Source organism: Ammospiza nelsoni, chromosome 5 (assembly GCF_027579445.1).
Source record: "Ammospiza nelsoni isolate bAmmNel1 chromosome 5, bAmmNel1.pri, whole genome shotgun sequence".
NCBI lineage: Eukaryota > Metazoa > Chordata > Aves > Passeriformes > Passerellidae > Ammospiza > Ammospiza nelsoni.
Genome location: NC_080637.1, coordinates 12,621,980 through 13,198,695, shown reverse-complemented (window position 1 = coordinate 13,198,695; position 576,716 = coordinate 12,621,980). Strand labels below are relative to the sequence as shown.

General features: G+C 39.6%; 13 protein-coding genes across 28 annotated transcripts in view; 6 read left to right on the top strand and 7 right to left on the bottom strand.

Moving 5' to 3' along the window:
• RELN (reelin) overlaps window positions 1-224,493 on the top strand; it is a 284,897-nt gene extending 60,404 nt beyond the window's left edge. Inside the window, exons 3-64 of one of the 2 annotated variants that reach the window (XM_059471986.1) lie at window positions 21,303-21,438; window positions 52,910-52,980; window positions 61,462-61,494; window positions 63,115-63,193; window positions 70,311-70,407; window positions 74,034-74,085; window positions 89,288-89,384; window positions 92,339-92,579; window positions 105,626-105,771; window positions 109,725-109,876; window positions 112,093-112,205; window positions 113,795-114,003; window positions 116,882-117,010; window positions 118,085-118,194; window positions 121,028-121,094; window positions 122,475-122,708; window positions 123,296-123,457; window positions 127,747-127,983; window positions 133,849-134,041; window positions 136,614-136,726; window positions 143,472-143,609; window positions 144,240-144,426; window positions 148,065-148,270; window positions 150,100-150,271; window positions 150,645-150,845; window positions 153,426-153,661; window positions 158,302-158,459; window positions 159,361-159,568; window positions 164,908-164,984; window positions 167,122-167,280; window positions 169,602-169,790; window positions 170,120-170,393; window positions 171,680-171,820; window positions 171,913-172,090; window positions 173,472-173,556; window positions 176,145-176,327; window positions 177,692-177,863; window positions 177,943-178,045; window positions 180,411-180,640; window positions 183,428-183,648; window positions 184,706-184,853; window positions 188,167-188,425; window positions 189,625-189,874; window positions 192,130-192,298; window positions 194,846-194,986; window positions 196,724-196,901; window positions 198,555-198,748; window positions 199,844-200,100; window positions 201,526-201,680; window positions 202,483-202,697; window positions 202,981-203,158; window positions 204,203-204,378; window positions 206,715-206,821; window positions 207,235-207,477; window positions 208,025-208,200; window positions 209,765-209,838; window positions 210,692-210,853; window positions 211,579-211,736; window positions 212,586-212,805; window positions 213,822-214,019; window positions 214,395-214,493; window positions 223,353-224,493. In XM_059471986.1, the coding sequence (XP_059327969.1) occupies window positions 21,303-21,438; window positions 52,910-52,980; window positions 61,462-61,494; window positions 63,115-63,193; window positions 70,311-70,407; window positions 74,034-74,085; window positions 89,288-89,384; window positions 92,339-92,579; window positions 105,626-105,771; window positions 109,725-109,876; window positions 112,093-112,205; window positions 113,795-114,003; window positions 116,882-117,010; window positions 118,085-118,194; window positions 121,028-121,094; window positions 122,475-122,708; window positions 123,296-123,457; window positions 127,747-127,983; window positions 133,849-134,041; window positions 136,614-136,726; window positions 143,472-143,609; window positions 144,240-144,426; window positions 148,065-148,270; window positions 150,100-150,271; window positions 150,645-150,845; window positions 153,426-153,661; window positions 158,302-158,459; window positions 159,361-159,568; window positions 164,908-164,984; window positions 167,122-167,280; window positions 169,602-169,790; window positions 170,120-170,393; window positions 171,680-171,820; window positions 171,913-172,090; window positions 173,472-173,556; window positions 176,145-176,327; window positions 177,692-177,863; window positions 177,943-178,045; window positions 180,411-180,640; window positions 183,428-183,648; window positions 184,706-184,853; window positions 188,167-188,425; window positions 189,625-189,874; window positions 192,130-192,298; window positions 194,846-194,986; window positions 196,724-196,901; window positions 198,555-198,748; window positions 199,844-200,100; window positions 201,526-201,680; window positions 202,483-202,697; window positions 202,981-203,158; window positions 204,203-204,378; window positions 206,715-206,821; window positions 207,235-207,477; window positions 208,025-208,200; window positions 209,765-209,838; window positions 210,692-210,853; window positions 211,579-211,736; window positions 212,586-212,805; window positions 213,822-214,019; window positions 214,395-214,493; window positions 223,353-223,449 (10,043 nt within the window). In that variant the 3' untranslated portion in view covers window positions 223,450-224,493. Of the gene's footprint in view, window positions 1-21,302; window positions 21,439-52,909; window positions 52,981-61,461; window positions 61,495-63,114; window positions 63,194-70,310; window positions 70,408-74,033; window positions 74,086-89,287; window positions 89,385-92,338; window positions 92,580-105,625; window positions 105,772-109,724; window positions 109,877-112,092; window positions 112,206-113,794; window positions 114,004-116,881; window positions 117,011-118,084; window positions 118,195-121,027; window positions 121,095-122,474; window positions 122,709-123,295; window positions 123,458-127,746; window positions 127,984-133,848; window positions 134,042-136,613; window positions 136,727-143,471; window positions 143,610-144,239; window positions 144,427-148,064; window positions 148,271-150,099; window positions 150,272-150,644; window positions 150,846-153,425; window positions 153,662-158,301; window positions 158,460-159,360; window positions 159,569-164,907; window positions 164,985-167,121; window positions 167,281-169,601; window positions 169,791-170,119; window positions 170,394-171,679; window positions 171,821-171,912; window positions 172,091-173,471; window positions 173,557-176,144; window positions 176,328-177,691; window positions 177,864-177,942; window positions 178,046-180,410; window positions 180,641-183,427; window positions 183,649-184,705; window positions 184,854-188,166; window positions 188,426-189,624; window positions 189,875-192,129; window positions 192,299-194,845; window positions 194,987-196,723; window positions 196,902-198,554; window positions 198,749-199,843; window positions 200,101-201,525; window positions 201,681-202,482; window positions 202,698-202,980; window positions 203,159-204,202; window positions 204,379-206,714; window positions 206,822-207,234; window positions 207,478-208,024; window positions 208,201-209,764; window positions 209,839-210,691; window positions 210,854-211,578; window positions 211,737-212,585; window positions 212,806-213,821; window positions 214,020-214,394; window positions 214,494-219,367; window positions 219,711-223,352 lie in introns of those variants that run through there. The other variant, XM_059471987.1, reaches the window with a different exon arrangement.
• Window positions 224,494-230,648: 6,155 nt separating this feature from the next.
• Window positions 230,649-264,843, top strand: SLC26A5 (solute carrier family 26 member 5). Its single transcript, XM_059471641.1, has 20 exons — window positions 230,649-230,839; window positions 231,306-231,391; window positions 242,036-242,249; window positions 243,928-244,067; window positions 247,117-247,227; window positions 247,811-247,992; window positions 249,101-249,265; window positions 251,088-251,240; window positions 252,491-252,573; window positions 252,668-252,815; window positions 254,417-254,530; window positions 254,842-254,919; window positions 256,352-256,447; window positions 257,215-257,321; window positions 258,484-258,553; window positions 259,946-260,038; window positions 260,977-261,087; window positions 261,965-262,171; window positions 262,433-262,487; window positions 263,020-264,843. Exons 3-20 carry the CDS (start codon window positions 242,095-242,097, stop codon window positions 263,160-263,162), a joined length of 2,211 nt encoding a protein of 736 aa, XP_059327624.1. The 5' UTR covers window positions 230,649-230,839; window positions 231,306-231,391; window positions 242,036-242,094; the 3' UTR covers window positions 263,163-264,843.
• Window positions 264,844-266,762: 1,919 nt separating this feature from the next.
• Window positions 266,763-275,593, bottom strand: PSMC2 (proteasome 26S subunit, ATPase 2). The gene is made up of 12 exons (XM_059471642.1): window positions 275,382-275,593; window positions 273,153-273,190; window positions 271,966-272,047; window positions 270,992-271,091; window positions 270,556-270,687; window positions 269,847-269,919; window positions 269,607-269,702; window positions 269,184-269,348; window positions 268,594-268,681; window positions 267,763-267,965; window positions 267,134-267,230; window positions 266,763-267,033 (listed from the first exon to the last, which is right to left on the bottom strand). The coding sequence occupies exons 1-12, from the start codon at window positions 275,449-275,451 to the stop codon at window positions 266,876-266,878; spliced, it is 1,302 nt and encodes a 433-aa protein (XP_059327625.1). The 5' UTR covers window positions 275,452-275,593; the 3' UTR covers window positions 266,763-266,875.
• Window positions 275,594-275,697: 104 nt separating this feature from the next.
• Window positions 275,698-290,952, top strand: DNAJC2 (DnaJ heat shock protein family (Hsp40) member C2). 3 transcript variants are annotated; one of them, XM_059473245.1, is made up of 17 exons: window positions 275,698-275,867; window positions 276,390-276,580; window positions 277,137-277,212; window positions 277,971-278,069; window positions 280,127-280,268; window positions 281,422-281,502; window positions 282,212-282,277; window positions 284,025-284,116; window positions 284,217-284,338; window positions 285,154-285,303; window positions 285,603-285,691; window positions 285,778-285,847; window positions 287,409-287,593; window positions 288,773-288,873; window positions 289,813-289,920; window positions 290,185-290,339; window positions 290,832-290,952. In XM_059473245.1, the coding sequence occupies exons 1-17, from the start codon at window positions 275,720-275,722 to the stop codon at window positions 290,904-290,906; spliced, it is 1,950 nt and encodes a 649-aa protein (XP_059329228.1). In that variant the 5' UTR covers window positions 275,698-275,719; the 3' UTR covers window positions 290,907-290,952. The 3 variants fall into 3 exon arrangements, with proteins under 3 accessions (XP_059329228.1, XP_059329227.1, XP_059329230.1); XM_059473244.1 differs by having other exon boundaries at window positions 290,185-290,952; XM_059473247.1 differs by having other exon boundaries at window positions 275,786-275,867; window positions 276,479-276,580; window positions 290,185-290,952.
• On the bottom strand, window positions 290,453-315,942 carry PMPCB (peptidase, mitochondrial processing subunit beta). 3 transcript variants are annotated; one of them, XM_059473255.1, is made up of 14 exons: window positions 315,596-315,942; window positions 304,400-304,502; window positions 297,851-297,991; window positions 297,493-297,579; window positions 296,898-297,027; window positions 296,365-296,563; window positions 295,627-295,706; window positions 294,897-295,009; window positions 294,135-294,278; window positions 293,089-293,249; window positions 291,749-291,834; window positions 291,587-291,675; window positions 291,287-291,362; window positions 290,453-291,191 (listed from the first exon to the last, which is right to left on the bottom strand). In XM_059473255.1, the coding sequence occupies exons 2-14, from the start codon at window positions 304,409-304,411 to the stop codon at window positions 291,127-291,129; spliced, it is 1,383 nt and encodes a 460-aa protein (XP_059329238.1). In that variant the 5' UTR covers window positions 304,412-304,502; window positions 315,596-315,942; the 3' UTR covers window positions 290,453-291,126. The 3 variants fall into 3 exon arrangements, with proteins under 3 accessions (XP_059329238.1, XP_059329236.1, XP_059329237.1); XM_059473253.1 differs by lacking the exons at window positions 304,400-304,502; window positions 315,596-315,942 and adding an exon at window positions 299,341-299,500; XM_059473254.1 differs by lacking the exons at window positions 304,400-304,502; window positions 315,596-315,942 and adding an exon at window positions 298,952-299,017.
• Window positions 315,943-316,023: 81 nt separating this feature from the next.
• Window positions 316,024-337,093, top strand: NAPEPLD (N-acyl phosphatidylethanolamine phospholipase D). Of its 5 annotated transcripts, XM_059473251.1 has the most exons (6): window positions 318,449-318,632; window positions 323,792-323,978; window positions 327,163-327,475; window positions 333,149-333,795; window positions 334,663-334,777; window positions 336,021-337,093. In XM_059473251.1, the coding sequence occupies exons 3-6, from the start codon at window positions 327,179-327,181 to the stop codon at window positions 336,147-336,149; spliced, it is 1,188 nt and encodes a 395-aa protein (XP_059329234.1). In that variant the 5' UTR covers window positions 318,449-318,632; window positions 323,792-323,978; window positions 327,163-327,178; the 3' UTR covers window positions 336,150-337,093. The 5 variants fall into 5 exon arrangements, with proteins under 5 accessions (XP_059329232.1, XP_059329233.1, XP_059329231.1 ...); XM_059473249.1 differs by lacking the exons at window positions 318,449-318,632; window positions 323,792-323,978 and adding an exon at window positions 316,024-316,343; XM_059473250.1 differs by lacking the exons at window positions 318,449-318,632; window positions 323,792-323,978 and adding an exon at window positions 316,364-316,602.
• A 2,472-nt stretch (window positions 337,094-339,565) lies between these two features.
• Window positions 339,566-349,812, bottom strand: ARMC10 (armadillo repeat containing 10). Of its 2 annotated transcripts, none has more exons than XM_059472416.1 (6): window positions 349,675-349,812; window positions 348,198-348,343; window positions 346,947-347,081; window positions 342,362-342,538; window positions 341,292-341,363; window positions 339,566-340,088 (listed from the first exon to the last, which is right to left on the bottom strand). In XM_059472416.1, the coding sequence occupies exons 2-6, from the start codon at window positions 348,312-348,314 to the stop codon at window positions 339,837-339,839; spliced, it is 753 nt and encodes a 250-aa protein (XP_059328399.1). In that variant the 5' UTR covers window positions 348,315-348,343; window positions 349,675-349,812; the 3' UTR covers window positions 339,566-339,836. The 2 variants fall into 2 exon arrangements, with proteins under 2 accessions (XP_059328399.1, XP_059328397.1); XM_059472414.1 differs by having other exon boundaries at window positions 349,557-349,736.
• Window positions 349,813-365,019: 15,207 nt separating this feature from the next.
• LRRC17 (leucine rich repeat containing 17) lies at window positions 365,020-380,339 on the bottom strand. 2 transcript variants are annotated; one of them, XM_059472397.1, is made up of 6 exons: window positions 380,250-380,339; window positions 379,235-379,359; window positions 375,042-375,171; window positions 370,654-371,526; window positions 367,056-367,211; window positions 365,020-365,837 (listed from the first exon to the last, which is right to left on the bottom strand). In XM_059472397.1, the coding sequence occupies exons 4-6, from the start codon at window positions 371,408-371,410 to the stop codon at window positions 365,434-365,436; spliced, it is 1,317 nt and encodes a 438-aa protein (XP_059328380.1). In that variant the 5' UTR covers window positions 371,411-371,526; window positions 375,042-375,171; window positions 379,235-379,359; window positions 380,250-380,339; the 3' UTR covers window positions 365,020-365,433. The 2 variants fall into 2 exon arrangements, with proteins under 2 accessions (XP_059328380.1, XP_059328379.1); XM_059472396.1 differs by lacking the exon at window positions 380,250-380,339 and having other exon boundaries at window positions 379,235-379,418.
• A 7,611-nt stretch (window positions 380,340-387,950) lies between these two features.
• Window positions 387,951-413,442, top strand: FBXL13 (F-box and leucine rich repeat protein 13). The gene is given in 10 exon segments (XM_059471762.1): window positions 387,951-388,057; window positions 389,164-389,234; window positions 397,465-397,511; window positions 397,798-397,881; window positions 401,504-401,635; window positions 405,363-405,450; window positions 405,453-405,504; window positions 412,438-412,455; window positions 413,165-413,264; window positions 413,266-413,442. Coding segments are annotated over 10 exon segments (876 nt in total).
• Window positions 413,443-414,644: 1,202 nt separating this feature from the next.
• FAM185A (family with sequence similarity 185 member A) lies at window positions 414,645-452,725 on the bottom strand. Of its 2 annotated transcripts, XM_059472400.1 has the most exons (9): window positions 452,340-452,725; window positions 445,557-445,666; window positions 442,256-442,348; window positions 437,786-437,924; window positions 433,643-433,684; window positions 428,161-428,256; window positions 425,749-425,883; window positions 416,124-416,241; window positions 414,645-414,949 (listed from the first exon to the last, which is right to left on the bottom strand). In XM_059472400.1, the coding sequence occupies exons 1-8, from the start codon at window positions 452,704-452,706 to the stop codon at window positions 416,126-416,128; spliced, it is 1,098 nt and encodes a 365-aa protein (XP_059328383.1). In that variant the 5' UTR covers window positions 452,707-452,725; the 3' UTR covers window positions 414,645-414,949; window positions 416,124-416,125. The 2 variants fall into 2 exon arrangements, with proteins under 2 accessions (XP_059328383.1, XP_059328382.1); XM_059472399.1 differs by lacking the exon at window positions 414,645-414,949 and having other exon boundaries at window positions 415,996-416,241; window positions 452,340-452,721.
• A 440-nt stretch (window positions 452,726-453,165) lies between these two features.
• On the top strand, window positions 453,166-518,549 carry CCDC146 (coiled-coil domain containing 146). 4 transcript variants are annotated; one of them, XM_059473225.1, is made up of 20 exons: window positions 456,920-457,052; window positions 457,818-457,891; window positions 459,882-460,279; window positions 483,096-483,178; window positions 487,384-487,590; window positions 495,516-495,573; window positions 496,107-496,280; window positions 496,868-496,941; window positions 497,999-498,226; window positions 499,115-499,301; window positions 502,603-502,698; window positions 503,660-503,830; window positions 504,482-504,570; window positions 504,687-504,851; window positions 507,211-507,429; window positions 508,049-508,277; window positions 513,520-513,648; window positions 515,516-515,653; window positions 517,032-517,277; window positions 518,207-518,549. In XM_059473225.1, exons 3-20 carry the CDS (start codon window positions 459,893-459,895, stop codon window positions 518,384-518,386), a joined length of 3,060 nt encoding a protein of 1,019 aa, XP_059329208.1. In that variant the 5' UTR covers window positions 456,920-457,052; window positions 457,818-457,891; window positions 459,882-459,892; the 3' UTR covers window positions 518,387-518,549. The 4 variants fall into 4 exon arrangements, with proteins under 4 accessions (XP_059329210.1, XP_059329208.1, XP_059329211.1 ...); XM_059473227.1 differs by lacking the exons at window positions 456,920-457,052; window positions 457,818-457,891 and adding an exon at window positions 453,166-453,199; XM_059473228.1 differs by lacking the exon at window positions 502,603-502,698.
• On the bottom strand, window positions 466,307-472,888 carry FGL2 (fibrinogen like 2). The gene is made up of 2 exons (XM_059473231.1): window positions 472,150-472,888; window positions 466,307-469,447 (listed from the first exon to the last, which is right to left on the bottom strand). Exons 1-2 carry the CDS (start codon window positions 472,886-472,888, stop codon window positions 468,741-468,743), a joined length of 1,446 nt encoding a protein of 481 aa, XP_059329214.1. The 3' UTR covers window positions 466,307-468,740.
• Window positions 518,550-518,556: 7 nt separating the features above from the next.
• Window positions 518,557-563,546, bottom strand: GSAP (gamma-secretase activating protein). The gene is made up of 31 exons (XM_059473230.1): window positions 563,423-563,546; window positions 559,880-559,953; window positions 556,994-557,050; window positions 556,223-556,292; window positions 555,751-555,807; window positions 555,533-555,621; window positions 555,053-555,122; window positions 553,982-554,031; window positions 552,564-552,668; window positions 551,568-551,627; window positions 550,892-550,935; window positions 549,221-549,309; window positions 544,649-544,726; window positions 542,455-542,532; window positions 541,892-541,984; window positions 540,390-540,607; window positions 540,026-540,095; window positions 539,305-539,387; window positions 538,636-538,689; window positions 534,853-534,978; window positions 534,387-534,442; window positions 533,932-533,963; window positions 532,349-532,410; window positions 530,722-530,817; window positions 526,265-526,335; window positions 525,561-525,655; window positions 524,306-524,425; window positions 522,922-522,983; window positions 520,920-521,024; window positions 520,676-520,769; window positions 518,557-520,118 (listed from the first exon to the last, which is right to left on the bottom strand). Exons 1-31 carry the CDS (start codon window positions 563,505-563,507, stop codon window positions 520,018-520,020), a joined length of 2,544 nt encoding a protein of 847 aa, XP_059329213.1. The 5' UTR covers window positions 563,508-563,546; the 3' UTR covers window positions 518,557-520,017.
• Between the last annotated feature and the right edge of the window lie 13,170 nt (window positions 563,547-576,716).

Sequence of the window (576,716 nt, the reverse complement as noted above, 5' to 3'; positions counted from 1 at the left end):
CAGCTTCAGTTCAGCCTTGGGAATAGCTAAAGTGCAGTATCCTTTAAACACAGCTTTGAAATTACATGGAGCTACTTCTTTTTTATGTAATAAGTGAGTTTATTTAAGTGAAATCGTATTTAATGTCAGCCTATTGGCACAGGGTGAGAAAAAAGAGGAAAGGTTACTGTTAACACGATCTGGTTTTATGCTGGCTGTGGAATTTGTGCTGTTGCAAACCCTCTGAAGTACTTTCTAAAAAGCTGGTGTAGAAGCGTCTCGCCAGGACAAGTGGCTTTTCATGCATTGTTTTATTGACTCGCATTTGATGGGTTCTCATGTGTATTTAAAGGCTGAATTCCAGTCTCTAGGGAATGACTCAGAAAGCATTTAATTTTGAACTGAATTCATTTGCAATTTCCAACAGAGGCATCTGCTGACCAGTTATGAGAGGGTCTTGGTTCTTCAGCACTACCAATTGTAATCTTGTGGCACGCTTTATTTTGAGTCTCCTGGGCTTATACTAGATCTTTTATTATAAACTAAATATAAATATCTTCAAAAGCAACACCAATAATTTTCAAGATTTCACCCAAATATGAAAAGATGTTTACAACTCGCTCAAGTAGTGCTCACTTTCTTGAATCATAGTCTAATAAAATATAGTAGAGGTCCTGTTTTGTGTTTATTTTCATTGTCTTTTTTAATTGAAGAAATATTCCTCCTTGTTTTACTAAGAAAGGAAAATACATCATATTCCTACTACTTTATTTGTAGAAGTACAAGTACTTGCACCAGAGGAAAAAAACATGAACTCAGGAGCATTTAAAAACGGGATATAGTCAAGTGGATATTTTCAGTGGAAATAATTGCAGATATGCTTTTCTGGGTTACATAAACCACATGAACAAGAAATGTTGCTCATGTGAATAATAATAATTATTCTTATTAATATATTGAATTATATTATTGTTATTAAATTAAAACTGAATTCATTCAACTTAGTAATAATTCTAAACATGAGGAAACTTGCACTTTAAATCCCCATCCATCTTATTTGCAGTTTGTTTCTTGAGGTGTTTGGTTGTTTTTTTTTTTTAATGCAGTCATACAGATTTCAGAATAACAAAGTAAGAAGTTGTCAATCTAATTAGAATAGGCATTCAAGAAGCAGTAGGAAGATATAAGTAGTTTAAAAATTATTCTAATAGCAGCGGAAATAGCTTAGAGTCTTCATAAGATTTTCTATTTCTATGCCCTGAAGACAAATAATAAATCTGAAGGGTTTCAGGAAACCAGTGCAATGAAATGACCTTTTATTATAAACAGAAGGAGTTTGGAAAACAATGTATGACCATAGCACAGCTATATTGCTCTTAAAGCACTATTTCATCACTCCACATGCAACAAGAAGGGTACTTTAAGCAGGAGTTATTTAAACAAGGCAGACAACATTAAGCTGAACCACTGTTAGTCAATGCTAACCTGACTGTGGCTGAAACAATGCTTCCTACTCGCATAAAGTACAAGAGAAACAGTGAAAATCCTTTTTTATCCAGGCAATTCTTATTTTTGTCAGCAGGATCTAAATACTGTCTTTTTGTATATGAACCTTGGTACATGTCTGCCTAACTATGGCATTTTCAGTGTAATTTGAGCTTTGCTTTGGGAAAAATAAATGAGTGATTAGTTTTTAAAAGTAGATTCCTGACATTAACAGAAAACCTGGAAACAGGGCTGCTTGTAGGTAGATAAAATTTTCTGGTTTTTAAGAGAAGGCAAGTTATTAAGATAACCCCAGGGCTTGGTCACAATTTAAGCATGATGTTGGTTTCATCAGGCCCTGCATTTTGGGGTGGTTTGGCCATTTTGGCACATGATCCCTGTGGTGCCAGGGAGCCATCCCCAGGAGAGAACCTTTCACTTTGGCTCTGGGCCCTGGAGCTGCAGGAGCTGTGACAATGCTGCTGTAGCTTTAATGTGTGTGGATTTAAGCTCCATCTTAAAGCTGGTTATAGTCATTTATCTCCTAAATTCCTATTGCAAAATTGTTTCAATGCTTCATTTGCCTAGTAATTAAAAAGGATCTAAATTAGAGTAAATTTATTCAAGTCCAGTTTCAACCCTTTGTTCTTATACCATGGTTGTCTTTTGGCTTAAACAGCTCCTTTGCAGCCCTGTGATATTTAGTGATAGCAGTCATCCTCTCTCTAAACAAGCTCTTTCTGCCTCCTTTTGTGACATATTTTACATTCTTCTCATCATCCTAGCAGTCCTTCTCTGCAGCTGCTCCAGCCTAAGTTAATCTTTTTTGAGCACAAGCGTTCATAATTGCACACAATAATTGAAGTGATGTCTTAGCAGTACTTTACCAGCCCCGTACTAATACTTCCCCCATCGTTACTAGAAATAATTTAGCTGATGAATTCTAGGGCAGTGTTTGTCTTTTTTCACACTGGTAGCTTATTTTCAAACAGTGGTTGACTAATGTGAACAGAGCTTTCTCCTCCTCAGTAATTTCTAGCTTATAGCTGAACGTATTCTTGTTATTATCTAAAGTGCATGACCTTAGATGTTCCACAAGAAGTAAAGAATCCACTTTGTGTACTTCTTTTCCCATTCATTAATCATACTCTGTTTAAAAATGTGCCTAATTTCTAATTTTAATGTTTCTCCTTTGAACCTCCAGGAGCTGTTTCTTGCTGTGTCTTTAGCAGTGTATCTTAAAGTCCTTTATTAGGGGGTATTTTCTTTATGTTAGGGTAACTTATCCACTGAAATCAAATCACTTTTAAAATTTGATAAATAATTTATAACCTATAGATATTGAACACTGACTTTTTGGTGTAAGGAAAAATTTTTATATCTAAGCAGAAGGAATAAGACAGATTAGCTTTTTTCCCAGACTTTGGCAATCTTTAACTTCCTTCTAAAATTGGGAACCCCAGCAATTTGTGTTCTTGTAGCCTCAGTTCATAGAATCATAGAATGATTTGGATTGGAAGAAACCTTAATGAACAGCTGGTTCCAAACCCCTGCCTTGGGCAGGGAGACCTTCCACCAGACCAGGTTGTTCAAAGTCCATCCATGGCCTTGAACTCTTCGAGGGATGGGACAGCCACAGCTTCTCTGGACAAGCCCTTTTAGTGCCTCACCACCTCACAGCAAAGAATTTCTTCCTAATATCTAATAAAAACCTACTCTCTTTCTGTTTGATGCCATTCCCCCTTGTCCCACCACTACAGGCCCTTGTGAAAAAATTCCTCTCCATCTCTGTAGGCCCCTGTGAGGTTTTGGAGGGCCACTGTAAAGGCTGAACAATCCTAATTGTGTTTCATGGCTGTAATTAATCATTTTTGTGGCACTCCTCTGGACTCTCTCCAGCAGGTTCATGTTGTTCTTTTGCTGTGAGCCCAGATGTGGATGCAGCTCTGCAAGTGGGGTCTCACCAGAGTGGAGCAGAGGGGCAGGATCCCCTCCCCTGCCCTGCTGCCCACATTCCTGTTGGTGTAGCCCAGGATATATTTGGCTTTCTGGGCTGTCCGTGCACATGGCTGGGTCATGCTCAGCCTCTCATCCAGCAGCACCCCCAAGTCTTTCTGCCCAGGGCTGCTTTCAATGCACTCTCTGCCCAGCCTGTGTTTGTGCTTGGAATTGTTCCAATGCAGGTGCAGGATCTTGCACTTGATCTCGTTGAATTCATGAGCAACTGCATCGTCGAGTTTCCTTGGGACCCTGGATGCATTTCATCAGGTCCCATAGATTGTGCACTTTCAGGTTCCCTAGAGGGTCTCTCACCTGACTTTCTCCTGCAGCAGGTGGATCTTTGTTCTGCCAATTCCTGCCTTTGCCTTCTGCACTTGGGATGTGCGGCTGGAGCACTTGCTGGTGAGGACCAAGGCTGTGGCAGCAGTCCTGTAACCATCTCTTGGTTCACCACAGGCACAGAGAGTGTGTCAGGTTGGCACAGGGTGCTTCTGTCTCTCAGAGCAGAGTTGCCTGCTGGTGTCACCCACCACCTTTTCTTACTGGCTCTGCTTGTTGCACAGGGAGCAGAAGGGGCTGCCCTGCTCAGTTCCAGCATCAGTCCTGATGTGATGGGTCCTTCCTCTTCAGAACTGCAGGGCAGGGAGGTTGTTCTGCATGGGAACGCCAGCCTTAGGTGAAGTCTCTTCCTCCTGCAGGTCCTTGCTCTTGCAAGTTTCCTTGTTCCAACAGGACTGTGGGAAAGGGGTGGATGGGAGATTGTTTTGCTGTTTTTAAGGTTGGCTTGGTTTACCAAATAATCTGTTTACCAAATAATCTGTTTACCATGTTCCATGTGCCTAACCTGACTGAAAATTTCTTCCCACCTGGCCAATGCTTAAATCATAAAAAGCTGTCACACTTGGTGATTTCAGATCTTCCAGATTTCTGATGAAAATCCTGACTAACATTTCATGACACTAGTAATGAAAGTGCTATTTAGTGATGATTTATAAGGGACAGCTGGCCTAAGGGATTCAAATGCTTAATGCCATGAATTTTGTTTTGTTATTGTTTGGGACCACTTTTGAATATAGGGATATTGTATTTTTAATTGAAGTGCCTCAGGAAAGACTAAAAATGGAATTTTGGAACGAAATGAATCAAAGTTAAACATTAAAATAAAAGTTTCAGAATATTCTGGGCACAAAAGTATTATTTCAGTGAAAACAGATTCTATTATTTTCAACTCTTCTAATTAACAATGGAGAAGAATAGTTATTGTGTGAAAGTCCATCAGTTAAACAAGAATTCACTTGATTAATACATGCAGAATAATACATGTTAGTCAAATACTGTTTTCCTCTGAGATCCCATTAAAAACTTGATGAAAGTTTAATTACAACATAGGCCAGTTATGTTTAGATGACACTGGAAGCAACAAGCCCTTCAAATAATGGGGATGACACAAAGAGAATCAACAATTGTCATGAGCCAAACTGGAATTCTGCAGATTTCAGCCAAATGGCTGGACAACACAGGCAAAGGTGCTCTTTTGTTGATGGCATGTTGTTATGAAATTACATTTTTCATTCTTTGTGGGTAATTTTATTTCCAGAAGTCACCTGAGGATTTGAAAGATTTGTACATAAGTTTTGGATTTTATGAGAAAATTGATGACAGAAAAACTCTGACCAATACATGCTGGATTTTGTGAACACTGAAGGTTTGCCTTGGAATTAGCTGTTTGATATTTACTTATCTCCCCTTTTCCTCAAGAAAGAAGTTGAAGATAGCTCTGTTCTTCAGCCCTGTCATGGGGACTGTCATTTGAGAGCCGCTTGAGGACAGGGACATTTGGGGTCTGCAGACAGTGTGGAAGCAGAGTAGAAAGAATGGGATGGTGGAGAGGTTGAGGGGAGGATGTTTGCTGGAGCAATGGGAGTGAGGGAGAAGTAAGCATGAGACCAGAGCAATCACCTGTTCAAATGAAGCTATTTAAATCAAAGTGGGAAAAATTAACCCAAGAACTCAGATGTTGAGTTTGGTTTGAGTTTTTACAAAGTGCATAAAAAGTTTGTAAGTCAGCCTTCAACTCACAGACAACACTCCTGGAATGTACTGCAATGTGTGGCATAGCTGCATTTTTTAATTGAATGTAGCACAATCATTGGTGGCCCTTCAGAAAGGAGTGAAGAATAGGATGTTCTTTCTTTGAGTGGTTATAAGGGAGAGCTGCATGACCATGCACATCAGAGCTCAGTGAAGCTCCATGGGAAAAGCATAAGCCTCAAAGCAAAAGTACTGCTGTTCCTGCTTAGACCATCTGACCAAAGAAAGGCTTTCCTTCAGGAAATATCCTCCAGACAGAAGGCTCAGAAGTTCTAAAATAAGATTTTCTATGGTACACTGGATTTTAAGAGGTATTTTATGCACAGAAAATAAGTACTGACGGAACAACAGGAGCTCCAGGAAGGAAGCTGTGATCAAACTGGTATATTCTCCAGCAGAGATCCAATTCTAACAGGATAAAGATATCAGATACTGTAGTAGCTGATTCATATTTCCTGTAAGAAGACCTCTACTGGTGTGGAGTGCACTTATATCTACAGCCATACTTGTACAGATGTAGTCATTTAGCTGTCAGTTTCTTGTCCAAATGCTCTGCCACATTTCAGGCTCAGCTTTGAATGTAGCCACACATTCATTTTTTATGAATAAAACATCACATTAAAATGATCCCTTCAGCAGCAAAGATTTGTATTAAAGGTTATTTTCAAATTTTCTGTACTAATATAGCATCTTTTTATTACCTTCATGATTTCAAAGCACACCAGAGAGCACCAAAACCAACCTGCCTCACCCACTACTATTCAGAGATCTATCATGGCCTCTCTTCAATTCAGCCTTTCTGTTATTAATGTTCTTCTCCATTTTCCAGCAAATCTTCTCTTTTTTCCCACTTTGAAAGTAAATTAAATTTACTGAGATAGATATCCCTAATGGCATGTTTCTCCTGAACTAATCCACATATTACATGTCATTGAAAATTGCACAGAGTGAGTAGAATTAGGTATAAAAAGATTTAAAATTCTGATTGCTACATCTGCAGTGAATATTGGGAATTTGTTTCAGCTCACAGCTGTTATCTCCATCAAGAGTCCTTTCTTTGCTAGTACAATAAAAGCTGCCTGCTAGCAAGAAAAAGATTTCTTTCCTTCATTTTTTTGGAAATAGTTGTATTGGAGGGCTGACCATGGGGATCACAATCTTTTTGTTGCATATATTACGTTTTTGCTCTCTGTAATCCTTATTATCAAGGAATTCCTGAAAACTGAATGGGACATAAGTTATAGGTAGCTTTCTGTGGAGCCCATCCCAAGCACCCATCTCTCCATGTTGTTTATAACAGGACTGTAACCATTTGCTGTGTGAGGACTGCCTCATTATGCATTTAAAGTTCAAGTGGTCTGGACCCTTCTTGTGGGAGTTATCAGGGCTCAAGTGTTTACTCAGTTTTTATGTACGTTTTACAATTTAATATGTTCCTATCAGTAGCTGATGTAAACTGAAATTAGCTGAAAGCTAATTTGGAGCTGCTCACAGGAGTGTAATTATTCAGAAAAGTGACTTCAGCATAACCAAACTTAACTATTTTAAGATAGGTAGTTCAGGTGGTATAAGTTGTTGATATGAGTAGGGCAGATCTGTGCTTATGTCATGAAGTGTTTGTGTGTGATAAAATGTTTTATTTCCTTAATGTGGTATTTTAAAGGATCTCTTACATGTACCATTTAAGAATGAACAAGGCAAAAAGAAGCGTTCAAAAGCTGGAAGATCATATTGCATGTTTTTGTTCTTTCCATGATCACCAAGTCTCTATGGTCATCTAATTGAAGCTTAGATGTCATTTCCAAAGAGCTGTCTGTGCTTTGTACCACACTGAATACACCTGTGTAAGGAATAATAAAACTGTAACTATCACCCCAGAAAAATAATGCACCCACCTGCACAGTACTGGCAGCCCTGGAGCTTTTAACATATTGCCAGGACAACCTGGAGCTCCAGTTGGGCAGTGCTCGTTTTCAAAACACTTAAATGAAAAATAGGTGGAAAACTAATTATGGAAGTTATTTCAAAGTGAAGTACAGTGATTTGTTGAGATAAATTGCAAAATAAAGAGCAGGCAGTGTTAAAAGTGTGGAGTACATAAATTTATTACAGCCACAATTAGTGATCACAAATATTCTACAGTGAATAATTCTACAGTGAATATTTTTGGGGGGAGCAGGACAAAGGCATTCCCCAATCCTCCATGTCTTTGTGAACTTGTAGAGATAGAGCTTCTCCCCTGGGTGACCACCATGGTGCTGCCTTCAGCCTCCCTATGGAATGCTCTGTCGCCCTTTGGATTCACTTGTATGACATGGCTTCAATCTACCCAAAAAGCAGATTAAGCAATGCAATATCCTTCCTCAAGGATGATTTGGGCACTGCACTAAATAATGCTCTGTCAGTCAGCTTTAGGATGCCACATTCTTCCAGATCAAACTCTTTGGCATATTAACCCATAGTTGTAGATCAATTGGAAACTCCTTAATCTTTTCAGATTTGCTAAGCATTTATTTACCAGAAATATCCTTTTGTATACTATTTTATCAATGAGTGACAGGATCCAGAAGCACTCTCTCCATTCATAAATTAATAGATGCCATCCAAGAAAATCAGTGCCAGGTTAGAGAACATGGACATGTGGAGAAGGACTGATATCAGTGAGAGCTGATGTTACAGAAAAGTCACAATTGCAAAGTGTCTGGAAGTCGCAGAAGAAAACACCTCAATTAGCATGCGTGGCAGGGCTGAGATTAATGTAATTTAGGAAACCTTCTCATTTCCGAACTGCTAATCTGCCTTGAACAAGAAAAAATATATTTGAGACCTTGAGATGTAAAGTTAAATTTCTCCCTGAGTGAAACACACACTTTTTTCATTGCAAAACAATAATGAAGGGGAGAACTTCCCAGCAGACCTGCAGCTCTTCAAGGTATTTTTCTTGTTAAGGGCAGATTAGCACGTCAAAAAGCAGAGCCATGTTTTATCTTTACATTTTTAGCCTTCTCTTTATACATTAATGGGACTGCAGCTCTCTAGTGTAAGTCCCTTGGGTGTTACTTTGACTTAGCATATTCTTTAAACCCTTTTTAAATCCACAGTAAAATCTTGGAACATTTATCCTACTAGAGCCACAGTGGGGGGGCATCAGCTGGGAGAGGCGAGCTTTCAGCTGTGTTCATTCATGGCACTGAGGCAAGCAAGGTTTCAGATTAAATTCAAGCATCTATCTGATGCAGGAGGAGAACCTGGGATGCTCTGCTCACACTCACATCTGGAGTCCAAATATTTTTTCCATTTCCATCCCAAATTCTAAAATGCAGCTCTGGCCTTCTTACACATGATCTTTACTTTGGTGGTGTCCTCATATTTACACAGGATGGGATAAAGTTTTCTTTTTTTCAGCAAAACCATGAGTTGATTTGTAGGTCATGTGGTAGAGGGCTCCGCTCCCTGTTTCTGTAGCACCCTTAATTTTCATGCACGTTGTTACGTTGGCTGCTATTACATGAACCTTGATTAGGCTTCAGAGGTGAATATTTTATTCTGTTTTAATTTTGTTTTCCATAAATGCATAGGACACCAAGTACAGCAGGGGCTGCAGCTGCAGCAGGGGTGTGGAGCAGTGAGTGCCATTCTGGGGACACAGCCCTGCCTCTGGGCCAGCCCAATGCCAGCCCATGGCAGCACCCCCAGGAATACATTTTAGGATGCTTTATTGAACATGAAATGACTGCAGGAGATCAGCATTGACCCTTTAGTCATAAAGTGCTCTTCTGAGGACACAGACTCCAATAACTGCAGGTTTTTTCCTGCAGTATTTTTCCCCAGGAGTTTTGGTTAACACTGACTGATGGTTTATAAGGGGGTTACTGTTCTTGGTAGATTGCTTTTATTTTCCTGTCTTATATCTGATCTGGAAGTGCTTTTGCATGTTGAGGATTGATGATGTTTTGTCTAGAAGTAAGTTTCAGGCAAAGGAATGAAATGCAGCCTTTCTTTCTTTGCATTCTTGTGATTCTTGACTGACTGTATGTGTTGTCAGATAGAAACAAAACTGTAGTGTTACAATTTTTGTCTATGGTATATATGTCTAAATATATACCACATAGCAGGGGGCAGTATATCAGATTTTTTTTTTCAGTAGAGTAAAAGTAGTAATGTGGGAATTAATTATTAAAATAATTTACTCTCCTTCTGAGCTTGCTGGCTGTGATTATTTTTGCTTATTTTGGTATGTAAATATTTGTATTTATATTTTGTTTCCTTAAATATTTTGCTGCTGTTCATGTTCATTAGCTTGCAATATATTTTTTGAGGAGTTTTCTTATGGGTGCCATTCTGCCTGCAGTGGACAGAAATTCAGCCTGCTGACTATGCTGCCCTTCCCTTTAATACTCTCAACATTATGGTCCACTGCTGACCAGTAGGGGAGAGGCATTATGAAAATGCAAAGAATTGGATCATTGCACTATTTAGGATAAACCAGGAGGCAAAATAAATTACTGCACATTTTACAAGAGACAGGGAGCAATTTTTAGACTTTCTGTTTTGTCCTGTAAATTGTAAAAAGAGATGTTAGATAGAGATGCATAGAGAATTACAGCAAATTTTTGTGTTTGTAGAAAAGGAATTTTTCATTTTCCTTTTTAAAATTTTTTCCAAAAATACCATGAAAGTCTGCAAATCACAGTTCATATTTCTGTTTTGATGATGAAAGAAAGCATGATCAATGTGTATGAGGGAAACAGTTTGATTTTCACACTCCAGCTTCACTGAGTACCTGAATATCCAAACTTCTGCCTCTATTGCCCCTGTCTCTGGTGGCATCTGAGATGACCCTGTTGGGGTCAGCTAGGTGCTGGTGAGGGATGAGGGCTCAGCCAGGCTGTCCTTTTGGGCTGCCACATCCTGCTGCTGGTACCCAGCACACAGAGCACACACTCGCCCTCCCAGGAATGCTTTAGCCCAGACCTAATGCCTTCTAAAAGCTATCAATGCTATAATAGCTGTATTAATGCTGTAAAAGCTACCAATTTAATAGATTTGCAGCCTCAGAGGAGGAAAATCAGTCAGGTTTTTTCCTGATACATCCAAATATCTGTGGACCATACAGGTGGTGTACAGGACTGTGCTTCCTTCCACACTGGTTTGATCTGGACAGAGATACTGGTGGATTTCAGCCAGCAGCACTGAATTTCAGCATGGTTTCAAAAAAAGAACTCCTGGAGATTGACAATTTTATTTGAAATTCCTCCATTCAATCCATAATACCATTTTTCCAGCCCCACTTCTCCCTTACCTCTCCCACCAATCTGGTCAGTGATTCCTCTGCTCTCTTCACCCCTTTGCAGAGGCCAAGAATGGCCATGGTGCCCATTATGCAACTTTACTGTTCTGGTTTTTATGTTTATGAATTCTGAGGAATTTGTAGCAAACCAGCACTAATGTGTCATGGGTTCAGCTGCTGAAAAAGGCAAACATCCTGACTCCTGATCACAGTGTTACAGACAATGTAGGTACAAATGGCACATGTGTAAGTGGTTGTGTAGTGGTTGTATGAAGATAAAACCACAATCTACCATTACCTCAGCTGGCTTTTCCCTCACAGATGCATCTCTCCTGCCTGCATGCCATCTTCCCAGAGCAGAGAGACTTTTGTGAGGCTCAGATGTCACAGAAGTCTCCCAGAGATTATGGGACTGGCTGTGTCACAGGTCACTTCAGTGTCCCAGCAAGGGTCCCTGGGGTTGTAGGAGGCCTTACATAGGTCACCCCAATGTAGGTATTGCTGAGGTTCCTGTAAGCCCAGCTGTGGCAAGGGGGATCATGAGACCTGTAGTACCTCCAGAACTGCTCCTATGAATGGAAAGTGCCTCTTGTCTCCAGCTCTGTGGAGATGTTGCAGTTGACACTGGTGAGGAACAAACTGCAGTGAGCCACTCACTCAATTTCCAACCCTCTACACTCCCTGGGATGGGGAAGAGAATCAGAAAAAGGTAAAACTCATGGGTTGAGATCAGAGCAGTTTAATAATTGAAATAAAGTAAAATGTAATATTAATAAAAATGAAAAAGCGAGAGAGGTATAAAAGTCAAGGGGAAAACCAAATAGTGCCAATACAATTGGTCACCACCTGCTGACCAATGCTCCTCCCATCCCTGAGCAGAAATTGGCAACTTCTGGCCAAGTCCTCCTGTTTACAGACTGGGCATGACATCCCATGGCATGGAATGTCCCTTTGTCATTTGGGTCAGCTGTCCTGGCCATGCTCCTCCTGGTTTCTGGTGCACCTGCTCATGGCACAGCATGAGACACTTGGCTTGACACCTGACACTGAAAGTCCTTGACTTAGGGGTCAGCACTACTGAGCAACAACTGAAAAATCAGCTTGTTATCAATGCTATTCTCATGTTTAATCCAAAATACAACACTAGGAAGAAAACCAGCTCTATCCCAGCTGACCCAGACAACACAATATGATTTCAAGTTGACTTTCAGATCATCCGAGATAAGGAAATGGGGGATAAAACAGTATACCTTCCATAACAACATCACTCCAAAACAGGAGGAGACGTCTGCAAATGATAAATGCTCCATCTGGAAAGATTTATATGGAAATCCCTCTGGTTTCATTATGTAGTTGTCCTTATTGATTGGTTTGACTGACTTAATTTGCCTTGGAGGAAACTATCAATTTTAAAGCATCAGAGTTCACCAGCAGTGTTGATAACAGAGATATAAGGAGTAATTAGGGACAGTGCAAGTGCAACCAGGATAGGAGGTGCTGAGTGGCTCCTGTGGTGACTGAGGCAGTGACAGCAATGAGGGCAAACACAAAACACGGCTGCGGGCGAAGGATCAAAACAGAGGAAATGCCTTACAAGGCAGACTGCTGCCAGAAACCATTAACTTCATTTCGAATAAATTAAAGAGAGATTTAGGCTTTTGTAGGTAAAGCCATTATTCTAATTAGTCATGCTAGGCTATAGAAGAGCAAACAAGATACCAGGAAGTGTTACCAGCAACCACATAGACAAGAGAGGATGCTGTCACTGCAAACCACTCAGACCAGCTCAGCTGAGTCTGGGATGAAGACTATCTATTATCTTATTTTAAGAACCCGACTTGGTGCTTTCTAGGTGCATTATAGATCCAATCAGGATGTCTGTGTTTATAGATGAGTGCTGGGCAGTTACATTTTTAGTGACCTGTGCAGTGAATTTCTAGTTATTGCTCAGCAATGTTTCATTTGATGTCCCTTGCTCTGGTCAGCAGGGAGGTTTGCTTGGGTCACGGCTCTGTTTAAATGAGTGGGTCAGGATGGTGTTGCCATTTAAGGCTGCTGGTTCACAGTTTCACCTCTACTAAAGCAAATTCAGGGCAATTCCAGGGGCTCCAGTGCTGCTTTGGTGAATTGTTGCTGCTGTAAGGAGAAGGATGTGGTTACTGCTGGCTCTGACAATGAGTCTGGTGGGAGCAGATGTCTGGTGAGATAACAAGCTGTCCCTTTGTCACATTTGTCCCTGGTATAAGCCCTATCAAGCAGAGTGTCTCATGTTTGGCTCATGAGACAAAGATTTATGTTTGCAAAGTGGAAAGATTCAGAACAAAGCTATATTTTTTGGAAGTTGTATGAGAGCTGCTCATGTGGATGAGGCACCAGTCAGTAACAATTTAAAATAAAAGTGGATGCAAACCAGGGACAGTTGCTTTCCTTCAACAGAATAAACTGGAATTTGGTGCTAAATAAACTAGATTTTGTTGCTAAAATAGAAACTGTGAAAAGTACAGAATGAAGGTATCAGCCTAACAGGTCTATAAAGAAATATATATAAGTTGCTTATTATAAAACATGCTGGGACTATTAGGAAAACATTTAAAATAGATTTTGGCTCAAGCTTTTGGAAATAGATTTTTTTCTTCTTCTATATTTCAGCAACACAGTAACTTATTAGCATTTTCTATTTATATTACTGCTGGTCCCTGTTTACTGTTACTAAATCTACTTGCCTTGGAGCACTTAGTGCTGTGCTGCTCTCTGTGGAGCACTTAGATCTCAGCAGTAAATTGTCTTCTCATCCTCCTGACAATGGCCTGAAACCACCAAGAGGCTGCAGACCAGGGCCTCACCAACCCATTCCCCTGAGTCGTGCAGCCAAATCACACATTACACAAGGGACTCACTCAGTGAGGCGATATTCTTCACAATTCCACATTTCCACAATTCTCACCATTCTCCACAATTTCCATATGTATAGGTCCTGTTAGGTTTAATGAGACCAGTACTTATAAATCCCTGAGATTAAATTATAACCCTAAATGAGTTCTAACAGAAAGTGCTCAAAAGTTTTGATTAACAATCCCATTAAAGAAGAACATTAAAAGTGAGATTAAGCAAAAAATATCCTCCCTTTCAGACCAAATTTTCAAAAATCTGTTCATTAGTTGTTCATTCCTGCAAATCTCTGTTTCTAGTAGATGGTTTGCAGAAAATATTCACAAATGTGGATATAAAGCACTTCTCCTGTAAGCACCTAAAAGCTCTATTCTGAACTGTTTCCCTGAATCCCAGTTTGTGAATGTAATTAAAATGTGAATTTGCAATAAATTATTGTTTTCAGAACTATGAAGAAAATATATTTACATTTCATGTATGGGGGAAAAAAGGTTATAAAACCCACTATTATTATCTCAAGTGTGAGTCACATCAGCACTGTGGTACCCTCTGAAGAATCAGGTTGCTGTACTCAGGCTCTGGTTTTCTCCTGACCACAGAAGGAATTATGGATTTTAGAGACAGACTTTATTAGGCTGTTTTACACATATCTGGTTTTTTTCCTAGTGTTCTGATTAACATGTAAATGGTATTTTCCCCCCAGCATTGCAGATAGTGAAAAAATTTATTATTTAATAGTGAATCAGTAGCAATAATAATAATAATGAAGCAAACACCTGACTTCAAGAAAGATAAAAATAACATATTGCTGGGTGGGAGAATGTGTCTGTTGGTTGCTGGTCTTTTCTTTCTTCATACTCTTTAATAATTTATCAAACCATCCTGACCCTTAATTGATCACAAGGCTACCAAGTGCTTTAGCAGTCTGCTACACTCTGTCAAATGAGATGTGTTTTTTCCTGTGAAGCAGAATGAAATCTCCCCCAAAAATCAATTGGCAACAGCGAATTTCAGCTGGGTGGGTGCAGTTCACTTAGGGCCACATTCTGCACTTTTACTCCAGTTGAAAGGAACTTACATATGTAATTTAGAAACATTTAGCTGGCTACTTGCTTGGGTAAAAACTGCATGAGCTCACAACTGTACATTTGTGTTCATTCTTTAGAAATTATAGTTATCAGCTCCAGATATTTCTTTACCCCCAATGGTCCTTTTTAACATGGATTATTAATGTTTTCCTTAAACATTTTGGTGGGATTTTTTTTTTAAAGACAAAACCTGCCAAAATCCAGGGAGCAATTTGATTTTCTTCCCATCACTATTGCTAAAATTTTAAGACTACATTGCAGGGTTCGGAGAGGGGTTCATAACTGTTTAATGATGTTGTTCAAATATTCTTCCAATAACTGAAACTATGGCATTATTTCACTCTCTGTAGCATTCAGTGAAAACATAAATTTCAGTTTTACATATATTTACAGGTGAGTCTCAAAAAGGTCCTTTAAAACATTTGAAGATATGCAGGACAAAGGGAAGTTCCTACCTCTGAAAGTGTGGTCTGAAAGCTGCAGCTTTAGCTGCTGTAAATAGCACATCATGTCTGTATACATTCAGATTTTATCCTAAATTGTTCCTTAAGGTCTCCACTTGGCTTTCTGTGAGTTCAGGTCGTGGCAGGCACCAGTGCAGCTGTGCTGGGGCCTGTGCTGCACCTCAGATAATGTGGATAACATGGATAACATCAAATAACATGGCTTCCCCTGAACCTGCAGAGGACCTTGGTTCTGCACAGTCCTGGAGCCCTGTTCTACAGGGGTTTTGCTGAGGAACCAGGCTCCTTGTTAATGGCACAAAGTTGTCACTTGTCCCAGCACTCCTGGATCTCAGTGGTGTGCTCTTCCATGTGACGGGAGTGTCACAGGGGGGCACCTCTATAACTGATCCTCAGTTTCTTAGAGAGGATGTGATTCTGGAAAGTGGAGACTGTGGGCATAAGCTCCCTGCCAAAGTGATTACTTTAATTGAAAATATTAAAAAAAGGCTACAATCATCTTTTCCATTTTGAAAAAATTAATCATCCCCCTCAGAAAAAGTCCCTGGTGCTGCATGGGGAAAACAAGTAGCAAGCCCTGGTTTGGCCACTTGTGCATGAGATTCAGCACAGGAGGTGTTTTCAGGCATAGTCACTTTTGCATAATTTTTGCTTTTTTACACCAGACAGAACTGTGCTTACCTTGTGGGTTTGTGGATCATCCTTTGAGATGCTAGAGCCTGGATGGAGAACAGAGCCCCCAGCTCTGCTTCCCAAGGGAAGAGATGGTTCCTAGGGTTAGGTACTTTATTTTTGTAAAACGCAAAATCTAATTTGAAAATGTCAGTTTCTGACTCAAATTTATTATCTCCTAATCAGGAATTATTGCTTTCTCAAAGATGCCAGAGTTATTTTGTTACTTGGAGCTTTTTCTTCTTGGAATTTCATCAATATTTTATGTATGGCATTTTGCTCTCACTTACACATTTCTGTGAAAATGGAAGCATGAAGCAGATAATCAGTTTAGAAGCAGCAAAGCCAAAATTTAAATTCATTTTACACCTGCATTTAACATTCACTCTCTTGTTCAATATCATACTCAAATCATGTAGTAAATAGGAAGTGGTCTCTAGCTGTCATCTGGTTCATCACTGGAAATTCTGTTTCTTTTATAAGATGAAAGTTGAGCCTTAGCTATAAGGAAGGGTTTACCAAGGACCTTGACATGCACATGAGCTCCTTGTATGAAGTTCTGGTTTAGAAAACTGTTTTCTAAAGAGAATATGTCATGCTGTAATACAGAACATTATGTAGTCACATAACACAGGGTGAAAGTCAGAGCTACTGCAGGCCCATGCGTCTCAGACTTGCAAAGCAGAGAAAGATGTGACTCTTTCCTGCATTTATCTGGGAAAATTAGATTGCATTAGATGCTTCCCGCGCTCTGTCACTAGACAAGATCATTTTTGTCTTCCAGGGGCCCAAATGGGAGAATGGCTGCTATCATCTGTGTTCTCCCTTTTGGAGAAGTTACCCAACAAGGTGAATGTAATAATGAGTTCAGGATCAGCACCTGAATTTGGGCATTTGTGGACCACCATTTTCCCATCTCACACACCTTTGTGTGTGCCATCTTATAAAAGAAACAAAATATTTCCCTGCATTAGCTGTCACAGCCCTACTAGGGGTTCTAATTATCAATTAAATACTTTTAAACATTTAAAGATTGAAGTTATGTATTTATCACCTGACTTTACCTAAGCTTGTCCTTCCAATATTTTTCTCTATCCCTGCATTTCTTGTATTAATTTTATCCCTTGAAATCTACCTCTTCAAATAGAAGTTCTTTCATTGACTATAGATAGTGTATTGAAGAGAGCTAAACACATTTTGTTTAAAGTTTACACAATAAAAACAGCTGCTGAGTTCCCTCTTGAGAAGGACTGAGAATGTGTAATTTCTGTCCTGGCAGTGCTGTTGGCAGGTACAAAGCTTGTCTGGGATTTGAATGGTTGTAATGGTTATTCTGATCATACTGAGATTCCTAAAGCCTCGGAAATTTTAGGGGATGGAGAATCTAGAAAGAAGTCTGCAGCAGGTGATTATGAGAGTGCACACTGTAAAAGCCAAGGCAGAAGGAGTTCAGAGAGATGCTCACAGCCTTTTTGCATGCAGCATGTTTTAGAGCTGTGGATGGGTACCTCTCACAAAACTCTGAGCATTTCAGTACTCATTAAGTCACATGGAAACACTTGAGTTTTTCTGAAGTGTTTATAGACTTATACAGGATGATCTTAAAATTTCACCTAAAGATTTTTAGTTTTGTGCGACTTGTGAGACTTTGTGAGACTAGACTTGAATGTACATAGTGGCACTGGTCACCAGGGTGTGAGGGAGATACCTACACACAATATTGACCTGAGCCACTCTGAAGCTGTCAGAGGTACATAAAGGATCCACTTTTGTTCTTAGAGCTGCTATATTATCAGGCTTGTCGCATAATCATTTAAATTTTTTGTAGCAGAATGTTTTTTCACTTTTGTACTTTGATTTGCTATGGGGCAAACATGCAGCCTGAGAAGCAGCTTACCAGTTTGGAGAGGGGCTGGAGGAGAGGGGTGGAGTTGCCTTCCATAATAAGGAACCGCAAAAAGACTGAAAGAAAAAGGTGGAATAATATTCTTTGCCCTTAATTTAACAAGTTCTTAGTATCAATTTAATTGTCCAGTGTTTTTTGCATTTTTATCCTTTTTATGTTCAACCTTCAATGGCAAACCTTGGAATTTAAGCATCAAAAAGTTTTTTAATATTGCTGTCATTCACTGAAGTTTCATTATTTAATTGTTGTTAAATGTTCTGAAGGCTCTGAACTCCTAAATGGAGTTGATGTACTCAGTAAAGGTCCAGCAGATGAGGAGGGTTGTTTTTATTGCAATAATATAGCAATGAATTATTAATAAAATATAAAGATAACATGGTAATAAAATTATAAAATTGGGATTTGAATGATTGCTGTACTATTCATTGACTTTTTTTCTGAAAAAAAATTTAATTACTTGGGTTTTTTTCCTTGTTTAGAATTTATTCTAGTAACTGCAAAATTGTTCTTTTTTTAAACTGTAAATCAAAGGAAAAAGAAATTCTCCACAGATGTTGTATGCGTTTGATGTATTAGGCACATTGTTGCAGTATACTGCCTGAAACCTAGGGAATTCATTAACTCACAAGTTGCTGCCAAGGAGGGAAGCAGTCACATTCCCCAAGCTGCTCTGCCTGTCCCCTGGCTGGGGGATGTGTTAGGGCAGCCTTTGTCCTCCCTTGCATTTGCCTGGCTCTGGAGAAAGGGGAATTTCTTCAAACTGCAGGGCTGTTCCTGCTTCTCCCCTGACAGCATCTGTTATTTAATTACCCTGATAGTCTGAGGCTGGCTGTTCCCACTGCACAGCCAGGGATGGTGAGAGATGAGAGCTGCAGCAGCCCCCAGACCCAGCCCACTGTGCTGGAGCCACTGGCTTTAGCACAGCTTCAGAGAGAGGGACAGGCTTTGGGAACAAATCAGAGTTACCACCTGGCACCCTGGGCAAAGCAAGGCAGTTGCCCAAATGGCATTTGCTCTGTGAGGGATCTCTCTGGGCATATTTTTGGACACACTTGTCCCAGCAGAGCTCTGCTGCAGGACTTCAGCAGTGAGAGCAGGGCAGTGAGCCTGGGCACCAGGCAAGAGGGATTCCTTGAGGATGTTACTGCCACCCCTCCCAGTTAGCCAAGAGAGGCAAATAAAGCAATACAGCATGGCAAGAAGTGGCCAGACCTCATCTGCACCTAGTCTCTTGCAATAAAGAAGAGTCAGTAAAATACCATCTCTCTGGATTTCCCTACTATTGATCTCCAGAAAAGAGGCTCCATTCAGGGGAGCTTGAGCCTTCTCTGTGACTACCCTGACACAATGAGCTGCAGCTTCATTTGGAGATTTGAGCTGTGACTATGTGAATGACAGAAAATCTCATGTGGATTTTCAGTGGGGAACTGAAAAACACTGAATGAGGAGGTTGTGGTTGTTTGCAAAAGACACAGGCATCACTACCATCACCTGCTGCCTGCTGTCACTCCTGGGATGGATCCCTTAAATTCACTGTGGCTCATTTCTCCCGCCCAAAAACTGAAGCTGGTTTAGAATTTCATAGCCCTGAGGATAAATAACATCCATAACCTTGAGCTATAGTCTGTCATCCTCACCAGTACCTGACCAGGATTTCAGACATTGCCTTTTGTCTGTAAAATGTGAAATGTTTTGCTTTTGAGACAGCCCCCACTCCATGCAAGGTACCGCTGGCATCCAATCCCTGGGGGTACCCAGTGGAGCAGTGTGCTTGAATTAGGAAGGATTTATCCCCTCCTTGATGTAAAACTCTCACTTGCAAACTCCTTCCCCATCTGGATCTGTGGGGACTTACAAAAAATTGCTGTATTCAGATTACAGGAGAATTCCCAAAAACCCAGTAATAAAGGATTCTGATACTCAGAGATTGAAGGCACACAGTTTGTGGTGATTGGGATGGGGCTGTGGCTGAGCCCCATCCCCAGTGGGCACAGCTGTGAGCAGCAGGTGAGCAGCACTGACAGCAATGAGCCAGGGAGTGCCCAGGGGCACTGACCGACACCAAAGGGAACAGAGGGCACACAGGGGCAGGGCATCAACATGAGGGGTATGAAAGGTTGGGCTAAAGAGCAAGAAGGGCAGATGCTTGAAGTGATGATAGAAGGACAGTCTTCTGAAGTGATGTTGCTCTGTATGGGCAGACACCTGAAGCCTTCTGAAGTGATATGGTGTTACTCTGTATGGGTTGAAGCTTTCTGAAATTGTGTGTTGATGCTCTGAGTACTGTGCCTGTCTCAGCTGTGGTGTGTGCTGTGGTGTACACTACGACAAGACACAGGCTTTATTTCTCTATTATTGTTTGAATTGCAACAAGCAAATTCGGGAAATACCAGCCACTATAAACTTTGAGATGCAATCACCAAATAGCTGACTGACCTTTTTGAGCCCAGTAGTGCCTGCTCCCATTGCCTTTTCCTTCTGATCCTATTTGCAATATTTCAGCCCATGTCACTGTTTTCTGAAATGAAGGTTCAATATTTGAAGTAACTTGGAACAAGGCATTTTCTTCTGATAACTGTGTTTAAAAGAATAGTTTTATCATTTACTCTTTCATGTAGGAGGAGAAAAGGTGCAGTGATCCATTCTGATAAGATTGCCTTCCTTTAAGCCAAAGGGTGTCAAACAAACAACCAAGTTGTACGACTTTGTAGGAAACTACGAAAGGGCTCCAAGGGGAGAAAGATTGCTGTCAGACATTTTTTACATTAAAAATACAGTTCTTTCGTTTAATGTTGAACTGCAGTGAATTCCAGAGGGAGAGATTAATAGATGACATTTGCATTCATTCATGTATTAAAAGCACATATGAGAAAGAAGTAAAAGAAAAATCAAAAGAACATGTACTGGTAGAACTGTGGAAGGTTGTTGCTTTTACTTCAGATCAGAAGAGTTTGTGATTCCAGGGTTCATCTGGTTGTCCCAAATAGATGTCTTTCAATAGATAATATCTTTCTCTAAGAGCTTCATTTTTCTGACTAAAATAGAACTTTTTTTTTTTTTTTGCTTCAGGTATTATTGTCTTTTAGATCTGTAATGAGTGTAAATGATGTAATGGAATAACTGATTTACAGTAGCTGTGATCCAGTTCCTCCTTCCAAAATGCAAATACTTCCTCTGGCATTGGCCTCATGAAGACTAATAGCAGAAAATACACGGAGCCTTGCAGTAAATGCAAAGTCAGCCTTGGCTCAGGCAAAGGCCAGCTCCAGTATTTTCATTGGCATTAATTCTAATTATTTGATGGCACGCCCCTGGGGTTTTTTCATTCCGTGTTGCCATGATGAAACACATGGCAGACGCATTTCTCGGTCTGTTAGCGCCTTGCAATGAGCCATTAACACTTGTTACTGTTTCCTTCCTCTGTCTCTTTCTCCCAGGAATTATGTCTGACCACCAGTTTGGAAACCAGTTCATGTGCAGCGTGGTTGCATCCCATGTGAGCCATCTCCCAACCACCAACCTCAGCTTTGTATGGATCGCTCCACCTGCAGGGACGGGCTGTGTCAACTTCATGTACGTATGGGCACAGAGCCATGGGCAGACACTCACTCTGGAGATAGTGGAACCCCCCAGCCTGCTCACACTGACTGACTAAAACAGTCAGACTACACTGACGGGTGTACACTGTAATTTGAAGTGAGAATATTGAGTTCTTCCTGGCTGAAGCATTTCTGTGCATATTGGGACTTCTTATTTTCAAAGCATGAGGAAGTTTAGCATTTAAAAGAAATTAATTCTTCTAATTAATCATATAATTGATCCTTTAAGTATATAGCCCATTTGCAGTGACACAGTCTTGTGATTATTGCATTTAATATGAGTTAGAACATCACACAAATATATTATTCATATTGTAAGAATCAATACAAAATGCAAGCATTTGAGTGTAGCTATACTCAAATATTTACTGTTCCTAATTTTTAACACTCTGAACTTCCGATGAACCAAGAATGACCAAGAGGGTTTTTTTGGTAATTTGTTTTACAGACATAAGTTATCATTTAATGTTTTAGCACCAAATAAAGTTCTAACAAAATAGCTTATCTTCAATCATTAGCATATATATTACTAACTTTTACCTTCAAGTAATTTCTAATTATTTGTCCCAGAATTTTATAGACCAGATTTGAGAGAGAAAATACACTGAGAATGCTGTCATAAGTAGAAAATGTTTCAAGTTTGACATTTTCAAGAAAAAAAGGCAGACAGTTAGTTCCCTAATTCAATAAGTGAATCATTTCAGAGACATGTTTCTGTGTTCACTGTTGTCAAAACAAGTTTTCTGAGTATTATTCCCTTTCAATCTATACTGGGAAGCAGCAGGTAAGTGCCCCATATAATCAATTTTTTTGACTTTTGTAAAAAATAACAATGAACAGCTGACTTTGACTACATAAGTTGCTGATGGTGAGCACAGTACCTGTGGATTGATTTGCCTGTGAATTTGATATTTCCCCTTACCTACATAATGCACATTTTGCCTATACTGTCAGGATACATTATTTATTACCTGTGATGACAATGTCAAGACATTTTTATTTCTGGCTATGTCTTCTTCTAAACATGTAACAGTAAATTGGGAAATAATAGTTTTGATGGTTGATAGCTAAATTGTGAGAGTGTATTTATTGAATATACAACAGTTGTATATACCTCGAGGAAATCTGTCAGCTATGGGGTTTATACAACCTTTAACTTTTTTCTAAAAATGATTTCTTTTTTGGATAAAGAAGCAGCTAAAGTTTGTTTGAGCTGCCTGTACATCTTCTCTGTTTCACTCTTGCTTACTCCCTTTTTTTCTTGAATTATTTTGTTTTCCTGCTATTCAAGAAATGTTGGTTGAATTTTTCGTCCCAACTTGCAGAGTGACTGTGAATGTATTTTTTATGAAATATGACCCTCCATTGTGAGTTTTGAGGTCAATTTCTAACCAGTCATTCATTTTCCTGTGGGTGACTTTTTCCATGGTTTTGTATTGGGTTTTTTGTTCATGTTTGCCATTGTTGAAGAAGACCTGACAAATAACTCTGCAGAAATACAAATACTATTACAAATGCTGACTCTCATTTAAGTGAAATTAAAGGAATATTTTTCTAAGGCAGTGAATGCTTGTCTATCTTGAAATCCATGGAAGGTTCAGCCCTGGCTTCGGTGGTAACAGAGTTAGATCAGCACTGAACAGTTTTGGAAATGAAACCTGTAATTTCCTGTTTAAGTCATAATTCTCCTCTTTGCCATTAGCACCCCTTGAACAAAGGTGGTGTTCCCACTGTGTTAGGGAAGTCCTTAGCCATGCATAGCAGAAATCTGAATTTATTGTTGGCTGGGTAGTTTGCAGCATGGATGTAAACCTACATCTGGCAGGGCTGAGAGGTCTGATCCTGCAAGGTCCCTGGGTCAGTCTTGGTGGCTTTTCAGGACGCCTCACATGAGGTATAAGGATGCTACATGGGTGATACTGTTTTGTCTTTGAGGATGAGCAAAATGCTGCAGTTATATCAGTTTGCTTTTCCATAGTACAAATTCAGACCAGAGTGGAAAGGCTCAGCTTCTCTGGAGCTGGTGTTCACTCCAGGATCACACTTGTCTGCAGGAACACTGGGTAAACATGATCATCAGGTGAAAGAAATGTAAAGAGGGGAAATATGTTTTACCTCTAATCCTCCTCCTCAGTTTTTCTTCAGCTGCCCACACTTTCTTGCCTCAGCTGGTGTTTCTCCTGCTTACTAAATCACACATTGCAGTAAACAAAGCTATTTTTGGGGTACAGTGTTAGTCTGCCTACCTTACCCAGTTCCCTGAATACAAGAGTTCCAGAGGACTCTATCTTATTTGTCTCCTTTTGTGCCTTTATAGCAAATAATAAGTTTTCTTAACACTTTCAATTGAATATAAAGTTTAAATTTAATATAGATTACATTTAATATATAAATTTAATTAATTTTTGTTTAACTTAGTATAAATTGGAAGTGCTTAGAAGAGATACATGAATTTATAGACTCTGACTATAGTTCAGTATAGGTAAGAGTTTCCTATACTGTGTGTTGCCAATTTGTCTGTGATTCAGATCAGCTCATTAGTCTTTGACCTCTCTGGGGATGGATAATAAGGTTATTAATTAGCATTGGCTTTGACATGCGATTTTTGAGTGTTGATTCCTCTCCCTGGACAATTCTCAGGAGGAGCTGAACAAAGGTCACCAGGCAAATCTCTCACAGGCCAGGCAGCTTTGGCTATAGATGCACAGATAGCTTTTATTAACTGCACACACTATTGACCTGTTCTGGCTTCCACTGAAGCAGTGGAATTCTGTGCATGTGACACAAAGTCAAGACCCTGTAGCCATCATGGCCAAAATTCCCTTTCACTTCATCTGGGCTTTTTGGTGTGCTATTGTAGAGCCCAGTCCTGAAAGACAGGAGCCCTAAGACATGAGATTTGTGCAGTGATGCTGTCAGCCTGTTGTTCATTGTAGCTCTTGTATCCACTGGCAAGCAAACAAACATGATAAAGGGTTTGAGATATTAAGATACTAACTTTCATAAAAATCAGTAGCCAGGCAGACCATTTATACCTGTAAATTTGGGCATTCCCAACAACAATCCTCCCTGCTACAATGTGATTTGTTTATAAACTGCCAGAAATATTCCTGCTGTCCGTGTGTCCATTCCCAGTTCCCAGTCCTTGCATTTCGCAGTCATGGTGCAGGAGGAGGCTCCTGGCCACACTCAGGTTATTGACACAGCCAGTGAGGGGTACACAAGAGTATTGCTGTGCTGTGGGGAGGGATGTGGGGCACAGCTCTGCAAGGAAAATGGACTTTTAAAATTATTTCACCTTATTATGGCTACTGAATGAATATTAAAAATACCTTTCTATGAAATACACTTCTAAGAGAAACACAGAGTGCTGTTGGTGTTCCTGTAGTACATCTTAGTGTGACCCTTGAGTGTGTTTTCACCATAGATACTGCCAGCTGAGCCGAGGAAATGAAAGCTAAAATGCATCATTTATTACAGAATAGTTTTCTTAGCAATAACTTAGGACTGTGTTAAACAGGTATTGAGCACAGGGCCCTCCCAAACAAATTGCCAGGATCTGTAAATGCTCTTTGCCACCACAAAATAGTAGGTCCTCCTTTAAGCTAACAAGTAATTTCTCTGATTGTGTGCAAATTTGTAAAATATTATCTTCATAATCCTTCAGCTAGGTTTGGTGGTTTGTAATTTCTTCTCTAAGCTCACGCTAACCTAGTTAAAGCTCAGCCTGACAGCAGGGATAATAATGGCTGTTAAGCAGGGTGGCATGCTGGGCTGCATCTTAGGATGTTAAGCCTGTTGTTTTATAGATGGCTTAACTTACTAGTTTGCAAAAGTGATAAAGCTGACCCAAATAGCAAAAGCATATTTTGTTTTGACCACCAGCAGGGTTTATTTCAGAAGTTCCAGCTATTGTATTAAATAGAATAGCAGGCTGTAGAACGTACCTAGAAAAATAAGTATTTTTCTTGTGTAACTATTTGTGTTAGTCACTGAACAGGTGTTTAATAATTATGACTGTGTCTATATATCCACTATAACTTCTATTAATGGAAGACTGGACTTCTGTAAAGATATCTGCTGAGTCTAGGCAGAGTCTAATAAGCTAGTAAGTGCTAAAATCACATCTTTTGTGACACTTAATTAGCACAGCCTGTGGTGCAAATGGCTCGATAGGAATGGGAATAGCTGTGGTGGTCTCTCTCTGTGAGCAGTGGTGGCTGAGGCAGGAGAAACTGATTCTCAGCACAGCTCCTGGAAAAAGTCTGGGGCTGAATGCTGAGGCAGACAGCTGAACTGTTGGAAGATATTTTCAAGAAAGGAGATGTGTTTTTCACTGAGAATATGCCTCTTCCCATAATCACTTAAAGTTACAACTCCTTTCTGGGAAGTTTGAAGCACCCTGTTCCAGAACTGGTCTTTTCATGCCCATGTGTTTAAGCCTGTTTCAAGAACTGGCAATGGTGTTAATTATGAACTCAAAATACCATGCTGTACAAACACTACAGAGCATGAAGTCTGTGATTGAGAGACTTGGTTACCTATTTAAAGCATTTGTAGAAAACCTATGATAATAATTATAGAAATATTGAATAAACAACGAAGAAGATTACATGCTTTACTATATTAGTTCTCTAGCCAGGGTGGGAAAGAACTCTATTATCTGAAGGAACCACATTCCCCTGGTAAACCACTTAGCTAAACTGCCATTTAAGACACTGTTTACTGTGGTTTTTTCAATTGTTTTAAAGAAGTACAAAGGATAATCTTAAAGATTAAGTACCCAATTATGTTTGTACACAATGATAATACCACAAATAGTAACATAAAGTAAACAGAAAACAGCATCTATCAGAAGTGAGGTCCCTTAAGTCCCTTGTATTTATGTATCATCAACTCTCAATTATATGGTCGTGTATGTTTTTCTCCCTCACATTCTTATGATGCCACAGAATTGTACACTGAAATACACTGTTGTTCACAGCATTCTAGTTGCTGCTATATTTGAAATCTCTGCATTCAGTTGAGGATTGCACCATAACACATATGCAAACCTTAATGTACAGATAACCTTGACTTTGGGGTTTTGTAAAGAAGCAGCTCCCTGCTTCAGTAAGTGCTGCATTTCTCTTCCTACTCTTTACTGCAACAAAAGGGTGAAGGAGGATATTTCATAGCACTCTTTGTGATATTGGTGTGGACTCTGAGTCAGGGATTGCATGGGCAGCATCAAATAAGAAACAGTTGCTGCTTACAGTCAGTTCCAACATTTAGCCCAGTGTTGCAGTTATTTTTATTTTTCCATACTGCTTATAACTTATGCCTTGTAGAAAAAAAAATATCATCAGTAATTGTTCCTTGCTGGTGTGTCAGTCTAGTGGAACTATGAAGAAAAATTACTCCCTTGCTTGGTTTTCCACTTCCCTGGGTAGAGGCATTGTTGTGCCGTCAATCAACATTATGTGTAATATTCTGAAAATCACAAGCCAATATTTGATTCCTATCTTGGCTCTGCTCTCATGTCCCATTTTGATGTGGTGCCCAGATTACCTCCTTCATCTTCTGTGTTTGTTAATTTCCAGTGAAATGCAAACTCTGTGCATGGAATCATTGTGGCTCCTCTATGACCCCGAACAGCAAAGGCTTATCCAACTATGTGGAATTAGATTTAACTTGTCTGTTAGCTCTGTCTCAGTTTTATCATTTTTGTGTAAAGTAGACTGAGGTGACTAATGAGAAATTGTGGGTGTTTTCAGAAACTTTTTTTAACAGAAGATAGTAACACAAAGGGCACTGTGTAGGTGAGTTCTCAAAAATGTTCAGAGCAAAGCAAGAAAACTATGAGAGAGGGTGAAAGCTGGTAGCACCTAATTTTCCACTCCTGAAAAGGGGTTTTCAGTTGTTTCAGCTGGGTATGGGATATGTGCCTGTCTCCAGGGAGGTGTTTATATGGGCTGTGTGTCTGTAATTCCCCTGAGGGTTAATGGAAATGCAATCTGGTTCTGTAGACATCCAGGCCTGACATCCAGCTCTACATCTAGGGAGAGGTACCTGCAGGAACACAAGGTCCCTAGTAGCTTCCTGAGGATGTTTCAAATTATTTTACTACTTCTAGGCAGCAGAATTAAGATCTAGATCTCCACTGACAAAAATGGATCTCTAGCTACATAGCTTGCTTGTGGACCTTTACAAAGGCATGCATTTTAAGATTTTTTAAATGTGAATTGGAATCCCACCCGGACTCAGCTGCCTAAACATAAGCATCCTGTACCAAGTCATAAAAATGAATTTTCATCCCCACCACCCTCAGCAGTAACTAACTTTGTGTCAAGAACTTTCCAGTGAGTGGGCTGCTCAACAGTTGAAATTTGCTGAAGGGTATGAATAAAAATGGCAACTATGTAAAGTTCATAAAATCTTGCAATTATTTGCCTTTTTCCCTGTAGGTCAAATCTGTTGTGCAATATTATCTCAGATGACTGATATTCCTACTAAAAGCCCAATTTAATGAGAGGACTACTCTATTTTTAAGCTTATCTCTAAGTGTGCAGACAACTGGCCATTTGTGATTTTAGACTCCTCACACTGTGTTGTAGGTATAAGAAAAGCAGAACGAACAAAGCCAGAAAAAATGGTTATGTGAGCATGTATTTAAAGTAAAAGCACATGAAAATTCTATTGGTGTTAGTTGAATTTAAATCCAAAGATGTGCAAGAAGCATAAAATGCTACTTCTGTTAGTGTTGTGTAATGGCAGAGTAGAAACTGCAATGTTATGCTGTATTAGGATGATTTCTTTTCTTTGTGTGATGCAAATTTATTATGTCACATACTTGTAATGTATGATATCAGAAGGAAGCTCAGTATAGCCTTTGGCTTCTCTGTAAAGATCTTGTTGTGGCTTCATATAGGACTCTGGCACCACCTGCATGAAATAAAATTAAATTTAGTAATTTTCTACTAGTATTATCTGAATGATAAAATGGTCATGGTGAGAATTGCTTCCCTTCTTACAAATGTTCATTTAGCAATTCTAGAAGCAGAGATTAGATTCTACTTTCTTCCTTTTCTGCACAACATTCACATTATTTTTGTGCACGAGGCCATCAATGCACAATCTGTGAATCAGTTATGAGTAACTGTGTTTAAGATTCTCTCTTGAATTTTGATAAAAATATCTCTGAAACTGAACCTCAGGGTGATTTTTCAGAATTTATTTTAGTTCATCAACAGCATAAACCTTTGTTTCATTCAAAGCATTGCTTTATCTTCCCCTTTTCTCAAAATGGCTTAATTTTGAAAGCATGACTGGAGTACAGAACATATTGCACACACTCCAAACACTGTTTCCACAAATAGATTTTCCTCTGTATCACAGCAGTTGAATGAAATATCTCTTGCCTAATAATAATTCATCAATAACAAACCTTTCAAAATTACATCCTAGAAGAAATATGCTGAATGAAATAGCCACTAGCCAGTTTTGGGAAGTTCTTTTGGAAATGTTAGCTATAGAAAGAGTGAGCACTAACCATACCTGGAACTATTGTCTACAGGTAGATATGTAGTGCATAAAACATGAGTGCAGGCAATGGCAGAGGACAATTGTAAAAGATGTGTTAGGAAGATGAATTTCAGTCCTGCAGACGAGGCTGTACAACTAAATTCCATGTCTGCATGGAAGTCCCTGGTACCTCTGGAATGTCTCCTGGTGGGCTGTTGGAGCCTGATAATTTCAATGCCATCTCTGAAGCAGATAAAATGTCCAATGCATGAATGGAGTCAAATGCATTGTCTTGTTTCTGGGGAGTCCTTGACTTCTTGCAAGGGACTGTTGCCAAGTGACTTGGTGAAGAGCTTGATCCTGCAGGGTGCTGAGCACTGCCCTTGGTCCAGCAGAGCAATCAGGTGTGTTCATGCTGTCATCAAAGGCACAGGAAACACTTTCCCATTCTTTTAAAATTCATGCCTTCACAATATATTTTTTAATTTTTCTTCGTTTGTGTACACAGGTAAGGGCATATAAGGATGTTCTGACGATAATTTCAGTTCTTACAAATTAACTTTTCTCACCTTGTTTGTTTGGAGGATCTTTAATAGAGTGATCTACAAAATATTATGTAGACACACAGTAATATTCAGCAAGGAAGAAATTCTCCCTTTGTCTGTATAACAATGTTCTCCTCATGCTGAATTTTAGCAAGAGTTTAAAAACAAGAAAGAAAGAACACCTAAACTTGAAGACAACAAAAACATTTGATCAGCTTTTGCTGCCCTCCTGCTGGAAAAACTTGATTTTGAGTATTCAGAATGAATGACTGTGATCTGTACAACAGAGTTATCTGTTGTACAGCAGTTACCAGCTAAAAGACTTGAAGATGCTACAACAATTCAAATGGTACATTTTTATTTAAAAGCATATTATTGAAGTATTTCCCATACTGTTTTGTTGCTCTTGTTGGTGATTAATGTCTATTTTCATTACCTATTTTACAGGTACATTGGCACTGTAACATTATGTTTTAAGGTTGATGGTGTTGTTTTCCTTATTGTTTTGGAGTGGCTTGAATATTTTTAGTTCTTACTAGAAGTGTAACAAATACATTTTCTCTTATAACCTTCCAAATATCCCTCTTAGATCAACATAAGCTGTTTAGCTCAAGTAGCAATGTACATTTGCTTGAGCCATTTTCTGTGAAAAATGCATTTTTGAAGTTTTAAAGAATAAGAACTTCTCCAGCAATCTCTGTGATTTCCCACCCAAATAGGGAAGAGTTTAAAATAACAATTTTGAAGAAATCAATAATGGAAGAAAGTAATTCTGTCTTTATTTTCAGTACTTCAGTAGTCTGAGGTCAAATTTTGCCCATGTTGAACACATTGCTGCAGTCAAGAACTAAAAACCTGCTCCTCAAATTCAGCCAGCTCCTATCACCATCAGTGTTTATGCAAAGCATTATAACTGATAGGAACAAATTACTTTGCAGAACCTACTTACACATTCAAAGAGCTATGTCCTAAACATCCTAAAATGCAAATAATAAATAGTAGAAACAGTCCCAATCAGTATCACAGGCAATTTGGCAATGCAGTGAAGATGTCAGGGCCATAATTTGAATGATGGCTTTAACACACAAATGGAGAGAGAATATGTATGGTAAGTTAAGCTGCATAAAGCCTTTCTTCTAAATCCAGATGTAGGCATTAACTCGCATATTTGAGATGGCATGCTTATTTGCTAAGTGCAAAGATGGCTAGAAAAAGGCTTTCCTGACTGATGATAAAAGCTGGAGTACTCTTTAATTTTGGTTACTGCCAAGCTTATTTCAACAACCACAATAGTTATTTGGCTTCATACCAAAAGTGGCAATACAGTACTTACATGTCTATGGATCAAAATTAGATGAAAAATTGCTGTTTCTCATCTCCAAAGCTATTTGCCACACATTTTATGGGCCTCAAGATGCCTTTTGTAATATGTGATAACAGAGCCAACTGAAGCATCTGCCTGGGAAGAGATTACTTTAATTATGGACTCAATGTCCTATTTTCTGCAAGTGTTCCCCAGAGAATTTCTTACTGCTGGATGAGAGGTGTTATGATGCACATTAAAACGTACAAGTGAAACAAAAGAGGTTGTAAAAGTGAGACAAGGACACCCATAGAGACCCCAGTCTTGTATTCAGTGGCTAAGAAAACAACCCTGAATTCTGTGATGATAACTTTTTCATTAAATTAATACCCGTTAAAATAAATTTCCAAAATGTATGTACATAAAAAAAGAATGATAGAAAAGCTTACCATTTTTTTCCTTATCCTTTTATGTTTTGTAAAATTGATTGATCTGTAGAAGTCTTTAAAATGTTCATATTTTCCTTTTCGTTTTTCCAGTACAGTAGTTACTAGTGATGTAATGTGAAAAATGCAGCAAGGAGGTTTCTTGTTAGCTTCTATTTTTTATTGCACGCAAAGTTTCTTGTCATTAAGAATTCGTTTGCCTTCTGCTGTAGTATCATTGATCACAATTAACTCACTTGATATTAAAGTGGATGTGCTGTATGCTCCTATAGAAATTCTGGGTAAATCACCATTGATTTAGCACAGCTTAATGGATACTTAAAATATTTGTCATTCTCTCCTCATCAATTAGAAGAACGACTAGAAATCTTCATTAGCAGCTGCTGCAATGATGAGCTGAAAGTTTTTCTTTACACAAAATACGATGGAAGGGCTGTAAAGATGGCTTGAAGATGCTGTGACAGCATGTGAAGTGCTGGGAAACTTCCTTAGAATTTGGAAAATTGCCAACATTAAAAGGGAAAATGACATCTCTAGAAGATACCGAACTTTAAAAACAAAGCAATAATAACATCAAACCAAATATGCCAAAAACTATTTGAAGTTTGTTTAAAGCAGAGGGCCATATCTTCCTCTTTGATTTTGTACAATTATTAGAAAGGTTTATTCTCATAAAACATTAGAGTGAAAGCAATGCTCATCCTTTATAAATAATATTAATTAGCGTTAGGGATTTTGCAGTTTGCTAATTTTATAGTAACTGTGTCTCCAGTGAAGCAGAACCAAGTCTGAAAAGAATGTTAAATGGTCAGTACTTCCCTGGTCTGGGGGAAGGTAGTATTGGGATTTCATAGCACAGCAAATGAAAACAATTAGCTACCCCTGCAGCATCCAGCCCCAGGAGGAGCTTGCCACGATGTGCTGGGGGCTCAGAGATACCTGACCCTCATCTGCAGGGTTGAATTTGGGTTTGGATATGGTGGCACCTGTTCTTTCTGGGCTGTGGATATGCTCATGATGTAAGCTTTAGGAAGTGGATAGAAAAAGCTGAAATATTGTAGGTGGCTTTGCCTGGAGCCATTCTGGGTTAGGAGGAGAGGGAGCTCAGCTGCCTGCCGTGTACGATATGGTAGGACTCAGAGACACATGGCCTCTGGCCCCATGGAAGGATTAAGGATTAAATATTAGATCCCTTTTCTATTTTCTAGGCTGTAGTTGTTGAGGGGTTATTTTCTGACTTCGTCTGGCTGTAAGAAGCTACACAGTGCCAGGGTTAAATGGAAGGTTTTAGCTCTTACATAAATGGGAAAAAGCCCTGTTCTGTGAGAGGAGATCCTTGGACCAGCCTTGGACCAAGTTGGGAACTGAGTCAATATCAGCTGTTGCCAGGCTCAGTGCTTTGCCTTTTGGTTTATTACTGACAGGATGGAGAAAAGGGTCATGAATATACATGGCTTAATGAAGTGACTGAGGCTGCTTTTCCTTGATTCAGGACACAGAGACATGTGGGATCACGGCTGGTCAGTTACTGGTGTCCCTTCTGAGATTTTGGGAGAGACCCTCTCTCCCTTCATCAGCTATGAAAACTACATGTGCCTGAATCCCTGTGCCTGGGAAACATCCAGTGAGGCACCCATGTGCATCCAGAGCTGGGCTTCCTCAGCTGCTCTCCCAGGCCCATATGCCCTGCATACCTTGGGGCACTTGAATCATGCTGAAAGTCATGTAAAATTTCAGCTGTGATTTCTGCAAGGGCACACATTTCAGCTTTGATGCTTTACCTTGCCAGAAGCCATGAAATCTGTTCAAATATTTTCCTGCTTGCCAGGGAGAGCTGACCTTTCCTTCGGGTGAGGTGTCCAGCTTTGGAGCTACTGTTCTTGAGCTGGCACTGTTTTGTGGGTCTCCAGTGTTCCTAGCCAGAACTTTTTAAATAGTATGGGCAATTAGGTCATCATTCTAATTATTTATGTGCAAATTGTTGTGTTTTTTGTTTCAAAAAACATTCCAAAAAGCTGGAGCTCTGCTGTTACTTAACATGCACCTTTGAGCACTGGGTTTCTTATTCTGTGGAGCTTTTAACTTCTTAGAGAACTTTTTTTTCTGATTGTTCTCAGCATCAAGAGTCCCAGAGTCAGGCCAGTGAAGGGTTGGAAAAGACAGCTCTCTGTTTGAGCTGTTCCTTCTACTGTCAGCTGATGTCTGTAGCCCACATCTCTCTCCTGTTTAACGTGGCTGTGACTGTAGCTGCTGGCAGGTCTATGCCCGTCTGGGTTGGAGGCAACAACTGCTCTGTGGTGGCTCCTGACTCTTCCACAGAAGGGATCTGCATCTTGGATTCCATGGGAAGGGCAGCACATGGTGCTCCAATCCTCCTCTCTTTTTCAAAGCCACGTGAGGTGCCCCTTGCCTAGAAACCACTGGTTTATATAACTGTGAGCCATTGCCCATGCTGATGGATGAGGAATGTCAGCTTTACTTCTCATGGGGGGAGAGCAAACAGATATGGAATCCATGATACTGTCTTTGTTCTGAAGTACACCAAGGATATATCAGATTTCATCTAGCCTCTGCAAGGATTTCAGTGTCTTTTCTTAGGGAATATGAAACGTAGTCTCACAAATATTTCTCCTTGTTGGCATTTTCTCTAACATAACAGTTCACCTTTATTTTTTTTTGTTTTGGCAACCCCTCTCCAATATTGCACTGAACATCCATTGCAAGTGTTTTCTCCTTCTTATGAGGTTCATTCTTAGCTCTCCTGTGACAGCAACACACCCATCAATACTGAAAAATTCATAATCCTGGCAGAGCACTACGGTCTCCATGAGTCACCATTCAGAAAAGTGAAAATTATTTAATGTTAAATTTCTAAAAATCATTTAATTCCTCATGTATTAGTGCACTTGTTTGTGCCTTTAAAGACATCCATTGTGACACTGAAATCACATCTGAATCTAACTTTGCATTGCCATATGGCACAACTTGTAGACACTAAGACTCTGGAAATTCATGTATTAGGTTGCCAGACTGATGTGGTGGATAAGTAGATTGTCATAAAAGTAATTAGTTTCAGCGTATGTAGATTGCACTTGGCCTTTTTTGTTGTTAAGCTTTTAAGGATTGATCTTTTAATGCTTTGCTTTGATACAAAAACAAAGCATCTCACAGGAGGACAATTCACAGTTAAAAATTTTTACACATGTTTGCTGAATGAAATAAAAATAAAATAGATCTCACTCTTGCTAGTGTTTAGGATATTTCAGGAATGTTTACTTGTATTTGTAAGGATATTTCTACTGTTGATTTTTAACCCACCAGGATCTAATTAATAGCTAGGTTTGCTGGTTGTGACTATGTTCAGAGCTCTGGAATACTTTTGGCTAGAAGCCCTGTGGACTAGGAGAAGGAATAAAAAACAAATTTAAAAAATCTGAGGTTGGCTGATAATGTGCAATGTGATATGGATGACTATTGGATGCCTATTACAGCGGTGAGTAAAGGCAGTCATGTTGCAGTAGTTTAATTTGGTAATGGTAATTATTTTGCATCAGCAATTCACCACTCTTGATGCTGATCCATCTCACAGGTATTCAGGCTGGATTTCAAGGCTGGGTTTCTGCCTCACTTTTGTCAACAGGGATTTTCAGTTGCAGAATGTGACTTGGGATGCGAATTCCCAGCTGGAGCTGCCAGGGAGTGCCAAAGCCAGGGCAGAGCAGTTATTGGTCCCTGTGACCCGAGAGCCCTGGATCTCCAGAGGCTGCAGCACACCTGGGGGCTCTCAGCTGCCTGGAGCTCCGTGTGTGAGGCGGGAAGGTTCAGCAGCACTGAACACCCAGGGACAGAGAGAAAGGGAGGGGTACAAACCTCTGCCAAAACAGAGATATTAGCCAAGTTTATTAAGTTTTCATGAGTTTAATTAGATTTCCAGACAGTAACAAAATTATGGAGTAAGTGAAGCTCAGTGTTCACAAGTGCTGGAAGCTTTGCAGTGCTCTGTTCAGCAGTGCTTTAATAGTGTCTTTAAATTTTCAAGTTACGTTTGAAAAATTAATAAATAGAATTTTAATAAACCCTCTTTCTCTTTTTTTCCCCCTTTAAATTGGCAAAATCAAGTCATTGGGTCTCATTCAGTCTGTGGAAGTGTGAGTACAGAATACATTTCATGGTTGATTTATGAGCTCCTTGAAAATATGGTTTATAATGAAATTCCAACAGGCCCTTAACAAAATTAGCATAACAAATAGCAATGTAATAATACCTTTCATGTCTGTGCATTCCTGCAGATCCACTGTCAGTGAGCACTTGCCAAACACCAGAGCATTTCCAGCCAAGGCTGGGCAGCACATGCAGACAATGCACCCCCAGAAAGCTGAGTGCCTGCTGTATGGATGTGGAGTTATGGATTCAGAGAGTCTGCATGGGCAAAGTTAAATCAGCAGTGATTCTAGCAAAATAATATCAAATTAAGAATAGCTGTCTTCAGCTACAGAGTTATTGCTGTTATTGCTAGTTGCTTAGTTATTACTAAGGCAAAATGTGAGAAGTGTAACTTTTACTTCTGGCAGTACTTAATTTCAGGGTTTTGTGATAATTAGGAAATACAGCTAGCAGACCAGTAATGGCTTGGGCTGTCATTGTCCATATAGAAAGTCTGTATTTATACTTTAGAACTTTATTTTGATTAATTTTACATTTGAGCCGGGTCTCTACGGACTGGGATCCTGATGCTTTGCCTGTGTCTAGCATTTGCAATATATGAGTTTCTGCCAGCCTGTGTCTAATGTAGCAATATATGAGTTTCTCCTAATGTGCTTCTTTGAAACAATTTTTTTAATAGGTTTTTTTAAACCTGGGCCAGAGCTGGATAACTGGGTCAGAGTCAGTGTATTTTTATGTAGAAAAGTCTGGGCTGTGGGCATCTCAGATTTTATGTCCATAACACAAGTGGTTTGCCACTTGGAATTTCGAGGGCATTACACTGACCTCAATCTGCTCACACAATCACTGAAACAATTTAAAGAGCAAAAGTACTATGCAGCTGTTAGTATGCAAAGGGATGTTGGAGGCTGTTGAAATACAAAGCAAGAGAAAGAAAGACAGTGAGTAGCATAATCTTTGGTCTCCCAGCAACTGATGCACAGTTATGGATATATGAAGCTAAATTTTAGCATTGAGGTTCACATATGCAGAATATAATTACATTTGTATTCTAAAAATGTCGTTAAAGCAATGTTAGACTCAGTGGTTTCTTTTCAAAGGAAAAGTTAAAATGGGAGATATAATTCCAGATGAGATAGTTAGAAAGAACTGTTTACTGTGTTTCTCATTGGCATATTATTTCGGGAAATACAGAAATGGCTGGGGACACAAAAATGCAGTCTGTGAAACAGAAAAGAACAGAGAGCTTTTGGTGAGACACCAAAGCTCATAGGGGTGCAGGTTAAGCCAGGGCTGGGAAGACTTAGTGCAGAAAGTCAGCACCTTGCCTACAGAAATTTGGGAAAAGTAAAATCCGTTGAGAGACAGCTTTGTTATTCATATAGAGCTATTTTGTTTAGTTTTAGTGACATGTCTGTGCCTGTGGCAATCCTCAAATTTCCACTATCAAAATGTCAGCTTAGGAGGTGACTCGGTACTGGAGACTACTGTTTAATGGGGAGAAGAGCAGAGGTAGAGGAGCCAAAAGTTTGGGGAAATCCAAACCAAGGCTTGACATTGTCGTAATAATTCAAGCAGTTTTATTTCTTTTACTTAAACACTGTTGGGTAACTAAGGTAAAAAGGGATCATGAAAAGGTTTTATCTTCATTTATATGAAACGGGGACAGTATCCATCTCCTGCACTCAGCCTTCAGCTTTCTCACTGTCATTTTTCATAGGAGAATTTGCCCTTTTTGTTAATAGATTAATGGAGGAATAAAACAGCCACCCTAAGTTCAGTAGCATAGAAATTGTCAGCCTGCTTTTTTCCCTGCTTTTTGACTTAGCCAGGCTAAGTATCCTGAAAGATTTGGTCTTCAGTCAGCATGGTGAGTGCATGGTCCATTAATCAGATTCCTTAGGTTTGCAGTCTTACTCTTTCTGGCACAATTACTTTTTTCTCATTGTGTCCCTTGTACCAAGGGGTACAGATCCAACAAGGAGGGAGAGAGATGATTCCCAGGGAATCAAACTGCTTCTTTTATGGCTGTTACATGCATGACATTGCTCATGACAAGAGGGTCGTAATCCAGCTCTACAGTTGTTACCTCAGGAATTGTAGACCATAGGAATTTGGGTCTCTAAAGGATTCAAAAGCTTTTAACCAGTAAATATAATTGGAGGTTGCTTTACCATTTCTTAGATACAGACAAAAAGATACTCAGCTCATGCTGAGTAATTGCAGAAAAGCCAACACTTGAAATATAATTTCCTCAAACGCTACAAAGTAGACCATAAGAAATAAATTATCTGCTTTCTCTGCCAAAGACTCTCAACCATAACCACTCTTAACAGTCATCAGCATCAGATGATGTGTAAATCAATAATTCATTGCCCTCCAATTTCAATTTTCTCAAGGAAGATGTTTCCTAATCTCATTTAGACCAGATTATGCTGTTTTAAGTCCCATGCAGAGGATGGTGTTGGGTGGGTAGTGTGAGTTTTGGTGTACACACAGGACATGAGAGCTTCCCCTGTGATACAGAGCTGATAACTCACAGTGCAAGGACTCCCAGGTGCTGGGGCTTCATATTCAGCTGAGGAGCTGCAGCAGCACCAGGATTTGTTGGGAGAGGTGTCTGTGCAGTCAGGAATTTGAGAATCACACCAGTGAAATGCAGGTGCTGAAGTGGTTTGAGACATTGGGGTCTTGAACTACCTTGAGGGTGTCTGAACTACTGTGTTGTTTTTGCAATCTGTGCCTTGTTTTAATACAAACCCACTCAATTTGAAGTCAGATATGCATGTAGTGATTTGATAAAATTTCTTGGTCAGAAGTTTCACATTTTTATTAGAAACGGCAGGTATTTATAATTTGCTGCACAAGTAGTTTTCATGTTTTAGCATAATTTAGAGTGAATTAATGGCTTGTTATTTATTGCCTAATGCTCTGTAGGAGTGATTTATAAAGCCACACTCTGCACTGCTTGTTACTCTGTATTCTCTGCATTAGGTGTATCATCAATATCATTAAATGAATTCACAGTGACATTGCTCTGGAACTATGGGTTTTGATACAAGGGTAACAGAACATAAATCAAGAATTATGTTTAATTCATAAGAGGCACCAACCTCTCATTTAAGTGTAGGCTGGGCTAGATGGTGTCAAAAATATGCTTTACAATACCTCTTCTGATTGCATTTCAGACCCTCTCTATACACCCTTATGCTCTCCATGAGAATAATAGATAGCAATACAGTGCAGTTTGTCAAGTGAATAGCATTTCTGGCTTTATATATTTGGGTGCAAATGCTATCATTATTTTTACCACAAGCCAAAAAGGAATATATTTACATGTATATACTTAAAACTATTGTTAAGGGAATCTATAAATTTAAAGACAAATCTTGCCTATTCTCTGCAATAAATACAATTGTTAACAATGTAAATTACACTTTAAAAATCCAATATTTTATAGTAGTTCTAACTGTTCTGTTATTTTTACTCCTAAGCAGAAATATAAATAAACTTTTATTTTACTCTTTCTTTTCTTAACTCTTTTCTCTTGAATTAGTACATTAAAATCCAGAGCATTGAAAAACCTGTCAGAATATTTAACTAGTATCTGGTTACTTTTTTACAAATTTTATGAAAATATTTATTTTCCCTTTGGCTTTTGTAAAAAATTATTCTTAAGGAGCCTGAATTTAGGATTGGCACTCACTTGAAAATGCACTTTCACCTCACTATTACTCCAAGAGCATATGAACTTTTGACAGTATCATTCACATATAATGGCAATTTTGAAGCAAGAAGCTTAGGATGCAATTTATTGGAAGTGTTAATTATGCAGGAGCCAGGGCTGTCATTTGCTAGAAGTTTCCTCATCACTTTGCTGCAGGAAGCAGGACATTAAACCTATTAAAAAAATGTTTCTCTTTGATACTTCTTGGAGTTAACAAAATAGTCATCATGTATTTGAAATGGCTGGAAGGAATTACATTCATGGGAGAATACTAATGTTTACACATTACACACAGAAAAAAATGTTTTGTGAAAATAAAGGAATTCTTTTTGTTCACTATTTTAAACATTTGTTCTCAGTGGAAACAAAGGACAGTAGAACAAATAACAAAACTCTGGAGAAGGAGAGAAATCAGACTACAGGGCCTTTTGGTCCCAGCTTTCATGCCATATCCTGTGTGCACTTTCATTAATATTTTCTAGCATTTGTTAGAACAAGAGAAAAAAATCAATTTAAATATATGATGAAGTTTTTTACACAAAGCTGGAAGAGATTGTTGGGATTTTTTTTGATTTTCACTTAAAATTAAGTTGGAATAGGACACTTGTAATGGATAATTTTATTCAATTTGGAAACAAAACTTAGATACTGTTCCATAAAAAAAGGCATCTATATGTGAAAATTAGAAATTCTCAATAGTGTTTTACCCAAATCTTCCAAAAATGTTTCATCCTGCCAGCTGACATCGAGCAGCCTTCTTGCCCATTGTTGTGCTGGGTGATGTTAAGGTGAATTTATGGAAGGTGTGTGGGCCCTGAGGGATCCCTTGGTCTCAGGGGGTTGTGGCCCAGAGATTTCCAGGTCTTCCCTCCAGCACATGGGACATCTCTCCCACCCCTGCTGGCAGCCATGCCCAAACTGCAGCAGGGTAGTTTGGAACAGCGTCTGCTCAGGTGTGCAAAGGAAATGGAGATCTGGTTGGTTATGGCATCCTTAGGCTGGGCAAAAGGGGGCTCAGCCCAGAGCTGTCATGTCCCCACTTAATGTCATTAATGTGCTCCAGAGCACAGAGCTCGTTCAGGATCAGAGGTTAATGGTGCAAGAATTAACTGCAAGCTCATTTCATTTACCTGTACTTCTGAAATAACAGTGTCTGGGGTGATTTTTCTTCATTATGTTGTGTGTCCTTTGGTTAGGAGGGTGCTGTTCTAAAATGAGTGACTGCTGTACAGACCCATTTCCTGGACAGCTGTCCAGTTTCCAAACAGTCACTAATATTAAAATATTCTGTCACCAGCATTAAAAGGTGCCTGTGTCAGTTAAGAACAGAAAGACAAAACATGCAGGGAAATTCAATTTAATGTAGCATAGGATGTATGTCTGGAGGGGAAATGCTGCTTGTCCATCCCTCTTTCTCCTTGCATTAATTATTTCTGAACTTGTAGGTCCATACCAATGAAAGTTGACAACAACTTAGGTGTCTTTAATAATATTATCTTGGATGCCTGAATATAGAGGACCATAATGGGAAGGATTATTGTAAACAAATGAAGAATTTGAGGAAGCTCAGGCTTGGCAAGAAGCCCCAGCTGAGCCTCTTGCTGTTTTAGCAAACTCCTCCTCAGCTGGGAGGAGATGGAGTTGGGAGACCAAGAGAAAGATGGTACCAGTGTTGCTGCTTATGATGAGCTTTCTGTGGGTTAGAAATCACTTCTCCTTCCTGCAGGTGTGGAATGACGGTGCACACACTCCTGCTGCATGGAGGGACACAGGAAAATACACAAAGTTGAACCAGTACCAAATAAACCCATACTTGTCATGAAGTCATGAAGCAGCATCATTCAGCATACCTGACACCAGGAATGCAGACATGGATTCCTGAGTTCAGGAATGCAAGGCTTTAAACAGGATTCTTTTCATGTATGTCCCCAGAAGTTAAAACGGCTTTATAAAATTTATTTTGATACAAGTTTTGGAAGTGTTACTTGGTAAAAAATGTTTTTTCAAACCATGCATACTATTTTAGAGACTATTAAGAAATGTAGGTGTGGTTCATTTAAATCCCATTCAATAGGACAAATCTTAGCATTTGAAAAGCAAAGATTTTCTGAAATTTAATGTATTTTGTTGCGCATAATGAAGCAGATGAAATAGCCTGGAAACAAAAAAAAGCAGTTTCATTCTTGCTTCCTAAAACCAACAGGGCAAAGTTCTTTACTGTGTTCCTATAATAAACTCCTCAAAAGACCAAGTGTCAGCATGAGAAGTATTGAAGAACAATTTTCCACACTACTGACAGCTGCAAAAAAGGAAGGTATTTCCCTGCACCAAGGCAACATGTAAATTTTTGTGGTAAGCACAGATCAAAAGATTTGTGAATGGAACCTCAGAAAATACTCCTGTTTTGGTTTACTAAAAGTATCTAAAATATTTATAATGTTTCCTGTAGCTCTTAGTTTAGGAATCATTAACTCAATAATGCAGTCAGAACAATGGTGAAATGGAATACATATTGAAAGATAGAAGTAAATAGACCATTTGAAATTCTTAAGCTAAAAGGTACATGTTCACATGTCTCCACTGGGTATTATTAATACATAAACAAAAGTCTTTCGTTTAAATGCAGGGGATTGGCCTCAGGTCAATAAAATTTTAAAAATGTATAATTTTTTTTTAAAAGGGCAGCAATATTATGCAAGGAATCCAGAGTTACTGTGATCTCTTTGATTGAGGGATCCTCAGAGATGGATGCACCTGGAAGCTAAAAATCACTAGCTGTATTTTAAGATATTTTATTTGTTATTTGCAATATACTGTTTTTAACAGTCTTTGTGCAGGAATAACATAGAGTTATCCTTGCCAGTGGATGAAATCTGCCTGTTTTCTAAGCATGTGCCAAACAAGCGGTACAGCATAATTAGTGCTGCTATTTTTACAGCATTGTTTTGGATGCCGTTCTCAAATATGTCTTATTTTCTCCTGATTTTATAATTGTATCTCTGTCATCCACACACCTTTACCAGCAAACAGTTGTTCCATCCCTCTGAGAGGTCTTGCTTCAATTCTTTTGACTCACTGCCACATCCATCCCATTCACAGCAACAAGGTGCCTTCTAGCTTATGTTGTATTGTGTTTCCATTGTAATTTTTCAAGGTTTCAGCCATTCTCTGTGCAGATGTGGGATTTATTTTTCCCTGAGATCAGCAGATTCCTGATGATCATTCAAAACAGAAAATTGCTAATCGCACTTGTAGTACCTTTATGTAACTTTTCATGAAATCTGATATGAATCTATCCTTAGTCTGGTCAGTTTTACTTGGACTGCACTGGGAAGATTTATGTCACATATGGGATGTCACTGCTTCCCATTCCAGGGGACTCTGTCTGGAGCCAATACTTTGGATAATTTTGACAAAGAGAATTCTCAGAAAACCAAGGTTTTATAAAACCTGTTCAATTTATCACTTGTGAATTTATCTCAGGCAGCTCATGGGAAGTGTCCCTTCCATAAAGGTGGAGAGAAGTGGACTAAATGCAACAGTCGACCTAGTACCCAAAGTTGAAGAGGAGAGATTTGCAAGAGCAAACCCATATTTTTTTGGTTTTGTTTATTTGATGCAGTATTTTCACAAAATCTCAAAAACTGTATCACACTGAATACCCCATTAGAATATCAGTTGTGAGAAGAGATCCACTTTTATCGTTAAGTGTTAGCTTGAGTTTGATGTTTTATTAATCAACCATAAACTTCTTAGCTACACAAATTACAGATGAATTTCTCTAATTTCCAGCACCACTCTGTTGTGTACAGCAGCAGATGTGCACGTCTCCAATGAATGGCTTCATCTGTAGTACTTGGAATTTGGGATTCCAGACAGGGGAATTTGAGCTCCCAAGCAATATTTCATGTAAAAAGCAATCATTATTTGTGTGTATTTGAAAAGTTCACCTTCCTGGAAACTTTACTGAACTGAATTCCCAGTGTATTAATTTTGATAGGAAACTGTCATTAGCAAATAAATGAAGAGTTGAAGTCTGGTTGTGTTTCACCCAGTATGGCCATTTCTTTGTTCACCAGGGGCAGAGGGAATCCAGTGTTGGTGCTAAAGAATCTCAGAGCATCAACAGGATATTTCCCTACAAAGATTCATTCTAGTGTTGTGCTCATTCTGCCAGAGTCTTCTGAAAACAAATTTGTGCTCAGGAAAAATTAGTCAGTAATAAAAAGCAAGAGCAACCATCTATCCTGGAGGTACTTACATTGTTCCTTAGATTCTCTGTTACTCTGGTTTCTTTCGAGGCCAGGGTTATAAATCTCTTCATTATTACTTTAAGAGAAAGGTTTTAGACTTCAATGTCTTTTTTAATAATGGGTTTAAAGAATTATTATCCACAGCGTATCTAAAGGAGATATTATAGCAGTGTAGCTTAGCAGGTAATTTGTTTCTGAGTAAGACAAATCATGGATTGTTTCCTAGTGAGAAACATGGTTTCAAACTTATTATTTTGGAACAGTATATTATATGGGAGGCTGCTGTCCAAATGAGTTGTAAGTCCAGTGTATTAATGCCTGTGTCAAGTGACTGACCAATTGAAGGTGAAGCTCAGATTTTGTCAAATGCAATTTTTGGTAATCCTATTATTACTTTATTATGCAAAAGCATTCACAAATACCAGAACTGTGAGCCTTGATGTGCTGCCAGGCAATGTGGTAGAAGGTATAGCAGAGCTGTTTGTGTTTTATAGTGTAGTTGACCCTGCTTTGGCCAGGGGGTTGGTCTGGAGACCTCCCAAGGTCCCTTCCAGACTGGATTTTCTTATGATCCTCTCTGGGCAGTGACAGTGAGGGGCAGGCCATGGTTTCCTGGATGGATAATAACTCAGAAGTAGCTGAATGAAACCATTCTGGAGGTGGCAGCAGGGGCAGAGGGTGGGTCCTGAGCCCAGCTGTGGCTCACAGAGCTCCCACCTGCAGCACCAAGGGGTGCTGAGCTATTGTAACACCCTGCAAGGGGAGCTCAGGGGCTCTGCTCAGCCCAAGGAGCTGCTAAAAGTTACTGGTTTGGAAAGCAGGGCTGGAGGACAGGACTTGTAGTGGAAGGACACAGAGAACAGATTAAATTTTAAATTCGATCTCTCTGGCTGGGGTGGGAAAGGCTGGATGTGATTTAGGCACCTGTGTGTCTGATTGTCTCTTAATCCCAGCCCTAAACCAGCCCTCTCATGGGCATCTCTGAAAAAAGTCTGTGTTGAGGAAAGGCCAAACTATACTGTGAGCAGCAGGATCCATGAATCCAAGTTTCCTTTGTCTTTGGACTGTAAACCCCAATAGCACCCACACCACAGCACTTCCAGGGCCTCACACTACACCTCAGTCTTGCCTTCAACACCTCTAAGGTCCCCAGATAACCTCCTACCCTCCTCTAGCACAGCCAGCTCCTGCCAGGGCTCCCCACCATGGTCTCTCCAGTTTATGCTGTGGACATGATGCCATTCCACCTGCTCCTTTTGTCTGGAGTTCTGTGATACTTCACAGATTTTTCTTTTTTTTTTTTTTTTTCTGGTGGCTGATGGAATTAATTATTGTCCTAAGGCAATATTTCACCTGCCTATTTCTGTTTGTAAGCTGGTATGGTCTTTAGGGATTTGTACTTTCTTCCAACTCATAAATCTGGATGAAAATTAAAAACCATGCAGGAGAAATAACTGTCCTTTGTATGATTAGTGACCCTGCATTTTTTTTCAGAGGTTCACAACATTCACAGCAAGAATAACAATTCTTCACTGACAACTGTATTAGGTTCTCTCTTAGTTTGATTTTGATCTGTCTGTGAAAGACTTGTGTTCATGTTTCATTTGTTTTTCAGTCCTCTGAAAACATTTAGGTTGGTGAGAAGGCTGCAAAGAAACATTAGACAAGGAGTGCAATATTTCAGAGTTTGGTGAAGCTTTAGGAAGGGAAACCTGCCCCATGTGCTGTGGGGTGCAGTCTGTGAAATGTTGATTTTTGCTGTATTATTTTCTAGCATTAGGCTAAAGAGGCAGGTTTTATCCTTCCCTTGTGAGCTGACTCACACACTGTGGATGCACCAGTTACATATCTGTAATTAATGCTGAAATTAGTTGTTTTTAAGAAAGGGAATTAATTTGGCTTTGTAGGGGTTATAAAGCAAATACAGGGGATAAGGTTCCAGATTTTTATGTAGTCCAGCACACCCACAGCTAGTGGGAATGTCCTTTGGGAACATGGGCAGCTAATCAGGATAGAGCAGACTGGGGAAACGTTAACTAGGAAATGGATAGTGAGTGCAGATGGCATGAGAGTGGTGAAATGGAAAGACGGCATTAATATCATCCTTTTCCCCATTATTTAGGATCTTTTAAAACTAATGTTGTTTTCTTCCCAGCATCTCATATGCTATTTCTTTTTTTTTTATTTTTAATTTTAAATGTTTTTAAGTTTTCACTGTGTTAGCTGGGTATGCTATTTATTACAAGCTTTCATTTAAAAATGTACCACATCAGAAAACCCCAGAGCATCAAGCACCTCTAAACTCCTGGTTTTCTGGGACCATGTAAAACCTTTGGCACTCTGAGATATCCCCCAAGATTAGGGAGAATCAATATCAATATTCATGCAAAGTGTTCAACATAATGAACTGGTTAATTCTTCTGTTCTGTGAAAATCAGTTCTCAAGTGATGTTTAATCTGATTAGATGCAAACCTTGCTTTCATTTCTTTGCTTTTACTAGGTATATACAGAACATTAGAATGATGGTTCTGCAGTTGAATGCAGGCTGGAAGGCATCTCAGGATCCCTTTTAGTCCAAAATCCTGCTCTAAGGAGGGCCAGACCAGGTTGCTCAGGACTTTAATCCAGTCTGGTTTTAAGATACAACCATGATGGAGCGGAACCGCACAAGTTCCTTTGCTGGCTGCTGCCATGTACCCCCAAAATCACCTCTTCTGCAGGCTCAATGAGCCCTGATCCCTCAGCTTCTCCTCACAGGGGGTGTGCTCCAGCCCAGTTCATCCCTGTGCTCCAGCCCTGACCATCCCTGTGCTCCAGCCCAGCCCATCCATCCCTGTGCTCCAGCCCTGACCATCCCTGTGCTCCAGCCCAGCCCATCCCTGTGCTCCAGCCCTGACCATACCTGTGCTCCAGCCCTGACCATACCTGTGCTCCAGCCCTGACCATACCTGTGCTCCAGCCCTGACCATACCTGTGCTCCAGCCCTGACCATCCTTCCTTGTGCTCCAGCCCAAACCATCCTTGTGCTCCATCCTTGTGCACAAGGATGTCTAAAAGGTCTAAAACCATCTCCGTGTTCATTTAGGGATTTCAAGAATTTTAAAATCCACAGCAACTGCAACATTTCTTCTTTTCATACCAGAAAAGAAAAATGTTGTTCTTCTTCAAGGATAATTTAGGTGATTGAATTATATCTTTATTGAATATAGGCTTCAAAAGACTACATAAGCAAAATTTAGGAAAAGTAGTATCTGTCGTACAAAAAAATGCAGTATATTCATTAGCTTAGGGTTAAATATAGATTTCAAATAGTTAAAAATATTCAATGCATTAAAAATCTAAAATTCATCCAACTGATGTTTCACTAAATTATAAAGTAAAATAGATTTCAAAACCTAAAAAAAGGACAGAGTCTTCTCCCAAAGACTGAAAAAGGTAGAAAACAGGGACCTAGTTGCTGGCACTGTGTCAGTAGAGAGACAATGGATGCTTGTTCTATTATTTATATGAGCTCTCTGCTTGGCAAATGCCACTGCAATAACCCTTTATTTTAAGTATAGAAAAAATAGAATTTGCTTTCCTTTATAATCACACAATGCAAAATACTAATGAAAATGTTGGATTTCCTGTAGCTGGGAAGAAAGTATTGTCCTAATCTGCTTTTAGTTAGCAAGAACCTCTAAGCATTCCAGTCACATAAAACAAGACAGAATTTTTAAAAACCCCACATCTTTTTATTCTCTGAAATTGAAGAGAAAGGACAATGAAAGTGTTTTATATACAATTTAAAACGGTAAGTCTTACTTTTTCACCTCTTTTCTAAGGTGTATACATTGTTATGTTGTCTCCATCTTTTGTACATGCACCTTGCAACCAAACAAAAGTTTGGTGTTCTTCAGGACAACAAAAAAGGGTTCTCAAAAATTGTAATGTGTAGGGGCTGGAGGTGCTTGTGCACCCCTCTGTTTCCAGTGTTGTAGTCTTACATTCATCTTCTAAAATAACTATAATTATTTTTAATTATAATTATAAAATCTAGAATAGAATCACAGAATGGCCTGCCTGTTCCAGTGCCTCACCACTCTAACAGTAAAGATTTTTTTCCTAATATCTATTTTGAACCTGCCCTCTTTTCAGTCTGAAGTCACTCCCCCTTGTCCTGTCACCACATCCCTTGCAAGAAGTCCCTCTCCATCTTTCCCTTCCCAGTATCTACTGGAACAAAATTTCTGTAGGCCCTCCTCATTTGAGAATTTTTTTATTCAAATCTTGTTTAAAGAAAGTTCTTAAATGTTTATTAAATCAGTCTTTAGTCAACATTTGAGTCCTTTTCCCACATGGGCAGCCCCTAGAGATAAATTCAGTGACAAAAGACAAAGCCAGGTGGCCCTTGTTCCTCTTGCATGGGTGAGCCTTCCACCCTATGTGAAGGCTCGCCCATGAACTAAGTTATTAATTGTAATTTTTTATTTATATAATTCATTCATGTGAACCACAAACTTCAGCAGACAGTTGCCCCAAATGAAATTTTTGTTCTTTGCCCTCTAGCACACACCCTGGTTTTTGCTGACCATTTTAGTCCTTTCCCCCGAAGAATTTTCACCTCTGACTGAGGTTTTTAGAGCAAGTGTGTCAATTCCAGTCTCCTGAACAAATGTCTACATCAGTAATTGCATCTTACTTGCCAAATTTCCCTGACAATTTCAGCTGAATATGGTCAGGACAGATGACTTCCTCTATAACATATCAGTGAGGGAACCACTGGGGACAGGGAGAGAAAAGCAGAGTCAAAATGTGTATTTCAGAACACAGAGATCTCATTTCTGCTGCTTTAATTAGACTGAACTTGCATGTCAAGTGGAAACTGAAATAACAGCTTGGAGGCATTTAACCAGTGGATGGAAGCCTCCCATCCAAGTGCCTTTGCATCAGCAGCCATGAGGGCTCTGTGCATTTTCCCTCCTGGCTCCAGCACCATCTTCCAGTCAAGTTTGACATTCAGTCTGGCTGCTCTTGAAGAAATTGTCACTGAAGCTTCCAGCCCTGGTAGGAAACACAATACAAAATGCACCCCAGCCTGACCTCACCTCATAGCACACAGAAAATGGTCAATAAACCACCTTGGCAGGGCGCTGGAAGAAAATGGTTCACACTCCCATCATGAAAGGCTGTGCACAACACAGTCCCATGTTCCTGAAGACCTCTTCTCCATCATGCTTTCAAGTTATTTTATTCAGAGATCCCTTAATTAGGCAGCATTGGAGGAGAATGTATTTTTTAAAGATCGTGGGTTAAACAAGACAACCCTACAGAGATGATCCTGCAAATTTCACAATGCATTAAAAATCAACCCATTTATTTGCATAAGCAGGGCAGCTATCCACCTCTGGGCATGTGGCTGTGTGTCCTTTGCACAGGTGGGGCTGGCAGAGCAGGGCAGCAAAGGCAGCACATGAGGGTCAGTCCCACATTAGCCTCCTGTCTGTGCTCTCCTGAGCCTAAACCCTCTCTCCAAAATGCAAGAGCATTTTGCTGTTGCAAAATGTTAGCAAGAGCATGTTAGCAATCCATGTAATAAGGCCAGTGTGAATTATGAGATATTTCAACACAAAATGCCAACAGCAATCATTGGATGTGCATTATTTTCTGCTCCAGCCCAGCTCATAACTTGCCTAGCATCACCTGTGTCCCCCACAGTGGTGGGGAAGCAACACAGTCTGTGCTGGCAACAGACCTTATTTCAAGGGGCATCACTGTGGGGCTGGGGAAGATCAATCTCAGCTTCCTACAGTCACTCTGATTTTCCTGGAGCCAGTGTTGTGGATGTTGCCCTGAATTTCCTCAAGTAGAAGCAGCCACTAACCATTAGTAGGTGGCACAAGGTTAAACTCTGCTAGTGCAGGTAAGAAATAACCTCCTTTTCTTTGATCCTGCAGAAAACCCTCTTTGGTGCACCATGAGATGAGGTATTTTACTGTAGGGCACCCGAGCCCTTTTGAAACTCCCTCTCACATGAATTTGTCCCAGTGCCTTCCCTCACCAGGGAAAGGTGCAGATCTGTGTAAGGGCAGAACAAGCACCAAGCATCCTTACTGGCACCTGATTTTAACTCAAATAGTTGTGGTTTAGGGAGGAAAATTCTTTTAAAAGCTGCTGTAATTGATGTATGGGGTTAGCAATGCCTTGAGCTGCCAGTGAACCTTGGCACCTGATGTAGTCTTTTTGTGTTGAGAACTCTTTATTCCTCTGTAAGCTGTTCTTCCCCTCTTGCACAGCCCCAGGCACACAAATAGATCTAGGCTAATGGAAGAGTGAGGTTAATATAAAGAGGAACCTTATTACCTCTAAGTTGTTTTTCTTTCAAAGCTCTCACTTACCATGTCAGGATGTACCTCTTCTGGGAACAGGATGGGATGTCTCCCATTTCTTTTGTAATTCTCATCCCTTTGGAAAGATTAATTCCTACTTGAAATTTTCTCTGGGGACATATGGAACATGCGTCTTGCCTTTTGGCTGACTGACACATTAGGTCTGATTAGTCACTTGCCCTGTAGCTGGGAATAAATAGCAGACAATGTCAGAGTGGGACTATAGACTGGTGTGGAGTAACACCAAATAGAAGTTAGGAAGTGCCCTTCCTCTAAGCAATATTTAACTACAGTTAAGACAACACAGAAACTTTTGAAAAAAGCATAACATTCAGTTAAGTAACTGCATATATATACATATATATATATATATATATATATATATATATATATATAGACATATATATGTCACAAAAGCAAAACCCGAGTTAAGAGTTGAACAATTATATTATGTAGTCTTCATATGAGTGTGAATATAGGAATTGAAATGAGTTTGGATATGTTAAATGTCTTTATAAAAAAAGAATCCAAATACACAATCCTGTCTTGTGAACCTCACCTGTCAGGTAAGAACATCACCAACAAAGAAAGTTCAATACAGAAAAGGTATATTTTGAACTTCTTTCTAGAAATAGCTCAGTTCCTGCATAATTGTGCTGCATTTTTTTCATTTGCTCCATTAATAAAGCACAAATCCAGAGAAAAAGGAGCAGATAAAACTGGTCAAGTGGCAATAGCAGCACCCTCAGCAAGTCTCTGAAGCTGCACTTCTGGCCATGGCAAGACAAGCCTGACGTGAGCACGGGCTGCAGCAAGCAGTGCCCCTCCTGCCCTGCTCCCCTGGCCCCAGGGTGCAGATCTCTCCTGCTATGGAACAGCAGCACTTGGCTCCTGGTCTGCATTGTCAAGCAAGGGATGACAGGCACAGAAAGATGCTGATCATTCAGCTGGGTGCTGGCTCTCTGCCCAAATCCCCTTTTTCTCACACGCACGCAGAGATCCAGTGAACAGTGCAGGGTTTGGTATTATTGGTATTACTTGGTGTTTGTGTGCATTCAGACACATGCTTGAGCTCTCCTCTGCATGAGGTCTGTGTTCCAAGGGTTTGCTCTTCTCTGCCTCATAAAGGAATGCTCTGGTTGCCATCACTGTTGTGTACATTCTGAATTGTTTCCTGGGCTGTTGCATAAACAGCATCTCTGAAGTCCTGGTCTACTGCTAATAAAAGTTTTCTTTCCCACTGTCTGCAAAGAGTCCTCTCTTCCACCCTGACAGCTTGGGGGATAAAACTGTTGTACAAAATACCTTCTGTGCCTTAGGTGTGCCTTTTTCTTGTATGTTGAGCCGGGGAACTCAATACATAAAATTTCCACACTGATACACATCTGAAAAACCTGTCTCTTGGTGCTGCATTGGCCACAAAGCTGGCTGTGGGATGCCCTGCCATTTCAGCTGCCTGAGGAAGCCACCATATCTGGTCCTTCTAAAGAAATCTGGGCACATGTTTGATTTTGGAGATTGTTTGGTCCAATTCTGACTTGCATGACTGAGTACACCTATGTGGTAAATTGCAGAAATCTATGTGATGATCATATAGTTTCATTCCTATTTGTCACAACAGAGCTTAAATGAATTATTTAATTCATAGTTTTAAATGAGACTTGCTCTCATTTAAATGAGAAATGCCTCAGCTCTCTTGCCTTTATGTGCTGGAGCAGTGTATTTGTTTTTATTTTACTTTGTACTTAGCATGGTCACTGGTCTTATCAGCAGATATAGAAATGCTAAGGTAGAACTATAGCATGAAGTTCTGCTGTATTTTATGAAAGTACTGAAAATCCTAAAATAGTTGCAATAGGGGACATGGTAGGGAGTGCAACCAAAACCTCTCTAGTGATGTGATCCTGGGACTGTGGCCAAAATACTGGCACTGCCAGGTGAGGCAAGGCTCCAGCTTTACATCTGCCTCTGAAAGTCCAAGGTGGAAAAAACCAGCACAGCTCTCCTTCCTCAGGCAGAGGAAGAGTGTCTAAAAGCCCTAGGAGCATCAGGTCAGCATAGTTTGCATTTCAGGACACACACATTGGTGTAAACAGAGCTTTCCTACACGTACAGAAAGCAAAGCAGATCCCAGAGAAGCTTTCCTTTACTCCTATTTGTATTCTGACAGTTCGAAGATGAGTTCACCCTGGGCATCCACTGTACCTGAAAAATTTAGTATTAGATATGTTAATTTTATTCTTCCTTTTCAGGGTAACTGGCCTAGTAGCCAAGTAAAATAGAATGTATTTTGGTTTTCATTTTCCCACCATTCCTTTCTGGTCTTTTCTGACATTTCATAAGCCAGCTAGGCATGATCCATTAGAGAGGGCACACTGCTGGCTGAGAAACTGCACTCATAAAGGAGCTTTCAGCATCTTACTGTTCAACTGAGAGGCCATTCCAAGAACTTCACATGGATCTGTACTGAGCCCATTAATATTAGTTAGAGAAAGGCTAAAGAACATGTATGAAGAGTGTGCATGAATCTACACAGATATTGGAGGAACTTGAAAGAAATCAGACTTCAGATTCAACACTTGCAAATACTGAGAGGTTTGGAAATCTCTGAGATAAAACTGATGTTGTGAAGTATTGCACTTGGAAAAGAGGGGTTAAATGAGCAACTGGAAAGAAAGTAAAACAATTGCTGCTAACATGAGAGCTCTGTAAGAGAAAAACAAATCACATCGCATTGTATTTCTACCTGATCATGAGGAAGCAATGACAAGTTTTGTGGTACATTACATGTCTTCTAGCTGTGGGTCACTAATGGGAATTAATTATTCTTTAGACAAAACTTTTGAGGCCTCAAATATAGAAACTCTTTGTGCAGCTACAGATACATGTCAAAGACATTCTTCATTACATGCCAGTGATTTTTATTACCAACCAAACCATTTTGGTTTAGGAATTTTGTTTTGCTATGCACAAAACAATCACTGCAAATTATTCTATAAATTTAGAAGACTACAAAAAAGAACACAGAAAGAAAGCAGAATGGGACTTCTGATTTGATTAGTCATGCATAAAGATATACATATACATGTATAAATAAGTTTATATTATTTATTGTTGTCTTTTTTGTGTTCACAGGGCTACAGCTACTCATAGGGGCCAAGTTATATTCAAGGATGCCTTAGCACAACAGCTGTGTGAACAGGGAGGTAAGAGTCACCATAATTCTAAAAATATCTGGCAAGTGTGGTTTTCCATTGTACCTGCATGTCAGTGTTACTCTTCATGAAAGCTATTCTGTAGAAAACCTTGAACCAGGATCTTATTTACATTCCTGAAACTGAGTTTCTTTGGCTCCATACTTCCCATTGTCTATCCAGGAATCCCACTTTTCCTCTCTGCTAATTGTTGGGGAATATACAAAACTTTAAGTAGCATTATACACATTCCTGAAATCAGCCTTAATAGCCAACATTTCTTTTCTGTCAGAGCCACGAGCTGGGTTTTAACCCTCACTGTATTAACTTTAAGCAATATGGCTGCAGCAAAAGCTTTGTTTACTATCCAGCTCACACATGTACATGTAAAAAATATGCCTTCTCTTTTTGTGAAAGTAGGCCATTGAATTTTTGCCTGTCATATCCAACATTTGATCATTTTTATAGCTAAGCAAAATGTTTGACTTACACAAACTTTAAAAATCTAATTGTTTTCACAGCTTACCCTTTCAATGAATAACCTAAAAAGTAAATGTCCTGTTGTCATCTGTTGTCTACAAACAGTACTTTGCTTTGAACCTGCTTCTTTTAGTGAGAAGTAGAGAAGGTATCCATCATTTTTGGTACAGGAGAGAAAGGAATTTCCATTTATATCAGCAAAATTCCAGTGATATTTCCATGTGAAAAGAAACAATGAAACATGGGCCAAATTATTTAAAATAAAGATTTTCAAATGGGAAATGTGTTGTGATATTAACCCACAAGAGAAAATCCCATAAAACCCATCTCTTGGGGGCATTGGAACTATAAGGTTGGGGTTTTTTCCTATGAGTTGCAATATGGTTTTTGCAATAAAAAGCTGTTGAACATTATTTCAGGAGCATAACCTGAATTATTCATATAAGGTATCAGTAGTAGCTCTGTGATAATGAGGGGAAAAGATTTCAACTTTCAACTTCAATATTCAAGTTTTACCTTTTGTTGTAGCTCAATGGAAGTAAGAAGAAGGATTCAGAGAGGTGAAAAAATGTCAGGATGTTGGCTGTACTTTGGAGGAAATAGAAATATGTAACACAGTGCTGGCAATGAGAAGGGAGTATCATGGTGATCTGGATGGAAAGTGATTGGGCCAGCCACATGTTTTGATGTGGGGAAGGAAGAACATTTGGAGAAATTAAGAGGAGGTTAATTAACAGGAGGTTGTGCACCTGTGATGGGAGTGTGGAAGTGCAGTGTTTCAGTGACTGGTGTGTGGAGACCTGGAACAGAAGTGTTGGCAGGATCATCATTTGGATGTACTGAAGAGGATGGGGAGGGTATCTCACACAGGCTGCTTGCTGGATGGATGTGGGTCAGGAGTGGAAAAGTGAATATGCAATCAGCATAAAGTGACAAAAACCAGAAGAGAAACAGATTAAATTCTCCAAGGCATAACTGCAGAGTGAGCACCCCACAGCCAAAGGCAACCTGGGGCAGCCAGAAGAGGTAGGGAAGGGAGAGGGCAGTGGGAGTCATGTTGATGGCAGTGACTGAGAGCTGGCAGTGACCAGGATGGTGACAGCTGTGCACAAGCAAGCTGAATGGAAATACACAACTGTCAGTGTCAGAGCTGGCAACATGGTCAGGGAGAATATGGCCAAAGCAGCAGGGTTTCTCCCTGCTAAAAGAAAATACCTTGGTAAGCAGAGACAAGCTGGTAGATATCCATCTATACAGACCTGACGGTCCTTCTTCAGACATTCTGTTCACTGAGATTTTAGTGGGAGAGCTGACAAAAGAAATTTTTATTCTTTCACCCTTCTCTGCTTTACAGTTCTGCAGTTTTGGAGCATAACCTAACCTCAGATCAACATTTTAGCAACACTTATGTTGGTTAGAAAAGTAAGTCCTTATGTTACTGTTTGCTGTCCCTGAGTTCACAGGAACTCTGCAGAACAAGGAGAAAATAGAATTGTGGTATTTGTTGTATTCAGAGTATAAAGGATGCTGAGATGTCCCAGTGGCTGCTGAGCTGTGACAATCCCTTTGCTGCCTCCTTCTCTCATCCACAGCCATGTCCTGCACCAGCTCCCTGAAAGGGCCTTCAGCTTCCCTGCCTTGCCACAGTCTCCCACACCCTTACAACTTTTTTTGTTTCCCATGGTTTTCCAGCAATTCCCTTTGCTTTGTACAGTCACTCCAGAGACATCCCTGCAGTGTGTGCTGTCACTGCAGGGTCTCTGCAGCCCCTGGGTTTGGCTTAGCCAGGATCACCCAGAGGTGCTGCTCTGTGAGCATGGACAGCGTGTGCCAGCTGTAGCAGTGAGCAGAGTTCCCTGCAACACTCATGTACAAGATCCTCAGTTTTTCTCTTGGCTCTTCTCCCACATTTTTATCCTCACCATGGCTTCTCCCCCTTGGTTTCCCAGCTCAGACACAGTTTCCTTGACTTGGATATTCAACCACTGCATTGCCCATTACCCTTGCTCCCACCCCTTCCAGGCTCTCCTCTGCCTTTTTGTTCTTATTTCTTGACCACAGTGTGCATTGCATTAATCTCTAACCACTGCATACTATTATCATCCTTATACTATTAGAATTAATTTTCCTATTCAAAGAAAAGAGGCTTTCTTTGAAGTAGACCTTACTTCATTTATTCAATTTTCATCAACACCACTCATGTAAACAAAGGATTCTTTCAGGAAGAATTAGTGAATTTATTTAGATGCAAATATCATATTAATATATATGCAAAACAGCAAGGTAGATTGACATAAATGAGGTTTTATAGTCTGTTTCTAGCCCTAAACATTACTATACTCAAATCATGCCCTGAATGATGTGACATATTAAATAAAGAAAAATAAAACCACAGGGCAACTTCATAGATTTATTACAGGACATGTTCTTAATAAGCATGTTCACTAGAGGTGGTATCAGACTTCCAAATGTTTAGTAAAAAGGATATACAGGAAGATGTGAAAGTAGCAAGGAATCTCAAAAATCATGTTTACTGTGGTTGTCCACCCTCAGATGTACATTAATAAATCCTGATAGAGTTAATGGAACTTGTGCAGTAAAAGGAAAGTGATTTTTTGTATTTTGAAGAGAATTAGAGGATGATAAAGGGTGGTGTTAAGGGATGGCAATGCCATATGTATAATGTAAATGTAGTAAGAAATGATGCTATAGGGGAAGACACCAAAGAAAGTAAAATAATTGCTTAAAAACTCTGTGTTCAGAATATAATACATATTTTAGGAAGCTAGGGAGAGCTGATGTTTGAGAGCTGATGTAAGCTTTAAATTTTATGAGAATTAGACTGAAGAAAGGAGACATAAAAATTATCATAGAAAAAGTTCATCTAGAACAAACAGGAAAAACCCCAACAGAAATAAAAACTATATAAAAGAATCTGGAAAGGGTAGCTGTCTTGTCAATGCTTTTAAGGATAAATAAGGATCATAATGAGTGATGATATGCTTGACAATAAAAATAAATTTAATAAAAAATATATTTAATTCATTGTAATAGTTAAATAAATGGAAAATAAGGTAAGGTTAGTATTGTGCATGTTGATTCATATTTATTTCTGAGAATATCCTGAGAATTGGCCCAGACTGTCTTGTATTTGAGAACTTTTGCCTGAATGTTTGTGCAAGACCCTTTAGGTGCATTTTGTACCTTGTAAAATTTAGGAACACTTTGGAAAAAAAATGCAAATCAGATTTCAGGATCTCAGGTTTGTATTTCACAAGCTCTCAGAGCAGTATTTGACAGAGCAGAGGACTGGAGAGTAGAGCTGGTGTGAAGCTCCTCAGTTCATGTTTTAGCAAGAATAACCCAGCCCTTGGGCACTGCACTGACTCTCCCTGGGGATGCTCAGCCTCCATCATTCAATAGCAACTTGGTTTACCAGTAGAGAAAAGTATTGGAGGGAGTCTAAATAAAAGCATTTATTTCCCTTTTTATCTTCATCTGGCTGCTAATGACAAGGAGATTAGAGTTCATAATCTGCAAACAGAAGACACCTCTCTGCACACCTCATTTGTCATGAACTGATGAGCAACAGCTGATGGCCCCTGGCTGTAGAACTCTGATCAGTGTTTGTCTGGGAGCATGCAGGCATTTGTGTCACTGTAATTCACTTGCCCTTCATATTAAAAAACCCACAAACTTCAGAGTTCTGAGAAAAAAAAATATATATTTTTAGTGGGTTTTAAGAATATTTTCTTATGCTGGATTTTCTATCTATACCTATACACAGTCTTGACCCCAGAACTCTATGGAATATGACTGTCAATAGAACAAATGGATGTTTCTGTGTTTAATTTGCCTTATGCTTGCTCTTTTTAAATTTGAATGGGGACTAATGTTACTTAACAGTTGACTATTACCATGTTTAATGATTTTGTTTCTTATTTTTTCACTGACAAGACCACCAACAAATCATTTCTTTCCTCCTCACATTCCAGTTTCTAGAAGATGGCATTCCCTTCCCACTTATGTAATACTTCTCTCCCTTCCAGTTTAACTAAAAAGGGGCATATTTAAATTGGCTTAACCTTTCAGCAGCCTTATTTCATCCACAGAAAAATTTAACCTTTTACTCCAAAACATTCCTCCATTCTGCCTCATCCCAGTGACACAGAGCCCTACAATGTCCCCATTGACTTTTGAATTCCCCATTAGCTCCCTCAAGACTCTCATGCTTTCAGTTTGGCTGTGGCCTTTCTCTCTCTGAATTTGTATTGCATCCTTTCTTGTCTGCTTTTCCTTGCCAAAGGGACTGCCTTGTAAGACAAGGCAAGCACTCTACATTTCCTTACATTTTCTCATATTGTATTTGCTGATACCTCTGAGATTGTGACCTCAGTTGAGCTCTGCTTCCATTCTTTGCTCAGTACAATTCATCTCTTGTAAAGCTCTGTATATACCCACGGTGCTCGTTGAAAATCAAATAATAAATTCATTTACTTTACTTTTTAAAAAGGTACAACATTCTCATTCAAGCTAAGATGCTTTTTGGAGCCACACAAATACTGGGTTTAAATTTAAAACCATCCAACTATGTGCCTAAGGAACATCTAACAAAGTGAATAATGGTTTAAAATATGAAGTGAGGTCATCTTTCTTTTTCCCTCTCAGTCTGAAGTATTGTATAATTCCTTTTAAATTATAAATTTATATCTTTGCACTGCATAGCTACTCTGCACTGTAGCATTCCTTTTATCTTTGTCAAATTGTACAAAAAAACTTCATTTGGCTTGAGCCACACTGTATGGCTTATGTAAAAATCCATGTTATTTTAAAGAAGTAGTTCTGTAAATTGATTAGAAAGGTAGATCTGAAAATATTTTAAAACAACTACTATTTTTACTACTAATATTTTAAAAAAACTATTATTAGTTTTATGTTTTGTTTTGAATTTCTATTATTTGTGGGCCTTAAATACAACACTTGAAGATCATCCCAGTGCTGTTTTGCAATTAAATATAAAATGTAATACAGAAATTATTTATAGAGAGAATAAAGTCTATTTTTATCACTCATTGACTGGTACCCTCACAGTCTTTTGTCATATTCAACTCAGGAATTTGAATTACAATCAGAATACCTGAGGCAAAAATACCTGGGCTTCTTAGATCCTGTAAAGATTTAGGAAACCTCTCCCCAGCATAAAGTCTATACATGTAACAACAACCTTTTTGTCTAACATGAAGTGTTTGCTTAGTTCCACCTCTAATTTTTAAATGATTGATCAGCAGCATTAGTATGGACCTGCACCATTTCCTTCCTTTCATTCTATTGGTGAGCAGTTTTGGTGTGCAATGTACTCTGCATATGGTGGAAGAGCCATTTCAGGAAAAAATCTCAGATCCCAAGTCTGTATTTTTCAATCACATAAACAGCTAGTTTTATTAAATAATGATGAAGTCAAAAGAGTTTTCAAATGTAAAGATGCCAAGTTTGTGCTATACCTGTGCCTTTTTGCTGAATGCTGGAATTTTGCATCATTTCATTCATGACTGTGTGTATCCTTGGCTGGAGAAAGCCTCTTTCAAAGAGCCATGCCAAACAGCCTGGGGTGAATGATAACACAGCCCTCCCTTCTCATTTGGAGGTCTGAACTGCTCTCCTTGGAGAGGGTGGTCTCTTTCATCTGAGTTACTTTCAAAGGCCAATGAAATTTGCTTGGGCAATTGGTGATGTGTCCTGACCATGCTCCTCACAGGTGAGACTGGCAGGATGGCTCTCAGCCACCCCTGTGCTCACAGCAGATCACCCCTCAGTACTGCCCTGGAACCACTGAGAAGGGAACATCAGGGATAGTGATTTTACTTTATACCTACCTCTTGGAACAGGAGTATTACAAATCCCATGCCATAATGTGCTTCTTTTCCTGCAGGCAAAGTACAGAACAGTTTGTGTTGTTCAGTCTGGGAAATAATTCAGTTAGTCCAGTTTGATCCATTTATTTGTGCAAATAATTTTTAAATGGTTTCTGGTAAAATTTACACATTCCCATTGAGAAACACAATACCTGGGGTTCCAAGGGAAAAATGCAGTTTTCACTGTAGGATTCAGCAGTGCAGTCCAGCACTATTCTGGAGACAGTGCCAAGCTTAACATGCAATAGTTGTATTTCTCCAGATTTTGTACCAGCATGATGAGAGGTCTTGGACACTGCTAGAGTCATTATTGGCATTTCTGCTAGGGAAGACAAAGCAGCATGGGTGAATTTCTTGTATAAAAATGGAGCAAGTTAGCCATGAAAAGGAAAAAATATTTCAGATTTCTGAAACAAAACCAGACTCTTAAGAATGTCTTTTCTCTCAGTTGCAGTAAAGTTTTCTGTGAAGGTTCTCAGTTTTTGTGTGCAAATATATGCATGCATACATACCTATATATGCCTATGTATATATGTATGCATGTACATGTGTGTGTGTATACTCATACATATATATGTATATATACATATATATGCATATGTACGTGAGGTTAGGGGAGAGATATATATGTACACATATATGTAAATATTTATATGGTTGGTGGATGGTGTGAAAAGTGTCTCTCCTCTAATTGGTAAGTCTGTTCAATGGAAGTTTTCTGTCTAAGGTAAATTCAGATTGCTTGCCATCATTTTCTGATCTGCAGATACCTCATTTGTTGACTGTTCAGTCTTCTCCATTGCCTACTTCTCCATGACGTGTTGCAGTTTCATTAGAGAATGGCATGGCTCCTTGCAAATCCAGTATTTAAGGACTAAGCAGGAAGAGAAAAACAAAATTCTTGAGATTTGTATTGGACTTTCTATTCAGATAACTATGTGTGAGAGCTGTACACAGATTGCTGCATTCATTTTTATGTTTATTTTTAATTTGTCAGATGTTATGACAGAAATTGCAGTAATTCAGTATTTTTTTGCAAATATGCTGAAGAAATCAGGAGTACTGCTACAATTTAGGTCAGCGCCCAACAAAAAAACCACAGAATCATCAAATGAATCCTGGCTTCAAAAATTCTCCTTTTTTTGGTGGTTTTATTTTACCAAAGTCCAAAAGACAGCTGGAAATACAGATCCATGGCGAGGTACTGATGGACAATTAGGTAGCTGCTTCCCAGGAGCTTGGGTATATGCACCCCTTTGGCCTTCATGAAAGAGATGTAACCCACTTTGGATTTAAGATCCAGCAAGGCTATGGGTGTGGTAGCTGCCATGGAGTATCCTACACACTGTGTGCCCAGCTTCTAGACCGCCACAAATATTTTTATGTAGCTGTGCCCTTTCAGATGCAGTCTGGTTCCATTTGTGTGGTGCTACACCAAGACTCCTTTTGCAAAGTGTTGGTAGAAGGTTACTCAATGAAGTTGTGCCATTTCACACACTCCCCATGCAGTGTCCTTACAACATTCTGGTGTTTCTTGGGAGGCAGAGACCTACTGGGGAATTGATCAGCATTGCCTGCAAAAACATGCTTTGATATAAGTGTTTGATATTGTGATTTGCAGAGTTTATCTGTTACTTATTGCCCTAGGAATACTTGGATTACTTCTCCCAATAATTCGCCCAGTAAAATGTTGTTCAGTGTAGTATAAAAGATCAAAAATGGCAATTTTTACCTCCCCTAGACTATTTCAGTTGTTAAGCCTAATTTCCACTTTGTCAGCCCTTAAGCTATTAAATCTTAATCCAAATTATCTCATCATTCTAGACTTTAATTGATCTTTTTTACTATACTGTAAAACGAGCACCGACTTTCATTTATTTCAATGCTTATTTTAATTAAGAGAACAATTATTTTTGTTTTCCTATTATATTTTTTGTGACTTTTGGGGTCTGTCATATTTTTCACAATTAAACTACTGAGATAGCTGATTTAGGAGAGAATATACTGTACAATTTGTTTTAAGTTGAATTGATATTTAATGCTGCAGTTGAGCCCTGTTGATAGAAGATATTCATGCACTGTGTGTCTTTGTTTTCCACAGCCCCAACAGAAGCTCCCTTACATCCTCACCTAGGTAGGTGATTTGTCACTCGTACTACTTAAACTCAGAATCATTGACTTTATTACATTAAAAAATCTGTAAAGTCACATTAAACTAGGTCTGGGGCATTCAAATAAAAATGGGATTCATATGAAGTTGAATGATTTATATCTAATTCTGATTAGTTGTTTCTTCATTGTGGTTTTTATTGCTTTTTATTGTCTTTGACTCCTTGCAGTGTGAGTATATCATGCTGCAGACATTTTGGTCCTAGTTATGTATTAGAGCATCTGTTTGCAAGAGAGTCAGAACTGGAGCATCCCTGCTATGAAAACAGGCTGGAAGAGCTGGGATTGTTCTGCCTGGAGAAGGGAAGGCTTCAGTGAGAGATTAGAGCCCCCTTAAAGGGGCTGCAAGAAACGTGGAGAGGGATTTTTTCCAAGTGCTTGTTGTAATAAAACAAGGGGGAATAAGGGACTTTAAAATGAAAGAGGGCAGGTTTAGATTAGCTATCAAGTCGGTCAGACACTGGAATAGGTTTCCAGAGAAGCTGTGGATGCTCCATCCCTGGAAGTGTTCAAGGCCAGGTTGGATGTGATTTTGAGTGCTCTGGCATAGTGGGAGGTGTCCCTGCCCGTGCCAGAGGTGTTGGGATTAGATGATCTTTAATGTCCCTTTCCACCCAAACCATTCTCTGATTCTGTGCCCCATAACCTTCAGTGTGGGACAGCACCTCACACCAGGGCAGGGTTGCTCTGAGGAAGGTTTTGTGCCAGTGCATCTCCACAGTGGACCCTGGAGCAAGGCACTGCTGCTCCCTGCATCCACCAACCCTTGTGCTGCAATTGGATTCATCCAGGACAGATTCTGGCATTCTTCCTCAGGTTAAATAGTAGGCCACAGTTACTTCATTCAGTTTGTGGAAGTATTTGTAGAGAAGGATCTGTCTAACACAATCACAGGTGCCAAAGTGTGGGGATTTTAAGTGAGTTTATTGGTCACCATACATAAATGAGACAGTTCATCTAGGTGGAATATTGGAGTCCAAAGTTTGCAGAACAGCGGTGAGAAATATTTGCATAACATAACTCACATAAGTTATGCATAACATAAGTTTTGCATAGCATAAACATAAGTTTATGTTCCTTAGATGAGTTGACCTTTACTGCCAGGTCTTCTGACAGCAGCAGAGAAATTCCAATGAGCTCATGGATTTTTGCTTATGAGTTGTCAAAATGTATCCCCTGACTGCAAGATCTGCAATACTCTCATTAGGACTTCTCATCCATTCTTGTGCCCATGTTTACAGTATCTGGATTTGGAAGGATTTTTTTCTAAGTATTCAGAAAACCAGCAATTCAGAACAAAACTTCTTAAAAGATTCAGTGTGTACTTGATGACTCTGTCTTTCCATACCCAGCACACTTTGATGATGGGGGCACTTTTTCATTTTTTGTGGTACTACGATCCATACTAAGGAAAAAGCCCTGTAACTAAGAAACCCTGGCTTTTATAAATAGCTTAACCTGAAAAGCAGATTTTTAGAAATATAAAATGCATTTTACCATTAATTGCTTTAGGTTAGGCAACACTTAGAAAGCATGGGATGATTGCACTGGATTTTTTTTCTGTACTACTTTGTTTTCTTTGCAGCTGAAATGCACAGTGACAGCATTATCCTGCGAGATGACTTTGACTCTTACCATCAGCAAGAATTGAATCCTACCATGTGGTGAGTTTCTGCACTCCTTTACAAGCATTTGAGCAAATGAAAACATTTATTGAATGAGATGAAGTATGAACTAAAGTGTGGGTTTGCTTCATTAGGACATAAATATTTTGGTTAATTAATTAATTCATTAATGAGTGACTGAGAAATTCTAAGCACATTGAAGTGGGTGACAAATTCTTGTTGATTTCAAATTTTTAAATAATCCAAAAATAGAAAGACTAGAGCTGAGCTCAGTGAATATTTATGAATGAAGATTTTTGGTTTCCTGAAAACACAGATTTTCATCAAAAAGGAGAAGAATTTCAATAATTAAACTTTGTTGTTTCATTTTTCCTTTTAATTTCATGTTGCACATGTTTTTGGTGAAGCTAACTATAGCAATAATTCCTTCCAAACTGAAAGGAAGTGTTTCCAAATGGTTTAAAAAAACCATAAGATAACCCCCCCGAAAGCCCCATCTGGAATTAAATACCTCTGTCTAATATTCATGTGATGAAAATGTTTGAGGTTGAATTTCTTTTTCCTTTTTTTTTTTTTTTTTTTTTTTTTTTTTTTGGTGGAAGACACACTTTTTCAGGATTTTTGTATTGTATTTGTATTGCATTAGAAGGAAAACACTTCTCTGTTCTATACAGCAACTTTGAATTGCTAGAGTTTGGGGGGTTTTGGGATCCCTGACTTTGGTCATTCACATTATCACAATCTGTGTCTGAAACAGCCAGCACAAGATGTTATCATTCTTTAACCAGTGGAAGCTATGGGAGAATCTCAACCTTCCCATGCATAACAAGGCAGGTACAGCTTGGGGCAGGTCAGGCAGCAGCTTTATGAGCTGAGAGCACAGTGAGAGAGCTCTCAGACACCATCTCTCCCTCTGCTCCCCCGTTCTCACTCAGCCGAGGGACTGCAGAGCCCCAGCCCCTGCACTGGTTCAGAAAACAAGGGAAGAACTGAGGAAAAACAATCACTTCAATGTCAATAAAGTCAAATATCAATCCCTCGGAGGGGTGGGCTCCCTAAGGCACTGCCATAGTCCTGAGTTGCCCATCAGTAAATAACAGGACAATATGGAACAATAACTGTTGGAGGAGCCTACAGGAGCAATCCCCCAGTGTTCCCTTAGCTCCAAAGATGGGAGTTGGAAACAGTGGCAGACTGTTGGCTTTTAGTCAAAAGGAGTGTTCTTTTAGCAAAGATGACTCTTAGACAGACTTCTGAATCGTAGATATTAATAATTTTACCACCACAGTGATCATAGACAACCATTTAATATGAAATATGTGTACAAGGTCCCAGAAGAGGAAGTTTTACATCTCTCTTACTACAAAACTAATTCTGTTCTGCATACTGAGGGTATAAACAGTATAAAATACCCAGATAAACACATCTCTTGGTCTTAATATGAAGTTTTGAAGGTTGGAGCCTCCTTTTTTAATATAAGATTTTTTCTGAGTTTTCTGTTTCTTTCAATCCTATTTCATAAATATAATGAATTTATTGTTTTAATTCATACAAGACAGAGAAATCTATTACTGTGTTAGTTTATCTTGTTCAAATAAATCCTTGATGAGAATTTTAGCACTTACCTGCATTTGTTAGTTAATACATTCATTCTGTGACATTTGACTTCATTTTCCTTTTTATTAAGGACTGTCACAACTTTCCATCTGTGCAGATCTTTCACAGATTTACCATCCTATGTAAAAATGCTGTAGTTTACAGAATTTTGCAGATATTTTTATTTTGTACATGCTCATTTTAACAGGTTTAAATGTGTGCCTGCAATTTTTGCTCCTCTTTTTCCTTTTGTATCAGTTCTTTAAATGTTTTTTCTGGACTAGAGGCATTAAGGACGTGTGATACTATAACAAAAAACCCCATCTTTCTTTATGGTATGGACAGATCAAGGACTCTTAATGGGTTGTAGAATAGCTGCCAAGGTAGATAGCTTTAGCAGCAGTGTGTTAAATGGACTTGAGTGGAAGGAAATGAGGAGAGGCATTATTTCCCTGCAGATGCCTCATAATGCACAGAGGACTTGTCTGTTGGGAGCCTCCATAATTTATTTATCCATTGCTCTCAACTTTAAATTCATCCTTGCTTATAGAAGTCTCAGCAGAAAAATATCAGATTAAAAGAGCCCCCAGTCTTCTGCTCCTTTTGTTCCCAGGATGTGGATTTGGTCTCCCTGGAATTAACTTCACCACCTTGCTTGGTGAGTCAGTGCACAGAGGTGGGTGCTAGGGAGAGAGTCCAAAAACTCACCACAATCCAGAGGCAGATTTTCCTGTAATAGCACAAAGCCAGCATTTTCAGCAATGCTAAACAGTGGAGCAGAAATAAAAGAAAACCATAGTGATGTATCATGAGCTTTTCAGCACAAAGAATTTCTGCAGTGGCTCTGCCTCCAGTGAAGGCCCACTTAGCAGCAGAAAGCTCATTCTCATTTGATTGTCTAGTGGGAGTAAAATCAGGGATTATTAACAGTTGTTGCCATCCACCCTAAAATTGCGGGTTTTTTTCCCCTGGCAGCTGCTAAAATCCCATCTTTTCCACAAGCAATTGCAGTGAGTGCTGGAGCAGCATTTCCAGCTCTGCTCAGGCTGCTCTGTGTGGAGCAGCTGCCTCGTGTGCCCCACAGGGCCGTGCCATGGGGCCACTTACACCCAGCCACTCCAATTGTTTCTGAAGCCATTATTTGTGTGCAGATGAAAAGAGAACTGCTTGTATTTTCCTCCAATCTTTCCTTCCCAAATCCTACATAACACTGGCTTGGAAGTGATTAATATTTTCCCACTCCTCCTGCTTCCCCTTTTGGCATGTGCAGCTCTGGCAGAGATGTACCATACAAGTGCACCAGATAAGCAGCTCACGTCCCCTCTATGTGTCCAATTTTATGAGTCCCAGCAGAGCCTGTGTGTCACTCCATTGCTGGGAGAGCTCTCACATCAAATAACTATTTTGCACAAGGGCACTGTATGATTTTGAGAGTGACTGCCTGCTCTTTCAAATGCATTGTAAGACACATCCTACCCAGCGGCCATCTGTTTCTTTGGAGGCTCAGAAACAGGGAAGGAGTGGATGCAAATGTTTTTGGAGCTGCAGGAGGAAGAGAAAGGAAAGAAAAGTCACAGCACCACAGTTCCTTACCTAAAACAAAAATTTGATGACTGAAAGAAAACAGGAGGAATTGCTAAAGTGGGAAAGGGACAGGGAGAGAGGAGGCAACAGGAGAGGACACATCCTTGTGTGAACATAGATGAAACATAGAACAAAGAAGGAGGATTTCTCTGCTGGGAATGCAGGAATGGGAGCATTTCGTCATTTTTGGGGGAAACCACCCACTATGAGAATCTTCTTATGTGGTGTGTCCAACTAATGTTTATAATCTTTTCTTGCAGTGTCCAGTCATGTCAGAATACGGTCATTCCCAAAGTCCCCAACCATAGGCAAAAGCCTGCTTACCTAAGCAAAGATTTCCCATTTCTTGGGTTTTATTTGCCACCAACCTTACAAAGAGCTCTTGTCTTGTGAAAAATATGTTTCACACAATCATAAGTGTCCAATGTCTTATGTATCTGGCATGTACCAGCTGTGGAAGTTAAGGTGGGTAAGTGATTCCCACATCATCATAAATGCAGCACCAATGTCCATGCTCAGCCAGCCACTGCTGACTTGTTGAACTAACCAGAAGTGCATTTGTCAATTAGAAAATTGAAATGATACAAGGGATTAATGTCCATGAGACTTTCTGAAAACTGACAGGACACTGTTAAATCAGAAAGCTCAGGAATGAAGGAATTGACTGATTTCTTCAGTAGGGAAAGGGAATCTGCACCAGTACCACTTGCCAGGGAATGGCTAGATGAGTAGAGGTTCAGTATATGTAGTATGAAGAAGACTGTCTAGGTCATTGAGCATCTATTCCTGTGACCATATTGCCTCCATGTAACCTCATAAACTGCAGTGGAGAGCATAAAAAAGGTGCTAGATAAGAACTAAACCAGGCTAAACGAGAACAAATATTTTTTTAATTCTGTTTAATCCTATGATAAATAATCTAATGTTAAGAAATGCATAAATTAGTAAAGAATAAATGTTGGCATTAATGCATGTTTCCTGTATAAAACAATTTTAATAGTAGGACTGGAGAAAGCAGGGGATTCAGTACATTTAAAGGAGAAAGAGACAGCACAGAAGTGTTTTGTTGGCTAAACTCTCCTTCCCAATTTGATGTCATGTTTCATCTCAAAGCCTATCAGCACACCAAGCAGCAGTCACTTACAGAAGGCACACTTGTCAAAGATGACATGAAGAATAGTTGAGCATGTAAAATCAATCAATAAGAAACAGAGATTCTCTTGGTCATCACTTCTTCATGGCATATGAGAAATGGACAGGTACAGTGATATTTCCAGTGGCAAAGAGGTTGAGGAAAGCTTTGTGACAGGAGAGAGAGGTCCTAAAGTGGTTTCCAAATTGCACTAAAACTGTGGGATTAAACTTCAGAAAGATTTATGTTTAAAAATCTCTTGGCAGTTTGAGATGTTTATCTTCTTTATGGTTCCGACATCACAAAAGACATCAGTCAATATAATATCCACATACTCAGGTATTGTAGAGGGAAAAGGAATGACGAATAGGGGTGAGGAAACAGCAGATGTTTCCCCCTCAGCAAAGTGAAGAACAATAGCAGAGAGAGGTGGGACTGTCTAAGCCAGGGATGAGAGGGATGGCAGGTCTGTGGAGAAGTCATCTCGATAAATGCGACACATGTCAGCAGCAGCAGCGAGGACCAGCTGTGAAGAGAAAGCTGAAGTGATTTTAATGTGCTAAGATTTTACACCAGGCAGGTGAGAAAGATAATGTAGAAAGCTGCACCCAGCCAGGGCAATTAATACTCTCTTCTGTTTGTATAAATAGAAAAGAAATTAACCTTCCTGTCTGCACCAGAAGAGGAGCAAATTGGATCGTTTCTAAACACGTAGTACTATGACGATGATCTGAGGAGCAGCAGATCAATTATCTTGCTCTTCATGCATTCTTGTCAAGCTAATGAGCAGTTTATTGTCAAAGGTAATGCACTTCAAAGACAGCACAAAGATTTGAATCAGGATTACCAACAGCCATCCAATTTTGTATGAGAGGAGTCATCCTAGAAAAGACAACCGATGATTAAACTGCTGTATTAGCAGGACAGTGTTGCTGGATTTCCAGACAATATTTCATAGACCCCATTACAGAAGTAAAACAGATTAATAACTTTTTATCTGTTGAAATATGAGAATTAGAGAATTAAAATATCCCTTGGATTATGTAGCCTGACCTTTCAGGAAGGACTAAGTGGTCCCTACAAAGTATTCAGGGCAAAGTTTTCCTGCCATATCTGTCTCTTTGCATGTATCAGGAGCCCAGGTAGACGCTCCACTATAAAATTCAGAAATGTAGGGGCATACAATGAAAATAATTTTCATAACAGCCAGAATCCTACAGAATCCCAGAAATTCTTCTAGTTCCTGTCCTTCTGCTCTTCAGTTGTCAGAACTTCAGGATCAAGTGAAATTTAGATAGCAACAAAACATGTCCCTTGTGAACTCTGCTTCTGTGCTTTCTCTAAAAGTACCACTTTATTCACTTACATGCTCTCTTCTTGCCTTTTATTGAGAAATAAAAGTATTTGCTGACTGTGATTTCTGTAAGTCAATATTAATTCACTGATGTTGATTTGAACTATACTATTTTAATTGCTGCTTATTCAAAATCCTAAATGCTATCAGTGTGACTTGCTGAATTACTTCAATGGCATGCTCATAGAAGAAAATCAACTCAAACATTTTGATGTCTGATGTTTTTTCTGGAGTAAGTGTTTCCCTGGAGGTTGGATGTTTAAGTTGAGCTTTGGATGCCCAAAGGCAATGTTGGCCAGCACCTTTGCAGGCAGCTTGTTGGGGACCAGGAATATATCCAATGTTTTTTGAAAATGTGGACCTCATGCCAAGATCTGATACCCTAGCTCCAGAAGGTGGAGGAGGCAGCCCTTTCCCTTCGTTCTGCAGTCAGGCTTCCCACAAAATCCTTCAGATTGAATTAAGAAGTATCAGGACATGTGTAATCATTTGTCTCTGCAGCACTTACCAGCCTGATATTTTCTTCATAGTTTTTCCCCTAAAAGGTGAGCAGAGAGGCAACTCTGTTACTAGGAACATGGAATATGACAAATACAAATAGAAGTAACAGCAAATGCCATGTTACACTGCAGCCTCAAGCCTGGCTTTTGGGGAAATAACCCTGCCAGCACGAGAGGGGATGATCCCAGCCGCTTGTCCTCAGCTGTTCGCTACGGTAACTCCATGATGGTGGATTTACTTATGGTAAATCAAATGTTCACAAGGATTTTGTAAGAAGAGTAGCTTCAGGGTATATGATATATGTAAGATTTCAACTTGTTTTCCCATGGTGAGATGCTTTGCATTCAATGAGCAGGGACACCCCACTTTAGAGGAGGGGCAGTCTGCAGAGAGCCAGCACTGAATCACCAGGGCCTTTCACAGGAGGCAGTTCTGTGGCAGTGTTCACAGGGGACCCAGGAGGAGGGAAGAGATGAGGATCTGACTCCATGTTTCAGAACGCTTGATTTATTATTTTATGATATATATTATATTAGAACTATACTAAAAGAATAGAAGAAAGGATCTCATCAGAAGGCCAGCTAAGAATAGAATAGAATAGAAAGGAATGAATAACGGTTTGTGTCTCAGACAGAAAGTCCGAGCCCGCTGACTGGTATTGGCCATTAATTAGAAACATCCAGATGAGACCAATCACAGATGCACCTGTTGCATTCCACAGCAGCAGATAATCATTGTTTACATTTTGTTCCTGAGGCCTCTCAGCTTCTCAGGAGGAAAAATCCTAAGGAAAGCATTTTTCATAAAAGGTGTCTGTGACACAGCTCCAGTGGATCATATTCACAGCTGCCCTACCTTTGTGTTCAGCACCACTATAACAAACAGCCCAATCTGAGCAGCAAGACACAGCAGCCTGATTTTACAGTTTACACAGTCTCAAACACCCAGTCTCTGCTTCCCCTTCTGACCACGGTGTGCTCTCCCTGCAGGTCCGAGTGCAGTAACTGCGAGGTTGGGGGGCACTGTGGAGTGATAATGCACGGCAACGCTGCCACCTTCTGCGACCCATACGGCCCCAGAGAGCTGGTAAGTGAAGGCTGCCCCTCTGCCAGGGCTGGGGGCAGGCTGGGGAGCTGTGCCAGCTGCAGGGATGTTGGTGTTTGAATCAGGATTACCAACAGCCAGAATGTTTGGGATTTAGCAGAGATGCTCTTGAGCAAGGTGATCGGTCCATACAGGTACACCCAGAAACATCCCAGTGTTTTAAACAATAGATGCTAACCAAAGGTTATTGCAATAGTTGCAATAACCTTTGTCCCTTTGCACGGGACAGTCTCTTGATCCATCATGTATCCAAGTCATTTAAAGTATCTCTGAAATACTGAAAAGTCAAGGACATAGAAGCGTGTTTTCAAACTGGCATCATTCTCTTTTTATATCCAACAATTAAATAGAGACAGGGTTCATTTTTCTTTTATTATTTTATTAGTCTTGTCCCGTTTTTTCTTGTCCCTGTTGACAAATGTTAATTTGGTTGTTAAAACACCACTTGTGAACAATGCATCCTACAGACTTAAATGCAGCCTGGAGCAAGCACCTGCCAGTCTCAGGGAAGTGCATGTAACAGATTGAGTCATGATGAATGGGACAGAATTAATTTTGTTGGGGGTAGTTTGGTCATAAAAGTGCTGTAAGAAACAAGTGCAATTTGCATTAACTTGAGGTCATCTGGGTGTGGAAAATGAATTGCAATACATAAAGCAATGGCCACATGCTGATGCTGAGCTGCTAGCTGCAATGATGTGCATGTAAGAGGAGCTTTGGAAAGAACTGAAAAATTAAAAGGCCAGATCAAAGCCCATGTAATTCAAAATTAATTTTCATGTTTTCAACAGTCTTCTGAATGGAGGGAGAGGCTGATTAGAGCTATTTGAAGAGCAAACATGGAAGAGGGCCATAAAACAGAAGTGGTTTTGGCCAGGCATCTTCCCTTCATTTCAGACACTGACAATTCTTTTCACAGGGTTAATTTTACATCCTTAACTGGGAACAGAATGACACAAATGCAATGTAGATATTGCTGATGTGGTGCATAAAAGTCATCAACACATATAAAACTAATTTAGAGATTTTACAGATAAAAAAGGATTTCCCTTGCAGCCAGCTCCAGCCAGGGAATCCTGTTAGGGATGTTAAATGGCCTCTCTGCTACTTTGCATCCTGTTTAAATGTGCTGTGCTAACTGCCTTGAGAATGCCTGCATTGGTTTATGTCCTGTGCAAAAGGGAAATCACACCACTGGGGTATTTTTCCCACTTTTTACATTCATTTTTAGCTGTAGTGCTGAGTATAGGTAACACTACTTGGAAAAATCTATTTATGACATTTAACAAACCCAGGGTCCCAGCTCTAAGGGTTTTGAACTGTCATTCATTAGCTGTCTTCTCTCTGCTGATATACAATTAAGACTACCCTTAGTAATCAGGAATTGGCTTCAAAATCCAGTCTTGGACTGCATTTGTCATATTGATGTGTGGTAAAGTAGCACTACCATAGCATCAGGAATTAGGAAAACTTTTGTTATGCTAACAAAGTGGTGTGATTAAATAATGATCTGAAAGAAATCATCATGCTTATAAACAGTTACCAGCCTAAAAATGAAGTATTTATAAATATTATGGCAGTGCTGCAGAAAAAAATCAAACCCTTGTCCAGGAACATGCTAATGGCTTCACACCATGGATGAGCACAGGAGTGCTCAGGCCAGAGGTGTGATCTAGTTCTATTTTTGAGTATGGACATCCATTTAAATGCCTACTGTCTTAGAACCAACCTGTTCCTCATTTGTAGTTGTTTTGGCAATTTCACAACATACCTCTTTCTGTCACAAATTTTAATACCTGTTTCATTTCTCCATGAATTTTATTAATCCTATTCTGACCCTGCTTGAAACAGATCATGAAATCTCTGTTCCTGCTAATGGCTCCTGGTACATGAATTATTGCTTTAAAATACTTAGTCAAGAAAAGTTGAATTTGCAAAATATTTTCCATCAGCAGCTCTAACAGCTGCAGATTTGCTACCTTGACCTCCTTCTTTCCTCCTGATTTCCAACAGCCACCTGTTACTGCAGGCAGAGGGGTTTGAATACCAACTGTCTCTCTCTGTGGGTGAGAATTTACTGCTGGCAAAATCCTGAAAGGTGTATAGCATCAGAGATGCTGCAAGCAAAGGAAAATATCTGCTAAAGGCTCCCTACCATACTCTCTGCAGTGTCTGAACTAAGCAGTCCTATGCAGAATTTTGCAAAAATGTTTAGTAAGTCTAGTGCTTTATCCCAAAGCATTGCTGAAATGATTCACAGCACAGTCGAAATCTGCATGAATGTTTCTTCTGTGATAACTGATATGTTTAATTTCTTGGTGATATGAGCTCCTGAACCTCAATAAAGGTTTTGTTTTCAAACTATAACTTGCACAACATAATTAACTGAATGAAAGATAATATAATAGGTGTTCTTAACTCAAATCAGAAAGTAATTTATCATTTGGCAGGGGGTGATACCTAATACTGAATCAATCCTGGCAGAATGACTTAAATGGGAATGTAACTTTATTTTTAAAGTCAACACATATAAATGCAGCTTTCCTATTCTTGCTTAAAAATGAAAATTATCTGTTAGAACAAGTAATCTTTTTATCAGCTAATCTTCAATGCATTTCAGTGAACATGCCATTCCTTTATATTTATAAGAAATTCTTTTCTGTATGTAATATGTATGTAGAAAAGAAACAAATCACACCAAAACCTCACACCAACTCATGCAGATCTCCATCCATTATTTTCAAAGGCATCATTTAATGAATAGCTCAACTAGGTTGAGCTGGCACTGGAAGAACTCCAGTCCCTTTTGTTCTTGGATGTCTTGCTTGTTAAGTGGCAGTATTGTCAAATACAACTTTCAAAATAAATTGAAGACAATTAGGTGTCCTTCACAACACACTAGGGCTTTTTATTTTGTAGCATTTTCAGGAGAACCATTCTAATTTGAACTACTGAAATATGGAGGCATTCAAAGAAGGGAGAAAGAGAGGCCTCAGAGGAGGGTGGTTTGCTGAGTACAGGGTGAGCTGCTGGTGTTTCTCTTTCTTTTTTCTCCATCTCACTGGATGTCAGCAGTGGGCAGATTCTGCTACAACACTGTACATACCATGTAGTATCACCAAGTGTTTTTGTTTCCTTTGGTGTGGAATATTTAAGTTCCATTGTTTCCTGTTAATAGTTCATTATTTTAGGGTTAATAAATGTTATTTTTAGTATTTATTTATGATAATTTTTAGTCCTTGCTCTGTGCTGGGAAAAGCGAGAACTGTTCCATACACTAAGCTGACTACAAACCACATCTTTTCAATCTTCTAAAGAGAGATCAAGCGACCCTGCTGAACATAAATGTGATTATTTTTTTTAATTCTTTTCTTTGGTAGAAATTATTATGTTGAAAAAAATTCTGGCTTTGACATATGATGACCTTTCAATAACCAAAATGACATAACGAAAATATCCACGATCACTCAGTCTAAAAGGGTTGGTGATTAACAGTCCTATGCACTGGAGATGTGGGTGTCTAGAGATTTTCCATGCTTTAAAGAAAAACAAGTGATGAATGTATTGTTTTGCTCATCTAACAAAAACATTTGCTTCTCTTCCCATAGACCACCACTGGCCTTAACACAACTACTGCATCCGTGCTTCAATTTTCCCTTGGTAAGTTTAGATTACCCTTTCACTCAAGAAAGTGCAAAAAGTCCTTTCTGTAAAGGAAAATGGCCCTAAAGTTCAGGGTTACCTTTGTGGTTGATGTTAGACTCAACACAAGGGATTTAAAAAATCTTTTTAAAACTGCAGTGTATTTATTCATCTCCTGACATGGAGCTACTGTTTTAAATTTTGGAAATGAAAAGCTTCAGTGGATACTCTGATGAGCCATGTATGAGTTCTGGTTTTTTTCTCCTGTTTTATATATATAAATCTTGATGTTTAGCATTATAATTTCTTGCTCTTTCGCTGAACTGTGATTATTGTTTCTAAAAAAAAAAAAAAAAACAAAAAGAAGGGTTTTGTTAATTAACTCCCCAATATATTCCAAGTTACACCAAGGCAAGGTAGTGCTGTTTTTAACACATTTCTACAAAGAGAATAGGTAGGGCAGATGAAGACTAAATGCTATTAAGTCCATATTATCAACAGCATGGTTGTATGCTGTATTACTTAGGATACTGCGAGTTATTGCACATTTCACTGTGCATTTGTGGCTATAAATTATGCTAGAGGCTGTGGTTGAGGGCGAATTTGGAACACACCTAATTTGTTAACTCATTTCTCAGTGTTGAAAATATGAAGAAAAAATGTTCTAGTGATATAAATGGTTCAGTAAAAAAGCAAGCAGGAAATGCAGCCTGTTTTCTCTGTAGACCCCTGGATATGTGTTTCCAAATCATATTCCTATTTTTAAAAAAGTAATTCTCCAAACCTATCTCAGGAGATGTGTGATTAAACTCTGGAAATCTCAGTTGAAAATAAGAACAATCATGTAGCTTGGAAAACAGCTTGGGTTTTTTAATGGATTGGAAATCAAAATCCTAGAAGGCTCAGAAATACATCATTTAAATTTGTTTTTTACCTGAAGTTGTTCATTTGGGTATTGGAAGCCATCAGTACCTACTTCTGACTGCAGTGTTAATATATCTAAGGACTGGTATCTATCCTTTATTTTGAATTACTGTTTTTAAAAAAACAGAAAAAAATATCTCCAATCCTCAACTGAATCAGTCCATAAATATTGGGTACCTGAGATGAAAACCAGCCTGCTGCTGCCCTGCAGTTTCATTCAGACAGCGGAAGGGCAGCAGCTCGCTTGACCCACTGGGATGTGTTGCTCACTGACAGAAGCACAAGGAGATGTGACTTCTATAAAGCTGCAAGTTTGCAATGATAGAGGAATGTCACTTTTCATGAAAATTGCAAAAATCTATTTTGGATTATTCTAGCAAAGACCCAAGGTGGTTAACAGCAGGGCAAGGTGAATGGGCTGGCAGATGTGTGTTTGCTGTCACAGCCCAGTGCCTGGTGCCTGCTGCAGGTGAGCTGCAGAGCAGCGCAGGCTGCCAGAATGCTCAAAATGAGATTTGATATTTCACTAGGAGCATTTGTGCCTGTTGGATGGGAAAGGTCAAATAAAAAAGGGGTAAGAAAAGGCTGAGCAGGAAATACTCTGTATGACAGGATTTTTATGAATATACCTTAAGAATGCCTGAGTCCATACCAGTAGGAACCCCTAAAATCCTCAGTATGATGGAGCAGAGAGGAGCGGATGCACATCCAAGTAAACCAAATTTCAGCCTCCAGTTGAAAATGTATCATGTTTCCCCATGTGCCTGTGATGAGTTTGAAATACAATGCAGATTGGTTTGTAACTGATAGAAGCCAGCAGGAGCCAGGGGACTGCTGCTGAGCTCAGCAATACTTGGCTTTAGAATCCAGTTTCCAGCTTATTCCCCAATGTCCGATTTAATCATAACCCTATTTAGGGATTGATCCAAGGGAATTGCTTTTTATTTTAAAGAATGTTTACCACTTTCTATCAGCCATGGAATAGCTTAAGCTGTAGTCTTTTGAGGGTGTCTTTATGTTAAATTTGTCACATAGCTTTAGCTTTATTAAAGAGTGCACATGTTAATTTCTCTTGCCACTAATTATCAGATGGAATTTTGTCTTTGCAGTTATATAGGCAGTAGAGAACTAGGAAATTAAGCTAAAAATTCTGAAGCTAAATTCTGGTTTCACCATGAATTCCAGATCCTTTTAAACTCTGGTCAGGGAGGGTAACAGACTAGTGAATTTTTCATTAGTTGATATTCTGTGTGGTTTCCTTCATGCATCATGTATTTGGTAGTTTTGCTCTTTAAAGGCCAAGGCAGTTGGAAAGATGCACTTAATAAGAAAGCTTAATTAGAATGAAAAGGTAATTAGTAAGGCATTTGCAGCACACAGGACAACATTAATGTGCATTTTCTTTTCTGAATGAGAGGAACTTGTCTGTCATGCAGCATCCACTCAGAGCTGGTCCAGGGCTGGGGTGATGTTTACACTCATGCACTCTGTGCCCAAGTGTGCAGAAAATTTTGATTACTGCAACTGTCTTAATCACCTATCACTACATTTCTCCAAGACCCAGCACTGACACGTCTAGCAGTTTCCTTAATGTTCAGTGGGATTGTTCATGGAGATATTTAAAGCAATGCCTTTGGGCTCTCTCAGGCCAGAACATCTGATTCAACAGCTTGGGAATTGCAGGATATTGCACAAAAGCCTCTGGACTCAGCTGCCACACAACATTAGTGTGATTCATTAGCTGAAATATTCTCTATCTCCAAATCTGAGCCTTTTCCCTATTACAGCGACCTGAGTGGGTCGCTGGGGTGAGAGAGACGGACGAGAATCTTGTTTCTTGATCAAAAGGCTGAATTTATTGATATATGATATATAATACATTATAACTATGCTAAATAGAATAAAGAGAGAAGTTGCAGAGGCTGCTAAGCTAAGCTAAGAATAGAATAGAATCTAAAACAAAGTTCTGTGTCCCGGGACTCTGTCCCAGCTTGCTCCTGTGATTGGCCCTTAATTATAACACATGGAACATGAACCAATCACAGGTGCATCCTATTGCATTCCACAGCAGCTGATAACAATTGTTTACATTCTTCTTCTGGGGCCCTTGGCCCTTGCTTCCCAGAAGATGCAGAAATCTGAAAGAAAGGATTTCTATGAAAAAATGTCTGCGACATTTCCCCTCAGCTGCATCCCTGGGCTTCCCCAGGGTTGAATGTGCTCTGTCATTCACATGGACCACTGTGGTGGAAGGTGACTCTTTGTACTGAGAGACAGCAACTGAGCTAAATACAGGCAGAAAGAGACACCAAACCCCATGGGAAGAAGAGGAAAGGCTTTCAGGAAGCAATGGCAAGGTGTGAGGTGTGCAGGCTGTTGTGCTGTGTTGTTCCTTGGGTGTTCTCCCCAGCAGGTGCTCTGGAGGCAGAGTGGGCTCTGCATGGACATTTCAGCACTGGCAGGTGCTTCCCATCCCTCCCTCCTCTGCAGGGCCTCTGCTGCAGCTGGAGATGCTGTGATGAGCATCAACATCAACACCCAGCCTGGCCTCCAGGGAGGTGCTCCTTGGAGCCATGTGTGAAACAATGTGAAAATTGTTAATGGAAAATAATGCCTTGAAAAACTGGGTTCCACGGCTCTCTCCTTATGTCTTAGTATTACAAGATCATTTCTGGCTGTTTAGCAGTATTTGAAAATGAGAATAACTTGGTAGGGAAACCTCCCATTTTTCAGCTTTGCTATGAAAATTCCTTCACATTCCTCTGAAAACAGGATGACTTTGTCAGTATCATATACTGGGTAAATACTTAATGTTTGTAAAGCACAGTCCTACCGTAAAATTGCTTTCTCTTCAACTTTCATGTCATTGTCACAGAGATCCTCTGTCATTACTAGAGCAAATTAGCAACTCTTCTTCCCCCCTAATTTTCGAAAAGAAATCTAACCTTCCTATTATTTTACATTAAACCAAAATTGGTTTCTGGGGGAAAGGGTTTTTTATCTTCTGAGAAGGAATGCACCTTCAAATATAAGAAACATTTGGCAGTTCAGCTCTGTGTCTCAAGGATCAAGCCATTAGTCTTGCAAACAAAGAAATAGACACAGGTTCAAAAGCTTTTTGCTTTATTTGGAGATAAAGCTTGGATTTGGCCTCTCCCTTTCAAAATATTATTACAACACACTTTTGCAAAAGTTGGGTTCCCTAATCTGTTAGGATTTACTTTGAATCAACCATTAATCCTTATTTTCAGTCCCCTTCAAAACTACCTTTGTATGGCAAATAGGTCACCTGCAGGATTTAAAAGCTGTTTGCAATCATAAACCATCTTTCCCTAATTGATTATGAGTGACCTGAGTTATGGTCACTTCATATGTGTGATATTGGTGTATATGCTTATCTTGACAAATGGAACCTCTTACAAGACTCTCAATATGATGCAAAATACTTTTCCTGCAAAAAATAAAATAATAAAACCTGTCCCTACACTTTTGGTGGACCCTGAGAATACCACAGAGCTGGCAAGGAAGGGTTTCTCTCTGAGATCATTATTTGGCATTAACAGGAGGACTTGGAGATGCATTGGCACAGGTGATCTCCGGTGCCTGAAGGCTGCCAGGCTTTGGCACTGGAAATTCTTTAGGCATCTTCACTGCATGGATCATATGCTTAATGCCTTAGCTATTGCTAAAGAAAAGACTTGACATGAATAAAATCTAGCACATCAACCTTCAGCAAAAACAGTTTTCAGTGAGGTTTTAGCATCAGGCTTTAATTTGTGAGAGTGCTTTGTGATTTTGCCAGATGGACTCTGTTTGTCCTCTCAGGAAAATCCCAGTAGATATTATCCAGAAGATGGGTCACTCATGTGGTGATTTGCTCACTGGTCTGGAACCACAAGCATTTGGATCTTACTTGTAGATTAAGAATGGCCCTTTTTTCCCTGTGCTTGTGGGATAGAATAGAATAGGACCATTTCAGTTGGAAGGGACTGACAATGAGCAGCCACCCAACTATTTCAGGGCTGACCAAGAGTTATAGATTGTTGTTAGCTTTAACATCATCCAGTCACTTCTCTGACATCTATTGCACCTTCCATTGTTCCAAATTATTTGACCAAGTTAATTGTTGATTAAGCATTTGACAAGTATTCCATAGAGGGTTCCACATGTATTAAATTAATCTATTCCAATCACCAACAATACCTGCCAGAAATTTATCAATGTCCCTTAATAGCTTTCTAATGGAACCCTATAGTAAGGGTAAATGAATATGTCTATTGGTTTTAATGTGGTTAACATATGATTTAGAAATATTACTATTGGTATTCAACTATTCAGGACTTTTTAGTAATTCAGGGTGCAAAGATGTTGCTAGGGGTGATTTTCATTCTATAGTACCCACTTTTTCCCCATTTTCTATCTTCCTCCAAAGGAAATAAAATGCCAAACTCTCTGCTTTTACATACATAAATATTTCATTGGCAATCTTGCAGTATAATCACTTAAACCAGTAACAGAAGTAATAATTTCCCCAATCTTGTTCAACACACTTTCTACTCTTGCAACTTTATTTTCTGGTTGAGTAATAACCCCTGTCTTCACTTCAAATTTCCTGAGCTTTTAAAACCCATCAGACCATCAGTTGTACTTAACTGCAGAGTAATTGTATTACCTGTGGTGCCTTTACATTTATACTGTCATGTTTTTTAAGTGGTGAGGTGGATGTGCAATGCACATTTCTATGTGGCTTAGTTTATTTACAGTCTGTTTTTAATGCTGCTGATTTCACAGTCCTCTGTGACTGTAATTCAGAAAACTATTTAAAATCTGCTATTGATTGCTTTTAATTAGTTTATGAGTAAGGGTCACTGATTTGGATGCAGATCTTTGACATAATGATTCCTAAAGTATTTCCATGTCATGTGCTGCTTCACCCTAAGACATCAGGTTAGTGAATCATTAGCAGCAGACTTTATTTCTCTCCCTGAATTACCAAGGTCATGAGGATCTATGTGAAAACTGTTTTACTCAGAAAAATCCATGGCCTAATGGTCTTGGTGATGGTTGTTGAAGACAAAGCATGGATAGTGTTCATCACCTTTACAATGTGAAATGCAATTTTTTCCTTAAATGCTTATTTATTCCACTTATCATTTGTAGCAGCAATTTGCCTTTGTTACCAGTGTAGTCTTGCAGAATTAAACTATACAATTTATTTTATTATGTAGATAATGGAAACACTATTTTACCTTGATGTGTGCTCAATCTACAGATTATCATTATTACTGTTGTTATTATTATTATATCACCAGCATCATCATTAGAATTGTTGAATGTGCCCTTTGGATTAGTCCTTACCTGATAGGATTCTGTGCTTCAGAACTCACATTTACTTCTCTATTAACCTCAGCAAATAGAAGATCATGATGAGCAAAAAATAATCATGCAAAAATAAATAGTGCAGCTGATTCACTGAGCTCCATGTCTTTCTGTGGAGCAAACAGCAGTTTCTCACTGCTAGGGCTGTCCCATAGAGCAGCATCTGGAGGACTCTGCAGAGATGTGCATGGGGTGATGATCCCTTCTGCTTCCCACCAGAAATACCCCAATTCCACTTTGGCTCAGCCATGAGGACAATGATGATTACATCTGGCCTCATGTGACAGTCTGGAGACATTTATCATTTATGTTCTTATCATGTTTTAATTCAGATCTGGTGACAGCTGCTATATTGACAGTAGTGTTTTTATGCTGTTTATCCTCTGCTTGAATTCAGACCCCTCAACAGAACATTTCCAAACATGTTTTGCTATGTAGGTCTCAGCTTTGGCTGAAAGGAACCACTGCTGATCATTTCCTCTTAATTTCCATTTCTGTTTAGTCAGTTTTATAATTAGCAGAAGCTATTGGATGACTGACAAATGCCATAATAGCATTTTGTGGGACAGCCTCAGCATAACTGGATAGAGATTTCCTTCAGATTTGCTAGGAAAATTCACTCACACATCTCTAGAGAAATACCACAGTGAAAAATAAATCCCTTCTGAATTTAGCATGGAGGAGCACTTGATTGTGTAAATTCATCACTCTTGTTAGCTGAACACCAAAAAACCTCATAGAGTCAGCTGTGGTCCCAAATGTTTCAGGTATGTTGAGCCACCTCCCTTGCTTCAGTCACCTGCATGGAGGATTTCCCTCAGTCACACAAATTTCTTTCTCCAGTGCCTTCCAGGTTTCCTGTGCAGGGGTGGCACATCCACACAGCTGTGTTCATAGTGGTACCAGCAGGGAGGGGCAGTTCTGCTGGCCACAGATTCATTGTTACTGGAGTTAGATTCTGTCCCTTCTGAGCAACAAGAGCACAGCATTAAAAATATTTGAACCCCCAGGTTGTTTTGGCCTAATTTCTTTCCTATACATTTTGGAAAAGCTTGAGAATTTAATATAGCTTAACTCAATACCAAAATTGGTGTCATTGACCATTCTGCATTTCTTCCGCTTGCTTCATTTCCCATTCTCTCCCAATAAAACAATGTGGTTATTTTTTGGTTTTGTTTTTTTGTTTTGTTTTGTTTTGTTTTGTTTTTGCTTGGCCACCCAAATTGTCATTTGCTATTGTTTGATATAAAACCTACTAATTTCCCTTTTCTGGTGGAAAAGCTGTTTGTGTTGATGCATAGGTTATACATTACATCTGATGTGAAAGAATAAGACAGGTAAGTAATATCATCAAGTACTCCTCACATAGCAGGTGGATATGTTTGGTGGTGTTTATTTATTTCGCTGAGTTTTACAAGAGGGGCTGCCTAGGTACTATCTAGATTGAAACCAGGGTTTAAAGTTGATGCTGTATTTGAAAGACATTTTAATGGCCTTGGGGCAAAATGATTTGTGTTGTTTTGGCTAGCCCAAGGTTACAATGAAATATTGTCTTTATTACTTCTGTAGCACGGTTTCTCAGCCACTGTTGGGAATTAAAATGTGAGCGTTAAAGATTTACTACCTGGAGAAAAGCAGGAAAGATGAAGAGCCTCAGGATTCAGATCCAGGGCAGGTGGCTGTGCCACCATCTTGCAGCCAAACGTGGGCCATTATGGAATTGGTCACTGCAAATAATAAATGCTGGATTACAGACAGACTCATCTTAATCCTGCTTATATTATTGTACACAGATAACACTTTTGTATGATTAAAAAGGTCCATTTTTTAATTAAACAACAAAGCATCTGTAGTTCCCAGGGTGGGGGGGGGCTGAGAAGCCCCCAGCTCAGCAAAACAGTCCTGGCTGTTCCTCCAGTGGGTGAGGGACTGAAAAATAAAAGCAGATAAAAATAGAAAAGCCCACCAGGAATTGTGAAAAACAGTTTTTACCAAGCTAATTATTTTCCACCTGCATAGGTAAAGGCAGGCATTTGAAGGCATTTAAAGGCAGGCAATCTGTTTTACCAGTTTTCAGAAAAGAGAGACACCTCAGTGCAGAGCTGTCTTGAGAAAAATTATTTCACAGATTTTCTTGGTGCCAGAGAATTTCCCTAAAGCAGCCAAGGAAAGGACTTTCATATCTGTATATTTAAGACAGCTCCTTTTACATTGGTTCTTGGGACCAATGTGTGTTTTCCACTGCCTCTAGACTGGACTGGCTGTAGGGATCTAAATAAAACTTCATCTATTTTCCTGCAGTATTTTAATACCTTTACCAACACCTTATGGTGCTCATTTGCTTGATTATTGGCCTTCATAGCTGGCTGCTAAACACAGTTACACAAAGCATCTCTTTCTATTTAGTGATATGTGTAAGTGTACTACTGAGCTACTTTCACATGTTATCATTTATATTTTGCCCAGCTCCATTGAAAGGTCACCCTCTCTTAAGGGACCTCCACATAATGTGACATTAACTCTTTAATGGCAATAATGCTGAATGGTAGAATGTGGGTACCCCAGTAGAAAATGCTCCCTGAACACGGGGGTTACTATTTTGTCAGACATCCAAGAGCAACTGCAAGTGTTTTGGGAGCATTAATGATGCTGCTATTTCAGTAGCTACAGCTCCTGGGTGTCCATTTCAGCCAGGTCTGGGCAAGTTTGCTCACTTTGCCTTCAGCAAGGTGTTTTGTTATGTGATGTTGGTGCACTTAAAAGCATGATTCAATTTAGCATCGTGTAATTATTTCTTTGGCAACAGGCTTCATACCCAAGCACAAACCTGCTGGTTGTATCTCAGAAAGAGACACTATAAATAGCTTTACATCAGAATAAATTGGACACTGGCATGAGGGAAATACAGCTTTCTGTTTGGCTTATTTTTCTCTCCTTAATGTTCTCAGCACCAAAAGCAATATGAATTGTGATCTGAGCTTGTTCATTAAAAGAGAACAAATTTGTGTGAGTGCAGGAAGCACATCAGATCTCTGAATATAAATAGACTAGGAGGAAGTTGAACCAGATAAGTATTTCCTCAGACTTCTGATCTACAGGAAATTAGCTGCATTAATTCATGAAAAGCACATTTGCTGTTATTGGGAATCCTGGCAGGAGGTGGATGGGAAGGGACCCGTGGGTGATCACCTGCTCCATGCTCCCACCAGGATCACACCTGGGCAAGGACAGCCTGCTCAGAGCCCCATCCTCCTCGGGTTTAGCCTCAGATTACCTTTTAGGATTTCATTTAGGAAGTTATTCTGATTGATTTTCTCAAGTGTATTTACTAATTATTCTTCTCCTCATCTTTTACAATTTTACAGTGGTGGCTTTTAGCCTGCTCGTCAATCCTTTAGTTTTATTTAGATGTAAATAACTACCCAGCATTTCTGAACTTGAACAACAGCCTGAATCTGCTAGTGGAACAAAAATTAGCTGCTCTCAGAAACCTGCAGAAAATAAATAGCTGAGACTTTATATTACAAAATTCATAATTCTCACTAATGCTAAAGTAGATGTGATTTTTATGAAAGGCAAGCACCATTGGCATTTGTTTCCTAGTGCCAGATATTTGTTTCAGATTGTTTATCAGAACACATACAAAACTACAGACAGTCAAAATCCTTTTCCCACAGGGGAAAGAAAAGCAGCCAGCAATAAAATTATTTGTTTCCATGAACAGATAGACAATGATTACAAAATACAATGCAGTTCTTACAGTTTTTAATTTGAATATTTTTACACTCAAAATGCCTCTTTGTATTCTGAATTCACTCTACAAATAAGGAAAAGCTGTTTAAAAAGTCTAAAGATCTAAAATGTCATCGTTGAAAATCATATTCATAACTAAATTCAAAGCTGTGACTTCAAAGAAAAAGAAAAGTGCTCTTGTGACCTTCTCTTGAGAAAATTTTCAGAAACAGAATGGAATGAACAGTGCATCGCATATTTTTGTATCAGTGCATCTTGTATATCCAGCACTAAATATTCTGTTTTTTAAAATGGTATAAACCATCTTCTTCTTGATCAAAAGCCTTTATAAACACACACCTAAAATTATCAGAACCCATGGACCATTCATTATACCTAACTGTATGGTTCATTACTTGGGAAAAAATTATTAGCAAGCCAGCCAGATTTGACCACTAGTCATTTATATTATCCAGTTTGGCTTAATTCAAGTGATATCACAAAATTATAATCCTTAGCAAACACTAATCATTATTCATCCCATTAACAAAATTAATAAATGCAATCTTGTAGCCTTAGATATAAGGGATTCTTCCCAGCGCCCTTTTTTTTTTCAGATTGCACTCAGGAGTCTGAATGCTGTTGAACCCTTCTGAATTTGAACCCTTCTGCACAATTTTTTATGAATCTTTCCTGTGCAGTTCCCATTAGACTGATTCTCCTTAAAGGCAGCATTAGATATCTCATCTGCTTATCCACAGAAGCACTCACAGGAGCTATCAAGGAGTTGTCAAGAGGCAGAGGACATCACATTCTATAAGGAGCAAAATATTGCTTCCCTTGCAGTGGCACCCAGTTTTATCTCAGCAAAACACCAGCTCTGATCAATGTTGTTAAGAGATCTTAGAGACCAACAGCTGTATGACTTGGGTTTCTGTAAATCTGACACAGTTGGAGGCAAAGCCGTAGTGAGAATTAATTTTGCCTGCCATTGTCAGCCTGGATACAAATAACTGAATATCTGGATACAAACAGCTGATATGTGGTGCCTTCATAACATCTCTCCTGAAATACTACACTCTCAGAGCTGCTCCCTTCATGGCACTTAAAAAATAAGGTAGCTAAAATATTCACCAGTATTTTAGATGGCCAAAATCACCTTAAGAAGACCTATAATTAAAAAATACAAAAAACCCATGACTGTTTCAGTTGGATATGCTGAGAGTGGGCAGTGCTTGTCAGGTCCTGGCTATGCGTTACCTGTCCTGTGAAACAAGAAGCAAAAAAATTGAGAAACATATTTTTGTTTCACTTTTCTATTCTTTCCTATTTAGCTAAGCAGAATTAACAAAGCAGTCATCAGGACATATTTAGCAATCCCATAGTCTGCCAGTCAAAACCCTCTTCTATTAGCATCAGTGCCTGGACTCAACTATAAGAAAATTTTGTTTTATTGAAATTTGGCTTAGGAAAAAAATCCAAACATGTGAAGCACCAGGCAAATAAATTAGTGTTTCAGAATATTCAGTAATATGGAAATGGCTGGGTTTTATAACAGAAGCTGCTCATAGTTTTTGATAACAGACAAAATTGCTGTTTGAGCTTCAAATGTATCATTTAAAATTAAATCCATGAAGGTTGTCTCTACTCTAGCTTTTCTCTGAAAGTTTTGGAAGTCTGTGAACATCAGATTAAAGTCTATCAAAAGGAGTAAAATAACTCCAAAGGAAGAAAATACTTTGTTCCTGAAACACAAGGACAATCTTGCCTTGTATATATGTGAAGAAAAAATTTGACTATTTATTGGGGGATGGTTTGGGGTGCCCCCTGTTCCCAAGAGGTAATTACACATGCAAGCCCTTAACATTGAAAGTATAATCCTAACTCTTAGCCAGATTTATCTAGCAATAACCTCACCAAGGCATCAATCTTGCTGTGACATACTCATCTTAAGGAATAAACAGCATTTTTTCTCTAATGCAGTAGCTTACTAACACAGACTTGTTTACAGTAATCATTGTGCAGGTTTTGCTACTCATTTTCAGGGCCTGGGCTTTCCTGATTGAAAGCAAACCAAACCTAATCTCATTCAAAAGGTTTTATGTACAACTTTTCCTTCAGAGGACAGGAAGGTGTGAATATTTATGGCATGATATCCTGCTCCTGCTTCTGTGCTCAGAGCTGACAAACTGTTTATTGCCATCTCTGGGAGCTGTGGGAAGGACACCTCCCTCCTGAGCTGAATTGGCCCCAATTCCTGTGATGTTATTACTTGAGTCCTGATCATATTTTTGTTCAGAAAGTCAGAATACAGCTTTGCTGGTCGAGGTAGAGGCAAGCATCCAAAAAGCAGATTTCTATTTTAAATAATCCTAGTTTAGGATTACTGAAACAACAGTGATAGGGACTAACAGCCCTAGCACTAAGTAATAGTAATATTGAAAGTAATATTGAAAATTATATTGAAAGGCAGGACTCACAAGACCATCTCAGTAAGCCCTGTCCTGTAGTGCAATTGCATGTTCACCCTCCTCCCTTTTTTTGGGGAGAAATTCCTAATGTAAACTAGGATGTGTATTAGTTTTGTAAAAGGTTCAAGTACCAGATCAATAATTTTAAATTTTTTTGTCAGTTTAAGTTTTGGAGAATTAGATAGGTACATGAAAAATAATCTCAACATCTTATTATTTTGAGTCAAGAACATACAAAAAGAGGCTTTAAACACTGATAAAAACACATTTGTCATCACAGTCAGTAATTGCTTCTTGAAGACTTTCCCAAACTATCTTTAATCTTAATACAATCCACCCTGATGGTAAAAATAATAATAAACCCCAGCATTTGTCTCTCCTTTTCTTATTGTCTCAACTACTCTTTTTCCAGTATCAAAAGTGAAATCTTGCAAAGCCATCTCTTGAGTGGCCCCATTTCTTTTAAGCAACAGCTTTGGTCCTCATTGCATAGTTGAGGGTGTTCAGATCTAGGAGACAACATTTTTCATGTTGATTGTGCAGCAAATCTGGCCCTTTCCCATTTTTAAGCAGGACATTTCAACTTCACTTTGTTAAGAGCACTGTACCAAAAGTTGATTGTAACACTAACTGGAATGGCGCATGTTATAAAGTCTATATTACTGCTTATTTTTACTGTTTATGTTATTTTAATTTCTGCTGACATAAAACTCAGTATGTTGCTGTTTTACCTCACAGCCTCTGACTGGCCAAGGACATCAAGCTGGCTGTAGTTCCCTGATTTTTGAACTGGATTCCTCTAAAATAAAATGAACAAATGTGATTAAGGGTTGGAACTCCTAAATTCCACAGAAGTAGGAAGTGGCAGCAGATGTTGCTCAGTAAAGTAGACCATCCCAGCAGATGGGCAAATATGAAACGCAAAGGCTTTTCCTGACATCATTTGGTTTTAATATGATAGAAATAAAATGCCTTGTCAGTAAAATATAACCAGACAGTTGCTTTGTAGTCATTTTGGATACATGGCTGGTAATTCAAAGTCCTGCTGCCTTTGCAATATTAATTATTCTGTGCCTCTTTACAGCAAGAATACGTGTCAGACCAGCTGAACACGCCACATGCAGCTGTAGTGGCTTGGAAGTATCTGTTACTCCATTTGCAATTTAACATTAGTGAAAGACACAGGAAAACAACTTGGATAATTCCCAGGAATCTAGTTGATGTATCAGAGAAAATTTTAGACACAGGACTTCACCCCATGTTTTGGAATAGTTTTTCCCCTGTATAGGTTTGTGGTGTGTGTCTCAGAGTAGAAAAGCAGTTCTGTAGGGCTGAGAGCTGTGAATGTGAACTGCCTCAGGGGAGTTGGGGCTGCAAGCTTTGTGCTTAATGACATATGTTCCCATTAAAATGTGTAAGTTGTTCTCTTGTACAAGTGGTTAACACCTTTTTAATCAGGCCATTTATTTATTTTACAAAAATAAGCACCCCGGGTTGCAAAATGATACTATTTTACTGTCAGCAGCATGTATATACATTTATACATATATTAAAATATGTATTTACACAACTTTCAGTGTAAATGAATGAATCTGAGACACACACTAGCATAACATACTACTTGTGGCACATATAATACATATTTCTAGTGTGAGCAAAGCTGTGGTACTCACTCAGTAGTATCCTGATGGCATCAGAGATGCTGTTTAATAGAGAGCTGCTTCTCTTAAAAACGGCAAGTACATGATGTCTGCTGCTTTCAATCTCACCTGCTTATGACATTGTGTCTTTGGAGCAAAGGCTAGGATGTGTCTGTTTCACTGAGCATCACATTTTCTGAGATGGATGAATTATCTGGTGTCTGAGGAAAAATAGCATTTTTAGTGTGTTTAATTACAGCCCAGGTTGTTTATCTTGTTTTCTGGGATGAACTTCTCAATCTTGTTTTCATCTTATTTTGACTGCCCCATGTATTAATTGTTAAGCTCATCTTTTGTGACAACACCCAGAAAGCACCCTTTTATAAATCAAAAGTAAATATATTACCCTACCTTGCAGGGGTGCCATAAGGCTTAATTAGTTCATTTTTGTAAAGTGTTCTGATATTCCCAGATCAGTATCAAGTGTTTGTTATTAATTATAGGATCTAGGGAGTATATTGGATGATTTCTTAATTTAATTTCCTTCAGGCAACCTTAAAATAACTAATTTTGTAATATCTTTGTTCTTTTAAATTCCTAAATCACATTTGCTCTGGGCTCAAATAATTCTGTATATATTTTCCTCTCACTGTATTTTTATTTCTAGACTTTTATTTATACAGTAATATGAAAAACAGTCTTTTACTATTTTCCCTGTGAATTCTGCTATGTGGATTATTCTCGATTAAGAAGGTTTTGTTTAAACATTAGCTGGTGGGTTTCTTCCTGCAGTTGGGGGTGTTAAGTAATTTACTTGGCTTCCCCTGGGAAATTTGCAGAGATTACATGGCACTGCTGTGATTTATCATTTCTACTTTATTTCTGACTCATAAAGCATGCATTATTTTGTGTTTACTTTCAGCAACAGATCACAGGAAATTTCATCATCAATCAAAGCACTTTAAAATGGGCAGAAGTGATAAGGTGACAAAGGCACAGTCATCAACTGTGGTTATTGGAGAATCATTTCTGCTTCATTGTGTGGTAACACTCCTCATTTCATTGCTTCCCCAGGATCGGGCTCGTGTCGCTTCAGTTACTCAGATCCCAGCATCATGGTGTCCTACAGCAAGAACAGCTCTGCAGATTGGACTCAGCTGGAGAAAATTAGGTTTGTTACAGCTCTTTAATAATTTTCATGTTTTCCAGCTGAGCAGGTGGTGTTTAAACCTGGCTCTTTCAAAACTTATTTGTTAACTTTTCAGTTCTCCTTGTTCATACAAAAGATGAGGGGTGAAATTCCTGGCTAATTGCAGAACTGCCACCAGGTTTGGTAAATCACAAATTCATCCATTGACTACATGGGAAGTGAGGAAGAGAATCATTCACACTTAAAATCCAACTCCAATAACCAGCAGGATCAAGTGCCTGAAAAACAAAACTTTGATGACTTTTTGCATTTTATCACCATTTTTAATATCAGCAAGGGACATATTTTATAATATTTCAAGTTTCTACTTTGGAAGATTAAAATGTTCAATAAAAACATTTTATAGTTTGATATGAACATTTGACTCTTAACACTCTTGTGATAACAAGATTATGACAAATAGTGCCTTGCTTTTAAACCAACTGGCATAGATGAAAATGCAAAGGATTATGAATGGAAAATTTAAATCTTTTTATCACAATATCCACACCTTTAAAGAGAGCCAGTGTCAAAGATGGATTTTTCTAAGACAGCATATTTTATTAAGTAATAGTAGGAAAGGCATTTTGTGCAACAGTATAAAAACATAATTATGCAACTGGGGAAGAAAAAGCTGTTATTTATATATAATGTACTCATGGCATCTCAGTGTGCCTTCCTGCATCCCTTCAGTGTCACTGCTGTACAACTGACTTGCTTGAGCCTGTTTTCAGTCCTTTGAGGCAAATTACAGAGCAAAAGGATCCTTAATTTCTGATGAAGAAGCAAAACTCTAGCTGGAAGGTTGTGTATTTCAGTATCTCATCCTCCAACTCCTTGTGGGAGTGGAACTACAATTTCATTGAAAAAAAACCCATAAATTTTAGTAAAACAAGTGGTGCTAATTCTTATCTCAGAAAAATATAAAGCAAGAGTCATTCACTGCAGGCACTGGAGTTGCCTCAGAGTAACCACACAACGCATTCCATTTTTCTCACATTGATGCAAAATTACACACCTAGTCCATAACATCAGCTCAGTTGCTCTCATAGCTCTGCAAGCCGGCAAACTTGAGAGTTGTGAGGATGCAAACAGAAACCCTTGAGACCAAATTTTTTTCTGAAGTTAATGTGCATGCAGCTTGACCTCTCTTTCCTCAACTTTGTTCCCGGAGCCAGCAGTAGAAAATAGGTCAATAGAGCAATGTCGTGCGAAGGGGAGAGGATGAATTATGGAAGGATGCTCGTTGCTCCTGTGCTCCCTGTGAATTGCAGCGTTATTTGAATGTGCCTCAGCAGATTTCACACGCAGCTCCAGGGAACACTGGGACAGGAGAATGAAGGGGAGGTGTTGTATTTTGTGGGTGGGATGCCAGCTCTGGGATCCTGGGAGGGAGGGCAGAGATCCCTGGGGAGGGCAGTGCTGTGTGTGGGCTCTGGGAGCAAGGACAGCACCTCAGAGCAGCACTGCACTGCAGGGTGACAGACACAATGTTCAGCAAGGGCAGGGAGATCTGTGAGGGCACAGTCTGGGTGTGAATATGGGACAAATACAGTTGCATTTCAGCATTTTGCTTTGCTTTTAAAAGAGGTGTTCCTCTATTTTCTGCTACAAAAGGAAGCTATTGGTGCCCTTTTTCACTAAAGGCTCTGGATTGTCTCTGACAAACTATTCACCCTTAAAAGCATCACTACCAAGGCAAATAGAACATTGAGTAGCTGACATCTTGCAAGCCTCATTTTTGTAACTCCTTGCAGCCTGAGGTTTGAACAGAGCTGATTCACGTGCTAGGTGTTTGTTGAGGTTTAACCCCACCCAGCAGCCAAGCCCCACACAGACTCTCTCACTCCCCCACCAGCAGGACTGGGAAGGGAACTGGAATGCTAAAAAATCGAATTCATGAGTTGAGATAGAGACACTTTAATAGGGAAAGCAAAAGTTGTGCAGACAAGCAAAGCAAAGCAAGGAATCATTTCACAGGAGTTCAGCCACCTCCAGGAGAGCAGGGCCCCATCACGTGTGATGGTGACCTGGGGGACAAGCACCATCACTCAAAACATTCCCCCTCCCTCCTTCTTTCCCCACTTTATACACTGAGCATGGTGTCACATGGTCTGAAATATCCCTGTGGCCAGTTGAGGTCACCTCCCCCAGCCTCCCATCATCCCCAACTTCTTCTGGGTGAACCTCAATCCTTTCACTGCTCTCTGAAGAGCTCAAGGCCTTGATCATTGCCCAATAGTAATGCTCCAGGTCTGACTCTCCACCCCTCATTCTGTATTTTCAGCAACAAGACAGAGGACAAACGGATTGTTTCTTCTGTATTGTTCTTGAAGCAGAACATGGAAAGAAGGACAACCTGGCCCTCCCCATGCACAGAACTATCCTGACAGCAGGGGTGTGGGATTGGAAGGATGTGTTTGTCAGAGAAAATTCCTAGCTTTTCTCTCCAGCCATTCTCCTCCATGCAAATCTTAAGAGACTGAGACATCAGAAATCATCAGATTATTTTGATGAAGCGAAAAATCAAATTTTGTGAGACCAGTTTTTCTAATGAGCTTCCCTAACATTTTCTTTTGGCCATGCCTGCAAAATAGCTGACAATTCCCAGTCACCATCTGTGACCAGCACTGAGCATGGATGTGGTCCTGCTCTGTCCTATCCTCCTGCTCTCCCAACACCTGCAGTGATCTGTGGTTTATTGCCTTATCCTGCACTCTCTCTGAAGCCAGGCTGCCTGTTTGGGCTGGATGTGCCCTGCCTGACACAGTGGGACTCTGCCTCAGGGCACGTATTTTCTGATCTCCACAGAAGCTTTATCAGCATACCAGGGATGTTAGCACAAGCATGTCACACCTAGAAAATGTGTTAATTGAGGGAAAAGTGTTCCTGACTATGGCTTAAAATTGGTCTAATTGCCTATCCTTGTTTTTCAGTGCCCCTTCCAACATCAGCACAATCATCCACATCTTGTACCTTCCTGAAGATGCTAAAGGGGAGAATGTCCATTTTCAGTGGAAACAGGATTATGTTCTTGCTGGTGATGTGTATGAAGCCTGTTGGGCATTGGACAACGTCCTGATCATAAATGCTGCTCACAGAAAAGTTGTGTTAGAAGATAATCTGGATCCTGTGGATACTGGCAACTGGCTTTTCTTTCCTGGGGCCACAGTTAAGGTCAGTCTGATTTTCCATGGCTTAATGTTATTATTACTCTTGTAAGTAGAAGACAGTAACACCTAACCAAACTGTGATCATAAGAGTGTTCAGGCAACTCCATCTGCTTCTAGCATTGGGCTCCTTTTAGCTTTGTTTTTACACTTTCTCTATCCCATTGGGGCCCTCCAAAACAATGCAACTTTTCTGCCATGACCAAAACCAAATGTCATTTATACTGTCATGTCAAAGATCATGAAACAGAAAATGAAAAACAGCTTCCTTTCAGCAAAACAGTGCAATATTTTTGAAACTAATTCAAAAATAATAATTCAAGTCTTTCTGTTAGATATTTTACATACCTGCTTTTTAACTTGATCTTGTTCAGCTACAGCTACTCACTTCACAAATCATCCCAAAAAAGTAAGGTTTCCTACTTTTTCTGTCTGTGAATATCCCATCCCCATTGCAGCACAAATTTGGGTGGTGGCTGCTCCTTAAGATTCTCTTTTTCAGTATGATCCTGTCTTGCTATTTGAGACACAGCAAGACCAAGATCCGTTCTACCTTGAGAAAAATTCTAAGGAGCCCAACAAGATCCCTGTGCACAGAGTACCTTCACATGCAGATTTTTTCAGTATTTGTATAACAGTTGGATCCTTGCTGTCTATGTTTCAAAGCAGACAGAAGTTCAACAGCTGATGACTTTCTGGTTTCATCCTATTTTCATTCACAAAATCAGTTTTGATGTCAGGGTTCATTTACGATGCTGTTAATGGTTTTGGCAATTGCACAGGAAACAGATGTTGAATACTGAGGGCAGTAAGAGTTTGGTTTTGGCCTCATCCTTTTCCCACAGAACCTGATACAAATGGCTTCAAATTAACAGTTTAAGACATAAATATTCCCACTAATCTACTAATCATAGTGCCATCTTATTAACTCTTTTTTTTTTACTTCAGCAGGGTCATTTAAACTACATTGGCAAAGTTTTTACACAAGGTTTTAGAATCAAATAACATCCAATCGCATAGTATTTAATGAATATTATGTGATTGGTTAACACTTGTTGTTTTGCCAGTCTTATCTCTGGATTTTGAAATCCAGCCCACAGATGTGAAGGTGTGAAAGAAAAGCAAGGGTTAATGTACCACGGGCACTGTTACTTTTCTCAGTTGTCCAAGCCTAAACACTGATTGCTCTTTCTGAAACATGTATGAACAATATCTAAATTTCAACAAATAACTCTCTTTTTTTTTGTTGCTGTTTATATGATTTTTTTGTTGTTGTTGTTGGTTGTGGAGGTTATTTTGGGGTTTGTTTAGTTAAACTCAGCTAGTTTGTGCCAATACACAGCTAGGCACTTATGAAAGACAAAGGACCTAAACCTGGAGATCACTGAGAGTTTCTAGACAGAAATCCCATCAAGGTCAAGCCTTTTATGTGACATGAGTGAGGTTTCACCAACCTGACATTCCTCCAAGCTCATCTTCTGTTTCAGGTACAAGTGAAATGTGCAAATGCCTGTTTCCAGCTGACCTCTGCCTCTGTGTAGCCATTTACACCAGGCTGAGGCTGTGTGTGTGTAAGCACCCTAGATTAAGGCTATGTTTGAGGCAGGCCTTTAATTCTTCATGGGACCCTGCAGTGTGTCTGTATTGTCACCAGAGCACTCCTTCACTCTTTTCATTTTTAGCTCTTGCTGCAGTCTTCCTCAGATTTTCAGGAACAACCTTGCCAAATATAATTTGAACAGATTTTGCAATGTGAATTTCATGTTATGTCAAATGTAAGACTATAAATTGGGTCAAGATTTACATCAGATCAGCATAAAACCTGTCGTAGCATTCTAACACCAAGAACAAATTTTTTGACTTTTTTTTTTGCTTTTCATATTTGGAATATTATATACGTTTTACAAAATCTTTTATTGTTTTCTTTAAAACACCTCTAATCTCAGTTCATCACAAACATAATATTTTATATAAGGAGAAAGGTAAGAATCTTTGTAGATTGTGCTAATGACATTAAGTATGGCATAGAGGAAGGCTTTAGGAGATTTCTCTATCATTGCCAAAGTCACTGGCACACAGAATAATGTTTGAGAAACCCTAACAGTGTTACAGGGGTAGCTTCCATCACAGATAATTCTAGTTCCCTTTTTTCTACAAGTCTTTTTGCTTCCCAGGCAACAGGAACTTGCTAAATAGTCCTGATCCTTGTTCACAAAGTCTGTACAGCAATTTAATTTTTTTCTATATATTTTTACTGAGGGATCAGCAAAGTGTGGTCTCATAGCGGCCTGCAGCTTCCCCATGGAAGCAGAGGGGCAGGCACCAATCTCCTCTCTGGTGGCCAGGGATAAGGTCTGAGGGAATGACAAGAAGCAGTGTCAGGGGAGGTGTAGGCTGGCTGTGAGGAAAGGATTCTTCCCCAGAGGGTGTTTGGGCTGGCTCTGAAGAGGCTCCCCAGGGCAGGGGTCACAGCCCCTGCCTGACACAGCTCAAGGGCTTGAACAATCCTCTCAGGCATGTGGTGAAATCCTTGGGATGTCCTGGGCAGGCCAAGAGTTGGACTCTGATAATCTCAGTAAGCACCATACAACTCAGGATATTCTGTGATTCTATGCAGTTTCATTGCTGCCTCCTGCTGCCTTTTCTAACTCTCACCTATGTGCCTGAAGTTCCCATTTTCACTGTCACAATGCTGAACTTCATTCCAGTCTCACAAGACCTTTTCTCTGATACCCAAGCCTGTTTGTGCCATACAAGTTTCAATTCATATCCTTCCATCCTCTCTCAATTTATATTTTAGAAAAACTAGCCTTACAAATATTTCTTGAGGATCTAACATGTAAGATTAGGTCATTAGACCCTCTCTGTCCTTGACAGCAAATGACACAGCAGAGTGTGCATGCACAGGCAGATGCTCTCCTCACAGAGGAGTGGTGTCATCCTTGCTGCCTGCTGAGTCCCTGGCTCATCTTTGAGGGTACATCCCTTGAAGATAACACCATTGGAATGGACAGTGAGAGTATTACTGAGAAATTTGCAGCAATGTGTTCACTCACTCCAGTCTGGTGGGTTTGGATGCTGTGTTCTCAATAAACACTGTGGGAACTTTCCTGTGCCCAGCTTGGGAAGCAGTTTCTCCTCCTCTCCCAGTCTGCCTGAGCTTGGCCCAGGGATTTCCTTGCATTTCCTGCTGCCCTCAGGAGCAGTTACTGCTCCTTTGGAAGCACATGGCTGGTTGCAGACACAGCTGGACCTGGCTACTGAGACAGGATGCAAGCTGAGAGATAATCCATTGAGCTTGTGTGTCTTGGTTCCAAAGAAGACAGCAAAAGGCAAGAGAGAGGCTGTTATCAAGGCCAAGCAACCCTTAGGAGATTAATTGGATCCACTGAACGTGTTTATCTGTGTCGGGCTGTGTGGAAGGGTGTTGAACAGGATAAATTCCTGACTGGGCTTCAAGATTTCCAGTGACAGCTCTGAGCATGAGCATGGTCAGGATGATGCTCTGGTGGTTGAGATTGCTGAAATGAATGGAAGAATGCTGTACTTCTGTCAAAAATGCTCCTTGGAGCTCTACTCCTGTGTAACAGAAAACCAATTTCAGCTTTCATTGGGCACTTGATATTGTCTATTTGACCAGAAATTGCTGAGCTTTGAGGTACAGCATTTAGAAATTCTTTTGTTTTCTCTGATTGTCCTAGTCCAAAATTGGTCGTCCAAACTCTAAAACTAATTTTAAGAAGGGAGACAACCTTAGTAGCCTTCGAGTTTTTGTTTCTGCAATGTTTAATTGCACAGCAATAACATTGAGACCAAACCACCTGTCTCTGGAATTTTTCCACATTGGGAAAGAGCAGAATGGATGGTTTCAGACACCAGCCGGACAATGTATCTGGTGGTGGTGTGTTAACCCAGTGACACTTTTCATCTTTTAGAAGAGTCAAGTTACAGAATTGCTGTCTCACAGTATTTGCAGCCGCTCTTCCTTTGGGGGCTGGAGGTTGCCATCCAGCTGGACAGCTTGGTTTGTTTGGTCTGCAGGGTTTGGGGACTACACCTGAGGCTGATTGTTGGTGCTGAGCTCTGTGTGTGCAGCCTGGCTTGGGATGGGGCAATGGGGGCAGGTGTGTGCCAGCCTCACTGAGCACGTTGTGTTTAGCACTAGGGAATGGTAACTGATCCATGTTATTTACTACTGTGGGCATGACCAATAAACCCTGAAAATATTCCAATCCCTGTATCCTGATTCAGTAGGCCCTTTAAATAACAGGTCATCACCGTTCAGTTCCTTTTCATTTCCCAGATATGCATGCCAGTGTAGCAGAAGGGAAAGTTGCATTAGAAAAGAGTCACTCACACTCAGAAAATATGCTGAAAATACTGTATGTAAAACACTGTGACCTTTTCCCACACCCTGAGCAGAGCAGGGCTGTGCACATCCCTGACCTGCAAGTCCTTTCTGAACCTGCATTGTTCTGTGTTTCTGAGAAGACATGCACACAGCCCTGGGAATCTGGCAAAAAGGAAGACTGATTTAACTGTTTGATCCTCCCTCATTCCAGAGAATATTTACAAATGTCTGAATACTCTGTTAATTAATGAAATGTCTTTGGATAGTCTTCTTAAACAAACATCCTGATCCATATATGTATCTTTTGGGTTCGTTTGTGCTAAAATAAACAAGATTTGCTTTTCCTTTTGCTTTTAAATTCTTGCTTTAAAAAGTGTTCAGGTGTCCATATTCTGAATCAGTTTGAAGGTATTTGTTTGAAGGACGAGAGGTGATATTCTATATATGCCAGTGTGAAAATGTCAGACTGAAATTGCTATGACCTTGTATTGGTCAAAATTACAGAGATAGATTCTTCTGACAAGATTCCTTTGTTTTTTGGATAAGATATATCAAGGCAGCATTTGTTCTGTGGGCCAAACCCAGCCTTCTAGCCAGCTGCTTTGCCTCGCAGGAGCCCTTATCCGCCACATCTTCCTGGGAAGAGATGGGCAGACTTCCTGCTGCACCTCATCTGAGAGACATTCCTGCTTCTCTGTGGGTGGGACGAGGAGTGTGAGAGGGGAGGAGAGTTGAAGAAAGCAGTGCAGGGTGCACAAAACCTGTCTACCAGCTGCCTTTAGATTGTGGCCATTCTGAGCTGTGCCCATGAGGAGGCATTTGTGTCCCAGCCCATAGGTAGAATTGCTCTTGCCTTTTTTTTATTCCCTAATAAACAGACTTGTAATTAATATAAGAATACTTAGATACAATGCCTAGTAGTTCATTAGAGCTGGCAGGTGGTTGGCTGTAGTGCTGTGAGTCATTTGGGCAGCTGAGAGTTGATGTTGGGCAGCAAGGCTGAGCCCACACCTTTCTCCATGCCAGTTCCCTGTGGCTTGGAAGTGTTGAGAGGGATGGCAGGGAGCCAGCATCAGCTCTGAGCTGGTGTCCAAGCACAGGGGGTCTTCCTGCCTCCTAGAAGGAAAGAATTTGATCTTCACAGGTCACTGTGAGATGCACGTCAATGAAAATAACAAGAATTGACCCATTAGATGCCAAAGAATAGAAACCACTTTGCTTGATTCTTTCTCACTCTGATTTTACAGTGGTGTAAATGCACACCATTGCTTTCAGAAGAGTAGATAATGCTCAGGGCAGAGTGCTCCAAACATCAGTAGTTCCCAGGGCATGGAGGAATAGCTCAGATCATGCCAGTTAAATGACTCATTAAGGAAATCGGTCATCGCCGGAGCAATTGATGTTGTACAAACATCATGAAATGTCCTAGAAAACCAAGAACCACACAAATCATATGAATCACTCATAAACAGGCAAAGTGTTTGGAGCATTAGCCTTTGAATAACAGTCTACAATCGGAAATGATGCGTGCAAACACATTTTATTAAATGTTTCTTGCTGCATCACAGGACGAGTTTCATCCCATTGTTTTGGAAAGGGAAGGTGCCCTATAACCCTCTGTGCTCCTGCCTGCTTGTGCAGCCAAAGTTTTTGTTCCGTAGCCTACATTAAATAATGTAAAAATGTAACACATAGGAAAGACTAAAGCTCTGTTTTTCTCATGGGAAGGTATTCTAATCACATTGTGTTCTTTATTTTGGTCAAAGAAGGAATTTCAGGCCAGGAGCATTAGCAGCCAAATTCACAGAATTTAGAATTTGAAGTTGTCCCTAAATTCTGTAACTGCATCTTTGCTGACTGACACATTGCATACAAAGTGTGATTTTATCAGGACTTAATCTAGCCTTGTACCTGCTATCACGTCAAAATTTTAAAATTTCTAAAACCTGCATGACTCATTTCCAGAAAGACACAATATCTAATTTACAGCTCCATTGACAATGCTGCTTCAATTAATTTTCTTCATCTTTCTTCTTGTTCCTCTGCTTCTCATATCTCATCTGTTTGCATTGCCTAGATTTTAATTAAAAAACCTCTCCTCTCTAAGGAGCAATTTGAAGTGGCAAAAATAATCACTTAAAATATTGCAGTCATTAAAAAATTGGCTGCGGTCAATGCCGCGCATTTTCAATTTGCCGACAAACGATATTTTTGTTTCTTTTTAAAGTGCATTTTGTATTTGAACAGCATACGCCAGCCAGCCTAGCTATCAGAGATGCTCCTCCAGCTGGGTGGGCTGCGTGACAACTCCTTAATGGGGGAAATTGATGGCCCTCTGCTTGTGTAGAGGTGAAGGCATACTGGGCAGATTTCTTTCCATCTGCCATCAGCCCTTTGCAAGCTGGCACTGCCCAAATGCCCAACACATTCATTCCAATGCAAGAAATGCCGCCAAAAAATAAATTGTGAGGCTACAGCTGTCTGAAAGAATCATCAGGGCCATTAGGCCCAGGGGAGATAATATGAAGAAGAGCATTGGTGTTCGTCACTGATAAAAAGCTAATTAAATGATGGTAAAGATGACTGTGAGTGCTTTAAAGGCATAGAGGTGAACAACATTTTCATGGGAGCGCAGGAATGAACCTCAGGAAGATGATATGCAAGACCTCAGCCAAAAATCTGTTACACTGAGGAATTTCACACTAGTGTTTCCTGTTGATGCTTTGCCGAATGGCACAGTTGTATCATTTAGTTGCCCTCTGTTCCACTCTCCAAGTAAGAAATCCCATACTGTAAAGCCAAGAGGTATTTATTGATTCACAAGTTTGACTCGAACAACAGGGACAGAAGCTGGCTAGGATGAACTTCAGTGCTTCTGTTTACATTCCTAATATTTGTCTTTTGAGTTTCTAAAAATCTTCAGGCCTGTGTGCTTAGCTGCAGCTGTGGCCGAGGCTGATCTGGTTGAGGCTTTTGCTGGTTCTCATTTCAGGGTGGGCTGGAGATCTCCAGCTCCTCCTGGGCAAGAGGTCACACTGAGGGTACCTGATGTCTCCTTATGTGGTGCTTGCATGCAAGTCTTTAGAGAAATGGAGATCGTTCAGACATATTACATGATGTAGGATCCCAGATCTACCTGAGGCCCTTATTTAGTTATGAAACCTTAAAGAGATCCACTTGTAAAGGGCCTGCTTCACCAAATCTGACTTTCCTGCTTTTGCTGACCAATGGTTTTGAGAAGTCATAATTTAAACAATTCTGGATCTCATATGATCAAGAAGTATTGTAGGGAGATACAACATAAGTAAATAAAGGTAGTATAGAAAGTAATCTTAAAGAGTTGCAGGTGGGTTAATTATTAAAGATTAGGAGCAGGCCTGATTTTAACAGGCCACACCTGTAGCCAAGAAGAAGAGTGTTATAAAAGAGTGGATTGGTTTATTGAGGGAACTGGAGTCAGTTGACTACTGGGAGAAGAGGAAAGCATTAGTGCTCAGTGAAGCTGCCTACAAGAAACATCAAGGAGGTACAAAACTCTAGCAACATGGAACCCTTGCAATGTAATGACAATAGAACTCTTGCACTATAATGACAACAAATGGGCTTATATTGTATTCCCTTACAAGGCTTTCCTAAAAGAACCTAAAATCTAAGTGTAGTGTAGGATAAAGAGCTTGGTGGGCTCTTGACAAAAGTTTGTTTTTAAAACCATGCTTGGGCTCTCTCCCATTAACTAATGTCTTCACAATGTGTTGTAGAAATCTCATATGAATTAGTAAAACTTGCAGGGTCTTGTAGACAATTTGGTTAAGAACTATAGTAATAAACTGAAAATATTCATAGACAACAGCAATTTTAGAGTGAAAGTGTATTTTTGGTAGTTGTGATACCAATGTAGCATCAAAGATTCCTTATCAAGGAATGTACCACTGCTGCCTCTCCATCCACAAACCCAAAAGAGAGCCTGTGTGCCAGGACATTGCCATCCATTTATAAAACAGGGAATAAGCTGGGGTTGGGAATGTATGGGAGTAAAAGGAAATGCTGCAGGAGGGGAGAATGCTCATCCTGGTCATCAGTGCACTCTTCAGTGTAATCATTGATAAGGCTTGCTGAAGTGAGCACTAAGCAAATGTCTGAAGGAAATCATGTGGCCATTTGACAAGAGCAGTGGGGAGAATGGGCAAGGACCTGCAAGGTGGGTTGTCTCACCAGCACATGTAGTGACAAGCATTGACAGTCAAGGAAAAGAAAAGATGGGGCATATGGGAAATGGTGGAGGCAGGTGAGGATGAGCCATGCAGGGCCTTGAAAATGGGGAAAAAGCAGTGATACCATAACTATCTAGTATAAAAACTTCAGAAACAGCAAATTCAGAGTGAAGATTGGATTGAAAGTAAATCCAAGAATGCTGAGATTCAGGAATACATTCAGCCAATTTTCATTTTGCCCTATTCTTGCAGAGCAATAGCTTAACAATTACCGCTAGTGAACAAGGTAGTGCCAGACTAAATTAAAATATTTGTTGGTTTTTTGGGTTTTGGTCTCTTGGGATCACCACAGTCCCTGAGCAGAACCTGGCTTCTTTCCATTTGGCAACAGGCAGGGCTTGTTTATTTAGGAATACAGCAGTTGACTTATGTCAGGCTGATGGTCCCATTCCAGTTGCAAACAATGGGCAACAGCAACTGTTGTGAAGAGGCTTCTTTCAAGTGCCTGTGTCTTGTGTTCTGTTATGTAGGTGATCTGGGAGTAAACTTTGTGAAATTATGTTTATCAGATTTGTCAAAGAACTCATTCTCTAAATTAACTTTTCCTTACAAATTAGTTGAACGTTTCAGTGTTGTAATTTGCACAAGGACACACTAAATGTTCCTCGTGCATTTAATCCCCTTTAAACAAAATTGAATGGTGCTTCAGTTCTGGACCTACAGCTGATGCTTCCATGGTAGCAAGGGCAAATATCCTACAAGTGGCTTTCATTTGGCCCTTTTAGTTACAAATTTTGCATAGCAAGTTGACTTCCTCTTATTTTATACATTATTTAAATGTAAATTAAAATTAAACAGAGAACAAATTTAATCTGGAATTCATAAAAGAGCAATTACATAATCCAGAGGATCTCCAGTTTAGGGAGAGCTTAATCCAAATAGTTTTAAAACTCATTATGTGTACATTCCACATTTTTTACCTCTTGGGAATAACAAAATAAACACTTGTGAAATTCAGTCCTTAATACTGGAAGTATGTAGCCTTCCACCACAAGTGTAAAACCTTTAATTTGGGAAAGAGATAACACAATATGTGAATTGTACTTAAGGTTTTTTTTTTCCTAAGACTTGAATTCAAATCTTGGGTTGAACCCAAGAGAAAAGGAGTCTGATGGTTTCAATTCTGTCCTTAATCTGTTCAAGCCCTCTGCAAACCCACAAAATAATCCAACATATTCAGCAGCCTCCTGGATGCTGAACAAGACTGACAAGGTAGCTGGGGCAATGCTGGTGAGAACCATCTCCTGCAGGGCTTCCTTTGCTCCTGGAAAATTTAGCTGAGGGCTCTTTGACGTTTTTCTTCCCTCACCAGCCCATCAGGTAAACAAAAGAGCAGTAAAAGCAGTGACAGATAGTGACTGCCTGGGAAGATAAAAGAAAAAATCTAAAGGTGATAGTTATACAGGCAGGTGGGAGAGAATCAGACCATGAGGGGAGGAGCCCTGGCCCTTGCTTGGCCAGCTCAGCTCATGGAGCTCATCCACATCTGCTTCCCCCATGGGCAGCTGTGCCCCAGGTCCTGGATGCTGGCACTGGGGCAAAACTGCGCAAGAAAATGGTGGCACTCCCTCAGAACTTCTGTAAAATCCATACCTGGGTTTAGAGCACATTTCTCTTTCTCACTCTTTTTTAAGGTCATGAGCTCCTATTACATGTTTCACAGGTATTTAGAATAACAGGGGAGTTAAACCCCAGACTGAACTTCTCTTCTGTGTAGCTGTTTCACAGGAGCCAAGGCTGACAGGAGCAGATTGTGATTTGAGCCATACGTTGTGTGGTTCGTTAACACATAAAATATGCATAAAATACATATTCATAGATACTATGGAGTATTTCTGTATAAATGCAGAAATATAGCTTTATAGAACTAATTAAATAAATTATGATTTTGAGCTTTCATAAAGTGTTCATCATACACCACTGTATAAATAATTATTTATGCCCCCCCTTGCCAAACTGCCCATTTATTTATCTTGACAGCCTAAATGAAAACTCCATTCAATAAATATTCTGCTAGACAGCAGAAGGATGTACAAATATTAAAAGATAATGAGGTTGTATCTGATTTGTGTTTATTTTAATAGATGGTTTTCATCAGGCAAGAGATTACTAATTACATACCCACTATCAAATGCATACTTATATGTAACTTAGCACCTGAGATATAAGTTGCTCTTATAGAGGATTTTCCAATGCTTGTATGTAATTCTAATATCTACCTCAATAGGATCTATTTAGCTGTTTGTTTCCTGAGATGAAGGTTTATGTATAAATTTGAATAAAGTTTTAGCCTGAATATTAATTTTTAGTGTATTTATTTGACTGCGTGTAGATAATGAGAGTTTTGTGGCAGATTGATTGACAGATAAAGGATACTTGATTTGTCTTCAGCAAATGAAGAAAGTTCTGTAAATCAAGAGGCACAACAAAGAAATTATTCTTAAAATTCTGGTGTTAGCGATACTGATGAGTGTGAAGGTTAAAATCAGTAAACAAAAGCAATTTCTCAGTCCATTATAAATAACTGCATAGTACAACTGCTGTTTTTCAAAGAGAAGACCTAAAACTGTCTCATTAATTTCTGCTAGTTATAATATATTTGATGTGTAAATTATTCTGCCTTTTCAGTGGCATATATGGTATACTGTGTGTATGCTGCATTAACAGACCAAGGAGAAAGGAGACTTGTGACAAAATCTATTTAATTTCTGTGATAAGTTATCAACACTTCAGGATCATTCTATTGCTTTGACCTTTCTTTGGGAAAAAAACACTTTAACAGCAATTAGTTTATTTTAGCAGTTGAAACAGTCTTTAGGTTTTTACAATGTGTTATATTTTTATGTGATATTTATTCTGTGTTAATAAACATAGAGCTGTTGTCATTCAAGTACAGAATAGGAACTCTCTATACAAAAATCAGACTTCAAGTACTCACAGTTCTTTTCTAACAATATGTAGACACCTCCAGAAATATAAAAATTATGTTCCTTTATATAAATTAATTGCGGAGGTATTGAGAACCATACTTGAAAATCATCAATAAAAGAATTTCAATTATATGACTTTATTGATAAAGTGTTATAGAACATGACAAAATGTGTTATTTTGTACTTTGCTCATAAAAACCCATAGACTAAGATGTAGTGAGCAGTTTTCATTTCTTGCCCCACCTTTCTCTTTGTTAAAAATCTAATTATTCCCTTATGTGACGCTCCCATGACCTTTTTAAGTGCAGAAGATGTGATTGTCATATTTTCCCTTGGCGCATTACGAAGGGTTTCAGAGAAAAGAGGGCACTGCACAGACAATACTGAAAAGGTCAATGCAATTTGGCATTATTGTATCTCTTTTTTAAATACTGAGATGTTGTAGGAATGCAGAATTATTCTAATTAATAGTTCCTTAATTCAGCTTCCTGTCTTAAGGAGCAAGATCTCACACACATACACAGGAATAAAAGACGTCTTTGAGAGAATTTGTTTTGTCAGTACTTTTTGTAATATGAAGAATTCAAAAAACTGCAAAGTGCTCTGTTTGCATTAAGGCAAGATAGATAATCTTTAGAAAATTCTAGTACCTGTTTCTGCCTCACAGATTTGGCAGACTGCTTTTTTATCTGACACACAAGAAAATAAAAAAAGTAGGATGGAAGAAAAAATAAAATTTATGCTGTGACCCCCTTGTGCACCTCAGAAGCAGCTCCTTCCAGGCCAGCACTCCTGGAGAGTTCTGGTGGCCGTGGTGTGTTGGAGAGACACAATGCACCATTTGATGTTGCTGAGGCAGTGTGTGCAGAAATGCAGTAGGAAAAGCAGAAGACACTGGGTTTGGGAGCAGCCTCAGGACCCCTGGGATTGCTCTATCACGAGAGCTTGTGGCCTCCAGAGCTATTTGTTATGCAATAGCATTTGCTAAATACAGCAGATACAGCCTTTTCAGCCATACACTTGGGGCCCAAAGTCTACTGTATGGCAGTGCATAGCAATTTTACACACAAATACCTCTTTTGGCAAAAATTCAAACCCAGAGATCTGACATGTTTCACAGCACAAAACTCTTACGCCTACAAAATCTCTGTAGCAATATTTGAAATACTACTGAAGTTATTTGCAGACAGAGTTGTGTGTGCGCCAGATGTAAGGAAGATGCTTTAAAATAAAAATAAACACCCAGAGATGTGGTACATGACTTCTCAATGCAAACACAGTTTTACCATGGTCTGTAGTGGGTTTGTAGGGAAGCGGGTACAAGATTAGGACACAATAATTGTGGGGCAGGACAAGATCCAAGATAACCATCTGGTTTTTATTTAGTTTCAGACATCAGCGAGCCCTTAGATAAGTACAGCTCACGCTGAGCTCTGACAATGTGTGAACACTGCACAAACCCAGCCTAACCTCAGCTCCCCTGTGCTCCTTGTGCCCACAGCACAGCTGCCAGTCCGACGGGAATTCCATCTACTTCCACGGCACCGAGGGCAGCGAGTTCAACTTCGCCACCACCCGCGACGTGGACCTCTCCATGGAGGATGCCCAGGAGCAGTGGGCAGAGGAGTTTGAGAGCCAGCCCAAAGGGTGAGTGTCCCCAGCCGGAGCAGGGCCCTGCACAGCCCAGCAGCAGCACTCCAGGGATGAGGAAATGGGATAAACAGGGAATTGCTTCTTACCTTTGCTGTGTAGTCAGTGATGAGGTAAATAGCGATACTGTAAATAGCACATGGTTGCAGATTTTAGGAAGAAACAAGACCAGGAAGTCCAGGAGGAACAGTTTCTTTTTGGACCATCCTGTCATCACTGTTTTTAATGAAAAAAATGGCATTTGTGAGTAATGTAACCATTCTAATGAAACACAGGATGGTGATCTGTTTTGTTAATTCACACCAGAGTGTTGTTAACAAGCTCATGTCCATGTGATATCAAATTCCTTGAGAAATTCATCTCCTCTGGATCACTGCTGTGAGCCTCACTTTACTGAGAGAGAGCTCCTGCTTGTACAAATGCCTGTTGGTGCTGGAGGAGGAAGAGGAGGAGAAGGTGGAGGCAGGAAAGCTGAAGCAGCAGTCTGTTCTCATCTGGCATCACCCAAAGCACAGCCATACCTGCTGGGCAAGAGCTCAGGGTCTGGCTGATAATTTACTATTTCTATTTTGAATATATACTTTGTGATTCAAAGGGTCCCTATAAAGCCATATCCAGCAGGAACTGCTGCAAGGATGCAGAAAATAAACAAAAATGTCTAGGACAGCAATATTACTGCTTTTATCAAAACATGAGTGAGCTTTAAAAAATATGTCCTGGTATAAAGAAGCTTCATTTTATATACCTCATTGTATAAATTCTGACAAAAAGAAAATAGCCTCAGTAAGGTCTTGATTCTTTTCTATTTAAAAAAAAAAAAATTAGTGGCTGTAATCCCAGGGCAGTGAGAAACATACACTGCTAATTTATGGGTCTCCACTGAATGTTGATTTTAACCTACAAAGTACTTCAGATCATTAGCAACTGATTCAAATGCTGCCTATGCTGTGCTGAAAGTGAAGAGCACCTTTTAAAAAATACATGCTAATATGTCCTGTGGACACATACATATATTTGGGGTTTACAGAAAAAATATTCACTGTGGACTCTGTCCCAGTTCAAATAATCAGCTAATGGCAGCAGGTGCTGCTTCAGACAAAGGGAAGAAAATGAGTTCATGTGTGTTGTGTTCTATGTGACCATGTGGGACACCTTTGAGATGTGCTCTCCATCTTTTTTCCATCCTGAAAAAACCAGGATGGGAGTGCTGTCTGTGGATATCTGCCCTGTTGGTAGAGCTTCTCTACAGAACTGGGTGCTTAGTCAAGATAAGTTGGGAGACTTGCAAGCCAGGTCAGCAATTGTACAGTTCCTTCTGGATTGGGCAAATGTCACTTTTCCTGTCACAGGGTGCCTGGTTCCAGCTGCAGGTGGCAAGGGAGGGTGCAGCCCTCCTTCGATTCTGTCGTTCTGTGTCCCAGCAGCCAGGTCCTGATCTGCCCCCACTCTGTCAGCCCAAGGCCTCATAACCTTTTTCCTATTTTTTTCTTTGGAAATTTTACTCTATATTAGAAACTTCCTTCTTTCTATTGTTCTATAAGAATGGAGATTTAAATTGCATGCTGCCATAAATAAACACCGAACTTGGGTGATGACTACATCCTAATCATATAAAATTGCCACCACTACTGTTCCTCTTTTCAACATTTCTCTGGAAATTGTTTTGGGTGCTGTGCCTAAATGCAAATACATTTGAGTGAGTTTCCTTAATCACTTCTTAGAGAAATATGCTATTAAATGCTATTTAAACTATATATGAAATACAGAACGCTGCATACCTGAGAGAGAGCTTGCAGGAGGTTCTCAGGCACTGCTTTGTCACATCAGCTGGAGCCTGCCAGCTCTCAAGGGGAAGGCAAAAGCATCCCTCATAAGGGAGAGCTAAAGGAAGCTCAGGTATAGGGGTCACTACCACTTTCCTCTGCACCAAATGCTCTTGGAGATGAGGGCAGAGGGAATCATCACTGTTTTTAATAAGCAGCTGGTTGGTATTTTTTGCATCTACCACCTAAAGTGGGAGGCTATGTGGGGAGGGCTTGCTGTTCTAAGTACCACACATATTTCCACTGTCATTCTGCTTCTCTTTACTTGTGTGAATTAGAGCCTGATCCTAAAAGTGAGCAGATCCCCACGTCAGGCTGCCTAGCAGGCCCACTCTTGCTTTGGACCTCCATGTTCAGTTGGTCTCGTTTTGGTCCATAAATCACATGTTTTATAATGAAGAATTCCAAGAGTCATGTGAAGGATAAATTAGTTCAAATACAAATGTTAAATCATGCCATCACCCAGGATCCTTCTCCATTTTCTTTACTGGCAGAGTGTTGATGTACTCCTGTTCAAGTGCTTTAAAAAAAAAAACGCAGAATTCTCTAATTTTCATTTCTGATGCTGCCTAAAAGGAAACATCCCTAGAAACATCCATGATCTGCATCATTCATGACCCCGAGCTGTTTTGTGGGTCACTACAGAGTGTTTTAATTGAGCTAAATAGAGCATACAAAAGATCAATGGAGCATTGTGAGATTTTTTTTGTGTAAGTTGAAGTAGGCACAACTGTTTAATTCTGTACTGCCTTCAGCCCGGGAGACCCATTTTCAAAATTGTGTTTTTATATTGCACGTTATATTGCACATTAGCTTTAAAAAATCTGCACAATAGAATTAGGGTTAGATTAAACTGTGCTTCCATTAAAATATTTCTATTTATATCATAAAGCTTTTCAGTGATGTTAAGCTCACTAATTCCTGTGTAAATGACTGACAGGTTTAAAGTAGGATTTCCAAACAGGCATGTCACCAGTCTGTCACAGCTTAGGTCCATGGGGAAACTGACAGCTTTTTAGAGGATCCCAGAAATGCATTTTGAAATCATTGGAATGGTTAAACTAATAAATAGACTGTTTAGTTCTTTAATGACAGTTTTTGAAATTGTGATATGGCGCATACCTGCTAGAGATTGTCTCTGGTGGAAGGAGAAAGAAAAAGACTTTGCCTCCCACAAAGGTTTCTGAACTTCCATGTTTTCTCATTCCTCCTGAATCATGCTGGATAGTTAAATGTTTGGATTATCAGGATTTAGTGATTCTAAATAATTTCATTGTTTTATCAGCCTTATAATTCTTAAATACTTAATTACGAATTAAGACTTCAACATGAATAATAATAATATATCAGACCAAAATAATGCACAAGATTTCAACACTTTCTAGTATTTCAAAACATTTTGATTCAGTTTTGAAGTAACCATCACTTTCATGATGAAAATGTATTTTCAATGTAAAATACTTAATTGGAAAATTCTGCAACAGCCCTTTTAATTATCACTGAATAAAAATAAGATAAAATGCTGTACAGAAAAACTGAGAAAGATCATATCATCACATATTAGAAACACAGCAGTCTTTTTTCATACTCTGTTCATGTGTTAGTTAAAAACCGTTACCCTAAATGCTCAAAAAGATGAAAAGAGAGCATTTTCAGCTATTACCTACATATTTAATATTTGTATAGCAGATATGGTGGACATGTGCCTTTTCAAGTTTCATTGATCTATAAATCTTTTATTATGCAAAATTAATCAGAATGCATTTATTTTTTAAACATTTTAGCACCAGAAAAAAAATAATCAAGATGGTAGAACAATACAACACTACATAGTTGGTAGCAGCATTCACTAAAAGCCTCATTTTTTTCTTAATTCATGCATTTCTGTCAAATTCTTTTAAATATTGATACTAACTTTGCATTAGTTGAGTCAACTGAGTTTAAAAGCTAATGTTGAATATGAAAGTAATGGTATAGGGATGACATTTGAAACACTGTTGTTTTTTGTCCTCTATAAGAGTAGAAACAGCTAATTTCATAAATACCAGTGAATCCTATGGCATGTTTTGTATGAGTTTATCAGTGGTGTGCTGCTGCACCTTCTCCACCTATTGTTGGCCTCTGCAGGTGGGACATCTTTGGAGCTGTCATTGGTACTGAGTGTGGAACCCTGGAATCTGGCTCAGCTATGGTATTTCTCAGAGATGGAGAAAGAAAAATATGTACTCCATACATGGACACCACAGGTTATGGGAACTTGAGGTTTTATTTCAGTATGGGTGAGTATGAATTCCTGATGTAGTACAAGATGTGAAGCCTGTGAGATTTACATTATGCGGTGCTGCACAGCTGAACAATTCTCATGTGGAGAAGCATCTTCTTGTCTTGTATACGCTAATTTCAATCAGTGCCCCTTAATTAACACTAAGAGATGGTCATATCTTTGTCATCTTTAGAGGTTTTACAGGTTCCTTTCATATCCTCCAGTGGTCATGTCCATGCAGACCCTGGTGCTAATCCATCAGAGTCCAGAGAGTTGCACACGAGGATAAGATGGGAGTAGCATACAGTGGGGCAGCCTTCCCTGATGAACCCATGGAATAGTTTCACCTCAAAAGCTCTTACTCCATTCTTAAAGTCCTAAATCTGTTAAAATGTTGGCCCAGGGTGAGATTCACACAGAGAGTGCTGTGGTCTGGGAGGAGATGTGTTCTACATGTGGCACCCCTCATGAAAAGCACTGCTGTGGTGTTAGCATCATCTGTGGACCTTCCTTGCTGGGGCAAAATTCAACATCAGCCATTTCCCAGGGCTCAGGAAGCAGCCAAGAGCCAGCCTGTCCTGTCACTTCTCCCTGCTGGTGCTGTCACTGCACAAGTTTGATGTTGCAACAGAGCAGAATCCCCATGAACATGGTAGCTAATGCTCACAGTATTTTTCCAGAGCTTTTATTTCGCACATAAAGGAAGTTCCATGAGGTTATTCTCTCAACACCATGTTTAGAGAAAGTGAGGATTTTTGCTTAAAAGAGAATAATAGAATAATAAAGGAGGAAGCAGAGAATAAACCTGTGACCTTCACAAGCAGCCTTCTGTATCAACAAGAAAAAAAACACACTTTATTTAATGAGGGGAAGACCTCATGTTGTTTTCCTAAATTGTTGCACATCTCCTCTGTGTTACATGAATTATGGATAAAGCACAGGAAAATGAGGATGCTTTTTCTCATTTCTTCCAAGCATTACAACACCTGCAAGAGAAACAGGAAAGAAATTTTGTCAACCTTCTGAACTTAGCGGAGAAGTTGTCAGCAGATGCAGACACAGAGGACAGCAGGATATTGTTTGAAAAATGTATTCTCTGTGTATTTTTAAATTAAATAAATAATTGTTTGAGCATTCAGGCAAGGATAATATTTGATAAGACAAATGGATGTTCCTTATTACAGTGTAAAACGCATTAGAGATGCACATGTTATCCAGTTCTCTGAACTGCTTCTCCCAGTTTATTATGAGAACTGGCTGGCTGTAGCAAAAAAACAAAACCAAAAAAGCAGAGAAAGTGTTCCAATATGTGCAATCTTTCTGCTCTGCAGTCTTTTCAAAGAAGCTTCCTCATTCTGTTTTTATTTCTATTTTGGGATTTATTTTTTTTTTAATACCTGGAGTAACCATACTATACAGGGAAATAATTAATTAATAATTCCTGTTTCAAATACAGAAACATTGTTTTAAAATCTTCTTTTCCACAATACCAATGTGTGATGATATTCATCTTGTAACTATAATGCAGAACGTAATGCTCATATTTGCCAATACATCTGCTCTTTCACAGAAGCTTAGTGAATATTTTGGGTTCTACTGATAGGAAGATATTTCAAATGCTGCCCTGTTCCAGTTGGGCAAGCACACCACACATGTTTTGTGTGGTACAATAGATTCCAGCCAGCCAGCCATCCCTTTTAGGATATGGTGTAGACAGTAGTAGGAGCAGAACAACAAATAAGGTACACTGCAGTCTTTCTCACTTCCTACTTAGAAGAAGTTCTCAGCTGCCAAACTATCAGCTGAGAAGTATTTAAGATGCTGTTATGTACCTACCTACATGTGTGACTGCATGAAGTGTGAGCAGTAAATAACAGTTTACTGATGAGAACTCAACAGCAGAGCATTTCTATGTAAATAGGATTTAAAGCACACAGATAGAAGTATTGCTTGAGGCACAGCATTTTCTATTTAAATTGTTTTGATAAGCTGATTAAAAGAGGTACTTGAGGTTTTCGTAATCGTCAGCCCCCTTGATCTCTGCCACGGTGCATCTGATCAAACACTTCCTATACACTGTGTCCTTAGGGATGGTGTTCTTTTGTTTCAGATCCCAAGTTAAATAGCATCTGACTGTAATTATTTTCATAATTAAGGCTGCATATATGATTCCACTTTCCAATAACAAGGGCTTCAATTAATTTTTTTCTCACTCAAATATGTGCTGTGCAGGGGGAATTTGTGATTCTGGAGAATCCCATGAAAATGATGTCACACTGTATGCCAAGATTGAAGGCAGGAGGGAGCACATACCTCTTGATACCCTGACCTATGCTGCTTACAAGGTAAATTGTCTTAAACAAAGCAGGTGGTTGGGAATGGACAGATCATTCCCTTTTCAAGCCATCACAGGAATATTGTGATGAAGGCCACACTCGTACGTGGCCTTCCCAAACACATAAATCATGTGCAGACCTGGGAGCAGTCAGGCACCTTTGCAGCACAGCTCTGCAGTTCCTGGTGGTCACTCCAGCCCCAGGCAGGATTTTCAGGGTTGGCTGGGGATGGGGAAATGGGCAGGAAAGCAATGGGCAAAAGTTGTCGGTTATTAGCTGAAAACTTCAATGATAACATCTCCTCACAAATGATTACTCCTGTTTCCACTCAAGCTCATTCTAGGCACAGTGTGATGCTGAGGAGCAGGGTCCTGAGAGGGTCATTCCTGGTGGGATCAGGGGCTGGGAGAGGGTCTGCAGTGAGAGGGCACAGACTCAGCCATGGGAGGCAGCTGCTGGCAGGGTGCACAGGCAGCATCTCCTCTGCCCAAAGTGCAGCTGCCTCGCAGCCACATCCACCACCCCCAGCAGGACAGTAAAGACCTTGAACTTGCCTTCAGGATCCTTCCTGTCTAGGGCAAAGGAGCACTTAGACCATGTCTACCCTGAATTATCTGGCCCTGAGGTCTCCTTATTCTGCTGCTGTAAAACAGGCAAAATGTGGTGTTTCATACAAGTGCACACAGATGAGCTAGGTATTGAAATGCAGTGTGCTTACATAGTCTGAGGGAAGTTTGATGGTAAAGATGCTGCTGATTTCAAGCACAGATCTGCGTGAATTTTGTCTGTAACTTTAGCACTTAGAAACCAAATGTTTACAATAGTGTTTGGCCTGAGTTTGGTTGAGTCACTTGCATTGTTTCATTGTGCATGGCTTCCCTCCTTGCCTGCTTCTGTGTGAAAGACAGGGCAGAACTTTTGTAAAACTAAGGAAACTGTAATTGTAAAATAATAAAATATTAATTAGGGAACTTGGGGAGAGATAGGATCTGAAATTACATGGAATTCATTGTGGAAGTTTTTTAAAATAAGCAGTTTTAAAGCTGACATCCTCTTTTGACATAATAAAGTTCTAATTACATTGCTTTAGGACAAAGGCTAAGCTTTGTGAGGCAGTGCTTTCTTTTATTTCAGCAGCATAACATCCTCCCCAGTTATGCCTGTGAACTCCTGCTGCTCCACCATTCTCACGTATCCAGAGCAGACATCCACCACCCTGCCTCAGCTTCTGTGAGCTGAAAGGCTCCAGGACAAACATCACCTTCCCCTCCCAGCTGAAAATGACACCATAGACTTGCCCCTCTCAGAACACAGAAGGTGCAGTCTTTTCTTCTGTGCCTTTACAACCAAACCATGCCATCCCTCTGAGGTGATAAGCATCACTGGTACCCAGGGTGCTAATAAATACCTATCCACATAATAGTAAAAGGCTTGATTTGGGATTGTGTGTGGAAAAAAGTGGCTAAAAAAATTGACAAAATGAATCAAGGAGAGAGAACAGCACTTTTGGTTCAGCACAGTTAGAGTTCTTTTTGTATTTTAAACGGTACATTGTGACCTTTTAAACTTATTTAAGCCTTTTTAAATTTCTTTTGAAGGTGCCATCTTTGGTTTCTGTTGTCATTAGTCCAGACCTGCAGACTCCTGCAACCAAATTTTGCCTGAAGCAAAAGAGTCACCAAGGCCACAACAGGAATGTCTGGGCTGTGGATTACTTCCACGTCCTCCCAGTGCTCCCTTCCTCAGTGACTCACATGATCCAGTTCTCCATCAATTTGGGATGTGGAACTTACCAACCTGGTAACAGGTAAAACTGGAGAGATCATTCTTTTCGGCATCAGCATTCTAGTATATTTTGGTGTATTGAATCTATACAAGGATTTGTAAATCTTTTTTCAGAAGAAGGGATCCCATTGATAAAGACAAATATAAGCTGCTCAAAAGCTAACATTTCTCCTGATCTTTACAGGCCCAGATTTATGTGTCTCATGTGCAATAAAGAGTCATTTAATAGCTTTCCAGGTCAAAACTTGCTTTTCTTAGCCCATTATTCTGAAATACGCTCATGATTTCAGATTGACTTTTGCTTCAGTTTCTAATGGGTATGAGATTTACTTCTTAATACTATGTAAGGAGGAAAACATTAAAGGCAGCAGCAGAAACCTGCCCTGCTGGCCTCTCTGAGATTACTGATGCCACAAGCATATCTAATTCTAGTAAGACTGGTGATAAATGACCCTCATCTAAATGACCATCAGTGTGAGGAGCTCACTGTCTGTAGGCTGATCACAGAACACTTTTTCTGGCTTTACTTCTTTTGGACATTCAATGTGGATTTTTCCATGGGGAAGGGGAGAGAAGGGAGTCATTTTAGGCTCCATGTTTTATAGAATCATAGAAATGTTGGTTAGAAGGGACCTATACAGCTTATCTGGTGAAACCTGCTGCTGCAGGATGGATGGTCACAGGGCAGGTCAGACATGGCTCTGCCCATCCATGACTTGAAAAATCACCAGATGGACACTGTGCTACCTCAGCTGCTCAAGTGAAAAAATGTTTCCTAATGCACACTACAAAACTATGAAACCATGTCTTTATGTTATTGTCCTTTGTAGTGTGCCTGACACTACTGAGGAGAGTTTGACTCTGGTTTCCTTGTGAGTGCCCTCTGCACCACCACAGGATGCTACAGCTCACCCCTCCCCACCAGGCTGAGCAAGCCAGATCTCAGCCCATCCCAGCTTGCTGCTCAAAGCCATCTTGCCCATCCTTTACTCTGCTCTCAAAGTTCTTAATATCCTTCTTCAAATGGATAACACAAAACCAAACTGCCCACTGTTCCTCCTCTGTTATATGCATATGAGAATATTTATATTGATATTTTATGAGGATTAAGTTACTTTATATTTTGTAGAGTTGAGAGTTTAAAGTAAGAGACTATGAGAGCTTTTATCTGTGTCCCAACGCATCTACTTCCAGCTGGAAAGAGCTGCATTAACACTGACAGTTCTTGTTGCCATGCAGGGTAGCAGAATTCAAGGGAAGCAAAAATCAAGACACTGCACTTATATTTGATAGGAAGAGAAGGCAGCAGCATTTTCCTACATGAAAAGTGAGAACTTTGCCTATAAACATTCCTGGCCAGTAAACATGTTATATAAAGTCTCTGCCTCAATCTGTTTTCTGATGGAGATTAGTATATATTTTGAAAGATCAATATTCTTCCTTCTATTTCTGAACTAGAAGTGAGCTTTTCCATAACCAAAGAAGCATTAGGTCACCATTTTTCCTATTTGTATTTCCCAAATACTGCAGCATTTCACATCTCCCAGTCTGCAGCATTATTAATAATGCTTTGATTACTGCAAATGTGAGAGACTCGTGCTGGATATAAGCAGTAAATATGACCCTCTAAGGTATCTCTGCATCTAAACCTGAAATAAATTAGTCAAAACCTCCATAAACTGTTTTAATAGACACGAGATTGCAGTGATGGTACATTTAAATAAAGTAATATTGTCAGCAAATTATCATGAAAATAAAAATTCATAATCCAATAATTTAATATTGAGGAGATAAATTATGACTTCTATAATGTTCCATTACTTAAAATAAAACAGAATATTATGAGCTAATCATATGGAGGAAATTACAAGAATAATTCAGTAAAATACTAAATCTGTAGTAAGTCAAGCAATTTCTCTATTAGTTTTTCAAGGTCTTTAGAGTGTAGGGCATCCAAGGATTTCCTTATAGGTTGTAAGAAATTTGGGTTTTTTTAACTCAGGAAAGAGACAGCCCATGCATGAGCAGCTAGTGGTCTTTTGCCACCTTTTGCAGATGTCATAGTTGGCAGCTGGCAGTTATAGGTGTCCTGTGCTCACACGATGCTGTTTAGCTCTGATTAACCCAGGGTTTCTCCTCATATCTGAAGCTATTTCAATATGAAATATTAAATACAAAATAATGCAGTTCTTTTAACAGCAGCAGCATACAAACACTGGCTAGATGGAGGCCCAACAAGAACTCTGTGTTTAGGCAATCCTCAGTCTAAAAACCTTTGGGGTTTTAAACATTTGTGCTGGTGTTCACAGGGGTCCCAGGATGAGAGAAGAGAGGAGGATCTGACTCCATGTTTCAGAAAGCTAATTTATTATTTTATTATATATATTCTATTAAAACTATACTAAAACTATACTAAAAGAATAGAAGAAAGAATTTCATCAGAAAGCTTGCAAGGAAAGAAATCAAAATGGAATGATAATAAATCCTGTGTCTGACCGGGAGTCCGAGACAGCTAGACTGTGATTGGCCATTAATTAGAAATAATAAACATGGACCAATCAAAGATGCACCTGTTGCATTCCACAGCAGTAGATAATAGTTGTTTACATTTTGTTCCTGAGGCCTCTCAGCTTCTCAGGAGAAAAAACCCTAAGGAAAGGATTTTTCATAAAACATGTCTGTGACAAATATGACGTGTTTGACTCACGAAACTTTGTCTCATGTTTGCATTTGCAGGAATTTTAGTATTCAAATTCTGCTTAAAATTCTCTCTTGTTTCCTCATCAGTTATGAGAAATAGGAGATTTGGTGATTTCTCCATGTTGGTACTTCTACATTGAGATCTATGCCAGGTACCCTGATGGTGTCTTTCTCCTTTCTTTCCTTCCATGTGTTACCAGTGTCAGCTTGGAGTTCTCAACCAACCACGGGCGCTCGTGGTCGCTGCTGCACATGGAGTGTTTGCCTGAGATTTGTGCAGGGCCCCACCTGCCCCACAGCACCATCTACGCCTCCGAAAACTACAGCGGGTGAGAGAGCTCTCTGAAAATGCAAAATGCACAGCACTACAGATGGGAACTGGAGGGGGCAGGAGAAAGCAGCAAAGCGCACAGCTCTGGGTCATCATTCCTTTTTGACTACCTGGGGACAGCAAGGAAGGAGTGTTCTGACCTCCCTGGCTACCCAGTCATGAAAGCTGAAGTGCATGGGGCTGCTTCTGTGGTATAATAATCATTTTTGATGCTAAAGAGAAATGACAAACAAACCGACTTGTGGACAGCATATTGATAAGAAGGAAACTTTTACCTTGTCAAAGCCACAAAAGTTTTCTTCTTGGTCAGAAAAAACACTACTCAAAGCTTTATTTACATCCTCAGACACATTTACTCATGTGAAATCCCAGCACTGGGTTTCAGTGAAGCACATCCTCTGTACTTCTGCAGATGGAGGTGGTTATTAGTGTCACTTTCACTATCAACCCTTCTCAGCATTGAGTCTCTTCTCTACTGTTTTCACTGAAAAATGAGCTGTGGCATTTTTCTGCATAGCACAAAATCCTTGGTGTCCCAACTTCCACAACACTTACAAAAAGAAAGTTGAAGCATTGCTATGATCTGATGGCACACAGCCCCTAGTCCCATACAATTTTCATAGGAACCATTACTCCTGGTGTGTGCAGAAGTGCAGCCTCTGTGGATGATAAAGAATGATGGCCCAGACTGCAGCATGCCAAACTCTCTGCACCACTCCTCACCCTCTGAGGGTTTTCACCAAACAGAGTTCACTCTTAGGAGATATTCATGGGGATGGGGAAGCTGCTGCAGCAAAGGAGCTTATGGTCTTTGCCATAAGCTGTCTGTATTCCTACAGGGGGAAAATGGCTGGGTTTTACAAGACAATAACTAGTATTCATGTACTGTATAATATATGGACTTCTTATTTTTAATTTGTATTTTCCAAAGCTGCTGTAAATTTATGCTTCATTTGAGCAGATTTTAAAATTAAGCTTCTCACAAAGCTTCCAGAATACATAAATGTATCTGCAAAATATACTGTTGCATAATAACTGTCAGTGTAAAATGTCTGTGTTATATGTATTTCAGGTGGAACAGAATAACCATTCCCCTTCCCAACGCTGCACTCACCAGTGACACCAGGATTCGGTGGAGACAAACAGGACCAATCCTTGGAAATATGTGGGCAATCGATAACAGTCAGTATTCTTACCCATGATCGTGACACAGCAGAAAAGTAAATTTTGTATGCTGCTCCAAGTAAACATATTTTCCACCATCACAAGTCAATGAATTTACAGTTTGTTAAATTCCTGTTCTGCTTAGTTGCATTAGGTAACAGGTGCATTGTGAAGCTAGAGAGAGAGTCTGCCATTAGAAAAGACAATAATCTAATAATGTTTTTCTGTTTAATTGAATGCTTTCCAGGAAAAAAATATTAGTGACAGGGTTTAATATAGCATTTCTTATGTCTGCTTAGTCCTAATTACATAAGTAGGTTTCACACTGGCTGTTGAGGACATGGACTGTAGCAGCCAAAGCAACAAGAGCAGCATCTGGGACTTATTTTGCTTCTGGACATAGAAGACCATCTTCAAGCAATGCTGCTAACAAAATACTAAAATAACCTTACATTGTTTACCATATCTTCAGGGGAAAGTGCCATCTGTTTCAGGGAACTGTTCTTCCCTTTGAAAATTATTTTTCACTTATACCTTTTTTTTTTTAATGGATTTGAAGAACTGGGAGAAGTTTATGTTGATAAATATTCAAATTACTTATTACAGAGGAAAACCAGGACCAGAATTATCAAGGAATACTTTGAAGGGCAGTAAAAAGTATTTAGGAACACAGGATTAAATGCATGAAATGCAGAAATAAGTATGATTGAAAGGGTTAACAAAGAGTAAGTGAACATTTTTTAGTTTGCTTGTTAGCCTTAAGTGCTTTGGAAGTAAATGAGCTACATTCAGAATTTGTTTGGTTAGATGCGTGAAATACATAATTTAGAGATTTATACTGATGTACAATAGCTTGTGAAATTTTGCAGTGATTCCCAGTAAGGTTTGATATGGTGCCTAGGAATGGTAAATATTTACATTTTTCAGAATTCTTAAAATATATTGAGGCCTAGTATTGACAAGAAAATCTTGAAGCTGCTAAGGTAATATCATTAAGGAAATTTTGTCACTACAAGTAATGAACATTGTTATCTTAATCATAGCTGGAAGTAACATCATCTTGACATTCTGGGTATAGTATTAATGCTTCTCTTTAGGGATGTTATATACATCAAAAAGTAAAATTAAGGGGAAAGATGGGTATTTAAAATGAAAATATTTCTATGTGTATCAGAAAAGATGAGTTGCTATCTTAAAAAATGCTGACTCTAAGTGTTGGAGACACTCATGAGAGGTTCACAGAAACCACAGCAAGATGAAATCAATCCAAGGATACAAATTCCTTACAACAGAACAAAACAAGATTTTGAAAATCATTTGACAATTCATTTATCTGCAAAACCTTTGCTTATAAAACAAAATACAGCTCCATGAAAGGACGCTGCATGCTCCTGTTTGCACAATCTCAAGAAAAGGTTTACCAACCATCTGCCTAGAAAGTGCTTGCTGTGAATTTGAGGTGCAGAACCATGACACAGGAATTGAGTCTTAAAGAAAAATTTCTGAGGTTTTGAATGCTTCCTTTATTAAATACTAAAGTTTTACACTGTATTGTAGGAAAAAACTCATAACTATTAGCAATCCACCGAAATTCTTGAAGAGAGGAAGATTTTCAAAGATTCATCACTCTGACTTTTAGCTTCACGACTGTTTCCTATGTGAATCAAGTTTTAAATGAAATCTGGAAGCTGGCCATCTTTCAGAAACTCTGGAAAAATGCCAATTTCTGTAAAGTTTTTTTATTTTGAATGACACCATTACATCTTTAACCCTTCTACTTTTACCACCCCCTCAAAAAGACCTCAAAAGACACAAAAATCAAACAGACAGAACATAATTTTTTGCACCCTGAGAAGTGAGAAAACCTAGAAATCACATGAAATCTGATGAGGACTTAGTTATAGGGGGTAGCTAAGAGGGATTTAGAGTGTGTGTGCTAGGGAGAGCTGACACCCTGCAGTGATGGGCAACATTATAAAACTAGGAAAAGGAAGAAGTACTGTTTCTTATAGATTATTTTCAAATTAGTGGCTGTTTCTTCCAAATGTTTTAATACAAGTGGGTAACTCCAATTCTTCAACAGAAAAGATGCCACTATTCATGGTTAAGGCCTTTTAGCATTTTGTATTAAGATAATATTGCCCACAAGTTATAACTTTCCTTTCTTATAGTGCAAGAGATTATACTGAGATTTTCTCATCTGTCCATCCTCCCTAATTTTCACAAATATCAACACTGTCAATGAGGAGTCATTGGAGGAAGATGAAGCAAAAGAGTAAAACAAATCTGGTGTATTTTTGAGCACTTTAGGATGTGAAATTTTGTTCCATTTAAAAGAATCAGTGAAAGAGTATGAAAATAAGTAGTTACTTAAGACAGATCAGGGCAGGTTCTTATTCCCCTAAATCAAATCAAGTAAAGTATGTAGATTTCAATGAGAGAAGCAGTGACATATTTTTTTAAATCTACAAGACTGCTACTGGAATGTACCAATATTTAGATTGGATTATATCTCCAAACTAAGATGAAAGGAATGTCAATGAAAAAATTTGAAAAAGGTCAATGCCTACCAAATTATCTGATCTCATTCACAGACAGTAATTAAGACAGTACTAGTGGCCACAGTACTGTCTTTAGCCACAGATGGACATGACACATTAAATAATAAATTATCCCTGACTATCCTTGACACAGCCAAATTATTTATATCCTTTCATAGACCTTTTTGCAGATAGTGGGATTAAAATAAATACAATAATTGTATGATCAGGTCTGTACACTTCCTTGTATTCATCATACTCTCTTTAGCACATAGCATAACCTCCCATTTAATTGATTTCTCTCTCTGCAGTTTATATTGGTCCATCCTGCCTGAAATTCTGCTCAGGGCGAGGACAGTGTACCAGAAATGGCTGCAAGTAAGTGTTATATTCAGCACTCATGTTCAATTTCTGTCACGGAGTTCACTTGGTAGTGTGAAAGTTGAAGTGATTTTCACTTCAGTCCTTGCTCTTTTAGATGACTAAATATAAAACTAGCATAATCCTCAGAATTCATAAAGCTCACTGGAAAGCTAAAGATCAATCTTTCTGAACAGCAGCATGTTTAATATTTTTTTTATTATTTTTTTCACGTATAGTGTCTAACTTCCAGTTCATCTTAAAATGTGCTACAAAGCACACTGAAAAGTCATATATACTGGTTATAGAGGTGATTTGTGACTTTATCACTTTTGTGTTAAATGTTGGGAAAGAATTACAATTTTAATAGTTCTAACATCCCATAACCTAACCTACCTCAAGGACAGAAGATCAGTGCTTCACTTTTTTCTGATAGTCTGGCTTGTTAAAAGGGTTCCACTCTAAAAAATAAAAAGGTACTTACTCAAAACCAGCAAGCACATTCTTTTAGGTATTGAGTAACAAGAGTATGCTCCACAGGGCATTCTCTTTTGTAACTTGTGGTATTTTCAGGGTCCCCCATCGTGGGGAGGAAAGATGAATCTGACTCCATGTTCTTAGAAGGCTAATTGATATGATATGATATGATATGATATGATATGATATGATATGATATGATATGATATTAAATTATATTATAGAATGCTATACTAAAGGATACTTACAGAAGGCTTAACAAGATACTAATGAAAACTCGTGACTCCTTCCTGAGTCCTGACACAGCCTGACCATGATTGGTTGTTAAGAAAAAACAATCCACATGTTGGATAAACAATCTCCAACCACATTCCAATGCAGCAAAACACAGAAGAAGCAAATGAGATAATATTGTTTTCCTTTCTTTCTCAGGCTTCTCAGCTTCCCAGGAGAGAAATCCTGGGCAAAGAGGATTTTTCAGAAAAGATGACAGTGACAATAACTTAATTTCTAGTAACCACATCTAGTGTGCTACAGATAAAAGCAAATTTTTCATTTTACATATGAACAACTGTAATTATATCAGCAGGGGTTTTGTTCCAAAAATAATAAAAATTTTATTTTAATAATTTTATTTTTATTAAAAATATTAATTAAAAATATTTCTGTACTGTGTTATGTGCAGATTCATGGGGTGTTCATAAATACATGTTTTTTAAATTTGAAAAGTAAATACTAGCTAACAGAAGTAATGTGCTGTGCGCTTTACCTAAGTAAAGTTCAAAGAGGTTCTTGGGCCTCAGACTTGAGAGGGAGCTGGTGGGTTTGCTCAGTCCATGAACAGCTGCAGCCACGCTGTTTGCTGACACGCGGCCACACCAAGATGGGTCACCAGTCGTGCTCTCCCCTTCCTCCCCGCAGGTGCGACCCCGGTTTCTCGGGGCCGGCGTGCGAGACGGCGTCGCAGACCTTCCCCATGTTCATCTCCGAGAGCTTCTCCAGCTCCCGCCTCTCCTCCTACCACAGCTTCTACTCCATCCGCGGGGCCGAGGTCAGCTTCGGCTGCGGGGTGCTGGCCAGCGGCAAGGCCCTGGTCTTCAACAAGGACGGCAGGCGCCAGCTCATCACCTCCTTCCTGGACAGCTCCCAGTCCAGGTGAGAGGGAAGGAGGGGCAAAGAAATGGGGGAGCTCCTCCCTCTCCAGCTTGTCTGTTATTAAACCAGTTTTTGTTTTAAAAAACTCCTAGGTCCGTGTTTTAATGGCGATTTCGTTGCCTCGCCTTTTTTCCCTCCTGCTTTGTAAACAACAGAGCCCAAAACAGACTGGAGGGAAGTTATTGTACGGCTCGGATGGAAAATATGAAATGTTAATATCAAACCTGAGTGTCAAAGCCAAGTGCTAATTAATTATTTATAAGGTTGTGTTTATTTGACAGCTTGTGGCAGCTGATTAGATCCATTCACTATCTCTCCCTCCCCTTCAGTGCCTAATAAATAATTAAATGCAGTAATGATTGGCATTTTTTTAACTACATGCGCCACAATGCATTGCTTGACAATAAAAACAAATCACAAGTACAAAACCCCATAACTGATATTTATGAAAATTTGCCTAGATTGAGAAGATCTGAAAACAAACTGGTTAGGGGAAAAACAAAACCAAAAAAAAAAACCCGCCAAAAAAAACCAAAAACCCACTGTGGAAAGGATACCCAGCAAACATTTGTGTGGTTCTGGTGCAGGTTCCTGCAGTTCACACTGCGCCTGGGCAGCAAGTCAGTGCTGAGCACCTGCAAAGCGCCCGACCAGCCCGGGGAAGGAGTGCTGCTGCACTACTCCTACGACAACGGCATCACCTGGAAACTGCTGGAGCACTACTCTTACCTCAACTACCACGAGCCAAGGTACGTGCACACATATCACCAAGAGTTATTTGCATGTAGTTATGCTGGCTCTGGTGGTCACTGCAATGTGGAGACTGAGTACATGGTGCAAGAGGGAATGAAGAGGTTTTATTGCCCACTGAAGTTACCACCTTCCTTTAAAATGTTGCAGCTCTTCCAGGCACTTCTCATTTTGTCATTCTATAAAAATGAATACATTGGTTTAATGGCTTTCAAGTCTCAGGTGATACAACAGAACAAGCTGAGGCAGTACAGGAGGAGGGAGAGGAGTGTACTTGTGGGAAATAGGGGCATGACTCTTCCCCTGGAAGCAGCCACTTGTAAAGAAAAATTACCATAAATTATTTGTAGCTTTGAAGCCATAGATACCCTCACTACACCAGCCTCTGGGATTAGGAGTTTGCAGGCAGCACAGGACAGCTAAGACAGAATCTGATTGTGAGGATCTCTGCAGGATTGTGAGAATCTCTGAGGTCAGCAGGAAAACTCACCTGCTTCCACTCTCCAGGCAATTGCATGGCTGTGCCTCTGCCCTGGGCTGGGCTTGGTGCCCTGGGAGAACCTGCTGCTGACTGTGCCTGCGACTTGCACAAATAAAAAAGAAGTTGAACGAAGAGCTCGTTTCATCTAGCAATGCCTATGTTTGGTGTCAGATTAGAGAGGAATATATCTCTTGTATTTAGAGAAGGTGTTCCTTTCTGATACCTGTGTGACACCATCCACCAAATTTAGTAGAGCAATACAAAATCAGGAGTCTCCATGAAGCACCGAAATCATGGAACAGTCTGGTCTGGATCTGTGCAAATCCTCTCAAACCTGACAGCAGCCACCTTCATGGGGTGCTGCAGCAGAGCCAATAAAAGCCAGTCTAATCTCCAGTTAAAGGAGATGCTCTGCAAAGGGGCCCAGAAGAGGCAGAACTGGCATTGGCATCACTGGACTCATTCCAGCACGTCCATTTCCTGCCCATGGGTAGCTTTGACCTGGGTATTGCCCTGTGTCTTCTTCTCTACTGAGTTCAAGGAAAACATCTTAGTCAGCCCCAGGGGTGGGACTGGAAATAGCCTGCAAGTCACTTTAGCTACACATAACTTTCATTATTTATATTTATTGAGCTCAGATGAGTGCTTTTTCAAAAACAAAACAAAACAAATTAGATTTCCTCATTTTGTTAATAACTCAGTACAAAATTGCAATATTCAAAGTGTGATTAAGAATGTTCTAATTGAAAAAAATCCCTTGTAACATTTAAATTATTTCCTGGGAGCTATAAGAAATACTTAAAAATGTGAGAGGAGGACTGTATTTGGTAGAAATACATTGTAGACTTTAATTTCTGAAGTTCTAAATGTTTCCAAAGGAAAGATGCTACAGACTGGAAGACTTAAAAGTCTTCTTCAAAGTTTAGTTTGCTTACCTTTGTTATAGTCACACATATATTTTATATGACCCTGCTTCTTATTCTTAGATTCAAAACTACATCTGTAGGAATTATATTTCCCTAAAGGTTTTTAATATATAGCACTATGAAATTTTTATAACAAAAAGGAAAATACATATTCTGGTGACTGATTTTAATCAAGTTTAAGATATAAATGTAATAAATTACACAGATGCCAGAGATTTATTTTTCTTTTTAAGGTTAGGTATGAAACACAATTTCTGTTGTTCTGACAAGGTACAGAGCAAAGAACATTATACACAAGCTAGAGAGATTTTGCCATGGGAGGTGGGTGGGTGGGTGGGTGGATGGATAGATAGATAGATAGATTAGATAGATAGATAGATAGATAGATAGATAGATAGATAGATAGATAGATAGATAGATAGATAGATAATTCAGTCCACTCTGGGTAGATAAAAAAATGACGTAGATACAAACCTGAAGCTAATGGTGGCAATAATTATGAACACAGCTTCACCTTTTCATATTATGTTGTCTGAAAATATCAGCATTTTCAGTAATATAGATGGACTGCTGCAAAGTTTGGCAATCAGTCTGTATCCACGAATTTAATTAATCTTCACTCATACAAAAAATAATTACACATTTAATGTTCTCCTGAAAAGGTGCATTTAATCTGCTAACATTTGACAGCTGCATTTTTCTTCTGGGCAGAACAGCAGTGGCTTTTCAATATTAGGTATGCGCATAGCTTGAAAGAATGAGATCAGAGCAAAGGTCTCCCAGCTGGTTTTTAACAAATTTAATGGTGGCTGGTAATGTAAGTAGGAACACTTTTCTTCTCTGCAGCAGAAAAGTCATTAGCAGGAATCCCCCTCCCTCTCCATCTATCTCTAACAAATCAAAGCCAGACAGGAGAAGTTGTTACAACTGGAGGTGTAGTCAGGTTCTGCATACTAACATATGTGCCATACGTGGTGGTTTACACCTACATTTTTAAATTGTGTTAGCTTAATCCCCTGGGATGGGGAATTTATTTTAACATGTGTTAAATATTTCAGCATCTGATATGTGTATCAGTGGAGCATGTCATGATTTAGGATTTTCTGTACATTACTGTCTGTGAGAATTAGCATCCACGTGGGCAAGCTTATGAGAGTTAAGAGTGAAAGGGAAGATACAGGCACCAGAGGCAGCCATCAGCAGAGAAATATGCCCTGGATTATGGCAGAGCATTAGCTCACACAAGTGCCAGGTGCTTCAGAGAGCCCACTGGATACAGTGCTCTCCTTACCAGGGTACCAGCTTTCCTCAGGATAACACCCCTGAATCATGGCAGAAAAAAATATGGTTCCTTTTAGCATCAGTTGCAATTTCTTGTCATTTGTGCCTTTAAAAAATTACCCAAAAGGTTATAAAGTTGCTTCTTATGAGGGAATCCTTAGTAGAAAAGAAGCCAGGGTCTGAAGTCAGTCAAACATATTTATTTGAGCGTAAAGAAAATGTATCCACCATGTATAAAGTGTGTGCTGTGCTGGTCCCATGCCACAGGGACATGGCCACGTCACCTCTGGCTGTCCCTCTGCACTTCTCTCTCCAGTCTATGGATGGCAGAAAGCAGCTCCTAGAAAAGCCAGGCAGGACTTTCTGAGTGCTTCCCACCTGTTTAGCCAAGCTGTTTGTTTTTTTCTGGTTAATGGATTAATGTATTCTTCTTTAAAATGAATGTGGCACTAAGCAACAGTATTATAAATCTACTCCCTACAAGGATGTTGTAGCAAGTCATTTTTAAGAGTGTGGTTTTTGCACTAAGATTGCCACAGGCACAAGACTCTTTCATATGCAGAGAACAAAACATTATAACAGGCAGCTCAGAAAGACTTGAGTATGAAAAGAATTTGGTGCTGAAGTATAAAAAGATACTTTCTATTTACCTGATATTTCATTTTATCCATATTTCCTCTAACAGAGAAAGAAAAATCACAGCTACATGATGAGCTGGCTGAAAACCCTTTAGCCAGCAAGTAATTGTGCCCCAATGGAGACAAATGTCCCTGTTGCCAGTCTGTCTCACAGCTGATGTGGCTGTGTGGGGTACCATGGTCTCAGTGATTTATGGGGCTTTCAAGAAGGTGTCATTGCTGTGGCAATTAATGTGTACTCCCTCCTGCAGTGTATGAAAATTGCTCCTGGAAATCAGATAATACTCTTAATTTTCTTTGCAGTTTTTCATTTCTAGGTGTGTTGACACAGCTGCCATGACAAATCAGGTGACCTTGCATACCAGAAGCACCTGGGACTCACCTCCAGTTGCATCTCTATGCAGCTACAGAAAAGGAGTGTCTGCCAAAAATGACTACCCACAATCACACTGTCTGACAAGATGAACCTTTTTCACTTGACTGTGGCAATTTACAGGGGTGGATTCTTCTAGGACAAGAGCACCATTAGAATGATATCAATGCTATGTGGGGAATGCAGATGTTTACAAGATGCAGATCTTCAGGATAAAACCCACTGAGTCTGACAAAGGGGAATTGGAATCCTTAAATCCTTGTCAGTTCATCATTCCTTTGCTAATTTACACCTTTAAATTTACTGAGAGGTCCACAATGGAAGCAAAAATTACAGATTTGGTAGAAACTCTTTCTGGTGGCTTTTGGACATGCCTGGGTTTCAGTAAATGAACTGATTACCAAGAGAACCAACAATTCCCCTGTCCCTGTCGCTGGTAGCAGCTATACCAGCAGATGCTATGGTATTTGTGGGTTAAATTTACTCCATGACTTTTAGGGTCAGTAAGGAAAAGTTACCAAAAATACATCCCCATGGAATTATTAGAAACAGGAAAAACTGTCAATAACGACTTTGTTTTGTTTTCCAGAATCATTTCAGTGGAGCTGCCTGAAGATGCAAGGCAGGTTGGCATTCAGTTCAGGTGGTGGCAGCCATATCACTCTTCTCAAGGCGAGGACGTGTGGGCAATCGATGAAATCATCATGACCTCTGTGCTTTTCAACAGCATCAGCCTGGACTTCACCAACCTGGTTGAAGTCACACAGTCTCTGGGCTTCTACCTGGGAAATGTTCAGCCCTACTGTGGCCATGACTGGACTCTCTGGTGAGAAATATGTATTCTTTCCTGTTCTGCTTTTGTTTTCCTTGTCTATTCATCCTGCTAAGGATCAAGTGACTGCTGAAAATGCATTTTTCTGGCAGCTATTCAGAGTAATAATGTGTCTTATCCTTGAATTGTGGACAAAAATACAGTCACTAATCTCATTGCAATTAGCAGTAAGTTTTTCACTTCATTGCACAGATTTATGTTTGGTGGGAACATTGAATGTGGCATTCTTTTTCCATGAAGTATTTAAAGAATACACTAATAGAAAAAAATTCAGAAATGTTTAATAATCTTCACTTCAAATCCAGGCAGGTTAATATGGATATGCAGGTAATGAAATAAAATGTTAAGTAAACACTGAATATTTTGTAAGTGATGTTTAAATCTATGTACATAGCCATTCTATTGTAATCCAGAAAGCAAAAGGCAGCAGAATATAGGCATTATGCATTTGTAGTTGCTTTGTCTGGTATTACATACACTTAGAATGTGTATACACTAGAATTACATACACTTAGACTTCTGCACTGTGATCACCATTATGACATATTGCAATTAGGTCTCAAATATGCTGTGTATTTAGAAACAAAAGCAAGAAAACATCACAGCCCTCAAAGGAAATAAAGGCAAGAGAAGCAAAAGAAGGGAAAAACAAAACAAAAAAAATCATTAGGATTGCATAAAAATATGCTTTTTTAACTAAAACATTAACATGCTTCACAAAAAAAAAATCTGGAGCATTTGAATGTAACATTTGGAATTAATACAGGGGAAGCTCAATTTAATCTGTGTGTTTTGATTAAAACCAAATAACAGTTTTGTGCTAGTCTCATCAACCTATAAACCCAGTATAGTTTTAATTGGCATAGATATATTTCTTTGGAGAAAGTACAATCACAGTAATTATAGAAAACCTGAAGAAAATAAAATAATTTTAGCATCCCCATGGACACTCAGAGAAACACTGTTGGAATTTTATTAACAAGTATCTCTGAGCAATCTGATTTGACTTTCTGATCATCTGTCAGACTAAAAGGAGTTGGCTTAGCAGTAGGAACAACACCAAATGTGTCCTAGCACTGATAATGAGGCAGTAGAAGCACCATTAACCACTTTAATAAGGACAAGGAAGGTACTCGCTGCTCATTAAAATGAAACAACATGTTAGGGCTCAAACTGTTTGCATCTTCCTTATCAAAGAGTAGGAATGAAAGCCTTTTAATTACATTGTTTTCCCTCTGTACTTTTAAGACCTGTTTATCATGGGAAGGACGGCAGATAAGATAGCAGAGGTTCCTCTCTTTTCCTCTCATGACTCTAAATCAGAATCAAAATAATAAACACTAAGCTAAATTTTCCATCCCATATGGAGATGGACTAGGTTTGTAGTGCTCAGTCATAGTAGAAACATTGAAGTTTCCATGCATCAAATATAGAATCAAAACCTTCCTCACTGTTTGTGTCTAAGTATTTTTCATTATCACTGGAAAACATGAACTCTATCCTTCACTGACCTTGCTCCTCTCATGGGAAATTTTTAAACTTACACAAAGTCTGTACAAACGGTTGCTAGTTAAATTAATTATAGTTGGGTTTTCCCAGCTGTGAGTCCATTTGTTTCTCATTTTCTAACTCATGAGTTTCTAACTCACGAGCAGATCTTGCAGTAGCACTGACACCATCCTCCTGAGAACAGTCTGACAACAGCTTTTTCATTAGTACAACTATGGGAAATACACTATCAATCATTTTACAGGGTGGCATCCCCAGGCCCATTTTCACAGAATTGCTTTTAATTGTCTATTAGGCTTCCATTTCTACCTTAGAACCTGTAAACATGAAACATTTATCCTTAAAATTTGAAAAAACTGAGGAGGGAGATTTTAATTTTTTTTATTAAGAGGTAGGCTGTTCTTTTCCATACTTGGTTTCATTTAAAACAAAATTGTTGATAAACATATGTTTTGATCAAAGGTGATTCTTGAGTATTTTCATGGTCTGTGTCTGAACAGGCATTTTATTTGATAGCCATCATCATCCTTTGATTTCAGAATGGATCCTTTATCACATCAAGTGTATTTGTTGTACTGAAAGGACTCTGGAACACTTTAAAATGAAGTGCTTGATGATGTACATTAATTCATCACTTCTCCAAAATGCTCATATTCAGGCAAAATTTTGAACCAATTGTCTCTGGAGTATTGTAGGCTATATACAGTGACTTGCTGCAATTCACTTAAATATCGATAAGGAGATATAGATATATATATATATATACATATATATATATATATATATATATATATATATATATACACATATATATATATATATATATATATATATATATATATATAACACTTTGAAGATAGATAGATATAGATATATATATATATATATTCATCTGGATACAAATAAAATAGCTTTATTTAAATATATATATATGTATTCATGTGGACACAAATAAAATAGCTTTATATAAATAAACTGTCTCCAGTCAGATGACAGCATTATGATTTAACTCAGTGTAGCAAACAATAGAGTGTCCCAGTGCCCCTGGAGAAGCCTAGAAGAAGACTGTAAAGCTGTCTTGTCATGAGCTATGTTTATGGAGCAATATCATACAGTGGTCCCACATCAGCTTGGTAGTTTGTCTTAAATATTTTGTTGTTTAGAGTAATTGTTACTCTGTGACATGCAGAAAGTTTCTTTCAGGTAATTGACTTAATTCTATTAATGATGTTAATACATTTAGGAATTATTTAGCAAAGCAGGTATGATGCAGAAAGGCCAAACATCCCTGCTTTTGATGGGAGCAAAGCTGTGTCTGGTGCGAGCACTGGGCCGCCGTGTCAGTATTTTCAGTCAACGCAGATTTACAAAACAAGCTGCATCCATGTGGCTTTTCAGCATTCCTAAAAGTCCCAGCCTTGAAAAGATGGTAACTCTGGGGATCTCAGAGCAGTTTGGAGCAATGCAGGTTGGCTGACATTGGCTGTGATACCATTCCCAGAAGAACCAATTAGCTGGCAGTGCTTGGAGGGAGAGTGATTGTTCTGAGGGCACCTATGGGTATTGTTCCTGTGCCTCTGCAGGTCTAATTATACACGTGCCAGAAACCCACTCACAGCAACAAATTTATACAAAAATGAGGCCTCTGCATTCTCGTTTCTGAAGATTTTTTAGTTAATTATTGTGACGCCAGGGACATGACTTCATCTTTTACAAATTCTGGAAAGGCATTCCAGCTGTGTGGCTGCCAGAACAAAGAAAACATTTGGTATTCCAGCAAAAGAACATACCCCTAACCACAACATGAGAGATCTGGAGAGCAAAGAAGGGACAAGGTAGAGCCCACAACTTTAATGCTACTTGTGTTCAGCTGGAGGCAAAATGTGGATGATAAAGGACTTTGTGTACCTGTAATGTGATTTCCTTCCCTCAAAAGAGCTTCTTATAGAGCACCACATATTGTCTGCATCTCAATACTATCTTCCTTTTCCACATTTCTTTAATATGCATTTTAAAGAGCTGGTTTGACTTTTTAACTTACTTAATATATTGTGTACAATATCCAGTGGCTAAGCTATTAAATTAAAATGAATACTAAATTTAAAATATTTTAATCATTGCCTGAATGCCACCAGAAAGAATGTATTAGAGTTTAAGACTTCTTTTTTTCACATTTTATTTAGTAGTATTGAATAAAAGGAATTTTTGTGAAGACAAAAGCAAAATGTTACATTTAATTCTTTGCCCTTTTTTTTTTCACTAGAAGTCCTTTACTTGTCTTCTGTTACTTTGGTAAGACAACTTCTGGGCAGATGTTTCATCAAATTGTTGAGTTTCAACTCCTTTATTCTGTTCAGATAAGCTTTAGGTAACTGTGGTGTGCTGTTATGCCCAGGTTTTTGTGTGCAGTGCCAAATCCTCTTCCAAAGCAGTGCTGCACATAACTGTCAGCTGATTACAATGCACATGTTTGGCTGACACCTGAAGAGCCTGGTTGTATTGGCACAGATTTCACAACACAGCCTGTGTCAGGTCAAATGAGTTTTAGCTTTTAAATTTGAGGATTTTTGTCATTTTATAAAATACAAGATAAAGTTTAGAAGAAAAGGAAATTCAGGCATTATCCAGACAAGTTCTTCTGAGGTGCATTCAGATCTAACCACAAAGCCACATACCATAGGGAGATGTACTGCTGATGAGTGCACATTATATCCTCTTCTTAACTTAAAATTATCCTTCCTATTGAGAAGAAAAACACTGACAACACCAACTGAAAGGGCAAACAGTTCAGATAGAGTTTTCCAAGATAACTTACTGCCTTCCAGTCCAGCTGTCCATGGCTGTGCCCTTGTGCCCTGGCAGTGAAGGGAATGTCCATCCACAGTCACTCGGGGCTGCTGAGTGACAAGACAAAGTGAAAATTTTCATATAAAGTCATGACCTGGATCATCTTTAGGAAATCAAGTCACAGAAGTAAGGCCAGAGAGTAGAAAGCAGACAGGATCTTAAGTTATGCCAAGTAACAGAAATTTAATAATGACAAAACTAATGTCAGCTTTCAGTAATTTCTTCTAAAGCTTTAAGGTAGGATGCTGACATGTATGGCATAAGTGCTCTCTCTGGAAAGGACTCTGTAGAAAACAATGTAGGTCAGTGAATTAATTCAAAAGAGTCCTAAGTGACACTGACTTGTATTCCTTGTCCTCACACTCACTTTGCCATGACCTTGAATTTTACAGGAGTAGAAGCTAATATGTTCTGTATTGTATTTAAAGATTATGACTTCTTATGTAAGATAATAAACTGTAGCTTACTCAATCATAAGAGCAACCTTGAACTAGATTATTCTCTTCATCACCCCTGTACTGAATGTAGCTTTTACTTTTCCATGATGATTTGCAGTGATTTTCTTTAAAAAGAGCCAATCCCTTTTCTAAATTGTTTGCATTTAAGAATAGTCTTAGAAAATATTGAAGCTGAAAGGACTACAGTATTTCTGAAGACACTAAGTAAACATCTCAAACTAAGCAGAGGGAGGCAATTTTCATTCTATGTGAACTTTCATTAAATACTCTTGTTTTGATGGCTAGTGAGCAAGATTCAATGTTTAAATTGTTATTACTTCCTTCTTATGCTTCTGTTGTATTTGAGGTTTTGAATTTTGTTGTTTCCTTTTTCTTTTGAGTAGTGCACAGAAGAAAAACCTGCATTTGAAGTGAAATATCTTGGAATTTCAGACTATAAATTGTATTACTATATATATGATAACTGTGTACCTTGCAAAATATATGTGTAGTATTACTATTGTTCTCCAATCCACTGGAAAATATAACTCTTACATCAGTACACTCTATGGAAAAGAAGCTGAGAATAGAAGAATAATTCTGAAAAACAGTCAAGTGAATGAATTGCATGTAGGAAAATCAATGAAGTTAACAGTGTATATAATAAGAGTATTTTAAATTAGATTCAGAATATCTTAACTGTCCAGTATTAGAATGAAATTACAGTTCTGACTGTGGCATGACCTTAGGCAATGGACACCCAGGGGAATGAACTTTCTTTATGTTGTTTTTTCCTTATGTTGCCCTTTGCTAGATCCTAACTTGATCCTTAATATAAAAAGCATATAGTAAGAACTAACAGAATAATTCAGTGTTTCACATTCTGGGATACATCAAGACCTTCCTGGTAATTTGCAGAAGTACCAGCAGAAAGATTCTTCTGTGGTCTCATCCCACATGCCAGTCTACAGAATAAATAAGCACAACTGTATTTAACCCAGAGCCATAATGTTCTTTTTTGAATGATTTTGGGCATCCATCCTGATTCTGTCCTTGCATCTCTCAGTTTTACAGGAGATTCAAAGCTGGCCTCTAGCATGCGCTACGTGGAGACCCAGTCCATGCAGATTGGAGCTTCCTATATGATACAGTTCAACCTGGTGATGGGCTGTGGTCAGGCCTTCACCCCTCACATGGACAACCAGGTGAAACTGGAGTACTCCACCAACCATGGCCTCACGTGGCATCTTGTTCAGGAGGTGAGGCTGGCAGCGAGGACGTTTGTCTTCCATAAACTCAGCTTTATACAAAGTCTGAAATACACTTTTGGCATTGAACAAAGATGTTTTCCTTTTCACCTTTCAGTAAATAAATTCTCTGTTGTAATCTGTCAAAATTACTAATAGAGGTATTTAGACTGTTCCTCATAATATTTGGAAGAAAGGTGTATGAAAGCCTGAAACAAAATAGTGACAGGAATGGACAAAGGCTGAGAAAAAGATTGGGCCACAGTTAGAGCTACAGGGTAATGGCTGAGATCTTTCCTGTGCTATTGCTTTGTTTTTCTAAGCAAAATGCATCTACTGTTTCCTGGAATTTAAATGGATAGACATTCTTTCTGCCCTTGTGCACAGCCATTTGGTAAATGGAAGCACATTCCTTCAGGGGATTGTAATGCAGAGCTTTCATCTCCCAGCCCTGGTTCAGGCTCAGTCCAGGCTGGAGTGACCGACCCTGCTCCCCCGCTCCGCTGCAGGTGCAAACAGCAGCCCGGGCTGCTCTGCCCCCGGGTGCCTCCGTGCTGCCTCAGCACAGATGTGAGCAGCACGGAGTTCATGCTCTGGTTTTCCCTCTCAGATGAAAAGCTGGACTTTCCCTGGACTCGGGGTGAACTGACCGCGGTCCTTTGGCTGCCTCTGAGCAGGTTCAGAGGGTGTCAGGGAACTTGTCCTGCTGCCTTTCCACTGCCTGCTCTGCAGGCTCACCAAAGGATTTGTATGCAAAGTCCCACACCTTCTATGAGCAATTAAAGCTTTGCCTGGTTACCCTTGCCATGCTGTGTTTTGCCACATTTACTTTGGTGGGCATAATTAAGAAACCTCAATAAATGAATTTTTAAACTTTGAAAATCCAAATAATGATTTCTTATTTCCAAATAATATTTCTTATCCAGACAAAAGCTATAAATCATATATTTCACACCCTGATCATGTCTTGTATACCTAGCAAGCATCATCATCTTGGTGTCCAAGAATAGTTCCTAGCAGTGGGTGTTTGGGGTTTGTGCTTGGCATTCATGGAAGATAAGTTAGCTTCAGATTTTGGTGCTCCTTTCCTTGCTCAGTAGAGCAGAAATCAGGGAGAACATGCAGCCAAATCATTTTTCTCACACCACCCATGTTGCTCTGATAAAAGAGTATTTGTAGTATATCTCAAGGACATAACCTGGCAAATAAACAAAACACTAATTAATTAAAATGTTTGAAAATTTTGTTTGCTTTGTGATCACTGATCTTTATTAGATCGAGTTTTCTATTATCTTTTAGGGGAGATGAATCACGAAAAAATGTTTGAAAATTGCTGGAAAGGAAATTAGGCATTTAGAAAATCTACTAAAACAACAAAAAAAAAAAACAGAATAAGGTCTCAGATCTTCATTTAATACTCTAAGATGTTTGAGCAATAAATTTCTCTGTAATATATTCTGCCCTTCTTCATATTTAATACATAACTATTACTGTATAATTTAACTGTATGAATATTCTTAATTGCCATAACTTCTGTAGAGCATCACTGCTTTATTATTAGTTTTAGAACAGTCAGAGTAGGTTACTTGCATGAGCAGGTGTCTGTTCTCTTGCCTGATAGCCTTCATGGGGGTGAGCACAGCAGTGACCAGTGAAATTCTCCTGGGCACGTGGGGATGGTCAGGAGAAGCTGTGCTGTGTCAGAAGGGACTCTGAACTGGTAGCTGGAAGAGGATCATGTGGGTTGGTAGTAACTTCCAAGCACTTTATTCATACCTCATATGTCAATTTTTTGTTCTGGCAAAGAGAAAATAAATTAATGGAATATTGCAAAAAATGAAATAACATTGGAAGGGCAGTGCTATATATAATATAATGTACTTCATTTATATTTAATATTAAAAAGATGCGATCATTAAAATGATCATATTTTCTGAATTTAAAAAAAATAGAATTTAGGAAACAGACCTCAACAGGAATCTGAGTTAAATGCAGAAATAGTCCTAGAAGCAGGAGGGAACAATTTACAGCACTTGCTGCAGGTGTCAAAGCTGCAGAGCTTGGGATGGGCCCAAGGACACAACTTCAGTAGGCTGTGGCTGGCTGGGCCCTCTGGTGTGTGTCTGTCTGTCCCTACTGCTGCTCCCCACTGCAGATGGAGGGTGTGGGGCCAGTCAGCATGCCCAGGAAAAGCTTCACAATAGGTCTCTAAAATGACCTTTATGATAGTCTGGAGGTCACTTTCATAGTGATCTTGTATCCTCACTTCATAGTCCATGGTGGATGCTGGGGTGAAGATAGTAAAAACCAGAGAGATAGACACTCCTCATGGAGGAAAGCAAAACATTGCCAGTCATGAATGCTAAACTCTTTAAATAGATTCATATGGCTTTCTTCCATCCTCAATTGTACTACTGGTTTTCTGAGAAATTTCTCCACTTCATGCCAGGATTTCTCTCTTCTGTGTCTTTCACTCCAACATCTGGACCCAGACAAGTTCCTGGTTCTGTGACTGTTTGACCCTTGTTTCTGTTCCCAATTATTCCTCAACATTAAATCTAGTTTTGGAATGTTTTATTTTAAGGAATGCCTTCCCAGTATGCCAAGCTGTCAGGAGTTTACATCAGCAAGTATTTACCACTCCAGTGAATTCGCTCAGTGGAGGAGAATCACTGTTCTTTTACCACAGAAGACTTGGTAAGCATTTATTTCATATCTTTAAACATTTTTTTGTGGGGAAGAAGGGCAGGGGGGTGTTGTGCAGACAATTTGTCACATCAATTGCTGTAACAAATATCAAGTCGTCTGCAGGTCATACTCAAGCCAATAGGTAGAGTCCCAGGGCTGACCCAGTCTCAGGTATTTCCCATAAAATGCATTCCTTACATAATTAGAGAATAAAAGTTGGTGAAGTCAACAGAAACTATTGTTTAGGATTGTTTTTAATACATACTCTGACTCTCCTAATAAAGTTCAGACTTTTCAAAAATAGTGGCACTTGTCTATAAATGCCCTATTGGAGGAAGGCTTTATTTGGATTGTTAATTTTTATTTTGCACATTCCTTATTGTTTACATCTTCAGACCAAAGCCCTGTATAAACAATAACTAATGATTCATTTCTGGGAATTTTTTAACTCTTGTTTCTTTTTATAGCATGTCTTAAAAAATAACATTCTCTCATGCAAAAAAAGAGAAACAAAAATTATCAGAAAGCCTATTCATCTTGTTGTAATCAAACTTGATTTGCCTCTCCTAAAATTTTTAATCACTAAATTGTCTCTTTCATTGTTTATTTTTAAATCTTTATTATACCATACAAATAAAAATGTTGTCATAAATCCCAATAATCTTCAGGGCATCCTTCATTTGAGAATTTAATTATTGCAATTAGAGTTACATTTTGATTACGTTTGACCTGAATCCATCATAGCAATTGCAATGAGAGCTTGCTCAGATTAAGTCATCATTGTATTTCCCCATCCTTCATCATTATTTTTTTTTGCACTCTGCATGGCCTCAGCACAGCCTGTTTCCATCAATCACACCACAATGATACCTTCTTTCAACACACTGCCCCTTTTTGCTGTGCAGCCAATATTCAGAATTTCCTATTTCTAGGCAAAACATCAAAGGCAAATATTGAATCCTTAGAACATATATCAGATAATTCCAAATGGTGCAAGTAAATCTACAAATAACTGCTTTGTAGTTAGATTATAATATACTGAATCTTACATGTCATTTTGTGCCACCATACACAAAATCTGTGGTTCACATAGACACTTAGGAGTTTAAAAAGCACCTACAATTTTGTGGGTTACACTCCAAAGTAGGCTGTTATTCCTAATTTATGAAACATATAATGTACTCAAAGTAATTATACACTGTGTATTTGATGATGATACCAATGTTGTGGCCCTCTTTTTCTTTTGGATCTACTAATTTTTCTCAGCATATGAGGTGACAGAAGCATATAACTCGATTTTAATTTAGGAGACTGTGGGGAGAAGTCATGATGCTTAGCCGGGTTCCTGTTCTATGCTGTGCACAAATCATAAATATTTCACACTCTGTCGTGTATCTGAAGGGATTCCCGTCTGTTAGCAGAGTTTTGTTTGTAATTAAGGTACAAATTACCACTGAAAATTTCTTTGCTCTTTATAGAAGCCATTTTCTGAGTTGTGCTGTGCTGTGGTGTTATCAGGGTGAAGAGTAAGGGTGGCTGCCTGTTCCCCATCGAATGCAATCCAGCACACCACACGTCTCTCCCACCACTTTCCCCTCTTTCTAACATTCCTTTCTAGTGGCAAAGAGCAGGTTAAGAGCTCAACAGCTCCTTTGGGTTGAGATTGGGAGGGGATTTTTTACAGCTTTTTAGAGCAGGCTTGTGAGCAGAGAGAAAGTTTCTGCCTTTGCCAAACCTGGGCATTATTGGTGACAATTTGATGAGCAGCTCTCCACTGCCAGCCCAGCCACATAGAGAGCATTGTTCCAGGTGGCTGGTGGTGCAGGGCTCCTCTTTGGGGTGCCCTCCCTCCTCCTCCTCCTATCCCTTCCCCACCTGCATCCACCCCACAGAGGCAAAACCTCAGTGATGGAAGAACAGTGCAGAGGCAGAGCCAGGTGTTCTGCCTTCCCAAAGCTGGGGTGAGGGGGAGACATCTCTGGACCTTTCTTCTGTTTTACCCACACGAGGCAAAGGCTGCCACACACCCAGCCTGCCCTGTGCTTACTGCACAGGGAAACCAAGCACCCAAAGGAGGTCCAGGAATGTCTCATTAGCCTTGTTCTGGCCCTTGCTGGCCTCAGCATGCCCTCACACCCCTGCACAGTGATTGCTGGAGCTTTTACCCCTGGATGCACAGCTCCCAGCTGAGGGTTTGCACCTTGGGCGTGTGGGAAGTGTCAGGCTGTGGCACTGTGCTCATGCAGCTGGAAAATTGTTCAGAACATCACCCATTTCTCTTGTAAACTTTCTGGGTGTGCTGGTATTTCTGCAGATCTGTAGATGTTCTCCATCTAGCAAGCATGAGTTTACAAGGTCCCCGTGTTATGTGAGATTTTGGGTTAGGAAACCTGCTGCAAGAATGAGACTTGAAGAAATTAAATGTAAGCACCTGCTTGCTGAAATTGTATTGTACTTGAACTGAACATTCCTAACACTGATGAAAATTAATTTCAGTTTTATGCAAGGCATTTACATATGAACAGGCTTTAATGAGATACAAGCAGCTGTCAGTTGCTGACTTCATAAACAAATCAACACCTAATGACTGAATGAGACCTTCAGGATAATTGGGTAAATGTAATTATGGTAACTCAGAAGGTAGCAAATATAATTTTACCAGCCACAAATTTGCATTAAATCATTAAGGCTTTTAATATCAGGAGAGAAGGCAGTGATTTTATTTTACCTCACATATCAGAAAAATTTTATAACAGAGCATCATTTCACTGGCAGTACTTCTGGGACATGATTTCCTTGTGCTTATGTAAAATGTCACACAACAAAAATGACTTTTATTTGACATCAACCTGAGTTAGATATAATGTCATTAGAGAGCCAGATTGCTTTCTAGTAGCATTAAAAAAAATGGAGAAACTATGAGGAACTAGGGAAGTTTATTTTTCTTGTAAGAAATGCTTCCGTAGCTCCTCAGTGCTGCACCTCCCATTTCAATAGATGTCCAAACAGTGACTGCCCACAAAAGCAGTGTTTTATCACTAAGGATGCAGCTGACGCTCATCTCCTTATTTTCTTTTCTTAATTAACATGGCTTTTTTAAATGGTTGATTACCATTTTTAACAGCATAATCCTCTTCAGCTGTTGTTACCTTGAGATGCAGAGCAGCCTTGGAAAGCTCTCAAAAGCAGCGAGCAGGACTGGTTTTTCAGCAGCATTGCTTCTGCAATTGTCACTTCAGCCTAACATGCATTATCCCCGCCCAGGGAGGACTCTGAATCCATAGAGCTGTCCCTGCCCACAGCCCTGGGACAGTGGCACTGCTTCCCACAGGAGCCCTGGCAGAGGCTGGGTGGGAAGGGGAGGGCGCCCCTTGTCCTTTGCAGTTTGGGGCATTGGGATTCCCATGGTGGCAAAGCTGTCCCCAGGGGAGAGCTGTCTGTCTGCAGGTAAAAACAACTCCTCCCTGCTGGGCTGTCCCCAGCCCCCAGCTGCTGCACATGCCTCCATTTGGGCAACATGTTCATCTCCAGGTGGTAATGAGCCTCCTCTCTTCTTCCCCTCCCCTCAAATGAGAGGAACAATCATTTCATTGGCCTGGGGCAGCCTCTGAGTAACGAGTGGAGCTGAGTGCACCCTTAGCTTGATGTGCAGCCAACATCTGGAACCCGAGGAGGCAGATGGAGCTCTGCACCTGTCAGGATGGCAGCAGGAATGGGACAGTGAGACTCTCCAGGGAAACATTTTGGTCAGGTGAAACCAGCATGATCCTGAGCAAAGGGCAGCTCTGTGCACACCCAGCCCTGGGAACAGCCCCAAGGCAGAGCTGCACAGGGATATTCTCAGCTGGGGCTCCAGGTGCTGTGCTCCCCTGGGCACAGAGGTGTCCTCTGCCACTGCACAGGGCTGGGCTCTCCCTACTGAGGGTGCAGGTCAGGAGTGAGCCTTGTGCCCAGAGCCAGCCCTGATGCGCTGCACAGCCCTGATGCACCTGAACCAGCCCTGATGCACCTGAACCAGCCCTGATGCACCTGCACAGCCCTGATGTGCTGCACAGCCCTGATGCACCTGAACCAGCCCTGATGCACCTGCACAGCCCTGATGCACCTGAACCAGCCCTGATGTGCTGCACAGCCCTGATGTACCTGCACAGCCCTGATGCACCTGAACCAGCCCTGATGCGCTGCACAGCCCTGATGCACCTGCACAGCCCTGATGCACCTGAACCAGCCCTGATGCACCTGCACAGCCCTGATGCACCAGAGCCAGCCCTGATGCACCTGAACCAGCCCTGATGTACCTGCACAGCCCTGATGTACCTGCACAGCCCTGATGCACCTGCACATTTGCCCTTCCAGGCCATGTGCACCTGGCAGCAGCCAAGGCAATGCCATCAATGCCACACCAAGCTCATTTTAGGGGGCACTACCACTTGTTGGGCACCATGAGACTTCCATGGCATGGTGAAATTGCCTCTGCATCACTGTAAATCTCCCCTGGTTTGCTGTAACACCCCAGGGCTGCAGGGTATCACACCAACTCCACCCATACACCCTCCCTGATGAAAAACAGGGATGCCCAAACACAGTGCTCTCCCTCCTGCTACCTTGGAAAATTACATGACACAGTTTTACTGTGCTGGGAGTTCACAGGGGATGTGTTTGCCTGCTCTAACACCATTCTTTGGTTTCAGTATTGTCATTTTCCTCAGCACACATTAGAGTTAACACCAGTCATTACAGCTCCTTCCAGAGCCTACAGCCTCTGTCAGGGCTCTCTGTGGTGCCATTGATGGGAACATGAACCTCAGCATCAAAGTGATGTGCTGACTTCAGAACACTCCAAAAATAAACAGTAAATAATTGCAGTCAATATTGACTGCCCATTGTGCCTTCACAAGCTTGGGAAGTCCTTTGTGTGATGATTACTGGGATTGCACACTTTTAATGGATAATTCATAGCTCTTGTAATGTAACTCATCAATACATTACATCCTGAGGGAGTATTTAATCAGCAGATTTGCCCCTGCAGATTAACTCTGAGTGCTGTAAAAATGCTTACAGTATTTGCAATATCAAACAGACACTTAAAACAGGCAACAAGGGTCATTTCAATTAAAAATCAAGCCCTTGGGCAGCTTCACATGTTTTTTAAAGAAATTTGTAACTGGTACTTTAAAAATTTATCCATACATGTAGCAGTCTTCTCATATGTGCCAGAGTGGCTAATTGCTCTGCCACTCTGTCCTCTTCAGCTGCACAGGTCTGCTCCCTTCATTTCTTCACTTCCATACGTGTGAGCAGGTGGCTCAGCCACCTTTACAGTATTCATTTTAATAAGTCTTATTCTACATAAATTATTGGGGGTGGGGAAAGGCCTTTGTATCTCCAAGCAGAGTAACAGCATTTTATCCTGTGCCATCATAAAGTAACCATATGGCTCAGAAACAAGTTAGAAAAGCTTCTAATAGGAGCTGCCTGCTTCTCCTCCTCAGCACCCCCAACCAGCCCTTGGCCAGACACAGGCATATCCCATTTAAAATTGGATTTTTAGTTCTCTTCAGTCAGCCTTGCTTTCCCTGTCCTACCCCTCCACAACAATGCAATCCAGCCTCAGTGCCCACATTGCCGCCACCACCACCCCTTTTTACTTGGAGTGTAGAATCTCTGTATCCCCTGTTTGGGAGTGGCCACCAGCCAGTGTCTGTAACCAGCTGGATGTGCACAGTTTGGCAGGGTAGCTTGAGAAGGCTTGATGATGACAAAGATTGCTTTTCTCATTATTTACTTTCTTCTCCAGCCTTGGTTTTTGAGGGTGGTGGGTGTCAGGCTGGGTTTGGCTAGCAGCAGTCACTCCCATGGAAAAATGTCAATGTTGAATTGGACAATCTCCTAAAGGGCCAACACTGAGCATTTTTAATGGATAGTATTAGCTGACTTCACTATTGTAAAGAAAAAAAAGCTGTTGAAGATAAAACTATTTAGAATGGAGAAGCTAGAGCAAGGTTTTGTGCTTGAAGAATATTACAAATATCCAGAGATTAGTTAGGCAAGGAATTTATTTTGATAATTCCCCACCAGAAACCTTGGGTGTTGCAGATTTTGGGTTGTTGGCCAACAGCAAGCTATTTGCAGTGCAGGAAAAAATAGATGCCATGAAACAGGATCTTTGACAAAAACTTGTGCTCTCAATGTCACCAGTGGTATGTGCGCAAAATCTAGTTTAGAACCATCCTGACCAAAACAGAAAAAATTATATTAAGAAAAAAAGTCAACTATTGTTGAATGGAAATAGTTGGTATTCACTAACACTCAAGAACTTTAATAATTGTTGAAATAATAAATATCAGGAGAAACCTCTTTAGGCAGTTTATGACCTGTTAACTGTCACCAAAAATATAAAAAACAAAGTCATGCCCTAGATACACCTTTCGAATTTTGCAACCATAGCACAATAAAAATCCAGTAATATTCACAGCTAGGCTTGCCTTAAAATAATTCTCAAAATCCCTACAATGTGCTCTTTCTCAGAAATGTCATCAGCCACTGGAAAGTTCATTATATAGCCCTGTGCCGTGACTGGCATCATCTAGAAAGTTAATTTGTAAGAAGCTGTCTTTGATTGTGCCAGCCTTTGCACCCCAGGCTGGGATTGGGATACTATGGGATACTAACTTCATTTTTTTTTTTTACATTTACCTCTTTTCCTGCCATTTTGTAAAGAATCCAAAAGTGATGCATTGTTATTGATTTTAAGGTCCAGTGCCACACGTTTCCGCTGGAGCCAGTGCTACTACACAGCCCAGGATGAGTGGGCCCTGGACAACATCTACATTGGCCAGCAGTGCCCCAACATGTGCAGCGGGCATGGCTGGTGTGACCACGGGGTTTGCAGGTATGAGGCATTTGTCAGACCCTCCTAGCAATGCTCTCCTGATACTTCAGGCACCCTACTGTTTTCCATACTTTCCTTTTTTTGGCTGTTGTTATTTTTGTATTAAAAATTAAAAAAACAAAAGCACTCTGCAGGGTTGACCATTCAAGCAGCATTAGCAGCAGTTGCTCCACACCAGCCTGTCCAAGGAGCTGTACCCTTGGCAGATCCAAGCACTGGAAGAGCTTTCACCTGCTCCAGGTGTCCTGGTGGCCATTCCAGCCTTTTTCACAAGAGCCCCAGCTCAGGGCCAGAGCTGCTTTGCTGAGTCAGAAGGATGCCAGGGACCAGCTGAGCTCTGCTCGGCAGTCACTGTCAGAATGGGTGCTACACCAAGGACAGACTGCTACTCCCTGACAGCCTCAAACTTTCTAGAGACCCCAGGGGTTTGGGGTTTTTTTTATAAAAAAATTTTCCAATTTTCCAGTTATTCAGATTTTTTTCCATGATGCAAAACCACAATTCTAGAATGATTTTTGTTTTCAATTATGGTTGTCCACATCGAATTTTATAAGGTCAGTGCACTGCCTTAACTAATTGCCAGTATCAAATAAAGTCCTTAAAACTTGTTATGTTTACACTTCCCTCCAGGTGTGATTCAGGGTTTCGGGGTACTGAATGTCAGCCTGAAAATCCCCTTTCTTCAACCATCATGTCTGATTTTGAGAACCCAGACACCCTGAAGACGGAGTGGCAGGAAATTATTGGGGGAGAAGTCGTCAAGCCCGAGGAGGGCTGTGGGGTCATCTCATCTGGCTCCTCACTCTACTTCAACAAGGTAGGGCTGGGGCACTGATAAAGGCACACACTGCAGGTTTCTGTGGAGCATCATGTGGCTGTGAGGCAAAGAGAAGGGAGGTGGCAGAAAGAAGCTGCACGTGATATTAGACACGTGTTAAACAGCCCAGCTATGCTCTGCAGGTAAAGAACAAAGCAATCAAAAGAGATGGGGAAAGACACATGCACTGTGTAGCCAAGAAATATCAGCTGTAATGAAAGGCAATAAATTGCCAGTGTGCTGGGAAGTGTGTCTATTCACAATGTCTTACTTGGACATTTTCTTTTTTAAGATTCAGTTTGCAGCCTCCAGCAGCTCCCATTTTCTGTACTGTTTCTTCTGTACTGTCCTGGCTAAGAGATGGGGAAAGGTTGGCTTTCCAGGACATAAGCAGCTTAATTTGCGGTCACAGGAACAAAACTATTGAAAAAACACATTTTTCAGGCTTTTAGAAAATGTTTAACCCGAAGGAGAATATTCTTTTGTATAACTTGGATACTTTGCAGACAAAAAAATAATAGAACAGGAAGGAGATATAGGGAATTCTGCTAATTAGTAGCAATTATAGCTAAAATAAAAAGAGATCTTTATGACCAAACTTAAGATTATGCATTGTAATCACTGATTTATTTTTGTATTGTTGCTCCTCAGGTCTATTACTAAGGTTTGTTTTGTTCTTAATTGAAAGGAAGAGTGTAAATGCAGCTATGTGCTTCTCCTTTAAAGGTTTGATCAAACTGCCACTGCTGTCATGAGAGCCAGATTAATCCCAGTAGAATAACCCAATATGCAACGCTGTGCAATTGTGTGTTGTTTACCTCATTACAAAAATCTAACCCATGAAATAATTTTCAGCACTCCTACATAGTCTCGCATCCAGGTCCCCTGGAAATAAAGCTCTGCACTGAAAATTTCGTAATAGCCCAATCAGTATAACTAGCTAATTGTGATAATTGGATTTTTATACATAATTGTCTTCCCTGTTAGATGTTTTTCCTTCTGGCTTGGTTCCTTATGCTAAGTTTCTCAAAAGTAGTTTGCTAAATTAGAATTAACCTGCTATGATCTTTCTTCTGATTCCTGCTAAGGAGGAGTGAAAAACTCATTTAGAAATTCTTGGCTTCTTTCTATTGATCTCTAAGGGTTATGTTATCACTCATTTCTTGAGTAGTAGCAGTCTGTGTGCCGTCAACAGAAGGTGGTTTATTTAATTTCTGTTTAGATCTTTCTCACACTGTCTAGGGGCCATACTGGTGGATTATAAAAAATTATTTTTATAGTTGCCAAACAGTTCTGTATTGTTTTGGGGAGCTCATATTCACATTTCTTTTCATTTGCTCAAACAGCCACTTTTTATTTGAATGTCTAATGTTTGCTGTCATAATCAATTACTGCTGCCAGAATTAATGTTGGCTTTGTCCTGACAACCCTCTAGTTTTTGTTTTACAACTCATTTCAATCAGTTGTAGGTGTGTTCACAATTCAGAGCTCTTTCAATTAGCAATTCCCTGAGGCTTTATGTCACTCATGCCCTCTCTCAGTTTACCTGGGCCTGTGATTACCCCTTTGGCAGGCACACCTGCTGTGGGGTGCAGATATGGAAAGCTTACCTGGAACAGTTTTAGGGCCAGAGCTTGGCCCACTGCAGGTCAGGACACACAGGCCATGGGACAGCAAGGGTGTTTGCATCCTTAGTACCCATTTCTGGCTCCATTCGACGGTGACAGTTTCAAATTCCAGTGTCTCCAATGAAGCTGTGGAAGCAAACCACCCAGAGATTATCAGTGTCACCTTGGCCAGCATTAGCCACCTGGGGCTGCACCCAGGAGCTCAGGGCTGCATCCAGGGCTGAGTTCTTCTCACTCTCAAGGCACCATCCAGGAGGGAATTCCAGTCTCAGCTGGGAATAAACAATGAAATAAACCAAACCAAGAACAATTCCAGACTAAATTGGTATAGTTGTATCCTGTATGAGCTTTTTGAGAGTCAAAGGATTCTTCACAGGTTTTGCTGCCTTGTCATCAGTGGTACAAGCCAACAAAACTTCAGACCCCATGAATTCAGCTTCCAGCAGTCAGTCCCACAGTGCAAGGTGCCCTATTTGGTATGGTCCACAAATGAGCTCAGCACCTAGGCTGTTATACCAGCCAAGAAAAGACAGAGAAAGAAAGCAGTAAACTTTTATCTCTGCTGGGTTTACCCTCAGCTGTGTAGAACAAAGAAAGAGATGTGAATGGAACAGGATTTAAATTCATCTGTCACCTTATTAAAAAACACAGATGATATTTTAAATCTCAGCTCCTAAATCTTGTTACATGTGTCCAGCTAGATGACGTCACTTGCTTATCTCAAGTTTATTTGGAAATTTGTCATAAGGATCCCAAATGTACAAGTGACATTACTTAAAACACAGGCGTCATAACTTAACCTTGGTTTTCCTTTTTAAATCTTTTTATGCTTGGAGATGGACAGAAACACACTTTTTTAAGGGAATTGTAAATAGGCAGGATGACAGTTCTGGTCCTTTTTGGGGGGTGGTGCCAGGTTGAAGCTGCTTTAATAAACGCAGAAATACGATCCCTGCATCATTTCTCCATCTGTACACAAATGGCTTTGCCCTACCTATAAAAGCTGTGGCAGCCTGATGCTGTGCTGGGCTGTGCCAGATGCAGGGCATGCAGGTCACCTCCCTGGGGACACTGCTCTCATCCTGTGTCCTGCCTTGTCAGCTTCATATCCCATACCAGCATCTTGTAGGTTTGGTGATGTGGAAGTCCACAAGTTCAGCCTCAAGCCCCAGGGCACAAAGGGAAGAGGATTATGGGATAATTTCAGTTACAATAAAAGGCTCTTAAACCTTAAAGCTTTTTTTTCTATGAACATGCTCTGTCTTCTGAACACACACAGAGTGACCACATTGACCTCTTAAGTTCAAAAGCGTACTTGGAAAAGCTGTTCACTCAGTTTTACAAGGCTCCCTGTTTCTCTTAGCTGTGCTTAGGTAAACTTGAAACTAAATCCACAGGTTTTAGTTGAGACACTCCTGATTTACAACGCTTATTAGGAAAAGAATATCATTTTGTGTAGGAACAAATTTTATTCAGCTGAAGCATGAAGAGAAAATGCCAATCCCTGGTTCTTGTGTAGCAGATGGACCTTGAGGAAGGTATTAGAGGAGCCAATTTCAGTGATTGGGTAACCTTGTATAGTGCAAGATTTGACCAGGGAAGAAGGACTAGAGAAAAGGACTTTTTACTGCTCCATGCATTATCAATAGAAAGCTGAAGACTTAAAAATTTAGCCTGGGTTGATTCAGGATATCCAGCACCTGCTCTTTGTCTCTGAAGTCACATGGGACCATGAGATTAAATTCTTGTGTGGAAATTGTGTTGTGAATTTTCATTGTGTATTGAAATCGAATAATAAAGTTCTTGTGGGATCAAATCAGGGTGACATAAAGGATGGCCAGGCAGAATAATTGAAAGACAAAAAAAGCCAAGTTGATACAGAAATCAATGTCCTCCATGTTGTGTAATTTTGTGTGTAATATTCATCTGTAATGGACTTTAAATATGCCTATTCATCGTGAAGGTGCCATAATTAAAATTATTATTGTCCCTCTCTTCCTTGTATTGTAGGCTGGAAAAAGACAGTTGGTAAGCTGGGATTTGGACACAACATGGGTGGATTTTGTACAGTTTTACATCCAGATTGGAGGAGAGATTTCTTCATGCAATAAACCTGACAGCAGAGAAGAAGGTGTGCTGCTGCAGTACAGCAATAACGGCGGGATCAATTGGCAGCTACTAGCAGAAATGTATTTCTCTGACTTCAGCAAACCCAGGTATAATTTTGATCTGAATTAAGTAATCCACATCTGCATCAGCTTTTAAAAATATATATTTCTCAACTTATGAAAACATTAATCATAATTCAAATTTATAATGCTTCGAAGTCATCATTACTTTTTCTGACTGGCACAGTAAACTCCTGTCACTGGGAATGAAAACTGTAATGAAAGTGGGCCTTACAGTCTTAAGTAAAATATAAAATTTCCTATCACCTTCTATGTGAAACATGACTAAAATGCTAACATCTGCAAAACATTAGCAAGCAAATACAGAACTTGCTTAAAAGAGGTGCAGAAATCTTCCATTTCCTCTGACTCTGATTTCAGATCTAATGTACATGCATTAATGTCATATGAAGCAAAAGCTCTTTAAATAAATATTTAAGGAGAAGAAATCATGTTCAGCCATTCAAACTTGGTGTCAGATACCTTGTCAGTGAAAATTTAAATTGTATTTGTCTACATGGGTGTTAACACGATTTCTGTTACCTGTAGTCCATGTCTTTCAGCATACAAAAGATCTGTATAGGAGGCCTGAAATATTTTACCCAAAGAAAACTGCTACATAATCTATTCCATTGTAACAGAAGGATGCTTTTGTCTACAAATAGGACCAATCAGCAGAAGAGAATGAGAAATTAATTTTGGTGGCATATATCACTATTACTTCCTGGCATCAGAACATGGATCAGCTGAACAGTTTAATTCAAAGCTAGAGAGCTCAAATCAGTTCCTTATTGTGTTTGGCAATATAGTAATAGAGCAGAAAAAACATCCACTGTCTTAAAGAGTTTTCAAGAAGAACAAAGAAGGCTTCTTGATATGCAGTGCATAAATAGGAATCCAGATATATGGGAAAATAGAATAATAGCATCACAGAATCCTTAAAGTTGGAAAAGGCCTCCAAGATCATGAAATTCAACCTTTGATCCAACATCACCATATCACTAAGTGCCATATCCAGGGGGTTTTTGGACAGTTCCAGGGATGGTGACTCCTCCAGCTCCCTGGGCAGCCCAAGGAGCCCAAGTGCCTGACTGCCTTTTCAGTGGAGAAACTCTGCCTGTTGTCCAACCCGAACCAGTATAGCCACATTTCTCTTCACAGAGAAAAGCAAGGCACAATTCTTCCCAAGAATATTTCTGAGATTCACATTCTCTGAACCTCAGAGGAAGGAAAAACAATTCTTATCATTTGCTGTGCCTGTGTTTGTGCAAAAGTACAGTGCAATATGGAGATTGTTTACCCAAAGTGATGGTGTTTTGTTTCCTTGGCCTATCAGGACCAAGTGTGTGTGTGTGTGTGTGTGTCGGGACTATCAGCTCACAGTCACAAGATTCAGTGCAGAGTGTGCAGAGTGAGTGCTTGGCACATTCAGTTTAGATGTAATGTAATATAGTATAATAAAGTAATTGATTAGCCTTCTGATATCAATGGAGTCCTCACCATCATTCTCTGCAAATTCAATAAACTTCCTCTGGCAGAGTTTGAGGCAATGCACTCACGTCCCTGGTTGCCTGGGGGAAGAGGCTGATTCCCCCATCTTACTACAACCTCCTTTCAGGTAGTTGTAGAGAGCAATGAGGTTTCTGCTGAGCCACCTTTCCTCCAGACTAAACAACCCAAACTTCCTCAGCTGCATCTCATATGAGTTACTCTCTTAGACCCTTCCCCAGCTTTGCTGCCCTTCTCTGGACACACAAATTACTGAGGACTTTTACAGATAAGATAGCTGCTGGCTTTCCTGTCTCTTTTCCCTGTTGAGTGATACATTTCTCTACAAACTGTGCTCTCTGAGGTTCTGCTCTGTTTGTGTTCCTCAGGTTTGTGTATCTGGAGCTGCCAGCTGCAGCCAAGACCCCCTGCACCAGGTTTCGCTGGTGGCAGCCGGTGTTCTCAGGGGAAGGGTACGACCAGTGGGCCATCGACGACATCATCATCCTGTCAGAGAAGCAGAAGCACATCATCCCTGTCATCAATCCCACCTTGCCACAGGTAATAAGCAAGAGCCAGCTGTGGGCATCCCCAGGAAACAGGAACTATCCTGTTAGGAGACTTGTTTGAACATAGTTTTCGTTGAAAATACTGGGTTTATTTAAAGAGACAGCTGCAGTGCTTGCAGCTGCGTCTCTGTGTGGGAACAACCTGGGTCTTTGCACAAAATCATCAGGCTCCTAAGCTTTGTGTCAGAGGATGTAATGATGTATCTCTGCAAAAAGTCAAGACTGAAGTTTTGGCAATAAAAATTTTTTTTGAAAACTACAGAAAATAAAAATTGCAAAATTTGAAAGTTCATCATTTTGGGAATTATTCTGAAGTCACAGCACAAGGGGATAATACCTCTGGCTTTTCTTTTCATTTCTAACAGAACTTTTATGAAAAGCCAGCATTTGATTACCCTATGAACCAGATGAGTGTATGGTTGATGCTGGCCAACGAAGGGATGACCAAAAATGAAAGTTTCTGCTCTGCCACCCCCTCTGCCATGCTGTTCGGTAAATCCGATGGAGACCGGTTTGCAGTGACTCGAGATTTAACCCTGAAGCCTGGATATGTCCTGCAGTTCAAGGTATTCCTTAAACATAAATCTGTGCAAGAATATCAGTAAAACTGCCCTTAGCCAATATTTGCAAGGTGCCACTGGGGCCACAGTTCAAAGGTGATAAAATAGACAATTGTGTAAAAAGACGTGAAAAGCACTAGTATGAACCCATACAGAATAAAATGCCATCCTGCTTTCTAGAATAGCCAAAACCTTGGTGCTTGAAATAATTTTTACTCCTCTGGAGAAGTTTTAAAGGTTTTTGTTCTTCAGCACAAAATTTCAGAAGTGGCTTGAAGTACATGTCATTATATTCAAGTCAGTACTAGGAAATGCTACTGCACTGTCAAGCCCAAAAGGATTTACCCCATCTGGGGCTCTGTGAGTACAAAAGCTCCAATGTGGTTTGGGTTCATTTTTTGTATTTTAAACTATTTAAGGACTTACAAGCTGCTCTGTACTCCAGTGTGTGTTTTTCATATAATTTACTTTTATTGTGTCAATGAATATAGGCTCCAATTAGCATTTTCTTCTTTAAAGAGCTTACAAAAAATTTCAGTGGTCTGACAATACATCAGAATATGGGCTCCAAAGAAAGTGTATTTGCTTTGACAAGCTCTTGTTTCTGAACCCTAATCAAAATTTTATTGAGTTTATAATGAAATCCCATTGGTGAATTCTGGAAGTTGGTTGCAATGCAATTTTAATGAGTTCCCCACAAATACATGGTCCTTACATAATTGGTGGATACAGACACTGAATAATTTACAAGTGGAATTATTAAAAAGATCAGATGTTTACAGGCAGCTTTTCAAATATAATTCCCACAGTTCTATAAATAGGAAAGTTCGTTAGAAATACTGGGATTTGTAAAATAATCTAATTTCAACTAAAAGATATGCTATTAAGATGCTATACAAACTGAGGGATTTCAGTACAATTTTCTTGTGAGTATTGCATGTAGTTTTATACTTTAAACTGTTTAAACCTAAGGATATCTCAATACATAAATACCAGTTAGGCAGGAAAAGGGTTATGCTATTTGCCTCTTCACCACCTTCCTGTACTTCAGTGACTAAGTGTCCAATTTCTAGGTTTGATGATCAACAGCAATTAAGAAATTGTCTGGGTTAAAAAAAAGCAACAATACTTAAAATGTTTTGTACACCTTCCATCACTGAAGCACTTGTCAATGTAACATAACTATACAAAACATGAGAATGTGTCACACAACAGTGAGTTCTTCTTTATAAAGTCTATTATTTAAGGACTGAATTTATACTTTTTTGGAAAGCTTTTCAGCCTGCACATAAATGTGTTAGTCCTATTTGCATGCTTTCATGAGTGTGTGAAATTTCCATTTTAAATAGCAGACTGGAATAATTTTGCATTGATAAGCTCAAAGACAGTAATTTGTTAGAATTATTTCATTTTACATGAATGATTTTGTTTTACATGTTGCCTCCTTCAACTCAAGTAGAATTTCTGCAATAAACTAAGGAAAACTAATATTTTTCTGATAGCTTGAAGAATGAAACTGAAACTTCAAATCAGCCGTTGATTTTGGTCTTGGCTGCATTCTCATTTCACATTTTAATATGCATTTTTTCTTCTTAATCCAAATGTTACTCCGTTCTGGGGGCCCAAACTGCAGTGCCAGCTCCCAGACATCATTCCTGCAAGGCAGTGACAAGGCTGTGGTTAGGGCTAACCTGGCAGTCAGGCTGATCCTCTGGGCACACTGTGCTGCAGATGGGATGGATCCCAGAGGATACAGCTCTTTCCACTCCTGGGCACGCAGGTGCCTGCACAGAGTTTGCTGTTTGGGGCTTGCTATGCACAGGGACCCTTGGAAAGTTCTTTGCACCTCTTTGTGTGCTGAACTCAGCAACCTTAATGAAGGAAAGTGGGAATTTTTACCAAGAAATGTCATATTTCCATGTAGGAAGCAGACTCCAAGCAGTCTGCCAGCAGGGTTCAGAGCCAGTGCTCAGAGCATTAAACCTCCCAGCACAAAAAGTCAAAGGTGGTTTGCAGCCAATAAGTACTAATAACAGTGCAGTTTCTTCATGTCATCTCTGTTAGGAAAATTAATCCACAAACACCAGAGGCTTATGTCCAAAAAGGAGACTGAGGAGCCCTTTTACTTTATTCCAATAAAGGGAGAGGCCATGGGACATTCCCCTGGGATCTCTCAGTTTTCTGGAGGACGCAGCCTCCCTTTTTATCCTAATTTCCCAGATACATTTCCCTTCTCTCTTTCCCCTTTTGCTGAGGTACTGGAGAGGTACAGACTTCCTGATACGCCTGATACCAAAGATTTCCCTCTAATGTATACCTGTCCCTTCTAATTTTTAATTCTTATGGAATTTAGGTGTTTTTCTCCCCCATTGTTTCTTTCATCTTTCAACATCTAATTTCATTTATCAGCAAACCTAAAGTTGATTTGTAAAACCAAATTTCTTTTTTCCATTCATCAATCAGTAGAATCCTTCCCATTGTTTCTTTTATCTCCCAGTGCTAGTTTTATCCACCAGCAGACCCACAGCTTGTTTGTAAAGACAAACCTGCTATTTCCCTCATCTCTGACTCTCTGCTTCTTTGCAGCTGAACATTGGCTGCACCAGCCAGTACAGCAGCTCTGCCCCCGTGCTGCTGCAGTACTCGCACGACGCTGGGCTCTTCTGGTCGCTGGTGAAGGAGGGCTGCTACCCCGCGTCCCCCGGCACCAAGGGCTGCGAGGGCAGCTCCCGGGAGCTCAGCGAGCCCTCCGTGTACCACACCGGCGACTTTGAGGACTGGACAAGAGTCACCATTGTTATCCCCAGGTCGCTCGCAGCCAGGTACGGTGCGCTGTGAATGCCAGTGGGACACGGGGATTAGGTGATTTAGCCGCTTCTGGAATGGTACATCCAAGTATCAAAGCTGTGTTGTATTGCACTACAGAGTTTGTTTAGTTGTTGTTTTGCACTGGGTTATTAGAGAATACCCCCCTGGTGGTCTATTCCTTGGTCAGTCCCTCCCCTTGCTCCTCCCTACTGGTATCCCATTGGCCATGCTCCTCCTCCACTCCCATTCCCTGGGTATAAAACTCTCCCGCCATGAGCCATGAGGCCTCTTCCCATGCAGGTTTTTCCATATGGTGGTTCTCAAGTCAATAAACAGAGGACATTCATTCCCATGTGGGGAAGAGTGCTTCTGGCCTTTTGCTTTGGTCCATGTAAGATCGTGTGAGCTGAGGGTCCATAGCCAGCGGGCTTGGACCCAAGCAGCCCGTCCAGACACGGTCTCACAGGTGGCTCCCAGAGCTCAGCGAGCCCTCCGTGTACCACACTGGGGACTTTGAGGACTGGACAAGAGTCACCATTGATATCCCCAGGTCACTTGCAGCCAGGTACAGTGCATTGTGATCCAGTGATGCCAGTGGGACACCGGGCTGATTCACTATTCACTAGCTGATTTAGCTGCTTCTAAAATGGCACATTAGGAAAAAGTTGCAAAGCTGTGTTGTATTGCACTAAATAGTTTATTTAGTTGTTGTTTTGCACTGGGTTATTAGAGATTTTCACAGAGTAGTCTTTATATTGCACTGAATAATTTATGTTGTATCACATGGTTTGTTCTTCCCCCTCTCCTATCACACGGTTTCTCTCTCACTCACCCCTCTACCCCATACCCACCGGTGATCTCTTCCCTGGTCAGTCCCTCCCCTTGCCCCTCCCTACTGGTATCCCATTGGCCATGCTCCTCCTCCTCCGCTCCCCATTCCCCAGGTATAAAACTCTCCTGCCATGACCCATCAGGCCTCTTGCCACACGGGTTTTTCCATATGGTGGTTCTCAACTTAATTAACAGAGGACATTTGTCCCCACATGGAGAAGAGCACTTCTGGTTTTTTGCTTTGGTCTGTGTAAGATCCTGTGGGCTGAGGGTCAGTAGCCAGCTGGGTTGGACCCAAGCAGCCCGTCCAGACACGGTCTCACAGGTGTTCCCGGAGCTCAGCAAGCCCTCCATGTACCACACAGGAGACTTTGAGTTACTCTTGTTATCCCCAGGTTGCTCGCAGCCAGGTACGGTGCATTGTAAACCAGTGATGCCAGTGGGACACGGGGATTAGCTTATTTAGCTGCTTCTAGAATGGTACATTAGGAAAAAGTTGCAAAGCTGTGAATAAAAGCAGCGTTAAAATATGACAGAGCTGGGGGAAATATATGCTGCCCCAAGCAGTGTGAATTTTCCATTTTAAAGGTGTCAGATTGGTCTGTAATAGATAATTAAATTAAAAAGCAGCAAGGAACCCAGCACTTTTTAATTTGACACCAATCCTTTCATTGTCTTTATCCATATCAGCTAGGTCAAAGGCACCAGCAAGAGAGTGGTAAGTCACATGAATTAAATAAGCCATTTGAACAGGATTAATTTTAGTTACCACTAGGCAAAGAAACCTTAGCAAGGTATTTGAGCTGATGCATAACGTGCTGTGTCACTGAAGGCAGCCGGGACAGCCAGAGGCAAAGGAGGGAAGAATGGCACATCTGCAAGCACAACCTCAGCCCCAGATTAATACAAGTGAGAAAACATCAAATGGTGGAAGACACAAGCCTTGAAATCAGGAGGGTTTTCTGGATCTTCACCCAAATCTTATCTGGATTTGGGTGAAGTTCTTCACTCCCCTTACTCTGTCTTACTCCATCAGTAAAATACCCCGATCTGATTTGTTGGATGCACCAAGCACTGCCAGCACAACCACCCCACCAGGCCCTTGGCCATGTCCCCCTGCCTCTCACCCTCCCAGCAGCTTTTCTTGTGCTGTCTCTGGGTTTCTGACCCATCCTTCTCCCTCATCCTTAATCCCATTTCAGTGTGTGGCATATTTTGTAGCAGGGGAGCTGGTGCCTCTGCTGCAAGGACTTGAAATAGAGTATGTACCATAACAAGTTTGTCTTTTCTTCAGTAATTAGCCAATAAAAGCAGGTGCCAAGTTGCACAGATCTGACACCAGCTGATTTGATTTACCCAAAACAAGCAGGGCAGAATCAATAGCAGCAATCTGTTTGGCATTATGTGCAGTAATGTGATCAGGAATAAGAAGCTCATGCTAATACATTGAAAATGTAAGTATTGTGACTGCAATGAGTGTTTTGGCATGTTGAGACCTGAGTTTGTTGTGGGCCACTTAGGAAATCATGGTTCATGGGTTAACCAGAGAGCATCCCATTTCATTATTTGCTACCAAGCATGAGCATGATCTACCAAATCCCAGTGCACAGCAAAAAAAGAAAAAGCAATAGGTTTATTATTTTTTAGGCAGAGCAGCAAGGAGGATATTAGTTAACCCATTATATTGGCAAAGAGATTTTAAATCCATTCCCCTCTCTGGAGCTCATGTAACATGATCAGTATCGTAAAAGTTAAAGACTGGAAATTAATTACCAAAATATTTTTTCTTCAACAAACTTCCTATGCAGTGAGTCAGATTTGTGGGTAGAGTAGGATCTTCTGATGAAGTTTATTAAGGAAGCCCTCCCACTGAGTCATGAGGTCAAGAAAGAATCCCACTGCTTTCTTAACTCCTTCTCAGAGGGGAACCTGGGTGCAGCTGGATCCAATCTTAGCCCTGGACTTTGTCAGTGGTTTATGTCTAAATGGTTATACAGGTGTAAATTAACCTTTACACAAGGTTGTCCTTCAGGATTAAGGATGGCAAACTAGATATATTTATATAAACATGTTTATTTATGATTTATTATGGTAACAATTAGACAAGAAGATCTTAATCAGAATTATTTACTACACAGTATTGGAGCCATAACAACTATTATAATATAGTGCTCTATGAAGCAACATTGAAGCAACTGTATCAAAGCAATTGTGTCAAAGCAACAATATCAAAGCAAAAATTATTATTTAGTAGAGATTGATGTTACTCACCCATATAATGACTGTGGGCAAATTTTTTGCTCAGTCTCAAAGATTAACCTTTAGTTATTGTATCCCCACTCAATGGAGGAATCTGCAGGCACTCCAAGAAGGAATATGTCAGAAAACCCTGTCATTAAAATTTGGGACTAGACTTTTAGAGTATGAACTGATGGACTGTCAATCATATGTCTCTGGGCCAGCTGTGTCAGCTCAGCAGCCTTAGACAAGTTCTTAGTGATATTTTTGTTCCTTCATCCGTGTTTTACCAGGTCTACTGCATCTCCATCTCACTGTCAGGATGTTTGACTTTGAGATTGATGAGTCAGACTTGTTACTTCTGTTTAGAGAGTGGCTTTTTTTCTTGTATCCAAATAACGTAAATGTTTTTTACTCAAAAGTGCACAATCCTGTCATAAACTCTGCATTGCTGCCATCACAGAGCTCCTTTCAAAAATACTCTAAGAAATGAAGTTCAGGGATTTTGGGATGTAATTAGCACTTCAGGCTGGATTGATTAGTAAAAAGCATCTTCAAAGTCACGTTAATCATTCACTGTTGTTGATAAAACCACGTATTTGTTCTTTGCTTCTCACTGATGGATATGGGCCAGAGAAACACAGGGAGTCAAAATGCAGCCAAAAAGTCTGAAAGAAATATCCTTAAGCAATGTTGCACAAATGCAGCATGACAGAAATCCAAGCATCCTATTTGCAAATGGCTGTTTTGGGAAAAGGTCCTTTTAATCTCATGGAAGGAGCAGCAGCTATTGAAGCCAGGAGCAGCAATAGGAGCGAGGGTGGGTAGGATGGTTGGGACAGATGGAGGTGAGAGATCTCTGAAGCCAGGTCATGGAATTGAGTGCAGGGCCCTGCTTGGAGCAGGGTTCCAAGAGGAGCTCCAAAGAGTTTGAAAGAGAGAGAGAAAGTGAGAGAGAGCAAGAGGAAAAGAGAGAGGATGAAAAAGTAAAAGAGGATGAAGTTCTCGTTACAACACTATAAATCTTCTTCTGTGATGAATATTCTATTTTTCACTAGTTAATTTAGTACAAGTCCTATAGCATTTACATACAGCCTATAAGAATCATTGCATTACTATACTGTATTACATTTTAAACCCTAAAAACTACTCTTTGGGCCCCTTCTGCTATGCTAGTAGGGTCTGCTCTGACACTTGGACCTGTCTGCAAGCAGAGGGTATTGTCTAATCAAAAGGGGATGACTTTCAGCTGGCTATACTATTGTTTTCCAGTTGTTCAGTAACTGAAATGAAGTTCAGGAATTTTGATATGCAATTAGCACTTCAGGTTGGACTGAGTAGTAAAAAGCATCTTCAGAGTTACGTTAATCATTCACTGTTGTTGATAAAACCATGTATTTGTTCTTTGCCTCTCACTGATGGATATGGGCCAGAGAAAGGCTTGGTATCTCAAATCTTGCTTTCATTTCAATCTCACTTATGGTTTCCATATTCTCAAAATCTTTTGCCAGGCAATCATATTCATAAGGCTTTCCCATTTCATCTTCCCCAGCGTAGCAGTGCTGTTGTTTTTTTTTCTCTGCAGCAAGACGCGATTCCGCTGGATCCAGGAGAGCAGCTCCCACAAGAGTGTGCCTCCCTTCGGCCTGGATGGCGTCTACATCTCGGAGCCCTGCCCCAGCTACTGCAGTGGCCACGGCGACTGCGTCTCGGGGGTCTGCTTCTGCGACCTGGGCTACACAGGTAGCACAGCCCCCCTCAGGGGCATTGCAGCCAGCACTGGCTGAGTTATACCTGTGAACTGACAGCTTGCTTTTCCTCTCCGATATTCCGGAAAAATATACGATGACATATATTGCATGGGCTGCCAAGAGGAATCTTTCTTGTTTTGTTAAATTAAATTCGGCACAGGCAAAGCAGAGCGGCTGAAGGCAGCGGACGCCGTTGATGTTCCTGGCAAGCACAATCTTTGAATATCACCATCTGTATGAATGGGAAGGGACTAGCAATAAAAGAGAAAACAAAATAAAATATTATAAACTGAAAAGTCTGCTTAAAAGCCTTTGGATCATCTTCAAAAGAATTGTTGCCATTTTTGAGTCCCCTGGCCATCAGATGGCATGGGACCAGGAGGGAACATATGTTCTGACAGGCCCTTCTGTGGAAAATTCTGCTCACTTGTGGTTTCAGGGGCTTTTATGCTGAAATAGGAAAAAAATCCAAAATGCAAACCCTGTGAAAAAAAAGATTGACTCAACCGGTTGCACACTGCAGTCTTTTCAACCCTCAACCAACAAAGCAATAAGCTAACATCTTTTGTTCAATTTGTTTAAAATTAAATAGAAGGATAATATTTTTCTGTTTGCAAAAAATCCCTTATCAACATAAAGCTTGGCTGTTTTTTACCTAGTGAAATAAGCCATCTTAGACTTTAGAGGAATAGGGCTTATTCTTCCTACAGAAATTTGTAAAGTGGGTTTAAAAAGGTACAATCCAGTCATCAGGGTATTTTCTTAGAAAAGACTGGTGCTTTGTCACACATAGATGCAACAGAACCATGTGCCAGTGCACTGTATCTGACCCTTACTCTGTCCAACACAGTTTCACCAAAGCATCTCCTTTTTTTTTTCTTTTTTTCTTGAAGCATCACATGGAACGTGTGTGTCTAATGTGCCTAATCACAGTGAGATGTTCGACAGGTTTGAGAGGAAGCTAAGCCCTCTCTGGTACAAGATAACAGGAGGTCAGGTTGGGACAGGCTGTGGTGTGCTCAGCGATGGAAAATCTCTGTACTTCAATGGACCTGGCAAAAGGGAGGCGAGGACTGTTCCCCTGGACACCACAAATATCAGGTCAGTGCTGCTTCTCAAAATTACCTGTGTATTCATGTTCTCTGTTCTGCCCAGTTGCAAGTGTGGATATGAGAAGGTGGGAAATGTTTTTTTATGGTAGTCATAATCTGTACAAGAACTCTGAAAGATAGAAAAAAAATACTTTTTTGTTCATTCTGGTGTACGACTTCCTCTTTTTGAAAGATAATACTTAGGTTAGAGACATTGGAACAGCAGCATAAAATAAAATATTAACTCACTATCTTTCTGAGAAGATAGTTTGCATTGTATCCTAAGGCAGAAGACAGGATCTTGAGAATGCACAAAAGCTAAGACTCTGCCCATAGCTGGGGAGAAAAGCTCCTTTTCCTCTGACTGTGTTGAATTGCAGGCATGAGGATGGCATAGCAAGGAGCTGTTGCTAGCTTGCCAGATGTTGTGAATTACTCCACTTGTCAGAAGTGCAAAGGAATGGAATGTGAATTGTTTCTGCATAGCCAAGAGGCTAACAAGCCTTCACCTCTTTCCCTGCTGCCACTGAATCCTGCTACATTGGTAGCAATTATCCTCTTCTCTCAAATTGCCTAGCTGATTAATGTAATTAGGATGAACAAAGGGCTGTTAATTGTAACCACTATTTAGCTTGGAGTTTGCTGCAGCTATGTCCAGTCTCATGAGAGATTAGGCACCTGAAACCTTGAGCACTCTACAATTTTGGCAGTTAGCTTAATAAAAGATACTTCTTCTGACAAATACTGCTCTGAGAGTAATAATGCCGTGATTTGCTCCATAATTGAATTTGTGGGATCACTCAGCACAGGCTGGCCAGAGGTTACTGTGATCACTCCAGCTCAGGCAAGCAGGGCTCTGTAGGACAGTGTGGGGGCTGCTGCTCTGGGGAAGTCCTCAGCTGCTCCCTGGTACTGCACAGCGCTGCACCAGCCACCTTCCTTCTGTCCCCTGCATGTCTGACAAATGCATGTCATAGTTATATAATTATGTAAATTACTTGTTGATTAAACTAATTAATTGTTTGACAAATATGCTTTGTACAAGTACACGTTTGCCCTGGAACTCTGGGAAGATGTGAGCACTTCTATTCCACTGTCTTCAAATACTTTTATTCATCCTGGGAAGCAATATAATGGAAGTAGTCTAGACTACTTCCTCAAGAAGTCTGCATTCAAAACTCTATTTTTGAGTTATTCCTTCTTTCATGAAGAAATCTTTTGTAATGCCAAGTATTCCCTTTAGTTTTACAATTACTTTGAAACCACTTTTAATGCCAGATATTCCTATTTATAGCTTTCCATTTTTGCAAAGTTTGAACCATTTTAAAAGCCAAAAGACATTTTAAAATTCTGAGCAATGCTCTTTCTTGATGTTTTTAATATACCACTGCCTCTGTTTTGCACAAGAATATGGTTATTTTGTCTCTTAAATCTGTCCCAAAAACATAAATGGCCAGAGAAACACTTGGTAAGAGCAACTACAATCTCTCTTCTGACCATGTACTCACAGTGTGAGCTGCTCTCCTGCTGGAAATGATTGTTATGTCAAAATAAAACAGCATTTTATTTTTTTGTAAGCATCACAGTGAGCAGCTTAACTCCCTTGAACAATTCAAGCTGGAAGCCACATCCCTGGGCTGTTTGCTAGACAGAACATAGTGGTCGTCTCATACACAAATGGGACTAACATGGATTTTTTGCCTTCTTCATTGTGTGCTCAAAGGTAGTAGCCACCTGATGCTGCTTGACCAGAACATGAACTTTTTAGGCTACAGCAATTACCCCAGGCTGCTTTTGTGTTCAGAGGAGAGAATGGCTGCTTCAAAAGGGCAACACAACTCATCCTAAAAGAGCAGCTAGCAGTTTGTCTTCTGCAAACACCTATTTATTTCTTTCTTTCATTAACTGTAAGACAGCCTGAGTTTGGTCGTGTATAACTCAGACATTCAGCTACAGACACCTTGCTCTGAACAGATGCATCCCGCTTAAATGTTTGAGGCCATCTGGAATATTAACTGTGTCTTTTTTTCTAAAGGTACATGAAGTTTGTGAGAGTGTGAAGGGTTAACTGAAAGGCCTATACACTAAAAAGAAAATAATTTCTCAGCCTAGAAAATTTTTTCATTATTGGAGTTAAAATTAATGTCACTTGAAAGGGGAGATTAAAGGGAAGTACTTTTCCCATTTTGGTATTACTTTTTGCATTCAGTAATGCCTTGCATAGAATTCAGTTATCTTATTAGGGATCATCTTAGCCCCTGCACAGTTATCTTTTATTTTTGCAAGGGTTTTTTGACTGGGGGTTTTGGTGACTGAGTAAACAGCAGGAAAACATGCCTTGAAAGACATACTGTTAGATACGTGGATTGAGGGTTGTGAATAGGAAGGCTGAAACTCCTGCAGTAGATTTTTAAGCTGCTTATTTTTAAGGTTAATAGTGTTTTCCCAGACCATTTAAGATCTTGTTTTGTTAAATCATGCATGGAAGAGCCTGATAGAAAAATTGACAAATATTACAGGACACTAAATTTTTATTTTCATTCTGAATTCCTGCAGATCTACCTATGCATGTTCCATATCATCAGTTACAGCTTTTTGAATGTGAAGTGTAAATTTTATGTAAGGAATATGCAGATTTTTTATTCTTTTTTTTTTTTTTTTTTAAGTACAAAGGCCCTTTTCCCTTTTTCCCTTCTCTCCCCAGCACAGCATGGTCCATGGGGTTGAGATTTGCCTGCCTGAGGTGTGGGATGCTGCTCAGGGGAGCAGCCCAACAGGGCACTGCCACACCCAGGTGTCACACTAAAAGCATTTCAAACTAAAGCTTGTGCTGGGAGCCAATGACCATAAAAAACTACTCAAATTTTAGTATATACAATAAGTGGTCTTGTAATCTTAGCTTTGTTTGTCCTATTGCCTCCTTATTCCTTCATATGATTGACTACACCATTTTTTCCCCAGATATTGGGAGAATGTCGCATAGCACTAAAAGAGCTGTAAGTGTCAAAGTTCATTTCACCCAGACAATTTTTTTTGCCCTACACTTCAGAAACCCTCTGGAGTCTCTCCATTCCTTCCCTCTTGCATGCCCCAACACACCAAGGGCACAATTTCACAATTTCACTGCAGTATTCCCACCCTTCTGACTGACAGTATGATACATAGATGCATTTTGGTTGCTGATGAGCTGCTGCCTCCCATTTTGATGTCCTGTCCCTTATGACACCCTTAACTATCTGTTCAGTGGGAGTATTTTGCACACAGTGCCTACCTGGCATCTAGATAAAAACCATGGAATAAACAAATATTTTTTCCAAGTGGTGACATCTGGCTTGTTAGCTGACTTGGCTCCCATCTGCTTTACAGCCTCCATTGGTAATGATTGTGCAACCATCCCAGGGAGCTGTTCTGGGTCAGACACTTGGAGATCAGATGGGCTGATTCACCCTTCTGCAGAAAGGGTTTTTTGCTCTTTGGTTTTGCTTTGTAATGATCTTCACATTTGGCAAGAATAAAAGAATTTTTCACAGGAATGTAAATCTCTTCACCTCTGATGCTTCTGTCTAGAGTTTTACTGCCTGAACACTGTCTCCAACAACAGAGCTGCAGCAAACAAATAGAATTTACCTGGCTAAATGGAATGGTACTGTGAGCCTGACTGTCTAGAGCTGTCTGTGGGGTTATCTTAGCAATGAGATTGATGAGGATATTCTGCCTTGTCCTAGACCCTATGGGTATACAAAACATTTCAAACAATAGACACAGATTTTGGTAACAGAACTGGAATGCAGCTGGATTTAGAATCCGGATTTAGAGGAGGATTATGATATTGTGCATGTAACAGTGGGTAAGGGAAATTGGAGTCCTGTCTGCATTTTATTGGCTCTGGCTGTAGTGATGTAGCTTGTCTGTGGTCTTACCATAATTACTGCAAATTAGAACAAAATCCTCTAAAGCAAAAAGAGTTGTCCTTGCAGAGAATTATTTGCATGGCAAAAATGCACCTCAAAATTTATGTTTTAAATAAAGACTTTATCTGTGTCAAGAGAATTAATGAGGCCTGATTTTCTACCATCCTAATTTAAAACTTGGCCAGGAAGCAATGAGAAGAATGGCATTGCCAACTTTCAGCACACAAAATCCCATCATGGGGTTGAGTCCAGTTTCTCTGCTCTGCTCAGGTGCTGTTTTTGGTGTGCAATGGAAACAACCTGTGAAGAATGTGTAGATTAGGGGGTGATGGCATTCTGAGTCATCTCAATGCTCTTTTCCTTAGTTATGACCTAGAATGCCTGAGACATGCAGTGAAATCTGGGGAGTGAGCAGCAGGACATTAATTGACATTAATTGTTGTTTATATATAGCACAATAGTGTGTATCTAGGAGAAAATGTAAACTACTCTAAAACCACAGAGTCATAACAATAAACACAATCTCAGCAGGGATACCATGGCATTACTGCAGATTGGGCGGAAAAAAAACCAACCTAACAATATTTTGGAGCACAGGGATGGAATAGTACTTAATTCAAATATTGCTAAACAGGGATGCTCCAGACTAATCCAGAGTTCTGTCAGTTAAACCAGCAATCCTGTCTCAAGGAGTTTTGTGGCATTAGAGGGGTTGCTGAAAATAGTTTTGGGAAAAATTGAAGACATGGAAATGTGTTCATGCAGAGACTCAGATGCAGTAGTTGCCATGGTTTACAGTAGAAAGGAACAAGAGAAGGTAGGGAAGTGATAAAAGCACAGGGCAGGTTGCAAGAAAAGCAGCTCAGGAACATTTTTCTTCACCACTTCATGATGTGAGAACAAGAGAATATTCAATGAAATCATAACGTATAGGTTCAAAATTAAAGGGTTTGCTTCACAAAATGTTCAGTGAACTCACTACACTGAAAACTGTTTACATCAAGAATTTAAGGATATAAAAAGGATTGCTGATTAAGGAGGATATAATAATTTTATTACAACCTAATGCTGTATTTTAAATCTTTCCCTAATTTCTGGTTACAATAGGCCAAGGTAAGATCTGATGTAAGGAACAGCTTTGCCTGCTATGGAGATTTTGCAACTTTTGTGGGAGATGGAACTGCTAACTTCTCACACTCACTCTGAAACACATTTATTAGGCACAAGATTAATAAACCACATCACTTTCTTCTGTCTTGGGTCTTTCAGCATTTACCATGCCCATGTTTGCTTTCTCTGGAAATACTGCTTTATCAATAATCCTGGAATAGGGACCTAACTGAAAATGCCATTAGCTAAGAGGTGCAAATTATCCTGACTGATCTTGTGCTATCAGAAGATGATTACATTTCTTTTTTATTCTGTGTTTTTTTAAAAGGCTAGTTCAATTTTATGTACAACTTGGAAGCAAGAGTGTTGGTAACTCCTGCAATAGACCAAGAGCCAGGAATGAAGGTAAAGCCCCTTTTCTTTATTATAAGCCTTTTACATTTTGCATCTTCTGCAGTGTTTTTGCATTTACAAAATCAAGAAGATTTTTTTTTTCATATAAATCAATTGCCTCCTCAGTTTTCATAAATGTTGAAGAAAGTTATTTACTTTTGATGGACTTTTCTAGTTATAATTAGTTACACCAAACCTACTGGTGATCCATCTGTAGGAGTAACTGTGGGAGCTGTGATGGTCTAAGAAAGACAACATTTACAAAGCAAGCTGTAGTAGCTTGTATTAAACTACTTTATAGTGTTGGAAAACAGATAAATTTACAAGTCCACAGGACTTTTCATAAGGTCTGAAATAAAAGGAATGAAATTCAAGTTCGGGATAAAGTGGGCAAACTCCATTTCTGACCTGAAGTAGAATTGTGTACCTGAGAACTTGTTCATCTTCTCAACTACACCAGTGGGTCTAATAAAAAATTGCCTTCCAAAACAAACTTATGCATGTTTTACCCAAAACACAAGATGATAAAGTTGCAGCTGAAAATTTATTTAGTCTGAATAAATTAATTTCTCCCAGATGCCTCCCCTCTTATTTGATCCACATGCTTAAAATTACTGTGGTGGAGGACTGATGCTTGTGTTTGGGAAGGATTAGCATTCTGGGAGCAGATTCCCATGTAAAGTGGTCTAGTTGCATGAAGTCAGACCACTGACATGAGAGATGAGAAAATTTAATTTTCCTCTCAGTATAAAGTATTTAACATCAGTGGATTGTTTCCTGGTAATTGGCATTTACATTGACTCACTCCCTGAGGAAAGCTGTCATTTTGCAGCACAGATTACACCAAGGGTTTGATTGTCCACTCATTTGCTCCAAATGAGACACCAAATAAGATACCAAAAAAAATCTGTTGTCTTGGAGCATGCATCAATATAAAAGAGTCTTAAGAGAAGAAATATACACAGATGCTTCTTTCTTGTATTACCCCTTTTGATGAGCTCTGCTGGGCTTCTGTTTTGTCCTAGTATGTGCCATACTGTATGCATGATACAAAGACTATCTTAAATTTTCTAAATATTGTGATAATTAATTTCCAAGGATGCTGTGAGCTTGCATACATAGCAGGAGGATTGTAATCCCAGCTATCAGAATTATAACTTAATCTTTCACATAAAGTGCAAGGATACCCAACATGAAATAAATACTATGTTTAAGAAAATCACATTATTCCTATCATTTCTGTGGTATGATCATTAGTTTCCCTGAGGGTGTAAAAGATTTGATCCTTAGAGTTTGGTGAAAACAGTGAAGATGGCATGTGGCAGCTGGTGACCCAGGTCACCTTTGTGTCGGGACCCAGGACATTTCTCTGGCTGCCCTGGGTGATTCAAAACCCTGGCAGGGGCTCAGAGACCTTGTATGGAGTCAAAGACAACTGTGCCTTCGATTTTAACCCATGGAAACAATTACCAACTTTGTGTGAAGAGTTACAAGCCACAAGAGTTTGAGTAGAATGATAGTTAATTTGTCACAAGGTGAAAAAGTAGAATTTTGGGGTTTTAGAATGGGGATTCAAGAAGCAAGATGGAGGAATCTGGGTGTGTCCTGTCCTTCTTCTCCTTCTTCTTCTCCTCTGTCATCTGCTGGGATGGTGACACTTTTTGATTGGTTTAGAATAAAGACAGACTGTCTAACATAGGTGATAGATACTGGAAAAATAATTGTAAATAAAGTACACATAGTTCTTAGTATAAAAAGTTAACACCACCCCAAGGACAGTCACTGTGCCATAACCCAACCTGCTGGACAGATCTCAGCTGGTCAGAGAAAGAGTGTATGAGATAAGAGAAAATAAACAGTCTTGAAAAGCAGAAGTGACAAATCTCAACTTCTTCTTCCGGTGTGGGGCTGGGAAAAAAAAGCCATTCTAATACCTCGGGGGCCATCTCAACCAGAGAAACCTGAGGCCTTTGCAGTAAGAATTTGTGGACAGAAATCTCCTGGGCCAGGAGTTGCACAAAGGGTGGGGCACATGTCACATGCCTGGGCGCTGGGTGGGAGTTGGCAGCTCCAGGGCACAGGGTGAGCTGCTCCCTCCCTCTTTGCTCTGCACAGTCTCACTCACTGCTCTTGCTCGTTTTAAATGCAGGACTGGTTGTTCAGTACACAAATGACAACGGCATCACCTGGAGCTTGCTGCGGGAGCTGGACTTCATGTCGTACCTGGAGCCCCAGGTGGTCTCCATTGACCTACCCCGGGAGGCCAAGACCCCTGCCACCGCCTTCCGCTGGTGGCAGCCACAGCATGGTAAGCAGGGACAGCCCAAAAACTCATTGAGCAGCTCTACACATCCCACATGTCAGGGCTACTCAGTGTAGACGTGTTGGGTAGAAACCTCAGCTCAGGAAAAACACAGTATTTTGAACAGTTGGATGTTGTAAGAGCATATTTGGGCTTTCCTGAGTCACACTATGGCCATGATTTTCTTTTATAGCACCAAACTGATGAGTGGGCTTAAGAGTAAAATTGTTTAAGAGCTAAATTTAAATCAAAGATGCTGAGATGGCAGGAGGGAGGAGTGTTACAGGGCTTGCAAGGGTTTTTCAGGGTGAAGAGAGAGACGAGAATCTTGACCTCATGTTCAGAAGGCTTGATTTATTATTTTATGATATATATTACATTATTACTATGCTAAAAGAAATAGAAGGAAAAATTCTCAGAATGCTAGCTAAGCTAAGAATAGAAAAGGAATGAATTATAAAGGAGCTCTCTCTGATTCTGTCCCAGAGAGAGCTCGATCTTTGATTGGCCCTTAATTGTACACATCCAACATGGGCCAATCACAGGTGCACCTGTTGCATTCCACAGCAGCAGATAACCATTGTTTACATTCTTTTTCTGGGGCCTCAGCTTCCCAGAAGGAAAAATTCTAAAGAAAGGATTTTTATGAAAATATGTCTGTGACAGAGGAGGAGGAAAAAAAATTACATTTTAATAAAGCCTAAATAAGATCAAAGTTTTTACCTGAGTATAGAGTGACCTGGGATGCCAAATGGCTTACACTGTCTCATTTTTTTCTCTGTTTTGGAAGTGCAGGCATAACTTAGCCTTGAATCTGCCTACCTGGTGGCTTCCAACTCACTATTTTAATATCTCTACATTCCAGAACAGGACCCCCTGCTCCCACCATTTCTAGTGTCCCAGAGCCCAGGTCCCCTGCCCCTGCAAAACCTCTCAGCCCCTTCCCACATCCTCACCTGAAGGTTAAACCCTGGTGCTGACTGATTCCTACAGCCACTGTGAGAGCTCCCACCTCACATGGGGACTTATTACCACTACTAAAAGGGTCCTGATTAAGTCTTACCTTTGCACAAGGAAGCAGCTCCTGGATCTGCAGGAAATATAAGGCAATATTAAGAAATATAACAAAGTACATTTCAACAGCAATTCCTTGGGGAGCAAAGCACATAGCTTACATTCAGGTAATTATGGTATGCAGCTTCTTAGACATCATTTATAATTTTGATGGATGATTTTATTCATAAATTTTCTTGTATGTGCTGGACTTAATTGTCCTCACTAGGTATGAGAATAGACAAGACAAGAGGGATGTGATTTAGTTAAGAAGACAGTTCCTTTGCTAAGCAATTACTGGTGCACCACAGAGCATCACTCTGTGATGATCATTTGCATTGATGAGTGGTGCAGTGTCCAGCCTGTTGCTCCCTATACTTGCCTTGGTGGCACCTGGATGACATCTGTCCCTGCAGGGTCATCACTCCTAAGGCCACTGATATCAGCCCTGTGGCTCCCAGTATAAACAAGGTTTTATGACTGGAAGTTGAAATATCACCCTCCACACTGGCACCTACACCAGACAACCAGTTCTGGTCAGAGATGTTAGTTCCATCATGGACTATCCTCTGTCTGCCATTCCTCAGTGCAGAGTGGCCCTATCAGCCATGACCCATGTTCCTCTTGGTGGCAAGGCAAGAGTCCTGGCACATTGCTGCAAGCTCACAATTTATTGTAAAGGCTTTCCTTGCTCTCCCTCCTGTGAGGGCAGCAATTGTGTAATAAGAGGTTCTTTTCAGCATGCCAGTAGAAAGGTGAATTGAAGTGAAGGCCAAAGAAATGGGCTGCAGATGATGAAAGTGAAATGCCTGTAGGCTGGAGAGCAAGAGGAGAGAGATTTCCAGGAAGAACAGCACTTCTCTAAATATTATCAATATGCAGAACCTTCAGCATTTTCCTTCATGTGCTATTCAGTTTGATACAAAAGCTATTTTGGGAACTAGACAGAGCCTTTCCAATTTAGCTGTGGGAATAGCAGGAAGGTTGTGACCCATAAAATGAAAATCCCCAATCTAGGGGCTCAGGAACCAAACAGAGGGAGAGCATATGATGGCAAAGGCACTGAAGCTAAAGTAATGAAGAGGGAAATACCTGTGTTCATCTGTAATAGAAACATGCTCTAGTGTCCAGGTGCATCCTTGAGCAATGTTTTAGTCTTGTTTAACAGCACTCAGTCTGTGTGATTGAGCGCTGCTCACTGAGTGAACACAGCATATGGGCATTAAAAACAACTTAGAGGGACTCCACTAACCTGTCTGCTCTGGTTTTTGTAGGGAAGCATTCAGCTCAGTGGGCTCTGGATGACGTGCTCATAGGGATGAATGACAGCTCTCAGACCGGCTTCCAGGATAAATTTGATGGAACTGTGGATTTACAAGCAAGCTGGTACAGAATACAAGGAGGTCAAGTAGACATTGACTGCCTGTCTATGGATACAGCTCTAATGTTCAGTGAAAACATTGGTATGTGTCATCAAACATTACTACATTTTGTATGAGTCTGTTTTATAAATTACATAAAGATTGAGTTTTACAAGATGGGAGGTATAGACAAATCCAGGTATTTAGAAATCTGTAGGGAAAAGAAGGCTGGAAAAAGGTGGAGATAGAGGTAACAAATTTGAATGACAGTATTGAAAGCATATGCCGAAGGTACACTTTGTTGTTATTGTTGTATCTGTTGCTGTTATTATATTTGTTGTTATTTTTGTATTTGTTGTTATTATTGTATTTGTTGTTATTGTCATATTTGTTGTTATTGTTGTATTTGTGGTTTTTCTCTCTTTGCTCAGGAAAACCTCGTTATGCTGAGACTTGGGACTTCCACGTGTCAGCCTCCACATTCTTGCAGTTTGAGCTGAGCATGGGTTGCAGCAAGCCCTACAGCAATTCCCACAGTGTCCACCTGCAGTACTCCCTAAACAACGGGAGGGACTGGCACCTGGTGACAGAGGAGTGTGTCCCCCCAACCATCGGCTGTCAGCAGTACACCGAGAGCTCCATCTACACTTCAGAGAGATTCCAAAACTGGAAGAGAGTTACTGTCTACCTCCCACCCTCCACCAAGTGAGCACTGCTCTTCTGGCTATTTAGCATGACAAAGGTTTTGCTGATCTAATTAGAACAAACATCCTCCAGCTTGGGAATGTTCTGCATGTCTTTTAAATTTTTAAATGTGTGTTGTCACGCCACCAGAATTTTACATTTCACTTCAAAATATTTCATCAGCTATAATGTGAAGTGTAGGGACTTAAGGAAGTTACAACGTTGATGAATGAATTCTTAAGTCTTCCCTATAATTTCTGACAGCAAGAACAAGAATGCTAAACCAGCTTTTCTAACATTTATGCAATAAGAAGCAAGAATAAATTCCCTGATCCATCCTTTCCTACATTAGTGTTTTCTGTTATTGCACATTAAGTTGTCACCTAACATTCAGGCATGTCAGTCACAGCACTGAGCAAGTCAGAACATGTCACTGGATGTGCCACCTTCACCTTTTGACCAGGAGGAGAGTTCTGCCAAGCTCCTCAGGATATCACAGGGCTGTAAATGGATGTGGCAGATGTGCTGGCATCCATCTCTCTAAATAAAACCATGCTCTAGTTTAGGAACAGCAGGTAATGAAAGTGACTGCTTACCATTGTTCTGAGTAGTTCTGTAATTCTTCAGAGCACCCTACATGTTACCTCTGTACATTTCATCACCCAGAAAATACAGTGGTAAAAATGGGCACACAGCAAATGAACTGGGCCTGGAGTTCACATCTTGGTTTCCAATTCCACAGCTCACTCCAGAGGGCCATACATCATCTTTCAAAGAATGTTTTTTCTCCAAAACACTTTCTTCATTTGAGGATAACAAGGCAGTCAGCAGTGACAGCAGTGTGTATGCATGTGCATATTTGTACATATATATTCATACATCCTTATATATATATATAACCATTGTTTTTCTCTTTACACAACACTTTGTATAAATGAACTTCCATAACTTCTTACCTTACTGATGCAATTTTACTGTTTCCATTCTGCTAGCAACACGTGGAGCTGTCAAATGCTAATGGAACTGCTAATTTCTGCTCAACCACTTATTGATCAGCAAGTGTCTCAGCAATGTTCTTTCTTGATCATCACTTTGGGCACCTTTCTTTAGAATATGCTGGAATTTTGCCTGAAAGACTAACCTGAGAAATTTAAACTTCCAGTTTCCACTAGAATATGAATCTTTTCAAAATAAGTGGGCCATGCTTATTATTCTGCTTTTCTTCAGAAGTCTGTGGGATTTTCTTTAGTGGATCTTTGTGGATCAGAATTTTGAATCCTGAAATAGATTTCCTTTGTTTTTAACAGCTCTCCCAGAACACGATTCAGATGGATTCAGTACAACTATGCCTCTGGAGTAGATTCTTGGGCCATTGATAATGTGGTCCTGGCTACAGGATGCCCCTGGATGTGCTCAGGGCACGGCATCTGTGACTCAGCCCATTGCATGTGAGTAGGAAACTGCTGAAGCTGCTTCATAGAGAGGATGTGTTTTATCCAGGCCAGATGGATAATACCTTTTCTTCCCAATGTGTTGCTAGGTGTGACAGAGGGTTTGGAGGTCCTTACTGTGTCCCTGTCCTTCCTCTGCCATCTGTCCTGAAGGATGATTTCAATGGTAACTTGCATCCAGACCTTTGGCCTGAAGTCTACGGTGCTGAGAGGGGAAACCTGAACGGTGACACCATCAAGTCTGGGACAGCTCTCATTTTTAAAGGGGTCAGAGATTACTCACATTTTTTAAAAAATTTATGAAAACCAGTAGAGTCAAAAACAGAAAGTAAATTTTCTCTTGTTAGCCCCATGTGTTGATTTTGAAGTCTTTTGGCTAGAATTTAACATTTTGATTTTGCTTGTCTTTTCCTACCCTAAACATGTGCCATGTTTTCCACAGTTGTTTTTTTATGAACAAATGGGTTTCATCTCTTGGTTGTTTATTATTTTGTTTGTGGTATAAACTCTTCATTGACCACCAGAGGAAAAGAATGAAATTCTACACTGAGGTTCTTGAGGTGACCTATTTGGAAATATGGCACACAATACAATTGTCTTCAAGTTTCCTGATTGGCTCTTTAGTATTTTGAATAATACAAATTAGTGTGTGTAGTCTGTGTCATCAATGTTTATGTAGTTTGCCTGTATTTTACTCAATTTTACGATTTTGATGTCTTCTAGTTCTTTAAAGACTTATTTTTGTTGACTGCAGGTTTCAAAAGGCCAGGACATATATTTTCTGAATTTTTCTGTTCTTAACAAAATGAATAATAGATTTTGTTCACAAGCACACAAATTATCAGCTCACACAAGTCTTCATTTGACATTGTGAACTCACGTGCCCCCCCCAAAAAAAAGTTAAATAATGTACAAATTAATTCTTTGAAGTATTTATTTGCAAAAGCTTGACTCCAGTTCAACCTCTTTAGATTATTTAAATCCCAAATCACAAAATGTGAGTTTTCTAAAATTTGCATTGCTTGTTCCTTTAGATTGTTCCCCTGGGGGAATGGGTTTGAGAAAGAGGGAAGCTCTGAGAGTTGGTTTTTGCCAGATCTCTGCAGAACAGGGACTGGCTCTGCCCCCAGGATCCACACAGCAGTGAGCTCATCAGTCGAGCTGGACAGGGTCTCAGGGTCCCTCTGAGGTTTCCTGTGTGCTCCCTTTCCTTACAGGTTGCCCCAGAAGAGGATATTTGTACAAAATATGTTTTGAGATGTAGAAAATAACTCTAAGAGAGGACTGTCCCTGCCTGGAAATTAGGGTGCCTGGCAACTGTACAGTTTGCACAACAAATGAGTGCAGTCGCTTGGACTCAATGTCAGAGTCAGTGCTGGCAGATCCAATCACACCCCAGGGGTTCAGAGCACGAACTGGATGAGCTGTAACTGTGCCTGTACCTGCCCATGTAGTTGTGCCTCTGTCAGACCTTGGCTCAGTTTGCCAAGGCTGTCACTGTCCCCATTTTCTGCCTGGGAAAAGGGGTGGAACAGAGAACTTCCCCTCTTGCTGCCACCAGCAAGCAGAAGCAGACAACAGCCAAGCACAATAAGATGCAGAACACACTCAGTAATGAGAACTTACATTGCATATTCTGCATTTGCAGGAAGGACTGAGAATGCTTGTGTCAAGAGATCTAGACTGCACTAATACAGTGTACATCCAGTTTTCATTCAAATTTATTGCCAAAGGTAAGATCCTCATTGATTTACTATCACTTCTCTAGCTTTGTTAGTACATAGTAGCAACACAGAAAAGAATACAGATTGATATTTTCCACTTCAGTGTATGGTAGGGATCAACAGTTTATGGTAGACTGACTATATGGGAGCTTGTTTGAAATTCTGCATCACCCCTACCTTGCTCCCAGCCTACATGGCTCTCTGTGCAGTTCCTAAGGAAAAAGTGAACTGTAGTATCACCAAAAATAGCACAGCTAGTAAAGTCTTAGGCAGAAAAGAAACAAAGGAGCTCAAGGTTTTATAGAGATTTTCCATTATAATGGGAAAAAATTATTTGTCCAATTTTTTTATGTAATAAAATTGTGCCTACAGTAAATTACTTAAGGGACAAAGAGTAAACTACAGTGGTTTTCCTTTTCTAGCTTCAGTACACTGCATTAAAATCTCTTACCATCTGACTGCCTAGCAGGTAGCTTAGAGATAACTGAAACTCCATAATTCTGTTTAATTGATATGAAGAATAGTCAGACTTTGCAAGAGAAGTTTTACACATTGTTGTAAATAACTAGTGACAGTTCCTCCAGTACAAGGACTTTTAAGCCAATTATTCAGTCTTACCCTGCTCCAAGGCCCTGTCATCCTTGGCTTTAAAAAATAATTATATCCAAGTCTGGAGTGACATGATGGAGAACCACTAAACTGCTTGAAGGTTTGAGCCACTCCCATGCAATTTCAGAACTTTTCCCCAAATTTGCTGATAGAATTGACACTTCCAGGCTGAACTCTGAATGCTGAAAAACTCCTCTCACTCTGGTGTAAGGAAGATGTCCATAGTTTCTGTGGTAAGCTCAGTGCTCTGGGACTGGACTGTAACTGACTCAACACTTACCAACAGCTTGAAAATAGTTTGGAACCCTCTCTTTCTTCCTAAATAAGTGTATTAGCCAAATCTGTGTATGGATGAGTGAAAATATAGCTCTTTGTGAATTATTATTGATTTTCTTTAATGGGCATTTAATAATATATATTGGGCTATTCATTACTGGGCTTAGCACTTTATCAAAAACATAACATCCCCCAAAATGATAACATGCCAAATATTTCATGTTTATAAGCAAAGTCTTTGTGAAGACTTCTTTTACAAAATTATGCCCTGGTAATATTTCTTCATATGATCCTTGAAAAAAATATTTAAAAATGAAGTGAGTAAAAATATTGCTCTGAAGGCAGGAGTAGCCAAAGGTTCAAGCCTGGATTTTGACACTTGACCCACAAGGAGTAAGACCATGAAAGCCCAGGAGAAATTGCTCCTTATTGAATCTGTATTACTTGTTAGCCCTACTGCTGGATCCAGGACTTAGTCCCAACAAGCTCCCTCATGTTGAATACAAGTTGATATAGCTGGGCATATCTCTCAGCTGTGAGTGTTAAAAGCAGTGTGTTGTTTACTGTTAATTGCCACAGATAAGCTGAAATCAGCTCCTGGCTGCAAACAGCACCTCCCTGCTCTGCTCCACAGCAGTTGAATACTTAGCAATGGAGCAGAGGGGAGCAGGAGCATCTGCACCAGGCACTTGGTTTCAGCAAACGTGGTTCATTTAACATGAGAAACATGGGAAAAGCTTGCACAGTAACACACAGTGAGTCAGGGATGAAGAAGCTGTCCCTTAGTCCTTTCCTTCTGCTGGTTCCTGACTGAGTTTTTGGGGACATGCCATCACTGTGCCACATCAAGAAGGGAGCAGAGAGTGTAAGTTTGTCTGAGTGAGACCTCAGTTCAGAGATGCCATCCCTTGGACACTGGTATTCGTGGACAGCAAGTTAGGCATAGGACAAGTACAGGCTGGGGGCTGAGCTTTGTACGGCAACCAGCATCAAAAATGAGTGCTGGGCTCTAATTAGCATGTGTTAATAACTAGGGATGTAATGAGCTTTTGTTTTTTACTCTTTAAAGCTCTAAGTAAAAAAAAATAGGAGGAGCTGGTAGTTAGAAAATGCAAATTTTACTGTCAGTTCTGCTGACTTTTAGGCCCAGTTTAAAGCACAGAATATTGCTTTGTTGTTGTTAAAATATGCTAATAAATATCCTCAGTGCTCTCCATCAATCATGTTATTTCTGGGCATGAATATCCTGATCCCAGTGTCTGCAGTGAGAGCCATAGGCTCATAAATTTATGAGAATAGGGACTGAGTCTTTATCCTGGATGCTACAGATGGTGATGATAATGTCTTGTAGCTGGACAAAGCAAGCAAATAAATACTGTATTACTGGAATATGTTTGTAGTAGGAGGAGCTGGTATGTTCTAATCTCAAAAAATGTAATGCTGAGATAGCTTCTTATGTAAGTATAATTGTATGTATCATGAACAGTAGTGTAAATTTAGGCCCTATTTCATTTGCATTTTGCAGACAAACAAGCAAGAGAAAGCACAGAAAGTCATATGTGTACAATGTGTATATAGCATCTCAATAGCTTAAGCTGTTGTTAAAGGAAGCCCATACTTTGTAGTGGGTGTCAGAGCAACATAATTTCATTTATACTTCCTTGAACTTACTGGATTTCAATGAACATAAATCCATGTCCTTTCTGCTCCAGGCACCCCTGAGAGGTCTCATTCCATCCTGCTGCAATATTCTGTCAATGGTGGCATCACCTGGCACCTGATAGATGAGTTTTACTTCACCCAGACTACAGATGTGCTCTTCATCAACGTCCCTCTGCCCTACGCAGCCCAGAGCAACGCAACGCGCTTCAGGCTCTGGCAGCCCTACAACAATGGTGAGCAAAAGACACACCCTGGGAGGCCAGGTCCCTGCTGGCACTGCTCAGCATCTCTAAGAGAGTGCATTTTCTTGAACTGAACAATTAGAGAGACTCTTAATTCATGAGGGTTTTGTGTTTGAACTCCTGCAATTAGAATTACTGCAGGGTTATGTTTGCTGTTCTTAAAAAGCAGTTGAATGCTTTAAAGTGAAGTACCTTCACCTGATATCCCTGGACTGTGTGCAGAAAAGCATCAGCTTTGGCCCTGGAGGGAGTGGGAGATCAAGAAACACCAATAAAGTTAACTTCACTCGGGTTCTTCTCATTATTTTTAATGGGCATGATTCTCACTCACACTGAGGCCCCATTAGGATGCTCCAATTATACAAAAGTGTCCCAAGTGTAAATGGGAACTGGGCCTACCTTTCTCAGAATTAACTAGGCATTAAAAACCCATTTAGAAAGAGTATGTAGTGAGCAGTTAATCTTTTGATTAAATTGTAAAGGACTGGAAAACCACAAGAGGAACACAGCTCCTTCCTCCTGATTACAGGAGATGTGCCAGCTGAAGGAAGCTCTTCTCTGCTTGCAGTTACTCTGAGCACAGTTCCAAGCAGAAACTGACATTTAACAGCTCTAAAGAATTCCAGCAATCATTTAGACATGTTGATTCAGCAACAGTTTATTCCGTGTAGGCAAATTCCTAGCACACCCCTAATGAAAAAACCCAAATTCAAATCTGGTCCTGACAATCCCGTTTCAGCTCGTTCTTCTGATGTGCCCTGCCTAAAACAATTATCTAAACTTTTCTCTGATGAACTCAAACACTTTTAGATAAATGAAAAAATGCTACACAAAAGATCTGTCAATTTAATCCTTCCTCTTCAGTTTGAGAATACCAATTTTCTGACATATATGAATACATAATCCATTGGAGAGAAGAGTTTCAGAGTTTCCTTCCCTATGGAAGAACTCTTCCCAGGCATACACAAGCTGCTGAGTGCAAGGATGTAGAATGAAATTGCACTTTCAGCCTGCTTTGACTGTGTAGCAACTACTCATTTAGATGTTTCTTAATTGAAGAAGACAATGACAGAATTTCAAAGTAAATATGATTTAAATAGAAGATAATTGTTCAACACCCATTGCTTTTCACTCTTTGTTTTGCTGTGCCTTCTATAAATTTTAGGGAATACATGTTAATTCCATGAGTTCAAGCTGGAAAGCAGTATGGAAACTATTTTCATGGAAAGTGAAAATAGTGATCCCACACTTTTAGCACCCTCCTCTTCACATAATCCATAAATACTGGCTGCTGTCCTGCTCTCTAATAATATTAGTATTAGGTCTTAATAGGAATATTTCCATTCTCTTTGTAGGCAAAAAAGAAGAAATCTGGATTATTGATGACTTCATTATTGATGGAAATAACCTGAAGAATCCCATTATCCTTTTGGATACCTTTGACTTTGGCCCTAAAGAGGACAACTGGTTTTTCTATCCTGGTGGAAACATTGGGCTTTATTGCCCCTATTCATCTAAAAGAGCTCCGTAAGATTCCCTCAGCAATACAATAGAGAGAAGTGACTTTGTAAAGTGAGTCTAAAGCTCTCCTCTCCTTGATTTTCAGGGAAGAAGATTCAGCTATGGTGTTTGTTTCAAATGAAGTTGGAGAGCACTCCATTACCACAAGGGACCTGAGTGTCAATGAAAATACTATCATCCAATTTGAGGTACTTGTCCTCAGAAAGTTATTTTGCCTTTTGCTTCATGTTCTTCTATATTCTGCCCTGGTGAATTTGCCCAGCTCTTCTGATTGCCAAATAGAGAAACCTGTCCAATTTCCCCTCTAATTGATTTGACGTTACCCTCCCTCATGTGTATGTATCACAATGCTTTTAATGCACAGATAAGGGAAATTTCTGCCTCAAAGTCTTCTACTTTCTTGCCTAAATTACTACTTTGTCCATGCCTATATACTTGCACTGATAGCATTCAAGTCCATGTGCTATGCATTGGAGAGTCACAACTGCAGGCAAGAGAATGAGCAAAATATGGTGAGAGTCCAAATTGCCACTTCACAGCCTGCTCCAGGTAAGAGTGCAGCACTTCCACAAGCTCACCAGTGCAGAGCTACAACTTCATCTGTGATAGTAAAAAATAATTTTTCCTGCCTTGCTGGCTTAACTGCACTATTGTACTTTCTCAAAGACAAGCTTCTGCTTTCCTTTTTCTTCTGCCCACATCATAGCTGGTCTAGATGAAGCTGGTTTTTGGCTATTGTGGCCTGAAGTCATCCTATTTTCTTTTTTAAAGAAAGTTCATTAATAAGGAGCATATTTTTGTGCTTCATTCTCTCAGTGGAAACAGGTACCCCAGTGACAACACAAGAGTCTAAACTAAACTGTATTTCTGACTTATCTAAACTGTGCATTGCCTGGGGCAGCTATTGATGGGAGTAACCAGTTAGTATTTCTTAGTTTAGAGAGGTCATTATATTGTCATTAAGAAACTGGAAAATAATCTGGCACATAAATTGCCATGTCACAGTTACCAGGCTGCTTTTAACAACTATGTGGCATGTTGTTGCATTAATATGAGCTACATAATAATCAGCAAATGATAGGAGTTTATAAAAATTACTGAAATGATACTAAGGGTTTTCCAAGAAAATTAGGTTTAGCTGTGTACTCACGCACTCTTCAATCTGTCATGCAACTAATTCATAAATTATTGAAGGCAAACCATTTCCTCTTTTAAAATATAGATTAGAGCCTGTAGAACAAAAATGTTTGAGGTGACTTTAAGATATTCATAAGCCTTGATAGCATTAACTCATAAAATCTACATGTTTACTTCCATATGTGGTAAGAACATCATTTTCAGCTCACGTTTTTGAGAACATTAGTGTAAATGAAGGAGTTATGCATAATGCAGTAGTTTCTCTCTGTCTCAAGAGTCAAAACCTATATTGGGTCAAGCATCTCTCTAAGCTTCCAGATGAGTAGACAACCCTTCTAGTCAAATGTAGGTTGATGGGACTCATGTGCACTGAAGAGTGATGAAGGAAATTCAATGTAGGATACACTTTCAACATTCATGCACAGTTCTAAGCATTACTGTGTTTTAGAAACAAATAGATTTTCTTAACAGAATAGAATGCTACAAAGACACTTTTTTTTTGCTAAAAAGATATATAAAAATATTAAAATGTTACATAGTTTTAATGCAGGCTTTGTAATCAGTACATCTTATTTTATATGACAGTCATTCTGTAAAGAACTAATTTGTCTTCTTTTACAAAAGCAATCTGAAATTATAAGAAGATCTAAATATCAGTGTAACAGGAAAGCAAACTAACTTGCACTTTCTCAGATTCTGTATTAAACAGTCTGTGTTTTTTCAGTAGTAGAATTGGTTTTCATGTTCTGCCTTTTCTACTGTTCTTTATATGAGGAATCTTGGGAGCACACCCTGAGAGGTCTGACACTGCCAAACTAAGACCTTGCATCTAAATGCAGTCCAGCTATGATGCTCTAGGGCTTTGCCATTATACATGAACAAATAGGTAGTGACCATGAAAGCTGAATATATTGAGGTGATAAGCTTTGGGTTTTTTTTTTTTTTAATGTAACATAAAAGAGGATCATAGTGTAGCTCAGCAATTAACAGCTCAGCATTAACAAAAAGTTAATGCTTCACTTTTTGTTTTACTATTTCTTCATTTAATACTGCACATTTTCTTGATGCTGTGATTATTTCAGCACCTGCCAGAGGACTGCAAGAGCTGCTGCATTTACTCCAGCAATGTTAGCAGCTATCCTTTCTGACTTTGGTTTTCTCTAGGTAGAAGTTATTGGGGAATTCTTATCACATTCATTTTATCATAACCCATGGTGAGATATACTCGTGGACAGGACAGTAATGTGCAAGAGTTCCTGTCCATGTGCATGTCCTGAACGCATCATCCCTGTTGTTAAGTGGGTTCCCAAATCACCCTTTTCCTGAACTAAACAAACACCATACCCAGCGGGGGAGGCTGAAGAATGACTGGGAGTCCCAGTCTGCCCTGTGTCACCTTCTGTGTTTGGCCCCCAGATCAATGTTGGCTGCACCACTGACAGCTCCTCTGCTGACCCAGTGAAGCTGGAGTTCTCACGGGACCTGGGGGCCACCTGGCACCTGCTGCTGCCCCTGTGCTACAGCAGCAGCAGCCACCTCAGCTCCCTCTGCTCCACCGAGCATCACCCCAGCAGCACTTACTACGCAGGCACCACCCAGGGCTGGAGGAGGGAGGTCATTCACTTTGGAAAGCTGCACCTCTGTGGGTAAGTGTCCAGCTCCTGCTCCTGCCCAGCTGCTCGCTGCTTTGCTTTTATTTGTTTTTCACCCAGCACAAGGGTGGTGCGTAAGAACTGCAGCACTAGAGCAGAACAAATGACCAATTTTTCTCAGCTTTTTGCCCTGAATGTTAGCTAGTGTTCAGGTGATTCCCAAATCATCTTGTGCCTAATGCTGATGTAGAATAATCACAGGCAACTTCCTATTACCTATATATTTAATTAGTGATAATTTAATAGAAGGGAGTTGCTTGTTGAACTAAACACAAAACTGACTGTTCTTAGCATGCTCTGAGTGTTCTTTGCAGAACTGCATCAGCCATTTCAATTCACTGATGATATTCTTGCATTAAATTTGAGCTTCATAAGAAAAATGCAGTAAAATATGAGCTAGTATAAGCTTGATTCCACTTCAGCATGAAGAAATGGTCTGATCTAAATAATGTCTCAATCAATCAGGCTAGATGATAACACAGCATAGAAAAACAATATGTGCTAGCAGGCACAGTAATATGTAACTTTGTAACTTTTCAAAGTAAAAACACTACTGTTTACTTTTTCAGGAATAACTGTCATCCAGCATCAACTCACTTTATGTAAAAGCTCACACCATTAATGATTAAACTGTAGCACGTATGAATGAAAATGAGCTATGCAACTATGAGACTTCATGAGTCTGTGCACCTATGAGACTGAGTATTTATGAAACTACTGCAGTCAATGGGTCCTCCACTAAATAAATGACCCCATATGTGCTCTGAAAGTATGAAAAGACCTATATAAGGAATAAGAATCACATTTTGAAAGACTGATTGTTTAATAATTTAAGGAAATGTTTAAATTTTAAACCTGAGTTTTCTGGTTTATGACAGTTAACATTTCAAGCATGCAATAGGTAACCATCTCTTTCAGCAGCTCACTTGTACTTCCTGGTTTTGTGCAAAAGAATTATTTTGCCCTTTAGCCAACCATCGATGCATCCCTCCAAATAAAAATTTTGACTGTGCAGACTCCTAACTCATTTAAACCTTCCAGGATTTTGATTTAGTCCCCTGTTCCTGAGTACTTCTATCCTGTTTTCCTACCTTCCTTCCTTCCTATTCCTTCCCCAACACACCAGGCCAGGAGTCCATGGCTGGCATGGCCAGCCAAGCCCAGCAGTGCAGAGTAATTTACATTCTGTGCATTAAATCACTGGGCCAGAGGGCTGAAGGGGGATTTCTCCACCAGAATCTACTGGAATAACAAGAAAAAAATCCAAACCTTTCTCATTGTGTAATTCTAAAAAAATCCCCCAGCCTTTCCGTCCCCCAAGTGCCGAGTGGTTATATTTTAACTGAGGATGAAGACATTTTAAGTTATTTCCACTACATAGGTAATTTTAGAAATGAATATATGTTCTCAGCAGACAGCTGTCAGTAATAATTAGTATTCCAGTTATGTCCTGAAGGAAAGGTCCAGGGCCTGTTGAGCCAGAGAAGAAACCCCAAATAAGCAGTGGTTCACTCTCTGCTCCAGACACAAGTCATGGTTCACCCTCACCAGGAGGGCCCCTGAGAGGAGGAGCTGGCTTGTCTCAGGAAAAAAATCCAGCCTGTGGGGCAGAGGTTTACTCTCAAGAGGAGCTTACAGCACCTCCAGCCTCACACTTGTGTCCCTCCCCTTAGGGCACACTAAAGTCAATGATTTTGACTTCCAGCAGAATTCTGGTTCTTGGGCATCTTTCTTGTGACACTTAGTAATGTCCCGACCCATCAATTATTGGTTGTTACCTAAATCCCTTCACAAAAATTTCTGTTTAGCAAATCAAGGAAAAAAATTTGTCAGCTACAATTACCTATGGAATTGATTTGCCTGCTGAATTTAGATGTCTTTAACAAGACACATTAAACATGCAAGGCAATTAAGTGCTTTTCCCTTCTCAATCTTCTGGTTTCCTTCCTCCCTTAAAATGTTTTCTCAACTGGGAATAAAATTAGTCTCTCAAGTATTTTCCTCATCTCAATTTGTTTTCCCTCCTTCCCCAATTGGTTCCTTTTTATATGCAGCATTGATGCAAGTAGCACTTAGGAGATGAATTAAAAATGACAAGACAGCACCCATAGGAGAACATAGTTTAAATTAACAACTTGCAATATCAGCCTCGTTTAAGATTAAGCTGCCCGAAAGCAAGCTGAATACCTGGTGACATGACAGATCATGTTTTCTTTCTGGGTAATTGAGGGTGAGATCCTCCCACTCCACTCCTACAGGTGGTCTCCCTGGGGGCACAGTGGAAGCATGAATTAGAATCTCACTCTCCAGGAGAGGGTGAAAGTGGCTGGGTCTGACCCACACACTGTGCACCAAAGCAGAAGGGAATCCACCAGACCACGGCCATTCATCTTCCCCATGAATTATGGAGTTAAAAGTAGCTGGATTTTAAATTTTGAAAATCATGCCTGTCATTCAGTTTTGAGATTACAGCTAATGAATAGTGTTATTTTTATTCCTGTCAGTACTTGGGTTGAACGTCAACATAAAGATGCATGAGGTACTGAAGGAATTAGATCTAGCAGTCAGTTTTTAGAATTAACCTATTTATCAAGCCAGTTCTGACAGAAAGAATATTATATATGTGAATAGAATGTTATATATACATATAGAAATATATATTTATATATATATAAATATATGTGTGAATATATATGTGAATGTATATGTGAATATATGTATGAAATACCAAAAAAAGATGGAACTATAATTTAAAATAAGTACACTTTATGCCATTTTCAGGCTGGCGAGGTTCAGGTGGTACCAAGGGTTTTACCCTGCTGGGTCCCAGCCTGTGACCTGGGCCATTGACAACGTGTACATTGGTCCCCAGTGTGAGGAGATGTGCAACGGGCACGGCAGCTGCGTCAACGGCACCCGGTGCATCTGCGACCCCGGCTACTCGGGGCCCACCTGCAAAATCAGCACCAGGAACGCTGACTTCCTCAAGGATGACTTTGAAGGTATCTCTCTTGGGAGGGGGCATCTGAATGCTACCTGTCCATCTCAGTGCAACCCAGGGTTCAAGGGGTTAAACGGCAAAGCCTTTCTCACCCCTGCGTGCTTCTGGTTAGAATTTGTGCCATGGGGGTATTCCCATGAACCAGGTAGTTCAGATGCCATTTGCAAGTGTGGTTTGTGAATGCCTGACGATGTAATTTGGATTACAAAATCTTCATTCTCTCTCTCCTTTACAGGAAAGAGATACTCTAAATTCTCTACTAAGTAATGTTGTCAATTTTGGATTACAAAATCTTCATTGAAACAGAACTTCCTGAAACTCTACATGTAGAAAATAATCTTGGAAATAAATAATGTTTTGATAGTAGTTTTGATGGTAGCACAGACAGAGCATTTGCAAGTGAGGCAGGCAGCAGAGGGCTTTAAGTTCGTGTCATTTCTCACTACAAGGGAAATCTGACCCCCTCTACTACAGCAATCATGGTTTCAGAGCAGACCAAGTGTCTCAGGAATGGGAGCCAGTGCTCAGCAGCCACAGCAGACCCCAAGAGAGGGAAGGCAGAGGGGAGCTCCAAGCCTCACGCATGCCTGGGCGCACACAGCATCCCTGCACACAACTCTGAAACCCCTCTGAGGCTTCCCCCACTAGCAAGCACCGCAAGAGGAGCATGTTTTCATAAAGCAGCACCTGTGAACCAAACTCATCCCTTCACAGCTGTTCATTTTCAATTTTTCCAGCCCTTGCTTGCATGCTACCACTTCGAACTCAAAGTTTCTTTATAGACCCAAGTATGTTGTTGTTACCTTAAGATACATGATGAAAGGTGGAAAACCTTGTGAATAACTGGAAACAAAGGTCCCAGATCTCACAGTTCTGGGTTTATTTTGTTTATTTTGCTTCGGTTTGTGTCAGCTTTCTAGAATACATGGCATTGGAAACACTGAATATTTCTCAGTCAGCGTGGGATTTTTAATTTATGTCTCTTCCTCTGGAAGTAGCACTCTTGCAGCAGGAGCACTTCAGAGTAAATCATAAATATGTATTCACTGTGTATTCAGGTCAGCTGGAGTCGGATAGATTCCTCCTTGTGAGTGGTGGAAAGCCATCAAGAAAATGTGGTATCATGTCTGGAGGAAACAACCTTTTCTTTAACGAGGAAGGTTTACGTATGCTGATGACTCGAGACCTAGATTTGTCACAAGCCAGGTAACACCTTTCAAAAGTTCTTTCAGGATTTCACTGAGGAAATGCTATACTGAAGAATGATGCATATGTGATATTTCTCTAGCAAAAGCAAGGTGACATATTCTGTGGTCCTCACACTAGCAAATGTTCCATTTTCACCACTGCCACCATGATAAATTCAATTGAAATTGAACTTTAATTGAATTAACCATTTAAATGTTGCTCTTTTTTTTCCCTTAAATAAGAAGTCTGGAAACTGATGCAACACTTTCAGTAGTTCATGCAAGCTTCTGTTTTCTAAATCCATAACATGAGAAATGCTCTGCTTTTCTTACAGTCTGGTGTATTATGAGCCATTGCTGAAACAGGAGTATCTGCTGAAAGTATAATTCTTACATTTGTCATCTCATAATTCTTTCATTTCTGAAGCTTGCTTTTTTTCTTATTGTGCACATTTGTTTCCAATAATTCACTGAGAAATTCCCATCAAGCTGTTACCAGCTATTGAAAACCAAATATTTTAGTGCATTTACAGTTTATGGTGTATCTTTACAGCCTGCAAGGAGACATGTGATGAGTGAGACATGCTAAGCAAGCCACATTAAAAAAAATTACACTAATATGAATTAAACACCATCCCATTGTGAGCATGCTAACAAATAGGCATTGTTTTCTATTTGTTCTGTATTTTAGCTGATATTCTTGTATTATTACTTTGGGGAGACTGCATTTTCTCCAAGACTTTTTTTCACTGATCTCTTATAAACACCCTACTCCTTTCTTATGTTCTGTGGGAAACATTTTAACAGGCATTTTATCTGCTTTTTACCTGTCAGCATTGGTATTGAAGATTTAAATAATGGTTTAATTGTAAAGACTCGTGGTCAGTAGAAAGGCCTAATATCTAACCACTGTAGTTTTTAGATCAGCACTTAGCTAAACCCCATTGATGTGTAATATTAAGCACCCTTGTAATTTGTAAGATTCCTCACAGCAAACTTTATTCAGAGTTTGATAAAAACAAACCCCAGTACTCAGCACAGGTTCCTAGATGACTCTGAAATTAGAGATTGTTTAACAAAAGATACTAAAAGTCTTGTAAGTCACCTAATAATTTAACTAAATTATGTTTTCCTTATTGCTCATGTTCAAAGAACCTTAATTTATTTATCTCTTTTCCATGACGGTCTGTAGCTGGATTTGCAAATATTGACCTCAAGGTGTTATATGGAGATAAATTACTTCTGTCTTGGGAAAACATAGCTGAACACTCAATTTCTTGTATTTATGGTTATGAAAAATAACAGTGATCAAGCAATAACTGTATGTTCTCTTCTGAACAGCAAGGCACACTGCAGTGGCATTTCTGGGAGCTGCTCCTTTGCCACCTAAAGTAATTAGAGTGGGATTTTCTACATTTGCAGACACTTTGTCCGCCACCTGCAAAGCACAACAGGTCTTGCTGTGACACAGATGTGCCAAGTTCTGCACAGGACTTGGGGAGAGGTTTCAATTTATGCCAGGAGTGATGAGAACAACTATTTTTTTAAGGGTGCTAGACTCAGATGTCACATTAAAACTTCCCTTTTCTTTATGAGGAGATCCCCTGAAAAGCACAGGCAAGCAGCTGTGTCTGTCAGTGCCGCAAGCAACACTCAGCACCTGGGCATTGAAATCAAGTGGACTCTGCAATCCACTGCCATCACATCTGTGCCTTAAAGAATTTAACACAGGGACAGTGTAGCACCATCATGGTGATAGTGGTAGCTGAAACTGCACCACATCAGTAAGAAGAGAATATTTTAGGTATCACAGCTGATGAAATCCCTTTAAATTCTGAATTACTAGAAGAAAATCCACACATTTGAGTGTTAGTAGATTTGCGGAAAAACATTTTGCTTTTCCATATATGCAGAGCCTTTGCAAAATATCTTTGGGATAAGAAGAGAGATATTTAAAATTATTTTTTAATCTGTTAGACATTTTTACTTATATTTGGGTGGGTTATTACTACATTAGTAAAATCTGAGATGTAAGAACAGCAATGCAAAGAAATCAGATGCCACAGAGACAAGGTCACCTGGGTTTATTTCCTTTGAATTATGTGGCCAATGTTGGAGTAAATCTGAGAAGGCAGAAAGACTTGCCAGCAGTGAAGCAAATCCATTACATTTGATATGTTGATCCATGAGGGTACCCAGTGCTCCTTTACAGCACAAGCAATATGTTATGTCTGGGACATGGAGGTGGATATAATCTATAGCAAAAGCAGCTCTATCTAGTAGCAAGAGAAACTGTGAGTCGCAGTGAGGACTAGAATTAATTGACTTGTAAGTCTGGCATTTTATTGGAGCTTTGTCTGCCCAGCATCTCTGCAGCCTCCACTCCCAGCAGATCTACCTGCAGAAAAAACCAGAATGAGATTTTTGATATAAAACTTCTTTTGCGCCATTTTATTTAACCGTGAGCCAGGCAGCACTAAGGCAATAATAATTAGTACAGATAAAACACTCCAAAGCTGTGCAAAAGCTGTGCAAACATGAATTAACACTTGTAATATCCCTGCAAGTCCAGTCAGTAAATATCATTACAGCATGGCTCCCCCCACTCCAAGAGCACAGTGGAGCTATTTGTGAGCCTCGGCTGACGGGAGGGATTGCGCAGTTTGATACAAGTCCATTGTGCAGCTTTGGAGAAGCCAATTAACTGGGGGATGAAAGCACTGCTGTCCCTGGGTGGCTGGGGCTGGCTTCAGGGAAGCCAGCACATTTAAACGCTGTAATTTAGACAAATTTCCCAGGCTGACAAAATGGACAAAATGATCCCTGAAAGTGAAATGTGCTTTGTTCTCCCGTCCAGATTTTCTCTGGTTAATGCCAATGGAAAACTGGGATGCTTATTTTGAATTTAAGCATTTCAGCAAATTCGTAGCAAATTGTGATCTACTTAGAGCACAGTTGCTTTTCTGCCACTAAAATCTGTACTCATGGGATACAGGGATAAAAATTTCACCCAGGATTATGTTTCTGATACTTGCAACACCATCTGCTGTGCAGACAAAAGCTGAAAACATAAATGACCAGCTTTGTTCAGCCTCTTATGCCTGGCAAACTACCACACAGGCAAAATGAATTTTTGTCATACCACCTGTCTGTCTAGTTATATTCTAGAAGCTTTGGAAAGGAAATCATAAGATCTCCTAAAGATGGCTCTTAAATAGAGCTAGAAAACACAGGGCTAGTCAGTAGACAAACTCCAAGGCTTTCTGGTTCCCTGTGTAGGATGTTGTCTGAAAATAGATCTTTCTGGTAAGTGGCAAGATTTTTCCTGTTAGATTTGTGCAGTTCTTCATGAGACTGGGATGTGGCAAGGGGGTGCCTGACCCCAGGAGCCAGCCTGTGCTGCTGCAGTACTCGCTCAACGGGGGCCTCACGTGGAGCCTTCTGCAGGAGTTCCTCTTCAGCAACTCCAGCAACGTGGGACGCTACATTGCCCTGGAGGTTCCCCTGAAGGCTCGCTCCAGCTCCACCCGGCTTCGCTGGTGGCAGCCCTCCGAGAATGGGCATTTCTACAGCCCCTGGGTCATCGACCAGGTGAGCAATCCCTGTGGGTGTTCCTTCTTTTAACACAGTCTTAGACTGGATTCAGTCCTAACGTTTCCCTTTTTCTGGCATGTATCGTTTCACTGGAGCAAGCAAAAATGCTTAGTAGAAATATATTTAGAGCACAATTGCTGTTTGATGAACTCATGATTTTAATGCACCATTTTCATGGAGCACTGATTGCCCCACGAATTTCCTAGAATTTTAATTCTAGGAAAGTATTTTACATGTGTGTAGGGCCTCAGGTTCACATTGCAGGAGGCCTTACAACACAGAACGCAAGTCTGATTTCAAACTTCAAAAACCTTCATTTAAAATGTATCCAAATATGTAATTGGCTTGGTATTATGTAATAGAAAAAGCCTATAGAAAAATATTAATCTTGTGAATATCAATATCAATTTTATGAAAATAAAGTTTAATATTTGGGATTTTCTGCTATAAAGATTAATATATTACTTTGTATGATTTGGTATAAATCCCAAATGATTTATCTCTAAAATTATTATGCTCTAAGTAGTGTCATTGGGTTGTCCGAGTACAATTTGCTTTAATATTTATTACTTTTTTTTAAGAAGTAAGTTCAGATTGTTAGGAAAAACCTAACCAGCCATTTTAATGTTGTGGTTACAAAATTTTACTTCCCATCCCTATGTTTAGAAGTTAAAAACACTCATTTTTTTTGATATCTTCATTGAATGTAGTTATATTTGTTCAGAACAACAAATGAAAAATAATTCTACCTTGCTTGCTGTTGAAGAGTAAAACAATGATGTTTTATAGTCAGTGACAAAATAGAGGCTATTTCCCCACTACTATCAGCAGACACAATCTGATAGCAGTGCACCAGATAACAGAAGAGCAGAACAGTCACTGGGAAAGTGCAATCATTTTGTTTCTACTAACACTTTTTTTGTGAGCAGTTTTACTTCACTGAGATTGGAGCTCACCTCCCTGAATTTTACATTTGTACAGCTAAGCCAGTCTCTTTCCTTTACAGGAAAGAGATACTCTCCTTTCTCAAGGCCTAAATTTTCTACTCAGTGATGCTGTCAATTTTGGATGAGCAGAATAAATACGCATAGTCTGGTACATCTCTTCCTCCCTCAGGTTGCTACGTCACTTGCATGCTTGTGAAGACTCCTAGACATTTCTCCTTTTCAAGAAAAGTTTCTTTCCTAATGTTTCAGATTCTTATAGGAGGAAACATCTCTGGCAACACAGTACTGGAGGATGATTTCACCACCCTGGACAGCAGGAAGTGGCTGCTGCACCCCGGCGGGACGAAGATGCCGGTGTGCGGCTCCGCGGGCGACGCGCTGGTGTTCATCGAGAAAGCCAGCACCCGCTACGTCGTCACCACCGACATCGTGGTCAATGAAGACTCTTTCTTGCAAATAGATTTTGCAGCTTCCTGCTCTGTCACAGATTCCTGTTATGGTAATGGCTTCTTAGTAATCCCTGCCATTCCTCTTCCTCCACTGCAGGGAAAGTTCACTTATTTTCTGGTTGCATTATTCATCGTAACAAGAAGTGAGAAACAAAAGAAAGCTGCATGTTTCTGTTAGAAATGGTAACATCAGCTTTTTAATTCCAGGCATCTGAAGCCTAAGATAAACTGAAGTAAATCATTCCCTGTGAGCAACTAAGTTGCAGTTCAATCAATCTCAGAAAAAGACTAACAGCTGCCTTACTCAAAAAATCCATTTAGGAGATAATGTCCACTGCTTGGGGTGGTGCTGTAATAGTAAGCAGCTGGGTGTTCCAGCATATGTTTCTTGCTTTGTGATTTTGCATTTTCAGTGTAGTCTCAGTTCTGATCTCACTTGTACCCATATATCTAAGAAATCGTTTTTACCAACATACGTCTGACACTTGCTAAAGCAGCGTCAACTGCAAAAATTTGTATTGTCCATATGAAATATGTATAGACCTATATATTTCCATGTACAAATGTGTGCATACATACCATGCACATGTGTATACATCTGTTTATGTATACATAATGATGCAATTTTTAATTACCGAGCTTCCTCTTTTCATATGGTGTCTATTGAGTGCCCACAGCTTTTATATGTGTATATACACATATATACATATATATATATATAAATGAATAAAAACATGTTCTGTACTCATCACATCAAATACATATCACATGGAAATTAAAAATTATGTGAATTTTAAGGCACATGAGAAATAGGTTTTTCTTAAAAACAAGCTTTTTTTAATGCTTGTTTTACACATCCTCTTAGAGTAGGGTTTCAAGGTATAGATGTTTTTAATGAGGACAAGAATACAATACAGTGCATCATGTGATATGTGTTAGTAAATGGGGGTTGCTGAATTTTCCTCTACAATTCTGTATAAAAATGGAAAAAGATTTTACATGAAGACCCAGATTTAGCTTCTCTGATTTTGCTAATCTGAAGCTACTTACATGCTTCAAAATTTTTCTTACTTTTGTTATTAAGAATACTGCAGTATCCTGAGATCATCTCAGCTGAGTTTAGATGCATTTTGGTGACTGAGCTATATACTGGCAAAGAAACAGATCCTTATTTTGTTGGGGGGGCTTTGTTTGTTTTTTTGTCTACAACCCTTATCTTAACTTCATATTAAATTAGGCAGGACACTACCTAATCATGCTTCCAGTCATGATGAGAAAAGCATTTATTTTGGTGAGGGAAATTTAACACTAAAAACTCACCCTTGTTTGTATCTACTTGTCCTTGCATTTCTATAGCACTGTCCTTTGTGCTGAAACATCAAGTAGGACTGATTGGGTGATTAAGGGTCATTCCCTGTGCATGAGGGTAGAAGAAATGAGTCTGTTAGTAATCAAAAGATAACAGATTTATCACCCCTATCACTGCAACCACGCTCCATGTTTTATGCAGCCAGCTCAGCCAGAGTACCTGGCAGCTGGAACATTTACTTCAAGTACCAGCTCTGCACCTATTATTATTTACATTTTCATGGCTGCATGAAAGTTTGACTTGAAGTATTTAGTGAGCTTGACTAACCTTTAATTTTTGTAATAAAAGCTTATAAGCCATAAACATCAAAACAATGAAATTGCTGATTTTCACTGAGAAATGAATGCATTAGTTTAATGTGGCTAGACTGTGTTTGAATGGAAACAAGCTCACTGACTAACAAACTCAAATTAAAATTCTGCTGAATAATTAAATGAGCTGGTCTGCAGGAAGGGTGGAAGGCTGACTAAGCCATCTTGTGACAGAGACAAAAGTTTGAATTGGAGTGTTGCTCTGCTTTACACAGCAATCACATCCAGCTGAATCTCGCTCTTCAAGCCCAAAAAACAAAGTTCGGTGGTCATGGTGCTGCCACACCATTTTTTTGCATGCTGCAGCTAAAGAAATTGTCTTGACTTAATCCTGGCAACTTAATATTGGCTCTCTCTTTTCATCTGTGGTGCCTTGAGTTAGGTGTTAGATGTGGAGATGTGCTGCAGACCCCACCTGAGCTATACCTGCTCAGCAACATGTAACACACCCTCCTGCACTGCCATCAAGGGAGGTAGCTTTGTGCTTCTGACACAAGGGTTTGAAAAGTTCTGGGTGGTTATTTTGTCAGTTCAGACTCGTGATACTGTCTGGGGCTTGCACATTATTATAGGCCTATGGATATAAGTCTCTAAATTAAATAACTAACGACCTCTCCACCCTTAGCTATTGAACTGGAATATTCAGTGGACCTTGGGCTGACCTGGCACCCAATTTTGAAAGACTGTCTTCCCACTAATGTGGAATGCAACAAGTACCATCTCCAGAGGATTCTCATTTCAGACACTTTCAACAAGTGGACCCGGGTTACTTTGCCTCTGCCTCCCTATACCAGGTAACTCCCTCTGGATTTCTGCAGAATAAATCTAAAAGCATAACTAGGTATTTATAATGTCATAATGCATTATGGAGTTTAAGTAATTGTAACATGTCCTTTTTGTTTGTTCCATGTAAATAGCAACAAATAAGTATAAGAAGCTCTATCCTATAGGAATTGCAAACACAGGTGGCAAGGGCAGCAGGCTCTCAGTGACTCCACAGCTTTGCTCCTCCTGCTGAGCCTTGTCTCCTCACATAGACTTAGGCTGAGCTAACTGCTGGCTCAGAAGTATCAAAGCACAGGTAGAGCCTTGAAATTGTTGTCATGAAAGATGCCATCAAAGGCAATTACAGGTTTGGAAACAGAGACCTTTTTATTTTAGCAATTGTACTGAAAATGCCTACACAGTTGCCACATGTTTTGACATTAGTAATGAAAAAGTCTGTGTTCTGTTACTAATCATTTGGGGCATCTGGACTCTTCCCTATCTTCTGTACAGTTACATCAAGTAATAGCACTTTTTTAGGACTCCTTCCCAGCACTAATTTTCTGTGCTTCCTCTTTGGTGCAGCTTTGCTAGAGATCATCTGTAAAAATCCATTACCCTCTTGGTTCTTGTATAAAGACTGTAAATTTGTGTTCAGAGTAGCCTTTCTGGGGTTGAATGGGAAAAATCATGGCTGGGATTGATGTTCCAAACCAACTGAATTTGGACCTGAAAGGAAGCTACCACCTGAGATAAACTCAAGTTTATAAATAACTGTGATTTTAAGATTGAAGAGTTTCTTGAGCAGTATGTGTCACAAGAAGTCTGATGCCCTACTGAGGCAAAAATTGTACTTCTGTCCAATCCCATAATTGTATTTTTTGGCTCAAATAATACAGTTTCCCAAAGTTATTAAGACAGGCATTCCTTGAGAGAGGTTATTACAACCTTATAAGCAAGAGAGGCATTGAACTTTAAGATAAGAACAGTGTAGATAATAGGCCTTTTAGTCTAGATGCAATATAATTTTTATGCTGCTTTATTATTTCAAGCTCTGTAATAGCAGGTGTGTGCCTCCAGTTGTTTATGCCTGTATGTTTTAGGCACATGCAGGCTGTGTAGTCAGTAGCTTGGCCTGGTGCTCACCGCCCATGTCTGTGCAGCCTCCTAGGGCTCCTGTACTCCAGAGTGCTACCTCACCTCGGGCCTCAAAATGCAATGGACACTCACTTTTAACTTGGACCTGATTTTAAAAAGCAAATGCAAATACAAAGTCTTCCCACAGGAGCATCAGCTCCATGAATTGTTAGTGATGTGCCCAGCCAAAGCATGCAGTGTAAGACAGAGGTGCTTGTCTTTATTCTGAAAGGACTTAGTCACAATTTTTATGCTTATTTTTAAAATGCTGCTTGGCGAACAGCTGAGCTGAGCTCGGAGCAGTAGGTTTCTCTTTGGATAAACAAGTTATTTATTCAGCTCATGCAACATTTTCGTAAAGAAATAATTAATGGGAGAATAATGACCTTATCATATGACATCTTTTTTTACACTGAATAGTTTTTGGGGGGGTTTTTGGGTGGGTTTTTTTTTGGTGGGGTTTTTTGGTTTTTTGTATGTGTGTTTATAATAATTTTGATTTCTCTTTGAGATTCAAAAGAAAACAGACTACAAAAAGTTCAATGCTGCCATCTAGTGCTGTACCACAAAACAGGGATTAGCTTGAATTCATAGTTCCAGAAATTCATCTACTCATGGCCCTTGACTCAGTCTACAGCCACATGAGCTGAATAACTATTTGGTGTCCCTGGCTGTTTTGGAAAGATTTTCATCATCTATCTTGGGAGCTGAGACACTTAATTCACATATAGGGAGTTAAGCCCATTTTAATCAACAAAATGAATATAACTTACTGAGTAGAGCCAGGATCACACTGCAGATAATTTCTTGACATTTTCAGCCAAGCCCTGGGTGGAGAGGGGGGAAGAAACTGCAGAGCTGGGGTCATGTTGCAAGCACTGCATGGGCCCTCTCACCTGTCCCCAAACCCACTCCCTAGAACTGCTCTTAACCTAAGTGTGGTTGGGAGAATTCACTGAGAAAAAGCCAGTGACAAAGTAAAGGCAACAAAAGTAAATTTGTTGCCTTGGACTTATTGACTGGCTCAGGATGAAACTTGGAGGCTTTGGATTATTCTGGCTTTATCCAGCTCCTAGCTGTCCCTCAGGTTTGGATCTGTGCTGGGACATGGTTATGACTGGCCTGAGCTTCCAACTGGGAGCACCACCTTCTTCCTACCTCCCCTCCACTGCACCTTTGGCCTGCTTGCTTTGCTTTCACCAGTGATCCATTTCCTGCCTCCCACACTCTCAGCTGATACCAAGCACCCATGCTTTGTTCTGTTCTCAAAATCTGGGCACCCTTTTCTTGGAGGGATGTTGTCATTGTCAGAAACGAGCCCTGGGTATCCAACAAATCTCCCAAGAGCAGGCTAACCTCAAGACTAACATTTCCTTTCAATCAAAATAAAGATTACCTCAGCTAGAAAATACAGAATTCTGTTTTTCTTTCTTTCCAAGGTCTCAAGCTACTCGTTTCCGCTGGCACCAGCCTGCTCCTTTCGACAAGCAGCAAACGTGGGCGATCGATAATGTCTACATCGGGGACGGCTGCATAGACATGTGCAGTGGCCATGGGAAATGCACACAAGACAACTGTGTGTGAGTGCCATCTCTTCCCTGTCCTGCCCAGGGCTGCAGCATTTCACTTCTCTCTCTGTCATTCTGATGAATTTTCAGGAAAAACTGTGATATAATTCTACAAAGGAAGGTGGATTTTGCTCTTAAAACCGAGCAGGGCACTGTGTCCGCATGGGAATGGAAGTAATAAGCAGAAGGGGAACTGCAGGGGTTGGCCCTGCCAGACCTCTGACTGTCCATGCTCCATGGCCAAAGCAGACAGTCCTTTCCTCAGTGGCAGTGCATCACCTCTGCCCTTGCCTCTGCTGCATCAATTCCCCTCCCACCAGGTAGGGAGAGGGTACGCCTTGAATTTGCATAGCCCTCTAGGGACATACAGTCCTGGAGCAAGTGGATAGGAAAAAAACCCTTCCTCCACATAAAAGTCACTTCATGTGAATAGATGCACAATGACCTATCCTCTGCTTAGACTAAGGAAGTCCTTTATCCTCCATCTATTGATTTTCCATATTGGTTTTATGGATGCTACCAAATTTGTCCCTGAGCTTTTTGGAGTGGGTAATTCTATGGAGCTAATTACAACGATAATTAAACCAAAATAATGGTGTCTGTTTTATCACTTACATCAGCACCAGTTAGAAAGAGAATCAATTCTTCTTTTATATTGTTAATGTAAACTCAACCAATGCTCTCATTTCACATTTAAAAAAAAAGACACAAGCCCAAGCGTACACCATAACATCTCTATTAATACAAATTAGCGTTGGTTCTGAGCTTAATTTACTCCATTTGAGATGATTAGATATAACTGCAGAACAATTAAGGATTGACTCCTTATTCCCAAGGGATTTCACACCATGTCCCTGTGCTCTTAACCTGGTGCAGGTTGCAGAGAACGTGGGCTGGAGTTGGGACATATCCACTAAGCAGGATGTAAGGCCAAATTTTGCTTTTTGACTGGTGCTATCTTGATGGCCTGTTGACTCTGCTTCATGGTAGGGTTTGCCAGGGGAGGCAGACTGGCTTGATCCTCAAACTGTTTGCCTAACAATCCACACAGAGTCCTGCAAAGCTAGCAAACAAAAACCCCCAGATTTGCCTGTCTTGGCAACAGAGATATACCTTCCAGATGGATGTATTGCTTTTTTTCCAGCCACAAATGGCAGCAGAAATGGGAGAATGGTTGTATAATTGCACTGTGACTGTATTTCTTAGAAAAATATTTCACTGCAGAATAGACATATTATTGTGTTCTCCTCTATCCTGACAACACTAAGGTACCAAGACACAATATCCCTGGTGAAATCTCATTGTAGCAGAACACAGTTCCAAGCTGTTATCCAGTCTTTGACACATTATAAGAATGTTTTTCAGAGAAAAAAAAAAAAAAAAGGACAACTATATAAAGATAAGAAAGCATCCATATACTAAAATTATACAGAGACTTGAACCTTAACATTAGCAGGACATTTTTAGGCTTGGCACATTCTCTTGGTTTATTTATCCAAGCACAATGTATTTCACTGCTTTTACTATGTTTGGGAATGGATCCTGTAATAGAAGCTTGAATTATTCACAATACCAAGCCTTCAAAAAAGTCATTTCTCTTTCATATTAGCTACAAAACGCCAGATGTTTGAAACCCCCACACACCAGTTGTGCACTAGTCAATGATGCCCCTCTGCAGAATGAGATGGTACCTTAATAACATGCAGAGCCTTTGCCAGCTGATCTGTGCGTTTGTTTTTCTCTTTGCAGCTGTGACGAACACTGGGGTGGGCTGTACTGCGACGAGCCAGAGACCCCCCTTCCCACACAGCTGAAGGACAACTTCAACCGCTCCCCCTCGGCCCAGAACTGGCTGACCGTGAACGGGGGCAAGCTCAGCACCGTCTGCGGGGCCGTGGCCTCGGGGATGGCTCTGCACTTCAGCGGGGTGCGTGTCCAGCTCGCTCCTTCTCACACTATAAGTGGGACTGATCTTAAAAGTTAAATAGCAAAGCATTTAAAAAATAACAGCATAATGTATCAGACACATAAAATATTTTTAAAAATTAAATCCTTTTAATTAATCCTTTGGCTGAAGGTGGAAGTCAAACAGGTCCTACAGACTAGGGTCAGCCAGAAACACTCCAGGAAAGCTGACACCATGCTCCTTGATATGCTGCAGCCAGGAGATTGAGATATAGTGTCTGTGAGTCCTGTATAGAGGCCTTTGAAAGTGGAGCTGGTAGGTTAAAGAACAGTAAAATATGTAGACTTTTAATTTTCCTCTTAAGACTCTCCTCATAGCACTTTAAACTTGCTGTCATTATATTGCAAAGGTTTCATATTGTTGTCTCCAAGAGTTTCAAACCTCCTTGATGTTTCTCGTAGGCATCTCCTCCAAGCACTGACTCTTTCTTCTTCTCTCAGCAGCCAACTGACTCCAATTCCCCTCAACCAACCAATCCACTATTTTATAACCCTCTTCTTCTTATTAGCTACAGCTGTGGCCTGTTAAAGTCAGGCCTGCTCCTAATCTTTAATAATTAGCCCAGCTGCAACTCTTTAGGGGGTAAGATTACTTTCTATACTGCCTTATTCTATCCCCCTACAAAAACTTTCAGACCAGAGTTTGGTGTGGCTTCTAATCAGACCGCAGAGGTAAATTAATAACAAGCTATTTGCACTTGTATGATTTGCACATGGTCCATGACAATACAGAGCCACAGAAACACAGAATGGGCTGGGTAGGAAGGGGCCATGGTGAGTAATCTGGTCCAGCCTCCCTGCCCAAGCAGGGCCACCCTTAAGCACATTGCATCCATGTGTAGCCTCATCTTTCAAATGCCCCACAGGTGGAGTTTTCAGAGTCAGTTCACAGTAAAATTTCCTAGGTTAGCTACATATGTAGGTGTATAACCCTGACTGCTGCTGTAGTTTGCTAACGTATAACCTCAGGATTATAAAAATGATGATTTAGTATTTTAGAAACACATAAAATTTACATCTGTAGATCTCTTCTGTCAAATTTATAACTAAGTTCAAACTGACAAATGTTTTCTAAAATAAACTAACAAAAGCATTACATTTCCACTTCATTACAGTAGGACTAAGTAGACACCAACTAACAGACTAAGCAATGTGAAATATATAAGGTATTGTGGAAAACACACATACTAAAATTGCTTTGCCATTTGATGGTTTGCGTGAGTTGAGTCATTAGCACATGATCAGTGATTCATTAATTCTGCATGGAAAACTTCGTGATTTACAATGGAGGCATGGATTACTGCAGCTTTTTTATTAAGAGGAAAGGTGAATAAATTAATGTTGTAAAACTGAAGGTACAAGTAGCAACATATATAGATACATGACAGAAATTTTTAAGATGAAACATGACTGAAATTATGTCTTCAGGGAAAACATATATATACTTATTGTTCTGTTGGAGCTTTACCTTTGAAATAATTAATAAAATTTTGTACAACCTTAAAATTTTTGCAGCATGAATCCACATTAATAGTGACTGCATAGTCTAACACCTTTTATGAACATGAGTTTTGCCAGACAACACAAACCAACATATTTTTTCATTGCTTTTAAGGGCTGCAGCCGTATGTTAGTCACAGTGGATTTGAACCTCACCAGTGCAGAATTCATCCAGTTTTATTTCATGTATGGATGTCTGATAACTCCAAATAACCGCAACCAAGGAGTGCTGCTGGAGTATTCTGTGAATGGTGGAATCACCTGGAGCCTCTTAATGGAAATTTTCTATGATCAATTCAGCAAGCCTGGGTTTGTAGATACCTTCTTTCTGCCTGTTTAAATTTCTCTGCTAAAGTCAGGTAGTCTTGAATGTTTCACCAGAACCTTTGGGATATGTTAGTGCTGTGGTTTGGATGTCAGGTTGGGATGCACAAGTTCAGCTTGTACAGTCCCAGAGGTGTTTATTAATGGCCTTGGTGCATGTATTGAGAGCATCAGCATTTATTCAGCTGCTAGGCCAGAAATACAAGAATACCTAGGAGCCTGTAGCAGTCTGGTAGATTTGCAAATGGTTGCAGAAAATAAATTAATAGCTACTGTAGTGGTGTCCATTTTGTTCTTAAAGCTACTAACCTTTGCAATCTATTTCTTTATTGGCAAGATCATAAAATCACTGATTGTTATAAGTTAGTTACAAAATGGTGTGGCTAGAAGAAACTGCATTTCTGCAGTTATCCATCAAAAGGATGGATACACTCAAGCCCTGCTTTCAGATGTTTGTGAAATTCAAATCATGCATATATGTGATCTGACCATTTTCTCGCTGACTAATTTAAAAGATTCACAGAAAATGGGGATGTGACGGACCCATTATTTGTTATTTTATTCAAGCACACCAAGAATTACTAGCACTTTAATTGGACATGAGATTTCAGTGTACTATTTTCTACTGTTGCAATTGAACAGATAAATTTTGCTATCGTCTGAATTGCTCCAGGTTGAAAAAAGGAATCTTTATTTCACTTGCACACTCTCCTTCTTAACACTTTCCTTAATAAAGGCCTTATGGCCATACTCTGCTGGTCCAGACCATTGCATTCAGTCCCATAAGGACACCTGAAGCAAGTGAGGTTGTTCAAACCATGCCACAGTTGGGCGTTGACCTTTTCCACCTCTCTCTGAGCCCCTGTCCCAGGGATGACATTTGGAGTGATCAGAAAGTTTTTTGTTTCAGAAATGTCTCCTGGAGGAATCTAGGCTAGACCGATCTTTTTCTTCTTTCCAAAATTCCATGTATTCCAGGAAACATCAGGAATAGACTCGGTCAAAGCATCTAGCACAGAGCATAGCAAAGTGTTCTCCTCCCACAGCTTTCCTACAACTAATCCCCAGTTTTTATTCCAGCTTTGTGAACATCCTCCTTCCCTACGATGCCAAAACCATCGGGACCCGCTTCCGCTGGTGGCAGCCCAAGCACGACGGGCTGGACCAGAACGACTGGGCCATCGACAACGTGCTGATCTCGGGCTCGGCCGACCAGCGCACGGTGATGCTGGACACCTTCAGCAGCGCCCCGCTGCCGCAGCACGAGCGCGCCCCGGCCGACGCGGGGCCCGCCGGCAGCACCGCCTTCGACATGGCCCTGCAGGACAAAACCACGGGTAAAACTCCCACCTGAGTCCCCGTTAGGGAGCAAGGAGCCAGTGCAGTGATGCGCAGGTCTGGCTGAGCCTCGGACTCGCTGTGTCACTGTGATGGCGACTGCTGAGCGGATTTCCCGGCTGTGGCTAAAATGAGGCCTAGTAGGGGTAGTGTAGGAGTTTGGGAGGCAGTGGGAAGTTGTTGGATTTCTAAAGTGTTTGTGGCGGAGGCCAGTCATGCTATGCAGAGGATAAGTCTGATGTCCCCAATTCGGTTGTAAAGTACAGCTTGAGGGGCAGCCGTATTGGCTTCTGCCCATCCACATCAGCTGATTGGTAGGAAGGATGTAATTCTGACTCTTTCTCAGCCAATGAATAAGAGAATTCCGTTGCTGTAGAGGCCCTGTCTCTTGATTTTTGTTTGCAAAAAGCAAAATGAAAAGATGTAATGCAGCTTTTTTTACTGCGTGAATTTATTTAGAAGGCTTCCTTTCTATTTCCTTCCTATTTCCTTTATTTTAAAAGGAAAAAAATGTAATTTAAAAGTGACAGGTTATTCTAAGCAAATTTCTTATCATGAGTGTCTGTTCCCTATTTATTAACTTTTTAAAATTTTCTTTAAGGAATTTAAGTTACATTTTACAACTAAATGTTGTTGTTATAATGTAAGAGGTCTATCGTCATTACATTGCAAGGGTTCCATATTGCCAGAGTTTCATACCTCCTTGATGTTTGTTGTAGGCAGCTCCTCTAGGCACTGACTCTTCCTTGTCCTCACAGTAGCCAACTGACTCCAGTTCTTCCCTCAGCCAACCAATCCACCCTTTTATAACACTCTTCTTATTGGCTACAGCTGTGGCCTGTTAAAATCAGGCCTGCTCCTAATCTTTAATAATTAACCCAGCTGCAACTCTTTAGGGGGTAAGATTACATTCTATACTACCTTTATTTGCCTATATTCCATTCCCCTACAACTAAATTTTGTAGAAGATGCATTTTTGTATGTTTATAAGGCTTAACAATTACCAGTCTGTTAAGCACTTTGTGCAGACATGTAGGCAACACCCATTAAAAGGCTCTCCCAAAATGTTCAGTGCAATAGAAGTTCATATTTTAAGTAAGTCTCAGATCCTTACTTCTTTAATATTAAAAAATAATGCTGTAATGCTTGTCTAAGTGAGCAAGCTCATTAGTAAGCTTTCAGCAAGTAAGCTGTAAGCTTACTTACTTACTTACTCAAGTAAAGAGTGCTTTCAGCAATAAATGCGATAGATGTAATACATATTTACATGGGAACAACAGGGTACCGACATGCTCAGGAGCAATATAAATAATTCTCATGTAGGCTGAAAAATAAAGCTGTGAATCACCTTTTGTGGTTAACACTACTCCCTGTTTAACTTATATTGTCACTGTATATAACTGACCTTGCCATTTATTTTCAAGTGAATGAACACTGGTTATTCCATGATGATTGCTCAATTGAGAGATTTTGTGATTCTCCTGACGGTGTCATGATCTGTGGGAGCCACGATGGCAGAGAGGTCTATGCAGTCACCCACGACCTGACTCCTACAGAAGGCTGGATTATGCAGTTCAAGGTAAAATCTGTCTGCAGTAAACTTATTCAAAACCACATTTTGTTCCAGGTCTAAGTAGATCTTTCAGGAGGAAGGATGCTGTATAGGTGTACACAGGAGCAATTCCCTGCTGGGAAAAATGTTGTTATTAGGCCATCCTTATTTTTCTCACTTACTCTGTGTTGGTCAGCTTTAGTACCACAGGCTTTTCTCAGAGGTGGCACATTCTTCTCTTCCAGCACTGCATTTCTATGGACATCATGTAATAAGGATATTGCACATCTACCAGGTGCCTATTTTGTTACACCTGCTAGTGAGGGAAAAGCAGTTCCACAGTAGTTCACTTTGCTCCTGGGCTGTCATGCACTCATATCAAACCTGCATCCAAACTGGCCTTTGTACACCCATTTACCTAAACTAAGGAAATAACCCAGAAATATATGGAAATTTCAAGAACCCTTTGCACATCCATCCATAAATGTGGTCTCCCTAATCTGTGGCCTTCCCTGAAATATTCAAATCTCATGTTGTGTGGGAGGAGATATTAACTTTATTTGTTTTATGGCACTGGGGTCTAAGGCACGAGTGTCAAAATCTGGAAATTCAGAAATGTGAACTATCTAGAAAAAAACAAAATTCACAATACGGTGTCTGTTCTCAGTCTTGAGAATATCAAAGAGATCTGCAGGTGACTGGTACCATACAGGCACTGTTGCTGCCGTCATTTCAAGCAAAATTCTGCAGTCTGTTTTCAGGTTCAAACACATTTTTAAACTCCCCACCACAAGTAATTCTTAATTACTGATGATCTCTTCTTTATTAGGTTTCTGTTGGATGTAAACCCTCAGAAAAACTTGCACAAAATCAGGTCCATGTGCAGTACTCCACTGACTTTGGTGTTAGTTGGAGTTACTTAGTACCTCAGTGCTTACCAGCCGATCCAAAATGTTCTGGGAGTGTCTCACAGCCATCTGTCTTCTTTCCCACAAAAGGATGGAAAAGAGTAACTTACACACTGCCTGAAAGCCTTGTGGGCAAGTAAGTATGAATTTGTTACTCATTTTGTCTTGGATTGAGTACCACCCTGGAAACACAATAGGACATCTGCCTATTCATTTTCTTTCTAGGAAATTGCAAATAGCAGCGTTCATGTTCATTACATTAGGGACATCTAAAAAATCCATTTCAATAGGTATTTCCACTACTTGTGGAAGCTCAGAAGATAGTACAGTCATGATTATATTGTGTTTAATCTCCTTTTCTCAATTGAGCAAAGTTGGTTTATGCCTTTGTCTGGTTCTCTTCATTCCTTTATATCTAGTCCTGTGAGGTTTCGGTTCTACCAGAAATACTCAGATATGCAGTGGGCCATTGATAATTTCTATCTGGGCCCTGGTTGTCTGGAAAACTGTAGAGGTCATGGAGACTGCCTGAATGAGCAATGCATCTGTGATCCTGGGTATTCGGGTCCAAACTGCTACCTGACCCAGACACTGAAGGTAATTTTATTGCATGTTTTTTTAAAAGAAATAACTTTGGCATATGTTTGACTGGGAGGAAAGAGAGGAGAGATTGATCTCACTGGAAATTTAGCTTTGATTCCTGTCAGCCTGAAGACAGTTAAATGAATTTTCAGCCCTTCCATCAGTTTTTTAACAAAACTATTACTGCATTATTGAATAATGGGTTTGTTGTTGTATGTTTGAAAATAACACTTAGCCTGAAAAAGCTGTGATAAAGTTCATTGTTCATCTTTTAATCATCATTATAGGATGAAAATCACCCTTGCACATGTGGTTGTATTTGAACAAAATAGATTGTCTTTACTGTGAGAGAGCTTACTGAAGTAGGGAATAAAGGAAAATTACAAAAAATTAGAAAATTAATTTACATGGCTGTTTGGCTCTTACTCATGTTACCCACTAACAATCAAGTGGACTCTAGTTAGATATTGCTAATTTAAAAGTTAAAAATAACCAACTAACTTGTCAGTTGTCATGTAATTTGAATTATTATAACCTTCTGTTTTTCGTCTGAAATATTAATTACACGAACAAATATCATTGTCTGTTTGCAATTTTTAATTAGTAAGGTATCCATCATATTAAGGACACTTGGGATAAAATGGTAGCAATTTTAGGGGAGTTTTACTGCTAACTCCTTAATGCCAGGGTCTCTGGTTTTGCTGAAGAAAGATCTAGAATATTTTTTCTCGCATGCATTCAGAAGTCCCCTACTGTTCCCCTCTGCCATCAGAACCTTGCCACACAGACCCAACATGTTCATTCATTTGCACATGCCATTTTTAATTTGCTTCATTACCTCCTGAGTATGTTAAAATCCAGCCCTAATAGATTTTCAGATTTAGCCAATTCAGTCCAAGTGGCTAAATATTCAGCCAGAAGTGATTATGCTCAGTCACCCTGAGAAAAATTTAGCGTTCTTGAACCCTTCAAACATGTTTAGGTCAGTTCCAGCTGTGGTTGTTAAAAAGACTTAAAATCTTACTTACCTGTGCTTCATGTTAAATTCCTTACTTACAGACCTTCCTGAAAGAGCGCTTTGACAATGAGGAAATTAAACCAGATTTGTGGATGTCCTTAGAAGGTGGAAACACCTGTACTGAGTGTGGAATTCTGGCAGAAGACACAACCCTGTACTTTGGAGGTGCAACTGTGAGGCAGGCTGTCACTCAGGATCTGGACCTGCGTGGGGCAAAGTAGGTCATGGTTCTGTGTCATTGTCACAGGGAGCTGTGTCATACCCTGGCAAAGCAGCAGGCAGCACGGCTGGTAGCTCAGGGAATTCCTGGGCCATCACAGGAGCAGCACCACCTGAGGAGACACTTGTAGCAGCCACAGGGCCTCCCTCGTGGTCAGTTGCTCTTGGAATCTCTGCTGGTCAGAGTGACCCCGAGATAAGTTAGAAAGTCTCTTTTCCCAGCCTGGAGGTCGAAGAAGGAGTCAGAGCTCTTCATTTCTTGGTCTCAAGGTTGTTTATTTATCTTATCTTTAAAATTCTTTCTCCTGTCCTGCCTGAGGTCTGCTCAGCAGGACAGTCAGAGGCACTCTGCCTGCCCCCAGGGGGTGGTGTTATCTTTTTATACTAAAAACTATCTGTAGATTATTTACAATTACTTTCCAATACCTGTCACCTATGTTAGACAGTGAGCCTCTACTCTAAATCAACCTAAAAGTGCCAACATCACAGCAGAAGATGGAGGCCAAGACACCCAGATTCCTCCATCTTGTCTCCTGAACCCCCATTCTAAAAATCCCAAAATTCTATTTGTCACCCTGTGATAAATTCACTATCATTCTACTTAAACTGTCATGGCTTGCAGATCTTCATATAAGGTTGGTAATTTGCTCCCTGGGTCATATTCAAAACCACAAGTGTCTTGGGCTCTGTGCCAGGGTCTCTGAGCCCCCTGGCAGGGGTCTTGGCAATCCAGGACAGCCAGAGGGATGTCCTGAATTCCAACGAGTTGCCTAAGATAGGAAATGCCTAGTCATGATGACTGGACCTAAGAAGCCCCCCTTCTGCCTTCAGACCCTTGTTATCTCTCTGTAAGACAATAAGTCACTTTCACCTCCACCCTTACTATTAGAATGTTTCCCAAAACCCCTATACCCTACATAAACCCCCATTTCTGTGCTGTTCTGCAGAAGAGCTGTCACTGTCACCCTTTGTGGAAGCTGCCAATAAAGACACCTGTGTGGAACCTCATACAGCCTTCTCCTCTCTCTCCTGTGTCTGCCAAGGCACTTAGCAAGCAAAGGGCTGAAATCACTAAGAGCTGAATTCACCAAAGAGCTGATCTCACTTGAGAGCTGAGCTGCTTGCTAGGATTGCCTGTGGCTGGGAGCCTGCCTGAGGGACCCAGACAGGTGGACTTAGCAAGACTTTGCTATCCACACACCTACAGTCAGAGACCCTGAGGACCCTCACCGTAACAAAATAGACACTGAGGAGATTATGATTCCCAGGGTGCTGGGGCTATGATTCTCAAGGTGCTGACGCTTTCAGATGAGTCATAGAGATCAAGGCTCACCCCAGCACAGTGGAAAGGGTCTGACAAGTCCAGGTGAAGCAGCAGATCCTTTTGTCCAGAAATGTCATGTCAAATGGAATCAGCGACTTCTTCCTGCAAAGAGGCACCAGTCACCAGGGCATCGCTCCTGGAGGCACCAGCTGTGTCTCTCACTGAGTTCAGAGCAGTTCTGCTGGTTGTTCTCTCCTGGTTGGCCATACAAGATCCATTCCATTTCTATGCTGTTGGAAAGGATGAGTTATCCAGAGAGCAATGGAACTCTGTCAGTTTAGACAGGCTAAGGACATGACATAGACAACTTCATTTCTCTTGATCATACTGCTTTAATGAAGCCAAACACTCTGACTTCTTAAATTTTGCAATTTGCTGAATTACAGGAAGGAAGGGGCCTCAGGGAATCTCTAATCCAACCTCAAGCTCAAAGCCAGGTAACACTGAATTCAGGGCAGTTTGCCCAGGATTTTGTCCCACTGGATCTTTAAAAACCTCCAAGAACAGAGATCCTACTGTCTGTCTGTACTGGAACACTTTTACTAGTGTTCAGTTATTCTCAGAGTGATTATTTTTCTTTTTTTTTTTTTCCTGTTAAATCCATTTGGAACTTCCTATTTTTTCAGTGTATGACCTCTGGCTCTGAGCTCTGGTTCCAACCTTGCCTCAGTTTATCAACTTTTTTATGTCCTTCATTGATACAAGGGCACCTTAACACATGGTGAGCTCCCATTCCACCAGGAATCTCAGGGAACTCTAAGCAAAGCAGCTCCCATCTAGTCTGTCCCTGGCTGGTACATTTGCAATGGGCTACTCCCAGGGGCAGTTCTTAGTTGAATTCCATGAGGTTCCCATGAAAATTTTTCCATGAAAACCTTTGCAGTACTTGTGTATCAGTGTTATTTGCTTAAAAATGTTGGCATTTGGAACAATTTCAGCATGTCTGTTAACAGAAAGCAACCTCTGTTCATGCAAGTCTAACAGATGTGATCATATACATTTACTCTTAGGTTTCTACAGTACTGGGGGAGAATTGGGAGTGAAAATAACATGACAACATGCCACAGACCAACTTGCAGAAAGGAAGGAGTGCTGCTAGACTACTCCATTGATGGAGGCAAGTACATACTGTATTTACAGCTGAGCTTCAGTCTGGTTCTGTATCTACCCACCATGAATACCTGACAAGTTGTCAGAGATCCAAAATAAAAAGCTAATTCTTAATTGCAAAGCTATTTTGGTCCCTGTAAAGATTTTTCCCCATCTAAAAGTTCCATCTATTGCTCAGAAGTTTTCCATAATCTTCCTGCCTTATTTCAGTAATCAGTGGCTTCCACCCAAGCTGATTATTCCTTTTTACAATTGCAAGATTACTCTTGGAGTGAGTAACACTTGCCAACTATCCTTAGAAGTTAAGCTCTATCAGAAGACCACAGCTATTACTTTTTATTTCCTATTATCTTTAATCCTTTAGAAAATTCTACCATATGTTTGGTTTTATCTCACTAAACCTGCATCTTTTCATTCTAGGGATATCCTGGACTTTGCTCCACGAGATGGATTACCAAAAGTACATCTCAGTGAGGCACGACTACATCCTGCTCCCCGAGCGTGCCCTGACCAACACGACGCGCCTGCGCTGGTGGCAGCCCTTCACCCTCAGCAGCGGCATCGTGGTGCCCGGCCCCGAGCGGGCCCAGTGGGCTCTGGACAACATCCTCATTGGGGGAGCTGAGATCAACCCCAGCCAGCTGGTGGACACCTTTGATGATGGTAAAACAGGCTGCCGCAGCTCGTCTGTGCTCTGGCGTTACCTGTTCTTGTCTTACCTGAGCCCTGTGAGCTTGCAAGCAGATTTTATTTTATTTTAACTCTGCACATTTTTGACTTTGTAGACTAATGCTGTTTATATGCTATTCTTCATGCTCATAGAAGTGTGTAAATATATATATATGTGTGTATGTGTACATATATATATGTGTGTGTATACACACATATGTATATTCCGATGTATATGTGTGCACATGTCTGCACACATAAAAAAATTTCGTTCATTCCAACTCATTTCATTTAAATTTCTGATATTATGCTCTTATCATATTTTTTAAAAGTACTGTTATTTAAATGCTATAATTACCTCTCTGGCAATGAATGTCTTTATTATGTCTCTCTCTTTGTAGCTTACTGTGTGTCATTACAGATAGCATAAATGTAGTGTCCATATCACTAAAGTACTCTGTCAAGTGATTCTGTGGATTCATTTCTAAGCCTTGATGTTTACCAAGACAATGCAGTAATTTTATTTAACTCATCTTAATAGAAGGCACCTCTCATGAAGAAAATTGGAGCTTTTACCCTAATGCAGTCAGAACTGCAGGGTTCTGTGGAAATCCATCATTCCATCTCTACTGGCCAAATAAGAAAAAGGATAAAACACACAACATCCTGTCCTCCAGGGAGCTCATTATACAGCCAGGATACATGATGCAGTTTAAAGTAAGAAATGTTCTCTCTCTCCAAAGTAAAGAACACAATGAAAATTCATCTAATGTGTCTCCAGAAATTATTGTTCTTCCAACTAGGATGGTCAATTGGATGAATAATTAATAGTGACTTTTTACTAGAAATCAAAGGAAAATATGAAGTGTAGGTAATGAGAACCAGAAGGGCTGCATGAATGTAAAACGTCAAAATATTCTGACTGTCTGTAAGCTGTTGGGATGACTCAGAGGAATTAGAAGTCTAATACCTTTTTCCTGAAATGATTGGATCATCAGATACAGTAGGAATTATTTTCTAAGGTGAGAATAGATGCCATGCAGAATAAGTTATTTTCCCCTAATTTGTGAAGGAACAGAAAAAGTAAGGGAGAAGGCTGGAGAAGAGCATCATATGGAAAATAGAAGTGTGTTCAAGCAGAGGTGCCCCTTCTTCTTCCTTATGCCATGGCAAATTACCTAAACCATCAGAGAAACATTTCTGAGTACTTTAATTTGATTTAAGGTAGAATTCTACCCAGGGCCAAAGGCAACAAGTAGTTGTTTTCCAGAAATGTTCTTGGCCATTCCCCAAGTACCCTGTCTTAAACTAGGAACTAACATGAAAGTAGGGTTATCAAAATACTAATCCATTTTCTTATTACGGTTTTTTTCTTGCTCTTCTGTTTAACAAGATAGTTACAGAATTTACCATCTTCCACTGCTCAATATTTTCACCTTTTCTCAATGTCACTGCCTATTTCATATTTACTGTCTAATGTAATCCCTAAAGCACTGCTTCCCCATTCAGCATGCCAAAAAAACTATATATGAGAGGAGTCTCTGAAGTTTTTTACTACTGAATGTCAAGACTGCCTCCAAGATGCTTATTTTACCCAGCCTATCATCTTTTTCCTCTATTTTAAGACCAAATTAGGATAACCCATCAGCATTTAATAGTTTATATTACTAAACTCTTACTGCAGAGTTTTTCTTTCCTGACCTTCTCCCCATTTTTCTTCACTGCTCACAGCAAAGGTTTTATTTCTAAACTAAGAACTCAGCTGTAGCATGGCTTCTGTTTGGTTTTGAAATTTAGCAATTTAGTAATGTACACTGGGTATTGTAATCTTTCTACTGTAATATGGAACAAATGTGTCTATTGTTTTAAATATTCAGAATAATTCTGTTTCTAAATTGGACTGATTTAAAGTTTATATCCACATGTTTATCATTATGAATTTTAAATTTCATAGGTGCTTCACTTTTGGAAATGCCAAGGAACTACCATATATTTTGTTTCAGAAAAAATATTTGTTTAGATATTTAATTTGGACTTTAGAAATGAAATGTTAGGATTCTGTTAGGAAATAACAGTAGCAAGGAAGTAAAATTCTTTAAGTAAAAACAGTATCTGAAGTACTGTGTCTTTTGTTTTCCATCCACTTTTGATGGATTTTACCCAAGTTGACAATCTCTCATACACCTAATAAAGAAACAAAAAAGGAGAACATAACTTGATTATTTATCACTTTAAATGCCTACCTGAATTGTTATAGCAGTTGATTTTATTTGTGCTATAGATCGTGGTTGGCTGTGAGGCAAATTCTTGTGGGGACCTCCACTCAGTGATGCTGGAGTATACAAAGGATGCCAGGTAAATGACAGCAGAATACACAGACCTGAAAAAAAAATAGTATGACATTAAAAATGTAGAGAGCTTCTATTTATTAAAGCTTTGCTTTGCTATTCATTTTGTTACATGAATTATTGTAATGTGCTTTGTTATTCATGTTGTAACAGAATCTGAACAAAGCCCATGTGCAAGCATTGGGATTTGTCTACATAACTCCCATAAATTCTCTTTATATTTTATCCCAGATGTTGACAGGTTCATGGTGTTGAGCTTGTAGTGACAATCATGAGCATGTTCCTATTAAAAATGTGCTCCCAGGAAAACACATTTGCAGGAAATTATTTAGTAGGATACAGGACCAAGCTGTCATGAATTGGGAGTTACTGAACTCCAAATTGGTCTTTAACTAGCTAACAATAGCACTGCCTCATGAGCTGTAGAATAGCTGCATGTTATAATTTGTGAAAATGAAGGTATATTCCGTGCTCAAAAAGCTGTGGGTGAAAATGTAGCAAATTCTATTGGGACTCTCATGAAGACTGTAAGAAAGAGACTAAGGAGCTGCCTCCTAAATAAATCCTGTCAGGCAGCCCAGAGCAGCTGTGTGTACCACACTGCTGGGAGTACCACCACCAAGGGCTCCACAACACTCAAACATCCCCCTGGCTGCACCTGTGCTTTGACCTCTCACCTCTTGTTTATCTGTGGCTCCAGAGAAATGAAAATGATTGCTGACAATCTATTGCTGACAATCTCTTTTTTCTTCAGTAAGACAGGCAATGTCATGACCCTTACAAATAATCTGTTTTCCTTTCATTATTTTTTCAGTTGTTCTAAAACATTTTTCTCGTTTTTTTTTTTTTGCTTCCTACAGGACAGACTCATGGCAACTTGTCCAGACACACTGCCTTCCTTCCTCATCTAATAGCATTGGCTGCTCCCCATTTCAATTCCATGAAGCTACCATCTATAACTCTGTTAACAGCTCCATGTGGAGAAGAATAACTATCCAGCTGCCTGACCATGTCTCATCCAGGTAGGTTCACCAAAGGTCAACTCACTGTGGACCTATAAAACGACAGCTGCCTTGCTGGCATGGCTTACTAGGAACAATTGGTGAATTAAAAATTATTCCTTATTGTGGATCATTCACATTCTCTGAAAAATCCCTTTACCCAAGATTTTTCTCCTGGGAAGCTGAGGAGCCTCAGAGAAAAGAAAAACAATTCTTATCTAATTTGCTTCTCCTGTGTTGTTCTCATGTGGAATGTGTTTGGAGATTGTTTACCCACAGGTGATTGTTTCATTGGATACTGATATGAGTTGTTCTGACTCTTTGGCAAATCAGGGCCAAGCTGTGTTGAGACTCTGGAAAGAGTCACGAGTTTTCATTATTATCTTTTTAGCATTAAGTATCCTTTCTGTATTCTTTAGTATAGTTTAGTATAGTATTCTTTAATATAATATTGTATCATAAAGTAATAAATTAGCCTTCTGAGAACATGGAGTCAGATTCATCATTCCTTCCTACCACAAAGGTCCCTGCAAATACAACAATTAATGTTCTTCAAGAAGATTTTTGTTAATAGAAGTCATTACTGCCAATGATGTAGCAGGCTGGGTATTTCCAGTTATTGAAGTCACAGCCCCCTCACATGACATTTTTGGTTACATTTGCTGCTGGTGTATTAGAACATCACTATGCAGATGTGTTTAATTGCTATGCATCCTAACACAGTGTTTGGATGTTGATATTTGCAGTGCAACCCAGTTCAGGTGGATTCAGAAGGGAGAAGAGCTGGAGAAGCAGAGCTGGGCAATCGATCACGTGTACATTGGGGAAGCGTGCCCAAAGCTCTGCAGTGGCCACGGGTACTGCACGACTGGAGCCATCTGCATCTGTGACGAAGGATTCCAAGGTTCCATTTCTTCATTTCTCTCTGTACATCCACTACAATCTAGTCTAGCCCAAAATTAAACAAAAAGACTAAGTGATGTATCATGTCCAAATTCATCACTGGAATGTCTGAGTAACAAATCCAAAATTAATAATTTGTCAGGGCTCCAAATTACAGCTTTTCCCCCTCCTTACTCTTTCTACATTGAGCCAGCAGTCTCTCCCACCTGGCATTGTATGGAAAGTCCACCCAGCCCTCATTGAAGGCTGAACATGGCTACTTGATTACCCAGAATTGGCTTCCACTCCATGCTCCTTCCAAGGGTGCATCCCAGAGGATGTGCAAATGGGATCCAGATGTTGGTGACTGGCATCTGTAAGGGGCTCTGTGCCCCATCAGGACACAGTGTTCTGCTCTAAGCCCTCAGTGCAGCTAAGCACATGCCTAATGGTACCTGAGTGCCCTTGGTAAGCTCTAAGTGCTTTGTGGGAGTGGAGCCAGTGTTTAATGTCTTCCAGGAGAGCCTCATAACTGTATAAGATCAGATCCCTTCTGAGTTTTTAGACATTTTTGCCTTCAACCCACAATTTGAGGTTTCTCCTATTGGCATCAGCGCAAAACAGGAGAAACTGTATTGCAGTTCTTGAAGTTATACTGCTGTAAAAATTAGACTCACAGCCTCTATTTTGTAAAAATGACTGCTGTATATCAATGTGCACATTGTTAATGAATCTGCTGAAATATATTCAGGCTGTCCTCACACTGAATATTGAGTCGCAACCTTGAAAAGAATTACAATGACCTGTAACTCAATTTTCTCCATTCTTTCTATTTTTTGCATGTTTTACAACTTCATTGTGTCATTTTTAGGTGATGACTGCTCTGTTTTTAGCCATGATCTGCCAAGTTATATTAAAGATAATTTTGAGTCTGAAAGAGTCACTGAAATAAACTGGGAAACCATTCAGGGGGGAGTGATAGGGAATGGATGTGGACAGCTGGCACCCTATGCCCATGGAGATTCACTCTACTTTAACGGATGTCAAGTAAGACAAGCTGTGACCAAGCCTCTGGATCTCACCCGAGCAAGGTAATAGTTGAGCCTAAACAGCTCTTCTAACAATTTATGAGAAAGGAAACTCTTCACATGTATGTGCAGCCATGTGGCCTGTACAGATGAGGATGGACTGACCTGGCTGTGCCATGCAGTTGGATGTGGCTGGCAGAAAACATTAGGGTTGGCAAAATGCTTTGTGATTTTGATTTGGGAGATGGAGAGTGAGGATGTCAGATGAAAAGGTCAGATGTTTTCATCATGCCCAACAGAGCACTGTCTATGTAAGCCAGCAATGACAATGAAGCTGTTGGCACAGACTGGACACCAGACTGCCTGGACCAGGGCCTGATCTGATAAGACAAATCCCATGTTTGTATGTGCCTCCACAATGGTTATGACTAAAGATGTTATTTAGTAATTACAGGGTCATTTTCTCATTTCAGTTGTCAAATAGAATTATATTCACCTGGCAATGAACGGGAGTAGGTTTTTCATCTATTGAGCCTCTTTGGCCATGGAAAAACAAATGTAAACAGCCTGTGCTGGCTCTTAACAGAGTGACAGCTTTCAGGACTGGTTTATCTTGTCCAAAGCAAGATTAGAAACAGGATGAATTGGCCAGTGGACTAGATATAATCAGGCTCTTCTCTTCTTACTTCATGAACACCTGGATAGAATATGATATATATATATATATATATATATATATATATATATTTTAGGAACTTTCTTATATTCAACCTTTGTTTGTTCTTAAACTTTTCATAGACTCGTTTACATGTTTGCATTTTTATCCATCTCAGTTTTGTGCAGATATATTGCAAAATTGGATCCTGCCTGCAACAATATATTATACATAGTAAACTATTATTTTGAAAGGGGAGCTGTGTTTTAAAGATGTAAGAACAGTTTATTTTGCATGTTAAAGTAATGATTCTTGAAAATGCTGCAAGTTTTGATAAGGTAACTGCAATAAACCTAAAAATACTATTGTTCCCATTTGAATAATCTTGCATATTGAAAATACTTTTTCTCTCTGTGTTTTACAGCAAAATCATGTTTGTTTTGCAAATTGGAAGTATTTCACAAACAGACAGTTGCAACACCAATCTGAGTGATCCTAACACTGTAGATAAGGCAGTGCTCCTCCAATACAGTGTAAATAATGGAATTACATGGCAAGTAATTGCACAGCATCAGCCAAAGGACTTTATACAAGCCCAAAGAGTGTCTTATAATGTTCCCTTGTGAGTACCCAGTCACGTTTCATTACCTCTAAGTGCACATTTCTGCTAAAATCTTTGCATCACTGTTGAAGAAAATAGGTTGATGAGAGGGTAAACAAAGAAGAAGACTTAAGAGGAAGGTTGATTAAGAAATTCCAGGCTAGTGTTTATCAATGCACTTAAAAGAAAAACAGAAAGAATACTTGTTTTGAAGATAATGGGAAAAAATTCTCCCTACCTGTGTGTATTTTTAGTGTGTTTTATATGTACAATATGTTGATGTTCAGTGACATAGAAATAATTTGGCTTTGCTCTCAGCTCTTGTTGGGGGATAGATGGGGAAATGCAGAGCACCAATAGTCTGGAGCTCTGACAGGCTCTGTGTTTGTGTGACAGGGAGGCACGAATGAAAGGAGTCTTACTGCGCTGGTGGCAGCCCCGTCACAACGGAACAGGTCACGATCAGTGGGCTTTGGACCACGTAGAAGTCGTCCTGTGAGTATCAGCCTCACCTCATCCCACCCCACCTCAGAAAGCACTGAACTTTCTCCAGCATTACATGAGTATTAAGCTCATTAAGAACCATTGTGGCCCAGGGTAATCCTTTCTCAAAGGGAAACCTTTAAAATCCTATCTTTCCTGATGCTCTGCCCTGACTGCAACAGTCAGTAGTTAAGATGGACACAAAGTAAGTGTCACAGCAGGGGGGTGTGTGGAAAAAATCATGGAAAAAATGCAGGAGGGAAGGTGGGGCTTTATCACCTCCAAGTATTGCTGTGGTCCTGTAATGCAGCAATGACTATTAAAAAATGATTGTGCTGGGACATAAGAAAGGATATCCTGTTCAACACTGTGCTGCCATTTAAGGCTGATCTATATCCTTTCAAAGATAAAAAAGATTCTTCTGTATTGTTCATTGCACAAAGTAATGTTGTTGTGCCTCTTAAAAATCTGTGTTAGCAACTAATGCCTTATTCATTTCCTTTTTTAGTAAGAAGGATACTGTTCAGAAACAGGGTTCACTATATCAGGTTCCTATGGTCCGAGCTCTATATTCATCCCCTTGTCAAGATTTTACCAAGTCTGCACCCTCCTGATTCTCCCATTCTTGAGATGGGTTTCGCTGGCAGCTAACCCGTTTTTCCTGTGTTGCACCACGAAGAGATGACCTGCTTTTTCTCTAACAATTTAGTTCCAGTAGAAGTGAAGTGCTAGTGGCTTCCCGGGCAGGAACTCATCGCTGGCAATGGTTGGCAAAGAGAGGCGAGCCCGCTCCATAGATAGGTTCAAACATTCTTTTTATTGAACAATTTAAAAACAAGCAATGGAGAAATTAGGCTTAGATAACCTCCAGACTGTGTAATAGCTATGAGGTTTCTGAATTAGCAGAGGCACTGCAAGTAATGTTTTTAACAGTAGAAAAGCGAATTGTCTGATTGCTAGTTAGTCCTGTTCTCCTTTCCACCAAGAAGCACCAGCTTGCATGGCACTCATATCAACCCCAAACCAAACTGGTCCCAACACTGAGTAACTGTACACCCTCCACTGCTTTTACACACCTTGCTGGGCTCTGCTTCCATAACATTAAGCGTAAAGCTGGAAGGAACAGAGGAGAGAGATGGATATAATTCCTGGTTTAGTCAATCAGTGGCTGTATGATGCTGCATCAGGAAAGATATGGAAGAGTATGCGCCTGCAGGAAGGTCACCATGGTTAGGAAACCATTGAAAGGGGAACTGGTCATTGTGAAATATTCACGAGTCTTTCTACTTTTCAATTAAAAATAAAATTAATGGAAAAAAACATGTAAGAGTAAAAATAAATATAATGTTACCCATCAATCCAAGCACTGAATTAGGCGCCATAAGTAGGAATAAAACAGATCTTTAAAAAGTTATTCTGAGGCTGAAATGTGGAGAACTTCTTTGACAATGAGATCTGCCTGTCTGTAGACTAAACACACAAGTTGAGTAATAACAACAAGTCATGTGAGATATGTTATACTGGAATGGCCATAGCAAGTAACCACACCTTGCCAAGAGAAGGAACCAGGTGGGCACACAGGTCTCCTCCATTTTATTATTTTAGTCCTGTTAAAGAGCTTTAAGAGCTTCTGAAAATTGCCCTAAATATCAGGCTAGAGGCAGAGGATTTCCGCCCTGTTCAAGTGACATTTGTACAATCCACAGACAGACCAAACTGGACTGATTTCTCCCTTACCAAGTCCTGTGAAACACAGTGCCATGACATCTTATATCCCAAAGGCCAGATGTAGAGTTCCAGTCCCTGCTAACTACAACACATGAGACATGCTGCTCTGAGGAAGGGCAGAATTCCATGCCATGGTGCATTTGATTCCTATACTGGCATGTGCTCAGACCTGACAGCTGCATTTAACTCCTCTGATTTGCTTGAGTTCTATCTGCACATTGTAATTCATCAAAATAATCTTTAGGCCTCCTCAAATTTATTTGCAAGTAAGCTGCAACTTCCTTATCAAGAAATACTCTCACCTGGGTTTTTCTGTAGCGCTGCTATTTCACTTGGTCACCTCACAGTGATCACTTTACCCCCAGCACTTCAGTTTCGTCACCTGTTAAATGATGAAGAGTCACTCAGTCACCTCCATAAAGTGCCTCAGGGTATCAGCAGGGAGCCTGGATCTGTTAGTACTTACCCTAGATGATTCTGCACACACCAGGGCTACCAGAAATCACACTGTGACTACTAGGGATAGGACTTGGCTTCCATTCTTAATATTCCTTCATTTTCCAAGGAAGGGTACAGAAGCACTGCCTGCTTCTGGGAAGAACAAGCCCCCTTTCCCAGGCACCTCTCCAGCAAGAGGGGAGGAGGCAGAGTCCTCTGGGTGCACTCCCTTCCCACCAAGAGCTCTGTGGGCAATATCCACCCCAGGGCTGCAGAGAGGCACAGCCTGATCTCAAGCCATTCACCAGGGTTTGCCTCTTCCATTAATTCTATAGGGAGTCATTGGGGAGTCAGTAGGCTTCTGTCTGGCTTATTTATCCCAAAGCTGGGATACTTTAGAAAACACCTGTGCCTCCTAAATTGGAAGTAATTTCTGTTGGAACTCTGACCTGGTCTCAGAAGGCCATGAACATCTCTAGACAAGAACCCATTGATGGCCCACATCCAACACAGTCTGTATTCAGTCCTCTTACAACCCTGGATGAGACCCCATACACCTCTCCAGAACAATCAAAATTATCCTCACTGGCTCTGGTTTCAGTCCTAGACTCTCAAGTTTGTGATCTGTGTACCCACATTGATGCAATAGGCAAGCCTCAGCCTGTGAGGTGTTGGAGCAAGGAGCCAGCCCACACTAGGTTTGGGACATAAATAAATTCCTGCCTTTCCACACATCTCTTCTTGTATTTTCTTCCTTACCCTGTGGGGTGATAGAGGTCTGATTTTCCCAGCCTGTGTGTTGGCCTGGCTGCCTGCACCCCCAGGTGCACACCCACGTGCTGTGCCAACTTTTCTTCAGCCCCCGGGCAAGTGAGCCATGCTCTCCTTGAGCAGGTTCCAGGTGCACACCCAGCTGCTGTGCCAGCCTTTCCTGAGCCCCCGGGCAAGTGATTGAGCAGGTTCCAGGTGCACACCCAGGTGCTGTGCCAGCCTTTCCTGAGCCCCCAGGCAAGTGAGCCATGCTCTCCTTGAGCAGGCTAAGAGCTGCAGGGAAAGCACCTCCAGCAGGCAGAGCTGATCTGTAGGAAGGCAAAGAAAATAAGGATTTTCTTGATTTTCTTTCCCATCCAAAACAGGGGATGTCCCTGCTCCACCCTAGAGTGCTCGCCCCAGGGGCATATCTGTGAATATCTGCTTCCATGGCCCAACTCTTCTCAGCAATCCAAAGGCTTGCAGTCAGTTCTGTCCCAGGCCTAGCTGCCAAGTCATAGTGCAGATACTGCTACAGCTGAAGCACAGCCAGGATCATGACACTGTTCAGTTCAACCAGTTTCTGACTCAAGGACCACCATCCTCTCACCAGCAAACATGCCTTCAGGATGCCATTTCTTTGATTCCTTTTTGCCCCAAAAAAATTGCTGCAGATCAACCTGCAGATTATACATGGACGCAAAATACCTGGCAATGATAAAAAAGGCCAAATATGGATGCTTTTGTATCTTACTTAAAATCATTCCACTTATGAACTCTTTGAATCACTCAATAAAAAGCAATATTTTTAAGATTGTGATGCAGCTGCAAATGGTGCTTAAATTGAGCACCTCTTTTAAACAGGTGAAACCAAATACCTGTGTTGACAATGTTATACATTAAATTGAACTTTCCAACTTAACAACAGTCAGTGTCTGTCCTGTGGTGGGGAGAGGAGGCAAGTTGTTAAGATGTCCAGTCCCTTTTATAATCCAGTCCTGATTATTCCTCATTAGTGCAGCGTTTTTTCTCTCCATTTGTAAAGAAAGCTTTGGGCCCAACTCTCATGTGTTCCATGTGGCTCTTCTTAGGATAAAAAAGTATTTTATCCCAGGCTTAAGAAAGAGTGTTTTTCTGTGCCCCTGTACTTCTGCCCTAAGAAGAGCCCATGTCCAATCCTGCATTTCATTTGCACATTGTTTTTCTCTGGAAGCACAGCTCTCAGCCTGCCCCCTGCACACACACCTCACACCTCCTTGCATGTGCATCACACAACTGCCATTTCTTTGTGTGTAGGGCAGGCCCTTAGGGACATCTCATTAACTTAATTAAATGTCATAGGTACTGAGAAATAAAGGATAGTTATAAGATGAACACTAAGGGTCTGATATTGTTTTCTTTACCCCAAAACTTGTAATGTGATCCAAAGGAATATAAGTTGTGCAAGGAATGCAAGAAATCTTATCCCCTCCTACTATTTTATGGTTAACTGATAGATAACAGAATGAATCCCTTCATAGCCATCACTTCATGCTCTTCATTGTTGAGATATTCTCACATTTTTGGCACAAATGATTTAGTGAGAAGTTATGTTGCATTTGGTGCAAAGAATGTTTATCCATATTTTAGAATAATTAAATACAAATTGCATATTCTAGATTTAACAAGAAGTGCTCATGTGGAAAAGCATTTTCATCAGCTTCCTCTTTTTAGTAAAAAGCAAAGATTTGAAAAATGCATTTAAATTAAGTATTAACCAATTTATGATAAAGAACATGAGTAGTTCAAACATTAGGTGACTATCTGAATATTCACAACATTTATGCCAAATTTAAAATTATGCAGTTTGTGCTTCTATTACATTTCTATTATGTTTCTAAAAAGTGCATGCTGAATTTTATAGAAAATAAAAATCTAAACATTGATTTGAAAGCTGAGGAAATAATTTGTTCAATTTTTATTTTCAAAAGAGACGAAAAGTCCTATATTGCCTCTAAACCTCATCAGGGTTTTATGACTAATCACAGTGCTGCATGCATTGAAAGGCATTTTCTAACTTGTGTTGTATTTCATTGTTTGCTGTCATTGGTTTTACACTAGAATAAGGTAAGTACTTTCCCTGAATCAGTATTAAATGTATGTTTCTGTTACTGCTACAGCTCTTTCACAAAGTTTTGTCAATGAGGGGTTGGTGGAAAATAATTTATACTCTGAGATGTGCCACATAGCTCTTGAGGGCCCTGATCCTGCACTGCTTCCTCAGGGAGCATTGGGGAAGTTAAACTTAGCAGAAATTGCTCAGTAGATTGTGCCAGTGGGAATGATGTGCAGTGGGAATTTCACCAAGGCTGCAATGGGACTTCATCTGCTTCAGAGAGGGTACAGTGAGATCTACCAACGGAGGGCCCCCAGAGCACTGCATGGGCAGCCAAGGGGCAATTCCCACTTTTTTCTGTAATAAATGACCACAGAGATGCAGCCACAGTCAGGCAGTGTATGCCAGTCAATCTGCCATGGCCACACCTGCCCCTTGGACACAGAACCAGTGTCCCCAGGCAGTGCTTTCATGCCATGTAACCCAGCTGCTTTGTGCTGCTGCAGTTAATGGATACCACTAACCAGGATAGCTACTGAGCTCAGGCTTCAAGTGTTGACCGCCAAACCAAAGAATATTTGCCATTGATATGAGCCCTCAGTCAGAGCATGTGACTTTTTCCATTACAGTACCTGCCTAACAAAGCATTTGTAATTCAGCATCAAAATTTACTCCAAACCTAGTCTTAAGGGACATACTTTTGCTGTGTTCTAAGGCTTTTTTCATGTTTAATTTTGTTACTCAAATATTTTTGTTTCTATTTTGTTCCTGTTTTGTGCCCCATCAATTAAAAACACGCAAATAAGGAAAGACATGAGTATTTACTGGGGTTATGTACTGCATATTTTTCACTCAGTTTGGCTTTGTTCCATTTTCATAAACTTTAAATTGCAGCCTTGTAGTTCAAATTGTGCTTTAGGAAACATGCAATAAACATAATGCTCTACTAAACACTAAGAGACTTTAGTCCAGAGCGACTCCTTCTCATAAATTGCTTTATTGTAGGTATTTTTTGAACATAACCTAGATAGTTTTGTTTTTGCTTTTCTGCATTGGCTGCATATTGCTTTCAACTAACACAACTCCAGGTACTTCTTTGGAACATTTTTTAGGGTTTCCTACATAAATTCAAGCAGTATTATCTTCTTTTTATTTTTAGTAGTGCAGTCAAAACTGTCAAAAACATATTATACAGCAGTCACGCCTGCTAATTTTTTTTTTTTTGCTTTGTGCTCGATTGGTAATATACAGATAATTACTTTGAATCTGAACTTCTCTGACTGGCTGATGGTTCAGTGAATGCACAGAAAGGACAGAAAGCTCAGCAGGTGCTGACCAGTCCATTACACACTGACAAAGTGTCTTCCAGTTGCCGCTGATTGTGAAAACCACACCTACTCTGATTTTGTGGTGCAATATGATACAATACTGTAATGCATAGGGTATACATATTTACCCATGGAAAGAGTGAAAATCACAGTATTTCTACAGCAGGCCTCAAGGTTCTTCTGTGGCATCCAACCAGTAGATGGAAAGTCTGTCTCATGTCAGTGAGGACAAGTTTGAACTACATTAATGCCAGTTAAAAAATACACATTGAGTTCCTGAGAATTTAGACTTCTCTTATTTTTCACACATTGCACTGCTATGGTGCTCAGTGTGAGACATGAATACATGCCTCTTTTTAACACCTTGATCATCTTCCAATGGAACACAATTATATTAATAAAAAAATAAGTATATCCCTTCTACATTACTAGGTAAGCATTTCTTTGTTCCTTTTTTTCAATTCTTTCTTTTCCTTCTTTTTCTTTGTTCATTGTTTTAAACATCTTCATCATCCCTGTAAGGCCAGATACAAAATGGTTGGTCATTTGAAGTGAAATAGAGGCCAGGTGCACATAGCAGTGTCCAAAACCAGTCCTGAACATCTCTGCTGAACTTTTGCTGGACATAGGCAGACCAAAGACAGGACAGAAAAGGCTCCTGGGCCAAGGACTGGAGCACAGCATGTACCCCATCTGTCCAAGTCTTGTCCAAGCTGAGGCTAGCAAAACCAAGCTCACTCCTAAATTTAACCAGGTCCTGAAATGCAATTTTTTCAGCCAAACACTTTGGCAGGTTCTGTTTGGTCCCATGTACCCAGAGCAAAGAGCAAAGCTGCTCAGAGTTGGGCTGTGCTTTCCTCCAGGCCCATCTGGTGTATGCTTTGGCTGCAGAGCAGCCTTCTCCCAGCAGATAGGGGCTCTGTCCCCACCTCATGTTCAGCATGCTCTCCTGAGAGGTGGAATGTCCCCGTGAAGGCTCTGGGTCTGAGGAACCACCCACTTTCCAGGCAACGGGAATTAAAGGCAAGGGAAAATTAAGAACTTCAAGCTTCATGACCAATGGCAGCCACTCTCAGGAGTGGGTTTGGGGTCATAATTTCCCTCCTGCCTTTATCAGTGAGACAGCTGGCACTGGAGCCAGGGTGACCTTCCACCCTGAGGACTTAAGGACCAGAATGAAAACTGATGTTCAGTCCTGCTTTGCACTCAAGCTACCAAGTGGCATTAAAGTTACATAAACTCACCACTATCAATCCCTCACACAAAACTTACAAATCAGCACAGACCTTTCCTTTTTACTTGAATAATTTATCATTAAGCCCTCTCTCAATTGCTAGATGATCTAGAGCTCTACCTTACTGTGACAGTGCCAAAAGCTGAGCCAAGTGTACATCTGTTTTCTTTCATTGTCACCAGGAGCTGGTCTTTATTTCATTCTTATATGTACATTCCAGTGTAAAAAAAAATATTTAAAATTGCACAGCTTGGAAAACTAGTCAGGAAATTACTTGGATTTACTTAGAGGTTTATAATCTAGATTTTGACATGACAGCCATTAATCAATTTAGTCAATTGGGTACAAGATTAGTTCATGAAAAGGGCATAATTTTGTTAGACACATTTTTCTAGGTTAAATTAGCATACTACAGCATGGGTTGATTGTGGTTGTGGAATACCAGGTATTTTGCAAAGCATACAACTACTCCTTTTTCCTAAGGGCCATATTCACTAAAAATAAGTTTATGCACTAGAGAGGAAAGTATGACTTACTGCATTATGAGTATTCACTTACTCACAGACAAAACTCACTTGTGAAAACATTCCTTGAAGCCACAAATGGGAGGTTTGTTGATTGCAGGTCTTCAAAGATCTGCCCTGTCATGGTTCCTTCTTCCCTCAGTGGGAGAAGTAGAAGCCTACATTAGGTGGGATGGGCCTTGTACTCCAGGTAGGTCTTCCAAACAAGTGTGCCTTCTTAAATTCAGCTGCAGTTGGGCTCTCTTGCTTGGTTTCCTGCCAGACAAGGCATAAGCATCATAAGATTATGCTTATTGCCCAGATCTTCCTTTTGGAAGAGGTTGCATAGGGGAAGGAAACATTAATCTGAATGAAAGTATTGTACTTCACTTTCTATAAGGTAAAAGAAGAAGAAGAAGAAGATAAAGCTTTTCCTCTATTCTCAAGCAGTTAATTATCAAAGACAGAAGGATAACTGGAGTATAAAACCCCCACAGAGAAATGTTATGAAGTGAAGTTTTAGTGAATCTGGCCCTAGGCAGCACCAGTTTTCATTAGCTGAAAGCTCTTAACCTTTCCCTAAGATAATTTACTGTAAATGAAAGCCAAGTGGGACAGATTCTCAATTGCCTTGTACCTTTGCAGTTAAACAAAGGGTGTGCTTCACACCAGTTTGCACAGACTTGAAAAGTCCTGCAAGGACAAAGAATCAGTCCCACTAGCTCACTGCTACAAAAAAATTTACACTACATGTGAAAGAAACTGACACTCTTCTCTTCTTTCACCCTTTGACAGCACTCGCAAACAAAATTACATGATGAATTTTTCACGGCAACATGGGCTCAGGCATTTCTACAACAGAAGACGAAGGTCACTTAGACGATATCCATGAAGAAACGAGAAATTTATTTTTTTTCCTCCCAACATGTGATGTGTTGCTTTCCATTCTTTAAATCCAGCACTGCATCTGGTATCGGGACCTTTCTGCAACTGGCTTGATGAATAACTGAAAGCCTTTTTCAAGACAGAGTATACACCACTTTTTCGCACTGTGAACTAATGAGAAGTGACTTATTTTCTCATAGGTAAATGTTTTAATGTTGATGTGTCTGTGAAAATTGTGATCTGTTGTAATATCCGTTACAGTGGCAGTATTGGAAGTAAGCAACTAATTCTGTTTAACAGGAAAAAAAGTTTAAGCACAAAGACTTTTCAGATTTTATGTTTATAAAAACCTACATACTAAGTACAGAATTTAACATTCTTTGTCACATAGTTATTTAAGTGCACTGTATTTCAGCTCTGTGTCATTTTATATGATTAAGTTATCATTGTTTGTCCTCTTTGTATTCTCTTCTACAACATGACACATTGGCACTGTATTTACTTGTTTTGTTGTTGTAATATTTTTGCTGCTGATTTTTTGGCTATTTACCTTCTTACAAAATGTATTTAAAAAATCATCTAAGTACCTAATCCAGAAGATAATTGCAAAAGTAGTTGTAAAGGCGTTGATATCCTTCGGTCTTATTCTTTGATATGTCTGTTGGTTAGCATTGTTTTGTGGATAAAAAAAAAGAATGCTTGACATTAAACTTTTTCTACTAAGGATTTGTGGATTAAGCCCCAAACAGAAATTCCCAATTCCCTGTCTAAATGTAGTCAGTTCTCTGAAACTGATTTACTTACAGTAACTGCCATTTGGTGTCTGTAGTAATGAAGTGATTTGTAAGCAGTGAATGTTTCATTGTGTTCTCTTTGGTGTTTGTTTCTATTGCGGGTCATGTTTGTATCTTCTGATAAAGTTGTATCTACACCAGCAACGTTATAATGCCCCTATAGCCCTGAACTGTCTATTCTCATAAATCAAATGCTTCACTTTATGGTGAACCAAGCTAAAGATCCATGCTTCAATAAAGATAATGTCAACAAAGAATTCTGATGTTAGACTTTTCAAGCCATGTGGGCTTTACATGAAATCATAAACCAAATTCTTCCACTAAATACCTAGATTCTAAAGCAAGCATTAATGTTATTTTTAATATTAGCACATCACACTGAACAGCATTTTGCAAGTAACACAAACTAAGAGATCTCCCCATCCCACCTATGGATATAATACAGTCCTTGGAACAGGTCCTGGTGCAATGAGTGAAACAGGACCTTTATCTGCAAACCAAAAAATGCAAACCACTGTTCCCAAGCTCTGAGAGCCAGAGCGTGGCACATGAGGAACCTTGCTCCAAACAGACCAAGCTGGCAATTCTTAGAATCATATGAACCATTAAGGTTGGAAAAGACCTTTAACATCAATCCAACTGTTAACCCAGCACTGCCAAGCCCACCACTAAACCATGTCTCTAAGCACATCTACACATCCTTCTAATACCTCCAGGGATGGGGACTCAGCCACTTCTCTGGGCAGCCTGTGCCATGCCTGACAACCCTTTCAGTGAAGAACTTTTTCATTATATCTGATCTAAACCTCACCTGGTACAACCTGAAGCCATTTCCTCTTGTCCTGTACCTTGCTACTTGAGAGAAGAGACTGCTGCCCACCTCACCACAGCCTTCTTTCAGGTAGTTGTAGAGAGCAATAAAGTCCTGCCTGGGCTTCCTTTTCTTCAGGCTAAACAATCCCAGTTACCAGAGCTTGTCCCCAGCAGAGAGAAGTATCATATACACCTGCTGTGCTCTTACATCTTGCACATCTGCTTCTGGCATTATACCTGTCTGAAGCAGAATGATGATCCATGTTCAGCTGAACCATGTGTTTAATTTGTAGGAGGTTTTTGACCGCCGGTACTTGAGCAGTGCAGAAAAAAAAAGGAAAAAAAAGTTGTTCAGTGACCAACTAGTCAACTCCTTGTCTTGATCAAAATTATGACAGATCTTTGGATGATCTGGAAACTTGCTGCAACAGTCCAGCCTCCTGCAAACTCACTGTACTGGAGTGCTTTGTGTACTTTCAATTCCTGAAAAAAGATAATGGTTCTATTCAGAGAAGTAGCAGGAAGACAAAACATGAGGGTAATAAGAATATAACAATTGAATGTTTGGGCAAGTGATTTTAAAATATTGTTATAAGATTTTTGCCCATTGAACAAACAAAACCACAAGATCTAAACATTCCTATTTTTAAGATAACTTTAATTGCTTTAATAGGTCAATAGAAGGGTGGTAGTTCAATCTAAAATGCATGTGCAGCTAATGTGCTTCCAGGAAATCAATTTATTTTAAAGATTTAGATACAATGAGGCACTTTGCCTGACTTTTTAGGCAAGAGATCAGCATAGCCAGAGAAGCTGCTTTTCACAGTTGTATTTATTTCCTCTGAATAATATATGCAATCACAACCACAGAGGGATACCACAAAGCGTTTTACCCAAACTCTCCACAAACTCTGCAATGGCTTTTCTCTTCTTCACTGAAAGATTCCCAAGTGGTATTATCATCTGCCCTTTCCAGACTCCAGGAAGTTCTTCCTTAGACATTCTCCAGTCCTACAACACCCCACATAGCATACACAAATGGTACAGTAATGTGGGTTTTTATATTTTTCCTCCCATATGGCAGAAAGCAATGAATCATCTGACATTAAGCAGTTGTTAAAATAGCAAGGGTGGCACAAAGGATAATCAATGGCAATAAATATGCTATAAAATGTACTTTTAAGTTCATACACTGGTGTAAAACTTTTGCAGACATAATTATGAAAACTGATTTTTAGAATACTTTTAGCATGCCTTATAGTCTTCCTTATTTCTCCTATCAGCTGACTAAGCCATGCTCCAGTAGAATAAGGAGAACTTAGGAGAAATGAAACAAAAGTACAGAAAAATGCAACTGACCCACTGGATTTCCTGAAATAAACAAAACCTGAAGCTCTCATAATTTTGCCTAAATATTTTTCCCTCAAGCTTTCCTCATCCAAAGATGATAACATTTTCTTAATGGGAGGAAATGTGCAGAGCACCAATATTTTTGAAGAACCAAATCCAGCTTTGCATGATCTTGACAATATACAGAAAAGGGTAGTAATTAAATAACACAACAAATACCCCCAAGGACAAGACACTGTCAAAGAACAAGGTACCAGCACAAAAAATGGATAAATACCAGACTAGCCAACAAAACTATAGAAGCAGAATCAACAGCATAAAGCAGTTTTTAAAAATGCCATTTTGCATTGCATCAGGAGAAGTGTTTATGACAAAACAATAAATATAACTACGTCTGCCAGTGCTGGTAAAGAAGACAGCAGTTGGCAGCTGTTGAGCCCTTCACTTAAATGCAGATATAAACAAGTTAGAGAGATTGCAAAGTACTGCAGCAGAAACAAGACCCTTGAACCCATGAGCTTCCAAGTAGAGAGAGTTGTTTAGTCTAAAAAGGAAAACATTTGGAAAGAGATATGACAACATCCATAAACATGGTTCTATGTTTTATTTACTTGCTAACCCTTTAGGGCAAATGTTACTGGGTGGAAATGCTGCCACAGCATCACCTCATCATTTATCTTCGACTAGTCAATGGGATTGGTTGTTATCAAAGCAGGAAGGCAGTGTGAGGCCCCAGATAAAACCCACTCAGATCAGCTCTGTGAGGTTTAACTAGTGACTCAACACAGGAGGAACAGGAACAAGCCAGCTGCAGAGGGGAGCTACCTCCACCCTGAGCTGGCAAGGGAGCCTCAGAATGGAACAAGGCCAGCAAAAGAGCTTGCCCATGTTCAGCATGGCCCTAAAGAGCTGATTAGGGCTGCTAGCAACCCAGAGCTGCTGAGGCCATGCAACCACTTGCAGTGCTTCTGTGAAGGAGCAGATAAAGCATTCACCACACAGAGGTGGTGGTTCCTTTGCTGGAAAAAACGAGCATGAGGTATGAGCATTCAAGCATTGTACAGGTGACGTGGATTGATTGTCCAGTGCTCTCTGTTGCTGATGTTTTCTGACTGTTGCCTTTTCTTCCCCATGTTATTCCTGGTTCAGCTAAAGGGCCTGAGCTGGCAGTAAGCCTAAAGACTTAGTTCCTGTGTGGCTAATTACAACAGAGCCTGATGGGGAGAGTTTAGCTGGCACGCAGCAAGGCGAGGCCAAGCAAACACGCCGTTCCAGGAATGGAAGGATATCATACTGGAGGATGATGATAATGCTAGGTTTATAGACAAGCAAATTTCTTAAGCTTCTTTAAAAAAAGAAGAGAATGTGGTTGTGCTTTTGAGCTCTGCTACTCAGGGGAGGTTTGTGCAAGTTAGAAGAAGCAATTCAGAAGTGCAAGTTAGTGGCAAAGAAGCAATGTCAGAAGGCTCAGCTGTTTCCCTGATGGCATGCAGGCCAAAGGCAGAACTTGGGGACGTACTGGGAAGTCACAGGTTTGAGGGCCACTTCGGCATTAGGATGATTTTGCTGATACCATGAAGTTGGCTGATAGCCCCAGGTCCCTCTTTCCCTGCACACAGATCATGTGCATACACACAGCCCTCTGCTGATACCCTACAGCTCCAGGTGGGCTAGAAACAGCACATGCAAAGCATGTATAAACAGGTTTATACTCACAACTGGACACCCAGCTCAGCTGGTTTAAAATCACATCCTTCTCAGGGGAAATTTTAAATTATGTGAGTTCAGCCATTTTCAAGGAACTTCAGCGCAAAGACCGGAAAATGTCCCAATGTTTGGGCCTCTGCTAGAACAATTGTGGTATTATGGATAACAACAAAGCTTGACATGAGTCATGTGTCTGTATAGGATGTGGGTAGCAACTAATTAACAGCAGCAGTTTGAGAACCAAGCCTACTGGCACTGAAACCAGTGGGAAAATTCCTGTTCATCAAATGTGTTTCACTTCATATGGAAATGTCCACCTCAGCCTTACTAATTCTGGTTTGACCTGTCCTAGCACCTGTGTAAGACTCCAAATATACACAGGGATTTTTCTGCCTTAGAAACTTGTCTCATTCTCAGGAGACACATGAGGGTAGTCAGGGTGTGGTGGGGAGTGAGCCAGTTGATGGAGCCCCTCTGACCCATTTGGAATGTTCCCTATGGGAAGTGCATGCCAGTGACCCAGTGGGAAGTGTCAGAACTCTGCCCTCAGCCCCTCAGCCACGTCCCCTTCCCATAGCCACCACCAGTGGCTGCTGGAGGAAGTTGGGAAATAACCAGCCCAACAGCTGGAGCCCCACTCCAGGCAGTGTGAGCGCTGGATCTGGCCTCTGACAGCACGCCACAGCTTTCCTTATGCTGCTGGAGAGCTGTGGTTCCTGCTGCTCCATCCCCTGGGAGCCAGCTGAGCCCCCAAAGCTCACACTGAGCCCTCTGTCATCACACAGCTCCAGTGCTGTGCATGCACCCTTAACTAATATTCCACAATTACCCTCCACATGAGTGTTTTTACTCTCCTCAATTGTCTATATTGTTTATTCTGTATTAACTTTCCCTCCCTTTTCTTGCCTTGGCCAAAAATCCTCTTTTCATCTTGCTGCTACTGAGTTTAGCACTTCATTAATCCCTGTCCTTGTCCCAGAGCTGAAGAACCACAGCATCTTTTACCATTTTACACAACACTGGAAAGAAGCAATAAAAATAATTATTGACTTTTGAGTGCAACATACTAAAATGCACACAAGAAATTAAAACCAGCTTGTATTTAAATGTAACCATTGACACAATTAGTGTAATATAATCCTCAGGATTACTGGAACATTCAAGATCCTTTATACCTGGGGGGACTTTTCTAGCAGGAAATCTGTTAATCTGTGTTTGTTTGAGGCTTTTTCTTCTCCTTTCTCCTTGTGCAGGTCTTCCTGTGGTATGTTACTACAATGTGTGTTTTACTGGCAACAAAGCACGTCAGAATTCACTACCAGGCCACACCCTCACAAGTGAATTACACCTGCATTCTAACACAGGCTAGAGATTTCCAAATTCAGGAAATAATTAGCTTTTTGGATAAATGCCTGAATCAACAAACATGCCTTACCCAAAGTATCTCCACTTACCCAGTTCTGTATAAAAATGGCATCCAACATCAGTCCAAATTAAGTCTGATGTATGTGGCATTATCTATTACTGCAATTTTCCAACTAAATGCCTTTCTGTTACAGCCTGTTTTGAGTAAACAAACCTCATATTTAAAAGGAACTTTAGAAATGTTTTGACCTTGAAATTTCTCAGTTTGACAATGCTGAAATTTAAAGTGCTGTATTTCACCATGAATTCATTTAAATTTTATTTAAGTTACTCTTACATTCTTACAAGGGCTACCACGTCAAGGAATCATTTTAAGATTTTCAAATAATACTGTCCTGTAGACATCAGTTTCACTGATTTTTTCATGCTCTTAGTGCATAAGAGTTTCAAAGCTGGAAAAAAAAAAAAAAAAAACACTTCTACAAACTCTGTATACAAACCCAAATCTAGGAAGTGGGAAAAATTTTTGTCGTGGGTGAGAGCGAGCTAGCATGATAGAAAACATAACATGATAAACCAAGGAGTCGGAGATGAGATCTATGAAGGCATCTTACTCCTAATTCCTGCATACTCACAATGAAATTCAAACGTATGTATTCTTTGCGCCCCTGAAGAAATGAAAAACCACACCCAAATATATATTTGGAAAAAAACTGAGCAGTTCGGCTGGTCAGACACGGGAATAGATGGCCCACGGAGGTGGAGTCACCATCCCTGGAGGGCTTCAAGAGCCCTCAGGATCCGGCGCTGGGTGATGCGCTTTCGGGGTTACGGGGGCAGGGCTGGGTTTATAGCTGGACTCGGTGATGTTGAAGGACTCTTCCAGCCCTGCTCGCCCCAGGGCTCCAGGTCTCCGTTATCCCCTCCGAGCGAGGGGGCCCGGCCGGGGCAGAGCCTGGGCAGGCCGCGCCGCCGGGAGCGCGCACGGCCCCGCGGCACCCTGGGACTCGTAGGCCGCGGCGGGGACGCGCCCGGCCGGGGCTGCGGGGGAACTACGAGTCCCAGGCGCGGCCGCGGCCGCGGGGTGGGAGGGGCGGGAGCCGGCAGGGGCCGGCGGCTGCCCGCGCCCCGGGTTCCTCACCTTGGAGCGAGCGGCGGCGGCGGCTGCGGCGCTGGAGGAAGGCGGAGGGCGCTGAGCGGACCGCGGCCGGCCGGCTGGGCGAGGGTGAGCCCGGGGTCAGTGGCGGAGGGGATCTCTCCCCCTGAGCGGATCTCCCGTGAGGGGAGCGAGCCTCGCCGCGAAGAGCGTCGGTTGGGGTCGGGCTGCCCCCACGCCTGTGGCTCCCGCTCGGTCACCCCGCGCCGGAGGTACCTTGGGGGTCTCGCTCCGTGACGTCCCCTCTCCCTTCGCTCCCCGCCGGCCCCGGCGGAGCGGCCGGAGCACCGCGAGCGGCAGCCGGGCTCCAGGGGCAGAGCCGTGCCGGGGCAGCGCCGGGCTCCGGGGGCAGCCGTGGTCCGGGGCAGCGGCGGCACCCGCGGTGCTTGGTGCTGATTAAAACACTCTCAGCACCACGGGGAAGCCCGAGGGAGGGTGAGAGATCAGTCATTTCCTCGTGTTGCGGCTGCAGCCCTCCGACTATAAGCTGCGTTAGGTCGGAGCGGCTCTCCCAAGAAGTAACAACAAAAACTACCTGCTCTGCGCTTCAGTACTAGCTTTAACCCAAAGACCTTCAAAACCTTTCCAAAACCTCGATTAAACTATTCACCCCCCCCAACTCCTTCATGCCCTTCCACTTTTCAGGCAAAGAAGAAGAATTTGCCTTTCCTATGTCAGTATTTTTCAGCTTCACGAGCTGTGGGAACGTTTTGAACTCCTTACAAGGGATCAGTAAAAGCAACTAGGAGAAGCCAGCCAGAAAAGTAAGTAGGCTTAAATTTGCTGTGCTCGTGCCCATGCTACTATTGCAAAATTTCTGGTTGTCTGGAAATTGAAATATGGTTGAAAGCTGGTTTTGGGATGCTTCGAAATTTCAGAGGACCCAAGTGGCTGTTGCAGCAGGCATTTAGGGATAGTCCAGTAGTAAGGAAAAGAAAAAGCATTAGATTGCTGCCATTATTTCTGCTGATGAATCAGCAGAATATGCATTCATAATTCTTCATATCTGTCACAGTAATACAGTTGTACAGCATTGGCTTTATGTCAATGACTGACAACAAGGGTCTGGGCACGGAATATTTTGGCTGAGGGTTTCCCAAACTAAGTCTAAAATCTGCAAGCAAACTTTTAAAATGTCTCTTACTAAAAGTGCAGTAACAGGTATTTTGGGTTAACAGGTGTCTTGGTTTATATTACAGAAGTTTCATGAGTAGGATGCTACTTTACTGCTGCTGTAGAAATAGAAAAACTAAGGTAATTTGCAGTTTCAGAAACAAACACGTGCAGGTGGCTTGCACTGAATCCCCACTGATCTGTGGGGATCACCTCTTGCCTTCCTCAAGGGACAGTTATCACACTTTGAAACACTTGGTTTCTGACAGTCCTAAGCCTTCCTAAGACAGGACAGAAGTTTCAGTTCTGCATTCAGCAGTATTTCCAGACTGAAGTGTTTTGTTAATAGTCTTGCACTGTATTGTGAAACATCTCTGACATGTAGTGTGGGAAAAATATAGGAGGAGAATGGAGTTTCACACGTGCAGAGCTGCTGTTGGTAGCTGATGAAGCATTTTAATTTGCAATAGCATTTACTCCCTTGGATAGACTTGAGGGTATTTAACTCATTAGTCTCATTCTAAAAGCTTCAATGCATTTAAAGGTATATTTATGGGGGTAGTTGGGGCAATATTGAGTTATATTCAGAATCAGATTTCAGTGAAGGAAAGCTCTAAGTTCAGTAAGAAACAAGCCTGCTGCTGCATCCATGTTGTAAATTAAACTTTATTTCCTCTCAGTATCATGTCCAGAGCTGATATGCTTTTATTGCTCATACTGTACAAACTCTGTGTGCAGGGTAACAGTTTTCTTAAAGGCTGATATAATTTTAAAAAGTACAGACAATTGAGCAATCTAGGTGAAAGGCCTAGGAAATTGTGATGTTTGTAGCCTCTGGCATAAAGTGACTGACTTCTAACTTAGTACTGAATACTTACTAAAATGCTCTGTTGGATTCAGCCATCAGATCTTACAACTTGGAGCACTGAACAGTCATTGCATCTTGCCTTTTGTTTGGAATTTCTAGTCCATTACTGTGGTTCAAATCATATCTTCAGCACACAGTTTTTCATGGTTATAATAGTCTGTCCCCAAAAATTCAATGTTTTTAGAACTTAAAGATTCCAAAACCACATGGAAAGATGTTATTATTATATTAGTTGATGCTAAAATAATGGAAAACAGGCACAGATTTAGCACATGGCTGTCACACCGTTGCTCTTTTGCTAATAACTTAAGAAAGAAGAGCTGAATGTATGTTTATCTGCTTTGACTGTTATAGTATAGACAGATCTATACTATACTTGAACTACTACTAATTTGAATTGCAGCTGTAAATGTAACCAAGACTTCTGTGCATCCACTGAGCTGCCTAGAAGAGCACAGTCCTTTGAGCTCCTCTGCCTCTCTTGGTCTCTGCCCAATGAACTGGTCACTGCTATTTTTTCTTCTGTTTTATTGCTGATGTATTTTTCTGTAAGATCTGGTTTTCTAAAGCTTTCTTTTCTGATTTTTTCCTATCTGATTGTTTCATAGCCTGTAACTTTTAGCACAAGACACCCATGCTGAATCTAAAACTCTCAAACTCTAATTAGCCCGTTGATTTCCCAGTTATTTTTAATGAATTAAACACCATCATTATTCAGATGTTTCTTTCCCTAGAAGTGTTAATCAGCAGACTGTTGTCTTGCTAGCCAGTATTTCTTGATAGTCTTTCTGATAATAATTCTTCACATGGCTACAAGACCTGCCATTGCTGTTATTTTATAACCAGTTATCTATCTAAAGCTTTTTGCTCTTTAGAAGTATAAGCAGCAGCAAAGTGCAGGTCTTGTTGCTATTTGCTGTGTGCCCAGGTAATGGGAAATCTATACACAAACAGACAATGTCAAACATTTCCATGGCTTTGAAGATATGGCTGTACATTTGTGCAGGCACTTGAATGAGTTTTGCAAATCAGTTGCATTGATAGGATTTAGATTTTTATTTATAATTATAAGAGTACATATATGAATCACTGGCCTGTCAGGAACTTGGACCACTCTTCTCAAAATGTTGCTTTAACTATTTATTTTATTTTGTGCAGTAGCAAGGGGTGGGAAAACCTTCCATGTGACAAAGAATAGTGTGATTGCCTTCCTGGGAGGTTCTTTACAATCTGCATTTTTACTGCCTGGGTAGAATCTTTTTTTCTCCAGCCTTCTTTGAAAACTTACTGGTTTGCCCAGGCAGGGGATCAAGTTTTACTGCTCTGCTTTGACTGCTGCTTACCATTTTGTATGTCCAGTTCTGTTTGTGTTCTTATATTGTTGTGGTTATTGGGGAGGGTGTGTGTTAGCTAATTAATAGATTTTAATCTGTTAATTGAACATCTGAGATTCTGACACATAGGCTGGGCTAGAGCAAAGATCAAATTGCTCCTTTTAATTTATTTTATGGAAATTAGATTCTGAAGCAGGGCTGAGATTTGAGAACTCCTCAGAAAGCCTCTCATCCCATGCTGGGTGGGGCTTTGAGCAACCTGGTCTAGTGGAAGATGTCCCTACCCAGAGCAGGGGTTTGGAACTGGGTGGTCTTGAAGGCTCCTTCCACCATTCTGTGATTCTAAGGCATAGACAGGATTTTCCAATCCAAATCAAAGATCGCTGAGTCTGTTGTTTGAAACATCCTTGTTGGAGTTCAGTCTAGTAGGGACAGATCAATTAAGCTCAGTTAAGGATTGAACTGATTAAGGATTACAAAATTTGGATCCATGGAATGGAATTTAAAAAGCTATAGCCCATGCAGGACAAAACTTTGATTGCTGCTCAGAGGTGTTCACAGGGAACTGCCTGTTCCTGTTCTCACAGAGCTCTGCTAACCTCAGGCAAATCTGAAGGGTCACATAAGGAACAAAACTACATATCTATCACAGATACAGGCAACTGTAATGTCTTCTCTAAATACAGAAGTTTTGCTGCTGCTACCTTAACTTTATAGCATAACATGGTTCAAGTCCTTTCCCAGAGAAATCTATACCTGAATTCATTTACCACTTCAGCATCTAACCCTGCATATCCTGCTTTACCAGGATCCTGCCCCAGCTTCAGGGTTTTCACATAACATTGTTTTCTAAGTCCTTCCAATTTCTTTCAGGTTTACTGTTTCATTACCTACTGTCTTTGGCTCATTGCATTTTTCTTTTTGAAATTTTGCACTGTACTTGTTTGCTTGTTTTCAGTTCTGTATTGTATGATTCCAGTTTTATTTCTTTGCCAGTTTCATGCAAATCAATATATATGATCTCTTTTTGGTGCTTCATTGAAGTCCATATAGCTGAACAGGTGACCTGAGTCTAACTAACTGCAGTTGTAGTGAGTGTGGGTTTTTTTCCCCCGTTTTCTGGTGACATTTGTTTCTTTTGCGTATGTGTTCCTGAGAAGGAAGGAAAGGTTCTTGCAAGAAGAAATCATCAGAAAATTACTCAGTGAACCTTTCTTCATTTCATTTGATGATCCTCAGCCCAGATACCCTTCCTGCTCTTCCAGTTCCTTCATCAAGACACCCTGTTCTAGTGTAGCTGTTGCAGGGATCCATTCATGCAGGGTTGTTCTGCCAAATACACTTAGAGGGTCATTTGGAGAAAAGTTCAGCTCCATGAGGGCTGATCTTTTTGTTTGTGCAGTTAAGAGCAGACATGGGGCTGTCTCACATTAAAATTTCTTTAGCCACAGAAGAAATATATGTATACATATGTACTAATACTTTGAGAAACTTCTCTACATGTTCTTTGCTTACAGTGCATTTTAAAATATTTCAAGCAAAAGCAGTGTTGGCCTGTGTTTGCTGTGCACTCATGGCCTTTAGGTGTAATCTTGGCATCAAAACATTGAGGAAGGTTATTTCCCACTGTCTGGCATTCACCTTCAGGTCATGAAGCAACACTCAAGTACATAAGAGACAGGAGAATGTATTGTTTAGATAAAATCTTAACCAAGCAACAGTTGCATAAATGGGGACAGGATCTATCATATGTCATGTTCTGCTTACTGCTCATGTGGGATTCGGTTTCAGACCTAGTGCAGAAAAAAACCACAGAAAATGTGTGTTATGAAGTAGCTTCCAAGAATGAACTGTTTGCAGATTCTAACATGGATAGGGAAGTTCTCAGAACTATCAGGAGGAGAGTGGCAGCTTTGAGAAATAGTTAGTCATGCTGCTTTCGCAAGGAGTGGCTGCCCTGTGCTGAAGTTCTGTGTTGCCTTTCAGAAGCATCAGTTCTTCAGGAATTTCTTCAAGCATGGCAGTGGCTGCAGCCTGTTTTACAGAGGAGCAGATCCTTTCAGAACGTGTTAGAAAGAGTGCATTGTAGAGGATCCTTGGAGACTTTTCAAAACCTCATGTTACTCAAGTAATGGTAGTTACTTTATGCCATGTTTGCAGCAGTGCAACTGGAATATAAATTTTAATCCCATTCTAAACCCTCTCTTCCTCCCTCTCTGCACCCCAGTCATTTCTTCCTCTGACCACACTGTTTTACTATCCTTCAGTTTCTCTGACTTGAGAGGTTTGCACTGTAAACATGATGACTGAAATGATTTTGTTATAAATAACAGCCTTCTATTTTTCATTGTTTATTTTTAACTTGATGCAGCACTTGAGAGGGTAGTGATCTGTGTAAAGAGTTGATGAAGCAGATAGGGGTGAATTCTTTTGGTGGCTTTTCTACAGAAGGAAGTGTAGCACAGAATGAAGTCATTTCTTTCTGCACAGACACTTGTTTACTGTCTGCATGTTCCACTATGCCTGAAAAAAATGAACCAGTTGCTGGAGGTCCACTGTGATCACAAGAAGTAAAGAAATTATTCTGGCTTAGCTTGGTGTGTATTCATTATCTTGATTTATGTTATCTCCTCTGACCAGCTGGAGCTTTGTGAAGAAAACTGCTCCACCAAAGTTTTTGGCAGTGGATTTTCTCTGGAGATGAAGCTAGCTAATGATTACCTGTCTCTGAAGTGGTGAATGTCCTTATCAGTTGGCTTAACAAAGCATAATAAAGGGGTCATCAGCCATGCTACTGTTCTGATTAACTTACTGATTCCACTGTCACTAGCAACTGCTTTTGACAAAGAGGATGGCAGACTAGGATCCAAGGTCACTGAAGCTGCAAAAAGCAGAAATAAGAATGATCATATTGCCGTGGGTTCTCATGGTCATCAATGTGTTTACACTGGAAACAGAAGCCATCTCTTATCTAAGTCTCAGAGGGAAGGAGACCAATGTTCTGCTGCTCAAAGTGCTCCAGCTGTTTGTCTTATGTGGAATGGATTAAACAGCTCAATCATTATAACAGGTCCTAAAACATTCTGTTGATGAAAACAAACATAAGATTGCTGGTTGATAAGAGATATGCCTAAGACACTAATGAGTTCATTAGTCCATATAGTAAACTTTGGGGCCTTAAGTATTTTTTGGCAAGGAGCATGAAATATAAATTATCTCTTACCAGTTACATAATAATTTTATTTTAAAATATATATATGTCTTATTTGTTACCATTTTGAGAGAAGGATCTTTATGCTCAATGTTATTATTATGCTGTTTTCAGTGGCTAAGAAAGGAAAATATACTGAATTCAACAGCCTGAGGAAGATGGGGCTGCTGCTGCTGCTCCATATCCCCAGATCCAACCAGTACCAGGGCTGAAGATGTGTTTCCCATAAGCACACACATACACAATGTACATGGCAAGTCATGCATATCAGAGAGGCAACAGCTTCATCCCCTCTGCTCTCTAGCCAAGCAGGATGGAGGTCCAGTGCTGAGAGTGTATGTACACATGTAGAGATACATCACACATCTGCAGGGTGGATCCCTCCAGCACACAGGCTTACACAATCTGCCTAGGAGCTCCTTCATCCCAATTTCCCCAGCTGATCTGGACAAATGAGCCCCAAGGTGATAGCCCCACTCCAGCTGTTGGTACAGACCGTCCCATGTGCCCATGTGTGACTGGCCAGGACTTCCCAGGACCCCTTTGCTGTCCCTGAGTGCTCTTACTCTTAGAGATGGGCAGATGCTTTTCACACTGAGAACTGGCAGGGACTTCTAGGGTCCCAAGGGTGACCCTTGTGTACCACTCTGGATTGGTGGTGATGAGCTTTTGATAGGCTGATGGCTCATGTGGTGGCCTTGGCAGTAGCCCACCAGGGTGTTATCCAGGTTTTCCATCCTGCTGTTGTTCTGAGTAACATTAGAGGTGTGTGGAGAAGCTTTTATCACACAACCAAACACAGTTTATGTAATCATCTCACCTTTCTAATGATTAGAATGGACATTTTACCTGTCTAAAAGCTGCATAGAAATTTAAGTTCTTGATTTATTTTTTTCCCAAAGGTTCACTCCTGGAGTGCATTTCTTAGATTAGGACCTACACAAGGAAAATTTTGTTTGTTTCACAAGTTACCCCTAAATTTTTGAAATTTTACTTAAAGCCTTCAGGTTTAAAAAATCTAGTTGTTAGTGGATTTAATGGGAGGAGTGGAGGAGGAAAGAGAATGATGAGAACAGTCCAATAAAATCAGAACACATTCCTTATGACCCCACCCAGTCATTTTACACCTTTGTGCTTATTTGAAAAACAACTTTGTACTTGTCATTGAGGGTGAAAAGTGGAAGGGCACTGGGGAATGAGGCCAGAGAGAAAAGAAAGAAATGAGCCATTATGTGCTTCCTAAAATCACCTGAGTTTGTGTCTTGCCTCTTCAGACAGTAGGAGCAGACCTTGCAGTAACTGTGCTTTTCAGGGTGCATTTGGGAGAAGATGTTTTACATAGAGTGGCAGTATTTCCACCAGCCCTTTGGCTGATGGCTGTCACCTGCATTTGTAAGCTTGAAGACACAAAATATTTCATAGACTTTTTAGCTCATGATCAAACATGGAAGCCTCTAGCAGAGGACATGCTGTAACACAGTACTAGTACTGTCCACCTGTGGTTTTCTGCCACTTAAAGGAATTTGTGTTTCCAAAAGAAAGGGGTTTTGCCCTTGTAAAACAGGCAAGACAATGGATTTGCTGCTGCCTCCCCCATTTCCTTAGGTAGCTCAGACACATTCAGGTTAGATACACGTTAGGAGAAAAAGTGCCTATTAAAGCTGCAAGACTCACATAGTACACCATTTTAATGTCTCCAGCTTCTTGCTTTTTCCTCCCCATAGTTGTATTTTGAATCCAAGGAACAGCAGCCAAATCTCTGTTCCTATAAATTTTATGGTTGCACTTCGATTCACGTGATTTGGATCAAAAATTATTGTCCTCTGTAAGAATCAGTGCAGATGGCTTGACAGACCTCCTTTATCAGCTAAGACTGGGAAGAGAAAGTGCTAATTTATTACTGATAGTGTTATAGGTTCATGTTTGCTTCACTTTTTTTTTTTTTCTTTAACACCTTCAATTTGATAATAGCAGGAAAGATATAAGACAGGCCTTTATCAGTCAGATAAAGAATTGCCAACTCTTAAGTCTTCTGCATACAGGTTTTACCTACTTCTACTCAACTCTTATCTGGCTGATAAGATTAATGACAGTGTTTCTTACAGCTTTTTAACTTTATTCTTGCCATGAAGTTCAAAGGTTGTTGAAAAGCAGTATTCCACTATCCACCATTGCCTTTCTCTTCCTCTGGATAAAGGTCTGTGAGTTTTCAGAAGTCATTGCAGTAAGCTTTCTTTTCATGAAAATGGCAGTTCCTTGCTTTTGCTCTTCAAGCATTCTGAGAGCGAAGGGCAAGACTCAATTTCTTAGCCTTGGAAAACTGTGTTGCCAGTTGGTGGTGCAGCAAACACTTGGAGAGACATTTGAATCAGTCATGAAATGTTACTATTTTGCTACTCAATAGACAATGTGTATCATCTCTCATAAAGACAAGCATCTCACTCGTGCTCTCTGTGTGCTTTTGCAAAAGAGAGGGATGATATTAAAGACTTTAATTGTTACTGTGCTATCTACAGTGTAGTATTTTAGGTTGCCATCAAGGAACATGCTTATGCAGGGCTCTTAAGATGAAGGTGGTGAAATGACATGGAAAAGAAAGAGTGTGATATATCCAGCAGTAGTTTTAGGTAGATAAAGGATCTCTTTTAACTACAGGTGATTTGTTTTCCATGTTCTTGTGTCCACTGTGAAGGTAAAGACAAGATCCTATCATATCCTCCCTCAAGTTACTTTTGTTTTAGCTGTTTCTCATGATTCAGTGCAGTGTAACTTCCTTACTCTGACAGAATCAGAAACATTCAATCTACAGTTTAAAAATCTTTAGATTGAGTGATGGTGAAACTTGGCTTGTGACCTCTGGCATTATTCCAAACTAACTCTTGCCGTGATCTAAATAACTGATTTAGAGTTGGACCTTGTTCAGTTAGTCAAATACAGCATTTGTATAATTTATTTTACCATGAAAACCAGAGGCAGGATGGAACTTCTGTTGTTCTGTATATGCTCATAGTACCTGGAAGAGTTGGAGCTTGTGTACAGAATTGGAGACCTCCAGACCTGTCCAGATATAGATTTATGTTACAATCTCATGTGGCTCTTCTATATATTAACCAATCTACCTGAAGCTGAACAAACTCAAAGGTGGAAACTCAGGACCTGAATTGTTTGAGGTTAGCAGAGCACTGTCTTGTGTTGCTGTCCTTTGTAGCAGAAAGAAGGCAGAGTGTGTGTTTTTAAAACCATGGCTAAAAATGTATTGATACTACATTCTCATTTTTTTTTTGAGAAGGTTGGCCAAAACCAAGTCATTTAGCTGATTTGGTCTGTGTCTTTTGCATGCAGTTTCAGATTTTGCTCTGATTTGAGTGTATTTTCTGTTTAGGACTGATTAAAATTGCTTCTTAATTTGTGGACGAGGCCAACGTTGCCAGAACACCTCAATTAATTACTGGAGAAGATGGATTCTATGTGAATAATGACATAAGGGACCGTTATGGAATCCCAGAGTGGTTGAGGCTTTAGGGGACTTCTGAGGATCACAGATTACAACTCCCTACTCAAGAAGGATTGCCTTTATTTCATACAGTAAAGCTGGAGTCAATTTAGAGTGTGCAGTAAATGAAAAATTACAATTTTAGTAAAAATATCCTTTTGTGGCTGACAGCATAGGGAAAGTATCGCTTATGAAATAGTGAGAACTGAAGAGATGCTAGGCTGTGTCAGTTCTAGGAGAGATTACCAAGACCTGAGTGGAAAATTCCAGCACTTTGATCAGAGTGAAGACATAGATAGCAATATTGATATTTTGCTGATGGTCTGACTGTATTTGCTGAATCGGAATGTTGGGCCAATGATGGTTGGCTTTGTCAGAGTGCTTAGATAGCAATTTGTTTAATTTCTGTGTGGTAACCCTTTCCCAGAAAAGTATTGATGTACAGCTAGAAACAGAGCACCCCTGGGTTAGCAGCCTTGGTTGAAGGCAAACACATGCTTAAGTGACTTGCTGGACTTGAGCCCAAGGCCTTGCTCACAGTGATGGCTCTGTTTCCCACTGCACTCACGTTCTGTCATCGAGTGTGGCACTAGCCAGCATCTCTGCCTAACAGCATAGCAGTCCTGTCACTTTGCTCACAATTGGGAGTGAGTTTCTTGCCCAGGATTTCTGAAAGCAGCAAACATGGGGCAGTGGAATTAGCAGAGTGTCTTTTAAACATGTTAAGGTTTTTGTGGCACTGAATCAGACAGACAAATAGATCTTTACAAACCTTCTGGCTAGTTTTAAAACTGGGCACATCTCCCGATACCTGTTTTAGTCTGTGCAGATTGAGAATAGCAGTAAGTGGCACATTCATTGAGATAATAACTGTTTGAAAGTAGTGAATTGTGTATCCTCGAGATGCTGTTTGGAAAGAGAAGCTTCTGAAATAGAGAGGAAGGCAGATGAATGGATGCAGGATGCAACTGACAATCTGGAAGAAAGAAGTGGGTTTCTCAGTGTTAGAGTTCTGTCTTTTGAAAATGGACATGCCAGGTTGTGACTAAGGAAGTAACTCAGCAATAAAGGAATCTCCCTCTTGCAGTGGTATATTCTTTAAAAACTGAGAGAAAATCCAGATAAACATGAATACAACCTTCCAGGTTAGTTTCATCTCTTATTTACAAAGAAAATAATGTAAAAGCTTTCATTATACAAGAGAAGCATAAATTAATAGTTTTCATATACTAAAGACTAAGTGTGATTTATTTTCTTCCTGCTGTTACAGACTATTTAATTAGACTGCAATCACAGTTCTTGCCTCTAGCTTGTTAAAATACATTATTTGAAAGGAAATGCCAAATCTGAGGTTCAAAAGGAAACCAAACTTATTTTGTCTGCATGCAGATTTTTTGGTGGAGACCGTGGAACTCTTCCTCCTTCACTGCTGGTCTGTGAGATCAACTATGGAACATGCTCAAGAAGAAGAAGTGGGACTTGAGCAAAGCCAGATGTATTGTGTGCAAAGACCAATATACAACCAGGAGCTCCTGCAAGGACAGCTGCACAGGCGACAGAGAACCCGTCAGACTTTAGGGCAGAGGATTGCACATTCTTGTCGGTAGGGGTTTTGTCTTAGCTTTGTTTCATTGGTTGGAAATATTATAATTCTTAATTGATTCATGCACTTAGCCAGTAATCTCTTCAAAGAAACCTAAAAGATAAAACCACTAATTCTACTTTGACCGTTCAGCAAGACTTGGAAGAAGCTGTGTATGTGCTTTTAATGTTAATGTAGAACTATATTAAAAAATGTTGGATAAATTAGTTGAGTTGCCTTCATCAAAATGCAAAAGGAAAATACGCAGCATGGGAATGTGAAGTATTAGTCAGATCACGTGACATGAATTCATAAGATCCAGAAAATATCTGTCCTTCTTCTGTGGAAATACTTATGGCCAAATTTGTGCTTCACATGATCCTTTCACAGAAGAATGGAGATGTGTGATAGCTGTGTAGAAATCTAAATATTGGTCTAATAAGAACTTACTAAAGGCATTCTCTAGATTTTAATTAACTGCCTTGGCATATAAGTATCATCTAGTTAGATGTGAAATGTCTTTAACTGTGCTTCTCTTGCTCCATGGTACCAGGGGATTTAAGGTCTCATTAGTTTTATATTTATCCATGCTTCCTTTGCAGAGTTTTTTTCCATTTCTTTCTCAAACCTTGTTCTGCAGGACAACAGAATTGCTTTTCTATAAAATATTCCTGTTTACATGATTTGACATTTGGAGATTAGCTTTGGTTTATGGAATGTTTTCAATGGTAAAGACATTTAATTCTACCTCAGAAAACTTGTCTGTCCTGAATTAAGAGAAAGTGGATCAAAATCCTCCTTTTTGTGATACAGTCTACCTAACCATGGAGAAGTGTGGATGACTCTCACTTCTAGCAACAAGCTTCTTCACTGTGCAATTCAGAAATGCTAACAAATCTCTGCAATTCTCTTGCAATTCCCCTACACAGAAAAGTATTTATGTGTTACATTTTTAGCCAAGGTTAAACTTACCACAGTACAATCAAGGTGTGATGCAAGGCATTACTGGATAGAGATATGTATTTCCTGGCTTTGTTCATTTGTCATGAGTCAGGGTTTCAAAAGGTTAATAGCTCTGCTGAGAGTCAGGGTCAGTGCTGCTGGCCTCAGTGCCTCTCCTTTCTGGGTGAGGAAGGGTTATGCTCTCAAATAGCCTGAAAGTGGGGCTGTCAGTACTGGTAGGGATAGTAATAAGTACTGGTTAAATTAATAGATTTGCCATGTTTAAAGATTAGGAATATACAATATTAGGATCAAAAAAGTATACAGCACGCAAATAGTAAATGGGAAAAAGCACTGCAGAGTATTCTGATGAGTGAAAACCACTATCAGGAAGCAAGATTGTTACTAGGAGCAATCCCCTGAGAATAATTTGCTTCCTGATAGTGGTCTTTCTTTACTTCCCCTGACCTCCAGTGGGAAGTAAAACTGTTCCAGTCTATGCACATTGAGTTTTGTGCTCCAGTTTTGTTCTCTTCTCTAGTTCTGTAAGGTTTGTCAACAGCACTAACACATGATTAAGGGCTAAATTAACTAGAGGCATAGTTGTTTGTGCTTAAGCATGTCCAGAAATTACTGTCATCAGGAGTCTGAGCCTGCCTGTAAAGGAACTGTTTTCCTGTATAGGGATGAAAGACAATTTTTACAGCCTGTTTGTCCCCTGCTAGTGTCTAACTTTCTTTCTGCTTTGTAATTCCAGATGTACTTCTAAGAAAGCCAAGTCTCATCTTTACAATTTCTTACCAATTTTAAAATGGCTGCCTCATTACCCAGTGAGGAGATACTTATTTGGAGACATTATCTCAGGTATTAGCACTGGGGTCATGCAGCTTCCTCAAGGTGAGTGTACCTCTGGATTTAATTATCTCTTCTTTACTTTTCCTGTGTGTGCCGTTATGGTAGTTTTTAACATCCTGAAACAGGTGCTCCTGAGAACAGGATGTGTATCTCAGGGCTCTCTGTGGAGATCAACATGGATTCTGCAGACCAGCCCAGAATGATGATTCCCTTAAAACTGCAAGTAGTGATATGCACCAAACCCTGAAAGAAGCTCCCTCTCTAATCAGTATCCACAGCTCTCAGTGGCAGACTAACCTTTCACAGTTTAAGTGCATGTCCAAACTTTTCCTGAATGCACCATATTATTTTCTGATCTCATTGTCCTGAAAGTCATAGCTTATTTCCTGCAGAGGGTGGCAGACATATAGACATTATGTTTCAGGGAGCAACTGAGGCAAAGTAACCAAACTAAATTTAACCAGAGAAGAACATGCAAGAATTCAAAGACTGATCCCTAAGGCTAGAAGTCACCACTTTACACTGGAACCATAGTAGCAGGCAGCAATTTATGTGGTGGAAATAAATCAAAAGCATCATCTCTAACAAGGCTGAAAGTCTGTAGAAATTTCTAGTAAATTCTTGGAAGTGTCAGCCTAAGTGGAGCCCAGTCCTGAAGCAGGAGCAGGTTCTAGGAAGCCAGAGAAATCCAGTGTTCACTATTCTGTGTCCATTCCAGCTCTTGGTGAATGGACCAGTAGAATCTTTTGTTTAGCCCAGCATTTACTATTAGCAGTTTCAGAAGTGTTAGGAGTTTAGAAAGCAGCAGCACTTCTACAGCAATATCATTATGGGGTGCCCACTGCTCTGGGAATGGCAGCTTCACAGTAGCTGCCACAGTCTCAGTAGATTTTTCCACAATGTCTTGGGATCAAGGAAATTCTCTGATAGGTGCAGAGCCTTGTCCAGAGGGTGTTATAATTAAACATAAATAAGTTTACTTCTGTGTTGACTTATTTCATATTTGCACTTCACTTAGGCTGAGGCAGGTCTGAAAAAGTCATCTGTAAATCCAAGATTTTAATGGGTGGTAAACAGTTAAAGTAATTAAATACCCTAACTTAGGCTCTGCAGATAATTTATTTCTGTATCTTCCTGGTTTTGTTTGAGTTTTATGATTAGGGTTATTTTTATTTCCACACAGGGAAGCATAAACTTATCTTCAACTGATAGCTAATGTGGTTAACTCTCAGGCATATCTGTCATATTCTAGGCACAAACATTGTCAGTTGTATACTGAAACATAATTTATGTCATGACCTGAAAGAACACTAAAATGTAAGTGGTCAGCAGTGAACTTTGTACTTAATTTTGTGATTCTTGTTAAAAGTAAACATTATTCATTTGGCGCCTGTAGACATGCCCTTAAACTGCTCCTAATCTTTCCCTTTCTAAAAACACAAAAGTTGAACTTTCAATTTTCTGGAATGAAAGTAATTATAGCAAGCATGGCTTCAAAGAAGCCTGGGAATCATTCCAGGCAGAGCTACAATGACCACGGTGTTTAAGCCATGGTCTCCTATCAGGTCAATATCTCTTTATTTCCTTGGCACTGACAGTCTCTAAAAATGCCAGTACAAATGCAAGGGAATAAAAGGGTATTCAGATCAGGAACTTCACACAGACCCACCCTCCCAGTTTTGAACACTGATTTTCAGTTCTGGTTACTTGTATTGTTAAGTTCATCATCATGTTAAAGGCCAGACTGTTACAGTACAGGGTGTTTGCTGATGTCAGGAGAGGTACCCCTTGGCTGAGAAAAGATATGTGGGAGGAGTTTCACAAGTACTTAATGAAATGCTCATTTGAGCAAGAGAATCGATGATACCATCAGTCCACTTTTGGTGAGAATATGAATTTTTGGTAAGGACTCAGGTATTGCTTAGGGCTAGAACAAGGCCCTGTGACTTACTACACTGCACAAGAGCACTTGGATGGCACAGATCCATTTGGTTTAGCTCTTTTTTTTTGTAATGTCATGCTTTGTATCCCAATTTAAATTATTAGGGAGAGGTGTTTTTGAGTATCACTGGCTCTCTGTGATGGGTGAACCATTGCTTCTGTTTGGAATTTGCACTAACCCACAGGTGTTACCAGCCTGCACTTGTGAGAGTGCAGAACCAAGCCAAGCCAGGATGCAGTGTTTTCTCCTTGAGGCCCATTTGTTCTGTTCTGGTGTCAGTTCTCATTAACACAAGCTATGTAGAGCTATTGTTTTGGCTGGAACTGCTTGGGACAGTTGTGTGCCACATCACATGATGTACACCACTTGGTTGTGAGCCTGGTCCCATGATAAGCACACCCTGAGTCACACAGAGGGTGGGAGATCTTCCCTGGTGTCCCTTTGAGCTGTTCCCCCCACAGCTCCACAGTTGTGCTTGCCAGCCCCCACTACAGATAGGAATGATGTGGATTGCATTCCACTGCATGGGACTGGACAGGGCTTAATGACAAAAAGGACTTTGTTTTTGGGAAGGATACCAGGCTGTATAAGCTCTGTGACCTTACAGATTGTCAGAAGTTCTCTGCTTATTTCACATTTTGAAGCATGTTTTGTGGAAACATAAACTGTTATGTTATCCCAGTCATTCTGGGGTGAGGGAGGAGGAAAGTGTTTGGTCAGTTAGAGGTTGCCATGAACACCATGTCTGATGAGAAAAAAAACAAAAAGTCAAATATGTCCCACTTATGAGAGTTTGGGTGTTTCTATCTGCAGATGAAAACAAAAGCAACAAAAATCATTTGTTGGCCATTAAGGAGTGCTTGCAGCCACAAAGGCAAAACAGATGCACACGTGTACACACAAACACACCTGCAGTGCCTGTAATTAGACTTTGGTTTCCTCACTCAACCCATCATGTTTCTAGGCACTGCCCTAGAGTATTATACATTTTAAAGACTATTCACTGAAAGATCTCCTATTTTTTAAACCTGGGACAAGTCTCTAGATTTCCTGTTAGGTATGTTCAGTTTTAGTAGACTTAAATCCCTTTTCTTCAGATGTTTTATTTTTGTTATTAACTTATCATACATATTTGTGTCTGTTTTCTAGGTTTAGCCTATGCTTTGCTGGCAGCTGTTCCCCCAGTATTTGGCCTATATTCTTCATTTTATCCTGTTTTTCTGTATACTTTTTTTGGAACCTCCAAGCACATATCAATAGGTATATCTGTATGGATAACTGAAACTCTGTCTGTATGTGTGTATGTGTGTATTTTTAATAAAGCTGTAAAAAATAAAATCAGAGAAGTAGAAAGTGTAGCTGTTTTCCATAAATTAAAATTTAAGTGCATAGGAGAAATGCAAATGTGTGGAACATAAGCAGTACTTTTTATTGTTAGCTTATACATTTTACATAGGAAGCAGTAGAAGAGCATCTTGTATCTAGATGATTAGATACATTAGATAGATTAGATGATTAGATAGATTAGATCTAAAAATGTGTCTTGCAAACTCCTGAACTATGATTTCATTGGTGTGGCTAGGATGAATCTTTAAAGTGCAAAATAGAAACTGAGATCTAAAAAAAATGATGGTGTTTACCTACTGCAGAGATGTATGTTCACCATCTAACTGGCTTTAATTGTGCTGAGTACTGGAGCAGATATGGGGACTAAAAAATATATTATTAAGATAGAAAACTCTTATTTTAGTTTAATTCTACATATCTCAATAAGAACCACTCCTAAAAAAAAAAAAACTTGCCAAGATTTTAAGCAATTATTTTCCTCTCCCTCTTATTTCAGGTACCTTTGCTGTGGTTAGTATGATGGTTGGTAGTGTTGCTGTGAGAGAAGTGCCTGATGAAATGATTTGTCCGGACTCTAATACTACAAATACTACAGATATCCTTGAATTTTGCAGTGCTAGGGATGCCAAGAGGGTGCAGGTAGCTGTGGCTCTCGCCTTTCTTTCAGGACTTATCCAGGTATGTGCTCACAGTTTGCTGTAGGAGCAGCTGCTGCTGCTGGACTTGCAGGGGATGCTGAGGGACAGTGGGTCCCCTGTAACCAGACTTGTGCTTCTGCACTGCTCTGTGTGGGACACAGGCTGCTTTATGGCAGTCTCATCACAGAAATGGGAATGTATTGGAATATGAATCCCAGTATTACCAGGTAGATTGTGCCTGGGCTATTCTGTCCCTTGCTGCTGGGCCAAAGGCAGCAACTGTGGTGTTTCACCCCAGAGACACCTTTGGCTTGCTGGAGGTTGCAGCAGGCACTGATACAAACCCAGGCTTGTTAGGAACTCCGTTTACCTCAGGAGGGAAGGCTTCAGGCTATGGTGAGGAGGAAGGAGACGGATTCTGTCAGAGGGTTAATATCCAGAGGTTTATTCCATGGTCGCAGAGGTCTGAATCTTGGTAACAGCTCCAACAGAATCCTGACCGCATGGCCTGATTGACCTTTTAAGCACCAGGTGGAGGGGGAGGGAAGGGACAGGTGAGCCACCAACCAGGTGGGAGGGGCAGGGTCTCAGGGGAGGATGACACCCAGACAGGCCAATGACCTCTGGGCATAGGGGCATCTTTTGAACTTGACCAACCACATGACAACCTTCCTGGAATGTTAAGCCTGATTGACAGAACTCACTCAGCAAGGGGACGAGGGGGAAGGGAGAGAGGTATTGGCACACCTGGGAAGGGACCCGGAAGTTTAAAACAGGATATTATAACACACTGCAACAGGGATGGATGCATTGGAGGCAGGGCTTTATTGGCATCTTAGCTGGATTGGAAAAAGCAAGATTTTTCCCCTTTTCATTTTTTCCTATCCCATCAGAAAAACTCAACTGATATTCTCTAATCTGTCCATAAATGCATACAAACAGTGCATAGATACATACATACCCATATCTCACACTGGACCTGACAGTGGCATGAAAGATGGGGTGCATTGATGGCAGCTTACTTTAGAAAAGCCAAGTTCAGGTTTGCCTGATCTGGCTTGGGCATTGAGGAGAGGAGAGGGGGTGTGTGCATGCTATACCCAGACTATAGTGGGATTCACATGGTTGACCCTTCTCTTTTTCATTAGTTGTGTCTAGGTTTCCTTCGGTTTGGATTTTTGGCCATCTACCTGACGGAGCCTCTGGTGCGAGGGTTCACCACTGCAGCTGCAGTCCATGTCTTCACTTCCCAGCTGAAATATCTCCTTGGCATCAAGACTAGCCGCTACAGTGGGCCCCTCTCTGTTGTATATGTGAGCAGCTGCACTTACTGAGCATGCAAATCCTGCATCTAGTTCCTAAGCTTTTCTGCCTGCTTTTGTGTATTATTTGGCACTAAGTAGAATAATCTTCAGTATTGAACACAGGTCATTAAGTGCTATAGTAATATATCAATATCTGAAAGTGCAGCTCAAGAGTGACTTGATAGATTCACACAGTCTGAGATTGTGATGGTGTTCACAGGGGTCCCAGGATAAGGGAAGAGATGAGAATGTTGACTCCATGTTTCAGAAGGCTTGATTTATTATTTTATGATATATATTATATTAAAAGTACACTAAAAGAATAGAAGAAAGGATTTAATCAGAAGGCTAGCTAAGAATAGAAAAGAATGATAACAAAGGCTTGTGAGTGACCGAGACCGTCCGGACAGCTGGACTGTGATTGGCCATTAATTAGAAACAACCACATGACACCAATCACAGATGCACCTGTTGCATTCCACAGCAGCAGATAATCATTGTTTACATTTTGTTCCTGAGGCCTCTCAGCTTCTCAGGAGGAAAAATCCTAAGGAAAGGATTTTTCATAAAACGTCTGTGACATGAGATGGGCGGATTTTGGGATTCTGCTGAATGCAGTTTCATAATATGAAGGAATATTGTTCATTGAAGCAAATCTCTTGTGCCTTGGAGGGAAATGTGCTCCTGAAATGCTTCACTGTAAATCAGGCATGTTCTGCAAAGCTAGGAAATGTTGCTCTCAGAATCTTTCCACTTTTAAGTGGAAGAAAAGGGGAGATCTCAGATGTCTGTGAAAGGGAGGATCTCAGATGTCTGTGAAAACCTAAGCTTTTGAGCAGATTGATGGCTCAGCAATAATGAAGCTTCAGGATTTCATCTACATGTAGGTTGCAGAAAATGCTTTGTGGGAATCTTTTTGTATGTTTGTGCAGATAAAACAAACCTTTTGCAAACAAGTATGCATTAATGATTAATTCCAAAATTTGCTGTTCAGTTCACAAAACTGGGAACCAGTCATACTAATTGCTAAACAAATAGAAGGGAAGTTATAAATTCAAAATGCATACTACCTGAACATCTTGAATTGATATAACATCTTGACAGTTGTAGCAATTTTCAATCTGCATAAGGAAGACTATGTTTGCCTTCTTTCAAATACCTCTCCAGAGGTTATTTATTTATTTTAATGTAGTGGATTAAGGAGGAATAATCAGTATGGGCAATTATTTACCCTCTAGCAATTTGTGTATTCCAGCAGTTTTTTTTTTCCTAACACTCTTTTAGAAAGCATTTTCAATTAAAAGGTATTTGGAATAATGGCCAGTTCAGCAGCATTGCAGGATCATGGTTATTTAACCATATTGTTATGGAAACCTCAATGGTTCTATCAGCAGCTTTACTGTTTTAGAATAGTTTATGCAGCTCTAAGTAAATGTGACTTGCCAAAGAATATTTGAAGGTATTAGAAGGAGTTTGCATTTATTACTTTCAGGTAGCTGCCACTGAAGAATATGTGTGAAAATGTTAAGGATAAGAGACATGGTTTAGTTTAGATTTTTTACCCCATTAAAGTTTTTTCTCCAAATTTTTGCCCTCTTTAAGGAACACTGATATTGTAAATGATTCAAGTGCATTTCTCTCACTGAGATACTCTAGTCTTCTGTGTTTTGTAGGAGCAGTGGGTATTTTGGTGAGGCCTTCATTCACTGTGGTTATAAATTTACAATGAAACCAGAGCTGAAAAGCATTGTATAATTTGCTCTTCTGTGGCAAACCTCCATGAAGATTCTATTTTCTTAAGAATAATTATGATGCTTGTGGTATGTTACAGAGCATGGTTGCCGTGTTTTCAAATATAACAACCACCAATATTGCTACAATGATTGTTGGGTTAACGTGCATTGTTCTGTTGCTGATTGGCAAGGAGATCAATTTCCGCTTTCAGAAGAAGCTCCCAGTTCCTATTCCTATGGAGATCATTGTGGTAAGCCAGTTGGGAAATTCTATGGCTAAATTATGTAGCTGTTCTAAAGCTGTAGAAACTGTCTCATGTTCTGTCTTCTATCTGAGCCTGAGAGTAACTTCCATTGAATATAATTCATTTGAGCCTTGATCCAATTGAAGGTTTGGATTCTCTTAAAATTAAGAACTGGAATGCCCATATGGAAAGCATAAAGTCACAAAGAAGGGTTGAAAAACAAATAAAACACCCCCAGTCCCTTATAGCAATGGGTAGATACAAAACCCTCTCTATCCAGGAGTTTGGGCTCCTGACTGATTCCCTGCAAGACAATGCAGAGTGTCTGAAGTGGCATTTCCTACTTGGAGTCCAAGAGTGCCATTTCCCCCATGGAGTCTAAGACCTCTGAACCCTTTCCTGAAGGCAGGTGCTTACAGATGCCTGTGAGATGCCTGCAGAGGTTCTGCAGGGCTTGCTTGCTTTTTGAATGCAGTAGCAGAAAGTAGAGCAGGAACCATCAGGACTTAATACTTTTTCCTTTCTCGGTTTCTGAGACTGATAACTGGCTGCAGCACTGATTCTCTTTCAAACAACTATTCTAAAATACCTCTGTAAAACAGACTGTCATAATACACACAAAGCCTACAGCTCAGACAAGCTTTTTTCTTTAAAAGTTATTTGATTTAAAAATGAGTTCTCAGATTACTATAGATCTCAAAAAACCTGCACATAATGGAGTCAAGAAAGGAGATAATTGAAGGTATGGGCACAATCTAGATAGAAGGAATAAAGAAAAGGGATGCTGGTGAGAGATGAGTGAAATGTGTAATAGGATATTTTTTGATAGGCAATAGCAAAACGATGTTCCTTTCTTTGCTGTTGCATCAATTCTCTTTACAGGTAACAGGCTATGCACATGCAAATAAGTCAGTGCACACAGGCAGGAGTGTCCTTGCATTTGATTTTTCCAATACACTCATTTGCCTGAGCTTGGCTTAGGCAAAGGGAATTTGAGTGATTCATATCATACCATAGCATGTTCCATTTAACTTTTTACAAAAAACTATAAAATCAGGGTGAGTTGGACCTGATGAAGGGAAAATCATGATCCTTCCTCCTTTTTGTCTGATTTTAGCCCCTAACTCATAGAAAACTGACTGACAGTAAATGTAACCCCTTGTGTTTATTAATTGTGGTCAGCCAACCTTTATATCTCTTCAAGTGGCTTTATCTCTTTTTAGATAATGTTTACAAATGTGTTTGTGGATTTTTAGGTCATTATTGGCACAGGCGTTTCAGCTGGAATGCATCTGCATGAGTCATACAAAGTGGATGTTGTTGGGAATATTCCTCAAGGGTAGGGATGATACATTCTTATTAAGACTGTGTCTTTTCTGTATTGCTTATAGTTCTTACCATATTCATTTATAAATCTTAATTTCATCTCCAAGGTTACGTGCACCAGCAGTTCCTGACATTGGGCTAATCCCAGCAATATTTGTGGATGCAGTGGCAATTGCAATAGTTGGATTTTCAATGGCTGTATCAATGGCAAAGATCTTTGCCCTTAAACATGGTTACACCATCAATGGGAATCAGGTAAAAGTAGCAGAGTTGATTTGTTGAAAATTCTCAGTAGCACCTTTGTTATATCATTAAAGTAGGGTGTGATATTGGCAAAAATGAGGATTTCTTCAATAGTGGAATCGAGCCAGATTTTTGACAGCCTACACATTTAAAGGCCAGGAATTAATGTAAGTTCTTCTTCTGGCTGTGTTTAAAAAACCAGTTTCACTTTTAGCTTCATTTTGGGAAACCTGCTTCTGCTATACTTGGACATATGCATGGCTATTAATTTTTGGAACAGGCATAACTTGGCCATACTGTCCTGATGAGCAGTTGCATTTTCTCTGCTTTCTGTAATAGAGCAAAGCACAGAGGTCCCATATGATAAATACAGTATCTTATGTGTCAAAGAACTCTTGTTCTAGAGTTTAAAAATTCCAATTATATTTTATATTTTCTTTTTATTCGCAGCCATTGCAAATGGGCAATGTTTTCTGGGGCAGCAATTGGCCCTGTCTGTACTTGGCATTCTGAGTATGATTTGAGTGATGAGGACTGTGTTTAGGACTCCCTAAAAATAAAATAGGTGTCCTCCTCACCTACTCTGGCCTTCCTGTGCAGTTTAGAATCAATACTTCAATTGGATTATTGGTTTATATCATTGTGGTGTCAAGAGAGACAGAGCTTCCCTTGACACCACAAGGGAATCTCATCCTTCATGTCATTGTGCTCTGTTACCCACAGAGAGAAGAGGACAAATCTGTAGCTGCATGAATGTAATTGGCTCTATTTATCTTAAACATAATAATTGCTGCCCTGAGTTAAGCATCTAAATCTTTTCCCCAGGAGGTGCCAGATTGTACTTCACCTGGGTGTTAAACTGTAGCACTCCTTGTCACAGTAGCAGTGCATGCCAAGTGTTTAAATTAATCCAAAAAGGATTGTACAAATGCAAAGAGAAAAATCTCATTGAGGGCTGTTGGAAATGTGTGACTCAAATCACTCAGTTACAAATAACAAGATGCAGAGTAGTCTGGGGAGGCTTCATTAGAAGCAAATAATTTCTTAGGCATCAGAAATGCAGTACTGAGGTAAATGGAGCTCCTGACCTCACCCATGGGAGCAGTTCTCATGTGGGATCTTCCTGAGGAAGCAGCAGACACTCATTGGTTTTTCCATGTACAGCAATGGATTACCACTCATGGAAGCACATGCAGGGCTGCTCATGGTTTTAAACACACAGAGTGGGAAGCAAAGAAAGGTGTTTGCATGAGAAAACATTTTTCATGTATATTCAGGGTTAAAATTCAAATTATCCCCAAGATGAAGAAATCCTTAAAACAAGCAATGCTGGTTTTATTTTCAGTCTGATTAATTCTTGTAACATTTTGGGATAGGAAATGTCTCCAGCATTTCATCAGAGGCTTTACTTAACAGATGACTACATGCATCAGCTTGTGCTTGTGAGAACTACAAGTATAAGCTACAATTAGGTTGCTTATGCTCTACAATGAGGTTGCTAGAAAGCAATGTAAATAAGATGTGATTGTTAATGTCTATGGATAGTTCCAGCTTGGTACCACTACTAAGTGTAAGTGTATATTTGGCTTTCTTTGCTCTGTTGTTTAACACAGGAACTTATTGCCTTGGGAATATGCAACTCTGTGGGGTCATTTTTCCAATCCATTGCAATCACATGCTCAATGTCTCGGAGTCTTGTCCAGGAAAGCACTGGTGGAAAAACTCAGGTATGTAGAATACCCAATCCTGAGCCGAATGAAGTTGACTCTTTGGAGCTCCTAAACTAAAGTCTGAAGCTTATCTAGATGGCTATATTTCTCTGCCTGAGCCAGAAGAATTAACTGGAGTTTCCCATGTTTCAAATCCAGACTGGACCGGGATAGAAAGTGGCAGGATGGGCAAAATGGGTGAACTAAATGGAAGGAATCAAAAGTCATTTGTACAACCAGCCTTGTTGAAAGCACAAGGGGCTAGCTAATCAGTAATATTTCCCCTTGGGAACACTTCTGAATAATCTCTGGCTTTTTTTTTTGTTCAGATTGCAGGTGCACTCTCTGCAGTTATGGTTCTGTTGGTGATTGTGGCTATTGGATACCTTTTTGAACCACTTCCACAGGTAAGGGACTTTTGCATATTAGGGATTGCATTGACTGGGAACAGAGGCCTATGAGTATTGCTAAAACTTGAAATTGTGGGAGAGTTAGTAAACAACAGTTAGGCTTTGATCCAGAAAGCTTTAAATTTTGTATGCATTTCTGCTATAAATTAGCCTAGAAATAAATAGTGTTTTGAACAACTCAGCATGATTTTTGTTGTTGTTTTTTGTATTGGATATCCTGGACTCTGTCTTTAGAACATAAGAATACCTTTAAGCAATTCCCCTTTAGAACTGTTTAGGTTGGAAAAGCCCTTTAAGATCATTGAGTTCAGCTGTTAGCTCAGCACTGCCAAGCCCACCACTGAATCATGCCCCTAAGTGCCACATCTACTTGCTTTAAATGTCTCCAGGGATGGTGACTCAACCACCTCCTGGGTAGCCTGTTCCAGTTCTTGACAAACACTTCCATGAAGAAACTTTTCTTCATATCCAATCTAAACTTCCCCTGGCACAACTTGAGGGATTTCCTGTCATTCTGTCACATTTTATTTTGCAAGAAGAGTCCATTCCTCACCTGGCCACAACCTCCTCTCAGGCACAGGGAGTGATAAGCTCTCCTCTGAGCCCCCTTTTCTCCAGGCTGAACACCCTCAGCTGCTCCTCATCAGACTTGTGCTCAGACCCTTCCCCAGCTCTGTTCCCTTCTCTGGACTCTCTCCAGCCCCTCAATGTCCCTCTTGTACTGAGGGGCCCAAAACTGAACAGAGGATTTGTGATGTGGCTTCACCAGTGCCGAGTACAGGGGGACAATCCCTGCCCTGGTCCTGCTGGCCACATTGGATTGCAGCACAGGAATTCTGGGTTGAAGTTAAAAAGTTAAAAGAAAGTCACAGCTTGGCCAGTAGAAGGCTGGGGCTGGATAATGGCTCAGCATAATGAGTTGTGTTTGCTGCTGTTTATACTTATTTGTATAAAAATATATTTATGTGAAAAAGTATATTTCTAACTTTAAAAAAATCTGTTTCTGGTGATATGCAAAGGATGATACACAGTTCCTGTTTCTTGTTATAGGAGGTGGACCTTGGGTTACAACCATATGACTATTGCAGGAATTGTTTCAGTATGTTGTAGAGAAACATGAATTTGAGATTATAGTCTACTGCTTCAGGCACTGTAAGTGTAGCAGCATGAAGTGTAGGAGCATGTGATTTCTCTTGCTAGGAAAGAGTAAATCAAACTGAACTGAACTGGTTTGCCCATTCTGCAGCTGCAGTAAAAGCACATGTCCACTGAACTACCTGAAAAGTTGTGGGGTTTTGAATAGAACATCTATTCAGTGGACTTATATCAGTTATAAAGCACAGAAGTAGTTATTTGTGATCCTTTGTAGTTCTTATTTGGCATTGGGTTTATTTTGCTTCTGAAAATTGCATTTTTGTAATGTTCTTAGACAGTGCTAGCTGCAATTGTCATGGTGAACCTGAAGGGAATGTTTAAACAGTTTGCAGATGTCATGCACTTCTGGAGAACTAGTAAGATCGAGCTGGTGAGTATTGCACAGCTCAGTGCTTATATTTTACTGTACTAAATTTGTTGCTATCCCCAAAATGGTGTAGAAACTTACCAAGGAATTACAAATTAGTGTTGTATTGCAGGTGGACATAAGTCAGGGAGCTGTAAGTACCCTGGGAGAGTGATCTGTTGGAGACAAGAATATTTTTGTTGTTGCTCAACAATCTTATAACTCAGTCAGAAGTAGTTTGGTTGTGGTAAAAGCAAAAGGTCTGGCAGTTTTGCTATAGAAACTGCCCTAAAGGCTGTGGGGATGTCTGAGAAGAATTTGAAAACAGAATAACAAAGAAAACCACGTGAAGGTATTTGCCATCTTTTAAGACAAACCAAAAACCTGGCTGGAGTGGAGCAGAGCTAAGAGTGCATTGGAGGGAACATTTTGGTGGCATTTCTGTCCTGGATGAACTGGCTGGTGGAGCTGAGTTAGAGCTACTTGCAAGCCTTGAATATTTTTTTTATCTTAAGATTTTTGGAGTCTGATGATGGTAGAACAAGAATCCTTGGAGAACAAGACTTAAAGCATTAATTAATATGTGACAGTTTGTCATATGTTAGAGTGCCTTGAGCTTTTATGCCCTTCTGAAAGGTTGAGGCAGTTCCCATCTGGCATCATGATGGGTTGCATTAGAGCCTGTTCCTGGTCAGAAGTGATACATAGGTTTTGTGGTTGGGTTCTGCTGTTGTTTTTGTTGTTAACAGGAAAGAGGATGCATAATAATTCACACCTTTGTTTTGTTTTAGGCCATCTGGGTGGCAGCTTTTGTGGCTTCTCTTTTGCTGGGACTAGACTATGGTTTGCTTAGTGCAGTTACATTTGCAATGATCACCGTTATTTACAGAACACAAAGGTCAGATTTCTTCTTTATCAAAATTAATGTTTGCTGATCTTCTATGTGGTTTTGTTTGCTTAAGGGGTGCAAATAAACAGAAGTCCATCCCACCCTCTTCAACTGCATGCTGAATGGAATTTCCTTCCTAATATAGGTCATGCCCTTTGGCTCTGATCCAGGGTTCACATTTTCTTTTTCTGAGAACAAAATTTTTAGAGAGCATGAACTTGTACTCTCAGTAATAAACAGAAGATTTTTCATTTCACATAGTGGTTAATCTTCTTGTTTATTTCTTTTAATGCTTCGAGTTTAGAACTTTAAATCTTCTTTCTGCCAGTTTCAGTATGATCATGTTTTGTGTGCACTAATTGTCACAGACAAGCTGAGGTTGTGTCAGGTTATCATGGGATGAATGCTTAGGTATTTTAAGGGAAAGTTGTAATTTGTAAAATACAGTGGCTGTTCTAGTGTTCAAGTCACTTCTCCCCATTCAAAGTGACAAAGCTCTTATTGTGAAGCTTTCCAGGTCTACAGTGAAGTGATTTCTTGCATGTGTGGATAGGACTGGCATGTGAGGTTTCTGGGCTCAGAGTCTGGGACAGGTGGAAACTGTGTAAAAGTCTTGGTTCTGTCTCCATTGGAGTGAAAACAAATTGTGAAATTTCCACTCTGCATAAATAAGAGTATTTTTCTGCTATCTCTATACAGTTTTATTCTTGCAAACAGAACAGTCATGTACTTTGCTGTCACAGTTCTTGTGAGTTGGGAATATTCATTTGCTTAGACATTGTCCTGGGAGCAGAGTAGCTCTTCGAAATTGCAGCATGTTTTCTGTCAGTGTGAGCTTGCATATTTGCAGGACAGTCAATAGAGTTGCATAGAGTTGTCCTGGGGTGACAGAGAATTTGCTCTGTCCTTTTGCATGTTCTGACTCATGCTTTTCAGAAAATGACAACATTTCAGCACTAAGCTTATAAATTGATTTTGCACTGACAGAACCAACTTTCTTTTAAATGTATTCTGCCGTAAACTGCTCACTGCATTTAACCATGTTTAGATAATCCTGTACCAGGCAGGCCCTGCAGAATGACCATTTAAAATAAGTTTCAGTCTTTGTTAAACACTCACTTTTCCACTTTGTAAGTGATAATACAGAAATACTTGTTTCCTTTCTCTCTAGACCTAAATACAGAATCCTTGGTCAGATTCCTAACACTGACATCTACTGTGATGTGGAAGAGTATGAAGAGGTAGGAACATGTTCTTCTGCATCGAGGAGTTTCACTCAGTGGAGCAGAGACAGCTGTGGCAATTTGCTGCTTTGTCCTACCACACTGCACATGCAGTGCTGCCTGCTGAGCATTCACCTGTGTTGAAAGGAAATAAATTTGGGTTTAGTAGTAAAAGTTGCTTTGTTCAAAATGCAAGCTCTTTGTACTGCACGTACATTTCCCCAGGCAGTGACCAAAAGTACTTTTACACTAGTTCCATTGTCCCAGTGTTTAGGAATACCACTGCTAAACCTGCTATGTAAACAAGTGCATACCAGGCCACCTTCTTTATTTGTGTGGCAGTAGTGCATGGAATCCATGGAACCCTGGATCCAGACTTGTGTGTTCTTCAGAATTGCACAAACTGTTCAAAACAGCATCCCACCCATCCCCTGCTCATTAAATATATGTGATTCATGGCACAATTGCTCATCATGTACTTAGCTTCTCATAAATGTTATTTTGTTCAACCAAAAGTTGATGAAAGCATTACATTTTTCAGTGCAGTGGATATAAACATGCTGTATTTATTCCCAAACAACAGCTACAATTTTCTGCACTCCCTGCTATGTTCTCAGAGATGCTGCTATGAAAGTTACATCACCCTTTACTGAGGAACCAGTCTGTAAAAACCTGTGGAAAAAGATCATGCAGTTCTGCTTTAAATATGATGCAAAGCAGGAGTATGAGTGCTCACATTTAGATCTGCATGCAAAGGAGAGCAGACTCCCTTTCTGTTACACTGAATGCAGTCAGCATTTCCTCCTGGTGAAGGTGGGGCTGGCAGCATATGGCAGGCTGGGTCTGTGCTGCTGGCCAGGTCATTTGCATGCAAAATGTCACAGTTCAGCCTGTTTAGTTAGAGATGACTGCATTTAAAGGAGGGGAGAGAAGTGAATATCAAGACCTGTCTGAAGGTCTGGATAAAACCACAGATTTGAAAGGTTCATTTTTTTGGTACCTGGGGAGTCAAGAAAGGAAAAGAGAGAAAGAGGGAAATGAGTTATTATGCTTGTTGAAAGGGAGGGTGAAAGGAAGCAATTCTAGGAGTGCATGATTTCCTCATGGTAATATCAGCTGCAAATAGCAACATGAAAGAACTGCAAATATTTAATTTTTATGGCTGTACATTTTGGTGTAATATAGAAGGAGAAATGTTACCAGGCATTGATAGTGTGCAGTAGTACACTGGGAGAGGGGGAGGTTCTGATCTCCTGGTTGCCTTTGCTCACAACAGTGCCAACCTTCTTTATCTGGCACATGCTGAGAGCCATCCAGGGTTGGCTGGTGCACTGCTGCATGTTCATGTGTCTTGTGATTACACAGGGGCCTTTACTCTGTTTAACTGTTCACATCCAATATTTTCCTTAGGTTAAAGAATATCCTGGCATCAAAATATTTCAAGCTAATACATCTCTTTATTTTGCTAATAGTGAGTCATATGCAAGGGCACTGATAAAAAAGGTGAGTAAAGTAAATTCTTTAATCTCTGTGTCCTAAAAATTCAAACTGGCTTCTGAAACTTGCTTGTCTTTAGCTCCTTTAGTGTAGCCCTTAGCACAGTGTTTCTCAGCCTGCAGCCCCTGGTGATCTGTACAATATGAGAAGGTTATCCTCCAGCCAACTACAAATTATCTTAGGAAGCAACAACATGGTGGGAGGGAATAAACTAAGTGTGGCCTCATACTGACTGCTCGTGAGTGGAAAGTGGTGGGTGCAGAACTGGTCAAACACAAACTGGTCAGACCTTTTTTTTCAACAGGAAAATAGTTGCTGAGCTGAAAACAAAATGGGAATAAAAGTTTGCTTGTTGGGTAACTAACTTTACTGGAGTGTAAGATGTGGAATCCTGTGGGCATTAACTTTACTGGAGTGTAAGATGTGGAATCCTGTGGGCATTTAGTGCCTCCCATGGGCAGCAGATGAGCTGCAGGCAGGGTGCGCCTCACTGCCTGTGTCACCCCTGCTGTCACTGGGTGGCAGTGGCAACAGCAGAGCCCCTGACCTGTACTAACTTCTGAAACATTTTTCTGTAGCTGCCATGGCGAGTCTTATACAAACCAGGTGGGTGGTACTTCCCCTCACAAAGCAAGAGATATTGGTGATTATTGCCCAAGTGCACTCTCTCCCCTTTGCTCTCTGCACTCCAATCAGCATTTGGTGGAAACACGACACTCTCTGATTTCAAGAAAAGAATGAGATGCATCTTTCCCTCATCTTGTTAACACAGTGCTTGCCAAGATGATTCCTTCTTTACACTGTTCTCACCCCCACCGAGGAAAGCTGGAAAATGCAGGCTTCTTGTTTAAATTTATGGCAGTGATTAATTCGGTGCAAATTGATACTCCAGTGCCATCCTAACAAGCTGAGTCTCCTCTGATCATACTTTCTTCTCCTGACAGACTGGAGTGGACCCTGCTGCCTTATTAAAAGCAAGGAAAAAAGCCCAGAAGCGCCATGCCAGGGAGATAAAGGCAGCAAATGAACAGAGAAAGAAAGCTGTGCTGAAGCTGGTGAGCTCTTCTGTAAATATTTACCTCTGCTTTATCAGCTTGCAGGCTGCTCTCAGGTGTTACCACTCTTGTGTTTCGTACAAGGTGTGCTGCTTAGGGAGGAAGTGCTGTGCACTGGGGACAGGTGGCTGAAGGAACAGTGTAAGGATCAGAGGCTCACTGCTGTATTGGATAATTATGTTGGACCTTGATTGCATTCAGGTAGCACAGAGTAGCACAGAAACTCTCCACAGTCATGCTGTCTCACCAACAGTGGTGTTGGCAGAAATCAAAGGGACTCTGCCCTTCCACACACACTTGGAATAATAATGTAGGAATAATATAGAATAAAATTAATTCTAATTAGCAGCCCCTGTAACAAGAAGGTGCCATCCCCTCTGCTAATCCTGGCATGGCCCAGATACACTGAGAAGGGTTATTTGGGACATGCTTGTACTTTTATGCATATATAAATTCACCACCATGGTGGGAGAGAGTGTGTGATTTTACCATAGGAAACCTAAAAAAGGCCTAACTTCAGAGCCCAATTGCTGTTCTTTATTTTTAATATATAGGTCTTGATGGGATAAGGCAAGGAAATGGAGTACAAATGTGACAGTAAAGTTGAACAGGTGTCAGTGTTTGAAGGAAAAGGGTAATTCAGTCCTGAGATAACAGCTTTGAGCTGCTTGTGTGTGACTGTTAAAAGGCTGGGCATGAGAGAACAAACCTTGATATACACAAGATATGGAAGTGTGTGTGCCTGTCAAGCCAGTTTCTGTAATCACCAGCAGCTTCTCAACTTTTAAAGGCTTAAAGACCACCAGTGAGGGGAGCAAAGGGATTTACATTGAAAAAGCATTGATTGCCTTTAAGCTTTGTTCATCTTCTCTCCCAGACGAACGACGTAGAAGCAGGTGTAAAACATGAGATAGCCAGTGATGACTTACCTGTGAATGGAAAATTTGCAGATTCTAGTGTATATGACATGTCTCCTGAGGAGCATGAACATTTTGTGGAGCCCAAATCAGATATTCACTCTTTAATCCTGGATTTCACCCCGGTGAACTTTGTGGATTCAGTTGGAGCAAAAGCACTAAAATCAGTAAGTAGGGGTTTTTTCTCCCAGAAAAACTCACAGAAAACTTTTCATATAGCAAATAAGGAGCCTGTCAGCATGAGACATAACTGCCTGTTTAAATACAATCCAGTATCTCGCCTAGTCACTGGTTTAATTTTGTAAGTTTTAGCTGAATACTGGGGAATGTGTTCTCTGCAGCTTTCACAGTATTTGGCTTCCAGAACTGTGTTTGATGTGTATGATGATGTATTATCTGCATTTAACTTCAGCTTTACTCTGTTGTAGATTATAAAAGAACACAACAAAGTTGATATATATGTCTGCATTGCCGGCTGTAGTGGTGAGTAGAGATTTTTGTTTTTGTGAGCTTTATGGGAGAGATTGTGTTTTAACTCCTTCCCTCTGCTCCCCAATTTCCTGCTGCCAGTAGTGCCTCAGTAGTATCAGCACTTCACATAAAATTGGATTTGAGGAAAAGCAAGAGCCTTAACTTAGTGAAAGTAGAGCACTGATGAAATGAGCTTTGTGAGGAGGGGATCCTGCTCCCATTTCTTCCAGCTGGCAAGTTGTGAATGCCACACTTAACTTAGTATCTTGAAATTGTAGTGGTAATGGAATGAGGAGAAAAACCTGAAATGTTCCAATATCCAATATTTGGGATTGTAACATCTTCTGCCAAGAATAGGCCTCTGCCTATGTCTGCATAGGCACAGACTGCTTGGAATAAAAGTAGCATGTGATGCACTTGACTATTTCAATTTTTTAGTAACAAAAAGTAAGAGAACAAGTTCTCATCTTCCTGCTATGCCATTGTCTTCCATCCTTGTACTTAAGTGTATGTGCTGATGCCATGTTTGGGTTTTGTTTTGTAGGCCCTGTTATGAATGAGCTGACAAGACTGAATTTTTTTGATAAAAGTGTAACAAGAGAGTTGCTGTTTCACAGTGTTCACGATGCTGTCCTTGCCTGCCAAATGAAAGATGGGTCTGCTGCACAGGCTGGCTCTGACCTTTGAAGAGTGGCACTGAGCAGAATGGGAGCCAGGTCTATGCTGATGGAGATTCTTTCTGAATATTTAATTTGCACAGTTTGAAGAGAGCCTGAGGCTGTTTCCACCTATGGGTATGGGGTGGTGTTTGTTTTTTGTAGGGAAAGTAGAAAAGGAAACGGAAGCCTTCATGCTCTTGAATTTTTTCCTTTGATCAGGGTATAGCCTTCCAATAATAATAAGCAAGCACAAAATTATGCAAGAAAAGAAAATTCAGTGTATTTTGCTGCAGTCAGAATCTGGTGGACGAGGTGACATTCCTATTCCTGTTGAGAAAATGGGCACTTTAACTCACTACACGTGGGATCTTGCAGGAGGTAACTGTTCTGCAAGTGCAATACACTGTACCAGTGTCTTTAAATAACTTTATTAGATGACTTTTAAAGCCTGATGTCAACATCTGCATACAACAGATTGGTACAATTTACAATACTTTGCCAGCTGGATTAATGAATTCACACTGGTGGCATTTAGCTGCTGCTGTTTTTAAACCTGGATGGTAGAGTTTTGTTTTTTTTTTTAAATACCTAACCTGTCTCAGCTATACCCAAATTCTTCATTTCTGCTCCAAGTGAACTTGAAGTCAGAAACTCGTTGTTTAATTATTCCATTATCAGTACAGTACTTGCACTGCCAAAACTTGGTTAGGCTTTCTAGAAAACACAGCTGATTTTAATCTAAACTTAATTTATCTTCAGAGTTTAAAGACAAAATTGGTTTAAGACAGGAATGAAGCCTATTTAAGTTAAGAACTGATGCCCTATATGCAGTCTCTTAAGATGGAATAAAAATTTAGGCAAGGTCTCAATGGTTAAAAAAAAAAAAGGTATTTTTCTGTTGCCTATCTTCCTTCCAGTAGTGCTGCTTCTGCCACAGCTTTTAAGTGCTTTGAGAAATAGAGTTCAATAGAACTCAAAAATGGTACATGTTTGGGTTTTTAAAAGAAACAGTAGCATGGGATTTCTTTTTCTATTGTCAGCCTGGCCACTGCAGTACTGTCTCATTTCAGGTGTGAGGTGGAAACCATGGAAATCATGCAAAAGAAATCTTCAATGCTCCTGTTTCTCTCACAGCAGTCACTGTGAAGCTCAGCAGAGGCAGAAACCTAAAAGTGTTTCTCTGTAGGTTATTTTGACAGCACAGGGCAAGTGAGGTATCAGTGACATTTCACTCAGCACCCTCAAATCACAGGTCCAGTGCATAAGGAATTCAGACACCTTCCTCACCTCTGGTCACAGAATGTAATAATCTTGTTTTATTTCAGGCTCTTACACTTAGGGCTTACTTCAGGTAAACATTTAGGGCTTGCTTCAGGTAAACTGTTTCCAGGGACCAGGGGAGTTGGGGAAGATACTTTGTTTCCTCAGACTCCCCTGCCCATAAGGATGGGAAGCTTTCTGCATCAGAAATTGCTGCTTAGCTGGAGTTCCAAGGATGAAGTGCATGCATATGAAACATTGTGTGTGCTTATTTAAACAACTTTTGGTACATTTTATAATGTTAACTAGTTCAACAAGCCTTTGTATCTACATACAGTATATTTTTCTACTTTCAGCTTGTTGCAGCTTCAGTTTTTAACTCTCTAGTCTCTTCAGTTCACATTGAAATCCTGTCAAGTTCCAAAATAAAGTGTTGTCACTTGTCAAAATTTTCCACTTTGTCTTGGTGAGACTCGGTCTGAGGGACAGGCTGAGAGCCCCAGATACAAGTGTGATGCCAGGAGAGGTTTCCACCTCCAGGCAGTGTTCCCTGCTCTGCTGGTTCCTGCTCCTCTCTCCTCCAACCCCCACGAATCCCTCTCCATTTCAGGCCTCACAGGGATACACAACTAAAGCTGGATCTCCCACTGTGGCAGAAACAGATGCACTTCCCAGGGAGCTGCTGAAATGCTGGACTGAAAACCTTTGCCCAAGAAAGTTCTCATCCTAGACCATGCAGAACAAGTGCTCCTGCATCAACCCCCCAGCAATGCTGGTAACTCATCCATAGAACAAAATTTTCAGCAGCTTTTGCTCATCTCTTCCTGTGTTTGGCTGCCACCAGCTGAAGCACTGCCTCCCCCTGGCAGCCCGAGCCAGACCCTAAAAAGGGAACCCATTTCCTCTTCCCTGCACTCATTAACTGACCACTATCCAAAAGTGCCAGAATAAACAACCCCAGGTCCTTTACCCTTGTGACAGGGCTCCAGTTTGTCTGCAGGGACAGGGGAGTGCCGCCCCCCTGCTGCTGAAGCCCCACCACAGCAGATGGCACTGGATGGCCTAAATGTGGCTGGTACCTTGTAAAAATCAGGGTCATGTTCCTTTCCCCTCCTTTTTTGCAAGAGCACTGATGATAATTCAGGATACCTGGTAAGATCCAAACTCTTTCTCCATACTTCACTTACCCTTCTCAAATAAAAGCTACACTTGATTTCAAGTGCTGCTCCTAGTAAACAGAGATGCTGTCAGTGCTGCTTTCTGAAAATGAGAGCAACATTCTGTCCCACCAATAAACCTGCATCCCTCCCCAAAACGTTCTTCCTGAAATGACACACAAGTATTGAGATTGACCAGGTTTCCATATCAAGATACTGACACCAGCCAGAACCCTAGCCCAGTCCATAGCTGCATACTCTCCCTATTGCACACATTTCCTATTAAAAAAAAAATAGAAGTGGCTTTATAATTTAAGCTTGATAAATTGATGGGTCTCATTTTGATATAACTGACAATAAAACTTCTCCCACTTCCAAGACAAAGCAGTTCCCAAAGGCATTTTTTCCCCTCAGGTGTTTCTTTAAACTCTTCCAGCTCTTCCCCTGAAACCACTTTAATGCAACACTGGAAAGAAAAGGAAGGCTGTTGTTTTCTGTTGAGCACACCCAGCTCTACAGGACCTTGTCAGACAGACGAGGATTAACCTTTCAGGGCTGCCTGTGTGGCCAACAACTCCCAGCCACTGCTCAGCTCTGGAGAACCAGGAGCCTGTCCCGGTCATCCTGTGTGCAGCAGCATCTCAGACAAGTCACACAATGTATCAAAGTGCTCACTACCAGACTGCTGTCAAACTTCACAGCAGGAGCAGGGAAAAGGAATTTTCCATCCCACAGCACTGAGAAATTACACCTTCCTCCTCCTTGACCCATTTACTATTTTGTAAGACACAACAAAGAATCTCAGCAAAAGGGATAGAAAAACCACTGAAGATAAAAAAAAAAACAAGCTGTGATGGTACCAGAGCATTCACCAAGGGAGGGATAGAATGTGCCCTTCATGTTTTCCCTTAGCTGGGCAATGACTCAGACCATCACAAGTGCCTTCCCATGACAACTCCTGTTTTCGTGGGACACACAAGCACTTCTCAGCACACCCAGAAACACTGGAGTCACTCAGGGGTCTTCCAGCACCTCTATGGCTCAGATTCAAGTTTCAGGGTGTAAATGGTGACCAGACATCTAAACTTGAGATTCTGACATTGCCCAGGTATCTGATTTTAAATTAGCCATGCTGCTGTAACCTCAGTAAGATCTTTTCCCAACAGCAGCAAGAGTCCACTGGAGCAGAACACTCACAATGAACACACCCCTACTGTTTGGAACACCATTTATTTCTAACTTCCAAGAACAAAACACAAATCACTACACTTGGATGTTTGTTCCACAGAAAGTTTTGGGGGAACAGGAAGAGCCTTCCCAGGTGTCAGTTGTAGGTCATGTAGCGGGGGGTAGCGCTGAACTTGGCGTAGGATTTGATGACTTTGTTCACCGCCTCCAGGAAATCCTTCTCGGTGGCGATCTTGCGGCGCGCTCGGATAGCGAACATCCCTGCCTCCGTGCACACACTGCGGATCTCAGCGCCTGGGAGACAGACAGACAGACAGGGATAACAGCTCAGCACTGACTGCCTGGGGACACACACAGAGCTATCCAAGTGCAGGAACAAACACATGCAGCTTACCTGTGCTGTTAGGACACAGCCGAGCCAGCAGCTCAAACCTGATGTCCCTCTCCACACTCATGGAACGAGCGTGGATCTTGAAGATGTGAGTTCGGCCCTGAGGGAAAGGGAGGAGGACAGAGGTGTTCATGGCATGAAAGAGGTGATGACTCCAGCCTGCAGCTGTCTGCCTCCAGAGCAGAGGCAAATGGAAAATGCATCTTGTATTTGCTGCCCAACTATGGTTTCCCATATCTGGACTGGAATGTCTAAGTGTTCATGACACTAAACTAAGAAAATAACTCTAAAAAGGGCTTTCATTATAGAAGTACCTCAAGAAATCTCTCTCAGAAGAGCCAACCACATTCCAGCTTCTGAAGTAAATTTTGGATCTGGTTAAAGGATTTTTTCTCTGTTGAGGCAGGAACATAGTGATTACAGCTGCCTACCATGGCTTCTTGGCCAGGATGGAATCTGTGCATTGTGGAAAAACCTTTGGCACATCTTTAATCCCCCACATTTCCGTGCAGTTTCAATAATTTAAGAGTGCTGCATTTGCTGATTCTCATAAACTTCCAGACAATGATGCCCTAACTTAAGAAACACTCTGCCATCAGAACACACTTGGCAGTGAAATAAAGAGTTCTCACCTCGAGATCAGGCAGGCTGAACTCGATCTTCCTGTCCAGCCTGCCAGGCCTCATCAGAGCTGGGTCCAGAGTGTCAGGCCTGTTTGTGGCCATGAGCACTTTGATGTTGCCCCGGGGGTCAAAGCCATCCAGCTGGTTGATGAGCTCCAGCATGGTGCGCTGCACCTCGTTGTCCCCGCCGGCGCCGTCATCGAAACGAGCACCTGCACAGGAGACACACGGGGAGAGGCAGCTCCAGGCCATGGACTCAGAGTGTCACAGGGGCTGCAACACTGTGGGACACCTGGGGAAATGACTTTTAAGTGCATACAAGTAATTGTGCAGAGTTAAAAAGGTCCTGAGTACAAAAGGGCCTCTGTCTCACTACATAACAACCGGCCAGGATGCTGGAATTTACCCATGTGGTTTTGTTTGTTTTGCCCTTCCCTCAACCAAAATCATCCTTATCTCCTATCTATGTAAGAACTGTTCTACTTTCAAAGGACTTTTCTTTTGAGAAAAATAATAATGTTTAGGAAGTAACAAAGATGTTGAGTGTACTCCAGAAGCTGAAGGGGGTTTAAGTTAACAATACTTTTCTGCAAACAAAATACAGAGGTTCTTCACTAAAGTTCAAATAATCTGAGTGTCCCAAATGTGCAAAAATGGCTTTCCATCTGGGCTATATAAACCACTTCCTGACAGCTTCCTGGACACAGGGTATGCTGGGAGTAGTTTTGCTAACTCAGTATTTACAAGCACTTTTCTTGAAATGCAGCAATCCAGATACAGAACTAAAGAAAACCTGGAAGCTCTCACAGGAGATTAGAACTGTAGCTACTACAAACATACCTCCAATGGCATCAATCTCATCAAAGAATATAAGGCAAGCTTTCTTAGTTCTGGCCATTTCAAAGAGTTCACGAACCATTCTGGCTCCCTGAAAGCAAAATAATCAAGATCTTGTTAAGAGATTTTAGGCACATTAAAGGAAAACTATCAAAACCAAACTTTTCATGCTTCCAAATACTTCTAAGTTTCCAATGTGAAAACTCTTTTTATTTGTTTACATATATACTGGGAGAAGTTTAAAGCTTAAAGCAATTTTTAAAGGAGATAAAAAATTACTGCTCTTAAACTGAGAAGTATAGATTAAGTAATTTACCTCAGGGCCAATTGAAAAACAAGTGGCAGAGTTGGGAGCAGAATCCTAATTCCAGAATCTTCCTGAACTTTGCAGATTGAACTCTGTACTGCAAAATCCCTCTCCTAAGTGACAGCAAAGCTGAGGTCATGTCACCACTGCCTGACCTGCAGTGATTTGTCTGACAGCTCCTGCCCCCTGCAGCTTCCAAGGACATCCATCCCTCACCCCCAGAGTGGTGTCTGGTACCCAAGGGAGATCTGCAAACCCCTCCACTCCTTTAGGTATTTGCTCTTACCTCCCCCACGTATTTCTGCACCAGCTCAGATCCAATGACTCTGATGAAGCAGGCATCAGTCCTGTTAGCCACAGCACGGGCACAGAGCGTTTTGCCTGTGCCAGGTGGCCCAAACAAAAGCACTCCTTTGGGAGGCTCAATTCCCAGGTTCACAAATCTCTCAGGCTGTAATAAAGGGAGCCAGAAGGCAAGGTTATGTGCAAATTAAATATTATGTGTATCACAGCATATATGCAAATCAAGGAAATCATTAATGAAGAGCAAGGTAAATGAGGCTGGGCTGGATTTAACATGGTAAAACCTGACTTCCTTTCATTGAACTGTTTACACTCAGTAACATTGTCTTTTCTTGCTTTTTCAGATGCTCACAGATGGCCAGAATACCTCCAAAATAATAGAGGCTTCAATCTGGAGGTTACTTACATGAAGCAGAGGGGTTTCCACCACCTCTCTCAGCTTTTCAATCTGCTCTTTACAGCCACCAACATCACTGTAAGTGACATCAGGTTTTTCTTCTACCTGCACAACAAAGAGGTGAGTGAGCAGTTACCAGCCTGGTGCAACAAATCTCCACAGGCTTTCAACAGCCCACAACAAAATCCAGCAAAAGGAATCACAATTACAAGATAAAGCCACGTCAAAATAAGTAAAGGCAACTCTCACTTGCATCATGGTGACTGTGGGATCAATCTTTGGAGGCAAGGGGATGTGGATTTGGTACTTGTTTCTGTCCACCCTGGTGAGGAAGCACAAAGACTATTATTGTAACACTGGTTAAGTAAAGTGTTTTGTAGAAACAACTCTGTAAATGAGAGACTGAATTCTTGAGCTGTTCTTTTCTCTGGCATCAAGACAGCCCAGCCCTGAAAGTTAATAGTCAGGTAGGCCAGATACTGGAATTCTTTCTGTAGAGAATTTTAAGGTTTCCAAAACTATTAATTCCAAAGTATTTTGAAAATTAAATTTCAAAACATCCCACAGAGCAAACTGGCAAAATATTGACTCTTAAAGTAACAGGTTTTACATCATCAATGAACATTTCCTGGCTGTTTAAAGTGTAACCTCAGAGTGCCAAAGAAGGATCCTACACAGGCTCCCTGAAAGCTGGCACTGCTGGGGCCTGAACTGAAAGGTTTCTGTCCAATGACACATGGGTTTGGTCAATTTTTGTCAAAATAACATCAAAACAAGATTCCAGCAGAGCATGCAGGTGAGTTACTGACATCCAAGAGAAAGACAGCAGTGGTGCAATTTCAACCACTGCAAAAACTGGAAATGAAGGCTTGCTGACCTGTCAAACTACAACATGAAATAACTCAGAGAAAGCTTCAGTCTGCAGGAAGACTCACAAGAACAGAAAAACTTTGCATACCCAACTCTCATGCCTTCTTCTATGTCAGTAGGTGCCACCTGGTCACTGAGATCCACCACAAACTTGGCAAATTGCTTGACATTGATAATGTACTTGGGATCCTCGGAGTCTGCATTGATGATCTTTGTGCACCTAACACACAAACACAACTGACCCTCCAGGCACACAAACTGCTTATAAGCATGAGCATCAAGAGAGTCACATTTTCCAAATACACCAGAATCCCTCCTGTACTTGTGATTACACCTTTTCAGCCTCATTCAACAACTGCAGAAGTAAGCACAAGTATGAAATACATCACACATAATGACAGTGGTAAAAAGCACTTTCAATATGCACAACATGGAATTCTTTTTATAAAAGAAGTCCATACATAAGCTATAAATCAGATTTTTAACACTATGGAGCTCTACTGGAAGAGTAAGAGTGCTCCCACCTTGCAACTTGCAATGGTTGCTCACTTTGCAGAGTTTGTTTATCTGCAGCCAGATCCCAAAGGGCAGGAGGAGCCAGGCCAGTGTCAGATTCCTTGATTCCTGCGTGCAGCACAAACAAGCTGAGGAGGAAACAGCTCACTGGGATGTCAGCCATCCTTCCCAGAGCAAAACTCAGAGATAACCCTGCAGAAGCTTTTTGAGAGACCTCCAAAACAACACACACATATCTTTGATGGATTTCCTAAAGAACAAGTTTCCTAAGGCAAGAGCCTACGTGACCATGCCAGCTGAACACACAAATCCCAGCCTGGTCACCCTCCCAGCCAATTCTGCAGTGTGGGGATGATTACAGCAGGACAGAGCATTGATACTGGATATCTACATTTCACTAAAGGACTGAAACTCTTGAGTGTTTTCACTGAGCTCCAGTGCAAAGTATCAGAAACTAAGGGATTCACACAGATAAAACCCCACAAATCTTCCAAAACATGCATGTAACAAGTACCACCTCCATTATGGATTTAAAAGAATCAACATTATTTTACAAGAGAAATTTCTGTCTTCCTGGCACAACTCAGAGCCACTGCAGGATTAGCAACAGAGCAAAAAACATACATCAGTGAAAGAAAAAATTAGGAAACAAATTAATTGTTACTGTTATCACTACTTCATTATCTGGTGTCAGAAAGGGGCATTTGTTTCATGCCACCACTACATATAAAAACCAGAGTTTTGATTAAAAATGTGTTAAAGTACAAAATTACAAAATCAGATGTACAGATTAGCCCTGTCCAGTTGAAAAAAACATCACCTAACAAGCAAAAGTCTCATGCTACCAAATACAGAACTGTGTTCTTTGGAGGAAAATAACAACTAAAAATCAATGCAGAAATTGCTGGAAATCAACTTCTTACAACACTTGTTTTGGTACCTGTGGCTCCTCTACTGAAAGCTTTCTACAACACAAACATACCAGTGAGCTCATTGATTTTCTTAAGCAGTTGTTGAATATCATCTTCTACTTGCTTGATCTGCCTTGAGTACGTGCTCTGGCCCTGGAAAGGAATAGCAGGGAGATTTCCTAAGCCAAATTATCTCATGTTTAGGAAAAAGTGACAAGAGGTGCTGCCCATCAACAGACTGTCTTGGTGTAACAGCCAACCACTGATGGCAGCCAAAGATGACAGAATTAACCTCCAGTAACAATATTTCTGTTTGCAAAAGTGAAGTGCATCTACACACAACTGACCAGCTGGGAAGATGGAAATTTTCCATGTTTGTAAACTTTAATAATTTGTTTTTCTTTTAAACCCATTCAGCCTTACTTTTTCAAATTGCTTCTCCTATAGTTTAAAACATACTTAGTAAACTGATATATACAGAGAATTCAGAATACACTTTCTGAAAACATCTGTACAAGTGCTTTAACTGCCTTACCCAACCTTTCCATCATCCACAGAGGACAGCAGAAGGATCAAGGGGCGAATCAGAATTCTTGCTTGTGATAAAATGCTTTTTTTGGTCCAGATCTGCCTAACACAGGCAGAGTCAGACCTGGATTTGCTGTACAATATCTCCTTGGTAGATCACTGGCAACAAAATAAGAAGCTGCAGTGGGTACCTGCTGCATTTCAGAGCTTTGTAAAGGAGTCTTGGTGTCAACAAAATTCAGATTTCTGCCAAACATACCTAAGCTGTAAGTTTCATCTTTCAAGAGTTCTTTTGCAGACCAAGTGTACTTGCCAGTGGAAAGGGTGGATTGCCACTTTCAGCCTTATTGTCTGTGAAAAGTGCCTCCCAACATTATGTTCTTTTAACATGATGGCTAAAAGCAAGTCAATTTGGCAGGAGGGAGTTTTAAAATTATTTTTTGTATAAACCAAGAGAACTGGCCAGTGAAAAAGCTCTAGTAAAGCCCTGGCTGTTAGAGCCCTGTGGCAATCAGCAACGAGATACAAAACAAAACTAGAGAAACACACCCAGGATTGTTTTCAGTGTTGCAGGCTGCATGTCATTGGAAGGTGAAAAGGGAGAGAAGATTTTGGGAGCAGAGCAAATCACCAGGAGAAGCAGAGTTACTCTCCACTCCTCCCCTCCTGCACTTATTCCCCCCAGAACTGCTCTGTGCCTTTCACACTCCCACAGCTGTGTGCTACTTACATATGTTTTCAGCAAGGCAATATCTCCTTCATCAAGAGCTGAAACAAGACAAGAGAGATTTAGCTTCCAGTTCTGAAAACAAAGCCAGCAGTGTTAATTCTGCCTCTAAAGGATCAAAACATTTTGGAGAGATTCTTTTGAGTTTCCACTTTTCACTGAAACAAAGTGGAACAAAAAAAACATCAGATATGTAAGAAAAATGAACCAGGGTCTCCAGCTACTCTATCAGTCCAAACACCTGCAGCACTCAGAGTCACAGCAAGCAGGCCACTTCAACTCTGCTTCTCTCAGAGTCTCCCAGCCCGTGACTGTTCAAAAGAGGAACTGAAGATATCACTTCATCTTTTTAACTTTTTGTTTCTAGATGTTCAAGAAAGCATCAATGAAAAACTGGCACCACTGTCACTCTGTCTCTGCACAGAGGTGGCTCCGGTGACTCCTCTCCATGAAGTAAGAAAAATACTGCTCTGCTAGTGCCACTCTGCCACACCACTCACATCACCGGCCTCTAACACCCTTCCCATCCCTGTTTCCTCTCCTGTCTAATTCCACTCTTTTTGAGACAGATGGAGCCCAAACCACACAGAATTGGTGGATGTGGCACTTGCTGCTATGGTCTAGTTGAGGTGTTAGGGCACAGGTTGGACTCCATGATCTCAGAGGTCTCCTCCAACCTCATTATTCTGTGGTGATCTGGGAGCAGCACGTGTTATACAACACTCTGAAGACCTTCTATGTTGATCTGCACTTCTTTCCTGACTATTTGTACCACCCCATTGATTGCTTTTTATAGCTGCTGAACACTCTGTTGCTATAATTTAGAAATCTTTCTTGAATGGGAACAGTTCAAAGTCCATCACTAATTACATTTTGCACTGCTTGTGCTTCCAGATGCTTTATTAAATATTTACTAACACAAAATAAAAAGCCACAATAAGTTAAAACATGAGGGGCAACCAGGCAACTTTCACACGGTGCCGGCATCCTGGGAAACCTCGGAAACCTCGGCCCCCTTCCCTCTCCTGCTTGCCGGGACTCGGAACGACAGCGGCAGCACAGGGCAGCTCTGGGGCGCTCCCCCGGCAAGAGAAAGAAACTTTCACGGAATTTTCAAGGTTGGGAGAGACTTTCATGATCATCAAGTCCAATGGACCATCATGATCATCAAGGCCAACCATCAGGCCAGCCCTGCCCCTGTAACCCCCACACCACATCACCCAGCGACAGATCCAGACGTTCCGGAACTCCTGCAGGGATGGCGACTCCACCTCCCTGGGCAATCTATCACGGTACCTGACCACCCGAACTGCGAAATTTTTTTTCTAATCCCTAATATGAGTCTCCCCTTCTCACCTTGGGTCATGTCCTCGATTTCTCTCCCTGCGGGCACGGCAGAACAGACCGGCCCTCACCTCACCACAGCCTCCCCCAGGGAAGTGTAACATTACCGTATCACGTTTTGCTGGACATTTAAAGTCTGGAAATAAGTACTAAACCACAAAAGGCATTTTCCCTCTCCCGATGAGGAAATTCGACATTTTAGGAAGCTTTTGTAAAAGAACAAGATTTAAAAGGCGGATGGTCCATTCCTTCCCCGGACAGCTCCAGGCGGTGCTCGCTCCGCACCACGGGCGGGGCAGGGGCAGCCCCGAGAGCCGGGCGGGCCCCGCTCCCCCCTCAAAGCCCGGTCCCCGTGAGCCCCGGCCCGGCTCAGCCCTCACAGCCCGGTCCCCGTGAGCCCCGGCCCGGCTCAGCCCTCACAGCCCGGTCCCCGTGAGCCCCGGCCCGGCTCCCCCCTCACAGCCCGGTCCCCGTGAGCCCCGGCCCGGCTCCCCCCTCACAGCCCGGTCCCCGTGAGCCCCGGCCCCGCTCCCCCCTCACAGCCCGGTCCCCGTGAGCCCCGGCCCGGCTCCCCCCTCACAGCCCGGTCCCCGTGAGCCCCGGCCCCGCTCAGCCCTCACAGCCCGGTCTCCGTGAGGCCCGGCCGGCCCCGCTTCCTTCCCCGCCAGCCGCGGCACCGCCCGGGCACGGGCTGCGGGTCGGGATGGGGAGCACTCCCGGAGCGCCAAAGCGCACATTGGAGACATTTTTTAATCCTTTTTAGTCCCTTTCCCCCCGCCGCTCCTCCAGCCCCGCCGCTCCTGGCACCGACATGGCCGCCGGCGGCGCCGCCCCACTCCCGCCCCGGGCGCTGCTCGGAGAGCGTCCTCGCCGTCCGTGGGCCCTCACCGCGGATGGGTTTGTCCTCCTTCTCCTCCTCCTTGGTTTTCCTCTGGTCGGCTCCCAGGTAATCCGGCATCGCGCCCGCCCGCCTTACGCAGCACCGCGCCGCTTCCGCCCGGAACACAAACCAGGGTGCACCGCGGCCCGGGCGCGCGGGCAACTCCTTCCCCCCGGCGCCGCGGCCGCCGCCGGGAGTTCCGCGCGGCGCCGCCGGTTCACCCCTCGGGCCGGGGCAGCGCCGCCGGTACCGCCCCGCGGGAGCCGCTCCGGCCGCGGGGGCGCTGCGGGGGCGGCGGGGACGCCGCGGGGCCCGCGGGACTGGGGCAGGGCCGGCCGGGCCGCTTATGGCGCCGCACGCCGCCGCCGCCCCGGAAGCGCTGCGGGCGCCCCACGCGCCGGTGCCGCGGCAGGCGCAGGCCGCGGCCATGGCGCTGCTGCGCGGCCCCGCGGCGGACGGACAGCGCTCGGCCGTCAGCAGGCCGCTCTCCGCCGGTACGTACCGCGGGCTCGGGACGGGAAACGCCGCCCTGGAGCGCCCGGCCGGGCCCCGGGCTGGGAAATCGGCCGGGCTGGAGAAGTTTGGTGTTGGTTTGAGTTTGATTGTCTCCGTGTGCCGTGCGCTGCCCCCGGCGGGATCGTTGGTGCCCCTGTGCCAGCAACAAGTCTGGGTGCTCCCGAGGGAGGGGCCTGGGAACGGGAACGCGGGGAACATCCATCCCGATCCAATATCGCTGCCCGGGTGCCTCCTCCGCCGCCGGTACCGAATTGAACATCCATTGACACGCGTGTCCCTTTAACTCGAAATCACCTTTGCAGCTGTGAGAGCGCGGAGCGTTGGGAGCTCCCGTCTGGTGGGCACGAGTGCTGGTTCCTGCTCTCTGCTGTGTGCGGAGCCAAAGAAAGCCCTTAGAGATCTGTGATGCTGTGCTTGTGGGGGTTTTGATGGGGTTTAGTTTAAAAAAAAACAAAAGTAAACCACAGAAGATGAAGTTGCTTTTATGTTTTTGCTTATAGCGTCAGTACTCTGTCAAGTGGAACCTGTGGGAAGATGGTTTGAAGCATTTATTAAGAGGAGAAACATAAATGTTTCTGCCTCTTTCCAGGAGCTAGAAGATGAGAAGGAACTTTCTGAGGAATCGGGGGATGAAGAACTGCAGCTTGAGGAGTATCCTATGTTAAAAACCCTCGACCCAAAGGACTGGAAGGTATTCAGTCAATATGTGTTACTGTCACCTCGTTTGGCTCATCGAGGTTATATGCCATGCCCAGGTGCTAAAGATCTCCTTCCTCCTCCCCTCCTACACCCATGTGAATCAGTTCATGTCCCTTATCTTAATAGCTGGTGTGTGAAGGCAAACACCTCAGGATAAGATCTTAGCTTTGAGCTGCAGCTTTGTATTTTACTGCCTGAAAGTATTAAGTGTCTCATCTCCTTTATTCTGGAGTTACATACTCTTAATATTAACAACAGCAATTCAGTTTTCCAATAACTGAATTTTTTAGTGCTTTAATCCAATTTAGATTAAGCTACTTAAATTTCTATGAAAATGGCTTGATTTATTGATATTCTGTTATTCAGTAATTATTCAATAATTTATGACAGTTGTTCCTATAGTGTTTTCCCAATATTTATTGGGAGAGGGAAGAATTCTCCCTCTTGCCTTTAAGAGATGGGGAAGAGAACTTGTTTTCTGCATGTGTGGTGGTGTTTTAGGTTGTATTTATGAGTGTTTATTAGGGTTTGTGGTTCTTTTCTCTCAGAATCAAGACCATTATGCAGTTCTTGGACTGGGGAATATCCGATACAGGGCTACTCAGAAACAAATCAAAGCAGCTCGTGAGTACCTGTCCCTCATAAGCAAAACCTTTTTTCAGATGTGCACAGCTGGTTTCCAGTGAAAATACCTGCATGTTGGGAACAAGGTTTTTACTGTTTCCCAGGCCTAAAAGTTTGATTTGTGTTGTTTACCAGCATCTTAAATTTATATCATAGTTCTGAAATCCAGAAGCCTAAATGTAGGGGAGTAAAAAAATTCACAAAGCCTAAATCTAGGGGAGTAAAAAATTTCACATCTCTGTTTCTGGGAAGTGCAGCAGCATTCACAGGCTGTAGCTTTCCTGCTAAATTTCACTTTGGATCGTGTTCAAAACTTCAGTAAAGGGATAGAATACAATTTTTGTTTTATCTGAACTATTTTGTTTTTCATCAGAAATAACAACTAAAATTACATTAATTATTTTTGTTTCTTTCAATTTTGAAGCTAACTGTACACTTACAGATACTAAAGCACATTGCTAGGCATAATAGTAGAGTAAGTCTCAGACTTCTTCAGATATTGAGGAGGAATAGAAAATAGAGTTTCTGAGTTGTGGTTATTTTATGTCCCAGCAAAGATGAAATAATGTTAATTCTAACTATAGTATTAAATCAAAGAAGATTCATTAACTTCTGTTTTCTGCCAGATCTGACTGTTTGGTTTGTATTTTTATTTAAGTTTTGAATGAGAGAAATGCCAGTTGGAGTTACTGTGTGACTTTGTAGTTTGAAACTGTTTCTACTGAAACATTTCTAACTGTAATGCATTTATTTGTTAGATAAATCCATGGTTCTGAAACATCATCCAGACAAGCGAAAAGCTGCAGGGGAGCAGATAGGAGAGGGTGATAATGATTATTTTACTTGCATAACTAAAGGTAAGCAATTGATCTCCTTTGTTGGATACTCTCTCAATCTACTTGATCATCAGAAACGTATTTGTTGGCTTCATTAGGATTTTAAGGAATTGTCAATGAGTAAACAGCTGGAGAAGTTCTTTTTCCATTGTAGAAAACTGCATCAATAGATCACATGAGGTGTAACTTCCCAGTGGGCAGAAGCAGGAAGGGAATGCAGCTGACAGATGTTTGGCTGCTGTGGCAGCTGGTGACAAAATGTGACACTTGCAGCAGTGCACACACAGATGAACCTCTGGAGCTGGCCCCATACCTGGATGAACTAGTGAGCCATGGAGCAACTCCCCACAGGCACCAGCAGCAGCTGGAAAATCTGAATTCTAATGTGCTTGCTGTGACAATAGGACATGTGTTGATTTGATCCAGGTCATCAGTTTCTTCAGCTGCTCATTTGTGCCCACAGATGAGCAAGTGAACTCCATTTAATAACATTTCCTTCTTGCCTGAGTGGGGGACTCAGCAGTGCAGGATTAATGGCTGCACTCTGGTTTTAGAGGTCTTTCCCAACTTTAATGGTTCTGTGACCCAGACACCACTGCTGGCCAATTCCAAACCCACAGGGGCTGCTCTAGGTGTATGACTTGCATCTCCAGGAATGCTTGAGAGCTTGGCTTTTTCGTTTATTGTAAACAAATTTCACTCAGTAAGGTTGGAGCAGGAGGAAATCTTGGAATTTGTGTTTATAAACTTCCTCCTCTGAATGTTTATCTAAAATATCTCTGAGTTCAGGAAAATGCTCTGTGTTCTACATGCAAGGAGCAAAAAGTCATAGAACCTTCCCTCTTAACTGCTTGCAATCCAAGTTTGGGGCTAAACAGAAAGCAAAGCACAAGTAGCACAGAAAAGGAATAATGCTTCCAGGCAGCATTCTAAAATGCAATAGTAGGAAAGGGGGACCTGGAGTAGGAACAAACAGTAATGAAACAGGGAGGAGAAACTTGGAAAGGTGGGAGAACATAAGTTGGACTCAGAAACTGGTCTGACAAAGGAATGTGTGGGAGATGCAGAGCTGGGGGAGCTGAGTGTGTGGGAGTAGAACTGGGGATCTGTAAGTGGAAGGGACATCTCCTAAATGGAAGAGGAACCAATGGATGTGCACAGAATTTCCTGCACCAGGAAAATGGTGTGAGGGTTACTGAGGCAGGATAATTGGGGTCATTTGGAGTGTTGGTGGAGGGAAGTCCTTTCCCAGAGGGAAAGGGCAGACTGGCAGACAGCAGCTCACTGGTGGCCACTGTCATTCCTTGCAGTGAGATCAGCTTACAGCCCTGCAGAGCACCAAGGCCTCCTCCAGATTATCACCTCCCACATCCAACCTTCATGGGCCAGTGTTCTCTGGCAGGGGTGCAGGCACACAAGTCCATGAATGATTGCAGTACAAATTTGATTTCTGTGACTTTTCATTCTTACTGAAAAATAGTGGTCATTGTAAAACTCCACACTTCACTGAGATAAGAGTACTGAAGCTGTAGTTTTTGTGATTTACAGAACATAAAATTAGTAATGTGATCTCCCCAGCTGCAGGGATCTAAGAGCAGGAAATCTGGGACTGTTTGCATGTTTTGGAGAGTTTGTGTGGAGTTCTGTATTCTATCAAAGATTCAGTTCATCATCACCTGCAAAAATTCTAAGGAACAGTTCCTGTTCTAGCCCATTCTGACAACACATGAACTCAGGGATTGCCTTTGCTCTGTGCCCTAGTGAACCATTTTGTCAATTTATCTGCAGGGATCTGGTGTAGGATAAAAGTCTGAAGATGTCATGCCCAAACTCCCAGTGTCTGAACAAAATTTACTGCTATAAAGTTAAATATTGTCTGTTTTGTTACATCTTAATGGTTAAATGTGTCCTTTTTCATAAATGTTTTCCTCCTACTTAGTTTAGCAGGAACAGACAGTAATGCTTTTTGGTGTCACTAAAATAATGAAATATCAAGCTCTACAAGAACACTACAGATCAAACACAGATCTGAGAACATCTTTTCAAACATTTACAACCTTATGTCTGGTAACTTTCAGCTTATGAAATATTATCTGATCCTGTGAAACGACGAGCATTTAACAGCATAGACCCAACTTTTGATAACTCTGTACCTTCCAAAAGTGAAGCAAAAGAAAACTTCTTCGAAGTTTTCTCACCAGTTTTTGAAAGAAATGCCAGGTAAGCTGTGTCTGACTGCCTCTGCTGTTGCTGGAGAATCAGCATTTGCAAACTCTTTTGACATTGTGTTTGTAATAAGAGATGTATTAATTTGCTAGAAATGTAATATAACTAAAATAGTTGCAATTATTTTTTATTTCATTTTAAAATAATCTGAACTGGCAGCTGATGGCTTTGAGTTTGACCCATGCCATTTTTGAAAAACTTCTCAGCTTCCCATTACCTACGGCCCATTTTGCACAACTCATTGTTTCATCTTGAAATTACTTACAATACCAAATATGTGCTGCTGACTAAAACTTCCTTTTTAAAATTATTTTCTTCTGAGAGTGAGGCATCAACAGAAGACAGTAGTTACAGTCATGATTTAGCTGGTTAAAAGAGAAGAAAATTGTAGTTGTCAATATTTGGTGGTTCTCTCTTACTTTGTGTGACTTCTTTTCTTCATTTGATTCATGGTTGACAATTAGCTTGGTATTAAGGTTGTCACAATAGAAACCTGCCAACTTTTCCCTGTATAAAAGGGCTTAATTACATGAGGCACTTTACAACATTCTGAACAATTATGGTTTAAACTACTCTCACTGAATCTTATTCCATAGACTTCAGACCTGGATCTGTGGTTGTCAGATGAGGATTTTCCCTTTTCTGCAGTGAGAGTTAATGCTCTGTCATGGAACAACCAATTCTAGAGCCTGTGGAAGATTTCCCTAGAAAAAGATGCAGTGGGGGCAAAGTATGCATTATTGCATTATTCCCTTGTGCTCCAGTAGGATGTGTGGGAGACTTCTGTACCCTGCCAGAGAGCTGAGTTATTCACAGAGTTATTGTGGCCACTTTCCATAGGCTCCTCTGCCAGAAGAATGTGTATGGAGAATGGAGTATCTACAAAGATAATTTGTGCTCCATCAGGTCTTCTTGAGGCACAAAGCAGGAGACACTCAGGCAGGAGAAGGTTGCTTTTTTGGGGAAACTCACCCAAAAATGCCCAATCTGGAGGATACTTATGAGGAACTCTCCTGTTCTTTTCCTCTTTCCTGGTGCCCTCTCTGTGTTGGTGGGAGAGAATCTCAGGTTTTGATTCTGTGCTTAACAAATGCCATGTTATGAAGATTGTATATATTGTTTCTTGAATATATCCATGTATTTTCAGGTGGTCAAATAAGAAAAATGTACCTAAACTTGGGGACATGAACTCCTCATTTGAGGAGGTAGATGCATTCTATTCCTTTTGGTAAGTCAGCTGGTGCCTCTGTTTCTATTCAAGACATGCAGTATAAAGGGCTTGCAGACCCTTTGGTGTGTGGGCTGTCCCAGCCTCCTGATGTCACAAAATTACCCCACAGCTTTTGTGCCTTCCACAAACTGAGCCAGCTTTCTCCTGGCTAACCCATCCACTTGTAAATTTACAGCTGCAGTGGGAATTTCTGACCATGGTGGCTGAGAACTGAGCTGACCCACAGACTGGAAGTCAGGTTTATCTCATCTAACCTGTGTTTTTAGTGGAGACATCTTAGGAGTTTAAGCTCCTCTAGCAAAGGGAGGTGTGTTTAGTCCAAAAAAGTCAGTCATGTTTTTGGCATGCCTTATCTGCTAAATATGGGTGCTCAGATAAAGATTTATTTCTGTCTGAACTCTACTGACTGCACTGCATTTCCCCTGCCTGTGACAGAAACATAGACAGCTGTAGACATTTAGAGTGGGCAAGACCAATGCCATCCTGAAGTAGGCTGTCCCACAGTACAGAGAGGTGTAAATCATATTCTGCATACTGACTCAATACAGTGGAATCACTGTAGGTGCAGAATAATTGTAAATTATGTGTTATAAATTGTAAACAGCAGTACAGTTGCCTATAAACACATAACAGTAAAAAATGTGCTGATGTTTAACAGATTTGCTGTTTTTTCATTCACTTTTTTTTTTTCTTCAATTTCCTTTAGGTATAATTTTGATTCCTGGAGAGAGTTTTCCTATTTAGATGAAGAGGAAAAAGAAAAAGCAGAATGGTATGTAAGTAAAAATAATTTTGACAGGAGACTGAGAGGTTGCAAGATTTTGCAACTTTCTCTTAGACTGTAAGTCATAGGAAGAAAGGCAGCTGAACCAAGTCTGAATTCCACTCTCCCAGCTTAGGGGTCAGTCATGGATTGAACTGAACTTACTGTGGGCTTCTTCATATAATTGAAGTAGTTCCTGCTTGCCTCGCAGAGGTCTGTCTGAGGTGCTTTGAAATGTGTGTTCATTTAAGTCCAGGCTTTCAATTCCTGCCAGTCCCAAGCACAGGTGGAGCCAGGACAGAGTGGATGAGCCTGCTGGTATCATTTCTCTCTTTAACTTGTACTGAGAAAATGATACTTCCTAGAGTTCGGAGAGGTGAGTTCTGATGGCTTGATGCTAAAAATTATGTATTAGTTGATGTAGTGATAGTTGCTGAATTACTCAGAACATGTTGCATTGGAAAATACATTGTGGTTTTATCCTTCCTACAGTTATAAACAGTGTTCAAGCTGGAGCTTTAGTCTAACACACATTTCACAGGACACAACCTCACTTAGTAATCCTTGTGAGACCATAATTTACATCGTATGCTTATCTTTTTGCCAGTTTGGCTAGAAATCAGTTTTGTATTTAGATTCAGTGGTTGGCTTTCTTTGTGCCGGAAACTGCCATATTTAGGCTGTAGCTGGGCATTTCTCTTCTCTTGTGCCTCTTCCTGCTCCTGGATTTCTTGAACCTCAGCAGACCCACTGTTCTCTCTCCTGTGAAGATTCTGTGAGGGCACTGTAATCAGTTCCCTGTCACTTGTACTTGTGGTACATCACACAGATGAACCTCTAGGCTTCTCATTGGAACAATCTTGAATTATTTGTATAGCTCTTTTTTCTGCTCATTCCTGTCATTAGTGTCCTTCTCAAAGATGTTTAGACAAATGGTACCTAGTGTGCTGTACTTATGAGAGAGAACTGCATTACAGCTGCTCTTCAGATGGTCATGATTCTTGCTACTCCTTCTTGCCAAAGGTGATGTTGCTCATGTTTTAAAGCTTCAATCTATTCATATTAGCCTCCTTCTCAGTTATGGGGATTGCTTTCTTTGTTCTGAGGTAGAGTGGTTTGGGTTGGAAGGAGCTTTAAATACCTCATAGTTCCAACTTCCCTGCCCCCTCTGTTGTTCTTTATGTGGCTGTGTTGATGAGGCTACAGATCCCCATTAAAATTTGCCTCTTTCTTGACAGCACTGGTAAAATTTCAGATTATTTAGTCAGCCCATCAATTACCTGAGCTGTATTTCAGTGGAGTGAATCTGGCATGACTTTACCCAGAGTATCATGCTACTTCAGAGTGTTGTTCCTGTGCAGATGAGTTTATGTGACATGACTAAATTCTGCAAAATGAGCTAACTGTGGCATTATTTATACTGCTGTCCTTTAATTAAACCCTGTGCTAGCATTTCTGTTGTTTAGCTTGAGTTTAATGTTAGGTAAGCAAGTGGATTGCATTTTGAAAATAAAGTCCATGGTCTCATTCCCTACAAGGACAGATAAGCAGCTTGCTTTGTCAGGTTTATATAACTATGTAAACACTTAGCATTTTGTACATGAACTCGGAGCCTGGAACTTAATTTTTTGAAGTCTATTTTTGAAGTACTCCCAGAAGAACATCTGTGTGGGGGGAACTGTTTAAGAAGCTTGTTGATGAATTTCTAGCAGTGGCACTGTAAAGCATTAGCACTGAACTATGCTTTCCCTTTTAGTCGAGATGAAAGGAGGTGGATTGAAAAGCAGAACAGAGCTGCCAGAGCATTGAGAAAAAAAGAAGAAATGAACAGAATTAGGACTCTTGTTGGTGAGCACACAAACTGCTGTTCTTTAAAGTGAGATTTATTAACTAACTGTGGAAGTCTCCTGCTTTTCTTCTATACATGATGCTTCCTTTCTTCCACCAGACAGTGCATACAGCTGTGATCCCAGAATAAAGAAATTTAAGGAGGAAGAAAAGGCAAAGAAGGAAGCAGAGAAGAAAGCCAAGGTAGAAGCAAAACGAAAAGAACAGGAGGCAAAAGAAAAAGTAAGTGAAGGACTTTATTTGGGTTGAAAAACTCTGCTTCATTCACACCTGCTGCTTCAGGTTCTAGATTTGTCAGAAGACTACTGACAGAATTACCCTGGGGTTCAAAAATGTGTTGTGTTTGATGCCTGTGCAGCAGGCAGTGTAAGGCTGGCAGCCTTCTGACAATGAGATGGAAACAAGGAATGCAGATCTGAAACAAAACACCTTTGAAAACTGAGTTCTTCTGTTGCATACACTTCCTCTGGTTTCAAGGCAAGCATTAAGTGCATAAAATGGGTATGTCTGCTTGCCTTGGGCATGTGGTTTGTGAATGGTTGGTTGGTACGAAATGTTCTGAGGTAACAGAACATACTTGATAAATATGAACAGTTTGGAGAAGATGGCTCTGAAAGTACAGGAATGAAAGGGAACTGTAAGGTGCAAAAAAGTAACTTTAAAGACATTAGAACACTGCAAAATATGTCAGAAATGATGCAGGAGAAATACTGGACCATGAAGTTCATACTCCTGAGGCTGAAGTAGGAAATTATGCACAGTTTTGTATCTTTGTTGTAGAGGAAGTCAGGATTTATAAACTGAGGGTCCTCACAGGGAGTACTTGACTCAATGCCACATGGTATGTGTCATCATCTCCCTCAAAATTCTTGGAAAACCAGACATTAAAGTATTCATGCATTTTTAAACCCCCAAACATACCAACAAAACTCCACCCAAACCAGAAACAACACATTTTGATACTGGATGACTGAATGGCCCTGTAACAATGTTACTTGGATGATTTTTTTACTTGCATTTTTTTCTTTTGATTGCAGCAAAGACAAGCAGAATTAGAAGCAGCACGGTTAGCAAAAGAAAAGGAGGAGGAAGAAGTTAGGCAGCAAGCATTAGTGGCAAAAAAGGAAAAAGAGATACAGAAGAAAGCAATCAAGAAAGAAAGGCAAAAACTCAGAACAACATGCAAGGTATTTAACTATTATTACAATGAAATACAGGTTACATCAGACAAATTACTGTCTTTGCTTAGATCAGCCTGGATCATGTGTTTGCTTGTTCTTAGGGCTGGAGATGGGTATGGAAAGTGGGTTTACTAAAAAAACAAAATACTAAAACACATACTTACATGCATATGAGTTATGAGTAAAGCTGACCAAATAGGTCCAAACACAGCAGTGGCTGAAGAATGCTGTGTGTTAAGCCTTTGTCTGAAGGAATAGGACAATAAAGTTCAAGAACTTTGTAGAACATGTATTTCTGCTTCCAGAACTGGAATTACTTTTCTGATAATGAGGCAGATTGTGTTAAAATGATGGAGGAGGTGGAAAAGCTTTGTGACCGTCTTGAGCTAGCAAGGTAAGTCCTCCTGCTGCTGCTTTCTGCTCCTTTTGATACCCATCTTTCTACTAGCTCTCCATTGTAACTGAATAATTTATTTTTAGTCTGCAATGCTTGAATGAAGCACTTACATCCACAACAAGGGAAGGAGGAAAGGCGGCTGTAGTAAAACAGGTAATTATGCTGAGTGTCAAATCAAATAACAGAATAACTTGTGAAATCAACCTGTCTGAACTGAAGTAAGATGCAGCAGAGCTGCTCTGGAATCGGGCTTGGTAAAACACAAAGACTTGATTTTCAGAGTCCACAGGCAGAGGGATCTCTGCTTCATTTTACATTGTGCAGTTCATGGCTGGTCAAAGCAACAGGGCCAGCCAAGAACAAAATACACATTTTTATCTGTAAAGAACACAAAACCTACCTCTTATATGGTATACAGAAACAGTAGAGAAATTTCATTTTGCCCAACAATGTGTAGCAGTTACCTTGAGGAAGGAGGGCAGTCTTTTCTTCTTATGCAAGAAAAATCCATGTCTAGTGTCTGTGACTTGGGGATAGATCCACAAAAGGACTAAAATGTGCTGCAGGCTGTTGGCACTAGAAGGGCTGGTAGGTTGGATACCAAGGAATGGGAAATGCAAGACACAGGGAATCAAAATTTACCAAAACTCAGCAAGGCTCTGCCTATATTTGCCATCAAGGAAAAGCCATTTGAACCAAAAACTGAACCTGGCAGAAGAACCTGCAGAAAGAGGAAGGTGCTTTCTCTCATCCACTGTGGATACACAGCTGTGAATGTTTTTCCTTGGTGGGGAATATGATCTGCCCTCATCCCAGGGTCAGGTTTACTCTTCAGACAATTTAGGACTGAAATGCCTCTTACTCTACAGTAATTCAGGGACTGAATTCAATATTCCATTTTCCAGGAGGGTGTTCTAAATGCAGGACAGTCCTCTTTCTATCTGTTAAAACTATTCCACTAAAAATTATCTATCAGTTAACTTTCCTTTTGCCAGGAAGGTTTTATGAAATGGGTTTCTTGCTCTTGCCGCTGGGCATCCTGCCAACAGCCATAAGTGCACAGCTCTTCTAATAGTGCCAAGATTGGACTGGGCCCACTCAGAAGCAGATGATTAAAGATGTGTCACACCACAGTCTTGAGATGTGATTACAGATCACAAAAATGTGCAGTGGGTTAACTTAAGCAGTTTTTAGCTTGCTAAATGGCCATCTAACCCTGAGTACACACTTAGTAACTAAAGTCTGCAGCTCATTCTAATGTAAAAGTTCTCTGTTGTTATGGCTGTACTGATATAATCAGGCTTAGATACCAGTTAGGCTGGAAGATTTGAGAGCCAGTGTATTCAACACAGAGGTTTAATTGCCCTCACTGGTCTTAATACTTTTGTGGATCTGTCCCTCTAAGTCAAGTGTTAGCCTAGACATTCATGCAAGGTTGAAAACTTTTGCTTTGATTCTGGGGATATTCATTTAATTTCCTAGTGAACCTGTGATGGATTTCTGCTGTTAACTACTGATCTTTAAATCCTAAAAATATACACATGTAATGAAGGGAAATAATACTGGAACAGATAAGCTTCTCTGTTTCTTTACATATAATATACGGAACAAAAACAAAGCAAAATCCAAGGTTCAAAGGAAGTCCAGAGAGGGGGTTGTGTCACTGTAAAATGTAACAATGATTCAGTAAATAATGCTTATTTGCAATCTTTAGATAGAAGAAATAAATGAACAAATAAGGCGAGAGAAAGAAGAGGCAGAAGCTCGTATGCGCCAAGCAACAAAGAGCTCAGAAAAGACAACCACTGGCGGTGGAGGGGGAAGCAAAAACTGGCCAGAGGATGATTTACAGTTGTTAATTAAAGCTGTGAACCTCTTTCCAGCAGGGACTAACTCAAGGTACTTCTCGGGTTTGGTGCTAAAAGCCCTTACTAACAATTTTAAATTAAATTACAAGCATAATAAAATATTTTCAGATCTTCCCAAGTACTTTGTCAGTATAAGGACTTCCTAAACATCTTTTTTTCCCTTGACTCAAAAGCAGCCAGAGGTTTGTTTTTCCTTGGTACCATGCTCTGTGTGTCACTGGAGTTAGCTCTGTATCTTGTTTCCCCCCAGATTTGGGCCTCAGTCCATTACCAGGATGGTGCTGAGGTGCCTGTTTGCACAGGGCTCACTCCATGGTAGGCTCCACTCCTTAAAGTGCAGAACAAAACCACACCAGTGACTGGGGTGCAGCTGGGTAGGAATACAAGTGTGTAAGCCACTTCCAGAGGCTCCACAATGAAATGTGAGGCTGGTTTCTTCTCTATATGGTAGGAGGAAAATATCCCAGAAAAGGAGTTAAGTCCACCAGCTTTCTTCAGAGGAGAGCCAGGGGAAAAGGCAAAGGCTAAGATTTACAGAAAACAGCACTGGCACTCAGCTTACTGCTAAGCAAGAACAGGAGCACACTTTAAATACTTTTTTTCCCAGGAATGAAATGCCTTCTTCCATGTAGGATTACAAAGATTTCAAACATCCATTACAAAATTTGGATGCTTACTGAAAAATGCCATACTCCATGGAGATGATACCAGTGCCTGTTTCTGCAAGGCTCCTGTCTGAGCAGCACTACATACTGCCTTCCATTTTCTAAGAATCCGCTAGGAATAATCCTGGGACTAGGGCTGTTCCAGCTCTCTCCTCTTTAAGCCCTTTTACCTAATGTTTAGTTATTCTTCTGGGGGCAGTGGACAGAGGGTTAGTAACTACTCAGCCCTTCAGTGCAGCCTGCAGTATTTAATGCCAGAGAGTAACAGCAATTTAGCAGAATTTTGATTAGACGTTTGCACTTACCTACATTGTACCCCATCCTTTTTCTGTATTGGGAACTGAGGAGTTCACCCAAGCTGATTGAATTCTTCAGTTAGTGACTGAAAGCTTTCCAGAACAGCAACTCTGGGATTTTGCACGTATTTAAATATGTTAGAACTTACTCAGGAGTTTATAAAAATGTGTACAGGAGCTTGACCATGGTTTATATGAAGATAAAGTATTATGTAATGTGCTGGTTTATTATTTCTGTTCTTGCTGTAGGTGGGAAGTTATTGCCAATTACATGAACTTGCACTCTACTACTGGAATAAAACGAACAGCAAAAGATGTCATCAATAAAGCAAAGAGTCTCCAAAAGCTTGGTATCTATATTACCTTATTTTTGTAACACATGGTCTGCCTGCTTCTGTACAGCTGAGTTTTCTGTGACTGGAGCTGTGTTTCTTAAGAAAATCCTCTGTACAGCCCCAAAAGGAATGTAGTTCAGATGGAGGATTTAGAGGCGCATTTATGTGATTCAGTGTTTTCATCCTAATGGCTCTTTTGTAAGTCAGCACCTCACAAGCAGCTCTCAGAAACTCTCTTAATGTGGCTTGATGCTCTGATGCCCTGAAATAGCAGGGCTCAAAGAGAGATAAATGGGCCTCTCAGAAAGCTCCCTACAAAGGAAGGCATCTAAAATAAATGGAACTGATGAAGGTCTAGACATACTTTAAAAAAATTAATGGAACCCAACACCAGAGTAAGACACCTAAATGAATGTGGCTCATCTCCTCTTCAAAAATGAATATAAAAATGAAAAATTAAGCATAGAGAGCTCTGGAATAAGGCTGCAAGGAAATTACACATTTCACTATAGAAGGAAAAAAAAACATTAAATTTTCAAGAGGTTTCTGCATTACAAACCACAGAGGGGCACAAGGAGCCACCTGGATTTTCCTGCCTCTCTGACATGGTCATACCCTGGGCAATGCATGAGTTTTGTGCCACAGCCCTTGACAAAACAATCCCTCTTGATTTTGGGGAAGTTGCAGATTCAGGTTTAAGATTATATGGAACAATTATTCCTCTGAGCACTATAAAGCAGGATAAGGGTTGGAAAATCTGAGAAAAATTTATTGGACCCTGAATGATTTTTTTTTTAATCTACCAACATCTTTATGGTAATTTTAAAGTAAGTAGAAATTGGGGTTTATGATTTTGTGATTATTGGAATTAATCTGCTACAGAATGTTGTTATTATTATTACATCTGGCTTTAATCTTGCAATAATTATTCTCTTTAATGTCTGTTGCTCATAGACCCTCATCAAAAAGATGACATAAACAAGAAAGCATTTGACAAATTTAAAAAAGAACATGGTGTGGTGCCTCAGATGGACAGTGCTGCCCCCTCAGAACGATTTGAAGGTAAAGGTGAAAAGGGAGCCCTTCTTGTGCACTTCTCTCCCCTGGGTCTCTTGGGGTGAAAGTAACCCAGAACTTTCTCAAGATTTGCCTGCATACTTTGATAGCAAGTGGTTCAGGCTCTGATGCCAGATTTGAGGGTTTCTGGTACACACAATACATCCCAAAACTTCAGGGATTTAAAATAAACTATAATATGTTTTACAGTATTTTCTAGACTCTTTTAAAAATATCTATTCTTGCTGTCCTTTTTGCATTTAAAAACAGGATCACCTCTAGATTCATCCCCTTGGACTACAGAAGAACAAAAACTTTTAGAACAAGCATTGAAGACTTATCCAGTAAATACTCCTGAAAGATGGGAGAAAATAGCAGCAGCTGTTCCAGGCCGGTCAAAAAAAGACTGCATGAAACGATATAAGGTGAGGTCCCTCACCTCCTCCTGGGACTGCACCAGGCCAGGCCTGGAGAGAATCCTTTGCTTTTACTGTTCCATGAGATACTGCCCCAGAGACAGGATCTGACACAGGCAAAATGATGGAACCGTAGAAGAAACCTTTTATTTTTGGTAACTTAACCCCAAAAGAGCAGTTCCTCAGTGAAAATAGTGCCTCTGAAAGCTGGCAAGGAAAGTCTGTGTCAGGAAATTTGTTTTATAGTTTGACAGCAAGCTCTCATAGATGAAGTCCTATCCCCAGCTCCTGTAGGTAAAGTTCCTGGTACTTGAGGATTGACCTTCCATTAATTGATTTGTTTCTAAGGGAAATTGCTTGACAACATTAAACAATGTAGATTTCTCATTATGTTGAGAAGTAGTGTGTTTTACAGTGAATATATGTAGTGTTCAAACCTACAGCATTGGTCACAAGTTTTGTGTTTAGTTAAATTTCTTTTTTTCCCCACCTTCTCTTCAGGAACTCGTGGAAATGGTCAAGGCAAAGAAAGCTGCTCAAGAACAAGTGATGAATGCTACTAAAGTCAAGAAATGACTCTTACTGACAATCCTTGTTTTATAATAAAAATGCAAATACTGTACATGTTTCCATTCCTTTCTTCATTATACAGAAACACAGGAGGGGCTGGTTCTTGAGTTTTAATCTTCTCAAAAGCAACTCCAAAGTTTTAAAAGGGTGTAGTTGATTTGTTGGGTGGTTTTTGTTGTTTTCCTGGTTTTTTAAAGCTAAAATATGCTGAAGTTCTTGTTATTCACTACTCACGACGCCAATACATGCCACTGCAGATTTTGCTATACTCTGGAAGTTGTTCAATTGGACCTGGAAGTTAAAGAAAGTTTGCCATGACACATGCTCAGCTCACAGCAAGTGGTCTGGAGGGGTTATGGGAGGATTGGGAAACTTGTATCACATACCCACGGCAGCAACTGCAGGATGCTTATCATAGATGTACTTTGTGCAGATTTCTCTAATAGTCTGGGCATCTATTGCCTAAAAGGGGTAAAAGAGGCATCTTTGTTACAGTCCCATAATAAAACCGTTTCTGATCTTAATTTTGTATAATCCAAGGGAGCAGGAAACAAAACCCTCAGAAGTTTTCTCAGTTGGAAATGTTTTCTCAGCTGAAAAAGAAATACAATTTCTATATTGTTACTTTCTGTAGCAAGTCATTTTCTTGATGGCCTTTTAAAAGTTGCAACGTGAGTGCCACTTACTTCAATTCTTGCCTCAAGTTCTGGAATTGGGATTCGGCGCTTGTAACACAGCATTTGTCTTCCGATGTCTTCACAGATTGGTGTGGACCCTAAAACAGGAAAAAATCCTTCAGTTATCAGCCTATGGCTCCACAAAGAGTAAGAAGTTCTCATAAGTCTCACCATCAAGTTGTAGCAGCATATTTGTCTTCAGAAGATTTTTTGCTCGAGCTACTTCATTTTCTGTAACGCTTGTGCAAAGTCTTATCCTGAAAAACAGTTTCAGTCCAAAGGCATTAAATAATGGCAGGCTATAGCACACAAGATTGCCTGTGATAAGGTGCAGAGGCATTGCTGCACCTACCAGGCACTAACTACTCTTCTGTAGATAAAGCTTGTAAGACAGCTTGGAAAACTAGCCATGGATACAAAGCAGCAGCCTCAAAGTAGGGGTTTTAGAAGCGTATCAAGATACCCAAGAGCAAGCTCTTTCTCTTAGAAGAGGTGTATTTCATTTTATTACATACTTTGAGGCAAGTGCACTCTGTACTTGTTATCTTGAGAATGGAGGTTGCTAAGAAAGTAGAGCCAAGGAACTGGGTAACAGGCAATTAGCTAGAAGGCAATCCAGCTTCCTGGCTCCTCTTGGTGAGACAATAACTTGCCACACTGCCTATGGAACATTTTGTGAGGAGAGGAGGATGCATTAAATAGCTTAACACTGAATTCCTGTCCCAAGAATTGTCTGTATCTTCCCTAGTGCTAAGCTGCAGCAGAGTCACAGTGCTAACCTTTTTCTCCACCACTGAACAGGGATTTCATAGAATAATGGTGTATAAGTGATTTATGTGATTAAAGAAACTCCTCATTTTCAAGATTTGTTTCAACTTCACCCACTTTAAATCAAGTGCTTTTAAGTAACATGCATGTGTTTTTAATAGCATCTGCAGTTCAAGCTTTACAGTCATCATGGTCTTCAAAACATTATCCTTCAAAACAGATTTATGCCTCAGATGAATGAATATTGTCTAGAATCATAGGTTTCAAATTTCCATATGTACCAGCTCAACTTTTCCTATGTATTCACTAGAGCTAGCAGCAGCACATGATACATCAACTGCAGCAACTGCAGACTAAAGCTGTTTGGTAACTGCACATTCATTATTCTCATCCACAAATATTTGCTCTTTCAGTGGTGGCACTTGCAGCTCACAAGCTGCACAGTGACTGAGTAGCATAATAAAAGGCCTAACAGTTTCATGACTTCTGTCATTTCCCAGTCAAAAAAAAAAAACCCTGCTGTGTTTTCTCGTGCAAGAAACAAAACCTACATCTTAAGCTATTCACTCCAAATAATGGTGTCAAAAACTGGGCGCTGGGACTTGGCTTTGGGTGCCAAAGTTTAGAATTTGATGCATTTGTTGTTCCCAAGCAAGCCCAACCAGAGAAAAATATTCTCTTTATTTTTAAATTGTATTCCTCCACTAAAAACAATCTTTCCAGAGAAACAGTTGGTAGCTTACCATTCTTTCTGAACAAAGTGCACCATGTCCTGAATAGTGGATGGCTCACAGACCATATAGAGTCCCCACAGCCCTGTGTCAGTGTAGCAGGTGTTGAAGGACTGGAAGCTGTGACACAGGTTACCTTGGCAGGCAATCTGAGCAAGTTTACTGGACAAATTCTGCCGAGGCAAAAGAAAAAGATATTACTTCATGAAGTTTTTTGAAAGCTTACTAGTCACCTCCACATTTCCCATTTTCATTTCAATGACGACTGAACATGCAGTAGTAGCTACAAGGTTAATTATCAGCTCTTCATTTCAACCCTTTCTTTCCTTGCATGTAATATCACATTTCAAAATAACACCCCAGATTTGAGCCAAAATCACAAAGACACTTAGGTTCAAGAAAGAGGCAGTTAATTACTGATACCCAGAAGTGTGGCATTCACATTCTCTGAACGTGACTCTTTCACCCAGGGTTTTTCTCCTGGGAAGCTGGAAGGCAGTGAGAAGCCTCAGAGTAAAGGAAAACAATTCTTGTCTCATTTGCTTCTCCTGTGTTGTGCTCATGTGGTATGTGTTTGGAGATTGTTCTATTGGATTCTGGTGTGAGTTGTTTTGACTCATTGGCCAATTGTAGACAAGCTGTGTGAGGACTCTGAAAAGAGTCACAAGTTTACATTATTATCTTTTTAGCATTCAGTAAGTATCCTTTCTGTATTCTTTAGTATAGTATAGTATTCTTTAATATAAAATAGTATAATAGATTAATAAATTGGCCTTCTGACAACATGGAATCAGATGCACCATTCCTTCCCTTTGTTGGTGGTCCTGCATTTATAATATAGAGGTTATGATGACATAGGTATAAAACATCCTACATTCCATGAGGGCTGGCAAACCTGTATTTTTGGTTTAGAACCACTTCCTAAGATTCTCCTACATCCTGAGTAACACACCCTCTGAGGCTCACAGCTGGATGCCCTTTTCTGTCCTGGCACTACCAATTCAGGGAGATCCCACCAACCTCAGTGAGAGCAGGAAGGTGCCTGCAGGCTCACTCACCACTCCTCCTCCAAAGGAGCGATCCCAGTTCCCTATCAGGGTGTTGGCCACCATGAGGGGGATGGTGTCGGGGTCAGACCAGCCGGCTGCTTCCACGGCGATGGCCAGGTGTGCCAAGGGCATCTTGTCATCCCTTATCCGGATCTGCAACACAGCACAGCAGCTCCAGAGCAACCTGCACACACTCAGGCACAGGGCAAGTTAAACAACAGCAATCACCCTTTGCACCCTTGCACCCTACAGCTGGATTACAAAACATGCACTAGAATTAAAGTATATGGAGATTAATTTAACATCAGCCTTAACTGCTCCCCTGAGGCAATTTCAGATCATTGTGCCAACCTACACAGAGAAGCATTGCAAGGCATTTTACAACTACCAGCAGCAAGGAAATCTGATGACTTTGTAAAATCTGAGAAGAGATGGGAATAGAACATGGATGCCTCCATTCTCTGCCACATCCTTTAAATGAGTGATTCTCAATAAGTGGAAATGCTCCAGTAAGAGGATAAAAGGAAAGTAGGAGCACGGATAAGGAAGGTATTCCTCTAGGAAGTGATGAAGAATAAAAAGTGGTGGCAGTGAGGCTTGTCCAAGAAAGAATGGGAAGTATTGCTTTGGAAAGCAGCTATTCCACTGCCACCACTGGGGGAAAGAAACCTTTTCATGTGCTGAGTCTGTGGCACAGCAGCCCTCTCTCCTCACCCAAGAGCACATGTCAGGGGATGTAAGGCCAGCCCAAAAAGCCACCCAGCAGCTTACCTCACTGCCTGTGAAGCTACAAGGGGGCAGGGGTGGCAGTCCTCCTTCTGGAGCAGATGGCAAGTTTCCAAAATGGCACTTTGCCAGGTCAAGTAGTTCATCGTGAGAGACCCCTGGACAAAGGTATTTCACATGCTTTGTGATGTTACTCTGTGAACAGTTAATTTAAATTGCTGCACAGTTTAAAGACTCAACCAAGTACTAATTTTTTGTGCCCCTGCTTTAATACCCCACCTTTGGATTCTTCACACATTCCCTCTATACAGAACAAGATCATGATTCCTCCTGCCCGGTTCTCTAACAGCTTTCCATTAAAACTACATCAAATCAAGCTCTTTGCTCTTTCAAGCCTCAGTGTTACATCTTTCTCTCTGCATTCCTCGCTATTCCCCTCTTCACACCTCCTAGGACCCTTTTTTCCTGCCCACATAGAAGAATGATTTTGGCCTCCAATTCACTTCTTGTTCCTGATTTAAGGCTTCTGGAATATTACTGACAGGAAAAGGGAACAAAAGCTCAAAGGGTTTGAATGCACAAAACACACAGGGCTACAGAGGGCCAACAACAAACAGGAGCTGCTGAACAATGGGTGATTCACCACGTGGTTCCCACAGACTCAGGCCATGGTTTCCTCCTGAACAATGGGTGATTCACCACGTGGTTCCCACAGACTCAGGCCATGGTTTCAAGCACAGTTTCATGTGATCAAGGGTGAGTACCCCATACTGACCTCCAGCAGCAGCCAAGACCATTCTGGGTCCTTTGTAATGTGTTGTTATGTACTCCACCAAGTCATTACGATTTATGGATCTAGAAACAGGAAAAGAGACAGCACTACTGTGTCACTAAAGTTTAGAGTAAAAAGAGATAAATGTAAAAAAAAAACAACTGTCAAAACAATTAAAAGTGCTGCCACTGTTCAGAGCAGAAGCAGAAAGCTAAAATAAGGGTGACTTTCTAAAAAGCAAATAGGAACTGAATAAAAAGCTCTTCTAGCTTCCTGAGGAGGAGTGAGAATTCCAACTCAGGCAGGTGGAGACAGGATGCACTAATGATCTCCTTTCCTTTGAAAGCAGCACATTTAGCAGCCCTCTGATCTGCACTGGTCTAAACAAATGCTGAAAGAGCAGTGCAAACACTGTGTGCTTACAATAATGCCTAACATGTGACCTATAGGAAAAAGAAGTATTTCCAATTTTGTGCCAGGAGCACTTATAAGAAAGAGGAGAAAAATATGGCAAAAAAACCCCAAGCCACGCAGAGAACATCTGAAGTTCACATACCCTTTGATGACTGCCTACAAGGAAACTAAGGCAATACAGGGGTTCTATTACAACTATATTCAGGGCAATTTCAGCTGCCCTCCAGTGCAAAAATGAAATCTGACACTGTTCTCTACATTTTAGCTAAGTCTCTCAATATATAAAAGTTACCACACAATTAAAGACAGAGGTAGTTTTGGACATACTTGATATTTTCAGTGGGTCCCAAAATGGTGCGTCCTAGGGCTGTGTTCTGGTAGGCTGTGGCATGCAGGTAATCAAAGACAACTTCCTGCAGGTTGGTTTCAACCTCCTGCATCTCCCGCAGGATAACTCCTCGCTCCCGCTCGATCTCCGCCTCTCCCAGGGTGCTGTTCTGAATTATGTCAGCAAGAATTTCCACAGCTGATTGCCAACAGAGATGGAAATGAAAGAAGTATTTTCAGGCTACTAGAAAAATATGGTTCCAAAAGTGAAACCCACCTCAAAGAGTCATAAAACTAGCAAGGGGACAGATCTTATCTAGGGACTCTGAAGAGAAAAATATTTCAAATATAAGCATCCCTGCTGGCTCCTCTCTAAACCCATATTCTCACGTTCTTGTGACGTTCAAGAACGGATTTTTCACCAGGCAAGGAAGGGACTGTGACACTGCAAAAGCACCATTCTGTGTCATCTCACTGGAGGCTGGATAAGCATGTTGTTCTCTGCAGCTTTTCTGATGAATGAGAGCAATTACCTCTTGGTAAGTCTTTTGAAAAAGCCTTTGCATAGTACACAGTTTGTTCCCTGGATGTGTACGCGTTCAGATGAGCCCCCATGTTCTCAATCTCTAGCTCAAGGTCTAACTGAGATCTCTTTTTTGTTCCCTGAAATAGAACAATAACAAAATCACATTAGACCCTTCAATTCATCTACTCATCATCACTACTTCTTGTCTGGAAAGATTATGATCAAGAGAAAGAAAATGTGTTCTGGAAATAAACCAGGCATACTAATCTCTCCAAGCTTTAAAGTCAGATATAAATCCTACTGCACTCACAAATGAAAATAAAGAGCTGGCTAAAGAGTGACTGTGTCTTCTAAGGCTACTATAAGAAGGTAAAAGTGAGTTAAAAATTACATCTGTGTAATCTATAGTTGTGTAACACACAGAACTAGGATTTTAGCTTCATTTTTCTAATGGAAACCAAAATCCTGGTTGTCCATGTTATTTTTCTCATTTCATTTTGGAAAACTTATTTATACAATTCTGACAGAGATCTATCATTGATCTTTAGAGATAAATAGCATAAAAATTCATTGTAAATGTCTACATCAATCTTCACACTCACCTTGAAAGCCATATGCTCAAGAAAGTGAGCAGTGCCATTGTTCTTCTCATTTTCATATCTGCTTCCAGCATCAATCCAAAGTCCAACCTCAGTGAAGAAAAAAAAAAAAGTCATTTTCCCAGCTAAAAGCTTTGCTATGGCTTTTTCCTCAAAAGAGCAGGTTTTCAAGAAAAAGAAAATTTTGATCTCCACAAAAAATCTAATTACAAATCAACAAAAGCCTTAAGATTTCTATGCCCTGGCTTAAGTTCTAGGAACAGTTGTTAATTAATACTAAAATGCAAATGCAATTTAGTTCCACAAGGAAATGAACACACTCAAACAGACACAAAACCCCTTCCTTTTGTAAGTTACTTACTGTGCACGTTGAGAGTCCAGAGTCCTCAGAAGCTACTTGCAAGCCATTTTCCAAAGGACTCACCCTAGTTTCAGGGACATTTAGGATTACTTCTGTTGCTGCTTTGGAAACTGTGCACCTCCCTGTTCCAACATGCACACCCTGGAAAGGAAAATCATCAGTCACACTCAGATTGTTTAGTTATATCCAAGGATGCTTTTCTGAAAAATGTATTGCTGAACTCAAGCATTAAGTCCATGGATCCTTCTTAAAGCACGCATTTATAAGGGAGAGAATCCAGGACTGCTATTCACCACTGCTTCACAGAAGGGAAGCAGAAACCTGAATGAGAAACAAACCCTGAAGATAACTACAAGTGAGGAGATGCATCTGCTGCCTCCAGTCTGACACAGGAGCTGATCTCTCACCAGCCAGCCACCCTTGTTCTCCACTGCTGCCAGCAAGAGCCTGCAGGACCTTTACCATCAGGAATTCTCCTGGGAACCTGATTTCTAAAGTGAACTGAGATACAGCCCAAGGGCCCATGCCAGGACTGCAAATCCATCAGCCATGGATTAGAACAGCACAATCAGGGGGCAGTTAAAGCACATTAAATGAGAGCAGGGTAGAAAAGAAGGGAAGCTTACTGCAGTTTTTCAATAACAAGAAATGTAAATATGTATCTCAAATTCAAGCAAACAGCTATCCTGAAAACTGTGATTTCAAATGTTTCAAATAAACCAAGATTTTTCTCCCCACATAACTGCCCTAAACACGAAAGTACAAAATCCAGCTTTCAACCCCTCTCCTCCTAGAATATGTTAGATCTCTTAAAACTCACTTATTTTGGAATCACAGCACAATTCAAGTTTGAAGAGACCACTGGAGGTCTGTAGCCCAACTTTCTGCTCCAAGCAGGATCAGCTTGGTCAGAGCACTTTGCCCAGGACTTTTTGCACCTGGCTACTGACAATCTCCAATTGTGAGAAACTGCACAGCTCTGTGACAGCCTGCTCCACTGCCTGACTGCCACATAAACAGGTTCTCCTCTCTTGCTTCAACTTACACCCATTGTCTCTCATCCCACCACTGTGACAGGCCTGGTTTTAAGTTCCTTACAACCTTCTCCCAGGTGCTGGCACAGATTCTTCTCAGAGCTCCAGCTGAAGCCATGGCATCTCCAGCCTGAACAAGGTCCGGACCCTCAGCCTCTCCTCACAGGGCGCATGTTCCAGCCCAGTTCATCCCTGCTGAGCATCCCCGGTTCCCTGACACCCCCTCACACTGCGGAGCCCCGGACCTGCCGCACACAAACCCGAGCACACCGATCGCTCACTACACCTCCCGCCGAGCACCGCGCCGCGACTACAACTCCCAGCATGCACCGCGCAGCACAGCCTCCAGCTCCCCGCGTCCCCTCAGCGGCGGCCTGGGCACCAGCGCTCAGAGCCACCGCGGCGCCCACGCTCCCCGCGCCTCCCTCCGCTCCGTTCCCCTCCCTGCCGTCTCACCCGCTGCGCCGCGCCGGGCGCTCGCACCAGGCGGGCGGACCAGGGCAAAAGAAGCCACCGGGCCGCTGAGCGTGCTGCAGACGCCGCCATCTTGACACCGTGGTGGGCGGGGCGGAGCGGGAGGCCTTCGGGGGCGCGCAGGCGCGGGGCAGTTCCAGCCGCCGCCGCCGGGGGCGCAGAGGGGCAGCGCAAACCGCAGTGCCGCGTCCCGGGGAGGTGGGAATGGGAAATGTCCGGGTGGGAGGGGACCCGCGGGGACCCACAGGGCCCCAGAGGGATCATCAAATCCAACTGCTCGCCCTGCACAGGACAAGCCCAGCGATCCCACCGTCCTTCTGGGAGCGTTATCCAAGCGCTCCTGGAGCTCTGGCAGGCTTGGGCTTGGTTTTAATGGTCCCGTTCTCCTCAGTGCCCCAGAGCAGGCAGGTCAGGAAAGCATTTTCCAGCCGATATCCCACTATGGCCACGTTCAGCAAGCACAAAGCGCTGCCTTCAGCCCCGGGAGCTGCCGTCCCTGCGCGGTGCGGCTCCTGCGGCAGGGCTGCCTGAGGGCGCTGCGCTCCTGCGGGACACACCCGCTCTGACTGGGAAATCCCGCGGCTGGAATAACTTGGAGTCTTTTTTGGGGAAGTGTGTGTAACGGAGCTGAGACACTTGTCAGGGATAGCAGGGCTTCGTGCAAGCAGTAAATGCAGCGCCCCCCCGAGCCTGTGCCGGCGCTGGTGACAGCTCCAGACCCAGGACTCCAAATTCCCGGAATGGTCCCGCCCAGCTGCCCCAGGCCGGGAAGGGCTGGTGACAATGCTGCTTGACAAGAGCCACATTTGGGCTGGGAAAAGCTCTGGAAGTGTAACAGTGAAAGCTCTGGAAGTGTAACAGTGAAAGCAATTTCAGTGCCGAAGATTGTCCCTGAGCACGTTTGGAATGTATGGCTGTAGATAAATAGGTACAGACTTGCAAGAAGCAGTGCTTGGTTTTGACTTCGTAGTTAAATTTTTTAGGAACTTTTCATTTGGCTAATCAAGCATTATCTCAAAAATGAAGGAGAACCAGGGTGAAATTCTGTTATTTGCCCCAAAGTAAGTGACACAATGCAAAGAAACAAAATACTACTTTAAAAAAAGAAATCTGTACTACTTATGCTGCAGGAAGCAGTGTTTCTAGGTACCATTTTCCTAACCCATTCAGGGTTAATAAAGTGCTTCAGATACCATCTGACACAGTACTTCTGACACCCTCTGTACAGATACTACAAACCTTCCCCATCTTGCCTGCTCTAAGAGGAAGAAAGCTCAGCTCTGGGCACATGATCATGAGGAAGAGGTTGAAAAGGTGGGAACTGTGGATGTTTCTGATCAAAAGGAAGAGGTTGAGAATGGTGGGAACTGAGGATGCTCCTGCTCAGGAGCATGAACTGTCTCCTGCCGCTGCCAAGGTCCTGTTACTCAGAGGTGATTCTTGAGAGCTGTCCCAAGTGTTGCTCCCTTCCCCCTGAAGCGTTATCAGTCACATGCAGATTTTAGGTGACAAAATCCACCCTGACTCTTAAAGGAGACTGGGGATTGTTGGTAGCTCCTGGGCTGGCTCAGATGCTGAAGTGTGAGAAGGCTCTGAGATTTAGCTTCTCAGACTCCAAAACATGGACCAGTTTCAGAAAAATCCACTGTATTTTAAGTGTATAATTTTTGGGGGGTATTTTGTGTATATAGGCAATTTCTTACTCCCTTGGCAGTTCAGCATGAAATTGCACTTACTGCCCTAAAATGTTTGCACTGCCAGTTTGTAAGCTCTGTGCTTAAACAGCAGCTCAGTCCTGCAGCTGGGCTTGTCCAGTTTCTGTCACAAGAACTGTAATTGCATAAAAATAGTAAACTCCCAAAGCATGATATATTGCATACAACTAAAAATGAAAGGGACACTGTTGTTAACACAAAGGTTAAAATATAAACCTAAATGCCAAGAAACCAGATGCTTCCTAATTTCACAATGATGCCTTGACCTCATTTGGAACTGTAGATCTCCTACTGAAATTGTTACTGTTGCTTTGGTGCCTGTACTATTTCAGTGTCCACATAGCCTGTGTAAGAAGGATCTTGTAGCTGCAAAGCATGCACATCCTTTCACCAGAGGATTTACATTGGAGTCAAATTAGTTTCCATGGAATAGAAAATCTAACCTTACATGAAACTACTTCTTTTTTTTAGTTTTGTTTCTCCCATTTAGTTAATGCATATTCAAAAGATCCATCCAGTTCCTTCATTTTTTAAATTTCAGATAGAGCTCTGTCAAGTTGTAAAAGAAAAAAGTAAAGCACCAAGCTGTGCAAATGAAAATTAAAATTAAGCTTCTGTTCCATTTTATAGCTAGATCTAACTGATCTCATATGCTGGGATTTATCTCAAAGATGCTTTACCAGATTTCACTAACCCATTATACATCCTAGAAATTTGAATCCTTGCTAGACATAGAATTACAGCTTAAGATAAACTGATTATCCCCATAATATGTCTCCTACTTAACAAAATAGGAGTGTCTCATATGTAAATGTAATCTAAAATTTAGCATCCGGCAAAGGTCATTAGAGAGATGCAACTCTAAATTAAGAAATCTTATTAACCAGCTAAAAATGCAATAAAATAAAACAAATGCTGGTGTTCTAACAGTAGAAGCTGAATATGTAAATATTCACCACTAAACTTTAATAAAACACTAGTTTTTAAATGGTTTTAACAATTTTATTACAATGAGATTATTTAGAAATGAACTACTGTAACAAGGAATGGTCACAATATCCCTCTAGTTTAGGTAGTATTATCTTCAGCTTCCAGATGGAGAAAATTAGACCTTTTTTCATAGTGCTTGTGTGTCCAGTTTCAAGCAACAATGGAATAGAAAGGCCAAGGCTGAAAGAAGAAATTTCTGTATAAATTATGTCCTTGTCATCAGTATATCAGATAGAGAAATAGTTGCCTGCTAATTCCAAGATGCCACAGAGCCTCTGAGTGGATTATGTAGGTGAGGGTCTCAAGATGAAAATCTGGTTCTTTGAAATCCAGATTCCAGATTTCACCCTAAGTATGGGAGCTTTTTATTTCACACTAAGCAGTTATTTTAGATCAGCATCCCTCCTAAAGAGGTGCCTGGAAAAGGACCAAATGGCATTTTTGGCTTTTAAGTTTAAAACTTGTCAAGAACTCCATTGAAACCAGTAGTAATGCACAGTCTGAATTATAGTTCCAACTGATTTTCTGAGGAAATAAAGTTTCCGTGTTCATTACTGTGCAACATCAACCAAATGACACAGGCATCTCAAAGAAAAGGAGATTCCAGCACCTCCAGCTGAGGAGGTGCTGCACTGTCAGCTCACACATGGGAGAGACTCCACCCCATAGGAAAAATATTCAGCTGGTGCTGGTGCCAGCACTCATAGATCTAACTTGCTGCTTCTAGAGTAACATTTCTGCTTTCTAAAACAATTCCATGTGGTAGCTGTGATATAAATGACAAATCTGTTTGTGCACACCTGATGTGTGTATAACCACATGCCAGCACTGGGGCTGAACACAACACGGTGAAGCCAACACTCCTCTAACTCTGAACTAGGATGACAATCTTGGTATGAGCAAAGAAACATGATCTTGAAAGGTTTTTCTTTCAATTGTATATATAAGTATTTCTTCTGAAGTAAAGAAAAAGTTATATCAGCAAGACACACTGTCATGATCAGCTGATTACAGAAGTGCTTGGGAAGAACTGCCCTGTTACAGACTGATCCAGCCCCAGAGCAAGAGGGCACAGGAGCTCAGCATTAGAACAGCCCTGCTCAGGAAAACGACCTTCATAGTTGCTGAAACCTTCCCACAGTAAACAGTAACAATTGAAATTGCCTTTGGCTAAACTGCTGCTTAGTGCTGTGTTAGCTTTTTGTAGAGTCATCGTGTTCACTGTTTATTTACAATCTACTATCTTTTTAAAGCAATGATACAGTATTGCCTTTAATGAATATGCTGAAATCCAGCTGCCAGGAATTGCCTTGATCTCAGCCAAGCAAGCAGAATTCTAAGGAGCCTAAAAGCACGGGCTCAAGAAACAATACATTGTTTTGTAGAGGGGTGGGCTGGGGGGCTTTTTGGGAATAAAGCTGTTTTGAGAATACAAATCAAACTTTTCAGACATTATGTTGTCTGATTTTCATGCCAGCTGTTCACTGGCCTCTAGCTGATTATTTTATCAGTATTACCTTGAAATTACTCTTCAGCTAATTAAATTGCAATAGCTTTTCTTTCCCATGGTTAACCACTGGGCAGCAACTGCAAAGGCCTGCAGGCCACTGACACTGGTCTTTTGTGCTCTCAAGCTGCAAGGAAGACTGTCTAAATTAAACATAGAGGCTGTTGGCTGAATTTATAACATTTCAGTTGCTCATTAACAGAGCACTCTTTTGAAGCTGTTGATTAAAAGCTTTCTTCAGGGAATATTACAGTATTCTGTCTGCATGCAGTTCTCTTTTTTCTCGTAAGTATTTATGCAGTGAAATAAGTCTGTAAGTGCCAGACATCCCACTACCTGACAGCTGAGAGCTTTTATCAGAAAGATAAATGGAAGGACTTTGGATAGCTCATAACAACAATTTTTCAAGAATAACATGCCAAATAAATGATTCTGCCTGATGCAGTAACTCAACAGGAAATACTGTGGGTAAATTCATCTGATTTAGCTAAACAGATAGATTTTTTTCTTGCCCTTGAGCAGACTCACTGCAGATTAAGGATCAGTCCTTTTCTATTGCTTTTGTTGGCATTGTACACAAGTGTCATTTCCATCCTTCCACATACAGGTTCCCTGTTTTAGAGCGTTATTCTGATTTGATAGTGGATGAGTTTCCAAAATTCCAACATTTATTTCAACCTTTTTCTTATTTTAAGAAAGAATCACTTCAGACAATATTTTTCTCCAGAAAATAATTAGGAAGTCACCCGAGTCTCTGGTATGATCAGCTGAAACTAACACACTGAAAACTGAAATTAATGCAGTTACTGAAATGATTAGAATTTAGCACCTGTTCAGGCATCCAGGGCAGCCACTATTCTTTGATTCTCTGATTCATTCCTCCTCTGTTCAGAATTCTTCAGGTAGCCATGCTGTGGGCATTTTTCAGCAATCTGTGGAAGGAAAGTAGATTTTCCATTACCCAAAAATGCTGCTAATGCGACTCGTCACAGTTTATAATACAGTTAATGTACACTTACATGCTATTGTAATATCCAGATAACTAAGTTTTCTCTTTTATTTCCTCTCTTAAAACCTGTTTTCTCACTCTTTAATTCCTATATTCTTATTAATGCTTTAGTTAGCCAACAGAAACTACCAACCATGTAGTTTTATACTGATAATAATACAGTGTGATTACAGAGTTCCCTAAAACAGTTATTGATCCAGGGCAGGCTTTGTTTAGCTATCAAGCTCCTGTTAAACTCTAACTGTGGAAACAACATATATGAGCATTCTGCTTTACAGCTCTATCCAACTTCCTGCTAGATTTCTCAGCCTGATTGTCATCGTGTTGTAGTCTCTCAGGGCTCATCACACTATTGCATGCTGGCCAAATTTGTGTCCCAAAACTCATCTCTTCTGTGCTCTAGAGCCTCCCTTGTGCTCATGTACAAAATTTGCATCACTCACACCTCAGCTGCATGAAACCACTCCTCTGTGCTCTTCCAACAGTCAGTGGAGGGAAGCAGGCACCTCGACTTCTGGGTTATCCTTTGTACTCTGGAGACCTCTCTTGGGGTGGTTACTTAGAAATGTCTCCTCATGGTGCCTCCCTCCCCCAGTGACTGTAGCAGAGTGAATTTCTAGTTCAGCAGACTCAAACACCCAACTTCCAGGCACCTACCCTCAGGCAAAGCAAACCTTATCCTGAACTTCAGGCTAGGAGCTCATTGCATGTGTCTAAATATCCCTTATCTAAAGATCAGATCCATATATTTTAATATATTAGAGGATATTATACAGATTATGAATGCATTTTCTCAAGGGCACAACAAGTTGAACATATATTTAGTAAGGACCTAAGCACTTCAATGCAGGAGGGTGGAAATTTTGCAGCATCTTTACGTAGTTTTAAATACTGAGTGCTTGCCATTAATTAAATAAAAATACAATAATCACATGAGTATTCTTTGAGTTATTTATTTTATATTACAATAAGTTCATTTTTTTATGCATGCACATATTCAAGGTTCAAGACTGTGTAATAACTGGATTTTGTGCTGATTTTAGTGTGATGAACAACCACAATGTAGAAGTTATCAAGGGAAAAGCTAGGAGTGTTGACAGATGGTTTGGAAAGAGAAAGTTGGGGATTTTATAAATTGAGAAGCTGTCAGGAGTTTGGAAATGGGGAATATCATTGGTCAGATATTTCTGCTCACAAAAGAGGCTAACTTCTTAGAGCTCATACTCAAACTTTTAAATTTCACTCTGATTGCACTGAGTTTAGTCATGCATTTCATAAATATCCTTTTTCAGACTGATTTCAGATTCACTGGCTTTTTTTACAGTCCTTTGAAGGAAAAAAATTTCTGAAGTTTCTTAAACCCACTGTGCTCTATGTCCCAGATTGATGCCTTTCTCAAATCCTATTATAGCCCAGAATGGCAGACTACCATTTTTTTATGGGAGACAGCTGCTTTTGCTAGTCATTTTCATCCCTGCCACTTTTCTACACTTTTCTCTGACTTCCAGATGTTTGGCAGCCAGTGCAGTGCAGTAATTCCAAGAAAGCTTCCAAACATCTACTGAACCCAGACAGTGTGCATGCACAGGTTTTCTCTGTAGCTAATGTGCACTGTGAGGCTTTTCTCTTACAAAAGCTACACAACTCAAGGCTTGTATGCTCAGAAAATCACCAGGTTTGCAGTGTGAGAATTTCAGTGTATGTGTGTTAGTAAGTGGCTTTGTAAACAAGCTGTTAGTTTGCAATGTCCAGAAGACAAACAAATTGACACAAACACACAGAGACCCAGTATACCTTAAATACATGTGCTTCCACATTTGCCTTTGAACTTCAGATGCTGACTGTGAGGCATGAGAGTACCTGTGTGCCTCTGAAATTTTTTTTTTTTTTTTTTGGAGATTGCATTTAAGTATGTAAGAACTGGGTTAATATGAGAGGCTTAAGAGATCCACCTAAGAGGCATTTTCAAACATGACATGGTCTTCATAGCAGGTGAGCTATAGTATGTCACAGGAAAGAAGGTCTGGAATAGGAATCCAAGTCATTGCTACTAAGCAGATCCAGCAGAATGAGGGGATGGGCAGTTACTCTCTAGCTGATTGCAGTCACTGCATTGATAGTAATGCATTGGGGTTGCACTAATTCAAGCATTAGCCAAAATCTCGTGTGGTTCTGACTGTGCCTATCAGTCATCCTGCTGCTCTATTAATGCTGGCAGATCTATTTTTGTATTATGTAATGGATTTATTTTATCCTGAAACGTTCTTCCCAGTAAAAAATAAACCCAGAAAGCTTCAGAACTTGCTTCCAGCTGCACAGTGCACAAATTTCACAGCTATTCCATTTGTCTTTTCCACCTTCTTTTTGCCATATGATAAACCTGTATTTTCCAGTCTTGGCTTCCTAGCAGCGAAATTATCTACTTCTCAATCTTTTCTTTTAGAATTATAAGTAAAGCATTAGGAGTAATTTTTAGTATATTTATACATCCAATTTGGTCATAAAGGATTTACTAAAAAATTCTAAACAACCCAGATCTTCTTGGAACTACTCTGTTCCACTATTTTCCAAAGTTTTCAGTAGCCTGTGGAAAAAATAAATGAAAAAATGTGGCATTCTGATTTTTATTTCATCCATATAAAGTACTCATGCATATCTCAGAAATTTATGGATTGACCCTCTCTGTGTCTACATAAAATCTACCCCAGAGAGATTGTGGACTCCCCATCCCTGTATGTTTGTATGACCAGGCTGGATGGGACTCTGAGCAACCTGATCTAGTGTGTACCCACCCATGGCAGGAGGGCTGGAACCAGATGATCTTTAGTGTCCCTTCCAACCCAAACCATTCTATGATTTCTCCCCCAGTCATGTATATTTGAATAAAGACAACACATCTACACAGTCTACATTTAAGTACTAGGAGCTATGTGCATAGTTGAGATTTGCTATCTGATCTTTACAGCCATAGACTCTAAAGTACCAAATCAAAGTTCAGCTGTCAATGAGACCTTCAACTTAATTCAAAGGACTTTCCTTTGAATAGATTACTTGACTTGCATATAATGGTGGCTGACACAATGAGAACATGGAATGGAATATTTCAGTTGGAAGGGACCAACAATGCCATGCAGTCCAACTGCCTGACCCATTCAGGGCTGACTGAAAGTTTAGGTGTGTTGTTAAATGTCCCTCAAACACTGTCAGGCCTGGGGACTGACCACCTCTCTAGGAGGCCTGTTCCAGCATTTGCCCACCCTCTGGGTATAAAAGTGTTTTCTAATGTCTCTTTTTTTGTCTCCTTGCTTTGACTTCTGCAAATGCTTGTGTAGGATGGCTTGCTTTCATTTTTAAGTTAGAGAACAGAGTAAGACTTCCAGGTAGAAAAGGGAAACAACAGATAAAGACAACTTAGATAAATTAAATGTTCTAAATTGTGTCAGCCTGCTATAACCTGTAACAATTCTCTACTAGTACTCTATTAAGAAAGCAAATGCTTCATTTTCCTTCTAAATAAGGAACACATAAATTAAACAAGAAAGGAATTGGCAAACATAACAATGGAAAAAAGGGAGAATCCAAAACTCAGGATTTCAGGAAAGGTAGTTATTTGCCTTTCTACAACTACTACTACTACTCCTTTACTACCAATAATAACAACAACAATAGTAGTAACAACAACAGTAATAATAGGTATTCCTAAGCATCTACACAATAGCCAAGAGGAAATCATCAAGAAAATGGAGCCAGACTCAGATTACTGTATGGTGAGAGAGTGACAAGTAATAGCATAAATTGAAATGTGAGAGGTTCAAGATAGATTCAAGGGAAAACATTTTCACCATGTGTCAGTCAAACTGTGGAACTGGTTGTCCATAGAGCTTGTGAACCTTGCTCTTGCAGGTTTTCAAAATCCAACAGGATCAAGTCTGACCTGAACTCATAGCTGACCCTGCTTTCAGCAGAGGGTTGGACTAGGAACTTCCTATGATCCCCTGCAAATTAAAATATCCTGCAATCCTGCCATGATAAATAAGAGATAATGTGGTTTTACCAGAAAACAACCTATTAAAAGCAGCATTCTGTAAAAAAACCTCAACAAAAAATAAAGAAACGTTGTGATTTCTCTCCAATGAAGAAACCACAGTAGAACCATGTAATTTAAAGAAGTATAGAAAATGTGAACACATGAGGTAACATTGAAAGAATTCATTTATTTAGTCCAGCAATGAGAGGACTGAAGGAAGATACATCAGTTCTCAAATATGTAGAAAGTATTGGAGAGGTACAAAGTGTTTTTCATGTCCATTGATATGGTAAGAAGTAAAAGCCTTAAATTGCAACTTGAAGATTTTGGTTATATTTTACAAAAAGCTTTTGAACTGTAAAGAATGATACACAGTAGCTGACTGGAGAGATCTGAAGAATCAGCATAACTGCAAATTTTCAAGGTCAGATTGAACAAATATCTGTCAGGAGCTGATTAGATAGAGTGGATTCTTCTCTGAAGCAATAGGATGAACTGGAAAACCCTTTCAGATCTCTTTTTTAATCATGTCTTAAGAAGCAACTCCATTGTCTTCATTACTAAATTGGCATGAAAAAAATGAAAAAGTGTACCAGTGCCACTTCTCCAAGTTTTCCTAAATTCAGCCAAGTATTTTTTTTCTACTTGTTAAACCCCTCCTTCCTTCTCTCTCTTCAGCTGCATGTGCTGAGCATGATGCCATATGGTCCAGAATATCCCTTTGGTCAGTTGGGGTTGACTGCCCTGGTTGTGTCCCCTTTCTAATTTCCTGTGCACCCCCAGCCCATTTGCTGGTGGGGTGGGGTGAGAAAGAGAAAAGGCTTTGACTTTGTATAAGCACTGCTTAGCAAAATCAAAAACATCCCTGAATTAGCAACACTGTTTCCAGCACAAATCCAACATTTAGCCCATACCAGCTACTATGAAGAAAATTACCCTTTTCCAGCCAAGACCAGCACACTTAGTGACACAGGTACACAGACACAGAAGCCTTTCTGCAAGGCTTGAAAACAGGTTCTTGATCTGGTTCATTTCACAGCATCACAGAATACCCTGGGTTGGAAGAGACCTTAAAGATCACCAAGTTCCAACACCACTTCCATAGGCAGGGACACCTTTCACTAGTCCAGGTTACTCAAAACTCCATCCAGTCTGGACTTGAACACTTCCAGGGATGGGAATCTATGACTTCCCTGGGCAAACTGTTCCAGTGCCTCAACACCCTTGAAGTAAAGAATTTCTTCCAAATAATTTAAACCTATTGTCTTTCAGTTTGAAGCCATTCCCCCTTGTCCTGTCACTACACACCCTTGTAAAAAATCTCTCTCCAACTTTCCTGTAGGTCCCCTCCAGGTACTGGAAGGTGCCTTCTCTTTTCCAGGCTGAACAGCTCCAGCTCCTTGAGTCTGTCTTCATAGGAGAGGTGCTCCAACCATCTGCTCACCTTCTCTGGACTCACTTTAACAGGATCACATCCTTCTTATGCTGGGGAACCCAGAGCTGGATGCAGAACTCCAGGTGCAGTCTCACCTGGGACCTGCTGGCCATGCTGCTTTGGATGCAGCCCAGAATACATTTCCCTTTCTGGGCTGGGAGCATGTACACCCAGGTCATGTTGTGCTTGTCATTTATGGACACCTCCAAGTCCTTCCCCCCTGGGCTGGCTGCTCTTGGTCCATCCCCTGCCCAACCTGTACTTTGCCTGGGATTTCCCTGGCCCATGTGCAGGACCTTGTACATGGTGAGCCTCAATGAATGAGGTTCACAGCTCATGCAAGTCACACTGGTAGTGAAGAATGCTGAGACCAGCCTGACTTAGCAATCCCAAAATTGAACATTCAGAGGAAGAACAATGTTTCCCAGCAGAAACTGGCACCTCTGAGGAAGTGGCAGAGTTCCTGGTAAAGGAGCCAACAAGTGATAGCACTGATAATGCAGCCTGGAGACATGTGACTCATAGTCAATCACTTTGTACTCTAAAAGCTCAGTCCCTCTTTTTAATGGCAGGGTTTTCTAACAAAAAAAACCTGACTGTGTGGGGAGACTCCTCCCTTGGGTGGGGACACCCCTCAAGGTTAATCCTTGAGGCTGAGCAAGACATTTGCCGACAGGCATTGTGTGAGTGAGTAACATCAATTTCCATAATTATTTGCTAGCTTTAATATCATGGTTTCAATATTGCTTCATTACATAGTGCACTATATATACTATGTAGTAGTAGCTACATATACTATGCAGTAAATAATTCTGGTTAAGGTCTTTTCAACATCATAATAAATTTAAATTCTTATCTACTTTATTCATATAAATATATTTGGTTTGCCATCTTTAATCCTGTGGGACAAAGTTGTAAAAAGGCTCAATTGCACCATAAAATACTTTAGAGATAAACCATTGGAAGTCTGGGACTGGGACTGGATCCAGCTCCACCCAGACTCCTTTTTGAGAAGGATTTTAGAAAGCAAGAGGATCCTTTCTGCACTTTGTGGCTCAACAGGGCAGGGGGGTCTCCCCAGTAAACCTTGTCTGAAGCTCCCATTCTGCCCCTGACACTCTTAAAACAATTACCTTTTATCAAATAACAAAATTATTTTGTTATCTGACTCTAAAAGCATTTTTCTATGGAAGAAGCTTATCAGTGTGTAGCATTGCAATGTAAATGACTCAGCATAAATACCTGAGTCATTTGTCATTATTAATTCTTTTAAGAAGCAATCTATACCAGAATACTTAGAGAAACATCCATCCTTTTCCAAGTTTTAAATAACATATGTGATATTTACATTCCTTTTAGAAAAGACAATGGCGCTTTCTCACCTTTGTTACCTTCAGAGAGTTTCATTATCAAGAACCCACTCTCAGCAATTACTTTTGCATTTTAAGTTTTGCATTTCTGGTCCAGTTTTGCCAAAAGTGAAAGACTCAGTTCAGATGCATCTGTTTTCCAGTGACATCTATGATTGCTTTCTTTCATTTATTCAGTGAACCAGCTGTGTTGACTGATGTCTGAGAAATCAAGTTCAGTCACAGAACAATTCCATTGTAGTCAATTTAGTTGCAGCAAAGAGAAATTTGACCCATGGAGCTCTGTATATTGTAAAAGGTCATGCAGCCTGTCAGTAGTTCAGACAGGATTTAAATAGAGGATCCTCCTGAATCCCAATTCAAATGAGACTCTTTTGACATCATCACAGTGTCTACATATTCAGACTGACACTTTGTCACTCAGAGCACTGCTTATCTGTTGCCACACCAAAAAGTGACTGTCATGGCTTCAGCCACATGCCCCCATTCTTTATTTCCATTTATTTATAACTCCCTCCTCTATTCAGGGGCAGCTGTTAAAACCAATGTGGATTTCCTTTCTCTCTCCCTCCTGGGAGCTGTGGATGAAGAAGAGGTTTCAGACACATTTCAGGAGGGCAGTAGCAGGGTACTGACCTCAGCCTGGGAACGCAGCAGTTTCATTAGTGCCAGAGCAGCAGCTTGGCAGCTGAAAGCAGCTCCATGTAGCACAGAGCATGCCTGCAAGGGGTGCTGACAGTCACAATAATACTCCAATTATGAAAGACCCTCACTGAACATAGTGGTTTGGATAATGTGATTTATTGAATCCCCTTCTAGTCCTGTATTTATGTGATGCTTGTACGATAGAGCTAAAAAAGGTTTTATGGAGGCAAGGAAAAGGATAGTCATCATTGTTAATATCTACAAGCAAACACAAGGAAGCTCTGACTTACCTCATTGTTATACAACTTCCTTATTTATTATTATTTCCCTACAGTAACTTTCTATGACTTAAAAAGTAATTATTTTTCTTGTTTTCCTTTTTTCCAATGTATTTTTCATTGTAATATAAACCCTAACTCTTTTGAAATTATTCATGTCTGTTACAATGTCATCATTATATTTCACATAAAACAAAACAAAATATGCTTTTGAGCATTACCTATAACTCAGAAGTTCCTTCTCTACAGTCCCCAAATTTGTCAAATTCTTTATCGTGTAAGAGATTTAGATTCGTAATTGTAAACATAACATTTACAGTAATTTCATTATTATATTTTATTATATGTGAATTTTGTACATAGTTCAATTTAATGTTTTGATTAATCAGTACTGTGAAGCATTTTGAACCTATGTGGGTGTATATACATACATACATATATATATATACATATATATATATATGAGCTGGTTGTGTAACACTCTTTCATTGGGTACCTTAACATCCAACACGATTTGAAATTCTGCTTGCCTCTGCCTGCAACAGGTGCCAAGTAAATTTTCCCCCTTAAGTTCTCTCCTGAAGAGGGTGGATACCATAAGGGTGGTTGCTTCTGCACATGGAAATTAGAAGGGAAGGCTAGGCTTTCTGGTTATGTCCCAATATGGGCCAGTTTTGCCAGAGAGACTTTTACTAGCTCAACAGAATTTCTTTTGGTGCTAAATTTCTATTCTAGTAAAAATTCCTGTATTGCCAATATTAGAGTGGTGAATTTTTTTTTTTCTAAGATAGTTGATTTCACTCAGATATCCAGCACAAACTGTTCCAGCAAGTGTGGGATTTTCTCTGCAATAAACTGCATCTGCACTATAACAGTAAACATTGCCTAGCATATAGCAAACCTCAGCAAAAAGAGATTTTGAACTATGACCTGATATTCTAGGATGGAGTGAGAGATGGCACAACATTTTTACTCAGTCATCAAGGAGGATTTTCAATTAAGTTCAGATAAAATGTTATAGCTTTATAACTGAACTAACTGTAAGAATTGTTTTCTTGCTTTAAATTGTTCTTCAGTTACTGGCCAAGACAATGAGTACCTCACTCTGACACATCTCATGTCAACCAACTAAATTAGACTTTGTGAAAAAGACACTAACACTACACTTGAGAGATCAAAACAAAATACTGATACACTTCAGTTGTGAAGAAGGCTAAACCTTTCATCAGGAGCAATTTTATAATCAAGTTAGTCAAGCTGTCCTGGCCATGATTAATGCACTATCTCTAAGGGAAAAACTCCCCTGCAGATAAAATTCATGAAGTACTAACTGTGTGATTCTAATTAACATACAGGTTGTTGCATTTAGCAAATTAAGCTAGTTTAAGGAACTTCCCTTCCAAGGAGTTAATGAAATGGTATATCCCAAAAATTTCAATAAAAAAATTATTCTGTTTAAGCTGTTAAATTTCATTGTGAGGAAAAAAGAAATGCACTGACCCTTAAATAACCCCACTCTCCTATCCCTTGGTATTTGTGCCTCTCTGCAATACAAAGCTCTCATAACTTTTCTACTTTCATAAACAGACAACAATATATAGGGTCAGTCTGAGTAGTAAAAGTGCATGAGTAGTCAGGAGTACATGCCACTGATGGAAATAAAATTATTAAATCTCCATTTCTTAAGACAAGATGCCAAGCAAAAACTCTTACCTCGTGCACAGACAGCTGGAACCTTTCCAGCTGTTAGTAACTTCTGGCTTCCAACCCCTGCAGGATCCTAACACTCCTCTAGGCACATTAGCATGTCTGGGGAGTATTGGGAGTCAGAGAGATCCCTGTTCTGGCTTTACACAACTACTTCAGCACAGATACTCCCTTAGGACTTTTCCTCAGCCTAGATATGTTTGTGTGTAAAAGACATTGAAAAATCAAAACCCATCAAAGAAGCCATACTAGACTGAGATCTCAGCTGGCTCCAGGGAATACTGAAGCAGGAAATTAGTTTAAAATCCTGTTTCTGTTGAGCAGCACCTCTGGAGTGGAATTTTCTCATGTTGTGCATGCTGGTGTGGCACAGTAGGTAATACACTGATATACTCCTAGCAGTGTCAGACATACTTGAACAACAAAACTGTATCATTCTTCACAGGGCATGTTTCCTTTTAAGCTGAAAATTGCATGCTGCACAGATACCAGGTGTCTTTACTCCTTGACATCTGTATTTGTAGTACAGAAAAAATGCATTTACTAAAGCAGAGACTCCCAAACTGAGGTTTTTGTATCACTGGTGATACACAAACTACTTCCACACCACATGTGGAGGCAGGGCTGCCTGCTAGGAGATACTCAGCTGAAGTGTAGGATGAGCATCCCAAATCTGCTACTGTTGGCAATCAGCGACCACCAGCCTGGAGGGACTTACCTAGTGGCTTACACAGATTTCTATGCATAGGCAGTAATTATTACTGTTAATGGTCATTGATCAGAACAGCTTTATTATCAAAATCATTCAGGAGATCTTAGTCTCCACAAAGTAACAGCTGAAATAACTTCAATCAATACAGATTTATGTTCAATAATTATGAGTAGAATTCATTGCTACAAGGCCAGCTTAGCATTAGATATAGTGATAGATTAAATGATCAGGAAATATCGGGAAAGAAGGAGCAGAAGTAAGAAATAAATTAGGAATTTCCATCTGGCAAAGGTCAGCAAATGTTCCTGACCATAAGCAACCAATATATATCTGTATCACTATGTAAAGAACATAGAAAACAGATAACTCACACAGAACAAGGCAGCTTGATAGTTTAATGATTCCTTTACCTTAAGGAAACTAAGAGAATGACAGGTAACAGAAGAGTGAGGCCCATATTTCTAGTTTCCCAAGACATGCACTGAGAACTTTGGCCTTGAACACAGGTAGATTTCTTTACCAATGAACCATACATCCAGTCCCAAGCTTCAAGATAAAAGCGTTAACAGAGCTCCAGATAGTCTTAGATGTCATACCACTGCTAGATAATATAGGGTGTTTTTCATATCACACCTGCATAGCTTTGTTCTTTACCATCCACGGTCCTTAAGGAAATATTTTAAAGATATGCATTAATTTCTGAGAACCCAAATCCTCTGGGTTGGGTGCCTCAAAATGCCTCAATTCCCAGCCCGTAGTCTGCAAACTTCTGTCAGACGTGAGCAGGGTGTGAGGGGATGATTGTAACCCAGCACGTGAAGTGACCTGGACACGAGTTTTACCTTCTCAAGGCCGAAGGGATACAGGTGCATTCAGATGCCTGCAGGATGGGCTGTCCTGCCCGGACAACGCAGCCCCCGTGAGTGCCGGCTCCCCGGGGCTGGCGGCACTGCCCCGGCCTGCCGAGACAACCGAGCCCGGGAAACTTTTCACCGCAGCACCTGCTGGTGGGAGCGTGTTCGCGCTCCCAAGCGGGACTGCAGGCAGCGCTTACCGCCCATGGGAGTCGGCCAGGAGCACAGCCGGGGCCGAGGAGCAGCCCGGCCTCCAGGGACAGAACGTGTCGGCAGCTCTGACACTGTCCCGCCATGGCTCCGGGACTCCCCCTGTCCCTCACACACGGCCCCCAGCCGCCATCTTGCTAACGGCGCCGCTCCCCGGTGCGGGGCCGGGCCGTCTGCTGCCCTCTGTCCGCCACGGTGAGCGGCCGGGCTATGTGGTGCCCTCTGCCTGCCAAGGTGAGGGGCCGGGCTGTGTGGTGCCCTCTGCCTGCCAAGGTGAGGGGCCGGGCGTCGCGGAGCCCCGGCTCGCCATGGCGGGGCGCCGGGCGCTGTGGAGCTACTCCGTGCAGCTCGTGGCGCTGCCCTCAGCGGCGGGCTGGTCAGGTGGAACGCCGCAGCCGTTTAACAGCTCCTACCGGAGACCTACAGAGCCGCCGCCGTGGAAGGGGTGGAGCGGCACCATGGAGGAGGAGGAGAAGGAGGAGAAGGGGGACGAGACTCTTCAGGGGCGGCAGCAGCAGCCTAGGAGGTGAGCGGCGCTCCAGCGGCAGCAGCGCTCTGGGGCCGGGGGCGTCTCTGCCCCCGCGCCTTCCTGTGAGCAGGGGGCAACCGGACCAAGCCTAAGCGGCGGCTCCCGCCCCGTGCCGCCGTCAGAGCCCGGCTGGCGGCCGGAGGAGCGGAGCACCTGCTCCGAGCTCGGCAGTGGCTCTCCAGACACACACGGTACCGGGGCCCCGCCGGTGAATGTGGGGAGAGCGGGCTGAGCCGCTGCGGGAGCGGTGGGGCCGGTGAGTGTGGGGGGACCGGGCTGAGCCGCTGTGGGAGCGGGGTAGAGCGGGCGCGGGCACCCGCTTGGAAAAGTTCGTGGATGGGCGAGCGAGGTGCGTGGGGCCGGCTCCCGGCCGGGGAGAGCGGCACAGCCCGGCTGCCCACGGAGCTCGGCTCCCGGCCGGGGAGAGCGGCGCAGCCCGGCTGCCCACGGAGCTCGGCGTGTTTCCCTGCCCCGCTCCCTGCCTGCCGCCCCGGCTGGGCACAGAGCCTGACGGGCTCCAAAACCAGCTGCGACCGGCGAAAGAAACCCTGCAAGGAATAAAGTCCTGCTTTCGCTCCCAGCGCAAGGCTTTCGTTTCTGTCAATTGACAGTAAAACATGCTGCAGCAGCGCTGGGAAAGAAACAAGTTATATAATCGCAAAAAAAAAAAAAAAAAAAAAATCCGCTTCGTAGTGTTGGCGGCTTGGAGAATGTTTTCTTTTGAAGAGGAGGCACGAACTGATGTTTCTGTTCGTATTGTATAGTGCGAAGCGGAGGATATTAAGGAGGTCATTTAATGTAATTAGTGCAGTCAAATAATCTCAATGATCGTCAATTATCTCCAGCTAGCAAGGGTTGGAGACAGTGTTTGTTGACTGCATGCAGTAAAATTAATGAAGCTATGCAGAAATGTTTTTTCTGGTGACGACTATGATTTCTTCCATTTGCTAAATGGTGATTATGTAGCAAGTTTTTCGTTTTAAAGGCAAGTACTATTTGTACTTAAGTATTTTCTTTTTCATTCTCAAACTGTCTCGACTAAAAGGGCATCAAAATTAAAGACAATAACAGGAAAATCACTTCCGTTTTCTTGCAAAAAAACCTTTGAAAAGAGTATTTTTTTTATTCATAGTAGCAGCTATATCAGTTAAGATAGTAGGAAGCTTATCTTACTTTGTAGGAAGTACTTCCTTACATTTTGAGGGAGACAAGAATATTATTCTTTTTACTTATTAATTCAAGAGTTATTGCAACAGTGGCTTTCAAAATACCCCAAATTATTTCAAAGTGAAATGCCTATTATAGAAAAGAATGGGAATTTTTAGTACCTGGAGGTTGGAAAGCCCTGTTTGATTCAGTTATGGATGATGGAGAGTTGTTTTGGGGAGAGGAGGGAAGTAAGGGATGACAGTGAAACTGTTCAAATATAAATAACAGTTATTCAGCTTCTGCTTGGTCTCAAATCAAAAGAGATGTGAAGCCTTTTTAAGAGGAAGCAATCCACTATTATAATTTTATTCACTGGCATTATCTAAGTAGATTTGAGGAATAACCAGGAGAAAAATGCTATTTCCTTAGCCTTTATAAGCTCAAGATTGAAGCAAAACTGTTAATTCTTGATTCAGAAATAGCTTTTAAGTTCTTTTCAGCAAAAAGGAAGGCAATTATTTTGTCTGCAATGAGAAAAACAGAAATACTGCTATATTAATTAGTGTCTTTATACGGAACACCTGCAGTGAAATTAGTTTTGCTTCTTGTCACATCTATGAATCCTTTCCTGATCTCCCTTTAATTTTTTTTTCAGTCTATTGCTTGAACTTTATAGTTTGCAGTGTGAGCCCCACTTCTAATACATTCAGAGCCAGGACCATGGAAAATCACTTGGTTGCCTTGTGCGTGAAGATTCGAGCAAAAAGGATTTTCCTGTAAACTGAATGTTGCACTTAGTTGAAATATTGTTAGAAAATCTAGGAAAGAAGGTATGTGTTATATACTCTTGGCATGTAACATCTTGGTGTTTAGCAGCTGTGCAAGGAAGGGATGGTTTGGGTTTGAACAGCCTGCAACTGTGCCCAAGCAGATAAACCTGGCAAAGCTGTTCAGGAGAGAGAGCTGGGCATTGCCAGCTGACACAGTGAAAACGCTGCTGCCATCATACCCCTGCTGTGAAAAACAAAATTTCATAAGAGGTGTGAGTGAAAAATTGGGTGTTAAAGAATCTCTGCCAAGAGTTACTTCTTCTGTAAGACCTGTAACTGTGCTTGGAGCTGGAAGTCCCACTGCCTGGTGAGTAAGGCTTATGATATGACAACAGCTTTTATGGCTTAAAATATTTGGGAATATTTTTGTCGTGCTTTGGACTGGTTTTTGTAGGAAGGTTTCATTCAGCTGTTTCTGATAAGAATGTGGCAATAGTAAGGTGTTTTTGTGTCTGTTCAGATGTGTTCACATGAAACACTGTCTCCTTAAAACGCCTGTGTGTTTAGGATGGTGCCTTGAAAATGAGTAGAAGGCTCAGATGCTTTGACTCTCTCATAAGAAAAACCCAAACCACACAACTCCTAGTATTAACACTTCTGTTGTTGACTTACAACCAAAGCACTTTGCACTTTGTTTGGAGTAGTGAAGACATTGTAATCTAGAGTTGTGGGGATGGAATCAAAGGCCCTTTATATATAGGAAAAAAGGGTGTAATGAAAAACATAAATGTTCTGTTTCCAGTTTCCTTCAGGACTGATGTTTTACTGTGTCTCTGTACTGTTCCTTGGAATTTCTTCTTAAAATGGGTGTGTTTCAGTTAAAGAACTATAAGGGTGCTGTATTGGATGTGGTTTCTGGCTTTCTGATATCAAGTTTGGATGTTCAAAACTTTTGTTATTTGGAAAGGCTGGTGCCCTTTTGGCTTAACTAATTTTAAAGTTGGCCTTTGAACAGGTGCATTGAAGAAAAGCATCTATTTCAATTTAAAAAAAAATTTCACTTCCTTATCTTACCCAACCTGGTAATTATTCAATTGGATTTCAATAAATTTGAATTCAAATGTTATAAATAGTTCTGTAAAATCCATATATGTATGGGGTGTATGTAAATATATAGAGGGAGAGAAAGAATGTTGTTAGGACAAGCAAAAGTTGATTTTATATTGAAAATCAAGAATAGAAAGAATTTGGGGAAGTATTTTCATGTTGCAGAGAAATTACACTAGACCCAATGTACCTGGACCTTGAACTGAAAAGAGGGAATCAAAATAGACAAGCCTTTAAATATGAATATAAACAAAATTTTATGACTGTCTATTAACTTAAAAATAAAATGGAGTTCTTGGGTGTTGCTGCACTTCCTGGACAACTGAGGTTTTATAGAGTTGTAAAGGATTATTCTTGGTGTGAGTCTAGAGGAAGTTTGCATAGGTGTTTGTTCCTTTCTGGCACAGGGAGACAAGGAAAAAGAAAATTAAAAGGCTTAGTAAATGAGGTGGAGATAGCAATTGCACACATAAAAGTTCTGGAGTCAATGGTAAATGAACTTGAGATCCTGCTTTGCCATGTGGATCCCATGCAGCAAAGCTTTAATGATTTCTGTTTGTTTTTATGGAAACAGTTCTTCCATTGCCTCTCTAAGCACATGCTGCAAAGGACATCAGTTTTCTCCCCCAGCATGTTGAAGTGGAGCCTTAATTTCATTCCATGTAATAGCATTTGGGTTTAGTCATATCTAATTGACATTAAGATGTTAGATGGAAAACCTTTACCCTTAGGATGGAGTGTGAGCTTGTAATATTTAAAAAAAAAATTTTTTTTAGTTAAGAAAAATGTATGCTAACAGCTTCAATGGCATCATAACTTAAAATGCAAACTCCAAGATGCAGAGGCTGTTAACACACAGGAGTAGCTAAAGTGTTTTTAAAAGCTCAACTTCAAAGTTTGACAATGTTTTCTAACAGTGAACCCCATCCTGGCAAGGTGTGCCTCTGTCATTATGGAGTCACATCAGTGACCAGCTGAAACTCATGAACTGCCTGTTGGCATAAAGAGTTACACCAGTGCAGCTGCTGCCAGGATGTTAAAGCTGGGCTCTGGATCCCAGAGCTGGCTTGCTACAACTTTCATGTTTGCTCTTTTGGAAAAGCTTTATTGAAATCTAAGTATGAAGGGCTATCCATGGAGATTGTAGTTGCTGTTGGAATGCACAACCTACCTGTACAGCTGTGTGCATATGCCATCTACAGTTATTTTTCTGTTGATTTAAAAATTGTGTGCACCTGATTTGTGACCCAGCTATTGTCTTGTGTACCATAACACAGCTGTAATGCACAACCCTGCTGCTGTGTGTCAGCCTCAGCCCTGCAGAGCAGGTAGGAAAACTTTGATTCCATCTCTTGTTCTTTCAACATTCTTCCCCATAAATTAAGTAGTCTTATGAAACTGGTTGTTTAGGGAGAGCAAAGGAAAGCAATTTCCTTTCTGGTGTAGGGAGATTTGACTCCAGCTTCCCTTTGGTGACTGCTTCAGCAATAGCACAGAATTACATTGCTCTTGTGCTTAATCATAATGATAGTCTAGGCTGCTCTTTCAGATGTGATGGCCACAAGCCAGCTCTTGGGTTCTTTTATTCAAGACTGCAGTAAAAGATGAGGGTAGAGAGGAAAAGAATTTATTTTAAAGGCCTATAACACTAAAGAAATGTTCTCTTGGGTCTGTCATCTCTGTTCTGCTGCATGTCCCCTATGGACAGCTGCTGTCATATCAGGGATCACAACCTAAACAGGGTATAAATGTGACAAAAATCTTCTCTCATGTTATCTACAGATCATAGACATGTTTGGGGACTACAGAATGCTCACAGGGACAATCAGCTGGGGCACCTGGAAACAAAGGGGAAATAGTTCTGCATTGTCCCAGATCCAGGGTCTTTATTCAGTTGACACAGTGCCAGCAGCTGGTCAGGTTTAACCCAGCCTTTAGAAATGATTGGCTCCAGGGACTCCTGATGGGCCTGACTCTAAAGCCTATTTGCATTTGCATCCAGAGGCATGTAAAGGTGTAGCTGATAGGCATGAATAACTTTCTGTTGGTTTAGTTCCCCTAATGAATGCCAGCAAAATAGAGGTGGAATGTGCAGTAATGGGAGTGGGCTGCCCTGTGGGTGGTAGGTAGCTGTTGAAAGTGCTTGGTTATAATATGGAACATCACTGTCTAAGGAGGTAAATGGAGAGAGGCAGCATCGTCAGTGCTAAGTGTAAATGAAACCTTGGAAGAGAATAGATTGAAAATGAAAGGGTAGGAGGAATTGTTGAACCTAACTTGGTGGTTTGTGTAACTGAGCCACACAGTGAATTCTAATAGAGGGTATTTAATTAATTATTTTTTCTAGGCTAGTGCTGGCATAAGTAGTTTTTGTTTACAGCAATATATTCCTGTTCTCACCCTTCCCTGTCCTAACCAGTTTGTTGGTATAAACACTTGCATGGTTGCTCCATGATGCAGGTGAAAATTAAGTGCTTCTCTAGGGATGGGAAGGTAAGAAGTGACTATCAGCTAGATTAGTTTCTTAAACAAGTTCACCATGTGGACAAAAGTATTTGTTTTGGCAAGCTGGGGTGAGCAGTGAGGACAGAAATGGATTGGCTCATGGTAGTAGCTGCTTAAGTAATACAGCTGCTAAAGAATAACCCTAACAACAGATGTCTATGGGTAGATGTCTCAACTTTTTTATTTGTAATCTTATTTTTCTCTGTGATGTCTAAATAAAACTTTGCTTTGTTTTACTGTTGATCCTCAAAGCTAGATAAGAATGATAAAGGACTTATTCTCATTCCATGAGGCTGTTTATGGAGAGAGCTATTCCTTTTTCTGTTATCAACTCTTTTATTAATCTTTCTTGAATAGTACACAAGAGCAGTGTAGAATCAGGATACTTAGAGATATGTTGAATGAAAATTTTGGCAACACTTTTTGTTACTAAGGATTTTTAATGTGATTCAAACAATAGAAGTATTCACAGATCAGCTAATGCAAGCTTGAGGGATCTTTATGTGAAATCCTAATAACAAGAGCATCTGGAATAATTGCTGGTGCAACTGCTGTGCAGTGCTAAAAAATAGGTACAGTGAAAGAAAACTTCAAGATGTGTAGGAGTATACAGTTCACAGAAAGCTCAGGTTCTTGTTCTGGTGAGTCTACAATGGTGAGATGGAACAACTTGAAGTACCGCACAATAAAAGTTTAAATGCATTCAGAATTTTCCAGTCTCAAACTGTTCATTAATTAAAGCAGCCAATTTCAGAGCTGAAGGGAAAATAAAAGCAGAGCCAAAACTTAGCTGGCAGTCATTTGATAGTAAAGCTTGTGGGAGCCAATTACTTACATGGTCCCTAGAGTTTGCAAATACCTTTCCTTAACTAAAACAATTTTTTGTTTTATTTCAAGCCAAAATGCTTGGGTTTTTGCAGTCATTAAAAATGTGTATAATGAAAGAAAACTTCAGAAACTTTCTCCATTTACTAGCTGTAAATGGAGAAAGCTCAGATTCTTGTTTTGGTAAGGCTGCAGTGGTGTGAGTTTGCTGGGGATTATGTGCTATCTCTCCTAGGTGATCATTAGTGCAGCCTAGTTCTGGATGTAGTTTACACAGAGAGACAGTGATTAAAAATGAACCAAACCCTTTACTTCAAAAAAGCAGAGAAATTCAAGGTATTTGGGAGGCTATGGAATGTTTACCAGGCAATTGTCAAGTTTTGGGGAAGTTGTTGTGTTCTGGTAAACCATAGCCTGATAGTAATTCTTAAACTGTCAGGCCTGTGGATCTGTTACATAAGGACCACATTTCTGTGTACAAATGAGGAGTAAGTCTGTTTTGGCTGACTTGATGCTTTGTAGCATGTTGTGCATGGCTCTGTGATTAGTAGGGGAACTACATCCCTTGCATTTATGGAGCAGCAGATCTTAGCAGAGACTGGGTGGAAAAGGTGAAGACGAGATTTTATGGCTATGTTCACGTAATTTGTTTAAAAGACCATTTAAAAAGAAAAATTATAATGGCAGAGTGCTTCTTGTAATGTTGTGTCCTTTTGCAAACCTTATTTTGAAACAGAGCATTAAAATATTTAGCTAATTTTTTGTTATTTTCCTAAATAAACACAAGGCTCAAAGCCACAATATTTGTATCCAAATCTTCAGTTATATAAGCAATGCTAAAAGAAACCATTTACCAAAACCTGTTGTCCTAAGGGCCATATCCTGTTGTAAGCCAGTTTAGTGGGATGTCAGGCATGGATCTTCCATGCCATGTCTTGCCAGATCTACAACTTCACTCTTCCTTTGTGGATTATGAGGGATGCCTCAGTATTTTATGTTGGAAAACCTGATCTGTGAGCTCAGCATTTTGATTCATGTTAAACTTTGTCTTATTCATCAGCCTGTTCTATGTTCTTTCCCTCTGTCTAGAACACCTTCTGGCCTTGTGGATTTGGATGACTAATGGTCTTCTTTAGGAGTTTGTGTGTCTTGGTTCATTTCCTCTTCTGAATTCAGCTGAAAGAGCAAAGCACTTCTGACTCAGAGAGAGGGGGGTGATTGTGTCTCTCCTGAGCCCCTCTTACAGATACTGTCAGTGCACTTGCCCTCAGCTGGGGTAAGTTGCTTCATCCTGAAGGATGGGCTCCATTTGCCAGGAAAGCTGTTAAATGGTTTTAAGTAGAATAGTAGTTTTTATTTATGTTTAAAAATATAAAAATATTTTATGTAGAACTTTATATAACAATAAACATTCACCAGAGATGTGATCCCTTCCCTCTGTCCCTCCTAAGTGAACAGAACTCTGTATTTCTATAGCTCATAGTTTTTGCTGCCATTCAAGTAGTTTTTCAAGTGCCAAACTATTATTTTTGGGTAGGAAGAATTTAGGAAAGCTGGCAGAAAAACCAACTGATTTCTGATTGGGTATTTTCTAGTATTTAAATTTACCTGCTAAATCTCCTTATCTGTAGAGGCTTTCTTTTGCAAAAGCATAAGAATCTCCTTGGGCTTATAATTGGTTGGGTTTTATTTTAAGCTAATGATTTCTGGCTTTCAAGAAATTATCATCTTGCTCTTCTATATAAGAAAATTATGTCATGAATATTGTAGGGTATATTTAATAAATTTAAGTGGAACAGAAACTATCTGACAAGACTGATACTTCAAAGGAACCTACAGTTCATCAGGAATACTTTAACTGATTGTAAATCTGTCCCCTTCTTATGCATGTAAAAGGTTTAAAGTATTCTGTGAGCACTGAGGTCTTTTATCCCTTCAGTTGCTTATGGAATACTAATGAAAGTAATGTATGTGCATCATGTGGAAAATATGTTGGCAGACAGAGAGATACCTGCAGTGCCTTCAATGCTTTGGCATTGTCTCTGTTTAATCAGCACAGTCAATCCCTGCTTCCCTTAGGGGTTTATACTTTCAGAAAAAGATCAAAGGTTTATATGAAGGTTTAAGCAAAAGTAAAATTCACCTATTTTAGAGATGAATGAATAGATAAAGAGAAGCTTAAAAATAAAACTTTAGGCACCCTAGTCTTTAATATAAAATGTCTTGTAGGAGCAATAATTATGGTGGTTATATACACTTTAAAAATCAGATGTCTGAGATGTTAAGAAAATCATTTCCTGGAATTAAGTACCTATCTGATTAAACTTTGTGATCTGTTTTCATGAAGCTTTCTAAAAGAGTAGCTGTTTTATGCTGTGTCTGTGTGCTTTGCTAAATTAATAAACTGACCTGGCATTGAAAATGCTCTTTGAGGAATGCAAAAGACAACCCAAACCCAACTCTTAAGTTAAAGTAACAGTTTAAATATTCAGTGCCATTTTGTGGGTATTCTGTCTGCCTTTCTGTGGCACTGATTCCTTGTGTTACCATTTACATCTGCTTAAAATGCTATAGAGCAAGTTGAGTGTTTCATTGAAGGCTGATTCTGGGAAATGTTTAGTGGAATAGAGGAAAAAAGCCTGGAAATAGCAACAGTTAAGTTGAAACTGATGAAGATATGGTATCCTAATGCTAAACAGGAAATATGTTAGTGGAGTGCTTTCACTAAAACTGCAGGGAAACAGGAGTACAAAGCAATTACATAAAATAAGATTGTGACCAGGGGTAAAAAAAATTCTATCAGCCGTGTTTTTGAATGCTGTTCATGCTTTTTTATTAGAAATTAATTTTGATGTGTTAGTATTTTATCTCTACTGTATAGGACAATAATGGTTATTTTGTTAGGAAAATTTCACAATATTTATCAATTGTCATATTATTTGCAGCTGATACCATACTTATCAGCTGCTGCTGAAATAGCAGAAATGGGCTCTGCATTTGGAGTTGGAGCATCATCACCAGATGCATTGGGTTCAGTTTACTGACACATATGTGTAATATCTTAGCTGAAATGGTGCAGTGAACAATATATTTAATTTTCCCTGTGACTGAGCTTATGGGGACAGAATGAGATATGAGATTTCTAGGAAAACTGTGAGCTTCAATTCTGTTCTCTGACAATGTTGTTGCAGGGACTGCCTTGCCTACATCAGCCCAGTGCTCCTGAGTGTACAGCTGGAGTCTGAGTATTTGAGTTAGTGAAACAGTAGGGAGGACAAAACTGTCCATCTACTAGATGTGGTGGAGAATTTTCCACAGGATAAACTTCACAATTTGTTATTAAAAGCTATTCCTGCACCTAGCTGTAACTAGTGCTGTCTTTTCATTACTAGTTGTCTTCCAGTTTTAATTAGGTAGAATTTGTAAATGCCAGAAAGTTGTGTGCTCATTAAAACAGTAACCATTTTTTAAGCTAACAGAGCAGTGTATTTACTTTCAACATTTCAGTTGAAAGTAAACATAGCAATTGTAGCATTTAGATTCAATTGAATTTCTTTGACAACTTCTGAAATAAAATAGGGATATGTGGTTTTTCTGCCTTGGGTAGAATTCAATTATATTTGTAAAGTCTGCAACACTCAAGTGCAGTTTGGAATAAGAGACTCTGACTACAGAATTTGTAGTTTTCTAAGAAATGTACCAGAGTCGTGACATCATAGAAATCAATTTTTCTCAGTTATTTTCTCATTTTTTTATATTTCACGATGGAATTAGGAGTGAATGTTGCAGCTGTGATTTAAAATATTTCAATTTCCTGTGCCTTTTCACCAGTCAGTTCAGTTAAATGCGTATCAAAATTGTATTTGAAACAGTTATTTATCATTATTATAATAAACTTCTAGTTTGTTTTAGACAAAATATGAAACAGTACCAAATATCTTTTGTGTTCTGAGTTTCCTGCATGTGTGTTGGTATAAGTGTTAGTAATGCTACACAAGACTGCAGTTCTTACTACAAAACCAAAGCATTATATAGGCAAATCCTAAGGTATGGTATATCCCAGTGCCTCTTGCACAGACTTGCAGGATTGTGTTACATCAGGCACCAAATGTCATAAGTTTCAGGAGGAATGACTATTCTTCCAAAATGTAAATTAAGGAACCCTTCCCCCTCACTTTTGCAGTTGGTAGATAATAGTGTTAGTATCTGAAAATGTGCATTCCAGGGAGTAAAATTCAGCCTGAACTACAAAGAGCCCTCATGTCTGCTTGTCACAGCATGTTTTGGAAGTCTTTTGTGTAACAGTGCCTGCTTTAAAAGCATATTTTGTTGATTAAAAAAATCCAGTAGATCATAAAACAGGAAAGGCGGGCTTGTTCCTGGTGTGTGTGAGAACGTCCAGTCTTATGAATGTTTATGCTAGACCAAGAAAATATTGATTAATTTAAAATTTGATTTAGCTCTCCTGAAAAAGGCATGGATAAGAACACAGATGAGGAGCAGCCTTCAACTTCCTGTAACCAGTACCCCAAGGAAGCAGTGAAGAGACGGCAGAACTCGGGTCGAGGTTCCGGGGGCAGTGATCTTTCCAGGACCTTCAGGAAAAGCTTCAGGCTGGACTACAGATTAGAAGAGGATGTCACTAAATCAAAGAGGGGCAAAGATGGGAGATTTGTCAACCCATGGCCAACATGGAAATCACCAACCTTACCCAACATTTTGAAATGGTCCTTCATGGAAAAAAATAACAGCAATGTGCCACGCTCAAAGCAGGTGAATACTTCCACGTTTTACTTTTGTGATTAAGACTGCTTTTACCTCTGCTCTAATCAATAAAATAGGACAGTTTCTAACTTAATACTCATTAGACATCTTCTGGAGACTTCTCTAAGTCTTACTTTTCTGATTTTTATTGACATTTTATTCTTTTCAAAAGGTTGGTTAATACTTTCTACCTCTTTAATTTTTATCTCCTTGTCAGTTCCACATGCTTTAATTTATACAGCTCAGTTTCTATTTAAAAAAACAAAAAAACTGGCCCTCTAGCTCAGTCATAAACCACTTACAGCCATTCCTTTTTAATAGGTGTTGCCTTATGAAGCATTCTATTAACTTAATTTGTGTTGCATGAAATAGCTTATTTCATGACATATCGAATTTTTTAAATTTTGCCTTTTTTTCTAGATGGCAATTTAATACATATGTTTCATCTCTTGCATGAAAATGTAATAGTTTCTGTCACCCACTTATGAAAATACTTACAGATTTGGTTTTTTATGTTTCAGTACACCAGGAGAAAAAATTGCATGTGTTAAAACTAACCCGAGCAAGTATTTGTACTGAAACACTTAAAGTACAGTGCCAGTTTACTGGGTAACACTGTTATTTGTTGGTGGTGAAATGCTTTTGTCAGGTATTGTGTGTAAAGAAGGAGACAGGAGAAGCTTCTTTCCCATGAAGAGTAATGGGTACTGGAAAGCCATGGGTTATCTTTATGGGCACAGGAGGTATGAAGATGACTGGGTTTTGACAGAATTACTTCTCAGGGCATTTCTGATGTTGACTGTATTCAGAAAAGCTGTGCTGAAGGGTGCACAACCAAGGACAGTATTTGTTAACAAGCAGGTGTTAATAATGCTTTTAAGCATGCAGGAAGGTATGCACAAGCTGTAAATCTCACAGCCAGTATCTAGCAAAGTTTCCATTTTGTCTTACCTGAACTACCTGTGAAGGAAGGAATTCTATCAGTTTTATGGGCAGGAAAGCCACGTTAGACATTAATGCATGATGGTTTGGGGATGTTTAAGAAACAAATACATTTGCTATAATATAATAATAAACAAATTGACTTAGAAGAACACCAAACTTGTGTCAGTCTTGGGATCCCTTCCAGCAATTTACTTTTTAAAATTTGGTGTCTTCCTTGTGGTGACAATGGTGGCATCAGTGTGTACAGCTTTCTAGACAGTGTGCTGGTCACATTTCCATGAAATGCACACCTGGAAGTTTTCAGTTGCCTTTGACTGCTGCCCTCCTTGGTTTGTGTAGAACAGGCTTCATGTCCTCCCAGTGCCAGTGAGAGGGCAGTGACTGAGGTCCCTTGAAGGCAGTGCTGAGGTGCACTGTGGAGTGCAGAGCTGCAGCAGTCCCCTTTAATTTACTGTTTGTCCCTACAGTAAAGGATGATCACAAAGAAATCTACAAGGCTGAAAAGCCAAAAAGCCACCTCTCTGACCCAGCTGCGATTAATCATGGTCCAATTTTATTTTTTGCATAGGAGATCTTCTAATTAGGTGCCTGCAATTGTTCACAAGTTTGGTGAAGTAAATCAGAAAGAGAAAAACCTAGACAGGGACCAATAAAATGCACTTCTGGAGTCCTCAGCCATTTTGATGCTTGTTTCAACCAGTTTTCTTCCACCCCTACTTCAACCTGTGAAGTGCATCTGAGCTTGTTTAAAATTCAAACTAAGGGCTCCATACTTTATTTATCACTGCTAGATGTCACATCCTCTGAGCCAGATCCCTGCTTCAGTTTCCACACTGAGTGAGCCTAGTGATGCCCTGCTATGCTGGGCAGGTTCAGTTTATCTGTACCAAGTGCTTTGTGTATGTAAAAAGGAGCACATTATCCAGGATCTGTGCTTGTGCTTCACTGTGGAAAAGCTATATGTATTATAATCATGCCTACACAACGAGCCTGGATCATCATCCAGAATGCTTGCACTTCTTGTATTTTCATTACAGGCTTTATTAATAACTTTGTTCAATGCTGCTGGAGGATCTTTCATTATTAGTTGTTGGATCAGCAGTTTAGATTGTTCTCATTTCTGTAAATCCTGTGGTATTCCAGTATGCACTAAGCACCAAAAATCCCAAGCTAATCAGCTAGTCTTACCAAAGCCTGTCATGTGTTTTTTCTTGCTTTGCATTAGGAGGGCAAGAAGAACGGGGAGGGGGAAGGGACATAGCAGGAGGAATTTTTTGTATTACTTGAATAATGAAGACAAGACAGTATTAAGCACATTTTACTTCTCTCAGTAGCTGGTTTGACATAATTGCTGTATTTCAAAAATCTGTTATAATTCTTCTAGTTTTAATATGTTTCTGGTTAGTCTGACAGAACAAAATGTATTATAGCAGGATAAAAGTTCCATAAGATACATATTTCATTCATTATATTGCTTTATCCTGTTGTGTGAGTTTTAAGTATTTCATGTGAAGTATGCTGTTAATAGAATTTGTGTTTTAGTTTGAAATCTTATGAGTTGAGTATTTCTTCTTGCTTTAAGGGGCTTTTAGTGTGCTTTTGTAAAATAATAAAAAAAACCCAACTAAACAACCCCAAACATAAATCATGTGCACTGAGAAGTAATGTTTTGGTGTGATTTACCATGATAGCTCAACAACATGCCTGGTTTCTGATCTCATCCTCTGAGGAATCATTGCTTGGATCAGAAGCCTGTGTATCAGAAATGTGGAGAGCACAAGCAATGTGGAGGTTACACTACCTTTGTGCTCTTGTTTTGCCTTGAACTTTTGTTCACACAATTTCACTTAAATAGGTCAGGACAGCTATTGTTTGGACTGTGCTCTTCTCTATCAATCTTCCTGTCTGTGTGACTTTCACAAATGCCTTTTATAGTGATTAGTTCTACCTTTAAATCAACTATTCTAAGTACTTGATGGCATCAATCCCACTGACATCCTTGTAAAGCCTTTATTAATAGTGCAGATGTGTTGTGGCTTTAGGCAGCCAAGTTCCAGTCAGCTGCTTGCTTCCACCCTCCACTGCTTCCTCCCCAGTGGATTGAAAGGGGAAAAATCAAGTAACTTGTGGGTTGAGATAAGGACAGTTCAATAGGTAAAGCAAAAACTGTGTGCACAAGCCAACTAAGAAATGTATTCTCTTTGCATGGGCAGGCAGGTGTGAGCCATCCCCGGGAAGGCAGGGCTGCCTGCCTTGTGACAGTTACTTGGGAAGATAAACACCATCCACTCTGAGTGTCCCCCACCTCCTCCTCTTACCCCAGATATTACTGCTGGCTGCAATGTCATGTGATATGGGAATCGCTCTGATGGATTGGGGTCAGCTGTCCCAGCTGTGTCCCTCCCAGCTTCTTGTGTGTCCCAGTCAGCTGGCTGAGATGCTGTGGAAGCACTGCTCAGCAGTAGCTAAAACATCAGTCTGCTGTCAGCACTGATTGCAGCACAAATCCAAAACATAGCACTGTAGGTGCTGCTGGGAAGAAAATTAACTCTACCCCAGATAAAACTTCATAGAATATGTCTGAGTCCCACTTCAGAACTGATTTTTCACATCTGCCAATTGGCCAGTTCCTCATCCATTTAATATTGTTTATTAATATTGCATAATGCTAATTTTAAAAACTAATTTGTGCCAAATGTCAGCAAAAATAAGTGAATTAATTTAGTTCTGAGAAAATTCAGAGTCTGACTCTAAAACCAGCTACTTAAAAAGAACATTTTCCATTAAAAATGTACTAATTGACCTAAATTGCATTATGACAATTCATTAAGTTCCATATCTGAGTTTTATTTTTTTTATATAATCTGATTTGTTGACTTAACCATATGTAATTTGTTGGTTTGTCCTAATTTCCATTTTTGAGTACTATGTTAGTTTTGTGTATATTTTTTTTAAGTTGAAATATCACAGTATAACACTTCTGTAGTTCAGATTTCTGTGGCCAATGTTGTTCCCATGTACTTAGAATGAAATAGAGATAGAGATAAGAAAAGGATGACTTCTTTCTTGGTGAAGCAGCCATTTATCTCAGTCTAAGATTCCTACTTTTCCTGTATGAACTAAGGGGATGAATTGTACTAACCTTATGTTCAGCTTTATAGAATGTTATCTATTTCTCATTCCTGGAGACAGTAATGAAACTTCTTCAGTAAACATGTCTTGTCCATTAGCTCTCAGAAAAAGCAATTTCATGAATATTTTATTATTTACAACAGAATTGCAGGGGGATGGAGATGTGCATGCTTTGTTTTTCCCAACATATGCCTTCCAAATCAATAAAATATTGTGGAGAAAGTAACTTCCCTGAAGCTGTCAGGACTGGTTTAGCAAGGCAGCTCCTGCAGTCCTGAACTGTCACAGCATCAGCTGGACTTGTAAAGGAGCACAAGGTCAGCTCTGTATAAACTCACAGATAGTGCTGGTCTGTGCTAGGCCGAGAGAATGAGAGCAGCAGCCATGGCAGGCAGAACTTGACTTGGAACCAGAAGTGCTGGGACGTTTGTGATTATGAGGGAGAGGAGTGTCAGGAGTCTAAAAGCTGCCCTAGCACATGGAAATTCTTCTAAAGCAAAGTGAGGGGTTCAGACCATAAGTGTTTGGGAGGAGAGCCTTAGCCACATTGTGGCTAATCTGGAGATGGTCAGGAATTCTGAGAAGACTGTTTGTTTGTTTGTTTGTTTGTTTTTAATAGGAAAGCTCTTCTTATTTATTACGTATAAAACTTCCGCATTAGCACTTCAACCCAACTGCAGTGAAGAGCATAACTCTGGTTCAAAATGAGAGAATGAGTAGTGGTTGGGCAGTGAGTTTCAGTAGGTAATGTGCAGTCATGGCCTCCTTTGTGCCAGCTTGAGGATACTCACAGAGTCAAATTGGAGCAAATCAAAATGAGAGCTGTGTATTTTTTCCCTCTGGATTAAGTTCAGCCATATCAGTTTTCTGACCTGTCGTACTCAAGTAGGGATTGCAAAACTTGTCAAGCTGGAATAAGGGAGGAGGTGGTGGAACCTTTTCATAACCAAGCATATCTATGTACCTTAAGGTTTATCTTAAAAGTTGTTTTGTTTTTTATGAATGTTCATTATATTCTTGGCAAGATGGGAAGGCAGAATTGTAATAGCTAACATTAGCCAAGTGAGGTTAACCTTTGTGTGCTACTTCTAGATGTAATGAGGATGGGCAGAGAGAGGGCCTGACAAAAGCTAGCAGAGCTTTAGTGGAGTGTGGCTGGGGAACATGGCATTTTCTTTCATCTGTGACTTACTTGTGCTAGAACTTAAGAGGATGCACTATTGAGTTGCATAAGCTAAACTTGAGTATTTGTTAAGTAACACTCTGTGTGTGTGTATGTATACATATTCTTTTTCAGGTGGAGGAGATGCTGTTAGTGCCTTGCAGTGCTTTCATCGCAATGCCCCCAGACTATCAGGCCTGAAGGGATACTCTCTTTCTTGACAGAGAAATGTAAATGTTGCAAAAATCTAAAATTAAATGAGGAGGAAGTAGCTGGGAAAATGGACATTAAAAAGGCATCTGGTGTGTGCTGCAGTTCTCTGCATAAAAGCATAAACAAAGTACAAGATTTGACTGTATAGATTTGTGCCTTGTATGCAGTTTTTGTTCCATGGCCAAGTACATTCTGAAATCTCTCATGCATATTGTGTTCTTTTTTGCCAGGAACTCGACAAAGAACTCCCAGTGTTACAACCTTACTTTGTTCGAGCCCCAGAAGATGCTGGGCAGACAGGAGCTGGAATGCGGGTCACGTGGCTGGGACACGCCACCGTTCTGGTGGAAATGGATGAACTCGTATTTCTCACTGACCCAATCTTCAGCCAGAGAGCTTCCCCCATTCAGCTCCTGGGCCCCAAGCGCTTCCGAGGCCCTCCGTGCACGGTGGCGCAGCTGCCCAGGATAGACGCGGTGCTGATCAGCCACACCCACTACGATCACCTGGACTACAACAGCGTGGCCAGCCTCAACGAGCGCTTCGGGAGCGAGCTGCGCTGGTTCGTGCCCCTGGGGCTCCTGCCCTGGATGCAGAGGTGCGGCTGCGAGAATGTCATCGAACTGGATTGGTGGGAGGAGAACTGCGTCCCTGGTCGCGATGCGGTCACTTTTGTCTTCACTCCTTCCCAGCATTGGTGCAAAAGGACTGTGACAGATGATAACAAGGTTCTCTGGGGCAGCTGGTCTGTCTTGGGACCTTGGAACAGGTTTTTCTTCGCAGGAGATACTGGATATTGTTTTGCTTTTGAACAAATAGGTAAAAGGTTTGGACCTTTTGATCTTGCAGCCATCCCCATTGGAGCTTATGAGCCAAGGTAAGAAAATCAGAGTTTGAGCAGTATACGTAAATGAAATGACGTACTGATGACAAAAATACACCCAGAAGTTAAAACTATAGCTGTACTTTTAATAAAGTTTTTGGAGAGTTTTTTCTTCAGACTTAAGGACAGCAAGGATGAATCAGCAGTCTTTCTTCCCTTAAAAATGTTGATTAAAAATCTGGAATTACTCTGTGCCTTTTTTTCTGAAACAGCATAATTTTATCCAGCCCATTCCAGTTTATGTCATTTGCTGCATTTTTCTCTTGCTTCAGTGTTTACCCTGGTTTTGCAACTTATCTGGAGACAAGGATGACTTGGTTATAGAGTGTGAAAAATCTGTTTGCTCAAGAGAGAACTTTTTTCCTTTTGGAGAAAACATTTAGATGATAGTACTCATATGATGCTGGAAGGAAAGAATGTATGGACAGAGAAAAAAAGATGGGAATCTAAATAGCATGGTAAAAAATTCTGTATCTTTCAAGAATTGCCAAGTTCTCTCTTTTGCTTTGCCTATTCCCATGGGCTATTTCTGAAGCACACTCTTTTTAGTGTGCACCAAATTTTTTCAGAGATGGATTTCAAGTTTTGGCCTTAATTCCTCGTATGTCCTTAACCTATTGAAAATAGTGATACGAAAATATCCTTCAAAAAGAGAGTACAATAAATGAACTGCGGTTTGATGTTATGTTGGTATATGTTAGTTTCCTGATCTTGAATGTTCTGTATGTTGTCCAGGTGTACATGCTTATGATTTTTTTTTATTAGGTGAGCACATATTTCTTTTTGTATTTTGCACTGGCAGTAAAGGAGAAATCTTGCACTGGATTAGGTGACAAAAAAAGTGCTTCTTTGTTTTGGTAGGTGGTTTATGAAATACCAGCATGTGGATCCTGAAGAAGCAGTAAGAATCCATATTGATGTTCAAGCAAAGAAGTCTGTAGCAATTCATTGGGGGACCTTTGCTTTAGCAAATGAGGTAAATTGCAACACTAAGCATGAGTTCAGATTTCCAACGACTAGACAGTCATTAGTGAAGCTTTGCTTGTGCAGTTTAACCTGCATATCTGTAAATGTAAACTTAAAATGTGAACTTTATATGAGTGAAAATTTTTACTCTATATACTGCTGTTCAAAACAATGCTTAGCTTTTCATGACCAATTACATAAAATATTTCCATGGTTAAGAGAGTACAGAGTTATTGAAGCAAATGTGGAGGATTTCTGATATCCAGATGCTGAGGAACATAACAGATGAGGACACATGCAGTATTTTGCAGTGTTATGCAGTAATAAAAACAAAAACTGAGTGGTGCATCACTTGGAGATAGTAAGAACTGCATGCCAGTAGGTCAAACAGTATTTATTAATTATGTCTGTCTAGTAAATATATAAACAGTATTTTTAATAGTTGATTCAAAGTTAAAGCCAGAAAGGATGTGAAAAAATTGAGTTATTGTGTTTTTTTATTTTTAAGGTGTTTTATTCCCTTCTACACCCCACCCAAGCCCACAGATCTAATAAGAAGGTTACCCAGATACTTTCACAGCAACTGAAAGTGCAGTGAATAGAAAGTATCTGCATTTGTTTTGATACTGTCTGGTAGCTGTTTTTCAGCTTTGTTTTTGCATCAGTTGCACCACTTTATCTCCTAATTCATTCCTGATAGTGTGATCACCTGATCTGTCAAATGGTGTCCCGTCTAAGCTCCGTCCCTGCTGCTGTGCAGCTCCGTGGCAGAGCGTGGAGGGAACACAGGATGCGATGGGTGGATAGAACATTTCCTGTCCGCAGTGTTTCCAATAAACTGTGTTACTGTGCCCGCAGTACAAGAGTTACTGTGTATTTAGGAGCACAAATACAGAGGATTACTCCTTTGGGCAATGTAACAAATACGGGCGGTAACGAGGGGGGAGCGTTCGGACGGGAGCGCTGCCAGCGCGGGGTGCGGAGCGGGCAAAGCGCCGGCTGCTGGCGGCAGCGCTTCCAACCGAGGGATCTATTCCTGCCTTAAGGCACCGAGTGCGGGCTCACAAGTCGAGCCTTGCTACTTACTCTGCAGCTGTAAGTCAGGGTTCTTATATTCCAAAAATCTAAAATGAACCCAAACATTTTAATTTGATAAATATCCTTCTCCTCCACCCGTTTTTTAGATTTTTTTTTCCCTTCAAAAAAATGTTGCAGTGGTATCTTTTCCCTCATATTATTCTCATTTTTTTCAGTATTACTTGGATCCTCCAGTTAAATTGAATGAAGCTCTTGAAAGATACGGCTTGAAAAAAGATGACTTCTTTATCTTACGCCATGGAGAGTCACGGAATTTGAATACAAATGACCGGTTTGAAAACTGAAACAGTGTCAGTCCTTGTAAGCCCTGTTTGATTTGAACTAATGGAACAATACTAACAGAATGTACACAATAGTTTTTTGAAATTGAATTGGATTTTTAAATGCCAGGTTTCTCAGTTTCAGAACTAAAGCTTGCATACCAATTTCATGACAAACTTTATTAGTTATTTGTTTATAAATTTAGAGAGGTGATCCAAAAGTGATTTATATATTAAGTGTTGTCTGGGAATAATTTGCTCTCATGTACACCACTGATAAAAAATTTGTTTTTAAACTCTTCATTTCACCTGCTGCAGCAATAATAACTTCAGCACAGAACATATTCTTAGGATTAATGGCTGACTTGAATTATTCATTGTTAGACTGTCCTCTCCCACTTGTTAGTCTTCAGGTTATGCCCTGTACCTTGATGTACAAGCTTCATACAGCTTCACTGTATGTTTTGTGGGGTGAAGTCTTCCAATACAGCTGTGTTGTTTAAGCACAAGCATGGTAAAATTGTTTCACTCTTCATTTTCATGTATTAATGAACCACAAAAGCTGAATTTTACATCAAAGAAATGTGCCTTTTAAAGAAAGAGATAATTTAATATTGCATCACGGATGTGTAAAACTAACTGCTGGCCAGAATACCTGCACACTTTTATTGTTTTGTCTATGTTTTTATGTTAGGTCTGAATGCGTCATTTGCAGCACATGAAGTGGAAAAACCTCTTGATGTCGCTTGTCCTTGCATTAACTCAGCCTTTTTCTAAGTACCTTTTTTTTTTCTCCCCAGTAGAAAATCTTAAGCAAGGGCTGTGGTATTTTTTCTAATAGCTTCCCTATAATTTTAAAGTTGAATGAGATTACAACATTGTTCAGTGTTATAAAACTTGGCCAAATGTGTCTGTATCAAATTGTCTTGCTCATTTACAGAATTAAAGCCTATTGTTGCCAATAAAAAGGGTTGTTATTCTCCTTCATAATTTCATTGGCAAATCGTGTTTTGTTTATGATTTCTTTTGGTCTGTGGGATATGTGGGTTGGTTTGGGTGGGGTTTTTTTTGCTATTGCTGTACATTTTATTTTCATATCCCACGAAGATAAATATATATAAAAAGGACATATTATTTAAAGGCATGAACTTCTGGCAACTAATTACAACCAGTTAATGAGATTTCATAGTAGGAACAACTGAGGTAATCTTTTAACTATGGACAGTTATCAAAACTGGTTTAAAACTATCCTGTTATTCAATGTTGGGGGTGTTTGAGATGAAATCTCTTGTGTTTACACAACAGCTTCAGTCACAACTTGGGTGCTACAATGTATATTACCTGTTTGTAATTTTGTGGAGGACACCAAGCTGCAAGAAGTTAAGAAAGGATATGTCCTTCAACTTTGAAGGACAAGTTTAATTAAGGTTGATTTTGTTGTGGGTTGTTTTCTTTGCCTGTTTGTATAATCATCAATAGGTTATTCTGTAAAATTATGTACTTCAGAAAGAGTGAAACTAAAATACAGAACACCTAGCTAAGCAGCCAGAGAGCAGAGATACACTTAGTTACATGGGTCAGAAACTAAATGTCAGTAATGACATGTTTTGTTTTGGATCTGTTAATTCACACCATTTGTACCTAGAATGCTGACTGTTATGTTCTGCTTGGTGCTGATAAGATTCCACTAAAGGTGTGAGGTAGGTGATAAAAAAATGAGACATCTTTGCATAAAGGCACATTGGAAAGTCTTGCATGATTTCAAACATCTCAGCAGCATTGTTCTATGAAGAAAGCATTTAAAAATAGTTCTTTCCAGACCAGAAAAAGAAAACTGAGACAACACTGTAGCAAGTTCTTGTGTATTTTTAGAAAAGGTCACTTGTTTGTGTCAGGTGTTAAAGCAACGGCTAAGAGATCAACTCTATCAAAAAAAGATGATACTGGAAAAACTTATTTTTAGGTTGGAGAACACAGAAAGGGACATCTAGACACCTCTGTTGTTGAGCTTAGGAAACCATGTATCAGCTATGCCTAGAACAGGCTGGTCCTAATGTCTTGTCAGGAGAGGAGAGTGGGTAAATTCTTAGTGTCTGGCATAGTCTTTTCTTAGTCAAATTCAGTAGCAGAAAACATTAAATCTACAAAAAGTTGCAAAATATTAAGTGATTGTAATGTAACTTGCTTATTACAAACTGTACAGTGTTTTAGGAGCAGTGGGAAGGAGAAAAGGAAGTTCACTGTCAATGCAGCAATTGTCAAGTTTCTGACTGGGAGTCATGCCAACTTCTATTTCTGCCTTAACTCTATTCCTGGTGAGTTAAAACTACCTACGTGGATAAATTAGATATGTGTAGCTTTCCCCCTGTATTGATCAGGGCTTGGGTGTGTCACAGTTTCAAGGTCATATTTTTCTTGCAGTTTTAGCTATTTGCAAAGTGACCTCCTGAAAACAAGTATCTATTGTAGTACAGAAAGAGAAGATAGTAATGTTTTCTAAGAGCAGTGAGTATGCTAACGTAGAAAGACGAAGCACTTGGTAATAGTTTAGGTGATACAGTTCTTTCAAAAATGGAACAAAGTGGAAAACTTTCCTAGCCTTTACATCTGACACCTTTTTTAGTTTCTCTGTAGTGGAAGTTTTTAGCAGTTTGGTTTTAGAAGTACTTTCCAGTATGTTTTCTGTTCATCAAGCAAACTGTTCAGGTTCTTTTACAGTGATGTTTGTATGGATTCCACTTCATTCTGAAGTAATGCTGGGTTGATGACTAAAACTTTATGGGGGCTAATTCTGCAGAAGCACTCATTCCAGTGATGCTCCAGATGCAGAAAAAAAAAGGAGTAAAGATATCCAAGGAAAGGAAGCCCAAGGGCTGCTACAGAATTGGAAGCTTTTGTAAAAATGTGTATGATACTGCTCCTGTAGACTTTTTTAATAAGAATGAGAATGCTGAATTGCAGTTGCAGATAATCCTTGACTCCTAATAAAATAATTTTAAAAAATATGTCTGCCTTCCCTAAAGTGACAATTTTAAAGCAATATAAAATACTTTCAAATTTTCTTCAAGTGTAGAAACCTTTCACAGTTGTAGTTAATTGCACTGCAGTTTGGCTTAATGGAATGGATATGCTAAGCATGCAAAAATGGAGTTTAAGAATAAATTCCATATAAGTACGAAGAAAAAAACTAGATTTGGTGACTTTAGTATGCAGCTTTCATTGAAGATACTAATTCTGTAGGAAGCCAATGATAGTTTGATATTGTTTTTATTTAATATTATTTTGTAAGATTCAGCTGTACCATTTTCATAGGTAGACTAATAAAATATAAATGCCTAATCTCCAATTACTAAATCTTTAATGCACAATTCTAATGAGGTATTTATTCAACAGCTGTAAATACTTAAAGTAAAAAAAAAAGTCTTTGACATGTCAAAGGATACTTTCATTCACTTCACTCATTCATTTCACATATAAATGTTTTCATGTTTTAAACTGTTTGCCTTCATTGCATAAATGTAGCAACTGTGCAGTGGTTTATCAGTAATAATTAAGCTGTTGTTTTTCTCTTGCTTGTAAAAATATCTGATAGTATTTAGGGCTTTTTTTTTCTCAATCGTTGTTGTATTGTTTACTTGTTGCAGGCTTTCTTAGCCTAGCATTGCCAAGATTAGATATTTTCATCAGGTCAGTCTGTATAAGAAAACAACACTATTGTGTTAATATTCTCACAACTTGTTCTTTCACTTCTGTGTCAGGGTGATGCAGCAAAGATGCCAGTCTCTGAGCAAATGGGGCAGAGTCCCTGCAGAGTGTGAGGAAAATTGAGTCTTCACTGTATTCCTCAATCTTGGTGCCTTCTTCATCCTTCATGTTCTTTTTCAAGTTGGCTGCAAGTGCCAGGGCTCGAACCAGAATATCTCTGTTTACACAGTTGTCAAAAAGTGACACCAATGATGGCACCTAGGACATTGAAGAAATAGTCCATACTTAATCACCAGCAGTAAGTACATGGAACTAAATCACACTTCTGAAAATGGAAAAAAAAGTGCACCTACACCATCTAATGCAGAAATTGTATGACATCCCAGTATGCTGTGAGCTTCTGTCAGAAACTTGCACAGTGTGTATATTTTCTCTCTAGAAAAGACTGGCCTGTTCATCAATGGGCTAATAAATTCTTTGTATTTTATTTTCAATCTCCAAAATGTGGCTGTCTGGAAAATTCCCATTTGGAAGAGAGGGTCTCCTTTACTTCTCAGCCACGTTGACTTAGCCCTGAATGTTTTTGTTAGCATACCTGATAAATGAAAAGTGATACACTTAACAGACAATTGAATAGTTAGCTACTCTAACCTTGTTTGAATAATGAAAAGACAGCATTATCGAGACTAGCTTTGCTTGTGGCAGACAGCTCACAAATAAATGCCACTGCACATTTTAAGAAAGTTACTTTGGGGAGGGGGATGAGGATGCTGCCCCTGACTCTGTTTTGGTGTGAAGAATTTGGTGTCAGTTCAAAAGAAACCTGTGTGCCAAGGCCAACACAGCAAATGTCACACAAATTTCTCCATGAAGAAATAAGTAAATGCACAGGGAAATTCACTTAGAGGCAACAGTTTTTATGGCTGCATTTGAATAAAGGGGTGTGGATTCCAGTGGAATTTGTTGGGTTTGGCCCAGTACATTGGCTATAGAAACAGCAGTTGAGAAGGATCACTTACAGAACCAGTTCTATTTGATAGTTTTCAATCTATATACTGACTGTGTGTCTGAAAATAAAGTTTTGGGTTCCTTTTACAAAATACAAACTGAAGTTCTTGGTATTACCCCTTTGGTGGAAAGGGAAGGTTAGATCAGGCTTCTGCAAGTTATTGATAATTTTGAATGTTACACAGGAAGTACAACCACACAGTGTCTCCAAGGGCACAGGCCCTGTGCCTCTCCCTCTCTTAGTACAGTATCTGTATTACACTGCCCTCTGCAATAAATCCTGCCCATGAAAGAATGTGCACTTAGCTACTGATTTTAACCAAGCAGTGTCTAGAATTGATTCTGGAATTGCATATATATTTCTAATACATTAAAATTCTTCTAGTGCATGCAATATTTTAACTGATACACATTATATATGCCAAAAATAAAATGAAGCAGCAAGAATCTTACTTGAGCTCTGAGAAGATGTCTTGTCATGGCTGGGTTTGCAGATAAGTTCACAAGTACTTTCAAAACTTGAATCTGAAGTGAGGAATGTTCAGTTTCATTAAAAGCTCCAAAACAGTAAGTAAAGCTGTAATGGGTATCAATAATGTCAAAGTTGACTTGGGGAGGAAAGGCAAAATGGGTTAACCAATATTGAATATTTTGGTACAGGGAAAACCAAGGTATAGACATGTTAGAAGCAAATTCAGATTGACTTAAACATCAAAATAAGGCAAGAGCCATAAATGAATCCTAGGCTAAAATGTAGAATATGTTTAAAATACAAAGAAGATGGTTAAGTACTGCATTTAAAATGATCCGAAGCATATACAAATACACCTTTGTGCTTTCTTGGACCTTGTGATGCTAGTCTTTTAACACTAGGAAAAGGCCATATTACTTCTGTACTTAAGTACAATAGGTGTGTTTAGTGGAAACGAGTTTTTTGGAAAACTGGTTTTGATCTGATAAAGCAACCACATACACTGAAGGTACTACAACATCTTGAATAAAGTTGACTTTGGTCCCTAACTGAAGCTCATTTCAGTATTACAAAAAATATGCAGGATTTCCACTTGTAGTCACTAAGGTTGCCAGAGGTGTCATAAGCACAACAGAACTAAAGTCCATAGCTTAGGATCACTGCTTGGCATGTTTCCCTGCAGAGATTCATGCATCAGTGAAGCCTTTCCCATGCAGGTTCTCCTTGCTCTGGGATGCAGTAGCAATGTTTAGAGCAGAAGAGAATTCCGGACTTGCAATGGTAAAGGCACGGGGCAATCACAGTGCACCCTGCACTGCTTTGGCAGAGCTGTAGCCTGATGGTTCCACTACCAAGATTCCCTTCCCTCCCTGGTTTTTGAGTTTATATTGCGAAACTAATACAGATCTGTATTTTAGTGCATAAAATCTGTTATCATTAATGAATATTTGGTTTTTCTTAGCACAGTTTAAACCATTTAACCAAAATGTTAAGAAACAAGGCAAGCAAAGCAGCTTCATAAACAGCTTGTAAAAATAACACTACCCAGTACCTGTGTCCTTTCAGTTCCTTCTGAAAGCAAATGAAGAAAGCATGGAATGGAGTTTTTCATCTTTTGGTGGTAGTCATTGGTAACAGACATATTTGTCAACAGCCTGAGTCCAGCTAGCTGCACATCAGAGTTCAGGGGAGCTGACTCAACAGTCCCACAGACTTGTGTAATAAATACCTGGGGAAAGGGGGAGGAAATAAAGAGAGAATAGTCTTTAATAAAAGCATATTCTCTGTCACAAATTGTCGCAGACATTTCTCCACAGAAATCCTTTATTTCACATTTCTGTGTCTTCGGGAGCCAGAGGCCCCCGAAGAGAAGGTAAACAATTGTTATCAGCTGCTGTGGAATGCAATAGGATTCACCTTGATTGGCTCATTTTCTATGTTTATAATTAAGAGCCAATCATCAGTTCAAGCCAGGGGACTGAGTCCTTGGCCACAACTTTGTTGTGGTTTCTTTTCTATCTCTTCTTAGCTTAGCTAGCAGCTCTGCAAACCTATCTCTATATTCTATTAGTACAGTAATAATGTATTATATCATATATTAATAAATCAAGCCTTCTGATCAAGATACAAGATTCACCGTCTCTCTCTCACCAACTGCGACCCACACAGGTCGCGGTAATATCTGGTGACCCCTCGTGTAAGAGCAAAAATTAATCTGATAAGACCAGAGGAGCAAAATTGCTGCACTGGGTAAAAATCCTGTATGTGTGGCATTTGAGGGTTGCTTTGAAGTGACCTCAGAAAGTGGATTCAAGCCAGGAGCTGAAGAACCGAAGATCCTGATTTGGACAGAGTTCACAGCCAAGGCTGACCACAAGAGAATCTTTCTTCTGGAAAATCATCAGGAAAGATGATGGAAAAGAGCAGCAGACCTGTGGAGCTGGCCAGAGCAAGCTGGACTCTTTCAAAAGGTACTGTTCACTTTTCTATCCCTGATGAACCAGCCCTTCGTAGCTTGTGGCTGTTTGTATGGCAGACCCATGCCTTGCCAGAAGAGATTCAATTCTCCCCTTCAGAGGAGAAAATAATAGCCCTCTGGAAACATTGGTGCAGGGAAGACGGTTTCTTTTTGTCAAAAACAGATATCTATGGGTTCTTTCGATGGGCAAAGCTTTTTGGGTTCTTTGCTGATGTCTTATATGCTTTAGATGCTTTTGTCTGGGAGTGCATGGACTCGATTATCCAGCGCGTCTTCAGTAAGGGACGCGTGTTGCCTTCTATCTACCCAGCATTTATAAAGCTTTTCCCTGTCCTGAAACGCAGAGCAGCTTGTTTTCAGTGGATCTCTAATTGTTATGGCCAAGCTCCGTTTCCACCACCTTTGGCAGAAGACGCGGTGGGGGAGGACATTTTTCTTCCCAGCCCCCCCTGCTTCACGGCGGGGGGGGGCGAAACTTCGCGGCGCGAAGAAGTTTTTTTTACTCTTGCTCCGGAGCATGCTCAGATGGAGTGTTCTCCTTCCCCCCCTTCTCTCTCTCCGGGGGGATGGGAGCGGCCGCTCAAGCCAGCGCCGGCCTCTCAGACTCCGCCTTCAGAAACGGGGGCGGCACTGGTCTCCGAGGTTTCCTCCACGGCCCTGCCAGAGCCGTCACTCCAGGAGATCCCGTCTCCGCCTCTCCAGGAGGTCCCGCCCGCGGTTTCACCGGCCTCCCTGCCCCCGCCAGAGCCTGTGTCGGAGACGGCCGAAGAGACAGCACTTCCGCCGATTGACCTGTTGCTAAGCAACGGCGACGCTCTGCTGTCTCTCCCAGCTCCGCTGCTGCCGGTTTGCACTGCGACGGCGACTGCGACTGCGCCTCCGCAGAGGACCCCAGAGTCAGCAGCAGAAAACGGAGTTGAACCTGCGGGACCCTCGGAGCAGCCCGCGGCTGATCCCACGCTCAGCGCGGTTCCCCCCCCGGTTCCGGCTCCCTCCCCGGTTCTGGCTCCGTCCCCGCTGCTTCCACCGGACGTCCCAGCAGCCGCCCTGGAGGCTGGTCTCTCCTTCAGTGGAGCAGGGGCTGCCCGCCAGCTCACTGTTGTGGCAGTCCGGCTGCCGGCTTTCAAGCTCGGCGGTTTGGGGGGTGGTTTTTCGGGGATTGTCCCATGGAGGCCGCCGCCTCTCTTGTGCCCTAGCGGCGAGGGGGAGGGGGCTCCCGAAAGTTTTGCCTTTGGTCCCCAGCCCAGTGGGGGTGGTGCCGTGATGCTGTGGGAAACAAACATTCCCAGACCCAAGATGAAGATTCTCGGGGCAGCTTCTATTTCCCTGCTGCTGGCATGCCTCAGTGGTTTAGGGGAAAGGAAGCGTCTCACTACCCGTGCTGCCATTGTGCTAGCAACAAGGTTCAGGCCTGCGGGAATGCACAGCCTTCCTCATGGGTTTGGCCTGGGCCGTTTGGCTCAGGAGGTTCCTGGGCCAGGGCCATCATTTGGCCTCCTTGTGTTTCTAGGGGTTCTGGTTTGTCCTACCGGTCCGGGTCCCCCTGTGTGAGCCAGTTTTGGGGTTCCTGGTCCAGTATGGGCCAGGGCCCCCAGGGCCTTTCCTTCTCTGGCACTGCTCTGCTCGGCTGCTACTCTTTTGCTTTTCGATAAAAAAAAAAAAAAAAAAAAAAAAAAAAAAAAAAAAATTAAAAATTAAATAAAAAAGATTGAAAATAGGCGGGCAGCAGCTCTGAAGTGCTGAAGCACTGAAGGGCCAGAAAAGGACATTCTAAAAATTGTTCAAATTGTTTCAAATTATTTAAAATTGTGTTATGCTGTTTCAGGACCAAAAAGGACTCTCAGATGTCCAAAAGAAACAACTTCAGCTGATGGACTGTTCCTGAAACTCAGCTACATGGACTTGAATTCTCTTTACATTGTTTCTTGCAATTTTCTTATATTGTAGGATTGTTTTAGTGAATTGTTGGTATTCTATATTTTATAGGTGAAGGAATTTCCTGTTCATTCCACATCAGCATTTTTCTTTTATTTTTATACAATTTAGAAAGGTGAGATGTCACAGACATTTCTCCACAGAAATCCTTTATTTCACATTTCTGTGTCTTCGGGAGCCAGAGGCCCCCGAAGAGAAGGTAAACAATTGTTATCAGCTGCTGTGGAATGCAATAGGATTCACCTTGATTGGCTCATTTTCTATGTTTATAATTAAGAGCCAATCATCAGTTCAAGCCAGGGGACTGAGTCCTTGGCCACAACTTTGTTGTGGTTTCTTTTCTATCTCTTCTTAGCTTAGCTAGCAGCTCTGCAAACCTATCTCTATATTCTATTAGTACAGTAATAATGTATTATATCATATATTAATAAATCAAGCCTTCTGATCAAGATACAAGATTCACCGTCTCTCTCTCACCAACTGCGACCCACACAGGTCGCGGTAATAACAAATAGTATCAATGGCCTAGCTACAGTAACATAAATACCTCCTGAACATTGCTGGCTGAATAGTGAAGGATCTTGGAAACAAGTGCATTTTTGTTTTGAATATTTCAAACATTCTAGTGGCATGACAGAAGCAGACCATACAGCATTATGCTCACTAATCTTCCTGAAACATAACTTGCTCTGAAAACTTAAATTGCTTTGCCTCCATCTCAGAAGTGACACAGCTGCCTTAGGGAGTTGTTTTAAAAATCACTTATAAATAACTAACATCCTAAATATTGAGAACAAGCTAAGGACAAGCTTTGAAATGAAATCCTTTCTCCCAGCCATGTGATGCATTTACTGGAGCACACTGCAGGAACAGCAATAACAACTGACATTAACTACTATTTTTACCAATTTTTCTTCTGGATGACAGTATACAATGAATCTTTGAGTCTTAACAGAGGAAAAAAAGTAATTTACCCTTACCAAAGGAGTTATTTTCTACTTATACACCTTGACACCTGGACAAGCACTACTTAATAAAAATTGCCTATTGCTAAAGGTGCTGCAAACTACCACATGCAGTCACACTACCTTTTTATCAAGCTACTGAAACAAACTACTAAAAGTCTTCAAATCTGCCTCAACTCACCACTTGGACACTTCTTGATCTGTTGATTAATCAGATGGATTTCTTTTTTCTTGATGTTTAGTCCTTTCATATCCATAGCATGTACTGTATTTACCAGTGGAACTTATAATAATTTATACATGCTTTTCCTTTAAAGTGGAAGTATCACCTGAAAAATTGGTCTTGTACAAACCCAGGGGCTCAATTACTCTTTTCTTCTCCCTCACCTAAGGAATCCTGGCAAGTTCAACCTGCAATCCATTCTGTTAAACAGCCACTGCTGATGTTGTAGGCATATTTGGAAATCATCTTACCTCACGTAATTTTACTATAATCTTGGCAGAACAATCTCTCTTTAATAGTATTTTGTGAAAGCTGGACACAAACTGCATAGGTTTCTGTCTTTTATTTTAGAAGTAAATGCCAGTGAAGCAATGCACTTCTAAGTTATCCTTTCAGTCATCCAGACCTGCTGACTTATATCTCTATCATCAAAGCATTTTGGCATCCTGGCTTGTATTTAACAAATATGCTGAAGGACCTATACCATCCCTTTCCCTTGGTTACTTTGGTTTTTCCCATTAGAAAAGAATCTTACCTGTATCTCTTCCTGATTTTTAATATTCATACTCAAATTATTAAGTGCATTCAGTGCTTTTTCTTTAACTTTGGGAATGCACTTGGAGAGCATCCCTCCAATAACAGACAGACCATCCAAATTTCGGATTATATCCTGAAATATAGAAGATATTTAATAGGATTTTTAAAAAATCAATTTAAATGCTGAAGCATTCCCTCAATTCTCCATATTGACAAAAATGAAGTATGTGAATGAAGAATTCAGAACTGACTGCTCTGTTTAAAGAGAGTGTTAGCAGATACTGCTTTATTGCTTTACTGAAACTAAGAAGGGTTCTGCTTAGGAACAAAAGCATTAGTTGCTGTTATTTGACAATAGCACATCACCTTTGCTTTTAAAATCTGGTCTGCAAAGCATGCTTAAAACATTTTACATTATAAAGAATAAAAGGAAATTACTTGATAATGAGTTAATAGAACAGCTGAGCCAGATTGCAGTACCTAAAAGTCCTGCCTGAACAGAAAATTTCAAGATGTAGCTTCATATTATTAGAGGTTCTGAAACTTTCCATTACGCTTGTTTTTATCACTGTTTTTAATCTTTCTCACTTAGACTTTAACTGTCTTTTCAAAAAAACCTGCTCTTAAAAAAATTTAAATGGTCTAATGAGCTTTATGCTTCAGTTGCATTCTAAAAGATTTATATTAAGAAAGCCATTTTGAGAAGCCAGAATAGATGGCAATCATAAAGAGCAAAAAGGGTGGGACCTTGGAGGTTAAACTGGTAAAAAGGTATGAAAATTGGCATCCAGCTCACAGTTTTTCTGCATTCTGTGTCTGAATGATTTGGAGATGCCTCGATAGTTGTAAAACTGCTAATGTGCAAACAGCACACAACTTTGTGAGGGACAAAAAGTATAGTTTATCTCACTAAAGTTTAGATCTGAACCAGAAAGTATTTAACCTAGTGTTCAACCCTTTCATTAACATTACATAATTGTAAGTAACAAAAGATGTATTTACAACACTTTTGAAGTACAGGACTTTGTATGGACTTTAAGTGGTCCAAACATTATAATTCAATAAATTCTGTGAAGCTGGTGAATTATATTATTTGAGCCAGCAGAAATTAAGGCAAGACATTAAATAGATTTTAGAGCACAAGCTGTCCTAGCTTTCAGTCCTGTGTCACTCTTTAGCAAAACAGCAGCTCTCCTCTGCCAGACTGGCTGGCATTGGACAATGTTGTTTTCTACAGCACAATACTCACTTGATTTACAGAGAAGGCAGCACTGTTGCTGAGAGTGATTAAAGCTTGCTCTTGAATTAATGGATCATCTGTGTCCTGGAGCAAATGAATAAGTTTCTGTAGAGCATCCACATCCATGGTATGGGTTGACACTGGAGGACTGCTGTCTGTCAACGTTTAGAAATGAAATACTTGATACTAAGTTTGAGACATTTCACTTAGTTGCTACTTAATGATTTTTACAAAGCTGAAATTAAGTTCTCGGTTGTAGGACATATTGTTGTGCCCAATCATCATATCATGGTAAAAAGATTGTTATGACACTAAGATTTCCATCCTTTTCCTGAGTCCTCTAATTACCTCTTTTGAAGGTGGAGAATAAAAGGAACACACAATTAGAGGTTGCAGTGAGTTACTTCCTGGTTAACCAATATTAAATCTCTCCTGCAAAATTATTAGGAATATTCACCAAACATGGCTTGGGTTTTTTGGTTTTTTTTTTTTTTTTTTTTTTCCCCAAAATGAAATGTGGAAATCTGTCTGGGCACTGTAGGAAACAAAACTTCCAGTTTGCAGACTACTACTTCCAGAAATTACAATGACACTTTGGTAGTATGCTGAGATCCTTTGACAAAGTAACAGTCACGATGTTAGGAACTCTGCTGATCATGGCATCGCTCAAAACAAGGAGGAAGGCTGCTTCTGAGTCAGGATGATGTAATGGAGTACCTGACCTTTATAAAAGGGCAACAAATGTTATCAAAGGCCATTTCAGCCAGGTTGGAGGCAGAACTATTTAGACAGGCGAAGAGCCATGAAACCTGATCTCTGACTGCTGGACTAGTCATAGCTCATAGCTTACTCGAGATGACTCCTGAGAAGCTAAGAGTGCTTTAAATTCCACAGCTTTACATCAGCATTTGGCCAGGCAAACACCATAGTATTCTTTCAGGGTTAAAAAAAAAGAGATCAAAGTTAATTATGATGATTCAATAGCTCACTTCAAACACAAAATCATTTTTCATCCTCGTCTAAACACATTCCGCTTAGCTTTGAATTATAGGGAGAACACAACTGCAATAACATAAATAAACACACTGATCAGACGCACGCTTTGGGGGACTCATAAAAAAAAAAAAAAATAGGCTTTTCTAAAATTAAACCACACTCCAGAGTGCCCCAGATTGCCACATGGCTGTGGAGGGCCGGGACTCAGGGCTGTGGCACCGCCTCTGGCAGGGCGCGGAGCCACCTCCGGGCCCCGAGCCGCGCTGCAGGGCCGCGGGCTGGGAACCCCCCGGGCCCCGCGGAGCCTCCCCCGGCCCCGCCGCACACCGGAGGGGCGAGGCCCGCCCTGCCCGGCCCTGCCCCGGCCCTCACCTGCCGGCGGGCCCCGCTCGGCCGCTGCTCGTCGCCCCCGCCGCCCGCCCGCCGCCAGCCGCCACAGGCAGTAGCAGACGCCGGCCCCGAGCAGCAGGGCCGCCGCCGCCGCCCTCACCGCCGCGCCCCGCGGCTCCCACATCGGCCCGGCCGCGGCTGCGTGGCCCGCGGAAGCCACCGCCCCATCCGGCGCGGCTCGGCCGCGGCTCTGCCCTTCCTTCGGGGCTTGGGCGCGGGGGTTGCGCCCGAGCTGCCGCAGGGATGCCGAGCCCACAGCTCCGTGTGCAGGCGCGGGAGAGGCTCCGCCGCTGTGACAGCGACGCTCTGCGGTTTCTGTTCTACAGGAAGGGATCACCCGCGCTCCGGGCCGGCCTGGTTCCGCAGCGCCTTCCCAAACACGCTGCCCCTCGGGAGGCCGCCAGCCGGAGGGAAGGGCCATCCTGCGCCATGGCCGCCCTGGCGGGAGCAGGCACATCATCCCCAAAGTGCGGGACCGCCGTCTCCGCCGCCCCTGGCCCCCGCCACCCCCTGGGTGTCCAGGCGGTCGGCAGCCGGGTCCCACTGGAGCCGGTGGGACCACAAACTCCCCTGGTAACATCTATGGCAGGGAGCCACCGCCACCCTCCCTCACCAAGGGTCGCCCTGGGCCCGGCTCGTTGCGCCCCTCAGCGCTGGCCGGGGCATCTCGCATCCCTCCCGCTGCTCTCTGCTGCCTGGGGCATGGTTTTGTTCTGCTCGTTTTGTCACTAGCATGCTTCAAACGATTTATGAAAACTTTTGGAGCAGTAACAAGATGGAACAAAGCAATTCTGCTTTAATATCTATGTTAAAATGGGGATATAAATGAAGAAGAACCCCGTGAACTGCATTGGCCCTTTCCCTGTTACATTTAACTTCTTCTGTGTTAATTACAGAAGAACTTCTAGACTCCAGCCAGGTAATTCATTCCTCATGAGTGCAATCCATGTTTTCCAGTGGTCTGTCAGTCATAAAGATGACACTGGATGCTTCAGATATGCTGGTGGATTAGGTATTCTTGTTTGCATAGGAGAAATAGACTTAAAAATATCAGGGAGTAAAACTGGCACAGTATGAAGGACTATGGGGGGAAACAGGGTTGGTAGGTTTGCCCTTAGAATTTGCAAGAATTTTGTGATTCTCTGTGTTTCTATATTTTCCTTCCTGTTTGTCATGTTCACCTCTGCTTGTTACCAAATCTGCAGCAGCTGTTTTTCCATTTCCTTCAAACAAAAAAAAGAGGCACAATGCACAAATGCAAATTTAAGAGATATCCTGATATATTTAAGCTGCCCCCATTTGCAATCAGCTATTACAGCCAGGATTTCCATAGAAACACTAATAAAGAAATCTTGAGCCAATTACAATAATTACAGAGCAGTGCTGCCATGTAGACTGAGTACTTATCCTGGGAGTCTGTCTCTAGGTCATTCTTTGCTTTCTAAGCACAAAAAACCAAAATATAAGATGTATCACCATGAGGTGTCTTTCTTGATTCAACACAAAAAACAGCTCATATTTTTCCAAGCAAAAGTTATAGCATTATAGCTATAATAGCATTATCGCAGCAGTGAAATTAAGTTAATGGACTAAAAATGAAAGAATTAGGGATAAGATTAAAGGAAGACTCTTTTAAAAAGAACCAGTTAAAAATTACCATGTGTGAGATATTTTTATCCTTGTTTTTCTTGTTTCTTATATATTGCTTGCTGATATCTAGCCATATTTCTTATTTAATTTTGTTATATTTTAATTTCTTTATGAAGTTACAGGATGCTTGGTGTGAAGATAAATGAGATGATACTGGTCCTTTTATTAAGGAATATCAAAGCTGAGACCTTTGAACATTTATACACATAGTCTCAAAGTTAAGGATATAGAGTTCTAAAATGGACATTTACTTAAGTCTTTTTGTGATGAGGTTGTGGTTTGGACATGATCCAAACAAGCTGAAATCCAAGTAATCTTGTCCAGATAATTTAGGATTCCCTGCTGGATCTGAGAATTTCCTTCCTGTCTGATTTCTGTCTGTTCTCATCCAGATTTACTTTTAAACAGTATTCAGTAAAAGTCAGGCAAAGACTGTAATCCTGCAAACACTCTTGTGTATGACAACTTCGCTGTAGTTGGTAGCTGTATTCTTGCAATGTTAGAAGTAAATATAGATGAAGATCTGGCCTAAGATTTTTCTGCTCTGGGACCCAAATTAATTTTGCCATGAGGGGTAAATGGCTGAAGAGTTGTTAAGAAGAAAGGGTGAAAACATTGGTGATGTTCCAGATTGCTGAGAGACTTGCAGAAGTCGAATAGAAACAGCCAGACTTGCACAAACCTAATTGCTTGGCATAATTGATATAATTGTTTCCTGTTTTACACCTGGTCCAAGCATTATTGAAGAGTATTTGAATGAGGATTACAAGACAAGGTGTTACAATTCCTTTCTTATTTAATTAATATTCTCAAATGTTAAACAGAGGCATTGCATTCCAGTATATCACTGGATAGATTGGATTTCTTGTGTTGTAGAACTTTCAGAACACCTAAAGGAGAAGTAGGTGTCTGATTCTTTGAAAAGGGGATGGGGGGAAAGGCAAACAATACTTGAAATAAAATATGGCAGTCACATACTGGTTTATCCAGCAGAGGGAGTAGCTTACCAATGTTGGGAATGGCTTTGGGAACCTGCCCGTAGGAAAATTTGTGATGAAAAACTATTTTAGTGTTTATTATTTAAAACATTGCATACCATGAATTACAGTGATAAGTGGCGCATTTATATTTTTTAAACATAGTCAACCACAGCCACACCTGGCAAATTCCATTTCTGTTAAGAGGATTGAAAAGATGCCTAGGTTGGAATTGGTGTGTTGACTAGTGTTGTAAATATTCAGGTGTGTAAACTGAAGAAAATGGCCTTTAATTTTGTCTTCATCTTTTCATTTTGGTCTTGACTTAGATTCATAGAAACACAGAAGAGTTTGGGTTGGAAGGAACCTTCAAAGAACATTTAGTGCAACCACCCTGCCATGAGCAGGGACACCTTTCTTTCCCTTGATCAGCTTGCTCAAAATACTGCCCAGCCTGACTCTGAACACTTCCAATAATGGGGCATCCCAACAGCTTCTGTTCAACTGCCTTCAGAGATCCCTTCCAATTTACAGTATTGTCTGCTCTGTCCCTACACATGGACTGATTAGAGCATGGATGGCCTGTTGGGCTGTTCCCTCTCTCTACCTGCCTGCCCTGCTCTCTGCCCCTGCAGGGCAAGGGGCAGCTTGACAGCAACTTGCCTTTTTTGCCTCTGTGCCATCCGTGGCTTTTCCTCTGTGTCCACAGCATGGGTTTGATTTAGAGCCTGCCTCTTTTTCTTTGTCCTCTCACCATGCTTCCTGAAAAGAATTCAAGCACAAGCTCCGCATTAATTTAGTAACAGCAAGAGGCCATATCTTGAAAGTAATATTGCATGCCATGTTTTGACACTTTTACCAGGCACAAGAACTTTTTGTTTATCATTTCCAATGAATATTCACTTAAATAATTGCAATTTGCCCATATACATTATACTTTGAATGATCTTGCTGTATGTGAGCTGAAAGTCCAAAAGTAAATGATCCATGTCCTTTAGCTGATAGGTAAAGATAGCTAAAGGGCAAATGAGAAAAAATGGTTCATTGGTTATTGTGCATTGTTACTAAAAGATAATGTTAAATTGTATAAGAAAACAATCCTGAAAAGCAAATATTTTTAGCTGTATTTTGTTTTCAGTGTTAGTTACAAGATCAATTTCTGCCAATTCAACATATTCTTTACCTCACAGTATTAAACTTGCTTTAGCTTCCATTTCTTATTAAGTAATTAAAATTATCCAGTCTTATATACATTCTTTAAAATGCACATTAAAAGCAATTAAATTCTTTGTAGGAATTGCTAAAGAAATGCCACTTATTTTACTAAGTTTAAAAAAAACTTAGTTTAAAAAAAACTTAGTTTAAGTTCTTAGAAGTGTACCCATGGAATTATGCTGGTACATGCAATATTACCTTTAAAAATTGAATGAAAGAGAGCTGATAAAAAGACATGCTTCTATTTTGCATTGCTTTAAAAGATTCTGGTAAACTGTTGTTTATTTTAACAGCTTCATAACTAGATGGTACTTTGCTGTAAATACAAGGAATTAATTTGCAGTTTCTTTTTGCAGGTGCTGCTCTGTGGTGTATTTATTGTTCATCCAGAAGATCCACTTACATTCTTAGAAGAAAATCTCAGAGAAATAATGGCAAAGGGACTAGATACTTTCTTATGATACATACTGAATTATTCTCTGTGTGTGTGTGTGTGCTATGTGGTTTATAATATTACACTTGGACTTTTAAATATGCTAATGGTACAGTATCTTCTATGTAGACTGCAACTTAAATAAGAATACTGCCTTTTGCAAATATTGATGGCATATGATATTGCAAAAACAGTAAGAAAATATAAAAACATAGAATATATTTTATTTTTATATCCATGGGTTTGGAGGTGTTTGGAGTTTTTGTTTGTGGGTTTTTTGTCTACAGAATATTTAATGAATATAGCCTCCACTTAATGCTCCTCTTTGATTAGTTGATATATTAAACCTTTACGTTTTTGGTAATCAAAACTGAGGTGATGGTAAATGTTTTAACTTCATTGCTGTCCACAGCACATTTACCTGTATTAACCAGGGATGTGTCTTTCAAGCACTGCAACATTAAGTGAGGTATTTCTCCTTTTTTCTGTTCTCTGTTTCACCTTATGAAATGAAGACAGCACAGCATGAGATTAAAAAAAAAAAGGATTTAGTTTTGTTTATACGGCAATCTTAGAAAATAATGTGATATTTCTTGCTTTAATATTCTCTGCAATTTTCTGATGGAAGTTTTCAATGGTGTGTGAGTAATAAATCCTTAATCTTTGGATCCACTCACTAAACAACTGAGTCAGTAAGCTGGCATGCAGTGTGACTGGATTTTTCTCTTGATTATCTCTGTATAACTGTGCTCAGTTTTGTCTTCTGTTAGTACATCTGTCCTGAGTTCACAGCAATTACATTTCAGCTGTTTCCTCTTTTGCTGACTATTCAGTTAGAATTCAGATCAGTCCAAAAGTAGAATGCTTGATTTATACAGTACACATATACAAATACAAACTTGTTGCAGTCAAATCCTCTCATAGATTTTCTTAGGAGTAAGAGCAATACATGAGATAAACCCCAGTATTTTCTGATGCCCATTGCTTTTTGTACTTTCAAAGGATCATATTTTCTTTTACAGTGATATTTTTCGCCCATAGTCTTACACAGTTTTGGTTTTGTAGAAATTCAGACTGGTTTATTAAAATACCAGTTAGAACCATGTGGTAAATAGCTGACTTACCAATGGGTCATGAAACAATTTTAGCAAAGAGTAACTCAAATATTTAGTATGTTAAATAGCTGAATACAACTGATTAATAAAAGAGTGAATATGAGGGACGAAACCCTGAATTTAAGTTATTGAGCTTTCCTTCAAGGACAGAAATTAGTTCTGGTATGTATGCTAATTTAACTTCTCTGTGTAAAAACAGTAGTGTCATTTGGTAGTGAAGTACTTCTAACTATAAACAGAAAATTATACTTGAATGTTCATCACTTCAAATTAGATCCTTTAATTTGCATCAACATGGAAAAGACAAGATTTAATTTTTTTGTGTGACTCAAAACATTTATAAAACAGCATTACTTTGTGTACTGCCATAAATTAATTTTAGATGATTAAAGAATTGTGTGCAAAAGAATTGTGTGACTTTTACAGCAGAAACTTAATGAAGCTTTATTTTGGGTAATTATATATTTTTCACCTACTTCAGGAACATCATAGGAAAAATCTTTTACCAAAGTATTTATGTTGCTCCTTTGTGTGAGGAAAAAGTTTTCATTTTAACACAACATAAAGTGAAATTACAAACTTAGATTTGGTATTAATTTCCTCTGATGTTATTCTGTGTTTAAACTCCTCAGTTCTGACTTTACTCCTGTTCCAAATCTGACTCTTCTGTACTTTAATCAGCTTTATTTGTGAGAAATATGGTGGTACACCCAGAAATAAAAGGACAATTTTCATTTAGGTCTGAAAGTAAACAATCTGTGTTTTCTTGTGCTCTTTCTTTGGTTTTCTGTGCTTGGGATTAGGAAGATCACACTTTATGTAATCCAAATTTTCCTTTGAAAAATGGGGATAATACCTAGATATGTTTTAAAATATGACAATCACAATAAATAAACACAATCCACTGGTTTCTTTGTCATGTGTACAAAATTTCATGATCCTCCATTTACAATTAGGTAAGGTGGGTTATTTTGTTTTGAAAAGCATTCAGTGCTTATTATATAGGAGGTACAACTCTGCTAGGAACACTGGTGTAAATCCTTGCTAAGAACCACAGAATGACAGAATTGGCAGGGAGGTGAATGCTTTCAAGCTGTGCTGTGGTTAACCTTGGTGCAGATTTTTCCAGGGTGTTTTTAGTCATTTTAAATATCACAGGTGTTGGAGAGACACCAATCTCAGCAGGCAGTGTATTCCAGTACTTCACAATCCTTTCTACTACAAATATTTTCCTAACACAGTAGCCCTTCTCGAAAAAAAAACAACACCAAAAACCCCAAACCCACCCACCTTTTTTAAAAAAATCTTATTGTCTTGTACAATAGGGACATGGAAGGTTATTCATTTTTCCTTCAGTGCAGCCTTTCTAAGATTGTCTCAGCCTAGAATTTTGTTAATTATCACTACATTGGACTGGAACAGAACATGTTCCATTTATAATCTCTCCCAAGAATTTTTTTTTTTATTAATATGATACGAGGGAGGTTTTGGCAAATAAATGTAGCCATGGAAAGTATTATTCATTCAGCAAGCCAGATACAGAGAGATACTGAATTTTAATATATCAGTGATATATGACTCATTTGAAATACATTTTTGTTCTGAATCTAATTATTTCTTATTGCTTAGCCTGGAAGGAAAATGGGACTTCTACCAAAGGTTAAAATTGGTAAGATATATATTGAATTTGCATTCTGTTACACTGGGGTTTTTTGTATTGCCAAGGAAATATGAATAACATCTAAGTAAATGTATCTAGCACTTTTAAATTATTTTCTATTACCACTCAAATGTCCTCCCATAAATACAGATCTATACTGTAGTGAAGTACAGATGACAGTAACAGGACTATGGCAGTGGAAGCAAGCAAATTTTTATTGCTCAATACTTCAGAAAGTTACAAACAAGTAAAAATTTTATTAAAATGAGTGGATGAATTGCTACTGAAAAATATAATCAATGTGTATTTTATTTAAATTATAAATAATAAACAGTTCTATTCAGAAGTTTATGTTGTTGAGCTTGATTGCTTTGAATTTTACAGCAAATCGCAGTGTTGTGGATTTTACTTCAGTTCAGAAACTGTAATAAATTACTCATTCTATTTACAGTTCAGAAGATGGATAAAATAAAATTTGCTGGAAAGGAATGAGAAAAAAGCTGGTGGAAGATGGCTCTACAATAAATCCATTGTAATATCTAAATATTAAAAGTTATTATACAGAAGTGGAACATGTGTGTGGAGACCGACAAGGAAAAAAAAGACATGTAAGTCTAGGTAGCTGTTCTGCATAGGAGAAAAACCACATAATATATAATCTGAAGTTATGCTGTGTAAATTAGAATAACTTAAACAATTTACCTAGGTGTCTTTTTGCAGGTTGGGCTGTGACAGCTTGATGCCATGAGTGCCTGGAGAGTCAGGTCCCTGTGTTCTGTGCTAGGACAGGTGGTGCTGGTTCCCTTCTCCCCAGACTGAGCGGTGATGCTGCCTGGGAGGTGTTAGGGAAATGGGGTGTATGTCAGAAGTATGGAGTGGAAAGAGTTGGGATGCTTTTCTGGGAGGTGAAGAGTGCAGTGATAGGGTTAAAACAGGAGGGATCACAGACTTGGAGTCTTAGCTTTGATTAGATGGAATGCATGATGAGAGGTGAGGATGGTGGGATAATCAAATGAAGAAAGTCAGAAGACAAACTGGTATCTTAAAATACTTAAAATTTTAGTCTGACTAGATTAAGCTGGCTAAAGATGTCCTGTTTCTGGAATGTATCAGGGCATTCTCAGGGAATAATAGTCTGAAATTCTGTCCACTTTTAATAGCAGTTGCACTGATTGGCTTTCCATGATTAAGTTAGAATGCATATAACTGAGTCATTTTTTAATAGTGTACATTTATATTGTGTACCCTTTTGTAGACATTTTGGATCAACTAAGTTACCTAAATGCACATTTCTGGTACAATTCAGCATGCCCTGGGAACTAGTGCTGTGGAACTTTGGCACAAGCTACAAAATAATGGCTTTATTTATGTGTAAAGTGCAGAGGGAGCAAAAATTATTACAGAAAAGCAGAAAGCCTACCAAAATGCTTCCATTTTTTATTTAAAATATTGCAGCTCCCTTGATCCAGAGAGAATAGCAAATCTGTGTGGTTGTCACCTGTGTGTTTTCTTTTTCTTGTCACTATTTTATTCAGGATGGGAAATGCAGAAAGAGCTCTTCTCTTTAGAAGACAGAGCAGAGGTTTGCTCTGGCTGAGTGCCTGACCATTTGCTGCAGAAAGACAGAGCTCTTTCCCTCTTCCTTTGTCCCTCTGTGAATCCTCATGTTCTCTTTTTTGTGGACCCAGAATGCAGATACAGCCTCCTTCAACAGGAGATCATTATTGGGTGTTGTCTCCTCCAGGCCAAATGTGTTTGCTCTGAGCATTCACCGACTGTGGAAAATAAAGCATGCCTGGACTTTTCAAAGTTCTGGAACTTATGATTAGTGGCCTTTATTGTCTCTGGCACTGTAGATGATGTTTGGTGATGGATAATTTTAAAATTACAGGGCATTTAGTAAATATAATTATTAGCACACTATCATTTGTTGTAGCTTTCTGTTCTGCTCCTGTGCCAAAAAAATGGTGAGTTTTAACTTATGGCTGGATAAGATCTGTCCTCAGGGCCAGCTGGGAACCATTTGCTTTGTAAATTACAGTTTCCTAAAAAAGGTCAGTGGTACCACAGTATCCTGATGTTGAGTTATTGACAGAAAATAATTGCTGTGTTTTAAAGGTGGCTGCTGTGGTCTTGATACTGACATTTAAATTAGTGGAGTTCTGAAGTTAAGGAAGTCATCCACATGTCCAAATTAAATAGACTTTTGGTTACAGAAGCCCATGATGGATCCAACTATATTTATCATGGATGCACGTCTTTGAATAGATGCTCAAGAAGAATTTGCTATCAAATAGGCCTACACATTTTTATACCTTAAAAAATCTTTGTAAACAGCAACTACATTCTGAATCAGCTAAAAATCTTTAAAATGAATGTGGCTATAGCAAGTTCCAAAAATTCTGTGATAAGAACATAAAGCCAGAAAACCTGGAAGAAGTAAAGAGAGAAGGCTTGTTGAACATACTTTGAGGAGCAGGCAAATTACCTGAATTGTATTACCAAAGCAATTAAAGTTGGGAAATGCTGGTGGGAAAAGCCACATTATCAGTAATTTTCCTACTGATTTTTTCATTTCTATCTAATGAATTTATGGTCTATGGATAGTTGTGTAGCTAATATGAAAATACTTTCTATAAATCACAGTGGCATCTTTGCTGTTTTCATGCTGATATCTTACTATTAACTTACATATCTTAATTGCAAATTTCTTTGGAAATGTTTAAGAAAAAATTCTCTTCAGTGACAGGATATGGTATAAAATCAGAAAGTGTTTTTTAATTTTTGTTATCAGCCAATTACCATATCAACTTTAAACTGCTGCCATTAGTGTATTATTGCGCAGTTATAAAAGTAATTACACTAGAAGCATGAAGTTTTTCTCATATAAAAGTTGATAATGAAGGATGTTATTAAGTGTGTTCCTTTCTGGTTTCTTTTTCACAGTTAGAATTGCAGATTTTAAGTTTTGCATATCAGATATTTCAGCATGTGATGGTGTAATTCAGTACTGCAAATGGTTGTGGATATGTGGCATTTTAGCATGTAAACATGTAGAAAATATTATGCAGAAGTGACATCCATGTGTGTTATGTTTGAATCTTTGAGGTTGCTGTTCTTTTCATTGGCCTAGCTTTAAGGTACCAGTAAATGCTACCTTGCTAGGAGCCCCCTGGGCCTTCTCCAAATGAGCAGTCACAGGTCTCAGCCTTACTAACAGGGAATATGCTCCAGTTCCTTAGCTATCTTTTTGCCCCTTGTTGGACTCTCTCCAGTGTACTGGGAAGCCCAGAACTGGACACAGTACTCCAGGTGTGGCCTCACTTGTGCTGAAGGGAAAAATCACCTTTCTGGATCTCCTGGCAGCACTCCTAATGCAGCCCAAGGTACCACCCATCTTCTTTTGGCAAGGGCACATCACAGGTTTGACCTGGTGTTTAGCAGGACCTCCAGATCCTGTTCTGACAGCCTGTGTTCAAGCTGGGCTTGCCCCCAAAGTATTCTGGTGCCCTAAGTTGTCCCTTCCCAGATGCCAAAATTTGCACTTCTTGAACTTCCTGTCAGCCCCTTTCTCCAGCCTGTCAAGGTCCCTCAATGGCAGCATGACCCTCTGGTCTATCAGACACTGCTCCAAGTTCAGTGTCTTCTGCAGCCCTGCTGAGAGTACACTCTGTCTCATTGTCCAGGTCATTAATGAAGATGTTAAACAGGACTTGGCCCAATACTGACCCCTGGGCTATACTTTAGTTACTGGCCTCCAACAAGAGGCTCACCAACAAAAAAAAAACTAAAACAAACCCGAACAAAACAACAACATCAACAACAACAAACAAGCTAACCTCCCCCCTCCAAACTAACTGTGGTCCTAGGTTAATGTGATGTTCACAAATAATCAGTACTTGATTCTATTGCCAAATCAAGGTCCTTCTAGATGTAAAATAGCATCTTAGTTCTTCCTCATTCTGTGCATGTAAGTGCATGTGACTGAGGGTTTGGAGGTTAATTCCATTTGTGACAGCATTTTGCAATAGTTTCAGGTCAGTAATATCTTTCTCAATATGGTTGTGTGCTCCACTAAGCAGAGAAGTGGGCAGGAAAGTGTGAAAGTGTACTTGATTTGTTAGGAATCATCTGCATCCCAACTGTTACTCATCTATCTTATCACCAAGAGTCTGAAAACATCTTGGAAGTGTTTTCATGAGAAGAAAACCTCCTCTGCTACAACTAGGCAAGATCCCAAACATTTTTGATTCCTGGCACACTATTTCTGAAGCAGGAGAATGTTACTGATTGACTCTTTTCTAGCCTACCCTTTAACTGAATTCAAATGCAAAAAAGGAAAGGAAAATGTTTTTTATTTTCAAAATAAAAAAAGGGGGTTTTATATTTTAAGACTATAATGCATTTATTATTTAATCAGATAATACATTATTGAAATGGTTGATGCAGCCTATAGCAATTTGAGTGTTTCTTTTGCCTTAGAAAATGACTGTAGTTATGGGTGAGAACAATTTTGTCTCTAGATTGGTGATGAAGAAGAAAACTGGGTAAGAATAAAAAGTATTTTGGTCATGGTTTTGGCTTTTATATTACAGGATAAAATAACATTCTCAATGATATCAGCATGCAAATTTTTTTGTGACAGAATTTAATCCAGTATCATCATGAATTTTAGGAGGTAATAAAGCAATGCAAAATAAACCATACACAGCCACATCACCTCCTTTATAGGTGTTGTACTTAAAAACATTAAATCCTTCTATGATTGTTTTCCTTATGTATTTGAGTACAAAACTGAAATCATTGTAAGGTTTCTTGCATCCAGAGCTTAAAAAAAAGTAAAGAACAGCTGTGATAGAATTACATTTTGTATACAAACGGCCTTCACTGTCACATTATTTAACTGATTCATATCTAGTGTTGATTATATCTGTTGGAGTGTCAGTATGTTGATTGCCACCCATTTTCATTTATCTTACTAAATTCAATTCTTGTCTCTACAAATCCTGCATTTTCCATTTTTGTAGATAATTAATGTTTTCTGTAGGCTCCAAATCAAACATTTTGTCTATTTATATCTACTGAGTGCTATTTTAAACTGGTTGTGATGAATCATATATGACAGTCTTCAGAGGCTTTTAGAAAACATTGATTTTAAAGCTGTTTCTTCTGGCTTTGAAGATACTCAATAGTTTTTTTAAGCATGAAATTAATTTAAATTAGTATGCTATTGATATGTAGATCAACTACATATGTTTTTATGTTGAAACTCACTGGCTAGCTATATTTATTGTATTGCCTACTTGTGCCATTCTTTTTAAGTTCTTGTGGATGGTTTAATGTTGCTGCAAAACTATTTTTTTTAAAGATTGAAAATCATATTGAGATTCTTTTCCTTTGACATTTTTTCAGCAAACAAACTGTGTTGAGCTGTCTGTTCAGTTATAGGCTACCTTTCCATTTGAAATTATTCAAGCTACAGCTCTGACCTCATCTTTCCAAATAAATCCAAGATTACACAGATTTTGGCAACATGCCTTTATTGTTAATGTTATAAGAGCAATTATTTTAATTGTGGGTTAGGTCTGTTTGTCTGACTAAACATGTTTGTGGGGTTTTCTTGATAAACTAATTATCTGCAATTTTAAAAATTGGCTTTGTGTACTCTTTACTTTGGCCTGTGGTGCATTCATAAAATAGAAGTCTTTGTCTAATATCTGCATGTGAATGTTAATATGATTCCAGCTCAGACTGTCGTTGGCAAATCAATGTGTTACTGTGCCAGAGAATATGAGTGTATGAGATGCATGGGTTGTGGCTCAGCTGTTTGTGGTATTCCTCCACCTACTCAGAGATTGTGGAGAATCATTTGTCTTCCATGTGTGACTGGGAACTGCCTTTAAATGCTGCCATTAGTATTCATAGTGCAGGAGCTAAAATTTCCTCTGAAGCTTTTGAAGTGTCTTATTTCCAGTATTGACAGACATATCTATTTTTCCTATATTCTGTCATGGAAAACATGGCACAAAATGATCTTTTCTGTGTTTCATGTGGCTGTGTAGAGAGAGGGACACTGCCTCAGTAGAGCACTGTAGTTCATCCCTTAAGGCAGCACTGCATGTCAGGAAGACAAGGCAATTGTCTTCATGCAATTGTATCATGCAATTATTTCCTGGCTATGGACAGAGAAGGAAGGGAAATCAAGAGAGAAATTACAGAAAGAAGAGACCTAAAGAGCTTGTAAAAGAAGAGGCCCATTATTTTCTTTCAGAAATGGAAGCTCTTCTGGGACCTTTTTGATTAACAGTACAGAAACATAGATATGTCAAGATTAAATTGTGTTTTATGGGTGTGGTGTTTGATGGAGGTTGTACTTTACAACACATTTTTGAGAAATAGCAATTAATCCTTCAATGCTGAAGTTTTTATCAATTGTTAGTAATTTCCCCCATGTGTATGTTTTTCAGATATATTATTGTCTTTTTTCTTGTGCTACCTCCTTCTGCACTACCTTCATAACTCCTGTATGCTTTTTCTGTTCATAGAGTCTTCTCTCAAAGAATATGAGTCACTGTCAGGAGATCATGCTAACCTATATTATCCTTGCCCCAAACTCCTATTTCTATTGTTGTGTTCTGACATTATTTGTAGTTGCAATTACTGCAATTATTGTTGTCTATTCTGCCCCATCCTCAGTGGGGGTGTCTCTGTGGGAATCCCCAGGGCCTTTGAACAAGAGCAGTTAGTCCACTGCATGTGGCCTCAGTCTTATCCCACTGCTCTTTCAACTGGTACTTTTTGCTGACCTGAGAGGTCAGAGACTGCTCACACAGATTTTTTGTCTTATAGTTTTCTTTCTTCTTAAATACTTCTCCAGGATTGTCTTTTCTACCCAGACTTAGCCTGCCTTAAGCTAGTATTTTTTCCCAGCACTGACTCTGCAGAAATTAACATAACGTGGTCTATAAATGCATATTTTCCTACTCAGATTTTCACCATTGGCTGTGCTGCCAATAACAAATGTTCTGCTGTGGTTTTATTGCCTTCCTTTTCAATCATACCCAGTGGTTCTGTATTGAGATAATTCTCCAGAATTTGAGAGGAGGAGGACAACATTACTTAATATTTGCTACTATTTGTGGAAGACTTTTTTTTTTTTTACTTTCAGCACTTTTAAGTTTCCAGAATATGCCCTATTTAGGGTTACTGGCAACTAGGATTTTCCTCTCTGTTCTGTCTTATCAGGATTAACCTTTAACAGTGAAGGTAATGCTTAAGATATTTCTAGGAACAGGGATGAGTCAGATACTGTTTTTGGAGGATATTGTGGAAGAAATGGCTAAATTACCCAGTTTGTCAGCAAAGCACCATTAAATATATTCATATCTGAATAATGGAGGACATAATAGAATGCAAATAATAATGGGATGTGTTTGCTTTGAGATTCTTCGGCATTCCTACCACCCTTAACATCTCCTGATTTTTTTCCTTTATGTTGTTCTATTATTTCATGTTAGCACTAAAGCACTGAGTGCTTTGTCTTGTAGAACAAAATGAGACACCTTTGGGACTTGTGGTTAAAGCACCAGAGGAATGCAAAAACACCACAGTTGTCTCCAGATCTTTAAAGGAGGAAAGTTTCTCCATGGAGTCTCCCAGAACTTCTTCCCTGACAGTCAAGAGAAATTTAAAGTTTTGGCCCTGAATTTCTACTCTGCACGTACACATTTCTTAGTGATCTAAGTATATTATGCAGCAAGGAATTTTATCTTTAAAGATCTCATCTATTTAGCTGAGGCACTTGTACTACCCTGTTACTGTAGTGTTAGAATGATCACAGGTTTTAATCAATATGCACTCACATAGATAGCTGTTTGACAAGGAGGTGTTGTAACGTGCATTTTAAAAATGAGCTGAAAGAGTGAACTCAGAGAATGTCCCACACTTCTGAGCTATCAAAGGCATACTTACCTTCAGTTTGGGTGGGCACTGATGTGCTGGATGCAGAGCACAGCATCCTTCACGTGATCTTTGTCACCTAGAAGTGATGGCACGTAATCTGTGTCAAAATGATACAACAACCTAAAATTCATCCTAGAAAGATTTCAGCTCTGCTTGCCTCAAAAACCAAGCAAGGCAATTTATGTGGAGCTGGATCTTGGGAACCAACCATAAATTGGCTACTTTTCTTTCAGGGCACTCAGGTATGGAAGAGGCAGAGGCTCAGTTATTCATTCAAGACTGAGGAGGAACACTGGGAAATCAGCAAGTGAAACCCACCTTCTGTGTTTGAATCCTAATTAGTATAACAGCTGCTGTTCTTTTCCTAGAATAGTATTTAAGGTTAGTCTTAAGTTTGGTTTTTGGTCTACAATAAAACAACAGGAAGTCAATATAAAAATCTTGGAAACATTTTCTGGGAATATTTCAGGAAACTGATAGATACAAAGAACTGTCAATACATTCAAGGAAAATGGGTCTTGGTCACAATCCTGCAGTTATTTCTATGTGAACATAAACTGTGTTCATACATAAGACAACTTCTTCCAACCATATTATGTACATTTGTGTCTATTAATTTGCCAAAGTATTTCACAAGAGTGTCCAGAACAAATTGTCAAAAACAATTATTAGATGAAGGATGCTGTTGAACTAATGTCATTCTGTAGTTATTTTTGGCAATATACAGACATCTTTGTAGGGAGATAGTCCTACAAACCGACAGAACAATTAGAACAAATGTAAACAGCATGTTTTTCTTTCTCAAAGCATCAGATATTTAAGCCTACTAAGGGAAAGTTTTCCCTTATTAGCCTATCACAGTGACAATTACACCATGCTTCTTTACTGTCTGAACTGTTTGCTCCTTGTGTCGTTCCCATTCCTCGTCATCTTTGTCCAGATCAAAAGTTTCTGGATAAACAGGAAGCTTGTCTTTTGGGCATTCCTCATAATAACTTCGAACATATTTTCCAACAGACCATCCTTTGTATTCCTCAGGCATTTTGCATTCTAGGCCATTGTAGTGAACATTGTAGTGATGCTTCAGCCAGTAGAAAAGATAATGTATGTTGTAATCACATCTCCAAGGATTCTCTCTCAGCCACAGTATTTTCAGAAAGTAAAGATCTTCCAGTACTCCATATTCAAAATTCTGCAAGCTGTTGTTTGATAGATCCAGCTCTTCTAAGTTATTGAGGCCTGAAAAAGCAGCTAATCAATAGAAAAATAGTTATTGTACCTTGTAAAGTTAACTTAGGAAAAAACATATCTGTGACAAAAAAAACATATCTAGAAGAGGAAAAACATTTTATAATCTTTCAGCTACTGAGGTTTTTTTGTTTTATTTTGGCTAGAGGCTATAAAAGGATTTGTCAAACATTGAATTTTAAAATATGGCTCATGCCTTCAGAAGTGAAGTATTAGGGGAGTTGCACTGCTGGCAAAGCTATAAAACACTTCGTGAGTCTGCCTGAGTGTGGAATAGAGACAGTGGAGGTGGGTGAATGCCTGATTTACTCATTGAATCCTGTTGTTATTTTCATGATACAGAAGTAGGAATATGGAAACTTATTATCAGACAATGTGCAGGGCCAGAGGTTTGTGTGTGTGTGTAGGTATTTGTGTGCATGTATAGAACCTTCAAATTAATGTTTTAAGATTGGAATGGAGTAAATATGGAGCTTCATAATAATGCTTGTGAGTTACATTTCAGAGAGCAGTTCATATTTTTTGCACGGATACTGTTTCATTTAATAGCAAAAGTCTTAATTTAAATAAATCAACTGTGTAATGTTAAACCTCACAAGTACCATTTTACTGTATTAACATTTCTGCTGCTGTTTAATTGGCATGATGGTACTAGATAAGGCCCTTTTTGCTTGATACATTTCCTCTCTCTTTCTCTCACCCAGTTTCATAATTAAATCCAAATGAACATAGGCTATAAGCAAATTGCCAATAAAGATACTTGAGTCCTAATAAAGTATAACTTAAAAGCAATTCTATGTAGTGATTTTTAACTAAAAAGTGTTTAAATTCTTTAGGTTTGTCTGTTATTTTATCATAAAATATAATTGAAAAGTAGCCTCCTGTAATGTTTTCTTAGATGTGGCAAAGATATTTTAAAAATCATTGAACTACTTAGCATTTTGGAAAACTGTTAGCCTTCAGGTTCCAGAATAACCTTTTGCACTTGGTGAGTTTAGTATTTAGAAAGAGCAACTTAAATGTGTCTTTCTCTATTGATTTTCATGATGAATATATTTCAGTGCAAACCTTTACTCTATGGATTGAAATGTACAAAAGGTAAAATTTGCACCAGCCTCTAGAATTTTAAATCCTTCCCCCTCCTACCCAGTTTATATCTGATAGAGACAGTATTTAATAAAAGAGAAATAATTTTTTATGAATATTTAAAATTATTCTTACCAGGATCAATGTATGCTAGTCCATTACTGTTTAGATTTAATATCTTCAGTTCACTGACATCTTCAAACTCCTTGGCTCGTAGCTGTCTAATTTTGTTGTTGGACAAATCAAGTTTAGCTATATCTGGAGGTATGTTGCCTGGAACTTTCTTTAAGTCTTAAAAAATGAAAAAGACGCAACTTGTATCAGCTTTAGATTATTCTTACTGCTTAGGTATTACAGTTGCATGCCAGACAGAGTATTATCAGTCTAATATTTTTCTTGTTTTCTTTCCTTTTTATCCCCTCTACTAGTGCCACCATGATTTTTCAACTTCTGAATTTCATTCTTTCTTTACTTGTACTTTTACGTTTCATGTGAAGATTGTTCTCTTCATTAGTTCATATAGTAGAACTAGACCATTCACATAGGAATAGGGTAAGTAGTACCTTATTTTATACGAATACATTACTATATATTTATATTTATAATAATACAAAAAAAATATGTGTGAAGGGCTTGATTGCTTAAAAAAAGAAACCAGAGTAACTATATAAAACACCACCCAGGCAGCAGAGTGGCATTTTGTCTGCTTCTCTCTCCTACTTCTATCACTGGCAGTTCCAAAGTAGCTGAGGACCTCTCAGTCACTGGTGTCCTTACAGTGTTCCTTGCAAGAGAACTCCAGAAAGAGCAGCTCCTACTCCAGTAGTAAGGGCCCATGCTTGAGAAGTGCAGCCTGTGGTTTGAACCCTCTCAGGGTAATGTTAACAAACCTAATCTCCAGGATTATTATATTTGCTCAATGAGTGTTCTAATCCTGCGCTGTCATAACAAGAAAATGAGCAGTGTCTCTTGTCTGACCATCTTTGAATGAAAGCAAGTAGTTTTTGGATCTGTGCTGGGCTCTGTGTGGTACTTCTGAAGTTCTGAAGATATCTAATGACTCAGGTATTTTTGAGAAGAGACTACAGCAACATACCAGAGTCTTCCTGCCTTATATCTGATTATGAGCAGAGCTGTGGTATTATAAATACATAAATATTATAACTACTCCAGCCTGCTGTGGTTGGATTGCTTCCTGCTTCTGCAGATGTCAAAGTTTCAGGGCCTATTTACCACCAAATGAATACAAATAATGCTTGAATTTAGAGACTCGGAGAGTTTGGAAGTACTAGAAAGCAGACTCTTTTTTCAACTGTCCTTGAAAATCCAAGTTCTTTGTAGAAATGCAAACAAACTGCTTTTGCTTCTTTTTTTTGTTTTGTTTTTGTTTTTGTTTTTTGGTAAAACAGAATCAAGGACATAAAGTATTTCATTCTGGAGTCCCACAAGGTCTGGCATATCACTGGTCTGATGAGAAATAAGCAAATTATTTTTTAAAAAAGGGAACATACACATGGATTAATATATTTTTAAGATTTTTTTTCATGAGGTTTCTGGCATTAATTGAAAGTTCCTGACCTGTTGTGCTACCTCTTTAGACATAGTAGTGGTAGAGCAAGTGCTTGTCATTCCATTCCTTCCATTGTAAAGGAATAATGGATTGGAGCTTTTCATGTCATCTTACTGGTTTGTTAACTGATACACTATTTTTTTTCTATTTTGAATTCTTGTCCACACCGATTTAGAGACATTTTTGTGTTTTCCCTGGATTTTGTGTGCATTACACTCCTATTTCTGATGAAAATTCCAGTGAAATGTGCATCTGCGGTACAATATTCATATACAAAGACAGTAAGTACAATGCTTTCATCAAAGATTTCCATATGTTCAGAAATACCAAATATCCATGGGATATCTGCATCCAGCTGTCAAACATATGCACAGTAGATCTAGTACTTCCAAACAGTATTGAAACATACTCAGTGTGTCCATGCAAGCATGCAGGAAGTTCTGGATTGACATAATTAGTTCTTGACCTGAAGAAGGGAGTCTCTGTATCCTCTAGTACTATTGTGTAAATGTTAAAATAACTTTATTCCTCCATTATTAATATTAAAGACAATAAACCATGCTTTCAAATACCATCAACCCCTTTGAAACTCCCATGAAGATCAGATCACATTGAATGTTTCTATGAACTTAGAGAAAAAAGTAATTTTTTTTTCCTCAGAAGTTTTTGGGTATATTTGTGTATTCAGCTCATCTCTTTGATACCACTAAGAGGGGAGAGCTGTAAAGTCTTTCCTTATAATAAAATTGTAATTTATGCCTGGGCTTTATTCAATAACAATTTACTGAATACTAAGAGTGATATGAATTAAGATTCTACGAAGGATAATTAAGATAACAATCTATAATCTAATAGTTAAGATCTTATCTACAAGGAAAGGTAAGATAGGTGAATATTAAAAAATAATAAAAGCAGCACAAATAATTAATTAAAAGATGTAGTAGCTTCATGGTAAAAGAAAGAGAAAATTGAGCCAGATAGACAAGAAAAGAATTTACAGGGTGAAATAAAAGTAAAGAACACAGACCATTTTTATGACATACATAGTAGATAAGCCATGTAATCAAATACTGAAATCATTAATCCTTGATATTTAGACATTACCTCCTTATACTGAATTCTGAGCTTTTCTCTGGCATAAAGGTGCAAGAGTAAGGGCACACTGAGGTTTTTACAAAAAATCTCTTCAAGCTAATAGAAGTTCAGCTGAATAAAATATGCAGGCTAAGCTCTGCTAAAATTGGGGTAAAGGTCTCACAATGTTGGCTGCTTCAAGCAATGCTTCTTCTTTCAGAATTGTTATGTTAAAGAATTATTCTCCTCTGAATTGTTTTTTTTTTTTTTTTTTTTTTTGTTTGCTTTGTTTTGTCGTGGGATAAAATATGGGAAATATAAAGGACAAATAAATGTGCATTTTCGTGTTGATATATACCCCATCTGGTTTACCCTTAGGGCTTAACTGTGGCTCTTAGGGGCCTGAGAAAGATTTAGAGATGGAATGGATCCAAGTGTCTGAAAAACATTTCCTGAAGTCCCTTCAACTTTGAATTGTTTGCTGGGTGCTGGGAGGAAGAATACAGAGGAGGTATTTCTTTATTAACAAAAACACACAACTTCTTCCCTTAGTAGAAGAAATCTTGTGCAGCAAATATGAGGATGCAAAGCCTTTCCTTTGCAATCAGGTTCCTCTGGGCATTGAAAACACAGCTGGCTGCTCCAGTCCTGCTTCACAGCTCACCTCTGTTAAAAGTTATTGCTATCTTTGTGTTTGTACAATGGAAGGAAGAAAAGACACTTTGTGCTTGTCTGTATCAGTTCAGCAGGTTCAGCAGAGCTGTAATCTGACTGATTAGTATGTTTATAGTTGTACACTCAGACTAGTTACTTAAGTAATATGCTTTTATCCCTGTTGATTTCTGTTAGATACATCACAGCACTAAGGAATATCTGTGGAATTTGGGCTGCTGAGCAGAGGGAAAATGCAGGAAGAATTCATGCTTATTGCTGATAGCTGTAAGAGAAAAACAATAAGCAATTTCCATTTAAGCAATGGGAGTACTATACTGAGTTCATTTGCAATAAATAATGTGCAAATAAATGTAGAATGGATTAAATAACTAGAATATTAAAATCATTCATTCAGTTATAATGACAGATACAAACCTTTTCTTCTGCAGTTCAGAGTTGTCACAGGAAACACATACATGTGGCACAAAGAGGAATCAAATTCTGGTTTGGCAGGTTCAGGCTTCTCCCGTTTTATGTTTTTGGGATCCTGCCTGTCCTCTTCACTACATAGCTGATCAGCTTTTACCTGCTTTAACTTCTGATTTTTCAGTTCTATTGGGTGCACACATTTGGCATAATTTCCCAAATTCCTGTTTGTTGGAACCTGTAGCATTGTAACAAGAGTTTCTAGTTCACAGCTGCAATGCCAGGGATTGTCATAGAGACGAAGGTAGTTTAGATTGGGTGTATAAATAAAAATCTCCTCAGATAAAATCTTAATTTGGTTATGCTGAAGTAAGAGCGTGGTAAGTTTATCCAAACCATAAAAAGCCTCGCTCTCAATTTTTGATATGTCATTCTGTTGTAAATCCAGACTTTTCAGCACTTTATACTTAGAAAACATATTATTCTTTAGTTTACGAATTCTGTTTCTTGCTAGCAGCATGTGTTTTATATCTTCTGGCCAATCAGGTGCCACAAAAACCAATTTTCTTTCCTGACAGTCTAAGTATTTCTCATGAAGATAAGTGTAAATATCACATGGTAGGTCTCGGGCATTGCGCTTAACAGTGCTAGATGCTCTCCTTAAAATGTTTTCCCTTTCATTTTTTCTCAAACTCCTATTCCTTGTCCTCCTACAGTCAGATGCGCTACAAAGAAGAAGTAGTAATATAATAATAACTACTTGCATCCTGACATTCAGCTGCCTCCAGTTCTTTTCTGACAGCTGGAACACTTGAAATTTTTGGATAGTGCGAATCAATGTTGTACAGATCTGAGGAGGCACAGCTGGGGTGTGTGGGATCCCTGTGTTGGAAGAAAAGTAAAGCATTAGAACAGATGGAATGGGCATTTCCATGGAAGATTATATAAGTCAAGTACTCAATCATCACAGTTCTTGGAACTTCACAATTACTTTGAAGATTCAATGTTCTATCTCTTTTTGTTTGTTTGTTAGTTTTTACTTACTCTGGTCTACTGTTTTTCATTATGATTAAACATTGGAAACTATATGGACTAATTTCTCACTGATCTTTGTTAGGAGATTCTCATGTATTCAGGAAACAGCACCAGAGTGGACCTTTTAGCATTTAAATTAATCTTGGAAGATGAGCTCAAACAAGGAGTTTGAAGCTGGTCTTTTCCAACTTCCTGAATGCTGAACAATTGGAACACATGCAGAGTCAAACCAGGGAAAGCCATCAGACTGCCAGTTTTAGTTTGTGCTCAAGGGTGGGCTTGTTTTCAAGTCATTTTCTCAGGATTGTTTACCCCAATTTTTGGGGTTTTGTGCTTTCATCTCAGTAATCTGCTGTGACTATGGTTCAGGATATTGGCCCAGATAGATTGAACCTGTATGAGGAATTCTTACATTTATGTCATGCACTGAGAATTTGAACTGTTCGCCTTTAATATGAGAGGTTTTTGGCTTGGTTGGGTTTGGGTTTTTTTAGTTGTTTGGTTTTTTGGTTTTTGGGGTTTTTTTTGTTGTTGTTGTTTTTTGTTTTTGTTTTTAATTTTGTTTCAGGTTTGGAGTTTGTTGTTTCATTTTGGGTGTTTTAGGTGAATTAAAAATTTTGCAAGACTTAAATATCTGTGAATGCCAGGGATTAAATATAAAAACTACAAACTCCTTCTACAAACTCTAATTTATACCAAGAAGAAAGATTTTTTCAATTGCTGTGGCTATTTGGATTACAAATCTTCCTGATAAAAAATAGAGACTTGTGTTCTTAAGTAATTTAAAAATGGAGTTAAGTAGGATTCAGAGATAATCTGTGAAGTTCTCACTGGTTTTCTACACTACCAGGGCAAAATGATATATTCAATCTCAATTAATTTTGATAAACAGGCTTCAAAAGTTCACCAGTCTGGGAGGAGGGTTGTTATTATAAGCTTGGAGTTGTCAAACTACATTTTAATCTTGTATTGTTTACAACTTCCTTTATTCCTTCAGTATCCACTTGGGCTCTACCAATGTCTCACTAAATTCTTGATATTTCTAAGAGGTTTAATTTTAAATGTGTCTAAGAATGCAATCACCATTGTGTATTTGTCAATTTTTTTTTCTCATCTTAATATTTTAAAGTGTATCTTGCTTCCATTAATTTTCTTTAATGCTTTTTTATTGCTCTTCTTTGATAGAAAAACAATGTTTCACTTTGCTTTAATTAATAATTTCTTAGAAAAGGCAATGTTATAGGCAAATTTTTCTTATAATAAATTAATCTAAGAATAACATTAATATATTGTTCAGAAATTATGTTTCTTAATATATTCATTGATTTACAGGCTATTTCTAGTGTTCAGTATGTAAAAGAAATCTTTCGTATCATTTATAGTCACTTTTTAGTGAAGTGTATATCCAGTGTTCTAGCCCAGAAACACCAATATTTTCACACAAGCTTTTGAAAATTAACGTAGGTAAAATACAGCTTAAGCACTTCAAACAAAAATTGTTTAGGATAGTCAAGTTAGTGATGCAAGGGCTGCTTTTCTCCCCTTATCAATAGATCTAATAATTTCATCATAGAAAACTCTCAAATTAGTGAGGAATGCTTTGCCCTTGATAGACTCATGCTGGCTGTTTGCTGTCATTTTTTTATCCTTTGTGTGCTTGGACAGAGCTTCATGGAGGATTTGCTACATAACCTCTCAGGGACTCAAGTGGAGCTGACTGGCCTGTAGTTTCTTGGAGCTTCTTCCACTTCCTGAAAATGGAAGTGACATTTCCTATCTTCCAGTCATTAGGAATCTCCTCTGACTGGCATGACCTTTCAAAAATGAGCGAGGCCTCTCAATGACAAGAGACAGCTTTCTTCCTCTTGGATGCACCCTGTCTCATCCCATTTCCTCAGGTGCTCCCTGACATTAACTTCTTCTACAAGGGGTATTGCTTCACTCTCAGACTCTGCTCACAGGCTCCAGCCAGGCACCTGGGAAGCCTTCAGACAGGCCTTAGCTGTAAGAACTGAGGCTAAAAAGTAATGGAGTAGCTTGTCCTTGAAGATTAACCAATTCTCCGGGGCCCCTTTGCCCTGCAGGGCTGTCTCCTTTGAGATCCTGTTCAACATATACCTAAAGTAGCCAAAATCTACTAACAAGTTCAGAGTTTTTTCTTCTACAGTTGTCCAATTTTCTTCTGTCTGGATTTTGAACTTCTCATTTTCTCATTTCCATGGCTGGAGTAACAAAAGCCATTTAAGTTCATTCAAGGTGACATTCACTCAAGCTCACATTCCTTCACCTGTTGAAGAACACTTTCCCTAGACCACTTGTCAGCCAGCTGGATCAAGAAACTGTCTTCAACATACTCTAGAAGTCTTCTGGATTGTTCATGCCTTTCGCAGACATTTCTCCACAGAAATCCTTTCTTTTGGATTTCTGTGTCTTCGGGAGGCCAGAGGCCTCAGAAGACAAGGTAAACAATTATTATCAGCTGCTGGGGAATGCAACAGGGGCACCTATTTTGATTGGTGATTGGTTCATGTTTTATGTTTATAATTAAGGGCCAATCACCAGTGCAAGCCAGGGGACTGAGTCCTTGGCCACAGCTTTGTTGTGGATTCTTTTCTATCTCTTCCTAGCTAGCCTAGCTGCTCTGCAAAACCTCTCCCTATATTCTTTCTAGTATAACTATAATGTATTATATCTTATATTAATAAATTCAGCCTTCTGATTCAAGAAACAAGATTCACCGTCTCTCTCTCACCAGCTGCGCCCACTCAGGCGCGGTAATACATGCCCAGCCATATTTTCTGGCAGCATATAGGAGTGGCTAAAGTCTCTCATGAGTAACCAGGGTAGGCAAGAGTAAAGCTTCCTTCAGCTGCCCAAAGGTTTCATCCACCATCTCATCTAGATCAAGCAGTCTGCAGCAGATCCCTACCACAATGTAATGCTCATAGGCCTGGCTTCTAATCATTACAAATAAGTTCTTAGTTGACTTTTTTTTTCCACCCATTTCAAAGCAAAGCCCAGTCATGATTTTGCATAGAGTGCAGCTCATCCTCAGCTTTCTGGGCTGTCATTCCTAAATATTCTGGAAGCTTTCATTGCACCCCTTCAGTTGCATGTACTATCTCTGTGCATCTCTGGAGTCCCAGTGAAGTCACAGCTCTGTATCAGTGCATGGATTTTGGTCCCTGCTGGTTGATTCCCAAGCTACAAGTGTTTGTGTTCAGACACTTAAAACAGACCCCTTTGTGCTGCTTTTGCATGCAAGGTTTCAGAGATTTTCCTCATCACTATTTACCCCAGTTTTCTCACCACTCCTTGTGCCTTCACACCTTACAGGTTGTGGTTATCTTCTATCTACATACCTGTTTTTACTGATATATCTCCTCTCTCAAATCCTTTGTTGCAGGAATGGATTTCAAAAGCACAGAATTTCCTCTTTAGGATTGGCTGGTATTGAATTTCAGTTATCTAGATGGTCCTTTTGCCTGATAACTGAAATAGGGAAAAGGTGATCACAGCATGGAAAAAGACAGTTTCCACTATTACATTTTCATGTACAAGTACTGACTTTTTGTCTTTGCATTACATTGACATTCATTGTGAAACATTTATCATACTAGGAGATTTGTTCCCATTATATAAGAATGGAACAATATGAGTAGTACCTGTTCTGCAGGTCAATAAAATATGGAAGCTTTATAATTACTCAAGTTTAATGTTCCAGAAGGTAGAACTAAACAGGAAGCATTGTGTAAATTATATTCTATTAAATTTTATTACTGGTTAGAGAAATATACCAGAATTCATTGAGAAAATTCACCAATGATTTTAGGTATCAGGATTGGCTTACAGTAATCTTTGTTTAGCAAAATGTGTTAACATATGCTAACCTTCAATCAAGTGATAAGTCCCTTGTGCTCTGTAGGACCGTATAGTGTAGGTATCCTTTAAAATTATAAAATGACCATACTTCAAGGTAATAACAGTAGCATCACATCTGTCAGTATTCTACTTTGAGGTCTCCAAAGAAAATGGCTGAGATGTACAGAAATTATTATGATGTTTTAAAGATACTTACTCAGGTTTTTTCCCCTTATAGATATATATATACACACACAAATATAATTTTAATATACTTCTGGGTATTTTTATTATTCAGCCAGTTTAAGTCTGGCTGAATCTGTTGTATAGAGATAGTACTATTTAAACAAAATCTGTTGTATAGAGATAGTACTATTTAAATAAAATCTGTTGTATAGAGATAGTATTATTTAAATAAAATCTGTTGTAGAGAGTACTAAAGGAACTCTATGATTATTGACAAGGTAAATTACAAAGAAATATGAAATAGAATAATTTTGCAGGAAATTCAGAGGCATGTGCAATAGAAATAGTATTTTTTGAGTTATTTGTAGGATTCTGTGTGCTATACAAAATGAAATAAATGCCCCACAGATTTAATTTATATAGCAGTCCTTTTATCTTTTTAATATGTCTAAAAATATATGCTATATTCTCTTATGTATTGCACAGTTTCATAAAACTTTTAAAAGAAAATGCTATCCAAAAATTTCATGTCCATGTCCAGTTCCTCATGATGATGCAAGAAGTTTGGAAGTTAGATATGTTGATAAAAATTTATCTTTGAAAGAGAGGATTGTGGCTAGGTGCATTGTGTGAGCCAAGGCCTTGTGTGACAATTGCAAAAAAAAGAGTTATTCCAAACTGATATTTGGAAGCTCAGTGAGCTGAAGGCAGAGATCTTTAAAAAGTCTGCCATTCCTGCTTCAGAGGTGTCCCTAGAGACTCAAGGTCTGCCTGGCAGGTAGAATTGCTGGATTAAAAGCTGCCATGGAAGAAATGAGGTGAGTTGTTCACAAGAGCAGTCATCACAAAGATGTACGTGGGTTTGAAAAATAGCTGTACGTTATTTCTTTCTCCTGTGAGGAAAAAGAAATATATGTCTTTCAATAACATCCTCATGAAGTTCAGAAACATGTTTTTCTTTGGCATTTTCATAATACATTTAGAATTTTGTTTTTCTTTGTCTGAAATGCCATATACTCACATAATTAACATTTGTTTTGGCAAAGTTTTGCAGTAGTGTCTCCAATTCTACCACTCATCTCATCAGTATTACTTTTATTATAATCTATGTTTTTCCATGTTGGCTGATATTTTGTGTTTTTAGATTTCCATATGTTTATGCTGAAGTTTGGAACATAATTTTTTTGAAGTGTAAATAGCAAAGAAAAATTCTCCACTGACAAAAGATCTTTTGCAGTTATCTTGTACCTTGTTACTATGAAATTTTCCATTCACACATTGTTTCTGATTAAAAACCATGAGATTACACTCTTTGTATTGATAATTTTGAGACAAAAAGCAAAGCTCATTGTTTCTGAGATTATGGGGATGTACAAAAAGCTGCTGTCCTGTGAAGAATTTGATAGCAGGCAGATTTTATGAACATTTCACATGGCAATCCTAAAAGCATTAGCTCAGCACAGGTTCTGTGTACTGTGGTAACTAACACAAAGTGTTTAGAGGTGGCAGTATTGCATCTCATAATGCTGCATGCGAAGTTTGCTGTGGTGAATCAGACATCCTTTATTGGAACAAGGAGCTGGGGAAGTGTAGGGGTCATTTTTTATTCTCTCATAGTATTCCATACAAGTATTTTAGCCTCCATATTGCACAAAAGAGATAGTCAGTTAAAATTTCCCTCTGAAAACTTCTGTCACATAGGGTAGACATGAGGAATAAATGTCAGGAGGTGAGTTTGTCAGATTGCTTTAAAACAATGATCCTGAGACTGCAAATGTCAAAATTAATTGAAAAACTGGTATGACAGAATTCCTGCAGAATTTAGCTGTAACACAAAACAAGGATTTTTGGTAGTTTGTGCGCTCCTTGAGTTTAAGGAAGATATCACTTTAAAAATGAAAAAAGAAGGCATGTGTTAAAATTCTCAGATCATTAAAAATTGGTCATATGACCAGTAAAGGAAATCAGTATCTCTTCTAGGTTATTGTGAGGTTTTGACCACAGTCTTCAAAATACAGCAAGAAATGCTTACCTGTATCTTAAATTGTGCAGTCTTGCAGCAACATGTACATTAAAAAGACTGAGAGCTACCAGAGTGTTTACTCCAGTCTCTCAATTTATTATTTATTTTATCAGATATATTTGGGAATATACTCTCCAAATAAGTATCCCACTCATTTCTGTGGGATATCACACTAAAATGCAAAATAGCTCTGCCTTCTACAAAGAAGGATACTTTTACTTTTGTACTTAATATGAATTAAGCATTTCCATTTTCAAAAAAGATAACACAACACATGCCTTTATATTCTAATATCTGGGTCTAATGCACATCATTGGGTTTTTTTAATGAAAAGTAATCTTATTTTTTAATATTTTTGTATTTTTTTTCACAAGGGCGTTCTTTTTATACTTCCTCTTTGCATTTGTGTTCAGCATGTATTGAAAGCATAAAGTCAATTCCAAAAGTAAAGTAAATTCCTACTCTATACTGAAAGCATAAAGTCAATTCCAAAAGTCAGTATGCCACTCCTTAGGCAGTCAGCTCCTCAGTGGGAGTTCCCATCTTTTCAAAATGCCTAATTTTGCTGACTTGCAGAACTGCATGACTACGACTAAATGTCTACCAGAGCAGAAGGTCCTAATTCTAGGTTTTGATTTTCTGTATGCTTTCATTTGTGGTGCTTGTGGTAATTGTTATTTTTTCCAGTTGGGAATATCATTCAGTCAAATGAATAGTTTTCAGTGGGATATAAACCTGCAGCTGGAAATTTAAGTAATTTCAGAGTATAGATTCTTGATTTTACAGAGTGCTGTTGATTAACATTTTCCACTTAGACTATTTGCTTTCTCTTAACTAATGTTTAGTATAAAGAAATGTTTTCCAAAAGAACTGATCAAAACCTAAAATTACATTACTCACTTTTGTAACTGTAACTCTTTCAATTTTTCAGATTCTTTTAATAGTACTCTTCTAAATAATTATACTACTTGAGAAGTTTAAACTACACATTTCTGCTTTTAGTATCTTTTGATAGAGGTCTGGTTTTCATTTCCAGCAGGCACTGCTTGTAAAATCAATTGCAAAAGCAGTCCAACAAACTTACACTGAAAAGTCATACTTGCAAAATATGCACAAAGTTCCAACTGCTTTTGCCGTTGCTTAAGATAATTTTACAATGTTACTGGATTCATATGGTGAAATATCTTGCATGGTAGTGCTATTCCCCACTAATCTGCAATACAAGAGCAGAGAAAAACTGCAGCAGAAGAAATGGGCTTTCAAAATTCAGCAAGTAGATAATTATATTTCATGTTGAACATCTTTTCTTTACAGTAATTTTCAGAAAACTTTAACTATGACATTTTATGTTCTTTTGATTCTGTAGCATGCACTTGTAACAAATTACTCTGCTGTTTTTTGTGGGTTTTTTTGCAAAGATTCCCCAGTTTACAGTAAATTACTTTGGCTCACTGCAGAAAATTCACAGACAAAGGTTTATCATACCTGCACTCTTGCAAAGGCTGTCACAAGATCATCTGTTTGGAAATTCCAGGTTGCATTCAGGTTTGTAGTTCACGTCTTTCTTTCATAATGTGAAGCAGAGGATCCTTTATATGACTGGCAGCATCCTGCATTCATGGTATACTGAGGTTGAGCAAGCACTGCAGCAGCCTTCCAGGGTTTTGAATTACATGACTACAGCTGTTTAAGTTTTACTAAGGAATAATAGCACTATAGGTTTGGATCACTTCCAGCAAACTGTCACATCTATAAACAGCTAGTACTTACTGCATAATGAGAACAAGGCTTGCTTTTTGTAGCCATAAATAGACTAATTTTATGTCATGATTAGTTGGGGGTTTCTATCTGCAGCTTTAAAAAAGCAGTTTTTACTAAGATATCAAAAAAAAAAAAAAAAAAGCCACCCTGTGCTGGAAAAAAATACAAATTTACAGTTGATTTCCTGAGAAGGAAGTTTATTAAAAAGTGAACTTTTGTTGCAGTTTTACATTGGTTTAGTATATAAATTGAAGTCATATTTATTACTGCAATCTAAAAATAGTTTTGTTTTGGATTACTTTAGTATCCTACTAAACTTGTAAAGAAAACAAAGGTTTTAGAATACAGTACTATTTTAGAAACTTTCAAATATATACTGTATCTTGAAATATATTCCAAAAGCAATATGAAATGCCAAATTGTAAGAAAATTAAATTCTCCTAATGCTTAAGTAAAGACTCACACATTAATTTCTATATAAATTGAGAAGATTCTCCATATAATAAAATACATGTGAAATAGCAGAGCTGGAGTCTGAGGAATATGACAGTTTAACTTTCCATCTAACAAAACCTTTTCAGAACAAAAGATGAGGCAGATGGGGCAACAGTCTTGTTCTGATTTCTCTTTACCAGGCATCTGTTTCTTGTTCATGAGAATCATGCTGAGATTGTTGTGCAGTGACAGGGTGAAATTTGAAATGAGGGCTGAGGTTAGAGGAAAGTTAAGAACTACCTACCTCTTTTTCAAAATGCCAGTAATTTGCTCTGTTTTCTGAAAGCATCATTCCTGCGTGCTTAGAAGTGTCATCATGAGCTGTAGGGATGTGCCTCTAGAAAGCATGATCTAATAGTGCTCAGGGAGAAGAGATCAGCATCAAACAGGGAAAACCACAATCCTCCTTACCAGAGGACAGTGGGTTTGCTTGCCAGTGCATTTGAGAGCCCTGAAAGGAATTCCACGGCTTTCTCCATTTTTGGGTTCTGGAACAGTGCTTAATGGTTATGACCAAGTACTTAAGTGAACAGTTAAAACCAAAAAAAACATCACATTGCATCACAGTTGGATAAAGGATTTTAAAAAGATTTTTTTCCACCTCACTGGATGAATGAAACCAAAGGGAAATTTTGTAAGGCTAACATTTCAGAAGTAGTCGAAAAACTGTAGAGGAGTTGTACTATTACCATGGAAATTATGCTTAAAATATTCTATAGAATGTGTATTTTTAATGCTTTTTTAAAAAAATTTTCTTGGGATTTTTCTTTCATTTTAACATAACAGTACTTTTTATATGAATTGTTTTATTTCCACTACTTCTGTAGGATTTGAATGGTTAATTAGAAAGCCCAACTGTAAAATGTGTGATTATGTTAAGGATTGTGTGAGTAGCAACTTAAAGACCAAGGCATTTAATTAGCTCACTAAAAGAGGGGCAGAAAAGTGAGAATTAAGCAGACATTTTCTAGTCCATTGCTACAAAACAGTGCAATCTTTTCTTTGACTATTATGTTCATACATGGCAATAATACTGGATAAATTGTAGGCATGTGTGGTTTTACATAAAGTCATGGTAATTAAAGTTTTATCTGTATGGCATAGGCAGTAAATATTTTTGTTAACGAGCTTCAACGTATTTTCCTAAAAATACAGAGATTCTCTTGTGTATTGTTCAAAAGGTACCCCATAATACCATTGACATTCTCAGAGCTCCACCAAGAAAGCATAAGATCTGTTTGTTCTCCTCCTGAAGCTGAACAGTGTTGGTGGAAAATTTTCTGCTCTTAGACACAAAACTGGAAAGACCTGAGGGTATAAAGCAATTGCATGTCATGCCCAAAATGTGTTACAGCAGTCTGTCACTTGCTGTAGGCTACCACAGCTGGACAAGAGAACACAAGCCACTGGGAAAAATTAATTTGTCCCTTTCATTTCTTGACATCTGTCTTGCAGGGGTGTTGGAGAAGCCTACATGTAGACTTCACCAGTTTTCAACATCTGTTTTCCCTCTGCTCCAGCTTCATTGGGAGAATTCTCATTTTGGCAAATTCTGGCTTCTTCAATCATATCAAGGAAAGAAAAAGGGGCCATCACTTGGGGAGCACATCTGAGCTATGCTCTTTACTTATTGAAGGAGAGAATGATTGTTTACATTTCCTGAATACAAACTTGTGTAACTGAAGGATACTGTAAGTTACAAATGCTCTGTTATTTATTTTAGGAAAATGCTAATTCAGGAATATGTTAATATAAGTGCTTTTTTTTGGACAGTGGAAAACTAAAAGAAAAATAACATGTGGAGTGGAGCCATCAATGTAATGTGCCAAACATCTGAAAGAATGTCACAATTCATTTTATGAATCTTGACAGGATGAAAAAAAGATAGTCCCATGTGCCCCAGACAGTACTTCCTCAATTCTAAATGTTGATTTTCAATTTTCTACCCTCAGTGTATTGCCAATACTGGAATCACAAAAGTGTTTCTTAAAAATCCTTTCAGTGCTGCAGACAGAGTCCTGTCTTGAAAGCTGGATTCCACAAATCCAATCAGTTCTGGGAGAAAGACAGAATTGTAAAGTAGTGTATGTGTAGCAAAAAAGCCAAACCTGAATAAAAACCCTGTGTACCCCTATTCTTCAGGATAAGAAACTATAGAAAGGTTAAATTAAATGAACTTTGATATTCTTATAAGCATTTCATCATTTCACTGCAATTATTTTCTAAATCCCTGGGGACAGATCTTTAGCTGTGGTTTGCTCCATGTTTCTTTTTTGTTGTACTTTCATTTCAGATCATAGTATACTATTATAATACTATTATGCAATCAAGATAAAAGCCCAAGACAGTAATTTACACATTAGACTGAAAACTCCTACAGACAATGAATTGTATTTTACTTCTTTACCTAATTTTATTTACATTTATATTTTATTTTTGCATTCACTTCTGATCTGTATATGCAAGAACAATAAGACATTTATAGAATGATTTTACTGAATCATGCAGAAAAAATCTGTTTTGCAGAATTTTGTGGGACCTAAGATTCAATAACCTCAATATTCTTCCTCACAATTGATTTGATAGCTGAGGTTTAAGTGGGATTTTCCTCATCTGGGGTGAGGAATACAGTATTAAACTCCATATGTATCCTAGCATTGATTCTCAGGCCAAGCTGTTCACTCTTGAGGCAATCTATTAAACACAGAAATTCCAAGTGAGCCAAGAAAGCAATTATTTTACTAAAATCTGCAAGAAATCTCACATTTCTGTACCTTATCTTTGAGAGTGCCAGAAGTTTCATAGAGAATCCACAGGGGACATAGGAAAGAAATTTAATATTTTATTGTTCTAGAAATAAAGGAAAGAGACATATATATTATTGCAGTAAGATTTAAATGTTAATTAATTTTATTTAATCTTATCTGAATGCATATCTCACACTGGAACTTTCTCAACCTGATGCCTGAGATCCATTGTCCATTTTTAAGTAAAAAACCAGTTCAAATGAAAAAGAAATTAGAAACAATCTGTGCAGTGGTATTATTATTAACTGCTTCCCTATAATTTGGTTTGGCTTGAATGGAGGAAAGCACTAGATTTCTGCTGCTTCTGGTATCAAATGTCTATGTTAAGCAAACAGTGGTTTTCCAGATAGAGATTAAAAGTCCTTTAGACTGCATTTAACATTATGCAGTCCTTACTGAATTCCATAAAAAGTCATGCTATGTCTGTCAGGATTGCTGAGTTTGATCTGATTACCTGCTACCTACCATCTCTCCCTTTGAGAATGGGAATTTCACTTTATTTTAGGCATCTAAGATAAGGTAGTGACTAGAAAATCAACTTCATATATTTATATGGAAATTAGAGAGTGGGAGAGGTCTCCAGAGGTGATTCAGACCTATCTTGGGATCTTTGTTGCTCTTTGCTAGACAGAGATCCCAGGAGTCATATTTTTCTGTTGTTGTGCTGCTTAAGAGCCAACAACCAAGAGGCCTGTTGCAGAGTTAGGTAAGCTAACTTGGTCATGCCCTGTTAAAGCAACTGGAGCTTCTTGACCAGCAGAAAGTACAGATTTCCCAATGCATCCCTCAGATATTCACCATTAAGTTACTCCCTTTCATACATACTGAATATTTTGGGGTGAGGAAACAAGACAGGATTATGTCTCATTGCATATACCAATAGTGAGTACAAAACTGGAATCTGGAAAACTGAGTTTCATATTCTGTCCTGAGAATTAGCACACATCTTGCCCTACTGACATTTATCTTCTGATGATCGCTACCAGTAGAAAAGAGGACTGATTGCCTTTGCCACAGTAGCCCTACACTGCACCTTGTTCTTTTGCAATCATTTGGGGTGGGCAAACCCACTCTATCCATGCTGGTGGTGAGGTCTGCAGTACTATCTGCAGATCCTCACTGATGTGTTGCCTATTACAGCGGCCTGAGTGGGTCGCTGCTGGTGAGAGAGAGACGGTGAATCTTGTATCTTGATCAGAAGGCTGAATTTATTAATATATGATATAATACATTATAATTATACTAAAAAGAATATAGAGAGAGGTTTGCAGAGCTGCTAGCTAAGCTAAGAATAGATAGAAAAGAATCCACAACAAAGTTGTGTCCAGGGACTCAGTCCCCTGGCTTGCACTGATGATTGGCCCTTAATTATAAACATAGAAAATGAGCCAATCAAGGTGAATCCTATTGCATTCCACAGCAGCTGATAATAATTGTTTACCTTCTCTTCGGGGGCCTCTGGCTCCCGAAGACACAGAAATATGAAAGAAAAGGATTTCTGTGGAGAAATGTCTGCGACAGTTGCCCACATCAACCACATTCCCAAAAGCCACAGTGTCCTTTTGTCCAACAGACACATCTCAGTTGGACGTGGTATGAGAGCCTGGAGTGCAGCAACAGGCTGTACATGCTCTGACCAGCTTGTGGTTATGAGATGGTTCTTTCTTTATAATCCCTCTCGGTCACCTCCCCTGCAGCCTCAGAGCAAAATTCTGCTCTTTTCCTTTCTTCATTTGTTTCTTAGAGTACATCTGTTCCTGGAGAAGCCTGATCCAGGATAACACAGCTGCACCACATCGGACCCCACCTTGACCACAGCCAGCTGTCAGAGGGATGGGACTTGATGGGATTTATATCACCATGCATGACCAGTAAAATGTTTCCTCCATTTATTTTGATAGTAGGGTTTTCATTCTGTCATTTGCAGGCTGTTACAGACCCACTGTAGAAAAACAAATATGTTACACTTGTCCTGAATTCAAAACACAACTTTATTTGCATCCACAGTGCTAAAAGTGCCACTGTGTGTTATGAGCCACACCATATTGTCTGTATGTCTGTCTGTCTGTCTGTATGTAAGATCTGCACAAGCACTTTAAGTCTAAGAAGACATTTGATAGACATGAAGCCAGTTTCTCTCTGGGCTGGCGTCCCTTTGTACAAAGGAAAATGTGCAAAGAGTGCCACAGTCCTTTAAGAAAAGATATTTAACATCAAAGCATTTAAAACAATTGACAAAGTATCTGTTTTAAAGGCCACTGCAGCCTGAAAATAAAGAGCAAGCCAGTCTGGGCATAAGTTAAAAGATGAGGCATTATGCCAGAAAAGAAAAGACAGTCTGCCTTGATTATAACTTAAAGACATTTACTCCATTAAAAACATCTCACGTGCAAAAGGAACCCAAATGCTTAATTTTCAGAAAGAGGAGCCAGAAACCCAAGGTGTGAATCTCCTCACTCAGTGTAAGATAGAAGTAAAGCAGGCTTCATTCTAGTTTCCACTGATAAGTAGTAGTGGGGACCAGTCATATGCTACTAATGCTAGAGACTAGAAGTGCAAGAACTGGGAGCATGTCCTCATAAAGTCATGGTAATTAAAGTTTTATCCATATGGCACAGTTTAAATTAAAGTTTATCCATATGACAGAACAATCCACCAATGTCCTGTTGGATTGTTACCATGCTGAGGTGGGATGGGTGACCAGCTGCTGCTCAGTTTCTGGCTTGCTTTTCTGTGACAATCTCCTGTCTGCTAGTGGTGTCGGACAACATTCATACCCTGAGCAAAGCCTGTGCCTTACACTGCTGCTCCCAGCCTGAGCAAAGCCTGTGCCTTACACTGCTGCTCCACCCTGAGCAAAGCCAGTGCCTTACACTGCTGCTCCCACCCTGAGCAAAGCCAGTGCCTTGTACTGCTGCTCCCACCCTGAGCAAAGCCAGTGCCTTACACTGCTGCTCCCACCCTGAGCAAAGCCAGTGCCTTACACTGCTGCTCCCCTCAGGCAAGGTAGCCAAGCACCTCATGCTTCTGCTGCAGCTGGAGAGGTGGGGCACAACAAAAATCTCACTCAGTCTATTTATATTACAAGATTCCTTCTTTGGATTCTTCTCTCCACAGGACTTATTTGGTACCCAGGAGGACATGCCAGACTACTTTTTTTTTTTCTGTGGATGTTTTGCAAATGAATTCCTGGGGCTGTAGTCTGAGCTGCACAGGGTTACTATAAAATCATAAAATCATTAAGGTTGGAAAAGATCTCTAAGATCCCCAAGTTCAACCATCAACTGTTATACTACACACCTTCAAAAGCCTGGAAAACAGTGAAATCTCTACATGCAAATATCAGGGGGACTTCATGGGGAGGAATTGTTCACATCTATACTTTGTGTAGAAGCTGAAAAGAAATTGTCATTTGCACAGCATTTATATGTGAAAAGAAACATTCTGTTTGCCCAAGAGTGAATGGACATATTGAATTTAGCAGTTAAAAAATTGTCTCCCTGGAATAAACTGAATTGACAGATGCATCAGTCCATTTGTGATTTCATTGAATATTGCGCTGTTGGAGCAGGCAGAGCTGTTGTTGTGGTCCTGAATGAAGGATTCTGTAGAAGAGCTCAATGTTATTGTGACTGCAGAGGACCTTTCCTTGTACCCACTCTGAATCCAACACACATTTTACTGTGGATCTGGAAGGAAATAATGAAGATATTTTATTACATTCAGAACTTGCTTCAAAATGAATTTCAACATCTACCATAGGTGTATAAATCATAAAACTGGGAAAACAAAGGTAGAACAATGAGACGGTAACATTCATTGCCACTTCCATAAATGGTTCAGCTGTAGAAAATGTTGAACCTGACTCTTGGTTAGAGGACACATTTTTTTAACAGATCCCTTGAATTATGTTTAAATTTCAGAGCAATATGTATCTGTTTTTCTTTTAGTGAGATAAATGCATTTCTCGTTTTAGTGAGCATCCATGTGCCTAGGTAAGATGTTAAAGCATTGAAAAGATCTCAAGCTTTTCCTGTACTGTTTTGTTAGGCTTGCTAAGACATAAACATTTAATTTCTTGTGTAAATTTGAGCTGATGTCTTCAAAAATACTGCCAATGGCTGCAATTAGATTCAAGATTTGCTAATCAGCAAAATGTTAACTCTTACAGAGAGATGTATTTGTTAGAAAGTGAAAATAAAATGTACTTTTTGAGAAACTTTATGATGTTGGAACTGAGCTACCCTCTCAAATGACTTCAAAGAAGTAAGAATCAATTCAAGAGGAGAAGTTCTAAGCAAAAGAATTTTTTACTATTGTTGAATTTGCTTATAAATCTTGCTCACTTGCATTCACTGTCAGAAAACTTCAATTGTCTTGTCTTCTTTTTTCATTGGTATGTTTGAATTATGGTCTTCCAGTTTATAAACAAGAGCATTTCATTTCTTTCAGTGGTTAAGCAACTATAATATGTGGGAACAGGATTCTGCTACTGATTTTGCCCATCAAAAAAGAACTTCCAGGCTTCTGCAAAAGTGATTGTTCACTATATCACTGTCTCTGGGGTCTGCTATACTTCATGTCTCCAGGTACTTGCTTCTTTTCCTTGTGTTTCCAAACATAATAACCATATGGAGAATTTCAGTGGTTTATGTGCCACTCACTCTCTGGAAGCTACTGTTACATGGATTATAACTCTTTGTTTGAAATTTTAACTTTTTGATATTTTATGGAGAATATTTGCTGATCTTTTTTCCCTACATGACAGCATGAACATATGGATGTTTAATTTCACCTTTTTTCTTCAAAGGCTCTGGTTGAAAAATGTCAACAGGTAATGTCTGTTGTCTTTCTTGACTCTCCAAAACTTTCTAACACAACTTTTAATATCCTTGCAGAATGTAAACTTTTGAAGGTCAGCATTGAAGGTTAGTATAATGCTAAAAAATGTATTAGGATTATGTATTTTTGCAATTCATTCAGATAATTTGAAATAACTCTTTCAGCTGATTTCAGTGGGTATTTGGATCATGCTTTTAATGTATGTCAGATGTGTAACTTGCATCTTAAATATTTCAACAGGGAATAACCAAATTGCTGATTTAAGTTTCAAGCTGATGAGTAAATGCTGCCCCTACATGAGGCACATCCATGTGGCTGATTGCCAGTGGATTACAGAGGCTGGTGTTAAGATGATTTCACCATTGAAGCATATTCTTGTACTGAATATGGCAGACTGCACAAGGTACTAGATCACATCAGATTTCTGTAACCGTTGCAAAGGGATTGTTCTAAAGTTAATTTTACTTTTAATAAGTCCTGTTAACACATCTTTCTGTTTTAAAAATAAATTCTTAGAATCTAAGTATAGATATCTTAATGTTTTGAAAAATATTGTATACATATAGCTTTGTTCCTGTATCGTGTTTTCAAAAATTCATTCATTCTTACTCCAGTTCAAGCAAAAAACAATTAACTGTTGATGTAGTGTCACTTAATAGCCATGGCATATTATAGTGCTGGAATATGGCTATGAAAAAGAATATGATAACCAAAGACAATTATCACAATTCCATTGTCACAATTCTCTTGAAACTTGGATAATATTTAATTTTGTGAATATTGAAGTAATATTTTATTACTGTCAAATAGTAAGAAGTAAATAAAATTGACAATTTTTTACAATTATCAAGAAAACATGGTAATGAATATAGAGAAAGAATATATTTTCTAGAAGCAAAGGCAAATGGAAGGAGTTCCAAAGCTGGACATTTGATCCCTGTTTTGTGGTACAGTGTTAGAGTCAAAGGTGAGAGAGAATGGGGAAGGAAAAGTTTATAAACATTTCAAGATTGAAAGACCTATAAAATAGTACAAAGAAGTTGGAATTGCTTTTGTACCTAAAGTTTCTGACACCCTGGGTAGTTTTAGGGATTCTGCTTTAAAGTGTAACAAAAGCTTTTTTTGTGCCTGTTGGCATATAAAAATCTGATAATATTGCCTGGAGGAGCAAGTGAAAAGTGCTGGAGCAATGATACCACATTACCCTGTTGGTGGTTTAGCTGGGCAGGTGGGACAGCTGCCTGCATTTTCTGGTTTAACATTTAGCAGGCAGGGTTTTCCAGTCTGTCAGCCAAACCATGGGCTGTGAGTGTGCTTGCACGTGTCTATTGCTTCTACTGCTAAAGAATGGCTGGATTATCCTGACAAAATTTTTTAAGCACTAGTGAGGGTATTGTAGAAATCCACTCATTTTATTGCTTTTCCAGGCACTTTCAAATGTGTCAGCATTAGCAAAGTAACAGATTTTAACAAATTTAAACTCATTGGTGTGTTGACCCTGGGCTCCAGGTACCCACCAAAACTGCTTTACCACTTCAGTGGACAGGACAAAGAAAATAGAGCAGAGTTTGTGGGTCAAGGTAAGGACAGGGAGAGATCAGTCACCTGGTACTGCCACAGGCAAACCAGACTTGACCCAGAGGAAGAAATTAATTTATTGCCAATCAAATCAGAGTAGGGCAATGAGAAATAAAACCAATCTTAAAACACCTTCACCCTACCCCTTCCTACTTCCTGGGCTGAGCTTCACCCTTGGATTCTCTGTCCCCTCCCCTTAGTGGCCCAGGGGGATAGAGAATGGGAATTTCGAATCTACCAAATCAGAATTCCTAAATTATAGGAAATCACTACATGTGAAAACTGAAGAAAGAAAATTAATAGGTCATGAGTTTTAGAATTAAGAGATGTGAATAAAAACATGTCTAAAAATGGACACAGGCAATGTAGTGGCTCATGTCCCTGGCACATAATTCCAGTTTAGGAATGATGGCATTCTTGTACTCTTGTATGATAAAGCAGTGTATGGCTTGTGTTGTCACATAGTCGATCAGCTGTGTATCCATGCCTTGACTATTTAAAAAGTTATAATGTGGCCATTTCAGCTCTCAATCTCAGTGTGGTTACAGAATATTAACCTTTCAAATTCAGTTGGCTTTGTTGCCAGGCTCAGCATTCTTTATGGACTTTATAAAGTTTGCTATTCTGAAGTTGCATTTCTTAAATTTATCTGTCCTCTTGAATGAAAACCAACTGCACTGTGAAATAACACCCAAACTGTCACAGTGGTTGAATTATTGCAGGGTGACTTTATGAATTCTAGCTTCTACTGTATTTTGTGGTTACACAATGAGGCCCTGTTCAAGTTATCAGTTCATTAGTAGCACTGGGACTTGGGATTTGCAGTGATTCTTTGTGCTTCAACAAACTATACAAGCCAAAATATGATTCTATCCTACAGAATTCTGGGATTAAGTTTTTATTCATCAGGGAACACAAAAGAAATTCTGGGAATGCATTGAAAAGCTAATTGTACAGTAATGTTAAACATACCAGAGATCTGAACTGTATTGAACCATCTGTAGTTTTGAAAGACCTGTAGTCAGGTCTACAAATCTCTCAATTTGGCTGAAAGCTTTTCTATCTACTTCATTTTTATAACCTCTGTGTGTGTTATAAGTTAGCTATGTGCAAGATATGCAACTGATTAGGTGAAACACTCTGAGGAAGGACTCAGGTTAACTTCATGCAGGGTACAGAACTGCTATTGCACACAAATGCTGCTGGTGACTCTTGCTGCTGCTGTGCTAGAAGATCATTTTTCCTTAAAGTTATATCAGTTCCTTAAATTTAAAAAGTATATTAGTGCAAATGAAATGTTTAAACAGGTTCTGAGTCTTTCTAGATTTGTTTCCCAAGCTCTGTCACTTGGAGTGGTGATCATTTCTGAGTGCTGGAGCTAATGGAAATTCTCATTATCTCCAACAGACTTTTTTTCAGAAAGCTCAGTTTTTCAGCCATTCCAAAGAGCAGCTTCTTTCTAATTAAGCAATTAGTTATTCTGACTCTTTTGGGGGTTTAAAGATCTAGTTTAAAAATGCCATCATTAATTTTTGCTAACCTTCAATGTTGGCTGCAAATTGTATATTGACTTGTTATAAATATTGCCTACATTTCTCTTTTGGGGTCAGTGATGGAGTGTAAGTGTAAGGCCATTTCTACAAGGTTCTTCAGGAGTTGAGCTGAGAGAGCTGAGTGTTAGCTCCAACAGAGGCACTGCTCTCCATTGTGGTCTAGAAAACAATTGCCAATGAAAGAATTACTAACAAGGTATCTTCAATATGTCAAGCTGCTAAAACTGGAAAGAAAAAAGAGCACTGAGGGGAGTCAGGTTAAACATTGGCAGGTCCTGCCTTGTCAAAGATGTTACTTTTACTTTTGGGACAAACTCTTTGAACCAAACACAGAAATCTAAGAGTCCTTGTCAAGAAAACTTTCCATAGAGACTACTCACTCAGTCACTGTCCAGACACAATTCTTACTAAGAACTTGATTATTTGGCTGTAACACAAGTTTTGTGCAAAAAAAAATAGAATGTGAAAAAAAAAAATTAAAATGCCTGTATCTTTTATGGAGGCCAGAAAGTGAAAAAAACTTAGGCTAAATAAAGAGGGTTAGGGAATCCAAGAAGACTTCACTTAATGTGATATTTAAAATACCACAATATTATATCTGAATTAAATTTATGCTGCCTTGAATTTAGTCCCACAGTGTTACAACAAAAATGGTTTTTTTTCTCTTTGTTTGTCTCAGCAAGCCTTTTAAAATGCTGTGTTTCTTCTTACTCTAGTTTTCACATAGCACAACCCATGACCTTGGCAACAAACCAAGCTTTTTTGCTTACACTGTGTTGCTAAGGCTTGCAGTTTTCTCTCTCCCACTAGACAGATAAATTGAGCATTTTAATTTTTGTGATTTCTAAGAGTTATAGTAGGAAAAAAACTGTGGTTTTAGCTGTTTGCTGTATTTAGGCATGTAAAATTCATGCACATATAAAATAAATACTTTAAATATTAAATACATTTCCTAGTGTTAAAACTCTACTTGATAAAAGGAAACCTATCAGTCTCCTTTATAACAAGCTACTATTTGTATGCTTTGGGTTTGTATTATACATTTTATTAGCCTATAGAGGAAGTCATACTGTGATCTCTGTCAGCTTAGGTTAAGTGTTGGTTTGAAATTGCAACAGAGAGCACAGTGTTTCATGTACAGTAATCAACACCCATATGCTGTGTTAAATAAAGACAAATTGTAAAGCTCATGTGCTTTCCAGCAGTCTATGCTGTGGATCTCTCTTGCTTTTCCTGTCTTGCTGTTTAGTGTTTTAAACTTAGAAGGTGCAACTTAGATTTGCACTACAAAAGAGAATTTTCCTTTCTGATTTTTCAAATGGCAGCAGAATCCTTCTGCCCTCAAAGCAGAGCAGAATTTCTTGCAGTAGGGATTGACACATACTTAAGGGAACATAGTGGAGAAAAGATACAATAGAGCCATATTTTCTGATATATTTGTGTCTCAGGTATGAGTTACTTAATCAAAATGGAAGTTTTTCCCTCAGTGTTGATGCCTTTCTTTTCTGTTGCTTCTTCAAACACAGATATTAAAAATCTAATGTTTGGAGGAGTTTATTATACTTATCCTGAGCCTACTTCTCAACTGAAAATTGGAAACTGAATAAAAGTAATCACTGCATATGTTCAGATTTTGATATTGCATAGGAAATTGTACATTTTGCATGAAAAAATCTGCCTAGGGAAACTTGTGAATACTAGGTAGAAAAAGGGAATTAATTCATGTCATGTTTAAGTTGCATGTTGCTTAAGTATCTTGCTAAATAAGACCATTCATTAACAAAACCAAATATGCAATGAAAAGGAAGTCAATTTCAAGCATATGAGGAATTGGTGGTATAATGCAATTTCTGTACTTTTTTCATTAGGGCTTTGACTATATTGCTCTTACTCTCAGAAAATACATAGCATTAAATTAAAACCCCACACAATTACATTTTAAATACTAATTTTTTCACTCTTTAATTTTAGCATTCATCCTTTTACATTTTAGAAAATATTTCCTTTATTCAAAATTTTTTTAAACAACACACTTTTTAATATTTTTTTTATCGTAGAAGAACATCTGGTTCTGTCATTCTTGAAGTACTCAAGATTAGTTTCTTAAAATTATAGAACACTTAAAAGAATCTTAGAAATGAAAATATTATACAAAGATTTTAAGTTCTTTGAAAGAAAAATAGTTTAAAATCCTTGTGAAGATTCTTCTTTTTTTAGCTATGCTTCCATCCCTCATTGTTTTGCTTCATGTTTTGCTCCTCTAAACTCCTTGCAATAGGGACTATATTGTTTTAAATTGTGAGTATGGTGAATGTGTCCTTGAATGCAGATATAACATTACAAATATTTTAGATAACACTCTAAAATTATTTACAATATATGCAAGGGATATGAGCTTCTATTACAGAGATGGTAACATCAGCACTTAGGACCAAAATCTGTCTTAGGAAAACAGACTCATTGGAACTGCTTCCATGGGTTAGAGAAGCAGTTCTAGTCGCAAATTTTATTCTTACACTCTCCATATGTTTGTTAGAATGCCTTGATTTCTCCCCAATGTCCCAATGTCTACATGACAAGGTTCTGGCAGCTTTGCTCCCAGGGTGATTTTGAGAGCCTGCAGCTGCCCCACTTCCCTCCTTCCAACACAAGCTGCTGATGCATATGGCCCGGACCACCCATATTCCTGGGACATTAGAAAAGTAGTTTGGTATAAAAGTATTAGGACATTTGAAGAAAATATCTTTAATCAAGCAGGATTTAGACAGAAAAACATAGCAAAGAATAATAAAATAAGCTTACTTGACTCCTGAGTTACATAAAGCATCCAGGAACAAAAACAGCACTGACATAGGCTGAGGCAAGCTTAATGGAGAAGCTTAATGTCAGGGGTGAGTTATATGCAGTGTAATAATGAGAAAGAAAAAAATAACCTGAAACATAAAAAATAGGTACAATACTTTGAAAATGGGAACAACTCTGAATCGCTTCTGAAATCAAGGATAAAAGGATGTACAAAGTACACAGAGAAATATTCTCTGCTTCTCTACTTTCTTCTGCAGTGACTGTCGTTCAGGTGCAGTTGGTGGTGATTGGGGTGGGGCTGTGGCTGAGCCCCATCCCCAGTGGGCACAGCTGTGAGCAGCAGGTGAGCAGCACTGACAGCAATGAGCCAGGGAGTGCCCAGGGGCACTGACCGACACCAAAGGGAACAGAGGGCACACAGGGGCAGGGCATCAACATGAGGGGTATGAAAGGTTAGGCTAAAGAACAAGAAAAGCAGATGCTTAAACCCTTCTGAAATGGTGTTGCTCTGTATGGGCTGATGCTTGAAGCTTTCTGATATTGTATGGTGATGCTCTGTGTGTTGTGGCTGCCTCAAACTGCAGCATGTGCTGTGACACTCTCATGCATGAAGTTTTCTGCTGTAATTATTTAAGGCCCCATCCTCTCTTCTGGGTGAGTTGCTGGTGTGTGCTGTTTAAAGTTGGGCATGCTTTGCAATCCCTGGGTACTCCAGAGCAGAGGTTATATGAATGAGTAAGCACTTAGCTGCATTTTCACTTCTTATGTGTTAATGATCTTCAAATCCTGACTGGTCCTGAAGGCCAGGCTGCAACACAAATATTTACTAATATTTTAATAATAAGTTTCTAAATAGGGGAAGAAAACCCTGCCCAAACAAAAATGGCATTTTGATTTTCCACAATAATCTAGAGGAATTTTTTAGCACTCTTAGCACTCTTTTAACACTCTTAGTGGGATTCCGAATCTGCAGTGACTTGAACCCATAGTCTGGCTTTGCTTTTTAGTCTGTTAGAAAATTAGGATATTAGGACTGAGGAATAGCCTTGTAACAGTTAAGAAAAATATATCATTAAGTCTATTAGGTATAACCAGCTACAGACTGCAAATGAATTAGTTGCATTTGATTTCCAAAGGAAAGGATGTGACAAATCCCATACATTCCCAAGGCAGGGAAAAGAAAAAGTTAAAGTATATTTAAGTGGGCTCCAAATTCCAACTTGTTTAGGAGACAGGAGAAAGAGAGCATTTAATCTGGAGACTCAGAAACTTAATGCTATAAAAAATAGGAAATACTAAAACAGAGTCATTGTGATCAATGCCAGATGTGCCAGCACCTGGAGTCCCAATGCAAATCAGCTGCAATTAAAAGTACTCAGCAATGTGGAAAATCAGGCTTGATGTTGTTACAGGATATTTTGTCACAATGGAATCCCTGTCATCTGGACTGTCTCAAGAAACACTGGCAATCATAGCTTGTAAACTATGACTTGGTCTAACCACAAATGGTGTTAGGTATGGAAATTGAATTTTATGGCATGTGTTATACAGTGGGATTTCTACACTGCAAGAGAAAAATGTCCCTGCAGTTCCTGAAAACAGGTCTGGCCCACCATCACATTAGCTAAGGTATTAGAAAAAATACAGTTACATTTGCTTACCCATTTCCCTGAGGTTTTTACTATGTGAATCTCAACTTTGTCCTGACACATGTGAATTTTTAATAGCAAAATGAATCTGCATGGTAGGAATTGCTTTTTTCTCTTTTAGTGTTCAATCCATGACACTGGTACCTGACTGTGGCTAATCTGTGCAAAAAATCTGAGCATTTTAGAGGATAAATTAAGTAATTGAATAGTAAAAGGCTCAGGCATAGATGGTGGGAGACACCTCTTAAGAGCTGTCCAAGGCCTGGAGTCACATTGGAGTCATCTGTTTGGTTTGGAGTATGAACAGGAAGCAACATCTGTATATCTGTGGAACAAAGATACATTACAGATGCTGACCCTGAAGGTTGCAAAGAGATATGTGGACAGAAATCTCAGAAGAAGTTGGAAATATCCTAGCACACAGTTGTTGTTAGAGAGAGACAATACATTCATTGTAGTCTGCAGTAGAAAGGCAGAGACTTCAGCATGAGAATATAAATAATGAGGAGTTATTCCTTGCTATGTCATAGCCTCAGGTGGCTTTTGTCTCTAGCAAGTGAAGACCCTCACCAACTGGTACAGTCAATAGTAATTTTCTTACCCACAGAAACCATGGTGAAATAATTATAAATGAGTTTCTGCAAATGTCTGTAGGCCTTATGGTACAAAATAACTGAAAAAGCACAAAAATGTAAAAATTACTTGAAAAAAAATAGCTGTTACAGAGGATCAAGAAGTTTTTTTTTAAATTGTTTTCAAAATGGAAATTCCAATATGCTATAGAAGAGATGCTGGACAAAGTCTTCCCTTTCTCCATAGCAATGGAATATGCATCCAAGATACAGGAGTAATTTATTGACACTAAAGGAGAAATAGGAGAGCTTTTGGAGAGTAGGTGATCCTAGAGCGGGTGATCCTAGTCTGTGTGTTGCACAGTATTTGTTTTGCCAGAATCTGTTTCTAGGAGTTCCAATATGATAGCTCCAACTATATATTCCATAAATATGAGGAGATTTAGTATAGAAGAAGAAATTTTCCAGAAATAGGTCAATATCCTGGATGGAGATTCCTGACATTTATCAAGGAATAAATCAGGAAGTCTAATAAAACCAGTACTAATTGCTGCCTTTGTATGTATGTTAGATACAAAGATAATAGTTTAAAAATTCATATAGATTAAGTTTTTTGCATAGAGATTGTTTGAAGAGGCTTCTTTTTGGAAAAATGAAAGTTTCATAGTTTTTTATGTAATGTCCCAATGACATTCCTTGTCTTTCAAGTCTTCACTCTTTTTCTTAAATCTATAATTGCTAACAAAATGCCTCAATGTATTGATTTTCATTTATAAAAATAGTTTTTCTGTGATGTAATGTCACTTTAGTAATATAAAATTATTATAAATTAACTTGAAATGATAGCAGAATTGTCATTTAGCAAAAAAATCTTCATTATATTCTTTAGTTTTTCATTAGCATTAAAGTGGTGCCACTTTTGATAAAGAAAAATCCAAGAACAAATTATGTCCTTGAGATCACAGCTATCAGACCATCAGTCTTTGCTGTAAGAAATTGAAGTTCTAGCATAAACCCATTTTAGGTTTAAGCACATAACTATTTTATTGTCTTGAATAGGAGCACTCTGGTCGACAAAAATTTGAAATCTGTGGATTTTCACGAAGCTGTTGAAAGTAGTTTTCACAAGACAACTGCGTCTGCTGAGAAAAATGCAAAGTTTTGTGTTTTCATAAGTAGCCAGGATTGGAAACTTCTTTCATTGTTCCATTTTTTTGTATCTATCCAGCTTGTGAGATTTCAGGAATCTGCAAAATTTGAACTCCAGCCGCACTCTTCCAGCATTATCATTACAGTGTCCACATCTGGGTTCCAGACACTATCTGCATGTGCCTGTTTTTTCAGGATGATACTTCCTCTCTGCTTGCAATTAGGCAGTGCTGTTCACAGCCTAATTGTAGATAACTTATTAACCATATGGAATAAAGGGATAACTTTTTTTTCCAGTAAAGTTTACTTTATTGATATGAGCTACAGAGATATTCTGCTGTGATTATAAAAAATACTTTTACAAAATCAACACAATTTTCCTTTACATTAGAGCGCTTAGGATCAGAACATTGCCCAGTTTCCTGGTGTAGAAGCAGTAAAAATCACAAAGCATTTTTAGATCCTTTTGCAGTCCTAATGAAAGTCCTTATTGTCTTGAATAAGGGGGCTGTTCATACACTTTTGAGTGTGACAGCACCATTTCAAATATTGTCTTGAAGCCATAAAGCCCTTAATGGTAAGGCAGCAATTTTAAGACATTTGGTCTTAGCAAGTAGTATTTTGTTCTTCCAACAAAAAACCCCAAATAAACCAAGCTAAACAAGCAACACACCTCCTCCCCCCAAAAAATTGCAAAAAGTTCTTCCACCCCAAATTGTGGAGATACATAAATGTGTTTTGGTGGAAGTACTTCACATCACATTACCTTTCTTCGGTTTCTTTGTTTCTCAAGATGATTTTTTCCCCTTTCTCTATTAATTTTTCCAGATTTTTTAGGGTTTGAGAGCTCTTGGTTGCCATGGAAAAATATTGGAACTTTCTATATCACAAAGCAAAAACTTCAGTGACAATGGGATTCAGGTAAAAACTTTGCCTTTTTCTTGGTGTTACCTGGAAGCACCCCAAGTTCATTAAACTAACCATATCCAAAACTGATCTTTGGTGTTGCATGTCATCCTTCATTCTTCATAACACCACTCTACATCAAAAATTCCCCCCTTTCATTCCTACAATGCCATATGCCCGAGATCTGTTCAATTTTGCCTTGAAAAGGGTGAAGAGGGGGCAGTTTTTTGCTGTTTACTTCCATGCAGAACCTAATGGGCAGGAAATCAACTTGGTTTGAAAATTCAGAATGAAAAAGAAATTACTGTTTCCAAAATGTATGGTTAAACTGTGAAATTCCTTGTCCTTATCACAGGTTGCTTGAAGTTTACCAAAATCCATTTGGAGATTTGACAAATCCAATATGATTGCATAGATTTACTTTGTTTTTGTATTTTACTTTGTATTTGCAAACAGTATGAGAAAGAAACACTAGAGGATAACTTTACAGTAGTATAAAGAACATCTATCTTGTTAGGAATTGACATCCAAATAAGAGCACTTGTTTTTGTAACTGAGAATAATTCCTAACTATATATAACAGAAAAGCTTAAATAATAGATTTTTAATGGTATCAATTACAATTTAATGGTATCAATCAACAGTTGCAGATCATAAGGCTGCAGGTTCAGCCAATGCCATCACATAATCCCAGTCCTCAGCTTCTACAGTTTTTCCATTACAAATCTTCAACATCCACCATTTTATAGCCATATATTGTAAAAATGAGTCAGTTGTTGTACCACAAGAGCTACATCTGGATTGAATCTTGTTGCTCAACGTGCATGTCAGGCCTTTTGCTTCTCTAGGAATAATTCTGACTTGTCTTTTATGAATGTTCTGTGCAAAGTTCCATGTTTTTACCAATGACCAAGTATGTGCATCTTGTGTACCTCATGGAAAGTCCTGTGGTGCCAGTGCTGCTGCTCTCAGAGGAGAATATTCACTGATCTGCTGTGCCATGCTCATGGCCAAGAGGCTATTTCAGGTGTCTCATTACACAGAAGAAATAAAAAAAAAGACTGTTAAAAAGAAGTGTTTCTGCTTTCCCTGTGTGCCAAATGAATTTGAATTTTTTTGAGGAAAAAAGCAGCAGCAGGGAGCACATGTGGGAGTTGCAGAAGCCCTGTTTTCATGGATCTAGAGAAGGCAGGAGAAAGAAGAGGAGATACAGAGTAACTCAAAACAAAATGACCAGTCATTTTTGGAAATTGAATCCAAGGATATGATTTTATGGAAAATCTGCAGAGGGTAATTCCATTGTAATCCCACTGCCTGTTCCTACGTACTATAACAGAATGTAAACACTTATGAGATCCCATATTTTGAAAACACGATCCTTGTTCACTCATAACTCAGATGATGCTCACTTAATTAACAGCAATTTAGTATTTGAACTTTTCATTGATGTTTGTGTGTCCTCAGGCCTTATTTATGCACAATTAAAATTGTGCAATTAAGTTGGAAAATTATGTTTTCTTCATATGACATTTGACTTTTTATAGTGACTAAATGTCTTGCAAACATAATTTATCCTCACAACCTCATCTGTTATTTTCTCTATAGATATATAACCAGGGTTACAGAGATGAAGTAAGCAAACAGAGCTCCATCTCTTTTGATTGCAAATATAATTTGAATGTTATTTGCAAAAGCATGTAGGGGTACTCCTAAAGTTAAGAGTAAATTCAGAACCTAACTTTGAAGGATATTTTAAATAAGTATGTAGAAAAGCTATGCTAGTGAAAACAAGATAAACATATCTAACAGGCATTGAAATCTTGGCTTCAGCCTGTGTTACATACCCTAGCTGAGAATGTAGTGATTAAGTCATCACATTTGAGGCCTAATTCTGAAAGGATTGCAGTTTCTCTTGCACATGGATGAAAAACATTTAGTTGCTGGGTGTAGAATGTTTCTGTATTACAGGTGAAAATCAGCCCATAAATCCAAAATTGAAATAGGAAGGGTAGAGAAGCCAATTAATAGAGATTCTGAATTTTCCACTTTAACCTATCCTAGATTCAAACACTGACACTTCCAATATTTTGTAAAATAAAACAAGGACTCAAAGCTGAGAAAAACTGCCTTGATATAGCTGTACCAATAGGCAAAAAGAGAACGAAATCAGAGTGAAGATATAGACAAAAATCTTAAAAGTACACTCTATGAAACAAATTTCAGATCTGATAAGTTTCTTTGCATCTATTTAGGTAACACTTATGAAAATCACACAGAAATACATAATCTTTTGTCATAGTAAAAATAATATTTTCTAGTGATCAACCCTGTGTTATTGTGTGAGTTCCTATGTAACATAAGGAAAAATTAGCTGTGTGTTAGTACTGGTTACTGCAGAGGTAATTTTGTCAGAATATATATAAATATAAATATATAATATTTGTGCATAAAAAATGCATGCATTTTTGTGTGTGCTCACACATTTTATTTATCCATGTGGTGCTTAGTCTTTTTACCTCAGGACTAATTCTTGAAAGCTTTGAAAAGCTTCATGCAAGCAGTGGTTTTTATTCAATCCACTATGTGTTCTTCCTTGTTCTCCCTGTAGAGGTAGAATTGCTATTCCAGTAAATGACAAATTACTCTGGCCTTAGGCCAAGATTAGCAGGCTGGAACCCAGCCCAGTGACACATTGAAGGCTTCTCACCAGGGTTTGAGGCTGGACATGACAGAAGATAAGAGATTCTCACTGAAGCGAAACCTCTGGTAGAGCTGCAGGCTGTCCTGTGTTCCTTATGACATGGAAGTGAAGAAATGTGATTTTAGGCAACTGTTTTCAAGAGGTTTCCAGAGAAGGTTTCAGTAGAAGGTCTAACTTCTCTTTGTAAGCCTAGAAGTGATGTTTTTCAGGCTTGGAAAAGATTCAGGCTGAAAAGTAAAAAAAAAGTTTCATAGTGCAAAGGAGAAAAGTGTATTTTAAGAATCTAAGTGACCTTTCACAGGAGTTCCATTATTATTTTCCAAGACTGTCTGCTTTACAGAATACATGAAAAAGCTAGTATTTGAGTTATAAAGGTGCTGGAATTGGAGTCAGTATTATCTGCAAATGTTTATTCATTCTGAAAACTAGGATAGAACTTGTAGTCAATCAGTATCACAGTTAACTGGCCTGAGCTCCACAGAGCAAATCAGAGCCCAGAACTCTTGAGTGACAGACCTGAGGTTCTTACCCATTCCCTTCAAAAAAAAAAAAAAAAAAAAGTGATTTATTCAGATACAGCTTTCTGTTCATTTAAAAGAGAAGAAGTTGTTATGCACAAAACTGGGCATTTGCAGAGAGCAGTAGAATGAATTTATCTGGGCCTGTTTCTCTAAGCACAACATTTTACCTACTGGGTTGTGCTCAATTTAAAGAACCCAAATTCAACATGGTTTAATACATACAGTGGAACTTACATAAATGTTACCCTAATGAACCCACAGTATAACACACAAACAATTGAAAACAGCCCCTTAATGCATTTCTTCTTTTTCTAGAAGTCAATGGCAGAATGACTTCACTTCTAATGAAAGGTACCCAGAGAACTGAAGTGTGGGAAGTAGATCAAAGGATTGGTGTACAAGCATTGTAATTGAGTTCTGCAAGGGCACAGAGTACCTGGAACACTGCCTTGTCTCTTACTACCCTCAGCTGACAGATGAAGCTGTGAAAACATTGGCATTTCACTGCCACAGACTGACATCTGTCAACATTGGAGGTTGCCCAAAGGTATGCACAAGAAATAGGGTGATAGTTCTGGGATTGCTATTGTAAAGAATTACTTACTTTTTCATCCAGAAATTTGACCTGCTGGCATCATTCAGCTGCTTTTCTGTGAGTTTTAAGATTTGAGACTTGGCTCTTGGGAGTATTTGGCACTCTTCTAATGGTTGCAGTTACAGTTTAAAGGTGTCCACACTGTATCAGCTAAAAGTTTTTCTGTCCAGGAGTTGATGTCTAAACAAGGGTGAAGAGAGAAGAGCTTTCACATTATGTATCACTTCCTGCAAATGCTCTCCCAGGTTCTGGTGTTTAGGGTGCCTTGGAAAGATTGTGGCTTTGTTTTAATTAGTCTTGATATTTTAATGGGGTTTTTTTCCCAGTTCCTTTTCTGAACCCAGGTAAAGCATAAACTAGGGCATTAGAACTTAATACCTGTGTCTTAACATGGCAAGGCAGTGACTACTTTGAAATAAAAGAGGTGCCTAAAAGCTGAAGCACTCAGGGTTGAAATTAAATTATTTAGATTAAGATTCATCCGTAGTGAAACTCAGTTCCTCTTTACCATGAACTTTTATTACAGCATTTTTGCTTCTTGTATTTTCTGCATAATTTCTTTTTGACTGAAGCCTGACATCCCAATTATCTTTTTGCTGCCTCTGAATGTGTGTTCCCTTTTGAAATTCTGCTGTTATGAAAGTTATATCCCTTCCTTGTACTTTCTGACTTAATGGCTCTGGCTTCTGCACATTTAATTACTTGTGTGGTTTTAATTTTTTTAGCAAATTAGCAAAACAAAATACTTGGTGCATTTTGAAAATAAGCATACAAACACAGTTTTTAAAATGCTGATTTCATTTTTTGTTTAAATTTCATGGGAAGAGTTATAATGTTGCTTCTGTCACTATCACATGGCAATGAACAAGTTTATTACTACTTTTGGAAATGTTCATCTTGAACTATCCTTTAAAATGTTGCCACTCAATGAACCAGTTTTCCTCATTTTTTCCCCATTGAAATGCCCATGTCCTATTTCCTTCCACAATAAGTCTGTAGCCATCACTGGTCCCTGCTTCCTCCTCACCAAGACCCATCTCCATAACCCCTGACTATTCTTCCAGTCCTCCACACATCCCCTCATTGCCTGCAGTGGCTGAACACAGCCCCTGCACAACTAATTTGAGATTATTTGGACAACCAATTAGCCAGCCCTAAATTTAGCTATTCTCTGATCAAGTTGTTTGCCTTCCAAATGTACAGAGGCTTCTCAGCCTCTAGGCCAAAGCTCAGTGGCTGTGTTTCAGATCTGGGAGGCCACTCTCTATCTCTATCTTACACCAGCCCATGGTTTATATCTTACAGATATTACTGTACACCATTAATTATTATTTACATGGGTCCTAATCTCCTGTGTCCTTTGGGTTAGATAGATATTCAGCTATTTTTCCACAATGACAGTGGTAATAGAAGTTGTGCACAGCAGTCTTCCCAAAGCAGTTGAAGTATGTAGTGCTGCCTTCAGTCCTGTCTGCCCAGCACATGACATACCAACACAGGAAAACGAAACAAAACAAACACCACAAAATGTCAGTAAACACATTTAGGCTGGCAGCTGGGAGATTTTTTGGTTATCACAGCAGGGAATTATGAAAGAGCTTTCTGGGAAGGGAGATGGGGCAAACTGTTAAGGAATGTTAGTATGGCTCTTGATAAGGGAATGGACTGGTCACATTTTGCAGTTCCTGCAAATGGGAAAAATGAGTCAACTCAGTGACCCAGTAATCCCCTTCCAACACTTTGTTCCTAGATGGTATCTTTTCTTTAAACACTTATAAAGCAAATCTGTTAAATGCTAATACCCTACTATTTTCAGAAGAGAACATTGAGACTCTTCCACATAAACCTACCCATAAGTTTACAAGTCTTTGTTTGACTTGACTCCAGCTTGCAGCTCCATAAAATGAGATGGGTACACCTGTGCATATTAAAGCTAATGGGTCTTACAAATTCTTTGGCAAACTCTAGTGTAAATTGAGGGTATCCAGCTGCTAAGTAAAGAAATATTTTCCACTCAGAAACTGTTTAAAAATGGTCAGGAGATGAAAGTCAGAATGAGCCTGTTCTAAAGGATATATGTTAATGTGTCCTGCAACATCAGGTATCTTATTTAAAAAAAAAAGAATTTAAAATTAATATAGAAAAATTAATATACAATATTGAAATATTAAATTAATATAGAAAAATATGTACATTAAGGATATTTTGAATGTGCTATGCATGTTACTCTAAAATTAGAAGAGTTTATAACTTTAATCCTATATTCTGAGGCAAATCAATCGTCTTTCAACAAACTCCAGTGACTTCAGTGGAGGTGCTGTGAGTCTCCATGCCATGGCTCTGTATGCCTTGGGCAGGTACAAGTCATTTTTCAAATGCTGATTGTATAATACATTCAGCAGTTCTGTTCTGAGCCTTATTCAGGGAATGAGCCTGATTCAAGGGTAATTCTTATTTCATAGGAAAAAAATGAAGTTGCTGTGGGAAATATTCTACACATGAAAAAATACAGCAAGAACTGAAAATAAATCTCTGGTTAAATGAATTGGCCTTTTAAATAGCTAAGTTCTGAAGATACAATAGGATGAACAATGAATGCTGTCATTCAGTCCTCTAAAGGGAATAGGATTCAGGGTATGACAAATGTAGATTTTTCTAAATGCATCTGATACCAGTTACCGGCTTCAGAGTCAGCAACTTTTTTTAAAAAATAAGAATATGAATCTCCTTAAAAATATTTTTATCCATTTATTAATCTATTGCAGATCTTAATACTAAGCATATAAACAGATCTGGAATAAGCAAAGCACATGCACATTGCTCCATATACCAGGAGGACTGTCACAGTGTGCTAACTTTTGTTCCACAACTCCAGGCCCCAGCTTTATCTTGCTGCCTTGTCTCTTATAGATTCTCATGAGATTGGCTGTTTGGTACAAGTGAAATCCTCATCTCTCTTTCTACCACCCCACTCCAGTGATTTCAATCAAATGTCTTTGATTAAAGACAATCTCTTGATTTTTGGTCCTGAATGAACAAGGTAATGAAAGTATGTGCATAATGTGTTCTTGACTGTTCCCAGTGAGGTCAGTGGAGCAGTTATTACCTTGCATGGCTGCTTATGTACCTTGAAGATTGTGTGTCATATTTTTCTCAAATGCAACTTCCAGCATTAATGGCAATGAGTATCAGTTCCTGAAAAATTGATCTGTGAGGTGAGACTAAGGACCTGTGCTTCAGAGCTAAAAAAACCAACCACACATTAAAAAATCTTGGTGTGAGACACTAATTTGTAACAGAGAACTAAGTATAAAAAGTCACACAAGTGCATCCTAATAATTTAGAGAGAGCAAGGCAATAGTACAAATACTAAAGGCTTCTATGTGCTGCATGCACATATATGGGTGGGAAAGTTAGACCATTCTCAGTAGGTGAAAAACTCCACAATATTTAAAACTAGACTGCAATCACAGTTAACTAATATCTAATATTAGAAAGTGACAGTTTCTGTGGAGCCTCTTGCAGAGAATCAGAATTCTGCTGTGCCAGAAACCTTACTTCAATTTTAAAACATAATTTTTCTACCAATCAGACACTAAAGCTGTGCTCTGGGAATTCTTTTTTTTTCATCTATTCAATAATCTTCTAAATTCTGCATGTTTTGTTGGTTCATTTACAGATGATTGATACACATATCCAACACTTGTCTGCAGCCTGCCACTATCTCCCCTTCTTGGACATCTCAGGTTGCATTCATCTTACTGACAATACCTGAGATATCTTTGGAAAGGCTTTGAGCAACTCCAGATTCTCACGACACTGTAGAAATTTACCAAGAAAATATTTCCTAATCTTACTTCAGAGGAGCTTGTAAACCCCAAAACATGTGGTTTTCTTCACTGGCATCACAGTGCCATGCTAGGTATCTGCCTTGACCCATCTAGTTTATATAGAGGGTGTCCCTATTGGTGCCTTAGGACTCCTGTGGTCTGGCAGGGCCCTCTGCATGTTCCAGTGTCAGCCAGAATTGAGCAGATACAGATTCCATCTTTTTATGGCAGACAATGTCCTCTTCGGGGCATTTCTGCTGACAAAGGACACTATCTCAAGGAGACATGGGAACATGAATGAGAAAATCAGGCTGGGCTTAATGCTCTCAGCCATCTCACTGTCCTTGAGCTCACTCCAAGGGTTTGTGAGAGCCTGTTTCCCAGTGACTGAATGTCAATATATGGCAGTAGATTTGTGCCTGTGCTCAAAACACAGCACAGTTATATAAAGGGAGTCAAGCTATGGTACTGTGACCACCTTCCCAGGTTGGTTTTTACTGACCAGCCTCTAAGAACCTTCTCTTAAAGTTCAGTCTGAACTTCCCCTGACACAGCTTGTGCTTTGTCATTGGTCAGCACTTCCCCCTCATCCTTCTCTTCTCCAAGCTGAACAAGCCAAGTGACATAAACTGCTCCTTGTAATTCTTGTGCTCAAGATATTTCATCATCTTGGACGCCTTTCTCTGGATGGTCCCTAATAGTTTAATGTCTTTCTTACATTGTGGTGCCCCAAACTGCCCCCAGCACTGGAGGTGAGGGTGCCCCAGTGCAGAGCAGAGCAGGACAATCCCCTCCATTGCCCAGCTGGTGATGCTGTGCCTGATGTCACCAGGACACAGGTGGCCCTCCTGGCTGCCAGGGCACTGCTGGCTCCTGTTCAACTTTCCATAGAACCAGAGGCTCAGATCCCTTTCTGCAGGGCTTTTTCTCCAGCCTTTCATCTCCCAGTGGTTATGTATAACCAAGTTTACCCCATCCCAGGTGAAGAACTGAGTATTTGCTCTTGTTCAGTTTCATGCAGCTGGCAATTGCCCAGCTCTTCAGTCTGTCCTGATCTCTCTGTAACTCCTTTTTACCCTGCAGGGTGTCTTGTTTAGTATCATTGGCACACTTTGCATTTAATTCCTGCATCCAGATCATTTATAAAAACATTACAAATTAAGCACTGGTGTCTGGCCACTAACCTGATATAACCTCATTTACTGTAACCCTTTGAGCCCAACCTGTGAGCCAGTTGCTTACCCAGGGTATTAGGGACTTGCTGGACAGTTTATCCAGGATACTTTTGGAGACAGTATCAAAAGCTCTGCTAAAATCCAAACTCACCATATCTGCTGGCCTCCTTCGGTCAGCTATGTCGATGACCTTGTTATAAAAGGAAATAAAGTTGGTTAAGCAGGACTTCCCCCCCTGTTGTACCTATGGTGGCTGTGCCCAGTGGCTGCATTGTCTCTCAAATATTTCTCAGTTACTCTCAAAATAACCTTCTCTATAATTTTACCAGGCACTGGAGGGCCTGTAATTGCTGGAGTCTTCCTTCTTACTCTTAAAAATTGGGAGAATTGAACTGAGAGCTCACTTTTCATCTGTGAGTCTCAAAAGATGTGGATTCAATTCCCACCACCCTTCCATGAGGGTTAAGAGTATTACAGACCAGGCCCTGTACACCCAGAACAGCACAGTGGCCAGACATGCCACAGGGCCTGAAACTGGAAAGGAACTGAAGTTTAGACATGGTTGATCTATCTGAATTGATAACTTAATAAAACTTTATGAGAGTAAGAAATATAAAATACCATCCTATATAGACAGTCTATACTAGGAGAGCTCTGACTGTACTTTAACAGTTCCTCTGTAAGTACTGTACTTCCTGCTGAGCCATTCCAGGGTTTAATAGCTGCTTTAGAGACCACAAGACCAATACACATACTTAATAACTCAAAAGGTATTTCCAGTGTGCTTCACACTTTCCAAATCCTCCTCACTGTTTCCTTGTCTTACCACAAACAATTTTGCTGTCATTGGTCTTATTTTCTTCACTTCTCTCAGATATAGTTTTCTCAATGTCATCTCAGAACTTTCTCCTTAAAATCTCTACTTCTAATTAAACACTTGTTAGATACCAAAAGTGCTTTGAAGGATTAGTAGGCAACAGTAGTAATTGAAAAAAAAAAATTCAGATTAATTTAATCTCTTCATAATTTTCTGATTTACAGTTTTTCTCATCTTAAACCTCAAGGGTTTTTCTTTTATCCTCAGATTACTGTTGTTGACTTGTTTATTCTGTGACTTCATATCTCTGTTTAGAGCAGCAACAGTGTGTCAGCCCTTTCTGATTCTGCCTGCTGATCCGTCTTCCTGTAGGAGTGAGATGAAATGGGAACAGAAACTTGTGCAAATTCCAAGTTTTGCTGGGTGAGCCATCACCAAGGAGCTGACATGACTTTTTAGAAACCCATTTGCATTATTCTGGCCTGGGATGACCCAGGATTTTGCCTCTGCCTAAGAGTCCCATGTGCAATGGGTTCTCCAAAGGTCTTGATTAAACTCTTCTGAGCCAGCCAAGGAATTTCCCAACCAGTTATTTTTACTCTGAAGATAACCCTGGAGAGTTACACGTCTTTGCAAAACAAAAAGGCAACCATGAGACACATGTCTCCACCCAGTGTTATCTTTGCCCTTTTTGTGATGTTCAGAACTAGGTAAACTTCGCCAACTTTATTTTCTTGAGTCTCATTTTCTGGACAGAGGATGGGTTTTGTCCTTGCCAGCCTCAGTCTCTAACCCTTCACACCACTTATTCAGTGATAGGAAACTCCTGTCCTGCACCATCTGAGTCTGGGACAACACCTACTAGGTGGACTGATATGCAGAATAATGCAGTCCCAAGCATTTTTAACTCGTTCTTTCCAACAAGTCCAAAGAAATCCCGCTCTAGACTTTGCCAGGCCACAGAATATACTGGGAATGACATTCAGAAGATAAAAGTGAGTTCACAGTGAGATTCTGATATGTTCCACATACTGCATGTTTCCCAGTGATGATAAAAATTTTATCTTCTGCCAATAACTACATCAAAAGCACAGTAAAATATGGCATGATTCTAGAGTTAGTTATCTTGCAGTAGCTTTTCAGCAACATCAACAGCAATGACAGTATTGTCACTGTCACATATTTTTATAAAACGATGTGTTTCTTTCACAACCTGTATGTTTTTAGTAATGACAAGCAAAAGATTGTCAGAAAAACTAAATCAGGCCCTAATTCTGTTTTCAGATTAATTCTTAAAACCCTATTCAGGTTCTTAGATTTTCAGAAGGTAAAGACTGATTTTAGGTGTAATTTATGTTCTGAGGGTGTGAAACTGACATTGTAGAGAAATTTCATTCTCTGTTTAAGGAGATGGAAGAGATCATCTATGTAAAAATCACATTTATCTGGAGAATTAAACATGCTAGTGGCTTAGGTTCTAAATAAGCAATAGAAGAAATATGTTTTTAGTTTAAAGTTGCCTTAAAATATCTGTGGCATAAAATACTACTTCATTGTTCCAAAGGAATTCCCCATTATTTATTGTTAAACACTAACCATGTCCTAGCAGACATTTCTTAATAGACTAAACCTTGCAAGTATTGAGTCATATCTCTTGTATTGTGCACATTGTTTTTCTTTTTTTATTTTTACTGTTTTGATAGATTAAAATGGAAAACATGTGGAGCCACAAAGTTCTCCAAGTTTCAGTCCAAAGCAGCTTCATAGGAAACAGTTATGGGCCTTCAATTGATCATTCTTTCCAGAATAAGGTAGATTTTGAGATTACATTTGCCAACATACTGCCCTGCTTCCAGGTTTAATAAATGTTAGAAGGAAGAAAAGGTTTGTGGCCTGGTATCCTGCTGCATATTTCTGTATCCAGAGGCTAATGACCTTTCAGTTAATCCAGTTTCTAAATGGCAGAAAGAATCATAGATAATCTAATGTGGAAGTACATAGTGCTGGTACAATTGATTTCTTCTGCTAGAGGAAAAACAGCCTAACTCTCTGCATTCTAAAATGTAGGAAAAGGTGGTGTCAGCTTGATTTGCTTAAGACTACTCCTTAAGACTACAGGAAATAACATACTGGCATCTTTAGAGAAACACTTCTGTTCCCTGTAAAATGTTCTGTGTTAACATTTCTAGATGCAAAATGAGAAAGGAAACATGTCATTGACAGAGAAGCCAGCTAGGCTTGTAATTTCCCCAAACTACTTCTCATCTGTAACAGTTTGGTTCCCTAAAAAGATCTCCTTAAATTACTCCTTAAAAATTAGGTGCTTCCTTCTTTCTTGTCTGCACTAACATAAAACTGGTTACATTTCTCCTAAACTCATGACTGCATTATTAACAAACTCATCAACAATTCCTCTTACAATTTTTGCCTTTTAAACAAAAATTACATCAGGTCTTAATAGTTACAATACATTTAACATTTGGAGAAGACTTTCATTTTTGTTTGGTTTTGTTGTTGTGTTTCCTAATGGCTGCTGTTGATTAGAAAGGAGATTGCAAGAACTCACAGAATTTCTTAGGTTTTATCCAAATATGCAAACAAACATGGAACTGGAAATGAAGACCTCCTACACACAATTTGGTAAAAGACCAACAGCAATTACTCCTAAGTCTTCTGTTAAACAAGAAACAGAAATACAGTACTGTCTTCTTACTGGCTGTAATTCTCTCTTTGGAAGTGACACAGAGGCTCCTGGAGTGCCATGTTTCAGCCACTGAATGCGTATGAACTGGATGCCATAAAATGATAAAACTACTGGACCTCAGAATACTTCAGGTCCTAGGTACTCTTACCACATTCTGTACCTGGAGCATGCCTGCAGAATGCTTCCTGCTTTTCCCATTAGCTCCCTGCCTCCACTTGCTTAATTTCTCCTGTACTTGCACTACAAACATTTCTCCCATGTTTGAGATTTTATTTTCCATTACTTTTTACTGATGATTGGTTTCTCAGCTCAGTAAGTTTTTTTTTTCAAAATCTCTGCTTTTTATTATGATGGACCCAGTCAAACAGGAACAGGGTCCCCAGGGCAGTGGTCACAGCACCAGCCTGACAGAGTTCAAGTGTTTGGACAGTGCTCTCAGGCACACGGGATGACTCTTGGGAATGGTGCCATGCATGGCTGGGAGTTGGACTTGATGATCCTGGTGGGTTCCTTCCAACTCAGCCCATTCTGGGATTCTGAAAAATTGCTGAATTTTGGAATGGCTCAGGATTCAGACCATGTTGCAGAACTGTATTTCCCAGTTACCCCCTCTCAGTAAAATGGATTCAAACTTTGGGTAAGGATTCAATTAGGTATTCCAGTGCTGCTCAAGCCCTGTGTTTGGGCCAGTTCTTTTGTCTGACTTATACCAAGAGATAGCTGTTTTGCCAAAGATAACTGTAATTATTGGCTGAAATACTTTTATTCATCAATTGGCTCATTTAAGACAGTAAATAAATAAATAAATAAAATAATCAGGTTCTGTCATAGTACAGCATATCTTAAATAAACAATCTTTTTACCATGTGTTGATGATTAATGAATGGCTGTTTCTGGCAAACCACTCAACTGTAGCTCCAGGCATGGGACATCATAACTTTCCAAAAAAGTAGTAACAGCTCCCCTTATACATGCTTCAGACAGCCACTATACATTGCAGTTTCCATGAAAAACAGGAATTTGGACTTGGATGAGTTGATTTTTTATAGGTCAGAGCTTATAGCTCATATAAATTGTGCACACATTCCTCAATGGCACAGGCCTCCCTAATATAAAAACAGATGCAGCCTTGTGTTCATGTGGTTCATAGAGTGTGTCAGTGTTGGACATTTTATAAAAAAAATATCCTGCAGTGGTTGCAAACAAACCCTTCTTGCTTCACGAATTCTGTCCCTTTTCCACTCCTGCCCACTTCCCTTTCCTGCTGTAGTGGTGCAGGCATCACAGCTGGGCACATCTGCCCCTTGTAACCACCTCCAGCATTTCCACTTTGGGAACCAAACACAAAAACACTGTAGCAGCATTACTGACAGATCACAGAGCACTTCAATTTGGATTTTTTTCCAGTGTTGTCTGGATGCTGTATGTTATATTTTTCCAGAGCCTAGGAATTGGCCAGCAGGGAGAAAGACTGCCTTGCTGTGGCTGTGACACTCCAGCTCAGGCTGAATCTCCTGGAGAGGATGGGAGCTGCAGAGTTGGCTCTTCCCCAGGAGCTCTGGAATATTCAGCACAGGGGGAGGCTGGGCAGGAGGGTGCTCTGCTCAGCAGGACCAGGCTGGCAGCCAGCTCACACAAGGCATGGAAAGAAAGAGACATTACAGTACTGCAAGTGGTGGGTTCTGTTTCTTCAGCTTGGGAAGGTACTGAAGACTGCTGGATTGACACTGCCAAAAAAGAAGGGAGAGGTGCTCTTCTTTTGAGTGTCTCACTCAGGAGGCCTGATTTTCTCAAATTTTGATCTAGTTTTATTAGTTTTGTGCTCTAGTTCTGCAAAAGAGCAGTGACCACAAAATGCTGAGGGGGATCTGAGTGGTCATGGGTAGGTTTGGGCATCACAGACAACTCTCTTCTGGTTCAGCTTTCACAGAAGCTGCAAAACAAAACAGCCTTGGGGCAGGTCCAGAGCCAGTAAATGCAGGTAACCACCAGGCTCCTGTGGCACTGCCTGTTGTGTACTCAATTCCATTTCCAAAACAATACCTGTTAAAAGAGGTGGGTGACAGAAGATACCTACAGTAGAGAGGCTGCCCAAAATCAAGCAGAAGGTGAATGAGAAAAGGGTAAAATACTTGGAGGTGCCACAGACACTGGTTCAAAAAGAAAAACAGAGGGACCTGCACAGTTACTACAGCCTTCCTATAGAGCCATGAGAAAACAGCTTGGAGATGCTTTAATATCTTCAGGTGTAGCTGGTTTATTTGTCTTGTTTGGTTTTATATTTTCTTCCAAAGTGTGTTATTATTCCAGTGGCATCACCCTCTCAGATCTGTGTTCAGGTAGATGCTGACACACTAGAGCAAGTGTGGATGAACCCATCAAGACCACTGAAGTGCTGGAGCATGTAACCTGTGAGAAACCTTCAGAGAATTGCTTTGCTACATCCCAGGAGAAGATTTGAGATGGAGGAGACCTTATTGCTGTCTCTAACTCTCATCAGAGCACAGAGAAGAGAAGACAGAGCCAGAGCAGAGTCAAAGGTGCACTGATAGGACAAATGGCATATGGAAAATTCTGATTACATTCTGATTACAAGGAAACTTTAATTTTTTAACCAGGAAGCTGGCCAAACTCTTGAAGAGGATTCCAGAGACTGTGCAACCTTCATCCCTAAAGATATTCAGAACTCATCTGGTAAAGCCATGACTCACCTGGAATAGTTGGATACACTTAAAGCAACATCAGGTTAAAATACTCTCCAGAGACCTCTTCCAACATAATTCATTCTGTGACTCTATGACCTAACCAATTATCTTCTGGTTTACTTTCCTCAACACCCTTATAATATTGATAGTTTTAGCTAAAGCAAGGAACTTTTCCTCATTAAACCGATTTTAGTGTTCTTTGTAAAAACAACCTCTGAAAAATTTTGTCATTATTAAACTTTTGTTGCAGACAAGCTACTTTGAAATACACAGCTGAACTGGAGAAACAGGAACATAATGATGCTGACCATCCTTCCTGGCTCAGATATGACTGGGATGGTAACATAATCACCTTCACCAAAACATGCAGATCAGAGCCTGAAAAAACAAATTCTTCAAAATGAAATAAGAAGAAATTGTGCAGCATCTCTACAGTTCAAGGGTTTTTCTCTAGAGCATGAAAAGACCACTGTGTTATTTTTTCTTAAAACTAATCACACTTTAATAAAAGGCCATTTGTTGCATTAGTAAGGAAGCATAGCAAATCTTTCTCACAGGAGTATGAATGCCTTCAAGCAAGACAGCTGCACTCAGACAGCACTGCTAACTCTCAGATGTTGATTCAAGCTGTCTTCGTCTTTCAATAATGAAAGTTTTTGTAGTTCCGTGCAGAGTAAGCAAGGAATAAATCTGCATGTGTTGGAGGATTTGTTTGCCATGAAGGTCCTCTCCAGGACATAAACACTCTGACTCCCCAGAGAACTCCACACTTGATGTGGTTGGTACCCATCAAGTACAGCCTTCTTGAGGAGTGGAGAGCAGTGAGTAGGCACTGGCTGCAGATTCGTTAATACACAACTACACCCATGCATTTAAGCACCGTTCTGCACTTCTCAACAGTCACTTGTGCACCCACAGCCCTCATTCTCATAAAAGCCTCTTGGGCTGAGTCCAGCTCTCTAAACAACCTCATGTTTGTGTCTGCAGGTCTGAGCTGTAGGCTGGCTGGCACCTGAGAGAGCAGGAGAACCAAATTAAAGGGAGCACAGATTAAAAAAGTGTTGGAGTATAAATTTGCTCCACTTACAAGAATGTCTTCTCATCAAATGGATAAAAAAAGATATATGGGCTCACAAGGGATTTGCCATTCAAACTCTAATTGCTGATAACCTACTAATCTTCCCTTGTCTAGAGGTAAATACAGTTTCACCTCATTAGAGCAGAACAAGACATTGTTCAATGCCTTTGGGGAAACTCATAAGCAAGGGTTTGTCCTCCTTCAGCTCATTCTTGACCTTTTTATTAACATTCTAGCTGGTCTCAACATGTTTTAGCTTGGAATGAATATAATCAGTAGCTTTAGTAGTAGCACAATTTTTCTGCTGGCTGATTTAAACTTCTTTAAGCAAGTAACTAACAAGTCTGATGTTTAATTCTTGCTGGATTTAGAAAATTAATGAATTCAAAGTCTGAGTTTGCTTTCTTTTGAACATGGAACAAATAAAATGTTTTCTTACTATGTTCTCCCTTAAATTGCTGATGCAGCAGTCTCAAAAACCACAACCTTAATCTCAGAGGCTGACAGGCTTTGTATTTCAGGTGAATAATGGGACCATTAAATGGATTCAATCTTGTGAAATACCTACTAGACTGTTTTCATGTGGTGTGAATTTTGAGGTGCTTTTTTCACTTTGGCTGCAGCGGGGCATAGAAAACATTAGTTTCAAATATTTTTCTGGCTATCAAAAACCATTTAATTTATTAATTTTGTAACTTTAAAAACTATAATAATAACTCATATCTAGTAATATTGTAATGTCTTTAGTAATACCATTAGAAATGTTTTATATATTACTGTTTATATTAAAAATACATATAATTTGTCATATGCATTAGTGCCCATCTCATCCCAACAAGCAGTACACACAACAATAAACAGGAAGTGGAGTTTTTAACCTCCCTGAATTACAGTAGGTATGCTGCCCTTGAGTCTTGAAGTCCATTAGCCAGGGGCAATTATATCTCCTGGGGAATCCTGTGGCAAAAGAAGTTAATTTCATAATGTACCATTATGCCTTAAAGAACATACACATATGTACAAAACCTAAAGCCTGAGCTGGCACTCTGAATTCTCTCCTGATCCTCACCATCCCCTGAGCTGCTAGGGATTCTGACATTTCAGCTAAAACACAGATTTCACTACTGCTTTTATAAGGTGCCACAGAGACGCATGGAAAGGCTTTTAAAACCCCCATTTACTTTGCTGTGTGCTCATTTTACAGTAACACAGAACCCTCCACCAAATCAGACCTGTCCTTGTGCAGGTTCACAGCTCCCCTCACCTCCCTCTCTGCCTCCCAGGAGCTCTGCAGGAGAGAGCTCTCAGTCACTGCAGACAGAGCAAACACAGATTCCAGCTCTCAGTCACAAGGGAACACTTCCCTCCTAGGGCAGCTTCTCCTTAGGGGAATGCTCAGGTGGACTCTCCCCTAAGTCCAGTTGGAGGAGTGCTCCTCCTTCAAATCAGCCAGATCCATGGTACTTTTATTTATCTTAAAAGCTTTTCTTTGCAGGTGAGCAGTGGTAGACAGAGTTGGAGCTCTTCTTTCTCTCCACAAACCAGAGGTTCAGGATGACACAGAGCAAGTTCTGCCATTTCACAGAAGTATTTTTACACAGAGAATACCCATCAGCTAGGCAGAAACTGCTCAGGGTTCAAACACCAAATGAGAAGACCACATAAGAACCACACTGAAAGTGATTTTTTCCTATCCATGACACAATTTGGTTGAAGAAAATTCTCTGCATTTTGCATAAACCAGCAGAATTCCCACAGTATTGAGACATTTAATTTAAAAGTACAACAGAGCTTGCAAAGCATGGCATCTTGGAAGTGTTGAAAATGCTTTTTTACATTTTTAAAAAACAACTCCAAACTTCTGTTTGAAAGCTATCAGCTTTTAAACTGCTATGGTAAGTGGGTCAAATTATATTAATTCTGAATATGTAAGATCATCCTGTTCCTAAAAGGCACTAAAAGTAAACCAGACTGTTTAGCACCAGCACTGTCACAGGCAAATCTTGGGTTAAAATTCTCTCATTTTTAATAGTTTCTCTTTTATATTAAGAATATTCATCCAAAACTTTTCATAATTTTACAGAAATGTTCCTTTGTAGTTTCTTGATTTAATTTCTTTGGCCTATTTCACCTTTAAGAACTCTTCAGCTTGACAGACTGGATCCAGCTTTGGCTTTTAAGACACACTTTGCCATTTTGTGTGTCAGCCTTAATCCATTTGTCTGTTTCATCCCTTTGGTTCATGTGACCTGGAAAAGAGAGTTGTCTTAGTTTAATTTGACACACAGTAAACATATCATCTTCACATTGTCTTTTTTTTATAAGCTCCCTGGAAGCACTTAGAGCACTTTTATTTGGTAGAATTTGTGTACTTTTAGCAGAAGCATTTCCTTCTTGATACATTTTTTCTTAACATTAATCTACTTTCCCATAATACATCTTCACAATAGAACAGTGGCTTTTATTATATAGTACTGCACTTTTTTATTCTAAGCTAAGAAATGTGTTATGGTGGGTTGACCCTGCTTGGATGTCAGGTCCCTACCAAAGCCACTCTACCACTCTCCTCCTCAAATAAATGGGCCAGAGAAAATGTAACAAGAAGCTCATGGATCAAGATAAGGACAGAGAGAGTTCAATCAGCAGTTACTGTCACAGGGAAAACAGACTTGACTTGGGGAAAAATTAATTTTATTCATTCCAAATCAGCTCAGAGAAGGGTAATAAAAAATAAAGCCAGATCTTAAAAACATATCCCACTCACCCCTCCCTTTGCTCAAGGCTTAATTTCACTGCTGATTTCTCTACTTCCTCCCCACCAGAGGCACAGGGGGACGGAGAATGGGGGTTTTGGTCTGGTCACACATCATCTCTGCCACTCCTCCCCCTGCAGAAGGAGAGCTCCTGATGCTCTGCCCCTGCTCTGCCATGGAGCCCTCCCCAAGCTGCAGGTGGATCTCTGCACCCCTGCAGACCCCAGGGGCTGTCCCAGGGGAATCTCTGCTCTGGCATCTGGAGCACGCCCTGCCCCTGCTTCTGCACTGGCCTCCACATCAGCAGGGCTGTTTCTCTCACGTATTTCACTCCTTTCTCCAGCTGCTGTAGGGTTTTTCCTCTTTAACTGTGTTATTCATCATCACTGATGGGTCCAGCCCTGGCCAGTGGTGGGTCCATCCTGGAGCAGGCTGGTGCTGGCTCTGTAGGACACAAGGGAAGCTTCTGGCAGCTTCTCACAGAAGCCACCCCTAGAGCCCCTCCCAGCAACCTTGCCACACAGACCCTACATGTACTGGCCTTCTCTGGGATAGGGTTATTTTTTCTTAATAGTAGCTAGGATGAACCATAGTTTAGATTTCTGCTGAAAACAGTGTTGACAATATATAAAATTTGTTATTTCTGAGTGGCCCTTTCACAGCTTCAAGGCCTTTTCTTCTAATACTGCCCTGCCAGTGAGGAGGCTGGGAGGGGACAGAGCCAGGACAGATGACCCCAAATGACCAAAGGGACATTCTGAACTGTATGGTGGCATGTTCTGTATCACAGCTGGCAGGAGGAGGAGCAGGGGACACTCAGAGTGATGGCATTTGTCTGACCCAGTACATGAGACACAGTCCTGCTTTCCTGGGGATGGCTGAACACCTGCCTGCCCTGGGAAGCAGTGAAAGAATCCCTCATTTTGCTTGGCTGGTGTGCACTGCTTTTGCTTTATCCATCAAACTGTCTTAATCTCAAAATCTCTCTATCCCAACCATGACTTTTCTCACTTTTGCTTTTCTCCCTCATCCCACTGTGGGGAGTGAGTGGCTGCCTGGTGCTCAACAGCCAGCTCTGGTTAAACCATGGCTCTACATGAGATACTGATCTGGCTAAGTAATTTCAAAGATTTTAAGAGCCATGGTAAGGTCTGACTGTCCAGATGCCCAGGCATTTTGCAAGTATTACTGTTTCCTTATGATAATGGCCTAAAAAAACCCCCACAACCCTGAGTATCTGTCTTACAGGTTTCACATAAACTCTGTACTCACAGGCATGCTCTGAAAAGCTCACTAACAAAGAAGAGAGTTCAACTCTTCAGTCTCATTTTATAATCAAAAACCTGAGAGCCAGAGAGAAAAGTGATCTTCCAAATTTATACAAAAGATTTGTGTCCATATTGGGAATTAAACTGAGAACTTTAAAGTGCCAAATCAGTGCCTTTATCACAAGATCAACCTTCACATTTGTTTATCTTTACAAAATATAATTTATTATTACTTTAGTGTTCATTTAATTGTGTGAATTCTAAGTTTAGAATAATTTCAGCCTGTAATAGCAAGAGGGATGGCAGGAAAGCAGATTCTGAGCCAATTTTGCAAACATGCTCTGCTCTGACCTGTAACACAGCTGAAATTAAATTCTGGCCACAGCAAAAACAGTGGCAAAACTCCAAGTGACATCACTGCACTGGTTTCCACAACTCAGGCCCGTGTGCCAGAACTTTTCAATAGCATTTCAGTGCTTTAGCAGCTCTAAGAGGGATTCATTTGAGTTTATGGGCCAAACCCACAGCAATTCACAACAGGCTGAGGTGTGGTTTGGAAGTACAGAGTTCTCAGGAGTCCAGCAATGGCAGTCACTTGAGTGTCCCTTGTTATCAGAGTACAACATGCCTCCAGGTGTCTCCAGGGGGATGTCTCAATACAATTTCTGCACTCCTCATTGCTCCAGACAGCAGCAGTCTCAAGCACACTCAGTGTCAGTGTCATTCCCACAGTAAAGCAGAACCCACAGACCTCTACTCATCATCTAACTGCAGACTTAATCTGTGATGAATCACCAAGTTGGACAAATGTGTTGTATATGGAATCCATTAAAATTTGGAAGTTCAGTTCCTCAAAGCTTTCCTGAAACACTGATTTTCAATAGTATTGTATCAGAGAGTACAGAACAAAAACTAAAACAGAATCTTTTAAGCATAGATAGCACTTGAAACATTTCATCAGTCTGGTTTTTAAGGAAACAGCCTCCAGGTGACAAGAAATTGAACCAACAAAGAAGTATAAAGGAAAATTTCAGCTGATCCTTTAACAGAGCTGTAGAACACTGAAATACAGCTCTTTCTCCTAGGGACAGAGAACACAATAAATGCATGGCAGAGATATATTTCCAGAAAGTGCATATTGGAGTGCTTGGTCCCAAATCCTCTCTCTCATGTTTTTGTGACTATGGCTTGTACTTCTGTACAAGACACAAACACTGAAGCACAGAATCAGTGCTGTAACTGGTTTCATGCACTGCTTATACCTTGGCAAGAAAGTTAAAGCAGAGTTTAGGGAACACAAGAACAAATTTACAAGAGGCATTTTAAAGCTGAGTTTCTGTCTGAGCTCTGTTTCTCATTTTGGTTTTGCTATGTGAATGTAGAAAAGTTTTGTTCCTTATACTCCTGGAAATTTGCCTGTGAGGCAAATATTAAGGTTATTAAGCCCATTACTAGTAGGAGGTTCAAAGTTATTTCCTATATTTGAATTAATTTGTGTATGAGGCACTAATCAAGCAACAAGGTTTAGCTGGAGACCTTTTGATGACTGCTTGGGTCTTAACTGTACTCACTGCTTGTACTCTGGATACCATGAGAGCATGAGTGGATTTTGAGGAAGACTTTATTAGCTTGATTAAATCACAAAAGCAAACAGCCTCCTGAACTGAGAATGAGGTGGGGGGGGAAATTAATTACAAAACCTACCAGGCAAGACAGCAGGAGTTCAGGAGAAGACAGATACACTATTATGCTCTGTATACCTTTCAATTCAAAGCCCAGGCAAAAGGTTGTGGTGTTTAAAGGAAAGTAACACCTTAGCAAAACTTCAGAGTCAAGCACTGACTGTTTATTTACTTGCCTTCCTGGAGACTGGAGAAGTTGAGAGCTCTATTTTCATTTCACAAAACACAAGAAGAGGATCATATTTTAAGTGTTGTTCATTGGTAGTGTTAGGACTGGGCTATATATCAAAAGGTTGTGAACAGCTTGAGTTGAATGCAAGCTGAAACCAATAAAAATCTGTAGGATAGCATCTCATCTAATGTGTTTAATAAAAGTTGGATGAACTTTCTATTTGACTTGAAGGAATGTAATCTTTTCCAGATACAACCTGGGTCTTTGTTTATTTTTTTTAAGATATTGCTTAAGGATCAAGGCTTCACAGAGGGCAGTGTGTAGAGGGACATTATAAAACAAAGCTCTTCCCACTCAATTCTAGTGGCCAAGAGTCAATAAAAACTGCTTCTAAGAAGGAAAGTTCTGAAGTGCCTTGAGAACAGACTAAACAGGGGGGGCATGACAGCAGATAGTGTTACTCCTGGGATTGAACTGCAATGCTGACTGCAACAAACCCAAGACAGCTGCACAGTGGGAGCACTTGTGCAGCTGGTAAGCTTCAGATAAAACCTGAACTTTCAGCAGACTGACATAATACAAGCTCTTTCACTTATTTCCCTTTTAAAGGCAAGTTGCTTGTCTCATGTTATTCACTGCCCCTTCAGCTGTGTTTGTACTCAACCCTTGAACTCCAGGCAGCTAAAAACACAGACATTACCTTGGAGTAAGCAATACAGAATTTCTCATCATGAACACTCTTATCCCCATCCATCCATAAAGCTTTGAACATGGTACAAGAGACTGATGCAATCAGCCCCCTCTGGCACCCTGGCCTCAAAGCAATCCTAAAGGGAAGGCCACAGCTCTCCCAGCACTACTGTGTGAGGGACCACTGAGGGAACAGTGAGAAGTAATCATTCCTGATGGCAGGAAACATCTGGCTAGATCCTCTTTGCTCCAGCAGGGAACATCAGGCAGATGTGTAATAAAAATAAAAAAAATGTAAAAAATGTAAAAAAAAAAAAAAAAAAAAAAGCTGTAATAATTCAGTGTATGCCTGAGTGATTGTTGTAAGGAGAAAGGTGCTTCTAACCACAACCTATGGGGAGAACCAGGCAGGATGAAAACACCTGAAGCATGTAAGTAAGAGAAACCTGAAAAGTCTGAGATAGGACAATAGTGTCAATGTCCATCTTTTCAAAGGAATCTGGTAATTACAGACAGGCTGACTCTCCAGAGGCACAGGAAGAGGAAGGCCAGCTAAGAAGTTCTGCAGTATTAAAAGAATAATTGGATACTCAATCAACCCATAAGGTAGAGGCAATGTGAAAATTTTCACAGGGGAAAAGGAGTTAGAGGAGTCAATGGGGGATTTCCTCTGCATGTCTTATATACACATCTGAGGGAAGGCAAAAATTAACATGGGAGATTTCTATTACCTGCATGGCCACCAGAGGCATGGCTAAGAGAACACTGCTTCAGGTGGCTTTGCAAAGCTCTTGTGCTGCAGCCAGGATGGGATTAGTACCAAAACCTAAAAGTCCTGTTAACTGCTGCAATTGTTGTCATGCTGACAACAACTGGGAGCAGGCATGTCTCCATTTGGGAGAAAACCAAAGCATAAGCTCTTTGTGTAGGGACAGAAAAACTCAGAGAGGTTTGCCAGTTGAGAAGGTAAAAACAGGGAGACACAGTAACAACAAACATCCACAGCCCCTGAGGAGCACCTGGGACATGGGGGGACTGTGATGGTGTTCACAGGATGAGGGAAGAGAGGAGGATCTGACTCCATGTTTTAGAAGGCTTGATTTATTATTTTATGATATATATTATATTAAAACTATACTAAAAGAATAGAAGAAAGGATTTCATCAGAAGGCTAGATAAGAATAGAAAAGGAATGAATAACAAAGGCTTGTGTCTTGGACAGAGTCCAAGCCAGCTGACTGTGATTGGCCATTAATTAGAAACAACCACATGAGACCAATCTCAGATGCACCTGTTGCATTCCACAGCAGCAGATAATCATTGTTTGCATTTTGTTCCTGAGGCCTCTCAGCTTCTCAGGAGGAAAAATCCTAAGGAAAGGATTTTTCAGAAAATGTGTCTGTGGCATGGGACATTTACCATGGAAATTCAGAGCTGCTGCAAACCAGATGAATTGCCTGCAAAGTTAAAGGATTCCTCAGCACCAAGCAGATGGCATCAGGTGAATGGATGCCACTGAATATGAACTTGGCACTAGAACTGGGGCAAGGATGGAGAAACATCCAAAGTCAGGCGAGTCCCTGGCATCACTCAGAGATGAGATTTACATGGTTTGTTTTCCAGACAATTAGGTTTGGAAATTGACACCATTTGCTACAAGGATTCAAATAAAGTCTCTGAATGACTGCAAGACTTTTTCCATCAAGTTCACAGTGGTCAACACACAAGTTGGCAACCAAAGTGGCTGAAGTGTTTCCAGTGTCTGAGTTTCATTTAGTCCCCATCCACCCACATGCCTGACAACCTTCCTTTGTTACTGTGGGGTGGGTGGGAGCAGATGGTCACATCAACCTCAGACAGACACCAGGGCTGAAAGCCTGTCCTTAGGAAGCACTGAATTTAGTCAGAAAGCTCACATCACCTGGTCTTTACAACCTGCAGCACTGACAGTCCTACTGCCCCCCAGACAAGTGCTACAATCAAGTTTACCTTGCTATTGAGCTAAGTTTCCTTTACATGAGATCAAGTTATAATTTTTAGTCCTATTGCCAGTCAACAGAACAATTGATTTCCTTATTTCTCTGTGGCAACTTCTTATGTACTAGAAAAATTCTTCTTCTCTTCCCTTTGTCTTGTCTTTTGAGACAAAATGAAACTTTTCAGTCTTCTCTTGTTAATCATGATTTCAGGACTCTGATCACATGTTCTCCTTGAGAGACTCTACAGTTTCAAAGCACAGTACTCAAAACTGGACACATCCCAGCAAAGTATTACTAATGCCATGTAAAGCCAAAGGATTATTTTGAGTTTTACAGAACAATCATGTTAACATGCTGTTTGTTTTCAATAGTGTAACTCTATTGTTTCCTGATATTATTTAAATATTGCTCCTCTCAGGACTACACAGGTAATTGCTCCTACCTTTATACTTAGAACTTAACTTATTGAAAAGTGGCCTAAAAAGCATATAAATCAAAATTATATGAACTTTAACCTTGACTTTCAACATGTTTCAAGTCCTTTGACATAACAGTCTTCTAAGTTCATTTTCTGCTTAAATATTTGACACTTTTTAGCCTCCTATTCTTTCTCTTACCACAGGTAGTACCTACAGCTAATTACCTCCACAGGCATAAGATTTAAGAACACAGGCACACCTGGAGACAGGGAGCAGGCAGACATTGAGCAGGAAGGGCTTCTCTTCTTGCCAGGGCAAAGAAAGAACACCTTGACATGATTACAATCAGAAATTACTGGAATTACTCAAGTACTCTAAAGGCAGCCAAATACTTCCACTGATGGAAGCTGGACCAGTGCTGAGCACGAACTCTGTTTTTGTGACATTTCATTATAACATACATACTGCTTTCAAGACCGCCAATGGAAACAGATGTAATTTGCTCTTGCAAATTACTTCAAAGAATGAAAACTCCCTCACTGCTCTCCAGTTCCCTCCCTTTCTCAGCAAGTGTCTCCATTCTGCAGGAAAGTCCCTTCTTTTCCTAAAAGAGCAAACCCATTTTCCCACTCCCATCCTCTGTCTCTGGAGCACTCACTGCAGACTTCCACCATCCTGCTTTCACTAAATCCCACTCTGTTCCTTGGCTGGCTGGCAAAGCCTGGCTGGGAGTGCTGGTGGGGCTGTGGTGCACTGACTGCCCTCAGTGTGGAACTGGGGCTGATGGTGCACATGAGAACTGCTCTAAAGCAGCAGGGAAGGATTTCCTAGAGCAGCAAAGTGCAGGAATATCTGCATGTTTACTCAAGTCACAGAACTCTGCCCTGTCTTCCCCCTGGACAGCCTTCTCTCTAACACATTCACATATTCCCAGAGGCAAGCAAAGATTCCTAAAAGGTCACAGTGCCTGTGTTATTCACATGAGAACTGGATTTTCTGAAAAATCATGTGGTTTTAAACTAATCTTTGAACTCAAAAGCATAAAACTCCTAAACTGCCATGCTCTTGTGACACAGTTTTTAACCACTTGGCAAAGCCCCTCTTCACTCTCTATTTTACATTTCTTCAGTCACAACAGCAGGACAGCTATGGACCTTGTACCTGAAACTTCAACAGTGAATAATGCCCCAGGATACAGAAATTGTATTAAATGATTTTCAATTATTTGAAAATCTACTTGTACAACAAAATTACCAAATATTACCTTTAGGAAGAAGCAATTGTTGATAGTGAGGGGACAAGTGCAGAAAGAATACATCATAAGGTAAAGAGAAATAGAAGGAGGAAGTATTTCCCTTTTTATGTAATGCTGTAACTTCTTTAAACAACTGATAAGCATTAGCCTAATGCTGTTGCCTCTGCAGAATTCTTGATGATTTCTATGCTTTTGGAACTTGTATATTTGAGAGTTAACTAATCAGAGTTTCTGCTTTTGGCCTCAAGTGCCAAGATGATTTCCATACAGAACAGTGGTTGAAAAATTGCATCTGCTCCAGTGATGATTGTCCCACACAAACACTGACTGGGTTGTGAAAACAGAGAAGTCATTCAGCTGGGGATATTTGAAACACCATCCTTATCTTTAATGTTGCCAAAGTAGCAGATGATTGATTGGCTGGTGGTCCTCATTCACTGAGAAGTCTTGTTTTACTGCTGAGGTGATTCATTACACCAAGTCATGCTAGAACCTGGGGTCCTTCCACAGATTTCTACCCTGACAACCTCTAATTATGGTTTTTGTAGAAACTGTATTTAATAACCAGTACTAAATTTAAGGGCTAGTTACTGTTCCTAGGCAGGAAGGGATACATAAGCAGGCTACATACTAAAATTATATAATTACAGTTCCAATGTTTTCCTGACTCTGAGATCCCCATCTTACATGGGGAAGGAAGAGAGCTTTTGTGCCTATTTTCTTAGGTTTAAAACTCCAAGCCTTACCCCATCTGCTGTCACAGCAGGTCACACTGACATAACACATTCAAACAGAGCTGGAGCCCTCAGACACACTCAGTTAATGTTTTCTCTAGAGCAAACTGTGGAATTGGTAAAAGCAACAGCCTTAACTTCTAGATAGCAGCATCTGGAGTGGGGGAGAGAAATACACACCCTGACAGTGAATTGTGCAACTGTTTTCTAAAGCACGAAACAGCAAGACCTGAGATTCAATTTTAATTGCCTTATAAGAATGGTTCCAGTAATTGCAGGTACCTTTCCATGTACTCTGTCTCTATTCCTCCAGCTCCAGCTTCTTCTGCTCTTCTCATCTCCCACCCATCATTTCTCAGCCTATCTTGCACTACATACTATTTATAAATATGCCATTATCCCTTTTATTTCCCCCCCTTTGACTCAGAAACAGACAGATTTTTTAAATTATTATATTTTGAATACAATAGATTGCTTAGGAAAGTCTATGTGAGTTTCTAAGCCAACAAAGCAATGGGTCAAATTCAGCCCTGAATTATCTCCCACAAATTCACTGGACTAACACTAAGGAGGAATTTGGCTCTAAGGCTTTTCTTAGAAGTTGATTACATTCACAAGCCATTTACCAAATAAAATTTTAACGTCATCCAGTAACATGGGGAGTAGAACAGCACAAGCAAACACCTGAAAGTGAAGCAGATTAAACAAGCAGCTGCCAAGGGCAATAAACTAATAAAGAAATGTAGATGCCTTTGACTTAGGCCAGACAGACATTTATTGGAAGCCAAGATTAGTAAGCCTTACCACTTAGTGTTACATGATCATCTTTGGAGGCACTCTGTGTTTCTTTTAACTGGATCTCTGAGCTCACATCCACTTTTTTTCCAGACAGCTCTAAATAGGCTTTGAGAGATGCAGGTACCTTGACTGTAATTGAACCTGGTATAAAATGAAGTGCAAGCTAGTTAGTTTAACCCTGAGATCAAAGCATGAAATACTCCATTATTTCACTAACTCCAATCAAATCATCCTTTGGTTGTGCTTGGTTGGGTTTTTTTTAAAGTCTTCAGAAACAGTAACCTCTTGTTTGTGGTCACTGAAAGGATAAATGAAGGTATCTTCATTTATCATAAACAGAGTATGTCCTATATAGAAAATGGCATCACAACATTTCCTTCACAGACATGAAAATAAATAGTTTGGTAGAGGATGTTATTACAGGAATGATCAAGGGAAGCAAATATAATAGATCTCACTAAGTTCATCTTCTAGTTGTATATTCATATTCCAGAGGAAGGACAGGGCAGACTTGACAAATAACCCAGTCACTGCATGGCACATGATGAAAGGATTGCTCCTCTGGAAGGATGAGGGGCTGCTCACTCACTGTGAACACTGGCAATTGTCTTTGCTTTACTGCTCAGGGCCAGCTGTTCACACCTCCAACAGATGCAGTCTCAAAACTGACTATCCAGTTTAGACTGTGCATCACTAAAATGTAAACTAGTAGCAAAATTGCTGCTTTGGTGGCCTGAATAATTCTACTTTGAGATTAAAACCAGAAATTCTGACTTCTGCTGCCCCTAAATATCTATGCATCAGACCAAAGGCAGACACTGGGCCCCCAACCTGGCCACATTAGTCATCTTTGGAATAACTCAGTCACAAAGTCTGAGAGCTCTCTCCTACACATTAGATCAAAAACATGAGAAATTCAGAATATGCTTCCTTTTTATGTGTTCCTTAGTTTTTGCTCAATTTCAACATTTACTTTAGAAAAACAAAAAACAGTTTCTTGACATCCATCCCAGAAGCTTCAGCAGAACATGGTAAGGATAACAGCAAAGAAGTACCAGAAAGCAACCCTGGCTGAGCAATTCACACACAGCAGAATCACTTGCCTGTGACAGCTCTGATGAACAAATTACTTCCAGTATAATTTAGGCCTGCATTTTGCTGGATACACAAAAGCCTTAGAATAGGAAAGGGAAAAGGTCTTCATCTTTGGGTCCTCTTTGGAGAGTTGCTCAGTGATGACTCACAAAACCCAGCACACATGCAGCTCATTTAGCACAAGTGGGACATTTTCTACACTGCAGCTGTCGGCAGTTACTCTGAATTTACAGGGTAAACAGAGCTTCAACTTTGCCTTTACTAAACTGTGCTGCCAGAAGAGATGTTAGAAAATAGTTTGAAAATAACATTAATTAGCTTTTATTGAATATATTCCTCTTTTCTTCTAGCTCAAAGAGATACTAACTTAGCAAAGTAAGTGATACTAAAGGTAACCAAGAAATAATATAAAAATAAACATCTTTGCACTAATGAAGCCAAAATAGATTGTACAGAAAGATGCACTAATTATTTCAATTCATTGACACCATGAGTCCCATTTTGAGTAACTGTTAGGATTTAGCAGGGCACAGGCTTTGTTTCACAGGAGACAGAAGTGGACCAAACCACCCGAAGTGTCTGACACGACATTAAAGTCAAGTATAAAAATGCTGTGGTGTGTTTTGGCTTGGTTTGGATTTTTTTTGTTTGTTGGCATTTTGGGTTTTTGGTGTTTTCTTTCTTTTTTTCCAAACTAGGATTAACAAGATGCATTCAGGTCTCTGTAATTTACAGTATCATATCTTCAGAATGGCAAAACTGAATGAATTCAGCAAAGCAGATTTTAATTCAACTTTATGTGTGAGCTTTTAACTATGAAGAGGAATTTAACTGAGTAAGCAGGAGAGAAAAAGAAGGAAAATGGCAATGTAAGGCTCTCGCATCTTTGCTTTTCTGCCTTCAAATTTTCATAGTAGGACATTTCAATCAGAAGGCAAGAAAAAATAAATGTGTGTGCCAGTGATCACTGCACATACAGCATCATGGAGAAAACTGTGCTCAAGGCAAAGGAACACTGTAACCCTAGTCAGCCTTGCAAAATTCTACTGGGCATATTGCCAGACAAAAAAAAAGAGAAACATTGAAAAACACAAACACATTCAATCCATCTTAAGTATTCTTGTTCCTGATAGAGCTTATTGTATTTTAAGTATTTATAGACATCTTCCAATAATGATACCAAAAAAAAAAAAAAAAAAAGGAAATAACCAACAATCAGAAACTATCTTTTACAGACAGATAAAAAAACCCAAAACAAACCCTTATCTCCTTTTCTTTTACATCAAAATCTGCTAGAAAAAAAATTTGATTTAGTTTGCTAACCTTTCTGGGATTTCAGATCCACTTTTCTTAATTGACTGACATAAACATCTATTGTCCCATGATATGTAGAAGCTTTTAGACTTCCATCTGATGAATCTAAAAAACAAAAGAATTTGTGTATCATCACTCTTTTTAAGTAAACATTTTCCAGAATATTTCTTTATACCTCAAGCTGATTTTTATCAATTCTTTTGTGTTTGAGAATAATAATATTTATTAATATTCATAATAATTTACAGATTATACATAATATACATAATAATTTACATAATATACACATACAAAATAATTTACAGACTGTCAGCCTTCACTTAGGATTTTTCAGAAACCTGTTACTCTATCTCCCCACTCCAGGACTGGGGCACACTCTGCTCCTCAGGCTGTGGCTCTGCAGTTATTCTACATTACAAGGGCCCAACAGTGCACATCTTTCTATAGGAATGTCTTTATCTTTGTGTGAAAATCAAGCATGAAACTTGAATACTAATATCTCTTTTAGCTTCCAAAAGAGTTCATTTGCTGAGACCCTGTGCAGGGAGAACTTTACCCAGGAAAGATACCCCATGCAGAAACCAAGCAGGGGCGCACTGCAACATCTTGTTACACAGAAAAACTGAACACAGGCTGATTTGTAAGGTCTGATTCACTACATCTGAGTTATCAACAATTGTTTAATATGTCCGGGAAAACAACATTATTTGTTCTGTGCCTTGGATTAGAGAGGCCTAAATTTTCTTTTATACCTTATTAGCAGAAATTTATGATCATACAACTTTGCAAAGAAGTATTTTTACAAACAGAAAGCCTTTAAGAAGCTTTAAGTGTATACTTGAGTAGTCTTTATTTGCAATGTACTCCAATTTTAAATACACAGACTTCCACAATATTAAGTGAAGTCCCAAAGAGTTCAATTACTTTCAAATTACTGAGTTCTAACTACTGAACAAGCTTATACCTAATAAAAACTGCAAAGAAATTATAAAAAAAAAATCTAGAGGAGCATAAAAAATACCTTGGTACACAAGCAAAAGGCAGTTACTGAGAGGTATTTTTAGAGACAATGCTAGAAATTAAACTATTTGCAAGAAATCCTGAGACACTGATAGACACTGGTTTCTGAATATGCAGAGAAAAACCCCAACAATCAAACTGTTAGAAGTAGCTAAAAAAAATAAAACTTGAATGAAAAAGTTTTAAAAAGTAAAAGCATTAATGAGAGAATGAACCTGATTAACTAACAAGGATGTCCCATATTAACCTTTTATACTTGCCATACAGTTTTAGCTCTAAGCAAATTCATCTGGAGCTTTTCTGATCCCAGGTTTCAAGCACAGATGCCAAAGATAAGTGCATTGCTTACAACAGCAAAAACACAGAAAAGAATCTTTATCCCATAGCTAAAGCTGATTTCTTTGGAGGGGAAAGTAATCAAAAAAACCCAGCTAATCCATACTTAGTCAGCTGAGAAACTGAGAAGGGCTTTGGCTAAAAAGAAAACATTAATAACTAGAACTGGATGTGAATGCTTCTGCCATTTCAAGACTGTACTAAAGAAAGTCTGTTCAAAATCTGAAAGAAAAAAATTAACTCTTCATTAATAATGAAGAGTTTTGCTTGTCTAAGTGAAAATGAAATATTGATTGCAACTGGTGATTTTCTAAAAGGTTGTTCATAATAGTTGAAAAGTTAAAGTCATTAGAACTGGAAAATCTGACATGCATCAACCTTTTAAATGCACTTTTTTAGCAGTGATCACTAGAAGTTTTCATGCAAAGGCTGTTTTTGCAGAGATTCCCCCATCAAATTTAGTAACAGCCAACTACCAACTCCACATAACCTTGACAGAGATTTGATTTTGCTGGCAACAGATACAAGAAACATCCAGCCTTTGACTCTCCTGCTTTCAACAGAACCTAGAATAAGTTCCTTTATCTATTCTAGGAAGGAAGAAGAGTCTCCAGTGACAGAAGAGCAGCTCTCTCCAGGGAGAACAGCTACAAACAGTCCACATTCCACCAGCTGATGGTGCTTCAGAGGGACAACATCGATCCCCTGAAGCCTTTCTCTTCCCACTTCTCAAATGCAAAAGCAGCTCCTGTGGGATTCTTCCCGGTGGGAAGGTAACTTTTGTGAATCTGCAAGACTGAACAAAGTGTTTTTCCTAGATCTTCAATTAATAAATATTAAAATAAAAAGAATTCTTGTTTTGTTAGAGATTGGATGGTGTTGGCAGAAGGCATCAACACGAATAAAGGATGCAGGAGGAGGGCAGGAGGGACAGACTCACCCAAGGCACAGATTTACCAGAAAAGCCAAAAACAACCTTGAGGGAAATGGAACACTTTTCCACTGAGGAGCACTGTTTTGGGAGGATGACTTGCCAGATTTTGACTCTCTGAGTATCTCACTAATACAAAGTTTCCTATGGCTGAAGAAACTTCAGCAAGTTTCAAAACCACCAAAAGCTTGGCAGCACTACCCAAACACTAAACCTGACACTACAATACTGCACAGCAAACAACTGTTAAGCTTTGACCTATGGAAGTAATATGAAATATATTTCATAGAAACAACTGAATATGATTTATGTAACAAATGTTACAGATATGATATTAAATACAAGTGTGTAGATACAATTAAGAATACCAAGAAACATAAAGAGTTCATCACTTCTGCAAAGTCCATAAAGATCCTGTTTCAAGTTTGTCTCTAACTCTTAACAAATAAAGGGGAATAAAAGGAAAATTAATTAAAAAAAAGATAAGGCACAACAGAGTGCACAAATATAAATAAATAAATATTTCAACAATGAAAAATTACCCCATACTAAGAAGCACAGACTGATAGCGTAAAATACATAACAAATAGCAATGGAGACAATACATATTTTATGGTTATGACAGATCAAACCTAAGGCAATTTATTTTCAAATATATACCCAGTGCTAGCTGATATGAATGTGAATAACTGAAGGTAAAAATAAGGAAAAAATGTATAGTTGAATTTGAGTTTGCTAAGGACCAACAGGGAAAAGGTTTTCTCCAGGTTTTTCAAGGAAGAGAACAAGGACAAAGCCTTTTACTGGAAATAGAACAGATGGTCAGCCTTGTGCAGCTTTAGCTATTTAAGAATTTACTGGTACTAGAGAAAAAAAGATTAAATAAAAGGGCACGGTGAAGCAAGATGTCCTTGGAAGGACAAAAGTCTGTTAAGTTTTATGGAAATAAATAGAGCTTGAAGAATAAAACCAAAGTCACATAACTTGAGAAACACTGCACAAAAAGAACAGTGAAAGGCCTACAAAGTTAACATTTAGCATCACTTTATCAGCCTAGCACTAAAGAAAGGATTAAACACAAGTGATCTTTACTTAAATCTAAGTAAAACCATGCTTTTCCTAATAGCACCTAAAGACTGACCTGTTTATGGTAAAATCAGTGACAAAAATCAACCTCTATAGGAACACAAAATATTTATCATTATTTGATTATAGACTGGAGGAAGCATGAAACTCCAAGGTATTTGAAGTGTGATGAAGATTGAATTCCTGCTCAGCTATCTATCTAGTATTTCTTATTGATAGGAAACTGGCAAAAATTCTTGGTTTAGTTCATTGTTCTAAAACTGTCATATGAAAAGTATTATAAGAAACTGAAATGTATTCACTAAATATACTTCATTATTATTATTAAGAATTCACTAAATTGCAGACAAAACTGAAAAATCCTTAGCAGTCCTGACCATACTCACCATGGGACCTGGCAGAACAAATGATGCAACACACAAAGCAAAGAAGTCTCACAAGGAAACAATTCCTTTCCTAACTAAACTATCCAGGCTATCCTTTTACCTACTCATGATCTATTTTCTATCCCAATATTCAATTATATCCATTACTTGTAAAGGCTCTTTTTGATCAATTACTCTGCCCCAAAAAAGCGCAAACAACCAATCCACCTGGCTTGCCTGCTTTGGAGAAAGGAATTTGGGGGTGAGCTCACTGCTCTCTGCAGCTTCCTGGGGAGGGGAAGGGCACAAGGAGGTGCTGAGCTTTTCTCCCTGGTGTCCAGTGAAACCTTGCATGGGAATGGTTCTTTTTTAGGAAGGACTGTTTTACAGAGAGAGTGGTCAAACGCTGGAGCAGGGTTCCCAGAGAGGCTGGTGCCCCAAGCCTGTCAGAGATAAAGAGCCCCCAAACAAGACACTCCAACTCTTGTTGGACTGGATGGTCACTGTGGGACCCTTCCAACTGAAATAAGGCCTTCAGCAAACTGGTTGAGTAGGAAGTGTTCTCACATTTTAAGACTTGAAAGTCTGAATCTTCAAAGTGTTTTACCTTTAGAAAAATCCATAAAAATACCAGGGATGTTTGGTGCTCTTTAGGAAAAGATGAAGACTATCTAGTGCTGTCAGAATTGAAGTCTGAAAAATAGTTTCTTCAACAGTAAGAGTGTCCCAATGATTAAAAGCTGAACCTGGTTAGTTAAGGAAAATAATCATCATCTGTTGATGGAAAAAGCTACCTCCTATATTAAGAAACCTTTATTTAAACACTCTTCATACCCTATGAGTTTATTTAAGAAAAGGAAAAACAGTCTAGCAAGTTGAATTTAATTCTGTGGTTTAATGACTAACTCATAAGAATGTGTCTTGCATTCATTTTCCAGGAATGCTAATACAGAGCTCTTAGAAACACAAGAAGAGTTGTTAACAGTCCCTGAACACATCCTAGACACGGTCCCTGAAACATGCTGAGTGAGTGACTACAGTTAAAATCTTCAAGATCAGGGCCTGAGGAAATCTTTCTACATTCAAAATATACAAAATCTTAGACAAAGTTCAGTGTTACTTCAATTTCCTGCCATATCAATAATTAGAATTTGAGTTTCTCACTTTGGTGTTTGTGTGCTATAAAATGCACTGATATAAGGTACACCATAACTGATAGCTCTGAGTTACCCTGTCATATAAATTCCCAGCTTCCCAAGAAAAGGTTTATGAGCTGTTTCCATTTATGAAGGGAAAACTATTGGCATAATAGTTTGAGGACACTGAAATTATCACAAGCCTTGCCATTACCTCCCCAAATAAGTAATACATCAATGATAAGCTTCCTGATATAAAAATTAAATATAGCTAATCACTAATAGCAATAAATATAAGAGAGAACTACAGTAAGGGCACAACTGCATTTGATGTAGACTTAAGAATTTTCTCAGTCCTTTTATCCCATTTATATCTAAAAGATGACAGCTAGACTCAGTCTCACTTGTGCAAAGTCCAGTGAGATCTTGTGCCTTGCCCAACCACAAAAGGCTGACTTTGGCAAGGGTCTTATTCAGCCACACTTATCAGGGCTACTCCTGAAGAGGAGGCAAAAACATCTGTGTGAAATCACCTCCTCTTCACTTCCCCTGTGAATATTTAGTCTTTAGAAAGGATAAGGGAAGAGCAAAAGAGACAGAGAGAAGGCAGAACCTACCTACTGTGATACTCCCTCTTTTGGTCTGAAGGTTGGTATTACCTATAATGAAAAGGGGAAAAATGTTAAAAACATATTATTGAAACATATTATTTATTTATTAATATTGTTGCTTTACAAACAGAAGTCTCAATATATATGGGTTATAATTAAGTGATTCCAGACAAGATAGACATTGAGTGAATTCAAAGATACCACCTGGATTCGAGGGAGAAAAAAATGTAGAGAGGTATGTGCAAGGATAATGCACAATATTGCCTTACTTTACTTTGGGCAATTTTTTGTTAATTGCTATGATGCCTGCAACAGCACTAGAGATGATTTAAATTCAATTGCATGAATAACAGTTTCTGTTTTCCTCTTTTATATACCTATACCCCATCTCTGCTGGAGGGAATCTTATGTGTTACCTGTAAAGGCAATTTCCTGGACCCACTGAACATTTCCTACTCCCTCCAAACTTACTCTTTTTTAAGAGTACACAAAACTCTCACATTTTGTAAGAGTTTTGTGCATGATAACCCCTTGTCAACATTTCCATTGACTTCAGTTGGAGTATGTTGGACAAAGTGGAGAACATCAAACAAAGCGTGTAAGGCACAAAATGTAGAATGGTCTTCTACTGAACTTGCATCACTTTAAACAGGCACAAGTGTTCCACCCTTGAAATTTCAAAATACTTATTCTGCCCTTACAGCTACAACATTAGGAGAATCTGGAAGGACAACAGATGTACCTCCTAACAGAAGAGACATCTATCCTACTAACAGTCTAACTAAACTGTACAAACTTCTCCATTTCCATGCATAAATGTGTCACAGAAAATGCTCTAAATTAAAAACTAAACCACACCATGTCATCCCTGCCATTCTCTCATCCTCCCAAGAGAAAGGCAGAATGAAGACTAATGCTGATCACAGAAACTGAGGGCAGTTTAGCAATACACAGGAACCATAATTTTCAGATTTTCAGAAGAGGTTTTAAAAATTGCAGATGGATTAAGCTCTACCCTATCTTGTGTAATTACACAGTAGTAAACAACCATTAGGGCAGAGTGTATTCCACTGTATATGACCTGTATTTTTCTTAGTGGTTCATGGGCTGAAAGCTAGAAAAGCAGCCTATCATCAACAGTCTTAAATTCATCTTTTCAAGCACATACTGGACAAAATACTTAGGAGTTCTAAAAATCAGAGCAGAAACAAAAGCATTTTCCAATGACCTTGAAAGATGTTTGGCTTCACTCTTTGCTGTTTTTAAAATCCACGCTATAATTTTCCCATCCTTTCCCTCATTTTCTCATGGCTGGCACTTAGTTTGGTACAACCTACAAAAAGACCTGGGGTTTTGTCAGCCAGCAGCTCCCATGGAGCAGCTGAAGGTAGATCAAATTCTGTCAGCATACAGCCCCTGCGGCTGTTCTGCATTTTTCTGGGGGTTTTCTTACCTGTTTTCATAAGCAGACCCTTGAAAAATATGCAACATGTAGAAATCAAATTCCATTTAGCTACATACTCCTAGGGCAGAACCACCAATGCTGCACAATGTCAACACATTCTGTGAGGCTGCACTTAGAATATTGTGTCCAGTTCTGTGTTTTCAAGTCAAGAACGACACTGATGTCCTTGACTAAGGCCAGAGAAGGCTATTGAGAAGATCAGGGACCCAGACCAAGCTAAAGATGCCCTGAGAGCATGTTTGTTTTGGTTTAAAAGGAGAAGGCTGAGGAGTCTTCTTCTGGCCTTCAACTACCTAATGAGAGGTATAGAGAAACAAAGACATTCTTCTCATGGTGGTGCAACAAGAAGTAGGAAGAAGTAGCAATAATGGATACAAGTTGTAATGGAAATTATGATTAAAAAGGTTTTTTCCCTGACAGAAAAATAATTCAGGAGTGAGTGGACCAAGATGTCCAGAAAGTTCATACAAACTCTGCATTTGAAAATACTCAAAGCTCAACTAGACAAGGCTTGAGCAAGCTTGGTCTAACTGAGCCTACTTTAAACATTAGTTGGGAAGGAATTTGACATCTAATCCAAATTTAAACTAGATTAAATAAATTAATAGCTAATGCAACTCAACCCAAGACTTTGGGACTGCTGCAAAGGGGGGTTTCCTGTTCCTCCCATGTGCCCCTTGGTAGAGAAGGCTCACTGTAATGGTATTGGCTCTTAGATAAAGAATAAAGTCCTCAGGAGCAAATTTCTTTTTCAGGTGTAAACTCAAAAGCTTAATAGCACCTGACACCTCTAATGCTGTTACAGAAGCTGATGAAAATTACCCAAAACAAACTCCTTTAAAACAATGCATGACTCCTTTGCCAGAGGAGCATGAAGCAAATGAGCAGTTGTGGAAGTTTGAGCTCTCCCAGTGTCCTGATATTACAGCCTGAGTTTCAACCACAAAATGTGTCTCAGACAGGTTTGTAAAGTCTGTGCTGCCCTAACTTCAATTTTCCCAGTGCAAAAGCAATGAAATCCAGCTAAGTTTTGTGCATGATGTGCTGATTTGATGCCACCTATAGTGTTAGCTGTAGGAAAATGGTGACTTAACTGCCCAAGAAACAAACAATCTGTCCAGGTGTTTACAGACAAAACCATTGGAATTGAGGTACCTCAAGAGCAAAAATCAGAAGTGAAAGTCACCATTTTTTAATAGCAGAAATTTATATTAGGAGTTATCTTGTCTGCTAATACATGTTGGTATACTTTAAAAGCCTTGGCTATTAAACATGACTGGGGAACATGATATTGTACAGAAAATATTTTTTCTCAAAAAGTAGGGTAAAATTACCAAGCAAAAGTTAATGTGCAATTTTTAAAAAAACATACAGCTAAAATAACATTAGGTGTTCCAAGCCCATTTAGTAGAGCGGTCATAAAAATAATCCTGAAGTAACATAAGAAATGTCTGCATAATTTGGACACAATTCTATTTGTTTTCACATTGTTTTCCAGCTTAATGGCAACAGGCATTACTGAAGAAAGTAAGTTCTTAACTACAGCAGTTATGAGTTCATTTTTGTAACAAGAAAATAAAAATTAACTCTTGAATGTGCACAAAGACTGAACCTGCTCACAAACTGATTACTCCACAATATCACTATAAAAGTTAGAAAAAGCCAAATCAGTACAGCTTATTAGACAGAAGTTCCAGAAATAATACAAACCTACATGTTAGAAAAACACAATTACAAGAGAAAAAGCAGCTTATTTCTGTCGGTGCATGCTAAAATTAACTTTACCTAAAAGGTTTAGAAACCATTCTCACATTTAATATAAAGGGACAGAGGAGTTGCTCCTTCAAGGAAGAAAGAAGTAATTTCTCAAGCAAGATGACAACATAATTTCTTAGCAATTGTAGTAAATTCTTTTTAAGGGATATAGCTGAAAATCTGGAACTCTGACAGAGCTGAGTAATTTTCTTTGTGCATCTTCCAGTTTGTTTTACTCAATGTTAAATCACCACAAATGCATTATAGCACAGTCTGAATTCAGTGGGACTTTTGTTAAATCAGAAAACCACACCAGATTTGAACCTCAGCTGCTGCTTCAATAAAATACTCTGTAGTTTATTAGTTTTAGATCTAGGGGAAGGACACCAAAGGGTGGATGGTTTAGAGACTGCTAAGAAGTTCTAAGAACTTCTTCTAAAAACAGAAACTGTCACCACTCTTAACGTAAGATGCCAGCAAACACACAGGCCATTTCTAATAAAAACTTCTCATTATGACTCTCTCCAACAATAGTTCTTAGTAGGTGATCTGTCTAAGAGTTGATTTTCCTATGAAGAAAATAAAAGATGGGGAGAGGGGAAGAGAAGCCTGCTGACAACTTTCAGTATCGTTTTCATTGCTGAATTTTAGAATATTTTGATGTTCTTAGTATGTGTTACTATATGAAAGACATTTCTTTATTATAACATATGCTTTTTGCTATTAACAAGTGTGGTTATGAAACTGTTTTCAAAAATACAGTCTGCTAGGTGGCAAAAAATCAATTGCCTCTAAGAGAAATAGAACTGTTTTGCTTGCATACTGTGCACAGGTGATTTAGTGACAGTCTATGCATTGGTCCATTTGTTACTGTCAACATTACTGGACACCTTCAAAGCAGCTTCATTTGTGACAGACTTCCTTCTTACCATGAACACTTCCCAGCATAATATCACCAGATTCTGAAGAGAGAGATGCTGATTCTGCATAGAGATACTTAGTTTTCAGCAGCCCATCTTCAGTGGATATATTGATGGTTGTCCCCTGCAGCTTCTCTATATTTACACTCTAAGAGAAATAAACACAATCAACAATTTGTCATCACAGTTTGAAAAAGCAGTGGGAAGTAACACTGTTAAGACACAAAACAAATGGAAAGCAGTTGCTGGTGCAGGAAAAATGGAATCAGGTTCTTAGCTAAAGGCTACACAAGACAAAACAAAAAACCTCATCCAAGAGCTCTGACTCAAGAACTAATGATTCTTCACAATATTCCTGAGTTATTACATCCACAGTTCAGGTGAAGAACCCAAGTAGTCACAAACAGAGGAAAGAAAAGCTTAATTTAATTTTCAAAAATTAAACACTTCATTCTGAAAAGCAAAATGAATTATTAACTTTAATTACGAAGACTGAATCTTCGTACAGCATTATGACAATTGGAGCATTGATGATCAATTTTCTGCCACCACAAATTGAAATATCCTCTGTCTTGTTACACACAGCTATTTATGAAGATTTTTAACTGGTTTACATTGTAGATATATCTTTGGTGAGGGTTTGCAAAAAAGCCCCACCCAGCTGCCCTTTTTCTCAGCATAATTTTCCTATTACCTTGGTTACTCAGGCTTCTATTCTTGGACTTAAGCCTCAAGGCATACAAAGCCTTGAAAAACCAGGGATAAGATCACCATTTCTACTTCTTAGCAATAGAAACAGAGAGAAAGGATAGAATGTGGAAAGTTGCACATTTGGGAAATAAAAGGTGACAGATGAGCTTATCTATGTAAAAGTGATGAGTCACATGATAAAACATCAATGTATTTGAACAAAACATAAAAATTCACATCCTTGTGCAGCAACCATATGAAACTGAATTCTGTTCTGTTCAGTTAAATTCAATTTATGATGGAAGAATGCAATAGCTCATACCTGAACCCCACTCAATTAGTTTCTATTTTGCTTATACAGACTTTCAGTGAATTGCACAAAATCCTCATTCATTATGTGAAACAATACATGGCTTTCTAGATCAAACTGTGCCTCACTCAAATTATTTTTACATCCTCCTTGTCATTTTAGCATTGCCATCTTGTGCAAATAAAGTTAATATAAAAAAATAAGTCTGTTAATCCTTCCAGTATAATACTATATAAAGAATCAGCTATGGATGAAGCAAGAGATATTCTGACAAATAACTACTAGTGTTACACAAACTCAGTGCTGCACTGTATCCCAAAAACTGAGCTGAAGAGGCTGCTTTAGTATGGGCTATTTGACAGCCAAATTACACTGTGGCCTTAGCCATCTATTCACACTGAACTACTAAATTATAAGATTACAGAATGGAACTACTGGGCTTGAGACTTTTCCCATGCTACAATACTGATTAGATCTCCAATAATTTAGCAAAATACATTAAACTTTAAGAAAATCAAAATGCTATGCATAGCCTATGGTAGAATTAGAGATATGTGCCAGTCAATGCCTACAATCACTGCAGGTGCTGCTGCTTAGAACTGTGCTACAGACAGAAACAAAATCCAGTAACAAAGGCACAACTTGTCACTACTGAACACAAACTTTTCATCTAATACTGCTTGCAACAAAACCCTAATAACCAGAGATCTTAAACACTAATTTACATTGCATCTGTCCTAGGGATGCTTCCCACTCCCCACCCTGCATGGCAAAGTGCAAACCTGCTGTGACACATGGTCACAGCAGCAAGGAAAGGGAAAGGCACTCTCATTTTAGGCTCTATGATCCCACCTGTTCTAAGAGTTAAATGATTTGCAAAGAACATTTCCCATTTGAAGGCCATCACTGATATCAGCACAATGAAAATAGTGCAAAGCACACTTGAAAGGGGAGGAAGAAAATAAAAATATCTGCATAGTTTGGATACAAACTGGCTGCCTTGTGGCATTCCTAACCAGGCAAAGGGAAATTCAAATAGCTACCTCTCTTCCTACAGAATGCAAGTTTTAATTCTATTTAGATATATTTATTTGTTTACAATAAAGCACTTAATTTTTAAATGATCTCACATACCAACTCTTTTACCAGCCTCAACTGCCTTTCTTAAAATTGCACAATTTTAAGAAAGTAATAAGAAGAGTTTCCTCAGCTCCAGATCAAAAGAAGTTACTGTAAACAATAAAACAAAAACTACCAATACAAAGAAGGTTTGTTTCAGAATAACCCAAATCAGGGTAAGGGCAGGGAGGAAGGGGAAGTCAGACTGCTCAAATATAAGAATAAAAAAGTATTTCAGATGGGGAAAGCATGGAAAAATAGGATTGCTTTTCAATGAAAATAAATATGCTTTCAATCCCAAATTCTTTAACTCTTGTGGAGTTTTGGCAGAACACAGATGTCTGGCTCGACAAAGCAAGTGTTATAGAAAAGTCTCCATGGCACAGATTAGCTAATAACGCCCCAGGCAAACCAATTTCTTTATTTTTGTCTATTGAACCACCAGATTGTCAGGAAAAAATTCCTTCCCTTGGGCATGGAGACTTGGGGGTTGCAGTTCCTGAAACTGACCTCAGGCTCAAGTCCCATTGGTCTCATCTGCACAAGTCAGACTGAGAAGGTTTTACACCTGAACACATTCTCAAGATAAAAACTGACATCTTGCTATGCTTACATAGGAAATACACAGCTCCTTCTCCACACATTCCTGCTCTTGGCCTTCCTTTTTCTGCTATCATTGCTCAAATGCTTTACTAGTGTCTTCTCCCACTTCTCCCCTTAAAAAATATTAATTTTCCAAGTGCTTAGTGCCTTTTACCACATCCTCTCCCTCCCCACCTCCAGGAGGGGGCTGGAAATGCTGACAGAGCCATAATTACATAATGATGACTGCATCTGATGGAAGAAACATCTCACACAAGCACACAGAGGAGACATAAGGCTGACTGATTAGTAACAGAAGTGGCCAGCTGAGAAACAAAATCTGTCCTTCCTAACCACACTACAAAATTTGTTAAGTGAGAAGTTCAATAACATAAGCCAAAATATTGTTCTGTAGCTGTGAATTCGTGCTAAAATGACTCACTTCACTCACGTTACTACAGCTTTACAGCTCTAAGATTGACTTCTTGTAATATTACATACTACATACAAATATTTATGATCACAAAGAAGCACTTCAATTTAATCTGTATGACATTTGTTTTATTGTTTCACAAGGGTGATGTTTCTGAAAAGAGCTAATTTTTTTAAAAGCATTTAAAGGCTCAAAGTAAAACAATTTTCTGAACTATATTTTCCCATACAGATACAATTATCACATTTATTACACAAAAGGCAGTCTAACACCCACTTCCAAAGAAGCACAGATAAATTAATGCTGACAGTTTTTGGAAAATCCAATGGCAAGTTGCTCAGTTTACAGCAGGGCATCAAGAACAGCTCACAGCAGGCTCTAGGTAAATGAACTGACCTGGGAACACACACGGTGCACAGCAATGCCAAACAGCACTTCACAGAAGTGACTTTGGATGCCTGGAACTCACTAGTTTGGGCTCAAATCTACCCTGGCAAGGGAGGGTTACCCCATTCTCTGACTCTTCCCATTCCTGCTGGTTAAAGGTGCCCATGGACTCTGTCAGAGCACAGCCACAGCCACTCCCAGCCTTGGCTTGGCTCCACATGGTCACACAGCAACACCTCAGATCCAGGGAATCCTAATGCAGCCCATTTAGGTATTTTAATGGACATTACAATGCCTAAAACCAAGACTGGGTGTGAGAACTGCAGAGAGTTTAGCTCTACATTACTTTAAATAAAGGAGAATTGCCTCCTTATGTCAAGAAACAAAAGCAGCGTACAGTAGTTTGTGGTTAGTCTCATACTGCCATCTACTGAAAAAAACAAACTAGTTCTCAACAAAATTGTTCTGTTTGTGATTCTTCCTACTGCATCTCATAGCAAGATTACCTGTGATTACATTTCCTCAGCTGCAAAGAAGTCTGCAAAACCTTCTACTCCTCCATTCTTACATAAAACTACAAGTGTACAGCATCTACAAATATCAAGCCACTACCCACCAAAACTCCTGAGCCTTCTGCAGAGTCCAAATGCCTACATATTAGCCAAGGAGAAAGTTTAACAATGTCCTGAGGGGTCTATATAATTAAAGCTGATGGGTTGTATCAGTAGCATGACCTCTGTACTGATGGAATGATCACACACTTATTCTGCTTTCTGTGGAGCCTGTTTATCAATCCAAATCAAGCACAGGATAATATAAGTTAACAGACGAACATAAGAAACAGTGAAGTTACAATGAGAGTTATTTACATATTCTTTAGCACATTTTTTTAATTTAGTCCTTTTACAACAAATGAGGAGAATAAGCTATTGAAGAGAAAGTTTTACTTCCTACTTACCCCCTTTTCTGTTGCACAAATATCTGTATTGCCATAAAGTGTTCCAAGACCAATTACTTTACCACCATTTGTCCTTATATCAATTTTATGGCTCTGAAAAAAGTTAAAAAATCATACAGTTAGGATAACTGGTTCTCTAGTTATGGTTATCTTGTTTTTCAAGTTGTACCACATTAACCACTGGAAGCCTCAGTCCTGCAAAAAGAACCAGATTCTACAGTGTTTTACTGCACACAAATTCTAATTAAAATTGTTTTGCATAAGGTAAATCTCCAGTTAACAAATTAGCCAGATTAGAAGCAAACACTGCTCTATAACCCTTATAGCTTCCAGCTGTTGCTGCATACACAAGAAAAAAAAAGTACAGAAATACACATAAAACAATCTCAAAAACAAAACCAAAGCCACCAGCTCTTGTGAATAAAATATAGCCATCTGTAAAAGAGAAAAAAACTTAAAAAATTAGATTTAAATAGATAGTTCTCTCCTTCTACAGTAACATGATGAATTAAATGTTTCAATCTGCCATCACACTCCTTTGAAGCAGGTACACCATACTTGTTATCAGAATAATGATTAAACAGCAAGTTCTCCAAATATGTACCTTGAGGAGAATATGGGAACTTGCAAGATTGGAAAAACCAGTGTATAGCAAGGGCTCACCAGTGTGGCCTCTGATAGATCAGTAAAATAAAACCACAACATAGACACTAATTTTCCCCATCCCAAATTATTAGAATATCTTCCTAAGAAAAAACCAACCAGGCTTTCAGAGGTAAGTATTTCTAGAGACACCTAACAGACAGAAGGATTTGCTGAGAGAAGAAACCAGTTACAGTGGTGAAGCAGCTTTTTCACTAAGAGGAAGTATTCCACCAGCTGAAAGAAAAAAAGCAATAATTTTTCATAGCAAAAATTGTCTAAGCAAGGGAGAAAGGTTTGAATAAGGAAGCGGCAAAAGGCTGTCAAGACCTTAACAGATGTCAGAGGAAAACCAGAAAAATTTGTTCAGAAGAAGAGAAGGACACAGGTGCAGGATGAATCAGGCTCTGACAAGGGGTGTGCTGAGGAAGCACAGCAGGTCTTCTGCCAGTGTGAGAGAGATGCCTGGAAATTCTTGTTATCATCAGCACAGTCAAGAAGTAATTGAGGAACATGGAAACATAATTAAAGGGTTTCCCTGGTGGCATTGTCATCATAAGAAGCACCACAAAAATTTTAAAAGAAGTACTGCTTTCTCAATAAAGAATTTGTGAATAATTCATACTCTGAAGAAGACCAAAATGCCATAACTGCATTTTGGAATTACTGTTGCCATTAGTTGACCTAGAGACTTGAAAGGGATAGGGTGAATTGGACTTCAGCCAATTAAAAAACAATCACCATCCAAACAAAACAAAACAAAATTTAATAAAACCACCCTCAACAAATCTCACTGGCTGGGTAATGTCCACCACAGCAAAACTGCCAGAAAAAATCCATTAATAAGCCTCATAGAGACTCCTCCTTTCTGTTCAATTACTGGTATGCATGATTAAGCAAAGTAGAGCTCAAATCCTTAAGTCTTTTGTAAAGGCACTCTAGATTGCATATAAAAAAGCTTTGTATATCAAAAAGCTTTTTTAAATTACAATTTATACTAACAACTTCTTGCAAGTTAAGAAAATGAGCAGTTGTGAAGCTGTTTGCTGGTGCTCTTGAATAATCCCTGCATGATCAGATTTTTTCATTTGAAGTAATTTATCAACAATCTTTTCTCTCTCCTGTAAAGAAAGGCTCTCCTGCTTTGTTAGTTAATGAGGTTTGTTAATAACAGCAAACCAACATTAAAAGAGCTTTAATCCATCCAGGGGAGGGCACTATCCCTTCAGTTTGCTCAGTAAAGCAAATTCCCAGAAAGGGAACCAGCTCTTATGCTTCACTACAGCATCTGATCCATAACACTTTTAGTAGTTTTGGAAAAACCCTGAAGGCTGATACTTCTGTTTCTCCCAAATAATTCTGCTTCTCTGATAATACTGAATATAATTCCTGAAGCTTTATCAGAAAAAAATAGTTCAGTCACCTTACTAGAACAATAGTACTTAAAAACAAGATTAGACTAAAATCCAGCTCTTTTTTGTGAAATATATTTCACAAAATATTTTTTGTGAAAAATATTTCACATCTTGGATTGCATTTGAGACACGCTTCCCAGAAGTTGGTGTCTTTCCTCAAAACCTTCTTTTTCCATGACACCACAAAAAATTCTTGATGTGATGGCATGCCATGATTACTGCCATTATTACTGCCCAAAACCACCTTGTTTTCTCATGCTATGCAGTTTCTCATTGTTGTCATTACTACATAACAGAATAATTTTTAATGAAAATTTTAGGTGGGCATCACATAGTGCTATTAACTTCTGTTAGATTTTAGGTATCTTTAGAAGAGTAAAATTACAATTACACAGAATCTGGAAGCTTTAAGTTGGCTACAGTTCCCCAGTTGTAGAGCACACCTAGCTCTATTGTATATTACACCCCTCCCTAAGCTCAGTCTTCCCTACATCTGTTATAAAATCCTCTCTTACCAAACACAGAAAAATGTTAAAAATTTTCTCATCTCAAAACAAATTGACCCTTCTTTTGAATTTATACCAATTCCTGCAGATTCAATCCCAAACAATCAAGTGAATTTGATTCCAAATAGCATCTAAGTCAGATAAACTGTGATTAATTTTACAACAGCTTAAGTCAGCAAACTTGAAGCCTTAAGACTGAAAAAACAACCTCATGCCTATGATACATACAGTATATATCAGCTATATTTCAGTCAGGTATTTTGGACATGTAATGAGTAACTTCTGATTGAAAATTAACTTAAAGGGACTGTCAATAGCCCTGATATACCAATTATTAAAAAACAAAAAAAAAAAAACACATTAAAAAAAATCAGCAGCAACTTGCAAAGTCTTGATTGAGCAGGCACAACTCTTAAGCTACTAGACAGGAAACCCCAGTCTATTTCTTTTTCCTTTTGAGGGGTAGAGAAGACAGGAATCAGGCTCACTGCTGTCACTGCTCCTGCTGCCTTTGGCTATCACAGACACATGGACTTCTGACTCCTCCTTATTCACTGGTTTTGACTTTTGTGCTGCAATTGTATGCAATAATTCAAGGTGAGGTGCTGTGCACAGAGCAACATGAGTGCTGCAATGAGAATACCAGAGTACTTCTCATCTCCAGAACTGGTATTTAAGCTTTAACACTATATCCCACCACACAATCCCTTCTCAAAGAGTGAGGGAGGTTCTTTGTACCTTTATTGACTGCAAGACACTTGTCCCCTTCTCTGTTTCTATTTTGCAGTTATCACATTCTATTTTCTGAATCTTCACGCAGCCAGTCCCTGATGTTTTGATATCCAAATCTAGAATTAAAAAAGTGTTTTATTAGCAACAGAAAGAAAAAAAGTCAGATATCTTTAACATAGTATTTGATCATGTTACACACTGTAAGAGCCTGAATGAGGGATGTGGGACCCCAGGCAGCTCTCCAAAATGCAGTTTATTCCATCCAAGAGTTACAGCAGTCCAGGGTTGTGGGTGGCAGAGCCTGTGCCTACAGCTGTCAGCTCCAGCTGCAGGCAGGGCTGGACACCCTTAGTTTGGGTTACAATGCATTATAGACTTTGCTCTGCTGAGCATCTTAATAGAGTAGAACCAATCTATACCTTAACTTATCTATAGCCTATCATAACTACTATAATTACCATGTTCATGTTACTATTCTCCAATCACTAAAAGTTAGTACATTACAGTTTAAGCTAGAAGTTGTTTTTCAGTTTTCTTGTAGTGGAAAATTCTGAGACCTTTTTCTACTTGCAACTTTGCTGACTTGTTTGCCTGTGCTATCTTTACGCTTGGTAAAAACATCTTCTTTGGGGTGGGTTTATCCTTTGCTCTGAGCCATAAAAACCCCTTCTAACTAACACACCCTTTGCCTCCTTAGTTATCCAGTAAGACTGGCTCAGCAATTCTTTTCTTCTATATCAAAACTTCATTTCTATTCCTTCATCAGACTCAACATTTAAAAATCTTTCTGCTAAGCATACATACCTGTGAGACTTTCTTGTCAAACTTTCATCCAGGAAGGATGAAACAACAGAGTAACCAAACACAGTAAGGAAAAAGAGCAACTTCTTTGTTACTAAAAACCTGCTTGCTGTGTCTGACCATGCACTTTGAACAGCCTGAGTAGTCACTATCAACTATGAACACTGAAAGTTTAGCAAGCCAGAGTCTGAGATACCCAACTCCAAGAGAGAACATTAAGAAAAAGAAGAATGACTGTAACCTGTGGCAAGGAATCCGCAGGGTGTGAACCTTTAGTGAAGTCTCATCTTTTTCTTTTCAACTCCACCTCCATCTCCTATCTACCTTAGCCACCAATTCCATTAGAAATTCTCCTTAGACACTTGGGCACCCTGACACCCTCTTTGGGGTAGAAGGTTGGCAGGTGTCTGAGGCCACATGTAGAATAATAAGGTTCAACAGCACAAATACACAGGCCTTGCTGCTCCACCAGCCAAAGCCAGGCAGAAAGTGTTGGTGTGCATCATTCACCCCAGCCTCTGCAAAGCCTGACGTTGCCCTGGCATGAAGAAACACGTTTGCCTCTAGTCTGAGTCACCTCACCTTGCTACTGTTGCTTGCTACTGTTCATAGACTGCCACAAAGAAAAATCAGCAGGTCTTGTAGATAAGATGCAGGGGCAGGAAAAGCAATTTTCTGCTATTTGTCTCACCCTTGGGTTTAAGGAATGGAAAGAAGTTTTGAGAATGTACAGTCCGGGGATTCTGTCTATATTAATAATAATTTCTATTAATAATTTGTATAAATTACCACTATAGTGGCTGGCAAAAGGTAAAGGCAGGAGAGGAAAGAAGTGATTTAGTTCTTCTAAGGATAAAAGGTAAAAAGAAGAAAGTGTTTGCTGCAAGACACAAGAGAAGAACTAAGATCTGACAGGATCAGATAGTGAGCCCCATTACTCCCTAAAGGAAAGGAGATTATTTGGTAAAGAAACCTTCATTTAAGCAAATGTGAAAGTCTTCCCTTCACTGCCACTGCCTGCTAAGGTTATCAGAAAGATGGAAAGAATAATCAGCATGTTCAAAACAAGCTCTGCCCCAAGGAGATTCCCAAGTCAGACCTGTGAGCCAGCAGAGCCTGAAGATCAACACTGTCACACTGCTGCCCAGGACAGCAGTGTCCTCCTGTCCTGCCCCTGGCACCACGACAACAGTGAGCTTGCAGACCATGAACATGAGAGACTGAGAGCTCCTATTAACAACAAGTGGAAGTTTTGTCACCTGACAAACTAGGAGAATCCAAGAGACAGAGCTGAAACACAACACCTTTGCAGCAAGCATCATCCTCATGGCTGCAGTAAGCCAAGGTTAAATTTGGTGAAGGATGTGGACCACATTCAGAGGTTAACAATTCCTTAAGAAAAAAGGCTATAAGAGGTAAACTGGAAAGCAATGTTGGTTTTGAACAAGCTGTCTTGCCCAGACTGCTCAATTCACCCACTGGACAACTGCACAGTGCTTGGGAAGGTCTACAACCAAGACTTATGCTATTTTGTCTCTGAGAAGAGAGTCCCAGAACCCAGTTTGCTTGTGCAAATCTTCAAATTAAATCAGCTTGAAACCCTCCTGCTCTTACAACGGACAAGGAAAAGGCTTGAGAGTGCTCAGTTTAGTCATGATACAAACACACTGAGACTTTTACAAGAATAAGCTTAACAAAAAATCTTCTGATCCTGTAGACTGTGTTATTGCTATCATCTGAAAAGGTGGCTAGCTATGAAAGATGGGTGCTAAAAGAGGACCCAGAAATCTGAAAATTCATAAACAAGTCATTAAGAAACACCAGGGACTTCTGGAATACACTTTGTGCCTTATCCTCTGCAGTCACACCAGTTTGGTAGCCTTGATATAATAAAAATTAGTGGACAAGGAATTGAGCCTCTCTTTTTCCTTCTGAGTTCCCAAACCAAGGATAAACAACTCCATAAAGCAACAGACTGAAAGCTGGATAATATTGCCAATGAAATTTTAACAAGGAGGAACAAGATCCAATCTGTTTCAGTGCCAAAACTCCAAAAATAGCCAGTTTGATTCCTCCCTAGCAAAGACAAGGGCTAAAGCCAACTTTAGCCACATAAACCACAAAGAATGCATGAAAATCTTTGTGGTGTAAAAGACTTGTATCAGAAATTAAGATATTTAGGAAAACTGAAACCCTTTGGTAACAGAATGTAGTCAGAGGTACCCCAGGGTATTTAAGCACCCCAGTTATTAAGCTGCCTTAAGCTATAATACTTGAAATAGAGTGGATAATTATTTCTTTTCAGATGACTCAGCAGCCCTAGAATTATCTCAAATTATGGTTATGCAAGCCCTCAGTACAGTTTACTTCTGCATACTCATGCAGTCAATGTACAGTAACCAGAAATCAAAGGGCTGGTTTCAGGTTCAATTAACACATGCCAAAATAAATAAGCTTAATTAAACAGAAATACGTTGACATCCACCATCAATGAAGGTTAGATGTATCAGAGAAGATTATCAGATCATGTATGATACTGAAATCCTATAGGACTCAAAACCAGACACAAGGACAAACAGAGGATCTTCTGGTCCTACTAAGCTGCTTAGAGGTTGCCTTTGGTTTGAAATGCACATTTAAGCTCAGCTTCTTCCACACATGCTCTTCCTTCAGGCTCTAAGGAGCTTTAGGTAACTTGCAGCTTCCTGGATAAGCTCCAAGCTAAATTGTGAAAGCTGTTATGAAATGCCTTAACTTCCAAAGTGAAGAAAACAAGAAAACACTGAAAAGAGATTCCCATCAACCTCTCAACTTCCTGCAGCTGAGAGAGCTCAGGCAGAACCACCTGAGCAGAACAGAGCTAACATTTTCCTCATGCATCCAAGGAAAGGCAGAGAAAAGCCACAGTGCTTGCATAGCAACAACAGTTCCTTTCTGGTTTGAGATGTGTTTTTACAAGGGATAAGATCTTTTGTTTACGCAATGAAATTTAATGGATAATTCTTTTCTAAATAAATAAACAGAGCTACTCAAGCACAAACTAATACTCAGAAGATAAAAAAAAAAAAAAAACACGGACTAGAGCTGAAAGGCCACTTAAAAGTAGAATCTCAGCGCAAGCAAAAATTCCACTTCACTGAGTAGAAACTTAAAACACCCAAACCCCATACCTTTACATTTTTGTAAATATATCACTAGATGCACCTGGATGACAGCACGAACAACAGTAACATCCTGCTAATTATGGGGTGACAAAGAGGCACTTGTGGAAGGACATTACAGTCCACAGATTGTCCAGGGAACCTGAATTGCATGAACTTACCACAAACCCAAGTGGAACAGCTTAGAAACCCACAAAAAAAGAAAACTTGTTTCAAGAAGAAAACCTCTAAGACTGTCTGCAGTGCTGGCTGACATTCAGAATATAGTAAGAATCTCAAAGACAGGACAAAAACAAAATTATTGTCTTCTAGCAATCAGGATTGACTACCAAGACTTTCAGGAGGATTCCTCACATTGAAACCCTTTATGAAGGCTGAAATTCTTCACATCTTAACACAATGAATTCTGCACCTTGAGAATAACCAGCTCTGGAGTGACTTGTAATAGTCACTCAGAGATCCTGGAGAAACTGAAATAGTAAAGGACTAATAACCAGACACACCTGAGAATTGAAGGGTAATAAGTGAGACACTGGGTTTGTTTGAGGCTCAGTAATTATGGGATGGACTCTGTGAATGTGCTACAGACAAGCCAAGGCAATCTTTGTGCTTGTCAAGCAAGGGAAAGAAAAAAAATAAAAAGAAGAGCTGTAAGACAGCAACTGAAAATTCTCAGGTAAGAGTCAAGGCTACAAGACTCTTAGAGAAGACAGTCCAGCTAGAGTTCAATGAATAAAGAGGTAACAGCTGATCTGTTTAAGAGAACCAACTTGGATTGTCAAATGCCTTTAACAATACCCTTAGTTCCATATTGTCTTTCAGCTATAAGCTGTGCACCACCTTCAACACTACAAGAAGCTGGAAATCAGCACAAATACCAAAGTTGAAAACTTATATCAATGGCACCACATTATTCAGACTACCTAAAAACTCACTGATAAATTGCAGGAGGACCTTGGAATACCACATACTAAAATGATAAAGTAGCAGGAAATTAATTTGTGGGACTGATAAGAGTTTACTAGGAAGCTTTCACCCTGAAACTGTTTCCATGTATAAAGGGACCCTCAGCAGAGATCCACTGAGGGGTTAAGCTGTATCAGGCTCTGAAAATCCTCTGATGAAAACAACTGACAGTTAAGAGAATGCTTAGATGAAATATCATTTACATTTGTTCTTACCCTTGATGATGAAATATCATTTATATTTGCTCTGTTCTTACCCATCCCTGAGCATCTGTTTATGACCAGAGACAGGGCAGTGGCTGCTGGAGTCATGGCAGGAATCAGCACAGGCATTCTGACAGAGCAAAGCACACTGAGGGCAGCAAGGGTTATATGCAGATTACATGCACAAATATTCTGTATTTAATTACAAAGTATTTGTGCACTTATTAGTTGCTAGGAAACAAAACAGACCCTAAGTTGTGATAAATATATTTAAGAAACAGCCCTTCAGTTTTAAGCAGCACTTTAAAGGAATTAAATTATAGGGATGAGTAAGACTGGAAAATGTGAGAATGATGTGATGTCAAACCCATAGGACTTCTCCATTTTTGAATTATATACAGTTCAGGTCCTTCTAAATGAAAATTAGAAAAAAAAAAAAAAGCACATTGCAGAATTTTGCCTAAGACACAGGGTGGGAAAAAAAAAGTAAAGTAAGATAAAAGGTGCAGAATGTCTTTGCTATATGTAACATCATATTCTATAAAAGTCATAGATTACATGAATGAAGTGTAAGTAGGGTGGAATTATTCATCATTTCTCCTATCACAACTGCAGCAGGGCTTTAAATAAAATAATGCATCAGTCTTCAATAACTTTAAGAAAGCAACAGATGAGGTGCATTGTACATCAAAAGTTTTTCCAGCAGGATGAAACATTCTGTACAGTATAGAAAATTGCCCAAATGTATAGGAAAAAACCAAAAACACATTAGTGACTGAACACAGATCTCTGAGTTTGTACTCCCTAAACTCAGGGCCACTGCCAGAACTTCACTGTCAGTTCAGCAGAGATGTTTATTGGCTTCAGCCACTACAGCTGCTCTCCCAAACCGTGTTCCATACAAGAAACCCTGCACAGATTATAGCCCTGTGCCCAAAAAGATAATGCAACGTTTGTACTGGACAAGGGAGCCCTTCTTTATTTCATCTGTGCCGTTACCTCCCGGGCTCTTTTGATCTTGCGGAGACCCACTCCACACACAAACCCTGCCGGAGCTGCTGGATGCTGCAGCCCTGCCGGAGCAGCCCCAGGAGGGCAGGGATGCCCGGGATGCTGCCCCGGGCCGGGTCTCTCTGGAGCAGCCGCAGGAGGGCAGGGATGCCCGGGATGCTGCCCCGGGGTCTCTCTGGGGCAGCCCCAGGAGGGCAGGGATGCCCGGGATGCTGCCCCGGGGTCTCTCTGGGGCAGCCCCAGGAGGGCAGGGATGCCCGGGATGCTGCCCCGGGGTCTCTCTGGGGCAGCCCCAGGAGGGCAGGGATGCCCGGGATGCTGCCCTGGGGTCTCTCTGGGGCAGCCCCAGGAGGGCAGGGATGCCCGGGATGCTGCCCCGGGGTCTCTCTGGAGCAGCCGCTGCCAAGCCCAGATGTCAGCGAGCGCTCGAGTGCCCCTGACCAGCTCAGGTTCCAGCACAAACCACTCTTACCGAAAGGGTCACCGACAAACCGCGCAGCCCAACACGCAGGAAGCGCCGGAGCTCAGGACACACAGCGGGGCGTTCGGAACTACCGAGGGCCCGATGCCGATTCCCAACGCCGCCTTCCAGCCCAGCCCAGCTGCCGGTGGGACCCCCGCGATGCGTGCGCTCTCCCGGCCCTCACCGAACATCACCGGCGTCCGGATGTCCACGGCGGTCTTGCTGTCCACGCCGTCCGCCACGATCGCCACCTGCCCCAGCGCCTCGTCGTGCTCCACCCGCACCGGGTCCCGCTCTCGCTCCCGCCCGGGGCTGCCGCCGCTCACGGCCACCAGCACCCGGTCCGCGCCCGGGCAGCGCTGCGGGTCCAGCGGGCGGACGCTCACCTGGCACGGCAGCCGCACCCGCAGCCGCCCCCGCGGGCTCACCGACAGCGCCCACTCCCGCGCCGGGCCGGGGCCGCTGCGACCGCGGCGGGGCACGGGCGGCGCCCACTGCCCGCCCGCCGCTCGCACAGCCAGGGCCGCCCAGCGCGGGGGCAGCGCCCTCATTGCCACCGGCAGGGTGAGAGCGCCCGGGAGCCGCGTGCAGGAGCGCCCGGAACAGACGGGACCGGACCTGACGGGACCGAACCGGACGGGGCGAGGCCGCTCCCGGCGGGCGGCCGTGACCCCCGCCCGGTCACGTGACAGAGCTACACGCGGGGAGCGGCACCGGCACGGCCGGTAAACAGGGGGCGGCTCGGCCGCGGAGCCTCCTGGGAGCCGTAGTTCTACAACGCGCGGAAGGAACTACAGCCATGCCCACGGGCCTATCGGAGAGCGGGGAGGGCGGGGCATTGCCGAGAGCTTGCTGTTATTGGGCGGCGGGGCGGACGCTGCAGCCAATCAGGAGCGGGAGCGGCTGAGGCGGGCGGGAGGCGATGCGTGGGTCGCCATAGTGACGGGGACGCCGCTCGGCCGGGAGGGAGCCGGGGGAACCGGGACCGGGGCGGGGACCGGGGTCAAGAGAGGCAAAGGAGCGGCTCCGACGTCGAGGCGGGAAGTAAGTCAAGCGGCGCCGCCACATCCTTGTTTGAGGAGTCCCTGAGAGTCAGGAGTGCGACCCCCGGGCGGGCCCGTGCCGTGAGGAGCCGGGGTACCGCGGGCAGCCCGCCCCTCAGTGCCCCTCAGCTACAGCCGGCCTGCCTGTGCTGAAATGTCCCCGGCCAGCCGGTATAGAAACAGTTTGGCAGATGTGTTGGAAAAACACAGTTATTTGTTGTTGGTTTTTTTGAAGTGATAGCACAAAGCACCAGACTCGCTCTCTGTCAGTAAGTTTTGGTCAATATGTTAGGTGTTGTACTGCTTTGTAGCAGTTCTGAAGCCAAGCAAATAAATATTTTCCTGAGGTCTCCACAAATAAGCCTTAAGACAATTGTCCTTACAGGGTTTACAAATAAGTAGGGAACCACTTGAGTGAGTTTAAAAGACTCTTCTGGACTTCATACCCCACATTATCATCACATAACAATTTTTAAAAAATGAGATGGGGCATGTGGGCAATAGATGATGTACAGTCAGGGGCTGAATTCTAGTAATAGTTGTTGTTTACTGCCAGTAATGAGAGAGAAAAATGTACAGAAAGCTGCATTGTCTTAGCAAGATTGCAACAAAGTAATAACGAAATCTGGGCCTGTTACTTAATTCCTGTCTCCCTTTTGCATTCCATGTGTTTCTTTTCATAAATAACCATGCAAGCATGATACTTAGTCATCAAATACTTTTCATCTCATTAGCTCTATTTCTATTTCTGTCACTGTCTGGCTTTGATTACTTATAAATCTGAAATGACATCTCAGTGTCCAAGAGGAAAGAGAATGGCCCTATTTTTTTTTTGTCTATTGGTAATTTTCACTGTGGAAAGTTTAATGAAGATTCACATTCATGTGTTAAATTATTGCATTGGTTTACATTACTCAGTCTCAAAAAATCATTAGGCTAAACACAAAGAGGGCTAGCCTGTTTCATGATAGTCTAGTATACAAAAATTGAATTCTAGAAAGCCAAAAAAGTATCAAAAATATATTGGGACATGATGGAGGCTGGAAGGTTGGGGTTTGTTGTTTTTTTTTCCCAAGTCTTCAGAAATAGTGGATTTGGGGGAAAAAATCTGCAAAATTCTCACCCTTGAGACCAATACCAAATTTGGATGTCAGATTGTTTGTCAGGGGGAAAGCTGTTCCAGATGTGTACCAAGTGTGTTGCAATGTGCTCTAACTCCGCTAGATGCCAGCCAGCTCAGCAAATAACTCAGATAACTCCGTGCTCCGGCTGCTCCGGGGGAATCCGGCCCCGGTAAGGTGGGGCTCGCTGCTGATCCCTTTCTGCCTGGGTCAGTGCTCCTGATCCTGATCCTGGACTCCCCCCTCCTCTGAAACCACAGTGCTGCTTTCCCACAGCCCCCCTTTCCTCCAGGAGCTTGGTATTTGGTGATCCTCGCACAGGCAGAGCTTTATCAGTGCCCACAATCCTCACTAAACTGGGCTCTGCATCACCTTTAATGCTGTCAGGCTTTGCATGGTTGAGAAGTTAGTTCAAGAAATCATTCCGAGATGTTTAAGCCTCAGTTATGTTTATATTTCATTGTTGCTGTTGGGTTTTCTCATTAGATACAGTCTAAGCATGCATAGTTAAAAACACTGAACAAAACACAAAATACAAAAAGATTAAAAATTGCTAGGAAGAAGCTCTTTCTCCATACATATGAAACCTCATGTGTTTAATGTTTTACTTATGTAATCTGTATTTTTTCCCTGTATTGATTCTGTTTAACTTTCATGCTTTTGTTTGGATCAGCTGTAGAGCATATAGCAGACTCCAACAGTGAAAGAATATTTATTTATTTACTTACTTACTTGTTTCCCTCTTTCATTTTTTGACTTGTCATTTGCAGGAAAATAAAACTGTATCAAATTTATAAGTGAATATATAATTAGAACTCCACTTTTGATAGCTGCATGATTTCTTAGTGAATTACAATCCTTATTTGCCATTTTATTGGTGTTGTATGCCAAAGAATATTCAGTATTTCATGCAAAAGATCAAAAAAACCTAGAACTTACAGAAGTTCTATAAAGTGATTTAAAATAGATTTTAAGCCAAATTATTATCAGATGCACTTTTAGGCTAAGGTGAAAGAGAGATTTCAAGGAAAGAGGAATTATTTACAGGGGAGGCTGTAGAAGGAATACATTTTTCTAACGTTTGTGTTTATCACAGAATAATCACAAACTGCTGCAGGTACCCAGAGGGTATAAACTTAGTCTGCCTGGGCAGGATTAATTTTACCCATTTGCTATAATTGTAATGAAGAATTAATGTAACTTCACTTCTTAGGAAAATAGGGCCACCTGTATTTGTATTTTGGGGTTTTTTTAGTGGTGCATTTCTGAACTGCTTCCTTGAATCTTCTTAGTTCTTAAGGTCTAGAGTTCAGTAGGTAGGCAAATTATGTTTTGTTTGTTTCCTCCTCTATACTTTAGCATTGCAAAGCACACAATGGTTTGGATTTCAGGGATTTTCTTGTTTGTCACGCTAACAGAAATTTTCTGAGGAAAGTTAGTTCCTCATGGAAACCATGTGAAATGGAAGTGACAAATCTTACCATTCAAATTCTCCTAATCTTAGCCATATCTAATTAGAACTCCAGCAGATAAAGTCTGTGTGTGGCTCAGGATGGTTCTATCCCAAATAGCAGACTTGAAAATAAGAGAAAACAGCAGAACTTATGAAGGAAATTGTTGAGCAGTTTAGGTAGAAATTGTTATCAGTTTATGGTGTGCTCTCATTTCCCCAAAGTGGTGAGGTTGTGCAGTCTAATCAAACAATCCATTCTGATTCACATGCCTTTGATAATGTCCCATTGTACATGATGCAGTTTTAGATTCAAGTATTGTTTAATATTGTTTAGCATTGTTGGCATGGTTTTGTTGTTTAGACTCACATCCATTCATGCTGAAGCACAGACTCTGTCCAGTTAAAACAAAAGGTCTTCTAGTTTAACATTAGGGAAAAAGCATTAAAAATCATTTTAAGGGATGGAAAGAGGATCACTGTGTGATAGAATAAATCTATGGTGCTCCTTTTATTAATATTACCTGTAGGTCTCATCCCTTCTCTTTGATGAGGATGTGGTAGAACTGAAAAAATTTTGGAGAAGGATAAGGACAGTGGAAGGCAGAGAAAGGCTTTCATGCCAGTGACAGCAGGTGGATTGGCTGCTTCAGCCTAGAAAAAGGATTGTCAAATGATGATTCAACATTAGGAATAAACCTAGTGGCATAGAAAAGTTGTGATTATTCAGTGACTCATCCAGTAAAAGAACTAGGTGACATCAAGGAGCCAGATGCAACAGGAAGCACCATGTCATACCAAGGTGAAATGAAAATCTCCATTCCCCTGGATTTTACCAATATTGAAAGTTTTGAGTGAGTTCAAGGAGAAAGGGCATGGGTTCATAGAAGCATCACCACACCATGACTGGTGGGTACTTCTCTCCCTCCCCAGGCATCCAGTTGTAGGCTGGAATTGTGCAGAGATGTAGGGGGATAGAATATAAGGAAAATAAAGATAGTGTAGAAAGCAATCTTACCCCTGAGGAATTGCAGCTGGGTCAATTATCAAAGGTTAGGAACAGACCTGACTTTAACAGGCACAGCTGTACCCAATGAGAAGATGCTATAAAAGAGTGAGGTGACTGGGTGAGAAGGGAGCTGGAGTGTGTTGGCTGCTTTGTGAATAAGGAAGAGTTAGTGCTCTGAGGAGCTGACCATGAGAAACACCAAGAATGTATGGAACTTTTGTGATGGGAGACAGCAGTGTGGAACCCCTGCAATAATTTGACAGCACAGAGATAGGTGATTCACCTTCATACATGGACCTGCATCTCTGTGTGCTCAGAATAAAATTTTACTGCTATTTGCATCTGTTGCTCTGAAAATAACTAGTGCAGCTAAGTGTTGACTACCTGAATTCTGTACTGATTTGTGTATGAATGTTGCTGTTTGCTAGAGAGAGACAGAAGTAAAGAAGCTGAAATTAGTTTGGGGAATCTCAGTTTAGACTTCTATTATTATTATTATTATTGCTGCCCTGAAGCTGTTTCACAAGACAGTTCTCAGCCTGATTTGACCCAGGTTCTAAAACAGCCTTGTAATTCCTGTTCTCTGCAATTCTGTGTCTTGGATCAAGGCTGTGATATTGTTTGCAGTTCTACAGTTTGAAAACATCCTTACTTGTTGGGCTATTCCATGAAGTTAGAAATCACGACAACTTTCAGTCCTATTTCAATTAGACGTTTTATTACCAGATAGATTTGCAAAGACACAAATTTTCCACTTTGCTTTTTGAGGTTTATACATCTAATTTTATATAAGCTGAATTATATATTTAGTAATGTAGCAGGTAATGGAAGACTGCTAAACTTATTTAATGTCCCATAAACCTACATGTTTATGTCTGCCCTCTCTTAAAACCACATGGAGACAAGGGCTTGTCACACTAGCTGAGGCTTTTCTAATGTTTTTTCTCTGTCTCAGATTTCTATAGTTGTGTCTTAACTTAACATTATAAACTTTTCAGATTCAGAAGATTTTTTTTTTTTTTATTCTCTCCCTGCCCAGAAAACTGGAGTCCTGGTGAGGACTCTTTTGTACAGCTGTTCTGGGAGGAGGAATATTTTTGACTGATGTCAACCGTAAGTTTCACATACGAGTACTGATGAATATGCCTACACCAATGAAACTCTCACATTTTAGCATTGTTCTAGTAAGAGTTTCTGCCACAGTGCTTTTCCCTCTGTCTAAATTCTAAGTTGAGAGGAACAAATAAAGTAACAGTAGCCATAAACACAAAATGCATATGCTAAAATATTCAGCAGCTGTTTAGGGATGAAAAGTCACTTGCTATTTATAAATATGTGTAAATATGTATCTTTATTTACAGTAACTCAGAGTTTATTTCTTGGCCTCTATGATGTTTACAGTTATTTCACAATGTTTTGACTCGTCCAGGAGGGATCATGAAATTGCTTTTTTTTCCATAAGCAAATACAGACACTGAAAGCTCTCTAAAAGTCAAAATGTTCCTGAAGGAATTCTAAACAGTACTGAAGAAAGTAATAAACTTGCCAGTTTAACTTCCACTACTTTATAGACAAGTGACTTTTCAAAAGGTGAATACAAACGACCCAACATTTTTGTATCCATTTTCCCACCACAATTATAAAAAGTTACATTTTTCTTAACTGTCAGTTTTCTGGCTATGCAATGCCAAATTGCGCTGTTTCATTGAAAAGATCTGGTGTATATTATAGAAGTAGTCTCAAAATTTCTTCTTAATTTTATTACAGTTTTAATTTTGCTTGTCCTTGATTTATAGTCAGATTAAAAGAGAGCACTCTTTAAAAAAAAGAGGAAGGTCTCCCACATATTATGTGAAATGCTAAATAATGTCAAGACTGCCTAATTTGAAGAGGATTCTGCAACTTTGGCAGCTGATATGGGTTTTATTGTGATGTGGTTCCATAGCAGAATACAATATCATCTTCATAATAGCTAATGTAGAAAGACCTTCTGGTGTCAGGTGAACATTTGCAAAAGTCAATCATCTTTCTCCCAAAATTTTGCACTAAAATACTGTGATACTGATCTGTCCCTTCCTGTCATCTAAAACAACTTCAGTGAACTTGTGAAGGAATTCTTGAACTCCTCCATCTCCACTTTGAACTGTTCCTTGCTCTACAAGTGCTCCATGCCTCCCCTATCTCACTATGTCATGGCAAGGTTTCTGTGTGCCTCACAGGTCCCTCTTCCCCTCTCATCCCTCTGTAAGAGGTTTATTGCCTCTGTCTCCTTTCTTGCCCATGTCTCCTTTATCTTTCTTTTGTGATGTTTTTGTCACCTTTCATGTTTCTTCATGTAAAAAGTTGGTATTTTAAAATTCTTTGGACATACAAAACATGCTGTTATGCCAGAAGATAGGTTTTGCAGATATTAATTAATGTTTGATGTAATGATGAAACCTACCTGATGGACATTGCTGATTTATCATGGTACCAGGAGCATTGTATCCCCTTGTATTCCACCTCCTATTTCCCTCACCCACCCTGGCATTTTCACACATTCCAAAGAGTTCTGATGACTGAAGCTTGGGAACATAATTCTCAAGTGCTGGACCAAGATAGTAAACACAAAGTGGAATTATAGAAACTTTATGGCATTAAGTCCAATCTTGCTGAGAAGTAAGTACTGAAGGTCCTTATCTAACTGTTTCTAATGGAGGTATCTTAGAGATTTCTATTCCTATATGACAGATATTAATATGGAATTTTTCTATAATGTAAATATAGCAAAATTATGTTTTCTAACAATTCTGCTTGTTCCAACCTTCTTTAGTTTCTCTGTGCATTTATTAAAAGACTGTGTTACCTAACTGGAATAAGAGCTTTCTTCAGGATATTTTAAAAATACTCAAGAGTATGATAGAATGATAGTGCAGCCTCTTGCATGAAGTCTTTTATGAAGTTGTAAGTGTAGAGTTATCTAATCTGCTCTCATTGTGACTTCTATGGTTTGAATGCGGGTCTGACATGTTTATGTAGTGGTTTTTACACTACACATTTACCTTTCACAATCAGATACATCCTGGATCTAATGAACTGTATTGGCGTTTTTGTTACTTTCTAGACCTTTAAACAATGAGTCAGGCTGATGAAGGAAGTGCCGCTGACCCAGAGCTGGCAACTGAGAATGAGTCACCTACCGGTGAGGTGGCTGCAGCAGCTCCTAGCGAGGAGGAGCAGCAGGGACCCACCGGCCTAAGAGCAGAGCAGCAGGAGGGACCCACCGGCCTGACAGCAGAGGAGGAGCAGGGACCCACCGGCCTAAGAGCAGAGGAGGAGCAGGGACCCACCGGCCTAAGAGCAGAGGAAGAGGAGGGACCCACCGGCCTAAAGGCAGAGGAGGAGCAGGGACCCACTGGCCTGACAGCAGAGGAAGAGGAGGGACCCACCGGCCTGACAGCAGAGGAGGAGCAGGCACCCACTGACCTAACAGCAAGCCCTGCATTTCAGTGTTTAGATGAGGTACCACATGCCCCAGATTTCTCTATCTGTAGCAGTACAAAGTAATTTATTTTGAGGTGTATCTTTTGCTGTTAATAATTGAAGGTTGTTACCACAGACTATCTATATCGTCCTCATTTCTTTGACTTTTTTCTAAGTGATAAGAAAATTTTGTGAAGCAGTGTCATATTCTTGCTGGGGATGCTGTGCTTGATAGAGAATCATGTTATTTTTTACAGTGATCATGGCCTTAAAGGAAATGAGAATACAGAGATCTTGGTTTTGGTCTTGTAGTATTCTATCTGTAGAGGTAATTGCATCGTGATTTTTTAAAAGGCTCCATAGCTGCAGGAAAAATCACAGGTAAGTGGCTCCTAAGGTACTATGATATGATGATGGTGATAGAAGAAACCTTTTGGAGCTCAGTTTCTTTTGTGATTTTTTAAATTTAAGGAGTCTTTTGAAATACTAGAAGTATATAAAAATTTTAAATATAAAATATATATATCAAATGGAATCCTTATATTTGTAAGGCCAGAAGAGTTAAGAGAAAATCTAATCCAAATTTGCCACTGAAGTAGATTCTCTGCAGATATTTGTCTAATTTGTTCTTAATTCTTTAATTGCTGGAGATAGCTCTTTGTATATCCTTTTCCAGCATGTCATCATTGCCAGGGTTTTATCAAGTTTTCCCTATATCCCAGGATAATTTCCTTTGTAGTAAATAATGAAGCTTTCTTCTTGTCTTTCCCACATTAAAAAGGGAGACCTGCCAATTTCTGCCCTTTTTATAATAAAAATGTATATCTCTATCTTGTATCCTTATCAGGCTTTGTTCATACTTCATAGTTTTCTTGAAGTTCTTACCTAAAGTTGCTTTACCTTGGACTCTTTCCATCTTGGATCTGTCAGATCAGTTTGCTACCCTGGCTCTCACTCTCTGCCTACAATCTAAGGTCAGGAGAAAGGACATGGCAAGGATTTGTAATGAAGGGGAAAATAGGACTGGACCTTTCCTATTCGCTATTAGATCATACTGGACATAGTTTGAAGCTGCTGTTTTCAGTCCAGTGCCAGTGTATGGGGAGCCCACAGCTTCCAGTATTATTGCAGCACAAACCCCCTTTATTCTCAATCCAAGGCAGCAGCAAAAGTGCCCCCATGCCCCTTCTAAACTGTATTCTGCATTTTTCCTTTGTTTTCCTTATTTTTAATCAAGGTGAAAACTAATTTTTCTAGACTTAATCTAGAAGATTATTAGATTATTTGCCTGATCTTTTTTTCTCAAAAAATCTTTCCAAAGAGGTTATTCTGCATATCAAATTTAAAGCTAACTTGTTTAACACTGATAACACTGTAAGCCATTAATGGCAAATACAGGAAAAACTTAGTATTTAGAGTTGTTCCCAACTCAGGAAAAAACATGCAGTGGAAAAATAAAGTAAGAAATTTGCATAATATTTTATAAATGAGGTCTTCTGGTCATTTGGTCAATTTCTAGAAGAGAACTATGACTCATTTATTTTACCACAATTTTTAACAGTTTGCACTTGTACTTTACTTGTGAGTTTGGCTTTTCATCACTTATTCACATTTCTTTTCTTCCACTGATGTATTTGTTTTCTTTTGCTGAACTTTATATGTAATTCAGGGATAAATATATGGCTTTGGTCACCACAGAGGCTTCTTGCATTGATGCTGGCTTCAACTACTTGGTATGGCTTTCAGGATTTTTCCACAGAAGAAGAGTTGTATCATAGTATCTCAGTTTCACTGACTGGTCCTTTATGCCTGCACATCATGTACTTATCAGAAGGGACACCTTTTGTTATTATAAGATTTCTTTAAAAACAGATATATGCCCTCTTCCCATCAAGCCAGTCTTGTTGCAGATACTCAAACATACAAAGAGCAAGAATTAAAACATGTACACTATCTCTCCTTTATTTTTAATAAAACCTTAATAGTAACATTGTTTAGCTTTGTGGGTTAGGTAGAAATATTAAAAACTTGACAGAGTTAAAAAAAAAAGCCACCCAATTAATCATGACTTCTTTTCACCAAGTGTTTTTATTTATTACCAAGCACCTCTCTGTTCTGCAGAATAGTGCACTTGTGAATGAAAAGTGCTTTGCTGTTCTCCAGATCCAGTGAGTGGCACCTTGTTTGGAAGGTACCACAATAATCCCTTCCTGCTAACATACATCATCCATTTATTTGCTAAATCTAAACATGCAGAAGAATAAACTTCTTTGGGAGATTTTCCTGACTGGTCTATTGTAAACTGCTGCACTGGATATCCTATAAAATGATCAGTGTCCCCTATCTGATACCAGCAACAAATCTTTCATTTGCGTGGCTTTTTTTGGTGGAAATTGTCACTATTATGCTACATTTCTTCATCTCTGATGTCCAAGTGTCCTATTGCCACCAAGAAGCAGAAAGAACCTTTCATGAATATTTTTCATTACTATTTTGAAGCTCAAACTCCTGACTGCCAAAAGCGGTTGAACTGCTAATAAAGATGCTAGCCAAAATCTCAGTTCTAGCGGAAACACCGAGCAAAATCTCAATCAAAATCTCAAATTAACTGTATGACAAAGAATTCTCAAGCAAATTTTGTTTCTGATTATCTGATGCTGATTCATGTCTATCTGCTATCTGTAAGAGCTTTAATGTCAAAGAATGATGTGTGTGTTTGAATGTTGTTTGAGGGGAGAAAGGTGCTTCACATTTTCCCCCTTTTTCTCATCTGTGCTGCAGGAAAGAAGAGAAAGTCACATAAAGGTTGGCTACAACTTTCAAATATAAATACCAAGAATCAATATTTCATATAATTCTTCAGTGACATAGACACATCTAACAATGCCCTTCTAGAAATTAGAGTTGTTTTCAATTTCTTTTGGTAACAAACTGGCTTTTAATTCTCTCCTAACTTAGGTTAAATGGTGAGTGTAAACAAGTTTCCTTTAAATAAAAAGTTTCTTTATCTTTAAATGAAAATTTCCCTGGAAAAGGTACCTAAAAGATTAAGATAGAGCTTTTTTTTTTTAACATAATCACCATTTTAATTTTTGTCCCCGTACACATTCTGTAATGTGCTTTTTGCTGTTATAAAGTGTGATTATCACTATATTTTTGCATGGTAACTATAGCAGTGCATAATTTGTTTTAGTACTCACCACATATGTATGTGCTCTATTAAAGATATAAAAATCTTGACACAGATTAGTACGTTGAAAGCAAACAACATTTTTAAACTTAAGCTGATCCTGGCACACTTCACATGACAAGCTCCAAAGGCTCCTGGCCCAACAAAAAATCATATAAATATGTTGGCACAGACAGCTGAGACAGATGTTGTCTCCACCTCCATGCACAGGCATCTTACTGCTAATTAAATAAACCTTTTGGGAAGTCAGCTAGGCATGATTATGTTTCTGTAAGCTGGAGTATGGTTTTTTGCAACAGCTTCCAGCAAGTAGGAAATAATTTGTATTGTGGATGTTAAAGCAAATCGTTGTTGCAACAGGAGAGTTGACTGTTCCTAAAAAAGCTGTAGAGGAATTGAGTGGATTTACAAGTGCTTTCAAACAGCAGGAATGGGAACAGAGCTGGTATGACCTGCTCATTCTACAGAGAGGTTTTTCTTACCAATAGCAGGTGATACTGAGAGGAAACAAGGCCTGGAAGTGGTTGGGTGTGTTTGAACTATCACAAAGCAGATGGTATTTCTGTTCATTTCTGAAAAGCCTGTTTGAAAGTATTTATGATGTCTTGGTTTTTTATGCTGTTATAAAGTCAAGTGTGCAGATTTCATACCATACAGAGGAACTAGAGCTCTGTAGTGTGAGACTGTGGGAAGGAATAACCTTTAACTGTAACATCTTCTTGCATTTTGGCGTTTTCTCAGCTGTTTCTGATAGTCGTGAAACTTGACAGCTATATTGCTATATTGTTTTCCAAAGCTATCTCTTCCTGTTTTCTCACCTAAAATGTGTGTTTGAGACAAGGCAAATTTGCACTAAAAACTGGGTCTACCTGGGATTTTATGTCAGCACAACCCTGTGATGAGGAAGCCAGAGCAATGTGACCAATCGTACATTCACTAGAAACTTCATTGGTGGAGAATCATCTATTACACACATGAGGTTGCTTTAAGGGTTAAAAAGGAGATTCCTGATTTACTTATTCCAAGCACCTGTGTCCAAATACTCCTGAATGAACAGAGCCTTAAATGTCTGCATGAGAAAGAATCCTTGTATTTGGATTTAGCATATGGAGGTTAAACTGTAGAGTGAGGTGGAGAGGCTTGTACTCTGTCTGAAGAAAGGCATGAGGATTTCTGTTTCTCAAAGTGCATCCTGCTTTTCCATAAAAATCATTCACTCCATGTAATTGCTTAAAAGTGTGTAAAGCCAACTATTATTTTGTATGGTGTAATTTTAAATGATGGCATACTACTCCTGCTGAAATGTAGTCTTAATTAAACTTCCAGTTTGTCTTGATTATATAAATATAACCAGGTAATTTGGGTTCTTTTTTCCTATTATTATTTTCCAAATGGATTACTCCTTTAATTAAGGTAAGAAAAAGCTGATGAATGAGGACTAGAAAATAGCGTTGCTTTCATAATTTCCATGTTCTCATGACTTATGTGAAGGTTGGACTTGACATACCATCTTAAAATTTTGTTCTCTGTTTCTGGTTACTATTGAGTGTGACAGCCAAATTAACTTCTGGCAGAAGAACTATAACTCCATAAAAGTTTAAAGCAGTGAACAAAGGAGATCAATTTAGTATAGGAAATGTTTGCATCTAGCAGGGCCTATAGATGGTATTGCTCGGTCATTTTTCTTTAAAACTTATGTCAATGTCTTCAGGCCTATGTGTACCATTTTTACCTTTTTTTCCTGAAAGAAAAAGAACACAAAAAAATCTAAAAATATTTTAATATATTCAAATCCCCTTTCTTTTTGGGCCAGTATTTAATTATGTTGTCTTCTTTTTTTTTTTTCCCTCTGTGAAAATTCAAGTTGCATTCTACCTGTTTTGATTTTTCCATGGCATGTAAATCATAGAAGCTAGGTAAATTTGGCACTTTTGTTTGATTTTGATTTAATTTTTCAACAGGGGTCTGGATAGGGATTGGCCACCTTCTTAAGTTCTTTTCCAAATAAACACTTAAAAGCAATTATTTTTCCCCACCAATTTGTCAAGCTACATATTGTTCTCAACTCACTCCAAGTTTGACTGCAGTCTTTCCCAATAAACACAGTTAAGGAAACAGGTATTTGCATTTAAAAGGGAAGGAAAAAGCACCAGTGCTTTCAAACCTTCTTTGAATTTCTTCTCTGGTTTATTTGGGGTTTTTTTTTAAGGTTTGGTTTGGTTTTGTTTAAGCAATGTGTAGGAAGCCAAGACATTACAGTCTGCTTGGCTGATCACGCTGAACGGATGGGCTTGTGCCTTTATATTTTGGAAACAAGCCATAGGAATTTAGCTAGCAAACCCGCTGTTAGTAATTTTTTCCACTAAAATTTGCTATTTAAATATTATCAGGATTAAAACCACAAGTGTCTTCAGTCTTCATATGCTAATCACTGTTATATAGATGTTTTCCATAGATTAAAAGGCATGTTTTGAATTAATAAGCCTTAGGCAGAGATCAAGGGCTTTTACTTTGTATAAAAAACTGCATTATTTAATTTGGGGTATGTATTTGTATTTGTGTTCACATGCTTTGATGACTCTTGTATGTGATCTGAAAGGTCAAAACCTTGGTTTGCTTCTCCTGTTTCATGTTAAAGATAGAGGTGGTGTAAACTCTTCATTGGGCAATTACTTTTTCCTTTTCCAAATTATGAATAGTTACAAAAAATATCTGAGATTTCAGCCCTTGGTATTGTCTGGTAGCTGAAGGGTCATAAAACAGATCTCTAAGGAACTGTCGTTACTAGCAAGTACTCTCTTGGCATGTCACATGGTCATCTGTATTGGTTATTGGTGTTTTCTTACTGCTTCAATTTTTACAGAATATCAATAAAATTATTTATGAGAAATTTTTAATAGTCCTTATGTACATCCATGACAGTAGTACAGCTTTAACAGTAGGACATTCTTATTTTATTACACCGAGCAAAAACAAATAATGTTTGCAATAAGGAGATGGAGTTACACTTTGCAAAACTAGCGCATATTGACAGAGATTCAGCTACAACAGTTCCAGACAGGTCACAATCAGATTTCTGTAACAGCATTACACTTTCTTTTTCTTTTTTTTTTTTTCTTTTTGTTTTTAAAGACATGAGAGAGAGCTTTGGCAGGTGATTTTAGTCACATTTGCTTATTCTGTTAACATTTGTGTTTTACAAAGTTTCCTTTAAACAAGATTTAAAAAGGACAGTTTCTCTTCTTACAACTTAGTATTAAAAATACATTTTCAAGTGGAATATTGTAGATACCATAAGTCGCACTTAGCTAGTCATCATATAATGAATAGGAACAAATTGTGCATTTCATGTGAAATGATTAAATGTAATCATATGCAATTAGATATTTACTCTTCTAACCAACACTTCTTCAGTTGCTTTTTTTTTGTTTAGACAACTATTTTTTATCCCAAAATAAATATTCTATAGCTTCAAAACATATTCTCAAGCAAAGATGATACATCTTGCAGTTAAAACTTTTCATTGCTCTTTAAAATTGAAATATAATAAACCAAATTACATTTGAACTATCCTTCAAAGTATTTACTTCTTTAAAATATATATTAATATTTTACAATTTAGCTATTGCCAGTGTTCTTCATTTTCATTACTTATAGCCATAATAATTTTGTTGTAATCTTAAAAAAAAGGTAGATATAATATTTATAAAGTATTATGTCAGATGTATGCTTCTATTCTTTTTTTTCATGTCTCTTTTAATCTAAAAAGCTATGCCAACAATGACCACACTTAGCTGCTAAAGGTATAGAGTTTTAGTGTAGTTTTTCTGCATCTCAGGATTGGTGTAAGCAAGATAGTAGAATAGCCTCTTGCTAAGATAAGTGGCACCTCCACTCACTGTTGGTCACTATCTTTATAGAGACATGGTCTAAATATGTGCAGTCAAACTTGTGCTCACTATCTACAATGTAATATTTAATAGCAGTATCTCTAAATTGAAATTCCTGCACTATTTGACAATTTCATGTTTTTATTTTTTATATTTTAGAAAAAAAAATCTTTGATCTTATATTCTCTTTTTTGCTTAGAACTGACAGTATGTTTTTATGTTTCTGTGGTTACAAAATGTGTAGTCTAAAAAAGGGGAGAACAGTCTTTTCTTATGTTACAAAATATTTATAATTCTTAGTTTCATTAGAATCTAATGATATGTAGATTGAGAATTATTTGAATGAGAGCTTGAGTCTCTACAAGAGCATCTTGTAACATTTGACTTACCCAAAGGATTCAGGAGAAAGCAAAATGGCACTGGAAACTCTTTGTATTTAGAGGCATTAATGCAAAGAATATGGATTCTTATTGATGTGTCTTCCTTCCTCCTGTCTACCTGCCTGCATAAATGTGCAATAAGCCACATAATGGCTCCTTTCTCCCACAAATGACAAATACGACCTTGAGCTTGAATGGAGGAACCAAAACAAGCAAGAATGTTGTTGTTCAGTGCATACTCTGTCCAGGTGTAGATGTGACACCTAGGGACATGGCTTAGTGTGGACTTGGCAGTTCTGTGTTAACAGTTGGACTTGATCTTAAAGGTCTTTTCCAAACTAAATGATTCTATGATTTTATAATTATTTCCTCTGCTTTTATTCAATTCTTCTACCAACTTTGATAAACCTTTGATAAAGGGATGAAATTTGAGGAATCATCTTCGTTTTTTTGTTTTCTTCAAAGCATTTTTTTGTGACTTTGGGCAAGCTATGTGGCCCTCTGTTTTCTAGTTCTTTAAAAATAATAATTTTTAGTACTTTTCCTAATTTATATTGATGTTGCTGTGGTATACCTTTGAAGTTATGAAGGATAGATGATGGAAAAAGACTGTTTTACAGAAACTAGGTTTTTTACAAAGGGTTGACAAATTTATATTAGTTACATCTCTGAATTATTTTCAGGTTAAAATGTAGGTAATCATTCAGACAACTTGTGGAAGACAATATAAAAGTTTTAAATCATAAAATGTGGTATATCACAGTCAGTAAAAGCACCAAAAGCAATGTTTAGAATATTTGCATAAAACCAAGACCTAACTGGTGTTAAGTTTTAGCAATAACTATCAGATATTTTAATGCTGGTTTTTAATGCATTATATGGGTCAAACCATCTCTAAAAAGATTATGTGGAAGTATGTTGTTTTGTCTAGAACAATCTTTTGCCAAACATAACTGAATACTTGATTTCTGAGTATAATACTGAGTAAGTATGATTTTGAGTGCAATCCAATGGAAACTAGTTAAGAGGAATGTGTAGAATTACTGCACAAAACTTTTGGGTCTGATCATGATCTTTACTGATTTAAAGGGTTGCCTATATCCAGTGGGAGTATCATCAGAAATACCATGCCACGTGCCCCAGAAAATGCCATTGCGAACGCCTTTGTACTTCTTGTGGTAGTACTTGCCGTTGAGATTGGCTGACAAGCAGGCATCAAACCACCAGCCAGAGCTGTAGTAGGCACCACAGTTTCCTGAGGGATACCTGTCATTGTCCCTGTCCGGGGTTGTGAAGAACTTTTGGTCGTGGTTGTAGTGCCTGCTGTAGTGGAGGGCGTCTCCGGCGGTGCCGCTGTAGCCGTGCACGCTCAGGCGGTACTTGAGGTACTCGTTGGCCACATAGAAGTGCTCGTATTTGGCATATTCTCTGATCCCATTGAAATCTTCCAGATCAATCCTCAGTTGCATTTCCTGGCTCCTCGTCAGGAGGTGAATTTTGTCATTGCCTAGCCAGAACTCCCTGCTGAGGTTTCCAAAGCCATGTTTGTAGTCATTCCAGGTTCTGTTGAAGTTAGTGCTGCCATCCTGACGCCGCTGCAGCACTGTCCAGCCGCCTCCCTGTGTTTGCATGTCACAGTAAACTTCAAAACTCCCGTTTCTGGGATCAGGGCTAATCCTGTAGATTCCATTACTCCTTCTCCCTGCTGTGTAATGGTCAGCACAGTCTCTCTGCATTATTTGTATAACTGGTGAAAGAACAAGTAGTGTTAGAATGAACATAATTTCAATTTTAAAATATAAAAAATTTTTACCCAGACTGATATGGCGTACAGAACTTGCATTGGAGAGGCTTTTGCATCACAAATAGTGTTGCAACAATTTCAGTTCTAGGGAAAAATATCTTTTCCATCAGATTTACTGTATAACAGATGTCATCTAGGATCTCTGCATCAGATAGTTGACTAAAAAAACCCAACTACTTTTTTTAAGCAAAATGCCTAATATAAGGGTGTTTTGATTATTTGCTTTCCTTTTGTCCCTTTCTCTACTCTATCCTTTTATCTCATGTAAATTCAACCCGATTTCTTCCATCCATATTTCTAATGCTTTGTCTTTACACACTTGCTGCCTTTTGTATTTAAATGTATAGCTTCACAATCTGCCTCAAATCTACAGCTCCATCTGGCAGTATGTCAGAGAAAGAGCTTTGTCCATGTGGGAATGATGTTAACCTGGCTATTGTTAAGTAAACATCATTTGATAGAGAACATAACGTCATCAGGAATGCTTTGTGTGCTAATGTTGACTGTAATTTAGGAAGCAGGAAAAAAGTAATAAAATTGTTACATCTGTTGTAATTGTGTGAGTCCTAGAAAGATGAAGGTGATGGTGCTTTCCTGTGTATGTGGCATTGCTGGCTTTACAGAAAAGAACAATGTTGGTATTCACTGCTAACGGTTCCTTTTCCCCACCAATGGGTGATGTGTTTTATTCAGAGGAAAAATACCCCAGGTTTTTTCCCCAGAGTGAAAATCCATTTTTGATCCACAATGTCATCCATTAATTTAATTCTGTTCAACAGCATGGTATTAGGATTCCGTGTTCTTAAGAGATATGGAGAGCTCTCAGAAGTTCTCAGTTAAGAGTCAAAACCATAGTGTTCATTCCTATTGCAGATTTGAATGTATGGGTGTTTTCATGTTCAGATTCTGTTGTAATTTTTTCCTAGAAGATTTGAACAAGTTACTTCTTGAAAGGGAGAAGTCATCTCAGGCTGCAGCAGGGAGCAAGACTCAGGACCTCTTGTTTTCCAGAAAACTGGACATTTATGAAACCACAAAGTATAGGAGTCAAAGGCTTTAAAGCCTAATCTAAATCCACAATAAATTCTCATTTATCACACTGAACTTCGTGGAAAATCTTTGGTAGACTAAATTTCATAGCAGTTATTAACAGAGAATATACATTTTAGATAAAATACTTCTATAATGCAATTCAATTCCTATTTAAATAAAGTTTTACTATTACTTTCAGTGGATGCAGGAATGGCTCCTGAATAGGAAAAAGTTGTAGCTGTTTTCCTTGCCAGCTTTCATAATGAATATGTTGCTGCTGCAAATGTTTTTAGTGTCTTGTTGAAAAATATAAGGAATATCTACATAATCATGTGCCCTGAACACTATCCAGCAATTAGTAAATGTGAGGAATATCAAAAACTAATTTAGTCTGTTATTTTATCTGAGTACTGTATTTGAATGTGATTTATTATTCATTATTAATGTAACAAAAATTACTCATTATTTTTGTGAATGTTTGGTATCTGAACATAATTTATTTGTAGCGATTTTTATCTGATTACTAATATAGTAAGAGCATTACCTTTATTATTACTACTTATTTCCTCTTTTCAAAGAAGAACACTTTCAGGAATTTCAGCTGTACATACACATCTGTCCATTTCCAATATGTGTAGATATAATTTTTTTTAAGCTTGGATGCTAAGCAAGAGACTTAAAGATTGTAATGCAGCCTCCTCTTTCTCTGTTTTGTCTCTCAAGAGCTTTATCTTCTTATGTTTGATATCTAAGTAGTAGAATACACTGACAATCTGTGGAGCATTTCTTGTTTTCAAGGATTCCTAAATGTAATATAAAAACTTTATGACTTTAGGAAAACCCCTCAATCTTGACTTAATAACATCAAACATTAGAAAGAGAGCATTGGTTCTATTCCTTTGTTAGGATAATTAAATGGCAAAAGAAAAAAGTGGATTTTTTCAGTGCTAACACCTGTTTTCTCTTTTATGCTCCTTATATATTAAATTAATGCACAGAGTTTAGTGTTAAAATGATGGTACATATGTTACCCAGTCGAGAAGTGCTGTTAGTAAGCTCTTTTTAGCGGAGCCTTTCAGGTGTTTGCTGTGATGAAAAGAAAATTATTATCCATTAATAATGATGCATTTTGCTAGATACACTTGATACCTGGCACCCCTTTTCAGAGTATCTGCAGTTTTGTAGTGAGAAAAAATAAAAGGCAGTTTTCTAAGGCACACCTAGAGAAAATTTAACCCTTTGCATCCAAGGAGAAAATGTGTTGGTCACTGATGCTTCATGTCTCTAATGAAGGGTAATATGGTGTAAAATAAGGTTAATTTTTCATGTTTATTTATTAAATTGAAAACAAATTTGTCCTTTAAAATTTCATGTTTCCAATCCCTAAATGAAGTCCAACTCTAGGAGGGACTGAACACCTGCAGCTCTCAGTAACCCTCTAGTGGCTGCTGAAATGTTTTACAGGAGTATAAATACACACTTAAAGAGCAGATACTTGTGAAGTTAATAACACAGCTATTTGGGTAAAATATATTTTAAGTTGTTTACCTAACACTAGTGAAATGTGAAACACTGAAAGCTTATACAGCAGTAAGAATTAACAGATTACATACCAGGTTTTGCTTGCATTGCTGGGCACTTAGAAGAACACTTGTTATCCAGGTTATTCACAGCAAATGTCAAATTTGCAACTTTGCTGTCAACATAATGTTCCACATTGTTCATGTTTATGAGGCTCAGCTTCTCTAAACGACCCTGCAGTGTCTGAATCTGGCTCTTTGCATTTTTTAAGCTTGTTGCCATTCTGTTAACTTTGCTTTGCAGTTCCTGTACTCTGTTATCTTGGCTTTCGCTGTTTTCTGCAGTGTTGGGTAGCAGGAATTCATTACTTCTGTCTCTTTCCTGGTTGTCATCTGCTTGCAGCTTGCAATCTTGGCAGCATTTTTGCAGCTTGTTTACTGATTCTTTAAGGGTCTGTACTTCTTTGAGAGTCTTCTCAAGCAGTTTGAATTCTTTGGGTATCTGGATGGTCATCGGAGGCAAATTTATCTGATAAGGACAATCCTCTCCTTCATCACATTTCCGATTAGCTTTGAGCTTTATGGGACAAGTTTCAGTAAGTTTGGCTTCTTTAGCATTCTCTTCTTCTTCTAAAATAATGGCAAAAACATTTGTCAAAGCAAGGAGAGTTGACTTCAGCAAGACTATGTAAATGAGGAGCTTCATCTTCACTGACAAACTAGCAGAATGAGGAAGTATGCACAAGTGGAACAACTTTATAAGGGCAGCTCGAAGCCTGCAAGTTATCAGACAGCCTACACTGTTCTCAGAAATGGGTGGGAGTGCTTGCATCACGAGTGATTAATAGCCGAGCAAAGTTAGGTAGTGCTTGCAAGAGTAGCACATTTCAGTGAGTATTTCTGACTCAGAGCTAGTGTATGTAAGCCAGATGATGAAATGCATGTGTGCTGGTAAGTTATGCAGTTTAATTTAATTCCTTATTGTATAAGTATTTTCTTTTTTCGGAAAAAAAAAGCAGGTAGAGAAAGTGAAACCCAGCCTTTTTCCCAGTTTGAGGTTTATCACAGCAATAGCTTTACTGACAGTCAGTCCCCTTCTCCCTATTTTTTTAAACTTAATAGATATAGTCATACAAATTATTTAAAACCCCAAACATGTTGAAACACAGGTATAGTTTTGGTTCCAAACATTTTTCAGTACAGAGTCACAATTTCATGAGGATGAACAGCACTTTCTTCTTACTATTTCACCTAGCCCACCTTAAAATAGTTATCTGGAATATTCATAATCTCTATGGCACATCACAGTTAAAATTCACTATTATCTGATTTGGGGTACTTCTTATTGAGCCTTTTTAAATGAAGGGAAGTGAACTTAAGATAGTTTCCCCTTTTATGCATCAGATCCTACTTGTTAGACTAATTGTACAGGAAACCCAAAGAAAATCCTGATGTTCTGATTAATGTCCCAAATTCTAAATCTACAGTGAGGCAGAGACCTAGGGAGGAACACTCTTCTGTTTGAGGTATTGCTCTTCTTTTTATTGTGCCTCATATCAACTTTCAGAGTTAATCCTATACTTTACATGACTGATTCCAAGTGAAATACTTCTCCAGGTGACAATTGCCATTTGCATTCTACAGCCACCTTTGCCATTCTCATGTGATACCTGTACAATTTTAATGATCTGTGTAATTTTCCTTGTACCTCAAAACAAGGCTACATGGGTATGTCTTTATGCATTCACAGCTCAGTCAAGGGTCAAATAACTTGCATAATTAAAGGGTATTTACACCAGTTCTTGTTTAATTAGTCCAACCTGAACCTTTTCTTTCCCTAAACCCTATTTGAAATTAGTCATAACACAGATTAAACATTAAGCAGATATTAGTCACACCTATAATCCCCAAGTTCCTGATCTCTGTAATGTTACTAGCTACTATTCACACCACATGCTTATATTGATAGTACAGGAAGGAGGCTTGGTCAAAAAACCCTACTTGTTTAACCCCTGCAAAAATTCCTTCAGATTCCTGCATAGCACAAAAGTCGAGGCACTGTCCTATGAGATGGGTTTTGAATGGATCTTCCTTGTATTCTAAATGAGCATCCCAGAACCTGCCATGATGCTTTCAGTTATGTGACAAAACTCTATCTCCCCCTGTCAGATTGTAATAGTTCCCCAGCAATGAGGTAAAAGCCACTCCCTGCCATCCAGGTGTAAGATACTGACATCACTTTGGTTTTACCAAAACTGAAATGTTTGTAAAACATAAAATGTATTATTTTAATTTGCAATTTTAAAAAAATTTTTCATTTTTTTTTGTTTGATGCTAATTTTTCATGTATCAGTCTAAAATCAGGTATTTCTGAAGCCTTGTTCTTGTGTATGGCTGCTACTGTCAAATGGAGAAAAGCTATCCCAGCCTCTTTGGAGGGGCTTTGGAAATAGAATAGAATTCTTAAATCCTTGTTATTTGGGAAGCCACATTCCCCCCCACACTCTTGTTTGTTCAGTTTACAATTGTCTCTGCTATCTGCTTTGTGACTTTGAACTGGAAAAACTGTTCCGTATTTGCAAAATGAATAAATTATCCTTGATAGACCGCATTCTACGATTTTCCTTGAAATATTTAAATGTATAACAAATATTGTTGTAATTTGTGATTGCTGTGCTACATTGAAAGCCTAAACTATCTTTGTAGAACTTTGTAACATCTAGAAGGGCAGAATTTTTTGCCCATACTGAATGTAAAAATAAAGTTCAGACAGTAAGGTGAAGAATCTCCGCTTTTCAGACATCTCTGTCCTGAGACATCTATTCCTTAGTCCCATATATATCTTCCTTTTGGGATATTTACTTCCTCCTTTGGATGAATTCAGTAATCTTGAGTTACTCTGTTGCTCCTGATTTTATTCTTGGTCTGATGTTCTGCTCCTAAGCTGTCACCAGTCTGCCTGGAGTCCAGAAGATCCATTTCTCCTCCAGTCTTATCCTTCTCCTACCTGGAGCACCCTTGTAATTGAGTTCTGGCCTTTCTTCCTATCCATTCCCAACAATTTGTCACATCTGTTTTCTTTCTTCAGGAACCCAAAATAGTATGACACAGCCTTTTTCATGTTTCATGTCTCCTATCCTTCTTGGAATAAATGAAGCAAAGTTTCAAATCTGAGTTTTTCAGCAAAGAAGGAGGACACTGAGTAATCTTAAGCTGTAAGATGCTGATGCAGTTTAACTTATGGCAGAAATATTGGACCAATTTTAAACTAAGACCTGCTGTTTGTTTATAAACAAAGTTTCTTACCAGATGGAGTCTTTCTAGATCTAGAATGTTCTGTATAATACAAAAGACTTTAAATTAGTTAAGCAATCACAACCCCCAAAAGTCAATCTTGTTCAACTATGAAAGGATCTAACTGAATAACAGCTGATGACTGTAACTGAGTCTTTTCTGCGAAGGTCTTTGCTTTTTACTTAAAGCTAATTTGCTTTTAGCTTTTAATCTCTTTTAGTCTACTTTTTAGGAATCTATTTTTTTTCCTGTGGACTGAAGAGATATCTTTATCATACAGACATCTTCCTAAAGATAAAAATAACTGACAGCTCAAGATACTCTGAAATTCTGCTGAAGTTTTTAATTCTGTTCACAGAACTTCCCAGTGACTGCAAGGTTAAAGAAGTGATATATTTCATTTTATTAGACTTGTCTGAGATTGTTTATCCAAAGTTTATCAAAACCAGCATGAACCATTTCCCATGAATTTTTAGAATAAGGTTTTTTTTCTTTTTCTGGCAGATAATGGAATGTAGGTCAAGCAGAAAACAACAAAGTTATGACTGTAGGCAGATGTTAATTTAACTAGTGACTATGGCAATTTAAAACACAACAGCTTGGCATCTGTTTGATTTCTGGCTTTGTTCTGGGAGTCAACATCTCCTGCAGAAGAATTGCTGCAAAATATCCAGGTTTGTCTAAGGACTTCAAATGATTGTTATGTACAAACCTGAAGTACATTGGGACTCATTCATACAAACCATTTTTGTGGCAGAGATGGAATGTGTTGAGATTGAACTGCTGCAGTAATATTTCTGATGTTTTTGTACACTTCAGTGATTCTGTGATACGTTTTGACTGAGAAAGAGAATGCCCAGTAATTAGATTAATTTTCAGGTTTTTCTACAATGTGGAATGTATACCAAAATTCCTTACTAGAAACAAATTCTGATTTAGAATTCTTTCTGATTAGCTAAATTGTTTTCTGTTTTAACTCAGTAGTAACTCTTCATGCAAGCAGTCCTTATGCTGTGCACTGGATTGTGGGGCTACCTATTCATCTTCCTCAAGTGTCTGTGAGAACACATCAGAACAGAAAAGGGAAAGCAGTGCTATTCCATTTGGTATTATAAATATTCTTGTTCAGATACAGATTACATAGAACTAGTGGCTGCATGGCTTCCTACCTGCTTAAATTGTTCATTGCTTTATTTATAAATTGTGCAGCAGGCAGAAAGGCACCACTGACAGATCTTGTAAGCAGTGGATATGATATTCATATCAGAACTGTAAATATAATGCACATCATAAAATTCATATGGTCAAAGAAAAATCACTCCTTCTGTTAAGGTGAGGACCAAATTTGTAAAGAAGGAGGTCCACAAAATTATGTTCTTATTAACTCTCTCTCGTGTCATCTGATCTGCCTGCTCAAAATCTCTAGTTTACTGCTATTTCCTTTATCTGTAGCCATGGAAGATCCTGTAGTTAGTTCAATATACAGAGAGAATAAACCCAAATGCACTTTCAGAGTGATGATATACCAAATACAAAAGCTTCTCCCTTCTTTGTGTTTTCAGAAAAATTCCTTTCTGATTCCTGCAAACCTGCTCCAATAAAAACACCAAGTATAAGACTGTGCTGGTTACTTACTATCCTGCTTTGTAGCCAAACGAAATTTGATGACAGCAGGAAAGCTGTGTCCTTTCCTGAAATGCCTGTCTTATCAGTCTCCTATGCCCTCTTTTCTGAGCCATGCAAGCCTCAGTTGGCCAGCAGCATAGTCTCACCCACTGTGCCATCTTGATTGTGCCTGATGTTTATATTTTCCATGTAGGGATTGCTTCTTCCCATGAACTGGGCAACAACACTACGGTTATAAACTACGCCTTGGGAAAGAATTTGGGATATTATTTTTCCTAGTCATTATTTGTTAGTTTTAGGAGGCTCTTCAGCAGTTTATTTTTCATTAAAGGATGCCTGGTTCATCCATCTGTAATTAAAAAAGTAAATTTGTAGAAGTTCAGTGTAAGGCAGTACAATGTATCTACTGTACATAAGTGTATTTATGATTTGTGTGTATGCCATTACTCCCACCTGACTACATTTGTGCAGCCAGTAACCTCATAGCTTCAAGTGTTGTTTTTGTCACCTAAGCTAAGTGTTTAGGAAACTCAGTGACAAATATTTTTCTACTTGAAAAGCTACTAAACATCCTTTTTCTAAATGAGCTTCCCATACTTATTCTGAAGTCTACTTCCTGTAATAAATGTATGTCGTTCCAGGTGAGAGTGACCACATCTTTTTTAAATTTCATTTACAGTATCTATTTAAAATTGTCGGTGCATTTTTCTTTACTTTCTGTCATCGTAACCTTTCTCTAGAATACTGACTTAAGCAAGGCATGTCATTCTCTAAATATCTGCAGTATGGCTATTTCTGTGTGTGCTTTCAATGTTTCCCAATCTCCAAAATGGAATGCAGAATTGCATACCAATAACTACAATTTATTGCAAACTGTTTACCATCTTAAATTAATGACTTTTATCTTCTTGTTTTAAAATACTTTGAAAAAATGTGCTGAAGCCTGAAATGTTGTTGGGTAGAGAAATTATAATTTTGTAAGTGTTGATCTTCCATATGTGTATGAATATTTGAGATTAATTGAAAAATACACAATGATTGAATGAAAAGTATAAAGATTATATTTCCTTGTTTTGTGTTTGGCTTTTTTTAAAGATTGTCAGAGAGGTTCCAACCACAACCTTTTAATTGCTTTTCCTTCATTTTTGGATGCTTCATCTTGAAGTAGCCAGGACATGATCTTCAGAATTAGTGAGAAGTTTTGAACTTGCTCTGAGCAGTGGGCTGAACTTGAGGAGGAATCTTCAGTTCCCTTAGTGTGTTGTCATGGGTCCAAGATTTTCCTGGGATAATTTGGATATACCAGGCACAGGCGAGCCAAACACCTGCAGATATCCCTAGCCCTGTGATTCTGTGGAGAATGGAGTCCAGCAATATGGACAGACATGCAGGAGTTGTAGCATGGGTTCAGTGTGCCTTGTACCTGTTGCCCTGCTACCATGTTGAAGCAACCCCTGAGAAGGTGGCATTGCCTTCTGCCCCAAATAGGGCACACCTGAGCTGTGTGCTGTGCCCAGACTCTGTGGCTTCATGAGGGCTTTGACAGACGAGGCAGAGCTCTCTGTTTATAGAGGAGAACTTACCCTTTCTCTTTGCTTAATGTTTAACCTTTAAATATTATATGAAAGAGGTAAGAAAAGCTCTTCAAATAAACAGCACAGAAGGGAAATTCCAAACCTGACAGAACAGACTGGCCAGAAGAGCCATATGCCAAGGGGCTAATACTATACTGAAATCCTAAGTGTATACAAACTATAAAATATATCAATGCCTTGATATTTTTCTCTAGTCTTCTATTAGGAGGCAAAAGAGTTGTTTGATGAAACATTTCAGATATTTGAAATAGAAAATGAGTATAAAATGTTGGAAATTCTGTGTTAAAATTACACTAAGTGTAGTCAAAATGTCTTGTTACAGTTACAAAACCTACAACTTAGCATGAAGGAAGGGAAAGTATTATTATTCCATTTGAGCTTAGAATACATTTTAGTTGTTTTGCAGTAACTGCAAACATAATTAGAAACACGTGTTAGCTACATCATTTCTCCAAAATGCAGAGATCCTAGGCACTGCTGAAATTAAGTATTTCCTAAGAAGCCTCAAGTGCTTCACTTTAATAATGATTGTAGGTAATTGATGTTGTGGTAATTTCTTGGTGGTGACTTTGTTTATCTTCTGTGCTTATTTTGTGTGCTTTTTTATCAAAAAACTCTGAAAAGTTAGACCAATATTCAGATTCCAGCATCTATTTATGTTTAATATTTGGCTGAATTTTATTCATTTCTGGAAAGTCCCAAAAGAACTTTAAGAGCCTTGAAATTTGAAATGGGAAATGTGCCTAGAGTTAGAGAAAACTTGTTTTGGAATTTCAGATGAGTTCCTTGCTGCATTGTTTTGAGCTGACTGTCAGAAAAAATTGAATATAATCTGATAAAATGGAGAATGCCCACTGCAGTTAATGCAGAGTGAGGAAGTGTTGATCAAGTTAGGGCCAGATTTTGCTAGTTTTGCTCACATGGATGAGTACCTCATTTATCAGGTGGGTCCTCTCCCTTCTGTGGTTTTAATTCCCATTCCTATTCTGACATACTCTCTTTCTTACTAACATCTCCACCTTGCAAGCTTGGAGAAACTACCGTGGATCCAGGGGCTCATGTGGCTGAAGTCAAGCTGGAAGGATATAAAAGAGGTACCTCAGATAGTGTATAACCTCACATAGTGCTCACTTTTTCTTGGCATTTTCATCAGGAGATTTTGAAGATGGGTCTGGTGGGGAACTGTTGGTAGCAAGTGAATATGAACTTGTAGAGAGAAAAGTTTTTCATTTGTACATAACAGCTATTTGAACATAAGTATGCTCTGTTTTTCTCATGGACTCCTACATTTAAATGAGTCCTGCTCAGAGATAAAATATCTACCTTTTCTTGCTAGAAAAATATTAAGGATATGTCCTTCCCTTTCACCTTTTCTGCAAAATTTTCCTCCACATTTTTTGTAATAGAATAGAATGTCCAGCACTTTGGGACTTTTCACTGATTGAAGGAAAAAAAATGCTTTGGAACTTGGGTTTGGGTTTGGTTTTGATTTGTTAGATTTTGTTTTGTTTTTCTGGTAGAAAAGCCAGACTTCGAATCATGTAGCAATATAAAAAATTGTAACAGTTAGAAAATCACAAGGGCAAGTTAAGGGTAACTTAATATGGTAAAATAAACATAACAGAAATTTTGCATTAAAAGAAAAAGATTCAAGTAAATCCAGTAATAAGACACATAATTCCATGTAATTGCATTTATGGGAGTATGGGGAAATGGAAAGCAGAAAGTTGCCAGGCAACCATTTGTTAAAAGACAAATCTTCATCCAACTTTCCAGTAATTCTACATTTAGATAAGGAAAATTTATTCTGGTTTATCCAGATGATTTATCAATGCTGAGTGTGTTTGAAAATGTATGGTGTCTCAGTACATTATAAAATGAGAAAGAAAATCTGAGAAAAGCAATATACAGTTAAATACAACTGTATTTAACATGGAATGGGACTGGAAGACTCAACAAGTCAAGAATATTTATCCAACTATGTTCCAGACTCCAGATCTGAGATCACCAGTATAATAAAATTACCTCAGTTCTTACAAGGGCATTATGGTTAACACAGGACTGAAAGGAAAGTCATCCTCAATTTTCATTTAGAAGCCCTTTTTTTTCTCACTTCTCCATCTTCTCACTCACTCTTTTACTTTTCAGTGTAGCAATGTAAATAGCTACACTGAGGAGATCTACATTTCACCCACCCCAGCAATGTGAGAGCTTCTGAGCGATAAAATAGACTGTGAGTGCATAAATACTCTTGGTTATTTTAGCATTAATGTGGGACAGGCCACCTTGAAAGAATTATATATCTTTATATCAGGGGCATATCTCTTGTCTGGTTTTATCATCACAATTAATTCAATTTTTCTAGAGTAGGATCACATTTGCTCCCTTCTTCCACAAACTATTTCTTCCCCTCAAACAGTTGCCTCTTTCCCTTCTGCTGTCCCAAGAATCTTGGAGGAAAGGGTACGCCAAACTTTAATAACAAATCCTGGGACCAGGGTAGCCCAGTGCTATCTCTTTGATGGCTCTCCAAAAAATACTGTGGTAATGGGAACTATCTGGTGATGAAACTTTCCAGGAAAGTGAGACCACTGCCTTTGGCATGCTGGTATGCCATCCATGCAGCCTGTGTAGTCCTCAATGCTACAAGTCTTCAACCTGCATAGGACCAACCTTCTTGAAATAGAGCTCTTAGCTCTGAACTGAACTGAGAAATTAGGTGTGAAATCTGTAAGGAGTTTATGGACATTAAAAAGACACAGCCTCCAGGACAAGCAAGGTTATTTCTGTGGAAGCATTGTCAAACATGGTGTAGATCTGCAGTGAGAAGCTAAGCAGTAAAAAAACCTGTAATTCACAGGTACAGATCAGAGGAGTGTGGAGAAAGCACATTAGTGAGACACCACACAAACAGGACAACTCTACCTCTGTATGAGGCTAAGAAAGAAATGGGTTGAGAAAGGGAAATATTTTCTTTCTCACAGAATACCTAGATAGTATTTTGAACTTAAGTGAACAGTATCTTTGATCATACAGAATGCCAAAATAAATATTTGAGAGCTGCTTATCTTTAATCTCATGCAAACAAATGAAAGGCAGACCTTCTATTCTTGGGGTCTCAGGGAGCAAAGATTGTCTTTGCTATGATGCAATATTTTGAAACAAATCTTCAAAAAACTTTAACAGTTATCAAGAAAATATATACTTCCTTTGACATATTGACATGTATTCTGCTTCTTGGCCATAGAATTAGTTCTAAATGGTTTCCTCTGAATATTCTGAAGGTTGAATTATAACTGGTAGTATAGTATTTTCTTGGAGCTGTAGTAATTTCACTTCTTATTTCAGGAGATCTGCATAATCTCATTTCTTGGCAGGGTCCCATAGAAGTTGCAGGTCTGACTTGCTGCCCCACCAGGGTAGCCATGGACTTTTATAGAGGTGGATCAGCTTACATTTTTTAATTTGATTTAAACTTCTTCTCCTTACTTGTGACCAAAGGAGGGGAAGAGAGGTTTTCTAAAGCAATATCACCCAGGAAAAGTGTGGCCAGCAGGACCAGGGCAATGATTGTCCTGCTCCACTCAGCACTGGTGAGGCCACAGCTCAAATCCCATGCTCAGTTTTGAGCCCCTGACTAGAATAAGGGCCTTGAGGTGCTGGAGTGAGTGCAGAGAAGGGAACAGAGCTGGAGAAGGGTCTGGAGCACAAGTCTGATGGGGAGTGGCTGAGGGAGGTGGGGGTGTTCAACCTGGAGAAAAGGGGGCTCAGAACAGAACTTAGTGTTCTCTACAACTACCTGAAAGGAGGTGTAGCCATGAGATCAGTGTCTTCTCCCAGGTAACAAGTGATAGAGCAGAAGCAAATGGCCTCAAGTTGCACCAGGAGGGGTTTAAATTGGATATTAGGAAACATTTCTTCACTGAAAGTGTGGTCAAGTGTTGGAACACACTGCTCAAGGAAGAGTTTGAGTCACTGTCTCTGGAGGTATTTAAAGGACCTGTTTGATCTTGGTGTTTGCTGAAGATCTGCACAGGTGTGTAAGGTAATGTGTTCTGTTGCCTGGGGGTAATCCAGCTTTAGCCTAGCTCCTATGTTTTTTACAACCCTATTGCCAGCAGAGATGCTTTAGGCCTCAGTTTTGCCTGTGCAGGCCAGTGGGTTTGTACCAAAACTGAACCTGTTAAGCAATGAAAAGAGGTTACTTATGGCCTGAGTTCAAAGAAAAGACAGAATTATCATGAAATATTAATATAGAGCAAAAGTCAAAGAAGAAATGGTACAGTGCAAGTAGCACTGTAGTTGTGATAGAAGAATTCTTTATGTTCTTATATTTATGCCTTGAATTTTTATGAAAATAAGCAATTTTTTGTCTGTTTATTTGATTTGGTGGTGTATGTAACTTGTTATGTTACCAAAGTCTGTATAAATTGAAAGGCTGCCAATTACAGTTATAAGAAGTTGCAACAGAATGAAAGTATTAGTTCTTAGGAGATTTCATAACTGTCTGTTTGCCTTCCATAGCTACTTTCTGCTGGAAAAATCACAGACACCAGGGTAGCTGAGCTGAAGGAACAGTACACCCTGCTGCATGAGGCTGTGATAAGGTATAATATTCCTTTTCAGACTTTCAGTAGCCAGAGCATTTTGTTCTTAAAGTACTTTCTGCTCATGCTGAAGCCTAATCATCATTTAAGACTTTCTTGCTGTTATAGTTCATAAACAGGAAGCCAGAATACAAGGTTGAAAACCACTACTATTTAATAGAAACTTTCAGGTTAATTTGGGATACTTAAATACTTGTTTAAACACATCTTTGTTTCTGATACAAACATAATAATATTGGGAATGGATGTACAGACTGTAACAGACAGCATACCTGTAATTATCAGTAAAATCAGCATCATGATATTCCTGTTACATTCCTGTAATGCATACCATAATATCCACTGTATTAACCATATTTTATCCACTTTCACTGACAGTCCAAATTGAAAACTTTATGGCAATTCTGTCATTCAAGCTAAAGCCTAATTTAAGTACCCTAAAACTAATTCAGGTTATAGCCCCTTATTTGGATGATGCTGGGATTTGCTGTGCCTCCTGGCAGTCTGAATAGCAGCAAGTGCAAAGTAATGTAAAGTAATTTGAAAAAGGGTTCTCAAAATACTTAGATAACAGTTTTTTTGAGGATAGCTGAGTCTTCTGGTTTTGTGTTAATAAAATGCAGAGTTTGAATATGGTTCTGACTGTGAAACATCACGTGACTTTATTTCAGATTACTGGAATAGATAGCAAATCTTTCTGATAAGCACAGTTAAAAACAACACTTCAGTGTTGTTCAGGTTCCTAGAAAATACAAGAAGACTTTTCTAACTGCTCAAATCTAAACATATTTTGTGGTGTTTGGATTAATTGATAGAGTTTCTACCACACTGGTGTTCACTGAGCTGAAGCAGAAACCAGTAGCTGCTAATTAATTGATTTTCGGCCAGTGTTAGTTTGAAAACAGTCTTTCATTGGAAAAATACAAACATATTCCTACATGTTTTATGCATTTATACAGTATTCTTTTTTATGGGACATTTATTTATGTAAAGGCAATCTCTTTGTGTGTATAGCAAGTGGAATAGGGCCTAAGTGTAAACAGGACTCAGCTGTCCTTTCTGTCACACTTAAAACTACCCTTAACAGAATGCACCAAAAGCATGAAAATGTTAGATGGTAGATTACATCTCTCATTCTTTCCATCATTCTTACAGGAGTATGAATTGGCCATGCTTCTGTAAGAAAGTGGATCAGAGATCATGATGCCCCATTCTGTATTGGGTGTAGTTGTGTGTCACAGCAGAACACCAATGTGTGAGCAAGCACTAATTCTCACAGATAAATTTCTCCTACTGCTAAAAGAAAGCAATTACCAAAAATTCATCATGATCTCCAGTATATTTTAAGAATATCAAAAGTGGGATTCAGACATCAAAATTAGGATTCAATTGTCCATATGTTAAACAAGTAGACATGCTTATCTGAACAAGGTACCAAGGGCCTCTTAACACTCTACAGAAAGAAATAAGGACCACACATTTCCTCCTTATCCAGACATCTGCAAGGGTCTGGTTTTCTCCATCAGCTGTAAGGATTGTCCTGGTGGTAAATGCAGTATGTATATATATTCTCTTCCTGCAAAGAACCCTTCACAAGATCAATGCTGCTTTTTAATTGTTTGCTCTTCACCCTACCAAATGCTGTACAGTTCTGTGGATCAAGAACTTATTTTTTCATATAATAGAGTTGAATTCAATTCCTTTCCTAATTAATGCCCATCTCTCCTAGTGTTGTTGCAATGCCATGTTAAGAGAAATGACACAGGAGGTCATTTCTCTTGAGGTTTTCAAGCTCTATGTGGTTTTTTTCTTTCCTTTATTAGCACATAAAAATCTCAAGGAGAAAGCCTTATATATCTTAGCAGCACAGTTCCCTGTGACAGCTGTGCCAAACTATTGCAACTGATGTCTCTGATATACAATACAGATTTGTCTAAAATCATGAGTGCAATTACTCTGTGTGCAGGTAGTTTCCAAGGCTGTTGCTAATGTACACAGAGCTATAAGTGCAGTCCTCTGTTTAGTGGCAAATTTATTTCTTGCTTTCAGTTTGGCACAATTTGGCATTTCTAAAAGCTGAAAGATGTCACCTGGCAGATAATATATTTTATATTTTTCTTCAAAGTCTTAAGTGGTTTTGAATTTATGTTTGCTGAGAACAGACTGTCATCCCATTGTGATGCTGTCTCACCCATCTGCTTTGTAGTAAGGCTGCATCTAAAGTTGAAGTATCTGATCTTGTATTTGGCCCCTGAAAACCTTTTTAATCACTCAATTATGTGGCCTAGTTGTAGATTTTATTTATATTATCTCAATTTAGGAGCCTAGTATGGATATTCTGTTAACCCAAACGGGAGGATACTCAGATAATAATGATGATTCATTAGCAGATTGGGAATCTTAAGCCTCTGCTAAATGACTAATTATTTCACAAATTCAAAAGCTGCCACATCAGACTGCATAAACTTACTTTTGCAGTCATGGGATTCTGTATTTGTACCTTGGATAGATGTGCAGTTATTTCTTCATTGTCTTCAATTAAATTCAAATTAGAAAATACTGTTGACATCTGTAGGGAGCAAAATCTAGATTCAACACTCAATTCTTGTTTCTGTTTTTCTTTTTTTTATTATCTTGAAAGAATAAATACTCAAAATTTTGTTTTTATGAATTCACTTACATGTTTATGTAACTGTTTGTAAAGTGTATATGTTATGAAAGAATTGTGTTTGAAATTGTGTGTTACTACAACCAATTATATTTTCTCCCACAACTGCATACTTTCTGTTAGATTTAAAGATTTAAATATTATACGGAATCCAGTGTCAGTAAGTCTGTTTATTTTTTGCTTAACATATATGTGTAAACACAGGAAATTATTTTTTCATGATGAAGGCACACGGTTTCTCTTGAATTCTGTGGTTTTCTTATTTTCTAGTTTAGAAACAGGAAGTTCTTATCTAGGGAGAAATGTTGCATGAATCAAAACTTTTTTATATATTATTTCAACTATGTTTGTGCAGTATCATCAGTTTTATATTTTGTATTTTTTTCATAATTTTATCATTTTACCAACTCTGTTCTTTGGTGTGATATGTAATTTCTCTTTCTGTTTAAGCCATAAATGTCAAATTTGAGCCAAAATTTATGTCTAGATTTTCTCAATATGTTTCTCAAAATTCTAAGTTCCTTTGTTTAAAAAATATTGCACTATATTTTTAATTAGTAAAACACAAGTGATAGAGTTCTTCATTCTTCTACATAATTTCTGACACATTTTAGTAGACCATTATATAAAAGTCATAATATAGTGATATTGAGGAGGCATACACAATATTTCTGTAGCATAAAGCATAGGTTTATGTGTAATGCATTGTCTATGAATTTTCATATTGTGTTCCCTTTAAGAGTTTTCCATAATAACCAGTGTATTTTACTAACAGCCTTTAGGATGTTTTCAGCTATCACCACACAAGTTTTTAAGTATATTATGAATACCAGTCTCCAGACGCTGACAGGTGTTACTTTGTTGTTTCTGTGGAGCTAGTCTGGTGATACAAAGCAGATAATTGATCTACAGGCCTTATAATAAGGTTCCACAGATGTCCAGAAATTTTTTTTCAGCTTTTGTGTGTATAACATGAGTTATTTCAGGTCTTGGTGGCACTACAGCAGTAGCAAGACTGCTGGGTCATCACTGGGTAGATGTTCTGGTGTTAATTAAGAACTTAAAGTTGTCATATAGTCCAGACTGGGCCTTGTCCTGGTGGATACTTCACTATTATAGGCCTCCAGTCTTCATCAGATCTAACCTTTGGCACTTATTAGGATAAAATGGATTCCTTGTCTCTTCATTTTTGTCCAGGAAGTGTTAGACAAATAAATTTGACTAAGTAACAGTCTGCCATCTGGTTAAAATTAGATAAAATGAATCTCACTCCAACTGTAGGTATGCAGAAAAACCCCCTTGAGATCAGATTCCACTGCTCTCGTGGCATCATAGGATGATTTGGGTTTGAACAGAATTCTGGAGGTCCAACCTCCTGCCCAAGCCAGGGTCAGCTAGAAGGTCAGCAAAATTATACAGATCTTAATTCCATCTCATCTTGCAAACCTTCAATTAAATATTATAGGTATGTAAAGAAGTATAAATACAAAGCTTGTGCTTCACCTTGACTAGTTCTAAACCAGTCTATTTAATGCAGTTTACAGGAATCTGAGAGCCATCTGTTGCAGGAAGCTGAACGCCTGAGTGCAGAACTGGAACAACAAAGTGAACTGGAAAAAGCAGAACAGCTCTCTGAAGAAGCTCCCAGTGAAGGTTCCCAAATAAGGCAACAACTTTTCAGCTGCCGAAGTGAATACAATGCTACTAAAGGAAGAGTGAATGAAAATCGGTTGAAGATAGAATGGTAGGTGAAAGTGGTCAAATGCTGCTGATTTTATCATAGGTAATGTCAAAAGGTGATCAATAGAATAAAAATCAATCTCCTTTACATTTTACATGGGCACATTTCTTGATGGCTGTCATTAAATGAATTGCCACAAACTTTCCCCTGTCACAGCAACATGTCAGTGATGAACAAATTTGCCATGGTCAGATTTGTAGATAGTTTTAAATTTAGAACATGGATGGGGTTCTTTGAAATGCTTAAATTTAAAATGCTAAGTTTAAAATTTACTGCATTGGATGAATAATATTTAGGTGGGGAAAATTAACATGAGCAAATCTAGCCTAGAACACCTTCAATACAAATGTTTAAAGTGTCTCAGAGACCTGTTGGCTTGGATTTTATGGAACAATGTCATAAATGGACCCAATACTATTTTTAACATCACTAGCACTGTGTGTTCAAGTTTTTCTATTCAGGTATTCAAAGGGAAGTACTTGTATATTTTAATATTAGAAAAATGATAAATTTGCTGTGGAAGGAGTGAAATCTTAACATTTCTATATAAAGACAACAGTCTAGAATGAGCTTGGCATTGTATACATTTCAATTATCTGCATATTTTATAGTAAAATTACAAGCAGAAGTATTGCATTTGTAAAAATAATGTACCTAGATGAAACCTAGATTTTTATTTTGTGGGGGACTTGCTATTTTTACCCATCTTCAATTCAGCTGTAGTGTCATTGGTATGTATATAAACACAAGCACACAATGTCAGCATCTCAGCAGTTAAGATTATTATTCTGCAAGGATATCAGTAACACTGTACACACTGCATGGAGCAGGTTTTGCTGGCAATTCTTTCTTCATTTTTTTTGGTTTTATAGAGCCAAGTGTTTGCTCTAAGAGAAAAAGAAACTTGAGAATGAAACAAACTGGGAGTGGGAAAGAAACATGGAAAGCATCTGGAAAAAATTATTTGCTATGAGATAACTAAGAAACATGAAATTTCCTGAAATAATTATTAAATACAGAATTTACTGCAATTTCCAAGCAGTCCAGAAATGAGTTCTTTAGAAGTATCATGCTTTTTAACCATTTGTCCTCATGTATCTTTTCACCATTTTTCTCTGATTTTGCATCGATTTCCAAAAAAATTGTGAGGATTTATATGTTTAGGTACTATTTTCCCATTCTCTATTTTCTATCTCCAGTGAAAATGAGAATTCTATTCTATACAAAATGCAGTTTTGGCATTATTTCAATTATCCTGCACATCCTTGCACTGGATTAATTTTTATATATGAACTGATTGTCTTGCAGATTAAAAATCCACTTTTCGGGTCAGTCATGCTGTAAAAAATGTTCCTTCACTGTAGTAAGAAACTTATGTCTTATGTATTGGCCAGGATCAAACCCAGCTGTAGAGTCTGACCAGAGAGGTCTGTGAGGTGCATTATCTAATGGAAACCAAAACTGCAGCTCCAGCCTCTCGTGATGTGGGGATTTCATGAGCCAAATGCAGTCCTCTGTGTTTGGGAATCCTCAGCTGACCTCTATTCCTTTGAACTTCTCCTGTCTCCTCCAGAACAAACTTCTGACACTGTAACATGCTGGGCAAAGTGTTCTACAGATTAACTACGTAAGAGCTGCCACCTCCTTACTTTTTTAACCTGACCCCTACAGCTTCATGTAGTGCCCTGCAGTTCTTGTAATGGATGAGACAATGAGCAACTGATTCACTGCTGCAGAATGGTTTGATAGATCTCTTTTGTCCAACCCTTTGCCCTTTTAATTTACCAATTTTTCAAACTCGGGAGCTACAGATTATTTATTTGTTCCCTGTTTGGAATCTGATGGTAGCGTTGGGTCTTATGTGTTTTCTGGGTGTGGACTGAGAAGGATGTGCCTTGGTTATATGTGGATTTGCTTACTGGGAGAGAAATTCCAGAAATATTCAAGAAATTATACTGATTTTGAGTTGGACTAGTCTGGAATGAACAGGACTAGCACAATATGTGTGAAGAATGGGTGAGTGAATGTAGGGAAGAAATGAGAAGTGGACTATGAAAAAAAACAGATTATTTGTGTGAATACATGTTTGTAACGGAGGGATGAGTTTGGTGCCTGTGAAAGACAGTGAAAGTGAATATCCAGAACAGAGTTGTGAGTAGCAGGTGATCTAATAGTAACACTGATGTAAAATGAAGATCCATATGCTTGCTGGTTTTATCCAAAGAGTAAAGCAATGTTTTCTGAAATATTTGGTGCATGGACAATGTCACAGAGGGGAGGGAAGCTCCATCAAAAGTATTAGAAGTTTGCTGTTAGGTTGCTGTTTGGTTTTCTTAATTTCTCAGGATAAAAAGTCACGGCCCAACCTCTCTTGGCCCTTGATCTCTCTGGAACACAGTTTGCCTTGTTGTCCAACTGTGTTAATACAGTCCCAGCTGTGCTTGGCGCTTACAAGTAAATTTCTCTTTGGGAATTATGACTAATGGCTGTTCAGTCTGAAAACAAACATGTTGTTTATTTACTTTTATATGTATAGCAGGCAGGGAACATAGAGGGGGAAAGGTTTTGAAGGGTTTATCTATGTTTCTTATCTACTGCTTTATCCTTTTTTTAGAATGTCTACTCAGACCTAGTGCTGAGCTGGAAGTGAGAAATCTGATCTTGTTTCCCTGGTTCTGCAGATCTCTGTTCCCCTGTTTCTGTAAACCTTTATTTCTCTGAAGCATCCCTCTTATCTCTGATGACTTTATTTCCTGCCTTAGTTCACTTTCTCTGGTATCTAAGAGTACTTAGCACCTTATTTGAACTTTGATTCAAATCTGACAACAACATTTCACACTCGAGGAGCCGTACAGATATGCCTTAACATTAGCAAAAGTCTCAAGGTCTCTTAATATTTCATACTCTTCTATCCCTATTTAATTTCCCATTTGCTTGCCTCTGTAAACAATTTTTCCAGACCTTTCTGAACAGCTGAAAATATTTCATTTTCTGCTTTAATTCTTTATAGTTCCAATGAATAGTCAGCATTCCCAGAATAAATGCAATTGCTTTCAGCATTGAAGTATCATCAGGTTTTCAGGAATTTTCACAGAATCACAGAATCACAGAAGTTCAAGACTGGAAGAGACCTATAAGATCATCAAGTCCAGTCGATGTTCTAACTGTTCACTAGATCATGGCAGCAAGTGCCACATCCAGTCTTTTTTTGAATTCTTCAAGGGATGATGACTCCACCACCTCACTGGGTAAATGATTCCAGTATCTGACCACTCTTACTGTGAAAAATTTGCTTCTTAATTCTTTTGTGAGTTTTTTCATCATTTCAATAGGTACATGAGGTATTTAGGGTATTTCTTGACACTCTTCAGCTGTCAGGGAAGTCACCCTGAGGGTGAGTGCATGTTTGGGGTGTGTTCCCACTGTAGCTATGTGCCTCCTCTCCCAGTTTGTGGCCTGTTCTGCCATATGGAAGTACTGGGCTCATTGCTGGTGTGTCTGCCTCAGAGCTCAGGGGGAGAACAAGGGTTGGAAGGATTTTACTGACCTTATTATAAAGCTTGGGCCACCATCCCAAAGTCAGAGCTGACTCTGGGAGTATTCTCCCTCTCAAAAAGTACTTGGCAAGGGTCATAAAGTAAAGGGGAAAAGAGTCATCTCCACTCAGTTCTGCTAAAATTGCATTCAGAGCCATGACATTTCTTCGTGTAATTGATAAGAAGCCTCAGTAAGTAAGAATATAGATCAAAAAATCAAATTAGTGGAACAAGAAATGAACAATCAGTTTGATCAGCAAGGATTTGTTCTGGCTTAAGGAGACATTTCACTTTAATGTTTGTGTGAGTCTTGGAGTTGATTTATGAGACAAAATAAAGAACTGGTTTTCTTTGTTACACAATGGTATCAACAGTTGTTTATTGTTGAGAAATAATATTAAATCTAAATCTATCATCTAAGCAATTCATTTAAAAGTAAGCAATTAATTTTTAGTGAATTTATCTATAACAAGAGTTTGTGATATTAAAGGTGCCTGATGCTTGAAAACAGTTTTATTTGAAAGACTAGGTCCAATCTCCAGCTCTTAAAGTGATTTGTTCAGGTAACAAAACAGCTCCTCACTGAAGCACTCTGCAACTGCATGCAAGTCAGGGTTGCAAAACTGATTTTGTCCTTGTAGAAGCATTGCAAATAAGGAAAACTATTTCAACACTTGTAATTATTTCTGTATTAGTCACTCAATAATTAGAAAGTGAAAAGTTAAGCTATTATCCATAGCTCCTCTAGTAAAGAATTACAGGCCATAAGTAAAATAAATAGCACCACAGCTGAAGTTATCAGCTGGTCTTGTGACTGCATTTTCTGGTACCTACAAATTAATTACAGCTCCTAGCCTTACAGGAAGCTCATGCTGGCAGCTTGTCAGCTGGGATAACTTCTACCTGTGGTCACTGAATTAGAGTTGTGAGGTGCCAAACACCTTCTGTGGATTTCCAGGCAATCCCAGCTCTGAGAGACAGCAGCTGAAGGAGTTCACTTCTTCCATGATGGGACTTCTAATGCTGACAGTGTTGTGGTTATTTTGTGAGCTGAGGAAGTGAAATGGACTTCTGTTGACAACTACCCCTACATTTCTTATTCTCTCTGTCTTAATTTTTTTATTTCTGTGTCAGCTTGCAGCTGTAAATGTCTCTCAGGGAAAAATATGGAATGTATTTTTATTAATGACCCAGTTTTCCAACTGCCTTTTTTTAACTCATTACAACTGCCCCTCTGACAGCTTTTCATGTACAGTACTGTTATCAGGCTTCATAAAATAAGAAGAGCAATGTTAGAAACATTTGCACACATTAATGCCTAAACTTAAGAGTTTAATCTTCTTTCCATTGTGTGTATTGTTAGAGGTATAACAATGGTAATAATAAAATCCACATGATGTTGAAAAATACATCCATCAGAGAAGGGCTATAAAATAATGGGAAATTTAAATGCCTAATGCCAATTGCAACTGTTTTGCTTGTTGCAATTGATGTCTAAATAAAACAGTCAGGAGGTTGATATCCATGTAACAAAGATTATAAGATTCAAATGCTAAATGGAAGAACCAGAATTTCTGTGCTTATCTTACATTAACCTTCTCTGTTCATCTGTTAAATCAGAGACTAAACTTCAATTATTTGAAGAATCTTATTTGATTCCTAAATGTATGTTAATCACCCTGCCTCCCCTTTGGGGTCCAGATATATATATATATAGATATATATATATATATATATATATATATATATATATATATATATATATATATATATATATATATATCACCAGTCTTCAACTGGTGATTCATGTCATCCTAAAACTGTCACCTGGAACATGAGATGACCTTTGGAGGTCCCAGTTTTTCTCCCTGACAGTAAGGAAGCCCTGAAGTAGGGATGCTAGCATAGGGCTGCCTGGCTTCTGGCTATGGGCAGCTGGATCAAACTCATTCTCAAAAGGGAGAGATTTAACTTATTTCTTTTTAGCCATTTTTTCTTTTCACACTTCCACTGGTTTTTGTGTGGAAGTAGCTGGTTTGCCAGCTGTTTAGGTAACTTGGCCCTTGTTATTCAGTGTTGCCTTTGTTTATGTCACAGAAAATCAAGTGTTCAAATCATTTTACTTTTGCTGGATGGAAAAGTCTTTGTTGTGAAACTGGAATGGTTCCACAGGAATCTGTCCTCATGAGTGAGGAATGTGACAAAAGAAAACAGTGTCAGCTTTGCTCTCCCTCCTGATATTTGGTATTGCTTTTTTGATCATCCAGCGTGATATTAAAGAGGGCACAGCACAGACTAACCACAAGCCCTGCAGTACTTCTTTAATCATTTTGCACAGGACTTATTTAATAATATTTTGTGGCAGTCAAACAGTTATGGATATTTGTGCAAAGTGGGCATTCATTATCCTTAGTGTGATTATGCCAGTCCCAAGGAGTTCAATTAGAAGAACTGCCAAAACGGGTTTGGAAGATGATTTTGGAATTTTTGAATTTTTTAAAATTAATTTTATCAGATTTGAAGGAAAATTGATTTAAATTCAACCCTTTTCTTTAAAAGATTTTGTTCTGCAAACTAGGTCACTCTGTGAGTGTTCAAATGCTGACATTCAAATTAGTTTTTGTCTTTACCAGTCCCTGTAGAGGCATACTTGTAGTCTGCCCATACAAATATCATACATGCTGTACGTCAACAACATCTACCCTGTATCTTTTTTCTCTTTGCTCTTCATCTGAGCCAGAGTTTCTTATTTGTGGGAGAGAAGTTGTTTTGTTTATATTACAACACCACTAACCCAGTTCTCTTTTTTTCACTATTTCCTTTCCTTAACTAGAAATATGTTTCGTGAGACTTCCAGGTATAAGCTTCACTCCTTTTGTTGGGGGACTCAAGAAAGAGTTTCTTGAGTGAGTGGGAGTGGTGGCATGGAGGAGGGAATCTTAAATCAGCCCTGCTAAAGGATTGAGCAGAAGGTCTTAGGGATGGTCCTCCATGAGGTTGGCTGCTGGGAGACTGATCTCTGTTCCCATGCCCACACACTTTCTAAAACCTGAACCACCACCACCATGCAAAGTCTTGCACTGCTGCTGGAAGGTTTCAGAAGAAAAAAAAAAAAAGAAATAGCAATCAGCTGCCTCTTTTCTGTATCAGCCACATTATGAGGTCACTGTAATGGCTGCCTTGGGTGGGTGGGGATGCCCAGGAGTCCCTTGCCATTGTTATAGCTCCAAGTGACACAACTGTTTTATGGAAGTTTGTCCCTTTCTCTTAATTCTTCCCTAATTTAAAGAGTTATTTGTTCTGCCGGACTGCCATGAGTCTCAACAAAAGTTGACCAGCACATCCTCCTACTGGAGTTATAAACATGAATTGAAGCACTGAAGTTGATTCTTTGCTATACCTGGGACAGAGGACTCAGTGAAGTTTGGTTGTGATGGCACACAGACTGCTGCAGCCCATTTACCTACACAGGAGCACAGCTGTTCTGTGCATGCACTGGGGATCCACCTTCAGAAGGGATCGTTTTGTATTTGGCAGGATTTACCAACCTGCTACCAAAAAGCTCCCTATTAAATCCAACAAACTTGTTGGCTGAGCTCCCTTTTTATAACCATTCCTTCATCTTTCTCAGGACAGCGTTACTGAACACCCACAAGGTCCAATCTTTCCTGTTTTTTCCTTTCTTCCTTCTTCACTTCAGCATCTGTCTTGATTGTTGCCTGAAATTAAATTGCAATTTAGTTTTGGATACAGGTTAAGATGACTGTGGGTATTCAATTTACTTTTCTACCACACTCCTTTGGCTTAGCCTATAACCCCTGCCACTTTTCAGGATTTTTTTCCCACAGGATCCAGTCCAGATTTGAGGAGCTTCAGTTACAGTTGTCTGAAGAGTAAATGTGTATGTGAAAACATTCATAGGAACAAGAAGGTGTCTCACTAGCAGCTGCACTTTCTTTGATACTTGATGTCTTTGTGGCTATTTATTACCCATCTCCTCTCTCCCTTTGCCACATTTCTGTGTTAACATTTTGTTTCCTGAGCTTGGGAGGAACTGTGGGTGTAGGGTGCCACTAGGAAAAGGCAAGGGTGAGTGGGGCATGAATGCACCCCTGCAGGAGGAAATCAGTCTAAGAAAAATCAGGTTCAAATTTTAGATGTGTGCACTGTAGAAAAAGATTTGTGCACTTCCATATACACATACCCAGACCTTCAGGATCCCCAGCCACCAGTCAGCAAACTTGCTTTAAAACTGAGCACCTTTCATTCTAATTCACCATGTGTTTTAGTCTAACACAGCATAGGCTTTCATACTTTTTTACCATTTACTGTATTACAGTAATGATTATTCTATTACTAGTATATTTCATTCTGCTTTGATTTTTACTGTAGTTTGAGAGAGGAAAAAAAGCTTCTGGAAGATGAATATGAAAGAATGTCAAAAGAAAAGGTAAGTATGAAACATGAGAAAAGCAATGTTTTGTATTCTGTCAACTAACATATAAAAAAATCACAGAAACTTTTTTCTCAGTGTGCATTTCTAGAGTTTATTTTAAATAGAATATATAGAAAATAAATTTTAAAATAAATAGATTTTATAGGCTATATTACATCATTTAATTTTGATAACTAGTAAATAACTGATTCAGAAAAGATCTGGAATTTTGTTTACCCAAGGAAATGTTTACTATATTCAGCAAATAGATACTGCATGTAAAGGTAGCTGCAGGTTTTTGGTTCTAGGACGTGAACATGAAAAATACATTTGTTGTCATAAGTCCTGAGGAATATTTGTGGCTTTGTTGGAAATAAATTCTGTTAGTATTGATAGAAGAAACACTCATCTGGTAAAGAACATACATTTTGTATCTTGTCACTAAAAATGTTATCATCATCCAATGGTAGTGAGTCTGTATTATCAGAAACCTGCAAAATGTAAAAGGGGAAATACAATTAATCTGGTCTTTTACTTCATTTTTAAAGAAAAATGATAAAGTTCAACAGTTGAAAGAAAGTTGTGATGAGCTCAGCGAAGAAGTAATCCAGAGGAAAGCAGAAATTGATTCAATGAAAGAAGCTGTTTCATCCAAAGAAAAGATGATATTGACAGATGAGGAAGAAATGAAAAAGCTTCAGGAGATGCATACTTATTTAAAAGTAACACAAAATTAATTGTGCCTATGTATCTGTGAGTGTGTGTGCATGTGTGTGTGTGGGTCCAGGTTTTGCCCAAAGGAGCAGTGAATCTTCTGGATGTTGTCATTCCAAACTAATTGTGCCATTATATTAAATATCAGACCATTTTCCAATAGGCATGAAACATGCTGCTGTGCCATATCCTTATTGCTCCTGTAGGAAATACTAAGAGTCATGGTTTTGATTAAAAAGTGGTTTCTATAAAGACATCTTAGTTATGTTGTGTTATTTTAGGTTGTTCAGATTACAGTTAATACAGATTTACACTAAGAATTAAAAATATATCTGGGTCTGCTTCCTTCCATGGTATAAGTGGCATAATAAGATGTATTCATAATATTCAAGCATAACATTTATCTTGAAGATACACTTAAATTATAAACATCAATGTTCAGTTTTAAAAGTAGGAGCTACAATTCTCTGGGAAAAACTCAAACAAGTAAAAATGTTTCCTACTGATTTTCACAGCAGTTCTAAATTCATATTACTGCTATGAAAACTCATTAGCTTTTGAAGCTATTAATCAAACCTTTCTGTTTTGTTACTAGGCTGAGCTAGTTAGGATCCTTGGTGTTCCAAAGCAACTTGCAAAAGAAACTGAGAAGTTGAAACAGAAAAAAATGTATGTTTTTAATAAATAATTCTATATACATGGATATATATATGCATTGCTTCTTCTCATCCCTTGGTTACAGAAATGATTGAGGATGGTTGTTGATTAAAATTAGGATCAACATTTAAACTAACAATTCCACAGCTGACAGTGTGGCTTGAGCTGCAAACCCATTCTCCCTTAGTCCTGTACCAGCTGTGGAGGCACAGCTGCTTTGCTGTAAGGTCCTGACATGAGCTGTAGACTCTAATACTTCATCAGGGGAAATGCAAGCCAGCAGCCAGTCTTTTCTTCCTCTCTCTCATGAAGTTGGGGTTCTTCTCCTCTGAAGCATGGCATGTGCTGTTTTCTCTAAGTGTAAAATCAAATTAGCTCTGTGCAGTTTCAGCCAGGTCACCCACAGATCCCAGCAGCCCAGTTGCCATCCAGATGAACGAAGGGTTTTGTACCCTGTTCATGCACAGGCTTACACTGAAGTTTGTGTCTCTTGCTTCCAGTCCCTATCTGTAATAACACATCAACTGTTTGACTGTTAAATTTCTCCAGTTTAAAACTTGTATGATGGTTTTCTTCTACATTTTCCTCACTACTCTACTTAATGCAACTCTGCCATCATAAATCTAAGAAGTTTGCCCTATAGTGTTACAGCAATTCTAAAGCAATTTATAAAACCTGCATTGTGCAGATTGCTATTAATGAAATATTTAAATGAGTCTGTATATTTGTGTCACATCACAGAATAAACTAACCAGAGTTCCCAGTTCTTAGGAAGAATGGTTAGAAATGTCACACCCATGTATGTAGCAATATTGACAGAGACCAGTTTCCTTGAACTCTTTTAATACTGTCATGGTGCTAAGCTGTCCCATAGCCCCATGGCTATCTGCAGTTTTATTGTTGGACTATATTGGAATTTGAAGGTTCTCACTGTCTGATTTCAAACATTTGACATATATTATTGTGAAATTATTTTGCATGTCCACAAAAACTGGCAACTTACATTTTGTCTTTTAAATATGCATGTGGAAAATCTAACCCTTACTGCTTTGTTAAAATATATCCACAGTGATGCAGAGAAGCAGAATGAAGCCCTTAATGACCAAATAGAAGAATTGAATAGCACCCTAAGAGCCACTGAAAAAAGGACTGAAGAGATTTTGCAAGAAAAAAAAGAAGTAATGAAGGAAATGGATGAGAGACAAACTTTGATACAAAAGAATGAACGACAATGCAATAATTTGACAAAATCACTAGAAATTAACGCAGAGAAGGAATTTGCCATCCTATCAGACAGGTTAGAGTAGGAGACATGAGCCATATGGAAAGAGTGAATGATTCTCTATTCTCAAAAGTTTATTTCTTTTTTTCTGTTGTTGCTTCTATTTTCAAGTTTTATGCTGCATCCCGTGCAAATTATAAATTATCAGGCTTGGTTTTCACTTCCAAAATGTTTATGTAAAAATTTGGAATACGGAATTTAGGATCTGGCTTGAAGAAGAACATCAAAAAACATAAGCATTTGATAAAATTCTATGAGATTTTGCTCTTAAAAGTGAAGTATTTTAGAGAGATTCTCTCTTTAGTGCACACATTTTCTTTCCTGTGTAACCCACTGAAAGTAATTTGAAGAAGAATAAAGTATTTCAGTATTTTCATTTTCAAATGAGGCTCAGATGTCTTCTCTCATGTAGTCCTGAATTTCAGTGGGGATTGGTCAATCATCTTCCCTTCAATTATAATTTTCTATTTACTTGGTAAAGTAAAATAAACTGTCAGGTTGAAGACAAGCTTCCAACGATTCCACCTTTGCAGAGGGAGATGTATAGTTGCAATTCTGGCCATATGCTCAGCAACAATTTTTGCTTTTCAAGCTTTGTATTGAAGGCCCACGGCATCTTATTTTGAAATGTTCTCTTATATGAAAAATGTTTTCTTCTTCCTATGTGTATTAGATTTGCTGACATTTTTAGCATATTTAGAACAGACTGTGGGACCTCACTGACAAAATTGATTATAGTTATAAAAATGCTACCTTTTTAGGTAATTTTTGTATGTAGTTTACAAATTTGTCTTGCTGAGCCATAGTAATGAGGTACTCAAAACCATTAAAATAGTTGTGCCTGTTTACACATATGTCTTGATTAAGTTACCTGTTTCTAAAATTCTGTGTCTGTCTATATAGACAAATCCTGGAAAATAATTTGGATAAATGTGTCTCGGAGAACAAAAATCAACAAGATATTCTCAGTAACCATCAAACAAAGAAAGATAAAGAACTGAAAAGTTTAAAAAAGTTAGAGTTACAACTGAAAAGCATTTGGGATTCCTTGGAAGCAGATAAGGCAACACATAAAAGACTCAAATCAGAGGTTTGTATGAAAGTATTGATCATAAAGAATGTAAATTTTCTCCTAAGAAATATTTCTATGAAATCTCTTGACAGTCCTACAAGGGAAAAGGGGCGAAACCATTATTTCATTTTCCTCATTTCCTCCTTGCTTTAGTATTTCACGCATTCCTCTTTCAGTAATGCATTACTCTTTTCTGTTTTACTGTCTTTTGACTATGATAAAGGGAAGTGCTATTCTTCTTGTGTATTCAAAGCATTTTCTTTCTTTTCCGCTTCCAATTATTTCTTAAAAATTTACTGGTTTTATATTTTCTTTTTCTCATCACTGGTTCTTCCATTCTCTCTTTCCTATATATATTTTCTCCTATACTTGCTCCTTGCTCAGTCTAAATTCTGAGTCATAAAAAATTAATTTTGTTTAGTCAGGTGAATGTTTTTTCACAGCACTTGATGTTTCCTACCTTGACACTGTCCTTCAAATTTTTCTTGGTCCTTCTAAGCAATTCAGGGCAGAAAAGAGTCTTACACAACTGTAAAGTTTAAAAAATAGCTATACACATCAAATATCATATATACTAAGCTTTGCTATTTAAACAACTCCAATTATTACTTGGTAATATTTAATATTATTGAATAATATTTTTTTGTCTCCCTTGAAATTCCTCCTGAATTCACTTGTGTATTGCCTAGTAATATAAGCTCACCTGGGAGAAGGGAGGAAAGCTCTAGAAAAACAAAGTTTCAATACAACAAAGTTTTGGATTGAATTTCCTTGAATAATGATTAAAGGGCTGACTCATATTCCAGACTTTGATCTTAATGCTTAAAGAGTTTCTGTTCAGTATCAGCTAAGAGAATCTGGGAGTTGGTATTTTTGCATGTGTTCCCATTGAGGAAATGTTCCTGGATGGAGAGCCACAATTGTTTAAAAACATGTAATGCTAAAATCAAATGCCATAACTCACCAGCAGCTGTGGTTAGAGTTCACAGCCTGGGGTGAGAGCCAAACCCATCCCAGCCCAATTCCTTCACCCTGTGGAAGGGCAAGACCTTGTATGTGTGTTACAAAAACCATCATCATGAGGAGTAAGGGAAAAGGAATGCCATGAGACAGAAATGGAATTCTGATCAGTATTTTACACCAGAAGCTGCAGGATGCTACTCTAATGCAAATAGCCACAGCAACAGAGTTGTTTTAGCCCATCCTCCCATGTTCCATATTTTCTTTGATTCCTTTTGATTGCTCTGTTAGAAGAGCAATTGTGAAATCACTGCTCCTCTGCATTGAAATACAGTACTGCAGTAAGGAAGTCAAGTGGCCAACTTGATTCTGCTTGGCTTTTGCTATATTGGGATAATTTTAATTTGTAAGACTTGGGAGCACACCTAGCAAAAATTTAAAACCAGTATTTTAAGTAGATAAAATTTCTTTAACCACTTAAACCCCCAGATTTACATTTATTCATTGTGTTTCAAAGTGAAAAAAAATCACAAGAATGAATTGTTTGTATAAATATGTGATTGCAGAAGCAGCAGTACATCAGTGTGGTTCCCTAAATTTCTTCTTTTGAATCATATGCTAAGTGCAGAATGACTAGTTTGTAGAATAAGGAAATTACAGGGGCACTTCCTTCAAATGTGTTTTTCTCGTTAGTACGTTGGTTGTGAAAGGTCAGCTATTGCTAAACACCAGAATTGTGTGTGAAAGAGAACTGCTGGTGCTGCTGCCTCCAGCCTGGGGCAGAGCTGCTGCTCCTCTCCATGGGGAGAGTTCTCTTTGCTCAGGCCAGCACAGAGACAGCCAAAGGTGCCTACGTTTAGCCCTGTCCTATGTGAACCTTAACAGATTAAGGATGTTTAGATGAGCTTTTTATTTTTACGCAGCAGAAGTGGTAATTAATATATGCTTCACAGAAAAGTTATTTTTGATCCCTACACAAGACCAAAAGTCGCTTTCTAAGGACAGGCTAAAATGACATTTTAGTAAACTTAAGTCAAATTAAATCTCAGAGCTGCAGCTGAAACTAAAGTAACTCCACAATTTGACCTGTACTGTGTCTCTTGTTTCCCTTTGCCATAATGCAAGTGAACAGAATTTAATTTTACAATACTATCACAGAAGGGAAAATAACAAGTGCAAAATATCTCCCTATCAGTATTATTTATAGTGAACTCTAACATCTGGTTGTGATCTGAGCAAGATATCACAGGATTGTGTGTATTATCTTTGAATATCTTCCAGGTGTGTTGTTAAATGCAATTTTTTCCCATCTATATGAATTACAGATTTGAAATTAAAATCGTTTGGGTTGGAATGGACCTTTAAAGGTTATTTGGTCCAAACTCCTGCAGTAGGCAGGGACACCTTCATCTAGATCAGATTGGCCAGACCTCAGTCCAGCCTGGCTTTGAATGTTTCCAGAGATGGGGCATCAACCACCTCTCTGGGAAAGCTGGCCCAGTGTTTCATTACCCTTGTTGAACAAAATTCGTCCTAATATCTAATCCTCCCTCTTTTATTTTAAAATTACTATTCCTTTTCCTATGAGCAGTTCCTGCTAAATTGTTTGTCCCCATCAATTACACAGAGGCATCATTATATTCCATCATAGTTAGCCTGATGCATTTTTTTCTTGCTTTCTTATAACCATAAAGAATTTTTAAGTGAAGTTAATTACAGTGAGGCTAGTACAGCTTTTTGTCTTACAAGTTATATCATGTAAGTAGTTGTAGTGAGATTGATCAGATATATTTTAATCAGAGGTAGTGTTTTTAATGTATTCCTTCACATACTTAGTGTTAAAATCTGATTGAATAGATTAGAATAGAATTTTACCATAATGTACATGAAAAAATAATACATCAATTTTTGTGTTATTAGATTTGACTTTCTAGGGTCTAATGAAAATCCTACTGTAGTGATAAAAAGAAAAAAATGTGATATCCATTTTATGTAGATGGGAACTCTTTATTCCCTTTAGTAAGCTCAGAATTTCACTCTGAAAATCCTCTGTTAATATAGGTTATATTTTTATATATTATCTCTGTGTTTATTTTTTTTAATGAAAATTTAATTGCTGAAAACCATAAACCTTCTAAATTTCCATGAAGTTTAGTGTTCATAGTTCTTGAATTAAAAATTTGAGAAACTTCAGTAAGTTGCTGAGGAACTCTACTCAATTAAGTATTCTTGTACTAGCAATTATAAGAAGGGAGAAAATTAATTTCTTAATTTGTTTAGCTACTTCTAACACAGTATCAGCAGTTTAAATTTTCCTCCTTTTTATTTGCATCACTATGTGCTTGGTTTATTTTTGTAGGCAGAAAGTAACTCAAAGTACAATGCAGTGTTATTAGAGAGACGACAAGAACTGCAGGACGAGATTGAAACGATCAAGAGAGATTTAGCTGAACAGGTGCTGAATTCTGCTTTCTCACATTTTTTCATTTTGACAGTAGGTTTTCTATCATGAGAATAAAGGAACTGTTTGAAGAAAAAAAAATTGAGTTTTTAGCTGCAGCTTTCTGGTGAGAAAATGCAATAGTGTTTCTTCAGTTTTAAAGACCAGTTTTCTTTCATTTTTAAAAACATTTGTGGTGTTACTGGTCGTATAATAGAAGGCAGAAAGCAAATCTTTCTAGTTAGAAATATATTGTTATACATTTCCTTTGGATATGAAACCGTGTCTTGTTGCAACAATAAAAATTCAGCATTTGTACATTAAGATTTTTCATCTTCACAGTTCTGTCATTTGTGGATGTCTGTCTGTATGCAGCACAGCCATACAGAGTGTGGCAATGCAGATACCTGTGTTATAAGAGCATCAGTACCTGCCACTACAAAAATTACCTCATAAGAAGCAATCTATTTCAGACATACCTCCTTGTCTTCTTACCCTGATATCCATTTTCTTTCTGTGTTTTGTTTGAATTCATTAACATTATCAAGTGGGGATCTGCTTGTATTTGGATACATGTGCCTTCCAGTACCTACCTGGCATTCTTTGGGATATGAACCTTGTGTGCCATGGACAGGCATGCAGTCAGTGGAGCTTGGAGAGCTTCCGTCACCTCCTCCTGAAGACATGGCACTGAACTTCCTTAAAGATTATACAGCTATAAATATCCATTCTGTCCAATGGACAATAGCTGAGAGATGTCACACCGAGGAACAGAAATGCTCCTAGGTGATATTATATTCTGAAATGTTATTATAGGGATTGTGGATGGTGTTTTAAAGCAATAATTAATTATGGTTTTAAATCTGTGTAGTCTGTGTATTTGTTTACATTGCAGATAAACCCAAAGTATTTCCAGCTTTGGGTTTGCCAACACTGATACATTGTTGCATTGGGATTTAAATTTAATCTTCTCTAGGAAATGATATCAGAAACAGATGCCCGTGCATTAGAAGAATGCATTGCTGCAGAACGCTCGCTGTTCAAAGAGCAGGAAAAATGCAGAAATGAGTTAGCCACACTTACACGTCTGACTCTGCTCAAGGCTGATGAGAAGCAACTGAAAAGCAGGGATGTTCAGAAAGCCAAGGTAAAAAATTATATATTTGGAAGATTGTTCAAAATACCAGCTGGTGTAGGGAGAAATTAAATTACTAGTGAGGGGAGTTCCACCAGAACACTGGAAACTCTCAACACTCTCAAAAAAAAGCTCTCAAGAAAACCCTCTCAGTACCAGTGGGAAGGGAGAAAAGGCCTCTCAATTTAAGATTGATGGTCCAGGCTATTGAGGACTGAACACAACTGGAATCAAAAGATCCAGAAACTTAACAGAATGCAATTCTGCTCAAACATCAGTGACTGCTTAAAAGTCAGAATTGAGTAAGAAAGAAATTTTATTTGTAAAGATACAATTTCAGTGTTTCATTTGCTAAATAATTATATAGTGATGGACTTGGCTGATCAGTAGAAAGAGTGGAACTCCAGATAGAGGGAACCAAGCATTTAAGATGCAGCATCAAAGTATCTACATTACTAATAGTAATTGTAAGCTTAATATAAATGGAAAAACTGTGCTATTTTATGTTGTTGTAATAAAAACATTCCATTATAATAAGAAAAAGTTCTTACAATAATGCCTTCTCACTGTCTTTTTCTCATCTAAGAGTTGTTCTGGGTAATTTCACTGAAGACATTTCTTTAGTATATCTAAAGTGCTTACTAAATTTTATTTAAATTTCAGATTCAACTCCAAAGTCTTGTTAAAGAACTAAAAAGAATGGATAGTGAACTAACCATCTGCAAGAAGATGAAAAAAGAAAACGAAAAAGAGTAAGAAAATAATAACAATACGTTATTTCAAAAAAGTCTTCAAAAGCAAATTTTATCCAAGGGATACAGGCATAAAATGCTAATAATTATTTCTTTCACATATCTCATTTCTTCAGAATCCAAGGAGTTGTTAAAATGTGTGAACTTATGCAAATTGAAAAGGACAAATCTATAGATTTGATGCGTATTGCTCAGTGGAAAGCAAAAGAAGGTGAACACCGGGTAAAATTGCTAGAAAATAATATAGAAAATTTAAGGCATGCTGTTATGACCAGAGAAAGGTGAGTTTGAAGTACACTGTAGTTCACAATTATAAAAATTTAAGACTAGAAAAAAATCTTAGGAGGGAATCTATTCCATCTTTAATTATGCCCATATTCTTGGTAGTTATTATCCTGACTTTTTAAATCTGATTAAAACAAAGGCATTTAGAAATACCCCTCCATAATCTCTTGCAATTTCTTATCCCACTAACACTGCACAACTAGCATGGGCATCAATGCTTGTCAGAAAGTAGTTTTGAAGTTTGTCTGGCTACTCTGTCATTTCTCATCAGAGTTTTTGGCTCTCAGGTTTTGCATTATCATGCTGTTTTGTTCAATGTGAGCATCACCATTGCACTCATATCTGCTGTCCTCAGAGAAATAGAGGTCTGACACAGAGGATTCCCTAATGAAGTGGTGCATGGGACTATTAAATGAGTCACTAGCTAGGAATATGGCTGTCAAATTATAAAATTAGATCAAATTGGGGATTTTGGTTCAAACTCACACTGAAGTTTATTACATAATATTTATTTCAGATAAAGTGTGGTTTCAATTTCCAAACAAACTTAGACAGAATGAAAGGTTACATTCACAGCAAAGATAATGAGGCAGAATAGCTGTGACTCTCTTTTTTCCTAGACCATTATTTAGTAAGAATATCTTTTTGCCATATTTTTGTCATCCTAGTGATGAAATTCTGCAATAATGACAGAATTACAATGTCTTGGAATTCTGTCCTTGGGCAAGTAGGGAGACAGTGAATAGCCAACTTGGTAAGCAAAAGAGGAAAACCAAAACTGAGTTAAAAATAACATAATTTTCAGTTAAAAATAACATAATTTTCCAAAAACTTCATTATTTGGTGCCAAGAAATTGTTAAATCAGAAAAACAACACACTAGATATTTTTGTGAATCTCCTAGTAGTTTGGTTTCAAAGTCATGCTAGAGATAGCTAAAAAAGAGGTAGAACTTCAGTGATTGAAGCAATTTTGTCAAGATGTACAAGCTGACATTTTGTTGTAAAAATTTTGAGGCCTTCTCAGTTGACGAAAGAAGGGGGAAAAAGGCTAAGAAGACATAAATTTTGTATAGATATCAGAAGTATATAAATATTATAATTGTGTCCCTACTCGGTACAGATCCAACAGATATTTGGGCTCTGCAAAACTAGATTTAAAACTAGTCAGGGATATTGAATTTTCAGTAACTCTTTTGCCTATGAAGAATATTTTAAATCCCAGTAACAGAATTTAGTATCAGTACCACTGACTTCACTGCAAACTATGCTATTTGTAGGACAGAGTATCAGTCCAAGTAAGGCAAGAAATTTTCAGAAAATATTTAAAACACATTGCATTTCTGCAATTCTGTTATACTTTCAGTCTGAAACTTAACAGATGTTTAATTAAATTCAGTAATACCCTGTGGTACTCAAAGTGTTATACATGTGGGGGAAATGAAAGAAAGCAGCTCCCTGCCCTGTATACAGCAAATCAGCAATTTAATGATGGAGACCATGAGGGAAGGATATTTCATCTGCACGTCTGTATTTTAACAGGAGACTTTGCTTCTCCTTTCACTACCTCTTTTGTATGTTGACATGAGTATCTTCCTGGTGTAGATAGATAAAGCTGTGTCTTGATCCAGAAGTGATACCACAGATCAAATGCAATAACGCTAAATTCTGTGCTGTGAGATAGTAAATACTCCATTTGGTGACAAGAATCTGTTTTTTAAATTAGAAGCCATCATCCAGTGATCAAAAAGGATGCTGGAAATAATATCTGTTCTTTATTTTTGTGTGATCTGGTCACTAACCTCCCACTATGCTTTGGTTTCTTTTTTCATCTGTCAAATGGGCAGATGAAATAATAATGGGCAATCTAATAATTTTCTTTCTTGTGTTAATGTTGTGACACACAGTTTTATAAACAATAGCTTTGAAAAACTTTGAGTTGCAACCAAAAAATAATTTAAATATTGTTTTTTAAATAGAGTGGCAGGATTTTGACACATTAAGGCTTTTCATCATAGTTGATGTATATGCTCTTAAACTTTATTATTTATGGCTACTTGGGCTACCTAGTACAGAATAAAAGAGCTGTAAGTGCAAATGTAAAAGCATTCATAAGTGCAATGCTCCCTGTATAGCATTTTTCTTGTGCCAGAATCCAGTTCTTTTCAAGCTGGAAAGAACTTGCAAAACAACCTGCTCTCAGAATGTCTTTCTTCTTCTTGTAAAGCTTCTGTGAAGCAGAGACATAGAGGAGCCCTTTGGGCTTGAGAAATACATTTAAGCTCTGCTTTTAATTGCTGAAATTGGTTTCAAATTGAAAGAACTAAAAATATTCCCACATTTCTGTTACATTAAAGAAAATTGCAGGAGGACTATATGAAGATTAAAAAGAATGAGAGAATGAAAGAGTTCATCAAAAATGATTATGTGAAAGTTGAACAAGAGATGCTAGAGAATAAAGAAAAGGAAAAGTATTTGCATGTTGACAGCCTTACTGCTGCAGCCACACACGTGGAAAAGGAAATTTCACAGCTACACAAAAATTATGAAAGGGTTATTGAGCAACGAAATGAGAGGTACATTTGTAAATTTGATCTAAGGTAGTGCTTAATTTTGACATTCATGAAGCAACAATACTTTTTAGCCTATGAGCACTCCTCATTAGGATTGCTAAAGGTCTGTGGCACTGCAATGTGTTGCTGAGCAGCCCCCTCACTGCACTGCCAGTGCTGCTTTGCATTATGTAGATATTTCTCCAGTGGTGATCATGGTCATGCTTCAGATCTTATATTCAAAAAATAGGGTGTCTTGGCTACTGAATGCCTTGAGCACTTGTAGCCACCTGCTTGGTTTGTGCATTGTGCACAGCTATGGCATCTGCAAAAATGCAGATTATCTAGATCTCTCTGATCTTAATCCAGTTTTAAATGCTGTGGGAAGCCAGAAGACCTTAAAAATTATGTGAGAGACAAGAGCTGCCTTTCCAAGAGTTTGTTTTCTGATTTTCACATTGCAATTATTTTGTTACTTATTTAAAATGCTGTCATTAGATTAAAATGATAATTGAGAAAGCTTCATACATTGTCACAGATTATTACTATCCTTTAAGATAACTTTTTAATGTTCTTGAATGGAATATACTGAATATGACTCATTTTTCTAAAAAATTATCTTTAAATTTTGGCTTTATTTCAGTGGTCTTTTGCTCAGAGAACGAGAAGAAGAAGTGGGCGTTTTGTATGAGAAAATAAACAGGCAAGAGGTGTTGCGTAGGAATGGAGAAACTAAGATGCAAGTTATGGATGAAAAGATCAGTTTTCTGAAGCTGAAGTTAGTTGAGAAAAAAAGAGAGGTTAAATTGTGTTTTAAAGAGCTCTCAGTGAAGAATGCCCTGGATGCACAACTGGTGAAAGTTCGGACACAGGTTGGTGTTAAAGGAAACCTTTTTTACCATTGTTTTGTATTTTAAAATTTAAGGTGATTTCATTGGAAAAAAATATCTGGATGTACAAGATTAATTAAAGCAGCAAGTTTAGTAATACACCTGTCTAGCAAAGCTCTGATACATGTTTTTAACTTCACATATGTGAGTTTTTATGCTTATGTGTAGTAGGCTCATGGTCTTTGTTTCACATGTGCCAAATGTTTCCTGGGTACGAATTCCAGCTAACCCACCCCATAGCCTGAAATGTCATTATGACTAAGCTGGAGAATTGGAGTCATGGAGGAAAAATGAGACTGTAAAATTTGTTAAAACTGTATTGATGGAGTAGGTGGAGGGGTGGGAGATACACTTAGACATCAAATTTCTAAAATAATAACTCAATTCACACTTGACCCTGAGCCTACTCTGGAAACTCTGCTGCCTACAATGATATAATCCACATATATTTTTTTTTGCACAAAACAGTGTAAGTTTTAGTCCTAGTAACAAAATAGCATTAAACAGCTAACAAACTGCAGTGCTTGGGACATTCTTTCCTGGCTTTCTGAAATGGCTCATTTACTTTTGACCTTATCTCCAGATGGTAATTTTTCCCATACATACTCTGTTAATGCCTGCACAAAATCATGAATTGGGCTGTTCCATTGCCTTTCAAACTCACATCAGTGGGAGCTGTGGCTCACTGTTTAATAGTGCTTGCACTATTCTCTTACTTCTGGCCTTTTGAAGAAATGGTATGTTCTGCTACAAGAACAAAGCATAGTACATGTTTTAATACCTCATGCAAATCATGCCACAAAGACCTTTGCAGGGCCATCACAGACTTAAAATATGAACCGAGGCAGTATTAAAAAAAAAGAAGACTAAATGAAAAAAAAACTAAAAAGACCCCAAAGTTTTCAGGTAAGATTTAAAATGAGACTGAGATTCACTGAGTCAAATACAGTAGTAGCAAAATGCAGATGTTTTTTTGAACTGACAGAATCAATCATGAAACTTTGCTTTTTCTGTTCTGCATTCCTGCAACTTTCTCCTTTATGATGATAGTTCATGTGAAACCTAAAATCACTGTTAAAGGGATTTTAATGCTATTGTTGGAGGTGCTTAAAATCTTTGCAATGTTGACATAAAATTTAAAAGTGGGAAAATAGAGAGTGGTGTGATACTATGCCTGCAGTAGTCCTAATAACTGTTCCCAAGTGAGGAGTTTTCCAGTGAAGTATGGCAAATAATCCTTTATCAACCTTTAAAATTTAACTAGATACTGTGATTACTGAATATTACATGGCTCAGACTGGCTGTTAACTAGTTCATCTCCTTATGCTCCACCATTCATCATTAATGCTCTTACTCACACTGCCAATAGAATTAAGTCCAATGAGAAGTAGTTTCAAATTGTTTGCCTTTATCTGCATGATGTAAACAAAAACCATGAGCCCAAATCTGAATTTCAGTGTTGGTTGCCAAATGCACACTGCTGGTTCTTGCACTGATTACAGATTTGACCCCATGTTGAAGTCTGACTCAGCTGCTGTTCAGTTATTTACCACGGTCTCAGACTGTCTGGGTTGGGCAGGCTGAATCCTGTACCTGTGCCCCTTCTGTCCTCCCCTTTTCCTGCCCTTCCTGCCTCCTTCTGTCTTCAGCAATACCAGACCCCTTTGGAGCAAGTGCTAGCAATGAAAAAAATTTAAATCAGAAATATTTACAGACTGCAAAAACTGACCCATAATCTCAGCAGCTGTAGTGCCCATTGGGAAGGGGAAAAGCCCAGATCAGGGCTGTGTGCCAGTTCAGCAAGAACAAACACTCCACCTGGGTCTCCTACATTCCACATGAGCTGCTTAATCATCAAAGTGATGCATGTTCCACTTGCATGCTTTTCATCAGAAGCTTCCTATTTCCACAAGACATTGGTGAATAGCTAAGCTAAAAAATACCATCATCTGAAGCAAGACCAGACCTCTTCTAAGCAAGTGCAAGTAACATGGACTAGGTAGGCTTGTTAACATCTAGGTAAAGATTTAAAAATAGAAATATTTACAGACACTTCTTTATACAAAAAGTACCTGGTGAGACTGTAAGGTGGTTTTCTCTGGGCATAAAACTATGTAACTTTTAATTGGGACTGCACATCAAGGGACTGCTCCTGCTGACTGAAGTGACCCATAAAAACTAATCTGCCTTCATGCATCAATGAGAAATACTTAGCATTAATCATTAATTAGTCCAACACGCAGACCTGCTGAGCTGTCATGGTGCTGTAGATGGGACTTTCATGCCTTGGAGCTCAGGCAATATACAAGGATTGTCAGTTTATTTGAGGCATTGGCAACAAAATTTGTCCAGGTTTTAATACATGAAAATCTTCAGACTATATCACCACATCATAGAATAAAGGGACTAGTAGAGAGATAAAGAATTTATCTAAGCAATCAGCTCCCAGAGCAGCATTGGATTGCCTGAGAGGGCTAAGCTGTGGCTTCACTGAGAAACAGGTTTTCCCAAGCAAGCTATCCCAGCCTTTCCTTAACAGTGGAAAAATTTTCTTGAGCTTTAGCCTGGATCTTTCTTGCTGTGGTGTAAGAATATTGGTTTGTATTCTGTCCTCCAGGGACATTACAAATGGACCATTCTTTTCCTTTCTGTAACATTTCATTTTAGTGGAAGGATGTTAACCATGTTCCTCTCCCATCCTTTTGCTGGGCTACACAACCTTGTTTCTTTCAGTCAGCTCTTACAGATTTTTCTTAGATCATTCTTATTCTGCATTTCTTTTATATCTTGGCAATATAGTCTTTATTTGTCTTGAAGGGCAGTGCCTGGTCCCTGTGGCTGATAGTGAAAGGATTCATTCAGGCATCTTGCAGGTTTCCTTCCTGCTTATGCATCCAGCTATGGTGGCACCTTTCCTGACACATGACATGGTGATTCATCGTCATGTTAATGTGTGTAACAACCAGACCCTTTTTTAGACAAAAGGCATCCAAACAGTTGATTTGATTCTGTGCTTGTACAGGCAATTTTTCCTGCCTACATGCAACTACTAACTTTTTTATTTACTATTATTTTTTTGGTTCAGACCTTTTTTTCAGAGAAAGGTAATTTTGCATTTGAATATTTTACAAAATATACTTGCAGTCTCTCTGAGCTTCACCTCATTCTACTGATGAGGTATTTACTGCGTTTTTTAATCAAGAACCCATTCATGTGGCTTGTTTATGAGAATATCATATGAAATGTTGAAGCTATATAAAGATCAAAATGTATTACACCTACTATTTGTCATCCATACACCTGTGGAATTATCATAGTAGACACTGATCTGGCATGACTCAACACACTGTGGTGGCTGTTATCCCTGTCATTTTTATCTTCTTGATGCCTACAAAGAAAACTTAATTATGTGTTCCAGATTTATTCTTCAGAAAGAGAAGTTATCATGGTTCCAAAGCTCCATTTGCACCCCTCCATTTTTTAAAATAGGTCTTGTATTTTCCCTTTTTTAGTGCTGTAAGTACCTCACCTACCTTCTGTGAGATTCCAAAATAAAAACCTGATGTCCACTTTTTCAGACCAGTTGCTTTATCTAGACATGTGTTCCCTCCTTCAATAATTCCTCCTGACTGATTACAATCCAATGCAGAAAAGCCTCTCTTATAGTCTTTTCCTGTCTTTTGTATCAAACCCACTCTAAGAAAGAGAGAAAGGATTTTTTAAAATTTTAAGACTTAGAATCTGCTATGACTCAGATAGTCTTTTCCTAGGAAAACACTACAAATTAGTAAAGAAATAAAGATGCCTGTAGTCATGCTACTTAAGCAGACACAGAATAGCAAGGTTATCTCTAAATGCACTTTGATGCTTTTGGATTGGCTTGCATCTGATCACTTCCAATTCATATTGCATTTAAAAGTGAGGCTAGTGTTTACATTTAACATGAAACTTTTTTATGACCTTTGGACTGTGGTTTTGCTGCTTAGTCCTTCTCTAAATTAACTATTCAGTCCTGCACAATTTTCTTTGGTGAGCTGCCCCTAATCTCATTAAGATACCACTGCCTCCAACAAGGCATTTTCCCCTGAGTTAGTGGTTGAGAAATTTGGCCCCAGATAGAAAAGATCACTGGAAGCATAGCTGCATCCTGCTGTTTGTGCTGGCCCTGCTTTTGCATTCTTCCATTCTGTGTATTTTTGGGCTTGAGTTTTAGCTATTTGTTAGCAAAATGTAACTTTCAGTTCCTAGCTATATTCAGAATCATGGTTTGCTGAGGAAATAGTTCATTACACTCATCTAAGGTTTTTACTTTAGCTGCTTTTAGACAAAATGTACAGGAGTGAGTTGTGTGGTGCTTTTTTTACTAGGAAAATAGGTATTTAAGTGTTCTGGTAATGTTCCACTGCCACCTGAGAATATCTGTCAGTTTTCTCTTTTCTAGTTAAATATGACTTGTTAACTTCCAGTGACAAACCTCATCCTGGCAACATCTAAACATTTACTTTATATTTCGGTGACTGTTCATAACTTTGAGAGCCTGGGACCACTTATTTCCTTAATCACTCATCACCTGCAGTGGATGGTTGACATTTACACTTGGGTAGCTGTGTCAGTGCTAACAGCTCACTGACAGCCAGCCAGGTGCACATCAGAGCCCCACCACTGTCAGTTTTGCAAGTCCAAAGATGAGAAAACAGCCCCGGTCACTGGTTCAGTGAGTATCTAGGCTGAGCTGGATGAACCAGTAGCATATTCTGGGAAGCATTATTCCATGGGAAGGTCTCACATGGGAAAGGTCAGGGCACACCTGCCTCTGTGAGCCCCAAGGGTACCTCATTGCTCAGTGTCACCACTGAGTCACTTCAGGACACGTGCCTGGGAATGTTAGTGTAGAAAACTTGGATGTCTGTAGGGATGAGACCCTCAGTACTGGCCAGCAGGGAAGAGGGCTTTCTATTGTATTCCTGAGGATAAAAAACAAAAAGTAGCCTGAGCACCAAGAAACAGGCAGAACTCAATTTCTGTCAAACAGCACGGTTTCCTCTGTCCTGCAACTGTCACACTGTAGTTCTCTTTTAAAAGAAAAATTTTAAATAGCTCGTAATTTTATGTTACCTGCCCTCCTTCCCAGTAAAAGGAATCCTTCTCTTTTGAAGTCTCCAGACCAAGGTCTGGGGATGAGTTTGGTGGGAATAAATAACTGTTGAGGCTCTTTGTCTGCTAGTATTCCCAATGCAGGGACAAGATTAAAAAGCTGGAGGAAAACTATGGTGATGCCACAAACGAGAGCAGAAAGCAAGAAATGGGAGGGAAGGACCCATCTCCACCTGAGCTGCTAAAAAGGATTGACAAGGTAATGTCACTTCTCATATCATAAGCTATCCTGCTGTGCTTGACCTCTTTTAGAAATTGCAAATAGTGTCTTTTATTTTTAAAATAAACTTACTGTAAGAGGAATCAAAACAATTATGATTGGCCATTGTGAACTCCAGCCCAGCATCTGCTTTCCAGGTCAACTGAACTTGGGACATTTGACTTCTTCCAGGACATGTGATGGTGTTCACAGGGGTCTTAGGATGAGGGAAGAGATGAGGATGTTGACTCCATGTTTCTGAAGCCTTGATTTATTATTTTATGATATATATTATATTAAAACTATACTAAAGAATAGAAGAAAGGATCTCATCAGAAGGCCAGCTAATAGAGAAAGAATGGAACGATAAGAAAAGCTTCTGTCTTGGACAGAGAGTCCAAGCCAGCTGAGTGTGATTGGCCATTAATTAGAAACAACCACATAGCCCAATCTCAGATGCACCTGTTGCATTCCACAGCAGCAGATAATCATTCTTTGCATTTTGTTCCTGAGGCCTCTCAGCTCTCAGGAGGAAAAATCCTAAGGAAAGGACTTTTCATAAAATGTGTCTGTGACAAGGACAGGCTGGGGAGGGGGAGCTCTCTGAGGTACCCCTGGCTCTGCAGCATCCTCTGCTGACTCCCTTCACATCATTGGCACCTCAGAGCAGACCCACCTCACCAGGGGAAGGCACAGAAAAGGGAGCAGAGGGAGAGAAATGCAGAATAATAAACTGCTAGCAAACAGGGTTGTCAGTCCTTGCTAAGCGGCCACGAGCTGTTTCACCACTATCCACAGGCTGTGAGCAGGAGGCAGAGCTGCCAGCCTTGTCACAAAGCCTGCACGTGTGACACAGGAGCAAACACTGCCCCTTGGCAGGGCTGGGCCCCACTGCTTTCCTTCCCTGCTGAAAAAGGAGCCACCAAAGAGAGCCTGGTGGAAGCAGCAGCCAGGCCAGCCCAGCAGCTACACCTGACTGCAGCACTGCTGGTGACTGCCCCAAGAGACTCCAGAGGGAAGCATTAGGTCCAATGGAAAGCCACTTTAGAGCCCTCTGGGTGGGGGAAGAAGGTAAAAGAACAGCATTTTCTTATACAGTTTTGTCTGTCCCAGTTATAGAAGCACAAAACTCTTCCCACAGTGTTCAGTATTTGGAGGGGATTTGCAAAGGGCTCTGAAGGTGTGAGGGCAGTAGCAGCAAGCTCTGAGCACACCCCAGAGTCCTTCTTTTGAAATCCAGTTTGTAAAGAGAGACCCTGAACACAGCTGCTTGAATTACCTGAGCTTTTTGCTTTACTGTCCCATATTCCTTGACAGGAGGGAGCTCTGCATAGCCGAGCAGGCCAGAGCCTGCTACCACCAGCCTACATATTAGGAAGAAGGTTCTCTTGGAGTTGTGATAAGTTTAAATGTCTACTTCAATCTCCATGGGATTTAAAGTCATTGTAGTTATAATTTGTTTATGCAGCCCATACTTTTTTTAGCATGAGGAGGGGAAAAGTATTTAAAGCAAGACCTGAAAGCTTCCATTGTGGTGTGACTCAAGGAACTGGAAGATGAAAAAAATTATGACTAGAAAAAAGCCCCATTGCTTTGAAGAAAAGCACAGCAAGGCAGTAACAGTGGTGTAACCCCTGCCCCCAAAAGGGCCTGGCCTGATATGGAAGAATTGTACAACTGACAGCAACCAACTGAAGCAATTTGGGCCTTGGCAGAGAAGGTGTAAATTTTGAGAAATCTGAGAGTGAAGGTATTCATTTATGACTGTTCACCAGCATTATTTCAGCAGCTGGGGGCATTCACAGAACACTTTGTGCTGCACCTTCCCCTGTCCTGTCCTTACACTGTGTTCTCCTCCTTGCTGCAGATAGAGGCAGAGCTGGTGCAGAAGGAGCAGAGGCTGCTGAAGATCGATTTCCTCTGTGAGAACATTTCTGACCTGACGGACAGAATGCGCACGGTGGTGGAGAGCGGCAGGCAGGACATGCTGCTGTTCGCTAGGAGGGTAAGAAGGGCACTGCAGCTCTGCCTGCCAGCCTGCACAGAATGAAACACTATCTGGGCAAGAGGTGATTCACTTGCAAATTACAAAAGTGGCTGGAAATGTTGAGAGGCAAGTCATAAGTGAGTCCTTCAGAAATTACAGACAGGAATAGCAACAGTAATACAGATAAACTGAAACTATCAGGCGAATGTCCTCTCTTTTAAAAACAAAGTTTTTAAAATAAATGGTACCTTCACTAAAATATAGAATTAGTTCTTTCTGAAGTAGATGCTTAGAAGCTTTGTAGGATCCTCCTTTTGCAATGCACTTAACAGCCTTTCCACAAAAAACAGGTCAAAGGCTAAAAAGAAATAAGGGGAAAAAAATGAAATAAAGGAAGGCCCCGCAAATTCTACTGCAACATACAAAAAGATGAACGTGGTATCTGGCTCAAAGTTCTTTTATTGTTTAGGTAGGGGGAACCATACAGGAACCATTATTTCCAATACAGTTTTTAAAATATAATTATAGCAATTTGCTTTTATTAACTGCAAGTAATATTGTTTGGGAAAGACCAAAAATGCTCCTAGCCCCCATATTCCTTATTAAAAAGCTACAAATTGAGCAGAGCTGAGGAAAAGACAGGAAAAAAAAAGCTAAATAATTAATGTAAAATAAGGCCAGGGTAGAAATTTGTCTTAGATGTTAGGTTTGGCACACATGAAAGCTTAAAACAGTTTTTTATCATTTATTTTAAACACAGAGAGAAATATCATGGTTGTTAACTGTGTTTGTGAAATGATGGCCATGGGCTAATAAGATACTGTAAAAATGGCAGTGTGCCAAAAGTTGCATTTGCAAGTGCCCTGGCTGTCCCAGTTCCAATTAGTCACTTAAAGAGTATTAAAGCCTTTTGTTTTTTTTTTAAATCATCTGCAGTGAAACTCAAATATTTCTGTCACATTCCTTTTCTGTTCGTCCCCCTTCCAAGGACAATGTCACAACCCACAGCCCCTGCATCAGCATTGTCATTCAATTATCTCATAGGTATTTGGCTTATTCCAGCTTTATTATGAAGCCAATTGTGTATAAACTCAAAAAGAACTGGGATCCCAGGCCTTTGAGGGCTGGGGGAGTTTTGCTGTCCAGCTGAAAAGGTCAAGAAGCAAAAACAAATGTGCTTTTCTTTTCTTGTGCTGGAGTAAATGTGACTCCTTGAGTAGCCATTTTATTTTGTTCTAAGTGTTCACAAAAATGAAGTAATTTTCAAGAATTGAACTACTATTTAAAACCTTGTCAAGGTGGACTTATTTCCAGTGCCTAATGCTGACCCAAGTGTCAGTCCCAGTGAGTGCCTAAAGGGAAGCCCTAACTACAATGCAGCTGTTTTGCATTCCAGAGCAACGAACTGCAGAGCGACATAAATCGCAAAACCCAGCAGATAAGGGCTCTTTTTGCAGAGTTGTCCATGAAGCAAGCATTTGCCCTTAGACTCCAGCAGGAAATCAGAGACAAGGAACAATCTGTGATGACTGCTTCATGGATGATAAGCCAAGGCCTTTCCCCTCCCAAAGCAGAAATGGATGACTGGAAGATCCTAGACAGTGAGAAGATACAAAAAGCAGAAGCTGAAGCCAGAGCTGAAGTAAGTTTTTGTCACACATTGCAAGAGCTCCAGGAGCCAGTGCAGATGATGGTACTGGAAAGAGACAACTGACAACTCACTACAGTGGGTTTGTGGAGTTTTAACTCTAGTTTGGCACCACCACTTGAAGCTGGTAATTGAATCTTAAGGAGATCATATACTAAAAGCCTCACCTTTGGTTATTAAAGTAGTTTGTGTGACCATGCTGTGGCTGAAGGGCAGGGCAGCCATCAGTGGAATACTGCTGTTCACAGGATTTCAAGGTAAAGCTGCAAAAGGTGGAGCGTGGGCCTCAGGAAAAGTAAGTTTAATGTCTCCTGCATACAAGATACAATGAGCATCAGATCAGAAGTAGCAAGAAATCAGATTGCTGAGCAAGATACTGAGGGTAGGCAGGGCAGCATGGAAGACAGCACTTGAAACCTTACCCTACACTTGAAACACTTGAAGCACTTAAATCTTACACTGCCTCTGTCCTAGAGATGATCAGTGATCCCAGAGCAGAGAGTTCCTACATAATAATATTTTAGAATAAGAAACTTCTGTCATAAAACTTCTCCTCATGCTGTGACTCAAGTTTCCTTTCAGTGCTGTGGATAAAGGCCCACTCTAGTAACTGTACTCAGGAACAGAATTATTCCACAGATGTTTGGTGCATAATTACTACATCTTTTACAGGTTTATCTAATCTGTTTTCTTGACAAACAACAAAAGCATGGCAGGATCAAACTGCCTATTTGAAAGGACAAACTCATATCTACATGGTCCAGCCTCATGCTTTCCTTTTAATAGCCCTTCAGCTTTCCTGGTTTGCCAGGGATTAGACTAAGGGTGTTACCTCTGCCACGGATTCTGTGCACTGGCTTGGGGCAGCACTGGAGTTTTAAAGCACACAAGCCCTGTGTGACCAAGCTGTGTTTCTCTGACAGGAGCCTCCAGAGGAGGAAGAAGTTGCACTGCCCAGCTACTACTCCACTACCCTCGAGGAGGAGGAGCAGGAGGAGCAGCAGGAGGTGGAGGAGGAGGAGCAGGAGCTGGAGCAGGAGGAGCAGCAGGAGGAGGAGAAGGGACTCTCTTCAGATCAAGTGAGCCCTGGCCAAGACATCTGAAAAAGCCTCCTGCTGAGCCATCTGAAACCTGAACAGACAACACCTGAAGTAGGAGAGACCATTACCAGCTGCTGGATCACAAGAGTCAGCAGCATTTACACTGCACTGAACAAAGATCTGTTGGTGTTCAGCCAAATTCCATGCTGAAAATGAAGTATTTGTTCATGCCAAAAGCACAGCTCACTGGTCAGTGATCCAGAATCCTTTCTCATGGTATCCAAAATGCAATCCAGTATTTCCAAGTGTCAAGAAAAGTGAGTGATCCTCATGCTATACTTAAATTTTTTCCAGGTAAAGTTTTATTGCATCTGAAGGTATGTTAAAATATATTCGTTAAAAAGAAAAGGCTAGGAAATCTTCTCCTGTTATTAATATAGTACAAAGTGACCATCACTTATAGCCATACACAACATGGCTTTCTGCAGTCTGGGACTGGAGTTTACACTTGCCAGAGAAATTCTAGTTATATTAAGAAAAATGTTTTCCTTCTCACTATGCAGTCACTAAGAAAGCTAAAGCTTCACTGGTGGCAATGAAAAGGAACTGGATCTTTTTATTTCACTGGTCAGGAACAGGGAGCATCAATGGAAACCACTCAGAGAGAGGTCAGAGGTTGTTTTGAAAACCTCCCAAATGTATAAAATATTAATGAGTTTGTCTAGTTTAATAGTCTGGAATTTCATAAAGGTTTTTTTAAAAGCCAAAAAAGGCTGCAGAAATCCTGCATGGCACAACTTGGCAATTTTCTCTGTGTAGCACATTGCTATTCCTATTTGAAATTAATGTCACAGTTCAGAACTTAAAAGAGTAAACAACATTGGCTCAGTTACATACAAACAGAAGTTGAAAACAAAGGAAAAACAGCCTGCCTAATTTCTTTCTGAAGCTGAAGTTTGAACTGTAACACTAAAAGTTTATGTAAAACTCTCTGCAAGCCAACGTTAAGATCAATTTCTAAAGCTTTTTTCTTATACTGTTTACTTACAATATATTATACATATCTTTAAAAAACAAGAAAAAACCCCTCAAATAAACAAACAAACCCTCAACAAAATCTGTGCACAAAGTCACGTGCACTTTAAAGAGATTACATTTTGTGCTAATTACAAAACTGAAAATATTAGAATGCAGCTTCAGAAGCAGAAGTACCATAAGATAATTGATACCACCACAAGGAATGACTATCTCTTCACTCAGGCCTGACATAAAAGGTCATCTGTTATTCTTACCTGCTTTACACAATCACACCAAGAAATCCTTTTATTAATCCAAGTAAACAGTTACTAGTTCTTGTAACCCTGCAACTGGACTGCCTTTTCCAGCATTGTCTTGTTAAAAGAAGTGACATTTATACCAATTTTCACAGCATGTTTTGACACTGTTGTTCTACTTCAAAATGAACCCAGAGATATATTTCAAACCTAGGGTTATGTCAAATGCATTTCTCTAGGACTTATCTAGAAGTCAGTAATTTCAACCTCAGTTTGTTGGACCAAACACTGTTTTAGTAGCTCATGTCAGTACTGGTGACTGCCCAAAACTGCAGGTTATTTTGGAAACAACATTTCATTTAAATAAATACTTTTACAGAGGCACCACAGTTTGACAGCCTTCTTCAACAGCATGTTATTTCAGGAGTATTTGAGGCCCAGAAGTGTCATAGTGTGCTTGAGTGCTGTTTCCTCTACAAATCTTGCATTTACATGGTCTTGTTTTTCATATGGATGCACACCTAGAAAAACATGGTTAGGAAGTATTTACAAAATTGTACATGTTCCTGCATACTTCTAGTCCTGCTGTCTATTAAACATCTTCATCTCCAATACCAAAAGATAAGGGATGTGTTTTCATGCACCCAAAATACCTACAGATTTCACTAGTGCCCTTTGGATGCTCATCCATGGCAAAAACTATCCTATTAGTGGGATGTAAGTAAATTATAACCCACACAGAGGGAAGCCTCTCTGGAGGCTGGACTTCCAAACTGGAGATCCAAACCCAGCTTGAAGCAGAGGGGCTGTGTTGGTGCTGGTCCATGAACTGGCCCAGGGCACTTGCTCACAAACTGCTGCATGCTTTAACTCTGTTTCCTCCCCAAACAGGATGATACACATACATGGAGGCTCTTGGCCCCTGACACTTCCCTTCAGCAGAAATATGACCAAACCTATGTGTTCAGACATCACTGGAGTTTTAATAACTCAGTAATGTGAGTATAGGCAGGATACATTTGAGTGAGCATCAAAGGGTAACAATCACTGGTCTTCCAAAGTACAGAATTAACACTACCTTGATTCTCTATCTCTGCCAGCATGTTAGTCAGGTAGTTCAGTGGCAGAAACTCCACAGGGAAGGAGAGTCTCTCAGGGACAGGCCTGCTGCACTGTAAGGGAGAACATTCCGAGTTACTTCACAAAGCTGCACAGATCCACCAAGGTTTCAATGTTTCTTTAGTGGGTTACAGTCCACAGAAAGCTCAGGAATCTCAATACTGTCCAAGCACAAGATTTTAAAACAGGCTCTGTGCCCTTACCTGCCTGTTTCCCAGCTTCTCAAGCAAGAGTTTCACATATTTCCGTGCTATGAAATTGGCATTTATCGGATGATTCCAGTACTGGCGGACCTTTTGACCAAGAGCCTAGTAAGCAAAAAACAAACCCCAAAACCTGAGAACATAGAATGGGACAGTGGAAACTTAGAGAAAAAGGCAGGAAAAGCTGACACAAAATCCAGGCTGCAATGCAGATGTGCTTTGCTTTCAGACCTCAATGACAAGGCTAAGAGGTCATCATGTTTAGCCATGCAGCCTTCCTTTCATAGTCAGTAACTCAGAGATCACAATGTGCTCTCAAAATGTGGGAAATCAAAACCTCCTCAACTCAGTCCTCACCTCAACTGGTCTGTCCCAGTGCCACTGCCCCACCTGACATGTGTACTTAAGTATTAATTGAACTTTTATCCTTTACTGTGATTGATTTCAATAGAATAAAGTAGATGCCCCATTCCTCAAAGCTCCTTCAGGACAGGGCTTCTTAGGCTCAGTCTTAAGGAACCTTAGACAAGCAGAACACTGGCAAGGAAAGATACTGGAAATGTAATTTTGGATCCCATTATTCAGGTCATCATCCTGGAAACTGATAACATTGTCTCACATTTCCAGAGCCCAGAGATTCAAAACCAGGTTTCCCAAAGCTTCCAATCCCAACCAATAAGCAAAAGAATAGGAACACACTGTGAAATTAACTCCACCTTCTGCTGTTTTCCCTGTGCAGATCTTCCCTTGCCCCTCCCCTTCAGCTGTGCTGCAATGCAGACAGCTGTTCATTTTAGTAAATGCTGTACAGTTTCATGGTGCTTAAATCCTTGCTTCTGATTAAACTGAAGTCATCCAGTACATGTAACCTGCTCAAAATAGTCCAAGTCTCCCCAAAGTGACCTTTCTGTCAAACAGGCTATTCCCAGCATTTTTTCCCAAAGCTGTAAATAGATACAATAAAGCACTGACTCTACTGTGCATAGCCAGCATTGGTTGTTCCCTAACTCTCCCAGCTCAGCCCTTCACGTCAGAGCGTGCTTGGAATGGAGTTCCCCACGCACCAGGCCCAGGGCTGGCAACTCAGGGGCCCTGTGCTGACCCCAGCTCACCAGCCCTGGCCCAAAACAAGGCACAGAGGACAAAGAACATCCTTTGAGTTCTCCTCCTCTACCCCTTCTCAAAACTGCTGCCAAATAAAGAAGCCTTTGTTGGAGGAAAATCCAAGCAGCACTTCTGGCCATTTGAACTACAAGTGACAGCACATAATGAGCAAACAATGGGCAACTCATGTGGAAAAAAGCCTGTTCTGCAGTGAGGCATTCCCCAAGGGGGATCCCTGGTGCTCCTTTGCCTCTTGGCATCTTGTGCTTCCCCTGCAGCCCTGTGCTGTGCACTAACAGCAAAATGGAAGAAGAAGAAATACATCTGCCATCCTGCTGGAACGATTTATGGAGGACCAGTAACCAACTCTTGTGGCTACACAAGTCAGCTTGGTCAGTGGGTGAGACTGTGAGGTTTAACTGAGGGGAGATCTTGTAATCCATCCCTGCCACAAAGCTGTGGTACAACACAGCTTCACAGCTTTTACTGTACCAGCTTTTGAACATATTTTTTGAAGTGTATAGAACCAGACAGAGGTCACAAGTGAGAAAGACTCCATGGATGCTGAAAAGCACACACAAAACCCCCATAAACCCCCTTTAAATAACCCTCATTGCCTTATGCAAATGAGTACTCAGCAGAACAGTGTCAGTCTTGTTAAATTCTGTAGGATACTGGAGACTCTGTAAAACACTATGGACAAATCTGTAATTTAAGTTATCAGGGTCACCTACAGTCCAGGAGCAGCAGATGAGGAAACTGTGGCTGTTCTGGTTATATTTGAATCAGACTCTAATTGAATCACAGCCAAGTCTTTCATTGGTTTTACCCTATGCACAAGCAGGAATTTCCTATCAATTCCAAAATCCAAGAAATTACATCTAAAGCCATTAGTTACCTCTGGAAGCCTCATGACAATACTAAACTTCAGCTTTTCATTCTGTTCAGTGTCATCCAGATCTATAAGCAGCAGGGAAAAAAGCAAATTAAACAAACATCACATAACAAACTTTCAGCTTTCACTGAAGACATTCTGAATAAACATCTCCTCCTTAGTGAAATGAAAATTTCAGTTTAAAGACTTATTTACATGTTTATCATGTGTACAAATATATTTCTGCATATTTGTCCATAACTTCACCATTTTATGTAACAATTTATACTATAATTCAAATGCACTTTGATTAAACGCAACTCTTCAAGTTTATAATAATTTATCAAGATCAAGCACAGATTGATACAGATACAACATATTTTGTTGCCCCTTTGTTTGGAACACTGGGCACAGCTGGCTCACGTTCAGCCACCACTGACCAGCACCTCCTGGGCAGCTTTGCAGCCACTCTGCCCAGCCTGTGACACTGTCTGGGGTTGTTGTGACCAAAGGGCAGGACCCAGCACTTGGTCTTGTGGCTGAGAAAGCACTTGATCCCCTTGTCCAGATCATTGATAAAGACACTAAACAGCACTGGGCCCAATACTGAGTTCTGGAACCCCACTGGGGACCAGCCACCAGCTGGATGTAGCTCCATGCCCCTCCACTCTCTGGGCCCAGCTGTCCAGCCAGCTTTATCCCAGTGAACAATGCTCCCATCCAGGCCATGACCAGCTGGTTTCTCCAGGAGAATGCTGTGGGAAATGCTGTCAAAGGCTTTGCTGAAGTCCAGGCACACAACACCCAGAGCCTTTCCCTCACCCCCTGTAGGGTCACCCAGTGACAGAAGGAGCTGAGGCTGGTCAGGCAGGACCTGCCTTTCACAGACCCCTGCTGGCTGGGTCTGACCCCTGGTAGTCCTGCACACACCATGTGATGGCACTCAGGATGATCTGCTCCACAAGCTTCCCCAGCCAGGAGGTCAGCTTGGCAGGCCTGTTCTTCTCTTTCCAAACATAAAGCAAGAGCTGAGGGCTGGGTAGCAGACCAACTTCCTCACACACAGGTGTGCACTTTGTCACAGAGTCATAGAAATTCCCCAACAAATCCTATGATGATCTTTAGTATTTGTTTTTCTAAGAAGTCTGAAGTGTAAAAACAACAAAAACTTAAATTCTCTCCACACAGAAATTTCTTTTTGTGCTGTGGGTAAGGCCAATCACACAGCCTGAGCCCCAGCTTTCTCCTTTCAGATAGGCAACACCCTCAGCTACAGCCCTCACTGAAACAACACTCTAAGGAGAGCTGAGAGTCCTGGGCAATAAAACCTGTGCCCAAGGGGAGTGGCTCAAAGGACAACACTGCCAGTTAGCTGGCTGTAACAAATGAAGCACCATGCTCACTGTACCTTTCAGCAATTTCCTGACACACGTTTCTGTCAATTGCAAGATGCCATTGTCAATGTAGTGCAGGAGGGTGTGCAGAGGCAGACATCGAACACCAAGTCCCAGGTGCAGAGTGTGAAAACCTATGAAAGAGACAAACTTGTTTGGTACAATATGTAGTTTTTCCTAATTCTCTATTTAAGACTGAAATTACTCTAGCTAAAACCATTACTTCTCTTGACTTCTGATTCTTTATAGTTGGTGGGGAAATCAATTTATCAAGTCAGGTCATCTTATCTAGACGTCCTTCAAGTCCTCTCAAGTACAATCTTGTCAGAAAGAAGAAAGCTAAGGGGATTGAAAACAGTCATTAAAGTCATACACTGTCCCTAAATGTCTCCAAGCTGTTGCCTTATATCTGAATTACTCTATTCATTTGTCTTTTATCTCCCTCTCTCCTCCTAATTAATCAAAATTTGAGGTTTCACCACCATCAGGATGTTAGTGCCATGAAGACACTCCCACAGGCCGCATTAAAACTTCAGCTTTCCTTTGACTGATGATGGTCTTACCATGTAACACTAATATGTGGCAGCATTTGTGCCCACACAGACTGAGGGACAAACTCATACCAAAAGCAGTTGCAATGACCAAAGACAGATCAGGAAATAAACCCCAGGAAGATTCAAACAGAATTGGAAAGCATTAAGATATTAAGATGTCAAGACGTCTCTCCCTAATGAAAATAAAAAAGTGCTTTGAAAATGCTGTAAAGAATTACGAGGCGCTCTAAGAAATGAAAATCTACTATCAAGACCAGCTTTTCCATCAAGGCTGGAAATAATCCCTTCAGGAAAAAACTGAAAATTATTAGCAGGGCAAGACCATGAGAAAAAACACTCTATCTGCTACAGGATAGGATTTTCCCTTGTGCCTCTTGAAACTGAAGTCCAGTTGACTAAATATATATATATATATATATATATATATATATATATATGTGAATGGAGTCTAAATCTTAGTTCTAAGATAAGACTGCACCCACACATTCCATTGGAAACATCTGTTTAGTTTTCTCTGCTTCTGGTAACTATTTAGTTTTGTTTCATTTCACTTGTACAGGTTTATCAAGAGCCTTCCCCTCTCTAAGTGACTTGAATAGCTGTCAGTACTGCCAAAGCTAACTTGACACATGAGCTGCAACCTGTGCTGTGCTGTGAGAAATATACAGCACTGCTCTCCTCACCCATGATAAAAACAGCAAAACTCAGAACTTACCAGGAGGTAAAGGCATGCACATGCCATTTGCTGCTTCCAGAATCCGACTCATGATGTGGAACACCGCAAACTCTGCTGCACTTCCTCTCTCATCACTGAGATAACAAAGTAGCAACACATTAATTGCCATGCTGGGAGTGCACTGCATGCCTGCCTTTGGGATGCAGGGCCATGGGATGCTGCCTTGTGTACTGAGGTGTCTCAGCCAGCACCAGTGTTGCAGACACACAAAGTCTCTGTGGTGTCCCCATGTCCTCCCCCACTGATGCACATTTACAAAGCTCTCAGCAGTACCTGGAATCAGCAGCAACAGGTAAAATGGTGCTGGTGTGACTGACCTGGCTTTTACAGGTGTTTAACACCCACCACCAGCTTAGGACCACTCCAAATTCAGCAAATTTGAGCTCCAGCCATAACACTGCCTGTGTGGTTAATATTCACACTGGCCTAGAGAGGCCAGCAGGAGCCTTAGGAGGAGTTAGTGACAGTAACATGACACTGACAGCAGCACAAGCACTGAAGAGTTAGTGACACCAACATGACACTGACAGCAGCACAAGCACTGAAGAGTTAGTGACAGTAACATTGACACTGACAGCAGCACAAGCACTGACTGTTCAGAGCAGTACTGCTGATGAAGACCAAAATCATTATGCCTGTATTTTAAAAGGCAGGCTGAAAACTTTAACGAATCAATTGCTTACAAGCAGAAGATACAGGAATGAAGCTGGTATCTCCTCCAAACTTCTTTCATTATTCGATGCACCAGATTCAGCTAAAACAAAAAAGAGAAGAGTGGGTGTTCCCAGGAGCCTGTATACAGCAGCCTTTTGGCCTTCATTCATTCCACACACCAGTTTATGTTAAAATCTTCTCATGGGACTCCTACTAAGTCTTTGGTTTTTTCTCTAGGGCCTTAAAAATGTAAAGTTATTAAACTTTGAATTGTAACAGAATTGCCCTATTCCAGCTGATTAAAGTGCTTCCAGCTTATCAAAGCATCATGCAAGACATACAGCAACTGAACACACTGTGCTTCTTGGAGATAACTGATCTCAGGCTCTTGCAGCAAATTCTCAAAGATCTGTTTGCCATGAAAGCAAAAACAGCATGTCCAAGTGGCTGAGCACTTGGCAAGGAACAGTCCCAAGGGCTCAGCAAAAGCAGATAATGTTAAAGACAGTGGAATGTTCAGTTTGCCAATAAAAGTGTGCAGGAGCAATGACAGATCTAGTCCTGGAAAGGAGGAAAAATGAGACAAACAAATGTCTCTCCTCATCTATGGAGTTTCCTTTTTGTCCCCAGTGAAGTGAAACAATCCCTTGGCCCATGTTGTTGTTCTTTGTGCTCCCACACTGACATCCACCACACAGTCAGCACATACCAAAGCCACAAGCCCTGTTCTCACTTGGGCCTTCTCAGCTCCTGCAGCTCAAAGAGAAACCACACACGGAAGAGCTGAAACAACTTCCTCATGGTTGTCATGTGCACCCAGTTCCACATCTCAGTAACACAACTGAGACACTTCCTCTGGCCTTTTATCTCTGGGCCTCAAAGCACAGCAATCAATCAATCCCAGGAAACTCAGGAAACTGGTCTGAGCCCTGCTCTGCAAAGAGGTGTCACAAGAAGTTAGGAACCAATTTTCCTCCCTCCAGATGGTCAGAATCCAGGAATGCTTTTTCCCTACTCTCTTTTCTCCTCATAGGCCTTGCCCTCTCCATTGTCTGACTCATCACAGGCTCTGAGCAAGAGAGAAACAGGATACACAGGAGAGATCTGCGTGCAAAGGCCAGAACTGGAATATTGATCTTCAATAATGTTCCTGAGTGTTCCTGTGTGCCTTGGCCAGAAAACTGTACAAGGCAGCACCTTTCCCATCCACCCTGACTTGAGCCAGGCTTGCACAGCTGCCTGATGCAAAATAACTGCCCAATCCTTGCCATCTCCACACTTTCTAAATGCAATGGAAAGATCCAATTTGATCTTTCTGGAGTATAGCAAGTTTTCTAGGAAATGAGCGATTTCCAGTTTCCACAGAAGGGTCACAAGAACCACCTGCTGCTGGAATGAATTTCATTTCTGGCCAGCATAGAGAGTGCAGCTAAGGCCTCTGCATCAGGAGCTGCAGCTGGATCTGAAGGATCAGTGTTGAAGTGAAGGCTCTTACAAGCTCCAAAATCACCAATAATTATCTGCGCAACACAAATGGTTTTCAAGAGTATGCTACTCCAGAATAGGCATTTTTTGGTTAACAACACAGCAAACTGTACAGCTTTCACAGGGCACAGAAAGCTTAACAACTTCTTAAGTTACAATCATCCAAGCTCTCACAACATACTTGCATCTTAAGCACATGAATGTTTGTGTGTGACACCCACACTAACAGCACAACTCTCTTTGGAGATCAACATCTACCCTTGGCATTGTAGGAAATACATACAGAAAGATAATCCATGTCTCAATCTTTTTTTTCAGAGCATAACACACAAGATAATGTGCATGAGAGAAAGGCAGCATTATCTGTCTGATGGAAGGAGCACAGGCAGCTTCCTGTCCAAGGTTAGCAGTGGGTGGCTGGGGCAGCCAAGTTAAGAGCTGCACTCACAGCAGGGGAGGCCATTTTCCCCTGAATAACAGACACACAATGAGAAGTTTTTTGGGGCACATACATGAAGGAATTTCCCTTGGAGTACTCTAAACTAGCAAGAGAGAACATGACCATCAGCAAGACAGCACATGCAGGAGGGCCTTGGCTGACAGTGCTGTCACCTTGTCTTGAAACATCCACAGTTCCAGGCAACGGTGCCAAGGAAACTGAAGTTCCCCTGTAATTGGGAACTACAAGTGCTCAGCTCCCCTGGCTGTTTCTACAGGAAAGACTTTAAAGCCAAAGAAAGTCAAAGAAAAGAACCAGGAGCAAAGGAGAAAAGGAAGTGAGACAAGGTCTTGCTGTCTTTCAGATCCCCTCCTGTGCAGTAGTATGACAGAGTCTTCCTCCTCCCAAGGAAACTCAAATCCAAATGGTGTCTGTCTGTCTTCTGTTCCTCTGCAGCTGAGCCTACAGACATCAGGGGAAATGTGCAGCTACTGCAGGGACATGCAGAGAAATTTCAGCAGTATACTCAGGTCTGCCTGTTTCCTGTGCCACAGGCTGCCTGCTCACCCTGCCTCCCCTTCCACTTGCTGTCAGGGCAGAAAATGTCACACTGCTTCTGTAAGTTATTGCTCCTCTTTCCTGCTTCACTGAAATAAAAAGATGAGAGAAACAGCTATGGAGCAAAGCTAAGGTAAAGTGATTGCAGAGGAGAGCTTATGGACACACAACAACCACTGCAGGAAAGGTGGCACATGGACTGGGACCAGGCACAACCCAGCTCTGCAGAGCTGCTCAGCAAACAAGGAATTCCCACTGAGCTGTGTCATTCACACTTCCCCACTTCACTTCTCTGTAGACAAGAACACACAGTTCTCTGACAGCAGCCAGCCTTTGCTTGTTTTATAAGAAACTCTCAGTGCTCCCAAGTTTTGGCTTCTCTGACTTCTTCTGAAATTGATTTACACAGTGACTACACAACATGGAGCCTCATCTCAGCCACTCCTGAATGTAATGCAAAATATCTTATGAAAGTAAACAGACAAACTTCAAGTCTCTTCCTGTTTCATTAGTTTCAATAGCTCTGTTACTCACTATTGATGCTACAGAAGAACTGGTGGAAGACTCAAACCAGTTCATTCCCCTGAAGAACTGTAAAACATTTAGGATATGGAAAGGTTTGAGATGTATGAATTTCTAATTAGGATGAGGGGAAACGGAAGGTTAAAAAGGAAATAATTTCTAAAGATTTTCAAACAGTGCCTAAGATGCACCAGCAGAAAGCAGAAGCAACTTTTAGAGGCACTTTATCTTCATTTATAGTAGCTTTTCTAAGAATAAGCCTGTCAACTGAGTTGAGAGAATTAGTCCTGAGAGTTTGCTTGTGGGGAGGGCTGAGATTTGTTTTGCAAGATTTTGTCTATAATAATTTAGCCTTGCAGATCAAGGTTGAATAGATTTTTTCACTTTTTTTATCTTAGTTTTTACTAAAAGTGAAAAAATTGTTATTAGAAATTGAATAAAAGGAGAAGAAATGTTCCACTTGGGCTTTTTTCAGCACCATTTTTAGGTACAGACCTTTGGTACATGTTGTACTGTTCCTGTTTTAATCAACCACTAGTTTCAGTTTCTTTCCTACACAGATACATAAAAGTCTGCCAATTACCAGTGAAACAACTTGTGAAGTTGTCAAAGTGAGGCCTGAAAAGTGAGGAAGGGCAGTGGGGCTGCAGGGGTTCAGAGAACGCTGTGACACTGACAGAGTGACTCACACACACTTGGGAGCAGATGCAGGCATCAGTAGCCCAAGGAAGCTTCCCAAGGTTTTCATCCCTAGAACACAGCACTGTGGGGAGTTTTCACTGAACACTGGCACAAAGAACAGGATTTACAGTTGCCATGCAAGCTTTTGAGAACTCTGAGTTCTGCACTTAAAGGATGTGATCTTGAGACAGACAAAACCAAGTAGATAACTTCTGTGCACAAGTTATGGTTTTTGTGGCTTTTTTTTAAAGGTATCTTAAGAGGATGAAAGACAGAAAAATAAGAATTTAGAAGGCAAATTTTCACAGTAGTTTACAAAGATTTCTTCATGCAAAACTCTCCTGTCACACACACAGCCCACCAAAGGCACTGTGTAGGAGTGGTGGTGATTTACCCACATGTCACATTGTAGTGACATCTTTTTTTGTTTATTTTTTATTTCCCCTGGTGGCACTTTCATTATTCAAGACTTGCAGCAATGTGTTCTACAGGAAACCAAATGGATCTAACAGCTTTAAACTTTCAGGATGAGTTATCATTTTATTTCTGGGAGTAGACAAGCTGTAAATGGAACCATTTCTTCTGTATTCTGAGTGACTGGTAATACTTTTTAAATAATATTTAAATAATATTAATTTTCTTTATGCATTTATACAATATTAGGTTGAAAAATATATTTAAATACCTTTTTAAAAAATCTTCCCACCAAATATATGCTATAAACAACTGGTACACACCCAAGAACCTACAATCCAGCAAATACACACTTGCTCACAATAGTGACTATGAAACCAAACTAACCAGGTTTGCAACATAATCCAAAACTATTTGGTCAATCTTCTTTTTTCCAACATATTGTAGATGTCTCATAAGGTGATCCTTCAGCTGAGCAACCATCTAGGAAAAAAGCCAAAAATTTTTTGGTGTTGGGCATCTTCAAAGCAACACAAAAACTGAAGCAGGTGCAGGGCCTGATCAATAGGCACTGGTGCAACAAAACATTTCCCCATTACAAAACTCCACTTCAGAGTGAAACCCCAAGCTGCTGTGCAATCTTGCTAAACTCATCAGCAGATGTGAATATTCAAAATGGTTACTTGGTGCAAATTCAGCAAAATGAATACTAAGCTGAACTTTCCATGATACTGAAAAGAAAAAACTTACAGTTCTCACACTTCTCTGTGCAAAGCCAAGGGAACTGGATGAAAGGATTTAAATATAACACTGGATTCTAATAATATAAGTACTTATTACAAACAAATAAACCGGAGACATTTTATGAAAGAGAGAACTAGCACAAGTACAATTTGTGGTAGTTGCCAAGAACTGAGAACCAGGGTGATTAATAGCAATTTCAGGTTAAACATTAATTGTGAAGTCATTAGAGTTGAGTGTTTGTTAACATACAGTCCATGCCACTCCCTAGTCTCTCCTTTCTGAAACATTTGCTGACCTCATGTAGCTTCAGATTGCAATTCAAGTCCATGCTGGCTCTTTTCTGAGAGTTACTAAGAAGCTGAGTGAAACTGGAGCAAATAAAAATCCCAGTCTCAAGGAACTTGTACACAGACTAATCTCACTGTGTCAATACACCAATACAGGTATGAGGGAGGCATAGACAAACTGACCTGTTTTTTGGATCTGTCTGAATAAACAGAGAGGAAGGAATGTAGAGAAGCTGCAGAGAATGAGAGGCAAAACTTGGAAACAGGGAGACCACTGCAAAGAAGGAAATTTGCCTCAGATGTGGACAGGACAGTGTTGATCTGCTCTTCACTGCTGAGATCTTCCAGTGCATACTGAAGAGTTGGTTGATTTTAAAAGTAAGAGAACAAGGGATAAGCCAAGACATGTATTTAGACAGAGGTCAGCTAGGGATTTGAGACAGAATTTATTTCCCAGAAGCATATAGATGGTAGATCCTTTAGGGAGATCACTGGCAAAAACAGTGGAAAGGAAGGGACCTCAGAATGGACATAGTCTCAGAAGTGAGGTAGAAGGAAAAAGAAACAGTAAAAGAGCTGTTAAATTGAGGAGCAAGAAGATCTCTGCTCATCAAATTGAGAGAATGGAGGGGGAGGAATTCACTTATATATGTTTTAAAGGCATAAAGCAAGTCCAAAAATAGCTGACAGATTAAATGACCTCCCAGTTTCCAGACAAAGTTATATTGGGAAAAAGCACTTTGACAAATCAGCTTTCTATTCCTGTTTTTCCCCTATGCCTTACAACGACCTGATAAGATAATATAATTATGATGATATTATCATGATATTTTAGATGAACTCTAAAACTTAGGAAATGCCATGTTTGCCCCATAGCTACCCTGAGTGAGCTTCCACTCAGCACTGGGACTTGGAAGGTCCCTCCTGACACATCTGTGGAGCCTGTGCGTCCTCTAGTGCACACTGACAGCAGCACAACATACCAGTCCCATGAGCAGCTGCTGCTGATAATCCTCCTCCTCAAAGAGAGGGACCAGCCTTGCCCCTGGAACAAACAGAGCAACAATCAGTCAAGGACATGGCACTACAGAAATAGCACAAGCATTCCACCAGCTTCAAAAGGACTTAGGAGCAGACAAGCAAACAGAAGCTGTGGTTTGACCTACTCTGATACAGAACTAAGACACTGAAGAACTATGGACTGAATAGGAGGATACAGAAATGGAAAATAACCCTTTGTCTGCCATTCACTTCTTCTTCTCTTTGATATTTAAGTAAGAGTTATCACAGAGTGGTGACTCAAGTGAGCAAAAAGGCAGAGAGAACGTTCTGGTAACACCAGTGCTGATGTGCTACTTAGATCTTGTCATTTACAAACAAACTCCAGCAGCTGTGTGGGTTTTCCAAGAAAATGGCCAGACAGAAAGTAAATTGTTCAGGGAATCACCTCCCACTGATTCTCTCCCATGCTCTGTCTGCTTCTGGTACTCAGATTTGTAGACCACTATGAAAAGAACACAACTTCTCTAACTAAATGGAAGGAGATCACAGAGTCTGCTGAAATTCATAACCTGTATTTCCTACTCAGTGCTTCTACTAAAACAAAGGAAGAAAACCAATCCTCTATTTCCTGATACAGATAAAACCAGCTCAAGATTTTATGGAACCAAGTGCTGAACTCTTTCAAAATTTTCCTATTTTTGCCCACCTTCAAATATATTTACACCACCACTTAGCAGCACAAAGACCTGTGCTGCTGATTTTAAAGGACTCAGGGACAAATCTACAGGGAAACACTACAAAGATGCTTGTTACTGGATAGAAGCTATTTAGAAATTATCTAGTAACATTTAAACATCTGACTTCTTAATAAGCACCTTTGAAAACACAAAGCTGAGGTTCACAAAGTTGATACAAAGTCTCTCAAAGTCAGAGCCCATTGCAGTAAGCAGCAGTGACACAGATGACTGCTGTCAGGGGCTGGGAATGAGTACACTGAGAATTCTTGGTAATAAAAGGACCAAGCAGCACTCACATGAGCTTCATGTCACAGCACACATGGCAGGGCACGTAGAAGGCACTGATGTGTGAACAGCAGGAACATAATACACCACTAAATTCAGTTTTACTTATTTGTGACAGAGGAACTGAGCATCAAAAAATCTCAAGTGTTTCTGGCCTAAAGAAATTCATTACACCTGCTCTCTCTATACCATGTTTTTTAACCAGCCTAATCTCCTGCACAAGTTCTGATCTTGCAAAGGCAGCTACAGGTGGACAAAACTCAACAGTAACATGGTGTCATTGATACTCTGCTCCACAAGAAAAATCCTGAAGATATTCTTTAGCAGACCACATTTTACTGCTTATGTTGTTAGATCCAATATGAACTAAGGACTTTATTTTCAAGCATTTCCTGGTCAGTACATGAAAGTTTTCTTCTCATCTTAAAACCTCAAACTCTTCTGAGCTGAAAACACACATAGCAACTCATTTTTAGCAAACAACAGCTGGATGGAAACATTCTAATAAACCTAAATCTTACATCAAGAAAGGTTTCACTTACCAGAGTCCCAAGTGTCCAGATGAGAAAGCACCCTGGGGTTTGAAACCAAAATCAGTGTGTTTCATATGCAATACTCTAAAGGCTTTCATAACATCACTAAAAACTCAAATGAGCCTTTGATCTTTCAAAGACAGCTAAAGACATCTGAGAACAGTACACGTGACTAAATGTAGTAAAAATACTATATAGCTTTAAAAAATTCTATCTGTCTAGGTCGTATGAGAATGACTTCACATCTACCATCAATTCCCTAGCTCTACAGACCTGTATTTCAGATCATGCTGTAGTGATTACAAGGATTCCAATAACTGATTTTCATCAGGATAATCTTCTTTAAAGATAAAAAAGGTATCTTTTAATCAGATACCTAAACAACTAATTAAATAGCACATTAATTCCTCCAACATATTTGTGCAAAATAAGAAGGGGTAAATATAATATAAACCAGTACGTACTTTTTGGCATTTTCAAAAATATTCCTCAAATATGCTGTGGTTCTTCTCTCCTCTCTCTGGTTTGTAAACAAACAAAATTCCCAAAATGAACAAAACAGAAGACCAAATAAAATACTCCCTGACAGAATGAAGATCAAAAATTAATTTGGTTTTCTCTTGGAATGGAAACAGAACAAAGTGGGGCCTCACACCATCTTCCAAGTGCCTGTGCTCTCACACACTCACACACATGTAAACCTCACGACAATACAAAATAAGCTCTGCTTTTCTTTCATTTCTTGCATTATTTTAAGAGAAAAAAACTTAGAGGCAATCACCTTAGATGAAATGACTGCAAGTCTTAGCACTTTTGATAATCAGATTCCCATTTATTTATCTTCAAAATAAAAAAGCCAGTTCATCCATGATTGACTTTGAATCCCCATTTCAGAGGCAGCTCTGAGGAGTTCCAGGGCCTCTCACTCACCTCTTCTGAAAGGTTGCACCATTCCCTCCTGAGCACCTTACTGTGGTAGTGCAAGTGTGGCTCTGCATACTTCACACTCTCCAGGTTGGAGTTGAGTTTCTCCCAGAAGCCTTTGGAGTTTTGGAACTGCAAAGTGTTGCAGAGGAAGCATGAATATAGGCTGTCCTCTTAAAGAAATACCTCATCACCCTCCCACTAAATGACTGCAAAGATGTGATTAGTGTAAAAACAATCTAAGTGAAAAAAATTAAACCAAAGCATCAAAACTAATTTCTCTTGATGGAATGGCAGTGGTGGCACTTATTTGACTTGAGGTCAAGATTTTGTGCCTGGGAAGGAACAACTATTTCTGGGTCACAATTCATCTGACCTATTTACATGTTTGAGATGGGAAGAACTGCACCACAGACTACACTGGGCATATTGTCTAGACTTCCTCTGACTGTAAAAAGGGCCTTAGGCTACTAACTTAGATGTAAATGTTTACATTTGGTCAAATAAATCCCATTTGAGGTTTCTAGCAGTTCCACATAGAGGAATACCACCATGGCCATGACAGCTGCATTAAGACTTAGATTGCAAACATCCATTTATCAACCCCAAGTAACAGTGCTTCATCCCAGAAAAGAAACAAATCCAAAAATTTCCATAGCAATTCCAAAGCATTTTACTCTAATGCTAAAATTAATCTAAACTCAGCTGTGAACAGACAGGAGGATCAAAATCTAAACAAAAACACACCAGTTTCCTGAGCTAGTTCTCGGACTGGGTATAAAAATTTGAAGCTGCTGTTTATAAGGGGGGTAAGATGCAATGGGGGGCATTGCTGAGGAAGAGATGAGATTAAGGCAGTTCTTTTTGACAGTTAAAAAACAAGAGATGGTATGAGCTGTTCTTGCCCCTCTAAACATACATAATCTCCCAACACAGACACTACAGTAACAATATTTGAATAAAGAGAGCTTTGAATTCACAGTATTCCTCCACTTGCACTGGATTTTGCTCTCTCCTCTCAACTATCCTACAAAAACAATAACCTTAAAAGAAAACCTCAAAAGGAAGAAACTCAAAAGGACTTCCTACTATAAACTATAATTTGTCAAGGAAAATAAATTTCAAAGACTCAATCCTGCCAGCCACTTTCCTCTTGCTGCCAGTGCCTATTGTCACTTTATTATTGTAGCTGCAGCACAGACAATAAATCTTGGGTTTTGCTTCATATTAGTTATACTTAGCAGCTGCAAAGTAGGATCACATATGGCACCATATGTTCACTCATGAGATCTGCAACCTACAACTGCAGAATGTTGCCTAAATGTTCCCCATATGAAATCAGAGGAATGTTAAATACAGCATAAGGGTATCATCTAGTGACCAGTCCTTGCAACAGCACCACCACTGCAGAACTGTTCAGGCCACACTGGACTTGGATATGTGGCAGGGGGAAGGCAAGACAGCAATTTTCTTTCATATAAGACATCTCAAACAGGAAGTGGTAGGCTTGAGTGTTGTCCTTTTAATCCCCAAAAACTTCATTGTATCAAACCTCATTAAAAAGTCAAAAGTTTAAAGTAAAGGAATTTTTCAATTAAATCTATTATTTCTAGAGGATCACCAGGGCAAGGACTAAAAAGAGAAGGCTTCTTCATCTTAGGTGTTTATTTGGGAGACATTTCTAGAGAGTCAAGAATTAACACCTAAGCATGACACTTAAAAGACATTGTATTACCAGAAGTCAAAGCAAGGCCTCACCAGTTTGCAATACACAAAAAGCTCCCTTGAAGCCTTTCATAAGCAGTGGGTTTTCAACTGAAGATAGAGAGCTCTCTGCTACACCCCTTGGAAAAGATGTGGGGTGACAGTTCCCTTCAAGAGGCCCATGTCTCTCTGGACTGTAGTGCAGTGTCTCCCCAGCAGGGATGGCATTCAGAGAGTTGTAAAGCCCCAGGGGCTCAGCACAGCACAGGGAAGAAACTCTTTCCTGCTGCTCTGACAATTTCTTACACTATAAATTTCCACTCTTCCCCTGGACCTCCTCCTATTTTCTTTATTTCCCTTCTTCCTCCTGCCTTCTCCCTTTCCAGCTGAACTTATTTGCACCCTGCAAATAAGTTTGGTTTGTGCTTAAAAAGGGGGGGAAATTAGACTTTTTAACTGCAATCCTTATATAGAGCTTTTGGACAATTGGACTAACTGTTCCCCCTTTCTCAGTATACCTTAATGAACAAGAATTTAGTGATAAAAACAACTGATACCCAAACAGAACAATTTTTTAATGTGAATATGGACATAGACCTCCCAAAAGCTGTCATGGGCTTGAGAACTCCAAAAAGTTCTCAGAGTAGCAATTAACCGTTTTTTCCTCTGAAATGCCATAAAATCTCTGGAACAGAAATACTACTTGTAGAACCAGGTCTGTCACCAGGGCCTGACTCCTGATGCCAACATGCACCAACTGAAACACCAACTGACCACTTGAACTCAGGCTGTGGTGAGTTTGTGACACTGGTGTGGTACAAAACGTCCAGAGCATTAAATCTTACCCTGTGCATCTTTGTCCTCATGCAAGAGTCACAGCAATTTGCCATCAAAAGTAGCAGGAAATATTTGTCTTTAGCTCAACTCTGACCTTTTCAATCTGTTTATGTTTCAGACAGAAATAGGAAATTAGTTCCACAATCAGGAAGTATAGCTGCTAAAGGCATGTGCCCCCAGGGGCTGGAGGTTCAATCTCAGACAAATTAAAGTCCTGCTAACTTGACCTCAGTGAATTACAGGGATTATCTGCACACAAATTTTCTCAAGATCTGATTTTCCCAGGTGTCCCAGTTCTCAGGGCAGCCTTTCCAAGCAAAGCCATGCAAAGCCCTATTCCCTGACAGCAACCCTAGGAATGTGTGCAGCACAGCTGTGATGCACTGACTGCTGCAGAGTGAGAGAGCAGTGGCAATTTCACTGATTTTTAAAAGGTTTTGTGAACAGTGATGCTTTATGACTAATTATAAACACATCTTTAAAGAGCTACATGGAACAACATTGTCAGGTATCCAGAGTCTAATCCTATGTGTCTAAACTCCACATTCTTCCAGTTAGTTCTCCACAATAAACTGCTTATAAAAATTCTGTTTCAGGTTTTGTAGGGGAGCGCTTAGGAAAATTTCAAGAATTTCTCCAAACTGGAGCTGAGGGAGTGGAATGGGAAGACAGGAAGAATCATTCATGCTGTTTGCAATGGCAAGTACAATTTCCTACCCAAACAACCTATCCTGCTCTCCCCATACTGCACTGCCCTTTCCAGGCTGTGCAGCAATTTGTCTAGATTGAGTAGCCAAAGCCTGACATCAGTGCAATCAAAGTAAGAGGGACAAAACAAAGTAAGAGGGTCACAAGTCATCCACACCAATGGCAGCACAATGAAATAGCCCTCAAAGTGGGCATGTGTAGAAATCCTACTGGTCTGTTATACCACCTCTGCCTTCTGCTACCAAAGTCATAAAGTGAAGCAGTATCAATCTGATTAACAAGAATTAATTTGTGGATAATCCTCCCTGCTGAATAAAGGTGTCTTCAGAAAGGGAAAAAAAACCCCACCATCTTTGAGTCTGATTAACTGATATTTTAGTAAATGCATAAATCATTTCCAACAGGGCAATTTTCTGTTCATATCTATTTTTGGGTAGGTCTGTAGGGATACTGCTGCATTAATATTTAGCACACCCCCAACCCACAAAAAAAGCAGCTACAAATCTGCAAATACAAATGTGGTTTTATACCAGAACTTACCTCTAACACAGGCAGAGAAATAATGTCTGTGGCACATATTACTCCAGGGACAGCCTATAAATACAGAAAAAATATTTATAGTCTTACAATTTAGCATAGAACATGGGGCATCTAATCTCCATCACCCATTTCCTCCAGGAAACTAGCTAGCTAGCCAAAACTGTGCCCTTATTTTTAAGAAAAACAATATATTAGAACAGTGTCACTGCAGAGAAATTAAGACACTATTTGCTCTAACTGTAAAGTCTTGCTTGAAGTTATTTTACTTCTTCAAGCTTACTTGTAAATTTTAACTCTACAGATTCTGTTTGTCCTGGAAATAAGTGCATGATTTTGCTGGTTAAATGTATTCTGTATTCACTATAAACCTCATGTGATAAGGAATAAATTAATACTTCATTATGAAAACTGAGATATTTAACCATTCATTCAATTATAATAACTGTTCTTGGTTTTGCAAATGCTTTTATTTGTTGACAAAAAATTGCCTCATGGAAAACACCACCAAGGGTAAGACTTGGCAAACTAAAACAGGCATAAAGAACAGGCATAAAGGTATCAATTTGTAGCATATCTATGAAAAGGTAAGACACACAAGCTATAGGCTGTACTAAGGGATAAAAACCCAGACCCTCTAGCTATTAATTAAAGTACCAGCTGTTATGTTACCCCAATCCAGTCCTGCAGTGATGTGTAGGGCAGGAGTTTATCCAGGTTCTCAGTTTCTGGACACAGTCTGCAGTACAGGGAGGCTGAATGTAATGTGAAAAGATTTATAAGGGCAAGATTGTATAAACTATCAGTTAACAAGACTACACTTCACTGTTGCTTATCTGACACTTTTTTAGGGACAAATCCTGCTGCTGTCTCTGAAACAGCTTCCTCCATTGTGGAACTGGTCCCATTCTGTGCACAAAAGGAGGAAGAGAAGTCCAGATGGCTGCAGGGCTGGGTCAGCTGCTTGGCTACAGCTCAGCACTGCAGGGGTCCTTTGTGCAAAGACTCTGCACTGGCTAGACTGAGAAACTACCTATTAGAAGAGAGTATCATGATAAGCCAAATCCGTTTGAAAAAACTGGTTTGGGCTAGAGCTGGAGGAGAATGAAGCTAAGGAGAATCTCCAGAGACCTAAAATAATGATAAATCCATTTGTTCCATTAGACAGAAAAATGCATTTGAAAAGCTTTACTGCCAATCTGATTTGAGATGTCTATGTATCTTCTAAACTACAGATACTGACTGTCTCTTAATGCACAAACTGCAGGTTAGTTAACACAAATCGTAACCAAAAAGTTCAGAAATAAGAGTCAGTTTTGTACTGCCATGGCCTCTCCTTAGTGTCAACTGGAGTATGCAGAAAAACTCAGAATGCAAGAAAAGAAGTACCTACCAATGATAAATTCTTGAATGGGGTCAAAAGAATGACATGTTGACAGGTTCTCAGAAATCCATTGAATAATCTGTCAGAATGAGAACAGGGAGCTTGTCACATCTCTCTGTTTAATCACGTGTTGTAAGAGAGAACAGAAAATCTGGTTATGGTAGTTAACACTTTGCATGGAGTAGTGATAGTAACACAGATCTTTTCAGGACAGCCTGGGCTGATCAGGGCTTAGGGCAGCCCAGCTGATGAGCCTCTTGGCACTGCCAGGTGAATCAGGACCTCTCTTTGGCTGATGCCATTCATGCCCTGCTACTGCTTTGTATAAGACGCCAGTCACTGGAAAAAAATTTAGAGGAAGCTCTTTTCCCACCTGCATTTCCAAATCTTCTGTGTGTTGGAAGTAGAGCAGGGCACAATGCAGAGCTGCCAATCTCTCACAGTCTCGTTTGCTCTTGTGTAGGAGCTGCAGCAAGGCACTGTCACTGATGCTCACATGGTACAGACTTCCTGCACTGCAGTCCAGGGCTGCTGACACCCATGGGCACCGGATGGAACAGTTTTGTAACGTGTCAATTCTTGCATCCTCACCTGGAGAACATTGGTTTGAGAACAAAAAAGAGTAAGAACATAAAATCTGCCTGCTACCAGTGTGTTTCTCTTAAGATTCCTAGGCCCCCAGCAATAAGAAAGAGTCTGCCTCTTGCACTACCTGCCTGGTAGTATACTGAAGAGGAGTAGGAATGGTGCTGGCTCCATAAAGAAAGTAGATAAGGAGCACAGTCCATACTCAGTTCTCTCCTTCCCTATTGCTGACACAGAGAAGTGTAGAGATTTCAGGCTCACAATGCTGCTCCAAGGCAAATCAGAGTACATGTGATAGAACAGAGCAGAGCACAAGGACAGTAGCACAAGTTCAACACTACAATTAGCACCTATTGCTACAGCTTGTGCAGATCAGAAGTGCTCACATACAGACTCATGATACAAATTTCTACTGGTGGATCTCTTGCCATCAATCCAAATGGCCAGAACAGGCAGGTTCTGCTCTACAATTATTCCTGAAGCCTCAGACCAAAACCATTTTATTTATGTACCAGTGTTCACCACCATGGTACCATACAGGTACTGTATTTCAGAGCCTTGCATCAGAGAAATCAGGCCCACCATCCAGCAGTGATGCTTTCCACTCATTTTTAGCAGGACAGTATTTCATTACACATACAAAACAGGTATTAGCTTCCTATGATGCTGCCCCTGCACCAGTTTCCACAATTTATGTCCCCTTCACCCAATCAGAACAACAGATTTCTGTTTTCAAACAAAGGCACCCCACTTCCAAAAATAAACCACTTCCCACAAGGACGTGTTTGTTGGAAATGCGTTGGAAATGAAGTAACACGGATCTCAGATGAGACTCTAAATTAAATTGCATCAGCCTGATCAGGTGAAGGAAACACAGATTTCCTTTCCCCACACCCTCCAAACACACACATTTAGAGCAACTCAATTGGAGGAAGGAAATGTAAAATCAAATTTACATCTCATGTGAAATTTGAAAACAGTGGAGGACCAAGAACATGGGCAAAGTTGGGGGAAGGGAAACTGTGAAACCAAGGAAGAGAATTTCAAATTCAGTGAAAGGTCTTCTTCCATTTCATAACAAGCAAGAAGTATGAAATACATAAAGTATGAAATGCCAGTTCAGCTTCTCTTTCTAAAATGGAAAGTAGCAAAAATGTCATTTTTTGAGTATCCTTCCTTTGTCAGAACACTATGCAATAAGGAAACATTGAGAAACACAACTTTCATGTAAAGAGATATGAACAAGTTTCCACAACAACAATTAAATTACTTAAAGCAGTTTTACTATACCTGTCAGAAACAAACTATAGCACAGCATGTCAGGATGTTGAATGTTCAGGAGGTGCAGGAACTGGCCAGGCAAATAAGCAGCCACATAATAGTCTATTTAAAGAAAGAACAGCGGTCAATTTAGCACTTGATCACTTATTTGCTTTAAGAGGCTCTTTCACATGATTCTCAACTTGGCCCACTTCTCTGTGAAGAATTGATTATATCTAGGAAATACAAAAGAAGTTAATTAAAAGCTGCTGCTGTATTAACACAGGAAACACTAGCAGTACATTTGGGTTTCCAGGGTAGGATTCAAGAAACTTGAGATACTCAAGAACTCAGCAGCTGATGTCCAGCACAGATTTTGAGGCAATTTCAGAGGAAGCTGCTTACTAACAGTGAGGCATTGCAATATCAAATGCCAAATACAAAAGGCAAGCAGAAGAAAAGCAGCAAAATAACACTGCTCCCTAAAGCCAAGGTAAAAAAAAATTCCTTTCCTCCCAGAGAAGAGTTAGCCATTTGTCTCCCTACTACACAGAGAATGGCAGTCACACAGGAAAGTAACACAAGTAACCTACCAAGATTCATAAAAGCCACTTCCTTCAATTGATGAGATTCTGCTCTTTCTAGAGAAACTGTAAAAGTTTTGTTGTAACCTGAAGGGAAAAAAAGAACATTTTAAAAACCTCAAACAATAAACACCATTTGTTACAATCCACCTACGACTTCATAGCTAGAAACTTCTGCAGTTCCCATAGACCCAAACAGGGATCTTTCAGACTGCTTTATGGGGTTGTCTGCACAGACAGATTTAATCCATCCTGAACGAGTTCCTGCACACTTAGTAGACTGGCACCTACACAATGCAGTTCTTTAGTGTGTGAAAACTACCCATGTAGGCCCAGCCTACATTTGTGTTTAGAGAAGCACTCCATCCCAGAGCAAGCTTGTGCTCTGGGGTAATAAATACCTTTCTCCCAGAAAAACCCAAACACAAATCCTTTATATAGCTGTGTTTCACATTTTGGTGATCTTTCAATTGCTTTAAAGAATTTCCACTTTGTTTATCTGCATGCCCTATTGCTCTAATTTAGTTCAGCTCAGTTTATACAAAGGCCAATTTCAGACCTGCTGTGTTTGCATGGGCTTTGCAACAGCACAGCTGTTGTTTTAATCTAGATTTCTACCACACTTCTGGCACTCAGTAAGAATGACACAATGCCCTCAAATTTTCTCTGGGAAAAGCTGAAGATTCTAGTAACTAATGGTGTCATGACCAGGATCCTACTCAATAATGCATGGAAATTCAAGATAAGATCCACAGTTTACAGGACCACCAAGAGAAAAATCACCAACAGCAACACTACAGAGGCAGAGGTGTCAAAAGATAGAGTTTTTCATACAAAATACTGGCTGAAGTTAGCTTGCAGTGAGTCAGTATACTCCCCATCACCACTCTGTCACTTGCCAGCATGAGCACATGCAAGCTAAAACCAGCACTGCAGAATTCAACTGCAACATCGTGACTTCTCTGTTTATGCTGCAGTGACTGCTTTAACAGGGGTGGGAAGCTTCCAGCCAAGATTACAGAGGCTGCAGAATAAACTGAACTACTTAAATGTCTTCAAAATATGGCTTATGGCCTCCAAAATGTGAGTAATGGACCCAATATACCACTGCTTCTGTGGGTCGCTGCAGGACCATTATTAAAATTCTCTTGTACAACTGATGAATCTTACATGAACCCACAAACAGCTCTGCACCAAACAACTCCATTCCACAGAGGTGATTTCAGATTTAGCTAGGAAATGTCACCATATTTATCCTCAGTTTCTTCCTAGTACAGATCAGGATGTGCAAGGGCCATGGTTGGCTTCCAGCAATCCAAAAACTCATTGGCTACATGTCAGGTGTGGCTGGGAATATCAGCCCTTCACAGCAGGGCAGTGCACTGTGTGTCACACCCAAAAAGGACTTTTCCCAATTTGTTAATGCCTTCAAGAACAGACAAAGGTAGTTCACTCAATCCCACAATATTCCAGCAGCAAAGCAAGTTGTATGTGCAGCCCTGACCTATGAGAAGCATCGTGACACAAGAAAGCAAACAGTTAAGGTAGAACACAGACACAGTGTGCACTTGAACACAGTTACTCCATACTATGCAGCTTCTCAGTTGAGAAATAATTTGCCTCTCTGTCCATGTATCAAATAAGAAAATCTTAATGAGAATTTTTATTCTGATTGGAATAAAACAATGCCCTTTATTATTTTCAAACAAAGGTCTTAACTTTAAGAGCTCCAGCACCACTTACACAGCGACTATTCTTAGAATCAGTGGGTGTTGCACCTCTTGCTGTGAAAATGACACATTGAACTGGAATTCTAAACAGACATTCAAGCTAAGAGCTGTTGGCTCTATTTCCCATACAAATGCCTTATGGCATAAGTACAACACACCTGCAAGCTCCCACAGATTTCATTGATGTCTGTGCTCAGCATGCCGGAAAGTCTGGCTAGAAAAAGGGAGCAAATTAATAACCATTTACAAGGCCACTGGTTTGAAGCTACTCACTCAGCATCAGGCAGGAACCCTACAGCAGGAAAGCCAAAGCTAAAGGCAGCTAAAGGCAGCTGCTGTCTTGAAACAGCAGCCACAGTAGCTTATTGTCTGCAGACTTTGGTAGTTATTTGTTTTGAAAGGCATTCTCTGACTCTTTTAGCACACTGACATTCTCCAAAATAAAGCACAGTAAGTTACCAAGTTAGTCTTACCTTTATGTAGAAAATATATGGAGTATATGATCTCATGAGGAATATCAGAGACTAGACTACAACACACACACAAGCCTCCTAAAAAGACAAAATAGAGAAAGAAAATTCACTTGTCCAGCTGAACATCAAGACATCTTTATACTGCATAAAACCAAATCAAGACTGTTTCAAATTAGAAACTAAAAATAATCTCTCAAAAAAGATAAGGATTACAGGAGTATCTATTATGGACTCTAATCATCATTTACCTAATGAAACAAAATCAAGAAAGAACAGAGGAGGCAATCTGGCACAATGGAAACCTGGGTCCTGTCATGGCCAGTTCTTTCTTTTATGGGAAGTACATTTTAGCCCTTTCCAGGAGAAATCATGCTTGCAGCCAGAAAACTGATCAAGCCTTTCTCTCCACAGACTGCCTCAATCCAGATATTTTGTGTTCAGGAGCTGTCAGATATGCTCAACAACATAATAAAACACCATTTCTTTGCTTTTCAAGTAATCTTATATTGGCAGCAGCATGAATACACTACCAAAGCTTTCTCACACTAGAAGTGACAGCCACTTCTCCCCTTTCCTGCCCAAAGAACTGCCATTACCTTATTTAGGAGAGAAGTCAGTCCTTGGGGCAAGTTTATTTCAGCCAGGGTACTGCATACAGGAAGGTTTCCCACTCCCAGAATAATTCTAGATCAGATTGCTCCTGTTATGACCCCACTGGATGGTAACCCTGCTTTCATCTCTCATAAAAACTTTAATCTCCTTACTCTGATGCTTTGGCATTCATGTTAAAAGTAGCCTCCAAATCACATTATCCCAATACAGCTGGGAAAGCTTGTCCACAAATATGACCATTCACCTTTTACCTTGATTGGAAATTTATCATTTAAAAGAAGAAAAGAAAGTAATACTAATACAGGTACTGTTCTGTAAAAAATAAAAGGCTGTGTATACAAGTTATGCAGAAAATGGCATAGTATGGAAAAAGCACAAGTACAAATAAAGCACAGGTACCCAGTTAATTTATTTGATTAAATGCCTTGGTATTTCACACCACAAGGCTGTACCATAGCTGTGATAAGATATGGCTGAGACAGTTCTTGTTTCTGCCTTTTGGGGAAGGTAACTGCTTTCTTAAGATGCAATTTTTCTTTCTGCTTATTCTTAGCTGACTGAATATGGTTTGATACAGTTTTGCTTGGATATTTGAGTCATTCAGACAACAGACAGGGCATTTTGCCAGAGCCCTTGGCTTCTATCAGAACATGCATAATTTTTAAAGTAGCAGCATCAGGACTCATGAGGAAGACTGGAGAAGTTCCAGCAACCCACTGGATTGCTGTTTTATTATCAACAGCTCCCTTCCAGAACTGCAAATTTCCTTCTTGTATGCTGGAGTCTTCTGTGTACACTGTCTGTAAATTGCACAACAGGCAAGTGAGTGTGCTCAGACTGAAGTGTCAGTGGGCAATGTGCAAGCTGACCACAGAAACTGCAGCTATGGCAGACTATAAACAGGATGTGCATCTTTCAACTCAACAATATTGCTCCATGTGTCAACAAAGTGAGCTACAAACAACCAGAAATAACAAATGGTGCTTTGTTAATGCAGACAGAAACATGGCAGCCTCACACCAACAGGTGTCCAAGCAAAGTTACATCTGACACAGTCCTGGCAATCCCAGCAGGGCAGCCAGACACTAAGAATACATCACAGACTCCTTTCCTACCCTTAGCAGAGCTCTCTGCAAATTAGAGCTGGGTTGTGCTGCTGCAGGGAAAGCTTATTAGCCAATTGCAACTGTATGCAGAGCCAGGTCTTCCACACTACTCACTTCAAAATCATTTGCAAACAGTAAAAGCTGTAGCTGAATGCTGCAAGGTGAGAAGACTCATGTGAGGATATACTTGGATAGACACTTATCTTTCCAGAAATAAAAGGGAAAAAAGATCTTGACCACAAAGGTAAAAAAAAAAAAAAAAAAAAAAAAGGAAAGAGAGAGAGAAAAGGAAAGGAAAGAAGAAAGAGAAAAGAAGCAGAATTTTCAAATTAAATTCTACTCCTATTCAGCAAACAGCAGTTACAACTCTGGCACTCGACAAAGTCAGCCCACTGAGACCACAAGAGTCACCTACGCTATGCAGAAATTAGGTTTTCCCTAGGAAACTTTAACTAAATTCCTCATTTCTGTTCAAGCAAAAACTCAACACATAAGGCTGTAACAGCATCCCAACAAAGCATCCAAATGTCACAACTCAAATACAACATTGCATCAGGGCATTTTGTCTAGTTGTACTGACTTAGGAGGGACTTGCCTCACTTAACTTCAGCCATCCAAACATCTCTCATTTAGACCCTTATTCAGCAAACAAAGAAATACGGATTGAGTCATCCTCTGGAGATGCCTATTTCTCTCTAGAAACACAGTCCAGATGCCTACATTTCAGGGGATAGTTAGCTGATGGGAATCCAGTGTCTATGACCTCTTACTGCCTGCATTTTTTTAAATATTGTGCAAATTCAATGGAAAAATATTTCTAAAGCACTAAGAGAACACATAACAGTACAGTGTTTATCTAATAACCACTGAATTCTGGACATGCCAAGTTAATTCTGAGACTGAAACTACTTGATCTCAGCTATTCAAGAATTACATGGGGTTTTTTACCTGGAGATACTTTGTCTGTGCTGAGTGTAAGGAACAGAGCTACTTTTTCTGCTGCAGAAGTTTGAGAAAGGAAAAGTGATTTTATTCAGAGTTCAGACTGGCAGGAGACAATAAGAGTTTTATTAAATGGGAAATTGTATGGAATATTCCAGTTTGAAGTTTTGCCAGTTCCACTTTGCCAGGGATGTCTGAATGGTACAAGCAGGGATATGGCATTAATATCAGAGCTGTGCTAGCAGGACCACAGCAGGCACAGTCTGCTCCACAAAGAACTTGCAATCCAGTTTTGCAAATCACCCTGAGGCACAAAAGGGAACCTTTACTGTTATTACCTACAGTATTCTTCAACAACTAGATATGATTTTAGCACCAAAATAACTTGGTCCAAACTGTTAGTTACCAAAAATGAGTTGTGCAAGGTAATCCTCAGTTTTAAACAAAATTCAAGGAAAAGCCATGTACAGTAATCTCATTTAAGTGCAATTGTCAAATTATCTGTTTTACAGTAAGTGCAATGGAAAGCACTTTTGCTTTTGCTTTAGAAAGGTTCCACACAGACTTTGTGTGTCACCAGACAGAAAAAAACATTTTACTTCACAGTAACTAAACAAGAGTCTTGTTGGAGGATGACTGAATTTCATCCTAAACTCAAGGAGGTACTTCAATCTGAATATACTCCTCCCCAGAGGAGTATAGGTTTTTAAAGGAAACAGATATATAAATAAATAATATTTTCTATTATTGGACTGGCTGTTTATATAAGAAATTGTCTTGCTAACAGAGAAAAAGCCTAATCTACATTTGAAAGATAGAACCTTGGCTTTCTCTTACTTCTAATTCCTTCCCTCTAATCTCTATAAGCATGCAGTTTGCCTTGGTAAGAAAAGAAATCCATGTAAGGAAGCTGTACTTCACTTGATTGGCAGTAATGGTCATTTCAGTGCAAGGGGCAGACAGCTCAGCAGGTCCCTGTGTGCACAGCAGGCCCTGGGGAGGGACAAGTACAGCCTCCCCTGCAACACTTCCCTGCACAGCTCTGCTGACCAGCCAAAGGTCAAACAGACACCATCTCTGCCTGCCTGGATGGTCTAATTGACAGGCTGAAAACAGCTGTGATGAACAGATACCTCTTGAGACCAGTTTTTAATCCAAAAAAGCTCATGGCATATGTTAGGATGGAGGGAGACTCCAAAATCCTAAAGGTTTAAGAAACATTTCAGGTTTAAGTTTAAGGAATCATATATATACTAAATCCCTGAGTAGCACATGCCAGTTTAGTATCACATACTTGGACCTCTAAACACCACACACTATCAGCAATATGAAGCTCTTAAAGCCTGCACTGCACATGCTCTGTGTACATATGTCCCCTCTGTAACACAAATACATGCTAGATCAGAAACCCAGACAAAACCCTCCTTGAGTTTACTTTCTAACATAATTGTGGTCAGCTTTAACATTAGATTGCTTTAACGTAACACACAGCAATGTTCTGGTACCTGTTGGGCTCTGAAACTGCCAGGAAAATGCTAAGGTGTTCTTAGGCTGAGAGATTTTACTGGTACCAGTTCTTTGCAGCTGGGCTACCAAAAGGTTTCTGGGTGACTGTTTTCTTGTTGGTAGGTTGATATATAAAACTCTGGGTACTTCAGCTCAACTTCACTGCAGCTTTCAGAAGGTAAGAAATTTATTAATACTAATAAAGCACAGTTGCCTTCTCCCTCTCCTTCCAGTTACCTGCCAAGTGTGCTCTAAAGGAATACAAATCTCACCCTCACATTATAAATTTTTTTATTTGTGTGTGTTTTCCAATAATTTATGAATAAATTCAGTAATCAATTAGGATTACACTGCATGATAATTACTAGTGGGGGTAATTTTTACCATATTTGTATTTATTCATTACCTGCTTTACTTGTGAAAACCTGAAGGTTTTTCAAAGATTTAGATGCAACATCTTGATCTTGACAGTAATCATATCCAAAATTCACAAGTCTGTGAGCAAATAAAGATCACTAAGTAAATCACTTCATCCACAGAGATTTATCACAACAAAAAGATCACCAGAACAGTCACTATGTAACCAAAATATACGAATTAAATTATAATCAAATATTCTGTAATACAAGTTAAATTGGGCTTTAACCAATTTGCTCAATCCTGTTAGAAACAGGAATCCCAAGAGTGCACACTGTTGACCACCAATTTTGAACATACCTGACAATTTCATATTCACTTACTGGACTGTCCAACCATTCCTATACTTTGAAGTGAAAGCAAGTTGTCATGACATACTGGAAATCCAAGTACTTGTGACACCTAATAACTCAGAGGTTTTGCAGACTAACTGTACAGCCCATGGCTGTAAAGCTACATTTTAATCTGTAATAAGGACACTACCTTCAGTGGAAATACTTGAAAAGAAAAGCTCAAAATCACACTCACATGGAACTTGTTATACCATGACATTTTCAGTCTCATGCTGCTTGTGTTTCAATGGTTTTACATATTTTTAAATCTTTTAAATCAAGGCTTATTTTTACCCTGGAAAACATGCAGCAGAAGACTGTAGTCAGTCTGCTTTGGTTTTTTTTTGTTGTTGTTGTGGCTGGGTGGTCTTTTTGTTTGGTTGTATTTTTTGCCAGGAAGTATTTTGATCCTGTAGAGATTTTCCCCTTGGTCTTCTGCAGTAATTTGGAAAACCAATAAAATAAAGTAAAATACAGCATTGAAGCCCTTACAAGAGCTGTGTTCTTTCAGCACCAACTGTAAGAGGACACAACCTGCACAGGCAGGAGCACCACACTGAGCCTTATGCACAGCACTGAGACATTCTGAGACCACAGCTGGGCAGGGTGGAACTAAACCACCTTCAGCTACTGATACCTGGCCTGACAGCTCTGGCCTCCCTTTTTATTCACAAAAATAAATGGGCTGTTTTGGAATGTAAAGACAGATGACGATTGTGACAGAGTTAAACCATCCTGACTAGTTTTTTCCCTCAGTTAAAAGGGAGCCCTCAGGAGACAAGCTCAGATGCAGTCATGTGCATGGCAGACACAGAATCAGACAAATCTTCATCTTTGGAAGTGCAGGCTGCTGGAAGGAGCATGCTGGAGGAGAACAGAGTACAGGCAGTGTCTTCACAGGCCATAAAAAGGTGCTACTGGTTTGTTTAACTGCCCAATAAAACTTGCAACAGCAATTAAAAATGCAGAGCTTCCCTTGACAGATATTTTAACATCACCATTAAAACCTGCCCAAGGTTAAAGCAAATTAATTTAAATAGGTTCAGCATACTCAGAAGGTTTAACCTATAGCTAGCTCTTTAGACAAATACTGTCATTTACAAAAATTAAGAAGCAGTCAAGGATTAAATTACTTTTTACAGATGACCCCGATGAGAGTAAGAACTGGAGGTCTGGACACAGTTTTCATGTTATTCTCATGTTCCAGTGCCATGCAGGCAACTGCAACCAAAGATATTGTTTGGACAAATTTTACTTAGGTTTGTAAAATGTTACCATGTATATTGAAAGGAAAGCAAACCAAAACATTAAAAAAACAAACAACTTACTTTAATTGTGTGTCATTTACAGCAATATCCAGGTGTGATTCCAGCTGTTAAACAAAAAGGAAAACAAACCTGTTCTTTACAGAGGTCAATATACTTTGTGTAGCATTTCAAACCAGTAAAATGTGTCATAGTCACATTTAACCAGATTCAATATTTTAACAAGTTTATTTATTCTCCTCTAATCCTTACAGTCACTTCAAAAACCTCCATAAAACAGATTCTTTTTTAGAAGAGAAAATAAAAGTGACTGGACCAAAGGTCTAGTAACAATCACATGTTGTAATTTTTATGTTCTGTTTGTTGTATTTTGGCTGCAATAAATGTTCCTGTCTCACTTAAAACTGACAGAAAATCACATGGTTTCTTTGTCTAGTGCACTTGCTAAGCCTGCTTTCAATAAGTGAGTATTAGTTCAGTACAGTGTCATGAATGTCACTTAATGCCTTCTAGGTCAAAAAAAGTGTAATTCCAATAAAGTTACCTTACTGTGGGGAAAATCTGAGTCTAACTGGATATATTCTTGACAAGAAAATCATGCAAAAAAATCCTAAAAAACTCCAGTTTTCCTTTGAAAAAGTTTCAACAATGAAAAAGACAAAAGATCTCTGTACCAGTACCTGGAAAACAAAATTACATCCCACTGTAAACCATTTATAATAAAATACTCAGAACTTACTATTGACTTAAAATTTTCCTCAGGATAAAACTGGACACACCTTAAAGTACTCTTTGATTCCTGGAATTAAAAAGAATGGGTTTTGTAAGTAAGAAAGGATATTATACAGACTGAGAACTGACTGGATACTCAGCACCATTCTTCACACTCAACCTGCTTTGCTAACAGCTATGCAGAGTTAGGGGACAAAAGAATTTAAAAACCACATATAACCCCTCACAATAGCACTGTGACATGCTTCCTTCCTGTCCCAGATCATTATCTGCCAATCATATATAATTGCGTGGGCTCTCATTTCAGCACAGCAATACACGTCTCACACATTTTAGAAAGTTAAAAAATGTTTTCCATATCTACCTATATGGCAAAAAGAATTGCATCTTGCTTTAGTCAGTTCAAAATGGGTATCTCAGACACAAAATCATAAATACATTTCTCCATCACAGTTCACTTCCTGTTATTTCCTAACATTCACTCTTCTCGTGGCTAAGAAGAGTAAAGAAAAATCTTTTTTTTTATTTACAGAGAATGCATCAAGAGCAATTAGTCGCTCAGACAAAATAAAAAACCCAAACCCTGGGTTTTTTTGAGAGTTTCAAAGCTTTTTGCCAAGAACCTGTCCTCATTTGGTCTCTCAGTAAATTTGCACACAAAATACATTCTAGATGTGAACTCCCTAGAAGAGAGGCATTATACTCACAGCAGTTTTGGATAGATTTAGATACTTTTGAATAAAAGACCTTTCTAAAGCAAGAAAAAAAAGAAATTACCAAGCCCACCTTTTTTATAGAAAGCATTAAGACCACCAGTCTTCTTGCAATGTACTAAGCACAACAGCAGCTACAGCAAGTTTGGCTTTTGCTTCAGGTTATTCAAGGCAAGAACAAGAAAGACCAGCCTAATGAAAACAAACCCCTACTTGCTACTCCACACACTTAAAACTTCACTGTCACCAGGCAGGCAGGAACAAAACTGCAAGAATGACTTTCAGCTCACCTTTGGAACAATGTAGAAGAGTCTTTGCTCCATCATATCCCACTGTGCCCAAACGAGGTCATCTGCAACTCTGGCTCTTGGAAGCTGACCTGACTTCTTAATCACCTACAGGGAAAGAATAAAACATTAGAAGCCATCAAATAAAGTTTTGCAACAATTATGCACAGTCTGTGCTTTAAAGAGAAAAGCAGTGCAAGAACACACACAAAGAGCAAGGAGGTTGGAAGGAACAGGCTCCTTGTCAGCAGTATGAATTCCACCTTTGTTGTGTGCAAGGTGCTCAGTTTAAAGAGATCAGAAGCACAGTTTTCAGAGTACACCTACTAACAAATCTTTTCTTTCAGTCTTCCTTGCTTGCAAGAAATTCACCACTTAAACTGCTCAAAGTGAACAAAGAATAGCAGAGGCACCCTTCCTCAGAGAGGAGGGAAATAACACAGTCAGTTCAGAATCAGCTACATTAACTACTGAAGGGAATGGGTCAGCTCCAAAAGAGATTTCTATCCAAGTCTCAGCCATGTGAGAGAGAGGGCTGGAGTAGAGAAAAGGCTAGAACTGTGGAAAATTGTTGGGATTTATACATGCCCACTTACATGAGTTAGGGAGATTTCATGTCAACCAAAACAAAACTGTTTGTCAGAAGGACATCAGATCAATCTGTCTTCTGATTATACTTAAATCTTTACTCCACTACTGTAGTCTAGCACATAAAATACAACTGCTTGAAGGGTCATGACAAACTGAGAAAACCATGAAAGATTACAAAGGGACAAAAATCAGGTCCTAAACTTTTCCTTCAAAGACTACATTCAGCTCCATAACACAAAACACTGGCTTTCATGACACAATCATTTACAATATTAGACATTATTTTATTATATTATTAGACAAGTGCTCATTAACAATAAGTCTTTCAAGAAGAACATCCACAATTTTTTGACAAACTCATGTTAGAAAAAGAGATGAGGGGAAACAGAGATTGGAACACTCACTGTACTCAGACTGTATCTAAGTTTTACATCTTCAGTTCATTTGTTTTTTTAAGTAAATCCTCTACTGACTCCCCACAGACTCATAATAGACAAGGTTAGGAAGGCAACTCTGAAAATATTTTAAATGGTTGCAAATATTTAAAATAGTTTTAAAATTAATAAACACTATGTTTACTCCCAACTTCTAACACACAGAAGCATTTAGCAATACATGACAAACCCAGTAAAATAAAAAAATTCCTCATAGATTACAAGGTGTAAATTTTTTCAATCAGCTTTGTGGTCATCTGCATAGGTTGCCATAATAATCAATGCTTGCTTTAATAAACTTTGTGTTGCCCAAGCATATGACAAAAAAAATTTCAAAACTTTCAGCTAAATTAATTAAAGTAAAAAACCTCAAACCCAAAGATTTTTTAATCTTACCACTTTGTGTTCTTCTTCTGCAACAACATGAATGTCAAATTGTTCAATATCTTTAAAATACAATTTAAAAAAATCATTACAAACAAACATTTTTAAATGCTTTTATACAGCTTATTAAACAAGCTCACCTCTCAGAATTCTGTAAGAACACTTTAGGGCCAGGAAAGTTCCAGAGGAAATCTGCGTCACATGAGCACAGGTGCCTACACAGAGACCTGGAGTCTCTTCCTTTGCTGAGCTGAGAGTGGCCTCAGCCATAACACCTCATGGACAGAATTCCCTGCTCAGCCCAGCCCAGGCTTGAAAAACAGTGACTGGAATGTCCCAACCAAGCCAAGGAGCCCCCATGGAGAGAAAAAGTCTGCAGAGCTGCCTGCCCATGTCCAAGAGCATCCCTGACCTGTTTCACCTCCTGCCATGAACACCTCTCGCAGTCCTTTCCCACACAAAACTGCTGGAAGTTATCCACAGCTGGCCTGCATGAGAAGTGCAACACCCACCCAGATGTTGTGTTTCTGATTTAGCTCTGTCCACCTAAGGCCACCTTCCCAAGGCTGGTGTCTAGCTCAGGGAAGATGGGCCTCTCCAAGGGGATGGAATAAGAGATCTCACTCTATAATAAGAAGGGAAAATCCAGTCTTTTCCAAATGTCCATTTTATCCATTCCTTGCCATTAGATTAGGCTGAACATGCAATGTTAGCTGAGTCCAAGGAACTATTGCTCTATTCTTGTCCCACTCCCCATGTTAAATAACATCTTTCAGTCAATTGATCTGCTCTGGATTTATGTAGGCAGCTATAAGGAGTGTATTTTAGCTTTTTTAGAAATAAAGATAACTGATGAATGCAAGAGCTAAGCAACTAACTGTAGACAAAGATGGTCATTCTGTTATCATTGTAAAAAATCTGGTAAATGACACAGTTTTTGAAAGACCTTTGGAATATCTAGAATAACTCACACCCTTTTTTTTCCTGGGTTTTTTTCCCCAATAAAAGTCTACCAAAAATATAATCTATAACAATCATCTTGAAGTAAAAGAATGACAATGTACTTTGAAAACATTAACTCACATTTATCTTCTGAAACTAGCAAGAGACGACTTTCTCTAGAAGCATTTCTGCCTTCAACTGGATAAAGAAACTACACAGAAAATTTCACAGAATAAGTAAAAACCAAAGTAGTTTAGAACATTTATCTAAATTTTTTTTGTATTTTTTCTGCTGGGTATTTATGTATTTTTAAATTTAATCAGACACACTAATTATATTTAATTAATAAAAATAGCTATTATTACATACTAATAGTCACCAGTCACTATAACTGCAAACTATGGAAGACTGAAGAGCAATAAAAAAGTAGCCTTCATGTTGGAGAAATATTCTATACCAAACATTTTATGAGGTTTCATTTCTTTATTTCTCTGAAGAAACAGGGGACATTACCTCTGTAACAGTTGCAAGATAACATGAGGTGTTTCTGCACTAAACCATGTTTTCTCTCTAGCACAGCAGATTAAATTGGCTTATCTTCAGATTAGTTGGATACTTTACCTGTACTCGAACACAGCTATCCACAGCCTTTAGCACTCTCACATTATTAATGGGATGAATTTCAATTAGCAAGGTTAAATACTTGGACACTGCAAAAAGAAGAAGTTTTAGATAATATTCTTTGATGTAAGCAAGTTTGTTTTTTAAACAGAAATACCTGAGAAAGAAAGCAAAAAGGTACAATATTTCAAACAGTATTAAAAATCCACTTGCAGTACCTGACTGTAAGAGCTGAGTTGCTCTTTCTTCCTCTGTATATTGACAGAAGCTGACTGCTGTGGGAGAAGAAAACACCAACACAACCACAGTGAGTGTGCATATTGGACATTAATCTCATCAAACATCCCTGAAGAATGAGCATACCAATTCTTTTACCAAAAACATTTATGTTAAAGGAATGTCAGAAGCTCTTCTAGATGTAGCAGGTATGCACAAATGCAGGAGGAGAAAGTGAACAAAGGGGCAGTGTGTCTTAGATGATTTATTAAAACAGCAATATTGTCACAGCTGTGTCTTTATGTTGTTACCTACATTATCTGGTGATGGATCCACAGAAATTCATAAATTGCTGTGGGCAACACATAGGTTTAATTAACATTTAATTACATTTAAGTAATTCTAAACCCAAATGTATCATCCTACTAAACTAAATCTTGACCAAAAATATCTAATGATAAAGCACATATTTACCCAATAAGGTCCTTTCATTGTTGATTGAACAGCTGATTATGTGCAGATTCTTCTCAAACATATAGAGGTGCTACAGAGAAACACAGTAATGTTAATAACTGTGCTTTTTCAAACTCCATAAAGGAAACCATCTAATTGCTTCTTAGGAAAACACTGCTGTCCCACAGTTTTTATCTTTAAGCCATATCTTTTCATGCCCAGAAGAACCACATTTCAAGTTGCCATTATAATAGCTCTCCTTTTACTCATGTTTGTTTTTTAATGGTGCTTTTGAGCTCTATGTTGCCACTAGAGCATAGCAGACCTTTATATAAATACAAAATTTCACTCATTTCATACTACTATGGGGACACCTTCAAAAACTTGTCATGATTTTAGTTACTGAATTGCAATGTGTTCAGTTTTAGAATAAAATAATCTCTTATAATGGTATCACCAAACAGACCAAGAATAAACACATATAAAGAAAACCCCAAACATTTACTTCTTGGCACATGTGTGCAATATGAAGGGAAGTGGAAAGGACTTGTTGTTTAAAAGGTTGTTTAGAAATGAAGATTGCAGACCTGATGCTTTACTATTCTCAAGCCTCTCAGATGTTCTGCAATGTGGGGTATTCTAACACTACTGAGAATCATTCCAATATCCCATATTTTCTGTTTCCAACAAGGATACACCCCTTAAGGACATAACATACTGTGTTGCAAAGCATCAAAATCTGAAACACTACAGCACAGTTGTCACCAGAGAGAAACCTGGTATTGCTCTCACCTCGTTTTGCTTCGTTTGAAGATCATACAATCCAATGTGAGTGTTTCTCTGGTTTCCCTATGGATGGAAACAAACAGCAATATAAATATACACAAAGTTAAACACTGGGGGGTTTTTTCCCTACCTCCCTGGTCTCCCAGCCCCTTGACACACACCCTCACACACTTCCTTCTCCTGTAAATAAACAGGCAGTTAATTATCTAATTCCAAGAAAGCAAATTCTAATTCCAAGAGAACAAAGATTTATTTTTTCCTTTTAGAACTAACACATGGGATAAAGCTGAAATGTGGCCAATCCACAGCCCACAAGCCATTGCATAAACCTAATGCCTCTCTCTCACTTTGCTTCTAAACTGGTTTTAGTCACAGGCAATAGGGCCAGGAAGAGAGATGTCTGTACAAGAATCAGTAGGGATGCTCTGGCCCCTGGAGGTTTAAGGCTGGAATTCTGAACCTCACCAACTTGGTGAGTCAAAAGAGGGCACAGAACCATCGAACATCACCAAAAATCAGCTCCCAGTGATCTGGCTGCAGCCTGGAAAAAGGATTTCACTGCCTTAGGAAGTGATTGCTTGAAGGCTAAGTATTTTATAAGCTCACCATTAGCCTTCTGCCTTTGAAGAGTAACATAATAAATATCCTTTCTAGCATACTGATAAATAATATACGATGATTTTGTTTGAAGCACTTACAAATGTTTGGGACTACAAATCAAAACATTACTACTACATTATTTTTACCATACATTAAATTTTCCAAATATACTGGAAAAGAAAATTCTGCTTTTCAGCATATACTGGATAGCAAATCAAACTGATGTGTATTAATGTACTCTGGGTATAGGCACTAAATTGCTAAACTACTGACATTAAATCCAGCCACACAGGCTTCTACTTCCACAGTGAGCTTCATTGTTTTTAACAATTGCTTAGGGGGAGAGGGCAGAGATCTGTGGTTATTTACAAATTTGTGGCATCGTGCTTTGTGAAGTTGAAACAAAAGCCTGAGTATTTGCTTCCTAAGGGGTCTATTTCTGAGTGTGTCATTATTGTTGGGGCAATGACAAAAGTCTTTGACTTCTGATTTAAACAAGGAAAACAAAATGTCTTTATATTAAGACACAGGTTCCAGGACTCCTAATTTAAGATTAAGCAAGTGCTTTCACAAATAACTTTTTTTTCAAGTGTGTTTGAAATGTTAACACCATCTTACTTAGATACTGAAAAATACACTTCACAAGACTGGTAACAGAGCTACATCAATACCCATGACTGGGCATAAACTAGGACACTTGTTTTCATGTGCACTCTGAAGATTCTTGCATTACCTTGCAAATAAAATTCACTTCTGTTAAAAATATATTCCTCTACATTAACTATTAATGGCACAAAATATAGACACTGTCAAAACCACAGTACAACACAACACTCTAAAATAAGCTTGAAATAAAACTCAGAGTCCACTTTCTCCTGGTTTCACACAGAATACACTTGACTGTCTCTCATGTAAAAGACAAAGCTTGTTTTCTATTTGTATGCATAAGGAAACAAGCCAGGCCAGCTCAGTGTAGTTTACACCCTCCACCCCACACACCTCCTCCCAAAGAACAGGCTGCAGGGGCCAGTTCCCTAAGCTCCACCAGCTGCCTTGGCCACATCCCTACAGGCTACAGTGGCAGCCTAAACACCCAGCATGCAGGCACACACCCACATCTAGCCATGTGAACCTGGAGCTACAGCTCACCCCTTGTGCCAGCAAGAGCCTGAAGAGCACACAAGGCATTTACACTGAAAGAGGCCCAAAAAAGCCTAGTGTGAGATTCCACAGGTGCTACAAAGCAGGAACACCACACACACAGAGTACCAGATCTCCTGCTGAGCTACATGGTTATTTGTATTAAGTCTTGTAGAGTCTTAAGCAATGAAAAAAAACCCCAAACTTTGACACACTCTTTAGAATTGTTTTTATGGTTATTGTTGTTCTGTACAGACTCCCCTCCCTATGCTTGTAGTAAAGGAAACATCCACCCACAGTGAAAGCATATTAAAGTTAAGGCCTTGGTGAAGGCCTCACCTCTTCCCTTAACCCTAGGGAAGCTGGAGAGTTTTAGCATTGCTGAGCCAGAGAGGAATGAAAGGCACCCCTACTCTACTGGAGTTCATCTCATTTCTGTACTCCTCAAGATCCAAGATCCTCAAGGATCCAGCTGGATCTACAAACTCCTCTGAGCTACACAGTCAAGAAGCACAGCTTGTCTCATCAAAAGAACAATGAGAAGACAAAGTCTCACTTTCTAAAACCATTAGAAAACCCACTTGGAAGTAAAAATAAAACATATACCATGGAGAGCAGAATCCTATGTTAAGAAGCCAGCTCTAGATACTTCAAGACATCAAATAAACAGGGGTTACTTCAGACTACTTGCAATAAAGTGTTATAGATGAATCTTACAGAAAAGTATATGCAGAAAAAGTGCTAGATAAATGGTATCTTAAGAGATTTTAGTAGGAGAAAACATTTAACTAAAGCACTGCACATGAATTTAATAGCTAGGCTTCACTCAGAAATTGAGTGTGAAATTCTGTGTTTATGAAGTGCTTTAAAGAAATTGCATTTCATTCATGGGGAGATTTTGGGCCAGCAAAAAATCAAGGGCAAAAACCCTATGGACTTAAGTGAGTACTTTACTCTCTATTTCATCATTCTTAACCTTTGACTGAAGTGGAGACAGGTATTTTCCCACTGCCCAACCCCCCCAGGTTGTAATCAGTTGTGTTTCCATGTTCTAACACTTACTTCAAAAAAATTAAACTACAAGAACTCAATTAGATTCACACAGAGTATTATTCTCAACTATATTTTTATTAAATTCCAAGGTGGACTTACCTTCCAGGTATAAATAATTTTTCCATTTCTTTCAACATTTACAACGTAGAGTGCTGATGAATTCTCAGAAGTGTCTGAAATAAAAAGTACAAAAAGATACAAGATTTTCATTTCAGCTGGTTCATCCTATAATTTATGCACACTTAAAGCAAATATGCTAAATACATTTTTTCTTGTAAATACTTATTTGCATAAGCCAAAATGACTCCTTTCTGGAAAAAGAGGGAGTACTTCTTACACCATGATTTTAATCTGATAACTTCAACAAAGATAGTTAAGGGACTTCAAAATATGCAAGAAAAACATTATTTTTGTAAACACCTACCTCTTCATCAGAATTATTATTATAGTTACCACTATCTTTTGTTATGAAAATGGAATGTGCTTTTTCAGAGAATAAAAAAACCAAACCAAACCAAAATTACCCCCTAGGATTAATTCACTATACACAACATAGGGTTCAGACAGTTAAGCCATACTGCAGTCCTCTGGTCACTACAGGAAGAGAGAACAAACCTGAGGAAAATATCATTTGCTCACACCTGCCTCTTCAGCATCTCAAAGGAAAGCCTGAAAATAAACTACATCTTTAGACTTTAGATTACTTCTATAACACCAACACTACCTCTCCTGTGTCATTCTTAGCTCCTCCTCCTCCAAAAAGAAATTAATAAAGAAAAAAACCCACCGAAATTCAAAGAACCACAAGGTCAAATACCACATAGAGATATATACAACCTACCTACAAGTACAGGGAACTAAACAATGGAGGACACAAAATTTGGGATGTGAATGAAAGAGTACTGTTAAAGTAGAAATAAATAAGCAGGAAGCTAAGATGGACACAGAAAGAGAAGAGCCTATCTGGACAAAGCAGTACAAATTAAAAAGAAAACCACCAGAAAAAAAGATAAAATATTGTACCCAAGGTGAGAAAAATGTATGCTTTCCTGATGCTGCTTTTATGTTTTCTCATCACTGCAGCCATCAAAAATGTGTTTATCTGTGATGGAATTTGTACTGGAAATGGAAGTTTTGCCCTTAGTAAGGTTGAAGCTGTATGATTGGTCTCAATTTTATAGTAAAGGTGGCCTGCAGTTCAGTAAGCATCAACATGAAGAACTCTCCTCAACCTTCTGCAAGCATTTAGTCAAGTCTGACACTATTTACTTGGCAGTTATCATGAAGTGTTGATAGAAGGAAGACACTTAGTGAAACTTAGTTTAACAAGCCTGATACTATAAACTGGCTTGTACAGCTTGCAGTGATAAGAAAAAAAAACTGTTTTCAAGTATTATCAGAAGAAAGTAAATTTTCCATTTGATTGTGGGAGGACAATGAAAACCCTTCCTGTACATTGAGCAACACATCACTTTCTATTGGTTTCAGATCACTCAGAGTACACTATAGTACCACTATGTTAGGGCTAGATGGTGACAGCTGGGAGAGTCAAAGGTAATATGTTCTCTTTTTTTTATCTGAAGCTTCCTGGAACTTAACAACCACCTCAGACTTTCAAGATGAGTACTACGGTCTCCACATTTTCTCATGCAATATTTCCTCAGCACAGAATTTTGGTAGAGAAGGTCCATGTCAATGAATTTACCTGTCACCAGACACAGACATCTTAAAGGCGCTGAAAAAGTTCTGTGTCAGAAAAGAGTTTCTCTTCTCCAGAGAACAGTCAGTGGGAATATGGAGGCAAAGAAGTGGCAATGGTCTCTGCCCTTGGAAATTCCTGCAGTAAAATCCTGCACATAGAACTACAACTTCTTCCTCATGCACACAGCTGAGAGCAGCAGATGAAGGGCTGCAAATGAGCCAAGCCAGCCTGCCTGCCCAGCACACAGCTTTTACCAACATAATCAGGAGCATGCAGAGTTTGATTTCCTGAAGACCATTATACACAGCTCATACCAAATTAAGTGGAATAAAGAGAACAAGGCTGGTTCACTTTGCCTGCCGCTCCCTTCCTCTCATCACAGCTACTCCCAGCTCGCACGCAATTAGCAGCTCTCACATGCTATCAAGTGCTTTCAAGTCCTTAGGAAAGAAAATAATAAATATGAATAAGTAACATCTGAAAACACTGACAGAAAGTACCATAACTCCTAAAAATTACTTGCTTTCTGTGATTAGATATTTCTTTGATGTTTAAATTAATCTTTTCAAATCCCTACCTCCCACCTTCACATTCCTAATATGACAGCACTGCATGAGAAGGAAGTCACTATGCACAGATAAGTTAAAATGCAATACAGCAGTGCTGGTATTTCATCACATGCACCCTCCAAACTAGATTCTTATGCTTCTGTATTACCAGGGACATTACTGAATGAAGACTCCATTACATTTTAAAAGACTCAATACAATTTTCTCTTTCTCAAATACAAGTCAGTGCCATTCTGAGACCATTATTTCATTAACATATAAATTGATTTATCTTTGAATTCATCACTGATGAACTAATAAATTCATAGATTAATCAATTATACATGGAGAATTTCAGAATTTTACCTCAGATCCCTTCAATATACCTTTCAATAATTATTCAGCAAATGCAGAAAATGTGAAGTATTTTTTAGTTTTTAACAGATTTTTTAAATGATGGGTTGCTAAATAATTCCCTTATTCTCCAAGCTGATACTTTCTGGTTTGTCACCAAGCAGCCCCTCAATGCAGGAAGCAAGTTAAGTATTTTAAGTAAAGTAAAAACAACTGAAGGCGTTTCAAGTTCATCACACTTCATATCGATGGTATTTCTACCGAAGCAATAACTTTTACTATATTATAATTTTATTAGATTAAGTTTTTCATCAGTTTCTGAAAAGCAGAACTGAGCCAGCTGCTCTGCAGACGAATAACAAGCAAAAAGCCACAGTGCCAAGAGCACGGGAGGTCACTTTTTTCCAACCACCACCCCGAGCGCTCGCTATGCCGGCCATCGCACGGTGCTGTGACAGCTGACGCTGCATCTAATTTTAAACCAGCACTCGTTCACCAGGCACACCAAAGCGTTCAGGCTGTGGGGCTTTTCCCCCCAGAAAGGGGAGCAGTGTGGGAGAGGGAGTAATGCTGAAACTTTTTTTTTTTTGGCGGGGGGCAGGGAGGAGGGGAGAAGAAAAAGAGAAAGCCTCAAACGTGTGAAGAAGCAGGAAGAAGAAACAAGCTGTGGAGTGTAGCAGATGTGTAGAAGTGTTTTCGGGATGTCAGAAACTCCTTGAGAACAGCAAACTTGCCCATCTCAAGTCCCCCGGCACCCGAGGGTCGCTCCCCTCGAGCCCCGGCACCTGAGGGGGGCCCAGGGGCCGAGGGGACCCAGGGGCCAAGGAGGGCCCCGGGGCCGCTCCCCCGCCGCCCTCACCGGCCCCCGCGGCCGGAGCTCCCGCTGCGGGCCTGCCCGGGGGTCTCCCGGGCACCCGCACCCGGGGGCCTCCCCGCAGCCCGGCTCCTCCGCGGGCGGGAGGGCACGGAGGCGGCCGGAGAGAGGGAGGGCCGGCCGGCCGGAGGGATGGGGCTCTCCTCGGCCTCCCGGAGCGTTACCTAGAGCCGCGGCGCAGCCCCGCTCCGCCAGCCAGGGCAGCACGTCCCTCCGCAGCTCGAACTCGGGCACCAGGCGCAGCAGCATAGCCCCGGCCCGGGCCGCCGCCGCTCCGGCTCGCTGCCCTCAGCCCGCCCCCTGCGTGGGGGGCGGCCCTCGGGGGTTCCGGCGGCTCCCGGCCCGCTCCCGGCGCCGCCGGCCCTTCCGCTTCCTAGCGCGGCGGCACAGCGCCTCCGAGCCTGCCCGCCCGGCCGCCTCCGTGCTGCTGGCCCGCCGACTCAAAGGCTCTCGTTTTCCCCGTGGAGCGGGCGCACAGGCTCCTCCTCAGGCCGGCTGAAAGAATCACAGAATCACAGACTATTCTGAGTTGGAAGGGAGTCACAAACATCATCAGAGTCCCGCTCCTGGCCCTGAGCAGGTCAGCCTCAACAATCACACCATGCGCCTGAGAGCGTTGTCCAAACGCTTCTTGGTGCTGTGACCGCCTCTCTGGAGAGGCTGTTCCAGTGTCCCTCCATCCTCTGGGTGAAGAACTTTTTCCTGATATCCAATCTACACTTCCCTGGCACAGCTCCAGGCCATTCCCTGCTGTCACTGGTCACCAGAGAGAAGAAAGGGCAATCCTTTAGGAAGGTTTACCACGGAGTGACTTCAGGTGTCTCAGCCTGTCAGTGAGGCCTGTGAGCTTCAGTCACTTGGCATTCACAAACCAGGAGGCCCCGAGATGAGTTGCCCTGCTTGTGATTCCCCAGGAAGCATCAGGTGTTTTCCAGAACTTCAAGTAGCATCCCTGTTTTCTGAGGCTGTTCACTCTGAAATTGCTTGTTGAATAGATGGATTGTCTGTCTGTAAACTGCTGGCAAAGCTTGGGATGTCCTCTCAGACTAGGCCTGGCCTGTTTGTGCTTTTCAACTGCAAAGGAGGTAAAACTGCATGTAATCTTAGAGGGGTTTGTGGTTTGTTTGCTTGGGGTTATTTTAGCTGTTGAAAATATTTGTAGCACTGATAAGGTGCTACTCCATGGCTATCTATAGCCTGCCTAATTACCATTTCCCTTCTGAAATGTGCTGGCCGATATCAGCCAGTTAAAGGTGGCATAAAAGTGGGGAGGGGCTGTGAGGACTCACACCAAGCTCAACATACAGAACAGCTTGAGCCTGTTCTAAGAGCTAATCCCTGTACCAAGTTTTTCCCCATCACTGCTGAGATCTGAAGCTATAAAAAGGCCAGATCAGAATCAGGTATGTCTGCAAAATGTGGATGAAAGGCAGGTTGATAATCAAAATGCAAAGCAAGCATGCTCTTCTTCTCAATCTTCATATTGCCAACTTTTACAGTTTTACAAGTTTTGTATTCAGCATTTTTCTTAAAGCTCCTTAGATCAAGTGGTTGTGAAAGAATTTCAGCTTATATTTTCACAGTTGTGAAATAAAGCTTGAAAATGTGACTGGAGTATTTATTTCAGACACAAAAGTAGAGAACAGACAAGAGGTCCCGAATGGATGGATTTTTTAAGATAAAAGATGGGGCTATTTAATGAGTTTGAGAATGGCACAACTGGAAATGACACAACTGGAGAGGCAAGCAAAGGAGGGAAACAAAACCAACGAACTGACTGATTCTGTAAGTATGTGCAAAAGGGGAGATTTTCATGTGGAGAAAGTCTCCTGTACCCAGATCTAAAGTTCATGTTTATTATGTAAAACTCTGTATTCCTTGAGCCATCAGTCTGGCTAAGCACATCAGAGGCCATATCTGCAGGCCCAGAGCTCCAAGTTGACTTCCTAGAAGCACAACACATTCCTTAGAAACCACAAAGCTGACTCATTCAGAGTTCAAGAAATAACTCAGTATAGAGTATCAGGCCACCTTAAACCTGATACATGAAATTAAACAGTTGATAAAAATCCATATGCATCTAAAAAACCCTTCAGCAGTCTTTGAATTAAGACAGAGCCTGATATATTTTTGATAACATCTCCTGACTTTGCTAGATGGAGAAAGAAGCTCTTGGTTTGAAGAAACAACCCATTTTCTTATCTCTGTCACATGAAATAAATGTTATAACCCATTTGTCACTTTTGCTTGCATCATGAAACTAAATTGTGGATTTTGCTCTCAATTTATACTCAGTTTCCTTTTCTGATTATCTGACTCACTTAATTTTGGTTTTTAGTTCCAGTCTGAAGCTGTGCAGGCACAAGAGCTGATCCCAATGGATCAACTTCCAGGAGTGGGATGTGAAACTAAAGCTCTCATAGAGAAATTTAATTTGTCTCTTTTTTTATTTTCTTTTTAATTTACAGATCTGTTCCTGCCTTAGTAGCAGGAGGATCTCCCTTGAATTTTTATCTGGACTGAGTCTTGACCACAGGGAAATCATTAGAGAGCAGTAATGGCCCTGCTGATAACCATCATCAGCATTATTTTACTGCTAATAACAATTTTTGTGCTAACTTCCTGTGTCCCTATAATCCCTTTTCACACAGTTGATACTGCAAGAATTACAAAATTATGCCATGACACAAGTGTGTGTCTGATGAAGCATTGCCCCCTGACATGGCATGGATTGGTGTAAGGCACCTTTCAGCTCTCAACAGAACAAAGCTTTGTTCATGGGCAAAAACACAGATCCATAAACCATCCATGTGTTCCACTTTAGGAAATTATACATAGGACTTCTTATGAAGAATGAATATCTGAAATAATTATTTGAGCACATGACAGCCTGGCAAACAGGTCATGACGTTTTTGGGAAGTACAGCTTACTGAGGGCAACCTTTTCTCCCGCTGTTCCAGTCATAGAGGGTTTATTGTCATCATGTCTAGACAGTTGCTTCCTTGAATGTTTTCATCCAGTCAAACACAAAAAATATACACAAAATTTCTTCCTGAAGTTGGTGCTTAATATGTTTACTAAATCCTCTTGGCAACACAAATAAGATGCAAATTGAAATCAATATTTTAGTAGTAAAGTGTGCAGTTCAGAGTTAGTAGAATGAAATACCTTTATTTCAGTGTGTGAGAATACCTTTTTTGAGTCTCTTTAATCACTGAATATCAACACAGATCTGAGTTATTTCACTGAAATCAGTCAGCATCTGTTATGAAAGCCAGTGCTTCATGGAGGTGCTTTTGTATGCTTTGTTTAATAATTCATCATAGGAAATAGTCTTTCAGCTGCTAATGAAAAAATAATCTGGCTATTCATGCTCATGTTGAACAGCACCTTCTTTTAAATGGCTTCACTGAAGTCAGTACCATGCTCAAGCCAGGAGCATGAGTGAATGAGGCTCCTGAAACAGTTAAGGTATTCCTCAAAGTGAGGGAGAGGAAGAGAATGGGACTTAGGGAAGTCTCTGACTGTCATCGAAGTGACATTTGTGTTTCCGCTGCTTCTCCCTCCATGGCCCAGGCTCTGAGGCTCCTTTGTTCTTTCCAGAGACAACCCCTGCTAGTGCTGATGAAAGCCCTGTGAGCACACACTGTCTCAACAGCTGTTGGAGGAGCTCTTGGCTCTATGTTTATTCTTCTGCTCCAGCCTGATTGGGATTCATCAGCAGGGTTTAGAAACTTGGTGTTTTTTTCCTTTGTGATGTTTCAGTTTGGATTTCATTTTGAATTGCAAGAGGACAGTGTCAATACTTAGCAACAGAGTTGCAATTATCTTGGTAATTAGTATCATAATGTATGTATCAGCAGATGAGCTCCTATTTCTTACACTTTTTGGATGTCTTTCCATTATAATTTTTCTTGTAAAATGAAAGAAATATTTAGCACAAATGCATTCCTTCAAAATGTAAGGTGCTGTAGGATGGAGACTATAGACAGGGACAGCACAGGATGAACACATCACTCTGACTTTTGTCTCACTGACCTTCAGGCACCTTTAAAATAGGGTTCTAGTGTGAGGGGTTTTTTTTTGTCTAGGATCCTTTTAGTTAATGAGGAAATATAAGAACTCCAGAGAGTAACTGAAACCACCCAGTTTTAACAGTTAATTTATGGTGCATTTTCTCTGATTGTGGATGCTGGCTCTCCTCTCCCCTCACTTCTGCTCCCCTGCCTATTGGGAATGTGCAGCTGAAAGCCTGGAGGAAAGTGGCACTGTCCCTTCCCATGTCTGCCTCCAATTAGATCATATCCAGTGTAATATGGAAGGGGGCCCTGAGGGTGCAGTTTGATGGGCAGCTGATCTAACAGCTCATGACTGTTGAAAGGATGGACCCAGACTTCATTCCCTTCTTGTTTTCTTTTCCCTTCCTCATCCCCAGGTCATTCAGCCTCTTTCTTCATTTGCCAGCTCTGCTGTCCATCTAACACCTCTGTGATCCAGCTGTACTGGCTGACACACTAAAATCTATTTACTTTTTAAATGGTTTAATTCTCTACCAGTATCTGAAGGTGTCTCCAGTGACAGAAGGCCTTTCCAAGTCCACAGCCATTGCAGAGGGAAGCAGTGGTTGTGTGGCCCTGGCAGCAGGGAGGGAATGGAACAGAAGATCTCCCTGTACTGGTGGCAGTGAAGTGTTAGACTCACATGGCTCATCCAGACTCTTTGCAAAATGCTTTCCTCTGACATTCAACTTGAAAGAAGCAGTCATTTTTGCCCAGCATTGCTCTGGTCCATTGCCCAGCCACTGCTGGCATAGTTTCCAGACCAGAGGGCTGATCCAACTGAGAAGTAACCTTGAGGGAAGAAAGAAGGAGGTGGAAGAGGATGGTTTCAGTAATGTCAGCTATCTATCAAGGTTACTGAACCCTTATGTCAACAAAAATGAAGTCACTCAGTCACTCTGCAGAACTGGAATAAACCACTCATTCTGGGCAGAAGACCTTGGGGACACTGCTTTTCCTGATGCTGGTGCTCACTTAGGTCAGTGTCAGTTTCTGCCTAACTGCAACCTTAGGACGTGGTTAATGGTACTAGAGACACCTGCTTCCCTTGACTTACTGTAAAAGGAGGCTAGGTATGAGCTTTTAGCTGGTTGAAGTCAGGTGAGTAAAACCTACTGTTAGCCTGCTTGGCCTGCTTTTCTGTTTCCATCAGGATCAATCCACTGCTTTTTAACACTTACTTGTGTACTCTAACAACCATTTCTTTGATACTGTGCAGCATTTTTAATATACTCAAATTATTCTCTAAAAATCTGAATACATTTCCCTGGCACATCCTAAAAATATCTTTTATTTATTATATGTTGGTTCCAAACAAATGTCACATTAATAAAGCAGAGAGGCTTGGGTAGGTGCACGTCATCAGTCACGCAATGGTTTCTTCTTCCAAAATACTTCCAGAATTAGGTCTGGCCTCTTTTAACAATGAGCTATTTATAGGATTCATAAGGGCCTTATCCTCCAACCCTGACTCAGCCAAAACTCACCACTGACCTTGACCTCCTGCAGTCTATTCCTGTAGCCTTACTCATGTGAGGAGCTTTTATTCTCTGACCTGACTTGGGGGGAATATTCTCATGAGTATGATTTTGCAGGCTTGGTTCCCAGCTCAGTGGGACATGGTAAAATGCCACAGAATCAATTCTGCTATGCATGTGTTATTTCTACAATGTTATAAGTACAAAAATAGGGGGGAAGTACGCAGCTAAGTTATGCATTCAGTACTGCAACAATAAACTGAGTGTTATTACATTAGGTGTGTACAGCTACAAATGAAAGCATTACATTCTCGTTTTGAAAGACAGTACATGTATTTTTAGAAGAAAGCAGTCACTAGATTTCTCAATCATAAGAGTTATTACTAAAAGTACTTGATTTTTTTCTCAGGAAGACACTGTTTTTAAGTAGAATATTACTGCAGTGTTAGGTGATTACACTAGCACAGTATGACAATGGTAATCTATTTTCTGTATTTTTTGTGTCTTTTTCTAAAAGCCCTTCTAACTAGTGTTGATTTTTTTAATAGCCCAGTCTGCCCTGGGTTCTAAACAAAAAGGCACCTTTTACTGTCCTCTTCCTCTTTCTCCCATTTTGGGCCATTGACTCCTCATTCCACTAGAAATGACATCAGTCCAAAACTGAGGAATGCTGCAACTAGGCTTGATTCCACCTCTTCCCACAGCACAAATAATTTGTCTTATCACAGCAGGAGTACAGAAACCAAAAATTTACTTAAAATTGCATATGGAGGCATTGTTGTACCTTCAAAAATGGTAAGTTCCAAAGAACTTTGGTCAGCTTCTGAGAAAGGTGCAAGTAGCCTTGTGGTTGCCAAATAATGATACTGTGCACCTGTCTTCAATGTCAGGTTTCATTCTGATCTCTGATAGTCAGAGACTGATTTATCCTCAAAGTGTAACATTTAATATTCCAGGGTATTCAGATTAATTAGAACTATACATATTCTCAAAATCCATAAAAATGTTTAATTCCTTTTTAAGTTTTAGGCTCAAAGACCTTTTTTATCACAGTCTAATTACAGGGTACATGAGAAGTAAGAGAAAAGTTAGAGAATTATTTAAGAAACTTCCATCATTTAATTGCTTTGAATTCATTTCAAACTCCTGCTCCATCTTTCCTATAGCACATTTAGTCTTCTGTGCTCTTTCCTAAGTCAATCATAATTAATCTTTTAAATTTTTCTTCAGAGAAGCTGCTTTCTATCCTCTAGATCATGCTTGTAGCTTTTCCTGAACATCTTCTGAGGAGGCCTTTGAAAAACCAACTTTAAAACCCAGAAGTAATGTATATGCACTGTTTTTTCCATTTTCTCAGGACACTCAGGAGTGTGGTTTTCCTTTGCATGGCCAGAGGTGTTTGGCTTATCATGATCATGGTCAGGCGTTTCATAAGTCTGTCATTAGAGACTGTGTCAACCACTTCACCTAGTAATAAAGATCCTTATTTTATAGTTCCTAGAAATCTTTTTTAGCCATATTTTTGTGGATATATACACATGTTACTGACTTAAAGTACTATTAGATAGTTAGATGATTTTAATGAGAAGGTTTGTATGCTAGCCCATGAACATTCTCATTCTTACACTGTTGGATGTACCCTGCCCATGTTTTATTTTAAATTTATCAGTTTATAACATCTATGTTATTTCCTCTGTAATCCTTCTGCTGTTTTTGTATTTTTATTACAAGAAAAATATTATTGTAATCAATGTTCTCTGCTAGGGAAAAAATTGCTAAACATGGGTGATTATTTGTTTTGTGTAAAACTTCAGACTCACTAAGCCAGTCAGATCAAAGGTCCATCTAAATAACATCTTGCCTCTCACAGTAGCCAGTAATAGATGCTGAAAGAGAGCATATATAAAAACATAAAAGGTTTTTTTTCTGTTCTTGCAACTCTTCCAGATTATAAAATTAAGGAATCAAGACAATCTGGAATATACTAATTTTTTTTTAATCCAAAAAATCCTATGATAATTTGTTTAATGATTTAATAAATGGGAAAGAGTACATCTGTCTATTTAATTCTCCCGCCTGATAATTTTATGTGGTGTACTGTAGTTTTTAAGTTAAGAAAAAAGTGCATTATCATTCTCCACTCAGGATTTTATATACATTTATCACACTTTCCTTGTTCCAAGGTGAGAAGTGTATTTAATATCCTTTCATGTAAAATATATGCCCAACTTCTTACAATCCTTATTACACTTCTTTGTGTTTTTCTGAAACTGGTGTTTGAATAGGCATACAGAGGCTTTATTCTTTGTAATTGTTGTTTTTATTTGCCTGGGAGTGCCATTGATCCATAATTTGCATCTTTAATATTATAATAAAGTTCCCTTTAATTTTCCTTACATCAATGAGTATTTGCTTGTCAAATTCTCACCTAGACCTTCTAATTTCCATTTTATACTTTATTTTCCATAAGTATCTTTTTGAAGGCATGTAAATGAGTGGTTTGCTTTTCAGAGGCACAAAAGCCAGCTAATGTTAATTGTCAGTTGTAGCTCACACATTGCTTTTAGCTTTGGCCCTAGGGCAGGAAGCAGCTGCAGACTGGTGGGGACAGTTCAATTGCTGCAGAAACAGTCTGCACTTGGCAGTGTCCTTCAGAAGCCTCAGGAGATCAAGATGAACCCATGGGGTTCAACAAGGCCAAGAGGAAGGTCCTCCATCTGGACTGGGACAATCCCCAGTATCAGTACAGGCTGGTGGATGGAGGGATTGAGAACAGCCCTGATGAGGACTTGGGGATGCTGGTGGAGGAGAGCTGGACATGACCTGGCAGTGTGCACTCTCTGCCCAGAAAGCCATTTGTGTCCTGGGCTGCATCCAAAGCAGTGTGGCAGCAGGGAGAGGGAGGGCATTCTGCCCCTCTTTCTTTGTTCTCATGAGACCCCACCTGGAGTTCTGCATCCGGGTCTGGCATCTTCTGCACAGGAAAGAAACAGACCTGTTGGAGCAGTGTCAGAAGAGGGTCACAAAGGGCTGGAGCACCTTTCGTGTTGAGGACAGGCTGAGAGAGTTGGATTTGCCCAGCCTGGAGAAGAGAGGGCTACAGGAATACACTATTGTGACCTTTCTTGACTTAAAGGTGGCTTGTATGAAAGATGGAGTATGACTTTTTACTGAGGCCTGTGGTGGTAGAAGAAAGGCCAATAGTTTAAACTGTAAGGGAGTAGATTAGATTGCTTATAAGGAAGAAATGTTTTATGGTGAGGGGTGGGTGAGACACAGGAACAGATTGCCCAGGTGAAGTTGTGGACACCCCATCCCTGGAAATGTTCAGGTTTGGATGAGACTTAGTGCAACCTCCTCCATGGCAGGAAAAGATGTCCCTGACTGTGGCAGAGGGTTGGACTAGATGATCTTTAAGGGCCCTCCTGATGCTGATTGATTCTGTGTTCACTACTTGCCAAACCCATTTTCTTACCTTGCTCCTTGGCCACAGAAAACATCAGTGCCTTGCAGTTGCAGAAGGTTTTACACGTTCACACATTCCTAGTAGGGACTGTGGGTAGGGAAATGTGCAGGGTGGTGCTGGGCACACAAACTGTGGGACTGTGGCTCTTGGTTATGGGAACAAGAAGCTTGTTTAGTTTTCATGCTCTAAATTGCTTAAGGACCTCAGATTAGATGCTGTATACTGCTTTGTGGACTGGGAGCCTGATGAGGTTAGCTAATGAGTTATATGTCCCTTATTGTGCAAAATGAATGTTTCTACAAAGTTTTGTTTTAAGAACTCCATGAATAATAGCCTTGAGTGGTATTCTCAGTCTGGGAAAAAAATTACATAAAAATGTAAATACATCTTTAGAAACCAGTTTTAATTACTTAAAAGCTAAGTGAACCAAATACCTTAATTCCAATTTTCTGATTGTTGTGTGAGTTCCCTCTGAAGTGAGGTTACAGTTATTTAGGTACCATAAGAACACCTCAATATTTTACCGTAAACACCCTCACTTTTGTTTTCTACATTTTAATTACTTGTACATATCTCTTTTTCTCAAAATCCTGAAATAATATTTTTGGTTCTGAATGTAAAGAGCAGTTTCATGGGTCACTTTAAATATCAGGACAACTCAGATTGCCTGAACTAAAGGCAGTGAAGTCAGTTGAGAGTAATACAGCTTGCTGCTGCTCTACTTTTGTCATTTCTGGAAAGATTTGAAGTTGGTGAATATATGGAAAGTTAGAATAAGAGCAATCTTGTTTAAAATCTAGGTGTAGGTAGAAAATTTGCTCCATTAAACAACCTAATGAAGTAATCATCAGAGTCACTGAGGAGGGCAGGCAGCATCCTGCAGAGCTGCATTTCCAGCTCGCTGATCAGGCTCTGTTCCTTCCACTGAGAAACTCACTGAGGCCACAGGATGAATGCACAGCATGCAAATCTAACCAGCTGTAGGTGCTTTTTGTAGTTCTCCCATGACTAAGAAGCTAATGATCATGAGTCATTTATTTCAGCCTTTTATCCTATGTCTTTTTATCTAAGATGGGATCCCCAAGACGTCACCTCCCCTAAACTGGGGAAAGCACAGAGCAGTAATTTGTAACCTCCTCTTGGGGCTTCATTTTCAGCTGTGCCACTCTATAAAGCCACCACTTTTCCAGCACATCTGATGGACTAACCAGGCATGCATAGTACAATTTTCACTTTCAAATGGCCAATACAAGAGCATTTGTTTCAGGGGACTGCAAATACCCTAAAATCAGCTTTCAATTTGCTCAGGCCTGCAATCCTACTGTAATGACTGCCCTCTCACCACCCTTTCCATAGGAGCTGTCACTACCAGGAGAATCTGAGTGTTTTGAAACATGCTGCTGTTCCTGGAAGAGCAGTTTGATCAGGAAAGACGGATCCTTTCAGGTGAAAGGCCATGAATTCACTTAGGGGTCCTGGATACACAAAATTTGTAGAAAGTATGTGATTCCTTCAAACAGTGAAGTAAGAGTCATCCCCATGACTGAAGAGGATGAGTGTGAGGTGGAAGGCTTTGTCTTCTCCGGTGGGGTATACAGAGTTTCAAAACAAGACTAATAATAAAAACATCCAAGTCTTTTAGAGAGTTACCTAAGAACCCAAACTTGTGCAACTGTTTAGTGAGTGGAGGAAGATGGGCAAGAGTGGTCTGTCTGCCCCCCACCCCAAGGTGCTTTGTAACTACAAATACAAAGTACTACAAAGCAAGGAATGTGTAAAAATAATTAACTCAAAGAGCAAAATTATTAGAGCCACGAGCTGGGCCTGCTAGTGAACTAGATCAGGCTTAATAGTCTGTGAGGGTGAATTGTGTTCATAAAGTGGGGAAACATGGGGTTTTTTTACAGATTTGTTGGGATTGGCCTCCGTGGTTGTATAAAGGTTACAGAACCAGGAAAACACAGGAATTACTGCTGGACCTGAAAGATAAAGCTGCAGATTTTAGGACAACTGTGTTCATGTAAGGCATGTATCATTTTTGCTTAAAATGGGCTCTCTTTGAACAGTAAGAAGTGGGTATGTTAGGGTGTGTGAGGACCACAGTCAGTTTATATATATATATATATATATATATATATATATATATATATATATATATATATATGATATAGATATAGATATATAGATATTTATTTATTTATTTATTTATAAATAAAAATTAAAATCTTGTTGTAAATTAACAGGCTTATTGGTGTGACACTGTCCCAGATGCTAGATTCATATATTAGCTGCTGTTAGCCCATGAAGTTACAGCTGATGCTGCTAAGAATTACATTTTATAGCATACTTTCTGAACATTGTAATGCAGCCTTTCCCACCTGGACTACACCTCTCACAACCCATCTAGAATACAAAATAAATGAAAAAAGAATTAGAGGCAGATATTAAAATCTTGGAAATATAACTAATAAATATAAAAGCTGGGAAAAAATTGTGTGTAGCAAAACCAAATTAACATAAGTAGCATAGCAACTTTAAACTTTCTTTTTTCAATTGAAACAATTCCAAAATTAAAGTCACTTAAGGCTTGTCTTTAGGCCAGACTGACTGTAAAATGTTTCAATTTCAATGAACCACTCTTTGGTTTAGTCTGAAACTGGTAAGACCTGAAAAGCTTCCACAAAATCTCATTTAAATATAGCAATGCCCAATTTTGGTAATGTAACATGTACAAACAAGATGTCCATCAGTTTAGTTGGCAATTTTGAAAGATTTCCACTAAATACTCTGCAATCTTCTGAAGCATTTGAGAACCACAGATAATATGTACTTTTTTCCCTGCTATTTAGAGAATAACTGTAGCTTACTTTCTACTGTTTTTTCATGCTAGTATTTTTTATTCCTGCTTCAGTGTGGTTGATACAGTAAAGCTTTTTCCCAGTGCTCAGCTTTTATTCTGTTGGGTGCTGGTTATGCCTTTTAACCTGTGCTGGGGATTTACTGGTACAAAGTAGGAATATAATTTGGTTTGGACCAGAATTTGATGTAATGTTTTTAACATCTGTATTCCACATTCATCTTTACAGATTATACTTAATGGGCAAAGTATTGGTGCACATTTGAAAATAAGCTTTCTAGACACTAGCTAGACTTACTAGATAGTAATCCTACTGTGGGAATAAGATTGGTATTTAAGGGAAAAAATAAGTGAATTCTATCTCATGATTTTTTCGTTTTGTTTCCTCTAACATGAATTAGAATGACTATATATTCTTGAATGTGTCATTTCAGCTTTCAGTTTCTAATTTTACAGTATTAGGTGACCAAGAGTGCATTCAGATCAGGGTTTATATTTTTACAGACAAATGTAATTTTTACCATAAAAAAATACATGTGAAAACTCAAGCTGCAATTTGAAAAACTAAAAAAGCAAAAGTCAGGTTTACACAGATCAAAGGAGTTACAGCAGTGAAGAGTTTGGTTCCAAGGCAAATCAAAATGTTTTGCCCTCTCTAATGGGGTGCTGCAGTCACCATGACTGCAATAGGGCATCAGTTTACAGTTTGGTTCATTTAAACATTTCTTTACCAGAAGTGCAGGCAGTCAGCCATAAAAGTGGCCAAACCAGGAATGTATTGTTCTAATGTTTATGAAGTCAGAAAAACCCAAGCAGAAACCCTTCAGCCATTCTGTCCCACTTTGTCAGCTCTTTTAAAGTTTTGCAAAAACAGGGTGATATGGAATATGTTTAATTTTCAATAAAACCTTGCCAGAGAAAATTCTGAGGGCATAAGCCACATTTCTGGAAATTGCAATGACTCAAGTGACCTCTTGTTCTGACAACTACAATTTTAAGCCTGGACTACTCTGATCTGTAATCAAGATAGGGAAAAAGAAACAGTGATGTGGGCAAAACAGACAGGACTGGATTGCATCAGAATATGATGTTTGTTTTCTTGTCTGACCCAATTTAATACATAACTTTGAGATAAAGAGTAGTAAGAAAATTGTGAGGACATTTCCTTTCTCTTTAATTTAGTCAGTTGTACAATTGTTTCAGGTTGGTCATTTGCCTTCAGGATTGTTTGTATTGTACCAGGCTAAGGGCAGCTGTACCCCTGTGGAATCGTGGCACTGAGGAGCTGTCTGGGAATTCAGGAGATTGGTGCTTCATCCCCCACTGAGCTGATCAGCTGTATCCTAGACCATCCTAAATGCAAGTATGCTTAAATGCTCATAAAACTTCCCATTTCCTAAAGCCTTTCTGGTCCATGGCCTTCCAAGCTAACCCATTTTGGTATTTAACAATCCTTTAGGTTGGAAAGCATATTCCTAATGTGTATGCTAAATCTCCCAAGCTATAAAATAACCTAGTTATTTCTTGGTTTTCCTCTTGTGACCATGAGTAGGAATTAACAATCTGCTCTTTGTTTAGGGAGAAACTGTTTCTTTTTT

Bases quoted from the DNA above. Each gene is read 5' to 3' on its own strand.
- FGL2 (XM_059473231.1), bottom strand. From the start codon at position 472,888: ATGCAAGCACTCCCACCCATTTCTGAGAACAGTGTAGGCTGTCTGATA. The intron at 469,448-472,149 runs GTATGTAATCTG...TTCTTTCACCAG, and splicing joins AGCAATGCAAGCAAAACCTG to TTATACAAATAATGCAGAGA.
- ARMC10 (XM_059472414.1), bottom strand. From the start codon at position 349,698: ATGTGGGAGCCGCGGGGCGCGGCGGTGAGGGCGGCGGCGGCGGCCCTG. The intron at 347,082-348,197 runs GTGAGTATTGTG...TCTATATTTCAG, and splicing joins CTGCCTTCTCTGTAAATCAA to GATATAATCCGAAATTTGGA. The intron at 341,364-342,361 runs GTACTGGGTAGT...TCCTCACTTCAG, and splicing joins AAGGAACTGAAAGGACACAG to ATTCAAGTTTTGAAAGTACT.
- FAM185A (XM_059472400.1), bottom strand. From the start codon at position 452,706: ATGAGGGCGCTGCCCCCGCGCTGGGCGGCCCTGGCTGTGCGAGCGGCG. The intron at 445,667-452,339 runs GTGAGGGCCGGG...TTTTAATTCTAG, and splicing joins CCGGACGCCGGTGATGTTCG to ATTTGGATATCAAAACATCA. The intron at 442,349-445,556 runs GTACAAAGAACC...AACTTTTTTCAG, and splicing joins GTGTCTTGCAGTCAATAAAG to AGCCATAAAATTGATATAAG.
- GSAP (XM_059473230.1), bottom strand. From the start codon at position 563,507: ATGCTGCTGCGCCTGGTGCCCGAGTTCGAGCTGCGGAGGGACGTGCTG. The intron at 538,690-539,304 runs GTAACATAACAG...CTGTATTTATAG, and splicing joins CACTGCAGGACTGGATTGGG to GCTGTCCCTGGAGTAATATG. The intron at 525,656-526,264 runs GTAAGCAATTGA...TTGTTATCTCAG, and splicing joins CATTCCTGTATCTTCTGCTT to TGATGAGAGAGGAAGTGCAG.
- CCDC146 (XM_059473227.1), top strand. From the start codon at position 459,893: ATGAGTCAGGCTGATGAAGGAAGTGCCGCTGACCCAGAGCTGGCAACT. The intron at 508,278-513,519 runs GTTGGTGTTAAA...TTTGTCTGCTAG, and splicing joins TGGTGAAAGTTCGGACACAG to TATTCCCAATGCAGGGACAA. The intron at 513,649-515,515 runs GTAATGTCACTT...TCCTTGCTGCAG, and splicing joins TGCTAAAAAGGATTGACAAG to ATAGAGGCAGAGCTGGTGCA.
- PSMC2 (XM_059471642.1), bottom strand. From the start codon at position 275,451: ATGCCGGATTACCTGGGAGCCGACCAGAGGAAAACCAAGGAGGAGGAG. The intron at 269,349-269,606 runs GTAAGTAACCTC...CCTTTATTACAG, and splicing joins TGGAAACCCCTCTGCTTCAT to CCTGAGAGATTTGTGAACCT. The intron at 267,231-267,762 runs GTGAGAACTCTT...CCTTTCCCTCAG, and splicing joins TCAGCCTGCCTGATCTCGAG to GGCCGAACTCACATCTTCAA.
- DNAJC2 (XM_059473244.1), top strand. From the start codon at position 275,720: ATGGCGCCGCACGCCGCCGCCGCCCCGGAAGCGCTGCGGGCGCCCCAC. The intron at 285,848-287,408 runs GTAATTATGCTG...TGCAATCTTTAG, and splicing joins AGGCGGCTGTAGTAAAACAG to ATAGAAGAAATAAATGAACA. The intron at 289,921-290,184 runs GTAAAGGTGAAA...ATTTAAAAACAG, and splicing joins CCCCTCAGAACGATTTGAAG to GATCACCTCTAGATTCATCC.
- SLC26A5 (XM_059471641.1), top strand. From the start codon at position 242,095: ATGGAACATGCTCAAGAAGAAGAAGTGGGACTTGAGCAAAGCCAGATG. The intron at 252,816-254,416 runs GTAAAAGTAGCA...TGTTTAACACAG, and splicing joins ACACCATCAATGGGAATCAG to GAACTTATTGCCTTGGGAAT. The intron at 254,920-256,351 runs GTAAGGGACTTT...TAATGTTCTTAG, and splicing joins TTTTTGAACCACTTCCACAG to ACAGTGCTAGCTGCAATTGT.
- PMPCB (XM_059473253.1), bottom strand. From the start codon at position 299,430: ATGGCGGCGTCTGCAGCACGCTCAGCGGCCCGGTGGCTTCTTTTGCCC. The intron at 297,580-297,850 runs GTAAGTAACTTA...TTCTTCACTGAG, and splicing joins CTGGACTCTCAACGTGCACA to GTTGGACTTTGGATTGATGC. The intron at 297,028-297,492 runs GTGAGTGTGAAG...GTTCTATTTCAG, and splicing joins TTGAGCATATGGCTTTCAAG to GGAACAAAAAAGAGATCTCA.
- NAPEPLD (XM_059473248.1), top strand. From the start codon at position 318,328: ATGTGTTATATACTCTTGGCATGTAACATCTTGGTGTTTAGCAGCTGT. The intron at 318,633-327,162 runs GTGAGTAAGGCT...AATTTGATTTAG, and splicing joins GCTGGAAGTCCCACTGCCTG to CTCTCCTGAAAAAGGCATGG. The intron at 334,778-336,020 runs GTAAATTGCAAC...CATTTTTTTCAG, and splicing joins CCTTTGCTTTAGCAAATGAG to TATTACTTGGATCCTCCAGT.
- LRRC17 (XM_059472397.1), bottom strand. From the start codon at position 371,410: ATGCAAGTAGTTATTATTATATTACTACTTCTTCTTTGTAGCGCATCT. The intron at 367,212-370,653 runs GTTTGTATCTGT...TCATTTTTTAAG, and splicing joins TCTGAACTGCAGAAGAAAAG to ACTTAAAGAAAGTTCCAGGC. The intron at 365,838-367,055 runs GTAAGAATAATT...TCTATTGATTAG, and splicing joins ACTAGCATACATTGATCCTG to CTGCTTTTTCAGGCCTCAAT.